The sequence below is a fragment of the Schistocerca cancellata genome, chromosome 5, assembly GCF_023864275.1.
Source record: "Schistocerca cancellata isolate TAMUIC-IGC-003103 chromosome 5, iqSchCanc2.1, whole genome shotgun sequence".
NCBI lineage: Eukaryota > Metazoa > Arthropoda > Insecta > Orthoptera > Acrididae > Schistocerca > Schistocerca cancellata.
Window position 1 is genome coordinate 547,635,584 of NC_064630.1, and position 576,716 is coordinate 548,212,299.

Consider the following 576,716-nt stretch of genomic DNA (forward strand, 5'->3'; position numbering starts at 1 on the left):
TTACCTTTTTTCAGGACTAACCGTATGGTGTCCTGCATTGATAGCCTGTCATCTTCAAACTAATCGATATGAGTTTGAATTTCATCTTCGAGTTAACACATCCCTTAATTTTAAAAAAAACGTGGTTTTGGCGTGTCAAAAAGTTTTCCATATATATTTTTTACTGCTCAAATTTTGTTGTGACTGGTCCTGCTTCGCTTGTGTTCAGAGGACACTGCAAACACACATATTAATGTAATTTGTATAATGTCTTTCTTTATAAACGCCTTTTTATCTCGGAAAATGCGGTGAGCACTATGTTGCTGTGTTTTCTAACTCCGTCCTCGTTCATTTGTTGCCGAGAGCTTCGAGTCGTATTTGAATTTTGTTTACTTTCTCTCTCTCTCTCCCTCTCTCTCTCTCTCTCTCTCTCTCTGTGTGTGTGTGTGTGTGTGTGTGTGTGTGTGTGTGTGTGTGTGTGTGTTTGTGTGTGAGAGAGAGAGAGACTAAGCCCCTTTAGCTGTTTGTGTAGCCTTTTCTGTAAAGTTACTTTAATGTGTTAAGTAATGTGCCTTTAGACAGAGTGTAGTTCAAAAATGGCTCTGAGCACTATGGGACTTAACTTCTGAGGTCATCAGTCCCCTAGAACTTAGAACTACGTAAACCTACCTAACCTAAGGACATCACACACATCCATGCCCGAGGCAGAGTGTAGTTTTTTTCATCTAAAACTTGCTTGCCTTTTGTATGTTGAGGTTCTCTTCTATCGTCAGTTTGTGGTATAGGCTGTGGCTGGATTTCAGTCTTTCTAAATCTGTTGCTGCTGTAATTGGGTGGTGGTTATGGGCTGTTAGGTGGTCAGCAAATATGCTATGGTCGCCGTTACTTTTTAGGGCTCTGAAAAACTTGTTTTAAAGTTTGTCCTATGTATGCTGACTGACAAGTGTTGCTTTTCTGTTAGTATTGAGTTGTTTCTCCGAATGCTCTTACAAATCCCGTGGCGAGCCTCTGTGCGCGGAATGAAGGAAGCAGACTCAAAGAAGATGGAATCCCAACGAAGTAATCCCTAGGCCGGGTAAGACGGAAGAGGGGAAAATAGCAGACGTGAGGAGGATGATTGCCGGGCTGGGAGAACTGTCAAGGCTGATAACAAGTTGCGGCCGCTGACAGTCGCCGGCCGACTGCGGGGGCGTAGCAGGCGGCCGCGGCCGCGCCCGCCGGGGGCGGCTTTTCCTCCGCTGTCGGCTGCCGGCCGCCGTCCGGGGGCTGTTTGCCGGCTAGCGGCCCGCGGAACTGGACCGGCTGATTTGCATGGAAATGTGCCCGGCGACTTGCCACACTGTAATTCGGGCCAATAAAAGTCCGCTGCAGCGCTACGCCACTGCGGCAATAACGTATTCAAATTAGTGGGCCGGCAGTGCGCGCGCGTCACCGCCGCCCGCCAGGGCTTTCGCGTGATGCCATCGTAAAGTATAACACGCCGCTGCTGGCGTCGTTTGTATGACGGGCGGCCAGTCTGCTCTCTGTCCCCACCCCTCGCCGTCCTTACCCCCACCCCTGCGCACTCTATCCGCCCCTCCGCCCCCTCCGCGGCCGCCGCCACCTTCCCACGGCTTCCTCCCGCCTCCTCTTCTTTTTACGTTCTATTAGTCGTTTTATCAAAACGGAGTTATGGACTGAAACGAGTATTTGGCAGGGTCGATAGCCTGTCTATCACCGGCGCGGTCGTATTTCGGAAAATGGGCCCCTTGAATATTTATCATAATTTAACTAACATGGGCGCGACCGCCGCTGCCGCCTCCAGTCTCCAGTGACCCCTTCCCCTCCCGTCGACTCGCTACCACACTCCCGCGAGAATTTTTCCGTCGGGAGTTTTTGACACGGATTTACGATTACGCTCCCGAGCGCGTTGCTTACGACGGCTGTTACTTTGAGCAGTATAATGGCTGATAATTGTTGCACCGACTAATAAAGGCTTCCAACCGGAAGTATCAAAATACGATGGAAATTAAACTATTGCAACCCTTTGAAATGTGTACTTGGGGAGAAAAGAAATTTGTGGGATAACCTCAGTAGAAGATGGTATCGGTTGATAGGACAGATTCTGAGGCATCAATGGATCACCAATTTAGTACTGGAGGGGAGAGTGGGGGGTAAAAATTGTAGAAGGGGACCAAAAGACGAATACAGAAAGCAGAATCAAAAGGACGTAGGTTGCAGTAGTTATTCGGAATGAAGAGGCTCGTAGAGAATAGAATAGCATGGAGAGCTGCATCAAACCGATCTTCAGACTGAAGACCACGACGACAGCAACAACAACATGAGAGGAGACAACTGAAGATCAACTGGTCTTCTAAGGAATAGAAAAAAATTAATTTTAATTTTAATAATCAACAGCCGCAGTTGCACCGTTTACCTAGAATTTACCTAGGTTTCAGTCGGGATAACCCAACCTTCTTCAGAATAACAGTAACCACCGTTTGTCCATAGTGGACATCGTCAAGCTAAATCTACACATCCATAAATTATCGTCAGACTGTAAAAACTTATCTGCAACTGCCTCGCCCCACTTCGCGAGCCGGCCGGAGTGGCCGTGCGGTTCTTGGCGCTACAGTCTGGAACCGCCTGACCGCTACGGTCGCAGGTTCGAATCCTGCCTCGGGCATGGATGTGTGTGATGTCCTTAGGTTAGTTAGGTTTAAGTAGTTCTAAGTTCTAGGGGACTGATGACCTTAGAAGTTAAGTCCCATAGTGCTCAGAGCCATTTGAACCATTTTGAACCCATAGTGCTCAGAGCCATTTTGAACCACTTCGCGAGCGCAATGCGGCAGCCACGAGTGCTGTACTGGAACTGAACGTAGCGTCATAAGGCCCGCCTAGGCGGACACAGTACCTTGCGCCTGCGCATAAACTGTATGATAGTTACTTGTTGGGACAAGAAAAAATTTAAACAAGTAGAGAGAGGGAGAAGGAGTGAAAGGAGGGAAGGAAGATTAGTGTTTAACGCTCCGTCGACAACGAGGTCATTACGGACAGAGCACAAGCTTGGGTTAGGAAAGTTCGGAAAGGAAATCGGCCGTGCCCTTTCAAAGAAATCATTCCTGCATTCACCTTCAGCGACTGAGGGGAATCAGGGAAATACTAAATCAGGATGGCCGGACGGGGACTGGAACAGTTGTCCTCCCGAATGTGAGTCCGGTGTGGTAACCACTACGCCACCTCGCTCGTAGAGAGGGGAGAGAGACAGAGAGAGACAGAGAGAGAGAGAATACATAGTTCGACTGAGGTACCAGAAGGAGAAAGAAGGAAAATCAGAAAGTGAGCATCAACACGGCCCAAACACAGAGCTGTTGCTGGCCAAAGTAACTGAAAGCACTGAACTTCAGGTGTGGGTGGTGGGCAAAGGCGCCCCGTTATTCCTCTAGTCTTATGTTCAAATGTGTGTGAGTTCTTAAGGGACCAAACTGCAGAGTTCATCGTTCCCTAGACTTACACTCTACTTAAACTAACATATGCTTAAAACAACATACACACCCATGCCCGAGGGAGGATTCGAATATCCGACAGGGGGGAGCCGTTCGTATCTATCTTGGAGCCACGTGTTTGAAGTCCACGAACGGCCTTTTAGTGGGCGCAGGGTAGCACCCTTCAATATTAGAAGCCACATGTTATTAGATAAATTTTATATTCAAAGCGTGGTGTTCGTTTACATTTCTGTCTATAAAACAGAGACTGCATTTACCGAATGCACTGCGTCTTGCAGAAGAAATAAACTGCCAGCCGTCTATACAAAGTTTGACACATGATTTCCTGTCATCCGTTCTATTCAATGTTCTCCACATCTTACTTTATTTGATTATGATCTGACATATTCAGCTGCCAGATTCCAGTTTATTATTTTAACAAAATCAGCTCGGTAAGTGTGGGTGTAAATTGCAGTTTTAATCGTCTCGTTGCAGCTAAGTGGCTCGATAATATAAGTATGTATACCAATAGATCGAAAATTACAGAAGAGGAGTATATGAATATGCTTTTCTATGTCCTCGATTCCAAGTCCCGAAATTATTCAAACTGCCCAAAAGCGCTTCTAGTTTTACAGCGGAGGGATAGCACATTTAGGAGCACTCAAGATGATATCTTCAACTCCCTTCGCAAAGATAATAATCGTGCCTGAAAATGGCTCTGAGCACTATGGGACTCAACTGCTGTGGTCATAAGTCCCCTAGAACTTAGAACTACTTAAACCTAACTAACCTAAGGACAGCACACAACACCATGCCATCACGAGGCAGAGAAAATCCCTGACCCCGCCGGGAATCGAACCCGGGAACCCGGGCGTGGGAATCGTGCCTGATCCTCCAGAACCGGAGATGGTATAAAACAACTAACCGTTACATTCTCGAAGTGATTTTGGAAAATATTGGCAGTGTACTTACTGAGCAGACAATGCATTTGCTTTGGATGCGTTCGCACGCTGTCATCTGCTATAATGAGGAAGTGTACGTTTTAGATAAGCAATCTGTACCTGATCTGATATTGCCATTTCAGACTACTTACGTCTGGTCAGAAGCCACGGGAAACATCAATGGCAAAAGATGTGGAACGTGCCCCAAAAAACGAAAGGCGGTTATTATGACGTTTTTCAACCCCGAATTCCTACAGAGCCATGGTTTACAGACACATTGGGACTGAGATTTCCTGCATGTGACGCGATTCTGAATCGGAAGCTGATGTAAACCACTTCTTGTTTTCATGTCCCAATTTCACTGTGAAAGTTTGGACATTTTGAAAACATTGATGAATATGGGATACTACTTCCCTCAATCAGCTTCTTCTCTTTTGTTTACTAAAGACATGCACCTTTATAAAGTGATCGTTAATTTCTTCAAGAGTATTGGGAAAAATCTGTAGGTTCTAATGGTATGCATTTTTCATTTTCTTGTTTTTCTTGTGATGCAATTTCAGGAATGGTGTGAACTGATAAATCAAACTGTCAAATTTACTTCTGTATCTATTTGTTAACAATTTCTGATGGACAAAATTGTGTCAGCTTGAGCTCTTCTTACTATAAATATGTATCTTTATATTCTTTCCATACAGTTCAGTGTACTTGCAACCATGTGTTTTAGATGGCTAAATAGAAAGCAAACTATTGAGACCAGATAAATGAAGTAAAAACACACAGAAGTGTTATTTGTTTGGTTTAAATTTGTTGACATGGTCAAAGAAGACACTCTTAGCAGACATTCTTGAAAGCTGAGGTTGCTAGCGATAGGAAACAAATGAATATCTTTCCGAAGTCACAGTTTCTATCGAAACAGCTACTCCCGTCAGTCAACGCGCCGGAACTCTCGAGTGAACAAGTAATACCGTTGTGTTAGTTTAACATTCCCATTGTTATTACCTGGCAAACATTTTCACAGATTACAAATATAGAACATAACGTCAGTTGTATCTAAAGATACAATAAAATGTCATTTTACTTACTTGAAAATAGGAAACAGCATTTCAAAATCAAGGTCTTTCAACGAAAAATTCACTAGGAACAGACAACTTGGACCCAAAAACTATTGTTTCGATTCAAAATAAAGTGAGTGGCCTTGTTCTTTCTGTCGTGGCGCGACAGGTTTCGTCGCTAGCGCTAGAGTTTAGAAACAGCTCTTGCCCGATAAATACACTGTCCGGTATTGCCAGATGTTCCCCTCATATAGTCTTTTAATTTTCGTGAAATGCACAACTTTACATGTCTTGTAATTAATAGCTAGTTTTCAATTTCTGCTCCCAGTTTAATATTTAGTAAAGGTATACACTTATTATAGTAGTTGTAGTTTTTGTAACATAAAATTTCCCGTTGATAACGGTATCATCTTCGAAAAGTCTAAGAGCTCAACCAGTACTACGTACTAGATCAGTAATGTATTACACGAACAGCAACAGTGCTATCACACTTTCGTACAACGTCCCAGAATTACTTCTGTCTTTGTGTACGACCCAAAGAAATCATAAACTTGGTTTGATATACGGCACGAGCATATTTTCTTTACTGGGTGTCGGAGTGGTACTGATGAATCAAAAGCTAGTTACCTTTACATGTACTACAGCGGGCATCACGCATCTAGGGTTCAACCACAATCTAGATGTTTTTGGAATCAGTCATGGTCTCCACATAGATACTTACTTGGTTCAGAATAGTTTGTTCTATGTTATTTTAGATTTATGTGACGATGCTGTGCTGATCACATTTATATGTTTTGACGATGCCATTTATGGCCTTATCACTTCAGGACATGGTGTAAAAAAGGTTCGTTTTACCGTATTTTATCTGTACATTTCGCTGGTTGTATGATAGTATCTTGTGATACGTATTGCTGTATTATGTTGAAAGACGCACTGCTCACTAGGTGTGTATATTTGTATATTATAGATCTGAGGATTGTCATTACGGGCTGAAACCGGTCATCGTCTAAAGAACTGATATTATGATCAAAGACTGGAATTAAAAAAAAAAATTGACAGTACTGGATCACTGTTTGTATACGGGACCATGTCACAGTTGGTGAAAACAGTTCGTTCTATTTGAAACAATATAAACTATAATTATGCTGGAAACAGAGGTCCACAATTACAGGATCTGCAAATTTGTTCCTCTGTTGCTTTCCTTCCATCCTCTTCACATCCGTGTAATACACTCCTGGAAATTGAAATAAGAACACCGTGAATTCATTGTCCCAGGAAGGGGAAACTTTATTGACACATTCCTGGGGTCAGATACATCACATGATCACACTGACAGAACCACAGGCACATAGACACAGGCAACAGAGCATGCACAATGTCGGCACTAGTACAGTGTATATCCACCTTTCGCAGCAATGCAGGCTGCTATTCTCCCATGGAGACGATCGTAGAGATGCTGGATGTAGTCCTGTGGAACGGCTTGCCATGCCATTTCCACCTGGCGCCTCAGTTGGACCAGCGTTCGTGCTGGACGTGCAGACCGCGTGAGACGACGCTTCATCCAGTCCGAAACACGCTCAATGGGGGACAGATCCGGAGATCTTGCTGGCCAGGGTAGTTGACTTACACCTTCTAGAGCACGTTGGGTGGCACGGGATACATGCGGACGTGCATTGTCCTGTTGGAACAGCAAGTTCCCTTGCCGGTCTAGGAATGGTAGAACGATGGGTTCGATGACGGTTTGGATGTACCGTGCACTATTCAGTGTCCCCTCGACGATCACCAGTGGTGTACGGCCAGTGTAGGAGATCGCTCCCCACACCATGATGCCGGGTGTTGGCCCTGTGTGCCTCGGTCGTATGCAGTCCTGATTGTGGCGCTCACGTGCACGGCGCCAAACACGCATACGACCATCATTGGCACCAAGGCAGAAGCGACTCTCATCGCTGAAGACGACACGTCTCCATTCGTCCCTCCATTCACGCCTGTCGCGACACCACGAAGCGGGCTGCACGTTGTTGGGGCGTGAGCGGAAGACGGCCTAACGGTGTGGGGGACCGTAGCCCAGCTTCATGGAGACGGTTGCGAATGGTCCTCGCCGATACCCCAGGAGCAACAGTGTCCCTAATTTGCTGGGACGTGGCGGTGCGGTCCCCTACGGCACTGCGTAGGATCCAACGGTCTTGGCGTGCATCCGTGCGTCGCTGCGGTCCGGTCCCAGGTCGACGGGCACGTGCACCTTCCGCCGACCACTGGCAACAACATCGATGTACTGTGGAGACCTCACGCCCCACGTGTTGAGCAATTCGGCGGTACGTCCACCCGGCCTCCCGCATGCCCACTATACGCCCTCGCTCAAAGTCCGTCAGCTGCACATACGGTTCACGTCCACGCTGTCGCGGCATGCTACCAGTGTTAAAGACTGCGATGGAGCTCCGTATGCCACGGCAAACTGGCTGACACTGACGGCGGCGGTGCACAAATGCTGCGCAGCTAGCGCCATTCGACGGCCAACACCGCGGTTCCTGGTGTGTCCGCTGTGCCGTGCGTGTGATCATTGCTTGTACAGCCCTCTCGCAGTGTCCGGAGCAAGTATGGTGGGTCTGACACACCGGTGTCAATGTGTTCTTTTTTCCATTTCCAGGAGTGTAGTTCCTCCCAACGTCCTCAGTTATTTGTTGCATATCTTCCAATTGTGAGAACGCTTTTGTAAGTGTTGACTGGATTACAGCCTTCGAAATTCTGAAGGTAGTAGAGATACAACGCAGGAACCGAAACGTTATTCACAGCTTGTCCAGAAGCCAGTCTGTAGTTTTAAGTGTCGAGGAACATGAAAGGAAAGCAGTAGTTGTGAAGAGAGTGAGACAGGGTTATCTGTGAATTCAGCAAGCAGTAAAGGAAACCAAAGAGAAATTTGAAAAGAGGTAAAAGTTCAAGGAGCAGAATAAGGACATGTTTCTTTAATAGCAATCTATGATCACAAAAAATTGTCTTGAGACAATATATTGCGATCCATAATGACGAAGCCTTATATTATCCTAACATGATTAAGTCAAAGTGGCGTCACCAATAGGTGTAAATAAAATTAGCCTGGCTCCCTCGAACACCTATCCATTACCAAAAAAGTGAAACATGGCAAGACATGGTGGGAAGTCAGTGTAACAAGTACTCACAGTTGGCAAGAATGTAAATATTTAAATTAATAATTCTGTGTGTCAGAACGGCTACCATATTAGTGTTCTAACCAGATTTTTTGTAGGGTATACAGGGGGGTCCATTGATCGTAACCGGGCCAAGTGTCTCACGAAATAAGCGTCAAACGAAAAAACTACAAAGAACGAAACTTTTCTAGCTTGGAGGGGGCGCTATGGTTGGCCCGCTAGATGGCGCTGCCATAGGTCAAACGGATATCAACTGCGTTTTTTAAATGGGAACCCCCATCTTTTATTACATATTCGTGTAGTACGTAAAGAAATATGAATGTTTTAGTTGGACCCCATTTTTCGCTTTGTGATAGATGGCGCCGTAATAGTCAAAAACATATGGCTCACAGTTTTAGACGAACAGTTGGTAACAGGTAGTTTTTTTTAAATTAAAATACATAACGTAGGTACGTTTGAACATTTTATTTCGGTTGTTCCAATGTGATACACGTACCTTTGTGAACTTATCATTTCTGAGAACGCATACTGTTACAGCGTGATTACCTGTAAATGCCACCTTAATGCGATAAATGCTCAAAATGATGTCCGTCAACCTCAATGCATTTAGCAATACGTGTAACGACATTCCTCTCAACAGCGAGTAGGCTGCTTTCCGTAATGTTCGCACATGCATTGACAGTGCGCTGACGCATGTTGTCAGGTGTCGGTGGATCTCGATAGCAAATATCCTTCAACTTTCCCCACAGAAAGAAATCCGGGGACTTCAGGTCCGGTGAACGTGCGGGCCATGGTATGGTGCTTTGAAGACCAATCCACCTGTCATGAAAGATGCTATTCAATACCGCTTCAACTGCCCGCGAGCTATGTGCCGGACATCCATCATGTTGGAAGTACATCGCCATTCTGTCGTGCAGTGAAACATCTCGTAGTAACATAGATAGCACATTACGTAGGAAATCAGCATACATTGCACCATTTAGATTGCCATCGATAAAATGGGGGCCAATTGTCCATCCTCCCATAATGCCGCACCATACATTAACCCGCCAAGGTCGCTGATGATCCACTTGTCGTCCAGGATACCGAGTAGCATACATAGCACACGCCCGTTGGGCATTTTGATCACAATAGCCATACATTAATACGATATCGACCTTTGCCGCAACTGGTAAACGGTCCATTTTAACACGGGTAGTGTATCACGAAGCAAATACCGTCCGCACTGGCGGAGTGTTAGGTGATACCACGTACTTATGCGTTTGTGACTATTACAGCGCCATCTATGACAAAGTGAAAAAAGTGGTCCAACTAAAACATTCATATTTCTTTACGTACTACACGAATATGTAATAAAAATGGGGGTTCCTTAAAAAAACAAAAACGCAGTTGATATCCGTTTGACCTATGGCAACGCCATCTAGCGGGCCAACCATAGCGCCATCTGGTTTCCCCCTACAAGCCAGACGAGTTTCGTTCTTTGTAGTTTTTTCGTTTGATGCTTATTTCGTGACATATTTGGCCCGGTCACTATCAATGGACCACCCTGCATAAGGGGCGTGAATAGCGCCGGATGTCAAGCGATCACTGTGAATGACACGGAGATGCTGAGTACTCGTATAAGACAGCGTTATCATTGCCTGACAAGGGTTTGAAAGGGGCCCCATTGTGCGTCTCCAATTGGGTTGCTGGTTGAATCGCGCAAAATCCAGATTTGTGGCGCATTCGGGTCTGACAGTACGGTTTCATAAGAACATGACGGCAGGCATTTTCGTAGTCAAGTTTCTGGTTGACCACGTCTGGAAGACACAAGGGAGGGGCACTATATTGAACCCCTCCATATCTGCGCCTGCTGTCCGAGAACAAATAATGGACTTCTTGTTCATTCTGTGTCATCCGACACAACGGTCGGACAGTAATAACAGCCACACTAGGGAATTACCGCCCCATACGTAGGCTGCCGTTAACACAACACGACATGATACGTTTGGAGTGGTCTCCTGACCAGAAAGCATGGACAGCTTGTGAATGGCATCGCATCGTGTCAGCGATGAATTTCGGCCGGCCGCGGTGGCCGAGCGTTTCTAGGCGCTTCAGTCCGGAACGGCGCAACTGCTACGGTCGCTGGTTCGAATTGTGCCTCGGGTATGGATTTGTGTGATGTCCTTAGGTTAGGTAGGTTCAAGTAGTTCTAAGTCTAGGGGACTGATGACCTCAGATGTTAAGTCCCATAGTGCTTAGAGACATTTGAGCCATTTTTGATGAATTGCGGGTTTGCAATACTCCGAATGACCATAGTTGTGACCTGGGAAGAGTTCCTTTTCTTCCATTTTTTGGATAGGCACAACAGAGTTATTTCTGGCGTCATGGTATGGGGGGAAGGCACCCGGTATGACTTCTCCACGGCTGGTAGTGACTGAAAGAATTGTGAAAGCAGACTTCAAGAAGAATATAATAATTCCAATCCCAAAGAAAGCAGGTGTTGACAGATGTGAAAATTACCGAACAATCAGTTTAATAAGTCACAGCTGCAAAATACTAACGCGAATTCTTTACAGACGAATGGAAAATCTAGTAGAAGTCGACCTCGGGGAAGATCAGTTTGGATTCCGTAGAAATATTGGAACACGTGAGTCAATACTGACCTTACGACTTATCTTAGAAGAAAGATTAAGGAAAGGCAAACCTACGTTTCTAGCATTTGTAGACTTGGAGAAAGCTTTTGACAATGTTGACTGGAATACTCTCTTTAAAATTCTAAAGATGGCAGGGGTAAAATACAGGGAGCGAAAGGCTATTTACAATTTGTACAGAAACCAGATGGCAGTTATAAGAGACGAGGGGCATGAAAGGGAAGCAGTGGTTGGGAAGGGAGTGAGACAGGGTTGAAGCCTCTCCCTGATGTTATTCAATCTGTATATTGAGCAAGCAGTAAAGGAAACAAAAGAAAAATTCGGAGTAGGTATTAAAATCCATGGAGAAGAAATAAAAACTTTGAGGTTCGCCGATGACATTGTAATTCTATCAGAGACAGCAAAAGACTTGGAAGAGCAGTTGAACGGAATGGACAGTGTCTTGAAAGGAGGATATAAGATGAACATCAACAAAAGCAAAACGAGGATAATGGAATGTAGTCGAATTAAGTCGGGTGATGCTGAGGGAATTAGATTATGAAATGAGACACTTAAAGTAGTAAAGGAGTTTTGCTATTTGGGGAGCAAAATAACTGATGATGGTCGAAGTAGAGAGGATATAAAATGTAGACTGGCAATGGCAAGGAAAGCGTTTCTGAAGAAGAGAAATTTGTTAACATCGCGTATTGATTTAAGTGTCAGGAAGTCGTTTCTGAAAGTATTTGTATGGAGTGTAGCCATGTATGGAAGTGAAACATGGACGATAAATAGTTTGGACAAGAAGAGAATAGAAGCTTTCGAAATGTGGTGCTACAGAAGAATGCTGAAGATTAGATGGGTAGATCACATAACTAATGAGGAGGTATTGAACAGAATTGGGGAGAAGAGGAGTATGTGGCACAACTTGACAAGAAGAAGGGACTGGTTAGTAGGACATGTTCTGAGGCATCAAGGGATCACAAATTTAGCATTGGAGGGCAGCGTGGAGGGTAAAAATCGTAGAGGGAGACCAAGAGATGAATACACTAAGCTTATTCAGAAGGATGTGGGTTGCAGTAAGTACTGGGAGACGAAGAAGCTTGCACAGAATAGGGTAGCATGGAGAGCTTCATCAAACCAGTCTCAGGAGTGAAGACCACAACAACAACAACAACAACAACAACAATGGCATGTCACAGACATCCTGCATTCTCATTTGTTACCCCTGATGCGACTGTATTGTGGTGCCACTTTTCAAGAGGACGAAGCTCGTGTACGTATGTCACGTGTCCATACGAACTGTCTGCCTGATTTTCAGGTACTCGCGTGCCCGGAAAGATACCCAGGTCTGCCCCCCCGATAGAACACGTGTTTGACCAGCTCGGACTTCAACCCCGTCCCAGTGCCAGTATCCGTGTTTTCAAGGACCATTTACAAAAGTTATGGGCCAGGTTGCCTCAGTAAAGGATACAACTCATGTATGGCACACCAGCATGCATTCAGACCAGAAGGGGTTCAAATGGTTCAAATGGCTCTGAGCACTATGGGACTTAACATCTGAGGTCGTCAGTCTCCTGGAACTTAGAACTACTTAAACCTAACTAACCTAAGGATATCACGCACATCCATGCCCGAGGCAGGATTCGAGCCAGCGACCGTAGCAGTCGCGCGGTTCCGGATTGAAGCGCCTAGAACCGCTCGGCCACCGCGGCCGGCCCAGAAGGGGTGCGTGGTCATCTGACAAACGGGCTAATACACCCAAGTTCTTTGTAAATCACTGAAATAGCTTCACATATACTCTCATCCCGTGAAGTTCCATTTCATTTCCTCCTCCCCTTGTGGGCACTTCCTTTCTTTTGTCAAGTAGCGCGTACAAGAGAGCAAGAAACGGTGTAATGTTTGCTTGGATGTTACATTTTGAATCTAATCCTATTTTTTCCTTTTGTTTCAGGTAAATATTGCTGCTAAATAATACGAGATAGCGCCCTCTGCACGTGAGTACTCTTCTGTCCCAATGCAGACAACAGCAACTACAAACCTACAATAATAGCAATAGCATAGCCGTATGACGCGCTAAATTCTGACAGATGTAAATAAATCGTAATAATTATCAAAAGTTTGCTTGAAAATTTCACGGGCTGAATGTATACAGCTTTTATAGCCGGGGGATAACTTGGAAGAGTGTCGTGGTACGAACTTGTTTTACGATATCTCGTCCGCTACTACTTTGGTACGAACACTCAGTTATTGCACTGCCATTATTGTTAAACAAGTCGGTTTTTGGTTTATCTGTTATCTTTCTATATTTAGCAAGCCAGTGAAATTAACGTATCGGGGTGTAATTCTTTGTTAGATTAATGATACGTGGAAGTAAATGTTACGCAGTAAATAATATGTGCTTAATAATTTTTTTTTGTAGGACAGTGCGATCTTTAGGAAAAGTGCAACTGTGCCTCACATGGCAAACAGAAGCGTAAGCAACGAAATTCGCTGCTCAGTAATCTAACCAAATAATCGACTGATGATGATGGAACAGCACTGAAACATCTGCGAGAACTAAAGAGACAGAAGAAATCGTGTTTCCCTCTGAGCATAAATCGCAAAGAAATATTATCTTCTGCTGGACTAGGCAGTCTGTGGGGGGTGGCAATATTCCAACAAATCTAGTAAATGTTGTTTTTCTCAAACCATGACACCCCAATCTGATGTCACCGTTAAGCGCAGAAAAAATAGCCCCATAATTTACAATCAGAGCTACCCAGAGCGAAATACAGTTCCATGTTTTGTCCCCGGACATGCGTGAAACGACCTTTGTTGGGCCGCGACACGTTATGGCCGACGTAACGGGTCGCACGGTATATATTATAAAACATGACAGTTCCGCAAGCGGCTCTTAACAGCTTTAGTAACACGTATACCGTTTTCGTGACACCATAACGCGCACAGTATTTGATGCTTTTAAATTTTCATTGGCTGCAGTAACGGTATTTCGTACTTGAAATATATTAGCTATTCTATTCGTGCAAGACTTTAAATTAGTAAAAATTATCAGGAACATTTTAAAAGCCTCTGTTTTCTGTTTACAGATGCTGATTTTATTCAGAGTTATCACTTGCTGGCTAGTTTTACTGTCAGCTAATAAATTTGAATAAAACTGACAGCTGCAATCGAAAAAGACTACTTTCGGAATGTAAGTCGAGACTGAGGAGCTATTTCCTAAGAAAATTGTTGCCACACCCTACGAACAGCTGAAGTGCGCACATTATACAGGGTGATTCAAAAAGAATACCACAACTTTAGGAATTTAAAACTCTGCAACGACAAAAGGCAGAGCTAAGCACTATGTGTCGGCGAATTAAGGGAGCTATAAAGTTTCATTTAGTTGTACATTTGTTCGCTTGAGGCGCTGTTGACTAGGCGTCAGCGTCAGTTGATGCTATGATGGCGACCGCTCAACAGAAAGCTTTTTGTGTTATTGAGTACGGCAGAAGTGAATCGACGACAGTTGTTCAGCGTGCATTTCGAACGAAGTATGATGTTAAACCTCCTGATAGGTGGTGTATTAAACGTTGGTATAAACAGTTTACAGAGAATGGGTGTTTGTGCAAAGGGAAAAGTTCTGGACGGCCGAGAACGAGTGATGAAAATGTAGCACGCATCCAGCAAGCATTTGTTCGCAGCCCAGGAAAATCGACTCGCAGAGCTAGCAGAGAGCTGCAAATTCCACAATCAACTGTATGGAGAGTCCTACGAAAAAGGTTAGTTATGAAACCTTATCGTCTAAAATTGGTTCAAGCACTATCTGCAGCTGATAAGATTAAAAGAATCGATTTCTGTGATTTTATCCTTGCTCAAATGGAAACAGATGAATCTTTCGTTTCAAAGATTGTGTTTAGTGATGAAGCAACTTTCCACACTAACGGGAAAGTCAACCGTCACAATGTCTGTATATGGGGCACTGAGAATCCGCGGGAAACAACTCAGTATGAACGGGACTCACCTAAGGTGAACGTTTTATGTGCCATTTCAGCCAATAAAGTTTTTGGTCCCTTTTTCTTCGAAGGTGCTACTGTAACTGGACTACAGTATCTGGAGATGTTAGAGAATTGGCTGTTCCCTCAGCTCGAACAAGAAGCACAACAATTCGTATTTCAGCAGGATGGAGCGCCACCACATTGGCACTTATCTATCCGTAACTACCTGAACGTCAACTACCCGAGGCGATGGATCGGCCGCCAGGCAGCCCGTGACAGAGCACTTCATCACTGGCCTCCAAGAAGTCCTGATCTTACCGCCTGCGATTTTTTCTTATGGGGGTATGTTAAGGATATGGTGTTTCGAGAGAAATAACAGCAGTTATCCAAACTGTTACGCCTCATATGCTACAGAGAGTGTGGAACGAGTTGGAGTATCGGGTTGATATTGCTCGAGTGTCTGGAGGGGGCCATATTGAACATCTCTGAACTTGTTTTTGAGTGAAAAAAAAAACCTTCTTAAATACTCTTTGTAATGATGTATAACAGAAGGTTATATTATGTTTCTTTCATTAAATACACATTTTTAAAGTTGTGGTATTCTTTTTGAATTACCCTGTATAACGTCTTATATCTCCTCGTACGTTTGTGTCCTGTCCGCCAACATTTCACCATCTCGCTGCAATCGGTACATGCGAACGACGCTATTCCATCAAGTTGCGTATTCCAGCTGTTTTATGTCATCCCTGCAGCACCAGCTGCTGCAGTAACACAAGAATGGAGTTGTGTTCTGTGTCAGTATGATGCAAGTGTAGTGTATAGTGACTAGGTTTTCGTGACATAAATTTGCGTGCCGCTATTTAACAGGTTCTGAACTTTTATTCCCTACTACTTATCCTTTCTTTCTCCTCCGGCGGTGATTGACGACATGACAGCTGATACCATGGTTCAGATTCCACGTTATACCGTCGCCCTGTAACGAGTGGGGTGAGCCAGTTCAAAGATACAAGGAAGGTGACGTAATGTCTCCTGCAACAAGGGAAAAAGTAAAACTGAGTTTACGCCCCGTGGACGACAAGATCATTAGCGACTCGGTATAATCTCGGAACCGTGAAGTATAAGGAAGGAAACTGGCCGCTTTGTTCCTAAGAAACCACGCTGGCATTTGCGTTGTCAGGAAGCACCACCAACTTGGTGCGGCTTGGAAGATGCATAACAGTAGCATCGAGTCCGTGCAGCTCGACGCCAGTAGAAGTGGTCTGGCGCCAGCCACGTAGCACCATTTATTCTGCGGACGATGAAGGTGTTCTGGGTTTAGTCAGCTTAATTAATGTTAATCAACAAAAGTTGTTGGGAACATCGCTACTAGCAAGCTAACATGAACGAACGTGATGCATTTAATACACTCCTGGAAATGGAAAAAAGAACACATTGACACCGGTGTGTCAGACCCACCATACTTGCTCCGGACACTGCGAGAGGGCTGTACAAGCAATGATCACACGCACGGCACAGCGGACACACCAGGAACCGCGGTGTTGGCCGTCGAATGGTGCTAGCTGCGCAGCATTTGTGCACCGCCGCCGTCAGTGTCAGCCAGTTTGCCGTGGCATACGGAGCTCCATCGCAGTCTTTAACACTGGTAGCATGCCGCGACAGCGTGGACGTGAACCGTATGTGCAGTTGACGGACTTCGAGCGAGGGCGTATAGTGGGCATGCGGGAGGCCGGGTGGACGTACCGCCGAATTGCTCAACACGTGGGGCGTGAGGTCTCCACAGTACATCGATGTTGTCGCCAGTGGTCGGCGGAAGGTGCACGTGCCCGTCGACCTGGGACCGGACCGCAGCGACGCACGGATGCACGCCAAGACCGTAGGATCCTACGCAGTGCCGTAGGGGACCGCACCGCCACTTCCCAGCAAATTAGGGACACTGTTGCTCCTGGAGTATCGGCGAGGACCATTCGCAACCATCTCCATGAAGCTGGGCTACGGTCCCGCACACAGGCCGTCTTCCACTCACGCCCCAACATCGTGCAGCCCGCCTCCAGTGGTGTCGCGACAGGCGTGAATGGAGGGACGAGTGGAGACGTGTCGTCTTCAGCGATGAGAGTCGCTTCTGCCTTGGTGCCAATGATGGTCGTATGCGTGTTTGGCGCCGTGCAGGTGAGCGCCACAATCAGGACTGCATACGACCGAGGCACACAGGGCCAACACCCGGCATCATGGTGTGGGGAGCGATCTCCTACACTGGCCGTACACCACTGGTGATCGTCGAGGGGACACTGAATAGTGCACTGTACATCCAAACCGTCATCGAACCCATCGTTCTACCATTCCTAGACCGGCAAGGGAACTTGCTGTTCCAACAGGACAATGCACGTCCGCATGTATCCCGTGCCACCCAACGTGCTCTAGAAGGTGTAAGTCAACTACCCTGGCCAGCAAGATCTCCGGATCTGTCCCCCATTGAGCATGTTTGGGACTGAATGAAGCGTCGTCTCACGCGGTCTGCACGTCCAGCACGAACGCTGGTCCAACTGAGGCGCCAGGTGGAAATGGCATGGCAAGCCGTTCCACAGGACTACATCCAGCATCTCTACGATCGTCTCCATGGGAGAATAGCAGCCTGCATTGCTGCGAAAGGTGGATATACACTGTACTAGTGCCGACATTGTGCATGCTCTGTTGCCTGTGTCTATGTGCCTGTGGTTCTGTCAGTGTGATCATGTGATGTATCTGACCCCAGGAATGTGTCAATAAAGTTTCCCCTTCCTGGGACAATGAATTCACGGTGTTCTTATTTCAATTTCCAGGAGTGTATCTTTAAAGACTTGCGTATGTGTCCGCAATATTTCAGCGATTTTTCAAACTGAGAAGAAGGGCTTTCGTTTCCTTGCGCAGGAAGACTGTACCATCAATTTGAAAACAGGATACCAAATCCAGAGTCTCGGTAAATGCAGAGTTATCTTTGATGCACAGTGTAGACCATCGTATTGAGAACTCACACCAAAATCCAGAAAACCAACATATACTATGGAGCTAAAAAGTCATCTGCGTAGTTCACACCAGAGGCTAAGATATTACATTACATGCAGCAAATCGAGAAAAAGATCTGAAGAGACGTTTAAGGGAAAAACGCACTAAACCGACAGATGGCTTCCGTCACAGAAAAATGTGCAACCTATATTTCTATTTATATACGTGTCTTTCTCCTCCACGAATAAATTCCATTACTGTACCTGCTCCAATATTTCACTTGCACTCCCTACTCGCAGTTTATCTTGAGCATTCTTTTCGTTGTATTTAGCACTGCCGTGATCGTAAATACGAGCATATTTCTCCATAAGACCAACAAAATGAGCACTGGACTTAGGATCGTCTCTCGGTTTCCTAGGTACAAACAAAACAGAAATTTTCGTAAACTGTCTCTAGCACAGACTTCGCGTGTGACAAATGTGGAACACACCGCATTTATCTGGCAGTTACATGTCGAGCCATAGGACTGAATTACGTCGCTTCTCTATTAGACTGTGTTTGTTCAATCTGAACTGGCAAGCCTTGTGCAATATCACGCACTAGATAACTTGCCACATCGCACAGATGGGCGCCCCTCCGTAAGTGATTTAGGGTAGGATTACCATATTTTGAAACCCCAAAATGAAGGCACCCACAACTGGATCGCTTTTAGGATGGTTCTAATACGAATCTCAATAAGAGGGTAGAATAAGGTAGACATTGCTGACGTCATATCATAGACTGCAATGCAAAAATGTAACTTTCCGGTGATCGGTACTAGATTGTTGTGACCAGGCGAAAGTGCTTTCGTCCGGGCACAAATGTGGGTTCTTTGATTGCTCTGGCAAAAGGCTCATTAAAGTAGAACACATAAAATATTAGTTCACTTTATAAATGAATAAAAGATTTACTTTGAAACACTTCTTTGTCACAAGCGTACTGAATAATTTACAACTGTCATGGACTCCCGTGTCATGGACGTGACGAGCTAACTAACAAACTGTTCTCTGGAGGTACAATGTTCCATATTTAAGTGAACAGCTCATTAGAAACTTTAAAATGTTGGTTCTAGGCGATGATGTTGAGTGCTGTAGATGAGGTCTCGAACTGAGGCTGGGCTCTTGCTAGCTCGACACTAGCTTGACCCAAGCGTGCCGGCCGTGGTGGCCAAGCGGTTAAAGGCGCTGCAGTCTGGAACCGCGCGGCCGCTATGGTCGCAGGTTCGAATCCTGCCTCGGGCATGGATGTGTGTGATGTCCTTAGGTTAGTTAGGTTTAAGTAGTTCTAAGTTCTAGGGGACTGATGACCTTAGCAGTTAAGTCCCATAGTGCTCAGAGCCATTTGAACCATTTGACCTAAGCGTGAGGCGTGGTCTTCTGAAGCGCCTCCCATACGACGTTTAGGATTACAACGAGTCCTTGCTAATGCCTGTGCTACCTATTCACGTTGCCGACTTTGATGTGGCACCACGATCTCTGGACGATTCTACAGATTAGAATCATCTTCGTTTTTAAATAAGGAAGTACGACTGCCATACAACAGCGACTATCATGTTCATATCGAGATCAAGACTATTTCCTTTTGGACTTCCAAATGGAAAACTATTAGTTGCGTTTTAGGTCGTCAAATGGCTGTATTACATACGAAACAAACAAAATAAAAAATATAAGAACGTAGGCTTCCGCGGCCGGTGTCATAGTGATTAAAATTCTTCTGGGTATTACGCCGCGTCATTGCTAAAAACTAACAACAATAATAAACTGAAACCGACGTTTCGGCCGAATTGCAACGGCCTTCCTCAAGGCACGACTGGTTTTGCATGGGGATAGGTCCTTCTATTTATTACAGACTATCGGTGTCTGACGTCACTATTGTAAAACTTTTAATTGGCCCTCTAATATGATTGGCTAGTCATGACGCAAGGGAAGATGGAAGGAAAGAGGCTATTCGTCGATGTCGATGTCGTCAACGATTGGTAGTGTCCGCCAGTCAGCATTCGGCTTCTGGTCGGCAGGTTTTCCTCCTGGTGTGCGCGGAAGTGGACTGACAGCTGCTCTACAGCTGTTTGTGCAGAAACGTCCGTGTCCTGCGTGGCTTCTGCCCCACGACCGCTCGCGGCCCGTTGAGCTGAGATGGCCGGCAGCCAGGACGCCGGGAGTTTGTAGCCATCTTCCCTTGCGTCATGACTAGCCAATCATATTAGAGGGCCAATTAAAAGTTTTACAATAGTGACGTCAGACACCGATAGTCTGTAATAAATAGAAGCACCTACCCCCATGCAAAACCAGTCGTGCCCTGAGGAAGGCCGTTGCAATTCGGCCGAAACGTCGGTTTTAGTTTATTATTGTTGTTAGTTTTTAGCAATGACGTGGCATAATACCCAGAAGAATTTTAATCACTATAAAATAAAAAATATTACACACCTCACTGACACCTACATGACTTCTGAGCCCATGTCCCATGTGTATTTCTCATTTGGCTGGATCTTTTTTAAAAGTTCCTTTTGTTGAGACAAATAAAATTTTTCACAAATTAAATTTTACCATTGCAATCCCTATTGCAGATTCATCTGTTAGTCTATTTCTCTCCGTTGTCCACTGTGCCTGTATTAAAGCAAACAACCTCTCAGCAAAAACGTTATGGGCTGGCACTGCAAATAGCAATCGTGAAACGATAATTAAGTTCACTACGCAATTCTTCACTACTACGTGATTCAATGTACTGTACTTCTTCTGACTCGGTTGAGATTTTCCGTCATATGTGGCTATGATTTACTTTTAAAATTTGAAAAGTGATCAGAATACTTTTCTTAATCAATTTAAATACTTTTATTCAACAATAATTTTATTCCAGAATCATTTTCACTCTGCAGCGGAGTGTGCGCTGTTATGAAGCTTTCTTGGCAGATTAAAACTGTGTGCCGGACCGAGACTCGAACTCGGGACCTTTGCCTTTCGAGGGCAAGTGATTTACCAACTGACCTACCCAAGTCCCGAGTTCGAGTCTCGGACCGGTACACAGTTTTAATCCGCCAGGAGTGTTTCATAACAGCGCTCACTCCGCTGCAGAGTGAAAATCTCACTCTGGAAATATCCCCTAGGCTGTGGCTTAGCCATGTCTCCGCAATATCTTTTCTTCCAGGAGTGCTAGTTCTGCAAGGTTCGCAGGAGAGCTTCTGTGAAGTTTGGAAGGTAGGATACGAGGTACTGACGGAAGTAAAGCTGTGAGGACGGGGCGTGAGTCGTGCTTGGATATCTCAGTTGGTACAGCACTTGCCTGCGAAAGGCAATGGTCCCGAGTTCGAGTCTCGGTCCGGCACACAGTTTTAATCTGCCAGGAAAGTTTAATAAGTTGAGTGATTCTTCCACATAATACACGATGGTGTAATTCAATAACTAACGATATGAGATGAAAACAAAAATTAAGATCTCAATTTTCAAAACTAAAAAATGTGGACATTAGCAGAATTTAAAAAAAATGTATGTGGATCTTACGTTGAATTGGTGGAGATGCCCGCATAAACGCGCACATATGGTAAGGCTAGATTTAGGGGGATCAGCTGACAGTTTACCTTAATCGTATGTGTGCTACAGCAAATATCACTCTGACTTGACAAGTCAACTTGTAGAGGCGCACATGTACAGTTTTATCTATAAGAGTGTGGCCGCCTTTAAAGCAGACGAAACACAGGTGCCCCTCCGCCCCTGTAGCGGCTTTCTTCGGTCGGTGCCCACGAGAAATACGGGCCCCGCAACGAACATGTAGTGTCACACTAGTCGGCTTGTCCACCATACTTCGCGAACGCTCGGCTCCGTCCGAGGCCCATGGGAAATCAATGTCAGTGGAGTGGTACTCACTAAAGGCCTTGATTGGGTCGTGTGCTATCGAGACCTTACATCCGGCATGGAGACGGCTGCTGGCACTCGTAAGGCCTGCAGTGTGACGTACGCGCCGCGGTGTCTTCCGCGTGGGCCTCGGTTTAGGCCAGCTGAGCGTCCGGGGCGACGGTGGCGCCGCGCTGTCTGCGGCGGCGGAGGGGCGCGGCTGGCGAGCGCTCGCGTGCTGGGGTCGGATGCGGGGTCAGGCGGCGCGTGCGCACTGACCCCTTGACCCCCGATCGTTTCCGCCGCTCATTACACCGACACCTGACCTCCGACACGGCGCGCCTGCGCTGCGGAGCGCTCAGCCGCGTGCCAGCCTTTTTTTGTTCGACTTTTCCCGGCTTAGGCTGACCGTCCGGAGCCCTTCACACGATACCATTCCGTGTCGCACAACATCCGCCGGCCTGTGCGTTTCTCATGCAAAGCCGAGCGGCTAGTTTCGCACGTCTTTGTTTCCATCCATATTCTGGACTACGTCTTATTATGCGTAACCAAGATTTTTTAAATTTGTTTGTCAGTCTTCTGCCGAGTTAATAACATGTAACTTTAGCCACGACGCCACACAAGCCACAGATATTAAGAAGGCACTTGAAATGAGTGGCTTACGCTTACGTTTCAGTAGAAGATCTACTTCATGATGTGCAACCTCAGCCCCGATTCCACACAAACCACTGTTATCAAGCTTGATAACGTCACATTTACAAAAGTTAACAATACTAAGTATTTGGGATCAGTAATATCAAAATGTAATAACTCCAAGAAGGTGCTGATAGGTGAGAATATTACCGAACTGTCAGTTTAATAATAATAATAATAATGAGCCTATGGCAGGGGCGGGCAAACGTTGCACGCGGCTCATGAGCGCACAGCGTTGCAGGTGTGCTGCTCGCGTGCAGGCGTCGACCGGGGCTGTGGCGACAGCCGGCAGGTTGCGGCAGTGTAGTGCCAGGCTAAGCTGCGGACGTTGATGCGAAGCGAGCACTATGTAGTGAACGTTGTATTTCAAGAAAAGGAGAAGTGGAGATTTGCTATCTTTTAAAAAGTAATGGGAGAATCATTTTTTCTTTGTGCAAAAACGTGAAAATTCGAAATGTTTAATATGTGGCAGTATTCTCGCTGGTCAACGGAAGTTTCGTGTTGAAGGCCATTATAATAAATTTCACAAGGACGAGTACAATTTATTGTCGGATTCTGAGCGGATGGGGAATTGACTGAGCTTAAGGAGAGCGATCTGACGATACCAGATGAATCTGTCGTAGTTGGCCGGCCGGAGTGGCCGAGCGGTTCTAGGCACTACAGTCTGGAACCGCGCGACCGCTATAGTCGCAGGTTCGAATCCTGCCTCGGGCATGGATGTGTGTGATGTCCTTAGGTTAGTTAGGTTTAAGTAGTTCTAAGTTCTAGGGGACTGATGACCACAGCAGTTAAGTCCCATAGTGCTGAGAGCCATTTGAATTTGTCGTAGTTTCTGTTGTCACGAGAGATCTGCGACTTTCTCTCGTCATGTCTCTCATCTAACTGATCTAACATTTTATGGAGCACTGTTTTCAAGTTTTCAGGACGACAACAATAATAGCCCAGCGGTATGTGCAAGTTATAAGACTGCGCTTAATATAGCGAGAGCTGGAAAACCATTTGCTGAATTAATAAGTCTCGGTTAAGAGCAAACATCAGTGATGAAAATTTACGTAATTGTTTGCGTTTGTCTGTATGTAGAAATTTTGTTCCAGATATTAAACGTATTGTAAACTCCACCTGTGATAATTAAATAAAACGTATCGTAGGTAATAGGTACTCTTTCAAACCATGATTTCTTTCAAGCACTCCTACTAACCTTATTCATTCACTCAGTAAAGCAAGCTAGGAAACTAAACGCATTACAGAGGAAGGAGCGGACAGAAGGTATGGTAGGGATGGGAGATAGGCGGGTGGCCAGCTTGCCCCTGTGTGCACGCAGAACACCTGTTAACTGCACGCGTGCAAGTGCACCGCACACGTGCAGGATTCCTGCCCGCCCCTGGCCTATGGCATTGGTGGCCAGGAGACCCCTCGCGGGGCAGTTCGGTCGCCGCTCCACAACTTCGTTAACGCCACTACGGCGACTGGCGAGTGAATGAGGATGAAATGATGATGAAAGACACACAACACCCAGTCATCTAGAGGCAGACAAAATCCCTGATCCCGCCGGGAATCGAACTCGGGACCCCTTGCGCGGGAAGCGAGAACGCTACCGCAAGACCACGAGCCGCGGACAGTTTAATAATCATGGCTGCAAAATACTGAAAATAATTATTTACAAAAGAATGGAAAAACTTGTAAAAGCCGGCGTATGGGAAGCTCTGTTAGGGTTCTGGAGATGTTATGGAACATGCGAGGTAATACTGACATACGACTTATCTTACCGCAAGTTGGATTAAAATCTACTTTTATAGCTTTTATAGACTTTGAGAAATCTTTTGACCATGTTGACGGGAATACTCTCTCTGAAATTCTGAGGGTAGCAGGGGTAAAATATAGGAAGCGAAAGGTTACATACCACTTGCTCAGAAACCAGACGGTAGTCGTAAGACTCGAAAAGCATGAAAGGGAAGCAGTGGTTGAGAACGGAATGAGACTGGGTTGTAGCCTGCTCCCGATACTATTCATCCAGAACACTGATCAAGCAGTAAAGGAAGCCAAAGAAAAATTTGGAGAAGCAATTGAAGTCTAGGGACAATAAATAAAAACTTTGCCGAGGCATTGTGTTTTTGTCAGAGACAGGACCGGACTTGCAAGTGCAGTTCAATGAAACGGACAGCATCTAAGAAGGAACATATAAGATGAACATTAACAAAAGCAGAGCAAGGGTGATGGAATGTAGTCGAATTAAATCAGGCGGTGCTGAGAGGATCAGATTAGGAAATGTGACACAAACTAGTGATCTGTTTTGCTACTTGCGTAGTAAAAAAAACTGATGACGGCCGAAGCAAGTAGGACATAAAATGTAGACTGGCAGTGGAAAGAAAAGCGTTGTTTCTGAAGAAGATACATTTGTTAACAGTGAATGTAGATTTAAGTATTGGGAAGTCTCTTCTGAACAAATTTGTTTGGAGCGTAGCCTTGTACGGAAGTGAAACGTGGACGATAGGCAGTTCAGACAAGAGGAGAATGTAAGTTTTTGAAATATGGTGCTGAATCAGAATGGTTTAAATGGCTCTGAGCACTATGGGACTCAATATCTTAGGTCATAAGTCCCCTAGAACTTAGAACTACTTAAACCTAACTAACCTAAGGACATCACACACAACCATGCCCGAGGCAGGATTCGAACCTGCTGCATCAGAATGCTGAAGATTGCATGGATAAATACCGTAAGTAATGAGGTACTGAGTAGAGGTGAGTATAAAAAAATTTGTGGCACAACTCGAGAAAAAGAAGGAATTGGTTGATGACACAAATTTTGAGACATCAAGGTATCATTGATTTAGTACTGCGGGTGGGGGGGGGGAGGTTAAAAATTGCAGGGGGAGACCAAGAGACGAGAATAGTAAGCAGATTCGAATGGCTGTAGGTTGCAGTGGTTATTAGGAAATGAAGAGGCTTGCACAGGGTAGGGTAGTGTGGAGACGTGCTTCAAAAACAATAACAATAACAGATAACGAATCAGTTAAAGCAGACGTAACTTACAGCAAAAAATCGGGTTGGAACAAGTGCACCGGCCACGGTGGCCGAGCGGTTCTAGGCGCGAAGTCCGGACCCGCACGACTGCTACGGTCACAGGTTCCAATCCTGCCTCGGGCATGGATGTGTGTGATGTCCTTAGGTTAGTTACGTTTAAGTAGTTCTACGTTCTAGGAGATGATGACCTCATATGTTAAGTCCCATAGTGCTCAGAGCCATTTGAACCATTTGGAACAAGTACTATATGCTTTCAGGTGTTCGGTTGACGCAGGAATCCTCATAAAATCCAAAGACAAAGTTCATAAAACTGCTGTAAGGCCAGTGTTATTGTATACCAGTGAAGTCAGGGCATCAAAATAGACTCACTAACAGAAACTCCACACAATATAAATGTGCATGTTACGGTGTGCGCCAGGTGTAACCTGAAATGCGAATCGTGCTATGAACTCGTAAGACTAGTTTGAAAGTCCTCCCATTAAATGAACTGTTTAGGTTCTACGACAGTTGCAGCTTTATGTTTTAAGTAGGATCACAAGCGAGTTTAAAAAGAAAGGTTACAGATCGGTTCTATACACTTAAACAGGTGTGCTGGTGAGATTCAGAGATCTTAGAAGAATACTGTATATCGTTGGTGCCACTGAACTCATTCAGCACTAACTAAGGTCCAAAATCCTACGTATCTGAAACTTTCACAAAAGCTTGTTCTAATATGAACAGGCCGGCCGCGGTGGGCGAGGGTTTCTAGGTGCTTCAGTCCGGAACCGCGCGACTGCTACGGTCGCAGGTTCGAATCCTGCCTCGGGCATGGATGTGTGCGATGTCCTTAGGTTAGTTAGGTTTAAGTAGTTCTAAGTTCTAGGGGTATGAGGACCTCAGATGTTAAGTGCTATAGTGCTCAGAGCCATTTGAACCATTTCTAATATGAACAATGGAAAAATATTCGTTGCCGCTTTCATTTTAATGAACGCTATGAAACCTATGATGCTACAAGCAAGTAATGAGTGTCCGCACAGAACTAACGAAACTAATTAGAAATAATCGTCGAAGAAACTAAAAAATCAAATCGCACGTTGTTTGGTAGCTCTCGACCATACCCGCAATGTACTTAGCCGACGATCTAGCAATTGGTACAGACTAGGAAAGCCATAAAAATCTATAGACAATTGCGTATAGCCTCTTACGCGCCAACGGCGGAGAGAGAAAAGTCTGCTATTTTGTCAAATGATGACATTATTGGAGATCTGTCTATGTTACGCGATAAAGAAATTTGATAAGGTACAACAGCAAGCAGCCACAATTTGGATTTAGTTTTAGCGTATTGATAAAACATCGTCACCAGTTTAGAATCCATGCAGGGTGTTCGGAAATTCCCGTTACAAACTTTTAGGACTTGTAGAGGGGAGTGAGCACATAATACTTTGAATAAGAACCTATGTCTGGAAACATACTGTTTTCGTTCTACGGCGGTTTCAATTCAGATGATAAACTCATCCACTCCTGTTTGTGGAATGGAATTAGGCGTGACGCAGTACAATTATAAGGTCACAATTCCTAAGGAAACATAACGAAACATCAATTTATTACTAAAGTGCATTAGTTCGTATTTACACACATTACGTGTTCACATTATTTCAAAACGAAAAGGAACCCAGCATGCTGTACGTAATGTTTAATTACGCTCGCAGAAATACGACGTCTATGATTTATGAACGAGGGGACACCAAATTATCGTGCAACAGTACCTCACCGTATTGTTTCGTAGGCGATGGATTGGTCGTGGTGGTCCGCTTGTCCTCCCCATTCAGCAGACCTGTAGCGGTTCGATTTCTGAGTATTGGGCCATTTAAAGGCTTTCGTGTATGACCAGTTATCGAATGTGTGCAGACGTTGCAGAAGCTTGTGACCAATGCGTGTGACACAATGTGAATGGAGCCAGGAGGTATTTGAAAGAGTGCGTGATCCGCTACGAAGAAGGGCTGAAGTATGTGTCAAGATGCGTGATAACTACATGGAGCACTGCCTACAGTGTCTATTGCTGCATAACAGACAGATGAGAAGGAGAGGACAGGCTGACCCGTATTTCAACAGCTATTGTCTCCGGTCATATCGTTACCAAAATGAGAAATGCTCAGAATATAGTACAAAAAGGCGAGGGATGTGAAACAAGGGTATCAGCTTTTGGACTTACTTGGCAGCTTCAAAGACATTTAAACCAAATAATCTTGACATACTGGCGCTTGTTTACTTGTTAGTATTAGTAACAATGTCATGTAATATATTGCATCGTTTCAAGAAAGTAACATGATACATGATGTCACGTCGTATAACAAGACACATGCCATAAAGTCATCCAAAATGGAATCTGTCATGTCATACAGAATGACTCAATGTGTCATTAAAATTTAGGATGCATGCATCCTCACTCAGGAATATTTTCTACTATGGATCCACACCTATTCTCGGATACTTCATATTGTACATACATTCCGCACTCTAAAAGCACATCATTTTGTATCTGTTTGTTCTAACAACCCTCATCATACATGTAACAGTGGGTAGGTCTGAGAGCTCACTGCGATGCGTAAAAAAGCACGAATATGTCTAGATGTTTTGAATTAAATGTTTTTTGAAGCTGCCAGATGAATCGAAAAGCTAGTTCCCTTCTGTTACATCCCATACTCGGCTTTCTTGAGTTACGATAGTCGTATTTTTCCTTTTGGCTACGAACTCCTGCTTTACCATTATTTTGACATTAGAACGCCATAGCTTGGCAGCCGATGTAGATTTTTGCTGACTTGGGTGAACACGGGTCCGGTATAGGCTTTTTTTATTGTGTTTTGAACTATGTTGCTTGTATCGTGGCAATAAAGCTTTCATAAAACAAAAGAGTGACCATTAATTTGCATGTATTTGTGTACCTTCTTACAAAATTTGAACCGATTCGCAAGTAGGGCGTGTAAAAAACCACAAAAACCTCTTTGTCTTAAGAATGCATTTTTTAATTTTTTTTATTTACTCTAAACCTTTCTCGCGCATTCAGTCCGTGTAACAACGAATTTTTTACGTGCTACATTCAGCTTGATTTTAAGCCATTATATTTCGTCATCGGATAAAGATGATTAGATAAAAAAATTCCTTTTAACTTTATACATTTGGCTACCTTCAAACACTGTTTTGACCGATTCGTACAAGTTTAAATTATAGAAGTGGCGTGCTACAAAGCCTCCCAGACAAATCTATTTTTTGCACGTAAAATATACACGAAGCAAGATTTTTCCAAACGGTTAAAACTTTCATCAGACCAAGATCCGATACACCGGTGGACCAAACTTGAACAATCAGTTTCGCCCCAGTCCGCAGTTATTTAAGGGTGACTGTTTTTGCACACAAAATCTGAACGAGGGTGACTGTTTTTGCACGTAAAATCCGAATGGTGGACATACAAATGGTACCAGCAGCTGAGCATTAATTTCGGCCCAGTTAAAATCTTTTGAAAAATGAATTATTCGATTCACATAATTTATGTCGAAACAGCTTCGGTTCGTCTTTCAAACCTTGCTCAATATATTGAACATAGCTACAGTAAGACAGATGTTCGAATGGCTATACAAATGGCCGCTGATCCGGTCTAAATCAAAAACCTTTTACCGCATGTTTCTATCTCAAATACGAGGGACATTTCATAAACAGTGCACAGGTTGGTATTACTGTGGACTGTTTGATGAAACAACAATGAAAACTACGTCAGATGGTGTTGGGAGTTTGAGGAAGAGCCACGTATTTTTGTTTTTTCGTTGTGTACTCTGATAAAATTGGCGAGTGGTAGAACTGGACCCTGTAGGGGTCTGGGATACTGTGACTGTTAAGACCAGATGTCGTACTTCAAGATCGAAACTTTACGCGGCGAAAACCCGACGGAAACCCAGTGTGTTAAGTGGAGGTTGTGGCGAGTTTACAGTGGACCGTAGCGCAGTTTCACGTTGGAATAATTGTTTTTGTGGTGATCGTATGAGCATAGGCGATAATCCAAGACCCGGAAGGCCAAAAACGTCAACAGATGAACGAAATGCGAAACTTGTTGCAGATGCTCCTGAAGAAGATCGCAGTGCGATTTACGAGGAATTCTCTGAAGCCACAGGAATTCCTACACCATCAGTACTCCGTGTTCTGACAAACGATTTGAAGAATAGAAAACGTCCTGCTATGTGTATCCCACATTGTATGATTGTTGAAGAAGAGCAGAAATGCCTGGACATTGCAACCTTGCTCTAACAACGATTCGACCGTGAAGGTCAAGGATTCTTGTGTCCAATTGTTGCTATTGATGAAATGTGGATTAGAGACTTTGAACCGGAGATGAAATCACGGTCTAGTAAGTGGAGAGTTTCAGATTCTCTACGCAAAAAAAGTAAATGATGACTTTTTCTTATGACCACTAAGCAATAATCATGTCAGATAGTTCCATGTGGAACGAGTGACACAGCAGTGTATTGTCGTAACTTCATGCAAAACCTGTGCAGAAAAATGCACCTCAGATGCTCGAGGCTGGGCCAGTCATTCTCCACGACAATGCACGCCCGCATGTCGGCAATGTTGTAGCCCAAACATTGCGCGAATACGGATGGGAAGTGTGGTATCGATAGCAACGATGCTACGGAATAGTTTCTCAAGTTGACCCTACGAGAGACACAGACGACAGCGCCCTCTAGTCGATGCTGTCGTGGTCTACGAGCACCGCGACTGCTTCACCCCATTTCATCATGTGCAGCCAGCCAGGACACTTCGCTTCAGCATCGCACCTATGTACAAAGTTATGTAATCGTTTATCACCTTGTTTTTGCACCAGTAAACCACTTTCTTGCAGTACCGGCTTGTATTACCTTTTCCCGTTCCTACCCACGCGCCGCCTCCCAGGCGGGATACAAAAGGAAGTGTTGCCAAACCCTCCCTACAGCCTGCACATGAGTCCACAGGACTTCGACTTGTTCCCGAAGCTGGGAAAACCTGTGCGTGGATCTTGTTATTTTTCTCTGGAAGAGCTTTCTACAACCGTCACCCGAGCTATTCGGCGAATGAACAGAAGTAGTGACCTGTATGAACCCCAATGTCTCGGAAGCTCTATTATTCCAGTCATAGGGAAGTAGGGAGACTATATAGAAATCCTGTAAAAAGATATTGAAAAAAACATACGTATAAGTCAGAAAAGTTGTGTGCATTATTTATTAAATGTCCCTCATAGGAACCGGGCACCAAGAGCCCCCACCCTTCAAATATCAATTTCCCGTGTGGCCTTTTCAGATATATCTCTTACAGCGCGGAAGGAACATTTCTTTCAGTTTTGACCAACACTACATTTTGTAGAAATATGTGACATTTCTTTAAACAACCTACATAGACTTACCATGTTCCTTGACTCACTCACAAAGCAGCTGGTATAGATATGTGTATTCAAGTACAGAAATATGTGAACAGGCAGAATACGGCGTTGCGGTTGGCAACACCTACATAAGACAACAAGTGACTGGCGCAGTTGTTAGATCGGTTACTGCTGTTACAATGGCAAGCTATCAAGATGTAAGTGAGTTCGAACGTGATGTTATAGTCGGCGCAAAAGGGATGGGACAGCTTCTCCAATGTAGCGATGAAGTGGGGGGTTTTCCGTACGACGATTTCACGAGTGTACCGTGAATATCAGGGATCCGGTAAAACATCAAATGTCCGACATCGCTGCGGCCGGAAAAAGGTCCTGCAAGTACGGGACCAACAACGACTGAAGAGAATCGTTTAACGCCACAGGAATGCAACCCTTACGCAAATGCTGCAGATTTCAATGGTGCGCCATCAACAAGTGTCAGCGTGCGAACCGTTCAACGAAACATCTTCGATATGGGCTTTCGAAGCCGAAGGTTCACTCGTGTAACCTTCATGACTGTCGACACAAAGGTTTACGCCTCGCCTGAGCCCGTCAACTGTTGATGACTGGAAACATATTTCCTGGTCGAATGAGTCTCGTTTCCAATGGCGGATGGACGTGTACATCTACATCTACATCTACATGGATACTCTGCAAATCACATTTAAGTGCCTGGCAGAGGGTTCATCGAACCACCTTCGCCGGCCGGAGTGGTCGTGCGGTTCTGGGCACTACAGTCTGGAGCCGAGCGACCGCTACGGTCGCAGGTTCGAATCATGCCTCGGGCGTGGATGTGTGTGATGTCCTTAGGTTAGTTAGGTTTAATTAGTTCTAAGTTCTAGGCGACTGATGACCTCAGAAGTTAAGCGCATAGTGCCCAGAGCCATTTGAACCATTTTTGAACCACCTTCACAATTCTGTATTATTCCAATCTCGTATAGCGCGCGGAAAGAATGAACACCTATATCTTTCCGTACGAGCTCTGATTTCCCTTATTTTATCTTTGTGATCGGTCCTCCCTATGAAGTCGGTGTCAGCAAAATATTTTTGCATTCAGAGGAGAAAGTTGGTGATTGGAATTTCGTGAGAAGATTCCGTCGCAACGAAAAACGCCTTTCTTTTAATGATGTCCATCCCAAATCCTGCATCATTTCTGTGACACTCTCTCCCATATTTTGCGATAATACAAAACGTACTCCCTTTCTTTGAACTTTTTCGATGTACTCAGTCAGTCCTATCTGGAAAGGATCCCACACCGCTCAACACTATTCTAAAAGAGGACGGACAAGCGTGTGTAGGCAGTCTCCTTAGTAGGTCTGTTACATTTTCTAAGTATCCTGCCAATGAAACGCAGTCTTTCGTTAGCCTTCCCCACAACATTTTCTATGTGTTCCTTCCAATTTAAATTGTTCGTACGGGTATGGAGACAAATGTACGGGTATGGAGACAACATTGTGAATCCATGGACCCTGTATGACAGCAGGGTACTGTTCAAGCTGGTGGAGGCTCTGTGGTGGTGGGTGGCATGAGAACCCTGATACGTCTAGATACGACTCTGACAGGTGACAGTCTGACGGACTTCGGCAATTCCAGCTGGACAATGCGACACCCCACACGTCCAGAATGGCTTCAGGGGTACTCTTCTGAGTTTAAACACTTCCGCTGGCCACCAAACACCCCAGACATGAACATTATTGCGCGTATCTGGGAGGCCTTGGAACGTGCAGTTAAGAAGAGATGACCGCCCCCTCGTACACGTACGGATTTATGGACAGCCCTGCAGGATTCATGGTGTCAGTTCCCTCCAACACTACTCCAGACATTAGTCGATTCCATGGCCACGGCGTGTTGCGGCATTTCTGCGTGATCGCGGGGGCCCTACACGATTGTAGGTAGATGTACCAGTTTCTTTGGCTCTTTAGTGTGTTAGATGATCGCAAGCACTGAGTAGTAACAAATTTTATATATTTCTATATAATTTAATAAAATTTCTCTAGGTAGAGAACACGACTGATCGAGATGGCTGATGCTTTTACGCTTGTATACATACAGGGTGAAAAGTATTTAAACCGACAAATTCTGGAGGTTGTAGGGGACATAAAAACAAATATTTTTCCCTGATGTCATTTTTTCCTACGAGGAATATTTATACCGCTGGAAGCCATACTACTCTCTTCAGTCGTTAGACGACATATTACGATCTTCAGTTGTTAGAGGGCGTATTGCCGGCCGGAGTGGCCGTGCGGTTCTAGGCGCTGCAGTCTGGAACAGCGAGACCGCTACCGTCGCAGGTTCGAATCCTGCCTCGTGCATGGATGTGTGTGATGTCCTTAGGTTAGTTAGGTTTAAGTAGTTCTAAATTCTAGGGGACTGATGACCACAGCAGTTGAGTCCCATAGTGCTCAGAGCCATTTGAACCATTTGAAGAGGGCGTATTACACTCTTCAGTTGTAGGCAACTGCTGTCGACCAGTGTAGTAATGCACTGTCTCTGTTTACTAATGGAGCGATACACCTGGAGTGAGTTCACTGGTATAGTTGGTGCGTTCTACGTAGCGCACCACAACGGACGAGCTGCACAGCGGGTTTATCAACAAAAATATCCTAATCGCCGTATCCCGCATCATACGATCTTTGTTGCTGTGTACCAACGTCTGCGTGAGCTCGGGTCATTTAGCAGATTACCTGGACAGGGACGCCGTCGCACGGTAAGAACGCTGCAATTTGAGGAAGCTGTCTTGCAGGATGTGGAGCGGAATCCTTCAATCAGCACTCGTGCAATTGCACGTAACATGGAGACGAATCAGACAAAAGTAAGAACAGTCCATCGAGTGCAATTGTTACGTCCATTTCACTTAGAGCGTGTCCACAACCTGGAACCAGTTGATCATCCACCCAGGGCACGGTTTTTACAGTGGTGCCTGTGAGCGTGTCCACAACCTGGAACCAGTTGATTATCCACCCAGGGCACAGTTTTTGCAGTGGTACCTGGAACAGTGTGAAATGCATCCTACATTTCCAACCTCTGTGTTGTTTACCGATGGAGCAACGTTCGGGCGTGATGGAGTCTTCAACATGCGCAATTCGCATGGTTTGAGTGAGGATAACTCATATGCCACAGTTACTAGCGCTCATCAAGTCAGGTTCTTCGTTAATGCGTGGATCGGTGTTGTTGGGGACTGTTTAATTGGGCCGTATCTGCTACCTAGGCCATTAAATGGCAGGCACTATTACAATTTTCTCGCCATAGCATTGCCAGAATTGCTGGAAGACGTCCCGCTCCCTACAAGACAACGCATGTGGTTTTAACATGACGGGGCGCCGGCACATTTCAGACGTCGTGTGCGTCGATTCCTCGACCGACGGTTCCCCTAAACATGGATTGGAAGATGTGGTCGTGTACCATGGCCTGCTCGATCTCCAGATATGTCCCCTCTGGACTTTTTTTGTGTGGGGAGAGATGCGCAACCTTGTTTACGCAACTCCTGTTGCATCAGAAGAGGATCTCGTTGCCCGGATAGTAGCAGCATCTACATCTACATGATTAATCTGCAGTTCACATTTAAGTGCTTGGCAGCGGGTTCATCGAACCACAATCACACTATCTCTCTACCATTCCACTCCCGAACAACGCGCGGGAAAAACGAACACCTAAACCTTTCTGTTCGAGCTCTGATTTCTCTTATTTTATTTTGATGATCATTCCTACGTATGTAGGTTAGGCTCAACATAATATTTTCGCATTCGGAAGAGAAAGTTGGTGACTGAAATTTCGTAAATAGATCTCGACGCGACGAAAAACGTCTTTGCTTTAATGACTTCCATCCCAACTCGCGTATCATATCTGCCACACTCTCTCCCCTATTACGTGATAATACAAAACGAGCTGCCCTTTTTTGCACCCTTTCGATGTCCTCCGTCAATCCCACCTGGTAAGGATCCCACACCGCGCAGCAATATTCTAACAGAGGACGAACGAGTGTAGTGTAAGCTGTCTCTTTAGTGGACTTGTTGCATCTTCTAAGCGTCCTGCCAATTAAACGCAACCTTTGGTTCGCCTTCCCCACAATATTGTCTATGTGGTCTTTCCAACTGAAGTTGTTCGCAATTTTAACACCCAGGTACTTAGTTGAATTGACAGCCTTGAGAATTGTACTATTTATAGAGTAATCGAATTCCAACGGATTTCTTTTGGAACTCATGTGGATCACCTCACACTTTTCGTTATTTAGCGTCAACTGCCACCTGCCACACCATACAGCAATCTTTTCTAAAACGCTTTGCAACTGATACTGGTGTTCGGATGACCTTACTAGACGGTAAATTACAGCATCATCTGCGAACAACCTAAGAGAACTGCTCAGATTGTCACACAGGTCATTTATATAGATCAGGAACAGCAGAGGTTCCAGGACGCTTCCCTGGGGAACACCTGATATCACTTCAGTTTTACTCGATGATTTGTCGTCTGTTACTACGAACTGCGACCTTCCTGACAGGAAATCACGAATCCAGTCGCACAACTGAGACGATACCCCGTAGGCCCGCAGCTTGATTAGAAGTCGTTTGTGAGGAACGGTGTCAAAAGCATTCCGGAAATCTAGAAATACGGAATCAACTTGGGATCCCCTGTCGATAGCGGCCATTACTTCGTGTGCTGCGTTGCGCAAGAACGACGTTTTCTGAAACCAAGCTGATTACGTATCAATAGATCGTTCCCTTCGAGGTGATTCATAATGTTTGAATACAGTATATGCTCCTAAACCCTACTGCAAACCGACGTCAATGATATAGATCTGTAGTTCGATGGATTACTCCTACTACCCTTCTTAAACACTGGTGCGACCTGCGCAATTTTCCCATCTGTAGGTACAGATCTATCGGTGAGCGAGCGGTTGTATATGATTGCTAAGTAGGCAGCTATTGTATCAGCGTAATATGAAAGGAACCTAATCGGTATAAAATCTGGACCTGAAGACGTGCCCAGATATGTCCCCTCTGGATTTTTTTCTGTTGCATCTGACAGGAAATCGCAAATCCAGTCCAGTTGAGAAGTCCCTATGCTGAGAACACGGCGAGTGAAAGCGGCGAGCAGTGGTGACAGGAGTAAGTGATGGCGCGGCCGCCGGCGGTCACGTGCCGCGCCGGCTCGCGGGGCAGTGACCGGTGCGGTCCCCGGATCGGCTCCCGCGCAGCTCGTCGCCGCCGCAGCTGCGCCCGCGGCCGACCGGTTCTGTGACGGTCAGTGACACACGCCGGCCGCCGTGCGCCCAATATAAGTCACCACCGCGGACCCAGGCCGGCGGCCCACGCCCTCTCTCTCTCTCTCTCTCTCTCACACACACACACACACACACACACACACACACACACACACACACAGCTCTTCTGCTTTGTCACGCTGCGTGCTATTGACAGGACCAGCCACATCATTGGAGACCAACTCGAGGAAACACCTCTGTGATTTCTCTGACCTACGACAAAATTCAATTGAAGACTTTGCCTTTCCACTGACCTACGTCAAACCTCTAACGGAGGGGGAGAAAGTTCTTTCGCATAATACAGGGTGAAAAGTATTTAAACCGACAAACTCTGGGTGGTTGTAGGGGACAACAAAACAAATATTTTTCCCTAATGTCATTTTTTCCTATGAGGAGTATTTAAACCGGTAGAGGAAGATTTCTCTGGCGGCAAATTAATAAAACCGACAAACACTTTTCCACTTTTTATGACCAAGAGACAACACATTAACACAACCAAATTTCAATTACAGTAGATTTTCAAAATTGCCTCCATTGAAACGTAAACAAAGGTTACACCGTCGGATCATGTTCTGTCTGACACGGGCAAAACAGGAGTATCCTGAATTGTTCTTCTTTTCAGATTACGCTGATAAAATAGCTCCCTACTTAGCAATCATATACAACCGCTCGCTCACCGATAGATCTGTACCTACAGATTGGAAAATTGCGCAGGCCGCACCAGTGTTTAAGAAGGGTAGTAGGAGTAATCCATCGAACTACAGACCTATATCATTGACGTCGGTTTGCAGTAGGGTTTAGGAGCATATACTGTATTCAAACATATGAATCACCTCGAAGGGAACGATCTATTGATACGTAATCAGCATGGTTTCAGAAAACGTCGTTCTTGCACAACGCAGCACACGAATTAATGGCCGCTATCGACAGGGAATCCCAAGTTGATTCCGTATTTCTAGATTTCTAGAAAGCTTTTGACACCGTTCCTCACAAACGACTTCTAATCAAGCTGCGGGCCTACGGGGTATCGTCTCAGTTGTGCGACTGGATTCGTGATTTCCTGTCAGGAAGGTCGCAGTTCGTAGTAACAGACGGCAAATCATCGAGTAAAACTGAAGTGATATCAGGTGTTCCCCAGGGAAGCGTCCTGGAACCTCTGCTGTTCCTGATCTATATAAATGACCTGTGTGACAATCTGAGCAGTTCTCTTAGGTTGTTCGCAGATGATGCTGTAATTTACCGTCTAGTAAGGTCATCCGAACACCAGTATCAGTTGCAAAGCGTTTTAGAAAAGATTGCTGTATGGTGTGGCAGGTGGCAGTTGACGCTAAATAACGAAAAGTGTGAGGTGATCCACATGAGTTCCAAAAGAAATCCGTTGGAATTCGATTACTCTATAAATAGTACAGTTCTCAAGGCTGTCAATTCAACTAAGTACCTGGGTGTTAAAATTACGAACAACTTCAGTTGGAAAGACCACATAGACAATATTGTGGGGAAGGCGAACCAAAGGTTGCGTTTAATTGGCAGGACGCTTAGAAGATGCAACAAGTCCACTAAAGAGACAGCTTACACTACACTCGTTCGTCCTCTGTTAGAATATTGCTGCGCGGTGTAGGATCCATACCAGGTGGGATTGACGGAGGACATCGAAAGGGTGCAAAAAAGGGCAGCTCGTTTTGTATTATCACGTAATAGGGGAGAGAGTGTGGCAGATATGATACGCGAGTTGGGGTGGAAGTCATTAAAGCAAAGACGTTTTTCGTCGCGTCGAGATCTATTTACGAAATTTCAGTCACCAACTTTCTTTTCCGAATGCGAAAATATTACGTTGAGCCTAACCTACATAGGTAGGAATGATCATCAAAATAAAATAAGAGGAATCAGAGCTCGAACAGAAAGGTTTAGGTGTTCGTTTTTCCCGCGCGCTGTTCGGGAGTTGAATGGTATAGAGATAGTATGATTGTGGTTCGATGAACCCTCTGACAAGCACTTAAATGTGAATTGCAGTTTAATCATGTAGATGTACTGTAGATGTAGATGGCACACTTCGTAGCAATTGACGGAAAGTCATCGAGTAAAACATAAGTGATTTCAGGCGTTCTCCAAGGTAATGTTATAGGCCCTTTGCTGTTCCTTATCTATAGAAACGATTTGGGAGACAATCTGAGCAGCCGTCTTCGTTTGTTTGCAGATGACGCTGTCGTTTATAGTCTAATAAAGTCATCAGAAGATCAAAACAAACTGCAAAACGATTTAGAAAAAATATCTTGGCTTCAAATGGCTCTGAGCACTATGGGACTTAACTTCTAAGGTCATCAGTCCCCTAGAACTTAGAACTACTTAAACCTAACCAACCTAAGGATATCACACACGTCCATGCCCTAGGCAGGATTCGAACCTGCAACCGTAACGGTCGCGCGGTTCCAAACTGAAGGGCCTTTAACCGCTTGGCCACCCCGGCCAGCAAAAAAAAATATCTGAATGGTGCGAAAAGTGGCAGTTGACCCTAAATAACGAAAAGTGTGAGGTCATCCACACGAGTGCTAAAAGGAATGTAGTGTGCGTACTGTAAGACCTTCGGTACACACACCATCAGATTATTTGACTTGTCGCTCTAACGAAGTAGGCGAGTGTCAGCAATATGTCTCGTGGTCTTATTGTGGCGTATTTATCTTCTGCCGTTAGGTCAGACGATAGAAATACCACTTGCACGCTTAGAGTAGCAGACTTACGGTGACCAACTTTAAACAGACCTTGATTAATTTTCACACACATTTATTAAAATAATAAAAAAAACATAGCCATTACGTAACTTGATTCTGGATGCTGTTTACAATTGACAATCAGAGGTTCCTTTGGTCTTGGTATGTTAATCTTATTCTCACATATCTCTGATACTTGACAAAGTGTCTATACATGTATCTTCATGGCTATGTACAGGAATATGATAATCTTATTAGGCGCAGACAGAAACTTGACTATAGACCGGTACAGACTAATGCAGACTGGTACAGATAAATGCAGACTCGTACAGATTAATGCAGACTGACTAATCGGAGGTCTGTACACTCGTTATAATACCTCGCGCGTTCAGGTATCACTGCACGAGTGTGATCCGCGAGGAGAAAAGGTTCTACATTAGCAGCAATCTCATTGGCTGCGTTACATATTAATACGTGGATCGGCTTAAGCAGAATTTCGTCCAGCTTTAAGGCAGCGCCATCTCGTAGTGCGGAGACGGACGAGCGCTGCGCCTACGCTGTTGTGCTTAGCGGGGCGCGCCCTAGTGGGAAAGTTGTGTACGCGCTGACTACGCGGAACTATGTACACAACAAGGAACTCGTTAAACTTCGGTTACACGATAAATCAGTGTAATCTAAAAGCCGTAAATTCAACTAAATACCTGGGTATTACAATTACGAATAACTTAAATAGGAAAGAACACACAGAAAAATTTGTGGGGAAGGCTAACCAAAGGCTGCGTTTTATTGGCAGGACACCTAGAAAATTTAAGAGACCTATTAAGGAGGCTGCGTACACTACGCTTGTCCGTCCTCTTTTAGAAAACTGCTGCGCGGTGTGGGATCCTTACCAGATAAGACTGACAGAGTACATCGGAAAAGTTCAAAGAAAGGCAGCACGTTTTGTACTATCGCGAAATACAGGTATGGGAGAGAGGGTCACAGAAATGATACAGGATTTGAGATGGAAATCATTAAAAGAAACGCGTGTTTCGTTGCGACGGAATCTTCTCACGAAATTCCAATCACCACCTTTCTCCTCCGAATGCGAAAATATTTTGTTGACACCTCCGACCTATATAGGGCGGAACGATCACCACGGTAAAATAAGGGAAATCAGAGCTCGTACGGAAAGTTATAGGTGTTCATTCTTTCCGCGCGCTATACGAGATTGAAATAATAGAGAATTGTGAAGGTGGTTCGATGAACCCTCTTGCAGGTACTTGAATGTGATTTGCAGAGTATCCATGTAGATGTAGATGAACTGTTTCAGGCTGTGCAATGCGTCTTCCGGTAGCTCTGTCTAGATCTGTACTTTGCAGTCTACCGTGCTGCAGTGTATGATGAATGTATTTACTGTAATACAATTAAAACGCCTTCCCCATCCTTTGCTGTTGCATTTGCAGATGGTCTTCGAGAAAAAAAAGTATTGCCGGTACCTCTCTGAAAAACTGTCTCTCATTTTACCGTTAGGATCGTTGCTTGAGATGGATGAAATGACGTACCCAGTTGCAGCACATCGTTTCCACACTGAAAATGGTTGTGAATCTATTAACAGCCTTGTCAAATTCTCGTATGGTAGAGAGTCGTACAGACTTTTTTGGCCCCAAAACAACAATGTCTTCATCTTTTTGACAGTTCAATCTAACGCTCACGTTGCGAAAACAGCCAAAATTCACCTCAAGAAACGAAAATAAATGCGCACATAATGTACTTTATTATGGAAACGCGGGTAGCAAGGAAGTAACTGTCTTGGCAACTAAAAGTAGCCACACCTTTCTCGTGCCCTTATTTCATCGACTCGTTCGTGAAACTCTCCCTAGATGGGGGCGCTCGTGTTAGCGTATTGTATTGAACTTTAGCGAAACATTCACATACTTATCATGCGTTTAATACAATTTACAGAATTTTCAGTCCCAGGATTAATGTGTTGATAAAAAAATTAATATTAATTGTCGGTTAGTGAAGCGTCAAAACTTAATACATCGAGGTGACAAAAGTCATAGCATAGCAATATGCACATGTGAAGATGGTGCAAATACCGCGTACACAAGCTATAAAGGGCACTGCATCGACGGAGCTCTCATTCGCAGTCAGGTGATTCATGTGAAAAGGTTCTCGACTTCGTAATGCCTGCAGACTTCGAACGCGGAATAGTAGTTGGAGCCACATCTACATCTAAATATATATTCCGGTAGCCACTAAGCGGTGTGTGGCGGAGGGCACAATTCGCGCCAAAGTCATATCCCCCCCCCTCCGCCCCCCCCCCTCCCCCTCTGTTCCACTCGCGGATCGCGCGAGGGAAAAACGATTGTCTGAACGCCTCAGTACGAGCTCTAATTTCCCTTATCTGTATGGTGATCATTGCGCGATTCGAAAGTTGTTGGTAATAATATATGCTCTACATCCTAGGTTACGACCGGATTTCGGAATTTAGTGAGCAGCCCCTTCCGTTTAGCGCGCCTTCTATCTGCAAGTGTGTCCCACTTCAAACTTTCTATGAGATTTGTAACGCTCTCTCGATGTCTAAATGTACCAGTCGCGAATCTTGCCGCTCTTCTTTGGACCTTCTCAATCTCTTGAATAAGACCCAACCGGTAAGGGTCCCATACAGACGAACAATACTCTAAGACTGGACGAACTAACATATTGTAAGCTGTTTCCTTTGTTGAAGGACTGCATCGCTTCAGGATTCTACCAATAAACAGAAATTTATCGTTTGCGTTACCTGTTACTTGTGTAATCTGATCAGACGCATGGGACATTCCATTTCGGAAATCGTTACGGAATTCAATATTCGAAGATACACAGTTTCAAGAGTGTGCCGAATATTGCACATTTCAGGCATTACCTCTCACAGCGGATGGCACAGCGGCCGATGGTCTTCACTTAACAACAGAGAGCAGCGGCGTTTCCGTAGAGTTGTCAGTACTAAAAGAGAAGCAACAGTGCGTGAAATAACCGCAGAAATTAGTGTAGGCTGTACGACGGACGTATCCTTTAGGTCACTGCGACGAAATTTGGCGTTAATGGGCAACGGCAGCAGACGGCCGATGCGAGTGCCTTTTCTGACTGCACGTCATTCCTTGCAGCGCTTCTCCTGGTCTTGTGACCGTATCTGTTGGACCTTAGACGACTGAAAAGTTGTTGCCTGTACAGTGAGACCCGATTTCAGTTGCACGAACTGATGGTAGGGTTCGAGTGTCGCGCACGCCTCACGAAGCCGTGGACCTACGTTGTCGACAAGGCACTATGCAAGCTGGGTGGTAACTCCATAATGGTGTGGGCTGTGGTCCTCTGGTCCAACTGAACCGATCATTGACTGGAACTGGTTATGTTCGGCTACTTGGAGACCATTTGCAGCCATTCATGGTTTTCATTTTTGTGGATGGCAGTGCGCTATGTCACCGGGCCACAGCTGTTGGCGATTGGTTTGAAGAACATTCTGCGCGATTCGAGCGAATGAGTTGCCCAACCAGATCGTCCAGATCGTCCGACATGAATCCTATCGAATATTTATGGAACGTACTCCAGAGCTCAGTTCGTGCACAAAATCCTGCACCGGCAACACTTTCGCCATTTTGCACGGGTACAGAGGCAGCATGACTCAATAATTTCTCAGGGGATTTCTAACGTCTTGGTGAGCCCATGCCACGTCGAACTGCTGCGCTACTCCAGGCGAAAGGAGGTCCGAGACGATATTAAGAGGTACCGCATTACTTATTGTCACCGCACTGTAGAGAGATACACAAACAGAGATTCGAGAGTGAAGTTTCAGCCATTCCCCTTTCCTGTGGGCAGCAGGACATAAAAATCCTGTGCAAGTTGATTCGGTCCCCTTAGCCTTAGCTCCTTAACCCTTTGTTTCCTGACATAAGAAAAAATGTACTTTTTAACATTTTCTTTGCAGAATTTATGCTATTGTGGCCTCAAATGACGGTAGGATTTTTTGTAAAATTTTATTTTATTTTTCACAACTTTTTTCTCTCCTGGTACTCACAAGTACCGTCAGACTCCATGGACAGAATCACAACATGCGCAGAAAAATGCTCCAATTTTTATAAGTTGTTCTTTATTCCACATAAATATTAAATATTTTAACATTAGAAAATTAATTAACAGAAATATGATATTTCTGAATTTTTTTTTAATTTCACTTAGATTTAATCTAGAGCAACTTCACAATACATAGTAACTTAGCTACACATTTTTGACAGTATATACATATCACATATTTAGTGATACCTCATGAAATTGTAGGAAACAGTTCTTTTTCTCATTGCAGCACAAATACACTTTATATGTACTACATTGTGAATGTGGTCACGACTGAATTTTATTTTTCGCACACATTTCGCATCTTCCTCTTTTACAACTGAACACTACGAAATGGTTTCCTCTGTTGCCAAGACGTACATCCTTGGGAACAGGAAAGTTATCCTTCCTTCTCTTTGGGAGAGTGATTTCATCTTTACGAGAGTTTCTCTTTTTGAGATTTGGCACTTGCTGTTCATTCATTAGCCCTAGTGCCACAGCACGCCTGAATTCCAGCAGTGGCAGTGCCCCATGTAGATCACTGAAAATGACGTAAGCATTGACAAAAGCAATTTCTATTGCTCTCCAGAAGAGACGGCGCCACCATTTCTTTGATCGCTTGTCAAGACCATAAGTTGAACGTAATCTGTCTGCATGATCCACATCACCCATGTTTCTATTGTAATCACATACAATAAGTGGACATGGTATAGTCATACTAGTTCCATCTTTCTGTTTTCTTGTCACTACGCTCTGTTCAGTGCCATGGAAGTTTGACGCAAAATACACTACTTTATTTTCCTTCCATTGAAATACTGTTAGGTATAAAGATGACTCTCTGTGATTTGATTTAGACATTTTTCTTTAGGTAAATTGCCTGGCAAACCTTTCCTGTTTGTTCTAATTGTTCCACAAGCAAATGTATTTACCGATTTCTGTGTGAGAAAGAGTGGACAGAACAACTAGTGAGAGGTAATGCATTGTTGCTACAATAAAGTGTTCACACAACCTGACGGTACTAATAAGTCCGCCTTATATTTTCCACTTTATCTCATTCACATGTAACGTAATGCTTCAAACTATTATAAAAAAACAAAGAAGATAAGTACGTGCAATGGAAAACTCAACGGAAGTTTCAATAAATTGCGCACAAATTCAGGCAACACCATGGAAACAAGCACATACAATCTTCTGTTTTCACAGCAGCGCGCGAAAAACAATTTCAAGCTCTGACCGCCAGAGAGGTCTATGTATTGCACAATAACATCTATGAAACAGTAGAGCAGAGTTACTGTTACGTACCGACAGGCCCTCAGATCACGAAACAGCACCACGAGAAAATAATGAGAGTCAAAACTTACTGGTACTTTTAAGTACCGTCAGGCAACAAAGGGTTAAGCCTTCTAGCAGCCCATAACAATTGTACTCCGTATAAAATTTGCTCCCTAATCTCTACTACCTGGATCTAACAGCCATTTCAAGACGCAGCATTAAATGTCTAGTTACTAGTTGTTTGGAAAACATCATTCGATATACAGATCTAAAAAGTTAACTGTCATAATTTAAATTCTATGAAAAATATTCGAAACACTTTTTGATAATGTAAATTCTGTAATACATTACTGAAAAAATACATTAATCTGTCGTTTTGGGAGACTATCTGACAGATTTTAGCCGTGGGCCTCACCTACTGATATTGCAATACTGTTGTTTATGTGGGCTTCCAAATCCAGTTTTGGTAAACCGGTTTGCCAGTACCGCTTCTATTTGACCGTCTAAACACTCCAATATCGTTTCTCGGAAGTCGATTCTGGGTGCCAGAGTTCAGCTTCCGCAGTCAGTTTTCGCTCCATGTTAATGCTCTAAATGTGCAAGATGCAAGAGAGAGAATTTAGGAGTGGAAGACCGTGCAGTGCTCGGATTAAAAAGGGCATGAGGATGGAATGCATTCTTCTCTACTTTACAACCTGTACATCGAAGAAGTAGTAGCCGAAATAAAATAAAGGTTAAAAAGTGGTATTAAAATTGAGGCTGAAAGGATATTGAAACTTTCGTGAATAAAAATCTTTATTTGTTGTGAATTAAATCTGGACTAGTCTCTCGTCTTAAACTTCGCTTGTCTGTGTTGTCGTCCTAAACAATGCAAGAAGTGTAATTACGAAACGCTATCTGATAAAGATGAGTCGCCAAACTATCTGAAACTGTATATAATCAACTTCTACCAGAACGTAAAAGTGTATAATAAAAAGGATGTTCTACGAAATTCTATATTGTGCAATACAGTGAACAGTGCTACAATACGTGATGTCACACTAATTGTAAGAGACATGCAATTTCAACACGCAAAACTACTACAGTAAAAATGCTACACAAAATTACAAAACGGATTTTGAAAGAATAAGAAACCAAAATGTTCCTGTGAAAATACACTGAATTAGCGTGTGCAAATTGACTAAATAAACTTCCAGCAACTAATATAACACCGCACTGAAAAAATATCTATCTGCATATGAAATGGAATCTGAACTACTTTTACCTAATCTGAACTTGATAACAGTTTTCAAATTCAGATCTGTGACTCATCTTATTATCAAGACCTTTAACATGGCTGCTCTTCAGCAACTGTGAATACAAGAGCTTCAGTGCGTTAGAAATAGCCTACCAGATGCAAAATACAGATTTATTAAACCTTGTCCATGGTTTCGAAGGTTTTAATACTGCCTTCTTTATAAGATGTAGGACCTATTAACAACATTACGAAATTGTGTATGGAACAAAGCTAGTAACATTACAATAAACAAAATTACAAGAAATGTGACAAAAATGTTTTAGAGAAGAATACTCACGTAGAATCACATTATCTATAGCCAATGTGGGAGTCATTGACTGTCTAATACTTTTCATGCGATTAATCACCATTTAAATGCATTATATAAAAGTAGTAGCCGCTCTACTGTGGGGCTTTGTCTTAAAACTTCTAATTTTTTAAAAAAAAAATATCACATATGACGCAGTATACAACAACATAGAATACGTTACTTGAAAGATTTGTATAAAAATGACATTTAAATACAAAACGTGCCATCAGATTTAGAGCGTTAATGTGTCACGTTCAGAGCTAGTGACACGCGCCCACTGGCTGACTGTAATGTAACTGGTCCTAACAAATTTTTATTCAACAGAAAGCCAGTACTTTCATAGATATGAACATAAAAATGTGCTGATAAATTTATCATGTCTGAACAATAAAACTAACTACCCCAACTCAATAAAGAAAAATTCCACTAAAACGTTCCGTTTTCCAAACAAATCGTATCAAAGAACACTTTCTGACAGCTCATTTTCGTGGCAGAATAGTGAGTTATGTTACTGATTAAACTCAAATGTAAACCTCAACTGCCCCGATTCTTTGTGCTATGGAGGCGGACGGTTTTGGACTTGAGAAGCAAGCTAACGAGTGACAGACGGAGCCTGGGTGATATAAAGTCCATATTAGCACAGGCAAACAGGGCATTCCTCGCTAAAAGAAGTCTGCTGTTATGAAGCAGTCCACTAGTGAGAGGCCCGCGAAAGATTAAGTTCAGGGTTCGAGCCCCGCTGTGGCACACCATTTTAACCGGACAGGAAGTTACAAAGCAATCCAGTTCCTTTGCAGAGTGGAACATTAGTCTGGAAACCTGGCTGTATTGCCAACATGTGGAGCTGGACCCAATAAGCAAGATTTAGGTCATTCACGACAAATGTGAACCACCGAAGTCCGAAAATGACAGTGTTGTAAGCACTGTAGATAGAGTCGCTTCTTCCGGTATTCGAGAAGTCACTTGGATGTGCTAAATGACAAGATACCTGCATCAAGATTGAAAAACAGCTTAAAACCGTAGCTCAAGACAGGGATACAACAGTGGCTTTTCTTCAGATTCCTTACGAAAGTTTCTTCTCAGCATATTGTCTATAGCCTGGATCTTCGTTCATACGATTTCGCCTTACTTCTTTAAGTCAAGTCTCGACTTAAAGGTCGATGATTTTCTGTGGGTGAATAGCTTCTGCCTTTGCTGGTCAACGAATGGGCGCAGCTGCTGGAAGGCACTTTGAAAAACTGGTTTGAAGGGTAATTTTGCAGGGTAATGAGATGCATTGAGTGTAGCGCAAATTATTTAGAAAAAAAAAAAGATAAGCTACGCGAGACTCTATTGCAGTTCTTAGCTTGCAATCTTTGTACACATCCCAAGAACGAATCGCTTCAGACATGACATATTACCTACAAAGCTGATGTCATGGAAAAGGGAGTGAAGAGCCCCAGTACAACCAGCTAGCGAGGTGGTGCAGCAATTAAGCTACTCATTGGTATTCCAGAGGCGTTCAATGCAAAACCCGTCTGATCATGCTGATTTAAGTTTTACGTTGTTTTCTTACGTCGCTCCAGGCGAATATTGGGGTGGTTACTTCAAACAACCCACGATCGTTTCCGTCATGTAGCTTTCTTAAAACCAGCTGGCGTTCCGTCTCTTGTCACATTTGTGCCGATGTGATGTGAAACACCGAGAGAAAAAATTAACGTGTAGTGTAGCAATATAGTCCTAAAACCCTAACAATCACGCAGATGTATCAAGACATTTCTCTCATGAGTTATAAAAAAAAGAAAAAAGAAAATGGCTCTGAGCACTATGGGAATTAACTTCTGAGGTCATCAGTCCCCTAGAACTTAGAACTACTTAAACTTAACTAACCTAAGGACATCACACACATCCATGCCTGCGGCAGGATTCGAACCTGCGGGCGTAGCGGTCGTGCGGTTCCAGACTGTAGCGTCTAGAACCGCTCGGCCACTCCGGCCGGCATGAGTTATCATTTCTGTGACAGAAGCCATACCAAGTTTCACGTCTGCGTAGTAACGAGGCCACATGAAGTTTTTGTTTCTCGAGGGAAAGACTCCAAACGGCATTCGCACTGAGATGTGAACATTGAGGGGGAAGTGTCCTCTGAGGCAGTGTCAGACCTTGCGCGTCTCTTATCAGGAAAAGGCATTTCACCGTTGAAAGTGAATCCGGCATTAAGCGGTCAACAATATCAACAGACCTGACAAAAATCGATGCTTTCCACAAGCTGATTCTTGATGACCGGCGACTCTCCACCAAAAACATAGCCGATATACTGAACATCTCTCGGGAGCTTGTTGGTGTTATTTCTAACGATATCCTAGGCATTGTGATATAATTATATTGAATTTCTCCCTCTTTTCATAAATCCACTGTCAACTGAGGCTGCAGCATCAACTGAATCGATTGCTTCAGTTGAAAAGTAACGCAGTAAACCTGAAATTCAAATTTTACGTAATAAAAAGTTTGTTCTGATGTAACATAACACCCTTTCGGGCACTACATAAAATTTCTTGAAATTATCCTTCCCCTTCCGTATCAGTCTTGTTTACTGAAACTTATTTATTCGTTTTCCTTGTGCGGTTTAAGTTTTAATATTTGGTTTCTTTTCAGAAATCATTTCCCGTTTTAGTAACTTGGAGGTGTAGCATAGGATTTGTTTGGAGTGTAGTTCGGGGTGGGGCTTATGCAGGTCTGAGCTCTAATTTACAAAGAATTTATTAAACATAAAATATTATCTACATCTTCATGAATACTCAGCAAATCACACTTAAGTGCCTGGCAGAGGGATCACAGAACCACCTTTACAATAATCTCTATTATTCCCCCATCGAAATGCGCGCGGAAAAAGGGACACATGTATCTTTCCGTGCGGGTTCTGTTTTCCCTTATTTTACTATGATGGTCGTCTCTCCTTATGTACGTCGGTGCCAATAAAATATTTTCGCATGCGGAGGAGAAAGATTGTGATTGAAATTTCGTGAGAATTATTCTTGACAATAGAGAAATGATGAGAAACCGAACTTAATTTACAGCCCTATACAGTTCTTGACGGCAGCGCTCTCTAAGACAATAACAATAACAATGCCTTTAGCTTAATGAAACCAAAATTCCAATAGATTTCTTCCGATCAGACAGAATCGACAAAACACCATTAATTATTACAATATATGTCTCTTCGCTAAGTGCAGAAAAATGACAATAAATTTAGCTTCTGCCACAAAACCAGTCACGCTACAGCATAATAACAAGAACACCTTTTGTACAATGGCACACACAAAATCAATCACAAACTAGAAGACCACTCTATGATCTGCTTACAGTTACTTACCTTAGCACTCAACCAAATGTCTATCTACGACCACTCCCATCACCAGCTAGTCACAAACCCATGCTACTATCAATCATCTGCTGAACTACCTACGCACATTTTTCAATATAATTGTCTATAAAATATGACACCCAAAACGAGGTAAGGCAACAAGACAATTGTCGCTACAATGGTATCAACAAAACCACTCGCACTCACAGCCTAATAATAGCAAGATCGTCTTCTGTACGACGGCACATACAAAATCAATCACACTAACACAGTGTAAATAACGGAAGCAGTATGCTTCTCACTTTTAGAAAAAGATATCTGCATGTCCAGCTCGCCACCACTCAGCAAGCTAAAACGCCGCAAAGTATTCACAGACCTTCCGTGTGTAATATTACTGATCATTTGATAAGCCCAACGTGCAGCCTGCTCTCTTCAGTTTACGCTACGTTGCATCACTCGACCAACCAAAACACTCCTGTGGGTCATTTAAAGCACGCAGTTAGCGCTCCTCTTATAATCTGGAAGCCCCTGTCTGCGTCTCCACTTTAACAGCCGTCCTGTCGCCCGGAAAAAGACAGTAACCGTACCACGGGGTTGTTTGTGTCCACACAGCGGCCGCATCCCACACTGAACGTTAGTGAGGTACCTTACATAGCCCCTTAGCGTACTATACAGGATGTTACAATAAGGTACGGCCAAACTTTCAGGAAAAATTCCTCACACACAAATAAAGAAAAGATGTTATGTGGACATGTGTCCGGAAACGCTTAATTTCCATGTTAGAGCTCATTTTAGTTTGTTTTTCCACCTACGCTCAATGGAGCACGTTATCATGATTTCATACGCGATACTCTACCTGTGCTGCTAGAACATGTGCCTTTACAAGTACGACACAACATGTGGTTCATGCACGATGGAGCTCCTGCACATTTCAGTCGAAGTGTTCGTACGCTTCTCAACAACAGATTCGGTGACCGATGGATTGGTAGAGGCGGACCAATTCCATGGCCTCCACGCTCTCCTGACCTCAACCCCTCTTGACTTTCATTTATGGGGGCATTTGAAAGCTCTTGTCTACGCAACCCCGTTACCAAATGTAGAGACTCTTCGTGCTCGTATTGTGTACGGCTGTGATACAATACGCTATTCTCCAGGGCTGCATCAGCGCATCAGGGATTCCATGCGACGGAGGGTGGATGCATGTATCCTCGCTAACGGAGGACATTTTGAACATTTCCTGTAACAAAGTGTTTGAAGTCACGCTGGTACGTTCCGTTTCTGTGTGTTTCCATTCCATGATTAATGTGATTTGAAGAGAAGTAATAAAATGAGCTCTAACATGGAAAGTAAGCGTTTCCGGACACATATCCACATAACATATTTTCTTTCTTTGTGTGTGAGGAATGTTTCCTGAAAGTTTGGCCGTACCTTTTTGTAACACCCTGTAGATCAGAAACGGAACTAGTGTGAGTCAAGTGTTGCGGATTGCGTACTTCACAAATCAAGGCGCCGCTGTCACATCCGACCTAACGGGCTTCCTTCGTTGCCGCTGTACTTCCGCGACTATGACGAATCGTGATTGGCCAGCCACTGTAATCTGCTTTCATATTTTACTCCCTTTTGTTTCTATCGTCTCTCTCTTGTTTTCTTGTCCTCTTTTGTTCCTTTTCGTATTCTTTGCCTCCCCTTCGTTCTTGTGGCTTTTCCTTTCTTTCCGTTTTGTGTTATTCTAACAAGGGACCGACGACCTCGTAGCCTGGTCCCCTCTCTCTCTTTAAACCAACCAGTATGACGAGTCTAACAATTGGGTCGCTGGGGTCGCTTCATACTCGACGACTCGGTCTTTCCTACTGAAGCCTATAGAAGCGTATGGCTAATCGTGACTAGCTGCTAGTACGGAAGATGAGTACACGATCTTGCTGCTATAAAGTAGTACTGAGGAGGCGAAATGACCGATTGCCGGGATCAGGCAAGCTGAGTTTCGTGACACAGTGGAGGGTGTAAGACGAAAATTAATTGATGTAGAGTACACAATTGCAAATGTGTTCCATAAGAGGAGGAATGATGTCTGGAATAAGTGTCACGCTACAGTCCACGCTTCAGATGAAAAACATACAAATTTCGTCCAGTGCAAACGGAATGGTTGTAGTCTTTTTATTCCACCTTCACCTTGAGAAGACATAGGGATTTCAGTTGATGGTATGTATGAGAAAAAGTACCACCGGAGCCGTGTCTTCAGAATGACTTTATTGCCTCACACGACTAGTTTCGGCGCCACATTACCGCCATCCTCAGGCCCCAGCACTGGCCAAAGAGTGTTAGAGTTCCTTAGCGCATTTATTGTGAAGCCCTTGTTACTAGTACACGTGGGTTAGCTGTCCTTAGGAGCCTCTACTCGACACCGCGTTGTCTCCAGCATTACTTGCAGACAACACGATGTCGAATATGGCACAGCATAAGGACTGAGAACTGCATTGCAATCCATGGCCGCAAACGTTGTAGTACGAAGCTAGATGGTGCTGTGCACGAGAGTGCTGGAAGGGAAAGTGAGGAGTTCCACATTTGTGTGCTAGACAGCGTACGAGAAATACGGAATGGTATGCGAGAGGTGGTCGTGCAGACGTACACGTAATACCATGGAGCATGTGTCCGCTGCAGTGGACGGCTGGAATGTCACTTCTTTGACGTTTTCAATTAGCCTCGAGGGTGCAAGCGCACGTTGTGCACTTTAGTGATCACTCCCTGCTGGTGCTGTGCGGTGCGCGCATTTGCAGCCTCTGGACGACTGAGCTGCCAAAGAAGCGACCATTAACAGCTATTCACTGCAGTGGCCATCTGCACCACAGGATTAACGTATGGGAAACCTGAGTGAAATGGGCGAGCCGCTTGACCATTGCGAGTTACCAAATCTTTCTGGAAGGGGATTTTTCTGGCTTGCTAGAAGACATCACAGCAAACGTGAAGCGCAGAATGTAGTTCCAACATGATGGAGCACGTACTGATTTTGGATTAGCTGTTCGAAGGCATTTGAACAGGTTATTCCCGCATCTATGGACTGGTCGTGGTGGTCGGCTTTCCTGGTCCCCACGCTCACCAGATTTATCTATCCTGAGTTCTTTCTGCTGGGAATCATGAAATCTATCATACACTACTGGCCATTAAAATTGCTACACCACGAAGATGACGTGCTACAGACGCGAAATATAACCGACAAGAAGAAGATGTTGTGATATGCAAATGATTAGCTTTTCAGAGCATTCACACATGGTTGGAACCGGTGGCGACACCTACAACGGGCTGACATGAGGAAAGTTTCCAACCGATTTCTCATACACAAACAGCAGTTGACCGGCGTTACCCAGTGAAACGTTGTTGTCATGCCTCGTGTAAGGAGGAAAAATGCGTACCATCACGTTTCCGACTTTGATAAAGGTCGCATTGTAACCTATCGCGATTGCGATTTATCGTATCGCGACATTGTTGCTCGCGTTGGTCGGGATCCAATGGCTGTTAGCAGAATATGGAATCGGTGGGTTCAGGAGGGTAATACGGAACGCTGTGCTGGATCCCTACGGCCTCGTATCACTAGCAGCCGAGATGACAGGCATCTTATCCACATGGCTGTAACGGATCGTGCAGCCACGTCTTGATCCCTGAGGCAACAGATCGGGACGTTTGCAAGACAACAACCATCTGCACCAACAGTTCGACGACGTTTGCAGCAGCGTGGACTACCAGCTCGGAGACCATGGCTGCGGTTACCCTTGACGCAGCATCACAGACAGGAGCGCCTGCGATGGTGTACTCAACGACGAACCTGGGTGCACGAATGGAAAAACGTCATTTTTTCGGATGAATCCAGGTTCTGTTTACAGTATCATGATGGTCGCATCCGTGTTCGGCGACATCGCGGTGAACGCACATTGGAAGCGTGTATTCGTCATCGCCATACTGGCGTATCACCCCGCGTGACGGTGTGGGGTGCCATTGTTTACACGTCTCGGTCACCTCTTGTTCACACTGACGGTACTTTGAACAGTGGACGTTACATTTCAGATGTGTTACGACCCGTGGCTCTACCCTTCATTCGATCCCTGCGAAACCGTACATTTCAGCAGGATAATGCACGACCGCATGTTGCACGGGCCTTTCTAGATACGAAAAATGTTCGACTGCTGCCCTGGCCAGCACATTCTCCAGATCTCTCACCAATTGAAAACGTCTAGTCAATGGTGGCCGAGCAACTGGCTCGTCACAATACGCCAGTCACTACTCTTGATGAACTGTGGTATCGTGTTGAAGCTGCATGGGCAACTGTACCCGTACACGCCATCCAAGCTCTGTTTGACTCAATGCCCAGGCGTATCAAGGCCTTTATTACGGCCAGAGGTGGTTGTTCTGGGTACTGATTTCTCAGGATGTAGGCACCCAAATGGCGTGAAAATGTAATCACGTGTCAGTTCTAGTATAATATATTTGTCCAATGAGTAACCGTTTATCATCTGCATTTCTTCTTGATGTAGCAATTTTAATGGCCAGTAGTTTATGTCGCTATCCTGTGGGGTCTGAAATCGATCTCGTTGCAGTCCTTTGTGCAGCTGCGACAATAAAGGAACTCCCAGTGTGTTCGAACGTCTCCAGCAGTCAATGCTCCGTCGGTGTGACGTCAATGTTGGAAGCTTCTAACGTTGCAGTAACATTAGCTATGTATTCATGACGTACACCATGTGTGCTGAATATGTCCAATAAATGTTTGAAACGAATCTCTCTCTTGTTTCCTTTCCGACCTTCGACCTCTGCTGCTAATTACTTCTGATGTTTGCGGCCATGGGTTGCTATGCAATTCTCAGACCTTACGAAGTGCCCCACCTCCCCTATAAGTTTGTCGCAACATTTCTGGGACACCCTGCATAACATGTACACGTGGGAATTTACCTGGTAGCCCCGAAATAGATCACGACACAACAAAAGTAAATTGAAGTTCATTTTTGCAGCCAGATGCAGATTTATTCCTCATCTGAATTTTGCATAACTACTTCTTGGTTTCATCAGGTTACCTTCCATTCAGAAAGCTTTTGCACTCAGTGACTGTTATATTGAATTGTAAATTATAGACTGCAGCGATCAGTCGTCCTTTTTAAATTTTATTGGCAGGTCTAGATTTCAGCTAGAAGCTATCCATTCTCAGTATACTATTATTTTCGCTCAGTCCATGTAATGCCTGTTGGTTGGGCTTCATCCACAGTTCATTGAATATAGTGCATTGAGAATGGCTGGCTTCTAGCTGATATCTAGATCTGCCAATAAAATATAAAAAGGACGACTAATCGCTGCAATCTATAATTTACATTTCTTAGTTTGTTTTTCAGGCACGAGTCTGCAGTACTGGTAAATATTGAAATTCTCGCATCACATGACCGTAGCTCGCCGCAAGAAGGGCCAAAACAAAGTGTGACAGCCCACAAAGTGGAGTATCGTACGGTAATTGGTTTTCGGCAGCAGCTGAAATGAGCAGCTGTGTCAAGGCAATTCAGAGGACTGCTTTAATCGTCTGGTCCGCCCCGATTGCAAAAGCTAAGCAGTCTACACTTGTCAGTTTCAAGCTCCAGTTTTAGTTTTCGTCATTCTTAGATTGCTTTTTCTGAAGCACAATCGACGCGTAACCATCGTTTTAGAAATGAGTTTCTCCATTGGCCTCGCAAGGGATGGGTGCATCCCCCTTGCCAACAACGCTCGGCAGACCCAGATGGTCAAAAAATGGTTCAAATGGCTCTAACTACTATGGGACTTAACATCTGAGGTCATCAGTCTCCTAGTCTTAGAACTACCTAAACCTAACTAACCTAAGGACATCACACACATCCATGCCCGAGGCAGGATTCGAACCTGCGACCATAGCAGCAGCGCGGCTCCGGACTGAAGCGCCTAGAACCGCTCGGCCAGAACGGTCGGCCCAGATGGTCACCCTCCCAACTGCTAGCCAAGCCCGACAGCGCTTAACTTCGATGATCTGACGGGAACCTCCACTGCGGCAAGCCCGTTAGCACAATAACTGGACAATGTGTAAAAGTTCAGTTGTCAATCTTTGCATCCGACGACAGCGAGACACTGTCGCAACCAGGGAACAGTTCTTTATTAGCTCTATTCACAAGAATGGTTGATATTTAAAAATTATTTTATGTTCTAACTGAGAGTAGAACAAAGAAGATGGGGGTAAGGAAAAGAGGTTCATTCTCGATTTCGAAGAACGTCGCGCCATTCGCCTGAGGTGCGAAACCTAAATACAGGTTCCCTATGAGAATTTGAGTGTTGTTCCTCGCGGATTAAATTCAGAATGGCCGTGGGAAAGAAGATGAGTGGTAGAAACAACCGAAGTGAGCCGTGAGATGAGGCGCCTAGTGAACTGACCTCGCCGCTGCCACCAGCTTCCGGGCGGAGGCGGCTGCGGCGGCACTTCCGGAGGCGCTCAAGGCCGGCGGCAGCTCTCTCGTACAGCGCATGCGCAGAAGGTGCTTCCTCCTCCTACGGGACCACTGCCTGCTTTTGGAAAGGGGTTACCGTTCCCGACAATTCAACAAAAACATTATTAGCTATAGGTTTTGTGCAGGCTTTGAGTGCAGCGGATAGCATAAGCTTCCGGCTAGCGGCGATTACACCAAGGATGAACATGTGAAATATCGCAGTTCCTTGACTAAAGCCCAACTCGGTCGTAATGCTATGAGAAATACAGCCAAAGAGAAATAAGGTCCGAGCTCGCAGAATAAATCTTCAACAGAGTGGTGTCTCTCTCACTTCTTTCTCACGAAGGGATGGACAGGCAGCGGATATAACCACCATTCAAACAAAAGTTACACAGACTAAATAATATACTGCTGAGCAAAGTATACTATAAAACAGAATTACAAACAATATAACTCGTAGTCACAAACAATGGTTAAAACACCCATATAGTACAAAGACTCGATCACAAAATCAATATTCATCTAAAGAAAAAATGAAAACAAGCAGAGAACTCAAGCACCACAGAATCCCACAAAAACAGTGACATTCATGATGTGAGTAAGACATGACTAAGAAATCGTACGCTTTAACAAACAAACACTAATCAACAGAATAGCAAATATACTGAAGAAACAAAGATATCACGCTGCTTGCAGAACAAGAGAGACAATCCAGACACACATACAAACAACAATATGCAAAGGAGATAATTAGCTCAAATGGTTCAAATGGCTATGAGCAATATGGGACTTAAACATCTAAGGTCACCAGTCCCCTAGAACTTAGAACTACTTAAGCCTAAATAACCTAAGGACATCACAGACATGCATGCCCGAGCCAGGATTCGAACCTTCGACCGTAGCGGTCACGCGGTTCCAGACTGAAGCGTCTAGAACCACTCGACCACAACGGCTTGCTAGATAATTAGTTAGGAGCAGATATATATATCAGTTAGTGTGTCAAGAATGTGAATCGGTATATCTGGGAACAACGGCGAGGTGTTTCAGAACTAGGTATAAAGAACATATAAGAAGCTGGAAGTAGAACATGAAAATTATTAGAGTGAACAATTACAACGAAAGACACCTGACATTATAGGAAAACCTTTATATACAAATATTCCTTTCCGTGAAAAAGAAAGTAATTAATGACCAAATTATCACAAGCAATAACTCAATAACGTTGTCAGAAATGTAAAGCATAGGCAGACTAAATATTCTCTCTCTCTCTCTCTCTCTCTCTCTCTCTCTCTCACACACACACACACACACACACACACACACACACACACCAAAGAATAAGACTCTCTCACATAAAAAAACAAACACACGCTCACGTAAACGCATGCACGCATGCACACGCACACCACAAACAACAACAAATGAAAAATGTCGAAGCACACATACACAACACGACCAAAAGACGATAGATAAAAACACAGCGACAGTTGGCAACACTTCACATTGTAATAACACACACGTTCAACATACAGTGAAAAGCGTAATCATCTCTAGTATAGAGACCGAGTAAACACATCTCCGGGACCACACACCTGAATTAACAATCCTGGAGATCGTAAGTAACACCAAACGATAATTTAACTCCACGAAACTTATGCTGCAAAAGTTGTTTCTAGCCTGAAAGCCAAGAGGGGACGTGAGCAAAAGTATCATATTAACATAGTTGTAATTACTACATAATGTATTTATTATATACCTAAAAACGAATAAGTAGTACAGGCCACTGAAGATGCTTCATACACACAAGAGCTGAAAACCGTATGGCAAAAAAACAAACTGCCTTTCATTTAGACGCAAAGAAAAAACATACCTTCATGAAATTAAAATACATTTTAAAATACATATAAACAGATGAAAGTAAACGATGATTTTTAAAAGACGTAAGTGGACATTATTTACGCTTTTTACAGTTTTGTAGATGATTTTATTTAATAGTTAAAATATAATAACTTATGATAATTCATTTGTTGCCACCGCACACTCAGCCATATTTCGCTTCAGAGACCACAGGAATATGCTACGTGTTATGACGTGGTGAGAGATAGCGTGTTACGGTGTACCTACTGCCTGCTGTGAGTATATAGCGCCACACGTAGTCGGGCAAGTAAGTTGTCTCGCTCTCTGACTCACTTGCTACATCACCTGACAGCAAGTTATTTACAGCTTCATCTCTGCATGTTCCGACACTTCATTGCTATCACCAGTTGTTTTCTTGATGTATACGGGGGAGTCAATAACTAACGCTACACGTATTTTTCTCGGCCTTGGTTGTAAAAATGAGGAATTTGTACTGGGACATCGTGGAATAGTCCTGATTCAGCCCCTATAGCTTTATGAAGTTCCGACAGTCGGCGGCCCTAAATGTAGCCTTCAAAATGGCATCTGTAATAGATGTGCGTCTCAAGCAGAGAGCTGTCATGGAGTTTCTTGTGACGGAAACGCACAGTATCGTAGATACTTACAGGCTCCCACAGAATGTCTACGGAGACCTGGCAGTGATTCGGTGGACGATGCGCCTGTTGTCAACGAAACAAGGTCGCTCAAACCTCTCCGATCTCCCGTGTGCCAGCCGGCCGCACACAGCCGCGACTTCTGCAATGTTGAAACGTGCCGACACTCTTATTCGAGATGATCGATGGTTCACAGTCAAATACCTCGCTGCTCAACTGGATGTCTCTGTTAGCAGTGCTGACACAATCGTCCAAAAGTTGGGTGCTCAAAGGTGTGTGCCTGCTGGGTTCTGCGCCAACAAACAGAAGACCGTAAAGAATGACGGATGCGCTGCTTGAGAAGCATTACGTGGATGATGACGAGGTTATTGATGCAGCATGACGTTGGCTCCGACGACGACCAGCAGAATAGTATCATGCAGGCATAAAGGCCCTCCCAGTAAGGTCACGTAAGGTGGTCGCATTGAACGGAGATAATGTTCAAAAACAGCTAAGAGTACGTGGTTTCTGGTGTAGTCACAAGCATGCGCGGATTCAAGGAGGACAGAGCGACGGGTTCAAATGGCCCTGAGCGCTATGGGACTTAACATCTGTGGTCATCAGTCCCCTACAACTTAGAACTACTTAAACCTAACTAATCTAAGGACATCACAACCATCCATGCCCGAGGCAGAATTCAAACCTGCGACCGTAGCAGTCGCGCGGTTCCGGACTGAGCGCCTAGAACCGCTAGACCAAGAGCGACGGGGTGGGGAGCTAGGTAATGGGAGCTGGGACTGACGGAGTACATCGAAGAAGTTCAAAGAAAGGCAGCACGTTTTGTATTATCGCGAAATATGGGAGTGTCACAGAAATGATACAGGATTTGGGCTGGACATCATTAAAATAAAGGCGTTTTTCGTTGCGACGGAATCTTCTCATGAAATGCCAATCACCAACTTTCTCCTCCGAATGCGAAAATATTTTGTTGACACCGACCTACATAGGGAGAAACGATCACAACGATAAAATAAGGGAAATCAGAGCTCGTACGGAAAGATATAGGCGTTCATTCTTTCCTCGCGCTATACGAGATTGGAATAATAGCGAGTTGTGAAAGTGGTTCGATGAACCCTCTGCCAGGCGCTTAAATGTGATTTGCAGAGTATCGATGTAGATGTAGATCACGGTGTACACGACTTAAAGGAATTCTGCTATCGTGGTAGCAAAATTATTCGTGCAAGACGAAGCAAGAAGGACTTGAAAAGCAGACTGGCATAGGCAAAGAGTGGATTCCTGTGCAAGAGAATGCTACTGGTATCAAACATTGACCTTAATTGGTGGAAGAAATTTCTGAGAATGTACATTTGGAACACAGCGTTGTATGGTAGTGAATCATGGACAGTGAGAAAATAACAACAGAAGAGAATGGGAGCGATTGAGATGTGGTCCTACAAAAAAAGTTGAAAACAAGGTGGAATGATAGGATAGGTGATGATGAGGTTTTCTGTGAAATCGGCAAAAGAAAGGACGCATGGAAAATACTGACAAGAAGAAGGGACAGGACGATAGAATATGTGTTAAGGAATCAGGGAATAACCTCCTTGGTACTAAAGTGAACTGTAGAGGCTAAAAACTGTAGAGGGAGATACAGATTTGAATACCTCCAACAAATAATTGAGCACATAGGGAACAAGTGTTACTCTGAGATGAAGAGGTTAGCGCAGGAGATGAATTCGTGGCGGGCTGCATCAAAACACAAAAAAGGGGATGTTGTAAGGGAACTTAGTATATAAATTGTTGATAAGGAACCTATGCCCGGAAATGTACAGTTTCGATATAAAATAAGTTAGAAAATCGGTTCATTTTCAAATTTCCCGTTTTACTAATACGTTACGCGCACAAACTGAGAAGAGGACACCTTTGTTAGCCTCCGTTGTAGCTACGACCTCACATACCATTTTCGTCCATTTACAACAACAGCTGCGAGAAACTGGTTCATTCGCAAAAGGGAAGGGTGACTGTGGTACTCGATTGCGCTCACTCTTGACTTTCAAGAGGACGCCCTTCGTCACGTAGATGAGAACCAGATGTCGAGTAAGTTACTCGAAACATTGCTCATGCCATGGTTCCTGTAGAAGAAACAAGTCAGAGTTCATTGTCTCCGCTTGTGCGTATCGTGAAGAAGGATGTTTAAAATTGATCTGACCTTCAATCTTATTTTACAGCCACATTGTACAGATTCAAATGGTTCAAATGGCTCTAAGCACTATGAGATTTAACATCTGAGGTCATCATTTCCCTAGACTTAGAACTACTTAAACCCAACTAACCTAAGGACATCACACACATCCATGCCCGAGGCAGGATTCGAACCTGCGATCGTAGCGTTCCCGCGGTTCCAGACTGTAGCGCCTAGAACCGCTCGGCCACTCCGGCGGGCGCGCAGCAATCGCCGACATAGTGTAGCTGAGGCGGAATAAGGGGAACCAGCTAGCATTTGCCGAGGCAGATGGAAAACCGCCTGAAAACCATCCACAGACTGGCCGGCTCACCGGACCTCGACATAAATCCGCCGGGCGGATTCGTGCCGGGGACCGGCACTCCTTCCCGCCCGCTCCTTCCCGGGCGGGCTCCAGTCATCCCATAGTGACCCATTCGTAAGGAGAAAATAAATGAAAACTGTTAAGACGTAGTTTTGGGCCAGAATGAGAAACCAAGAAGTGGCTGCCACAAAATAGAGGGGTGTTCTACCTTGACCAAATCCGTCAAGTAAATAGCTATTGACGGAGAACCGCACTTACCGCTCCTCCGATCTATACGGAATCGCGAACACGGGGCGCGGCCACGTGCTCTCTCATAGTGACGACAGGGAAGTAAACAGCTTGCCTGTGGACGGCAGGCGCGTGCGCTGATGATGCGCGGGCTCGGCCGAATGGTTGGTAGTCTTTTGTAGGATACACGAATGGTGAATAAGTAGAAGGAATATTTGGACAAACAGAACAAAAACTTAAAAAAAAACAATCTGTAGAATACCATTGTGTTACTGACAGTTGACATTCATATTTTTTCCAAGCCACGCCTGCAAATTATGAAGCTAGGGCGTAAAAGAGGAATATCACATGCATGTATTACGGCAACGAAACAGATATGCCGGCAGTGTCCACTGACTATACCTTAAAAGTTTAAGAAACATTAAGAACTTTAAAATTCTAAAAATTATTGTTTCATCAGAAGTTTTAAAAAATTGTTCACTTTGACAGTTAAAAGGATCCAAGACTGTAGTGAATTTTGATACATACTAAGAGAAGATGAAACTTAAGAAACTGAAGATGTGGCTTTTAGTGTCACGAAACTGGTAGTGATCCAATAATAAAGGAGTAAATACAGTAGAAGCGGTTTGTTAATACGGAGGACGCCTCCTGGACCCACCCACTGCCGCTGCGTCCCACGCTGCGGTCTCTCACCCCTCGTATACTCGGGCAGTGTAGCAGCCGGCAGCGGCACGGCCCCCACCCCTGGCCGCTCTTTGTCCCCGGCCGCCCGCCTCCGTTGTGCCTCCCGCCGTTCAATGTATTCATCAGATACACATCACATCGCATCGCCACATCGGCGGGCGGAACAAGGCGACGGCCAACGCCTTAGGTCTGCCCGCTTCTGGGAATATCTCACGAAACTTCTAGTGGCCGCACGATTACGGGCTGCCTCGGCGTTTTTATTTTTAAGAAATTACCGCCGGGGTGCGCGGAGGGGAGCGGCTGAGTCTCGGCGTTAGTGGTGAGCCTTCTTCCTCCACAGCCTGCCCCCCGAGTAATTTGGAGCACGCAAGTGCGGCCGTAGGGCGTGCGTGCCGGGCCGCGGCCGCGCTGCGCCACGCGGGCTGCCGCATCGCACGCCGCCGCGCCTGGCGAGCTGCGAACGGCCGAGGCCGTACTCACACGGGGCGCGGGCCACTTTGGTGGAATTTCGCGTTCAGGAGCTTTCCCAAGCGGGAAAGGCTGAATCAGTCAGACACGTCCGGCAGTTCTCTCGAAGTCCGTCTTTATACTGAATGGTAGCGGAGTCTCGGCTGTTCAATATAAAACATTAACCGAAATACCAAATACCTAGACAACAGAACGCAGCATGTCATTCTCAATGGAGAGAAGTCTTCCGATGTAAGAGTGAGTTCAGGTGTGCCGCAGGGGAGTGTCGTAGGACCGTTGCTATTCATAATATACATAAATGACCTTGTGGATGACATCGGAAGTTCACTGAGGCTTTTTGTGGATGATGCTGTGGTATATCTAGAGGTTGTAACAATGAAAAATTGTACTGAAATGCCGGAGGATCTGCAGCGAATGGTGCGGGGAATGGCAATCGAATCTCAATGTAGACAAGTGTAATGTGCTGCGAATACATAGAAAGAAAGATCCCTTATGTTTTAGCTACAATATAGCAGGTCAGCAACTGGAAGCAGTTAATTCCATAAATTATCTGGGAGTACGCATTAGGAGTGATTTAAAATGGAATGATCATATAAAGTTGATCGTTCGTAAAGCAGATACCAGACTGAGATTCATTGGAAGAATCCTAAGGAAATCCAATCCGAAAACAAAGGAAGTAGGTTACAGTACGCTTGTTCGCCCACTGCTTGAATACTGCTCACCAGTGTGGGATCCGTACCAGATAGCGTTGGTAGAAGAGAGAGAGAAGATCCAACGGAGGGCAGCGCGCTTCGTTACAGGATCATTTAGTAATTGCGAAAGCGTTACGGAGATGATAGATAAACTCCAGTGGAAGACTCTGCAGGAGAGACGCTCAGTAGCTCGGTACGGGCTTTTGTTGAAGTTTCGAGAACATACCTTCACCGAGGAGTCAAGCAGTATATTGCTCTCTCCTACGTATATCTCGAGAAGAGACCATGAGGATAAAATCAGAGAGATTAGAGCCCACACAGACGCATACCGACAATCCTTCTTTCCACGAACAATACGAGACTGGAATAGAAGGGAGAACCGATAGATGTACTCAAGGTACCCTCCCCCACACATCGTCAGGTGCCTTGCGGAGTATGGATGTAGATGTAGATGTAGATGTAGATGTAGAGACCTTCAGGCGTCTAAATTGCTGCATACACGGCGAGAGTTTATGCTGCTTGTCTTCGTAATTGCTAACCCTACCTTGCACAGCAACGTAGCCGAATGTCTCCCCTATTGAGGAAAAAAAAAATGGTTCAAATGGCTCTAAGCACTATGGAATATAACATCTCTGGTCATCAGTCCCCAAGAACTTAGAACTACTTAAACCTAACTAACCTAAGGACATCACACACATCCATGCCCGAGGCAGGATTCGAACCTGCGACCGCAGCAGCAGCGCGGTTCCTGACTAAAGCGCCTAGAACCACTCGGCAATAACGGCCGGCCCTATTGAGAATGCTTGGAGGACTTTGGGCAGGACCCTCCAATCATCTTTCGATTTTGACAATCTAAATGCACCAGTTGGGCAGAATGTGGCACTGTACCCCTCAGGAGCACATCCAACAACTTTGTCAATCAATGTCAAGCCGAACAGCCCCTTGCATAAGGGCCGGATGGCACCAAAGCGTTACTCTCTTGCTCAATTTATAAAGCTCTTTCTCTTTTATCTGAAATTCTAATCATTTGTGTGGTGTGCGTAGTACTGTAAGACCTTCGGTACACACACCATCAAATTATTTGACTTGTCGCTCTAACGAAGTAAGCGAGTGTCAGCAATATGTCTCGTGGTCTTATCGAGGCGTGTTTATCTTCTGCCGTTAGCTCAGACGATAGAAATGCCACTTGCACCCTTAGTGTAGCAGATTGACGTGACCAGCTATAAACAGAACTTGATTAATTTTCACACACATTTATTAAAATAATAAAAAGGATAGACATTACGTAACTTGATTCTGGAAGCTATTTACAATTGACAATCTGAAGTTCCTTTGGTCTTGGTACGTTAATCGTATTCTCACATATCTCTGATAATTGACAAAGTGTCTATACATGTATCTTCATGGCTATGTACAGGAATATGATAATCTTCTTAGGTGCAGGCTGAAAATTGACTATAGACTGGTACAGACTAATGCAGACTGGTACAGACTGGTGCAGACAAATGCAGACTGACTAATCGGAGGTCTGTACACTCGTTATAATACCTCGCGCGTTCAGGTATCACTGCGCGAGTGTGACCCGCGAGGAGAAAAGGTTCTACGTTAGAAGCAATCTCATTGCCTGCGTTACATATTAATACGCGGATCGGCGGAAGCAGAATTTGGTCCACCTCTAAGGCAGCGCCATCTCGTAGTGCGGAGACAGACGAGCGCTGCGCCTGCGCTGTTGTGCTTAGCGGGGCGCGCTCTAGTGGGAAAGTTGTGTACGCGCTGAGTACGCGGAACTATGTACACAACAATTTGTTACTCTGTATATGCACATCACATCTACCGATTTCCGTCCGATTCGGGTAATTCCTTTGCCGTGCGTCTTTTTTTTTCCCCTAGAATGTACATGAACATTATTGCGGACCGTCTGCATCCTGCCACGCTTCATATCTTCCCCAATTGCTATAGCATCTCCCTATAGGCCAGAATAATGTTTCAGTGGTTTGGGGAGTATGTTAGTGAACTTACGTCAGTGCTTTGAACGCCAAATTCGCCTGATCTGAACCCGAAGAACTACGTGTTGGACACTCATGAGCGCCAGTTGATTTATGAGAAGTGCGTGACCTTTGTGTAGATTTCTAATGCCCCATGCCTCCGGAAACCTACCGAGGATTTGTCGAATCCATGCCATTCAGAATCTCTGCTGTTGTGCGTTCGAAAGGCGGGTCAACATGCTATTAAGATGTTGGTTACAATCTGTTTGTTCATCAGGGGGTACTTGCTTATTAGACAGGAGTTTTTTTTTTTTTAATTCATACACACATGTGCCATGCACAATTTTTGTGATGAGGGTCGCAGGTTCGAATCCTGCCTCGGGCGTGGATGTGTTTGATGTCCTTAGGTTAGTTAGGTTTAAGTAGTTCTAAGTTATAGGGGACTGATGACCTCAGACGTTGAGTCCCATAGTGCTCAGAGCAATTAAACAGTTTGAAAAGCTTGTAACGTTGTTGGAGGATAGGTTTTGGTGAGAAATATTAGTTAAGAACAATATTCGATACACTGCGCCGCTTCCGAATTAATTGGCATTGAAGTTAACCAACCAGGTCGTTCCGCGCGTAGATTCAAGCTGTCCGACAGATGCACTTAGTGTGGATGACAGCGCAAGATACTTCGGCTCGGGCTCGGTCCTTACTGCTGTCAAATGCCATATTTTTGTATCGCTCTCTTGCTCGGTTTTAGGTAACCAAATGGAAAAGAACACGTTTGGTGACACCTTTGGGCGGGCCGCTTGAATTTGCGATCTCAAAGGCTAACTTTAATGCTAATTAACTCGGAAACAGCGCAAGGTGTCGATATTCTTGTTAACAATTATTTCCCCGTACAACCTATTCTTCAACACCCTTACAAGTTATTCAGACTGTTTCTGACCACCCTTTATATGGCGCTCAAACCACAAAGTTTGTTTTGTTAAAATGGGCGCGCTTAAAATAGGTACGTTGTTTGGGCTAGCGATCGGAAAAGATGAGCGGAGAAAGTCGCGAAGGCGAATGTGGAGTTGATCGACTGTACACTGAACTGATAGCACGATAATGCTTTTAACCTTTTAAAATACGCTTGAAAGCGCCTCGGATGGGAAGTCTTTATTGTGATAGTTGTTAGTTTTAACATTACAGCCGGCCGGGTGGCCGAGTGGTTCTAGGCGCTACAGTCTCGAACCGCGAGACTGCTACGGTCGCAGGTTCGAATCCTGCCTCTGGCGTGGATGTGTGTGATGTCCTCGGCGTAATTAGGTTTAAGTAGTTCTAAGTTCTAGGGGACTGATGACCTCAGAAGTTAAGTCCCATAGTGCTCAGAGCCATTTGAACTTTTTTTTTTATTTTTAACATTAGACAGACACTGCACCTATATGACTACGCCTAGCAAATGGCACATTTGCTCCCTTATGCACATGGTAGCCTTGTTGTCTGTAATCGACCGGTCAGTGACGTAAATAGCAATCCGGAATGAATTTTCAATTTTCAGCAGAGTGTGTGCCGATTTGAAAGCTCCTGTCAGATTTCCTGCTGTATGGGGCTCAAACAGGTAAAGGCTCAATCGTACCAGGTTCGAGTCTCTTCCGGCACAATGGAAGCTTAAGTGCCCTATCAGGAAGATTCAGGTCACCGCACAGTCCACTGCAGAGTGAAAATTCATTCTGGTAACAGTCTTCAGGATGTGGCTAAGCCATGTCTCTACAACATAAGAATGCTAGTCCCACAAGATATATATAACTTCTGTGGTATTTGGAAGCTCGAAGAGGAGATACTGGTGGAAGCAAAGCTGTGAGCAGGGGTTATGAGCCATGCTTATATACCTCAGTCGGCCAGAAATAAAAAAAAAAAAAAAAAAAAACAAAAAGTCGATAGAGCACGTGCACACGAAAAGCAAACGTCACAAGTTCCAATCCTGGTCCAGCAACCAGTTTTAATCAGTAAACACAAATCTAGCCGTTAATTCGTCCATATTCGCTAGCACATTCACAAAATCGAACAAATGTACTAGGAGTTTCTTCATACATGTAATAGAATACACCGGTACGTACTACTATAAATTCGCACGGAAGTCTCAGAATTTTTTTTAAGCCATGAAGGCGAATAAAACATTTGCAGATATCAGGCAATGCCTTGTGGTTGAACGCCCTCTGACAGCAAACTGCGTTTTCTTTATTCAGTTCATTGTGACAGTTGGTTGAGTGCGGGTCTGTTAGGGCTTGTTACTGTATTCCAAATGGTTCAAATGGCTCTGGGCACTATGGGACTTAACATCTGAGGTCATCGGTCCCCTAGAACTTAGAACTACTCAAACCCAACTAACCTAAGGCCAGAACACACATCCATGCCAGAGGCAGGATTGGAACCTGCGACCGTAGAGGTCGCGCGGTTCCAGACTGAACAGCCTAGAACCGCTCGGCCACACCGGGCGGCTGCCGGATTCTGTTTGCGAAAATGGAAGCAAAAACGGAGCAACGACGCTTCTGAGACTTACGAACTATTGAAAACAGTTTACGGAGATAATTGTATTAGCCAGTCAAATCTTTCTGTCTGGTTCAACAGATCTAAAAATGGCCGCGATTCATTTGAAGATGAACCACGGTCCGGCCATCCTTCCACCTCAAAAACGAATGAAAATGTTGTGAAGTTCGCGACTTAGTGCACTCTGATCGTAGACTTACAACTAGGGAGTTAGCTGATGAACTTAAGTTTCTACGCAGTTCAGTCAATTTTAGCTGAAGATTTGAGCATGTGTCGAGTATCCGCAAAATTCATTCCAAGAGCGTTGTCAAGTGACCAGAGACAATACCGACTTGAAGTGTGCTAATAATCGATAAATCGGACTAAAAATGACCCAGCTTTTGTAAATAGGGTAATTAGAGGTGACGAATCGTGGGGTATGGAAGCGAAACCAAAGTGCAGTCTTCGCAGTGGAAGACTCCAGGTTCACCACGATCGAAAAAAGCACGGCAAAGTCGGTCGAAAGTGAAGATAATGTTGGTGATTTTTTTCGATTCTACCGGTATTGTGCATCATGAATTTACCCCTGAAGGACAGACAATTAACGAGGAGTACTACAAATGTGTCCTTGAGCGTTTGCCCGAAAAGGTGCGGAAGAAAAGGAAAGACAGGAGTTGGGTGCCACATCATGACAATGCTCCGGCTCATCGTGCCTTCTCCAGCGTTGAATTTTTTACCATATTCAACATTCCCGTGCTTCCACAACCACCATATTCCCCTGATTTTGCCCCTGCGAACTTCTACCTGTTTCCTAAACTGAAATTTTCACTGAAAGGGAAGCGATTTGACTCGATTGAAGACATCCAGGCAAATACGGAGAGCGTCCTTAATACACTTCAGGAAAAAAATTTCCAGGAGTGTTTCCAAAAGTGATAAAACCGTTAGAGTCGGTGTATTCAATCAGAAGGGGACTATTCTGAAGGAAATGCATCACAATAGCATGTAAGTACCACCATTGTACAATTACAAGCCGATTCTTAAAACTTTCCAATCACACATCGTATATGTTTGCGTGGCGGCTTGTAGTATAGCTCCGTGAGTTTTTATGAAGGTTTAATTCCAAGCCGCGCGGGATTAGCCGAGCGGTCTAAGGCGCTGCAGTCATGGACTGTGCGGCTGGTCCCGGCGGAGGTCCGAGTCCTCCCTCGGGCATGGGTGTGTGTGTTTGTCCTTAGGAAAATTTAGGTTAAGTAGTGTGTAAGCTTAGGGGCTGATGACCTTAGCAGTTAGGTCCCATAAGATTTCACACACATTTGAACAATTTTTAATTCCAATAAAATAGAATAATAGCTTTGAAAACGAATTATTGTTGATGTTTAAGTACCATTACAGCCCAGTATGCATAATGAAGCATTGCGCAACATTACTGAACTGTTAGCGGCTGTTAAACGGTGGTTCTTTGCATTGAATACGCGGCCCTTTTATTAAGGAGTTCCCTCCTACCCCTCCCGGGCAGCCGGCTATACCTGCCGCGACCCCTGTCAATAATCAGACCGGCTTCGCTGTCTAATGATTTTCAAATAAGATGCCCCCATTTGAAGAATTAATTACGCTCCCTTTAATCACATAATCGCGTATTCAATTAATTTCGGCTTCTCGTTAAAATGAAGCTAGGGTGGAATCAGGTCGATCAAATGCAAACTTGTAAAGAGCAAAGCATTGTGATGCAAGTAAGCGCGATATCAGTCCTTCAGCTGAAATTAAATATACGACAGTTTAAAAAAATTTAACCTATTGGCCAGCGATATTATTCTACAGAAATCCGCTGGTGTTAGTAGTCACACCCAGCTATAATCTAATTCATCCAACAGTCAATTTAGGAGAGACCGGAGAAAATTGATGAGAGGTTTAATATGACCAATCCATTCATATAAGTTCATACCTTTACGAGGGGCGTTCAATAAGCAATTAAACGCTTTATGATGAAAACAGGTTGATTTTATTCAGGATTCCAAGCACTCCGTTTTCAGGCCACAAGTGGCCCATCGGGACCATCCGACATCCGTGTCATCCTCAGATGAGGATGCGGATAGCAGAGGCGTGTGGTCAGCACACTGCTCTTCCATTCGTTACACTAGTTTTCTGTGACCGCAGCCGCTACTATTCGGTCGAGTAGCTCCTCAATTGGCACCACGAGGCTGAGTGCACCCCCAGAAACGGCAACACCGCATGGCGGCCCGGATGGTCACCCATACAGGTGCCGGCTTCACCCAACAGACCTTAACTTCGGTGATCTGACGGGAACCGGCGTTTCCACTGCGGCAAGGCCGTTGCCCCAGGATTCCAATACACCATATTATTCCCCACTCTTCTAGCTACAAAACCCTGCTTCTCAACATAATCTCCGTTCACTGCGATTGCCTAACGCCAACTTACTGTGAGAGCCTGATACCACTGTACTGGTCGACGTCGGAGCCAACGTCTTGTTGTGTCAATAAATCACCCCATCGTCCACGTACTGTTTCCTGCAGACTGCATCCCTCATTGGGCCAAACGGTTGGAAGTTGGAAAGTGCGAGATCAGGGCTGTAGGGTGGACGAGGAAAAACAAACCAAAGATGTTTTTTGAGCTCCTGTAGCGTGCGCAGACTTGTGTGAGGCCTTTTAGTGTCGTGGAGAAGGAGATCACCTCGATGAGAGTGTCCGCACGTCCCAACATTGTAGGAGTCACAGCTGTGTGCGGCCGGCCAGCACGAAGGAGACTGGACAGCGTTGCGCGACCCTGTTGCGATGATGACAGACGCGGCGCGTGGAGTAGGCGCGTGGTTAGAGGCGCCATGTCATGGATTGCGCGGCTCCTCCCGCCGGAGGTTCGAGTCCACCCTCCGGTATGGGTGTGTGTGTAGTTCTTAGCATAAATTAGTTTACGTTAGTAGTGTGTAAGTCTAGGGACTGAAGACTTTAGCAGTTTGCTCCCTTACACACATTTGAAAATTTGATGACAGACGCCTCGCCCAACGTTCCCCCGTGCTTTTGATCACTGCCAGGTCTCTGCAGACATTATGCAAACCTATGAATATCTCTGATGCTCTTGTTTTATGGCGAAAGCTCTCTGCTTCGAACGCACGTCCGTCGCAGACGCCATTTTGAAGGTCACCACCTACTGAACTTCACGAAACTATAGAGGCTGAAGCTGGAATGTTCCACGATGTCCCTCAAAAATTTCCGCATTTTTCGACCTAAATTGGCTCAGGAAAAAAATGTGCTGCATTATTTATTGAACTCCCCTCATACTAAGGCTTCACGCAATGAGACACTACAAAAACTCGCAAAGTGAAACTGTTGCTACCAGTTCGGTGTGCATAAGATAACTGTCGTGTACATTGCTTAACGGTTTATAAGTTTCTTAACATCGAATTTAAGTTCTTGTGCAATAACTAGTAAAATGTTTGGTTGTTCTTTATTATAGATAACTACACAGACGATATGCGTTTCACAGTCACTTTTATTCGTGTCTTATTGCTGTTAACTCTACTTCAGAAATAAAACACTTGCTTGGGCCAAGTTTATTGGGACAAGCTGACGACCACGTCATCAACTGAGCACTAGTTTCATACCAACTTCAGTCGTTAATGTAATTAATGCATTCCAGTAATATTTTGCTGCGGTAGAAACGACATATCGAGGTCTTGTTACGAACGAGACAGAAATTGGAATTGTTCTTGCTCAGGCTGCAGTACCAAGAGGTCAATTCATTGACATTCCTGATTAATTGCCTACTGAACATCATGTATACCAAATGAAGAAACAGGACATTTAACAAATGCTAAGTGTTTTTGATTTTAAACCATTGCCTAAAGGAAGTCCATGTGTGAGAAAAAGAAAACGCACAGAACACAATGAAAGTGCTATAAGAAGATTCTATATAACTGATGTTGATTGGAAAGGGTGTCGGCTAAAGGTGGAACAAGAACATTTAAAACAACAAAGAAAAACTTCCAAAGGAAGTGTAGTGCAGTGTCCTGCTTCTGATGAGATCTACATTGTCTCTCAGTAAGAGGACTGGATAGTCACAAACGCTACACGTGGTTGCATGACGATAGTTCTTATTCTGAAGGAAGAAAACTTGTGTCTGGCTGCTGTCGATGAAGAACATTGATCTAGAGCTATGTCTGTTATCAACACAATAATCCTCTTAGTAATTCCGAAAGTTTAATTAATTAATATAACGTCTTATACTTTCCAAGAATAGAAATTTATCCAACTTTTAACAGTATTGCAAGATGCCCCGGCACCTTCTAATTGCTATGTAAACAATAAAGCGTAGCTTTATGGCACACAGGAAGTTACAAGCTATGACTCCTTCAACGAGACACAACTTCATACGAGACACACGTATTCTTTCTCTCTGTCTCTCTCTGCCCAGATTAAACGGAGGCCGTGTGAGGCCATTGTATCGATTGGTAACATAGTTAAGCTTTAAACTACGTATCATAAAGCAGCTGATGAGCAGTCTATGCTTGAGCTACTTCTGAAACTCGTTTGTTGTGATACTTATGTGGAACATGTTAACAAAGGGTTTCCTACATGCTCAACGGACTTCATAAAGAAAACTCTTCACATAACCTCGTATAAAATTACAGGAATCTAGAGATGTTAACTACAAAATACACAGGAAAACAGCGTAAACGTAATTAAAAAAGGAGCTGTTACAAGGCTACAGTTCCTTAGACTTTCCCCCGTGGCACTGGACACTAAGCCAACACACGACTCGTGGTCATCTTGCGTGGGCACGCTCAGTAACAATGAAACATTGAGGGAAAAAAATCTCCGTCCCACTGAATAAATTTAAGTTTTCCATTGTTATAACAGAGTTATACAACAGAGTTGTGCTTCGTATCTAATGGCCTTCCAAAATCACACCTGGCCCCGTCTGCGTCGTAACGTGGTTGGAATGGAATGTAGTGTTACTCTTTGTTATAATTTTATTCGTTCAAATCTCTGTTGATGCTGATTAGGCGCTGAGCTGTGTAAAACATATCTGTGCTGCCCAATCAAATGCACTTGTCACAAAATCAAACGAACAGCTGATAGCTTTCTCTAGTCTGGTGTGGTGGTGGTGGTGGTGGTGGTGGTGGTGGTGACGGCGGATGTGGTGATGGTGGTTGTTGTTGTTGTTGTTGTTGTTGTTGTAGCAGCAGCAGCAGTAGTAGTAGTAGTAGTAGTAGTAGTCGTGTCGAGTAGACAGAGAAGCCTGATCGTATTGGCATCTGATTCCTGTAACGTAGAGTAGATTGGGCAATTATTAATAAATTAACTTACGGAGATAGTTTGTTTTTCTTTACACGTATTAAAAAACTGTCCTCTTATTGTATTGTATCTAGTTCACTAAATTTTTAAAACAATGAGAATAATTTTGCCAATTTTAAAAGCTAATGGAAGACTATCATCTTGTCCTAGTACCGGGGCAAGATGACTTTGACACTGGGACAATACGGCCTTATTGATAAAAGTTGAATATATTTAGGCTTGTAATTGATTAATTAAATATTGCTGCGTATTTCTTATTTGAACGATATTTAATGAAAGGATTTGGGTGTTTAAGATTAATATGACTCTAGATCAATGTTACTCGTCAATAAAAATTAGACATATTTGTAACATTCTGTACAGTCTTCTGATGGAGGTTAAACGTAGCCGGGTTTCTTTGGAAGAGTTTCTTTGTTGTTTTAAATGTTCTTCTTAAATGTTCCTCTGCCCTTCCTTATCAACCACCATCGGATTTTACGTGAGGCAGTTCACACTTGCGCTTTGCGTTCTGTGACTATTCTGCTTTTTAACGTATGACTTTTCTTTAACCCGTGCTTTAAAATGAAAAATACTTTGGCAACTTTTTGGCTTATATATTATGATCGGTCTGAAGTTCATCAGAAGAATAATTAGGAGTCTGTATGGTTTGGCTTTCAGGTGCTGCAGCTCGAACACGAACATTCTCAGTTTCGGTGTTATCCACACCAAGAACACGACATCGTATCCGCTGCATCAAAATGATTCTCGTTGAACTCAAGGAGTTCTTAAAGTTCGATTTCATATTCTTTGAACACGTTAACTGCATTAGTAACCAAAGCTACTTTGAAATAATCAGTCCATTGAGATGATTATCTCGTGAAGTTGCCCCAGTCGATTTGCCCCAATCGATTTGCCGCAGTCGGCTACGTTAAAATACATTTTTTGAGTAACATTAACAAGAAAAAGCCATGAATAACCAAATATCTTACCAGTAGTTCCAAAAGAGTTTGTGTTGAATGTCTCGAAATTAATAACATGTCAGTCAATGAACACGACAATTATCTAACGCAAACTGAAATGAAGATGGAAATTACATTTCCTGAAACCAGTTGCCTTTAATAGAGATCTCTGTGGCTGAGGCGGAATTATATTCCTTTATTTCCAAAAAATACTTCTGGGTTGTAGGCCGGCCGAGAGATTCTGTGAAATGATGTAGAAACGTTTCGCATACTATTGCAGGTGGGCTTCATCAGAGTACGCAATACTCAGGCCGAAGTTGATATTTTAGTATCTCACAACTATATGCAGTACCGATAGTGGCCTTTCTTGACGTGAAGTGTTCTAAGTAGATTCATTTTTCATCCCAAAATAGGGTTACCATATTGTTTCCTGTTGACTACTGTGTTTCGAACTTTTTAGTTTGAGCGGTGAGGAGTGGCACTATGTCATATTAGCTTTCTTATTTTATAGTTGCTGCTAATGAACGCAGTTACTGTCTCTAGTGACAGTTCTTGCAAGAAATCACCACCTATTTGTTCAACGCTCTTCCGATTCCATTCGCAGACATGGTGATGTGGCAAACGTAGTTCACCGTATTGGACCTTCATTCTCCGATAATTTTCAATACGTTTGACATATTCAACGCTCGCTGTTTAAGTTCAAATGTCAGCTGCAGTGTCACTCGGAGGTTTCCCATCAACTATGATTTAAAAATATGCAGTGTTTTCTGGAATCACTATGCTATTTTCCTGAAGCGGATGACGAACGTCGCCAACAGACGTCATAACATTCACGATCTTCCGATTCCATTCGCAGACATGGTGATGTGGCAAACGTAGTTCACCGTATTGGACCTTCATTCTCCGATAATTTTCAATACGTTTGACATATTCAACTACACAGAAATGGAGTAACATAACACGTGATAGTGGTACAGCCATCTTTGTAATGTTCCTGTGCACGCACTTTTGCATTTAAACAATGATGCCATCTGGTAAGCGTTTCGAACACTTCTAGATAACATGTGCTTGTCGTTACGTAAATGCATAATGAGGAATTCCTTGAGGGTGTAGAGCATATCATAACAAAAAATGCTGCACATATATTTACAAAAAAAGAAATTATGTATCAATAATTTTCTTCATGCTGGGTACAGCATCCGTGAAATGCTGGATACAGCATCCGTGAATTTTTTGAAGGACAAGTTCATGATTCGGTCTCGGCTTTTGCTTAGTTAACAAATATTTACGTTATTGCGTTTCACACGATTGACCAATTTCGGCCTTACAGCCCACTCTCAAGTGCTTCATCACGTCGTAATATATCAGACTATAAGCAGCGAACAGAGTAATTCCGAAAGCAAGGACATACATGTGCGGGCTTCAAGCTTAAAATATAACATTTACTGAATAAAATAGTGGTATCGTTGAATCTATTGGCACGTTCCTAGACACTATTTGGGCTCACTTTCTTAGTGACAAACAGAATCATTATATATCGTATTTTAAACCTGCCGGTTGCATATGTATGCCCTTGCTTTCGGAACTACTATGTCCGCTGCTTATAATCGGATACCTTACGACATGTTGTCGACACCTCTAGCGCTTGAAAGTGGTCTGTAGGTTCGAAATTGGCCAATCGTGTGAAACGCAATAACGTAAATATTTGTTAATTAAGCAACAGCCGCGGTGGAACCATGAACGTGTTCTTTTTAGGTACATCAATGTTCCTTACACAGATCGTAAGTGAAATGGTCCTCAAGGATGTGGGACAAGTCAAGAAATCAAGCTTATAGTCATTTAAGAGGTAATACCAAATTATACATGTAAATGTATATACACAGAAGTGCATAATTCTTAGGCAACTGCGCCTCCAAACAGAAAGCAGTTTAGAGCAGTTATTTACGTTAATCACTTTACTATACTAAGGATGCGCAGAAGCGGGTTCTACGTATCACTCACGGTATCTGATATTGTTAATAATATATATATATATATATATATATATATATATATATATCAATTGGCCCTACTAAGAATTCGACAGTGAAGGAGGAGTTGGACACCTAAAAACTGAACTATCTTCGTAGATAAACATTTTATAGCCTATAGCAAGTTATGAAAATGTATGTTCCTGAATAATATACACCTTTCTGGACCAAATTAAACCACTTTAAATGTTTATTTAGATTATTCTTAATTCTAGTATTTATTATATGATATAAGGTGTTGACTTAAAAAAAGAGATTGTCATTTACGACAAATCTCACTAAGGATTAAATTTATTATAGAAGTGACAGTTAGTGTGCTTAGTTCCTTCAATTAGAACATGGTTACTAATAAACAGACTGTTGACGTCACATTTAGCTTTCATAATTTTTTAAATACACGTTCGTAGCTTCCATCAGACTCACCCATGTATAAGTGTGTTCGTGAGTACACGTGGATCCTTAAATTGAGTGTTTGCGTTGTTATTCATGGAGTGTAGTTGGAAAAGGAAGGCATGGGAAGCAATTTCTCGTCATTACTCCTCGGACTTAAAACTGTGTAAAGGCTGTGACACGATGCATGAACTTCGATTTTGTGTTTCCTACTATAGACGAGCGTAATGGGTCGTAACATTCATGAGCGTCCCATCTACATTTTGATAACGACACAGGAAGAAATTGCTTCCAAACTAAGAGCAGTCATTCTTTTTAATGTTCCTTCCGCATTACCAGAGCAGCTTGACCAGCAACCATAAAGTTACGTAAGACAAACGTGACAATTACAGACAGTGTGAGGTCATAAGAATTGCATTCCGAAATAGATAAACGGGTATTCCGATCGCGCTGTCCCTCGAACACGACGTATGGATTGTAGAGGTGAGTAGCATGTCGGTTTCTGAAGATATGGCACTACAGACGTTCTCATGTTCTAATAAAAAACAATCCCATTTGCAATTATTAACTTCAAACAGATTGGCGCTTAGAATTTCAGTTTATCATTAGGATAAGCCAGATACGAAGAATATTTTTGAATTCTGTTTTCGACAGTATATAAGTCACTTTTGGTGAAGTATTCCATGCGTCTAGCTTTCCCACAGCACAAAGAGGTAATTACCATTTATTCTACACTGTGCAATAGCCAACGATCAGCCTCTGGGTAGATCAAGAAAGTTGGACAGTCTGCTTGTGAAAGCTACTAAAATTTTTATCATCTCCGTCACCATTTGGTTGAGTGACTGGGGTCGTCGCTGCTAACTGCTTTGAAAGTCATTGACTTCTTTTGCACTGAGCTGCATTTTATAAGGAACGACCGTTTTTTGTTTCGTTGGAGTGATGGCGATGTAAGTGCATCGACCTAAAGAGGGCATTAGGCGCGTTGTACTGTTCTGTAATTGACGCCAATGGATCTTTTGTATATTCTTCATGTTTTATGTATCAGGTTCTGACGAAGGGCTTTTAAGTTTTTGACGTTATGTAGAATGTGGTTGAACGTCATATATCTATTCAGACCAATACTATGACAGAATATGTTCCTGTATCTGATAATGACTACTGATAAACAAAACAACTAGCAAAGATAAAGGTTTTCGTAGCAGTTGATCATAATTACACCTTTTACACGGACTATACCGACCCGTTGCAGCGCGCCTCTGAATTCGTCCTGCACTCGTGCCCACATGTGATGCAGGCTGTAAACGTTTGAGCATTACTCTAAAATTTGTCCACTAGTGTCTTGTATGTTACTCTCCTCACAGATGTATTTTACTTTCCCACAAACCTTCCAAATTAACATTCCATTTCTCTCTGCTGGCTTTATGTGTTCGTCTCCTTTCATATCGTTTTGTAATATTATTGGTAAATTTTTAAACAATGTGAACGACTACAGAGATTCACCGGCAATCTCGTAATAGACTACTGTAGGATATTTTCTACTCAGTCGCTGCTGGGGTACTGATTATTCTTCGTGTTTTACTCTCCTTTTTGATAAAAATCGATAAAACGAAAATCGCACTTGACTAACCTGGGCCCGCTCTATGAAATGGCGCCGTAAAAATACACTGATTGCGTGGCCGCTCCCGTCCGGGGTTCGAGTCCTCCCTCGGGCATGGGTGTTTGTGTTGTTCTTAGCATAGTCTAAGTTAGTGTAAGTTAGTTTAAGTAGTGTGTAAGTCTAGGGACCGGTGGCCTCAGCAGTTTGCTGCGTTTGTGACGGGAAACAAACCTACGCTATCCGTTGACACTGCGCGTCGCTTGAAAGGAGGAAGAGCGGTATTTGTTTGGGCTGACTCCTCCTGCACTTTGCAAAAACGAAATTACAAACATTTGCGAAACATCAGAGAAAATTTGCCTGACCAGTATGAGAAGGAACACTCCGCATATGAACTGAAAGAAATAAAGTAATTAATTTTGACGACATATTTATTATTTTGTAGGTTCAGCGTATCTTAACAGTATGCAATAATATCACTTCATATCTCTGAATTTTCAAAGATTTCATCTCCCTCTATCCATTAATTTCGCTTCAGTTCATTTCATTCAGTTAATATTAAAAGAAAGCACTCCGTAGTCAGGCCACGAGTGGCCTACCGGGACCATCAGACCGCCGTGTCATCCTCAGAGGAGGATGCGGATAGGAGGGGCGTGGGGTCAGCACACCGCTCTCCCGGTCGTTATGATGGTATTCTTGGCCGAAGCCGCTACTAATCGGTCGAGTAGCTGCTTAATTGGCACCACGAGGCTGAGTGCACCCCGAAAAATGGCAACAGCGCATGGCGGCCTGGATGGTAGCCCATACAAGTGCCGACCACGCCCGACAGCGCTTAACTTCGGTGATCTCACGGGAACCGGTGTAGCCACTGCGGCAAGGCCGTTGCCATTCAGTTAATATAGAGAGCGATTTTCCCAAATGACTTCAGACTGCAAGGAGGAAAGAATGCCATAGGGACGTATGGCCGGAAATGTGTTTCAAGAGAGTTACGAGGTCTGCTCAAAAAATTCAGGACTAGTCGTAAATCCGCACCAATGGTGTGTTGGAGTGAAATGCAGTTGGCATCGCTGCACACGCCTGTGTTTCATGTGTAGTATGTCTGTTAGTTATTGTTCAGTGCTGTATTGAGTAGAGCATGGTGTCGCACAGTTTGCGAATTTCGAGGTGGCAGAGTTAAAGTAGCAACGTGCCTGCATTAAATTTTGCGTGAAACTCCAGAAAACCTTTACAGAGACACATCAAATGATACAGGAAGCCGAGGGTGATGAGTGTTTAAGCCGTAATCGGTGTTACGAATGGTCCACACGTTTAAAAATGGTCGGACGGAAGTTAAAGATAGATCTCGTTCAAGATACCCTTCGACATCTACCGACGACGCTCATGTCAGAAACGTCAACGGAACTGTGCGTGCCAATCGAAGACAGACTGTTCGAGAGACTGCAGAAGAATGTAACTTTTCAGTTATATCATGTCATGAAATCCTGACACAGCATCTTGAGCCGGCCGAAGTGGCCCAGCGGTTCTTGGCGCTTCAGTCCGGAACCGCGCTGCTGCTACAGTCGCAGGTTCGAATCCTGCCTCGGGCATGGATGTGTGTGATGTCCTTAGATTAGTTTGGTTTAAGTAGTTCTAAGACTAGGGGACTGACGACCTCAGACGTTAAGTCCCATAGTGCTTAGAGCCGTTTGAACAGCATCTTGGAATGCATCATGTTGCCAACAAGTTCGTCCCACGGCTCACGAGTCAACACCAGAAACACCTTCGCCTCGCTATCTGTGAAGAGCTTTTGGATTGCACAAATGAGAATGAGATGTTCATTAAGAGAATCATAACTGAAGATGAGACGTGTGTCTGCGATTATGATATTGAGGCCAAGGTTCAGTCTTCACCATGGACCGGGAAAAGATCTCAGAGACCAAAAAAGCTTTGACAGCTCAGGTCAGGTCACATGTCAAAGCCATGCTGATAGCTTTCCCTGACTTTGTAGGATTAGTTAATCATGAATACGTGTCACAGGGACAAACTGTTAGTCGTTGGTACTATCGGGACGTGTTGCGACGCCTGCGAGAAAATGTGAGAAGGAAAGGGCCTGAAATATGGCGAAACAAGTCATGGCTGTTGGACCACGATAACGCACCAGCACAGTTGGTGTTGGTGTGACTTTTGCACAAAAAATGAAATCACTGTGCTGCCTCATCCTCCGTACTTTCCAGACGAGGTTCCTGCGGACTTTTTTTATTTCCAAAGTTGAAAACCCCGTTGAAAGGACGAAGATTTGCTACGATAGACAAAATTCGGAGACGGCACTTCGCGCGATCCAGCAAGAGGCACGCCAAGGCCGCTTCCGGCAGTGGAAACGGCGTTGGGGGCGGTGTATCAATTGTGGAAAAAGCATCCCGAAGGAGACCATGCACAATAAGTTAAAGGCAAGCGTAGAAAGATGTTATGGACAAAGTTCAGATATTTTTTGAACAGATTTCGTACAGACACTTCGGCATGGAGATAAAAGATCCTTGACAGGGCAGGTTTCAATGATTGAGAGGACACATGAGAAAACACCAGGCAACTGCAAGTGTTCTGTCTGCAGTAGTGTTTTAAGCTCCATATTCAACAGGTGGTCGCCAATAATCCCTGCCCATACATTGAGGCTGGACTGGTGCTGATGCTTGTCTGTGACCATTTATCTATTTGTTTGTTTTTGTCTTTGTCTTTGGCGGGAAAGGACATAGAGCCAACAATAGTTACAAAAGTGCCATGGTAATATAATTGCAATTTTTACCTGATCTCTCCCAATGGAAGTGAAAATAGCCGTCAGACTTCAGGCGCACTCGAGCGCGCGCGCGCGTGCGTTTACATACACACACACACACACACACACACAGAGAGAGAGAGAGAGAGAGAGAGAGAGAGAGAGAGAAGCTTTACCCTGCTCTGGCTGACCATTTGCATGGTGCTGAAAATGGGGTCATATTCTACTGTGTTAAACACATTTTGTACACTTCCGTAGCTGAGTTAACAGTGTGGCTGACTGCTATGTGGGGGACCCGGGCTCCACTCTTGGTACTGCCATGGATTTTTCCTTAGTGGGAGGACTGGACTGGGGTGCACTCTGTATCGTGAGGGCAACTGAGGAGTTACTCGACCGATTAGCGGCGGTTCTAAGATCACGAAACCCGATAAAGACTGGGAGAGGGGTGTGCTGACCCAATGTCCCTCCATACCGCATCCGACGACGGCAGACGATGACACGGCGGTTGGTCGGGTCGATTGGTCCGTCTACGGCCAGAACACGGAATTTTAACAACACGTTTTATCTTCACCTACAAGTTGGTGTACCTCCCTTGGAAATACAGGTGTCATATCTTGTTTTGTGCTCCTTATTCTCTTATCTCTCATCGAACGCTTCCTGCAGTTTGTCTCGATTTAGGAAAACCACCCTGTGTATCCCTTCTGACAAACTAGCCCACAGTCCACCACCATATTTGTTTCCATAGTGGTAATATTCCGAGATACGAGGGAGAACCTCCGGTAGATGTGTTGCAGGTGGAAACATTAGTGACAATGACAGTTTGAGTGAGGCCTGTAGAAGTGTTCAGATAATCTACATCTACATATATACTCTGCTAGCCACCAAGCGCTGTGTGCCGGAGAGCACAATTCGCGTGTAAGTCATATTCCCCCCCCCCCCCCCCCCCCCCCGTTCCACTCACGGATCGCGCGAGGGAAAAACGACTGCCTGAACGCCTCAGTACGAGCTGCTGTAATTTCCCTTATCTTTGAATGGTGATCATTGCGCGTTTTGAAAGTTGGTGGTAATAATATACTCTCTACATTTTCGGCAAAGATCGGATTTCGGAATTTAGTGAGCAGCCCCTTCCGTTTAGCGCGCCGTCTATCTGCAAGTGTGTCCCACTTCAAACTTTCTATGAGATTTGTAACGCTCTCGCGATGGCTAAATGTACCAATTACGAGTCTTGCTGCTCTTCTTTGAACCTTCTCAATCTCTTGAATCAGACCCAACTTATAAGGGTCCCATACATATGAACAATACTCTTAAGACTGGACGAACTAACGTATTGCAAGCTATTTCCTTTGTTGGAGGACTGCATCGCTTCAGGATTCTACCAATAACCCGCAACCTAGAGTTCGCCTTGTCCGCTACTTGTGTAATCTGATCATTCCATTTGAGATCATTTCGAATAGTCACACCCAGATACTTGACGGATGTTACCGCTTCCAAAGACTGGCCATTTTTTTTTACTCGTACATTAATGGGGATTTTCGCCTTGTTATACGCATTAGGTTACACATATTGAGAGATAACTGACAGTCATTACACCACCCATTTATTTTCTCCAAATCCTCATTGATTTGTTCACAACTTTCGCGTGATACTACTTTTCTGTGGAGTAGAGCATCATCGGCCGCTGTCAATACCATCAACCAGATCGTTTATGTAAATCGTAAAAAGCAGAGGACCTATTACGCTGCCCTGGGGCACACCTAAAGTTACGCCTGTTCCTGTTGAAGTCACCCCGTTCAGGGCGACATATTGCTCCCTGCCTGTTAGAAAATTATCTATACAACCGCATATGTCATCGGATAGACCGTAAGCGATCACCTTTTGGAGCAAGCGACAGTGCGGAACCGAGTCGAACGTCTTTCGAAAGTCGAGAAATATGGCATCAACCTGGGAACCGGTATCTAGAATCTGTTGTATATCATGCACAAAGACGGCCGGCTGTGTCTCGCATGACCTCTGTTTCCTAAAACCGTGCTGCTTTCTGCAGATGAGGTTCTCAGAGTCTAGAAAGGTCATTATGTCTGAAGACAAAATATGTTCCATGATTCTACAACAAATCGACGTCAGGGAAATTAGCCGGTAATTATGTGCATCCGATTTTCCATCCTTTTTATAGATTGCTATGACCTGGGCCTTCTTCCAGTCCCGTAGAACTTTCCGCTTTTTCAATGATCTCTGATAGATGATGGATAAGAATGGTGCTATATTTGTAGCATAGTTAACATATAACCTTACGGAGATACCGTCTGGGCCAGATGCCTTCCTTGCTTCTAAGGATCTTAACTGTTTTACAATACCAGATACACTACCACTATGTCAGCCATTCTTGCGTTTGTTCGATAATTGAAAGGGGGAATGGTGCTGCAGTCCTCTACCGTAAACGAGTTTTTGAAAGCTAGGTTTAGAATTTCGGCGTTCTGTTTATCATCATCCGTTACATTACCCGTACTGTCAGCAAGAGAAGATATTGAATTATTTGCAGCGTTCATAGATTTTACGTACGACTAAAATTTTTTGAGGCTGTTTTTAAAATATGCAGATAACCGGATGGTTAAGGCAACTGCTCACGTAAACGAGAAAATCCAGATTCGACTCTCGGTATGGCACAGCTTGCTCATCGTCTCGGGATATTCATCAGAGTTGCCGTTCGTCAAAACCACTGTCAGTTCTGTCTTAGTCGTTCTCTGTCTCCATACGACCATCTAACGGCATTATCCCGTAGAAAGCGGGCCAACAACTGTTAGTGCTGCAAGTTCCTAGTAGATTAGGACCCTGTTGCGGATTGGACCTCAGACGCATGACCGGGAGTTTTGCGAGCAATGATCTTCCCGATTGACCATCCAGACACGACCCACGTACAGTTCTCACTTCTTCAAACTCTGCCACTAACCCTCTCAGCTGTAGCTACGCTATTTCCCCATTATATCCTTTTTCCCAAGCGTTCTAGTCTTACGAGTTATGCAAAAGGGTACTGTGAAATTTTCAGATTAGAAGAGGGAGACACTGGCGGTAAAGCAAGCTGTAATGGTGGTTCGTGGACAGGACAGTAATAATATTACCCGCGAAAGTCAAGGTTCTGGGTTTGAGTCCCGGTCAGGAATACGTTTTTAATTTGTCACGACGTTTCAAAATAGCGCACACTCCACCACAGAGTGAATTACTCATCCTGGAATTCTGATACCGCTGTTGACCTTAGCTGATCGATCGTTTAAACATCTTGATACACCAGAGTTCACTTCAGGAAAGAAGGAATATTAGGAGGAATACTTTTTATTGTCATCTCGAGAAAATAAAGTAACGTAATTAATTTTTCTTTTGTTGCAGCGTTAATAAAATGGAGCAGCCTGTCTTCACATTGTCAGTTGCTGGAGCATTTTATTTATTATTTTTTTCTTTTTTTCTTTCGAGCAGGGAATCCGTTCCACACAGGACTGTAGACATAAACCTATCAACGAACAGAAAAGTAATTAGGTAACGTTTGTGTTTCGAGATGATACTTTGACTACCCCTCATACTGTTTAACGTTTCTGTCTACGATGAGTTCCTTATTTTTTATTTTATTTTCGTTTTATTTATTTATTTTTTGTTCTGGACCTTAGGAAAGTCTTTACATAATATCGGTTTTCCATCTTTCTCCGTCTTCTGCTATTCTTCTTCACATTACATAACTGTGCTGCACTTCCACCTTGTTTATCAGCAGGTATCTTTTTATCTCCTTTCTCTTTTTGCTTTCCTATTTCCTTTAAAGGATTTGTCAGTAAGCACAGTCTTCTTCGACAGTGTCATAACCTGTTCTTATTTCCTCTCTAAAATCTCCTGCCAAATTTGTCTTCTTTCACCAACCCTTCTTTCTTCCATGCTTATTGCTGTGTAGCACCACCTTTATAGAAGAATTAGTCGGAATTAAACCGTTGCCCAGGTATCGCCCGATTGCAGAAACCACTATCTCCGGCGAGGCCTATTCCTTGATCCATTAGTCTAAGCCAAATAAAACTGAGGTTACTGCATTCCATCTAAACAATAAAACAGTCCAAAGCAAGCTACCTCTGACTTTCGACGGAGTCCAAGTACCCCATAACTGGAACATAGTAGTCGATATCTGGGAATTACTCTGGATTGGTCATTGGCATTCAAACAATAGTGCTTTAATTTATCGAAGAAGCTTGGCTACTTCGCAAGATTGCCGGAAGCAGTTGGGGTGTAAACGCCAATGTACTCTGCTGATGAAAACTACTCTCGCGTGTCGAAAAGCAGCGACCACACAACAAAGATCGATGTGTAGCTTAATGAAGCCGTGACCGTTATCACTCATAATATTTAGCTAGTGCCGTTACATGTCCTAGCCAACACTGCTCCGCAAAATTTAAGGAAGAAAGCAGCTGAGGTAAACTTGCTCAAGAAGACCAGTTCTTCTGAGAAATCACTCTCGTACTAGCCCTACGAGATCCATCAAACCACCCTGGGTTAACCACTCAAATGACGTCAACGCTGCAACGAACATCAATCCAACAATGTTCACCAGGTTCATGATCCAACAAAGAACGCCGAGGGATTAAGACTTCCGCGCCTAACCTAGTCGAAGCTGAACCGCATTAATACGGACCAGGAACCGTGCGGTTTGCAACTTGAAGTGGGATTTCCGTTCGATTCGTGGTTGCGGAGTGTGCAGGAGGAAATAGTTAAACATTGTTAAGGGCTGGGCATGTCGCCTGTTTGACGGTGATCTGAGGATTCTCCGCCAGGTGACTCCGAGGGCTCTGGGCTAGTTGCCGAATTTGGACATTTCCATTTTATTTTAGATGCTTTTGTGTGTAGGTAAAACCATGCGATATACACTAAGGTAACAAAACTCATGGGATATATTCTAATATAGTGTCGGACCTCCTTTTGCCTGGGATAGTGCACCAACTGGACGTGGCATGGACTCAAGTTCAAGTGGTTCAAGTGGCTCTGAGCACTATGGGACTTAACATCTATGGTCATCAGTCCCCTAGAACTTAGAACTACTTAAACCTAACTAACCTAAAGACAGCACACAACACCCAACCATCACGAGGCAGAGAAAATCCCTGACCCCGCCGGGAATCGAACCCGGGAACCCGGGCGTGGGAAGCGAGAACGCTACCACACGACCAGGCATGGACTCAACAAATCGTTGGAAGACACTGCAGAAATAGTGAGCCATGCTGCCTCTATAGCGTTCAAAAATTGCGAAAGTGCTGCCAGTACAGGGTTTTGTGCATAAACTGACCTCTCGACTACGTCCCATAAATTTTCGATGGCATTCACGTTGGGCGAGCTGGGCTGCCAAATCATTTGCTCGAATTCTGCAGAATGTTCTTCAGACCAGTCGCGAACAACTGTGGCTCAGTGACAATTCTACCTTTGTTTGGGAATATGAAATCGATGAAGGGCTGCAAATGGTTTTCAGGTAGCCAAAGATAACCATTTCCTCTTTAATCTTCGTTGATCCATTATGGACCATGGGACAACTGCTGGCGTGTATTTCTTGATGCAATAATTTGCCAACAGCCGTATGTATTGTAGAAGTTTATTTTATAAACTTCTTATGTGCTACCAGTTTCGCCATTGCATTGATGCCATCTTCAGGCCCCACACGTCATAGTCGTAAAATCGCTATACACGGAAGGAGCCATATAATTGGATCCGTGCCTCAAATCGTTATGCAACAGCTCTTGGTGGCATCAATGTAATTCCGAAGCTGGTAGCACATAAGAAATTTATAAAATAAATTTCTACAATACATACGGCTGTTGGTAAATTATTGCATCAAGAAATAACCATTTCCAGCCAATGATCGGTAGAGTTGGACAAGAAAACCCAGTCCATTCCACGTAAACACAGTCCAGAACATTATGTAGCCACATCAGCTAGCACGGGCGCCGGCTGCTCAGCTCTAGTTGACGCATCACCGAGCGAGGTGGCGCAGTGGTTATCACACTGGACTCACATTCGGGAGGACGACGGTTCAATCACGCGTCCGGCCATCTTGAGTTGGGTTTTCCGTGATTTCCATAAATCGTTCCAGGCAAATGCCGGGATGGTTCCTTTGAAAGGGCACGGCCGATTTCCTTCCCCTTCCTTCCCTAATCCGACGAGACCGATGACCTCGCTGTTTGGTCTCTTCCCCCAAACAATCCAATCCAATCCAATCAGCTTGCACGGTGCCTTGTTGACAACTTTGGTCCACGATTTAGTGGGGTCTGTGCCAGACTCTAACCCTACCATCAGCTCTTACCAGACAAATCAGGACGCGTCTGACCAGGTCACAGTTTTCCAGTCGCGTAGAGACCAACCGATATGGTCACGAGCCGAGGAGATAAGCTGCAGGCGACGTCGAGCCGTTAGCAAAGACACTTGCGTCGGTCGTCTGCTGTCATAGCCCATTAAAGCCAAATTTCGCCGCGCTGTCCTAACGGATAAGTTCGTTCTATGTCCCACGTTGATATTTGTGGTTATTTCACGCAGTGTTGCCTGTCTGTTAGCTCTGACAACTCTATGCAAACGCCACTGGTCTCGGTCGTTAAGTGAAGGCCGTCGGCCTCTGCATTGTCCGTGGTGAGAAGTAACGCCCGAAATTTGGTATTCTCGGCACACTCTTGACACTATGGATCTCGGAGTATTAAGTTCCTTAACGTTTTTCGAAATTTCACATGCGCCTAGCTCCTGCTACGATTTCGCATTCGAAGTCTATTAATTTCCGTGTGTGTCATAATCACTTCAGAAACCTTTTAACATGAATTTCTGAGTACAAATGACATTTCCGCCAATGCACTGCCCTTTTATGCCTTGCGTACATTTTACCACCGTCATCGGTATGGTTTGTGCATATCGCTATCCGACGACTTTTGCCAACTTGATGTACAACCCTTCATAATATGTCTTCATCATTACCCTTTTTGTAGAGCTTATATTCTCCACCTTCCATCATATCCATTAGATCATTAGAAATGGAACAGAAGATGGGATTGGGCAATGACTGGTTGGAGTGACCTTGTCACAGGCTCACAGATAGATGCCATTTTCCTTGACTTCCGGAAGGCGTTCGATGCAGTTCCGCACTGTCGCCTGATAAACAAAGTAAGAGCCTACGGAATATCAGACCAGCTGTGTGGCTGGATTGAAGAGTTTTTAGCAATCAGAATACAGCATGTTGTTCTGAATGGAGAGACGTCTATAGACGTTAAAGTAACCTCTGGCGTGCCACAGGGGAGTGTTATGGGACCATTGCTTTTCACATTATATATATATAAATGACCTAGTAGATAATGTCGGGAGTTCCATGCGGCTTTTCACGGGTGATGCTGTAGTATACAGAGAAGTTGCAGCATTAGAAAATTGCAGCAAAATGCAGGAAGATCTGCAGCGGATAGGCACTTGGTGCAGGGAGTGGCAACTGACCCTTAACATAGACAAATGTAATATATTGCGAATACATAGAAAGAAGGATCCTTTATTGCATGATTATATGACAGCGGAACAAACACTGGTAGCAGTTACTTCTGTAATATATCTGGGAGTATGCGTACGGAACGATTTGAAGCGGAATGATCATATAAAATTAATTGTTGGTAAGGTGGGTGCCAGGTTGAGATTCATTGGGAGAGTCCCTAATGTAGTCCATCAAAAAAGGAGGTGGCTTAGAAAACACTCGTTCGACCTATACTTGAGTATTGCTCATCAGTGTGGGATCCGTACCAGGTCGGGGTGACAGAGAAGATAGAGAAAATCCAAAGAAGAGCGGCGCGTTTCGTCACAGGGTTATTTGGTAAGCGTGATAGCGTTACGGAGATGTTTAGCAAACTCACGTGGCAGACTCTGCAAGAGAGGTGCTCTGCATCGCGGTGTTGCTTGCTGTCCAGGTTTCGAAAAGGAGCGTTTCTGGATGAGGTATCGAATATATTGCTTCCCCCTACTTAAACCTCCCAAGGAGATCACGAATGTAAAATTAGAGAGATTCGAGCGCGCACGGAGGCTTGCCGGCAGTCGTTCTTCCCGCGAACCATACGCGACTGGAACAGGAAAGGGAGGTAATGACAGTGGCACGTAAAGTGCCCTCCGCCACACACCGTTGGGTGGCTTGCGGAGTATAAATGTAGATGTCTGCTAAAAGGAAGCCTCCTGGCGCTCGCCTGAATCCATTTAGGGGAACCGTGGCCGACGGGGATGTGGCCCCTGCTGGTCAATTGTCCCGGGTCACCCCGGTCGGCGGCGGCGGCTGCTGCTGTGGCCTGCTGCGACGCGACGCCGCCGCCGCCGCGGGGTCGTGACCGCCGAGGCGCTGCAGCGGCGATGGCCGCCGCTCGATATGGCCGTCACGTGGGCCATAACCGCGCCGCCATAAAACTTAACTCGGGGGAGTCATCCAAAAACGTACCGGAATTTAAACACCTTAATTAGAGCGATTTGCCTAAAGGTGCTTTGATATAACGTGGCGTCCTGGGAGCTACGCTCCATCCCGCCCGTGATGGACCCGCTGCAATAACTTTACCGCCACCGCCGCCGCCGCCGAAAATATTCCGATGTATTCATAGCGTTGCGCGACGCTCGGGCCCGCCCTCTGATTGGCCGGCAGCTCGGGTTGGAGGCGGGCCAGTCGCCAGGGCGTCGTCGCCGTTGTTGTTGTCGTCGTCGTCGTCGTCCACTCCATCGCCACCGCTGCAACAGCTTCACACGAAATACTCTCCGGATGAGTTCCTCGCTATCTCCCCTTAGCATCTTCCGAACCTTTTAATTTTCCGGAGGTTGGCAATTCAAATCCTCGTCCCTTCATCGAGCTTACGATTTTCCTTGATTTCCCCAAAATCTCATGAGGAGAATGTTCAGGTGGTTACTTTCAAAGAACATGGTCCGCTTCCCATCGCTTCCTCGCAGAAAACAGATATCCAACAGTGGTAATTTTGTGGAATGATTATGCTATCAGATTCGGTGCCTCATTGGCATCATCTTGAGGCTCCTATACACGAAACGAGATAAGCCATGCAGTCGTTTGTGCTGTGGTTCCTTCAGTAAGCACAAACGACTCGATGGCTTATCTCGTTTCGTGTATAGTGGCCTTAAGACGGTGCCAATGAGGCATAATAAAGTTGTTCCATTTAGTTACGGCTGTTGGATATCTGTTTTCTGCAAGTCATCGACCAGCCGCAGTCTCATTCTTCCATTTAGACAAGATTAATTTACGGACCCTTAAATCCTAATGTTCCTTCTTTCTTCTGAATCGTTCCTGACTAGAATAATCGCACATGGTGGCTCGAATGTGTTTCAAACTATCGTCCGTCCACCCAGAGACAGGTTTTATGAGGTTTACGTACGATTAAGACAAGTGTTGGAATGCTTCCGTCGAAAATGGCATGGCCGATCTCTACCCGCACTTGTCCTATATTAGCTTGTGACTCGATGGCCTCGGAACCGGAACACCTACTGTGCATCCATCCGATGGTACCCACCTAGATGGTATAGTTTTTAAGGCACTAGCTCGCGTATGGAAGAAATATTCATTGGCCGTCTGGAATTACACGGCAGGAAAAAGTCCAACACCTTCAAGGACAAGGTCATTTTTTTGACAATTGAGGTGAAGTACATCGTTATAGTAGAACATGATACCAAATTCAGACAAATTGAAATACACGTCACAGTAAAGGGTACCCAAAGAATCGCATCAATGCACAGGGTACACAGCCCCCCGCCCCCACCTACCGCCCCCGCCTTCCGGTGGCGAAGCTGGCCTGTATTCTTGCATGCAAACGATTGTAAAGGTGCCGAATGGCATCCTGCTATAGACTGTCCCAAGCATATTGCACCTCTTGTGGCATTTCGGCAACGGTTCTTGCGGGCCCTGGAGAACGAATAAGTTCTCACTTCACAATGTCACATACGAAGTGCGACAATAAAGTAATGAGACTGATGTGAAAAAAAATGTTGCTTACCGTTTTAGTCAAGTTTAGTGTTGTAGTTCCCTTCTGATTGCACAGACTTTTTCCAGCGCTTCTGCCATTGATGGTAACATTTCTGGAACTCATCTTCTGTAATATCCTCCAAGACCCTCTGAAACGTCCCCTTAGAAAAACTTATGAATGACTGTGCTGATAAATCTCTTACATTATTTGCTTTTCAAACAGCTGAGCAAAACTGAACGTACTCAGACGTTACTCTCTTTACTTATTCCGATCAACACTAAACTCATCATCATCATCATCATCATCATCATCATCATTTAAGACTGATCATGCCTTTCAGCGTTCAGTCTGGAGCATTGCCTCCTTATAAAATTCCTCCATGATCCCCTATTCAGTGCTAACATTGGTGCCTCTTCTGATGTTAAACCTATTACTTCAAAATCATTCTTAACGGAATCCAGGTACCTTCTCCTTGGTCTGCCCCGACTCCTTCTACCCTCTACTGCTGAACCCCTGAGTCTCTTGGGTAACCTTGCTTCTCCCATGCGTGTAACATGACCCCACCATCTAAGCCTGTTCGCCCTGACTGCTACATCTATAGAGTTTATTACCAGTTTTTCTTTGATTTCCTCATTGTGGACACCCTCCTGTTATTGTTCCCATCTACTAGTACCTGCAATCATCCTAGCTACTTTCATATCTGTAACCTCAGCCTTATTGATAAGGTAACCTGAATCCACCCAGCTTTCGCTCCCATACAACAAAGTTGGTCGAAAGATTGAACGGTGCACAGATAACTTAGTCTTGGTACTGACTTCCTTCTTGCAGAAGAGAGTAGATCGTAGCTGAGCGCTCACTGCATTAGCTTTGCTACACCTCGCTTCCAGTTCTTTCACTATGTTGCCATCCTGTGAGAATATGCATCCTAAGTACTTGAAACCGTACACCTGTTCTAACTTTGTTCTTACAATTTGGCACTCAATCCGTTTATATCTCTTTCCCACTGACATTACTTTCGTTTTGGAGATGCTAATCTTCGTACCATAGTCGTTACATTTCTGATCTAGCTCTGAAATATTACTTTGCAAACTTTCAATCGAATCTGCCATCACAACTATGTCATCCGCATATGCAAGACTGCTTATTTTGTGTTCACATATCTTAATCTCACCCAGCCAGTCTCTTGTTTTCAACATATGATCCATAAATAATATGAACAACAGTGGAGACAGGTTGCAGCCTTGTCTTACCCCTGAAACTACTCTGAACCATGAACTCAATTTACCGTCAACTCTAACTGCTGCCTGACTATCCATGTAAAGACCTTTAATTGCTTGCAAAAGTTTTCCTCCTATTCCATAATCTCGTAGAACAGACAATAACTTCCTCCTAGGAACACGGTCATATGCCTTTTCTAGATCTATAAAGCATAGATACAATTCCCTGTTCCACTCATAACACTTCTCCATTATTTGCCGTAAGATAAGATCTGGTCCTGACAACCTCTAAGAGGCCTAAACCCATACTGATTTTCATCCAATTGGTCTTCAACTAATACTCGCACTTTCCTTTCAACAATACCTGGGAAGATTTTACCCATAACGTTGATTAAAGAGATACCTCTGTAGTTGTTACAATCTATTCTGTTTCCATGTTTAAAGATTGGTGTGATTACTGCTTTTGTCCAGTCTGATGGAACCTGTCCCGACTCCCAGGCCATTTCAATTATCCTGTGTAGCCATTTAAGACCTGACATTCCACTGTGTTAGATGAGTTCCGACTTAATTTCATCCACCCCAGCTGCTTTATTGCACTGCAATCTATTGACCATTTTCTCCACTTCCTCAAATGTGATTCTATTTCCATCATCATTCCTATCCCATTCTACCTCGAAATCTGAACATTACTGATTTTCACCTACATTGAGCAACTCTTCAAAATATTCCCTCCATCTGCCCAAGGCATCCACAGGATTCACCAGCAGTTTTCCTGACCTGTCCAAAATACTTGTCATTTCCTTCTTACCTCCCTTTCGAAGATTGCTAATTACTCTCCAGAATGGTTTTCCAGCAGCTTGACCCATAGTCTCCAACCTGTTTCCAAAGTCTTCTCAGGATTTCTTCTTGGATGCTGCAATTATCTGTTTGGCTTTGTTTCTTTCTTCAACATAACTTTCTCTGTCTACCTGAGTTCTAGTATGTAGCCATTTATGATACGCCCTCTTTCTCCTTTTACAGGCTGCCTTGACTGTATCATTCCACCAAGCTGTTTGCTTCATCCTACTTTTACACACTACTGTTCCAAGACATTCTTTAGCCACTTCTAGTACTGTGTCCCTGTACCATGACCATTCCTTTTCAACGACTGTAATTGACTACATTCAACTAACTGGTACCTTTCTGAGATCGCTGTTATGTACTTGTGCCTGATTTCCTTATCCTGAAGTTTCTCCACTCTTATCCTCCTACATATGGATCTGACCTCCTGCACTTTCGGCCTCACAATCCCAATTTCACTGCAGATTAAATAATGATCAGTGTCATCAAAGAATCCCCTGAATACACGAGTGTCCCTAACAGCCTTCCTGAATTCCTGATCTATTATTATATAGTCAATGACAGATCTGGTTCCCCGGACTTCCCAAGTATACCGTTGAATGTTCTTATGTTTAAAAAAGGAGTTTGTGATTACTAAGCCCATACTGGCACAGAAATCCAAGAGTTGTTTCCCGTTCCTGTTGGCCTCCATATCCTCCTCAAATTTACCCATAACCTTTTCATACCCTTCTGTTCGATTTCCAATCCTGGCGTTAAAATCACCCATGAGCAGAACACTGTCTTTGTCCTTTACCCTAACAACTACATCACTGAGTGCCTCATAAAAACTATCCATCTTATCTTGATCTGTCCCTTCACAATGCGAATATACTGACACAATCCTAATTTTCTTGCTAGACACTATCAAATCTATCAACATCAGTCGTTCGTTTACATACGTTATTGCAACTACGCTGGATTCCATTTCTTTCCTGATGTAAAGCTCTACACCCCATTGTGCTATTCCTGCTTTGACTCCTGACAGGTAGACCTTGTATTCTCCCACTTCCTCTTCTTTCTCACCCCTTACCCGAATGTCACTAACAGCTAAAACGTCCAGCCCCATCTTACTTGCAGCCTCTGCCAGCTCTACCTTCTTCCCAGAGTAGCTCCCATTGATATTAATAGCTCCCCATCTCATTACCATTTGTTTGCCAAGTCGTATCTTAGGAGTCCCTGGTTTGTCAGTTAGAGGTGGGACTCCGTCACCTCCAAAGGTCCGAGGCGTTTTGCTCTGATTATTGCCAGCATCATATTTGAAGTACCAGGGAAGCAGGTTGCTAGCCTTACTTGCCCCGAGTCCCATTGGGTTTTACCCCTAACGGCTGAGGGACTAACTGGTGGATTTGGTAGTCTTTGCCGTATGAGCACAAAGGTGACCACGACTCAGAATATATCCGAGACGCCCAGCCTTATTCCAAAGTAACTGGTATCCCGACTGTCGAGACCACTTACTTGGCCACTCATACGTTGTCCGCGGTTCATGAACTAGGACATGACTACAGGAACCCACACCACGAACTACCAACACTAAACTGACACACAATATTTTTAGCGCAACGCAATCTGACTTTCAAAAATCCCTACAAAAGAATGGCCCTGACTAACATTAACCTATACGTTTCACAAATCACTTACCTCACAAAAATCTTCGTTACTCGAACTACTGCAATACAGCGAACGCCACTACTGCCAGCTAAATAAAAGATTCAAACTACTGAAGGCACTAACTACTGATAGGCATAGGTAGCAAATGAAAGATTTTGATAGAGAACAAACAATGTATTTACCTTAATAGTGTTCAAAAGTGATAATATATATATCAGTCCATGATATCCAATATTACAAATTTACTCTTTCTGATGGACACACGTCCAGATCGTCCGCTCTCAAAATTTCGCCATCTCTCTCCCCACATCCACGACTGCTGGCGGCTCACCTCCAACTGCGCAACGCTACGCGCTGTTAACAGCCAACTACCCAACGCTACAATAGCCAACAACAATGCAAACCAGCCACAGACTGCACACAGCACAGCCAGTGATTTTCATACAGAGTTCTACGTGGCGTTACCAATAAAAAAACCTAAACAGCCTACTTACACAGTCTTCAAATCATCATCAGGTCTCTTAGTCTTCTTTAGCATCTTAGCCGGCCACTGTGGCCGAGCGGTTCTAGGCGCTTCAGTCCGGGACCGCGCTGCTGCTTCTGTCGCAAGTTCTAATCCTGCCTCGGGCACTCTGCAGCGTGAAAATTTCATTCTGGAAACATCCCCTAGGCTGTGGCTAAGCCATGTTTCCGCAATATCCTTTCTTTCAGGAGTGCTAGTTCTGCAAGGTTCGCAGGAGAGCTTCTGTTAAGTTTGGAAGGTAGGAGACGAGGTACTGGCAGAAGTAAAGCTGTGAAGACGGGTCGTGAGTCATGCTTGGGTAGCTCAGTTGGTAGAGCACTTGCCCGCGAAAGGCAAAGGTCACGAGTTCGAGTCTCGGTCCGGCACACAGTTTTAATCTGCCAGGAAGTTTCATATCAGCGCTCACTCCGCTGCAGAGTGAAAATGTCATTCAGGTATAAGTAGTTCTAAGTTCTAGGGGACTGATGACTCCGCTGTTAAATCCCATAGTGCTCAGAGCCATTTTTGAGCCGAAACGTAGATCTCTACGAGCTCATAAACATTTATCGTGCTATACGTGTTGTAGAGAAATCGTGCAAGGGATTTACACGAACGTATGTCAAAGCACTCAGTGCAGAGTATGACAAGCTAGTAGTTATCATCCCGTAAGAAAATAAATAGTGTAAAAAAAACAGCATCCAAAAAGTTATACAGAAATCTACGTTTGATCCTTTCAGATAGATTATCACATACAAACGAAAATTTCAGAAGAAATGTATAGAGTGGTTTAAATATTTCGCCTCTGTTAGTCACGCCGCTACTGACATATTTTATGAGGTGAACGATACATTGAATAACTGCCCGATGTTAAAACATGTTTGCACACATGTGCGAAACCAAGCATACATATTATCAAAGGATTTAGAATGAAGTATCAAAGGAATTAGTTTGTGGTTGATAGATCCGCCAGGATTCAAGCTTCAGCTTCTTATTTAGTTTTGGGCTAATTACGTCAGATGTATGCCGTTAGTGAAGACGATGGGACAAAAAACATGTGCAGTCAAATAAAAATGTTCGCTGTGAACTGGAAAATAGCACGAAATATTGATGAACGCTCAAGTCGTCTTTCGTGAAAGATAGAGGTGTAACGAACAAACTGTTCACAGAATATGTTAAGCTTCTGAAAATGCGTAAGAACATAAAATTAATGTTTCGTCGCACATTGAAAGACTTACGGCACTGAGGGTATAAGAAATATTTTATCTGAATAAAGCAAACAAAAGACACGGAAACTATGTAGCGACAACCAACTTTCTCGGGCTGTCAGCGGAGTTATGTGGTTAAATTTTCACAGCATGCCTTACAAAAACAAACACACATAAAATACTGTGATTGTTGGTTCTTGTACTGACTGAGAACGTTAATCTTAAAATCCTGTCATATACACTGACTAGAAGTAACAAGGAAACTATTCAGTATAGTTGCTGCAATAATTTTCAGATATTGTTTGCAAGCTATATTTTACCGATACAGCAAAATGTAAAAATATGCAAATATTATAATTTTTCATATTTCTCAAATCTTTCATTACGAATAACTGCATCACTGACGATTGAGTGTGGCACCCATAAAACATTGGTTAATTCTAAATCGTGCCCTTAGTGTCCTGTGGCCACTGCGTAAACTGAATCTTACAAAGCGGCTCATGTAACATTATGCCTCACCACGCCACAACAAATGGCCCACCAAAACGGTTGTGTCCGACAGTGTTCCTAGGTGCGTTACATGTTACCACCTCTCACCTATGAGGGTATGTCCAGCACTGTCGAACATGATCGTATTTGTGGCCCAGATGTTACCTGACTTCATTGTTATGGATGACAATGCGCAACCGCTGCGAGGAGCGCAGGTGGAAGAGCTCGTGTAACAAGAGAATATTCAGCGAATGCACTGGTGTGGTAATTACCCTAATTTAAATCCCACCGAGCACGTTTGTCGTGCGTTGTGGAGACGCCCTGGAACACGTAGACATGCGCCAACGGCCACCCAGCAGTTACGAACCGCGATAGTGGAATAATCGAACCCCCTACCACAAGAACTTGTGGCCAGCATGGAAGCACATTGTGGGGCCTAGATTGCCGTCCGTGGTAATCACACACCCTATTAAAACTAAATGAAATTACAACGAAATCCATACCTTTAGCTGCTGACAGGCGTTGATAAATATCAACTGGGACAGTTGAAAATGTGTTCCCCGACCGGGACTCGAATCCGGGATCTCCTGCTTACATGGCAGATTCTCTATCCGTCTGAACCACCCAGGACACAGAGAATAGTACGACTGCAGGGACTTACCTCTGGAACGCTCCCTGTGAGACCCACATGCCCAACTTACTGTCCACACACTACATTTGTAGTGCCCTTGCCCACGACACACATTACTCGCGGCAGTCAATCTACCGATTGCCGTAAGAGTTCGGGCAGTGTTAGTGCATCCGCACTGAAGAATATGACTGGCCGGTAAGCCTTATCTATATGAAGATGGTATCTATTCTTTCGGATATGTCCGAAAGAACAGATACCATCTTCATACTATTAAAACTACGTCCCGTCTTTTCTAATGCCGGGGGACCATCAGGATCCCAGTGACTTTAGTGTAATTATTGTTTTTGGATAAAAGTGTCACTTCTGTTCACTTCATTGCGTATTTATTTCAGTTACGTTTTGTACTATACTTTAACAGTTTTCTCTGTGCGTGGTCCAAGTTTCATCTAGACATTTTTCTTGGCAGTGACACTTCATGCGAAAATACATACGTAAAGCAGTGAATGGGTAGAAAATTACTTAACAGTTCATCAAGAAATTAGCTACGATAAATGTTTATTTAGCAAGATGACATTTAGAACTCTAGATGTTTCTATTTTTAAAGAGCAGGTTATGCTTAGTTCCATTGTTTGTGATTATTTGATACGCACGAACCTTCGATACACGTGTCCTACACCTCATTACATTCGATACCATGCGGGCGGACATCACGGTAAGAGAGTTATTAGTGAACCACCAACAACGAGGAAGACGATATTTTATACATTTAAATTAAATGTATCTCAGTGGTTGAGAGCCTGACTATGGAAAAAAGGTCAGTTCTAGGATTTTTATCACTCGCTTTACTTCTGGCAATGTTTGTTAATGTGAAAAATACTTAGTTGCACTGTGGTTAGGAGGTCTCTTTAAACAGCAAGTTCTCCTATAACTGCTTGACTTAGCCTTTTCGAAGGTTTAAAGAAAGAAGGCCCATCACCTCTAACAGGATCTTGCCTAGTAAAACAGTTTAGTGTTCAAATAGACCTTCCAGTTGAGGACAATTTTATGTTTCAGGAACTAAAGGACTCACTCCCGATGTGAGTCGTGCAGTATAAGCGAGCTAAGAGTTTTTGACCTTACTGTGTAACTGTCGTGGTTAATCGAAATATTAATATACTTTTCTCTTACCTCAAGACACATTCTATGAATAACACCGTGTAAGGATTTTTACTACATACTTATGGTACTTAGTAATATCGAAAACAAAGGCGCTACAATTACAAGGCTTCTAGAAAGTGTCTTGCAATGTCGGCCATTGTCTTTTCTGTGATAGTACAGGTTGGTGGCGAAACACTGCACTGATACTTACAGAATAATGGAACACGCAAGCATGGGAACGTCTTGTTCAAAAATGGTTCAAATTGCTCTGAGCACTATGGGACTTAACATCTACGGTCATCAGTCCCCTAGAACTTAGAACTACTTAAACCTAACTAACCTCCATGCCCGAGGCAGGATTCGAACCTGCGACCGTAGCAGTCCCGCGGTTCCGGACTGTAGTGCCTAGAACCGCACGGCCACCGCAGCTAGCACGTCTTGTTACTATTTCAGCTCAGTTCACCAATGCTTACCTCACTGTTCTACAGAAATCGCAAATAAAATATAGAATATGGTCCTGATGCACACATGCTACATGTGGCCAGCCTCTACGTTTGGTACACAGCGCCCAGTTTTCTTCAAATTATTCCAAACACATGATGCAACTTTCCGTCTCTTTTGTTGATCCATTATTTAAATTAAATTCCAGTTTTCTCGCCGTTTTGTAATTGGTTTTCCGTGGCCACTCTTCACGCGTTTGTTTTATTTTGGAACACTCTAGCTTTCTTCAACTGTCTTTTTAGATTTTGTCTGCTTTCAGTCTCTTCTCTTCGGTTGCGATTTCTTTTTTTTTTTTTCTGGTTGTTGAAAACGTTTCAACTGGCTCCCTCACGGTCGTTTTGTTTAACATAATCTTGCCCACAGCCATTGTCATGCTCTTTTTATTCCATTTTCCTCTTACTTTTTTCTCAATTTCCGTCGTTTCAATCTGAAAAGTAGTAAGAAAAAGAAATCATAATTTAAAAATTTAAATTATTTCCGGCCGATACGGAAAAACATCGGGTGGTTAATACTGCAAAACAGACACGTAGTAGAATCTAGCCATATTGTACGTTCTTTCATAAAAATTATAATGAAAAGTTTGTTACATGCCATTCCTTGCGTAATGTAGATAACCGAAATATAGCAACGAAGGCCGGCCGGTGTGGCCGTGCGGTTCTAGGCGCTACAATCTGGAACTGCGTGACCGCTACGGTCGCAGGTTCGAATCCTGCCTCGGGAATGGATGTGTGTGATGTCCTTAGGTTAGTTAGGTTTCTAAGTTTTAGGGGACCGATGACCACAGATGTTAAGTCCCATAGTGCTCAGAGCCATTTGAACCATTTGAACAGGCCTCAAAATACGTTCCTTGCGCTAAGAGCTGCAGGAGCACCATCATGCACTCAGAGAAGACAAAGCACTGAAGAGAGGAAGAAGCTACACAAGCTTGATTCTGCTTACTGTAGACTTCTGCCTTTTGCAAGCGGAAAGGGGAATCACAATAGTAACTGGTACTGTAAGCCAGGCGATACTGTGCGATTCTCTCGTATGCAAATTGTAACGAACTTGGCTTCCTCATTTATGTCGAGGTAAATGATCAGTTTCATTTGTTGGTTGCAGAAAGCAAGAAAACTGATACAGCTCTAAATTTGAATATTTGCAATCACGCGTCCTAGACGTGATGTGGAAGTACCGATTACGGAAAATCTTCGCAAAAGTAGGATCGTGACATAATGATGTGAACGACTTGTTATTAACGTAATTTATGAACGCAAGTCTGGTGGAAGTGGTAGATGCCTGTAAGTATGCCGTGTGGAGGAACGTCGTTTTTGTCCCCCTAATTGGAGTCCCGAGACGCTGTTCATCATATATTTGCTGCAGAGCATCTGATGTTAAAATTTTTCTGGACGCTACTAAAAATCAAGGTAAGACCGTATAATTTATAGCATGCTGTCGCAGTGATTGGCGAATGCGGTGAGTCCGACCGCTCGTCAGTGAGGTTCGATTTTGAAACCACTGCGGCTGATCCTGGTGCTTATTCCGACTTCTTAATTTGTATGATGGATTTGCATTGAGCTTGCATTTACCATACCGTGTCGAGCAGCGTCTTATGGCCGCAACTTCCATCGATTACGTCCATAAAAATATACGTTCCCAAGTGCAACCATTTATATACTGCAGTGTCTATGTGTGATGCCTTGGACAGCAAAACAAATTAATATTCATGAAGGCCTACGCATATACTTTGTAGCAATTTTCAATAATTGAAGGGTGTTCGACTGATGAGCATATAATGAATGGGTCCGTCTTGCAATCTTGATCACTCGTCGCAGCTGCTACTCAAGACAGTTGCAGCGTGCTTCCTGCGTACAGGTGCCGCGAAATGATGCTGGCAGCATTTTTGCATAAAGTGTATCCTTTGCATACACTTCTCGTATAACTGAAGTACAGACGAGTACCAAAATAAAAGGAAAACCTATGTTACGAACAACAGGATTTTTAAAATGTTTTGCTTGCAACAGGATCCACAGACACTACAATTGCCTGCATATACTGGCTGCGACTACACGGATTAAAATACCCCTTTTTACTCAGTTTTCATTACTACGTGGTTTCAGATATGAAGCCATTTTGAAATGATTTTAGGAATACTTATCAAGTGAAACGTAGTTAAAATAAAAACTAATCACTAGTTGTTCATTCGAATTAGTAAAACCACATAATAGAATAAGTAGATATAATTAGGATTCGTGGAACTGATGCTATAGCCAGTCAGTGGATATAGTCGAATCTAACACAAGAATACATAAAACTGTTATTAACAATTCAACGGGTGTAAGCAGGGCAGATTCTTCTGACTGGGGAAAAGGATCTCGTAAGAGATTCCACAATGCTCAGTAGTAGGTCCACTATTGTCTATTGCAAATATAAACGACCTTCTATCTATTACTTAACAAGCAGAATTTGTTCTTTTAGCAGGTTACACGAGTATTGTAATCAATTCATTCCCACACCAATAGAAGAAATGGTAAAAGTGAGAGTATTATTGTGTGGTTTCTGCAAAGACTCTCACTTTCCAACAAAACATAACAGTTTTGTACAGTCAGAGGTATTACACCACTGATACATGTAAATCGTGGTGTGGAAATAATAACTACTATGGAAAGTTTTAGGCGTCTGTATGAATGAGGATTCGTACTGGATAAAATACACTTTTGGACTCCTAAAACAACTCACTTCAGATGCATTTGCACTTCGAATCAATGTAAATCCAGAGAGGAGATAAATCGTAAAAATTACAGATTTCGCATGTTTTCATCCAATAACGTCGTTTGGAATAATTTTATGGGTTAACACCTTTCAGAGAGGAAATTCCCACTGTTCATATACACGTTGTAAGAATAATGTTTGGTGCTTGCCCACGATCATATTGTGAACATCTTTTAACGAGTTGAGCATTAGGGTACCGCTTCACAGTGCCGTTACGCCCTCATGGAGTTTTTTGTAAATAACTTACTATAGTTCTCAAGGAACAATGATGTAAATGCCAGTAATTCCAATACCAGAAGGAAAACGTCACTCATTATTCCTCATTAACGTTGCGATTATTACAAAAAGGAGTGCACAGGGCTGCTATCAACATTCTTCTATTACATGGCTACTGCGCTAATCTCACTTAAGTGCACCGGAACACGTTCACACTAATTACCTGTTACTCCATTCTCGACAGCGTGCAGAAAAAAAGATCACCTATATCTTTCCGAGCGAGCTCTGATTCCCTTGTTTTAGTACGATGATCATTTCTCCTTACGTAGATTGGCGTCAACAAAATATTTTCGCATTCGGAGGAGAAAGTTTATGATTGAAATGTCGTGAGAAAACCCCGACGCAACGAAAAAGCCTTTATTCTAATGATTTGCGCCCCGAATCCTGTATCATGTCTGTGATACTCTCCCCCATTTTTCTCGATAATACGAAACGTGCTGCTCTGGACTTTCTGGATTTACTCCAGTAATCTTGTCTTGTAAGGGTCCAACACAGCGCAGTAGTTCTCCAAAATAGGACAGACAAGCGTAGTGTAGGCAGTCTCTTTAATAGATTTGTGGCATCTTCTAGGCGTTCTGCCGATATATCGCAGTATTTGGTTCACCTTCCTCCACAACATTTTCCATGCGTTCTTTCCAATTTACGGTGTTCTTAATTGTAATTCCTGGGTATGTAATTCAATTTACGGCCTTTAGATAAGACTGATTTATCGTGTAACCGAAGTTTGACGGATTCCTTTTAACACTCATGAGTATGACCTCACATTTCCATTATTTATGGTCAATTGCCAATTTTCGACCATACAGATACGATTTCTAAATCGTTTTGCAATTTTTTTGATCTTCCGATGACTTTACTAGACAATAAAGAACAGCATCGTCTGCAAACAATCTAAGACGTCTGCTCAGATAGTCTCCTAAGTCGTTTATATCGATGAGGAACGGCACAGGGCCTATAATACTGCCTTGGGGAACATCAGAAATCACTTCTAATTTACTCGATGGCTTTCCGTCAATTACTACGAACTGTGACATCTCTGACAGGAAATCATGCATCCAGTCGCACAACTGAGACGATATTCCATAATCAAGCAATTTGGTTTCAAGCTGCTTGTGAGGTACGGTATCAAAAGACTTCTCAAAATCTATAAATATGGAATCAATTTGAAATTCCTTGTCTATAGTATTCAACACTTCGTGTTAGTAAATTGCCAGTTGCGTTTTGATCACTTACTCAATAATATAAAATGTCTGACAGATAGAAAAGTTAAATTTGAAACAAATGGAAAAAGTGTAAGTAGGCTATGTAAGTAGGCTGTTTAGGTTCTTATATTGGCAACGTTACGTAGCGCTCTGTATGAAAATCACTGGCTGTGCTGTGTGCAGTCTGTGGCTAGTTTGCATTGTTGTCTGCCATTGTAGTGTTGGGCAGCTGGATGTGAACAGCGCATAGCGTTGCGCAGTTGGAGGTGAGCCGCCAGCAGTGGTGGATGTGGGGAGAGAAATGGCGGAGATTTGAAATTTGTAAGACTGGATGGCATATATATTATGATTATTAAGGTAAATACATTGTTTGTTCTCTATTAAAATCATTCATGTGCTAACTATGCCTATCAGTAGTTAGTGCCTTCAGTAGTTTGAATCTTTTATTTAGCTGGCAGTAGTGGCGCTCGCTGTATTGCAGTAGTTCGAGTAACGAAGATTTTTGGTGAGGTAAGTGGTTTGTGAAAGATACAGGTTAATGTTAGTCAGGGCCATTCCTTTGTAGGGATTTCTGAAAGTCAGATTGCGTTGCGCTAAAAAATATTGTGTGTCAGTTTAAGCACAGACCTGTATAATTTTTTCTAAGGGGCCGTTTCAAAAGTTTCTCCTTGTCAACTCCTATTTCATAAAATAATTTCTCTTTGTGTAATATGTAAAACGTATGTACGACACATGATTATAGTTGATCGTAGAAATGATACGTGGAACATAAAACTAAGGCGGTATGCATTTGTCTTCCTAGGATCTCCGATATGGTTTACCTAGTCGGGTACAGAGGTACCTACAGTTTTACATGGATTCTGAGCCACACTGTTAGGCGGTAGAGATGGGCAAACTTTTGGAAATATCGACATATATTATATCGATTGTTGTAAGGCGGCGCAAATACGCTGAAATAAGAAATATCGATAATTAGATATATCGGTCAATTTGCAATATTTACGGTCATTTAAAAAAACTGATCTAAGTTACAGAAATGCTTAACATACATTTAAAAATCGATAAATACTTACTATTTTCAACATTAACCAATAAAAGACACAAGTGTACTTTAAAATAACTTATTTACAAGAAACTAATTAATGAAACTAATAATCTTCATCAATCGATACTAACAGAACTCATAGTTTAATATATTCCCCTATCAGTCTGCTTCTATATCCGGCAAAACTAAGTTTACTAAGGAAGCCACGCTTTCGGACGAAACAGAAGGGGCTTGGAATACCGAATATTTCTGAGGAATTTCTGAAATAACGACTAAACATTTCAGCCAACAGAGTCCATTTTCTATTAAATACCAGTTCAGTAATGTGTGTGATTTCTGTGCCGAGTGTACGTTATCTTTTATTGTTCCAGGCACTTGGGGGTAAGAGAAGCGCACATTCTGCCTCATCGTTGAGAGCAGGGAGTGATACTTTTCACCATTCTCCTACAGTTTTGTCACCAAATGTATGCATTTTTCATCTTATACTTATCATTTGCAATGATAGAAATGGCACATGGAAGTAACACGTTTCCATGAATATGCAATATAGATACTTTCATATTCAAATCTGCTGATAATTTGTATTACTGAATATGAAATTAAATTAAAGCCGTTGTAAGACATTTACTATCAGATTGCAAAAAGATAGGTAGCAGTTGTAATGAGCAAGAAATCTCCTGATGAGAACCATAGTGCTTATGGATCAACGAAAGACAGACAATAAAAAAAATCGCATCTGATATTAATTCTTCAATATCGATTAATCGATGTGCCGATTATATTGATACTGACGGTGTACATCGTTATTATTTTGAAAAAATTTCAATTTTTTGATACATCTAAAGTTATTTCCGATCCCTACTACTCGGCAGTTTCGCTTGCCCAAAACATTGCCAGAGGCGACGAAGAAACTATCGCAGAAATAACGGTTGGGCCAAGTGGAGATTGATTTATGGATGTTTAGATTTTTGTTCTAAGATTTACCCACTTTTTTCTTTTTTTATAGTTTTGTACAATTGTAATATCTTACAAATATACAACACAAAACATGAAAGAAATTTCTTTCTAAATAATTATGTAAACTGTAACACATTCACAGGTCACTCAACCGTCTGGTAATTGTGAGACTACGTTTTTCACTAGTTACGCAGCTTGTCTGTCTTCTTTGGGATCGTAGTCCATAAGTACGGTTGCTCCGTAGCACCTGTTATGTTCGCACCGTCTTATTCCGTCTGTGGCTGTGCTTTATCCTTTCGTGTTGCATTTATTTGAAAATTTGTCAACTTAGTACCGTGCAGCTACAATCAAGACTCTTGCAGAGTTCTAATTGCTTCTGATGTTCTGTTCACTATTATGTTACATGGTGATACTTTACCAGTAATCCGCAAAGCGAGTCTCTCTTTTTTCCCCCATATCACATTTGTAGTTGGCCAGTAGCCAGAAGGACACGTTCTTTTTCATTCTTGTGCACAGTGACTTCTTCGGAAGAAGTATATCGTCTGAGAGCCAGCGAGCAACATCATAAACCGTCAAATGTTTCCAGAGAAGCAGCCATTCAGAGCAAAATAAAGGAATATTTAAATGCATAAAATGACAGAATGTAATGATTCAGCTATTTTTTTTTCCTTAGGTGGTAACACTGATCAGTCACATGGTGCGACCTTTTTTTCCATTGGCTATAAGTGAAGTCTACAGTACGATAGGCGGCGTGTAAATGCTTTGTGTTTTTACTCCATGGAGCTGGTTGGACAAGGATTTCGGGAAGTTGAACTTTTGTGATTTTGCAAAAACACTTAGTTTTCATCGGGAAAAATAATAAAATAAAATACTGCAGGGCCTAGTCCAGCTGATTTTCGAGGATTATGACGTGGCATAAATAGACATAAATAGTAACTACTCCCGGCAACTCGATCTCGCACTAAATTCATGAGTGAAACAGGCACCCGGTGCACCGCTATGTGAAATCATTACTCATGACCACGGGCACGCCGAAATTGCGATTACCATACACCATTACTGTTTCTTGTCCCCACAACAACAAATATCACTCCTCGAATACAGAATTCTTAATCACAGCTCTCACGTTGCATTCGATCCTTACATTACAAATTGCTTTCAGTTTTTATTTTACGTCGAAGAGATTTGGGAGACGACCCATGAAAAAAGAACGAAGGAACATTGAGTTTAACGTCCTTTCGACATTGACCAAAGCTTGGTTTGTGTCAAGGATGGGGAAGGAAATCGACGGTGTCCGTTTAAAGGATGCATCCTGGCATTTGGCTGGAGCGATTTAGATAAATCACAGAAAATCTAAATCTGGATGGGTGGACGTGGATTTGAACCTTCACCCACCCGAATGCGAGTCTAGTGTGCTAACCACAGCGCCACCACACTCATTCGATGGCTCAATCAGGTGCAAGATTCAGAAAAGGCCGGCCGGTGTAGCCGTGCGGTTCTAGGTGCTTCAGTCTGGAACCGCGCGACCGCTACAGTCGCAGGTTCGAATCCTGCTTCGGGCATGGATGTGTGTGATGTCCTTAGGTTAGTTAGGTTTAAGTAGTTCTAAGTTCAAGGGGACTGATGACCTCAGATGTTAAGTCCCATAGTGCTCAGAGCCATTTGATTCAGAAACATGGGACTATATCGTGGTTGTCTGCTATCGTTGTGGCCTTCAGTGCGAACACTGCTGTGTTATACCTCCCCAAGGCAGTCTGTCCTGTGCAAACCTCTTAATCGCTGCACAACTACCGCAATCTACATTCATATGTACCTCCTCACTGTATTCAAGCCTTGGTCTCCCTTTACAATTTTTACACCCCATGCTTCTTTCCAGTGCCAAATTTACAGTACCTTCATGCCTCATAAAGTGTCATATAAAACGATCACTTCTTTCAGTCAAGTCATGCAGTCAAATTCTTTTTTTTTTCCCAATTCAGTATCTCTTCGTTTGTGATTCGATCTACCCATACGATCATCAGCATTCTTATACCGTGAAAAATCTTGTAGTGGCACAAAAAAGGCGAATATTTCTGGGCAGTTGGGGATGTAAGAGAAGGGAACTAGGTTTCGGCTATCTGGCAGCATCAAACCATCTAGACATACTCGCTCGTCTTTGCTTGTTGGTATCAGTGCCTTTGTCATACAACATAATACATCGAGTCAAGTAAAGTAACTAGTTACACGATGTCATGTCGTATAACATGACACATGTCATTATGTCGTCCAACATGGGATTTATCATGGGCAATACGTCATTAAAGTTTAGGATGCACGCATCCCTATTCTGGGACATTTCCTATTATAGATGCAGCCCCACTCTCGCATTCTTCCTATTGCAGACGCATCCCACTCTCCAGGAGCATATACATTCGTGTCTATTTTCTCTTACATCCCTCACCGTAATGAACGGCGGGGGGGGGGGGGGGTCTAAGAGAGCTTACTGTGTTGGGGAAGCGGAGTTAACTCTTTAAAAAGTGCGAATGTGTTAAGGTGGTTTGGTTTAAATGTTTTTAACACGCCAGATAAGCCGAAAAGGTAGTTAGTTACCTTCTTTTACAGCCCTAACTCTGCCCAGGACACATTCGCCTTTGTTTGCGCTGCTATAGGAGTTTTTATTCTATCATAATTTTGACATTAGACCAACATAGCTTGACAAACGATGTAGATTTTTGTTGACTCAGGCAACGACGGATCCGGTACGGGCTTTTTAATTGTCTTTCGAACCATGTTACTTATACCGTGGTAGTGGATAAAGTTTTCATAAAACAACTGGACGACCACTAATTAAATTATTTTTCTACTTTTTTAACAAAAGTTGAACCGATTTGCACAAGTTTGAAACATAGAAGTAGCGCGTGCGCAAAAAACTCGCAAAAAAGTTTTTCTCACGCAAAATACGAACTGCTCACGTACAAATGATGCCATTTGGTGGGCATCAATTTGAGCCTAATGAAAATCTTTGGCAAAATGAATTAATCTATTCGCACAATTTGCCCGGGAGCCAGCTCCGGTTCGTCGTTCAAAACTTGCGTAATATATTGTAAAATAGCTACAGTAAGATAGATGTTCGAATGGCTACACAAATGTCCGCTGATCCCCACAAAACGAAAAATTTTTACCCATGTTCCTACGATCCGAGCACCAAGGGGTCCCCCCCCCCCCCCCCCCCCCCTCCAGGCCGTATTTCTGCGCGAGGCCATTCCACGAACATTTGTTACAGCGAGGATCACATATCAAAAACTATTCTTCTCTTACCGTTGAACTGCTTATCGTCCACGTCTCCCACACAAAGCTACCTCCAGACAAATACCGCCAGAAAAGACATCTTGACACTAAAATTGATGTCAGATGTTTTCTTTTTCGGAAATTCTCTATCAGTCTGCATTATACGAGGGTTGGAGCTTTATAATCGCAACCGTTTATTTACAGGTCGTACAAAATAGATACGTGTTTCGAAGTTTTACTGACCTTCAAAGTAGTCACCAGCATTCTGTATAACCCGTTGCCAGCGATGTGGAAGTTGTAGGATACTCTTAGCAGTGCCTGTTGTGTTGACTGTTGTAGCGGCGCGGTATATTGTCCGACGAATTTGTAGCAGCTCTGAAGCGAATGCCGTGAGTGTTTCCTTCAGTTTAGAAATGGAGTTGAACTCACGAGGGCTTAAGTAAGGGGAGTGCAGTAGGTGGTATAGCACTTAGCAGTCCCATCAGTCAACAAATCAGTAACAGCTTGGACTGTAAGAGCTTGAGCATTGTCCAGTAAAATGATGGTCAGGTTCTGCAGAAAGTGTCATCACTTCTGTCTCTATGCTGTTCATTTTTGGAACACAACCTACGACGAGCTTAGAGACAGAATTGCAGACATGTGGTTTCACTTACACAGCACATAGTAAAAATTGACCAACACAGTTGAAGACGTTAAGCGTGTAAAACGTATAAACATTTAAGCATTGGACGCTTCTTGAACTTATGAATTCTCGTGAACGGTGCATCAACGACATGGAGACGGTTTCGCCCGTGTCCTGTTCAACACACTCCATGCGTCACGTCTTTTCAAGCTGGATTCTCATTGAACGGGAATGAATTCATCACTAGTACAGGGAGCCCTCTGCTACGAAATGTTCTTTACCTTTGCGTCTGGTTTATAGTTGTATATACGCTTCTTGCAGAAACTGGCAATACGCATATTGCCCATGGTGGATAATTTCCGAACCGAGTCTTGCATAGATGCAGGTTGGGGGATTTCTGTTCTAATAAAGTCCGTGTGAAACTTGTGTCCTTTACCCTTGTAACGCCAAAACCCTGGTATCACACGGTTGAGATCTGCGACCTCATTTGAATGTCATCGCACTTCAGAGATGGCTGAATTATAAACCTATAATGACATGAAGGGTATCAGCCGTGACACAACCAGATACACGTTACTGTAGTGATGTGTCGTCCAAATAACTTTATCTATTGAAAGCGGATTTTTTGTGGAATGCTCAGCTATACTGCTGTATAATATCTTCCTTTCTACTGTTGTGAGGCCTGCCTTATCTGTGACCATTCTTGAGACTTGCTCCAGTATACCAGCAACGAAATCAGTATGAAGTTGACCATCAGTCACACAACGTTTCGGCAGGTGGTCTATCAACGCTTCATATGAGATGCCACAGTGACCCTTGTTCCACAGTACCTGGATATGTTTACGTTGACATTTACAATAACAGAACAAGTACCGGGAGGTTATAATTAAAGTGCAGCTACTCACTAAGGTCCAGTGTGGGGAGTAGTTATCGTGCGCCAGTGGAACATTGTGGTTACGCTAATGCGTTAACGCGGAACCGATTAACGCTGGAAAAAAAATTAGTTGCAGTTTTGGGCTCCAGGTCCAAATGTGACATTGTACAGCATCGTATCTCGTCGACGTTTCCGGTGCTCATATTGAACAAATTGTGTAAGGGGCTGTTAGTAATAATGTCAGCATTTTGCCTTTCTCACTTGTTCGACCTTTTCTGCTCTAGACCCGCTCCTAACCCATTACATATGGAAACATTTCTATACGTCTTTCTTGCATTCACAGCGCCAAATTTGCACCTGGCAGCCAAAATTGAAACTATTTTTTCCAGCGTATATAGGTTCCGCATTAAAGAATTAGAATATCTAACAAGTTGCGCTGTCATATGATAGTTGCAGGACACACTAGACACATCTGAGTAGCTGCACTTTAATTATAATCGCCCGGTACTTCAAGCGCATGGAGGTCAGTTTAGCACTGAGTTTCACCTCTTTAACGACACGATTTCGTGAATTAGTAAAATTTCAAACGTTAACTGACTTTTGAGTCACACGGTAATTTAGACCGCTTTGAGGTTTTAAGTCACTCGCAAACCTAATAACCATATACTGCATAATGAACACAAGCCCGAACTTCATTTGACTGGCAGTTTCCCCGATGAACCTGAAACTGACAGATATCCCATGACCTTGCCCTGCAGTATGATCCTGATAACAGTGGCTTGAGTTTCTTCTTTCAAAATATTTTATTTCTCATAAGGCATAGTAATTTGGACATTTCTCCTTGCGAGGGATGATCTTCATACTTTCACATCTCACTCATAACACTGATATCCTTTCATATTTTACCGGCAGAGGTGAAGTAGTGTTAAGATTCTCGATTTGTATTCGGGAGGATGGTGGTTCAAACGCCTGTCGGCCAGCTAGACTTAAGGTTTCTATGAATTTCTTAAATCGCTCGTGGCCAAAACACACGATCAGTTTCGTTTCCCATCCTTGTCCCACCTGAGCTCGTGTTCGTTCTCTAATGACCTCGACGTGGACGGAACGTTAAAACAGTCTCTAGTACTGCTACGACGTACCTTGCACCTTGCACTGCGGAGTGCTACGTATCAGTCCACCTTCATCGACAGGAAATATTCATAAAAAAGTCATTCGATGCCAGACATTTTACTGCAGAGGGTGACAGAGACAAACATAAACACACTTCATGAAAAAAACATGTGAAATCCCTAAGAGATGGTCGGATGTCAGTGTTACTTCGACGCGTATGTTGATGATGTAGAACTGCAATTCTCTGTGGCAGGTAGAATAGCCACCAGAAAGAATTAGTGTTCTTCGTGCGTAGTGTTATTACCGGGTCTGGTAGGGGACATAAAGGGGCTGATCGCCTTGAAGGATACGGAGATGGCGCATACTCGTGTGAGACAGCGTTATTAGCAAATGATGCGGCTCGAAAGGGGCATCATTGTGGGTCCCCATTTGGCCGACTGGTCGAATCTTGCAGTAACAAGATCTGTTCAGCATTCGGATATGACAGTGGCCTGATGTCGGTCTGCATAGGAATGTGAACGCAGGCATACTCGCCAAGGTTCCGGTCGACCACGTGTGACTACCACAAAGGAGGATCGCAGAATTGTGCACCAAGCATATCATAACGCCTTCAGATCTGAGCCTACCATCCGAGATCAAGTAATGGACTCCTTGTCACATTCTGCGTCACCCTGTGTCATTGGCCGGTGGCTACCAACAGCCGGACTAGGGAATTACCGCACTACATCAAGGCTGGCGTTAACACAACACAAACGGCTGCATTTGGAGTGGTACCGCGGCCGCGAAATATGCTGCTGATGAATAGCGCCGCACTGTGTTTAGGGACGAATCGCAATTTTGCACTACCCCGGATGACCACGGTTGGTGAGTATGAGGACCCATTGTTCCAAAGTTCGATGGACGCAGCGGTGTTACTCCTGGCATCATTGTGTGGGAAGCCATTGGGTATGACTCCAGGTCACGGCTAGTAGCGGTTGAGGGAACTCTGACGACACATGGCTACGTCTAGGAGATAGTTCGTCCTCCTGTGTTACCCCTCATACGGCATTATCCTGGTGCCACTTTGCGACAACTCAAGCCCCGTCCACACATGGTACGTGTCTCTAGCAACTGCGTGCGTTATGTTGAGATATTCCCGTCGCCATCAAAATCCCCAGATTTGTACTCGATGGAGCACGTGTATTACCAGCTCGGACTTCAACTCCCCCCTAGCGCCAGTATCCAGAATATAAAGAACCAGTTACAACAGTTGTGGACTAGCTTGCCTCAGGAGGGAATATAACGGCTTTATGGTTGGTTCAAATGGTTCTGAGCACTATGGGACTTAGCATCTGAGGTCATCAGTCCCATAGAACTTAGAACTACTTAAACCTAACTAACCTAAGGACAACACACACATCCATACCCGAGGCAGGATTCGAACCTGCGATCATAGCGGTCGCGTGCTTCCAGACTGAAGCGCCTAGAACCGCTTGGCCAGACTGGCCGGCTAACGGCTTTATGACCTCCTCCCCAACCGAATCAATGAATACATCCACGCCAGAGGGGGTGTAACGTTTTCTTGTAAGTGAGCTCATAATGTTAAGTTCTTTGTAAATTTGACTCGATTTTGCAGTCACCGAAATAACATCACACACACCCTCTACACCCTTGCAGTTTCATTTTGTTTCCTTCTTCCCTTCTGGGTGCCACAATCAGACAGTGTACATAAATACGTGTGACAGCTTGTAGGTAGGGCATTTCGCCAACAGCTTAACGTTTATTAATACGCATTTCAGAAACAAAATACGAAACAGTTTTCACTTATTCTGTATATTCAGACGGATAAAGAAACCCGCAAATTGTACACCAAATAAGTTGCGATTTACATTTATGGAAACTAAAAGATTAGGGTGTAACTTTACACGGACGCTGAGGTCTTCACAGATGAATTAAAAGCTTGGATGTGACAAAGATGAGGAGGGAAATAAGGTCTGTCCTCATCAAAGACAAAATCCCAGCATTTCCCTTAAGTGGTTTACCGAAAATACGAGTAAAACCACAATTTGAACTGCTGGACGGGTGTTTGAACTCCATTCCTTACAAATGCGAGTCCATTGCCCTGATTACTGTGTCATTTCGACCGATACTGTAGACTAATGGTGAAGAGTTACCGTGACTGCTCCTGTCAGCAAAAATGTAAATTCTGCCAACTTACAAAGTTTGTTGCACGCGGGGCGTTCAATAAGTAATGCAACACACTGTTTTCTAGGCCCATTTCGGTTTGAAAAAATGCGGAATTAATTGTGTGGCATAGCGGAATATTCCCGCTTCAGCCCCTGTAGTTTCATGAAGCTCCGATACGTGACGGCGCTGAAGCCTTTAAAATGGCGTGTGTAACGGAGACTAGAAAACCAAGAACGAAATGCTCGGATTAAAAAGGGTGTAAGGCAGGGGTGTAGTCTTTCGCCCATAGTGTTCAGTGTATACATGGCAGAAGCAGTGACGGAAATACAAGAAAGGTTCCTGGGCAGGACTAAAGTTCAATGATAATATTCGCTGATAAGATTCCTATCCTCATCGAAAGTGAAGAAGAATTAGAGGATCCTGTTGAATGGAATGAACGATATAATGTGTACGGAACATGGGCTGAGACTAAATCGAAGGAAGACGAAAATAGCGAGAAGTTTAAAACCAGAGTTGAGGAGTAGACAAAGTTAAAGAATTCTGCTATCCAGATGGCAAAACAACCCATGATAACCTATGATAGACGGAGCAAGGAGGACATAAAAAGTAGACAAGTACTGCCAAATTGGGCATTTCTGGACAAGAGAAGTCTACAAGCATCAGAAATTTGCCTTAATTTGAGGAAAAAATTTCTGAGAATGTATGTTTGGAACACAGTGTTATATGATAGTGAAACATGGGCTGTGGGAAAACCAAAACAGAAGAAAATTGAAGAACTTGAGATGTGATGCTACAGAAGAATGTTGAAAATTAAGTAGACTGATGAGGTAAGGAATGATGAGGTTCTCCGCAGCATCGGCGAGGAAAAGAATGTATGGAAAACACTGGCCAGAAGACGGGACAGGCCGTTAGCTGTTAAGACATCAGGGAATAATTTCGCTGGTACTAGATGGAGCTGTTGAGAGTAAAAACTGTAGAGGAAGACACAGATTGGAATACATCCAGCAAATAATTAAGGCCATAGTTTGCAAGTGCTACTCTGAAATGGGGAGGTTGGCACAGAAGAGGAAATCGTGGCAGGCTGCAACAAACCAGCCAGAAGACTGATGATTCAAGAAACAAAAACGGAGAAGCGTTCCGAGCAGACAGCTGTTACTGAGTTTCTTTTGGTGGAAATCCAGAGCAACACAGATATTCATAGGCGCTTGAAAAATGTCTACGGAGACCTGACAGTGAACAAAACCACGGTGTGGCGTTGGGCGTGGAGTCTGTCATCACTTCAACAATGTCGCGCAGACATATCCTATGTCCCGCGTGCCGACCGGCATAAGATAGGTGTGACTCCTGCAATTTGGAACGTGCCGAAACTCTTATTCGAGATGATCGACGAATCATAGTCAAACACCTCCTTACATGTCCGCAGCTCGTGGTCTTGCGGTAGCGTTCTCGCTTCCCGGGTTCGATTCCCGGCGAGGCTAGGGATTTTCTCTGCCTCGTGATGACTGGGAGTTGTGTGTCCATCATCATCGTTGACTCGCAAGTCGCCGAAGAGGTGTCAACTAAAAAAAAAAAAAAAAAAGAATTTGCGATACGGCGGCCGAACTTCCCCGCATGGGGCCTCCCGGCCAACAATGCAATATGATCATTATCATTATCATTATCCGCCGCAGGCAGTACGTGGACGATGAGGAGGTTATTGATGCAGCAAGACGTTGGATCTGACGTCGACCAGTAGAGTGGTACCGAGCAGGCATAAGGTGGCGTAAGGTCGTCGTATTGAACGGTGGTTGTGTTGAAAAACAGGATTCTCTGGCCAATAGAGTGGGGAATACTACGGTGTATTGGAATACTGATTAAAACCAACCCACTCTCAGGGAAAAAAAAAATTGTTACATTATTTCTTTGAAGTCAGTACCACCGTTAGACTGTTCTTTATTTACAGTATTATATTTACACTTACACAATCATGATCTCGGCTTCAAAGTGCGATTATCAAGAGTATTAAGTGTTATAAATTGCCTAAGATGGCATAATGCCGTATTAAAATACAGTATTAGACACATTGTCTAAGAGTCGATATTCTTGGCAGAGCCTACTGCTTTGTTTCATTACTGAGTACGCCATCTTGAGTCAACAAAGCAGTAGGCTCTGTCAAAAATATCGACTCTTAGACAATGTGTCTAATACTGTATTTTAATACGACGGTATGCCATCTTACGCAATTTATAACACTTGATAATGGCACTCTGAAGCCGAAATCATGACTGTGTAAGTGTAAATGTAACAATGTAAATAAACAACAGTCTAATGGCGATATTGACTTTAAAGAAATATATTATGACTGTGGCCCCGCGTTATGAAAAAAAAAAAATGAAAAAAATATTAAAGGTTACATTATTTTCTGAACGCCTCTAGTGCGTCTTTTGAAAGTACGTGCGCATACCCTCGTAACCGATAACTTGTTAATAGATGGCAAGTGAGGACATCGTAACGGATGAAAGGTAGTGAAAAGGAAGAAAATAGAGAGAGGCGGTGGATCATTCGGGCTTCGAGAGATGAGAGACTTCTGTAGAGTAGTTAATTAGGTGCACAAATAAACAAAGAGCGAACAGGCACAAGCTTCTTGTAGTGGGTTCAACCGGAAAATCCGTCTGCCTCAGTAGCTGCGCAGTCAGCGCGGCGGAATGCTAAGTGAAGGGACCCCCGTTCGATTCCCGGCCGAGTCGAACATTTTCCCAGCTCGCGGACTGGGTGTTGTGTTGTCATAATTGTCATTTCACATTTCAGGAGGGGGAGGGGGTCGAGGAGGAGGAAGCGATTAGTGTTTAACGTCCCGTCGACCAACAGGTCATTAGAGACGTAACACGAGATCAGATAAGGCAAGGATGGGGAAGGAAGTTCACCGTGGCCTTTCAAAGAAACCATACTGGTATTTGCCTGAAGCGATTTAAGGAAACCACGGAAAACCTGAATCAGGATGGCCGGACACGGGTTTTAACCGTCGTCTTCCGGAATGCTAGCCCAGTGTGCTAACCACTGCCGGTCGATGTGGCCGGGCAGTTCTAGGCGCTACAGTCTGGAACCGCGCGACCGCTACGGTCGCAGGTTCGAATCCTGCCTCCGGCATGGATGGGTGTGATGTCCTTAGGTTAGTTAGGTTTAAGTAGTTCTGAGTTGTAGGGGACTGATGACCTCAGAAGTTAAATCCCATAGTGCTCAGAGCCATTTGAACCATTTTGAACCAACAGGTCATTAGAGACGTAGCACGAGCTCGGATAAGGGAAGGATGGGGAAGGAAGTAGACCGTGGCCTTTTAAAGGAACCGTCCTGGTATTTGCCTGAGGCGATTTAAGGAAATCACGGAAAACCTCAATCAGGATGGCCAGACGCGGGTTTGAACCGTCGTCCTCCCGAGTGCTAGTCCAGTGCGCTAACCACTGGGCCACCTCACTTCGTCATTCCACTCTTGAAATGGCTATATGAGCACGTCCCGAATGCCAATAAATTTAGAAAATAGAAAAAAAAAACACTGGTAAATCCTTCCCCAGTCTGACTCACAGCACATTTATTTACTTCTAGTTCGGCTCCCAACTTCCTCTAGCGTCCCTTTCCCACAGTATAATGTATTCACACGGGGGACACGAGAGAATTTAATTTAACAGGAACCCGGGTACGGTATCATATTCGAATATCACCCCGTCCTCGGTGTCTGATGTACGCCGGTTCGTGGGCACACCCTCGTAACCGATGATTTATTAAGAGATCACAAGCGAGGACCTCGTGACGGGCGAAAGACAGGGAAGAGGAGGAAGACGGAGAGAGAGGAGAGGGAGGGGCGAGGGTCTGGGAGGAGGAGAGGGGGGGAGACCGGAGTGCGGGAGTGTGGCCGCGAGGCAGCGACGGATGACAGAGAGGCCGAGGCGGACGGGAAGAGGCGGAGGAGAGCAACGGCGAGGTGGAGGCGGAGGTGGTCCGGCCGGGGCAGCGTCCGCGCGGAGGCCTTGAGATGCGGCTGCGGCGTCCGGCTCGGCTCTTTATGTTGTGGCGGGCGGCCGCCCCCCGCCCCCACCGCCCCCCGCCGGGCGCGTTCCCACCGTCCCGGCGCGCTCGCCGGGCTGCCCGCTCGCCAGGAGCAGTCCGAAAACTGGCTGGGCTGGCGGGAGGAGTGCGGCGGCGGTGCGCGCGGCAGCGGCCGCGGCCGGCGCTCAGTCGGGGCCCGGAGCCGCGCTCGCCATGATGGTCGTGTCGGACGCGCACGCGCACGCGCCCTGGCGGCTGCTGCCCGCGGCCGCGCGCCCCGGACACCGCGGCCTGCGCCGCCGCGCCGACGCCGCCGTCGACGCCGACGCCGAAGGCGACGACTGCGCCGTCAGAGGTGAGTCGAGGGAGGGGAGGCCGCCGGGGAGGGGGCTTCCGCGCGCCGCCGTAAATCCGGCCCCCGCGAGTGATTTAAAGTCGATAATGAACAGATTACCTCTCGTGGATGAGACGGCCACCGAGACTGGTCTCATAAAATAAAAAGCCGGTCTCGGCGGCGCTGCTGCTGGGCGTTGCCCGGCCCCGCTCTCGCACTTGCTCAGTCCTCCCCCACCCGCCGTACGCGACGCGAGTCACACAGCTCGCGTTTCCGTACGGTGCCGTTTGCTGCCGCTGCCCACCTCTCTCAAACTTTGCTCACCGGACTGTTTTGCTTCTCGGAGCGAAATGAATCTGCCTCAAACTGGTAACCACTCGGACACTTACGTCGCTTCTCTGCTAGCGTATTCGGTGGTCGGTCACTGGGAGTGTCACTCCGCGAGTGGTGATGTGGGTATCTGGTTCGACAGTTCACGTTATTGCAGGACAACTGACGACAGCACAACATGCCCGTAACATAAGCATACCACAGACACATTTGTTTATACGTATCACCTACGTCTGAGGATGAAGCTAGAAGCCTCGAAACCGATGATGTTATAATAACATCATTTGATGTACATCTGACGCAGATTCATTCTTACTCTCAGTTTATAGGCGTTCGGATAGATAGTACGCTGTTGTGGAAAGCCCATGTTCAGGATCTTGTTCAAAAAGTAAATGCTTCTTTATTTACCATTAGAACAGTATCTGAAATAAGTGACAGTTCAACACGAAAAGTAGTCTACTTCGCATATTTTCATACGCTTATATCATATGGTATTATTTTTTGGGGTAATTCTTCTTATTCAAAAAGGGTATTTTTGGCTCAAAAACGTGCTGTTCGAGCTATATGTAGTGTAAGTTCGAGAACCTCTTGTCGACCCCTATTCAATAGTCTGGGAATTCTGACATTGCCCTCACAGTATATATTTTCTTTAATGTCGTTTGTTATTAGCAATATTAGCTTATTCAAATGGTTCAAATGGCTCTAAGCACTACGCGACTTAACTTCTGAGGTCATCAGTCGCCTAGAACTTAGAACTAAATTAAACCTAACTAACCTAAGGACATCACACACATCCATGCCCGAGGCAGGATTCGAACCTGCGACCGTAGCGGTCACGCGGCTCCAGACTGAAGCGCCTTTAACCGCACGGCCACACCGGCCGGCATTAGCTTATTCCCAAGAGTTAGCAGCTTTCACTCAGTTAATACTAGGCAGAAATCCAGTCTGCATTTGGAATGCACTTGCTTGACTCTTGTCCAGAAAGGAGTGCACTATTCTGCTGCATCCATTTTCAATAAGCTACCACAAGAACTCGAAAATCTTAGCAGTAGCCCAAACACTTTTAAGTCTAAACTGAAGAGTTTCCTCATGGCTCACTCCTTGTATTCTGTCGAGGAGCTCCAGGAAGAGTTAAAAAATTAAGCAAATTCCAGTGTTACATTGTTGATTTTCTTTATTTAAACTTACGAATTGTCGCCTGAATACGTTTCTTATATCTAATTTTATCTGTTTCTACTATCGTGTTATAATTTCATGTATTGACTCGTTCCAAGACCATGGAGACTTATCCTTAATTTGGTCCCACGGAACAATAAATAAATAAAATATAGTAGGACTACATTCCCACGGTTACGTCACTTATGATAAGTTTAAAAATGGTAATGAGTTAAGGATTGGTCCGCCCTTTTCCAGACATAGAAATTATTATTTTGTTTCAACAACCAAGCATGCTTCATCACAGTTGTGGCATCCCCAGTGTTTTTTTTTTTCTTTTATTTTTACATTGTGTGTGTCCTGTACAACACGTCATTTGGCTAGTCCTGGGCTGTGACATGTTTGTTTTTGTGTGCCAAAAGTGTTTTTGTCAGTGAAACATTGGTCAAGTCACAATAACATATCAAGATGCAGTGTTCACGAACGAGCAGGAGAAAACGTCCAGCTCGACAACACAAAAACACATTTGGTACACAAAAACAGACTTGTCACAGCTCTAGACAAGCCAGGTACTACAATGATGACATGGTGTACTAATTTAGACCTGCGGCTGTTTTCTGTTGGAAGCTACAGGATAAACACAATGTAAAAATAAAAGAAAAAACCCACTGAGGATGCCACAGCTGTGCTGAAATATGTTTGGGTGTTAAACCAAATCAATAATTAGTGTACATTCATTAAGACGGGCGCACCCTTAATTCATTATTATTTTCTGCAAGCACGAGAACTGAGCTCAAAACTCCAGTGTGACAGTTTCAATATGTTTTGCTTCTCCTTTTTCGATACTACTCCAGTGCTTTTATTTATTCAAGGTGGACCGGAACCCTTCCGACAGAATTTCGATGATTGTTCATTGTTTTGCTTCTCCTTCTTTTTTTTCCGTGGTGAACCCGAACTACTCCGACAGAATGTCGGTGGTTGTTCATGGACATTTTCTACGTATTTTGGTATTGCATGCCCGTGGCCTCCAGTGACCCTTTCCAGAGTAATAAATTAACTATGACTTTTTAGGTTTGTTGCTCCAATTATATTTGCTCATGCGAAAATACCTTCACACCACTGAAAAGCCTTCAACATGCAATACCTAAATCGTACAACACAAAACACATACTAACGGTACAACCCTCAAACGTTGAAGTTCCAGTGTGGTTCCAGTCGCAGCTTAGCATAGCATCGTTGTACCGGAGTTCCATTGTTAATGGGGCAAATTTGTTACTAAACAAGGCACACAGCGCGTATCGTCAACATTTGCACCGTTGTGCACATATTTCAGTACAATAAACACAAAAGTGTATTTTGTTAAGAAATCAGTCGAAAATGCACACGAGCCACGGGAGACTAGAGGTCCATTATACCAAAATACTCAAAAAAAGAGTCATGAACAGTGTTAGAATTTTTTCGGTGGCATTCAGTTTCAATCTGCATCTCAGAATCATGTCACAACAATCAGCTCGGACGAAAAACACGACTTGTCTTACATTTGTAATATCGGCTGTGTGACTTCTCTATTGTGAACTGGTTCAAGCTGCCTTCCATGAGTTCTGCTACCGGCCCCTGCAACAGAATATTTTGGGGGCAAAGCATGTTGATGTACTGACCTTGTTGCCATCAGCTAAAAAGGAGCGTACTGCGCTATTTACATACGAGTCAGCAGACCATTGTCAAATCGAAATACGAAGAAAACGTCTAAAGGGTCATGCCCTACTCTTTGCTAAAATAAAATTTTTCTGTATGTATGTGTTTTCCCTTTCGACGGTCGCTTCCACGTTTGTGGTCTTACCATTGCATACAGATGTCGATTCTGTTATAAAAGACTGCTGTTCGCAGAAGCAACAGTTTCATTATTCTATGTAAACTTTTCCGTGATTCCGCTACCGTTTTCAGAGATTTTTTTCAGTGACAGAAGAGACAGAAGTTAGCGCAGAAACGAACAAATAAAACATTCTTCCCCATCCGTTCCTCTCCTTCCCTTAATGCGTCAAAAGGTTTACACGTAAAGGAGAAGGCGTCCCACCTCATTTAGCAGAGGCTTTAGTTCCGGGAGGCAGTACAGGATTGAATGCGGGGCGTGAATGTACATTTGTAAGTGGAAGCAGCAATAAATATGAGAGCAGTAAAATGGTTGCTACGTTTTCTCGTGGGAAACTGTGATTTTCTACCAGAAGGCAATGGACACCATTTTGCAAAGCTGTTCGACATAGGGCCGCGTTCTTTACTTCTGACAACTGAGAGAACTGCTCATATCGTAAGGAATGCAGAAGTCATTGCATGTAAATAGTGCCAGAATCGGATGCAGATCGCGGGTGCTCTTCCTTCGTATTCCTCTCTCATGATGCTGCTAACATAATTTTATGAGCGAATTATTGACGTAGTCTCTCCAATTCCATTTCTGTGATGAATGTTTCACAGCAGTAAGGAATGAGAGGCTTGTGGACGCATGATGACACCACTATGTCTTTGATTTCATCGGGAAGTATGAATAATACACATGTTCGGTTGTCGTCGTTATTGTATGCGTTTCTCCCGCGAAAAGCTTATGGCATATTTTGATAGCCTGTGTTGGGGAATTGGACGCTGTAGCAATGGTACCACGTCTGTTGTTATAAGAATGAAAACTAAGAAGGGATTAGGTGCAATAAGAAACATAAATTTTACTCTCAAGAATCTGTATTTCTGTCGTGGATGGCCACGATAAGGGTATACCAAACAACGAAATTAGCGCCTTGATGTGTTAAACAGGCTCCAGGTCGTGATAAGACAGTACACACGACTACATGTCTCTGTTGTCAATGGTGATTTGAGCACTACGAAGCTACCACTCAACTTCAATGTTATTTCACTTGCTTCCGATAAGGAATCATGTGGTGAAGTTACAGTAAACAAGTTCAATGGTGACAAAAGAAGACACATCACACGGGGAATGCCTTCAGGTTATCCGCTGACTCTCGATAAGCCGAACGAAATGCTCTCAATCCCAGCTGCAATAATATGGTGGTCGACTAACAGATTCATTGACATCCAAGCTTCTTCACAGAGAGTTATTCCACCGCGGTTTTTTCTTCCACTCACTTCTTCGTTCCTGCAATCTTCGTGTAGTGGTTGTCTTCTCATTTCCATTCATTGATACCATCGTGTTTGCTCCAGCCTGAAAAGCCTGGATAACGAGTTTGTGGAAATAATCAAATAATTCACAATTGATTGGTCGTAGTTACCTTTATTTACACATTCAACTAACACACGGTATTGTGTTGTCCATCATGGACACGATTAATAAGGATTTATTCTGGAGACAGTCTTGGCCGGCCGCTGTGGCCGAGCGATTCTAGGCGCTTCAATCCGGAACCGCGCGCCTGCTATGGTCGCAGGTTCGAATCCTTCCTCGGGCATGGATGTGTATGATGTCCTGAGGTTGGTTAGGTTTCCGTAGTTCTAAGTCTAGGGGACTGATGACCTCACACGTTAAGTACCGTGGTGCTCGGAGCCAGAGACAATCTTGTTTGCTGGTTAACACTATGGAGACAGACAACTCAGAAGAATATCGGGCTTAGGAAACCGGCCATTCACGCCGTGATTTAAAGCGCCACTGGCACATGTTTAATTGATGTTTCCTCAAGAGGAATACACACTAGAAAGGACCAAGTTTCGAGATTTTTTCTTTGATAGATTACAAATTTTAAAATAATTACGAAAGAAAGAATAGTAGTTCTTTCCGGCCTTAACAAAAAAAGTGTAACGTGAATTCCTGATTTCTTCCACTTGAGCGACGCATTTGTAGCAGAGATAAAGCAAACTGTGAAACCTAAAGAGTACGTACACGAATTTACGTCAATGCGATCATATTAGCACCGAGCGAGGTGGCGCAGTGGTTAGACACTTGACTCGCATTCGGGAGGACGACGGTTCAATCCCGCGTCCGGCCATCCTGATTTAGGTTTTCCGTGATTTCCCTAAATCACTCCAGGCAAATGCCGGGATGGTTCCTCTGAAAGGGCACGGCCGACTTCCTTCCCCATCCTTCCCTAATCTGATGAGACCGATGACCACGCTGTCTGGTCTCCTTCCCCAAAACAACCAACCGATCATATTAGCTCAGCCATTCGCGACAGTAGCTGTTACGTTCGATAACATTTCCTTCAAAATAGTTCTAGAAGTTGACAACAGAAGGCACCACCAGTCACGAAACAGGTAGCGAGTCGTCCGTACGTTGTTTTCATATCAAATGAGTGCAGCCTTCGAGTATAGGTGGCTCGCGCGTAGAGAAAATCGCAGCCCGACCAACACTCGGGCGCGGACTTCTAACATGAAGTTGGGGCCCGAGCTGAGATCGGGTTTGGCCTGTAAAATATTAAGATCGTTAAGAGCAGACCCAGAACTGAACCCTATGGGACACTCTTCGTAATTTCTCCCTATTGCCTATTGACTAAGGTTTTGTCGCCTTCCATCATAGTTTCAAGTATTTAGCACAACTTCCCTTTATGTCTCTCTCTCTCTCTCTCTCTCTCTCTCTGTCTGTCTGTCTGTCTCTCTCTCTCTCTCTCTCTCTCTCTCTCTCTCTCTCTCTCTCTCTGTGTGTGTGTGTGTGTGTGTGTGTGTGTGTGTGTGTCAATGCTCGTCAGGCACCTCGGCGGGTCTCGTCGCAGGAGTGCGCCTACCGAGACGAGGGGAAACGAAACAGCAGGAGCTGCGAGCGGCCGCACAGACTGACAGACGCACCGGGCGCGTTGCGCCGCGTCGCGATTCTTTTTTGCCAGCCCGTCTGGCGCGCCGGTCTTCTTTTTAGCGCAGTTACCCGGGCTGCTCCTCCGCCGCTTCCTCACGCGTTTCTTCGCTCCCCGCCTTTCTTCCTTTGTTTCTTTCGCCGTTCCTCTGCGGACTGCATCACTCGCGAATGCATGTCGCCGCTCGCATTTGGCGCGGTGCAGACGCGCTGCGGCCGAGCCGATGGGAGCGGAGGGCTGGTAGGCCGTGGTGCTGAGCGGCGTGTTTCTTTTGTCGACGGCCGGTGACTTTGAAGCGGCTGCCGGAGTGGCCCGGCTAAGTGATTTCAATTAGGTCCCGCCGGCCGAGAGCTGAATAAACTCGGCCTCCGCCTCCCTGTTTGCTGTCAACTCGAAGCGCCAGCGCCGCCTGTTTGCCCTGCGCATTCCAACCCCGCGCCACGCCGCGCTGCTGCCGTCACACTCCGCGCCCGGCCACTGTCGCGCCTGCTGCTTGTACGCGCAGCCCGCGCTCCTGATGACCGCCACTTACAACACGCCAGCCGCACCTCTCACTCTAGTCGCACGCGCGTGCGCGCTCGCGCTCACACACACACACACACACACACACACACACACACACACACACACCGAGTACGATACAAAGAGGGAAGCTACGCTGAATAAATTCAAACAATGTTAGGAGGAGACAAAAATTTATTTATTACGAGAAATTACGGCGTCCCACAGGGTTCAGTTTTGGGTCCATCTCTTCTGCTTATACATGGCGGCCTATTTATGTTGGTCAACCCAACTAAACTCTACGGCAGAAAAAAACACAAAAACGACGAGCCACTAATCAATTACCCGAATGGAACGGAAATCGCTACAAGTTATATATACGTACAGACAAACAAATTATTGCAATTTCAGAAAAAACTTGGATGATTTATTCAAAAGAAAGAGCTTCACAAACTGAGCAAGTCAGTAACGCGTTGGTCCACCTCCGGCACTTATGTAGGCAGTTATTCAGCTTCCCAGAGATTGATAAGAGTTGTTGCATATCCTCTTGAAGGATATAGTGGCAATTCTGTCAGACAGCCGCGTTGGATCGACTTAATCGCGATCTGGTTGGAGCGTCTGCCCATAATGCTCCAAATGTTCTGAATTGCGGAGATATTCGGCGACTTTGTTGGCCAAGGTAGCGTCTGGCAAGCAAGAAGACAAGCAGTAGAAACTCTTGCGTGCTGTTGGACATTATCTTGCTGAAATGTAAGCCCAGAATGGCTTGACATGAAGGGCATCAAAATAGGGCGTAGAATATCGTCGACATACCGCTGTGCTGTAAGGGTGCCGCGGGTTACAAACAAAAAGGGTCATACCAACAAAATAAATGACAGCCCAGACAATCACTCCTGGTTGAAACTTCCTGGCAGATTAAAACTGTGTGCCGGACCGAGACTCGAACCCGGGACCTTTGCCTTTCGCAGGCAAATGCTCTACCAACTGAGCTACCCAAGCACGACTCGCGCCCCGTCCTCACAGCTTTACTTCTGCCAGTACCTCGTCTCCTATCTTTACAGAAGCTTACGCTTCCTGATTGTTGGGCCGCACGGCGGGCGACACTCAGTTTGGTATCCAACCGCAGTCCGGGGAGTATCCAGAAACGTCTTTGCTGGTGACCGAACTCAGTTCGAAGCGAAACTCATCGCTGAAGACAATTTTACTCCAGTCAGTGAGGTTCCCCACTGAAGACATGTCAGGAGACGCCCCAGAAAGCGGTGCGACACCAATCTAAATGTCGCCACCCATACACCCAATAACCAGGAGTGATGGTCTGGGGTGCCATTTCTATTCATCGTAGGATCCCTTTGTTTGTCTTCCGTAGTACCCTTACAGGACAGTGGTACATCGACAAATATTGGGGTCCGTTTTGTTGCGCTTCGTGTCAAGACATCCTGGGCTTACATTTCAACAAGACCATGCCCTCCCGCAAACGGCGAGAATTTCTACTGCTGGTCTTGGTACTTGCCATATGTTAAGGTCTGCAAGATCGCGGGATCTCTTCTCAGTTGAGAACGTTTGGAGCATTATGAGCAGAGATCTCAAAGTAGCTTTGTATTTTGACGATCTAACGCGCCAATTGGACAGAATTTGGCACAATATCCCTCAGGAGGACATCAGTCAGTGCCAAGCGGAGTAACTGCTTGCATAATTACCAGTGGTGGTGCAACGCGTAATTGACTCGCTCACTTTATGATCTCTCGCTCTCTCTCTTGGACAAATGATCCAATTTTTCTGAACTGTAATCATTTGTTTGTCTGTACATGTACCACACACTACCCATTTCCGTCTCATTTGGATAATTCTTTCGTGGCATGTCTTTTTTTGTCTTTGTGTATCTTTTTCTCCAGAAGCAAATCAAGAAAGCGTGTCAGGCAAATGAAGGTTAGGTACAAGGGGACATTAACCAGCATGATTGACTTTCTTGTAACGTTGTTCGTTACGAAGATGTGAACAGCTGCACTTCCTTGTAACTTTGTTCTTTGCGAAGATGTGAATAGCTGTGAGTCCTTTTTAAATAGTACCCTAAATTTTGCCTTCGTTAATCCGCTTTCCATCCTCTAGATTAATTCAAAGAAGTGTCAAAATGCACCATTCACGCAAACATAATGTTACATAAAATTTATTTTGACTCTCCTGCACTAGCCGGAGTGTGTACTATTAAGTAAATTGTAAATAGCCAGCATGTATCCATCCACCGAAAGGTATCATGTATAGATCTCCCTCAAACTGGAATGAGATTTTCACTCTGCAGCGGAGTGTGCGCTGATATGAAACTTCCTGACAGATTAAAACTGTGTGCCCGACCGAGACTCGAACTCGGGACCTTTGCCTTTCGCGGGCAAGTGCTCTACCATCTGAGCTACCGAAACACGACTCACGCACAGGCTGTGGCTAAGCCATGTCTCCGCTATATCCTTTCTTTCAGGAGTGCTAGTTCTGCAAGGTTCGCAGGAGAGCTTCTGTAAAGTTTGAAAGGTAGGAGACGAGGTACTGGCAAAAGTAAAGCTGTGAGTACCGGGAGTGAGTCGTGCTTCGGTAGCTCAGATGGTAGAGCACTTGCCCGCGAAATGCAAAGGTCCCGAGTTCGAGTCTCGGTCGGGCACACAGTTTTAATCTGCCAGGAATTTTCATCCCTCAAACTGTTTGTTTCCACCATTTCTCTGAAATGGTTCGAGTAATGTATGGAAAACATAAGTAGTTAATTTAATAACCAAGGAAATTTAGTGGGCCACTACTGTTCGTAATAACGGAGTGACGTTCCCATGCGAACGGCAACATAGCGTGGAGAACTTAGAGCTAATCTTCAGATGCAAATTCACCTCTAATGTTTTTGTTTGACCAGTGATTTCTTAAATGAGTAATGTCAACTTTTTTTATATAAGAACGACCTCCGAAATCCGCCCACGGTAGGAAAAGCGAGTCGCGTTCAGAAGAATAAAGCAGCCGCAAAGGCCGTTTCCTGGATTGCGCCGGAATGTGCAATGAAACGTACGCCACATTCGCTCAACGACATTCGCCACGTAGCCTTGCCTACAGCACCGCATCTGCGTGGCGAAGCCACATTAGTCGTTAAGCACGCAGCTCGGCATCAGTCGCACTCACACGCATGAGCACTCGGCGACTGCGATTTAACTGGCCCGTGGCCCCTTCCACGCGGCTGGCCCGCTGACACATGCAGTTTAGTTACGTCACGACGCAACGCGAGACGTAGAGGAAGAACATCGAGCCTGCAAATACGGATTTCGCAGCCTGTGCCCGTCCGCGTGGCTTCCGTGTGCCTATCGTGCCCGCACAGCCTGCTCTGTCATTAGACGAGGTACTAGCGATCGATCACCTTTGGCAACTACCGCCCTCTCTCTCGCATACCGCAGCCGAGTGAACAGCACGCGGACTGTGGATCGGGTACGCGGTTTTGGTGCTCCTGTTCCACTCACCTAGCCTGGAGTAAGTCGCATTGTTTCCAAATTAATGACTATCTATCGCTTGGTTCATCGATGATTTTTTCGTAAATATTGCGGTCAACGTGGTTCATTTAAACGAACCAACTTCATAATATCTTTATGTTTTTACATATAAATTATAGTCTGTTCAAAATTACTTTATGATTGACAGTTCGGAAGGAGCACGAGTTGCCAAAGAGTTGAGTTGCCACCTCCAACACGGAACGCACGCACAATCTTACGTTTCATTCACTTTTCTAAAACACGCAAATTGCTCACTTTATAAATATGGAACCTGCACCAATATGTTCTAGAAGAGCTGCACTATGATTTCATTTTAGTTTTATTTGTGGCACCATGTTATTAAGATGATATGCGGATAGTTTATGAAAATTCATTTTCTGACGACGTCAACGAATTTTCGACCTACGGAAAACTTTTTTGTTATTCAAGTTAGGTGAACACATTAAGTGAATGAAAACTTGAGAATACATCAGAGTTTCATCTACTCCAAACCGGAACACTGACTTTCGAACATGAAAGAATTTCAGTTAAATACACTGAAACGCCAAAGCAACTGGTATAGGCATGCGTATTAAAAAAAAAAAAAAATGTTTCAAATGGCTCTGAGCACTATGGGACTTAACTTCTAAGGTCATCAGTCCACTAGAACTTAGAACTACTTGAACGTAACTAACCTAAGGACATGACACACATCCATGCCCGAGGCAGGATTCGAACCTGCGACCGTAGCGGTCGTGCGGTTCCAGACTGTAGCGCCTAGAACCGCTCGGCCACACCGGCCGGCCATGCGTATTCAGATACAAAGTTAAATGAATAGGCATAATACGCCGCTGCGGTCAGCAACGCCTATATAGGACAACAAGTGTCTGGCGCAGTTGTTAGATCAGTTACTGCTGTTACAACGACAGGTTATTAAGATTTAAGTGAGATTTTAACGTGGTGTTATAGTAGGCGCACGGGCGATTGGACACAGCATCTCCGAGGTTCCGCTGAAGTGGGGATTCTCCCGTACGACCAATTCACGAATGTACCGCGAATATCAGCAATTCGGTAAACTTCAAATCTCCGACACCGCCGCGGCCGGAAAAGAATCCTGCAAGAACGGGACGGACGACGACCGAAGAGTCTCGTTGAACGTGACAGAAGTGCAGCCCTTCTGCAAAGTGCTGCAGATTTCAATGCTGGGCCATCAACAAGTGTCAGAGTGCGTACCATTCAACGAAGCGACATTGATATGGGCTTTCGGATGGAAGGCCCACTCGTGTATCCTTGATGACTGCACGACACAAAGATTTACACCTCACCTGGGGCCGTCAACATCGAGATTGTACTGTTGATGACTGGAAACATGTCGCCTGGTCGGACGAGTCTCATTTCAAATTGTGTTGAGCGGATGGACGTGTACAAGTATGGAAACAGCCTCATGAATCCATGGACCCTGCATGTCAGCAGGGGACTGTTCAAGCTCGCGGAGGCTGTATAAGGGTGTGAGGCGTGTGCAGCTGGAGTGATTTGGTACCCGTGATACGTCTAGACACGACACTGATAGGTGACATGTACGTAAGCATCCTGTCTGATCACCTGCATCCATTCATGTCCATTGTGCATTCCGACGGATTTGGACAATTCCAACAGGACAACACCATACACGTCCAGAATTTATACAGAGTGGCTCCAGGAACACTCTTATGAGTTTAAACACTTCCTCTAGCCACCAAACTCCCCAGACAGGAACATTATTGAGCATATCTGGGATACCTTGCAACGTACTGTTCAGAAGAGATCTCCACCCTCCCGTACTCTTGCGGATTTGTGGACAGGTCTGCAGGATTCATGACGTCAATTCCCTCCAGCACTACTTCAGTTATTAGTCGAGTAAATGCCACGTCGTGCTGGGCAGTTCTGCGTGCTCGCAGGGGCCCTTCACGATATTAGGCAGATGTACCAGTTTCTTTGGCTCTTCAGTGTATTACGCACAATGATCCGGTCGCGTGTAAAGTGTTAAGTGATCCCTCGTATGGTTGCGTTGTGAGAAACGGTTCGCTAGGTTTATGACTGACCTGTTATTAATTTTTCTGAGCCACCTACTTGTTTCTAGCATAACAGAATATACTATTTACTCATATTTATCGCGGCGAGGAAACGTATTTTAAATAGATTCTCCAATATTGAGAGAAAGAACAAAAGCGATACAAGAAACATTAGTTTTGCGGCCATTATAATGTAAGCAGTAATATTAATTTTGTGTGATATAGACTGAATTCGTGAAACGACCTTCATCTGGACGTAGTTTCTGGCAAGGTCTTCATATTAAACTGTCTAAACTTACGAAATTATTATTTTTTAAATTGCCTACTTCAAATATGCAGCAACTGAACCCGTCTAGACTTCATTTCTGTGGTGATAGTGGGAAAACACTGCTGACATCACTCTCGCCACTATGGCAGGTGCTTGAAACATTACTCTGTCACTTTTGTTATTTAATTAAATGAAAGACCTGTGTGAGGCTGCCTTGATAAAGACCCCATGTGTGGCATCCTTTGCGAGGTAGTTTGCCATTCATTCTGTTATATACCTTTGTAAGCTGATAGCATGCGAGACGACGCAGTGACGTGACACTGGACTAGCATTCTGGAATAAGCTGGTTCAAATTCCCGTCCGGCCATCCAAGTTCACAGGACTTTTTCGTGACTCCTCCAATAAATGAATGATTTGGATGTGCCGTTTTTCACTTCATTTGGCCAAACTATTTCTCATCCACAGTAGCATAATTAAGTCTACTTCGATGTGATGTGGGTCACTTCTTTGTTATTTTATGTGAGGGTCGCTGATGTAGTGAGCTGATTATGTCCCTATACTCTCGATTATTTTCGTCTCGTGATATTAGTAATTAGAAGTAAGACATGAACGATGTAGATAAATATTTTAAAAAAATAGCCCAAATAAATGTTGAAAAGCACCTCAACGCCAAGAATTTTTAATAAGTACAATGTGACACAGAAAAACGGGAACTTTTAAAACACCTAATAAACATAGGAAAAATCCAACAAAAATTTTTTATTGACAGCACCTGAACCACAACAAATTGCCTTTTAAGATACAGTAATCCATATTATCGGTGTTTTAAAATTACTTCCTGTAGATGGCGTCCTCCTGTACGTACGCATTCTTCCAATCTGCTCTTGAGGTTCCTCATTGATTGCTGCAACATCGCAGCTGGATTACCAAGAATTTCATCTTTAATGTTTTGTTTCAGTTCATACAGTGTTCTTAGCCGAATCGTGGAGACCCAACTCTTAGGTTAACCCGCCCGCCTCGGCAACTGCACTGCCAGCGTGGCAGATGGCTAACCGAAGGGGCCAGGGTTCGATTTCCGGCCAGGCAGAAGATTACTTCCCCCTCTGAGATTGGATGCTGTGTTGTCCTTTCGTTCGTATCATCGTAACTGACAAGATAATCGTCTCCAGTACGCTGTCGTATAGTCTTTCCATCAGTAAGATGGCTGAATGTACACGAAGCGAAAGCCAATAAAGTGACATTCGAAAAAGGTAACAGCACAAGAAAAAAAAAAGCGAACAAATCCAGTGATCTTGGGAGCCAGGGAATGTCACCAAGTCGTCAGATGACACAGGTACCAAACAATTCTCGCACAGCTGCCACTGATTGCCTTGCAGTATGCGATGTCACACTATCCTGTTAAAACCAGCTTTCTTGAGATATATTGTTCAATGTAGGTGCAACAAAAGACTGCAACATCTCAAACATAACGATCCGTAGTGACAGTCACCGTGATTCTCTCTTCATTATCGAAGCAGTAAAGTTCGATGACCGCGTGTAATGAAACTGCGCACCATACTTTCACATTTCTGACGTGTTGTCACCACGTTGACGTGTGAAGGGCTTTTCATGAACTTCAACTGTTTTTCTACCCGCCCATTAAGCCCAGCTCAGCCTGTTACGTAACCTGTGGCATGAAAATGGGTACCATCTGATATCCAGAGCTTGCCCACAGGTCCATTGTCCATGTTTACGTTTGTCGTAATTTTCTGTCAGAATTCTAATCGCAACTGGTAATCGATCTCCCTCAGTTGTACGATTTGTAGCTTGTGTGGATGAAATTTTAAATCGTAATTGAGAATTCGGCGAACGCTCTCTCCGAATACTCAGCCCACATCTGGCTGCTTATGAAATGAACGCCATGGGCTCCGTAAGACAGAAACACATACAGCTTCTACACTCCTGGAAATGGAAAAAAGAACACATTGACACCGGTGTGTCAGACCCACCATACTTGCACCGGACACTGCGAGAGGGCTGTACAAGCAATGATCACACGCACGGCACAGCGGACACACCAGGAACCGCGGTGTTGGCCGTCGAATGGCGCTAGCTGCGCAGCATTTGTGCACCGCCGCCGTCAGTGTCAGCCAGTTTGCCGTGGCATACGGAGCTCCATCGCAGTCTTTAACACTGGTAGCATGCCGCGACAGCGTGGACGTGAACCGTATGTGCAGTTGACGGACTTTGAGCGAGGGCGTATAGTGGGCATGCGGGAGGCCGGGTGGACGTACCGCCGAATTGCTCAACACGTGGGGCGTGAGGTCTCCACAGTACATCGATGTTGTCGCCAGTGATCGGCGGAAGGTGCACGTGCCCGTCGACCTGGGACCGGACCGCAGCGACGCACGGATGCACACCAAGACCGTAGGATCCTACGCAGTGCCGTAGGGGACCGCACCGCCACTTCCCAGCAAATTAGGGACACTGTTGCTCCTGGGGTATCGGCGAGGACCATTCGCAACCGTCTCCATGAAGCTGGGCTACGGTCCCGCACACCGTTAGGCCGTCTTCCGCTCACGCCCCAACATCGTGCAGCCCGCCTCCAGTGGTGTCGCGACAGGCGTGAATGGAGGGACAAATGGAGACGTGTCGTCTTCAGCGATGAGAGTCGCTTCTGCCTTGGTGCCAATGATGGTCGTATGCGTGTTTGGCGCCGTGCAGGTGAGCGCCACAATCAGGACTGCATACGACCGAGGCACAAAGGGCCAACACCCGGCATCATGGTGTGGGGAGCGATCTCCTACACTGGCCGTACACCACTGGTGATCGTCGAGGGGACACTGAATAGTGCACGGTACATCCAAACCGTCATCGAACCCATCGTTCTACCATTCCTAGACCGGCAAGGGAACTTGCTGTTCCAACAGGACAATGCACGTCCGCATGTATCCCGTGCCACCCAACGTGCTCGAGAAGGTGTAAGTCAACTACCCTGGCCAGCAAGATCTCCGGATCTGTCCCCCATTGAGCATGTTTGGGACTGGATGAAGCGTCGTCTCACGCGGTCTGCACGTCCAGCACGAACGCTGGTCCAACTGAGGCGCCAGGTGGAAATGGCATGGCAAGCCGTTTCACAGGACTACATCCAGTATCTCTACGATCGTCTCCATGGGAGAATAGCAGCCTGCATTGCTGCGAAAGGTGGATATACACTGTACTAGTACCGACATTGTGCATGCTCTGTTGCCTGTGTCTATGTGCCTGTGGTTCTGTCAGTGTGATCATGTGATGTATCTGACCCCCAGGAATGTGTTAATAAAGTTTCCCCTTCCTGGGACAATGAATTCACGGTGTTCTTATTTCAATTTCCAGGAGTGTATATTTCTTTTTTAGAGGAAATGCAGTCATTTCAAAATTTTTAATCCCAGCTTTTATCGCGTATCTCTAACGAACTCAACCACGTCGCCTTAAGTTAAAAACGTCGGAACCCGCTCTGCGCACTTTCCGTACTATCATTGTTTCTGCAAAACATTTTTATGGCAAAAGCGTACTGTTGACCGTTCCATTGATGCATGAATAATTAACAGCCAGAGTGTTTACAGCTCAAGGTCCCTGTTCCACAGTGCTGCCAACTGTGTACGACTGCCCCTAGGCATTTCAGAAGTTGCCTTTTTTCGGTGTCACACTGTACTGTTTTATTCACAGCCAGTTTCAATCTTAAACTCATTTGTAGCAACTTATGTGGCAATTTTAAAACTTGGCGGAAAATAGCATAAAATCAGTTCTACGTCACTGCAGTCTAGTGAAAAATCATTACAATGTTAATAAGAGTATGGTTAACTGCTATCAAGTAGTAAAATACATTCTCTCGTCAATAATAAAATATACGAAACATGTGTTGACAATGCTACGTACTTTACTCCTTGACGGCATTGTGGTGAACACTTATTGACAATTTAATGCTTTTTTTTACCACTAAAAGCACTGACGTAGGATGCATTTTAAGTTATTTAACGCGACGTTATTAGTATTGACGTCTAAGATCCTAAAAAAGTGGTTCAAATGATTCTGTGCGCTATGGGACTTAACATCTGAGGTCATCAGACCCCTAGACTTAGAACTACGTAAACCTAACTAACCTAAGGACATCACACACACCCATGCCCGAGGCAGGATTCGAACTTGCGACAGTAGCAGCAGCAGCGGTCCAGGTCTGAAGCGCCTAGAATCGCTCGGCCACAGTGGCCGGCTAAGATGCTAAAGAAGACTAAGAGACCTGATGATGACTTGAAGACTGAAACCGGTCGTAAACGGCCGGTGTGACCGAGCGGTTTTAGGCGCTTCAGTCTGGAACCGCGCGACCGCTACGGTCGCAGGTTCGAATCCTGCCTCGGGCATGGATGTGTGTGATGTCCTTAGGTTAGTTAGGTTTAAGCAGTTATAAGTTTTAGGGGACTGATGACCTCAGATGTTAAGTTCCATAGTGCTCAGAGCCATTTGAACCAGTTTTTGTCCGATCGTAAACAACACAAACTATTTACTCGTATCAGCTGCTCTTGGAGGATGAGTTGTCATGTATTTTAAACACGTATCAACTTTGGGGTTAAATCATTACAAAGCATAAAAGTAATTGTGTGTTTGTGTGTGTTCCACGATATTCGGAACATTTACACGACTCCACATTTGTATTCGGGGCTAGCCGATGTCGGATTGTCCTGACGAAGTGATTTATGTCATGCGCGGTTTTACAAAACCGTTCTACGTGATAGTTTTCTCAACAACGCTGCTGGTGTTCTTTTCTCTAAATTTGGTCTTTCTCCGATGCCTTTCCTGTCTATTGTACGTAAAACTAAAAAAAAACGTTCGTCGTTTACGTTCGTATTACTGTTAATCGCTATAAAAGGAACAAGTTTCTTACACATGCCTAAACTGTGCGTTATCGAAGATGTTGTGTATAAAAAAATTACGAACAAAAGTATAAAAGGATGGAGCGAAGCCGGTTTCAACAATGAATGACATTAGTGACGGAGCACAATCTCAGTTTAGGAAAGGGAGGGGTAGGAAACTGGCATTGTCCTTTTCGAAGGATCCATTCCGGCATTCGCCTGCAGCGATATAGGGATATCACGAAAAACATAAATCTGGATGGTTGGGCGAGCATTTGAACCATCTTACTCCCGAATGCGAATCCAGAACAAAAGAACAAAATGATCAAAGCACAGAACCGTGTCTCAGAGAGCAGTGAAGGAGGGGCAGTGTCAACAAGCAGTCGCTGCTCTGTGTTATAGCCGTAGCATAGCAGTGTGATAAATTGCCTGAAATATGATCCACAGCCAAGTAGCCTCGCCGTCATTTCCAATCACATGCACGCAATTTACATAGTACTAGACGCCAACGCAGATCCATGGAAACGTGAGCGCAGTTTACTTTTCCTGTCAAGTGGATAGCGTACTGCAGCTGAAATATGCGCACGCCGTGCAGGAGCTGTTCATAACAGCTTGTCGTTCCTTCGATGTAAGCTGGCAGTCGCGAGGAGTTGCTCATCGGAATGGGTTTCTTTTTATCCCGTCACCGTATAGAGAACGAAAGATATATTCTGCTCTGATCAACTTCAGTAAATATTCCAGCACTCACCTAAAGTGATAGGGGAAAAACCATTAATATCTACAGCACGGTGGCCAAGCGCATAGAGTGTTAATGCGAAGCAAGAAAGGCGCACAAAGTGTTGCAGATACGTTTGAGGAGAAAGAGGCAGATCTCAAGCATGCAGATGTGACGTAAGTTTCGAATCAGAAAACTCAAGTCGACAGGTGTCAGATTTTCTGTAGGGTATAACCGTTTAATTTGACGTCCACCATCCGGATGAGTGGAATTACATGTAGGATTTATAAACCAACCAACGGTGGCCCCATTTACGTGCTGGTTAACGCCGTCAACCGAGGAAAGACAAAAGCTAGTGGTCAGACCCGCATGTGCAGCCTCTGGACATTCTCGGACAGAACTGGTTTTCGCTCTGCTGTATATGACAAGTTTCTACTTGGTTCGGACACAGGTATTTAAAGGTGTGAAAAGTCGCTCTGCTGCACCTAATTATCAATGCCTCAGTTCATCATGAGTGACTTCATGTGTAAGTGATTAATCTACCTCTTCCAGATATAAATACGCTCATTTCGCTGGTAATTAAGATCATGTTGCTGCTATTACACTGTTCGCAACAGACATTTCATTAGCCCTGCCTCAACTATTTATAAAACCTTCACTCAAAAATTTGTCAGCTTCTTGTGGCACTTCATGTTAGGTAATAATACCACCACCACTAACTGCGGAATATAAACTGTAGTGTTATTAAAAAGCCTCCATTCACTTATTTTTATTGTGCCTATAATGTCAAATGTATTTCAAAGCTAATCATCCTAATCAAGGATTATAATTTGTCCCGCTATTTTAGTTGCGATAGATTTTCTGTGTGTTAACTATTGTCTGCACTTGCTATCCTTGGGTGGATTGAAATAGCATTTTGTTTTGCGTTCACTACCACTGTACGCTTTTGGCTGTGTAGCTTATTTCTAATCATCGGAAACAAAGATTTAACACAGTTCAAATAAAAATGTTCAAATGTGTGTGAAATCTTATGGGACTTAACTGCTATGGTCATCAGTCCCTAAGCTTACACACTACTTAACTTAAATTATCCTAAGGACAAACCCACACACACCCATGCCCGAGGGAGGATTCGAACCTCCGCCAGGACCAGCCACACAGTCCATAACTGCAGCGGCCTAGACCGCTTGGATAATCCCGCACGGCAGTTCAAATAAAGATTTAACAAAGTTCAAATACAGATTTAACATAATTCAAATACAGATTTCACATAGTTAAGATACAGATTCGACATAGTTAAGATACAGATTCGACATAGTTAAGATACAGATTTAACGAATTTAAGATACAGATTTAACATAGTTAAGATACAGATTTAACATAGTTAAGATACAGATTCGACATAGTTAAGATACAGATTCGACATAGTTAAGATACAGATTCGACATAGTTAAGATACAGATTCGACATAGTTAAGATGCAGATTTAACATAGTTAAGATGCAGATTTAACATAGTTAAGATGAAGATTTAACATAGTTAAGATGCAGATTTAACATAGTTAAGATGCAGATTTAACATAGTTAAGATGCAGATTTAACATAGTTAAGATGCAGATGTAACATAGTTAAGATGCAGATTTAACATAGTTAAGATGCAGATGTAACATAGTTAAGATGCAGATGTAACATAGTTAAGATACAGATGTAACATAGTTAAAGTAAAAAGTACAAAAAACCATTTGTTGTTAAATCTGGAAATTAAAAACATGGCATAAGCCATCAAACAGACTTACTTGGGTTACAACCAAAGCTTTGATCAAGTCATATGATAGTAAAAATCATTGGGAAAATAAAGCAGCTCTAGGAGGATACAGGATACTTGGGACAGAATTTCTACTTGGTTTGTAGAACAGCAGCTTGCTCTAGATATGGAAAATAAGTTTATGCAGATGAGTAGGAAAATCAATACTTAATATTCGAATACAGTATTAGTGGTGTGCTGCTTGACACAGTCACCTCCATAAATTTCTTGGCATAACGTTGCAAAGCGACAAGAATTGAAACGAGCACATAAAGTCAGTTGTAGGGAAGCCGAATTGTTGACTTCATGTATTAAGAGAAGACTAGGGAAGTGTAATCATCTCTAAAAGAGACTGCGTACAGAACAACTGTGTGATCCATTCTTGGGGATTGCTGGAGTGTTTGGGTTCCCCACCAGATCGAAATAAAGTAAGCATCGAAGGAATATAGAGAGGTACTGCTTGTTTTTTTTACCGGTAGGTTCAATAAGCAAGCGATTATAACGGAAATGCTCCGTGAACTCGAATGGTTGAGGGCAGAAGACGTACTTTCCACGAAATACTATTGAGAAAGTTTAGAAAACAGGCATTTGCGACAGACTAAAGAACTATTCTACTGCCTGCAACAAAAATCTTGCGTAAGAGCTACGAACACTAGATAAGACAAATTAGGACTCATGTGGAAGTTTATAGACATTCGGTTTTCCTTCGATTCATTTGAGAGTCTAACAAAAAAATCAGTCCCTAGCGATAGTACAAGGTACCCTCTGCTATCACCGAACAGTAGCTTGCGAAGCATGTATGTGCGTATGACATGTATATGGAACTTCTGGACAAAATATTCATCTTGCGGTTAGAGCTTATTCTTTGTGCACATGTTTGCTTTTGAATAAATAACTTTTGGAAAGAGGTTTCTACTTTGAGCAAAGAAAAGTTTCTTTTTTTCTCATCCTTGCCAGTTTCACTAAAGCTTCAGCATGACCAGTGTGTTCCCGTTATTTTGCTGCCGCATATCAGGTACGATATTACGTGATAAAATAATTAATTTCAGGATTGTGGTCACTATATTCAAAGCATTACAGAATAGATATCTTCATAGCATATACTATTTTTCATATAGCTGTCTTCAAACTGCATTACAGTTGGTGTACAATTTGTCATGTGCAACTAGTAACGATTTCTTATTCCGCAAGGCATGCCGGGAAGTATGTATAAAGTCTGAAAAGTATGTGTGAGGATCTGACAGAACTGAAGCTGTCTGTGTGGCACAGCCGGTAATAGCACTGCGCTTAAAAAGCAATGGTCTGAGTTCGAGTCCCGGCATAGCCCATAAATTCTATCCGCCAGGAAATTTCATAACAGCGCACACTCCGCTGCAGAGTGAATGATTCGGTGTGGATAGGCATTGCTTTCGTGTTTAAGATGAGAAGACTCTCGGGGTGGCAGCGACTTTCTATCACCCCCACCTCCACCCAACTACCCAAAAACATCCACTTCTGTCTCATCATCATCATCATCAACAACAACAACACAAACATGATTTTACATTGCACAAGCGCTCGCAGTTGTTTGCCGCCATGGGCCAGTTAGTCAACTGACACTATGCCTTAAGAAACATGCGTCCATGAATATGTGTCACAACAATAAGATCCAGATTAGACAACCAGTCGCTTTCTCTCTCGTATTGGTCCCACAGATGGCACATGTATTTCGATCTATTCAATTAGTACCATGTCTGCACAATTAAAAGCATTTTCGCAAGAAGCGCATTATCAGTCCATATGGCAAATACCAGACTATGAACGAGATCCTAGGTACGGCAATCCTCCGGGGCCACAATCGAGTGCTACGAACGCTATAACCTAATAAATGTGTAGATGAAACCATCGACTTCGAACAGATCAGCGGGCATGTCAACGCCTAAAAACACCCACAGAAATGCTTGTTACTCGCTTATTACGGATTTCGAAATACTCTATGAATAATTCCGGATGCTGCGCCGTGCATTGGTATGATAAATATTAATGTGAATTATAATACGAATTAACATATCTTCCGTGGCACAAGCCATGAAAATATTCGTAGCAATAACAGGAACTGTTTTCTTCTGGATCACCCGGAAGTTTCTGCTAGCGCCCCCAGGCGGCGTGAGAGTCCGGTTCGAGACGTAGAAAAAGAGCACCACATGGGGAATTGCTTATCGCCACATCTTCGAGCACCAGATAATATCGGTTCGGTTACGGACATAAATCATCTAGCAGGTGAATATCTGTTGCTCGGAGCTTTTATTAAATTTCAATCTTTCAAGAACAGAAACGTCGGTCAGCTAGCCTAGAGCAACGAGACATTTTATGTTGCTCGTACGAATTGGCGTGTTGTTTTCACGCGGAGGATACACATTCGTTTCAATAGATTGTGAATTCTAGATATCATCTTATTAACGAAATGCAGAGCTACAATGATGAGTCAAAACATTATGACCATTTGCTTCATAATGAGTTGGTGCACCTTTAGAACGCAGTGTAGCAGAGATTTTGCGTGGGATGGACTCGAAAAATCCTTTGCAGTTTTCCGGAGATACCTGGCATCATATGCCAGGAAGAGCTTGCGTTAGCGTTAAAGCAATATTCTTTCAATCCCCACCCCCCACCCCCGTTTATATTATACATTGGTGACAATGGAGATGAAACTTAGTTCTGTCTGTAGTCTTCAAGTGTAGCGTACCTGACGAACAAAATGTTTCAAATGGCTCTGAGCACTATGGGACTTAATATCTGAGGTCATCAGTCCCCTAGAACATAGAACTACTTAAACCTAACTAACCTAAGGACATCACACACATCCATGCCCGAGGCAGAATTTGAATCTGCGACTGTAGCGGTTGCGCGGTTCCAGACTGAAGCGCCTAGAACCGCTCGGCCACACCGGCCGGCACTGACGAACATTTTTGTGAAAAGTTACACTACGAACATTAAAAAACTCTATATCACTCCACTCTTGTTTTTAAGATTTTCCATTTGCTGACAAGAAAAGCAGATTGTTCCATTAGAGAGAATACTATCCGTACTGAAAAAAATGCGCCGTTCCGTACCTCGATTTCCTCTTGTACTGCCACATATCGAAGACTTCATTTCGATATAAATGTAACTAGCGTTTACTTCTCAAGGGCCATCCGGTGTGATATTTTTAAAGTCTTCACAACTGTAGGATTTAAATAATAAATACCTTCAATGGTGCCACCGAGGGGGGTGACTCGTTCCTTAAGGCATAGAAATCGCTTTCGGAAGGAGCGTGTTTTAAATTCACTCCCAACCTTCTCGATTTACGTTACCCGTTCCTATTAATTATTAATGATGGCGTGGGGTTGCTTCCTTCACCACTTCTTTGTTGATTCCTTCTGCTTTTCCCATTTCGCACTTTCAATTCTAGCTTTTCTCCCTTTTTGCAGGTACTACTAAGGAAGAACTATTAGAAAATCTGCGTTTAATAAGCATGTACGTCGAATCCAGGAAAATATAATATGGTTATCTGCGCCTCCACACTGCAGATGAATCTCATGTCACGCAAGAGTTGCATCTTACCCGTGCTTGCACCCACTCCTATAGAGTTACGGGTAAAAGTAGGACTCCACCTTGTGGCCTACACTGACCAATTGGGCCCGACGACCGCCGTGTCATCCACTGCTAATCACGCCGTCGGATGCGGTATGGAGGGGCACGTTGTATGCACACCACTCTCCCTATCATTGTCAGGTTTCTTGACCTTGGAACCGTTACTAATCAGTCAAGTAACTCTTCAGTTGGCCTAACGAGACTGATATTAATGTGCACTAAAAGATGGACTAATACTTTTTATCAGATAGTGCACATAGAGCGTTTCAATGATGAATAGTTGTTGCAGTTGTGGAATGCACAGTTATATACGATCAGCCAGAACATTATAAGCACCTACTAATAATAGCAGGCATGTGCACCTTTAGCACGGATGACAGCGGTGACGCTTCGTGGCATGGAAGCAAAAAGGTCTTGGTAGGTCGCAGGAGGAAGTTGGCACCACATCTGCACACGCAAGTCACTCAATTCCCGTAAATTCCGGGGAAGGGGACAATGAGCTCTGACGCCACAGTCAATCACATCCGACATGTGGTCGATCAGGTTCTGATCTGGCGAGTTGGCGGGCCAGCACATCAACTGGAACTCGTCACAGTGTTCCTCGAACCACTCCACCGTGCCGCGCGGTCTTGGGCGTCTCGTCACGGTACGCGCGGCTCCCCCCGTCGAAGGTTCGAGTCTTGCTCGGGTATAGGCATACGTGTTGTCATTAGCGTAAATTAGTTTAAGATAGACAAAGTAGTGTGTAAGCTTAGGAACCGATGACCTCAGCAGTTTGGTCACATAAGACCTTACCACAAATTTCCAAAACAATTTCCACTCCATCGTATTCTTGGCCTTGTGAGATGGCCCAGTATCCTGCAGAAAAATGACACTGCCGTTGGGAAACACGGTCGTCATGAAGGGGTGTAGAATAAAAAATCTGCAACCAGTGTACGATACTCCTTGGCCGTCATGGAGCTTTTCACTTGCTCCACTGGCCGGCCGCGGTGGTCTAACGGTTCTAGGCGCTCAGTCCGGAACCGCGCGACTGCTACGGTCGAAGGTTCGAATCCTGCCTCGGGCATGGATGTGTGTGATGTCAAAAAAATGGTTCAAATGGGTCTGAGCACTATGGGACTTAACTGCTGAGGTCATCAGTCCCATAGAACTTAGAACTACTTAAACCTAACTAACCTAAGGACATCACACACATCCATGCCCGAGGTAGGATTCGAACCTGCGACCCTAGCGGTCGCGCGGTTTCAGACTGTAGCGCCTAGAACCGCTCGGCCACTTCGGCCGGCTGTGTGATGTCCTTAGGTTAGTTAGGTTTAAGTAGTTCTAAGTTCTAGGGGACTGATGACCACAGCTGTTAAGTCCCATAGTGCTCAGAGCCATTTGAACCATATTTTTTTTCTCGACTGGACCCATGGATGCCTAGTGTATTTTCCCCAGAGCATAATGGGGCCACTGACAGCTTGTCTCCGTCCCACAGTACAGTTGTCAAGGAGCTGTTCCCCTGGAAGATGACGGATCTGCGCCCTCAGATCGGCAAGATGCATCATCAGAGCATGCAAAGCTCTGCCACTTCGCCAGCGTCCAGTGCCGATGGTCACGTGCCCATTTCAATCGTAGCTGCCGATGTAGGCATGTATTGGTCTTCGGGTGCAGAGGTCCATCATTAGGAGTGTTCGGCGCACAATGTGTTCAGGCATACTTGTACTCTACCGAGCATTAAAGTCTGAAGTTAGTTCCACCACAGTTCACCGCCTGTCTTGTTCTACCAGTCCGCCCAGCATACGACGTCCAACATATGTAACAAGGGGTGTCGCCCAACCCCACGATGTCCAGACGGGGTTTCACTTTGGTTTCGCCACGTGTTGAAGACATTCACCGTAGCACTTTTCGAACACCAGTCAAATCTTGCAATTTCCAGAATGCTTGTGCCGAGCTTCCGGGGCATCACAATCTGCCCTCGGTCAAACTCAAATAGATCGCGCGTCTTCCTCATTCTACACACGGAAAGGATGCATATGGTGCTACATGCACCGTGGATGTGTGTGACCAGCAGCTATTCCTCACCAGATGACGCCTCGACGGGTTTGTATTGATAGCAGGTCGGTGATCGTAATGTTCTGGCTGATCAGTGTACCTTTAAAAATACATTAACTCAAGTGTATAACGTTTCGTATTACTTAATGTGACTGCTATTTTTCTACATAATTTTATTTGCCTTCTGTACTGGATTCTTGGCACATGCCAAAGATGTTTGCCAATAACATTCGTATATTTACGTAATTACATGGAACTTTAAATCAGCATATTAATTTAGATGTTGTGCAAATGCCAATGGCGATGTGTTTTACATTCAAACAGAATAATTGAGACGTTGATATCAAAGGTTATACAGTTTCATTTCTACATTGTTTTATCTTTATTAAAGTATCATGCAAACAACGAAATGTAACAATGAGAATATTGGTGAAATTTTTGATTTGTTGGTTGGGGGACAGGAGAGGTTCTTTTCGTTCATAACAATGTTAGTATGTTTCGTTGAATATGGGAAAACTTGTATTTCTTCTAAAATATTTAGCAAGTTACTTCTCACGGCAGTGTGAAGGATTGACGAGCACCGTGTTATGTCACTGGCTGAGTATTTTTGATTTTTAGGTGTGAGTTGCACGAAGATAAGTTCATGCCAGTGAGATTCAGCCATTTTCTGATTCTTGTTTTGAAATATCCTCATGTTTCTCCTGTGTATATTTTTTCACAGATACCGCGTTTGACCATGAACCTGTAGATAGTTCTCTAGGCCTCTATGGAATGACAAATTCGTTTCCGCACTCTGTTCTGAGTGTTATTCACAGATGGAATTTTTGAAGCGAATGAAATGATGCACTGAAGCGAGCAGTGGGTAAACTGGGCGTTGGAACGGGGCGAGAACGAAGGGGAGGGGGGGGGGGGAAGGGGGGGAGGGATGGGGTCGTGAGCAGACTGAGTCAGCCGTGAGAAAGCCGGCGACCTGCCCGCCGTAACAAGTGGCCCCGCGTCGCGGAATAACAAACATTCCCCAAACGTTCATCAGCTCCACTCGCCATCTGCTCCGCGAGAGAAATACTAACCTGTTCTGCCAGTAGCCGCCGGCTGCTGCCTCCGGCGCGCCGTATGTCTGAGCTGCCCTGCGCCGCCCTTGACGTGGTTGTTGATCCAGTTCTTTTACCGTTAATCCCGTCCTTCATATTTTCAAAAACTACGCAAGAGGTAAGATTGTTTGGTAACAGGTCACATGCTAGGTTACATTTTCGTACACTAAGATAATACATTAATATTTGTGATTAAAAAGTTAAATAAACAACACTAGTGTTCCACAATAGTAAATGATAATTAATTGAAACCCTCAGCTGCCGACAGGTGTTGTTGATATACCTCGATGAGGACAGCTGAAAATGTGTGCCCTGACCAGGACTCGAACCTGGGATCTCCTGCTTACATGGCAGACGCTCTACCCATCTTTTTCTTTTTTGGCATTTTGTTCGTTGTTCATCGTTGTGTTTGGTCGTTGCGGACGCCACATGACATCCGTTCAAGTTCGTTTGTTGGTCCTTCCACTCAGTTTTTTTTATTACAGAGACGAACCAGCTCTCTGACCGAACACGCTGAGCTACCGTCCCGGCAGCCATCTGAGCCACGGAGGACACAGATGAATAGCGCGATTGCAGGGACTTATCCCTTGCACGCTTCCCGTGAGACCCACATTCCCAACTGTCCACAATCTACATATGTAATGTACCTAATAGATATTTGCCCATCCACTTATTACTCGGGCACACTAAGGTGACGATTCCCGTAAGAGTTCGGGCAACCTGTGCGCATTCGCACAGACGAAGGTCAATGGCCGGGTAACCTTTAACTGTATATATAGAGATAGTATCTGTTCTGGAAAGTCCTCATCGAGGTATATCAGCAACACCTGTCGGCAGCAGAGGGTTTCAATTAATTATCATTTATTCTAAACAAACTGCACGGTCGTCAATTGTATCTGTTCTTTCGAGAACAGCTACTATCTTCATCCCACAATAATATTTATTTGATACTTCGTTGTGACCAGCTTTCGACTTTTTATGCCAACCTCAGGCAACACTAACAGATAGTCCACACAACATCAGTGACAGTTTTTAGCTGCACAATAATATTTTTTCCCAAGACATGTTACTTTTCACGACTATATATCTACACAGAAAACACAAGAAAATGAAATACACAGAGAACCTTGTTATTATTGCTGTCATGATCTTCTTTCTAAAGACTGGTCTGATGCAGCTCCCCATGTTACTCTATCCTGTAAAAGCCTCATCATCTCTGAATAACTACTGCAACCAACATACATCCTTCTGAATATACTTACTGCATTCACCTAGCCCGGTCGCTGCATTCGACCGAGCCACTGGAGACTGCTGGCCTCTCTGGAGATATTTGTACCCGCGGGACAATGGACACATAACGGTACACTCGTCGCGGCGAGGGTGGCAACAGGGGATGGACTTTCGGTCGTTCGGTCGGTCGGCAGTCCTTAACTCGTGGCCGCGCACCATGTAGAACGGCATATATGTATACTTTGACTTGTAAATATGAACCTAATTGTGAATAATTACCTCAACTGTAGTCATTCATTACAATCCGAGCGTCGAATCCCCCCCCACCCGACTCCAGTGCCCAACATCACTATGTTCACAATAGGACTGTTGATATTTTTAAAAATAGCGTGAATCCCATATATCGATATTTATAAAACTTAGTTAACGGCACTCGACGTGTCGAAAGAGAGTCTCGATATATCGACATACCGATCTATAAAAAAATCAGCTGCAAATTGTAAATTTACTGCCGGTTTTAGAGCTGTATATTTAAGTACTGATTTATTATTAGGCATTCTGTACATCAATAAGCTAGCAGCCTGCTTATCCCCAGAGCAAGAACTGAAAGGAAAACGATGCAAATTCACGCTTGGCGGTAACCAGTCTGCTAGCAATGGTAACTCAGGTAAGTGACACAATAAAAGGTGTCCGATTGTGTTCTTCGTTCCGTTTGGTCACAAATCCGAATTTTCTAGAACACTTCATGTCGGCTTCTCTGTTTCTGAAAACGCCAGCGATCTAGAAGCTGTAGTGTCAACATTGTGTGGTGAAGTTAAACGTTGCAGTTTCTGTTAGTAGCGTCGATTACGTCAGCATTTCCCCTCAGACATGTCCACGCACCGCAAAGACCAACCTTATCATTTAGATTTTTTTTCGTCATTTTCAGCAGCTGTTTTTGATGAATTCCGATATGAAGAAAAGCACTTGCGTTAAAATTTGTATTTAACGCAACTGGCGTGCTATTTCTTCACATCAGACATCTTATTCCATTCACTTCGCCAGCCTCACCCATTGCAATTGGACTTCTTCTTTGAACCACCTACACTTGCGTCACACAGTCAAAGAGAAAGACTGGCTGTGATGAAAGCTCAAAGAGTAGTAAAATTACTTCGCACAGTGAAAGTAAAATTATGTTCTATTGCAATTTCAAAAGAACAATTTCAAATATTTATTTTGTTCAGAATATGGTTCAAATGGCTCTGAGCATTATGGGACTTAACATCTTAGGTCATCAGTCCCCTAGAACTTAGAACTACTTAAACCTAACTAACCTAAGGACATCACACACATCCATGCCCGAGGCAGGATTCGAACCTGCGACCGTAGCAGTCACGCGATTCCGGACTGAAGCGCCTAGAACCGAACGGCCACAACGGCCGGCATTTATTTTGTCATATCGATATATCTGGAGACAATATCGCCAAGGTATCGATACTTTTCTTGGCTTGACATCAATACGTGGGCATATCGATAAATTGATATTCTAACTACAGCACCAGTTTATAACACTACCTTCTCTGGTTTTGGATCTTGGGGAGCCGGCCGGAGTGGCCGTGCGGTTCTAGGCGCTACAGTCTGGAACCGAGAGACCGCTACGGTCGCAGGTTCGAATCCTGCCTCGGGCATGGATGTGTGTGATGTACTTAGGTTAGTTAGGTTTAATTAGTTCTAAGTTCTAGGCGACTGATGACCTCAGACGTTAAGTCGCATAGTGCTCAGAGCCATTTGAACTTGGGGAAGAACGGCAACCATTCTTCTACAGACATTCAGATACAACACTGAAAGTATTCGCAGCAGAGTTCAAGCGGTCATAAGGGGTAGGGTGGACACATAGTCTATTAATGTGCACTAAAAGATGTACGGATACTTTTGATCAGATAGTGTATACAGAGCATTTCAAGAATGAGTAGTTATTACAGTTGTGGAATACACAGTTAAATACAAGATCAGCCAGAACATTATAACCACCTACTAATAGCCGTTATGTCCACTTTTGGTACGAATAACAGCGGCGACGCTTCGTGACATGGAAGCAATAAGGCCTTGGTAGCTCGCTGGAGGAAGTTGGAATAACATATCCACACCCAAGTCACCTAGTTCCCGTAAATTCCGGAAAGTTGGCAATGACTTCTGACGCCAGGTTCGATCACACTGCAGGTATGTTCGATCGTGTTCTGATCTGGCAAGCTGGAGGGCCAGCACATCAATTGGAACTCGCCACTGTGTTCCTCGAACCACTCCGTCACATTCTTGACCTCGTGACATGGCACATATCTTGTTGAAAAAATATCACTGCTGTTGGCAAACATGATCGTCATGAAGGGGTGTACATGGTCTGCCGCCAATGACGATGCTCCTTGGTCGTCATGATGCCTTGCACGACCACCACTGAACCCATGGGTACCCACGTGAATATTCGCAGAGCATAATGGAGCCGCCGCCAGCTTGTCTCCGTCCCGGAGTACAGGTGTCGAGAAACTGTTTCCCTGGAAGAAGATGGATTCGAGCCCTCCCATCGGCATGATGATGAAGATATCGGGATTTACCGGCCCATGCCACGTTCTGCTACTGTGCCAAGGTCCAGTGTCTATGGTCACGTGCCCATTTCAGTCGTAAGTACCGATGTTGTGTTGTTAACATCGGAACATGCATGGGTTGTTGGCTGCGGAGTCCCATCGTTAGGAGTGTTCGGTGCACTGTGTATTCAGACGCACTTGTACTCTGCCCAGCATTAAAGTCCGATGTTAGTTCCGCCATAGTTCGCCGCCCGTCCTGTTTTATCAGTCTGCCAACCTGCGAAAAATGTTCAAATGTGTGTGAAATCTTATGGGACTTAACTGCTAAGGTCATCAGTCCCTAAGCTTACACTTAATCTAAATTATCCGAAGGACAAACACACACACACCCATGCCCGAGGGAGGACTCGAACCTCCGCCGGGACCAGCCGCACAGTCCATGATTGCAGCGCCCTAGACTGCTCGGCTAATCCCGCGCGGCCCAGCATGCGACGTCCGATATACACTCCTGGAAATTGAAATAAGAACACCGTGAATTCATTGTCCCAGGAAGGGGAAACTTTATTGACACATTCCTGGGGTCAGATACATCACATGATCACACTGACAGAACCACAGGCACATAGACACAGGCAACAGAGCATGCACAATGTCGGCACTAGTACAGTGTATACCACCTTTCGCAGCAATGCAGGCTGCTATTCTTGCATGGAGACGATCGTAGAGATGCTGGATGTAGTCCTGTGGAACGGCTTGCCATGCCATTTCCACCTGGCGCCTCAGTTGGACCAGCGTTCGTGCTGGACGTGCAGACCGCGTGAGACGACGCTTCATCCAGTCCCAAACATGCTCTATGGGGGACAGACCCGGAGATCTTGCTGGCCAAGGTAGTTGACTTACACCTTCTAGAGCACGTTGGGTGGCACGGGATACATGCGGACGTGCATTGTCCTGTTGGAACAGCAAGTTCCCTTGCCGGTCTAGGAATGGTAGAACGATGGGTTCGATGACTGTTTGGATGTACCGTGCACTATTCAGTGTCCCCTCGACGATCACCAGTGGTGTACGGCCAGTGTAGGAGATCGCTCCCCACACCATGATGCCGGGTGTTGGCCCTGTGTGCCTCGGTCGTATGCAGTCCTAATTGTGGCGCTCACCTGCACGGCGCCAAACACGCATACGACCATCAAGGCAGAAGCGACTCTCATCGCTGAAGACGACACGTCTCCATTCGTCCCTCCATTCACGCCTGTCGCGACACCACTGGAGGCGGGCTGCACGATGTTGGGGCGTGAGCGGAAGACGGCCTAACGGTGTGCGGGACCGTAGCCCAGCTTCATGGAGACGGTTGCGAATGGTCCTCGCCGATACCCCAGGAGCAACAGTGTCCCTAATTTGCTGGGAAGTGGCGGTGCGGTCCCATACGGCACTGGATCCTACGGTCTTGGCGTGCATCCGTGCGTCGCTGCGGTCCGGTCCCAGGTCGACGGGCACGTGCACCTTCCGCCGACCACTGGCGACAACATCGATGTACTGTGGAGACCTCACGCCCCACGTGTTGAGCAATTCGGCGGTATGTACACCCGGCCTCCCGCATGCCCACTATACGCCCTCGCTCAAAGTCCGTCAACTGCACATACGGTTCACGTCCACGCTGTCGCGGCATGCTACCAGTGTTAAAGACTGCGATGGAGCTCCGTATGCCACGGCAAACTGGCTGACACTGACGGCGGTGGTGCACAAATGCTGCGCAGCTAGCGCCATTCGACGGCCAACACCGCGGTTCCTGGTGTGTCCGCTGTGCCGTGCGTGTGATCATTGCTTGTACAGCCCTCTCGCAGAGTCCGGAGCAAGTATGGTGGGTCTGACACCCCGGTGTCAATGTGTTCTTTTTTCCATTTCCAGGAGTGTATATGATGAGGGATGGCCGCCCAACCCCACGACGTGTAGACGTGGTTTCGCATTAGTTTCGCCACGATTTGTAGGCATTCACAACAGCACTCCTCGAACGTGCGGCAAGTGGTGCAGTTTCCGAAATGGTCGCGCCGAGCCCCGGGCCATCACACTCTGTCCTCGGTCAAACTTAGGTAGATCTCCTTCCTTCCCCAATCTACACCCGGACAGCAAACTCACTGATACGACATGCATCGTGCGAGTGTGTGACCAGCAGTAAAGCCTGAACAGCCGGCACTGCTAACGCCTGGACAGGCTTATATTGATAGTATAATGTTCTGGCTGACGAGTTTGCATCTTTCATGAACCGTAGATGGTCTGATCTTGACCGAAATCAATAGTCAAAATAAAAAAATTGACTACAGCTGTGTATTAAATGATGCAGTTCTTAACGGTTAAGGCTTTGCAATACCGCCTAAACGCAATTAATTACGTAACTACTTATTTTTGCGATGATATTTAAATATATATGAGTGACCTTTGTAAGCACAAAATCGGAAACCTTTTTTTCTGTTGCATTCTAGTGACACGCAGCAACCGAATGTTGTAGTTAGTAAAGAAACGAAGTAATTGTGGGTAAGAACGTCAGTCTGACAGTTGCCGCTGGATATCCATTTCACGAGCGGCGTTAAATAAGTAATGCAGCACTTTTTTTCTGAAAGTAAGTTGATTTTATACAGAGTTCTAATACGCCATATTATTCCCCATGCTTTTGTCTATAAAATCCTATTTTTCTACATAATCTTTTGTTCAGTGCGAAGGCATTAAGCCACCTTGCTGGGACAGCATATGCGGCCACATGACAGCACTATACTCGTCGACTTCGGAGCCAACATCCTGCTGCATCAACTTCCTTCCCATCACCTACGTACTGCTTCCCATGGAGTGCATCCTTCATTTGCCTAAACAGATAGCTGGCCGCGGTGGCCGAGAGGTTCTAGGCGCTTTAGTTCGGAACCGAGCGACTGCTACAGTCGCAGGTTCGAATCCTGCCTCGGCCATGGATGTCTGTGATGTCCTTAGGTTAGTTAGGTTTAACTAATTCTAAGTTCTAGGGGACTGCTGACCTCAGATGTTAAGTCCCATTGTGCTCAAAGCCATTGAAACCATTTCTAAACAGATGGAAGTCGGAAGGTGCTCTAGATCCGCGCTTTAAGGTGGAGGAGGATAACAGTCCAATGAAGTTTTGTGAGCTCTTCTCGGGTGTGTCGACTTGTGTGAGGCCTTGCAAAAATGGTTCAAATGATTCTGAGCACTATGAGACTTAACATCTGAGGTCATCAGTCCCGTAGAGCCTAGAACTACTTAAACCTAGCTTACCTAAGGACGTCTCACACATCCATGCCCGAGGCAGGATTCGAACCTGCGACCGTGGCGGTCGTGCGGTTCCTGACTGAAACCCCTACTACCGCTCCGCCACACCGGCCGGCGAGGCCCTGCATTCTCATGAAGAAGAAGTCAGTTTCCATTTCTGTGACGCAGAACACGATGAAGCTGCTTCTTCTGTTTCCGTGAGGATACACTGCCGAATTGATAGTTGCACCTTGAGGGAGGAAATAAAACAGGATAACCACTTCAGAGTCACAGAACACCGTCGCCATGACTTTAGCGGCTGAGGGTGCGGCTTGTTCTTTGGAGGAGAGGTGTGTGGCGCCACTGCATGGATTGCGGTTTTGTTTCCAGTTCGAAGTGATGACCCCATGTTTCATCTCATCGGAAAACGTTCTATGGCCCTTCATTGCTCTTTACATCTCATCGGAAAACGTTCTATGGCCCTTCATTGCTCTTTACAGTCTCCTGTTAGGCGGCGAGGAACATAGCGGCCCCACATCCTTGACTACCCCAACAAGTGGTCGAGCATGTCAGCTGTACCAACAGAGAAGTCCAGTTGAGGAGAGAGGTGTTTGATTGAGATCCGTGGATGACATCGAATAAGAGTATACGCACATTCCAACATTGCAGGAGTCGAAGCTGTGTGCGGCCGGTCGGCACGCGGTAGATCGAGCAAGTTTGTACGGCTGTGTTGCGATGATGAGAGAACGCCTCGCTCAACGACTCACCGTGCTTTTGTTCACTGGCAGGTCTCTGTAGTCATTTCTCAAGCGCCTCTGAATATCTGCGCCGCTCTGTTTTTCTGCCAAAAGAAACTCATTGTCAGTTTTCTGCTTGGAACGCACTTCCTTTGCAGAGACCGTTTTCAAGGCCACTTTCAGCGCTATCGGAACTTAATGAAACTATAGCGGCTGAAGCGGGAATATTCCACGATGTGCAGCAAAAAATTCCGTATTCTTTCAAGCGAAGTTAGCTGAGAAAAAGACATGTATTGCTTTAGTTATAGAACGCCCGTCCTGGTAGGGACCACCGACTTCACATTCGGCTCGTGTTCGTCTCACTGCTGTGACTGGCGTGATGCAGACGTTTCTGCCGCAGACTGTCCTTGCTACAGAAGAGCGAGCGCGCCTGGGAAGCGGCCGTCCGCCTGCCCGGCTGGCCGGCTGGTCCGCCGCCCACGCACGGCGCTCGGCTGGCAGCACCGGCAAACCCTGATGCGCCTCTGGCTACGGCGGGCGGCGCCGGCCACGCCGCCAGACGGACAACGACTACCTTGCCAGCCGCCCACTCCCGTCGCTGCGGCGTACGAGTTGCGCGGTACTTTTCATGCGTTAATGGGAATTCCTAGCCGAGAGTTCGTTGGAAATATCCATAGGATTAGAGAGAGTCCTTCTGTACTGTCGTACTGGCAGGAGCTGAAAGGAACACAGTATTCAGCCCAGGTCTTCCAACGATCCTTAATAGTGGGACTGTATGTCTCGGGGGAAAATAAAAGTGCCTGATTGCTAGTTACTTACATTACTTATGATTGTGTGTTCTGTAGGTCTAAATTGTGATCAAGGTGTTCACATTTCACGCTTTGACTGTTATAGCAGGTGTCACTGACCCATGTCGAGGAATGTACGATTTATGTGTTTCGGAAACATGTTAGAATGACATCCATTGTGAGCGAAAGAGACACTCGACACTTGTGCAGTAGCTTCTTCTTCTTTTTGTGTTAAGAACTTTTAAGGGCCGCGCTACAATTTCAGTTCTTAAACTGTTTCTTCCAGCTTTCCTTCACTGTTTTAATCTTTCTTTTTCCTGTCTTTGGTCTATTTTGTGTCAGTTTTCTTTCCCCTTACGCTTTGGAATCCTTCCAGCAATTTTATATATATATATATATATATATATATATATATATATATATATATATATATATATCATATCATTATCATCATCAGGATTTCTTTCCAGCCAGCCGGATAGGAACTTTGTGAACGATATGTCTCGTCCTGGTATAGATCTTATCTCACCATTGCATCCCACGTTATCCTTCTCCTCTTGAGATCTACACTAACCTGGTATCTCCATCTTGACCTAAAACCCCCAGTCGGTCTTCTTCCTGGTACCTCCATCTCGAAATACTGATATGGAGTTCGAGTCGGGTGCATTCGCTTCACATGACAACCAGAACAGTCTTGCAGCGTTCATTCTTTCCTCCATGGTCTAAGTCACCTGCAGGTCTCTCCTTACATATTAGTTCCTACTCTGTCACTCCCTGTTTTTTGTACAGCTGACCTAAGGAACTTCATTCCATACGCATGTACCTAGTACGTGCCACGATTAGCAGGAGGTGGGTTTTATACAAGGCCTATGTAACTCTTAAAGGGATTCCTTTGTTCTAGACTAGGTTTCGTACTTCGTGGAAGAAGCTGGATCATTTGCTGCTCTCTTTAAAACTTCCAGTTTCGCATTTGCATCACTTGATATGACACTACAGAGATGATTGAAATTTTCGACACATTCATCTTCTCTCCTTCCACTATGTTGTTACGAGGTATGGGCGTCCTATTCGTCTTGATCGCCACTGTGTTGCTCTTACTCACACTCAACTTGTATTCTTTACACTTTTTATTCCAGTAATCAAGTCTCCTCTGAACCTCCATTTCCGTCTCTCCCCAAAAGGCAATGTCATGAGCAAGACCAAAAGCAGTGAGAATCTTCTTTTTCTACTTTCCTGATTTCTTTCGTGGTTTTGTCCATAAGTGCAATGAAAAGTAATAGGAAAAGCGAACTGTCTTGTTGAACACTGCTCTTTGTATTAAACCATTTCGATCTTCCACCTCCTACTTGTACACTGTTTTCAGAACTTTCATACAGTATCTGAACTTTCTTCATTATTGAATCGGGAATATTATGTTTTCTCAAGCATTTCCATATTTTACCCCTTTAGATACTTCCAAAAACAATAATATCCTCTTCCTTATCGTTCTGATACCTATTCAAAGCTCTGACAAATTTCCTCTTAATCTTCGAAGCGCAGCATTTTTCTGAGGATTTAATATTTTCTGTATAATTATTCTTTATAAAATTTCTAATTTATTAGGATCATAATTTCACTACTCAGTTGCAGTGCTTCATTTTTATAAATAAGCACTTTTTGTAGGTATTCTTAATTATACCATACGCTTTTTCCATCTTGTGTATCCTCTCCTCTAAAGCAGATTATTCTAGAATAGTCGTGACAAATTTTTTCTACCTTTTCTATTTGCCAAATACCCACCTGCATTATTAAAAATCTTTAGAACTTTTTATATTGCTTCATAAATTTTGTTTTCTCTGCCGAAATCCTTATACCTGTCGTGTTGCCTGTCTTTTACTGAAGATTGACTTACACAGCTGAGTGTGTCAGGCTTTCAGATAGTATGGCAAAATCATCTGCAAATGCTAGACAATTTATTGCAACACTCTTGTTTATTCCCCCAAGCACGATTGACGATATTTTGCATTATTCTGACTGGGCTGTATGTAATTGTGAGCGGTCATGAGCTATCACTTGTAAGGTTAAAGCTGAAAATCGAGGTGGTGAAGTGTCCTGTGACAGAAGTATTTGCACTGATTCATATGAAATAGAGAATGACGAAAGAAACGGAAGGGGTAAGTGAGAATTCGTGACTTCCGGCGCTCAGGGCATTGTGGCAGTGGTGAAAGCTGAAATTCTCTGCCGAACTGGGACTCGGTAGTTTGACAGAAAAGAAATCCAAAGGAACCAACAATGAAGTAATTTCTGTCATTCAGCAACAATACAAAAAGTACATGGATGATGCAGAGGGACTGTACAAAAGATTCAAATCCTACGAGAGGTGTGGTGCTACCAGCAGAGAGACAAGACTCGAGAATTTAGGGCTGTACATCACTGGTTGGAGATCTGCAACCAATAGGTACGGCATCCGTGTAACTGACGCCAAGGGAACTCCTTGTACAAAAAACACGGTTTTTTAGGCTAGAATTCCGTTCTTCACCTCCCTTAGAGGTGGCAACTATCGGCCAGTCTCGCGCAGTAGATTCCCATGAGCGTCGCGGAACTATTCGTAGTGTGCTCACCTCCCTTTGAGTGTTGCTCCGACCAAGGGATCCTAGACTTCTTTGGCATAAAGAATGACATTTGGTGTGCCGGATCTGATGATGAGTGTTGCTGCTTCTATCTTACTGGAGTTGGGTGCCCTCTGCTCAAACGCCACCAGCGTTCCCAGGCAAGGAGGCCAGGTGAGACATGAATTCGTTCGAGGACAAATAGGCCTTAATTATGTCTTATGTCACTATTAATACTGCAAATATGTCCCGCAAAAAGAGCATGACGATAAAATTACAGAGATTCCATCTCATGGGAAGGGCTAATAACAGTCGTTCTTCCCACGCACCTTTCGTGAGTCGAATAAGAAAGATGGAAAGTGACAATGGTATCTGAAATGCCCTGGGCCACGCAGCGTAGGTTGTCTTCCGAAGTATAGATGTGGTGTAGATCTGAGCGCTATACCTGCCCTATACCTGAATCACAATAACAAACTGATTGACAATTTTCGGTTCGCCGTTTCGCGCAAGCGCAATATGGCTCCATTAGCAACAGTTGTGCAGTTTGAGTATGTTCGTACGTTCCCCGTCAAAGTGCAATATTGAGATTGCCTTGCAGATCATTAAAGTCTTATAAAGAAAAATACCGCACTGGGATACAAATCGTATAAGAACAAAGTACAACAGTCATGTTGTTGTTGTTGGCGTCTTGTCTTCAGTTCGAAGACTAGTTAGATGCAGCTCTCCCTGCTAGTCTATCCTGTGCAAACTTCATCTCTGTGTAACTACCACAAGTTAGATTCGTTTGAACCTGACAACAGTATTCAAGCCTTCGTCTCCACCTACAGTTTTTACCCCTCACACTCCCTTCCATTACCAAATTGACAATTCCTTGATATTCAGGAAGTGTCCTATAAACCGATCGCATTTTTAGTCGAATAGTTCCATAAATTTCTTTTTTCCCCTCTTCGATTCAGTACCTCCCAACTGTTATTCGATCTACCCTTCTGAGCGTATGTATTCTTCTAGAACACGAAATCTCAAAAGTTTCTGTTCTCTTGTTGTCTGAACGCCTTATCGTATACGTTTCACTTTCACACGACACTAGACTCCAAGCAAATATCTTCAGAAAAGACTTCATAACACTTAAATTGATGTTAGACGTTAACGAATTCCTGTTTTCCAGAAAAGGTTTTCCTGATATTGCCAATGTGCATTATATATCAACTCTACTTTGGTCATCGTCAGTTATTTTACTCCTCGAATACCAAACCTCATCGACTACTTTTGATCTCTCATTTTCTAATCTGATTCCCTCAGTATCGCCTGATTTAATTCGGCTGCATTCCTTTACTCTTGTTTTGCTTTTGTTTATCTTCACCACAACTACCCTGCGAGTCACAAACGTTATTAGATTTCCTTAGACAAAACTGGGCCGGTGTTACAAGCGAATGAGGCCTAATATCACTGTATTTCGAGAAGTATCACGTACATTTCATGAAAATAAGGAAATTGTGAAGAGGAAAACTAATACGTATTACTGATAGCAATTTGAGAATATTGTCTCGGTGATAGATGGTTCAAATGGCTCTAAGCTCTATGGGACTTAACATCTGAGGTCATCAGTCCCCTAGACTTAGAACTACTTAAACCAAACTAACCTAAGGACATCACACACACCCATGCCCGAGGGAAGATTCAAACCTGCGACCGTTGCAGAAGCGTGGTTCCGGACTGAAGCGCCTAGAACCGCTCGGCCACAGCTGCCGGCTCACGGTGGTAGAATGGAAACTGCAGTAATCTGCACACAATAATTTTCGCTGTTAGTTTTCTGTAAAATGCCTAACACCGATGGAAAAATTCTATCAACGGTTGAATTACGTTCGTCGTGCCGGGTAGAATCTGAATTATTTCTACTTCTCTGTCAGGTTGAGTTCCAAGTACGGCTTCTAATGAATCAAACGTTTATACCATGGCCATTAATCTAGAAGAAGAAGAAGAACCAGAACAAGAAGAGGAGATTTGTTCCCGCAGAACGGAAGAAAAGCATGGCACATGAAAACTACAGCGTCTTCATTTTCATTTTTTGCCGTATTGATGCGCCTATCACAAGGTTGGCTGCGTAAAACATTGTCCTTTTGAAACATGGTCCAAAACGACCTGTAGATTCTCGAGGACAAAAATATAGTCGAGGTAGCAATGAACCATCGAGACTAATTATGGGCATTACAGTGTATGAATTTGCGGGTGCAGTCGTGGACTGCGCAGTCGCCTCTGTATGATTTTCCCCTTTGATTGACAGTGTTTTTTAGAACTCATTTCTTTTTGAAAACCGTACTGATCTCCATTGTAAACATAATATTCACTAAAACTATCAACCTTATTGTTTGCATTCGTACTGAAAGCTTCTATCATTTCGGTTTGAATCACTTCATTTTCCGATCTGCTTCTCGATACAAATTTCGTTATTTTTGTTGTAACAATTTTGTGATCTTTTGAAGCAACTAATCCAACTTTGAGAACTGTAAATTCTTTGGCGCCTATCGCGTTTGTAATACCTAACGCCCGATCGCCTGTAGTAGCATCGCTGACACTAAATGAATTTTGCCTGACTTCGGTAAATAGCTCAAAAAGTCGCGCATTTAACTCTATCGCAACTTCCAGTCGACCCACACGTCATCCAACGACTTCCTTTTTCCATCTACACAGTTCAGGTTCAGAGTGGACAAAGTGATATTTATTTTAAACTGTACTGAAACTTATGCTTTTCTTACCACTTTCCTTCAACCATTATATCGCCGTTGTTTCTTTGTCTGATAAGGTAATTTTAGTCTCTGGTGTTGCTTTCGGAGATAATTGATGATTGCATACGGCACTATCACTGGAAGAGCCTTCATGAATACAACTTTCTTCATTGCCCGTGCATGCGCAATCTGCAATATCAAGTATTTAAGTCGTTTCCAGTCACATGTACGCGCTATTTACATGCCCGTCTAGACGTTTAACTACCATTTCGCACATCACATAATCTTGACGCGTGTTTTCTGTTGATGGTTTCATTTAAGTCTGCTATATATCTCCATAGCAAGCAGAAAAAAGACTGATGACCCTGTAGTTTGGTCCCTTTGTTCCCAAACGAACCAACCAAGCAGAAAAACATTTATAGGGCTCGCCATCACCTGTGAGAGGACACTGAACGTTCAGCTAAAGTGCATTGCAGAGTATAGATGAAGATACGCAGAATATCTTTCACAACTCGAACTAGTGTCAGGACGATATGTTTTGAAATACGTACCAGAAATTAAAAGAGAATGCATCCCAAAGAAACGAATATTAGTTTTCTTTTTTCACCAAAACCTTGCAGTGATATCCCTCTTTAGTGAACGCTGCGATAAGACGGCCGCACTTCCCGAACATTCGCGCAACGCCCATTATACCAACGGCTCACGACTCGCTATTTTCAGAGGTGGCCAGCCTTCACTGCAGGCGCCAAGCAAGACACACAGCCGTTTTCCTGATTTTGTTTAGGTGACTTTCAGTTCATGTCAGCAGCTACAGTTTTGCGTGCGAACCTTTTTCACAGTTAACGAGCAGCGGTAATAAAATGAATACAAGTTTCGGAATGACAAGTCTGACCATTCCCTTGTTAGATCTTTCCATGCACTGCCCTCTCATCTTAATCTACAGGGTGTTACAGAAAGGTACAGCCAAACTTTCAGGAAACATTCCACACACACAAATAAAGAAAAGATGTTATGTGGACATGTGTCAGGAAACGCTTACTTTCTATGTTAGAGCTCATTTTAGTTTCGTCGGTATGTACTGTACTACCTCGATTCACCGCCAGTTGGCCCAATTGAAGGAAGGTAATGTTGACTTCGGTGCTTGTGTTGGCATGGAACTCATTGCTCTACAGTACTAGCATCAAACACATCAGTACGTAGCAAAATGGCTCTGAGCACTATGGGACTCAACTGCTGAGGTCATTAGTCAGTACGTAGCATCAACAGGTTAGTGTTCATCACGAACGTGGTTTTGCAGTCAGTGCAGTGTTTACAAATGCGGAGTTGGCAGATGCCCATTTGATGTATGGATTAGCACGGGGCAATAGCCGTGGCGCGGTACGTTTGTATCGAGACAGATTTACAGAACGAAGCTGTCCCGACAGGAAGACGTTCGAAGCAATTGATCGGCGTCTTAGGGAGCACGAAACATTCCAGCCTATGACTCGCGACTGGGGAAGACCTAGAACGACGAGGACACCTGCAATGGACGAGGCAATTCTTCGTGCAGTTGACGATAACCCTAATGTCAGCGTCAGAGAAGTTGCTGCTGTACGAGATAACATTGACCACGTCACTGCATGGAGAGTGCTACGGGAGAACCAGTTGTTTCCGTACCATGTACAGCGTGTGCAGGCACTATCAGCAGCTGATTGGCCTCCACGGGGTACACTTCTGCAAATGGTTCATCCAACAATGTGTCAATCCTCATTTCAGTGCAAATGTTCTCTTTACGGATGAGGCTTCATTCCAACGTGATCAAATTGTCAATTTTCACAATCAGCATGTGTGGGCTGACGAGAATCCGCACGCAATTTTGCAATCACGTCATCAACACAGATTTTCTGTGAACGTTTGGGCAGGCATTGTTGGTGATGTTTTGAATGGGCCCCATGTTCTTCCACCTACGCTCAATGGAGCACGTTATCATGATTTCATACGGGATACTCTACCTGTGCTGCTGGAACATGTGCCTTTACAAGTACGACACAATATGTGATTCATGCACGATGGAGCTCCTGCACATTTCAGTCGAAGTGTTCGTACGCTTCTCAACAACATATTCGGTGACCGATGGATTGGTAGAGGCGGACCAATTCCATGGCCTCCACGCTCTCCTGACCTCAACCCTCTTGAATTTCATTTATGGGGGCATTTGAAATCTCTTGTCTACGCAACCCCGGTACCAAATATAGAGACTCTTCGTGCTCGTATTGTGGACGGCTGTGATACAATACGCCATTCTCCAGGGCTGCATCAGCGCATGAGGGATTCCATGCGACGGAGGGTGGATGCATGTATCCTCGCTAACGGAGGACATTTTGAACATTTCCCGCAACAAAGTGTTTGAAGTCACGCTGGTACGTTCTGTTGCTGTGTTTTCCCATTCCATGATTAATTTGATTTGAAGAGAAGTAATAAAATGAGCTCTAACATGGAAAGTATGCGTTTCCGGGCACATATCCACATAACATATTTTCTTTCTTTGTGTGTGAGGAATGTTTCCTGAAAGTTTGGCGGTACCTTTTTGTAACACCCTGTATATCCTCTTCCCTTCCTGTAGTATTGTCTGCAAGTTCATTTCCCTTTTAGAGCCCTTGACTGTTAGCTGGAAGCTGAATTAGCAGAGCGATATGACAACTGTGCACGGGACACAAACTCGTCCTATGATTGGTTGCTAGTGTGGTAGCTGCCCTCTAAACAAACGGCTGTCAGCCACTTTGTTGTACTGGAGCAGGTGTACCTTCGACAACAAGCAACGTGCTCCAAGTGCAGACGCTAGCCGCGCCGGCGCTCGCGTGCTGCGTTTCGCCTCGGCCGGCCGAGCCCGGGCGGTAGCAGCCGTGGGAAGCGGCCCCGCCCACCAGCGCCGTACACAGGAAAGCACTCGCTGAGGCGGACGGGTTCTGTCCCATGCGGCCGCTTCCTCCATCCGTCAAGGCCGGCGCCCGAACAGCGAGTTATTAAATACTCCTCCTATCATGCATACTAACGCCCGTTAATTCGTCCCATTGCTCGTTTTATACGCTCCGGACGAGAAACCTTCCGAGCGGACTGCATTACCCACCGTTTACACGGCAATCAAATTAATCACCAGTCTGTATGCTACGGAACCATCACTGCTGCCAGGTAATCGTCTCTTTTGTAGCGAGTGCGCAATTACGGGATCTGAGACAGTGTAGATCTGCAAACTATTTGGCGCCTAGGTGTCGAGTCGAGTAGCAGCTACGCCTCTGCTGTTGCCGTTTCGCCTCACGTACAAACATTACACTCCCGACATTCGAATCGACACGGGCATTCTCGTCAGGTGTACTTGGACACTGCAACAGTGGTTGTAAATGTAACAAAAAGAAAGAAGAGGGAATTGATAAATAAGCTGGACCGCCCACATTTCGCATTCACAGCGCAATGCCCCATGACAACTTCCCAGGAGACTTAGGACGGCACGTGCGTCGCCTTGGCAAACGCGGTTCTGGGCGTGATCGCAAGCTGTTCCCACACACCGCTGGCTGCTATGCGTTCACAGCTGCCTGTACACACCACCTGATTCTACAGACGGAGCCGGCACACTGCTTCGACACACGAGTAACGAGATATTGTCGTGCTCCTCCACCATAAAAATTCAACTGTGTCTAACATAAAAGAAACGCGGCTAATACTGCAAATCTGTGTACTTAACAAACCCATAAACACACTCTTTTAAATTCTATACGTAGAGGAAGTTGTTGAATACACGGAGCGAGAAGTTGTTTTCAACAATAAGAAACCGCACTGCAGCAATACGGGTCGAAGGGCATCAAACGGAAGCAGTAGTCTTTTTTTTTGGGGGGGGGGGGGGGCGTGCCCACACAGACATCCAGCCATCTCAATATGTTGTTGTTGTTGTTTTCAGTCCTGACGGTTCGAATCCTGCCTCGGGCATGGATGTGTGTGACGTCCTTAGGTTAGTTAGGTTTAAGTAGTTCTAAGTTCTAGGGGAGTGATGACCTCAGATGTTAAGTCCCATAGTGCTCAGAGCCATTTGAACCATTCTTGAGTCCTGAAACTGGTTTAATGCAGCTCTCCATGCTACCCTAACCTGTGCAAGCTTCTTCATCTCCCAGTACTTACTGCAACCTACATCCTTCTGAATCTGCTTAGTGTATTCATCTCTTGGTCTCTTTCTATGATTTTTACCCTCCACACTGCCCTCCAATGCTAAATTGGTGATCCCTTGATGCCTCAGAAGATGTCCTACCAACCGGTCCCTTCTTCTTGTCAAGTTGTGCCACAAACTCCTCTTCTCCCAGATTCTATCCAATACCTCCTCATTGCTTATGCGATCTACCCATCTAATTTCAGCATTCTTCTGTAGCACCACATTTCGAAAGCTTCTATTCTCTTCTTGTCCGAACTATTTATCGTCCATATTTCACTTCCATACATGGACACACTCCATACAAATACTTTCAGAAACGACTTCCTGCCACTTATATCTATACTCGATGTTAACAAATTTCTCTTCTTCAGAAACGCTTTCCTTGCCATTGCCAGTCTACATTTTATATCTTCTCTACTTCGACCATCGTCAGTTATTTTGTCCCCCAAATAGAAAAACTCCTTTACTATTTTAAGCATCTCATTTCCTTGTCTAATTCCCTCAGCATCACCCGACTTAATTCGACTACATTCCACTATCCTCGTTTTGCTTTTGTTGATGTTTATCTTATATCCTCCTTTCAAGACACTGTCCATTCTGTTCAACTGCTCTTCCAAGTCCTTTGCAGTCTCTGATAGAATTACAATGTCATCGGCGAACCTCAAAGTTTTTATTTCTTCTCCATGGATTTTAATACCTACTCCTAATTTTTCTTTTGTTTCCTTTACTGCTTGCTCAGTAAACAGATTGAATAACATCGGGGAGAGGCTACAACCCTGTCTCACTCCCTTCCCAACCACTGCTTCCCTTTCATGCCCCTCGACTCTTACAACTGCCATCTGGTTTCTGTACAAATTGTAAATAACCTCAATAATGGGATGTCAAATATGGTGAGCGGGGAAAACCTCCGACAATCGAATCCGGGTCCCTCTGGTTAGCAATCTGCCTCGCTGGCCGCATAGCTACCGAGACGGACAAAACAGTAGTTGAAAAGGAAAAGACACAGGCTTGTAGCATCTCGACGGTATTATTTAATATGTACATCGAGAGAAAATCAAGCAGAAATTTGGAAAGGGAATTAAAGTTCAGGGGGAACATATGAAAGGTTTGCCAGTGACATTTCAGTTCTGTCAGAGACGGCAAAGAACCTGGTAGAAGAGATGAACGGAATGGATAGTGTCTTGAAAAGAGGCTCTTTTATGAGTATCAACAAAAGTAAAAGAAGAGTAATGAAATTTAATCGAATTAAATCAGGCGATGCTGATAGAATCAAATTAGGAAATGTGGCATTAAAGGTTGTCGAGGAAATCTGCTATTTGGGCCGAAGTACGAGAGGCGTTTGAAAAGTCCGTGCAAAGTCCGACAGATGGCACCACCGGCGCGTATAGAGGTCATGTTTACTTAGTAGCATCTTTGGAAAGAACGCACACCAAGTTTCAGCCATATTGGTGTATTTCTTTGTGTTGGCATTCGTGTGAATCAAGGAAGTCGATTGATTGCCAAAAATTGACAAAAAAGAATTTCGTGTGGTGATTAAACAGTATTTTATGTAAGGCAAAACGCCTCAGGAGACCAAAGAGAAGCTTGCTAAACATTACGTTGACTCTGCACCTTCGATTAGAACAGTTTATCAGTGGATTCAAAATTATTGGTGTGACGATATGGGCACAAGTGATGCTGAACGTTCTGGACGCCCTGTGGAGGTTACGACTCCAGAAATCATTGATAAAATCCATGATATGGTGATGGATGGCGGAAGAGTTAAGGTGCGTGAGATTGCCAGTGCTATGGGCATCTCGAATGAATGGGTACACAATATTTTGCATAAACATTTGGACATGAGAAAGCTATTCGCAAGATGGGTTCTGCGATTGCTCACGCTTGACCAAACCCGGAATCGCGTGAAGTGTTACAAGGATGGTTTGCAGGTGTTCAGGAAGAATCCGCAGGACTTTAAGCTTCGTTTCGTCACTGTGAATAAAACATGGATACATTACTATACTCCTGAGACCAAACAACAATCTAAACAATGGGTTACCAAGGGAGAATCTGCACCAAAAAATGCGAAGACCATTCCTTCGGCCGGAAGGTTATGGCGACTGTCTTTTGGGATTCGCAAGGGATAATCCTCCTCTACTATCTGGAAAAGGGTAAAACTATTACAGGCGCATATTATTCATCGTTATTGGACCCTTTGAAAACCGAGTTGCAAGAAAAACGCCGGCGATTGGACGGCAAAAAAGTCCTTTTCCATCACGACAATGCATCAGCACACACCTCAGCAGTTGCGGTCGCTAAATTAATGGAAATAAGATACCAATTCGTGTCACATCCCCCCTATTCTCCAGACTTGGCTCCCTCGGACTACTGTTTGTTCCCAAATTGGAGAATTGTCTGGTGGGGAAAAGATTTTATTCGAACGAGGAGGTGATTGCAGCAACAAATAGCTGTTTTGCGGACTTGGACAATTCCTTTTATTCAGAAGGGATGAATAAATTAGAACAGCGTTGGACGAAGTGTATAAGTCTAAAAGGAGACTATGTCGAAAAATAAAAAAGGTTTACCCCAAATACGCAAGTAGCTTTTATTTTTTGCACGGACTTTTCAAATGCCCTTCGTAGAGACGCTATAAAATGCAGACTGGCAATAGCAAAGAAATCGTTACTGTAAAAGATAAATCTGTTAACAAAGTATATAAATTTGTCTCTTAGGAAGTCTTTTCTGAAAGGTATTTTATGAAGTGCAGTTTCGTACTGAAGTTAAACGCTAAGACAAGAAGTGGATAGAAGCTATTCAAATATTGTGCTGCACAAGAAAAATTAGACAGGAAGACCGAATAATTAATGAGGAGGTAATGAACGGAACTGGCGAAATATGACATTTGTGGCACAACGCGACTAAAAGAAGGGATCAATTGACACTACATAATCTGAGGAAACAGGTAATCGTCAATTCGGGAATGGCAGTAACTACGGGGCGCCGTGGGGGGGGGGGGGGGGGGCGGCTAGTAGAGAATCATCAAGGTTAAATACAGTACGAAAACTCAAATGAATGTAGGTTGGAGCTGAAAAACCTTGTACAAAATAGTCTACCTTGGTGAGCTGCATTAACCACAACAACAACCAATGTGTCTAGTAATGACAGTCGCTTTCAAAGTAGAAAATATTTCATACTGCACATGTCCCATTCGGATGGCGAACTGCAACTGTGATTTAAATTGGCAATTTATTTTATATAAATGGCAGCTTTTCTGTGTTACACATTCCTGACAAAGGATTACAGATGGATCCCCTCGAACAGTTACATTATTACAATCACAAGTTAAAATCGTCTCAAAAAGTTCTTAACGAACACACTACATCAGCACACAATTTTCTATTCCAGAATTTTCAAGACATCCTGGCGCCAAAACACCTTCGTAAAAGACAATAGTAAGGTATTCATCCTCCTGCATAAATTATTATTCTCTTATTTATGTAACAATTATGGCACTCTGTTCATTCATAACGATTTTGTTCTTTATCGTTTATACTGCGATGGCCCCATGAAAAAATCTTCTGTCACGTATGATAGCAACTCACTCACTTTTTAATACATCACTCTATTTGTTTATCGTCTGTGTAACTTTTTGATCCAAATTGCGCGCGGTATATTAGTCAACGTTTGAAAACACATAATGCTTGCAATACTCACTTACACCAATTATCTAAGTTAGTAAATATTTATTCTGTAATGCAACGAAACTAAATTTGAAGATCATAATGTGGCGAAGTTTGATGTCTAGCATATTCACTTCGTAATTACGATCATCAACGTTTGTATTCGTTGTTTTCAGTATTCGTAAGGTTTCTGCGTTTCGTTTTATGTGATACTGCCCAGGAGCTACTACTTCTTTAGCTATTAGTTAAGCAAAAGATCAAATCTATAGCGAACTAACATTTTAGTACTATTGAGATGATCGATTATCATAGTCACGACGCAAGGACACAGTTCGTAGTTTCAGATAGTTTGTGAATAATAAACCGTCTTTTCATTTGTGCCCAGGCAGTCGAAGACATCTTTATTTTTAAAATAATAGAGACAGTAAGAGTGCCGAATTTTTTACGTAAATACGACACAAACGCCGTTTCTGGCGTTGCGTGGGATCAACATGCCCGAAACCAAGCTCCGATTGCCGCACTTTACTTGGGCCGTTGCTCGGACTCTATGGCAGGTGGTGTATGGACTTTAACCGAGAAGCAATTAAGGGAGTCAGGAATGGCCTTGGAAAGGAGTCTGAAAAAAATCGTTGGGCCACTTACCATTCCAGACTGATGTGTCTGTGTAATCTGCTCACAGAACTGTGTTCAAATTTAAATAAACAAGGGGACAGTACTGACCAACGCAAAAAAAAGTGTTCAAATGTGTGTGAATTCCTAAGGGACTAAATTGCTGAGGTCATCGGTCCCTAGACTTGCATACTATTTAAACTAAGTTACGCTAAGAACAACACACACACCCATGCTTGAGGAAGGATTCGAATCTCCGGTGGGAGGGGCAGCGCAATCCGTGACATGCCGCCTCTAACCGCGCGGCCACTCCGCGCGGTGACCAACTCGGATACTGTTGCTAGTCGTCAGCACTCCAAATGGCTGTTACAATTTGTATGTGATCGAGAGGGTAATAGTGAAACACTCCTTTGTTCTGATTAAACATGAAGTACATGAACTCACAGAACAAACAACGTTGTAACTATAAACAAAAACTCAGCGTAACCTGTTTCTAAATTACATTTTTACATGTGACACGTTTCGTATGGTTTGCGTCAGCATCAGCTGACGTTTAGTTCGGGCTCATTGTTCCTGGGAAACCTATGACGGCGAAATATATCCAGCTCTGTTCAGCTTCGTTGTGTACTTTTCTCGAGATCTCTGCCGTTCACTGTTGTCATACTTTACTTGGCGTTTTGGAAATCCTTACTAGATACAACGGTCTCTACTTGCTGTGGAAACAGAAAGCAGTGTGCAAGCAGTGAAAGACGAATTGCTGGCCGGCCGCTGTGGCCGAGCGCTTCTAGGATCTTCAGTCTGGAACCGCGCGACTGCTACGGTCGCAGGTTCGAATCCTGCCTGGGGCATGGATGTGTGTGATGTCCTTAGGTTAGTTAGGTTTAAGTAGTTATAAGTTCTAGGGGACTGATGACCTCAGATGTTAAGTCCCATCGTGCTCAGAGCCATTTGTACCATCTTGTTGAATATATGTCATGCAGAATCGCTACTGTACTGTTTTCCAGTAGTAGATTAACACGCTATTAAGCATGTGGCATGATGTTTTGGCTCATTGGTGTATCTGTCGTAATCATGACGATAATACAAAGACATTATCAGACTGCACATGAGCTATTCACAGCCATCTTCCATAAACTATTCCACATAAGACACGATAGTCAGAAGCAGTTCAGGACGGATGCGAACTTCCGCGAAGGCAGAAATCTTTTCGGATTACCTATTGTGGTGTTTGAACCAACAATATCATCTTTTATGGAATAGCATGAGGAAAAAGGCAAGTTCAAGATACGTATAAAACTGTTGTTTAAATTGTGCATAAAAAAGTGAAGTAAATGGAAAGAATTTAGGCAGATGAATAATAGTACAAAAAAAACAGACACCACACCTAAGGTTCGTAGACGACTTGGTTTTTCTGGCAGGAGATAAGAACGACTTAGAAGACCTGTTGAAACGAATGAACAATGCACTTAGTATTGTTTTTTGTCTTAAGGATAACAGAGCAAGGGTAAACTACGCATACCACTCCTGTGGTTGATTTTGGGGGGGGGGGGGGGGTGAAGGGGGCCAAACGGCGAGAGCATTAGTCCTACCGGATTAGGCAAGGAAGTTGGTCGTGCCCTTTCAAAGGATCTATCTCGACATTTGCCTGAAGCGATTTAGGGAAATCACGGAAAACCTAAAACAGGATGGCCGACGCGGGTTTGAAACGTCGTCCTCCCGAATGCGAGTCCAGTGTGCTAACCACTGCGCCACCTCGTTCGGTCCTCTCCTCTGTTAACCTCTTCAACTTGCATTAACTCTTGCCTCCTATGTCATCAGTTATTTGTTGAATGTATTCCAATCTCTCACTTATAGTTTTCAACCTCTGTAGATCGCTCTAGTAGCATAGAAGATATTCCCTGACGTCTCAAAACATTTCCTGCCACCCCATCACTACTTCTTGTCAGAGTTTCCTACATGTCACTTTCCTTGCAGATTCTGCGGAACACCACGTCATTTCATATTGTATCTCTCCACCTAATTTTGCAGTATCCTTCTATTGCGCCGCATCTTAAACGTTACGTAGTTGTGTGCAGATATAAAGATTAGCGCAGAGTAGGAGAAGTGGGGGCATCATCATTGGTACGAGAAGTACAGACTTAGCCCCAGGACATTAGTGATTTATGAATTTCTTTTATTTTCGCCAATGATCACATAACTTTTGATCCTTAGACTACCGGTTTCAGTCAGCAATGACGATCTTCAAGTCTGCAGCAAATCATGGAAAACAGAATACAACTAGTGAACAGATTAAGTCTTAGAACAATACAATATGCCATAACGAAAAATTATTACTTTCGTGGATATGAAGACATGCGCTTGAAATATGACGAGGCATATCTGTTTTATAACTTGTCATAAAATAATAAAGCCGTAGTTGCCACTTCACAAAATATACACAAAATCAGCAAAGAGTCGTCACACATATTTTAAATGTGATGTGAACTAGGTCACAGTTCTGACAGAGGTAAGCTGTCTCCATCGCTACTGGTCATAACAAATTGCAGTGCAGCTTCTGGAGCATGTTTTCATATTCTTGAAAGTAATAATTTTTCGTTATGCCATATTTTATTGTTTTAAGACGTAAACTGTTCACTAGTTAAATGATAATTAATTGAAACCCTCAGCTGCCGACAGGTGTCGTCGATATACCTCAATGGGGACAGCTGAAAATGTGTGCCCCGACCGGGACTCGAACCCGGGATCTCCTGCTTACATGGCAGACGCTCTATCCATCTTTTTTTTATCTCATTCTGTTCTAGATTGTTCGTTGGCTTTGTTCGTGGCGGACGTCCAATGACGCCTGTTCAGGTTGATCGTTGATTCGTTCACTCAGTTTTTTTGTTACAGAGGGTAGCTAAACCCTCTGACCGAACACGCTGAGCTACCGTGCCGGCGATCCATCTGAGCCACCGAGGACACAGATGAATAGTGTGACTGCACGGACTTATCCCTTGTATGCTTCCCGTGAGACCCACATTCCCAGCTGTCCACAATCTACATACGTAATGTACCTAATAGACATTTGCCCATTCACTCATTACTCGCCCACTCTAAGGTGACGATTCCCGTAAGAGTTCGGGCATCCTGTGTGCATTCGGACAGACAGTCAGTGGCTGGTTAGCCTGTAACTATATATATCAACTGTTCTCGAAAGAACAGATACCATTGATGACCGTGTAGCTTCTCTAGAATAAATGATAATTAATTGTAAACCCTCAGCTGCCGACAGGTGTTGTTGATATACCTCGATGGGGACAGCTGAAAATGTGTGCCCCCGACCGGGACTCTTAACTCGGGATCTCTTGCTTCACTAGTTGTATTCTATTTCCAATGATTTGCTGCAGATCTGAAGATGTTCATTGTTGGCTGAAAGCGGTAGTATAAGGGCCAAACGTTTTGTGACCGTTGGCCGAAATAAAAGAAGTTCATTCTACACTTCCTGGGACACTGTTTTAATCCGCGACCATGTCGCTACTTGCGGTACTAGTACATTGTCTAGAGGACAGAAAATAAACAGCGTAAGTCCCACTCCATTTATCGCCAAAATCCTGCACCTAAAATAGCTTCTAACTCCAGAAATCGAACCAGTGACCTCTGGAAGTCGAGCAGTAGCGACATGGGATTTGGACTTCGGTTCTGCCCGCCCTGCCGCTGTTAACGTCGTCGCGATCGAAATCGGTTATTTTCCGGCTACCAATGCGCCCAGTTAGGTGGCCAGACAGCGGCCTTGTACCGCTCGGGTCGTCTCGTCTCGCCGCCTCGGACTCGGTAGCGGCTGGAGGGGTCAAGGATAGGTGACGCCGAGGCAGTCTGCGCCAGGCGCTCGCCCGCAGCCTTTTAAACGTCGCCCGCTAACAGCTCCCACCTACAAGCACAGCACCAGTTCTGAAGCACAGCTCAGTGCGCCCACTTGGATAAAGCTTAATCTTCCCACACAAAATTAATTCTGCCTAAAAAATCGCACTGCTTGGCAACCATAAAAGCTGTGGCAACACGGATGGAAACGTACACTATCTGATCAAAAGTGTCTGGGCACTTATTAGTGGACATCAATGTGGGCTGTATGCACTCATGTTTTATGACATCTTGAATTCTGCTGAAGCCACTTCCACTGAGGTGTCAATATCCTTGAAGGAATAGCAACACACTCTTCCTCAAAAGCGACAGAGGAAGTAGTGGTGTAGGTGTTTGGAGCCTGGAGCGAAGTCGACGTTGTAACTCATCCCAAAGCTATTCCACTGGGTTTACGTCGGGACTCTGAGTAGTGCACTCCATTTCAGGAATGTTACTGTCCACAAACCGTTGCGTCAATGTTGCAACTTTATGAAAGGGTGCATTGTCATGCTGATACAAACATCTTCTCTGTTTGATCCTCTACCGTATGCAGTACATAATTCTGTAAAATTTGTTTGTATCCTTCCGCATTTAGCGTTTTATTAAGCGCAATGAAGGGATCACATCCTAACTACGACAAACACCCCCATACCATACCACCACCTCCTCTGCACTTCGCTGTTGCCACTACACGTGATGGCAGGTACCATCTCTAAGGGTACAATGTGATTCATCGCTTCAAATAACTCGTTTCCAATCATTGACTGTCGTGTTGCGTCGCTCTACACACAACCTCAAGTATCGCTTGGTATTGACTACAGAAATACGAGGGTCACTCCAAAAACAATGCACACTATTTTTTTTTAAATCCATCTTTTATTCTACATGTTTGAAAGTTTTACAGTACGTAGATACATCCTTTGGGAACAATATTTTCATTTCTCCACATAATTTCCATCCCTTTCAACTGCCTTACGCCATCTTGGAACCAGCGCCTGTATAACCGCACGGTAAAATTCTGGACCAACCTGTTGGAGCCACTGTTTGGCAGCGTGCACAAGGGAGTCATCCTCAAACCTTGTTCCAAGAAGAGAGTCTTTCAGTTTCCCAAAGAGATGATAGTCACAGGGAGCCAGGTCAGAACTGTAAGGCGGGTGTTTCAGTGTTGTCCATCCGAGTTTTGTGATCGCTTAAATGGTTTTCTGACTGACATGTGGCCCTGCATTGTCGTACAACAGCAAAACATCCTGCATTTGCCGATGTGGTTGAACATGACTCAGTCGAGCTTGAAGTTTCTTCAGTGTCGTCACATATGCATCAGAATTTATTGTGGTTCCACTTGGCATGATGTCCACAAGCAAGAGTCCTTCGGAATCAAAAAACACCGTAGCCATAACTTTTCCAGCAGAAGGTATGGTTTTGAATTTTTTGTCTTGGGTGAATTTGCATGATGCCACTCCATTGATTGTCTCTTCGTCTCTGGTGAAAAATGACGGAGCCATGTTTCATCACCTGTCACAGTTCTTCCAAGAAATTCATCTCCACCATTCTCGTACTGTTCCAAAAGTTCGCTGCATACCGTTTTTCTTGTTTCTTTGTGAGCCACTGTCAACATACTGGGAACCCACCTGGCACAAACCTTTTTTAACGCCAACACTTTCAGTATTCTGCATACACTTCCTTCCCCTATCCCAACGTAGCCTGGCAATTCGTTCACTGTGATGCGTCTATCAGCAGTCACCAATTCGTTAACTCTGTGCACATTGTCTGGAATTTTTGCAGTACGAGGCCTGCAGCTGCGAGGACAATCCTCAAATGGCTCTGAGGACTATGCGACTTAACTTCCCAGGTCATCAGCCGCCTAGAACTTAGAACTAATTAAACCTAACTACCCTAAGGACATCACACACATCCATGCCCGAGGTAGGATTCGAACCTGCGACCGGAGCTGTCGCTCGGCTCCAGACTGTAGCGCCTAGAACCGCACAGGAGGACAATCTTCAATATTGCCGTGCCCGCTTTCATCACGTAACCTGCTTCCCCACCGACTAACTGTACTGCGATCGACAGCAGCATCTCCATACACCTTTTTCAACCTCTTGTGAATGTTTCCCACTGTCTCGTTTTCACAGCACAGGAATTCTATGACAGCACGTTGCTTCTGACGAACGTCAAGTGTAGCAGCCATCTTGAAGACATACTGTGACGGCGCCACTCATGGGAACAGGTTTTACAGGTTTACACACTGTAAAACTTTCACACAAGCAGATTGAAAAGTGTATTTTTACAAAAATGCTGTGCATTTCTTTTGGAGTGACCCTCGTATGTGGCTGATAAGGACGCGCTCGACTATAGTTGGAGTCACAAACGATGGCGGTCGAGATTAAGCACGTTCTGCGCACCTACGTCGCGCATTCTTAGAGAGCCAATGAGTATTTAGTAGTGCTCTGAGCGCGATGTTGTATGCAGTGAGAGCATTATGCGCGATCGTAGCGAGTCGTTCGGTGAATTTTTATCCCATCTGTTGCGAGGAGTCATGGCTGAGGGTGGTGGAAGCGACAAATTCTATACAAGGAACTGAGAAATATAATTTGCAGGATACACGATAACATCAAGCGCGAAGCACGTGTATGCACTTACCCCAACTATCACGCTTAGAACCGGCAACATTGCAATCCCTGTATGTTTCTCGGTCTGCGCGAACCGCCATCGTTCGTGGATCGGATTATAGAGCTCTCCGTTCTGTTTAACTCGCTACGCAGAGTCATTGTGCTAGTTGAACTGCCACTAGCACTTTGGAACTCACGAGTGATTCATTCCATTGATTTCACCGATTTCTTACAACCAACTTCCTCATTGCCATGGCGGTCCCTATCCGCAGGTATATGAGCTTTGCTTTGGCTTGGTTTACCTGCGTTTGTCCTTCGTATTTCCACCTTTCACTCACAGCGCCAGCAGTTGACTTGCGAAGCTTTAAAAGGCGGCTGAAATATCCCTGATGGAATTGTTACTCAGGTGACATCTAGTGACAAGGTCACGTCCGAAGTCACTGAGCTCCCTTGACCGACCCGTTTTGCTGTTACTGCTACTCTACTGACAAAACAATACTCCCTGCCTCCTTTTATACTGCCGTATCCGACTTCTTGACATCTAGTGATCAATTCCGAGTTACGTAGGGATGTCCACATACTTGTGATCAGATAGCGTAAACTGCTCAAAAAAGGTTTTGCGCCATCTGCATATCTGCGTACGCCTCTGGGCGTAGATTCACGAGGAAAGGGGGCAAGGAATGTAAGAACAAGCTTCATGTACCCAAAAAATAATTTGACTAGAAAATAAAAACAAAACAGTTACCAAATTAAGACAGTCTGCTCGACATATTCGTACATATGAGATGGATATTATCTCTTGGCTAATTATCGGTGCAGTGTAGCTCCATCCAGTGCTTTCTGTTATGCTTGGACACTCGTTGACGTGCTGTCCACAATGTGGTCATTGCTGCTGAGGCCTGTCCCATTTTTCGGCTGTGAACCTCCGGAGGTCATCCAGTGCATGCGGAGCGTTCTTGTGACGACGCGGGTTTAAACTGGGCTCAATTAGGTCCGCGTCAGCTGATAACGCAGACCATTCCATTCGCTCGACTTCCGACTTTGGCGGTGTGCACTGTGTACTCGTTCGTCATTTTCTAGAAAGGCGAACCCAGCGCTGACAGGTTGACTTCAGGACTCGGCAAACGGCTGCTAGGTCCTGATCCGAGACTGCACATCTCTCAAATTTCCTCGACAGCGATGAGGGACGTACTGCATTCGTCCAAACGACGGTCTCAAAAGACTGAATCACCGCCCTGCTTAACTTGTGATCCTGCTAACCTAACACGTATAATGATACCCGGCGTCATACTCTTCTGTGGTGATCAACAGGCGTCAGACAAATCCTGCATTCGTCAGTGCAGATAATGCGACGACATTGATTCAGGTGTTAGTGCATAACGGTTTTGAGTGTCTTGTACAATTGTTGGTAATTTTCGCCTATAGGTTAATTAGATCGTCTGGAGACAGTTGCGTACTGTCTGCTTGACAAAGACTTCCCGGTTGCCTCCAAAAAGTCAGCGTACAGTTCTGATGCATTCTCCCCAAGATACCTACGAGATATAAACTGATGAGCCAAAACATTACAACAACTGCATACAGAGTCACTGAACACCGCCTGGGCCTGCCGAATTGGCCGAGCAGTTCTAGGCGCTACAGTCTGGAACCGAGCGACCGCTACGGTCACAGGATCGAATCCTGCCTCGGGCATGGATGTGTGTGCTGTCCTTAGGTTAGTTAGGTTTAAGTAATTCTAAGTTCTAGGGAACTGATGACCTCAGAAGTTAAGTCCCATAATGCGCAGAGCCAACACCGCCTGGTTGGGCTGCGGATACGCGGCACCATAAGGAAAGTATGTAAGTGCAGCAGAGACGAATGGGGAATCGTTCCAGCGGCGATACCGGTCCCAATTGGGAAAAACCAGTGACATAGGAAACTTTGAAAAAAAGTCAGGTTGTAATAGTCCGGCGCCTGGGAACGAGAATCTCGGAAACGGCGAATGTGGGCGGCTCTTCGCGTTAAACTGTCGTGAGCATCTATGGAAAGTGGTAGATGGACGGTGAAACCACGAGTAGGCAGCCTCATCACAGAAGGTCTACTTCGTAGTCTTGCCCGCTCTGCGGAAAATCCGGTGACAGAATACAATGTCGGTGTTGGCACGACCCGAAACGACCCATACGTTTTCTCTTGTTCACACATCGACATCGTCTGTTACGACAGCTGTGGAAAATGGATCATCGAGATTGGGCTGTGGATCAATGGAAACCTGTCGCCTTGTCAGATGAATCACATTCCTTGTTACCAAAGGTCGATGGTCGTGTCTTGATGCGCTGTCAACCAGGCGCACTTTTGCTCGAAACACTGCACTGTCATAGTGACGTTCACCTTGGCCTCCGTGGGACATGTGACAGTAGTCAAAGACACTATGACAGCTGTGGGCTTCGCGAATATTAGTGGGGACCACTTGCAACACTTCATGCTTCAAGTATTCCTTGATGGTGAAGGTATCTTCCGCTACGCTAACTGATGGAACGCTTGTAGAACGTTATCAGGCCCACAAATCACTGGCCCGTAATTTACAGGAATCGTGTGACTAGTGTGTAGACATCTGGAACCAAATGACTCCAGAAACCTAACGCACAATTGCCTCTCTATTCGGTTTCAAAGGTGAAACATCTTACTGAGCAGGATGTGGCATAATATTTTAGCTCAGTTGTGTGATTTTTACGTAGTGGTAATTAGATGATGTTGTTGACAGAGGCAACTACTTCGATGCGAATCTTTAACATTTCCGACAATAGCGGTTAAAATTTCAAATGACCTAGGGGGGGGGGGGGGGAGGGGTAAGAAATTCGGCCGGCAACATCTTATGCTGATAACCTTTCTTGCCAAAAAAATGAGAATCTACAGAGTATGTTAGCGCATTTTTCCCAAAATTCAATACGACGAAAAGTTCTTATTGTTGCCGAAATGTCTAGTTCAGAACAAAAATACACTGCTTTTGACGTCGTCTCAGTTTACATTAAGATGAGGAAATTGAAGGGTGAGAGGGGAAGAAACAAAAGGAAAGAGAGGGGTTCACTGGTGTCAGCTGCATCGGGACATTGCGCGGAATCAGCGGTGACGGTTCAAACCGTGTACCCGCCCGGGATTCGAGCCCTTCTTACTAGGTAGGTGCGGTAACCACTGCTCCATCCGGCGCACACCGTTATCGGAACTGTTCGGACTTTCGCAGCACATCCCACGGTCGATTTACACGCCCACCGAGCGCCACCTATCTGCAGCCCCTGTCCATTTCCTCCACGTTCGCTATTCTGAGATTCCCACAGTAGGTCGGACGTATTTGTGCATCCGCACTGAAGAAGGTGGATCCACTGCCCAGCTAGGCCAATCAAATTATATGAATGCATGGTATATGTTCTTTCAGACATGTCCGAAAGAACAGACACCTGCATTCATATAATAGGTCAAGATAAGTTTGTTCAACGTTTTTCTACAGAGTACATTCAGTTACTGAGGTGCTATTCCGAAAGATTGCAAAATATGTCTATGGTAGTAACATCCTTTTAATTAGACTCAAAATGTTTTCCAGCCACAAATTTCCTTGCATTTGGACCGATTGGGTCAGAGATTTCCAAATCTGATGAACTTGGTTGTATGTATCAACAACACATACTTAAATTTCTGTATTACAATTGCCAAATACTGTCTGGGAAGGAGCATGAGATGAAAAAAAATTCTTTTCACACTCTTAGGCTTGTTCCCACGTTTTTTTTTCATTCGGCTCTCCAGAAGGGTTGCATAATTTTGCCACTGATTGTATTAACCTTTGCAACATAATCAATAAGTTGGGTGCCAGGAAACACTGGTCATCCTTTCTGGACGCTAACATCAACTGTGCATTTTTTGGTTCAATCTTAGGTTTGGTTGACAAATAGTCTCATTCAGATTAATAAATCGGCGTAGACAATCAGCTTGATACTTTCTACAACAGTCCATATATCGCTGAGAGAAAATCTTTTGCATTGGCTTAGTGTAAGTAGTTAACAACTGCGGCTCCCATCTTGCACATAGCTTTTTCCTGGTTAATTATTCGTGTGGTATTCGCCTTCGTATGGCATTAGTCTTTACTCAATGATTGTCAAATTTCATTCGAGGGAGAAATAAAACACGATGCTTCCAAGGCAATACTTGTTGAGAGCACTAATCCCAACGAAGTGTCTGCCGAGCTTAAAGACTCCAGCAGACGGAGGGCTACCATTAATATTATCACATTCCCTCAATCCACGAGACACTGCTAAGAGACTTGTGGTTGGACCCAGATTATATACCCATGTATACGTGAGAAATAGCTTTACAAGACCATTTTCTCTCGGTTTTCTGACCAAAAATACTTTCGAAAATTCGAAACAGCTACCTTAGGACTGAGCGCCTGTAAACCATCGTACGAGGGAATTTTGACACGAAGACGAGTATCAGCCAGGTAATGTATCGTAAACAGCACTGAAATATATGCTACGAAATTTTCAACACTCAACACATGGGTTGCTTTCAGAAGTAAGAGTCGTCACTTTGAAATAACTTCGTGTATCACCATAGGTGTCCTTTGATGTAGTGTTGATCTTGCAGCCAGCGTCATTGCTGTGATTGGATCCCGTGTCTAAACAAGGTACGTGAGTTGGATTGGTCTTACGTGAAGTTTCATTATCAGAAGGAGTGCCTTAGAAAATCCTTGGATGACATCTTTTAGAGTTGCCATTTATTAAGTTTGTCATCTCTAACCATCTTGTTATCTCAAAAATCGTCGATGTTTGCCTGATATGAATTTTTCTCTTCATTTCCAATATTTGTAACAGATAACGATGTGTTTAACATTACAGTCTTGTCTTCCCCTATCATTTATCTCCTCTGCTACACCTACCAGCGTCAAGTTAACCATGCCCCGGATGCCTCAGAATATGCCGCAGTTACCAGCCCCTTTCTTTGAATAGGAGTTACGGGTGGATTTCCTTCTCTGGAAAGCTCTATAAACGGAAAAGGCGTGGGAATCACCACCTAGCCGAGTTGTTGGTAATAGCTTCTGTACGGTAATAAACAAGCGTACATTTCTATGACGCAGCAGCACTTGGCGAATTCCTACAGGTCGTTTTTCTCGACCTGCCACGACAAGACGCCTGACCAGTTCCTAATAAATCACAGCAGTGGTGGCTACATTCCAAGGTAGCAGTTCATCCAACATGACGTCTTATTTGTGATCCTGGCCGAACACCATTACCGTCTAATGGCAGGCAGAAGCATTTGCACAGGGGACTGCTGTTTGTTAGATCTCACTGCGTCTTTTTTTTTCTTGTCACTCAGCTGAAGGTACACTTTCTCATCGCTAGTACCGACATATAAAGGCATCTATCGATGTTCAGGAGCCTGTCAGTGACGAGCAAAGCAAAGCAAACTATACTGTTATTAACACACGGTGTGTGAGATATCTTCACTCCAATTTACTGAAAGTTGTCACAAGCTATTTGACAGCCTTACAGTACCTAATAATCTCCAGTTCTTAGAGGAAGTGACACCACTCCTTCACAGTATCGGTCCACTGAGTGGACGAGTATTTATGTAAAAAGGGCCTTCTCCGGAATGAAATGACTGTTTTCCATTGATGTACTTTCCTTAATGATACTATTTTCTCAGTATTTCTCACTTCTGCTGTAACTGTCTTCGTCTCAAGGTTCAACTCTAAAGGGCAAATACGTCGGATACTTTTATTTTATGGCATCTTCGCTCTTCCACTTTCTTTCCCCAGACAACAACAATGAAATCCGCTCGGTTAAAAAGACAAGATTTGTGTGTATGAACCAATTTTCACTCTTACGTTTCCGAATTCTCTGAAAAATTCAATGACGATAAATAGTATTACATTATCGAATAAATATTACGAAGGAAATTACTTTTAAATTATTTAAAATCTTTTGAAACACGCCTGCTAGTAGTTTCGTCGTCTGAGCACTAAAGAGAAGACTGTTGACTTCTTCTCTAGAATACTGCTGTCAGTACCCCTCTCATAAAAATTATTTGGGCTTTTACACTCTGCTAATGGCTAAACACGCCGTCAAATATTATCATTTATAATTGAAATGGTCAAATTCTCTTCTAGTCTGCAAGGTGTATGTGCGGTTGTGTGGAATTAAATGGCTCTGAGCACTATGGGACTTAACATCTGTCGTCATCAGTCCCCTAGAACTTAGAACTACTTAAACCTAACTAACCTAATGACATCACACACATCCATGCCCGAGGCAGGATTCGAACCTGCGACCGTAGCGGTCTCGCGGTTCCAGACTGAAGCGCCTATAACCGCACGGCCACACCGGCCGGCTGTATGGAATTAGCTAAGTAAGAGAACATTCAACGTCTATAGTTAACAAGAAAAAACTTTCTGTTTTAATTTTTAACAATTTTCTGGCTAATCAAAACACACGAAAAGAAAGAAGGTAGATTGGTTTAACGTCTCGTCGACATCGAGGTAATTAGAGACGGAGCACAAGCTCGGATTGTGTCAAGGATGGGGAAGGAAATCGACCGTGCCCTTTCTAAGGAACCATCCCGGTATTTGCCTGGAATGATAGTATAAATACGCAGGACCAGCTTAAGGCCCAAGCGACGCAAGTGACCGCTTGAGGCACCAAGCTGAGAGCAAAACTTCTACGCAAGGTATATTATAATTAGTAGTGACACCTGCCACGGGGGAAGGAATGCGATAATAGGAGCCAAAACGCTCCAGTAAATATGGATCCGCAAACGTAATTGCGAATTGTGATTCAGGAGCCGTCACTGACTTCAATTACAAGAGTTGTCCTAGTTAGTATAACTTTTCAGTCAAGTACCCAACTAATTGGGTTCAAATTTCATCCAAGGCCTATCTTAAGAGCGTTCATTCTTTCAAGTACCAGCAGACCCTCTCGTAAATCTTCAATCGTGTCAACAGGAGCGCTGTCCCTTCACTTTCGAGATGGCCCCAGAAAGAAACGGGTATTGATGTCAGGTGACGTTTGGAAGTCAAATCACAAACTTCGATCGACCTCTATGCATCTTGGAACCTACTGGTGCCTTACATGTCGTCTTAAGTCAGCAGCAAAGGTTTCAGTGATCCATCACAGAGCAAGCACATTTGTCTTACTAAAATTTCTATTTCGTAGGAAACCATGATGTAAAAAAAGGTAGTTAACGTGCGAAACCCTGGTCCGATGTAAGAGAGGGCCTGATGGCTCTAATCAGATCAGGTTAAATAAGTAAAATAAGTATGTAACAACAATATTTTATTGTAATACTAAAACACGAATAAATAATAATGTCGTGTGGTTTACAGTTCGGTCCAAATATTTTCATGTCACCTTTTCAGCGATGACCGTATCGGTTTAATTTATACAGTCACATAGAATCGCACCCAGATCCACCAAATGAAAGGCGTGAAAGCTTTCATTCAGCAATGGAGACGAACTATTGTGTTAATGAAATGGACCGGCCGCGGTGGCCGAGCGGTTCTAGGCGCTTCAGTCCGGAACAGCGCGACTGCTGCGGTCGCAGGTTCGAATCCTGCGTCGGGCATGGATGTGTGTGATGTCCTTAGGTTAGGTAGGTTTAAGTAGTTCTAAGTTTAGGGGACTGATGATGTCAGCTGTTAAGTCCCATAGTGCTCAGAGCAATTTCTTTTAATGAAATTAAAAACTAGTAAAAGACCGAGGAAGGCAACTAATGCCCCAGGGTGAGCGGTGCGGGGGGGGGGGGGGCAGCTTCTGTGGAAAAGTGTTCTCGAAGCGATTATGTAAGTGCGACCATATAGCTTGTAGTCACGGCAGTCAGTTTCTCCTGGCGAAGACGATGTATGCAATCGTCAAAAGCTTGAAGTTTTACCCAGATTTGACTCGGCCTCTGCGCAAAGAAAAGCGAGAATGTTTTATACAAGAAGAGGACAGTTAGACGTAGACCCGCCAGGTTAGCGGAGAGCGCTAACGCGCTGCTTCCTGGATTCGGGTAGGCGTGCCGGCCCCGGATCGAATCCGCACGGCGGATTAATGACGAGGGCCGGTGTGCTGGCCAGCCAGGATGTGGTTTTTAGGCGGTTTTCCACATCCCCCTAGGTGAATACCGGTCTGGTTCCCACGTTCCGACGGCTCGCAGCCATCTGAACATTTTCGCACTATTCCACTAGTCGCAGACAGTTTGGGTGCACTAATTCCTTCCCGGGGGGGGAGGGGTACGGGGTGGCGGCAGTAAGGCCATCCGGCCACCCCTTCAACTAACATTGCCACATCCGATTAACCGTGCCGACCCTGCGTCTTCGCGGGAAAACAGGCACAAGCCAAAGAAATGAGGGTTAGACGTTATAGATCCAGGAAAATAACGAAGTTGTATACATCTGAAGTGTACTTTTTCCGGGAGGACAAGAGATGGAGGTACTACAATTCAGAGGGTTTCGCAACGCCCTCTGTTAAGATGGGCGCGTACGCCTGCTGGCCCGCAACGTCTGAAGCATCCGCCGCTCGGACTGCCCCATCTCGTGACAAGAAGCCATTTAGAGCGGCAGCCGGGAACCGCCGGAGGGCGCGATGTACTGTTAACGTGTGTCCCGCCCTCGTCTGAATATGTAAATGCTAGGGCGAGGAGGGGGAAGGCCGTTTAGTCGTGGAAACACTTTCCGCGAGCGATGTCAAGACGTCTGAAGGCCAGACTGCGTAATAACCGTCTAGCGCGTAATCGGAGCGGGCACGCACAGCGATCGCATCTCCCGTGGCGGGCAATTACCTCGCGACGCGACGTACCTGTGGCTGCTGCGGCCGACCGCCGCACGGAACTGGGTCAGCCGGCCCCTGCGCGCTATGGGCTTCGCTTCCCACGGCGATCTGCCCGCACGTACTGCGCCTCCCAACTCCCTCAAGCAGTCTGTACTGTACAATTAAACACTAGCGCATTATTCGCTGCCGCGTCAATTACACTACTGGCCATTAAAATTGCTACACCACGAAGATGACGTGCTACAGACGCGAAATTAAACCGACACGAAGAAGATGCTGTGATATACAAATGATTAGCTTTTCAGAGCATTCACACAAGGTTGGCGCCGGTGGAGACACCTACAATGTGCTGACATGGAGAAATTTTTCAACTGCTTTCTCGTACACAAACAGCGTTGCCTGGTGAAACGTTTTTGTGATGCCTCGTGTAAGGAGAAGAAATGCGAACCATCACGTTTCCGACTTTGATAAAGGTCGGATTGTAGCCTATCGCGATTGTGGTTTATTGTATCACGACATTGCTGCTCGCGTTGGTCGAGATCCAATGACTGTTAGCAGAATATGGAATCGGTGGGTTCAGGAGGGTAATACGGAACGCCGTGCTGAATCCCAACTGCCTCGTATCACTAGCAGTCGAGATGACAGGCATCTTATCCGCATGGCTGTAACGGAACGTGCAGGCACGTCTCGATCCCTGAGTCAACAGATGGGGACGTTTGCAAGACAACAACCATCTGTACGAACAGTTCGACGACGTCTGCAGCAGCATGGACTGTCAGCTCGGAGACCGCGGCTACGGTTAGCCTTGACGCAGCATCACAGACAGGAGCGCCTGCGATGGTGTACTCAACGACGAACCTGGGTACACGAATGGCAAAACGTCATTTTTTCGGATGAATGCAAGTTCTGTTTACAGCATCGTGATGGTCGCATCCGTGTATGGCGACATCGCGGTGAATGCACATTGGAAGCGTGTGTTCGTCATCGCCATACTGGCGTATCACCCGGCGTGATGGTATGGGGTGCCATTGGTTACACGTCTCGGTCACCTCTTGTTCGCATTGACGGCACTTTGAACCGTGGACGTTACATTTCAGATGTGTTACGACCCGTAGCTCTACCCTTCATTCGATCTCTGCGAAAGCTTACATTTCAGCAGGATAATGCACGACCGCATGTTGCAGGTCCTGTACGGGTCTTTCTGGATACAGAAAATGCTCGACTGCTGCCCTGTCCAGCATATTCTCCAGATCTCTCACCAATTGAAAACGTCTAGTCAATGGTGGCCGAGCAACTGGCTCGTCACAATACGCCAGTCATTACTCTTGATGAACTGTGGTATCGTGTTGAAGGTGCATGGGCAGCTGTACCTGCACACGCCATCCAAGCCCTGTTTGACTCAATGCCCAGGCGTATCAAGGCCGTTATTACGGCCAGAGGTGGTTGTGGTGGGTACTGATTTCTCAGGATCTATGCACCCACTCTCCTGTTTCACCATAATACCAAACGAACTGACAGACTTTGAACTCTTTCGATGTCCCCCGTCAGTCCTATCGGATAAGGATTCCATATCGCAGTGATACTCCTGAAGACGAGGATGGACGAGCGTAGCGTAGGTTCAAAAATGGCTCAAATGGCTCTGAGCTCTATGCGATTTATCTTCTAAGGTCATCAGTCGCCTAGAACTTAAAACTAATTAAACCTAACTAACCTAAGGACATCACACACATCCATGCCCGAGGCAGGATTCGAACCTGCGACCGTAACGGTCGCTCGGTTCCAGACTGTAGCGCCTAGAACCGCTCGGCCACTCCGGCCGGCGTAGCGTTGGTAGTCTCTTCATTATTCGTACATTTTATGTATCTAAGTATCCTGCCAATAAAATGCAATCTTTTGTCCATCTTCCCCACAACATTATTTATATGATCGTTCCATTTTCAGTTGCTCGTAATTACAATACGTAAGCATTTAGATGAATCGAGAGCCTTTAATTTTGTGCGATTTATATTGTAACCGAAATTTAAATGTTTAGTACTCATGTGGAGGACGTCAGACCTTTTATTATTTACTGCTAATTGCCATTTTCGTACTGTACAGGTTTCTTATCTAAATCATTTTGCACTTGGTTTTGATCTACAAGTAAATCTGCTTGTGAGGAATTGTGTCAGAAGGCTTCCAGAAATCTGGGAATATGGAATCAACTTAAGATCCCTCTCGATAGCACTCACGCCAACATACATTTCGCGTAAGGACCATGAAGGTAAGGTTAGAGAGATCAGGAGTCGTACGGGGGCATATAGACTGTCGTTTTTCCCTCGCTGCATTTGCGATTGGAACAGAAAAGGAAATGAGTAGTAGTGGAACAGGGTACCCTTCGCCACGCACAGTAGGATGGCTTGCGAAGTACGTATACAGATTTGAATGTAGAGTACTTCATGAGAATAAAGATTTGGCCGTGCTGCACAAGATCGATTCTTTCGGAAACCATGGTGACTATGTGTCAGTAGGTTGTCTTTTTAGAGGTATTTCATAATGTTCGATCACAGTATATTTTCCAAAGTCTTACTACAAATTGATGTCGGTGATATGGGTCTATAATAGAGCGGATTACCTCTATTTGCTGCCTTGTATATTAGTGTGACCTGTATAACTTCCCAGTATTTAGGTACGGATCTTTCGTCGAGCGAGTGGTTCTATGTGATTGCTAAAAGTGAAGCTATTACATTAGCATACGCCGAAATGAAGTTGACTGTGAAACGTCCCGTTAGAAAAATTATACATGACTGTGTTTAAACTGACACACAATATTTTTAGCGCAACGCAATCTGACTTTCAAAAATCCCTACAAAAGAATGGCCCTGACTAACATTAACCTATACCTTTCACAAATCACTTACCTCACCAAAAATCTTCGTTATTCGAACTACTGCAATACAGCGAGCGCCACTACTGCCAGCTAAATAAAAGATTCAAACTACTGAAGGCACTAACTACTAATAGGCATAGTTAGCAAATGAAAGATTTTGATAGAGAACAAACAATGTATTTACCTCGATAGTGTTCAAAAGTCATAATGTATATAGCAGTTCATGACATCCAGTCTTACAAATTTCAAAACTCCGCCATCTCTCTCCCCACATCCACCACTGCTGGCGGCTCACCTCCAACTGCTCAACGCTATGCGCTGTTCACATCCATCTGCCCACCACTACAATGGCAGACAACAATGCAAACTAGCCACAGACTGCACACAGCGCAGCCAGTGATTTTTCATACAGAGCGCTACGTGGCGTTACCAATAAGAAAACCTAAACAGCCTACTTACAACTGGTAAACAATGTGGACCGGAAGACTTGATCTTATTAAGTGACTTAAGTTGCTTCGTTATACTGAGGATATCTAAGTTACCCCTGTTGGCAGCTGTTCTTATTCAAATACTGGACTATTTACTATCTCTTCTTTTGTGAAGAAATTTCTAAAAACCATTCTTAATCACACTACTTCAGTGGCGCTGTCATAAGTAACATTACCATTGCTATTGCGCAGTGAAGATGGGTAAATAGAGTAAGTAATGAAGAGAGAAGAATAAGTAATGACGGGAGAAGAAAAAATGGCTTGACTAAACCAAAGGTTCGGTTAAAATGACACATCCTGGGGCATCAAGAAATGGGTAGTTCGTTAATGGAGGAAGTAGTGAAGTAGTGGGTTGCTGTGAAGGGGGGGGAGGGGGGAGATCGCAGAGGCGGACCAAGGCTTGACTAAAATAAAAAGGTTCACAAGTGGAGATAGGTTATAGCAGTTGTGTAGAGATAAAGAGGCTTGCACAAGATAGACAGGAACGGAGAGCTACATTAAGCTACTCCTCAGACAGAAGACACCGATAACGCAATATGAATTACATTAATAAATAAAATCAATGCAGTGCAGTCTGAGGAGTGAAATAATTCCGATTGGAATTGGCCGGACATATATCTGAATCCCGCTCCTCCCACAAACGAGTCCAGAGAAAATGTCACTCGTTACAGTGACTTAGTCGCGTCATTTTTATACAACATACACACAGTCGTTGTCGGAATCTTCACATTCCACTAAGTAAACGAGCAAAAGAGTGATATGAACCCTCAAGTAGGAATTGTAAGAGCATGCGCAGGAGTTACAAGTGGCTTGGTTGCGGAATAGGTTTTCGGTCTACTAGAAGAAGTAATTTTTATTCTTTTCTTTTGTACGACAACTAAAAGGGCACTATTGAATTTCGTCTTGATGTGACACAGGTTAAGCTATACATTGTAAGCTGTGATGTTGCGTTCTAGTTTGTCATGAGATCCTGACGCAATGCGGCAGCAATAAGCGAGTAAATGCAGTGCTATCTGAAGCAAATCCTCGTCGCATGTCGCTACGTTGGTTCAGGGTGATCACTATTTAGAAATACTTTTCTTGTAAAATTTCTCATTGCTGTATTTCTGCATGTTCTCTTCATTCATCAACGCAGGTTCTTCTTACACTCTTGTAGAATGAAGCTCATGGGAGGGTAAAAATTTTGTTGGTAAAAACGTTATTTTCGTCGTACTGATTTCTCTGTAGCTATGTAAACATGCATTGACTCTCTGACACTGTTGCTCCAAAGGTATTCCGAAGATCACACACTGCAACCGACGTATTATTACTGAATTGGGACTAACACAGATTTTATTATTGATTATAGACTTGGCACAGGCAAAGTCTGTAACCAATAATGAAATTGGCAGGTTCGAATCCTGCCTCGGGCAAGGATGTGTGTGATGTCCTTAGGGTAGTTAGGTTTAAGTAGTTGTAAGTCTAGGGGACTGATGACCTCAGATATTGAGTCCCATAGTGCTTAGAGCCATTTGAACACTTAATGCTGTTTACTTGTTTACTTACAAATTGAATGCACTTAATAAGAGTTAGCAGTGATTTAACACTGTTTACTTGATAGCTGAGATAACATTACTGTGAAATATCTCAAAGAAAACAAAAAAAAGGTCGGAATGGTTTCAGTTTATGATACGAAGCTTTGCATTATCTATTTTTGCAATAATAAAGTATAATAACACGGAAAATTAATCTGTGATTTAGCACAACGTAAAATTAATTTTATTGTCACGTTACTACAGCACAGAAACAATGTTAAGTATGGCCCTTAACATTGTTGCCATCACACTGTCACGTTAGTTCATCTAAACAATGGGTTGGGACACAACATCGTTCACTTAAATAATTATTCTCGTTTACGTGATAGGCAACAATTTTTCATCGGAATTTACGTTCAAAAATTAATTGAGGATGTTTATCTGAGTCGCAGTTATCCACATCATCCTCAGATTTCTACAAATCATCAGTGAAAAGCTTTTTCCTGGGACAAACACTGCACACAGATCCTGAAAAAGTTTACATTAGTGAGAATCTGAAATTAGAGCCGCTGTTTCTCGGTTTATCGGGAATTACCTGCTAATATGAATGAAGTACATCACGTACCACGTTTTACGTGGGGCAACTCAGTTTCTCATCGACTATTCTGTACCATTGTTTAACACACGAGATCTTCAATTCGATACGCCTGATTCGTGTCCCAGGGTGGTGCAGAAGGCCAGACATTTCTTTAGCTGCATCCGTTATCTGGACTCGTAGATATGGTTGCGAAACCCATCATGGGCCTCCAAACGTTATTCTCTGGGCTGCTGGCGCCGCTCTCCAGAGCCACGCATAGGCAGACTTGCTCGTCACCGTCTCTTCCTTCACGAACTGACGCGAACCCCGTATGTCGTCTCCTTTCGGATCCGTCTACTGCAGATACGACCTAATAAGCAGGAGTAGCCCTCTCGGCTCTCTTAATGCTTCTTAATACAATAGAGAACTTCTTATTGGGTTGATGCACAAGTTCGTAGAGTTTTCCATGTGTTTAATAAATACAACAGATATGTTCTCCTTCAACGCTACGCTGGAGTTACTTTGCGATTTCGCGACTGTACAAATCACATGGTACGAGTATTTAGGCGAAGAACTCGTACAGCCATTTTCGGAGCGTATTTTTATCCAGAAAGGAAGTTCCTTGAAAGGCGTTTTTAGAGCGGAAGATGTGAAACCCCCAGGGCACAAGACCGGGTGAATATGGTGGGTGCGGAACGACTTCCCAACGCAATTCCAATACAATGTTCTTCGTCAGTTTAACAGAACACGAGCCGACGTTACCGTGGAGTAGCATCACTTCTGCAGCCTTCCTGGTCGTTGTTCTTGGATTGTGTTTACAAGACATCTGAGTTGCTGACAATAAATATCAGCAGTGATGGTTACACCTCGGGGAAGCAGTTCGTAGTACACCACAACGCCGATGTTCCACCAAATGCAGGACATTATCTTTTGTGGATGAGCCTAAGTCGTTGTACGGGGAGTTACTGCGTTTTTGGGCTCTACCATTTCTTTTTTTTCCATACGTTAGCATAAAAACACCATTTCTCGTCACCAGTAACGATACACGACAGGAATGGCCTGTGTTCTTCAGGAATAAATTGGTGACGAACAAGCAGAGATACACATGTGGTCATCTGTAGATTTTTATGATTTTGGCTTAGAGCATGCGGTACCCATACACCCTATTTTTTAAAATTCCCCATTGCACGCAAATGTCGGAATGATCACAGTTAATCACGTTCGCCAATGATCGAGTACACTGACGTGAATCATTGTGTATTAATGCGTTTAAACGATCTTCATCAAATCCCGAAGGTCTTCCTGAACGTGGAAAGTCACTAATGCCAAAACGATCCTTCTTCAAACGATAAAACCATTTTCTTTCCGTGCTCTGTCCAATGAAATTACCTCCATACAAGGCGTAAATGTTTCTGGCTGCCTACGCTGCTATCACCACCCAACTGAACTGAAACAGAAGAATATGTCGGAAATGTTCCGATTCCTCCGATTGGCATCCACTTTCTAGCTCCCACACTGCACAATCACCCATTTCTGTCATCGAAACATCGCAGACACACACGTGGCACACTATTCTGAAGAAGTACCTTGGTACTTCAGAGAGTCTTGTAAATACCCCTCCTGAATGTAGGTCAGAACATTCGGCGACATAGTAACGATTAGGGAAGAGTCATTAACAAAACTCCTGCGTGTTACTGTCCGTTGAGCCCTTTCTTGTGCCCCTCTACAGCTTGGTTAACAGAGACGCTAACTGAAACAGCTACCATTTCACTTCCTCGTGAACTCACTTGGGAACTACAGCTCGCGTGAACCACCGACTCTGATCAGCTTAAAATATTTTCTGGTGTCGGTTCCGCCGACAGCTGAAATGGGTCTTAGCGACAGCATGCAATTCGAAGTGAAAGAATTCATCGCGAATTACGCGCTGGAAGCAGTATCTCAAATGGAGGTCGACAGCGCTCTTGCTGCCGGGCTCACAAGTGCGATACAAACCTCATACATCTACCACCCTCGATATTCAAAGATTGATACCAGTCTTTTGATCGATATTTGTCGATTAAACTGACTGAAAACTGTCGTTCTTCATCCTAAAAGTACGGCTGATGTGCCATGATATACACTTGTGACTGTAACATAAGGTTGCTTGAAAATTCTTGTTTATTTTCATACATATTTGTTTAGCCATAAAGGGCGAGGCAGCTAGACAGACCACGGAAAACATCCACAACGAGGAAACACATATACACTCCTGGAAATGGAAAAAAGAACACATTGACACCGGTGTGTTAGACCCACCATACTTGCTCCGGACACTGCGAAAGGGCTGTACAGGCAATGGTCACACGCACGGCACAGCGGACACACCAGGAACCGCGGTGTTGGCCGTCGAATGGCGCTAGCTGCGCAGCATTTGTGCACCGCCGCCGTCAGTGTCAGCCAGTTTGCCGTGGCATACGGAGCTCCATCGCAGTCTTTAACACTGGTAGCATGCCGCGACAGCGTGGACGTGAACCGTATGTGCAGTTGACGGACTTTGAGCGAGGGCGTATAGTGGGCATGCGGGAGGCCGGGTGGACGTACCGCCGAATTGCTCAACACGTGGGGCGTGAGGTCTCCACAGTACATCGATGTTGTCGCCAGTGGTCGGCGGAAGGTGCACGTGCCCGTCGACCTGGGACCGGACCGCAGCGACGCACGGATGCACGCCAAGACCGTAGGATCCTACGCAGTGCCGTAGGGGACCGCACCGCCACTTCCCAGCAAATTAGGGACACTGTTGCTCCTGGGGTATCAGCGAGGACCATTCGCAACCGTCTCCATGAAGCTGGGCTACGGTCCCGCACACCGTTTGGCCGTCTTCCGCTCACGCCCCATCATCGTGCAGCCCGCCTCCAGTGGTGTCGCGACAGGCGTGAATGGAGGGACGAATGGAGACGTGTCGTCTTCAGCGATGAGAGTCGCTTCTGCCTTGGTGCCAATGATGGTCGTATGCGTGTTTGGCGCCGTGCAGGTGAGCGCCATAATCAGGACTGCATACGACCGAGGCACACAGGGCCAACACCCGGCATCATGGTGTGGGGAGCGATCTCCTACACTGGCCGTACACCACTGGTGATCGTCGAGGGGACACTGAATGGTGCACGGTACATCCAAACCGTCATCGAACCCATCGTTCTACCATTCTTAGACCGGCAAGGGAACTTGCTGTTCCAACAGGACAATGCACGTCCGCATGTATCCCGTGCCACCCAACGTGCTCTAGAAGGTGTAAGTCAACTACCCTGGCCAGCAAGATCTCCGGATCTGTCCCCCATTGAGCATGTTTGGGACTGGATGAAGCGTCGTCTCACGCGGTCTGCACGTCCAGCACGAACGCTGGTCCAACTGAGGCGCCAGGTGGAAATGGCATAGCAAGCCGTTCCACAGGACTACATCCAGCATCTCTACGATCGTCTCCATGGGAGAATAGCAGCCTGCATTGCTGCTAAAGGTGGATATACACTGTACTAGTGCCGACATTGTGCATGCTCTGTTGCCTGTGTCTATGTGCCTGTGGTTCTGTCAGTGTGATCATGTCATGTATCTGACCCCAGGAATGTGTCAATAAAGTTTCCCCTTCCTGGGACAATGAATTCACGGTGTTCTTATTTCAATTTCCAGGAGTGTAGATGGGATTTCAGTTACGCTATAGAGGACTATGTGGCGAATTTCCTGACGTGCTCATGCAATTTTTAACGTTTATAACTATAGAATTTCTATTCTGCTTTTGTTTTATTTAAATTTACATGTATACTGTTTTGTGTGGCATTGCGACGAGCCTACTAAGAGGGATGTAGCGACGTACACGCGTGGAAATTTATCTAGTTGTAACAAGACAACCGCACTGCAAACCACTGTCTCACCATGATGATATTCGTCTTGGCTGTGTTGCCTCTTGACTATATCGTGCCTAGCTATACATCGGTTAGAATACTTAGAGTATCAAAGTCCTCTTTTACTCTGCTTACGTTGTAAACAGTTTAGCCTCTTAAAGACTTCCTAGCAATGCTTGTTATATTTTCAATCTAGGACACAATTCCACAGAACTTGATCTGGTGGGCCGATTTCGCCACAAACACAGCTGGTCGTTACCCTCCTGTCAATTCTATTTAGATGCATAGGACATGGACCATGTCTGAAAAGGTAGTGGACCAGTCCCCTACTTGGCTCAAAATACGCTAACTGAAGCCTTTCTTTTACACCACGAAGAAACTGAAACGTTCTTCTTCCTGTGTCTGAGGATTTCCATCCCTGTTACCATTCTACAAATATTAAATTCAGTATTAATGATGCATTTGTTGCTAGATCCCCAAAATTTCGTGTATTTTTTCATAGTATTTTGTTCATTCAATAGACGCCGGCCATTTTTCTAATTTTCAAGGTACATATGGCCACTAATATACTTAGGACGTCTGTACATGTCACGCTAAAGGCTACACAGCAGCGTAACTGATTTCCTCTTTGTAGTTTTCTCGCTGCAGCGGTTGGTCTGTCCAGTATTTACATACTTCTTGACGACATGCGTTCGATTTATCGCGAGGTTCATTTTAATCGATCGGTCCCTATGCAGTTTCCTTTCAACTGACATCTATGTTGATTTTCGGTGCTACCTTGAGTCGCAACTGCGAGCACTACTCACGTACACTAAGGTGACAAAAGTCATGGGATACCTCCTAGTATATTGTCCGACCTCCTTTTGCCCGGCGTAGTGCGTCAGCTGCACGTGGCATGGACTCAAAAAGTCACTGGAAGTCCTATGTGGAAATATTGAGCCATGCTGCCTCTGTAGCTGACCATAATTGCGAAAGTGACACCGGTGTATGATTCTGTGCTCGAACTGACCTGTCATGTTCGATGGGATTCATGTCGGTTGATCTGGGTGGCCAAATCATTCGTTTGAACTGTCTGGAATGTTCTTCAAACCGGTGACATGGCGCATTGTCATGCATAAAAATTTCGTCGTTGTTTGGGAATATGAAGTCTATGTATGGTTGCAAATGGTCTCCAGATAGCCGAATATGACCATTTCTAGTCAGTGACCGGTTCGCGTGGACCAGAGAACCGAGTTCAGTCCATGTAAACACAGCCATTATGGAGCCAAACCAGCTTGTACAGTGCCTTGTCAACAACTTCAGTCTATGGCTTCGTGGGGCCTGCGCCACCCTCTAACCCTACCGTCTGCTCTTACCAACTAAAATCAGGACTCATATGACCAGTTTTCAAGTCGTCTAGTATGCAACGGACATGGTCACGAGCCCCAAAAAGGCGCTGTAGACGATGTCGTACTGTTAGCAAAGACACTCGCGTCGGTCGTCTGCTGCCATAGACCATTAACGTCACGTTTTGCTCACTGTCCTAACGGATACTTTGCCGTACTCCCACATTAATTTCTGCGGTTATTTCACGCATTGTTCGTTGTCTGTTAGCATTAACAATTCTACGCGATCGCCGCTGCTCTCAATCGTTAAGTGAAGGCCGTCGGTCACTGCGCTGTCCGTGGTGAGAGGTAATGCCTGAAATTTAGTATTCTCGGCACCCTCTTTACAATGTGAATCTCGAAGTATTGAAATCCCTAGCTCCAACTACCACACTGCGTTCAGAGCCTGTTAATTTCCGTCTTGCAGCCATAATCATATCGGAAACATTTTCACCTGAATCGCCTTAACACAAATGACAAACCAATGTTATGCCTATTTATACCTTGAGCATATCGCTGTGCCACGAGTTTTGTCGCCTCATCACTTCATTCAGTCTTCCTGGAGGTTGTTCGTGGATTTCGTCTACAACATGTCTCAGTTGTTGACAGTAAATGTCAGCAGTGACGGTTACACCTCAGGGAAGCAATTCGTACACCACACCGTCGCTGTTCCACCAAATGCGTAACATTATCTCTTGTGGACGCGCAGGTCTTTGTACGGGAAGTTGTTTCTTTGTTTGGACTCAACCATTCCTTTCTTTTCCTTGTGTTGGCATAAAGATACCATTTGTCGTCAGAAGTAACGATACTGGAGAGGAATCGTTGGTTTGTTCACGAGCCAACTGATGACGAACACGTAGAGATGCACTTAAAGCCACCCACTGACTTTTATCATTTTGATTTAGAGCTTGTGGTACCCATACACCCGATTTTAGAATCTTCTCCATTGCATGCAAATGTCGCACGATGGCGGAATGACCGCATTTCATAACATTTTGCTGTTCTCGAGTTCACTGACGTGTATCATTGTGGATCAACACGTTTAAACGATCTTCATCACCGGCCGCTGTGGCCGAACGGTTCTAGGCGTTTCAGTCCAGAACCGTGCGCCTGCTACGGTCGCAGGTTCGAATCCTGCCTCGGGCAGGTTAGTTAGGTTTAAGTAGTTCTAAGTCTAGGGGACTAATGACCTCAGATGTTAAGTCCCATATTGCTTAGAGCCATTTCAACCATTTGATCTTCATCAAACCCCGAAGGTCTTCCTGTACTTGGAGAGTCACTAATGTCAAAACGATCCTCCTTTAAACGAGAAAACCATTGTCTTGCCGTGCCCTGTCCAATAGTATTTTCCTCGTACAACGAGCAAATGTTTCTGGCTGCCTCCGCTGCTTTCACCCCTCTATTGAACTCAAACAGAAGAATATGTGAAATATTCCGATTTCTCCACTTGGCACTCCATCTTCTAGCGTCCGCAGCTCCACTCACTACCCCTCCATATGACAATATGTAAACTTAAATAGCAACAGTGAACTACAAATAAAAAGACAGTCGATAAATAAACCCACGATGATGATGATGAGGTCCCATACTGCGAGGAGCATAGGGGACGATGCGGGAGACTCGCACTGCCGTACTAAGGAAATCCTAGCAGTGCTGGTTTGCCATTGCCTTCCTCCGACCGTAAACCCAGAGCAACCGGAAAATCAACATGCAAAACAAAAACGATACGAACTTATGCATTAACCTAAAACTTTACAAAAACATTGACAAATGTGAGGTTGCATGTTATAACACGAATAAAAAACTAAACTGCGCCCGAACAGGTCATGAAGGCCGAACGGTCCCTACCGGCCGCAGTGTTATCCTCATCCCCCAGGAGTCACTGGATACGAATACGGAGGACATGTGGTCAGCACACCACTCTCCCTGCCGTATGTCAGTTTACGAGACCAGAGCCGCTACTTCTCAATCAAGTAGCTCCTCAGTTTGCCTCACAAGGGCTGAGTGCAACCCGCTTGCCAACAGCGCTCGGCGGACCAGATGGTCGCCCATCCAAGTGCTAGCCTGGCCCGACAGCGCGAATGCGAAATAAAAATAACCATTTTATCTGCATCTGCTGTCTTTGCGAGACAGTATGCAACTCCTAATAAGGAGGTCGGAAAATGCCTGCCCAAGCATGGGCTACGGATATTTCAAGTCAAATATCGTGACTTGCTTGAGTGACTAAATTTCTTGATGTTCTGGGGGCGATCAAGACTCGACAGCGTTGCTTTTGGATGCCTAAGGCCGGATTACAGTCAGTCAAGTATACAGTTATAGTCTACAAAGAGGTTGCGCAAATCGCGCATCCAGCTGCAGAGTGGTACATTCGTTTGAAACAAATGGATGATAATAGATGGCCAAAGAAAGTATGGATCTCAGAGGGAAGGAGGAAATGATATCGACCGTCTAGAAGATGGACGACAGATCTCAAGGAACTTCCGAATTCCAGGAATCTGCAAGATGGGGTTGCGGAAGACTGTGAAAGAGAGCTCTGGCCTAGGTTTGCCGCCACGCCTGGTTTCGGTTCACAGCAGACGCTGAAGCTGACACGGGCGAGGTGTAGGTGGCGGCACGCGTGCTCCCGGAAGGCGGCGTAATTGCCGCGGTGATGCATGGCGCGTGGGCGGCGTAACGTGAGTAATTGGCCCGCACACAAATTATACGTTTCCGGCGAGGGCTCGTGATTTACGGGCCTCGCTGCTGTCGCCCAGCGCGCACTCTCGCGGCCTCGTCTCACACCTCCTTCGTTCTTCGTCGCAGATGTATAAAGGAGTGTGAAGAGCTTGCCAGACCAAAGTTCGATAGTACTACTTGTAAGGTTTTCAACGAAATGTGTGCCCAGGATGTCCCCGTCGTTCACGGTAGCTGACTTTCGGGAGTATTCTGGCGCTTGTAGAAACCCTTATCGTGACTTTCTGGGCCGGCCAAGGTGCCACTGGGATTCCCGCGGCATCAGTGGAAACGTATCTGGACGTTATGAAGTTTTTATAACCTAATACTTTTCGCCCATGCTGTAGTTATTTTTTTAAAACGTTACGCAGATATTTAGCAATAATCATTTGTATGTTGTAGGTCGTCTATTTTCTGTGCTTGCTAAGAGACACTGAAGAGAGATACTGTCTTAAGCAAAAGAAAATGTTATCTTGCATAAGGAGGAATTTCTCTCCAGCTGAGTATGATCTTGATAAGATTTCACAGTGGTGCAAATTTTGGAGACTTGTATAAGAACAAAAAAGCATTTGCAGCTGGAGTCTGTTTCAAGAAAAATCTTCTGAATGTGTGACCGCATCATATGCGATAAAACAATCAACGTTTCGGCCGCCTGCAATACCCGCCGGAACGTTGATAGTATAATCACATACGACGCAGTCACACTCGCTGAAAATTTTTTTGAAGTTGACAATTTCCTTTAAATGTTCAGAAATGCAAAAGTGTGTGCTTCACAAAACAAAAACAAGGTAGTATACCATGACTATAATATTAGCGAATCACAACTGGAATCAGCCAATTCGTAGAAATACCTGGGTGTAGCAATTTGTAGGGATACGAAATGGAATGATTACGCAGGCTCAGACGGTGGTAAAACAGGCAGTAGGTTTCGGTTCATTGTCTGCGACTCTTTCTAGAATGCTGCTCAATTATGTTGCACCCCTACTAATTAGAACTAACAGGGGGTGTATAAAATGAGCAGCACGAATGATCAAAGGTTCGTGTGGCCCCTGGACCAGCGTCTCCGAGATGCTGCAAAATCTGCAATGGCAGACGCTTGAACACAGACGTCATCTATCCCGCGGAGATCTGCGTACAAGTGGGAGATCAAGAAACATACAATTCCCTATGTACGTATTGCTCCCGCAGGGATCTCGAAGAAAAGATTAGACAAATTGCAGCTTGTACAGGGGAGTTTAAGCAATCATTCTACCTACGTTCCATACGCGAATGTTACGCGATGAAGCCCTAATAAGTGATAAAGCGTTGAGCAGCTTCTGCCAAGTTCGCCCAATGGTTGCAGAACGTAGATATAGAAGTAGACGTGTCGGGAAACTCAAACCTTAAAGGAGAAATATAACTAGCGGAAGAGGGTAACGCCGGTGTGTTCATTTCGGAAGAAGTAAGAAACCGCTGACACGGCGCCCACCAATCTCACTAAACTAATAAATCATCCTACGGCTGTTTAGTTCCCTCCATACGCCGTAAATTTTTCATTTTCTCACAAGCCTTAGTTTACTCTGAAAACCTCGTGAGACGAAAGCTATCAACCTACTGGCTGTCGTAGGTAATATGATTACTTGAATGTCGAAGATTTGCGGCTGTACTGGAGAAATGCAGGCAAATTATCAACTGGACAAGCTAGTCCACAATAAAGAACATAAAAACGGACAACGGGACCTGAAGGGTAACCTATAGGAAAGGAAACATTTGATTATAAATAGGCCTACAAAAATTATTATTTACATTTTCGAACACGGGACTACAGTAGCCAATGACGCTAATAACAGCTGTTGCATTCAGCAAATACATTTGAGATCAAACATAAGTAGTTGGCGGGAAGAGAACTTCCTACCACCGAAGGCAGTTGCTGTTATAAGGCAGCTTGTGTGTAAGCAGCAGCTACATAGCCTCCTCAGAGGACCAAGCAGAGTTAGCAGTTAAACACAAACATTTGACCACACAGATTACTAACAATTTACGATAATTTAGGAAATGAAATATTACACGACCCAACCTTGATAAGGAGCTAGTGTGTGGCAATAGTTTAAAGTCCACTTGCACTGATCTGTCTTTAACTTTGATCTGGTCCTGAAGCCAGTGATCGAAAGCTACAATCGCTGGTAGAATGTGCAGTTTGGTTCTTCTCGGCGGTGACTGTAGACACGAGGTACTGTTGATACTGACTCGACATGAGCCGTGTGTCCGCTTGTATTCGTATTTGGCGAATGGACGACCGCCTGGGAACTATTTGTGTGCGACAGGCGGATGCATAACATAGCACGAGTAGTGGGGCTATGTTAGTTCTGAGCCATCTTGTGGGTTGCCTACATCAGGGATAGATTAGCCCCTGAGTGTATCCCTACCCCTGATGTAGGCAACCCACAGGACGGGTCAGAACGAACATAGTTAAAGTTGTGAAGTTCTGTTTGAGTTTACGTAACTGAATTTTCTAGCTGTGATTGTGATTTGTTGGGTAATTCTTTTGTATTGTTTAAGCATGACGCACATATTTACAAAAGCAAAGTATGGTGATGTGGTATTTGTGTACCGGTTTTGTACAGGAAAAACCACTGTTGCTTTTAATGAATACGGTCGGCAATTTCGTAACGGCAGAATACCGGAGTTCACTAAACTGCGTGAGACTTGTGCAGTGCCCAACAGTCATGTGACATTTCATCTGAACAAAATGCGGATGAAGTGAAATACATGATTCTGTTGGCAGAGCATTTGTACACGTATCGGTGCTTCACATACAAGAATATGACGGAGATTACGAATGCACGGCCCCTATCCCTATCATTTGCAGCAGATTCAGCTCCTCCATGTAGTAGATGAAGTTGGGCGATTGGAATTTTGTCGTTAGCTACTTGCAAATCGCCGAGTACTCCCATTAATACTCTTTATTGAATAAGTCAGTTTCATTCGTGGCGGTATTAGTAACACTCGTAACTCACATCGGTGGTCCGACGATACCCACATATCATTTTGGAGACACATTTTCAAGAAAGCTTCTGTGCAAATGTGTGGAGTGGTACGATAGGCAATCACCTGATTGAGTCATTTGTGGTACCGCATCGTCTTGCAGGGCCTCGTTAACTATACTTTCTTGAAACCGAGCTTCTAGCACTATTGGAAAGCCTCCTTTGGCTACCAGAACGCGGCTGTTGCAGTTTCTAGTTGTCATGTGACACATCATCTAAACCTAACGTTTTTCGAAAACTGGATCGGCAGAAGTGGTCATGTTTCTTGGCCACCGACGTCCTCGGATCTTACCCCTTCACAATCATGGCTGTGGGAATTTTTTTTTTTTTTTGGGGGGGGGGGGGGAGGAGACCAGACAGCGAGGTCATCGGTCTCATCGGATTAGGGAAGGACGGGGAAGGAAGTCGGCCGTGCCCTTTGAAAGGAACCATCCCGGCATTTGCCTGGAGCGATTTAGGGAAATCACGGAAAACCTAAATCAGGATGGCCGGACGCGGGATTGAACCGTCGTCCTCCCGAATGCGAGTCCAGTGTTTAACCACTGCTGTGGGAAATGGAAAGCTTTATTCAAATTAATCTATACTACCACGTCCTAAAGTATCTGCTCTTCCCCCAGAAACATTCCCTAAAAATCATACTTGCGGCCTTTGACGAGAATCGAACTAAAAATATAAAGTCTACCATAATAGTAACCCAAAACAGAGCATGACATCGATTTATACAAGCAACGCAAAGAACCACATTCGAAATACTTCGCAGGAAATACTGAAATACAGTAGTCGAACTTACTGCAATGAGAGCAGCCCGAAATATTCTCTATAGTTATAACGAGAAACAGTTCCTTGAAGTACCCTGCGTGGAAACTATAGCAACCCACAATGGACTGACAAGTTTTACCGCACTTATAAAACGATTACATGAGGAAACATAGCCTAGTCATAAAACTGCAGCCCGCTTGTTCAGTGCACTGGTAGTTTGCACGCTTATTTTTATCTGACCTTCTTCCATGTTACCCTGCGCTGTGGAGTATGGGAAAAGCATCGGGCGTCCACTGGGATACGTTTCGGTCCGTCTACGCAAGGAGATAACGCGCGATGGGACTCCTGACACAAATGAACTGTTAGAGGCAACTCGCCTACGTACGGGCTGCTCACACACACCGCATAAATCTCTCCCGCCCGAAGATGAATAGATTTCTCTTTTTTAATCTTCAATTTGTAAGTACTAAATCAAAGAAAGGTATTAGCACTGCCGTCACGGGACCTTACGCACTGGAGCGAGCACCGGCAGGGCGTTCTGCTGCAGCCTCTTAACGAACGCCTTCCCAGCTCTTCGGTGATTAATGTGAGACTCGCACTTACGTAACGCTGCGAAACAGCCAAATTATCCCATCAGCACAGCATGATTGTTTTCACACGTTCCATGCAACTGCAGGCGCGGTGACTAAACGCTTGCTTCGTTGCAGCAGAACAACCCATTTATTATACGTAGCCATTTTTCTTCCTAGCTGGCTTGTTCGGTAGGAGTGTCTAAGAGCGCTAGGACGTTGACACCTATACTGTGTCACTATGAGTTCACAGCCCATGCTATGGCATTTTGACCAACAAAACAGACTTTGGGAGCAGGTTACGTTGCACATTTAGAACAGTTCTCCCTTCGAACAAGTGACAGACCAACCAGTATAGCACGAAAATTTATCGATTCCCTCTGGAAACTTTTTCCCTAAATTTTGGTGTTGTAGGAGCTTTATTGCTCACAATACACAGGGTGATTCAGCTGTCCCTATCTATAGGTTCTATGCAACCCGCAACGCCTTCAAATACCATGTGCATTATTTTAAAATCCTCTCGCTCAGTACATGCAAATTGTTAGTCCTATAGAAAAAACGAACCGCACCCCCTAGTAGGAAATTTAATGTAGTTAAATTTTGTTTTGGGGCGCGTTTTCATTCAGTACAGGCCGTAGTTTTCGAATTATTCCAGAAAAAGGTGCAAAAGTGACCTTCAAACGTGTTTTCCTTGACTAACTCGAAAATTGTACCCACAAGCGAAAACATATGCCAGTATAAAATTCAACCAAATTAAATTTTGTAGAAAAAGGTCCTGTTTATTTCTATCTATAGAACTAGCCTTGCATAAAACCAATAGGTAGGTGCATCAGAATTACTCGGTATACAAATGACCGAGCAGATAAAATCGGAAGCTCCAAGAGGCAACCGAGCATGGTGGCGCGGTGGTTAGGACACTGGACTCGCATGAGGAAGACGGTTCAAACCCGCATCCAGCCATCCAGATGTAGGTTTTCCATTATTTCCCTAAATCGCTCCAGGCAAATGCTGGGCCGCGCAGAATTAGCCGAGCGGTCTGATGCGCTGCAGTCATGGACTGTGCGGCTGGTCCCGGCGGAGGTTCGACTCCTCCCTCGGGCATGGGTGTGTGTGTTTGTCCTTAGGATAATTTAGGTTAAATAGTGTACAAGCTTAGGGACTGATGACCTTAGCAGTCAAGTCCCTTAAGATTTCACACACATTTGAACATTTGCAAATGCTGGGATGGCTCCTTTGAAAGGGCACGGCCGATTTCCTTACCCACCCTTGACACAATCCAACCTTGTTCTCCTTCTCTAATGATCTACATGTCGACGGGACGTTAAATCAAATCTTCCTTTTTCTTCATGAGGCTTTTCGCGGATGATGCTGTTGTACATGAATTTGCAATGCTAGAAAATTTAAACGAAATGAAGACAGACCTGCAGAGGATCCATTCTTGGTCGAGGGATTGACTGTTGATCCCCTACATAAACAAATACAGCTTCCTTTCCTTTTTCTTGTGCTTTTGTTCCGCATCGGTGCAGGGTCGGTACGGTAGGACTCGGCATGGTTAATTCAAGGGATGTCCGGATACACTACCCGTCACCACCCTCGGGGCTGAATAAGTGCATCACAACCGTATGCGTGCAGTGTTATTCACATGAAAGTGTGCGAAAGATTTCTAATCTTATAACTGAGACAGGACTTAGGCACCAGCCCGGTATGAGCCTTGGGGGGATGTGGGAACCGCCTAGAAACCAATTCCATACTGACAGCCACACCAGCCCTCGTCGTTAATTCACCCGGCGGATTGGATCTGACACGCACGGATATCAGGCCTGTATAAATAAATATAGCGTATTGCCCGTAAATAGGCGGAAAAACCTGTTGTTATATGATGGACGGTTGCCGAAGAGTCGCTGAAAGCAGTCACATTCGATTCCTGGTAGTACGCTTATAAAGCCATTTAAGGTGGAACGACCGCATACAATTAATCGATGGAAAGTCAGATGCCAGACCGAGTTTCGTTGGAAGAATCCTCAGAAAGTGTAATCAGTCACTCTCCCGCTGGTGAGCGATGTCTAAAAACGTACCGTTTGGATGTAAAATAAGTGTGACGATCGAATCACCTTGAAATCTCCCGCTTCACAGTACGCAGACAGCGGAGACAATAACTCTGGCCTGTGTGCTTTACAGGAGCTGCTTCACGTGCCGTCCCTGCTGTTCGTTCCACAAGATGTATCTGCGACGCGTGCTGTCTCACACACGGTCCACAATCCCTTGTACGCGATTGTGGAGCACGACAGTGAACCATCCTAGTAGCTAACTTACCAGTTTGTTCTAGCCGTTGTTATGGTAGGACGAAAATAGTATGTGATCGACTGCGGCGACCCGGAGAAAGTTCTCGATATAAGCGTCGTGCAGCTCGTACGGTAAAGCTGGTTATCTGAGAGTGATTCGAGCTGCAAACTTATTTTTAAAGGGTACACTTCCGATCATAGATTCCTTACCAATACTTTTCTGTACTAAATCTCCTTTACAGACCCTAGAGGCCTGTAATATGAATTGTGAAACAGATCAAATGAATTCGAAATTGCGAATAAGGAATGAACTGAGAAACAGATCAAATGAATTCGAAATTGCGAATAAGGAATGAATTGTGAAACAGATCAAATGAATTCGAAATTGCGAAATAGAATGGAATGACAGTGAAAATTTGTGCCGAACAGGGGTCTCGAACCCGGATTTCGTGCTTATTGCGAGCGGTCGCCTTACCATTTGGCTATCCGTTCACGACTCCCGCCCCGTCCTCACAGCTTTACTTCTGCCAGTACCTCGTCTCATACCTCCCAACTTTACAGACGCTCTCCTGCGAACCTTGCAGAACTAGCACTCCTGAAAGAAGGGATATTGCGGAGACATGGCAGGAGAGCTTCTGTAAAGTTTGAAAGATAAGAGACGAGGTACTAGGAGAAGTAAAGCTGTGAGAACGGGGCGTTATTCGTGCTTGGGTAGCTCAGGTGGTAGAGCACATGCCCTCGAAAGGCAAAGGTCCCGAGTTCGAGACTCGGTCCGGTACACAGTGTTAATCTGCGAAGAAGTTTCAAATATGATGTTGCAGTCCTTTGTTGTTCTGATTACGATGCTAAGTTCCTTTGAACATGCACGATGACATATGTAAGTTTGTTTCTGGCCATGAGTTGCGCACTGATAACTAAATGGTGAGGCGTCCGCCCGCAGTAAGCGGGAAATTCGGGTTCGATTCCGGTCCGGCACAAATTTTCATTGCTGTCTTCCCATTCTGCAGCTGAGGATAGTCCTTATTCGCACTTCCGAATTCACTTTATGTGTTACGTAACGGCTGTGGTAGCCGCAGTGCCTCTTCCTTCAGACATGCGTGCTTGACCAAAGGAACTTTGCATCGTAATCAGAATAACACAGGCACTGCAACATCGAATTTCTTTGCCGATTCCGGGCAAGCGACGTTCAAATACAACGTCTGACCTGTTCGGGAATATACACAATGGATGTCGACGCATGGTTGACGACATATGGACGTTTGGATATGGCCTTGAGTCGTGCACGGATAGCCGAATGGTAGCCGGCACGGTAGCTCAGCGTGTTCGGTCAGAGTTAGCTGCCCTCTGTAATAAAACAAAAAACTGAGTGAACAAATCAACGATGAACTTTTAGGGGTGTCATGAGACGTCCGCCCCGAACATATTCAACGAATAATTACGAACAAAATGAGATCAGAAAAAAAAAGATAAGGCGACCGCTTGCAATACGCGAGAAATCCGGGTTCGACTCCTAGTCCGGCACAAATTTTGATTGGCGTCGCTCCATTCTACAGCTCGTGGTAATCCTTATTCGCAATTGCGAATTCATTTTATGTCTTTCGTTATTTCATAGCGCCTGTGGTCGCCACAGTGCCTGTTCCTTTGGATGTGCATGCATGTCCAAAGGAACTTTGCATCATAATTACAAGGACACAGGCACTGCAATATCGTAACTGTGAAACACCCTATGTAGGATCAGGAGTGTGCTCTTTCCCTTCCTTTCTATGGATAAAAATTGTTTAAATGGCTCTGAGCACTATGGGACGTAACATCTGAGGTCATCAGTCCCCTAGACTTAGAACTACTTAAGCCTAACTAACCTAAGGACAACACACACATCCATGCCCGAGGCAGGATTCGAACCTGCGACCGTAGCGGTCGCGCGGTTCCAGACTGTAGCTACTAGAACCGCTCGGCCACTCCGGCCGGCTAGAATTTTGGAACATACTGTGTTAGAACATTATGAACTACTGCGAAGAAAACGATTTATTGGCAAATAGTACGGATGCAGAAAATATCTTTCTTCTGTTACATATAACTAGCTCTTGTTCCCACGAAGTATACAGGAGACGTCAAACTGATTCCATATTTCTCGATTTCCAGAAGGATTTCGATACCGTTCTTCACAAGAGAGTTCCAATCAGATTTCGTCCCTGTGGAGTATCACCACAGTTCTACCGCTGGATTTTTGTTTTCCTGTCAGAAAGGTCACAGCTCGTTGTAACTGGCGGAACGTTTTAGAGTAAAACAGAAGCGATACCTGGGGTTCTCCAAGGAAGTTTTATAGCCTTTCTACTGTTCCTAACCTTTATAAACGATTTCAGAAACAAACTGAACTTCCTCTAGATTGTTTGCAGATGACGCTATCATTTACTGTCTTGTAAAACCAATCGCAAAAAAATAACCCAGAATTACAATTGCGAACCACCTAAGCTAAGACGATCAGATAGATAATGTTGTGGGTATGGCGAACCAAAGACTACGTTTTATTGGCAGAACACTTAGAGGATGCAAAAAATCCACTAAAGACTGGGTACCATACTTGTCCGGTCCTCTTTTGAAGTACTGCTTTGCGGTATGGGATCCTAACCAGAAAGGATTGATGGAGGACATTGAAAATGTTGGGATGGGAATCATTAAAACAAAGGCGTTTTTTCGTTACGGTGATATCTTTTCACGAAATTTCAATCACTATCTTTCCTCTTCGAGGGCGAAAATATTCTGTTGACACCAACTTGCAAAAGGAGATATGACAGCCCTAACAAAATAAGAGAAATCATGGATAGCAGGGCAAGATTTAAGCGTTCGTTTTTCCCGCGCACTATTCGAGATTCTTTGCCAGTAGCTGTTCCAGCCCACTGTGTCGTAATCACTTCATTTAACCATTACACATTTGCACTTGGATGCTTATAAGTAATAATTGAAGAACGTACGACAACACAGCAACTTAAATCGTGAAAAATGAAACTGTAAGCACGGCATTGTTTCAAGCAAATGTTTAGATTGCCAAAGAATGCCTCATTCGCGACTCTTCTGAATATGCTGGTCACAAATGTGTTTTACATAGTAGTCTTTCTTCAGCGACAGGTGTTTCTGTTTTCCAGACTTGTTGAACTTAACACATCAATTTTACAGCTACATTTTAAACTCCTTTCTATCCGTCTTTAGCCTTAATACCTGAGATACTTCACTTTTAACGCTATCAAGACTTTATACAACTCGAAACAATTTATATTGGCCGTTAGAAGAAGGCACCTGATGCTTTTGCGAGCTTTGTAAAAATTGTCTGATGAACACAGGGTGGAAATAAACAGTGCCAGTAAGCTGATCCGTGCTTCATTTATAGTTAGTTTTGTTCGCAGTATCAGGTTCTCTTGTGCATGAATTTCCTTCTTCCATTTTAATTGTAAACGTGTGTGGCACAATCACCAGTTACAAATTAACTTAGGCTGGAAAGTGATATGTGTGTAAAGCTTTGATTTTGTTAACGAGAACTTAATTTCACTACATGCGGTACATGAGAGTATGAAATTAATTACTGCTTCTGTATAACATTGCAGAGTTTCCCAGCAACGATTCCTGATTTATGTGAGACCGTGACACATTTTTGAGATCGTACAATAACTCGTCTTAGGATCTCAGTATTTCAGTAACTATGCAGAATAAAAAAGGGTGCTCTTCGTTCAGAGACACATTGCAGCCACACAAGACAGCAATCTAGGTTTTCACTGGCTCTTAAAACAGGGCAACCACCAAGGGCGAAAGCATATATGATACCTATTAAACAACAAATTAAAAAAGGCACACTGAAGATTTTTTTTTTTTTTTTTTTTTTTTTTTTTTTTTTTTAAATGGACTTGTAGTCCGAGGTGATAGGTTACAATACAGCATCACCGGTCTGTTGCGGTCTAACTGTGTTGGTGGGCCAGTAAATTTCCACTGTGCAGTGACTTTGTCACTGCAATTCACTTTGGAGGTGTGGCGGTGGGACTTGTGGTCCCGTACCACCCTCTTACGGTGATAGTACTACATGAGTCAGGCAGAACTTATTGCCTAACATGGGCGGGTGCAGGTGTGGCGGTGGGACTTGTAGTCCCGTACCGTGGTGACCGACGACGACACTGAAGAGACAGTGTCTATTTCTAAATAATTTCGGCTTACAAAAGCAGCTGCGAGAAATGTCGCTGTTAATTTGTTCAGTATTCTGTTTGAAAATGTGACGTCAACTTTAATTGTTATCTATGATGCATTAATTGAAACATTTCCTGTCGCAGTGTGGGTAATAAGCCGTTAGTTAATTAACACAATAGCCGGCCGGAGTAGCCGAGCGGTTCTAGGCGCTTCAGTCTGGAACTGCGCGACCGCTACGGTCGCAGGTTCGAATCCTGCCTCGGGCATGGATGTGTGTGATGTCCTTAGGTTAGTTAGGTTTAAGTAGTTCTAAGTTCTAGACCTCAGATATTAAGTCCCATAGTGCTCAGAGCCATTTGAACCATTTTTGAATTAACACAAAAGCCTCTCACTGGCATTCTTCAGCAAAGCCTGGTAGTTTCGATGAAATACACAATTTCCAGCCGCAGCATCCGGAAATTGATTCTAAAAATAAATGTTACAGCCCCTACAGGAGCGTTTACCCTTCTATTGTATGGCAATGTGAACTCGCAAAAGTGTTGCCGTCAATATTGCTGAATATACTACTCAACCTCGATGTTATTGGACTTCTTCTCCAACGGCTGTTATCAGAATCATTTCATGACAGTATGATAGACAAGTGCAGTGGTGAGTAAGGAAACCGCATCGCATTGTGAATGCTTTCAGGACAATTGTGCATGTACAGGGTATCTGGGAAGTAGGAACGAATATTAAAGTGCTATAGAACGGACAAAATTTATTGGAAATGTAATGGTTTTTTTTTTCCACACAAGTAAGTTCTCCCATTTATGTAGGAAAGATATCCTCCATATGACCACTCAATGCCGCGTGGCAACGAGCAATGCATTCATTGAAGTTCTCAATGACACTTTCACAAATACATGGTGGGGTGCCATAAATAGCCGTTTTTATCTCATCCTTCGATTGGTGTAAGCCGGACGCTGTGGCCGAGCGGTTCTAGGCGCTTCAGTCCGAAACCACGTGGCTGCTACGGTCGCAGGATCGAATCCTGCCTCGGGCATGGATGTGTGTGATGTCCTTAGGTTGGTGAGGTTTACGTAGTTCTAGGTCTAGGGGGACTGATGACCTCATGTGTTGAGTCCCATAGTGCTTAGAGCCATTTGAACAATTTCGATTGGTGTATTGTTTACAGTTTGTTCACGTACACTTTCGATTTCATAAATCCTTACAAAAAGAAAGTCACAAGGCATAAGACCGCATGATCTGGCTGGCCATTCTTTCTTAGGAAACTTTTCTTTCAGCAGAGCAATCATTTCACTGGTTGTGTGACATGTCGCTCTATCTTTGTGAAACCGAAAATTGTCATTTTCATCAATAATAGGGAAAAACCAATCAGAAAGCATGTTTCGGTAACGGTCGTCGTTCACAATGACGGCTGTTCCCTCTGAAACGTCCCCTTTCAACAATTATACATGACTGTGCTTAAACTGGCACACAATATTTTTTTAGCGCAACGCAATCTGACTTTCAGAAATCCCTACAAAGGAATGGCCCTGACTAACATTAAACTGTACCTTTCACAAATCACTTACCTCACAAAAATCTTCGTTACTCAAGCTACTGCAATACAGCGAGCGCCACTACTGCCAGCTAAATAAAAGATTCAAACTACAGAAGGCACTAACTACTGATAGGCATAGTTAGCAATTGAAAGATGTTAATAGAGAACAAACAATGTATTTACCTTAACAGTCATAATATATATAGTAGTTCATGACATCCAGTGTTACAAATTTCAAAACTCCGCCATCTCTCTCCCCACATCCACCACTGCTGGCGGCTCACCTCCAACTGCGCAACGTTACGCGCTTTTCACATCCAAATACATCCAAGACATTTTATCACTTGGATACGTTTCTCAGTTGACATCTGCTCTATGACGAAAATACACATCAGACAACAATGTTCACCACACAAAAGCTATCAGGCTACTAATAGGGAGGACCGCAGATGAAAAACATGAAGAAACCACGGCTGCCAACCGTGGTATGACAAAATGGCGCAAAATTCAAAATAGTCCTTCCTTCCCGGGCATCCGTTATTATCAAGTGGTTCAGCGTGTCCTCGTGAAATATCACGTTAAGAACTCACGATAAGCCAACCGAAACTCCCTCACACCCAAGTGCATTAATATTATGGCCGACTAATAACTGCTCCACACATCAATATTATGATAAGATGTTGCTGGTATTGTTCACCAAGAGCGGCGAATAATTCGCATGGCTGCGATATATGTGTTTCTGTCTTTGTCTATAAATTCTTCCCTCTGTCAACTTTGCTTCTTCTTTCTCATTCCGGCAACTCTGCAAACGGGCGTAATCTGAGTGCTGAAACAATGAAATTTCGCTTTTATTGGAAAGTTGGCACTCGTACGTCCACGAACAGGATTTGTTTCTTGTCTACAAGGATGTAGAAGTGGCAAAAAAATTTGGTAAGTATGTCTACGACCAGAGCAATCAAAATAGTTCAAATGGCTCTAAGCACTATGGGACAACATCTGAGGTCATCAGTCCCCTAGACTTAGAACTACTTAAACCTAACTAACCTAAGGACATCACACACATCCATGCCCGAGGCAGGATTCGAACCTGCGACCGTAGCAGCAGCACGGTTCTGGACTGAAGCGCCTAGAACCGCTCGGCCACAGTGGCCGGCCCAGAGCAATCGAATATAGAAATTCATATACAGGGTGATTCACGAAGAGATGAAAATATTTTAATATGTTATTCTACAAGTAAAATTAAAGAAAAAAGTTCATATAGACATAGGTCTGCAAATCTTTAGTTACGGAATTACGGCTAATAACAGATTGTGCCTGAAATTTAGCAACTTCGCTAATATGAAGCCATTGCAAAACTGTACGAGGTTAAAGTAAAGCACGATTTCCATTTATTTTGTTGTTATTAATCTGGTGAATATAATAAAACATGTCGCAAACGCTAGGTAGCGGACCTGTCTCCAGTAACATTCGAAATACTCCGCTAATGGTTCGTGCATTCGGAATTATCCGAGTTGGATAACGTAGGCGATAACTGCAGTCGTTAGCATTACCATCACATTTACCACAAATAAACACCATATCGGCGTATTCGTCTGTCGTAAATTTGAAAGGCATCTTGTTTCATAAATAATCTACAAATTCCAACAGTTACTATGCCGTTTCACTTAAATACAGTGTTGTTATTAAGTTCTTTCACTGAACAATACAGAAAACTAATTCGTTTCAAGGTTAGGAAACGACTGAAACACTCACTAACGGTTGCCAACATTTGCATAAACGATTTTACATTCATAATGTAAAGTAAATAAATGCATCTGTATAATAATCTTTGCTTCTCTGGATGTTCTGGAAGACTACAGATACACGTCTAGGACATGTTTTATTAGAGTCACCAGACCAATAACAACAAAATAAATGGAAATCGTGCTTTAAACTCGTACAGTTTTGCAATGGCCACTGATAATCACAATAAAACATTAACGTAAACATCCGATTGTTACTTCAAACTATTACAGTGAATCGAACTTGTATGAAATACCAGATGCTAAAAATTGAAGGGTGATCGCCCACGTAGTATTCATACGGTACACAGCCTTCCATATTGCTTTAACGACGAATTCAAAACCGTATTTCGGTATTATGAAAGAAGAGTGTAGCGGGCATCACATGAAGAGTTAAAGTTTCGGAGGCGGTTCGCCTATTTAAAGAAGAACGCAACCGAAGAGCCTGGTTTCTCTCTCTTCCTTTTAAAGTTTTTTCCTTCTAGAAAGCATATGCAAGAGAGGAACATTCACTTCCAGTGGCTCACTTTCATTCATTTCGGCCACACTGTGGCCCGTGTAAACATTTCTGGCGTGGAAATGTCTCGCGGCAAGTATTGCCGGACAGCACTGACCGTTAATATTGCCGACATGTGGCTGCAATTTCTACCGCCCCGTGTAAAGGTAGCCTAATGTTACTGCCATTCGCGCATTGCGCATGCGCTGAGGTTATCGTTTCGCGAAGGCTGTCTCGCTGTAGAGGCATTGTTCCGCCGCACCATTGTTCGTGAATGCTAGCTGTTATTAATGAAATTACACGGTCCAGCGTCGCTATCGATTAATTACGGCCTAGTTAGTCTTTAACACTGCATTTTTTTTTCTTCGGTTTCTGCCTGAGGATTGTGAGGTATCTCCAGGTAAGCAATTTTCGCGCACAGTGCCGCAACCACTCGTGGTGCAGTGTGGACGCTTTTGCGTCGCAGCGAACTTTGCAGTCTCGCTCACTTTACATCAGGTGAAGCACCTTTTCTCGTCAAACAACCGATACTCGTTGATACGTAATGCTGAACACCACGCGAGTCAAAGGTATGGGAATTTTACTAATCATTTACACTACAGGCCAATAGAAGGTAGCATGCAACAGAAGTCCTATTGGCATGAAGTGCGCTACATGCTTGGATACGCAAATTACTGGCAGTTAAGCGCAGCAGCACAAAGCAGGTAGGAGTAATGCCATTTACGTTCTTCATATATGGAAAGAGTTCCGATTCTGAAATCATATTTGGTGTTGGTTTACTGACAGCAGGTTCACCAAAAGTATTATTTGAGATTTCTGATACTCTGAAGCACTTTATTCCGTTCTTACAGCAAAATTTAACGTTACTCTTTAACACATTTTTATAGAAATTAAATAAAATTTATTTGACTTAATCGCTAATTGGATGACCGGATTCAGTTGCTCAAGCATTTTCACATTTAAATTAGATAGAAAAAATACTGTTCGTCAAAAGTTCTCCCTACTCATAATATGTACTGTATAAGAAGAAAAAGGGAAAGTGACACAGACCATACAATTAAATTTTTTCACATGTACAAACACGTACTGTGTCGTTAAGATTACTCTGTGTTCCATGATGGTACTCCTTAAGATAGAGGGAAACAGAAATCTACACAGCTACGAAATTTAAATTATCGTGTGAGACCAAAATTAAACAAAAAACTGGGTGTTGGGACTTCAAATGAGAGTAGTAAAAGAATTCCACAGTCGATAGTGGTAAAACACGAAGCAATTTAGCAAATAAAACGCAGATTTAGTAAGATACTTCGTATTTTATTATTAACAGTTGCGGAAAAATAAAGACGTAAACCTTTCCGTGCAAGCTCTTATTTTATTAGGCTGGGCATCTCTCACTACATAGTCGGGAGTCAAGAAAATACTTAGGAATTTGGAAAATAAAGTAGGTGATCGAAATGTTGTAAAAAGATTTTGCAGCAACGAAAATGATTGCCTCCCCAAATCGCTTGTCTTACTAGCGACACTCTGTCCCCTATTTCGCGATAAGACAAAACGAGCTGCCTGTGAAATTTTTCGATACTCTTCGTCCATCCTGTTTGGTAAGTATAGGTCCGTACGTCTTCCAAAATGACAGTTGTTGTATCTAGGAACCCTGAATAGTGGATTCGCCAGACAAACACTCAAACGACTCATATTAATGAGTTTTATTAAACTAAGACAAGTACAAATACTTCACTTTGATAGACGTGCCGCAAGAAAGGGTGACATACAGAATAATCAGTCTTCTTCTGAACAGACAAAGAGAAGTCTGTCCTACATAGATAATGCTAATGACAGAGGCTACGATGCGTCGGCTAACGCTGGCCGCTGTGGCGGAGCGGTTCTAGCGCCTCCGTCCGGAACCGCGCGACTGCTACAGTCGCAGGTTCGAATCCTGCCTCGGGCATGGATGTGTGTGACGTTTTTAGTTTAGTTAGGTTTAAGTAGTTCTAAGTTCTAGGGGACTGATGACCTCAGATGTTAAGTCCCATAATGCTCAGAGCCATTTGAATCATTTGAACCGTTGTTATTAACAACCAAACCCAATTCAAAAGTAATAGCAGTGTGCATAATTACAATACTAGGAGAAAGGACGATCTTCACTATTCAAGATTAAATCTAACTTTGGCACAGAAAGGGGTGAATTATACTGGCACTAAAGTCTTTGGTCACTTACCAAATAGTATCAAAAGTCTGACAGATAACCAACAAGTATTTAAGAAGAAATTAAAAGAATTTCTGAATGACAACTCCTTCTACTCCATAGAGGAATTTTTAGATATAAATTAAGAAAAAAAATATTAAAAAAATAAAAATAAAAATAAAAAATAAAGAAAAATAAAAAACACACAAAAAATAAAGTTGTTATATTAACTTAAGTATGTTGTTAAATTAACCTAATTATGTCATGTATTGGAAAATTCGACTCGTTCCACATCATTACGAAATATCGTATTCATGATCCATGGAACTAGTATTAATCTAATCTAATCTAACGAAATGGGGCGCCCCAGTAGGGCGCGGCGCTTATGTCCTCTTCACCTAGGGGCCGCAGCTGTCGTGTTGGAGGGAGGTCGGTTAGCTTGCGATTGGTGACCTCTTCTCACAGCCTTCTCTTCTCTGTCGTTCACGACTAGTGTGCCGGTGCTGACTTTGCGCCGTTACAACAACGAAGAGAAATTTGAGCTTATACGAATAACATTCGTTTCTCGCACGCACTATTCGCAAATGAAAGAGAGGGCAGATGAGAAATGCGTACATTGCACTTCCGACTGCGAGGGCATGCCGAAAAGTAATGTCTTCGAATTTTCAATGTAAAACTCTTAAAAAATTTTAAATGAAACAAACGTTATTAACAATCCGCATCTTTATTATTCATGTCTACATATTTGCAGCTGTCTGCCGCTAGAGGGCTCCGAATTGTAGCGTATAACATGGCAGTGTATTTCGTAACTTAGTCGGCGCGTGCCAAGCAGCGTACTGTAATCAAGTTTCAAGTTCGAAGAGTTCGTCCGCACCAGTTGCGCCCTCTGCTTCAGTATGACAATGCTAGACTACTTACGAGCGCTGCGTCACCTGTAACCGTCCGACGTCATCGATCATCCTCCATACAGTGTCGACTTGGCCCCAAGAAATTTCCATCCGTTTCCAAAACTTACAGAATATCTTCGAGGACTACGCTTTGATAATGACGAAACAGTGAAAGCAGACGTAAAGCGCTCCGTCAACAATGTCAACCATTCTACGGTAATGGTATCAACAAACTCGACAGTCACGGGGAGAAATGTATAGCCAGGGTGAATATATCGAGACATAAATATGTAGGCATGAAGAATAAAGATGCAGAATTTAATAACGTTTTTTGTATCTGAAAACCTTTAAGAATCTTCACATAAAAAATTCGGAGGCATTACTTTCCAGGACACCTTCGTAGATATCGAAAGCGCGCATGGCTCAATAAAAAAGTCGTCGTGTAAGAGGGGACATTATTTCAGAGAGCGGGATCGCATAAAAGCGAAGGAACGTGCAAGAGTGTCTTTCATACAACTTTATGGTTCTACAGAAGACTCACAATTTTTCTCTACATCTGCATCCTATGTGTCAAAGTCGACTTGTAGACGCCATGGTCCATCCCTTGTGTGTTTAAGGTAGTGGAACACTTTTTCGACTTTCCTGCATAATCTAGTACTGAAATTTTGCTTCCATGTCCTTTCTGCTTGTTTCAGTAAGTTTTCCCACAGCGGGTGCCACAGACACAAATCTATTACAAGACAATTCCAGTTTCTACCCCAGGCTGTGTTACGAATATGATCATTTATATCGCACGATCAGCTGAGTTCGCCGATATGCCATTTTCAGGTGCTTACTCTTATCCTCGCAATTTTACGTGGGGACAGTCCGCTCCGACAGCTGAGTGGTCAGCGCGGTGGTCTGTCACGCCAACGGGCCCGGGTTCGATTCCTGGATGGGTCGGAGATTTTCTCCGCTCGGGGATTGAGTTTTGTGTTGTCCTCATTATCATTTCATCATCATCAGTGGAAGGCAATGGGAAACCAACACTGGAATCACTTCCCTAGACGCTCATGCGGTGGACCTCTCTGCCGAGGCTTCCCCCATGACAAGACCTGCCGAAAGGCAGAACACAAAGTTGAAGTTTGAGGACATTTTCAAGATGATTTTGATAAATGGGCACAAACTGTAGGGAACGATCGCTCATATGATATGGCGCAAAAAAGCCGGGTCCGCAGCTCGTGGTCGTGCGGTAGCGTTCTCGCTTCCCGCGCCCGGGTTCCCGGGTTCGATTCCCGGCGGGGTCAGGGAATTTCTCTGCCTCGTGATGACTGGGTGTTGTGTGCTGTCCTTAGTTAGGTTTAAGTAGTTCTAAGATCTAGGGGACTGATGACCATAGATGTTAAGTCCCATAGTGCTCAGAGCCATTTGAACCAAAAAAGCCAGAAATGCATTCCAAGGGAGGTACGCCCACTTGAAGATGGAGATAAAAGAACTTTGACAGTGTAAGTTTCAATGTAGCACTTGGCCAGCTGGCCAATAGTTTTAGCAGATTTGATTTCATGGAGAAACATTTAATTAAGCATGCATGTTACATTATTGTAACTTGTTCTTTACATGGCTTTTAGAACTGAAAATGGCCACACAATGACCGAAATCTATATGTGTAATAAACATCATTTGCGTCTGATCGCTGTATTCTTCACTACTTGAGTCCCAAATTATTCTACTGTGATATTCGACATCGAAATGTGAAGAATAAACTGCAAAGACGACTGAGTAGCCCTGCTGCACGGCGGCAGCAGAAAGAGAGCCCGACGCGGACTCGCCAAAGTTATGTTGCAAATTAGGCAGGGAATACGTAGTGGTCGATCAAATGTTTACCGATGTACTAAGTGTTAGAGGACATATCGTGAAACCGAATACCGTGCAAAACTAGTCTGGCACAGCTCCATGAAACGGGCACATAAATTCCATTTTAAAAACATTTTGTTTGTAACGACAAATAAACCGACTTTTTCCAGAGACACTGAACGTCGCACGAAACCTGTGGTGAGAAGTATTTTTGTTGCCTGGCTCCATCTACGTGTAGCAAAAATGAAATTGCAAATATTTGCAAAAACACCAGAGAAAATGTACTTGGGATTCCTAGGGAAGTCACCTGGTATAACAGCTGGTATAGCACACTATAGCTAGTCCTTACTTATCATTCGTGATCATTAAGGTAACTGACATCTTTGCATTCCAAATTAATGTCTTTTGTGTTCATGTCGGCCGGCCGGAGTGGCCAAGCGGTTCTAGGCGCTACAGTCTGGAACCCCGCGATCGCTACGGTCGCAGGTTCGAGTCCTACCTCGGACATGGACGTGTGTGATGCCCTTGGGTTAGTTAGGTTTAGGTAGTTCTAAGTTCTAGGGGACTGATGACCACAGCAGTTACGTCCCACAGTGCTCAGAGCCGTTTGTTCATGTCGCATGTAGCTTTTACATGGAAGTCAGAGCGTATGCATTCTGTTCACCTATTGCTTTGTCTTTCTCACGCGATATTTACGTGATTTCAGTCATTACATTTACTAAATTTAAATTTTTGCTCGTTTTGGAGCTGGCGACCGTCTTATTCTGCAATCTAAATTCATTTAAACTAAATTCAGGCGTTCAAAATTACGACTAACTGCGGTGACATTTTAATTTATTACCATTTTTCACATTTAAAATGTTGTATGTAGTGACAAATGTTTGTGCGGTAGCGATCAGGTTGTAACTCTCTGTATCCAGTGGTTGGCCGTGTCGTCAACCTAACTCAGCATATTCAACACGATTACGAGAGTGAGCAGATTATAGGCATGGCATTCATGTACCTGCCAGGAGCGTATGACACAGTAAATCAGAAGAAAACTCGCAAGGAAGACACTGCAGTCACCAAGGACTATCGATTAATGTAGTTCATCCGATCCCTACTACAAAAAGACATCAAACAATTCGTCTGCGAGAAAGGCATCCGTTTTCAATGAAATTTACATATAGCGTCTGATAGCAAAACAGAATGATTCAGATTAAAGTGTTGGACCTGAATATTTCTGATCTTTATCTTTAGTCTTGCAAACAATCGCTGTACCAGAACTGTTGTTGCAATTATATAGGAAACGAACATGAAAATTAACACATCTGACTTCCTGATAAAACTGCTTGAAAATTCACAAGATAGCACTTTACTGAATATTCTACTGGTATTAAGCCGGTGAAGCGACATGATATTATGTTCACAAATACACTCTGACAATCACTGTGCCTCACAGCGGGCATGAACATTCATAGTAATTAAATTTATTGGCCTACTTATGCGCCCGGGACGCTCGTCTGCTCTGAATTGGAAATTTGTTGTAAGTTACATGGGGCCAAACTGCTGAAGTCATCGGTCCCTAGGCTTACACCCTACTTAATCTAACTGAAACTAACGCTATGAACAACACATACACGCATGCCCAAGGAGGACTCGAACCTCCGACGGGGAGAGCCGGGCGAACCGTGGCAAGGCGCCCAAGACCGCACGGCTACCGCGCGTGGCCGTCTCTGAAATTTGTCGTTATTAAGAATAGTAATGTTACCAACAAAAATCAAATTTCATTTGCCGTACTTGCAATATGCAATGTAAGACGGCATCTTACCAATTTCCATAGAATGCTTCTCAGTATACGACTCGCAACGTGCAATGCGAGCGCGCAAACAGTGTCATGAAAGTAAAAATGACGATGGGGAACTAATCTTAATTACTCAAAAATGAGAATAAAGGCTCCATGTTCAACTATGCTTCATTAAGCCATGACAACAATACACCTTTTCATAAAGTTCTCACTACGGTCGCAGGTTCGAATCCTGCCTCGGGCATGGATGTGTGTGATGTCCTTAGGTTAGTTAGGTTTAAGTAGTTCTAAGTTCTAGGGGACTGATGACCTTAGAAGTTAAGTCCCATAGTGCTCAGAGCCATTTGAACCATAAAGTTCTCAAACCTAGACAAGTTAGCAAAATATTTCTTAACAATCCTCCTGTGCACAATTGCCATCCTGGACACTTGTTTCAACAATAAGACAAGGGCACGTGCTTCATTACAAGATTTCTACAGCAATCTTCAACCATATGCCATATTCTAACCTTAAGAAACCACATAGTTACAAATAAAAAAAGACTGGATTACCTTAAAAGTTGGCTTTTATCACTCTTCCAATAATATAATCTCATTTGCTCAATATATTTCCTCAAAAAATATCATTACAAAATCCTTTTTAAATAATGCTGCCTCCAGCACACAGCAGGCCTGCTTCCACCCTTTTTAAACCAAGTACATTGGTAGGCTGTGCAATAGACACTGCTACTGCTAATCTCTGACTTACTCTGACCAATATCTCTGGTCTCAAACACAGTCTTACAAAGAATATAATTACATCGATATGGCATATAATGAGCGCATTTATCAAATTCGCAGCTTCATTCACATTTATGGCCAAAACTTTCTTAAAATCGTCGTGGTAAATAGGACACCCACTTTTAACAGGACTGTGCGTTTCACTTGAGAAACAGAGAAGATAGGAAAAAAATTGGAAGTGATACGACGGGAAAAGCAACTACAACGCTGGGACAGCTCTACATATCTTGGAGTATAACTCGACAGTGCACTTATTTTCAAAGACAATTGCAATAACATGAAGCTCAAAGTCAGCAGCAGAAATAATATTCTACGCAACCTCACTGACGACGCATGGGGGATCAAGCAAATTTTCTACATACGTCTGCTCTACTTCTATGTTTCTCTGCGGCAGAATACGCTCCACCAGTCTGGCAGGACACCGCACACTCACGGAAAGTTATCAGCGCTCATAACGAGACAAGCCACATTATAACTGATTGCCTACGACAAACTCCAACTGACAAAATCTACCATTTATAGACATAGCACCACCGTACATCAGACGGAGAACAGCGGCAGCCGCTGAGAAGGAGATGAGGGACATTGGTTCCAGGCATCCCATGTTCGGAAGCGAAGCCTGTGTCCTAGTCCTATACTGAAGTCGAGAAAGAGCTTTCTTCGAACAACCTCGCCGAACAGAGCTGTGGCGAAACAAGATAACTGGAAGTAATAACCAAAACCTGAAGGAAGAGCCAGCTACTGGTTTCCATCTATCCTTCCAGACGTGGAAGATTTTGAACAAACTGCGACCTGGAGTGACGCGGTGCAAACAAGTCTTGAAGCGGTGGGGCTACATTACTCGAGATGCAGCCTGCTAATACGGGGAACTTCGAGATAGTGAACACTACACTATGTGATAAAAAGTATGCGGACATCCCCAAAGACATACGATTTCCATATTAGGTGCATTGTGCTGCCATATCAGCGACCTCAGTAGTCATTAGACATCGTCAAGAGCTGAATGAGACGCTCCACGGAACTCTCGGACTTCGAACCTGGTCAAGCGATTGAGTGTCATTTGTGGCATACGGAGAGATTTTCACACTCCTAAACATCCCTAGGTCCACTGCTTCCGATGTGACAGTGAAATGGAAACGTGTAGGGACACGTACAGCACAAAAGCGTACAAGCCGACCTAGTCTGTTGACTGACAGAGACCGCCGACAGTTGAAGAGGAGCCGGCCCCTGTGGCTGAGCGGTTCTAGGCACTTCAGTCCGGAACCGCGCGACTGCTACGGTCGCAGGTTCGAATCCTGCCTCGGGCATGGATGTGTGTGATGTCCTTAGGTTAGTTAGGTTTAAGTAGTTCTAAGTTCTAGGGGACTGATGACCTCAGATGTTAAGTCCCATAGTGCTCAGAGCCAGTTGAAGAGGGTTAATGAGTAATAGGCAGACATCTATCCACACCATCACATAGGGATTCCAAACTGCATCAGGATCCACAGCAAGTACTATGACAATTAGGCGGGAGATGCGAAAACTTGGAATTCATGGTCGAGCGGCTGCTCATAAGCCACGCATCACGCCGCTAAATGCAAAACGACGCCTCGCTTGGTGTAAGAAGAGTAAACATTAGACATTGAACAGTGGAAAAACGTTGTGCGGAGTGACCAATCACGGTACACAATGTGATAATACGATGGCAGAGTGTGGGTATGGCGAATGCCAGGTGAACGTCATCTGCCAGCATGTGTAGTGCCAACAGTAAAATTCGGAGGCGGTTGCTTTATGATGGAGTCGTGTTTTTCATGGAGGGGGCTTGCACCCCTTGTTTTGCGTGGCACTGTCACAAAACAGGCCTACATTGATCTTTTAAGCACCTTCTTGCTTCCCACTGTTCAAGAGTAATTCGGGGATGGCGACTGCATCTTTCAACACGATCGAGCACCTGTTCACAACGCACAGCCTTTGGCAGAGTGGTTACACGAAAATAACATCCCTGTAATGGACTGTCCTGCACAGAATACTGACCTGAATCCTATAGAACACCTTTGTGATGTTTTGGAAAGCTGACTTCGTGCCAGGCTCACCGACCGACATCGATACCTTACCTCAGTGCATCACTCAGTGAAGAATGGGCTGCCATTCCCCAACAAACCTTCCAGCACCTGATAGAACGTATGTCTGGGAGGGTGGAAGCTGTCATCAACGACCAACCCTATGTTGAATTCCAGCTTTACCGATGGAGGGCGCCACGAACTTATAAGTTACTTTCAGCCAGGTGTCCGGATACTTTTGATCACATAGTATATTGGTCTGCTCGAAGTTACCTGAAGCCTGCATGCTGGAAGGCATGGTTTCACCAAGTGTCCGAGCAATCAGGATCGACAAAGTTTGGCCCTTAAGATCAGTTTGACATGTACAAAGCCTAATGTACGTATTGTAGATATTGTATTGTATTACTTTGAATTTGTAAATAACTGTACTGTACTGCCCTGGATACTATAATAATAATAATAATAATAATAATAATAATAATAGTAAACCCCGTAGAAACCCGGGAAAAGAATAGGCCTCCGGTATGTTCTGCCAGTCGTAAAAGGCGACGAAAAGAACAAACCACTAATAGGCCTAACCCCCCTTTTAGTGTGATTAGTTGGTTCAGGACAGAACTAATGAAGCCTCGGACAAACGCTGTCATGGTCGAGGACGACGCTTGAACCCTATGCCCGTCCACAATGGTAACGACACTCCTAGCCACACGGAAAATGATTTAAATCCCAATAGAGGATATGCTTCCTGCAACCACTCTAGAAGGAAAACAAATACAGAGGATGAGATGGTTAGATGAAGTTAACTGACACCTCATGTTCTGTTATTACCAAGCAACAAACTTAGGAACCAACACAACTGGATACAGATCACAAGTATACACAAAATGTATTACCAGATACACAGAATTAAAATTTTTAACAGAACAACGACTAGCTGATCAGATCCGTGTAATAATCAAAAATAACAGGATACCCCAGTCAGAATTAGAAAACATCAAACAACAAGTACAACAAATACTGGAACGGAATAATGTGCAATCAGAAGAAGAAGAAAATACAGTAATGGACTCAAACATCCCAGAGCAAACAAAGAACAACACGCATCAATTAAACAATCAGAGGAAAACGAAGTCTTAAGACAGCCACCAGAACAAGCACAAACAGAAGACGAAGTGACACACATGTTAGATATAGAAGAAACATTTCAGCTGACATATCTAGTATACAAAGACACAAATACAGACATTAGACCATTCTTGCATAGACCCCCAAATAACGCACAAGTCGAAACAACAATAACAACCATCAACACAATCATACACAACAAAATAAATGAAAATACAACTATGGAAGAGTTACAACTACTGGTTTATATAGGAGCACTCACTACACTAAATATACACACTAGGCAGAGATCAGAGCCAACCAACACACAGAAGAAACCCACAAAACCAGCATGGCAACACAGGCTACAGATCAGAATAGAAAAACTGCGAAAAGACGTCGGCCAGCTAACACAATTTATAAGAAATGAAATATCAGACAAAAAACGAAAAAGGTTAGGTAAAATCTCACAACAAGAAGCGATAGAGCAATTAGATGAAAAGAAGCAGAAATTACAAGCATTAGCCAAACGACTTAGAAGATACAAAAAAAGTGAAATCAGAAGGAAACAAAACCAAACATTCAACACAAACCAAAATAAATTTTACCAGACAATAGATAACACACACATTAAAATAGACAATCCACCAAACATAACAGACGTGGAACACTTCTGGAGCAACATATGGTCAAACCCAGTACAACATAACAGACATGCACGGTGGATACAAGCAGAAACAGACACATACAAGATGATACCACAAATGTCTGAAGTGATAATTTTGCAACATGAAGTCACCCGAGCAATTAATTCTACGCACAATTGGAAAGCCCCTGGAAAAGATAAAATAGCAAATTTCTGGCTAAAGAAGTTCACCTCAAAACATTCACGTCTAACTAAATTATTTAACAGTTACATTGCAGACCCATACACAGTCCCTGATACACTTACACAAGGAATAACTTATCTGAAACCTAAAGATCAAGCAGACACAGCAAACCCAGCAAATTATCGCCCCATAACATGCCTACCAACAATATACAAAATATGAACTTCAGTCATTACACAGAAATTAATGACACATACAACACAGAACAAAATTATAAATGAAGAACAAAAAGGCTGCAAAGGAGCACGAGGATGTAAAGAGCAACTGATAATAGGTGCAGAGGTGACATATCAAGCTAAAAATAAACAAAGGTCGCTACACTACGCATACGTAGATTACCAAAAGGCTTTTGATAGTGTACCCCACTCATGGTTACTACAGATATTGGAAATATACAAAGCAGATCCTAAATTGATACAGTTTCTAAACATAGTAATGAAAAATCGGAAAACCACACTTAATATCCAAACAAATTCAAATAATATCACATCACAGCCAATACAGATTAAGTGTGGAATATACCAAGGAGACTCATTAAGTCCTTTCTGGTTCTGCCTTGCTCTGAACCCAGTATCCAACATGCTAAATAATACAAATTATGGATATAATATTACTAGAAAATACCAGCACAAAATCTCAAATTTGCTATACATGGAAGATCTAAAACTACTGGCAGCAACAAATCAACAACTCAACCAATTACTAAAGATAACAGACGTATTCAGCAATGATATAAATATGGCTTTCGGAACAGACAAATGTAAGAAAAAAAGCATAGTCAAGGGAAAACACACTAAAAGAGGAGATTATTTATTGGATAACCACAGCGACTGCATAGAAGCGGTGTAAAAAACAGATGCCTAAAAATATCTAGGATACAGGCAAAAAATAGGAATAGATAATACAAATATTAAAGAAGAACTAAAAGAAAAATATAGACAAAGACTAACAAAAATACTGAAAGCAGAACTGACAGCAAGAAACAAGACAAAAGCTATAAATACTTATGCTATACCAATATTAACCTATTCATTTGGAGTAGTGAAATGGAGTAACACGGAACTAGAAGCACTCAATACACTTACACGATCACAATGCCACAAGTATAGAATACATCACATACATTCAGCAACAGAAAGATTCACATTTAGCAGAAAGGAAGGAGGAAGGGGATTTATCGACATAAAAAACCTACATTATGGACAGGTAGACAATTTAAGAAAATTCTTTATAGAACGAGCAGAAACTAGCAAAATACACAAAGCAATCACTCATATAAATACATCGGCTACACCATTGCAATTTCATAACCTCTTCTACAACCCTTTAGATCACATAACATCAACATATACGAAGAAAGTGAATTGGAAAAAGAAAACACTACATGGCAAGCATCCGTATCATCTGACACAGCCACACATCGATCAAGACGCATCCAACACATGGCTAAGAAAAGGCAATATATACAGTGAGATGGAAGAGATGGAAGGATTCATGATTGCAATACAGGATCAAACAATAAACACCAGATATTACAGCAAGCATATTATTAAAGATCCCAATACCACAACAGATAAATGCAGACTTTGCAAACAACAAATGGAAATAGTAGATCACATCACAAGCGGATGTACAATACTAGCAAATACAGAATACCCCAGAAGACATGACAATGTAGCAAAAATAATACATCAACAGCTTGCCTTACAACATAAACTTATAAAACAACACGTTCCCACATACCAGTAGGCACCACAAAATGTACTGGAGAATGATGAATACAGATTATACTGGAAGAGAACCATTATAACAGATAAAACAACACTACATAACAAACCTGTCATCATACTCACCAATAAAAAGAAGAAATTAACACAACTAATCGAAATATCTGTACCCAATACAACAAATATACAAAAGAAAACAGGAGAAAAAATTGAAAAATACATCCAACTGGCTGAGGAAGTCAAGGACATGTGGCATCAGGATAAAGTTGACATTATACCAATTATACTATCAACTACAGGAGTCATACTAAACAATATCCACCAGTACATCAACGCAATACAGCTACATCCAAACTTATATATACAATTACAGAAATCTGTAATTATTGATACATGTTCAATTACCCGAAAGTTCCTAAATGCAATGTAACATATACCGTACAGTTAAAAGGTAGTCACGCTTGATCATGGTCCGCGTCATTTTCCATTTTTAACCAGACGTATCGTCTGAGAAAGGAAAGAAATAATAATAATAATAATAATATTCTATCGGTAAGGATTGATTTCGGATTCGATGCCTTATTTCCACTAACAGCTGAATATTAGGTACACGTGTCACAATAAAACCTTACATACACCGTTGAGTATAGGTACATTATAAACTCTCGTCATTTACATTCGCACCGCGCCCGTGGTTTGAATGAGTACGAAGTTACATTGGCATCCGACCATGTCGTCTGGATAATTCATTTTTCTTGTCAGGCAGTATGCAATCTGAACACCCACACAGGGGTCTGGTGTAAACTTGGGCTATGAGCAAGAACTTGAAAACGGCATATTGAGGAAATCAGACGGTGGTGTGAAGTACGTGCCTGTGATCGTAGCGCAGCCAGCGTTCCAGGCGCTCACTTCATTTACGTGGCTGTGGCGCTGTGTGGTGGCGCGCCAGCCGCTCGCGACCGCCTCGTGCTCGCGCGAGATGCACTCAGCGGCCGCGCCGGCGCTGGCGGGCCCCAGGTGCGCCTGAGAGTGTTTCGCTGTCGCAATTACCGTCGCGCGGAATGTTAAAAGCACTCCCGCCGGAGTACTTGCCCGCCGTTTTGCTCGCAGCTCCTGGCGCCAATAAATAATGCCCGGTCCGGCCGAGCAGAGGCGCGCGAGCCGGGCACGAAGAAAATGAATTAAAGCCATCAGCGGCCGGGAGTGGCCCAGTTTGTCTGGGTACCGCCGGCCGCACTCGAAGCACTGCCGTTTTGTTCCGTCGCCCGCGACGTAATGAGCTACGTGAGCGGCGACCCGATGCCGCCGCCAGCTCCTGACGTACGGCCGGACAGACCGACAGGGCCCTTAATCGCATGCACCGACCGTATACGGGGTGCCGGCACTGCGAGCGTGGTAGCAGCTGCTACAGACTAATGCCTATCAACATTTCGTTTTGGTAATCCCATCAAGCTTTAAGATAACTCTGTATGCGCTCCTCATACACTAATGACAGAAAAATGCAACTCCAAGAGGCAGTGATCAGAGTAATATGAAATTAATGCTACACATGGTTGATAAAAATGACTGAATTACATTTCAAAATAAACCATTACATTACTTTGCACGCAAACATATTTTATAGGTTTTTACATTGAATAGATGTACGAAGGGGTTTCAATAACTAATGTAACACATTATTTTCTCTCTCTGTCAATTTTGGTTGAAAAGACGTGGAATTTCTTACGTGAATTCGTGTAACACTCCCGCTTCAGCCCCATATTCGGTAGGAACCTTCAAAATGGCGTCTGATAGGGATGTGCGTTCCAAGCAGAGAGCTGTCAATGATTTCCTTCTGGGGGGAAATCAGATCAGACCATCGCAGATGTCAGTAGGCACTTTCAGAATGTCTACGGAGACATGGAAGTGAACAAGGCACGGCGAATGATTTTGCGGCCGGCCGCACACAGACGTGATGGTACGTGCTGACACTCTCATTCGAGATTATCGAAGGTTCTCAATCAAACACCTCCCTATACAACCGGACGTCTCTGTTGATAGTACTGACGCATTCGTCCACCACTCAAAGGTGTGTGCCCGGTGGGTTCCCGGTGAGTTCCTCGCCGCCTAATAGAAGACATTAAAGAGCAACGAATGACCATCTGTGCGGAGTTTCTTCCCCGTTATGAGGACGATCGTGACAATCCTCATACAACGTCCTCTCCGTCTTGGGCTGCTCCCTTCCTTATGTCAGTATTGCAGCTGTTTCACCTTCATCCACGTTGCTGTAATCAGCTACTGTGATCTGACATGTCCATTTTCCTCAAGAAAATCTTTGTGCTGTTAGTGTTATAACCTTTTTTCTTTCAGGATTACACCATACGATCAAAAGTATCGGGTCACCTTTTAGTGGGCATTAATGTGGGCTATGTGCACCCTTCGCCTTCACGATGGCTTGAACTCGGCTTGGGACAAATTCAGTTATGTATCCGAAAGTACGTGGAGGAATGGGAACCGTTCTTCCTCAAGAGGAGGCAGTGATATTGCACGCTGGGGTCTCGAGCAAAGTCGACGTTTTAACTAATCCGAAAGATGAATTTTAGGAAAGAGTGGTTCATCTGTGAAGAAGACCGCTTATAGGACGCTAATGCGATCTATTCTTGAGTACTGTTCGAATGTTTCGAATCCGTTCCAGCTTGCATTGAAGGAAGACATCGGAGGCGGGCTGTTAGATTTGTTACCGGTATGTCCGAACAACACGCAAGTGTTACGGAGATGCTTCGGAAACTCAAATGGGAATCTCTGGAGGGAGTGTCACGTTCTTTTCGAGAAACACTATTGAGAAAATTTTGAGAACCGATGTTTTAAGCTGACTGCCGAATGATTCTACTGCCGCCAACATACACTGCGCATAAGGACCACGAAAATAAGATACTAGAAATTGGTCTCGTAGTGAGGCATATAGACAGTTGTTTTTTCCCTCCTTCTATTTGCGAGTGGAACAATGGAACAGGAAAGGATGTGACTAGTAGTGGTACAGGGTACCATCTGACATGCATCGTACGGTGGCTTGCGGAGTATCTACGTAAATGTAGACGCAAATGAATTAAATTTGCTAAATATGATAATTTTTGACCAACAGCTTTGCTGCATTGTTAACAACGGTTCCCGTCATATCACCGAAGTTAAACGCCGTCGGGCTTGGCTAGCAGTTGAAGGGCTAATGCGTTCCGGTCCGCCGAACACTGTTGGAAAGCGTGGTGTACTCAGTCTTTGTGAAGCCAGTTGAGGAGGCTACTTGATTGAGGAGTAGCGGCTCCGGTCACAAAAACTTCCACCAGCAGGGTGAGCGGTGTACTGACCACATGACCTACCATATCCACATCCCACGAGGCCTTACGTCCGGGGATGACACGGCGGTCGGTCAGCACCGTTGGACCTTCCGAGGCTTGTTCGGAAGGAGCTGAGTTGAAATGTGGCGATTAATAGAATGATAAACGACTCACTAACTGATGTCCGCAACGCAGCAATAATGAAGGTGCGTGGCCTCACTGTAATTGTTACTGAGTCCTAATAAATATTTTTCTTTAATTCTTAACAGTCATTCACTGAAATCTTAATATATTCAAAAAAAGCAACCCAAAACTATTGCAGTAATGGAATGCGACAGGCTGAACATCGATAGAAAGTATCACAATAATCACAAATATCGATCAGGCTGTTATTTAAATTTTGTTGATTATACTTATTTAAATAGATCTCGAAAAACTTATCTTCAAAACTTCAGTTACTATTATTATTGGTATTCAAATGGAGAGTAATGAATTAATTATTTAAAACTTAGCTGAATTTTCAAATAGAAAAGAATTAGTTTTACCTTCTGGCAAAGTTAATAGCCTTCATTAGCTGTAAAAAAGAAATCGTAATTCATAGCATGACACTCGCAACACAAGACAACGGGACTTGGACCCTGATCCAGGTAATAATGACTTTGGAAAATTATATTGTTAGCCCATATTATAAAAAACACTGGCAAGCCCTTTACACGGCATGACAAAGGAGTTTCCAGTAAAAGTAGGGTTACATCAAGGGTCCGCGCTTAGTCCCTACCTCTTTGAATTGATTATGGATGTGCTGGTGAAAGATGTGAAGAAGGAAGCGCTGTGGAATATGATGTTTGCGGATGATGTGGTTCGTTGTGAGCAGAGCATGACAGACTTGAGGAAAAACTGGAGGATTGGAGGAAGGCACTAGAAGAAAGAGGGATGAAAATTAGCAGGAAAAAATCAGAATACTTAGCACTGAAGGATGTGCAGATGAGGTCTTGCAAGATCCATGATGATGATCTGAAATCGGTCTGCAAAGTTAAATACCTGGGGTCGTACATACAGAAGGACGGAGGACTGGAAAGCGAGAGACAACACCGAATAAATTGCGGTTGGAACAACTGGAGGAAAATGAGTGGAGTGTTGTGTGACAAGAAGGTGAGCATTGGGTTGAAAGGGAAAGAGTACAAGTCGGTGGTAATGCCTGGTATGATATACGGGGCAGAGACATGGCCAATCACAGTAGCCCAGGAAAGGAAGATGGAAGTGGCGGAAATGAGGAAGCTGAGGTGGCTGTGTGGGGTAACAAGGAAGGACAGAATTAGAAATTAATTTGTTAGAGGAGCTGTGAAAGTGGGACCCTTTGGGAAAAAGATACAAGAGAGCAGACTAAGGCGGTATGGACACTTACAGAGAAAAGAGGAAGAGTATATCGGAAACAGAGTTGAAGATACAAAGATTCAAGGAGCGAGAAGGAGAGGAAAACTGAAGATGAGGTGGAAGGATAAGATATCTGGGGACCTAAGGGAGAAAGGATGGAAGATGGAAGAGGCAATGGATAGAGTACTGTGGAAGAGAAGGATCTAGAAGAGCAACGCCGACCCTACGTGACGTGGGACAAGGCGACGATGAAGAAGAAGAAGAAGAAGCCCTTTACACGACTTGAAGTCTGTAGTGATCTGGTCTTAGAATTTTTACTCCTGCAAACACGATTTAGTAGCACAGCGGCAAAAACATCCCCTCTTTCCACAATGTGAGGACCGCTTCGTGATGCTGATGTTCGGGTGCCTGCAATGGCCAAGTTTTTGCTATTTTTCTACAGCATTCCTCCTCCTGCGCATCTCGGATCCTCATATTAACAGCCAATATACTGCAGCCCTTGCCTCCTGCAGTGCTACTCGCACCTAGAAGGACTTGCTGGTCTCGCCTCCCCCGCACCAGAGCCACCGACTCTTCCGACCACCCTCTCTCGCAGTTCCACCACTGCTTCCTGCCGTGACAGCTGTCACTCGTCTCCATCACAGGTTTCTAATTACAACAGATATATAGTTCATAATTATTTCGCAATATTTACGCAACATTTGACCTTACGAATCACAATAAATTAGAAACGAGTCAGTTATAAATATTAAATAGTTTCTCCCCACCCGCATTTAGGGCCGTTATAGATGACATCATGCAGTAAGACATTTCTGGAAGCCTTTTTTGCAGACGGAACGCGTTTGCAGGTCTTCTCTAGGCATCTGCATTCTCTCTTCTGCCCAGCCGCTGTTCCGCTTTTGTTTATCGTAGAAGCTCGTAAAAGTTGTCGATCAGTGATATGTACGTCTAGGCCGACCGGTGTGGCCGTGCTGTTCTAGGCGCTTCAGTCTGGAACCGCGCGACCGCTACGGCCGCAGGTTCGAATCCTGCCTCGAGCATGGACGTGTGTGATGTCCTAAGGTTAGTTAGGCTTAAGTAGTTCTAAGCTCTAGGGGACTGATGACCTCACACGTTAAGTCCCATAATGCTCAGAGCCATTTTTCAGTACGTCTATCTGCTAGAGATAGCTTCCTGATTCAGTCCAGTGTTCTTGAGGTCCAGTTATCGGAAACTTCAGGTCTGTTGTCTCCATTATCCCTGTATCGTTCTTCGCTTCTTCTCAATCTATATGGCCCGTCGATTATCTTAGGTCCATTATTATCCGAAAGTAGAAGGAAGGAAGGCAGAGTAGTGTTCAACGTAAACTCGACAACGAAGTCATTACAGATGGAGCACGAATTCAGATTAGGCAAGGATGGAAAAGGAAATCGGTCATGCTCTTTCAAAGGAATCAGCCCGGCATTTGCCTGGACTGATTGAAGGAAATCATGGGAAACCTAAATGATGGTGGCTGAATGCGAATTTCAACCGTCGTCCTCCCGGATGCATGTTCAATGCACTAGCTACTGCGCCGCCTCGTTTTTCGAAGGATCTTGTGCTCAAACTTCTCGGCTTCTCTCACTATAGCCTTTCCTGTCATTCTGAGGCATGCGCTTGCTTGTAGACCTACGATTTTGATCGCTCTGTTGGTTGGTTGTTTGGAGGGACCAAACTACGAGGTCATCGGTCTCATCGGATTATGGAAGGACGGGGAAGGAATTCGGCCATGCCCTTTGAAAGGAACCATCCCGGCATTTGCCTGGAGAGATTAAGGGAAATCACGGAAAACCTAAATCAGGATGGCCGGACGCGGGATTGAACCGTCGTCCTCCCGAATGCGAGTCCAGTGTGATCGCTCTGTTGTGGAGCCAGAGTTAGCTTTTCTTGAAATTGTCTTCGCTTTGTACAAAACATACTTCCTACGAAAAGCAGCTGCCGTCTTCTCTCTCTTTTTGTCGTTGACTCCTTTTTCGCCGCTTTTCATCTATACTGTTTCACCGAGGTAACTGAAACTATTCACTGTTTCTATTTTACGTAAGGTACTGTTCGAATAGCGATTATGTACAGAATGAGCACAAATTCTTGCCCTGATTATAACAATTTATTACAGAATAACCGTTTGACATAATAATTTACATTTGATGCCGTTAGATAGGTTAGTAACCATGGACCTTGCCGTTGGAGGGGAGGCTTGCGTGCCTCAGCAATACAGATAGCCGTACCGTAGGTGCACCCACAACGGAGGGGTATCTGTTGAGAGGCCAGACAAACGCGTGGTTCCTGAAGAGGGGCAGAAGCCTTTTCAGTAGTTGCAGGGGCAATGTCTGGATCATTGATTGATCTGGCCTTGTAACACTAACCAAAACGGCCTTGCTGCGCTGGTACTGCGAACGGCTGAAAGCAAGGGGAAACTACAGCCTTAATTTTTCCCGAGAGCATGCAGCTTTACTGTATGGTTAATGATGATGGCGTCCTCTTGAGTAAAATATTCCGGAGGTAAAATAGTCCCCCATTCGGATCTCCGGGCGGGGACTACTCAAGAGGATGCCGTTATCAGGAGAAAGGAAACTGACGTTCTACGGATCGGAGCGTGGAACAACTGGAATGTCAGATCCCTTAATCGGGCAGGTAGGTTAGAAAATTTAAAAAGGGAAATGGATAGGTTAAAATTAGATATAGTGGGAATTGTGAAGTTCGGTGGCAGGAGGAACAAGACTTTTGGTCAGGTGAATACAGGGTTCTAAATAAAAAGTCAAATAGGGGTAAAGATGCCAACTAGCTCTGCAGATGACGAAGAAATTGAAGAAATGTATGATGAAATAAAAGAAATTATTCAGATAGTGAAGGGAGACGAAAATTTAATAGTCATAGGTGGCTGGAATTCGGTAGTAGGAAAAGGGAGAGAAGGAAACAGTAGGTGAATATGGATTGGGGCTAAGAAATGAAAGAGGAAGCCGCCTGGTAGAATTATGTACGTAGCACAACTTAATCATAGCTAACACTTGGTTCAAGAATCATAAAAGAAGGTTGTATACATGGAAGAAGCCTGGAGATACTGACAGATTTCAGATAGATTATATAATGGTAATACAGAGATTTAGGAACCAGTTTTTAAATTGTAAGACATTTCCAGGGGCAGATATGGACTCTGACCACAATCTACTGGTTATGAACTGTAGATTAAAACTGAAAAAACTGCAAAAAGGTGGGAATTTAAGGAGATGGGACCTGGATAAACTACCTAAACCAGAGGTTGTACAGAGTTTCAGGGAGAGCGTAAGGGAACAAATGGCAGGAATGGGTGAAAGAAATACAGTAGAAGAAGATTGGGTAGCTTTGAGGGATGAAGTAGTGAAGGCAGCAGAGGATCAAGTAGGTAAAAAGACGAGGGCTAGTAGAAATCCTTGGGTAACAGAAGAAATATTGAATTTAATTGATGAAAGGAGAAAATATAAAAATGCAGTAAATGAAGCAGGCAAAAAGGAATACAAAGGTCTCCAAAATGAGATCGACAGGAAGTGCAAAATGGCTAAGCAGGGATGGCTAGAGGATAAATGTAAGGATGTAGAGGCTTATCTCACTAGGGGTAAGATAGATACTGCCTACAGGAAAATTAAAGAGACCTTTGGAGAAAGGAGAACCACTTGTATGAATATCAAGAGCGCAGATGGAAACCCAGTTCTAAGCAAAGAAGGGAAAGCAGAAAGATGGAAGGAGTATATAGAGGGTCTATACAAGGGCGATGTACTTGAGGACAATATTATGGAAATGGAAGAGAATGTAGATGAAGATGAAATGGGAGATATGATACTGCGTGAAGAGTTTGACAGAGCACTGAAAGACCTGAGTCGAAACAAGGCCCCGGGAGTAGACAACATTCCATTGGAACTACTGACAGCCTTGGGAGAGCCAGTCCTGACAAAACTCTAGCATCTGGTGAGCAAGATGTATGAGACAGGCGAAATACCCTCAGACTTCAAGAAGAATATAATAATTCCAATCCCAAAGAAACCAGGTGTTGACAAATGTGAAAATTACCGAACTATCAGTTTAATAACTCACGGCTGCAAAATACTAACGCTAATTCTTTACAGACGAAAGTAAAAACTAGTAGAAGCCGACCTTGGGGAAGATCAGTTTGGATTCTGTAGAAATATAGGAACACGTGAGGCAATACTGACCCTACGACTTATCTTAGAAGCAGGATTAAGGAAAGGAAAACCTACGTTCCTAGCATTTGTAGACTTAGAGAAAGCTTTGGACAATGTTGACTGCAATACTCTCTTTCAAATTCTAAAGGCGGCAGGGTAAAAACACAGGGAGCGAAAGGCTATTTACAATTTGTACAGAAACCAGATGGCAGTTATAAGAGTTGAGGGGCATGAAAGGGAAGCGGTGGTTTGGGAGGGAGTGAGACAGGGTTGTAGCCTCTCCCCGATGTTATTCAATCTGTATATTGAGCAAGCAGTGAAGGAAACAAAAGAAAAATTCGGAGTAGGTATTAAAATTCGTGGACAAGAAATAAATCTTTGAGGTTCGCCGATGACATTGTAATTCTTTCAGAGACAGCAAAGGACTTGGAAGAGCAGTTGAACGGAATGGACAGTGTCTTGAAAGGAGGATATAAGATGAACATCAACAAAAGCAAAACGAGGATAATGGAATGTAGTCGAATTAAGTCGGATGATGCTGAGGGTATTAGATTAGAAAATGAGACATTTAAAGTAGTAAAGGAGTTTTGTTATTTGGGGAGCAAAATAACTGATGATGGTCGAAGTAGAGAAGATATAAAATGTAGACTGGCAATGGCAAGGAAAGCGTTTCTGAAGAAGAGAAATTTGTTAACATCGAGTATAGATTCAAATGTCAGGAAGTCGTTTCTGAAAGTATTCGTATGGAGTGTAGCCATGTATGGAAGTGAAACATGGATGATAAATAGTTTGGACAAGAAGAGAATAGCAGCTTTCGAAATGTGGTGCTACAGAAGAATGCTGAAGATTAGATGGGTAGATCACATAACTAATGAGGAGGTATTGAATAGAATTGGAGAGAAGAGAAGTTTGTGGCACAACTTGACTAGAAGAAGGGATCAGTTGGTAGGACGTGTTCTGAGACATCAAGGGATCACCAATTTAGTGTTGGAGGGCAGGGTGGAGGGTAGAAATCGTAGAGGGAGACCAAGAGATGAATACACGAAGCAGATTCAGAAGGATTTAGGTTGCAGTAGGTACTGGGAGATGAAGAAGCTTGCACAGGATAGAGTAGCATGGAGAGCTGTATCAAACCAGTCTCGGGACTGAAGACCACAACAACAACAGATAGGTTAGTGTTACTAGTTTTTTTTAAGACTACTTACGTTAGTAAACCTCAACGTGTGCTCCCTTGGTAACTCGGAGAATGTCGAGGCGGTATTCCAGTTCCCGCCAGGTGTTTCCTAATATGTGTTCTGTCACAGTACCCAAAGCAACTTCTATCCTAGCCTTCAGTTCGTCGACGTCAGCAACTGGTGTGACGAAGACTGTGGCTTTGATATAGCCCCCGGAAATAGTCAAGGGGCGTAATGTCTGGAGAGAGGGGTGGCCAGGGTGTTGGACTGTTTCTTCCAATCCAGTGGTCTCCATCTTGCTGGAAAAGTATCCATGGTTGATATTTTTCTAACTGTGGGACAATGAACTGTTGCTAAACGTCTAAGTAAATGTTAGCGGTAATGGATTTTTCCGCGAAGAAAAACGGTCCAAAAACCTTGTTATGCATCAGGCCGCACTAAACATTCATTTTTTCGCTGTCTCGCTGTAACTGTACAGAAGCATGTGGCGACTCTGAACCCCAGATACGGACATAATGCCTATTTACCATTCGACTGACGAGAAAGGTGGATTCATCGGTAAACCATATGCGACTTAAGTAATCGTTAGCGCCATAAATCCTGTTGAGAATCTCAGTTGCAAATTCAGCACGTGTCAGCAAATCATTCGGTTGCTAGGCCTGCACTATTTTCATTTTGTAAACATGCAACCTAAGCTTTTCATAAAGAATCTTCACCACACTTGCTTGCGGTATCCGAAGTTCACGTGAAGCTTGACGAGTTGATTTAGACGGACTCCGATGAAACGACTGCCGAACACGATCAACAGTTGCATCACTCACACGAGGCCTGCCACTTCGAGGACGATCTTCAACGTTGCCTGTTTCGTTTAACTTCGCATACCGTCGCTTTATTGATGTAACGTCAGGAGGCTGCGTCCATAAGAAGTCCGAAATTTACGCTGAACACTGATGGGCGATTTCATTTTGTGAAACCAAAGCACACATTTCGCTCTCTCCTGCTTCGACGCCATTTCGCCCACAAGTAGCGTGACCTAATAGATAGCGTGGGTGTTGTGGAGCACTAGCGCCATCTATTGGTCACAACAACTAGTAACACTTGTAACCTCCCAACAGTTTTTTTTTTTTTTCGGTAACCTCGGAACAAAAATCTGACTGACCTCCCAATGAAAATGTGTCACATATATAACCTGTCAATAATTAAATGACTGTGAATCTAAACTGGTAAATTTGGACGTCAGCAGTGCTGCGTCATGGCCCTGAAAGATCATACTGAATAAACTGAAAATTCTTACCTCAGTTACGTCGCCAGATAACGCGTATATATCTGCTCCTATAAGAAATTTTTCTGGCACAGCCCAGTACATGCTGGCCACAAGATTTTGTTATGTATGAGAAACAACTGATTTTATTTACGATAATTGGCCTGACTATGGGTAGGAGAAATTAGTAAAAACTTTAAATTCAGATGAATGACTGTCAAAAGTCATTTTTATAAGAAAGAGTATTATTCAAAGATTTTTTTAAAACTTTTACATAGGACTTTGATATAACAATAGTACAAAAACAGTTTTTGCAAATTACATATGCGCGCGGCAATAAATAATAACAATTTTTGCTTTTATCTTATACTACATCGCTCAGGCACCGCCATCGTTCTCCACGACCGGCCTTGGTAATTCCATACAGCACACAAGTGCTCTCTGTGAGTATATACAACTCGAGAACTGCTCTATAAGAGCGACCATACCCAACCGCCCGACTGCGAACTACTACTCCCGTTGCTGCCGACACTGCTCTCTGCTCTGCGATTCTATTGTAGCTTACATATCGCAGGCAGCGCTTGAGCAAACCATCGAAGTTACCTGTGCTCGAGTGCGCTAGCAGTAAATTCCTTAGTCTTGGACCTCTTACACACTAACCTCTGTTACGGCATAAAATGTAACTTATTATGTCAAACGGTTATTCTGTTATAAATTTTTTATAATCATGGCAAGACTTTGTGCTCACCCTGTACTTTGGTTTCCCATAAAAAAATTAGAGTACAGCTTTTTCTGGCTGTTCCTTCAGCGTGTTTATCTGTTCCACATCTGTGTATCTTGACGGGATCTCTAGATCGTTGACGAACGCAAGGCAGTTGATGATAACACCGTTCTTTGAACCTCAAATCTAAACTTTGTTCAGTGGAGAGATCTGGAGACGTCCATCACGCTGCTGCATCAAAGTTTTACTTAAAAAACGTTTTAGAGCGTTTGAATGTGTCCATGTCAGAGTTTTCTTGATAATTTGCACTGTTTTTGAGTCCACACCAAATTCTATCAAGATGTCAAGCAATACTTCTCGGGCAACAAGATCATAGTCTTTCTTAAATCCGATGAAGGGTACTACCAAATCATTCGAAACATAATTTTCCAGTACACCTTTTCAGACTCAAGATCTGCTCTACCAGGACCCCCTCCGTAACCCCTTTCCTGAAACGAGTTTAATACTCGCCTGTTTGATTATCTGCTTGCTCCATCAGCCTAGCCAGAAGTGTTTCGCAGAATTCCTTGTACATTTGAGGTGTGATAGAAATGCCACAGTCATTGTTGACGTCAGTTATATATTAATTTATGAGTAAATGGCGAATTAGTGTTTCATTTTTCATTCGCCACGTATTAGTCCAATTTCTTAGATCCTTTCAGTTTCTTGACGCGGGGCACTAATAGCGATTTCTCCTCGATTATTATATATGTGAAAAAAAGGAAAACCGAGCGAGGTGGCGCAGTGGCTAGCACACTGGACTGGCATTCGGGAGGACGACGGTTCAATCCCGCGTCCGGCGATCCTGATTTGGGTTTTTCGTAATGTTCCTATATCGCTCCAGGCAAATGCCGGGATGGTTCCTTTGAAAGGGCACGGCCATGTTCCTTTCCCGTCCTTCCCTAATCCGATGAGACCGATCACCTCGCTGTCTGGTCTCCTCCCTCAAAACAACCCAACCCCAACCGAAAACAAGGAAAAAAATGTAGTGCTACACATATGATAACTGTGTTGTTATGTCGTAATTCCTTCTCACTACATTGTTCCTCCGCTGAGCTACATCGCCCTTGCAAAAAGTTATGTCAGAGGTCGAGAACGAAAGAGTAGAAAAATCCTTGGTTTTCAGCCATATACAGGGCTATTAGAAATGATTGAAGCGATTTCATAAATTCACTGTAGCTCCATTCATTGACATATGGTCACGACACACTACAGATATGTAGAAAAACTCAGATGCCTTACCGTTTTCAATTGCTACAAGTCCTGACACCCGATGACAAAGTCAAACGCTTTGAATTTTCGGCGCGGTTGCAACAGCTCATGGAAGAGGATGCGTTCAGTGCGAAACTTGTTTTCAGTGATGAAGCAACATTTTTTCTTAATGGTGAAGTGAACAGACACAATGTGCGAATCTGGGTGGTAGAGAATCCTCACGCATTCGTGCAGAAAATTCGTAATTCACCAAAAGTTAACGTGTTTTGTGCAATCTCACAGTTTAAAGTTTACGGCCCCTTTTTCTTCTGCGAAAAAAACGTTACAGGACACGTGTATCTGGACATGTTGGAAAATTGGCTCATGCCACAACTGGAGACCGACAGCACCGACTTCATCTTTCAACAGGATGGTGCTCCACCGCACTTCCATCACGATGTTCGGCATTCCTTAAACAGGAGATTGGAAAACCGATGGATCGGTCGTGGTGGAGATCATGATCAGCAATTCATGTCATGGCCTCCACGCTCTCCCGACTTAACCCCATGCGATTTCTTTCTGTGGGGTTATGTGAAAGATTCAGTGTTTAAACCTCCTCTACCAAGAAACGTGCCAGAACTGCGAACTCGCATCAACGATGCTTTCGAATTCATTGATGGGGACATGCTGCGCCGAAGTGTGGGAGGAACTTGATTATCGGCTTGATGTCTGCCGAATCACTAAAGGGGCACATATCGAACATTTGTGAATGCCTAAAAAAAGCTTTTTGAGTTTTCGTATGTGTGTGCAAAGCATTGTGAAAATATCTCAAATAATAAAGTTATTGTAGAGCTGTGAAATCGCTTCAATCATTTGTAATAACCCTGTATTTCCTGTCGCATGCGTGTTGCAAACGTCCTAGTTCAATTTATTATACTGTAAATTTATTAAAGGCATAGTATCTTTATACACTAAGAGACAATAAATTTCGTGGCTTTACAGTTAGCTCCAAGCGCATACTTCCAGAACCCTGCACTTTTCCATTCGTCTTTGCATTGTGGCTGCAATACGGTGGATCTAGTACTACTAGCACCCGTATCACTGTAGACCTTGAGTTCCTAGTAGTTTCTTTTTCCCGGATGAAGACGGAGCACTCGCGGGGGTAATCCATTCCGCCGGCAGTGATTTCGTGCCCCAGAGAGGACACGGCGACACTCTCAAATAAATACCCAGCAATTACGTACGGTTAATCTCCGCCGTCAGCAGAAGTTGGCCGAGCACTTAAGGGGACAAGGGCCGTGAACCGCGGGGAAATTTAATGCCGAATTCCCTGCAGTATGCATAATACGTGTGAGCTGGCCGGCCCGTAATGGCTTTGCGAAATTTGCATACGTCGTATATATACATATTGCGGCCGCAGTTAATGGTGTCCGCCGCGATATAAATACCTCGCAGGTTTATCTGTGACCTCGGCGCGCGTCGGCTGGTGTGCGCTACGTCTCACGGAACCCACGTCCCACTGTTTGTTTTGCTGTCTGACTGTCAGGCGTGCACGAGAGCCGTCGCAAGCGGAGGCGACACCTCCAATCCTTCACGCTACGCGCCTGGGAAAGCTACACCTCACACGCTTATTATAAAATGGCTCTATCTCCGCGAAACTTGTTTTGCATGGAAGTATCCTTGTACAGCTTTGCAGCAAATGCGATGTGTATTCGGAATGTCAGGGCCATTGAAAACAAATATAGCGACTACGAAAGGCTGTATCTATTTATTGCACAGCGACCCTTCGACAAGAAATACAGAGTTCAATTTTTTATGTGCTTCTTAGCTGTACTATATGACAGTCCTTGGTCACTTGGAAAATAATAATCCATTTCAAGTCATGCACTCTGAAGCATATACGGAGTCACAGCTGCGAGTGAATTAGAAATACGCATTTTGAGTTCTGAAATTACTTTCGGCTAAGGATGCGCATACATTAGGTCTTTCTCATGTCTATTTTATGCCTTTAACGTGGATATGAATAAAATCCTCTTCGATTACAGCCATCTAAGGACTACGTGAAGTAACTTGTTGATGATGTTTATTCTTTCCTGATTTTCTGTCTTTCCAGTACTTATTCATTCTGTCACTGTGACCTCTTCTTCTTTCGTCTGTCCATATAGTGATGATATTCCTCACATTTTTAGAAAAATGAAGATTAGAGTTGAGCGTCCCTTCGATAACGAGGTAGTTAGAGAGGGAGCATATGGACAGGGGCCGCGCGGTTTAAGGCATTATGTCACGCATTGCGCTTCTCCTCCCGTCGGAGGTTCGAGTCCTCCCTCGGGCACGGGTTTGCGTGTTGTCCTTAGCGTAAGTTAATTTAAGTTAGTTTAAGCAGTGTGTAAGTCTAGGAACCGATGACCTCAGCAGTTTGGTGCCTTATGAATTGAAACACAAACACATGGACGGAGAAGGAAATTGGCTGTGGGCTTTGCAAAGGGACCACCGCAGCATTTGCTTTAAGAGATTCAGTGAAATCAAAGAAAACTTAAGTCTGGATGGTCTCACAGCGACTTGAATCGTCGTCCCCTCGAATATGAGTCCAGTACGCTAACCACTGCATCACCTAGCTCGGTTTCTGACCCTTTCCTGAGAAACATCTGGACTTTCTAATCTTGTTTCTAAAAGTTGTAAAGTTGCCCGTTCTAAAATTTTTCCTCTCGTGACGTCAATTTCTGATAAGTTGTTTTTCCCTTCCCTGAACCAACTGATTTGCGTATTGTGATTTTTGTCGAAATGATCAATTATTTCTTTTGGTCGGTTCCTCCGCGTTCATGCGAACCAAGAGACCATAAAGGAAATTCTTCTTTTCCTGAGAGCATTACATAGTTCACTTTGGATGTAGTTTTTCTCGTTACGTATTCCCACCTTTTCTCGGGCCGAGTACTTTCCGTAGTATCTTCCTTGATGAAAAAACTTCAACTCTTTAATTCCTCCTTTTCTTTTATTAGTCAACGATTTTGAAAAAAACGAAACTACTTGCAATAAGTAAATACGAGGCATATTTTTTTCAAGGTCCGATCGCTCGCGAAACGGAAACTATAACGAAAACCAAAAATGTTTTATTTGTAACTTTTAACTACAACTTCCAGCTATTTCTCTGCATAGTCGCCACTCCGACTTAGACATTGATCGTAGCGTTGTATCATTCTTCCAGTACCTTCTGCATAGAAAGCAGCCTCCAGCGCCTTCTGCCAATTCCCTACGCCGGTCTGCAGATCTTTGTGCAGCATGTGATCAAAAATTTAAAAATCGGAGGGAGTTATTCCGGTCTGTATGATAGGTCATCAAACACTTCACATGAAAAGGGCTGCAGGGGCGTCTTTGTTGGGTCTGCAGTTTGTGGCCTAACATTGTCGCGAAGGAGGACAATGCCTGCTGACAACATACCTCTTTGCTTGTTCTGGACTGCCCTTCGTAGGTAATTTTCTCGAATCGCCTGATCCACTCGTTGAACAAGAACGTCGGTTAACACTCGTTTTCTTCCGTGACCGTTTCCATCGTGAACGTCTGCACGCCTTCCTTCCAAGTTCCTGCACCGATGCGAAGTTTGTTGTCACGCGTGACAGTTACGTTACGTAGGCTGCATGAAATCAGGCGGGTCCCGCCTTCGTCCGCTCCCGGCCACCCTCCCCCCAGCATGAAGAAATCGAATTACAGCAAGCACTTCACACGTGTTGGGAGACTCCATTGCTCCAGGCCTCTTTACGTACTCATTACACAGTCAGAAACGAAAAGTGCGGCATGACGCGATCGACAGCTTACTAGAGACACTTCACAACACTTTTGCAGGAAGCTTCATCGGGTGGTCATTGTAGTTTTAAATTAGCAACCGCTCAGGCTGTGAAACAAAATAGCCCTCCTACAACCTGAGTACAACAGTTACACTGAAGCGCCAAAGAAACTGGTACAAGCACGCGTATTCAAATACGGAGATATGTAAATGGGCAGAATGCGGCGCTGCGATCGGCAACGCTTATATAAGACTAGTGTCTGTCGTAGTTTTTAGATCGGTTACTGCTGCTACAAGCCATCTAAGGACTACGTGAAGTAACTTGTTGATGGTGTCTATTCTTTCCTGATTTTCTGTCTTTCCAGTACTTATTCATTCTGTCACTGTGTTCTTTCGTCTGTCCATATAGTGATGATCTTCCTCACATAAATATTTAAGTGACTTCGAACGTGGTCTTATAGTCGGCGCATGAGCGATGCGACACGGCATCTCCGGCGCATCAGTGAAGTGGGGATATTCCCGGACGACCACGACCATTTCACGAGTTTATCGTGAATATCAGAAAACCGGTAAAACATCAAATCTCCGATATCGCTGCGGCCGGAAAAAGATCCTGCAAGAACGGGACCAACGACTACTGAAGAGAATAGTTCGAAGTGACAGAAGTGCGACTCTTCCGCACACTGCTGCAGATTTCAATGCTGCGGAATCAACAAGTGTCACCGTGCGAACCGCTCAACCAAACATCATCGATTTGTGTTTTCGGAGCCCACGGCCCATTCGCGTACCCTTGATGACTGCACGATGCAAAGCCTTACGCCTCGCCTGGGCCCGTCAACACCGACATTGGACTGTTAATGACTGGAACCATGTTGCCTGGTCGGACGAGTCTCGTTTCATATTGCATCGAGCGGATGGACGTGTACGGGTATGGAGGCAACCTCAGGAATCCATGGACCCTAAATCTCAGCAGGGGACTGTTCGAGCTGGTGGAGGCTCTGTAATGGTGTGTGCAGCTGGAGTGATATGTGTTAAATAATTAATACCACTGTGAGGCAAGACAGTTAATGCCTTCACGGAAAAATGTTTGCGGTTGCCTGCAGAGCAATAATTGTATCCAAGCGTACACCTTTTCGTCCGAAGCAAATCGGCGGCCACGAATGGGGCGAGTCCACTTGTTGCCAAAGTTGTTTCGACTAAGCTTGCAGAAGGTTCGCTGCGAAGCCCTTACGCACCCTCCTTACAGTCCTGATCTCTGCCCATGCGACGCCGGTCTTTTTGGAGCTCTGAAGGAAGACATCCGTTATCGTCGATTTCGTTTGGACGAGGTGCATGCCTGGTTACAATCATGGTTCCGTAGGCAACTACACACATTTTTTCATGAAGGCGTTGACCGTCTTGTCTCACAGAGGAATAAATTTATTAACACTTATGACGATTACTTTTCAAATAATAAACAGTTTGCGTGCTTTTTCCATTTGTCTCGTTTCCATTTGAGTTCCCTAATACTAACTAGAAAAAGGAATAAGGTGACAGATCATGTGTTATGACGACAGCGAATCACTTCCATGGTACTATGGAGAGTCATGGAGGACAAAAATAGTAGGGGATGAGGAGCAAAATAGCCTTGTATTTGACTTAATTTGACACTTAGAGACAAAAAACCACAATATATGAGATAAAAAGTCCGCTGCTCGTGGTCTCGCGGTAGCGTTCTCGCTTCCCAAGCACGGGGTCCCGGGTTCAATTCCCGGCGGGGTCAGGGGTTTTTCCTGCCTCGAGATGACTGGGTGTTGTTGTGTCGTCTTCATCATCATCATTCATTCCCATTACGGTCGGAGGAAGGCAATGGCAAACCACCTCCACTAGGACCTTTCCTAGTAAAGCGGTGCGGGTCTCCCGCATCATTCCCTTCCCTCTGGAAAGAAGCATGGGACTTCATTCCCATTTCCATGAGATAAAAAAGGCTCTGTGTACTGTCTTATACACATTGCTTGATGTGTCTGTATGTGTATATGTATTTTCGATAGCAAGTAAATTTTAATGTTTTGAAATTTTTGAACAACAGTTTTGCTATTGTTTCACTTCTGATCAGTTTATCACATATACTTAATTAGGAACATTTGTTAATATCAGCTCCAGTTCCTTAGTTTTAATACTATATTTCGACTTTTTAGTCACGGATAGTATCTCATAACGCTATTATCACCGTTTGGTAGTGGACTAAGCGAAATGACGTGGTGTTGATGTTCCGTCTGGGGTGGACAGCCGGCCGCTGTGGCCGGGCGGTTCTAGGCGCTTCAGTCCGGAACGACGGGGCTGCTACGGTCACAGTTTCGAATCCTGCCTCGGGCATGGATGTGTGTGATGTCCTTAGGTTAGTTAGGTTTACGTAGTTATAAGTCTAGGGGACTGATGACCTCAGATGTTAAGTCCCATAGTGCTTAGAGCCATTTGAACCATTTTGGGGTGAACACTTCACCGTATGATAATGACAACGTCTGCCATTCTGTTGGCCTCAGGCGTGAATAGACCTCTCGCCAGTTGCACCATCGCCGCTGTTCGACGGTTTGCAATTTGCCTTGGTATTCTTCATGCTCGCAGAACGCTAAACCTCGATTTCTCGCCAAAAAGCGTGAGAGCCGCATCTTACAAGAGAAACGCTTGTTACAGCTAAATATGTACAAAACATAATCAAAATCGTGACCCGTCGGGTGCATGCGTCCCTTGTACGTATTGTGCTACAAGAGCAGGGCGGATAAGGCAGCTGACCTTCGAGTGGACGCTAAAACCAATCGCGCAAGACACAGCTCGTGTCACGTGGGACGTGACTTGCGACTACAGCGCTCTGCAACTGTATCTGGCTAGCAAATCACATAATTTCTTTAGAAAAACTGGCAGGAGTAAAATTCAGCCATTAGCTCCATTAAAACGCACAATTTCTCCCGTGTCCATATGATAGTCGTGTCTCAGCATACATAAATAAAAACATCTGTTCATGAACATCATCTTCTTCTTCGTCTTCTTCCTCCTTTCTTCCTAGGTTAAAGCCTGTTTCCTTCAGTACCCTGAGGTTGTAACTCAGTCTTTTCCTTGGACAGCCAATATCTCTTTTACCAACTGATGATTTATTTTTTACGATTTTCACAGTCTTCCTTTCATCCATCCTATCTCTGTGTTCGTTCCATTCATGTTTTCTGTTATTTACCCATTCATTAACGGAGTTCACTTCGCACCCTTTTATAATGCTTTAACTTCTACCTCTATTTTCGTTGTCTTCCCTGTAATCTTTCGCAGAATTTTTATTTCTTTGATTTCGAAAAGCCTCTTTGCCTTTGATGATTCCGATCTTGTCTCAGCTGTGTATATCATTGGTCTGGCTGTTGTTTTATATATTCTTACCTTTGCATCTTTTCATATGTGCTTGTTTCTGCAAAAAGTATCATTGAAACACTTAACTGTGTTCGCTTTTGCTACATGTTCTGTAACTTCCTTTTCTATATTTTCACTGTTGGACAGTTCAGTACCAAGATATTTAAATGTCATTACCTGTTGAATAATTTTTCCATCCAACTCCAGTTTGCGTCTAATTGGTTTGCACTGTCCTTCTGGAATTGCTCCGTCCGTCTGAATGCACAATGGACATGAACGTATACTGGTGACCAGACATGATGCTTACATACGTGTCACCTGTCAGAGTCGTATCTAGACGTATCATGGGTCCCATATCCCTCCAACTGCACACGCCCCACACCATTACAGAGCCTCCACCAGCTTGGACACACCCCTGCTGATATGCATGAATTCATGAGGTTGTCTCCATACGCGTACACGTCCATCCGCTCGTCCGACAAGGCAACATGTTTCCAGTCATCAACAGTTCTATGTCGGTGTTGTCGGGCCCAGGCGAGGCGTAAAGCTTTGTGTTGTGCAGTCGTCAAGGGTACACGAGTGGGCCGTCGGCTCCGAAAGCTCACATCGATGATGTTTCGTTGAATGGTTCGCACGCTGAAACTCGTTGATAGCCCAACTTTGAAATTTGCAGCACTTTGTGGAAGGGTTGCACTTCTATTGTATTGAACGAATCTCTTCAGTCGTCGTTAGTCCCGTTCTCGTAGGATCCTTTTCCGGCCGCAGCGATGTCGGAAATTTTGTGGTTAACCAGATTCTTGATTTTCATAGTGCGCTCGTGAAATATTCGTATGGTAAAATACTCACTCATGGCTACCTCGGAGATACTGTCTCCCATCGGTCGTGCGCCGACTATAACACCACGTTAAAACTCATTTAAATCTTGATAGCCTGCCATTGTAGCTACTGCGCCAGACACTTGTTGTCTTATATAGGTGTTGCCGACCGCAGCGCCGTATCCTGCCTGTTTACATATCTCTGTATTTGAATACACATGCCTATACTAGTTTGGCTCTGAGCACTATGGGACTTAACATCTTAGGTCATCAGTCCCCTAGAACTTAGAACTACTTAAACCTAACTAACCTAAGGACATCACACACATCCATGCCCGAGGCAGGATTCGAACCTGCGACCGTAGCAGTCCCGCGGTTCCGGACTGCTATACTAGTTTCTTTGGCTGTTTAGTGAAATATAATATCCATCAAATATGGACCTCAACGAAATCCAGAATGGCGTTTCCAAAGGTCTGTTTGTGACGTAGGGGGCTTTTCTTTCTGGTTAAACGTTTCATTGCACGTTGTCGAAGTATCGCTTTTGTGGCGGCGTTCGTAGCGACAAACACTTCGCTGTAGAAACGGCTTACGAAGTCACCGCCACACTTTTAATAGCGGACCGACCGGTCCGCTGGAACAGTGAACAGAAAGATGAAAACCCAAACACTCTGATTAAATAAAAGTCGGTACTTAACTTTATTAACGAAGATACAGAAACACAGTAGTGAACTCCGTGTCTACAGAACTCTGTCTAGTTCGAGTCGGAGCGGCTAGGTCAGCGTCGGCTGACGACAAACAACAACTCTGCTGCGATGAACACACAACTGACTAGCAAGTACACAAATCGGTGGCGAGTATACAACTGAGCGGCGAATACAGAACTGTCCTAGCGCTCGCGACTCCAGCGCTTAAGAAGCCAGAAGCCAGCGGTGGCGCGCGCAGACTTGCGGCGATTTCCTGTATCGCTGGCGCTGCTTATGCGGACGGCGTCCGGACTTTGATGCTGCCAACCTTTTGGCAGCGGGCTCGGTTGGCATTACTGGCTAGGATATAGCAATCGTAGAACTTATTTCGAGTTTCATGCGCGCCGATGCTTCCTCAGCGTGAAATAACAGGAACCGACGGCAGGAAACTCGCCCAGATCCACGTACACATGAGGTTTTACGTCCCGTGAGAGGTCGGCTTAAGGCGCGAGCAGCGGCTGTGTCGGACGCGTGCTGCTGGCAGCGTGCCGCCTCCGCTGCCTCTAATGTATGCGGCGGCGAGCCCGGATCCTGAGCTACTGCGACAGCCCCGCGCTGTCGGCCGGCGTAACTTGCGCTGACGCCTTCATCCCAACTCAGCAGCGCATCTGCCGACGTCCTCCTCCACGCCTTTCTTGCAGACGAGTACCCACACCTGCTTAGAAGTGGTACAGGAACGCATGTGCAGAACTACAGACCAGTATCACTGATACAGCTCTGTTGCCGTATCCTACAACTCATTAAAGCATTATGACGTTATATTCACCTTTTGGATCTGCAGCTGTTGTCTTTCTTTCCTTGTTAGCAGTTAAAATTATTGGTTATTCAAATTCGGCTCCAAACCCACTCGCGAACAAATGAACGTAAACGACACACAACAACATAGTGCTCACCGCGTTTTGTGAAGTGAAAAGACGTGTGTAAAACCGAAATTACACAAAGTGCATTTATATATGCGTACAGTGTCTCAGATCCCACGCCCGGGTTCCCGGGTTCGATTCCCGGCGGGGTCAGGGATTTTCTCTGCCTCGTGATGACTGGGTGTTGTGTGATGTCCTTAGGTTAGTTAGGTTAAGTAATTCTAAGTTCTAGGGGACTGATGACCATAGATGTTAAGTCCCATAGTGCTCAGAGCCATTTTTTGTCTCAGAACGCAAAAGAAGAAGGATCGCCGGCCGGAGTGACCGAGGGGTTCTAGGCGCTACAATCTGGAACCGCACGACCGCTACGGTCGCAGGTTCGAATCCTGCCTCGGGCATGAATGTGTGTTATGTCCTTAGGTTAGTTAGGTTTAAGTAGTTCTAAATTCTAGGGGACTAATGACCTTAGAAGTTAAGTCCCATTGTGCTCAGAGCCATTTGAACCATTTTTTTTGAAGAAGGATCAGTCACAACAAATCGCGAGTAATAACAAATGTATACGCAAAACATTTGTCACACCAAAATCACGTTTTTTAAAAATCATAGGATTTGGTAACTCGCAGATGAAATTCACATTTGCATTGTTTGGTTTGCAGATGACAAGCTGTCGGTACAGGACACCGTACAGATGGTCCTACAGAACCATATCATATAAAATCACGATAAGAACAAAAACGAAAAAAAACTGCCTTTAGACCTCACTTGGCTCGATAAGTTACAACCTAAAACATGTGCAGTTTTTACAATATTCAATAAAAAAGACCCACTGATTATGGCACAAGGTACCGAAACACTTTTGGGTAACAGGAAAAAAACTGTGTGTTTGTATAACAGGTGGAACCTATATCCAATAATTATGACGTTCCTTGGGGAGAAACAGCCCCGTTCAGAATATCAGGACGCTTGCGTCAACAATCACTCGTACGCAACACAGGTTGTTTTATAAATAATTTTTGGAAACTATTATGTCTAAACACAGTTTTCTGCCCAAACTCACACTGTATCGCTGTACTATTGCGCAACTTTCTAATAGCGACCCTATATGAGTTTGAGAGTGCAAGTTCACTGAGTCGTGACAACGTGGTAACCACAATAATTGCAGACGACAAAGTGTATCATAATATCAGCTGTACTGCAGACAGACAAATGCATGAACAACGGTGTGCAGTATTAGGAAAATAAAGGCAAACCACAGATATGGTTAAACTTGTAATATGTATGGGTGAAAACAAGTAGTTTGTGTTTGCTCAAGGTAGGACACAGCAAACATGGACATTAAAAGTGAGCTCTATATTCAAGACAAGAAGTTTGGTCTGCTCACGGCTTCTTGCAGTAAAGAGATAGATTCTGTCTTCCTAGATCTACGAGACATGCAACAATATACCACCCCAGTTTTTTTTCTAAGTCGTCGGTGTTGTGACTGGTTTTAATGCGACTCTTCTCCTGTGCCAATCTCGTCATCTCCTAGTACCACTTGCAACCAACGACCTCAGTTATTTCTTGTATGTATTTCGGTCTCTGTCTTCCTATACAAATTTTTCGCACTCCGTAGTTCCATCAAGTTAAATGGAAATTATTCCTTGATGTTGTAAAATAGATCGCAACACTATGTTCCTTATTCTTGTCAGTGTTTTCCATAAGTTCCTTCCTTCGCCAGTTGTGCCGAAAACCACCTCATTCCTCACCTAATTTTCAACATCCTTGTGCAGCACCACGTCTCCATCGCTTCAATTCTTTACTTTTCCAGTTTTTCTACAGTCCATGCTACATTGCCATACGAGTAAAATGCTGAATTCCAAACGCACGTTCTCCTTAAATTAAATCCTATGTGTGATATTATCCGATGTGTTCTCACCAGGTATGTTCTCTTAGCCTAATTTTCATGTTCTCCTTGCTTCGTCCATCATGGTTCATTTTGTTGTCAAGGTAGCACAATTGCTTACTTGTCTACTACATATTCACCAATTTTGATGTTGAGTTTCTCGCTATTATCATTTCTGGTACAACTCATTGCTTACGTCTTTCTTCGGTTCACTTTAAATTCATATTCTGTACTCATTAGACTGTTCATTCGTTTCAGTAGATTCTGTAATTCTTTTTCGCATTCACTGAGGACGCCGATGTCGTCAGCGAATCTCATCGTCGATAGCTTTTCCCCTGAATTTTAATGCCACTCTTGAACCATTATTTCACGAGGGCTATCCACAAAGTACGTTACGTTTTGGAATTAAAAATAAATAAAGTATTGGAAATTTTTTTTATTATATACAGATGAAAGCCACACTTAAATACTACTTTTCTACATAGTTGACATTTAAATTAAGGCACTTATCGTAGCGATGGACGAGCTTGGAAATTCCTTGGTCGTAAAATTCGGCCGCCTGCGCCTTCAACCACGTGGCTAATCAGTAACCCGGTAGAAATACGATTTTTGTGGATTTCATGGAAAGAGGCACTACAATAAACTCTCAAAGGTATTGCCAAACTCTGCACAACCTCAGAAGAGCAATACAAAACAAGCGCAGGGGAAAGTTGGGCTCAAAGATCTTGCTGATTCACGACAACGCCCGGGCCCACACGGCAAATGCCACTCGTGAAGTTCTCGAATCTTTTAAGTGGGAGTTGTTTCCTCATCCGCCATACAGTCCCGACCTGGCACCGAGCGACTTCCACTTATTTCCAGCAATGAAGAAGTGATTGGCTATGCAGCATTTTGATGACGACGCACAGCTTCAAGAAGAGGTAGCCACGTGGTTGAAGGCGCAGCCGGCCGAATTTTACGACGAAGGAATTTCCAAGCTCATCCATCGCTACGATAAGTGCCTTAATTTAATTGGAAACTATGTAGAAAAGTAGTATTGAAGTGTGGCTTTCATCTGTATGTAATAAAAAAAAATTCCAATACTTTATTTATTTTTAATTCCAAAACGTAATGTACTTTGTGGATAGCCCTCGTATATCCCTCGTTGCTTCTTTGATGCACAGATTGAACATTAGGTGCGAAAAGTTATAATTACTAAGAAACTTGTTATCTATGCCTTCTGTCTTTTTGATCTCAAGTCTTCCACAGCTCTGTCAGATTCAATCTATCTCTTTGAAATCGACTCATATTTCTTCCATCAGGCCTTCAGATAAGTCCTTTCCCCCGTAGATTCCCCCCACTTATCCGATCTCTCTCCTTTCTTTAACAGTAGAATGCCCATAGCAATCATAAATTTGACACTCTTGCTTTTAGTTTCACCAAAGTTTGTTTTGAATTTTCTATATGTTAAATGACTCTTTTTGACGACCATTTCTTTTTAGATTTGTTCAAATTTTTCATGCAGCCATTTCGCCTTCGTTTCTCTGCTGTTCCTGTTCGTTTCATTGCTAAATGACCTGTGCAGCTGTATTCCTGTCTTTTACTAAACATTTTTGTGCTTCCTTCTTTCGTTGATCGGCTGAAGTTCTATTACCCCCGGTTTCTTCACCGTTACCTTCCTTGTACCTATAATGATCTGTCCATTTTTTTTTTTTTTTTTTTTTTTTGTAAATTCTCTGTTGAGACATATTCATTTCTCTTCAGTTGGACTGCCTACTGTAGTATTCATTATTGTATTATTTCCAACCTTAGAGAACTTCAAATGTGTCTCATCATTCTTCAGTACATTCGTATCCCTCTTTTTTCCGCACTGATTCCTCCTGACGATTCTCTCAAACATCAGTCTACTCTTCATCACTAATAAACTGTGATCTGAATATACACCTGCTCCTGGGTTTGCCTTACAGTCCAGAATCTTTCCTTGTCTCCCGATCTTTTCCAATTATTCCTCCTCCTCTTGCGAGTTTTGAACGGTACATTCGCCATTACTAACTGAAATTTACTGCAGAACCCAGTTATTCTTTCTCGTCTCTTATTCCTATTACTAATCCTTTATTCTCCTAAATCTTTCTTCTATTTGTTCCCCTGATACCGTATTCCAGTCCTCCATGATTATTAAATTTACATCTCCCATTACATAATTGGCTATCCGTTCATTATCCTCATACACTTCCTCTAACTCTTCTTCTGTTCGTGGCGTCGGCGTATGTACCTAAATTACTGTTGATGGCACTGATTTGCTGCTGATTCTGATGAGAACAGCCCTATCGCTGATCTGTTAATAGTAACTCACTCTCTACCGTACTTCACTATCCATAACGAATGCTACTCCCGTTGTATCATTTTCGATGTTACCCTATATTCATCTGACCAGAAATCTTCAAATGCCTTCTCCTTTCCATTTCACTTCCCTGACTGTCGCTATGGATATGCTGCGCCTTCGCATTTCCCATCCCAGATTTTCGAGCTTATCTATCTCGTTCAAACCTCTGACATTCCACGCTCCGACTCGTAGAATGCCACCCTTTAGGTGGTTATTCAGTCTTTTTCTCGTGATCATCCTTCCCCTTGGCAGGTCAAGTGATTCTAACTTAATACCGTTACGGTATGGATTTGATTAACACTTAAGATGATCACTTTTAACGGGCAGGAAAATACAGCCCTCAGTTTGGCTAATGACAATTGAACAACATAAAGCTGCACCTTGGTTCCAGACTCACATTAAACACGATATCTCTTTGCCAACGACTGTATGAGCTTTTAGGTTAGTCCATGACAGTGTCACGGAAAGTAGAAGCGCTTGTCACCAGTAATTTTCTTATTTGTTTTATTTAGTTAATCAGACGTCATGTAAGGCCACAGGACACTTACTGCTCACTATATTTGAGCTTGACATATTGGTGCTGGATTGAGACTTCAACTCAGATCTCCCCTTTCGCCCTGTTTAACCCCATCCGCACAGTATAGTTCTATCATTTCGTTGTTTCCCCAAGGTTACAAACTGTTCAAGATCTTCCCGAAAGGCCTGGGTCCGAAACCTGGTCCGACTGAAGAATTTTCGTCATGTCATTTCAAGCTGTAGCACGCGTGCACCAAAAGTACTTATGAATAATAACTATCATTTTTAACGTCTCTGACATGCAGGGTCCACGGACTCATGAGGTTATCTTAATAGCCATACAGTCCACCCGCTCGATACAGCTTGAAACGAGACTCGTCCGACCAGGCAACATGTTTCCAGTCATCAATAGTCCAGGCGAGGCGTAAAGCTTTGTGTCGTGCAGTCATCAAGGGTACACGATTTGGCCTTCGGATCCGAAAGCCCATATCGATGATGTGTCGTTGAATGGTTCGCACGCTGACACTTGTTGATAGCCCAACTTTGAAATTTGCAGCAATTTGCGGAAGGGTTGCACTTCTATCACGTTGAACGATTCTCTTCAGTCGTCGTTGGTCCCGTTCTTGCAGAATCTTTTTCCGGCCGCAGCGATATCGGAGATTCGATGTTTTACCGTATTCCTGGTGGTTTGGCACACTCGTGAAATGGTCGTACGGGACAATCCCCAGTTCATCGCTATCTCGGAGATGTTGGGTCCCATCGCTCGTGCGCCGACTACAACAGCACGTTCAAAGTCATTTAAATCTTGATAACCCGCCACTGTAGCAGCAGTAACCGATCTAACAACTACGCCAGACACTTTTTGTCTTATATAGGCGTTTCCGACAGCAGCGCCGTATTCTGCCTCTTTACATCTCTCTGTAATTGAATACGCATGCCTATTCCAGTTTTTTTGGGACTTCAGTGTATTATGTTATATGCACACGTTAACCCGCCTGAATAATACCGCCGGCCGCTGTGGCCGTGCGGTTCTAAGCGCTTGAGTTTGGAACCGCGTGACCGCTACGGTCGCAAGTTCGAATCCTGCCTCGGGCATGGATGTGTGTGATGTCCTTAGGTTAGTTAGGTTTAAGTAGTTCTAAGTTCTAGGGGACTGATGACCTCAGCAGTTAAGTCCCATAGTGCTCAGAGCCATTTTTTTAATAATACCATAATTAACTAAAATATTTTTGTAATAAGACCAGTGAGTTCCTGAATTGTATTGAGAGGGTAGGAATGAAGACCTCTTAAGGTTTCAATTGTATCTAGGACATGTGCAGTGTTTAAAACAGTTAAGTTATCGCTAATCCGCTGTAGTTAATGCTGGTCGCGAATCAAATGCATTGTTAGAGCCACCTCAAATGGCCAAGTCTTTATGTTCCTTAAATATCATATAAAGATTCCTGGCTGTTTGGCCATTGAGTTTAAGTGCTCCGAATCCAGTCGTATATTCAATAAAATATTGTTGACTAAGCAACTGTTGTGAGGTTTCTTCATTTTAGATAATGGGCCTACACGGTTGAGGCTGCCCCGTAAGAATAATTCCCACTCTTCATCGGTGAATGGAACAGGAAGAACTATTATTACACAGCACAACGAAATCTACAAAAGGGCTCTGTCTAAGCAGAATATAGTCCGAGATGTAGAACCTTGAAGAGGTAATTCTGTAGGAAGCTTAGTAACTCTGTGTGAACACCAGAGGACGCTGAAATTGCTACCGCCGCTGTATTCCTAGCAACAGCGTGTCCCTGAATGTGTAAATATTGTCAGCGGCGGTACGCCTCAGATAATAAATTATACAATACGCCAGGTGTGCCCGGAAACATGATACAAGCTCGTCTCGAGTTCCACCTTACCTCCTCCACAAGCAGGAAACCGGTCTGTCGGCCGCTAAGAGTATGATCATGGGACAACAGTAACGCGCATTTACGCGGAGAAAAAGTTTTTTTTTTTTTCTTCTCCTTCACTAGAATTTCTCACTCTGACACGGAATGTCCGTGAGAATGAACTTTCATGGCGCCATAAAATTACATGTCAGATAAGGACTGTAAAGAATACCTATTCTTCTTGTTGGCGGCTAAGCTGCAGAAGCAGAATGAACTGGCATTTGGACGTTCAAGTGGCAGAACACTGTTCGTGAAACGATGATATACGGATCGAGAACCAGTAGGTTACATTCGCAGTTTAAAGATATTGCGAAGGATAATTCCTGTTCACTATTCTACCAAGTTGTCCGCATGACAGTTCAACTGCGAAAGACATGAATTGTGACCGATATAAGAAGATTAGGGTTTGAAATGAGACTACGGTTCCACAGTAACTCTAGGTGTTTGATTGCCAGAGATATATTGTCTGTTTCAGGACAGCCTGGACGAACTATGAAAAACGACAGTTCATGCACACACTGAGGATTCTGTCGGTCAGCATGTATGTTCTATGCAATCAACCTTCTTTTAATAACTCGATTGTGTTAGTCTGTGTCAGGTCATACTACCAATCCAAAGGGTTATATTTCACACCCCTGTCGGGTCTGGTATTTACTTACCACTACTTCACCTCTACCACTGTTTTTTGAATGTGAAAAATGTGTTCAAAGCGCTAATGGAGTAAACGGCCTACCTCCCCCAACAGGACTAAACCCAGTAATGAATTGTGATGGTCCAGGGCAGCCGTACCTAAACCCATAGTGTACGAGTTATATGTATAACATTCCCGCGAAGTTCTGACAGTGAAGTACAACAGCTATGCACTAATTTTACTGTTAGATTTTCGAAAAAACTACGAGTTGTTGTTTAGTTAGTCTTTCAAAAAATGGTTCAAATGGCTCTGAGCACTATGGGACTTAACATCTGTGGTCATCAGTCCCCTAGAACTTAGAACTACTTAAACCTAACTAACCTAAGGACATCACACACATCCATGCCCGAGGCAGGATTCGAACCTGAGACCGTAGCAGTCGCGCAGTTCCGGACTGAGCGCCTAGAACCGCTAGACCACCGCGGCCGGCAGTTAGTCTTTCCTGGGACTAATGCATGCTAGAGATCTTCTTATTAATGACCGTTCGTATTTCTCTAATGAACTGCTTGGTTTAATGATCGGAAATGCATAATTGGCTACAAATCTCCAGAACGTTGGAGTAGAAAATGTTCAAATGTGTGTGAAATCTTATGGGACTTAACTGCTAAGGTCATCAGTTCCTAAGCTAACACACTACTTATCCTAAATTATCCTAAGGACAAACACACACACCTCCGCCGGAACCAGCCGCACAGTTCATGACTGCAGCGCCTCAGACCGCTCGGCTAACCCCGCGCGGCGTTGGAATAGAATAATTGTCCAGCAGTGATCATTTCGCAACGATGTTCACAATACGCATGATGTAGTTGGATACAATAAAATAGTTTTGAACCTATTATTTGACGTGTATAAGATTTTTAAACATTTATTTTTACATAATCTCCCCTTCCTCCTTCCTTTTTATTAAACATATTAGAAAATTATTAATCCCAGTCCATCATGCAGACAAATTCGGAACAGCTGAATTAAAGTACGCCATTAGTATAAAACAACTGACGCTCGGAAAAGCTGTAATTGATCAGGACATCTGCCCGCATCTCGTGGTCGTGCGGTAGCGTTCTCGCTTCCCACGCCCGGGTTCCCGGGTTCGATTCCCGGCGGGGTCAGGGATTTTCTCTGCCTCGTGATGGCTGGGTGTTGTGTGCTGTCCTTAGGTTAGTTAGGTTTAAGTAGTTCTAAGTTCTAGGGGACTTATGACCACAGCAGTTGAGTCCCATAGTGCTCAGAGCCATTTGAACCATCAGGACATCAAAATCGATTCAGACCTAACATGAAAACACGACAGTGACAATTGGTGTTCGGAGTTCGGTTTCACTCTTCCGACAGTTGTGTTTACTGTAAATCTTGTGAATGCGGTGTAGTCGCAGTCTGTACTCGTGCAATGCTCTTCAGACTATTGCCTGACCTGTGCCTGTAGAACACGGTAGAACACATGTTCCGGTTGCAGGTGAATTACTGAAATTGACATCACACTTTCCACCATCAATATACACAGAACGAAGTCTCCGTGGTCCTCAAAGGTGTCGGCAAAGCACTTGTGATGTTGTCTCCTGTTCGATACTTGTAGATACGTCGAGTATTTCTTACCATTCCCTTCCTCTTCACAGTAACACATAGTCATGTAAGTGTGCTGATACACTGTGCCCTAAACTGTACATGTAAACTAAATTTCTTACAGTACACTAAAGTCTATAAACCGGAAAAATTAACGGCAAGTTGATTGTGGTGTGTAATAAACGCACCCCACACATGAACAATACTCATAAAACGTAGTTAAAAAGGTTATATTCCTCAGCAAATTAATTATACACTGTCTGTGAACTACTGTCCCTTAACATTTGCCCCCCAAGCATCTTTTAGTATTCTAAATTCTCATCTGGAGACTTGTACATACAAGATGTAACTGCCATTTGTCCAGAAGATTATGACGATATGACAGTTATACGGGAGGCTAAAACGGACTTCTCTTTTCAGTATACTGAAGTTATACCTACAGTAGAGAATGGTATACAAATTCGTGAAGATCATGTGCCATCGTATTGGACTGAAAGCAGATAAATAATTTCCTAATTCCACGTCAGACCTATCAAACTACCACATTATCAGGGTTAAACAGATGAAGTAAGGAACGAAATAGGAGTTTCACGTATTTTTGAAAACTGTCATTAATAATGGGAAATAATATTCATTTTTCCTTTAAAATATGCACTGCAGTTGCAATATACAGGGTGTCCCACTCAAAGTTCCCTGATTTGAAAAACCCAGGGAAAAAAAACCACAGTAGATCCAATAATGAAAAATGCACCACATTGTTGAGCAGCTCAAAGAATTTATTTGTTTATGATCAATACTTCTCTACATTTTAACCATTTGTAGCACGAGGGCAATATCGAGTCTATATTCTATTTCTTTCCAAGTTCTTTGTAACATTTCGTCTGTTATTGTTGCAATCGCATTAGTGATACGATGTCGCAACGTAGGAATATCGGCCACTTTGGTCGCATACACGCGGTCCTTCACGAATCCCCACATGAAGAAATCAGGCGGCGTAATGTCGGGTGAACGTGGGGCCAGGCAATGGGTCCTCCGCGTCCGATCCAACGACTGGGAAATGTCCTATCCAGGAACTTGCCAACAGCCGTTGACCAATGCGGCGGAGCTCCATCTTGTTGAAAAATGATATTGGGTTGCAAGTCTTGTATCTGAGGGTACACAAACTGCTCCAGCATGTCCAGATACACTGACCCATTCACTGTTTGTTCTGCAAAGAAGAAAGGTCCAACAATACTGTCGTGCATTAGCCCACGCCAGACGTTTAGTTTAGTGCTATCACGAACATGTTCAATGACAACGTGCGGATTTTGCGAACTCCAAATCCGAACATTATGTCTATTAACCCTTCCTGATATATGAAAGGTTGCGTTATCTGAAAATAAACATCTTTCCAGGAAGCTGGCGTCCATATCAATATGCTGCAGCATATCCACAGCAAATTGTTGTCGGCGTGGTTTTTCGTTTGGCGTCAGATGTTGCAGAATTTGCACTTTCTAAGCACACATATGAAGACGCTGGCGAACTACACGATGCAATGTTGATGGAGGTACATCAAGTTATCTACATGCTTGACGAATTGACTTATGTGGGCTTCTGAGAAACGTTTGTCTGATGTGCTCCACTGTTTCCTCTGAAACTCCGTAACGTGCATCGCCAGAATGTTTCAGAACACTTCTTGTTGCCAGAAACTTCCTATACCATTCCTTAATTGTTTTCACATCAGGTGGATCACATTCATACACATGACGATAATTTCGTTGCACAGTAATCGGCGATTATGTTTCTGTAAACCACACTACTGCTTGCGCGTACAGCTGTGGAGTCGGCATTTTCACTTCATGCGACCATGCTGCACTCTGGCGACGATACTTGGCACTTCTGAAGATGGAATATAAATACTTTGAGATGCTCTACAATGTGGTGCATTTTTCACTGTCGTTTCTACTGTGGTTATACTCTCCTGAGTCCTTGAAATCAGGGAGGTTTGAGTGGGACACCCTGTACATTTCAATGTGCGAGGGCGTGCTGAAAAATAATGCCTCAGAAGTTTTATGCGAAACTAAATTTATTATTTATACATCTTTATTCTTCATGCCTACATCTTTCTTCTTCATGTCTGCATATTTATTTCAACATGGTCTCCCTGGCGACGAACACATTTCTCCCAACGAGAGACCAGTTTCTTGATACCGTCGCTGTAGAATGTTTGATTTTGTTGATTGAGACATAACCTCACCTCTGCTTGCATCGCTTGATCACTAATAAAAGTGTAGTCCTCGTAAGTGTTCTTTGAGTTTTGGAAACATGAAAATCAGATGGGGCCAAGTCGGGACTGTATGGAGGATGATCGATGACAGTGGACCCAAGTCACCGGATTGTTACAGATGTTGCAGCCCTGGAGAGGCTGCTCCATGTGTGGACAGTTCGAAACTCGATTACAGAACGCTGTTTCTCACGCACCGAGACAGTTACGTTACACTCCGTCATGCTACACGCTACAATTTGCAGCTCTCTAGCGGCAGTGGATTGCAACTTGCGTCAGCGAGAGGCAAAGTCGACCGAGCAATGTGCATGACATGTAATACCTCAACCGATATAGACAATAGAGCAGAAACATTCGGAGGCATTACTATCCAGCACGCGCTCCTACATTGTCCAAATTCTGTGAAGAAAATACGTGCGAAAAAAGTCGCCGTGATAAACGAAAATTTTATGTTGGACGTCCTATAAAGAAAATCTTAACCTCCAGCGAAGTACAGAAACATAGGTTGGAGTGCTGAAAATGCGGGCAGCAAAACCATTCTGATAGCTATGTACTTATACGGATATGGTGTCTGTTCTTCCAGACATGTCCGACACAAGACACCATTGATGACCTGCAGCCGTCTAGAAAGAAATTACAGTTATATATTAATACCTTCAGCCGCTGACGGGCGTTGATATATATCAACGGGGACAGGTGAAAATGTGTGCCCCGATCGGGACTCGAACCCGGGATCTCCTACTTACATGGCAGACGCTCTATCCATCTGAGCCACGGAGGGCACAGAGGATAGGGCGACTGCAGGTACTATCTCGCTCACGCCTCCCGCGAGACCCACATTCTCACCTTATATGTCCACAAACTACATTCGTAGTGTCCCACCCCAACACACTCATTACTCGTGGAAGACATTCTTACCAAGTCCCGTAAGAGTTCGGGGAATATGTGTGCATCCGCACAGAAGAAGGTCATGGCCGATATTGCCAGAACTATATACTTATATGCATATGGTGTTTGTTCTTTTGGATATGTCTGCCTGGTCATGATTTATGTGTGGTCGTTCCTTAGAATTTCTACTTCAGAACACATCAACAACAGACGATTTGGGCAGGTCAAGGATGGTTGAAATGTCCCTGATGGATTTGTTACTCAGATGCCATCCTGTGACTACTCCACGATTGAAGTTACCGAGCACTCGTGACCGAACCATTCTGCCTTAACTGTTTCTCCACTGACAGCAAAATAATCTTCATCTCCTTTTACACTATCTTGGGGTTCTGCCTCTTGTAACATCTAATGGTCATTACACAGGGATGTCTGGATAATTTTGATAAGGTAGCGCAGGTGCCTTATCCAACCGCACGATGATACGTGCAGTAGAATTGAAAGGGAGACAGGCCACTAAAACATGGTCCGGCGTGGTGGTGTTGCAGTGAACGTGGTGGAGGCGCTGCAGGAGTTCTGGCAGATGAAGCAGGCGCGCGGCGCCGACCTGCGCAACGGCGCGCTCGTCATCTACGAGTCGGTGCCCGCCTCCAGCCCGCCCTACGTCTGCTACGTCACGCTGCCCGGCGGCTCCTGCTTCGGAAGCTTCCAGGTAAGCCAGCAACTCACCTGCCTGCCGAAAGCTGCGTATGCCACACCGCTACCGCACTGCACCTCACGCCTTTCGTTTTACACTGCCCGTTTCGGCAGTCACGCAATGAACTGAAACAGTTTTAATAGTTCGTCTGCTTCATCCGCACCTCGATAAAGACCTTCTCCAAACTTTTCACTGCGTTATGGTCGTCAGCGATACGCTTCCATGTTGCTCGTGTTTTTTAGTCTTCTGGAATCCAGCAAAGAACTCTTTGGTCCTTCTGTAACGTATCATTTCCCGGCTATGTCTGTGTTTTCTTGTTCGGTTTCTGAAGGAAGTGGGCTACCTTCAGCCTCATGTTAATATGCTTTCCTTTGCCTAATCATCCTAAAATACTGACCCCACCCTCCATTATTTAAGGAATCGAACGCCCATGTATAAATCAGCACGATTTAAGAAAGGCTAGTTATTCACGCATCTCAATGTTTTTGGCGTTGTATCTCGTTAACCATACGTCTCACAATGATACTATTTTGCTCATACACTCAGTGATATATGCATATATAGCACCGGTATTAAGGAAGTAATAAATGAAGGCTGCATACCTGATGCTGAAGTTTGACTGCTTCTTTTTGTGGTGGTGTGGGTGGAGTGTTAGAGAGAAAAGTTTTCGTATAAGTTTGAAATTAATTGTGTAAAGTTTTTTGGAAATAGCTAATTGATCTCATTCCAATACTGGATGAATACAGTCCAGGTATACTGGGTGATCAAAAAGTCAGTATAAATTTGAAAACTTAATAAACCACGGAATAATGTAGATAGAGAGGTAAAAATTGACACACATGCTTGGAATGACATGGGGTTTTATAGGGGAAAAAAGTTCACAAAATGTCCGACAGATGGCGGATGGCGCTGGACAGCAAAACGTCAGTGACTGCGCATGACCATCGCGTATAAAAGGAGCTGTAATGAGAGAGAGAATCTCCCCCCATGAACGTCTACATGTCAATGTAATTTTACCTCCATTTTCTCCACTTACTCTGTTTTATGTTCCCCTTTTTTATCTCCTTATGTATATATCATTTTATTCTTGTTTTAGTTGTCGTGTCACTCGGCTAAAGAGCGGCGGATTGTGCCGCTGACAGCCCTCCCCTGCCCATATGGGGCAGGGGAATGATATCACAATAAAGAACAAAAAAAAAAGAGAGAGAGAGAGAATCAGATGCTCCAGCAGTCGCAGCATGTTGACGTTACCTGAAAAGGCGCTTTTAGTGAAGCTGTATTATCAGAATGGGAAAGATTTCTTGCGCGCGTCATTTGGTGAGGATCGTGTCCCCAGACCTCAGGCCATGCAATTATTGGCTTTGGGGTTACCTGAAGTCGCAAGTGTATCGTGATTGACCGATATCTCTAGGGATGCTGAAAGACAACATCCGACTCCAATGCCTCACCATAACTCCGGACATGCTTTACAGTGCTGTGCACAACATTATTCCTCGACTACAGCTATTATTGAGAAATAATGGTGGACATATTGAGCATTTCCTGTAAAGAACATCATCTTTGCTTTGTCTTGCTGTGTTATGCTAATTATTGCTACTCTGATCAGATGAAGCGCCATTTGTCGGACATTTTTCGAACTTTTGTATTTTTTGGGTCTAATAAAACCCCATGTCATTCCAAGCATGTGTGTCAATTTGTACCTCTCTATCTACATTATTCCGTGATATATTCAGTTTTCAAATCTATACTGATTTTTTGATTACCCAGTATATGCGCTGTCAGTTACGTTGCCTGAAGCCAAACACTATGTTTCTAACTGTAATACTTGTCTTTTTTAACACAGACTTATTTTATTGCAGGTAAGTTTGTACCTCTTAATAAGCAGATTATGACGCCATTTTAAATTGTTGAATTCGGTCAATGATTTTGCGAAATATTGAAAATCAAATATTTGTTCCCTCTGCACGATGTTGCATGGGCAACCTGCAATTGGTATTGGGTTCCGGGATAGCAGTATAATAATATACATTCATCAGCCACAACACTGTAATCACCGACGTACTACTGATGTAAACCCTTCCAGGCGATAGCAGTGTCACCTGGCGAGGAATGAGTGCTGGTCAGACACACGCACGGTGCATATAATATTAGTGAGCGTGGTGTCCGTGGTGTAGAACGGGCAAGGTGCGCGGTCTACCTGAGATTCACCGAGAGCAGGCTGTGACGGCCAGGAGGCTCGGCACTAGCATTTCGGAAGCTGCACGACTTGTCGGATGTTCGAGGAGTGCTGTAGTGAGTGTCCTCAAAATGTGCCGAAACCAGGGTTGGGCGGCCACCCCTCTTTACCGAAGTCGGACATCGTAGGTTGGGCAGATTGGTAAAACAGGACAGGCGGTGAACTGTCGCGGAACTAACATAAGACTTCAATGCGGGGCAGAGTACAAGTGTGTCTGAACGCACTGTGCACCGAATACTACTAACGACGGCCCTCGCGGCAGGCGACGCACCCACGAGCCAATGTTAACACCACGACATGGGCAGCTACTACTGAAATAGGGACGTGACCATCGGCACTGGATGTTGGCGCAGAGGCAGAGCGTTGAATGGTCTGATGAATCCCGATATCCGCCGGCCTCAGTGGACGAGCGGTTCTAGGCGCTTCAGTCTGGAACCGCGCGACCGCTACGGTCGCAGGTTCGAGTCCTGCCTCGAGCATGGATGTGTGTGATGTCCTTAGGTTAGTTAGGTTTAAGTAGTTCTAAGTTCTAGGGGACTGATGACCTCAGATGTTAAGTCCCATACTGCTCAGAGCCATTTGAATCACGATATCCTCTTCATCATGCCAATGGGTGAGAGTGAATCCGTTGTCTCCGAGGGGAACAGCTCCTTGACACCTGTACTGCGAGACGGAGACAAGCTGTCCGCTCTCCGTTATGCTCTGGGGAACAATCACGTGGGCGTCCATCGGTCCAATGGAGCTCATGCAAGGCACCAAGACGGCCAAGCAGTACCGTGCACTGGTTGCAAACCACGTACACCCCTTCATGACGATCATTTTTTCCTCCGGCAGTGTCATTTTTCAACGAGATGATACCCAATGTCACGATCCCAGGAGTGTGATGGAGTGGTTCTGGAAACAGCGTGGCGATTTCCAATTGAAGTGCTGGCCCCAGATCTGAGCCCGTTCGAATACATCTGGGTTGTTGTTGAACGTGGCGTCAGAGCTCACCCCCTCCCCCCCCCTCCCACACCACCATCACCCCTGCTCCCCAGAGTTTACCAGAGTTGTGTGTGAAATACCTCCAACGGTCTACCAATGCCTCGTTGCTTCCATGCCACGAACGTCGCCGCTGGCAGCCGAGCCAAAGGTGGACATACTGGCTATTAGATATGTGATCATGAGGTTGTGGCTGATCACTGTGGATTGGTAGTGGTCTGGGCATACGAGGCTACCTCAAGCTCGAATGATTCTCTCTATAACAGCCTCCGTTTTCCGACACTCGCAGAGAAACTTCTGAAAGCCTCTGACAGGAAGCAGTCTTTACGGAAGCGCTACTAGAGGGAGCAAAGAATTGCCAGTGAAGGCGCCTGTACTCTGCTCTTGATTCTGGATGACTGGAAGTGCTAAATATTAGTATTGTGCGGCGTTTAGTGGACTCCAGGGAGTGGATGCGCTAATTCATGAGTATAACTGGTTTCTTTGTTCGGAGACTTAGTAATGCAAGAAGCTTTTCTTCGGAAAAATGGTTCAAATGGCTCTGAGCACTATGGGACTCAATTTCTGAGGTCATCAGTCCCCTAGAACCTAGTACTACTTAAACCTAACTAACCTAGGGACATCACACACATCCATGTCCGAGGCACGATTCGAACCTGCGGCCGCAGCGGTCTTGCGGTTCCAGACTATAGCGCCTAGAACCGCTCGGCCACCTCGACCGGCTTTCTTCGGAAAGCTGAGAGCAGTGGCAAGGGCGATTGCTGTACTTGGGTGTGGACTGCTCAACGTTTTTGTTTATTTGGAAGGAATGCTTCCAGTCAGCAAGCGAGCAGTGCTCCATAGTTGAGCGTGCTAAAACTGAGTTGTGGAACCAAGTAGCTAGTTGGACGTTTCATTTTTTAGTGAACGAGACGGATTTGTCAAGGTTTTTAATTGAACCCGATGAACTATGTTCGTTTCCGTGGAAACATTGAACGATATTCTCGCTTTGTTATTGTGGAGATAATCTGCGGCAGTTACTGGGAACCAGTTGGAGGCGACTTACGAACTATTAGCTGTATATATATTACAGTCCAGCAGCCGGATCTCCGAACATTGCTGGAAACGGTAGGATTGCTACACGGCTCTTAATTATTAACTCTAGAGTAGCGAGAAGCTCGACCCTGTCTCGCAAGTCAAAGAGAAACTGGCAACCCATATTTAGCATTACTGGATGGTGTGGCGGCGCAAACAGTTAATCCGTTTACGCCAATAAACCCTTCAGATTAAATCTGGGGAACAGTGTTTCCCGCAATTTGTCTTCCTTGCCGCACCCTGCTAAGAGCGTGGAACTTGGTGCGGCCCTGTGAGACCAGAGGAACAGACGAAAGGAACGTTTCAATCCTACAGCCATCCCCAGCTGTCTTCCCCACTCACACACACATCATTTTCGTTTTGATTACAGTCGTTGCTACGTCTTATCCTCCAGTGTCTTTTATATTCCCCTCTATTCTTTCCGTTTCTCCGTCGCACCTAGTAATACCCAATTCACTGAGAAATTCTGTTATTGAAATGATTTTCGCGTCCAGACGCCACATATCACTAATACATGTTAATACTGTTAATATATGCTGTTCGCAAGCTTTCCTTTTCAGACACAGCAGAAGTTATTTTCGAAAACCCCATTTAGTTTTTTACGTTTATCGTTATTCTCTTTTTGCCAATTCCAGGGACGTATTTAGGATCTATATATCTCTAGGCTGAACCTGTGTGCGAATTCTAGCAGGGGAAGTTGTATGATAACAACCTTCAAAACAGAATTTTAGAGCAGTTTTCAAATTAAAAGCCAATAAAGCAGCATTTAAGGTTTATGAACTGTATAAAAAAAAATGGTTCAAATGGCTCTGAGCACTATGGGACTTAACATCTGAGGTCATCAGTCCCTTAGAACTTAGAACTACTTAAACCTAACTAACCTAAGGACATCACACACATCCGTGCCCGAGACAGGATTCGAACCTGCGACCGTAGCAGTCGCGCGGTTCCGGACTGCAGCGCCTAAGCCGCACGGCCACCGCGGTCGGCGAACTGTATAAAATTTTAATATAAAACCTAGAATGTAACTAATGGTTGTGAGCAACACTTTCACTTCCAATCCTTGTTTATTTAATGCATGGTTATTTTAATTACTCTCGAATACAGAAGTAACAAAATGAAACAAATATTTCCCAACTTTTCATTTTCCAACGCGGCAAGGCGTAGAAAGTACAGGGTTATTCGTTAGAATCTCTGGAGTTTCGAAAGTCGGCTGTGGAAAAACAACATGACATTATAAAAACAGAACAAACATCAGTGGACAGAGCAAGTCTCCAACTTTTCAACTCACATTACATGTGTGACGCGGCAAACTTCAATGTTCGCGTGCGGTTCACTGACACCAACTGTCCCGCAAAGCGCAACAGCAGCCCACTTTGCACATTTGTACAACGGGTCGCCTATTTGCAGGCGCGAACTACACTGAAGAGCCAAAGAAACTGGTACACCTGCCTAATATCGTACAGGGCCCCCGCGAGCACTAGAAGCGCCGCAACACGAGGTAACAGAGGCTCAACTAATGTCTGAAGTAGTGCTGGAGGGGATTGACACCATGAATCTTGCAGGGTTGGGTTGTTTGGGGGAAGAGACCAAACTGCGAGGTCATTGGTCTCATCGGATTAGGGAAGGACGAGAAAGGAAGTCGGTCGTGCCCTTTCAAAGGAACCATCCCGGCATTTGCCTGGAGCGATTTAGGGAAATCGCGGGAAACCTATATCAGGATGGCCGGACGCGGGATTGAACCGTCGTCCTTCCGAATGCGAGTCCAGTGTGCTAACCACTACGCCACCTCGCTCGGTGATCCTGCAGGGCTTTCTATAAATCTATAAGAGTACGAGGGGGTGGAGATCTCTTCTGAACAGCACGTTGCAAGGCATCCCAGATATGCCCGATAACGTTCATGTCTGCGGAGCTTGGTGGCCAGCGGTAGTGTTTAAAACTCAGAAGTATATGATAAAGACTACAAATACTAGAACAACCCTCTGTAATTGGTCGCAGTAATCTCTTGTATGCAATTTCCTTTACAGATACACCCCTCTGACAAATCTAAGGCTTCCCTAACACTGATTTTATCTGCTCGTTATATTTCGTGTCGCTACGAAATATTAGCTCTATATAGTTATACAGAGACTGGCAGAATGAACAGCAAGTTTTGAGTCACGTAGTACGGTGCCACAGTTGCGCTTACGCGAAATACGTATGCGCGCACCCTATTGAGGAAGGACGGCCATTCGTAATTATGGCCTTGCGGAGCTCACAGCACCGAGAATTCGCCATCGAGGCGTATTAAAAAAAATAACGACTCCCATCACAGTCCAGCGAATCTTTTTGTCATCATTTTGAGTTGAAACGACATGATAAATTCACGGTACATCAGACGATTGCACGGTGGTTGCAACAATTCCGCTGGCGCTTTAGTCCGGAACCGTGCTGCTACTACGGTCGCAGGTTCGAATTCTGCCTCGGGCATGGATGTGTGTGATGTCCTTAGGTTGGTTAGGTTTAATTAGTTCTAAGCCTAGGGGACTAATGACGTCAGATGTTAAGTCCCATAGTGCTCAGAGGCATTTGAACCATTTTTTTTTAATACCCGTTTATCATCTGCATTTCTTCTTGGTGTAGCAATTTTAATGGCCAGTAGTGTATTTTACGCGGCTGAGATGAAATGCTGATCACTTATGTAGTGTAGCATATGTTACAGTTCGTGCCAGTTTGATTATTGTTTGTTGCTACCTTAAGTGTGCAGCAATTTAAATGCCCAGCTGTCTAATAGGATTATCAGTGTTAAATTACGTAAGTGGAGCGACAAAAGAGTGTAACAATGTGGCGAGACTTATTCGAAACTGGCTGAGCTTATCCTCCTTTGTACTGAGTAGTGTGACAACTACAACGAGTAGCCAGAATGAATGGCCTTGGTCCAAGAAAAGGAATATGAAAACAAACGTGCTTACTAGGAGTAACCCGTGTCCTCCCAGCAGCCTTGTCTTGGTGCTCAGAGAGATCCTCACCCTTCAGAGCTTTAATTCGTAAGGTGAGAAGGGGAGAGGGGGAGAGAGAGAGAGAGAGAGAGAGAGAGAGAGAGAGAGAGAGAGAGAGAGAGGTGCAGAGTCGCCTGCAGACGAGGGAGGTGCAGGCGCTGGCGGCGGCGGAGGTCAGTACTCCGGTGCAGGCGGCCGGCTCGGCAGATTTTCCGGTTTCCATTCCCAGGCCGGTGCGCGGCCGCACGCGCTCTGCAGCACGCCGCTGCCCCGTCCTCGGCGCTGCGCGCCGCGATTAAGGCCGCCTTGTCACGGGGCGGCTTTACGAGCTGCGGGGACATGCTGCAAGTCCGGCAAACCGGGCGGGTCGCTATTGCGCGGGGCTACTTCATCGCTGTGCTAGCTTATCTATAGAGCGCGGACACGCTGGCAATACAAGGTTGCTGTGTAAATAACAGATTGTGACGTGGCTGTTTATCCTGCCATATTGATCTTAATCTAAGGACTTGGCCAAATAACTCAGAAAAAGTAGTTACATCTAAATCTGCTGTGCGCAGGCCTCCGTGCTCCTCTGTGTAATGAAGGGTGCCCGCGGATTTCTCTGATTTTCTGATTTTAGCGTCATGGTCATTATGCGAGATGTATACACGATATTTTTAAGAAGTTGTCACTTATTCTTACAGGAAGTACACTACGTGATCAGAAGTATCCAGACACGTGGCTGAAAATGACTTACAAGTTCTTGGCACCCTCCATGCGTAATGCTGGAATTTAATATGGTGTTGGCCCACCCTTAGCCTTGATGACAGCTTCCACTCTCGCAGGCATACGTTCTATCAGGTTCTGGAAGGGTTCTTGAGGAATGGCAGTCCATTCTTCACGGAATGCTGCACTCAGGAGAGGTATCGATGTCGGTCGGTGAGACGTGGCACGAAGTCGGATTTCCAAAACATCCCACAGGTGTTATGTAGGATTCAGGTCAGGACTATGCGCTGGCCTGTCCATTACGGGGATGTCATTGTCGTGTAACCAAAAATGGTTCAAATGGCTCTGAGCACTATGGGACTTAACGTCTGAGGTCATCAGTACTCTAGAACTAACAACTACTTAAACCTGAGTAACCTAAGGACATCACACACATCCATACCCAAGGCAGGATTCGGACCTGCTACCGTAGCGGTCGCGTGGTTCCAGACTGTAGCGCCTAGAACCGCTCGACCACTCCTGCCGGCTGTCGTGTAACCACTCCGGCACAGGCCATGCAATATGAACAGGTGCTCGAACGTGTTGAAAGGTGCAATCGCCATCCCCGAATTGCTCTTCAACAGTGGGAAGCAACAAGATGCTTAAAAAATCAATGTAGGCCTGTGCTGTGATAGTGTCACGCAAAACAACGAGGGGTGCAAAGCCCCCAACATGAAAATCACGACTACACCATAACACAACCGACTCCAAATTTTACTATTGACACTACACTCGCTGGCAGATGACGTTCAACAGGCATTCGCCATACCCGCACCCTGCCGTCGGATCGCCACATTGTGTACACTGATTCGTCACTCCACACAACGTTTTTCCACTGTTCAGTCGTCTAATGTTTACGCTCCTTACACTAAGCGAGGCGTCGCTTGGCATTTACCGGAGTGATGTGTGGCTTCTGAGCAGCCGCTCGACCATGAAATCCAAGTTTTCTCACCTCCCGCCTAACTGTCATAGTACTTGCAGTGGATTCTGATGCATTTTGAAATTCCTGTGTGATGGTCTGGATAGATGTCTGCCCGTTACACATTAAGAGCCCCTTCAACTGTCGGCGGTCTCTGTCAGTCAACAGACGAGGTCGGCCTGTACGCCTGTACGCGTGTCCCTTCACGTTTCCACTTCACTATCACATCGGAAACAGTAAACCTAGGGATGTTTAGGAGTGTGGAAGTCTCACGTACAGACGTATGTCACAAGTGATACCCAATCACCTAACCACGTTCGAAAGCCGTAAGTTCTGCGCGCACCCCATTCTACTTTCTCACGATGTCTAATGACTACTGAGGTCGCTGATATGGAGTACCTGGCAGTAGGTGGCAGCACAATGCACCTAATATGAAAAACGTATGTTTTAACTGCCAGCGCTATTGGAGGATTTTACCCTTGGAAGGGTTTTGGTTTGGCGAATGCCTGGAAAAATTACCTGCCATCATGTGTAGTGCCAACAGCGAAGTTCGGAGCAGGACAGTTAAGGACGAATGAAGTGGTGTTGCTGTATGGTGGAGTTTTTCGTGGTTAGTGTGTGGCCTTCTCACTGCACTTACGGAAACGCTAGATGCGGAAGAATATGCTCACATTTTACGGCATAGTGTACTGCTTATAGCAGGAAAACAGTTCGAAAACGATTACTGTTTGTATCAGCATGACAATGCAAAATGGTTCAAATGGTTCTGAGCACTATGGGACTTAACTTCTGAGTCCCCTAGAACTTACAACTACTTAAACCTAAATAACCTAAGGACACCACACAGCCCGCATCTCGTGGTCGTGCGGTAGCGTTCTCGCTTCCCACGCCCGGGTTCCCGGGTTCGATTCCCGGCGGGGTCAGGGATTTTCTCTGCCTCGTGATGGCTGGGTTTTGTGTGATGTCCTTAGGTTAGTTAGGTTTAAGTAGCTCTAACAAGGGAACCTCCCCATCGCACCCCCCTCAGATTTAGTTATAAGTTGGCACAGTGGATAGGCCTTGAAAAACTGAACACAGATCAATCGAGAAAACAGGAAGAAGTTGTGTGGAACTATGAAAAAATAAGCAAAATATACAAACTGAGTAGTCCATGTGCAAGATATGCAACACCAAGGCTAACGTTAGCTCAGGGGCGCTGTGGTCCCGTGGTTAGCGTGAGCAGCTACGGAACGAGAGGTCATTGGTTCAAGTCCCCCATGGAGCGAAAAGTTTGCTTTCTTTATTTTCGCAAAGTTATGATCTGTCCGTTCGTGCATTGACGTCTCTTTCCACTGTAATAAGTTTAGTGTCTGTGTTTTGTGACCGCACCTCAAAACCGTGCCATTAGTAGACGAAAGGACGTGCCTCTCCAATGGGAACCGAAAACATTTGATCGAAAGGTGATAGGTCAACCGTTTCCTCCCCAGGAAAACACGTTTGATAATTTCTATACGACACTGGTGACGGCATGTGCGTCACATGACAGGAATATGTTGTCCACCCACCTAACTTGTACACTTGGCGAATGGGTAAAAAGATTCTTCTACTCTGCCCGATTTAGGTTTTCTTGTGGATGTGATAATCACTCCCAAAAAAGTGATGAAAACATAAGAGTTTGTCACATAAACTGAAAATAGAAAATTAAAACGTTCACACGAGGGAAGATTTGAACCAAGGACCTCTCGCGCCGCAGCTGCTCACGCTAACCACGGGACCAGGGCTCTCCGGAACTCATCTTATCCTTATGTTGTATATGATGCGCATGGACTACTCAGTTTGTATATTTTGCTTATATTTTCATAGTTCCACACAACTTCATCCTGTTTTCTCGATTGATCTGTGTTCAGTTTTTCAAGGTCTATCCACAGTGCCAACTTAGAACTAAATCTGAGGGGGGTGCGATGGGGAGGTTCCCTTGTAAGTTCTAGGGGACTGATGACCATAGATGTTAAGTCCCATAGTGCTCAGAGCCATTTGACACCACACACCTCCATGCCCGGGACAGGATTCTAACCTGTAAACCGTAGCGGTCGCGCGGTTCCAGACTGTAGCGCCTAGAACCACTCGGCCACTCCGATCGGCCATGACAATGCAGCCTGTCGTAAACTATCAAATATGAGGAAATGTTTTGTGGACATTAATAGTCCTGAAATGGATCCCAATCTGAAGCCAGTGGAACACCGTTGGGATGACTTAAAACATCCTTGGATGTCTTAAAATGTCGACTGTGTTCCCGATCCCAGCGTCCATCATCACCAAATTTTCTAGTTCCAGCTCTGGCGGAAGAATGGGCTGCCATTCCCCCCACAGACTTCCAGACACCTCATTGAAAGTGTAGCCATCAGAGTTCAGGAAGCCATAAAGACGAAAAGTGGACATACGCCATCTTAATGTCCATTAACAGGTGTGCGAATGCTTATGATCAGATACTGTACTTGAAGTTTATAACTGATTCTAGTGACATATCGTCAATCGCGGAATTAAACGAGATCGTAGTTTTCCGTCTATTACACTGAATTTGTTTTTGTTTTCGCTTTTTTATTTTCGTCCTTCAGCGTCAATTTTACCCGGCGAAGCCAAACGAAGACCTGAATACAGTCGTGTTCACATTCGAGATACAGAAGGGAGGTTATAATAGCGTACACTGCAAAATTCTTATTAGGGGAACGCTGTCGGACTCTATACGTCCACATGCCAATGTCATGCATATCGCAGGAATTAGACACTGAGAGTCACTTTTATTTGACGAAAACTCATGTACTCTATCGCTGCAGCGAGTTTTATTCACATTGGGCTGCATATGAATCCACACTTCGTCTAAATAAAGCACTGATGGTAATCTTTTCACTAAAATCTAATGTACGAGGGACGTTCCGAAAATAAGTTGAGTAATTGTTGTTCACATGGAAACTTTATTGCCAGAAACAAACACTTCATCGCATCACGAACTATACACCTTGCACTTTTGGACATAGTCGCCACTGACATTGAGACATTCGCTGCAAAGTGCAACTCAGTTTTTTCGAAGGAACTACCCTGGTAAAATTCGGTGCACAGCCTCTAACAATACTGTTTACATTCGTGGATGCGGATGGTTAGCGACTACATTGTCAGTACATGTCCGTCTGCCATCGTGATGTGTAGTCGAATAATTTCGGTCTCGCTGGTCAGCTGCTTCTCTTTCTTCTTCCATGCCCTGCACATGCGTCATTCGTCCTTCGCTCAGGTCCTTTCCGTTGTTGGGCCAGCAGCGGGTGTTGATCCACGTGGCGTTTGTTTGCTTCACCTAGTGTACCATCTTCTTCCTCAAAAACAATGTCGAAATTTACTTTCAGAGCGCCCCTCGTAGTATAACTTTGCTGTAATTACGTATTCTTGTATAGCACACAATGATTCGCGTATTTTGGCACCTTTGTAAAGTAAATCTCATAAACAGTTTTTCTCTGAGTTTTGTTGGTAGCCCTGACGTCCGGTACTGTGAGGTAGGAACTGTGAAGTTTGTACAAAGTTAGTATTTCGTTGTATTGTTCAGAGTATCGCAGAAAGAGCTGCCTAATCGCGCATTTATCCATATCATCAATAGGATATTTATTGGGCGCAGTTTGGTTATGTTTCTTCTGGGTAGATACTTGAATACCACTTCGCTCAGGATTGTGTGTCTCCTCAGGGCAGCACGGGGGATGGTAAGAGTAGGGACGCAGGCACAGAGAGGGGTGACACAAAAATAACAGGTAAGATGGATTAAGAATTAACCGGGAGAGGCCTCCTGAAGCTTTGTCATATCTCCCAGGGGCGCAGATTTATCCCAGTACGGTAGCTGGTCACGTGACTGTTAGTTCGCCCTACGGCCGTGTATCCCATTCTCTTTATCAAGTATTACGTGATTTACCCATCAGAAATTGCATTGTTTAGTTCTCAATAATTAAACTAATTTGTCATCAACAATTACAAAAAACTGAATGCTTTTAAAACAGAAATGAATATGTTACTTCAAGATAAAGTAGGCAACATACATTCACTAATATAAAGAAAGAAATAGCCTTATATTTTCTAAAAACAGAAATAATAATCAAACTTTTGCTGACAGAAAGTATTAACAAACATCTTTGACACAAAAAAACTTTATGATTATGATTTAGGCTGAAGAAATGAATTAAGATTTGTAGCAGCCCTGGGAATCGAACTCGGGTCTCCTGATTACTAGGTAGATGCGCTACATCATTAACTTAGATAAAGATGAGACTCAATATGTCTCAGGAACATCTACTGTATGGGATTGATTTTATATCTAATCATTAAAAAAAGGGTAACTGCACGTCTGAGATCAGATTTTAAAATTGCTGACTAAAATAAATCTTATCAGACATCTAAGAACTACCTATTCATGTTTATTTGAAGACCAGTGATGTATGTAGGGTGTGATACACTAACCTTTCCCCAATTCTCAGAGGAATTGTTTTCTGTGTTGTTGAAACTTGGAACAAGTGAAGATTAAATGGTTAGTATCTCCATCATCACTGGTACCTCAGTTATTTAATTTTAAGTGATACGAGTGAGCAAGGAAACTGGCGAGACTGAATCTCATTCGAGTGCTGAGAGTCAGCTGCCAATCTCTGCACTAAGCACTGATCAAATCTGTCTACGTTTCGTACCAAGCTCCTAACGATGTCACTTTCCAATACACTGCTGCGTCGTCTACAGAGTACTAGAGGTACATACATTATCCACAAGTTAATTTATATATCTTGTAAAAACTATAAAAAGCGAATGAACTAAAAGTTAAATTTTTTAAAAAGTTTTTGGTCTTTTGTGTTGCATCAGTCCAGATGATTATACATTCGGTGCATAGATGAAAAAATAGATAAGATAAGTGCAGATTAGACGTCGAATTAAGCAAAAGTTAACCATCGTTCGGAGTCGCGTCGTTGTCGTCGTAGAACTGTGGTTATGTAATGGGAATCAACCGGCGACTAGTCCTGAGGTTTGTCCTACTGCGGTAGATCTAGAACAGCAGTACAGTTGATTATCAAACAGTAGCACCAAATATTACCCACAAGTGACGCAACTCCCGCAAATTACGGACAAGTGTTTTGTGGGCGCGGAAGTGGCGCCGGATAGTATCCCAGATGTTTTGCTTCAAATCAGGAAGGTTTGGTAGCAAAGACATCAACGTGAGTTCCGTGTCACGCTCCTCAAACATTTGTAGTACGATTCTGGCCTTGTGACACGGACAGTTATCCTACTGGAAGATGCCATCGCCGTCGGGGAAGAAGTCAAGCATGAATGGGTGCAGGTGCTTCTCAGTAACGTTCACGTAGTTCATAGTTTTTTTAAATCATGTAAAAGTCGCTGATTGCACCCATGTTCCTCACGGAACGTAACCCGATAGTCCATAGCTGTCATGGTGTCATCGATTACTACGATTACTAGCGCAGTTGCCATGAAACCCAGGTGAGCGTCCCCCATAGTACAGGGTGATTCAAAAAGAATACCACAACTTTAAAAATGTGTATTTAATGGAAGAAACATAATATAACCTTCTGTTATACATCATTACCAAGAGTATTTAAAAAGGTTTTTTTCACTCAAAAACAAGTTCAGAGATGTTCAATATGGCCCCCTCCAGACACTCGAGCAATATCAACCCGATACTCCAACTCGTTCCACACTCTCTGTAGCATATCAGGCGTAACAGTTTGGATAGCTGCTGTTATTTCTCATTTCAAATCATCGATGGTGGCTGGGAGAGGTGGCCGAAACACCATATCCTTAACATACCCCCATAAGAAAAAATCGCAGGGGGTAAGATCAGGGCTTCTTGGAGGCCAGTGATGAAGTGCTCTGTCACGGGCTGCCTGGCGGCCGATCCATCGCCTCGGGTAGTTGACGTTCAGGTAGTTACGGACAGATAAGTGCCAATGTGGTGGCGCTCCATCCTGCTGAAATATGAATTGTTGTGCTTCTTGTTCGAGCTGAGGGAACAGCCAATTCTCTAACATCTCCAGATACTGTAGTCCAGTTACAGTAGTACCTCCGAAGAAAAAGGGACCAAAAACTTGATTGGCTGAAATGGCACAGAAAACGTTCACTTAGCAGGAGGTTTAACACCATACTTCGTTCGAAATGCACGCTGAACAACTGTCGTCGATTCACTTCTGCCGTACTCAATAACACAAAAAGCTTTCTGTTGAGCGGTCGTCATCTTAGCATCAACTGACGCTGACGCTTAGTCAACAGCGCCTCAAGCGAACAAATGTACAACTAAATGAAACTTTATAGCTCCCTTAATTCGCCGACAGACAGTGCTTAGCTCTGACTTTTGTCGTTGCAGAGTTTTAAATTCCTAAAGTTGTGGTATTCTTTTTGAATCGCCCTGTATAATACAGCACCCATTGGCCAGCATCCGTGGCGTGACGTATGTTTCGAGCGGCCGTTCACTGGATGACTGCTTATCCGGATACAACCGTCGTCCTGATGTAACAAAAAACGTGATTCATCCGATTACGCGACGCGTTGCTATTGGTTCACAATCCGATATCGGTGATGCTGCGCCCGTTCCAATCGTATTTTTAGAGTTCTGTACCTCAATCGGTGAAAACGGAACCCTTATACAATCATTTTACTGTCTATACGTCTGTTTGTCTGTCCGTCTGCTAAGACGCGTTTTTGTCAGGAATGGATAGAGATACCAAGTTGAAATTTATGTCAAATACTAGGGCCTAAGGTTGCTTGGCGGTGTAAGCAATTTAAGATTTTAAGTCAACGCAATCTAAACATATTGCTATTTTGATATGCATTCGTCAAAACCTATAGGTGAACCATCTATATACATAATTAAGTTTGTCCGGAAACCTCAGAGCGCGAGTGCTATTCGCACTTTTCTAGATATTTATTCCAGTTATTGCCGGAATATTTTACAACAGATAATTAATTTCGGTGTGTGATGACCAATTTCAATACCTGAGACAAACAGCTTTTCTTTCACTCATTCCTTGAAGATGCATACCATAGATTGAAGTTAATTATGTGTTGTAAAAATATTGTGGTCCATAACTGGAATCAATTTATAAAAATCTTTCATGAATCGGTGTGTATTTCTCTGCGACTTTTTCACCGCTATTCCAGTCGTAATTGGCGATGTCGTTGAGACAACATGGGAAAACGTCGTGTTGGCTACTTTGGATCGCCATGTTCAACAAACTGCGTTGTTCGGATTGCTCCGAAACGATTATTGCTTCACCAGCACTGTGCTATGTCGTCACTTCCGCCACAGAGCGCCGTCTACCCTGCTTTAAAGACCGGTAAGCTTCCGACCCCCACGTCACGTGATAAGACGTGCAAGCCTAACACCTACTTTATGTTTCACTATTCTTCAACCACTTCCCATAGATGTACACAGCGTTAGCTTGCGAACAACTGAACAGCTTCGACATTTCAGGATGCTCGCTCCCAGGTCCGAGAAAAAACAATCTGCTCTTTTCGAGAGTCGCCAATGTCAGTGGATGTTCCCATTTGCGGCCCATCTCGTCGCTAAGTTGATTCCCCATTCGTCTCTGCTCCACATGTATATTAGTTTTATTACACTATGATAGTTAATTTTTTTAAGTTATTATATAAAGATATAGGGCGTTAATCTGTTTTACAATATATACATTGTCTGATCTTTTTGAATGGTTACCTGATGTCTTCAGCTGCCTTTCTCTTTGATACGATTGTATAATTTCAGCTTTAGGCCATTTTCAAGTACCTAAAACAGAAGCATTATACAATGGATGTCTTAGTATCACAAATTTAAAGTAGGAACAAGTCATATTCTAAGATATACTAGACGGATTATAACTTACTTGCCATGGTGCACGGTAAGGTGTCCAAGTTGAGCGACTGCAGGAAGATGCAAGACGGCTTAGACAAAATTTCCTGTTGGTGTGACGAATGGCAGCTAGTCCTAAATGTGGAAACATGTAATTTAATCCTGATGAGTCGGAAGAAAAAACCTGTAACGTTCGGATACGGTATTACTAGTGACCAGTTTGACACAGTCAAGTCGTTTAAATATCTGGGCGTAACGTTGCAAAACGATATGAGGTGGAACGAGCATGTGAAAACTGTGGTATGGAGGGCAAATGGTCGACTTTGGTTTTTTGGGAAAATTTTAGGAAATAGTGGATCACCTGTAAAGGAGGCCGCATATAGGACCCATTCTTGAGTACTGTTCGAGTGTTTGGGATCCGTATCAGATCGGATTGGAGGAAGACATCGAAGCAATTCAGAGGAGGGCTGTTAGATTTGTTACCAGAAGGTTTTTTCCACCGTGTACAAACTTCAGGGATTGGACAATGAGAGTATACGCAACAAAAACGTTCTAACGAACTTATGTCCGGAAATGCATGGTTCCCATGCTAGAGACCATTTATTCATTTCTGCTTTGTTACAGAGACTACTGTTTAATATGCGCTGTACCGTGCAGCCATATTTACAATTTACATGATTTCCTATTAGAGGGCGACACTGTTCTTCATATATCATGCCCTAGCGACATCGGCTGCTACAGTAATTGGTAATGTTGTGTCCGATGCTCTGGACTTGCTGACTCACCATGTAGTGGATGTGATACAGCATTGTACACAATGGTTCAGTATTCGAATCGAGAGCTTGCCGACATGGTGTTTACTTACGCAAAGGCAAATGGCAACGGGTGGTGGGTAGCAAGGTTGTATCTGGAGACCTATCCCCGCTGACAACAAACACAGCATTCAATGTTTGCAACAGTGTTTCGCCGTTTGTCTGAGATAGGATCGTTTCAGGCAGCAGGAAATCGTGTAGGACGTACCCGAAACGTTCGGACACCAGACTTAGAGGAAAATGTGATTAACACTGTGGAAGGCGACCGCCGTGTCAGTTCCAGGTAGTTGGCCCGCCAGTAGAGGGTAAGCCAGACGACCGAGTGGAACATTCTCCATGCCGGCCGATGCGGCCGAGCGGTTGTAGACGCTTCAGTCCGGAATCGCGCCACTGCTACGGTCGCAGGTTCGAATTCTGCCTCAGGCATGGATGTGTGTGATGTCCTTAGGCGTGTTAGGTTTACTTAGTTCTTAGCGTAGGGCACTGATGACCTCAGATGTTAACTCCCATAGCGCTTAGCCACAGCCTGCAGTGGGGCATGGTGTCAAATGTTCTCCGCAAATCTAGAAATATGGAATCTCTCTGTTGCCCTTCATCCATAGTTCTCAGTATATTATGTGAGAAGAGAGCAAGCTGAGTTTAGCACGAGCGATGCTTTCTAAATCCATGATGATTCGTGGATATAAGGTGCTTAGCCTCTAGAAAGTTTATTATATTCGAACTGAGAATGTCTTCAAGGATTCTGCAGCAAACAGAAGTTAGGGATAGTGGTCTGTAATTTTGCGGGTCGGTTCTTTTACCTTTTTTATTTACTGGAGTCATCTGCAATTTTTTTCCAGTCGATTGGGACTTTATGCTGGGCGAGAGATTCACGATAAATGCAAGCTAGGTAAGGGCCCAATGCCGCAGAGTAAGTACTGTTTGTAAAATCCAACTGGGGTTCCATCCAAACCCGGTGATTTATTTGTTTTCAAATATTTAAGTTACTTCTCTACGCGGTGTATTCTTATTTCCATGCCGTCCATACGGGAGTCTACCCGATGGTCAAATGACGGTATGTTTGTACGGTTCTCCTGCGTGAAGATTTCTTGAACGTGAAATTTAAAACTTCGGTTTCGTTTTGCTATCTTCACCTGCCACACCAGACTGGTCAACAAGGGACTGAATGGAAGCCTCAGACCCGCTTAGCGATTTTATATACGACCAGAATCTTCTCGGGTTGTCTGTCAGATCTGTTGCTAAGGTGTGACGGTGGTAGTTGTACGCTTCGCGCATAGATCTTTTTACAGGCGCACGAATATCTACTAACCTTTAAGCTTGAAGGGTTGCTTTTAAACATGGGAACACGTAAGGGTCGTCTGTTGAAAGTGCATTGAACAGTTTTCTCCGAAACACTTGTGACCTGCACCAGCATCGTCAGGTTTACCACATATCGCGCCTGTCCTGCTATACAGAGAGGGAAAGCTTCCGACCCCCAACGTTCTGCGAAGAAACATGGACTTCCAACACCCTGTCGCCTACTTGTGTTTCACCTCTTTCAGCCACTATCCATGTGAGACAGCCGCACAGCAACAGCCGACCAGCTCTGCTGTTTCCGAGGTACTCATTCCCAGTTGCCAGGCCATAACGATCTGTTGTTTGTCAATAAGATGTATCTGTTCGACGACAAATACTCCTAACTACGAAGACACACATAACTATTTGTCTTAAGATTTTCCGAAAAAAAAAAAACCTGGCAAATTTGAGCCGTGTCGGCTTCAGTTCATTTTATCTCCGTCTTCCTGGGGCCTTCTATGAGTGGCGCCCCGATAGGTGGCATGAATATAACTTCCAGTTTTCGTATATGGTCGCCGGCTCATAGAGTCTGAAATATGTCGGCAGTGGGTTGTGAGAAGAGAACAGGCAGGACGGGTACAACGTAAGGGTATTACGCGTGGGTTTTCGCGTGCAACGGTCCCTTCGACCTTTAGTTCCGTTTGTGCCGAGATCGACTTGTCATTCCTTTGTGTAGTGGCAATCACACTGTTGTATCGGCGGTGTCCTCCTACGGCCTTCAGTGGATCTGCATTTCCCTGTTTTTCCATACTGTGCGGACCTGGACATTTGCAGTTTTGTCCTCATCGTTTCTGCGTATGCAAGAATTATGGAACCACCCTTTCATGTGATTCTTTTCTTATCCCAACCTGCATCTTGAAATTTCAAAATTATTTTCTTTTTTGCATTAAAACTCGATTTATAACTGAACAGCACTATAGCGAATTTACCGTTTCAGATGTGCGTCGTGTGATACCGTTTCACAAGCAGTCGATAAGAAATGCTGTTGTTTTTAGTCCGAAGACTGTTTTGATCCAGCTTTCCACGGTAGAGTAATCCATGAAAATCTCTTCATCTCTGCATACTCACTGCATCCCACATCCATCTGAACCCGCTGTAGTGCTCTGAAGCGCCTTGCACGGTTCGCGCGGCTCCCCCCCCCCCCCCCCCCCCGTCGGAGGTTCGAGTCCTCCCTCGGGTATGCGTGTGTGTGTGTGTTGTTCTTAGCGTAAGTTAATTTAAGTTAGAGTAAGTAGTGTGTAAGCCAAGGGACCGAAGACCTCAGCAGTTTAGTCCCATAGGAACTTACCACAAATCTCCAAAACCTGCCATACTGTATTCGAGCGTTGGTCCTTCCTCACAGTTTTTACAATCCCACCCTCGCGCACACACACGCTTCCCACCATTACCAAACCGACGATTCCTTGATGCCTCAAAATGGTATTTACTAAACTAGCCCTTCTTTTAGGTTGTGCCACATTTCAAAAGCTTCTTCTCGGAACTCATTATCGCCGACATTTCACTTCTGTACAAGGCTACACTAGGGACAAATACCTTCAGAAAAGACCTCTTAACATATCCGATCTCAGTACATTTCTCTTTTTCAGAAATACTCTTCTTGTTACTGCGAAAGTGCATTTTATGTCTTCTCTACTTCGATCATCATCGGTCCTTTTTCGTCGTCGAAATTGGAAAATGTATCCACTAGTTTTAGTGTCTCATTTGCTACTCTAATTGCCCCAACTTCGCCGGTTACTGTAGATCTCCTTGTTCTCCCTTAAACATTCTTTTCAAGACACTATCACTTTCGTTCAACTGCTCTTCCAAATCTTTCGTCGTCTCTGTCGGAATTACAGTATCATGCGTAAACCACAAAGTTTTTATTTCTTTTCCTCGATGTTAATTTCCTTCTCAACTTTCGTCTTGGTTTACTCCACATCTTTCTCATTTTACAGACCTGATAACATTTAGGACAGGCTGGAAAACTGTCTAATTCCCTTCTCAACTACTTCTTCCGTTTGACGTCCTTCAACTCTTATAACTGCAGTCTGGTTTCTGTACAAATTGTAAATAATCTTTCATTCACTGTATTTTATCACCACTACCTCCAGAATTTCCAAGGTTTTAGTCCAATTATCATTGTCAAATGGTTTCTACATATCTATAAATGTTATAAATGTAGGCTATTCCTTTCCTTAACCTATCTTCTAAGATAAATCGTACGTCAGTATTGCCTCGCGCGATCCCCCATTTCTCCGGAATCCAAAACTATGATCCCCGAGATCGATTCTGACAGTTTTTCCATTAATCTGTAAATGATTTGTGTCAATATTTTGCATCCGTGTTAGTAGCTCCTTATTAAGCATTTGTACATTTTCCAAGGATGCCACGAGAAGACGCGTACTAATATTGTGGTATCGTTCGAATGGTAAAGCTGGACGGGACTCTATAAAGAAAAAAGTTAAATAATTTCTGGTATGATAATACTGAATCGCTAACAGCGTCTAATTGCTGCAATGTGAACAGGATAATAAACTCAAAAGTCAAGAGAATTAATTGCTCTGGACAGAGAGTATATCCAGTGCTGAGGAGACAACGCAGAAACGGCAGTGCCGGGAATGGGGGACGTTAATGTGTTGCCGCAAATCTACATCTACATCTACATCCATACTCCGCAAGCCACCTGACGGTGTGTGGCGGAGGGTACCTTGAGTACCTCTATCGGTTCTCCCTTCTATTCCAGTCTCGTATTGTTCGAGGAAAGAAGGATTGTTGGTATGCCTCTGTGTGGGCTCTAATCTCTCTGATTTTATCCTCATGGTCTCTTCGCGAGATATACGTAGGAGGGAGCAATATACTGCTTGACTCTTCGGTGAAGGTATGTTCTCGAAACTTTGACAAAAGCCCGTACCGAGCTACTGAGCGTCTCTCTTGCAGAGTCTTCCACTGGAGTTTATCTATCATCTCCGTAACGCTTTCGCGATTACTAAATGATCCTGTAACGAAGCGCGCTGCTCTCCGTTGAATCTTCTCTATATCTTCTATCAACCCTATCTGGTACGGATCCCACACTGCTGAGCAGTATTCAAGCAGTGGGCGAACAACCGTACTGTAACCTACTTCCTTTGTTTTCGGATTGCATTTCCTTAGGATTCTTCCAATGAATCTCAGTCTGGCATCTGCTTTACCGGCGATCAACATTATATGATCATTCCATTTTAAATCACTCCTAATGCGTACTCCAAGATAATTTATGGTATTAACTGCTTCCAGTTGCTGACCTGCTATTTTGTAGCTAAATGATAAAGGATCTATCTTTCTGTATATTCGCAGCACATTACACCTGTCTACATTGAGATTCAATTGCCATTCCCTGCACCATGCGTCAATTCGTTGCAGATCCTCCTGCATTTCAGTACAACTTTCCATTGTTACAACCTCTCGATACACCACAGCATCATCTGCAAAAAGCCTCAGTGAACTTCCGATGTCATCCACAAGGTCATTTATGTATATTGTGAATAGCAACGGTCCTATGATACTCCCCTGCGGCACACCTGAAATCACTCTTACTGCGGAAGAGTTCTCTCCATTGAGAATGACATGCTGCGTCCTGTTATCTAGGAACTCCTCAATCCAGTCACACAATTGGTCTGATAGTCCATATGCTCTTAATTTGTTCATTAAACGACTGTGGGGAACTGTATCGAACGCCTTGCGGAAGTCAAGAAACACGGCATCTACCTGTGAACCCGTGTCTAAGGCCCTCTGAGTCTCGTGGACGAACAGCGCGAGCTGGGTTTCACATGACCGTCTTTTTCGAAACCCATGCTGATTCCTACAGAGTAGATTTCTAGTCTCCAGAAAAGTCATTATACTCGAACACAATACGTGTTCCAAAATTCTACAACTAAATGGATGCTGAATGTCCAAGTTGCTTACAGTTAGGTCCATAGTTTTTAAAAAGGCAACATAAGTCACTGTTTCGTGCAGCATATTACTAGAAGCAGCACTTGAAAAAGAAAGAAAGAAAAATCGACTTACGACAGAGTTCCTTTTGCAGTCCAAAAAAACTTATGTACGAACTTGTAATGCTGAGAAGAAGTTGAATAATCTGGCAGTCTCAGAAATAAGAGATGAGCATGATGTGAAATATATCATATTGAAACCATGATTGATATTTTCCCTAGACCCAAAACGAGAAGAAAATCTTCCGAGTAGAATCCTATATTCCCTGCTAATTGGACTTGAAAACGTATTATTTGCATAACGGCACATTTAGCGGAAGGTGCCTGATTACTGCTTTTAGTTCTCAAAGAAGTTTCGTATAAAATTTTCTTACGTGTCATTTAAGTTGCGATTCAGTATTGCGCCTCTTATTGCATATTGGGAGCTGCCGAAATAATCGACGACAAAAAAAATGTTTACGTCCTCGAGGGACGCAAAATATCTTCACGCAGGCTTTTTACAATGGTGCGAAAAAATCCAGCAGAAGGTGGAGGAAAAGAGACTGTCAGAGAAGACTAAGAGGACGAAAGAAAACCACACACTTTGGAAGGCATTGTCTAAAACTAGTTCTCTCCACGACTCAGTATCTGACGTATAGAAAGCACGTATTCAACAATAAATTCCTGCAAGTAGACCTCTGACTAGATTTCTTGCCTGCCGTTTGAGCTATTAAAATTTCGTTGCGAGGAATTGTAACGAAGCAGCTGTTTTGATTCGCACCATTACCTGGCTCCTATTCGTGTTTCTTTCTTTTGCCGTTATATATACGCCTCTTCTCGTGGCATCCTCTCTCTCTCTCTCTCTCTCTCTCTCTATATATATATATATATATATATATATATATATATATGTATATATATATATATATATATATATATAGTGAGAGAGAGAGAGAGAGTCACTTGCGGCTCTGAGAGCTTGGAACCTGAAGTTGTCTTCTCTCTCTGCTCATTAGGAGCAGTCGCAGCATACGGGGATAGACTTCCCTATTGTATGTTTCAGATCCGCATTACCGATTATCAGATACAAATGGAAAATGATACATTGTTTGTAACTGCACTAAAACGTGTACTGAGCAGAAATGTTCGTAGTGTCGGCGGAGAATGGCGCATACTGAAAAAGTAACAAACCGAGCTGCTCGAGGTGCGACAATCATACATTAATGATTTGGTTGTCAAAGCCGCTCCAGATTTGCTAACCTTATCGTGGACTCGGAACGTAAATGATCATTTCGGTCTGACGAAAATCGAAGGACGCGATGTCAATTTGCCTTGGAATAAATAGACAAGAGGATATCGGAGCTGGAAACTGAACATGTAGTTGAATTTCCATTGCGTATCTGAATCATGTTAACTATCCACGGAGTCTTTGTACAAGCCTGGTCTTGCTGATTCATTTACCATTACAATAAATCCCTCAGCTGAACAAAAAATTGTTCAAATGGCTCTGAGCACTATGGGACTTAACTGCAGTGGTCATCAGTCCCCTAGAACTTAGAACTACTTAAACCTAACTAACCTAAGGACATCACACACATCCATGCCCGAGGCAGGATTCGAACCTGCGACCGTAGCGGTCGTGCGGTTCCAGACTGTAGCGCCTAGAACCGCTCGGCCACTCCGGCCGGCTCACCTGAACAACCAGAGAATATAATGCTTAGTGACAACGATTACGTGGAAAATTTATCACAAGAGGTGATCAAAAAGTTTGCATTCGAAGGCCGTACAGTCTATAACTGGTGTGCCTTGAGCATTGAGGCAGTCATCCATAAGACGCACCAACCCTTTGTTAAATCACCGTGTCCTGCTGCTTCAAGAAGTCCGTAACTGCCTGCTGTACTTCCTCGTCCGATAGGAACTGTCGACACTACAACGCTTTTTTTAAGGTGACGAAGTTCTGATAATCGCATTTGAAGATATCATGACTATGTGGCGGCTGCTTGAGTGTGTCCCTCTAGAGTGGGCGACGTTTGCGGTATGGGGACGTACGTTACCACGAAGCAGCATGGAACTTGGCATACCATTTGACAACGGTGGTTTTCGACAGACATGCTACCTCATGCACATTCTTCATTCTCCGTTGGATGTCTACCGGTGTTTACCCTTCGGCAACCAAGGCAAGAATAAAAGCACGTTGGTACTGTTAGGACGCAGTTGGTAATAACGTCACCATAGTTCACATTTCCGCATTTACCGCGCGCACGTCTGAAAGACACAAATGCCACCCTAATCCCTTGTCTACATGTAGGTGCTTACGTGCCCCCATTGGAGCTGCGCTGAGTTGCATATACCCTGCAGCAACGCACTCCAACGGAAACTGCCCTGACATGACTCCCCTTTAATTCTCTTCTCGATTACTCGTCCGCTAATAATAACTACAAAAAAAATGGCTCTGACCACTATGGGACTTAACATCTACGGCCATCAGTCCCCTAGAACTTAGAACTACTTAAACCTAACTAACCTAAGGACATCACACAACACCCAGTCATCACGAGGCAGAGAACAATAATAACTGCTTTACACTTGAGTTTGTATGGATTACTCTTCCGTTAACCAATTTTCCTAACCCACGCCAAATTTCGGTCTGTTCAGTCAGTGCCGAAGGCAAAATGGGGTCTCTTCCCTCTCACAGCCAAATTCTCCGATCAGCAAGATTCTAACCTTCAGTTGAAACCTGGCATCTACAGACGTGACACCACGGCTCTAGCACTCGTTATCCGTCTCAGCTACTGGGGGGGGGCACTTGTAACGAAAACTTCTTATGTCTGGAGAACTGGCCAGTAACTTAACTGGACGAGAAGAGAATCGAAGCCTTTGAGATGTGGAGTTACAGAAGGATGCTTAGATATGGGCTAGTAAGAAATAGACTGGTTCTCGGCGAAATCGGCAAAGGAGGGAATATGTGAAAAATCTAGAGAAAGCGACGAGTTGATAAGGTAAGCGTTACGTCAGGGAATTACTTTCATGCTAGTAGAGAGAGCTATAGAGGGCGAAAACTGTATGGTATGATGAGATATTAGAATATAAACAACAAATAACTTTGAGAAGTAGATCTTTGGGACGTGCTATAAATGAGAAGAACGAGTCCAATCGACAAAGGTGGCTAGAACGTCTACAAAGAATGCTGGATCGAAGACCACCAAAACAAGCCTTAAATTTCAGATCTTCAAGCACAACATCCGTAGGAAGACCAACAAAGCGACGGCTGGATACTCCGAAGACAGAACGGGCCTGTGTAAGAAGAAGAAGAAGAAGAAGAAGAAGAAGAAGAAGATGGTAGACAATAGCACAGTAGAGGTAAGCGGGGTGATGCCCCCTCCTCCGAATCCCTCCCCACTACACAGAAAAGTTAAGCGTCGTGAGATGTGAAGTAGCCACAGTAGCAAATTTCCTATCCAAGATCAGCAATCAGCTGCTTTCCTACTGTGGTTTAGCGTGCTGATGCATACGATATCCGTGGATATTCAGTGTTAATGTGTACTATTTCTCATATGCAGGTTAAATATATTACATTTAAATATAATATATGCTATTTGCTACCCTTGTATTATGAGTTTTGGGTAAATGTCGAAGCCTTCAATTACTCATTTCTTATAACGAAGTGCTTATCTTGTATACTGATAACTGGCAAAAAGGGCATTCCTGACTAAGGCAAGTCTACTAGTATCGAATATAGACCTTAATTTGAGAAAGAAATTTCTGAGAATGTATGTTTGGAGCACAGCATTGTACGATAGTGAAACACAGACTGTGGGAAAATCTGAAAAGAAAAGATTCGAAGCTTTTGAGATGTGGTGCTACCGAAGAATATTGAAAATTAAGTGGGTTGATGACGTAAGGAATGAGGAGGTCGTTCGCAGAATCGACAAGGAAAGGAATTTATGGAAAACACACACAAGAAGAAGAGACAGGATAACAGGATAGCTGTTAAGGCAGCAGGAAATAACTTCCACGGTACTAGACGGAGCTGCAGGGGAAGACAGAGAATGGAATACGTCCAGCAAATAATTGAGGACGTAGGTTGCAAATTCTATTCTGAGATGAAATGGTTGGCATTGTAAATGACCTCGTTGCGCGCAGCGTCAAACCAGTCAGAAGACTGATAACTCAAAAAACTGTTAACTGTCGGAAAAAAAATTTGCTCTTGATCAGTAATCCGTGCTAGTCAGCAAAATGTTTGAGCTTCAACAGAACCTAACTTATTCTGTTTCTGTAAGTTATGGAGAAATATAGAAGTGAGTTGATGTAGATGTAGTTGTAGTTGTGGTATTGAAGTAGTATACTTGATGATGTAAATTGTGGAAATGTACTTACGTACGCTGAAAACTCATTCATGTCATGCCAATGAGGATGTTCGACACACGACATTATCCTCAGCAATGACTCCATATTATTTTCGTCTTTGACGAGCACAAGAAAAGAGATATTTCTGAGATAGTGAACAGCATTCTGTGAAGACCAAGGACAGATAGGCCCACCAAGAAGGGGGTGGGAGGGGCGCTAACTGCCCCCCTGGCGCTGTCGGTTCTCAGCGGAGGTAAATGGGATTTAATCTTCATCAAGAGGCTACCAACGTTATATTACAAGCCATTCACAATTATTAGTTTCCACCGAAAATAGACGAGGCAGAGTGTAGGAAACCAGTTAGGCGACCCGTAAAGAGATACTTTAATTTTTTGTTGTTATTCTTGCACCGTTGAGAGAGGAGACTCTTTCTGTGCGCGAAGCACAAGAGCCGACGCCATTGACGTCCAAAACGGGAGCGCTGCACAGGTCCGATTAGCCATGCCACGTGAGGTGAGTAGGTGGTATCTGAAAGATCGTGGGTTCCAAACCCTCTCTGGGCATAGATGGGCATTTAATCTCCGATCTGCTGTCGTATGCTGTCTCAGAAAGTGAAGTCGAACACATAAGCGCAGTGCACAGTTGATATGCCAGCGTTTCAGGTGATATACTGACGTCTAAGGCGTGCGTAGAAGAACCACGAGGATGGTTTGATAAGTCTGGTATAAAGCCAAGAAAAACCACTCGCCTTCCTTCTCTACATAGTCTCCTTTGAGGGATACACACTTGGTCTAGTGATCCACCAGCTCTTTCATCCCATCGGACAAATATTAAGAGTTTCTATCAAACTCTGTAAAATACTCGTTAACTGCAACTACCACTTTCTCATTTTATGAAATTTTCTTCCCAGCACGCCGAAGTTTTAAGTGAGGGGACGGGAAGCAGTCACTTGGGGCTAAGTCTGGTGAACAGTGTGTATGAATAATGTATGAAGAACCAATTCAAAGCCCAATTTATGCAGTTTCGCCAGTGTTATTGCTGATGTGTGGAACGATGCACTATCGTGGTGAAAGAGCACTTTTTTGTGTGCCAACCTTGGTCTGTTTGCAGACGATCCGGCAAAGAAGCATGATAGGATCCATTTATGGTTCTCCTTTTTTCCAGGTGGCCATCACCTTATCAGCTGACAAAATGGTCTTTGTGTTCATCAGCCTTTGTCCACTGTTTTGATTGCTGTTTTGACTCTGGTGTGTAATGATTAGACCGAATTATATGCAACATAAAAAGCTCAAAATGTGCGTGCAAGTAAGGATGAAAAAAGCCTAAAATATGCATGAAAAATGTCGAAATGTACAATACCAAATAATAAAAAGCACAGTCGTTACTGCGTGCGGTATATCTCGAAACTTGACGTGTGCATATCGATTGCGAGGAAGAGCGCCGGCCAAGTGAAAATTCGAACATTTAGGATGCTGATGTCATGATCTGTATACTTTGTGGTAGAGATTAGGCGGGGTCCTTTTTGAGATTAGCTTTTAAAAAATTGTAGAATGAAGACTCACATCATGTTTCAAATATTTTTCCTTTTTTGCTGTTATTATCAGTAACAAATGAATGCGATGCGAGCTGGCCGCCGCGAAAAAATCGACATGCGCAGGTCAGCTTAAAGACATATCGCACAAGAACTCCGTAATATTTTATTTCAAAAACAACATACAATCAGACATTTTTTGAATAACATTAACGTTTAATTAATATTATCGGACTAAAGAATCGTTTAGAAATTAATTTATATAATGCTGCTATTGTAAACATAAACTATTCGGTACTGTTCCAATTGGTCGTAGTATGATTGTGACGTCGATCACTCAAAACATTTTTCATAAGCAGAAATGGACCGTTTCACAACAACCCAGGTAACTGGGCAGTATTTGAATATGGGTCCTATGTTGGCACTTGCGGTTTATGGCAAAAGTTCACCCGTCCCATTAATAAAACTATCAATTTGTGACAAGGGTTCAATGCCTGGACTATTGATCAAAATGTTTTCAAACTTTTCTTTAAGTTTTCTAGGGAATACCTCCGGCAATGAGCAGTTCGCTAGACTAATTTATCCATTAAATGGATAGAGTCATTCAGCGCCAAACCTTGAGTTTCAAGCTTTTTAACAGTCGAAGTTATATGGGAAAAATGAGTGCTAATCACAGCAATATTCTTTTTTTAAGTACTGGAATCATTAAATTCTTCCTTGCACTGGTAAACTGCTAAAGCTTCTGCACTAACGAAGTCTTTTGCTACGCCTCTGATGTCCTCGAAATGTTCATTGTAAAACAACACTGAATCGACCCACGTACCCCAAGGAGTCACCACTGGTTCGGAAGATACACATTTGGCAGTTTTTCTTCGCAGGTCTTTATGCGAGCAGGTGCCTTAAGTGACATTTTCTTTGTGGATGAAACCAGTTTATTTACATTTTCCAAACTTGGATAGTACTTCTTCAGAAAGGCGATGTACTCCGCGAGCAGAACACGTCACATGGATCATATTGGGAGAACATACTTGGAAGGCCCTTCTTGCTTTCATAACGCAGGGCGCGGCATTTGAGAGAAAACACAAACACCTTTTCATCTGCAGCAAATTCTGGAAATATTTTTCGAATACCCCCATTCACAAACCTGGCGACAGTAGATTGAATTGTCTTGTCAAGTTCTTTGCACGTCACTAAATAGGAAGAAGAAGGCCCTTGTTTTAACACACCGACAATTTGCAGTTCAACGGCCACAAGCATTGGCAGGCTCGTCAACTGAAATCCAAATAATGTTGTCCTTGGGTTCATTGCGTATTTCTTCCTGAACACGTACGTAAACTGTCGGTACGTAATTTTTACGCAATGTGGATTCATTTGGTATATTTTGAATTAAGCAGTATTTACACAGGAAATGTTTTAGGACTGCATCCGTTACATGCTTCGCATATGTCCATGTTATAGAGATATTATTTTATTTTATTTTATTAGATAAAAGCCCTGCTACTGTTTGTTACTTGACGCTGTCAAAAGTTGTTATAGTGGTCCTTTCTATTGCATTCCTGCAATGTGGAGGCTTGTCTTGACACGCTGATCTATCTGATTTTTTTTTTTTCTGCACGGAAAGTTTTTCTCGCAAACTTGACATGTGTAAATGTTCCAGGATGGTCAGCTACTCATTAAACGACATTTCTTTTTTCGGGCGGCTTGGTGCACAACACGTTACACACTACACGTAAACTCATTAAACTCCGTACAAGCAAAAAGAAAACTAAACCGAAACAATGGTCATGTGATTAACAACTTGCTTATTTTAATTGTTAGGGAACGTGCGGTGTGACAGGGGAGGGGATTAGGAGGGGGCACGGGCAGCAGAACGTTGACTCTGCCTGCCTGCCTTCGAACCCGAAATCTCCTGCTTACTGGGCAGGTGCGTTAACCACTGCGTTATCACACACTTATCTTGACCTATTATATGAATGCGTAATACACTAAAGCAGCAAAGAAACTGGTATATGCATCCGTATTCAAATACAGAGATATCTAAACAGGCAGAATAAGGCTCTGCGGTCGGCAACGCTTATATAAGACGACAAGTGTCTGGCGTAGTTGTTAGATCGGTTACTGCTGCTACAATGGGAGGTTATAAAGATTTAAGTGAGTTTGCACATGGTGTCATACTCGCCGCACGAGCGATGGGACACAGCATCTCCGAAGTAGCGATGAAGTGGTGACTTTCCCGTATAACCATTTCACGAGTGTACCGTGAGTATCAGGAAACCGTCACAACATCAAATCTCCAACATCGCCGCGGCCGGAAAAGGATCTTGCAAAAATACGACCAACGAGGGCTGAAGAGAACCTTTCAAAGTGACAGAAGTGCAACCCTTCCTCAAATTGCTGCATATTTCAATTCTGGGCCATCAACAAGTGTCAGCGTGCGAAGCATTCAACGAAACATCATCGGTATCTGATTTCAGAGCCGAAGGCCCACTCGCGTATCCTTGATGATTGCACGACACAGAGCATTACGCATCGCCTGGGCCTGTCAACACCGGCATTGGACCGTTGATGAGTGGAAACATGTTGTCTGGTCGGACGTGTCTCGTTTTAAATTGTACAGGGCTATTACAAATGATTGAAACGATTTCATAAATTCACTGTAGCTCCATTCATTGACATATGGGCACGACACACTACAGATACGTAGAAAAACTCATAAAGTTTTGTTCGGCTGAAGCCGCACTTCAGGTTTCTGCCGCCAGAGCGCTCGAGAGCGCAGTGAGACAAAATGGCGACAGGAGCCGAGAAAGCGTATGTCGTGCTTGAAATGCACTCACATCAGTCAGTCATAACAGTGCAACGACACTTCAGGGCGAAGTTCAACGAAGATCCACCAACTGCTAACTCCATTCGGCGATGGTATGCGCAGTTTGAAGCTTCTGGATGCCTCTGTAAGGGGAAATCAACGGGTCGGCCTGCAGTGAGCGAAGAAACGGTTGAACGCGTGCGGGCAAGTTTCACGCGTAGCCCGCGGAAAATTGGCTCGTGCCAGATCTGGAGACCGACAGCGCCGACTTCATCTTTCAACAGGATGGTGCTCCACCGCACTTCCATCATGATGTTCGGCATTTCTTAAACAGGAGATTGGAAAACCGATGGATCGGTCGTGGTGGAGATCATGATCAGCAATTCATGTCATAGCCTCCACGCTCTCCCGACTTAACCCCATGCGATTTCTTTCTGTGGGGTTATGTGAAAGATTCAGTGTTTAAATCTCCTCTACCAAGAAACTGCCAGAACTGCGAGCTCACATCAACGATGCTTTCGAACTCATTGATGGGGACATGATGCGCCGAGTGTGGGAGGAACTTGATTATCGGCTTGATGTCTGCTGAATCACTAAAGGGGCACATATCGAACGTTTGTGAATGCCTAAAAAAACTTTTTGAGTTTTTGTATGTGTGTGCAATGCATTGTGAAAATATCTCAAATAATAAAGTTATTGTAGAGCTGTGAAATCGCTTCAATCATTTGTAATAATCCTGTATAGAGCGGATGGAGGTGTACGGGTATGGAGACAACCCCTCATGAATCCATGAACCCTGCACGTCAGCAGGGGACTGTTCAAGCTGGTGGAGGCACTGTAATGGTGTGGGGCGTGTGCAGTTCAAGTGATATGGAACCCCTGATACGTCTAGATACGACTCTGACATGTGACACGTACGTAAACATCCTGTCTGATCACCTACATCCATTCATGTCCATTGTGCATTCCGACGGACTTGGGTAATTCCAGCAGGGCACTGCGACACCCTACACGTCCATAATTACTACAGAATGGCTCCAGGTACACACTTCTGAGGTTAAACACTTCCGCTGGCCAACAAACTCCTCAGACATGAACATTATTGAGCATATATTGGATGCCTTGCAACGTGCTCTTCAGAAGAGATCTCCAAACCCTCGTACTCTTACGGATTTACGAACAGCCCTGCAGGATTCATGGTGTCATTTCTCTCCAGCACTACTTTAGACATTAGTCGAGTCCATGCCACGTCGTGTTGCTGCGCTTCTTCGGCGTGCTCGCGGGGGCCCTATACGACATTAGGTAGGAGTACCATTTTCTTTAGTTCTTCAGTGTATATTTACTACCGAAAACTACTGTTCGAAAAATATCCATTATACACTTGTTGTGTACATAGTTCCGCGTAGGCAGCGCGTACACAACTTTCCCACTAGAGCGCGCCCCCCTAAGCACAACAGTGCAGGCGCAGCACTCGTCCATCTCTGCACTACGAGATGGCGCTGCCTTAGAGACGGACCAAATTCTGCTTCCGCTGATCCGCGTATAAATATGTAACGCAGCCAGTGAGATTGCTGCTAACGTAGAACCATTCCTCCTCGCTGATCACACTCACGCAGTGATACCTGAACGCACGAGGTATTATAACGAGTGTACAGACCTCCGATTAGTCAGTCTGCATTTGTCTGCACCAGTCTGTACCAGTCTTTATTAGTCTGCACCAGTCTATAGTCAAGTTTCAGTCTGCGCCTAATGAGATTATCATATTCCTGTACATAGCCATGAAGATACAAGTATAGACACTTTGTCAAGTATCAGAGATATGTGAGAATAAGATTAACATACCAAGACCAAAGGAACTCCAGATTGTCAGTTGTAAATAGCATCCAGAATCAAGTTACGTAATGTCTATTCTTTTTACTATTTTAATAAATGTGTGTGAAAATTAATCAAGTTCTGTTTAAAGTTGGTCTCCGTCAATCTGCTACTACAAGTGGCATTTCTATCGTCTGACCTAACGGCAGAAGATAAACACGCCACAATAAGACCACGAGACATATTGCTGACACTCGCCTACTTCGTTAGAGCGACAAGTCAAATAATCTGATGGTGTGTGTACTGAAGGTCTTTCAGTACGCACACCACAACACTTGTGGAATGTTTTTAAAACAAAGCTTACATAATTTTTCTTGAATACCAAAAATAAACCACAAAACTTACACAATTAGCATTTAAGTTTTCCGATGAGTAGAAACTATATCGCTATCTGTTGTGGCAAAACCGTCCCCCCGGCAGCGCCGTCGGGCCATGGACGGGCCGAGATATTTATCGAAGTTGGACCAATCTGTTCGTCGGGAACCGGGCCGCTGCAGCGTTTTATTATCTCGTGCAAGGGACGGAGTGCGTCGTAAATAAATATTAATGTAGAAGACTGCAGAGCGGTCCTGGCCCGGACGTGAACAAAGGACCGGCGGGCGACCGCAGGGGCGCAGTACCAAAGCGGCGGGCCGCTGCCACTCATGTGATATGTATTCAGTTTTTGCGTCCGGATGCGGACGACAAGAATAAGAAGGACGGCCGAAAATTTGCGGGAGCCGGCGGCGCGACGCGAGGTGCATTCCGAGCCCGGCCGCGCCGCGCCGCGCCGCTGCAACCCTCCTCACGCTGTTTATTTGTGGCGACATCGGTCGGCCGGGGCAAGAAGCGCCCGTCACACCGGCCTCGCCAAAAGCGGATAACAAGAGGGACTGCAGCATGAATTTTGCATGTCGTTTTTAGGGGGCGGCGCGCCCGCATCCCGCCGCCAACAGCGTTCGCAATGTTCTTCGCCCCACCAGCAGTGGCGGGATTACGCCATTACGGGAATAAGGGGGCAGGAGCGGTAAGAACGCTCCAATCAGCGGGGCCTCGCTCGGGGAAAGACCTGGCTGTCAGCATCGCAAACGCGTCCTCGTCTGCACGGCTACGAAATGTCGCGACGCTTTTGCTCTCGTTCTTTCTTGCAGCACAACTGGTAGTTACCCTCTATACTTGGATCGTAACTACCAAGACCGGCATAAATTGCGAACGGGTGGTTCCAAAATGTAATTTATAGGATCAAAAGTATCCGCACAGCCCAATGTAGTGAGAAACTGACTACTGCAAGTCACGAGTGCCGTGTCTGGCAGTACAAAAGAGGACAAGGAGTTCTGTGTTGTCATTAGGGAAGCAGTAGCAGAAGGATGGGTCGGTCGAGAGAGCCCAGTAGCTTCCAACGTAGACTATTCTTTTTTTTACTAAGTGACATTTAAAAATTCATCTTCCGAGTAGAATGAGTTGTCATTCAGAAACTGTTTTAATTTCTATTCAATGGTGCTTGGCTATCTGTCAGACTTTTAATGCTGTTTGGTAAATGACGAAAGACACTTGTGGCAGCACGGTTCACTCATTTCTGTGCCAAAGTCAAAAAATGGTTCAAATGGCTCTGAGCACTATGGGACTCAACTTTCGAGGTCATCAGTCCCCTGGAACTTAAAACTACTTAAACCTAACTAACCTAAGGATATCACACACATCCATGCCCGAGGCAGGATTCGAACCTGCGACCGTAGCGGTCGCGCTGTTCCAGACTGTAGCGCCTAGAACCGCTCGGCCACCCCGGCCAGTTGCCAAAGTCAGACTTAACAGAGAACAGTGAAGACCGCCCTTCCTTCTAGTGTTGTAGGTATGTAATTTGCTATTATTTTTGAACTGAGATGGATTATTAATAACAAACTTCATTAATGAATGTACGTATTTTGCAGGTACTGTGAATATTCCCAGTGCCATAAACGTTAAAAGGTGTCACTGTAGTGTAGATCCTTTCGTGAAATCACAGAATGTGGCTACTTTTTATGTGTAATTAAGCGTGACTTGAAAATGACATGAAATAAAGATGTAACAAATGTGCTTGACAATGACGTTTAGTTAAAAAAATGTTTCAAATGGCTCTGAGCACAACGGGATTTAACTTCTGAGGTCATCAGTGCCCTAGAACTTAGAACTACTTAAACCTAACTAACCTAAGGACATCACACACATCCATGCCAGAGGCAGGAATCGAATTTGCGACCGTAGCAGCCGCGCAGTTCCGGATTGAAGCGCCTAGAACCGTTCGGCCACCACGGCCGGCGACGTTTAGTCGAAATTAACTAATCGCACGATTAAATAAACTTTGCATTACATCCTACTACGGACTATGCTTATGTTTATTAAGCATCTGGAGGCTGTGGATTCCCACAAACACAAAAAAATTTTAAATAAATGTCTGCAAGGTGATCTTGGGTGGGTTCCAGAGCCGCGCGGAGTGGCCGCGCGGTTAGAGGCGCCATGTCACGGATTGCGCGGGCCCCTCCCGCCGGGGGTTCGAATCCTGCCTCGGGCATGGATGTGTGTGATGTCCTTAGGTTAGTTACGTTTAAGTAGTTTTAAGTTCCAGGGGACTGATGACCTCAGAAGTTAAGTCCCATAGTGCTCAGAGCCATTTGAACCATTTGAACCTCCACCTTGCTGCACTCGCTGGACAGTGTGTCTTAGGCGTTCAGCCTGTCCGGGTTGCCTCCAAACCCATCTCCAACGCTTGTCTGGTTGAAAGCATATACGACACTCATCGGTGAAGAGAATTTGATGCCAATCTTGAACGGTCTATTCGGCATGTTGTTGGGCTCATCTGTACCGCGCTGCATGGTGTCGTGTTTGCGAAGGTGCCATGGACGTCGGGAGTGAAGTTGCGCATCCTGCAGCCTATTGCGCAGCTTCAATCGTAACACGGCGTCCTGTGGCTGCACGAAAAGTATTATTCAACATGGTGGCGTTGCTGTCAGGGTTCAAAAAAATGTGTGTGAATTCCTAAGGGACCAAACTGCTGACGTCATCGGTCCCTAGACTTACACACTACTTAAACTAACGTATGCTAAGAACAACACACACGCCCATGGCCGAAGGAGGACTCGAACCTACGGTGGGATGTCAGGATTCCTCAGAGCCATAATCCGTAGGTAGCGGTCATCCACTGCAATTGTAGCCCTTGGGCGGCCTGAGCGAGGCATGTCACCGACAGTTCATGTCTGTCTGTATCTCCTCCATGTCCGAACAACATTGCTTTGGTTCACTCCGAGACTCCTGGACACTTCCCTTGTTGAGAGCCGTTCCTGGCACAAAGTAACAAATCGGACGCGATCGAACCACGGTATTGACCATGTAGGCATGGTTGAATTACAGACAACACGAGCCGTGTACCTCCTTCCTGGTGGAATGACTATAACTGATCGGCTGTCGGACCCCTCTCCGTCTAGTAGGCGCTGGTCATGCATGGTTGTTTACATCTTTGGGCGGGTTTAGTGACATCTCTGAACAAGCAAAGGGACTTTGTCTGTGATGCAATATCCACAGTCTGTCTACCTTCAGGAGTTCTGGGAACCGGGGTGATGCAGAACTTTTTTTGATGTAACTAATGTATCTGTGCGAAGGTATCGGGTGTAAGAAGTCATTGTGGTCAAATGGTTATCTCAAGAGTTGAGCAAGAAGTTCGTGGACGAGGCGACGGTTCGAATCCTACTAACACTTTTTAAACTATTTTTTTTTTTGCTTCACTGGTCACCTTATTTAATTTATATTGCATTTGAGGAATAACATATTGAAAAAAAAACGTGCAATTTCATGAAGTTGTAGTAAATTTCATACATTATTTGAATATTTACTATCTGTAATTAAATTTTCATGGGAGAGGGACAGGCTTGGAAAGCCCAAGCCAGTTGTAGATAAATAATTATGCTAATGACGGTATTCACAGTCAGTAATGCGGCAGACCACAAGAGTAATGTACAATTACTCGTCGGATGTGCTCTCAACATCACACGTTACAGGGTAGTATTTGTCGTACAGAGGTGGAAAACATAAATTGAAAGTTGGTGCAAACACACGTGGTTTTTTTTTTTTTTTCGTTACATTACCTCTCAAATCTGATGTAAATTAAATAATATGACCAGTGATAAAAAAAACTATTAACAATTAAGCTCGATCGGTAGCAGAGCCGTCGGGTCATACATGTATGCATTACGAAACTCGACCTCTCATCGCTTGACCACCAGGAACTCTAATGGCTCTGAGCACTATGGGACTCAACTTCTGAGGTCATTAGTCCCCTAGAACTTAGAACTAGTTAAACCTAAGCAGCCTAAGGACATCACAAACATCCATGCCCGAGGCAGGATTCGAACCTGCGAACGTAGCGCTCTTGCGGTTCCAGACTGCAGCGCCTTTAACCGCACGGCCACTTCGGCCGGTCAGGAACTCTAACGTCTGGTAGCTACGCACACACCGTAGCAGCAGCGCGGTTCCGGACTGAAGCGCCTAGAACCGCTCGGCCATCGTTTGTTTCAATAGCCTACTAAAGGTGTAATAATTCTGAAGTAAATCTGTGATCCCAACGTCGCGGCCTCCACTGCGGCTGGATTACTTGCGATAATTTTGTTACTGACCAATATGACTAAAATTCAGAGGTCAACTTCAGGTAACTGAGTATCGTCACTTTATGAAAGTTAAATAATTTAAGCAGCGCACGTGAGGGAAGTTCTCTGAAGGTACGAATCTCCTCTGTTCCACATTTAATTGGAGTATTGAGTGACTCCTCGTGGCAATGACGAGAGCTGCGATCTAAGGCGCTGACCCGGTCCCTGACTGCAGCGCCAGTTTAATAAAATTAACACACAATTGCTTTGATTCTTGTGCAACCTAATGAATAAGGCATTAGTCTAGTGATTGGTGTATTACTTTGCTACATACACATTCAACAATAGCAGAAATTATAATCTTCATAATGTTTAACATAAATTCTCAGTGGTAACGTGCAACCCTAATAACGCGTCTTCCACACCCCACAACGTCCAAAGCTAATGCACAAGTGCCCTTTATGTTTGCAAAGCGGTATGCAGCACGTAATAGTTGCTAATACGTGGTTTTAAAGTTACACTTAATATGATTAGTTCCAAGTCTCTCTCTAAACTACTGATCACTCATTGTTTCCTTAGCACCAAAATCACTCAACACCCCTTAATAAGGAAACAAAGTGGCTCGACTTCATAATATCAAGATCCAGTGTTCCACCTACAGGAAAAAATGAAATATTAACTAATTGCTCTTTATTTATCATTTCTGAGTTCGCTCCATATCTGCTCTTCGATTAGAATCAGCAACAGTTTTGCATTTTGCAATGTTTGTTTTAGAAGTGTATTCTGTGTGCAGCAGCACTATCTGTTAGTTTGAAGGCGGCCAAAAACAAGAACTATTTCTAAAATTACATATGTCCAACATACGGTCACTTATTGAAGATAGAAACTTTTCGGATTTAAAGCATCCACGTATCTGAGACAGCTGTTCACTCTGTGCGTTAGATGTATGTGGCACAAAACCAGCAGTTGCGATGTGAGCACATTCAACTCTTTCTCTTCATTACAGGTCCGCCTGCTTATCTGGGTGATAACGTTCTTGCCTCTCATGCACTGGGCCCGGGTTCGATTCCCGGATTGGAGATTTTCTCCGCTCGGGGACTGCGTGTTGTGTCGGCCTCATCATCCTTTCATCCTCATCACCAGCCGCATGTCGCCCAGTGTGGCACCGAACAACTTAAATTGGAAGCAACACACAGAAAATGTTGTGGGGGAGGCTAACCAAAGACTGGGTTTTATTGGCAGGACACTTAGAAAATGTAACAGATCTACTAAGGAGACTGCCTACACCACGCTTGTCCGTCCTCTTTTATAATACTGCTGCACAGCGTGGGATCCTTACCATATAGGACTGACGGAGTACATCGAAAAAGTTCAAAGAAAGGCAGCACGTTTTGTATTATCGCGAAATATGGGAGTGAGTGTGACAGAAGTGATAGAGGATTTGGGCTGGACATCATTAAAAGAAAGGCGTTTTTCGGTACAACGGAATCTTCTCACGAAATTCCAATCACCAACTTTCTCCTCCGAATGCAAAAATATTTTGTTGACACCGACCTACATAGGGAGAAACGATCACCACGATAAAATAAGGGAAATCAGAGCTTTTACTGAAAGATATAGGTTTTCGTTCTTTCCGCGCGCTGTACGAGATTGAAATAATAAAGAATTGTGAAGGTGGGTCGATGAACCCTCTGCCAGGCGCTTAAATGTGATTTGCAGAGTATCCATGTAGATGTAGTTGTAGAATGAAAAAATACTTGCACTTGGCGGCCGAAACCGATCCCGGCCAACAATGCTTACGATCGTTTCATTTTCCTTATTCATTACAGCTATTTTTTTTTCCTTCCATTAATTTCATTTAGCAGAGGTGCTTAAATGTAGGTAGGTGAGCTGGGAATGTGGTGTAACAATTACCTGAAAGATAAAGTAATGAGTCTTACGCACTACAGTAGTATGTATTACTTTTCTTTTAACAGACTTTAGAGAGAGATTGCAAAAATTTTGTACAGAAAAATCGTAATATGAAACAAATTCTTAATGGTAAACAAATGCGCTGCTGCAGATTTCTTCCACTTAAGAGTAAGGGCACCATACGTTGCTTTAGAAAATGCAAGACTAAAGGCCCCTTTCCTAAGCTCCTGTTACTCTAATTGGATTGCATGATCGTATTCTTCATGTACAACTCCTTTCCATTTATTTCCGATCAGGATATTGCCTTGTAGTGTTTAGTTTTTCACTTGTTTGCCAATCACATCGACTGGTAAATCTTATTCTTCACGCTATGATATGGTAAACTCCCTGGAATAATCTCCGCGAAAATAAGTAAAGAACGCTTTTCATTCTGAAATTACAAAGCTGACAACATTATTATCGCATTTACAATTCATCTACATCTACATCTACATCCATACTCCGCAAGCCACCTGCCACCTGACGGTGTGTGGCGGAGGGTAGCTTGAGTACCTCTATCGGTTCTCCCTTCTTTTTTTCTTGTCCCTTAGTCCCACATCGGCATGGCTAATTTAATGGGTGACCGGACACCCTCCCCTTGCCCACTCAGTTGCTGAATATGTGTATCTCAGGTGCTTAGTGTTATTCGTGTGAAAGTGAGCGAAAGTTATCGCGTAACTGAGGGGGATTTGGGTACCAGCCCGATATTCACCTAGAGTGAAGTCGGAAACCGTCTAAAAATTACATCCAACCTGCACAGCACACCGACCGTCATTGTTAATCCGACTGGCGACCTTCCCCGTCCCGGAAGCGCCGCCTTAACGGGCACTGCTATCCGGGGGGTTACAGCTCACTTCTACAAAATGTAGAATACAACCTAGCGTATACAGTCATTAAATTCTATCTCTGGGGGCCAGTTACTTACTCATAGTGCTAAAGCATAGTAGCAACGCCACCTAGCGGACACTAGCGTCCCTAGCATCCAAGTTGCCCTAGCCCAACATCACATGTCTCTTGCCCATTCACTCTGACATTCTCGCCTCTTGCAGTTCTCCCATGTCGTTCCGGTAGCACTAGAGCTCTAAAACTACCATAGGCTACCTTCATTAAGTGTAGACTACGATTATTTTTCCTAGTAGCCTTGGTCAGTTAAGATCGTAAACTGCACGTTAGATGTGTTGGATACGTATAGCACATTACTTCAATTCGATCGCTTAGTTTGCGTATGCGCTCAGTGTTTTTCTAGATTCCCATAGAATCCGGAAGCGGTGAACCACCTAAAAACTTAATGAAGATAAAAAAGGTCCACTTAACCTACGGAACACTTTTCTTCCGTAATTAGCCTTCTATCTGTACTTAAAATATAGTATTTGTAGTGAAATTAAAATTGTGAATGTTTAATTTAGATTTCATTCGAAAAGTCCTGATTTCTGACGTGAAACAGAAGGATTTCCTAGTAAAAATAAAAAACTATACAGATTTATCGTATCACCCTCTAAAACGCTATTTTGCTCAAAAAGGGTAACATTAAAAGATGCAAAACTAAAACATATCAAACATTGATTCAGTACTTCGTTGAGCCTGTACAAAATATGTTTCTATTATTCATCAAAAACTTTCACACTTACCATTAATAACAGTAAAAGTTTTGCCTTTGATCATGATGAAGAATGTTCCATTCCGTTTTCTTCTTCATCTCAGAGTAGCACTTGTAACATACGTCCTCAATTATTTGCTGAATGTTTTCCAATCTCTGTCTTCCTCCAGAGTTTTTGCCCTCTACAGCTAGCAATGTCATCAGTGAATCGTATCATTGATATCCTTTCAACTTGAATTTTAATTCCACTCCTGAACCTTTCTTTTATTCCCATCATTGCTTCCTCGATGTACAGATTGAACAGTAGGGGCGAAAGACTACATCCTTCTCCTACACCCTTTTTAATACGAGCACATCGTTCTTGATCGTCCAATCTTATTATTCCCTCTTGGCTGTAGCACATATTGTATATGACCCGTCTCTCCCTATAGCTTACCCCCACTTCTCTCAGAATTTCGAACATCTTGCACCATTTTACTTTGTTGAACGCTTTCTCCAAGTCGACAAATCCTATGAACGTGTCGTATACATCTACATAGATACACTGCATATCACATTTAAGTGCCTGGCGGAGGGGTCTTGATTTTTCTTTAGTCTTTTTTCCATTATTAATCGCAACGTCAGAATTGCCTCTGTCGTCCCTTTACCTTTCCTAAAGCCAAACTGATCGTCATCCAGCGCATCCTCAATTTTCTTTTCCATTCTTCTGTATATTATTTTCGGAAGCAACTCGGATGCATTAGCTGTTAAGCTGATTGTGGGGTAATTCTCGCACTTGTCAGCTCTTGTCGTCTTCGGAATTGTGTGGATGATGCTTTTCTGAAAGTCAGATGGTATGTCGCCAGACTCATACATTCTACACAACAACGAGAATAGTCATTTTGTTGCCACTTCCTCCAATGATTTTAGAAATTCTGATAGAATGTTATCTATCCCTTCCGCCTTATTTGATCATAAGTCCTCCAAAGCCCTTTTAAATGCTGATTCTAATACTGGATCCCCTATCTCCTCTAAATCGGCTCCTGTTTGTCTTCTATCACATCAGACAAATCTTCCCCCTCATAGAGGCTTTCAATGTATTCTTTCCACCTATCCACTCTCTCCTCTGTATTTAACAGTGGAACTCATGTTGCACTGTTATCACCCTTGCTTTCAATGTTAAGGTCGTTTGACTCTCCTGTATGCTGAGTCTGTCCTTCCGACAATCATTTCTTTTTGATTTCTTCACATTTTTCCTGCAGCCATTTCGTCTTAGCTTCCCTGCATTTCCTCCTTATTTCTTTCCTCAGCGACTTGTATTTCTGTATTCCTGAGTTTCCCGGAACATTTTTGTACTTCCTCCTTTCATCGATCAGTTGAAGTATTTCTTTTGTTACCCATGGTTTCTTCGCAGCTACCTTCTTTGTACCTACGTTTTCCTTCCCAACTTCTGTGATGGCCCTTTTTAGAGATGTCCATTTCTCTTCAACTGTACTGCCTACTGAGCTAGTCCTTATTGCTGTATCTATAGCCTTAGAGAACGTCAACCGTATCTCGTCATTCCTTAGTACTTCCGTATCCGACTTCTTTGCGTATTGATTCTCCCTGACTAATGTCTTAAACTTCAGCCTACTCTTCATCACTACTATATTGTGATCTGAGTCTATGTCTGCTCCTGCGTACGCCTTATAATCCAGTATCTGTTTTCGGAATCTCTATCTGACCATGATCTTGCCGTATCACCGGGCCTTTTCCAAGTATACCTCCTCCTCTTGTGATTCTTGAACAGAGTATTCACTGTTACTAGCTGAAACTTGTTACAGACCTCAATTAGTCTTTCTCCTCTCTCATTCCTTGTCCCAAGCCCATATTCTCCTGTAACCTTTTCTTATACTCCTTCCCTTGCAACTGCATTCCAGTCTCTCAAGACTATTGGATTTTCGTCTCCCTTTACATACTGTATTACCCTTTCGATATCCTCATACAATTTCTCTATCTCTTCATCTTCAACTTTCGACGTCGGATGTATACCTGAACTATCGTTGTCGGTGTTGGTTTGCTGTCGATTCTGATAAGAACAACCCTATCACTGAATTGTTCACAGTAACACACTCTCTGCCCTACCTTTCTATTCATAACGAATCCTACTCCCGTTACACCATTTTCTGCTGCTGTTGATATTACCCTAAACTCATCTGACCAGAAATCCTTGTCTTCTTTCCACTTCACTTCACTGACTCCTACTATATCTAGATTGGGCCTTTGCATTTCGCTTTTCAGATTTTCTAGTTTCGCTGCCACGGTCAAGCGTCTGACATTCCACGCCCCGACTAGTAGAACGCTATCCTTCCTTTGATTATTCAGTCTTCTTCTCATGGTAACCTCCCCCTTGGCAGTCCCCTGTCGGAGATCCGAATGGGGGACTATTCCGGAATTTTTTGTCAATGGAGAGTTCATCATTCAATACGAAAAAAATACAGATTTTTTTATGTTTGTGCGTGTAAAATACACTTGCATCAAAACTAATTGCTCTGGTTTTATAAAAGCGCAGAAGTTACGCGATTAATTGATTTTTATTATTTACAAAATGCAATTTTTTTTGTCAAGATATAATATATGCAATGGACTGACACGAACGATGTGCAGCTCTAATTGTATGCAATACCAACAAAAAAAGCAGATAGGAGTCGTCGGCTCCCAGTTTCACTCCCACACCTTCATTTATGTTGCTTTCTGTAACAATGCTATCAATATTACGGATAATTCTACCATTTATTGCGTCATTTATGTAACGTATCAAAACTACCGAACCGTAGTTTCGGCAGGACGTAGCTCCAGCTACCACAAATTACACAGTTATCAGCTGAAGAGTACTAACATTTTTAATGTTACGATCAAAAACAAATGTGATTCCTCGATACGTCACAGTTGGCCTTTGTCGCTATCGATCGTAGGCGATGCATGTTTGTAGCCTTCCTGTGTTTTGTGTCTTTAGCGTAACTATTTCTTGTAAGTGGCAGCGACGAGAGCTTGTACAGTGTATTGGCGTGTTTGTATTCTTGATAACCGAGGGAGCGAATGGAAAGGATAAACACGGTGCCGAAACGTAAGCATTTTCTCTACATCTACATCTACATCACACTCCGCAAGCCACCTAATGGTGGCGGATGGTACTTTCGTTACCACTATCTGATACCTCCAACCCTGCTCCACTTGCGAACAGTGCGTGGGAAGTATGATTGTCGGTAAGCCGCTGTATTGGCTCTAATTTCTCGAATTTTCTCCTCGTGGTCAATATGCGAGATGTATGTGGGGTGGAAGTAATATGTTGGCCGAATCCACCTGAAAAGTGCTGTCCCGAAATTTCAATTGAAATATCTCCGTGATGCACAACGCCTCTCTTGTAACGTCTGCAGGGGAGTTTGTTTAGCATCTCCGTAACGCTCTCTCGCCAGATAAACGATCCCGTGACGATACGCGCCGCTCTTCGTTGGATCTTCTCTGTCTCCTCTATCAGTCCTACCTGATAGGGATGCCAGATAGACAAACAATACTCAAGAATCAGGCGAACAAGCACCTTATAATGCACTTCTTTCATGGATGAGTTACATTTGCTTAAGATTCTTCCGATGAATCTGAGTCTGGTGTCTGCTTTTCCCACTATCTGTTTTACATGGTCATTCCAGTTAAGGTCGCTCTGGATAGATACGCCTTGATATTTTACGGCAGACGTTGTCTACGGCTATTTGTCATCAATAGTGTAGCTGTACAGTAGTGGATTTCTTCTCCTATGTATGCGCAATATGTTACATATATTACTAGTAGCTACAAACCGAGCATTAGAGCACGTGTCACTGCAGGTCTTACGAGTACCAGCAGCCGTCTCCGGCGGGGGGAGAGTAACTATTTCAGACGCGTTTAATAATTCTTGACTGTTTGTTTAAATATATGCAAGCTGTCTATAGCAAATTTAACCCCTTTAGTGGGTACCTTTTTAATTACGTATTGATTTCCCGTGCACCCTGCACGTAACCGTGCGTCCGCGTAGCGTGGCGGACAAGCCGACTAGTGTGAGGTCACTAGTTCGTTAAGTTCGTTGCAGGGCACATATTCCTCGTGGACCCCGCTACAATCCTGAACACTTACACTGAAATTAAAAAAAATCGTTTACGCGCACAAATTATTCAACTGTTACTGACGTACAAGGGTGACAGAAATCGATAAGCACACATTTGTCTACGTAGTTTTGCCTCGGATAGCGCATGTACTTTTTTTATTGTGGAACGAGATGCCACTAACCTTCCTGTGCCAGGACAGCAGGAAAGGGAGTGATCATTGTGTTCCGTGTCACGATCGCTGCCGAAGAGAGTATCGGCCCAGGTTATCTCTGAACGTTTCTTTTGTGGAACGCCAATAGCCTTATTTTTTTTTCTTCCGGTGGGCTGTAGTCCAAGTAGCCGAGTTCTGTGTAAGAGGTTATCGCGGAACCTACCGCTTAGCATGCCTGTTGACTTTCAGTGGTTCGCCGCCCCATGAAATACGCAGAGCTAATGGAAACAGTCTGTGGTCGCAGCTGTCGCGGACCGCTCCAGGAGTTGCTGCGTTCAAGGTCGGGGTTCGAAGCGCTGGTAGGTCGCTGACTCGCACACTTTCCGCTAAATGAGTACTGAAAACTAAATTATTACTAGAGAAACGTCAGCAGGTACGCTACTCGTACGGCAGATTACAAACTGAAAGTAACTTCCTAAAGCAACAGTTATGTGAATCTTATAAACATGGAGAGCGGATTCCAGAAAAGGGAAGAATAATGAATCGCTTGCCACAATCATAATTTCATTCCAACAATGTATTCATTCACGTAAATCCTTCTAAAAACAATTATAAAAGGTATACAAATGCGTTTTCTTCGATTATCTGTAGCTGTATTACACGGAGTGTGTACTCATAGTTTACTTACATAACTCGTAAGGCGGATGGTCTGCTACAAGCCTTTATGATTATTGTTATTTTATATATTCATTTATTTATCAGGTTCTTTTCATTTCCACTCAGTAATACTACACCATCAGCAAATCGTATGTAATTTATTATCCTTCCTCTTCTGTTGGAAGTAGTTTTTAACTAAATCATCTAAGCAGTATGTGGAAAACAACAGCTTTGTCTTATTCCTCTCCCAGTTTTGTTTCTTTGTGTCATCTCATCTCCTGCTCTCGCTTTTACTCTGTGTGTGACGTATGAATTGCTTATTAGCCTCCTTTCCATCCACTTAATTCCAATCTTCTTCAGGACACATGGAAGTTTAATCCGCTGAACACTATCAAGGGCATTTTCCAAGTAAACGAAAACTGCTCGAAACATCCCTACCTTTTGGTATGTATCTTTCCCCAATTATTCGTAAAGGTCCAACTGCATCTCTTGTACCATTTCCCTATCTAAAGCCGAACTGTGCTTCGTTCAGTTCTCTCCCAACTTTTCATTGCGATTGTCGATTCATTAATATCAATAGGATTCTTTGCCGAATTACTTTTCAGACTTATTGTCCTATATTGTGTACATTTCGTGGCATTTGTTTTATTCTATGTTGGCACCGTCACTGTTTCTGTAAAGCCATCTAAGAAAGTAAAAAATCAATGAAACGAGAAAGAACTTGTCACGGAATGTACGAATGAATAATGCATTTCAGAGAAAAGTTTTGAACTACTACGATGAACTCCTGTACTAATGGATGTGTCCCAAGGAAATCTTAGTTCTGCAGACTTGAGTCTATTACTCTATTTTCTTTTTTTCTTCTACTGGAAACCTACAGAAAATTTAACCTGCTGCATAATGCACAGCTGCCAGTGCAATGCTTAAGAGCAAATATTTTTTTCCGTGTAGATTTCACTGAATGAATGTTTCAGTTTCTTCTATCGTTTCAATACTGTCAGCTACGAGTCCCATGATGGAGTATATATATCGTAAACCGGGTATAATTTGACCGATTTTTAGATTCAGATGTGCTTATCATGACTGACTTTTTTTAACTTACGTAATATTTATTTTAGTGAAAATGGGTGTGAAATGGGTTGTATGAAAGGATTACATACTAATTAGTACAATAAATTTTATAAAACGCAGAAGAAGTGGTGGAAAAAATTGTGGGTGGTCAATGTTAGCATGGATTTGGGGATGCAGTGACCAGACTACACTTCCTCCACAACTGTCAACTACCATTCCATTTGTGGTCAATATTTCAAAAACACAATGAAATTTTGACCAACCAACAATAAATATGCTGATCTACAGTTTTCTTAAGTCCTTTATTAAGAATCACAAAAGAAAATACCTAGTCCGGTACATAAACATTGTGATCCATCATGAAAATTATTATGTAATTAAAGGTACTAGGAGGAGTACCACACACATAGCCCCAAATTTAGTTGAGCATAATACTTTCAGTTTCATCCGTCTTAAACCTAAATCCTCGTTTCAAAACATCCAGTGAAGCTGGAACTAAGATTATCTGTTCTTCATTTATCAAGTCAATATATGGCGCTTTTGGCCAGACAAACTTCATTCCTTGTTTCCGGAGATATTTCGCATTTTATGTTATCCCAGAATCCCTGCTTGAACCACAATAGCTCACAATTTGAGCAGTATATGACTGATATTTGTTTTTCTTAGTTGCAGGCACATTAACAACTACAACTGAGCGTTTGTGTATATACCGATGATTAATATTTGTATTCCTTAGTACCATGCTGTCATTAGCGTCAATAATGTTAAATAAAATGTGTCTCTGTAATCTTGTGGTAATAATGACTAGTGGTCAAATTAACTCAGAAACAGAAAAATCGTGCACATGACCTCAGAAATAGTAATATGCATAAATACTTGTGAACAAATGACTAATCAGTAATATTTTTTGAGAATTAATGGAGTAACATATATAATATAGTTAAAAATACGAGTGGCTTTCCAGATAAACGATACCGTAGAATTCACGCAGCCAGTTTTTAACACACTTTTTTGTATATAACTGTAAGTCGCGACAACTTCCTCAACTGCTGCGCAAACGGCACTACAATGCGCCATCTTCCATACATTGATAGAACTTTACCATCAAACACACACACACACACAAGAGCCAAAGAAATTGGTTCACCTGTACACCTGCCTAATATTGTGTATGGTCCCCGCGAACACGCAGAACTGCAGCAACACGACGTGTCATGGACTCGATTAAAGTCTGAAGTGGTGCTGGAGGGAAATGACACCTTGAATCCTGCACCGCTGTCCATAAATGCATAAGAGTACGAGGGTTGGAGATCTCTTCTGAACAGCACGTTGCAAGGCATCCCAGATATGCTCAATAATGTTCATGTCTGGGGAGTTTTGTGGCCAGCGGAAGTGTTTAAACTCAGAAGAATGTGCCTGGAGCCACTCTGTAGCAATTCTGGACGTGTGGGGTGTCGCATTGTCCTGCTGGGGATGCTGGTGATCAGACAGGATGCTTAAGTACGTCTCACATGTCAAAGTCGTATCACACACCTCACACCGTTACAGAGCTTCCACCATCTTGAACAGTCCCCTGTTGATATTCAGGGTCCATGGATTCATAAGGGGTTGTCTCCATACCCGTACACGTCCATCCGCTCGTTACAATTTGAAACGAGATTCGTCTGACCAGGCAAAATGTTTGCAGTCATCAACAGTCCAATGCGAGTGTTGACGGGCCCAGCCGAGGCGTAAAGCTTTTTGTGTCGTGCCTTCATCAAGGTTACACGAGTAGGTCTTCATCTCCGAAAGCCCATATCGATAACATGTCATTGAATGGTTCGCACGCTGCCACTTGTTGATGGTTCAGCATTGAAATCTGTACCAATTTGTGGAATGGTTGCACTTATGTCACTTAAACGGTTCTCTTCAGTCGTCGTTAGTGCCGTTCTTGCAGGATCTTATTCGGACAGCAGCGATGTTGGTGATTTGAGGTTTTACCGGATTCCTGTATTCACGGTACACTCTTGAAATGGTAGTGCGGGAAAATGTTCACTTCATCGCTACCTCGGAGATGCTGTGTCCCATCGCTCGTGCGCCAACTATATCACCACGTTCGAACTCAATTAAATCTTGATAACCTGCCATTGTAGCAGCAGTAACCGATCTGACAACTGCGCCAGACACTTGTCATATAAGCGTTGCCGATTGCAGCTCCGTTTCCTGACTGTTTGTATATCTCAGTATTTGAATACGCATGCCTATACCAGTTTCTTTGGCGCCTTAGTGTATATACACTAAACAGTCGACTGACAGCCAGCAGAGAGCTGTAATAATTCTGATGTATGCGTGGTCTAAGCAACCACAGCGGTCAAACTGTACCCGGACCAACGACTTACACCAAGTTGGCGAACTTACACCGCATATCTGCCTGATCGCTCTTTTCTAGGCCAAGAACATTTTCGGCGAGTGCTCAGAGTTGTCTCAAACTAGGAGACGGTGGGCGGTAATAATAGAGACAAACTAATCAAACAAGACTTCGCGTTTCAATGTCAGTGGAGATATTCTTAGTATAAAGGTAGCATCATACACTTGTGCACAAAATCTTGGACGTGATACTTCCAAGAAAGCTTTCCATCTGCCGTTCATTCTGGAAACAGTCCAGAAAGTTTGTCTATACGGATGGACGGACGATACAGTATACAGTATACAACCTTCGAAACAACTGAAGAAATCATAACTTCTGATTTAGACATTTTAAGCGATTTATTCCGAAAATGGCTTTCACGACCTATCGCAAATGAACCAGAAGTTGCACGTTGTCACTTGTACAATGGATTGGTACACATTGCCGTTGATGTTTATTTTGGGGAGACAAGCTTCGTCATAATACGTATCCAAAATACCTCGCGACCACGCTATTAGGTAAACTTTCATTTAAAAATGGTTCAAATGGCTCTGAGCACTATGGGACTTAACTTCTGAGGTAATCAGTCCCCTATAACTTAGAACTACTTAAACCTAACTAAACTGAGGACATGCCCGTGGCAGGATTCGAACCGCTCGGCCACCCCGGCCGGCCTTTCATTTAAGGAGCACTTGACGTGAACATGACACAGACAATGGGCTGTTGATGACTGAAAACATGTTGGCTGGTCGGACGAGTCTCGTTTCTAATTGTTTCGAGCGGATGCATGTGTACGGGTGTGGAGACAACCTCATGTATCCATGGACCCTGAATGTCAGCAGGGGACTATTCAAGCTGGTGGAGGCTCTATAGTGGTATGAGGTATATGCAGCTTGAGTGATATGGGACCCCTGATACGTCTAGTACGACTCTGACAGGTGACATGTACGTAAGCATCCTGTCTGACCACCTACATCCATTCATGTCCATTGTGCATTCCGACGGGCCTGGGCAATTCCAGTAGGACAGCGCGACACCCCACACATCCACAGTTGCTACGGAGTTGCTCCAGTAACACATTTCTGAGTTTAAACACTTGCTATGGCTACCAAAATCCCAAGATATGAACATTATTGAGCATATCTGGGATGCTTTGCAACGTGCTGTCCAGAAGAGATCTCCACCTCCTCGTGGTCTTAGGGATTTATGGACCGCCCTGCAGGATTCATGGTGTCACTTCCCTCCAGCACTACATCAGACATTAGCCGTGTAGATGACACATGGTGTTGCTGCACTTCTGCGTGCTCGCGGGGCGCCATACACGATGTTAGACAGGTGTACCAATTTCTTTTGTTCTTCAGTGCACTTACAATATTTATAGAATAAACCTTTAGAATGTTACATATGTTGTGAATTATTTGTCATGTAATATATCCGATGAGAAATAGGTGGTATTCATTTCAGTACAAACGTCAGAATTATTTATAAATATTTATTTTCATTCCTGTCAACGTAGTAATCTGTTCGTTGAGATTATGTAGCGAAACTAACTGTGCTCAACTTGGAGAAATGGTTATCGTGTACTGAGTATCCTAAGGACAGGCGAGTATGCAGAATTTAATATTCTTTCTCTTCGGAAGATTTATTGGCATCAGCCTTTTGCCACAGCTTCGCCCACGTGTGTGTTTGGCACATATGTTGAACACACCTCCTCCTCCCCTGTCTTTGCCACCTCTTCCTCCCTCTGTCTACCTCATCCTCCCACCTCTGTGTATCTTCTCCTCCACAGTCTCTCTTTCTCTTCATCTCCTCCTCCTCTCTCTTTATCTATTTCGTCCACCACGTCTTTCTGAACATATCTTCCTCCTCCTCCCTCTGACCGCACCTTCCTCCCCCTCTCTCTTTCCTCATCCGCCTCCCCTTTTAACTGTTCCCCCTGCCCATTACCCCTCTACACTTTCCGTCAGCCTGATATGTTTCCTCTTCCTCCCCACTCTCTGTCCATTTCTGCTCTGCCCATCTCAATCTGTACCAGGCCACGCTCATTGGCATACATATCTCCTGCAATACAGTTCAATAAATAAGCTGATACTACTCCCATAACATACCTGTTCTTTATAAAGAGTCTTTCATTATGAGCGATACTTTTCTAACAATTTGAAATAAATAAATTAATAAATAAATAAACCATTCAATGAATCAAAGCAAATTGTACTTTGTTTTAAAGCTTAGACAAGGCGGTTATGTTCTCAACAAAATATCGTTCAAATGTCCACCACGCCTGTGAACGCACTAATGCGCACGATGGCTCCAATTGCTAATCATGCCGTCGTACGTGACTGACCTTATGTCAGCGACAACCTGACGATTGTTTACTTCCAAATATTCCATGGGTATTAAATCAACAGAGCTACGGTTTTATGGAAAAAAATAATGATTTCTATACGTTCAGGAAGCGTGAGTCGTTGTATGATGAAACAGCAAATCGTACTGGATATTTTAACGCCTCACACGTGTCAGCACTCAAGAAATATATTAGAAACAAAAAATTACAATTTTGAAGGTATCACTCTTTATGAAAGGCCCTTATAGTTCTGCGCTATAATGGAGATAGTAACGTAATAACAACGCGGAGAGTGCCACAATTTGGCAAACACCTAACAAATCGTTATTGGCTCCTACACTTTAAAAAGTAACGTCTGACTGTAATAAACACAGTCAAGCAAACGAGGTTCTACACACAGGGAAATGAGCACAGGAGAGACGATGCAACGTCTTTCTAGTTAAGGTCCTAGTGGATATGGTTCGCCATTTCCTTCCTCCGACATGTTATGAATTGTCAAGTGTGTATGTGAATGAGTGTGATGATTGCTTGTACAGTGTTGTGTTGAGTTTGTGTTGTCATGGGTGAAGAGAAGGGAGAGGGCGAAACCCTGTACTGGCACGTAATCTACTGGTCTCGAATATCACCACGGGGGCTGCCTAGCTTAAAAACCTCATCCGACTGACGGATCACCATCAACAGTATCGCATGCCCTCACTTCATGAGAAACTGCAGAGAGATTTGCAATTCAATCTAAGACACCGGCGCAAAGACTGGTTATCAGGATCTTAACGCCAGCAACTCTCCTCCCCTTACCGGCCAAATACTGGCAAGGAAAGTTTTCCACCACCAGGATTCGAACAAGCGGTCCTATGAGTCGAGCGCCAATACAAAAGCGTTCGTTAGCGACTTCGGCTGTGATGGAGAGTTAATGAACAATGAACATACAGAACTGTCGTTACAATGAATTTTACCAATGACAAACGAAAGGAATTCCAGACAACACCCGTGACTCGTAAAGGCTCTTACATCTCGCTGCGCACAAACAGTTACGCCAGTTCCTGAAATAGCACTGGGTGGTTTGTATTCCATAACTGAATAACTTGTAAATTGTAATAGTAATAGTAATACGACATTACTCTTTACATTTTGCTCTTCAGGGGAGGATGGGGATTCGAAAATAGTCTCGACATCCAGACGTAAATGAAGATACACAGACGTGGATTTGAGGCTGTTGATAAACGACGTCGGTGTTCTAGAAACTCGCCAATTTGTTTGCTGTGCTGTGAGGACGGGGCGTGAGTCGTGCTTGGGTAGGAGCACTTGCCCACGAAAGGCAAAGGTCCCGAGTTCGAGTCTCAGTCCGGCAGACATTTTAATCTGCCCGGATGTTTCATATCAGCGCACACTCCGCTGCAGAGTGAAAATCTCATTCTTGTTTGGTGCACATTGAGTGCAGCTATGGTTCTATTTCTTTTTCTTGTTTTCTTCGCTGGATTTACCATATTAAACCCTCCTCCTCTGTAGGTTTCTCACTGTATCAGCAGCTGCATACGCGTCACTCAGTGGCACGCCACTAGAAACGGCGCAGTAGACATTGTTGTGTCGAAATGAACGTTACGGCTGAAAGCGTCACATTTGACTGTCATAACATTCAAACCGTGAACGCCTGTAATGTTACAAGGTGACAACTGTAGAACTGTATGAAATAAAATCGTCAGAACTTCTGAACGGTTTACATTAGGACGTTAAAATTGCACGGTTGGCCGCGGGGCATGATGGGAATTAGTATGGTTTGGTTTAGCAACGAAGCCCACATTCGTTTGGATGGGTTCATCAATAAGCAAAATTGGCGCATCTAGGGGACTGAGAATCCGCATTTCGCGATCGAGAAGGCTCTTCACCCTCAACGGGTGGGGGGGGGGGGGGGGATCCGCCGCTCGTGGTCTCGCGGTAGCGTTCTCGCTTCCCGAGCACGGGGTCCCGGGTTCGATTCCCGGCGGGGTCAGGGATTTTCACCTGCCTCGAGATGACTGGGTGTTTGTGTTGTCCTCATCATTTCATCATCATCAAGGACAGTGGCGAAATTGGATTGAGCAAAGATTGGATAATTGTACGGGCGCTGATAACCAAGCAGTTGAGCGCCCCACAAACCAAACATCACACCCTCAACGGGTGACTGTGTGACGTGCAATGTCCAGTCACGGAATAATCGGTGCGATATTCCTTGATGGCACGGTGACTACCGAACGGTATCCAAACTGACCCTGATTTCAACAAGATGTGATTCATGAAAGACGGAGCACGACCCAGTCGAAGCAAGAAAGTGTTTGATGTCCTGGAGGAGCACTTTGGAGACCGCATTCTGGCTCTGGGGCACCCAGAGGCCACTGGTATGGGCCTCGATTGACCGCCATATTTTCCAGATCTGCACAGGTGAAACTTCTTTTTGTGGGGCTATATTACAGACAAGGTGTATAGCAACAACCCTAAAATCATTGGTGAGCTGGAAACAGCCATTCAGAAGGTCATCGCCAGCATCAATGTTCCGACACTGCAGCAGAATTTCGCTATTCGTCTGCGCCACATCATTGGCAATGATGGCAGGCATATCGAACATGTCATAACGTAAATCAGAATATCTGTTGACGTTTACATGTTGAATAAACACCGTCGTTTGTGACTCAAATGGCTCTAAGCATTATGGGACTTAACATCTGAGGTCATCAGTGCCCTAGACTTAGAACTACTTAAACCTAACTAACCGAAGGACATCGCACACATCGACGCCCGAGGCAGGATTCGAACCTGCGACCGTAGCAGCAGCGCAGCTTCGGACTGAAGCGCCTAGAACCGCTCGGCCACAGCGGCCGGTTCGTTTGTGACTAATTTACGTTTGTTTCATATAGTTCGATAATTGACACCATGTATCTTCAAAACTGTCCTTACCTGTTTCTTCTTTCATTGATTCATCTTCATTAACTGATTCTTTCATTAACTGATCTTGCAGTTACTTGACATAAGAGATAATCTCTTTAGTAAGGTCGCGCATTGTTTGACGCCGGAAATTTATTTGTATCGGGCCGGATTCAAATTACGGTTCGGTCATATTAATTTATATTTTCCGTAGATTTCTAAATCTCTCCTTACAAAACCCGGGATGGACTATGCAAGCATCCCACGGACAATTTCCTTCCTCTGTCGTTTCCTACGTAGCCTTATGGAAATTAATCTCTGGCCTTACTTCATTTCTTTGCTCTTAGCGAATGCGATGATTTCCACATTAATTACTATAGCGCAGATTATTCTGTGATTGATATGTTTAGCTAAGGAGATGGTAAGGAGCTCACTGAACTAAACTTTCTAAATGAAAGCATCTTATCATGAGTATATTCAACAACTGTACAACTGTAGAGACCCTTAAATGAAAGATTTCCTGAGTACATCTGTACCCTTTACCGCTCCTTGGTATGCCTTCAGAAAGTTTGCCCATACTTCTTATGAACTGTAGGACTACCACGCCTTCATCAGAAGAAAAGAGAGGGTGTCATAGTTCTTTACACTCACTGCGGAAAAAGAAGTCGTTTCGTGAGGGGAGGGGTCGACGTGATTCGGTGTAAAGCTGGAAGGTCCACTCTCAACAGTCCTATAGTGAAGTGACAAAAGTCATGGGATACCGCCTAATACCCTGTCGGACCTCCTTTTGCCCGGCATGCCGTGGACTTAGCAAGTCATTGAAAGTTTCTCGCAGAAATACTGAGCCAAGCTTCACAACTGCGAAAATGTTGCCGGTACAGGATGTTGGGCACCAACTGACCTCTCTATTATTTCCCATTAAACGTCCGATGAGATGCGTGCCGGGCGATCTGGTTAGCCAAATCATTCGCTCGAATTGTCCAGAATTTTCTTCAAACCAGCTGTGAAAGACATTGGCCTGGTTACATGGAGCATTGTCATCTATAAAAATTCCATCATGTTTGGAAACATGAAGTCCATGAGTGGCTGCAGATAGTGTCCAAGTGGCCGAACTTAACTGTTTCTAGTCAGTGATCAGTTCATTGGATCAGAGGACACAATCCATCCCACGTAAACACAGCCCGCACCATTATGGAGCCTCCACCAGCTTGCACAGTGCCTTTTTAACAAATTGAGTCCATGGCATCGTGAGGTTCCTACCATCAGCTCTTACCAACTGAAACCGGGACTCATCTGACCAGGCCACAATTTTCCACTCGTCTAGGGTGTCGCGTCCCAGCACAGTTTTGTAGTGCGATAGGAACGTTGACGACAATCTGAGGGTTGTTTGAGTGTCTACCTTTATTGTCGGAGATGAGAGGAAGAAAGCTCTCTGAGGTAGTACTGGGTGGTTATTGGTTGCAGTGGCAATCTCTTAGGATTAATGGCAGGATGAGTTCAGCATTTATTTAAGTAATACCTTTATTCTCTTTGATAACTTATAAAAGAGGTGGCAGTTCCTAACCCCTTTCTGTATTACTTGTCAGACTCAATTTCTTCTTATCAACAGGCCACTCGCCTCAGCTTACAAGAGACAATTACTATTCCGTAAATTGTTCTTGTTAATTATGAAGCAAAAAATGCTAACTGTTCCTTGAGACAAAGACAGATCGTCTATTGTTCAGAGCTATTCCCCAGAGCAGATAATAATTTTTCATCTTGCAGTTGATGTGTGTGTTTCCAGATCTGATCAGTGACTTCTCGCTGCGAATATTACTTCTGCATACTCATGTTGCTGCTGCCTGGTATACTACTGCTCTCTCCCGGGTTCGATTCCCGGCGGGGTCAGGGATTTTCTCTGCCTCGTGATGGCTGGGTGTTGTGTGCTGTCCTTAGGTTAGTTAGGTTTAAGTAGTTCTAAGTTCTAGGGGACTTATGACCACAGCAGTTGAATCCAATAGTGCTCTGAGCCATTTGAACCATTTGAACTACTGCTCTCGGACTCCACCGTCAGACCTCTCCATCAGACTACTTCTTCTCATTTTATCTCTTGCTTATATACCGTCTAAGTCGCGGCTGACCCTCGATAATAGCCATTCGGGATATTTCCATTAGCTGGCTCCCTTGACACGTAAATACTTGAATGTTTCATTTCTCTTAGAGGTTTCCGCTCGATGTTCCCACTTACGTATACTGGAAAGCTTCTGGTAGCGTCAGGGCTTGTATCCCTTGGCGCAGTCTCTAATAGTTCCATCACTCTTTAATCCGTTATCCGACGGGCTACTGCATGTCCCTACTTTACGTAACATATGGAAAACTTCTGTTGTCGTCCAACTGTGGCTCATATACTGTCTTAATACGCATGTATTGATCTTAGGCATCTTATCTCTCTTTCCTTTACAAATATCCTCCTCTAGGGTTTCCCATTGCTTAAACTCTGATGCTTCTAATTTCATGAAGTGACAATTGTTCTCTGTTCATTTTACCTGACAAGTATTGCTTAATAAAATCATTATTAATTTTTTTTCTTGGGACTGGAGAAGGGTCCAATCGATATGGTCACGAGCTCAGGAGACACACTGTAAACGATGCGGAGTTGTTAGCAAAGGCACTTGCGTCGGTCCTCTGCTGCCATTTAAGTGAATGCCGTCGGCCACTGCGTTGTCCATGGTGAAAGATAATAACTCAGATTTGGTATACTCGGAACACTCTCGACACTGTGGATCTCGGAATACTGTATTCCCTAACAGTTTCCGAATTAGACTGTCCCATACCTGTAGCTCCAACTACCATTCCGCCTTCAAAGACTTTTAATTCCAATCGTGTGGCCATAATCAGGTCGGAAACCGTTTCACATGAATCACCTGAGTGAAAATGATAGCTTCGCCAATGAACTGTCGTTTTATACCTTGTATACTCGATATAACCGCCACCTGTATATGTGCATATCGCTATCCAATGACTTTTGTCACCTTAGCGTATGTGCCAAAAAATATGTAATTCTTCTTTTTGAAAGCCTTTTTTGTAGCGGAAAGAGCAGAGAAGAAATAAAAAATAAAGTTGAGCAATGAAGAAGCAATCAAACACTTCATTGGAATCAAAAACTAACAATCGGAACTAAAAAAGTAAAACATCATACAGTTGTAGAAAGTATTGCAACTTATTGATCAGAAACCAGGATAATTAATAAGAGATATACACGGAGGCTTCTTGCTGTGGGAATGGACTCCTGGAGGGGAACTAGTGGAATATCAAAGTTGGACCACATAAGGAAATTACGGAGGAAAATGGATGCTGGAAAGACTGTTATAGACACAATTGGCATCTTGGAAGAATGGATGGTACAAGATGGCCGAAACGGTTATGGCAGTGGAAGAAGAAAGAAAGATAGACCAGCAAGATCATGAAAACAAGATGTAGGTGAAGCAATGCAAATTATAAATCTGCAATATGGAGACTGGATGTACAAGGAGGGAGAAACGGCTATAGCTGTATTAAACTAGCACATACATATATAATACCGTAGCACGATAGCCCCATTCGAATAAGTCCATCATTTTGTTGCCCATAGAACGTCTGAAGTTACTGTCAGTGCGATATCTGACTTGACAACGAAGTCCTTCATAATCAAAGAATTCTAATTGATCCTTTTACGAAACTTTTATTGTATGTCGTAGCCAACACAGAGCCGCTCGTTCAATGTACCTTCCATTAAAAGTTGAAGCTACGCCAAAATCTGATTCGCTAAGCTGTTGCGCATGTGGCTTGCTCGTGGCCATTCTCTACCCCCATGCTGGTTGATAACTTCCACCTCCCAACTTGCGATGTCAAGAGTCTGATTCTCATTTTCTCTTCTTAATCTCTGGTGCCACTCTTTTTCTGACGGCTAGTGGCGACGCGCCCATAATTGTTGCAGTTTATTTTCTGAAGGCGTCCGTAAAGATACACTCACAATGGGCGCCGTTTCGTTAACGCTTCACACGTTTTCTATGAGCTGAGTTCCATCCGACCCGTGCTGAGAAGCTGAAAGCCAGAGCTGAAGTGCAAAGGATGTCAGACTGTAATCTTCGGCGTGCCAGTCAGTTTTCAAATGGTGTGTTTTGATACTAACTTCCATCTCTAGAATACTTACAGGTCACTGAAGGTTAGACGCACTCCAATTTCACATACAGTTGTCACCGTTAGGGAGACGTTGACCTTACCATATCGGATTAGGTTTCCTCCTGGCTTTTCGTTTTATAAGTGTCTCTGGCGTCAGGAACCTGCGGTTATAATAAGGTACACCTACTTTCAGCTCTTCCCTCAAGGAGTCACATTTACAACGGTTCCATGCTAACACCGAGTGAGATGGCGCCTGTTTAAGATACTGGTCTCGTGTCATGGAGGATGGCGTTTCAAATTGCGGTAACGAAGATGCGGGGTCAGCACCCGCTCTCCCGGCCATTGTGGCCATCCTTGACAATGGCGCCGCTATTTCTCACTCAACTATTTACTAAACTGATTATACAATGTAAGCTTTCACGGCTGGTACTGACATGACGTAAGATTTCAGGACTATTAGGCCTTAGTCGATTTATAAAACTTTCTCCTACCGTTTCCTCTTCGATACTACGGGAGATATCTTCAGCTTGCCATTTCACCTCTGAAGATATCTCCCGCAATCAGAGAGGAAACGTTAGGAGAAAGTTTTATAAGTCGACGATGGCCTAATAGCCGGAAGTTTTAAGTAATGGCTCTTAAATTAACATCACGAGGCTGAGTGTAAAAATTTTCAAATGTGTGTGAAATCTTATGAGACTTAACTGCTAAGGTCATCAGTCCCTAAGCTTACACACTACGTAACCTAAATTATCCTAAGGACAAACACACACACCCATGCCCGAGGGAGGATTCGAACCTCCGCCGGGACCAGCCGCACAGTCCATGACTGCAGCGCCTGAGACCGCACGGCTAATACCACGTGGCAGCTGAGTGTACCTCGTTCCCTTCCTCCCCCCCTCCCCCCCCCCCAGGAAGAAAAATCCCTGGCTGTTCCGGGAATCGTATCAGGGTCATCCGCATAGGATCCAGAAACGCTAACCACTATTTTGTTTAACTCTACCTACTGCTCGGACTTCTTTTTACTCTACCTACTCGCTTCTTTGTCGATTTTCGTCCGTAGGACTGTGCGGATGTCGCACCACACCTCTTAAAATTCGTTATTGAAAACTTCACTCAGAGGGTGACCAACACCTGACCAAAGACTCCGAGCTACCGTGCCGGCACCCCTGACCTACAAAGGTGGACACTATCATGAAATGCTTGTAGGAATTACACCCTGTATGATTTTGATAACAAAGGTTGGAGCACAACACGCCAGCAGATGATAAGTGGCTAAATCTCAGCTGGCACAAAAATGGTTCAAATGGCTATGAGCCCTATGGTACTTAACATCTGAGGTCATCAGTCCCCTAGACTTAGAACTACTTAAACCTAACTAACCTAAGGACATCACACACATCCATGCCCGAGGCAGGATTCGAACCTGCGACCGTAGCAGCAGCGCGGTTCCGCTCGCCCGCAGCGGCCGGCAGCTGGCACAACAAGCAGGCTTCTGGAGAGTAGGTGCAAAACTCTGTCCAGTGAGTTGTACGCCTTGAGCAAACACTGGAAGGGGGAGGGGGGAGGTGGTAGGGGAAGAGGGGGAGGGGGGGAGGGGGTGGGAGCCGACCTGTGAATTTCTCCTTACATCAGGGGCGGTCAAGAACTCAGCTCGCGAGCTGTGCCCTGGCTTGTGTGCCGTAGATCTTAGACTTCCAGCACAATTCTGCCACCGCTACGCCAAATTCTCTGACGTTGAAGAGGGGGAAGAAGAGGAAAATGTGAACGTGCCGTATGTAGAAAGCAATGTAGACACATTACACAGACTCGAGTTCATATTTCATACGTCCACAAATTTTCAGTATTATTTAACTATTTTTGGCGCGCTGAAGACATAATGTAATTTTTATCTTGCAGAGACTGTCCGCATACGATTTGGGAGGAAGATGGTTCTAACCCGCGACCGGCCATCCAGATTTGGGTTATCCGTCATTTCCCCAAATCTCTCCAGGCAAATGCCGGGACGTCACCTTTGAATGGGCTCGGCCGATTTCTTTCCCCATTCTTGACGTAATCCGACCTAGTGCTTCGCCTTTGATAACCTCGATGTCGATGGAACATTCAGCCGAATCATCTTTCCTTCCTTACAAATCAAAAATAAGTTATTTCTCACGTTGCAACGTCTTACTGTGGGCAGTGTGCAATCAATTCTGGACGTTCTAATTTTCGTTTCTGCAAACCTCTTTTCTTCATAAATTCAGCAACAGCGGATTTTAAATCGAAAAATCTTTCCAGGATGTCTCTTGACTCTTCGTTGAAATCCATGAAATGATAGTGCATTTTTGCAAACTTAGCACAAAGTGTTTCTTGATGTGTAGAGCAATGAATCTCATCTGTAAATAGTTGTAATTTTTTGCTGTTTTATTGTCATCTAAATTTTCAAATTCTTTCTGCATGGTGTTGCAATGTCATTTCATAGAAAATTTGCGGTACGCGTCGATTATGCGACTGTCTAATGGATACTGAGAATTCTCATCCCTCTCTTCTCTCATTCGCATTAATTATTAGCTGCTTGTGACGATGAATCGCTAGAATGCCTCTTTTTGTAGATACGGCCACTGGACCTGTGAACATCCTTCGTACCAAGAACGAATAGCAGAAGCGGACACAGCAGCGACATTACGATACTGCCTAAGTGAAAAGAGTTGCGCCGTCCGAAAAATGCCGCACCGCAATACTAAAAGAAATGTTGCGCTGGACCGGGTACTTCCGAGAACTACCGAGGAAAGCCGAGGTAGACCGACTCTCTGCCCGCATGCGGCCCGCACATCGGGCTCGCGTGCGGTTTGACACGCCGTGGCCAGCACTGCCGAACATAAAACAACTAGTGTACTGAAACTGCATGTGCCATCGACTAATGCTTTGAACTGCAGGAAGTGCAGTCCCGTACTCTCGACGGAAATCACGCCATCTAGCTGTAACTGATTCGCACCTAGCCGGCCGCGGTGGTCTAGCGGTTCTAGGCGCTCAGTCCGGAACCGCGCGACTGCTACGGTCGCAGGTTCGAATCCTGCCTCGAGCATGGATGTGTGTGATGTCCTTAGGTTAGTTAGGTTTAAGTAGTTCTAAGTTCTAGGGGACTGATGACCGCAGATGTTAAGTCCCATAGTGCTCAGAGCCATTTAAAGCATTTTTGATTCGCACCTGTTGCAAAGGAGTAAGCAATATACTTGTTGGTGTCAGTCGTATCGCCATCTCCAATCGCCATGCATTCGGCAATGATCGAGCAAGCATACCGAGCGAGTGACGCAAGGTTAGCACATTGAACTCGCATTCGCGAAGACGACGGTTCAAACCCATGTCTGGCCACCCTGGCTTAGGTTTTCCGTGATTTCCCTAAATCGATTCAGGCAAATGCTCGGATGGCCCCTTTGAAAGGGCACGGCCGACTTCCTTCCCCATCCTTCCCTAATCCAATGGGACCGAAAATTTCGCTGTTTGGTCCCCTTCCCCATATCATCCAACCGGGCAAGCAAACGAATCTGCTAGATGCACTTGGCAGATTTCTACCGAAACCCACATGAACCGTCGTCATACAGCTGGTGCCAAGGCAAACTTGTAGTTTCAAAGTTACAAAATGGTTCAAATGGCTCTGAGCACTGTGCGACTCAACATCTGTTGTCATCAGTCCCCTATAACTTAGGACTACTTAAACCTAACTAACCTAAGGACATCACACACATCCATGCCCGAGGCAGGATTCGAACCTGCGACCGTAGCGGTCACGCGGTTCCAGACTGACGCGCCTAGAACCGCACGGCCACACCGGCCGGCTTCAAAGTTACAAATCATCCCGAGTTTCTGGCCTTATTCACATAGAAGATACAGTTTCGTGAAATCGAATGAATCTCTTTGAAACACCTTATATTTGCGTAATAGTTCCGTGCAACAGGCAAGACAGGAAGATCTCGTAGGTTTCTTATAATTATCAGCATTAGGAACATTTTAATGGGATGTACTGCGGCCACCCACGGATCTGGATGGTATGGACGTGGAACAGCACTTTACATAAGACATGCTGGCCTGAATGCATTTCACATGCAGATGTAATGTCCACAGACATCTTGGAGATAATGATGTCTGCCTTGAATTTTCCGTTATCTACCAATCACCTGTCGCCATACTCAGGACTCCAGCATCAATTCAGGACTTCCCGCCGCAGTTTCGAGTCCTCCCCCGGGCATGGGTGTGTGTGTCGTTCTTAGTATAAGTTAGTTTAAGTAGTGTGTAAGTCTAGGGACCGATGACCTCAGCAGTTTGGTCCCTCAGGAATTCAGCCGGCCGGTGTGGCCGAGTGATTCTAGGCGCTTCAGTCTGGAACCGCGCGACCGCTACGGTCGCAGGTTCGAATCCTGCCTCGGGCGTGGATGTGTATGATGTCCTTTGGTTAGTTAGGTTTAAGTAATTCTAAGTTCTAGGGGAGTGATGACCTCAGATGTTAAGTCCCATAGTGCTCAGAGCCATTTTTTTCAGGATTTCACACATTTGAACTTTTCGATGACCTTAGCAATTTGGTCCCTTAGGAATTCACATACATTTGAACATTTTTGGTATCATGTGATATGTCTCAGATGGAGCTAGGAACACTGTAACTGGAGACAGGGATAGTGAATCTTTGATCAATCTTGATGCAGACAACGGGTCAGGTTAGCAATGAAGAATACAGAAACCCAGCGTCGACGCGTGTTAGTCGATAAATCATGGACACCAGGCGTTATGATTAGGATGTGGTCGGTAACGACTCCTTACCTTCTGCTGTGTTTATCGCATCCATGCGGAGATCCCATCATAACAGACATTATCATACGGTTTACAGGAGCCAAGCCGGTGCATAAGGTGTTGAAGGAAATAATTACTTTGATCCAGACTTGTCACAAACGGCTCATTTTTGTGTTATACTTGGGAGACATCTGATTTACTATCACGCGTGGGTTGCAACGAGAACAGTGAAATAGTGTGACGGAATGCTACCTTAAACAGCTGCTTGCAATGCCACGAGAGTGGTCCATCTGAAACGAGCTCTCCACATTGCGATTTCAGCATTTCGATGTTCGTTTCTTTCAGTACGAAGAGTATGACGCACCAGTTGTCGAAAAAACTCATAAAGAGTTATTACCTAGGAGAAAACAAAAAATAAACACTTGAGAAAAAAGACTTGATTAGAACTTTAAAGACAATGTCGAGCGTAGAATAGTCCTAAAAAAGATACCAAAATTTGGGAATAGTCTTCATATAGGTTTCTACGTTGTAGAATCTTATAACAAAATTTAACTTAATAAATGAGCCTTTTCTTGCAATTTTTTGAATTTATCCTATGGCGCTCATACTACAAGCACAGTTTTTTCGCAGGATGCATCAGGTTCCATAAAACAAACTACTTTATTTTATAGGGGAAGAATGAGAGACTACTAGAAAGAAAGAAAGAAAGAAAGAAAGGGGGGGAAAAATAAGACATAAGTTATTTCGTGTGGTCTTCAGTAGCTCAGACCGAAAAAAAGAATAATAATTCGCTTACATGAGTGCTTAGTACATCACTTTAGCATAAAGACCAAGAAACTTCAATGAAAAAATATAGCATTCGAAAACGTAAGAGATACACATGCCATGCAATTGATTGAAAAACCTTACTAGCAAAGAACTCTCATAAGTTTCACAATGTCACAATTTAGGCAGCATAAAATTAAAGTGCTCCTTTTTTTCCTTACTGGCGTTCTGCACCTTTCTGTCTTGCTTTACCCAGCATCCTGTGCTTTGCCGGTTCTACCTGCGGACTCACGAATTGCGTTGGACTTGTTGTTGAAGGGCAGGGACGTCAACCAGTGATGTTCGCCTTTGCGTGGCTGGAATGTTATCGGTCAGGTCGAAATCCCATCGACTTAGGCAGCGTCTCATTTTGTCTGCTGACAAGGGAACTTCCCCATCGCTCCCCCCTCAGATTTAGTTATAAGTTGGCACAGTGGATAGGCCTTGAAAAACTGAACACAAATCAATCGAAAGAACTGGAAGAAGTTGTGTGGAACTATGAAAAAAATAAGCAAAATATACAAAGTGAGTAGTCCACGTGCAAGATAGGCAACATCAAGGCTACTGTAGGCGCAGGAGCTCCGTGGTCCCGTGGTCAGGGTGAGCAGCTGCGAAACGAGAGGACCTGAGTTCAAATCTCCCCTCGAGTGAAAAATTTCTGTTCTTTATTCTCGCAAAGTTATGATCTGTGCATTCGTTCATTGACGTCTCTGTTCACTGTAATACGTTTATTGTCTGTGTTTTGCGACCGCACCGCAAAACGTTGTGATTAGTAGACGAAAGGACGTGCTCTCCTGTGGGAACCGAAAACATTTGGTCGCAAGGTCATAGGTCAACCGATTCCTCCACAGGAAAACACGTCTGATATATTCTATACGACACTGGTGACAGATAATAATTGTCTGAAAATAAAAAATTAAACTCTTCACTCAAGGGAAGACTTGAACCCAGGACCTCTCGTTCCACAGCTGCTCACGCTAACCACTGGACCACGGCGTTCCTGGGCTCGCAGTTTCCTTGGTGTTGCCTATCTTGCGCATGGACTACTCAGTTTGTATATTTTGCTTATTTTTTCATAGTTCCACACAACTTCTTCCTGTTTTCTCGACAGATCTGTGTTCAGTTTTTCAAGGCCTATCCACTGACCCAACTTATAACTAAATCTGAGGGGGGTGCGATGGGGAGGTTCCCTTGTGAGAAGTATACAGAGTTAAATGTATCCCGTAATTTCCCGTAATTTCTATACTTAATTTCCATTTTAGAGACTATTTCTCATCCTACTTTACTCTCAGAATTTTCTTTGGGGGGAGGGAGGGGGGGGGGGAGTGACCCATATGACCGATCCTCCCTTCCGTCCGCATCTATCTAGGAGAACATAGGTATGAGAATAACATTCTTGGTGACGTCTTAAAGAGGATTACTATCAAAGACATCGAACAACTCTATTGTACTGCTAAAGATCTGCGAACATTGTGCAGGAGGAAATTGGACGTACAGAAGCCAGCGGCTGCCACCTTTTGGATGCAGCAATTCCCATGCTCATTAAGTTGTAGATGATGATCCTCTCCTTTACTTTACGCTCGTTCGTTCCCCTTATTGTAAGCCCTGATTGTGGTCGATACATTTATTCAGACGTTACGAACGCGGGAGATAAAAAAAAGAGGCAAGGGGTTGCTGTGACAATCTCGGCTAAGAATGCTGGAGCTGGAAGCTGCTGGTCCAGCGACTACTGGGAGATCTGGACGATACCAGGTCGAGCCGAGGCGACGGAGGCGCGAGCAATTACTGATCCCCGCGACCCATCTCATCAGGCCGGGTCGTTGTAACGTTCCCAGAGTGGGCACCCGCGGGAGCATAGACGGCCCGCCCGGATAACGAAATCGATAATAGCGTGCGTGTGGTTGTGTATGCGGACTCGAAACGGGCCACGGAGCGCGGCGTCTCATTACCGCCAGAGCCCCCGGCCGTGGCCAGACCAGGGCAGCCTGACTACTGCTCTAACTACCCCCGCACTTCTTCAGACTCTCGATTAAGATACTACACTATCTCATACATGTATTAAACATTTTTTTTAGACTGGACTGAAATTTTTCTGATTGTCCCTTTATTTTAAATACTTCGACACTTCGCTTCTGTGTTACATGTGAATAGATCTAATTTTAATAAAATCTTCTCGGTGTTCCAGCCACGTCAGGTGGTTACAGCCCCACGAGCTTTCGACCGAGCGCTCCTCGGCCATTGTCAAGTGGTAGACGTCTGCCGCGTCGCCGTCACCTGGCCGTTGTACACACGCGCTGCTGGCTGTGACGTCACTGGTGTCCTCTTCTTCCCCAGCTATGACGATGTTTTCGTTCCGCGTCCGTCGCGCCCGCTGCTGCCTCGCGGTGGCCAGATTCTAGGCTGCGCTGAGCTGCAACCTACGCCTTGTTGATGGTGTTCTCAGATATTTTTATTTTTACCTCTTTTTTTTACGGTGCTATTCCAAAATCCCTTCGTCCTCGTAATGAGGTATGTGTCGTCGGATGGAATACGGTGTCGATTTTCTAAAGCGTATTCTGCCACGGCTGATTTTTCAGGATAACGTATGCGAAAGCGGCTCCCGTGTTCCTTCCGTGCGAAATGTTTGGTCGACTTAGTAGCAGCCAGACTGACATTTTATTTTGTGCACTCCAGGCGTTCTAAGCCCAAGGTCGTACTTCATAAGCCTCATGAGGTGTCGTAGTTTTTCTGGGGCCTGAACACTGATGAAACGTTGTCTCTCATCAGGTGCCGGCTGGTCTTTCCCAACATTGTTCCACAGAAAGGCAAAAACGCAAGTTTCTTGTTCTCTTCTTCTCTGTTGTTTCTCCTGCGTCACCTGGCGGTGACTGTAGCCCTTTTCCCGCAAGACTCTTCGGGGGTGGCTTAGTTCTAACGGCAGATTTTCAGCGTCTGAGACGACTTTAGCACGGTGAAAGAGGGTGTTCAGAAACACAAAATGTGGCGTTCTAAACACCCTCATCCACAGTGATAGAGTCGTCTCAGACGCTGAAAATCTGCCATTAGAACTAAGCCACCTCCGAAGGGCTACAATCACCACCACCAAGTATCATAGGATATTTCCCTAGAGACACCCAGGAAAAGAGAACAAGGCTCCTCCATTTTGCCTTTTTGTAGCACAGTGTAGGCACCCGAAGATACACAACGTCTCATCAGTATTCAAGCCCTCAGAACAAAATACGACACTTCACGACGCCTTTGAAGGACGATCTAAGGCTTAGAACGCCTGGAGTGTACAGAATGTAAGTGTGGTGCTACTCCGTCGGCCAAACTTTTCGCACTGTGGAGCAACACCGGTCGGAACACGAGAGTTGCTTACTCCTACTCTACCCTGAAAAACCAGCCGTGGCAGAACACGCTTTAGAAAATCGACACCGAATTCTATTCGACGAAAAAAACCTGTCATTATGAGAACGAAGGAATTTTGGGGTCGCACCATAAAAGAAGAGGTAGGAATAAAAATATCTTGAAACACCTTCAACATGGACGTAGGCTTGTGGTTCAGCACAGCCTGGGACCCGGCCATCGCGAGTTCAAAGCGTGTGTGACGGACGTGGGGCGAAAGCATTATCACAGCTGGCGAGGAAGAGGACACCAGTGACGTCACAGCCAGCAACACTGCTATACAGAGGAGAGGCCACGGCGATGCGGCAGTCGTCTACCACTTGACAAGCGCCGAGGAGAGCTCGGTAGAAAGCTCGGCGGGTTGTAACCACCTGCCGTGGCTGGAAGCTCGAGACGATTTTATTAATTCATATGACCGCGAGACCGTGCATTCATAGATATAATTTTGTTATATATGTTATGTAGTGGACTGACAAGACAGCCAGCCCACAGTGACGGGTAACCGAAAGGCACGCGTACACACACGCCGGCTGGCGTGAGTTCTGGAACAGGATACGTATGAATGCACTAAAGAAAAGTACGTATCGCCTGTTTACTTAACTTTAATTCATCCTTGTGGTACATTGCTATTGACGATACAAATGAGACTCTCTCCAGATATGGTTAATGGCGCCTTGCTAGGACGTAGCCATGGACTTAGCTGAAGGCTATTCTAACTGTCTCTCGGCAAATGAGAGAAAGGCTTCGTCAGTGTAGTCGCTAGCAAAGTCGTCGTACAACTGGGGCGAGTGCTAGTCCGTCTTTCTAGACCTGCCGTGTGGTGGCGCTCGGTCTGCAAATACTGACTGTGGCGACACGCGGGTCCGACATGTACTAATGGACCGCGGCCGATTTAAAGCTACCACCTAGCAAGTGTGGTGTCTGGCGGTGACACCACATGTTATACAACAAAACTGTTGTATTACAATGACAAACAGTAAGACGCAAATTTTGTAATATTCACCAGCGCTTTGTGTAAGCATATGTATATTGCCATGACTGAATGTTTAGTTCCGCTTGTCTGAGGCTACAGGAATTGGACAAAACATGGAAATACCGTTAAAAATGCATGCTTTTAACATAAATGCAGACGCTAGCTAGCCGAACCAGCAGGTTGTGCTGTTGTATTTGACCACGGACGGCATCTGTGCAGTGTCCCCGATACTTTGCAAGTGTCTGTCGTGGGCAGAACAGTATTCCGTATAGTTTTGAGTGCATTATGTCGGCGCTAAATGATTCGAACGTGGGCGAACTGTTGGTGCTTGTTGATGGGTGCTTCCGCACCTAAGGCAGCCGAAGTGTTCGCTGTTTCAAGAGGCATCGTCTCCAAGATTTCTAGCGCGTTCAGGGAAAGCTGGAAAATATTATCCACTAAATAACAACAAGAACGAATGTGTGTGTTGAGTGATCGTTACGCACGGTATTGAATACGATTGTGACGAAAAACAAGACGGCCATAGCTGCAAAATTCAATGCAGAATTGAATGTCGCACTCTGTCAGGTCCAAAACAACACGGAGAGAGTTCTATAGACTGGGAACTGCAGGGTGACCTCGAATTCCAAAACCACCCGTCAGTTATGCAAATGCCCTTAAACGAAAAACTTGTTGCCGAAGTCATAAAACATGGTTCACCAGCCCCGGACCGAATCCTCTCAGTGCATGAACGACCAGACGACCAGACCCAGTGCCGGTGATCCGATCAACCTGAATATGGTTTTCAGGCGATTTACAACCTCCTACTAGGTGAGTATTGGGCTGTTCCACAAGTCTTGCCTCAGTTACACAATTCGCAAACACAATACTTTCACACACTTTCACATGATAACACTGCACTGAATACAGGGTACGACAGGAAGGTCATACACTCACCCATAAATTAACCATAAGAATTCCAATATATGACCATGCCTCGCCGCGCAAGTCGCCGAAGTGGCGTCAAATTGAAAGACTTGCACCAGGCGAGCGGTCTACCCGACGGGAGGCCCTCGTCACACGCCAATATTATTATTACCATGCCGACCGTGCGTAGTTGTGAGATAAAGGAAGAATAAAAATGAGAGTGTATAAAGTATGAGGGGGTTGGAAGACTGAAACCGGCTAAGTGTAGTAGTTCGATGAAACTATGAAACTAGGTGGAAACAGTGGTGGCTATTATCATCATTCCTTTTTTAAAAAAAGAAAAATGTTCTGCGTGTGATGGACTAAAGACCAATTGGAGGAGGTGTAAATACAGGTCAGTAGTGTCGATGGGGAGGGTTTAATTGTCGTGATGTGACATGTAAGTGATAGCGACGGCGTACAAATGAGTGAAAATAATTTAATAAGTGGCATAGAAACACTGTGAGGTCAGTGAAATGTTCTGTTTGTTGTATTGCAACATACTATGTTATTTAATTTAGTTTAATATTATACGTTAGTAACTAGAAACTGGGCAGTATGTTCATCTGCAAATAACTTGATGATTGGAAGCTTAGATGAGAAGACAGCTGTAATCAAATACTGAACGTTGCTTAAATAAGTAGATTAGTTATGAAATCCATAAGATAACCTGAGAATACAAACATATAGGTGTAATATTGGAAAAAAAATGCGCAAGTTGCTGTAAGATTAGGTCAGTCTCATACTTAGTGCAGGCAAAACGCGAAGACATAACGAGGCAGCCGTTGAAGCTTAGACACGTCATGCAACCTCTCATCTGTATGACGCTGGGACACTGGTGTTAACCTGCCCACCTATTCTGACGGGCCGGCCGAGGTGGCCGAGCGGTTCTAGGCGCTTCAGTCTGGAACCGCGCGACCGCTACGGTCGCAGGTTCGAATCCTGCCTCGGGCATGGATGTGTGAGATGTCCGTAGGTTAGTTAGGTTTAAGTAGTTCTAAGTTCTAGGGGACTGATGACCTCAGATGTTAAGTCCTATAGTGCTCAGAGACATTTGAACCATATTCTGACGGAAAATCGCAGCTTCTGGACCCTGTCATCAGGACACAACGGCGGTGGCGGATCTGAAATTCGTCATATTGCCATGTAACAAGCTCATACGCAAATCAAAGTGAAATTAATAAACTCCGTACATATTATAACAATGTGTGTGTGTGTGTGTTCCACATCTCTTCCTTCACCACTCGACCATTTAAACCAAACTTGGTACACATATCCTTTACTGTCATGCAATAATCGCTGTGTGTATGAGAGCCACCTACCTATCACAGTTCAGCAGACATGACGTCATAAACAATGAGCTGCGTGAAAAACTGACGCATCAGGCATGACATCAAAATTTATTACTTCTGTGTTGCTAACTCTATCTGCAAAGTATTTTGTAGACAGTATCGACATATGCTGCTGAATTTAACTACATAACTATATTATTGTACGGTGCATATTTCAAGAGAGATGCCGCTTCACGCATGAAGTTGTAATACATTTATTCTTTACTACTAAGACAAACTTAGAGTCGAGTCGACTTAACCCTTTCAGATCCACTGGCTACATTAGCATATATTGAACTTAACGCCCTCTTACTTGTAACAGAAATGTTTTCCGCCACTGGAAAAAATCTTGTGCACATTTGCAAATGTTCAGTCTTTCTATCATGTACGAGTTCTATCGTCTGTTGGCTTCACTATAAAAATATCACAAGTCAATGTAGCAGAACGCAGCAGCTTGTGACCGCCAGAATACACGGAAGTGGTTGGTTAGTTAAATTCCATTTTATCAATGAATATCATTATCGTTATTTTGCGTGATAATTACTGAGTAATCAGTTTATTTATTACGACAGTGAATATATCAAAATTAGTTATTTTAGTCCGTAAAAGAAGCCAAAAGTATCAAAAGTATATTTTGGAAAAGGGTACGTGTTTTTTACGCATGTTGCATCTAAAATCATTAGAAAATTACCTAAGAGCATTACAGCATAACAAATTTTCCTTATTCCATAAAAAAAACAGTTCTAAAAGGGATAAGGAAATCCCCAACCTCTGTTAGCGATTTGACAGCTTTAAGAGCAAATCGCAAACGGCTGTAGACGAAAACAATAGCCGTCTGTAGAGCTATGGAGATGCGTTGCTATAGAGACGTTTACAAAATCGCGTTGTAGATGCACGATGTAGCTGAGACATGGAAATGATATTTTTTCGATACGCTACTACAAACACGGTTTTTTTTTCTTTTCTAATAGAAAATTGGCAAAAAGAATCTCGGGCAATGCCAGTTTTGTCAGTCAGTCTCCTTATAAAGTTCAGTTCCGAAATGCAAAGCCCCAGGAAAGAAAATTTTTAACTCGTTGGTATGCATAGAACACGTGGAACGGCTTCATTAATGTCAACATTTATTTTCCTCGAACTGGCGAAAATATAGGTGATACTAAAGACCAAGCCTTACGCGGCTGAAGAATTTGATTTTTCACGAGCTCTCTTAGCGAAACGTCTAAAAACGAAAATGCCTTAAAATAAATGCAAATAAAGTCCGCGCCAGTATCCTCACTGATAGGGCGATAAGTCAGAAGATTTTACGATCGGCCGCGTTAAAACGTTTCCGATTATATCTGCTCCCAAAATTACCCACTCGGCAGCCGAGCGGGCGATCGTGGGAGGAAGGCGGGCAGCGCCAGTAACCTCTGTGTACTCGCTGGCGCGCCAGATAACATCAATGGCCCGTATTCAAATTGGAACAGGCGGCCAACAAAGAAAAACTGGACGCCGATGCACGGCGAGAGCGCCCGCTTTTTAAACTAATACTGCTGGATACGATGCGATGTGATGTGATGTGCTGTGATGGATCTGGCGGGTGCTTTAATGAGTAATTTAGAGAAGTGCGCTCCGCTTCATACGTCAGCTTTAATGTCCAAAGATTACTGGTCTTAAGTCCGTCATCATTTAGCTCTGGAAAACAATCCAATAGCAGACTTCCCGAATTAACATAATTGTTCCATCAACGTTGTTAATTACGTCGTTGCGCCCGGAACAGCACGAAATCTCCGTGGAGTAGGAAATTAATTAACTTTGGTCATCACGGGGTCGTAAGACTGTCTATAGTTCCGGGCATCGGCCAGAGTAAAACGTACTGACCGTATTTCTGACTGCCCCCACCTGTGCTCACAGCCTTGGATGCCTTCGGAGAGTACGTGTAGGTGCTCGGGTCTTGGAAGGGGAAAAAATTTAAAGTGCGTTCTCTGCTTAAGCTACTCGGTCCCACCTCTGTTTAAAAGTTGCACAACTCGACTAAACGCTGTGACGCCTGGCATAATGGGTTTAGAGCAATAATGAATGCATCCTGAGTAGTAAAAGTGTTGTATGTATTGTAATAGTCTTTTTCGCTATCAGGTTTGTGACTAAGATGAAAATAGAAGCTGGTAAATCACTTATAGCATTTCTTAAAGGAGCAGAAGTAATAAAACTGCTTTATTAACACATCGATCAATTCTTGGCGCTACAGAAGGTGTAGAATATTAGTCTTTCTTGCACTAATATCGCTGTTTATTTGCTGTTTTCTTTTTTCAATTTTAAGAAATCAATAGTGCTTCTAGCGAACTGTTCCTGTTGCGTAGAACATACGTACGTCGCCTGTGTACACCGTGCGTGCCCAAAAAGTTCTTACATTGATCTTATTCCTGATGTATAAGCAACATCAGCGCAGTAACAGCGATGACAGCCTGAACTAACAACTGCAGACAACAGATGTGTTTCCAGAATGAGATTTTCACTCTGCAGCGGAGTGTGCGCTGATGTGAACCTTCCTGGCAGGTAAAAACTGTGTACTGAACCGAGACTCGAACTTTTTTAAATTTATTTATTTATTAACCTCATTTTGTTCGTTGCATCTGCTCGAGGTGGACGTCGCAAGACACCCGTGTCAGTTCGTCGTTGATCCATTAACTCAGTTTTTTTATTACAGAGGGCATCTAACCCTCTGACCGAACACGCTGAGTTACCGTGCCGGCGTAACAGACGCATCTTCACAGCTCAGCATGTTACCACAGAGCTAGCAAAGAGGTACAGTAATTGAATTGGGGTTCTCAAATTACCACGCTGTGCTTTATGCCACTCACCCACAGTGCCACCGCTGTGAACTCGGGACCTTTCCCTTTTGTGGGCAAGTGCTCTACCAACTGAGCTACCCATGCACGACTCACGCCCCGTCCTCACAGTTATACTTCTGCCAGTACCTCGTCTCCTACCTTCCAAACTTTACAGAAGCTCTCCTGCGAAACTGTGAGGACGAGGTGTGAGTCGTGCTTGGGTAGCTCAGATGGCAGAGCACTTGCCCGTGAAATACATAGGTCCCGAGTTCGGGTCTCGGTTCGGCACACAGTTTTAATCTGCCAGGAAGTTTCATACCAGCGCACACTCCGCTGCAGAGTGAAAGTCTCATTCTGGAAACATCCCCCAGGCTGTGGCTAAGACATGTCTGCGCAATATCCTTTCTATCAGGAGTGCTAGTTCTGCTAGGTTCGCAGGAGAGCTTCTGTAAGTTTGGAAGGTAGGAGACGAGGTAATGGCAGAAGTAAGGCTGTGAGGGCGGGGCGTGAGTCGTGCTTGGGTAGCTCAGATGGTAGAGCACTTGCCCGTGAAAGGTAAAGGTCCCGAGTTTGAGTCTCGGTCCGGCACACAGTTTTAATCTGCCAGGAAGTTTCAACAGATGTGCTCTCCACCAGTCAGCTGTGAGCAGGCGCTGTTCAGTAGTATAGATATATCTATAATCCTATGGGTGCGACGGCTGTTTGATGAAATAGTTTCAGTGCGGATGCACATCCAACGTCGGAACTCATACGGGAATCTGATATCTGCGGGTAGGGGGTTAATCGATGGGGGTTTCTGCGGTGCGGCAAGTGATAATTTAGGAACCTGGGTATGACGGAAAGCGTATCCGTATGGCCGAGACGCTTGGGAGAACCATTTTAAAAAAGGGGAGCTTTCAGATTCGAGTCCCGGTCCGCTATAAATTTTCAACACCCGCTATTCCATTGCCGCAATGCCCTGTGAGGATCGAAGTCATTATTTTCTTCCTATCTCTTTCCAATCACGTTTTATTTCCATTCCTTTCACCCCAATTATTCATCTACTGATAAGCAGTGGATGTGAAGCCGAAGTATGTTAACGCTGTTGTTTCGCTAATCGCAACGGAGCAGCGTCTCTAAATTAAGTGCTCAAGATGATATTCAGAATGTTTTGAAGAAGAGAGAAGTGGGTGCAAAGCTTGTTCCGCACACGTTAACCCCCGAACAAAAACGGCGAAGACTCCTTACGCGACTTGATTGGAAGGAAAACCGCGAATAGTTCTTTCTTTGGAAAACTCATCATGGTGACGACACTTCGGTTTGTCAATACGAGCCTACTACAAAACGACAAAGTGCAGAAATTTGCATGACGGGTCAACGCTCTGACGACGTAAATGACGTTCACGCCCGTGTGGCACACGTGTTAAACAACGTCCCAAAGAAAATTTTCCTGACGGTTTTATTAGGTTGTGTGAACTTCCTGCGCGTTGTACTCAAGTTAGGAGAGGATGTGTAAAACCACCATCTTAGCCTTTCTCTATTTGTATTAATGCAATGTCGAAACTTTTTGGAATGGCGGGAGGTATCTAAATCAATATTTAATATTAAAAGTGAGAAGTTCTTTGTCTATGAACAGATTTTTGAACCTGCCTATGAAGATATCTCCCAAAAGCCTATTAGGATCACTAGGCATAGTCCTAATGGAGGTGGTTTGCCGTTGCCTTCCTCCGACCGTAATGGGGATGAATGATGATGATGAAGAAGACGATACAACAACAGCCAGTCATCAGGGGGCAGGTGAAAATCTCTGACTCCGCCGGGAATCGAACCACGGACCCCGTGCTCGGGAAACGAGAACGCTAACGTGAGATTACGAGAGGCGGACAATATTAGAAGAACCTGAGGTAATTAAGCTTTCAGCTCAAAACCCGCATCTGTTTCTTAATGACCACTTACAGATGAGGACATCCATACTCTTAAGCTTCCCATCATCTAGTCAACCAGCCACGCACTCTCAGACCTCAATTCCAATGATCACGTTCATACCCACAGACTTGTAACACAGAAGATTTGTCATATACTTTACTCCGTTTCTTCTCTCAAGCTTCAGTATTATGTTCATAAGGCTTTCAGACATTAATACTGTGTTTATTACTATCCATATTGTGTATCGTAATTCAATACTGTAGTTAAATGTCATTGGTGCATAAAATAAATGATGGCTGCTCGATTTGACATTTATCACCTAATGACACTACGGAAGATTCTGATTCTCTTGAAAGTATATATATGAAGATGGTATCTGTTCTTCCGGACATGTCTCACGGGAGGCGTGCCATAGATCAAGTCCCTGCAGTCGCACTATCCTCTGTGTCCTCGGTGGCTCAGATGGATGCCGGCACGGTAGCTCAGCGTGTTCGGCCAGAGAGCCGGTTGGCCTCTGTAATAAAAAAAAAACTGAGTGGAAGGATCAACAAACGAACTTTAACGGATATTATGTGACGTCCGCAACGACCAAACCCAACGATCAACAACGAAGGAAAAAAAATGGATAGAGCGTCTGCCATGTAAGCAGGAGTTCCCGGGTTCGAGTCCCGGTCGGCGCACACATTTTAAACTGTCCCCATTGACCTATAACAACGCCTGTATGCAGCTAGGGTTATTCATTTCATTGTAATCTCTTGAAAGTATTTTTGTTTCCAATGTTTGTTTTCCGACACTCTACTTTCTCTTGTGGACGGTAGTCACTTGTTTTCCAAAGATGATCCAATAAGCCGAAAAACGTTTCGAAATAAATAAATATTAGTAGTGCGAAAAGTTTCTTTGTTTTTAACCTTGTATGAAATTTTTCTGCCAAGAAGAGACGGAAGAAACCACAAATGTAATCAATAAAACTTTTAGGCTCCTCTTAAACTGAACTTCATTGAAAGCTGTTCTTTTGTGGATGCACGAAAGTACGAAAAAATGAATGTTCCTGTGTAATGGACACCTTCCTGAGCCTTAGTAAATCACTTAAGTCTTGATATGATTGGGTTGAATTTCCAAGTGTGACGCCTGTAACAGTCTCTTATTAAATAGTAGTCTGCCCTGATAGCGGAATGGTCAGCGTGACGGACTGCCATCCTAATGGGCCCGAGTTCGATTCCCGGCTGGGTCGGGGACTTTCTCCGCTCAGGGACTGGGTGTTGTGTTGTCTTCATCATCATTTCATCCCCATACGGTGCGCAGGTCGCCCAGTGTGGCGTCGAATGTAATGACCAGCACCAAGGCGGCCGGACCTGCCCCGTAACGGGTCTCCCGGCCAATGACGTCAAACGCTCATTTCCATTTCCATTAAATATTAACATTTCGAGATCTACAGTAGAGGCTCAAGAGACAAGGTCTTACGAAAACAGCAGTAATCATTTAATACTAATAGCTGTTACAATACGTCTAGGCGCGCAGTCCGGAGCCGCGGGACTGCTACGGTCGCAGGTTTGAATCCTGCCTCGGGCATGGATGTGTGTGATGTCCTTAGGTTAGTTAGGTTTAAGTAGTTCTAAGTTCTAGGGGACTGATGACCGCAGAAGTTAAGTCCCATAGTGCTCAGAGCCATTTGAACCATTTGTTACAATACGTCTGTCGCCAATAAATGTGCTCTTTAGTGGTCTCTTGTGTTATATTATGATTCCTTATTATTAATTATTATATGCACACACAACAGCCCTTGAGCACTATGTTTTAAGGTTTACCCTATTTTGTGCAGCAAAGAGACAGAAACAGTTTTATTATCCGAGACACGTCTGGAGGACATAGCATCTAGAGAAGTAAACCAAACTATTAAATTGTGAGTATAATATACGTCTCCAGGCTCTTTCTGAATTCGAAAGAACGTTGTCCTACACTGAGGTGACAAAATCGCGTCGGACCTCCTTTTGCAGGCGTAGTGCAGCAACTCGACGTGGTATGGACTCAACAAGTCGTCGCAAATCCCCTGCAGAAATACTGAGCCATGCTGATCCTACAGCCGTCCGTAATTGCGAAAGTATTGACGGTGCAGGGTTGTGCACGAACTGACCTCTTGATTATGTCCCATAAATATTCGACAGATGGCCAAATCAATCGCGTGAATTGTCCAGAATGCTCTTCAAAACAATCGCGAACAATTGTCGTCCGGCGACATTGCGCTTTGTCATCCGTAAAAAATTCCGCCGTTGTTTGGGAACATGAGGTCCCTGAATGGCTGCAAACGGTCTCCAGGTAGCCGAACATAGCCATTTCCAGTGAATTATTGGTTTAGTTGGATCAGAGGAGCCCGTCCATTCCAAGTAAACAGAGCCCATATCATTATGAAACCACTACGAGCATGCATAGTGCCTTGCTGACGGGTCAATGGTTTCGCAGGGTCTGCGCCACACGCGAACCCTACCACCAGTTCTTACCGTCTAAAATCGGGACTCATCTGACCAGGCCACTGTTTTTTAGTCGTCGAGGGTCCAACCGTTAGGGTCACGAGCTCAGGAGAGGCGCTGAAGGCGATGTTGTGCTATTAGGAAAGGCACTCGCGTCGGTCGTCTGCTGCCATAGCCCATTAACGCCAAATTTCGCAGCGCTGTCCTAACGGATACGGTCATTTTACGTCCCACACTGAATTCTGCGGTTATTTTAAGTAGTGTTGCTTGTATGTTAACACTGACAACTCTATTCAAACGCCGCTGCTCTCGTTCGTTCAGTGAAGGCAGACGGCCACTGCGTTGTCCGAGGTGAGAGATAATGCCTAAAGTTTGGTATTTTCGGCACACTTCTGACACTGTGGATCGCGTAATATTGAATTCTCTAATGATTTCCGAAACGGATTGTCCCATGCGTCTAGCTCCAATTACCATTCCGCGTTCGAAGTCTGTAATTCCTATCTAATGACCATATAACGTCGGAAACCTTTTCACATGAATCATCTCAGTACAAATGATAGTTGCACCAATGCACTGCCCATTTATACCTTGTGTATGCGATACTGCCCCCGTCCGTATATGTGCGTATCGTTATCCCAGAAGTTTTGTTACCTCATTGTATTCTGCATTTGTGCATTCTGCAGAAAACAATATCCGTATTAGCGCATTGAACATTACATTTTGCGAGAAACTTGATTTCTCCTTGTTTTTAATCACTTTTTGTACTTTAGCTGTGTTGCATGTACAGAAACAGGACAAAACATCACCTCGTTTATTACTCAACGAAGTCAATCTCTACAGTTGTTTTAAATCTCAAAAGAGGTGGTTGAACTGTTCAGGCACTGCTCACATTTTGGAAAAGACGGATTTTTACGTACTTCTTGAATCGTTTCAGGCGAATCCTAAAACGTTCCTGATTCTACACTTCTGCGATTGACTATTACTCCATCTCTAATAATACCAAAGTCGACTAAATTATTACTGCTGCTAAGTACACAAAGACTTTCAGGCGATTGGCAGTTGGGGCGGAAACTTTAGCCTGAAAGCAGTGTAAGGAAGTACAGGTGGCGCAGTGATTAGCACTCTGAACTCGCATTCGGGTGGACGACGGTTCAGACCCACGTCCGGCCATCCCGATTTAGGTTTTAGGTGATTTCCCTAAATCGCTTCAGGCAAATGCCGGGACGGTTTCTTTGCAAGGGCACGGACGACTTCTTTCCCCATACTTCCCTAATCCGACGGGACCGATGACCTCTCTGTTTGGTCCCCTCTTCCCGAATCAACTAACCAACAGTGTGTTGCGCCTAAGTTGACGAGCAGATCCTGATATACAATATCCGCATACTGGCCACAGACTGGCAGATCAGGACAGACTTAATTGGCGGGTCATTCTCTACCTCTGCCTCTGGCTCCGATGTTGAAGGGTTCATTGTCGGTTTATCAGACCTGGTGCCATTACTTGTCGGTAAACTAGCTCCTCGATTGGCATCACGAGGCTCAGTGAACACTTTTCCAGCTTTCACCAAGGAAAAATTCCTCGCAGTACCGAAAACCAAACCTGGATTTTCTGCACAACAGTTAGCCGCGGTGACCACTCAGCTACAGAGGACTAGGGGAGCCTGAACTGTTTGACAACGCTGCTGGTAATAAATCATAGGCAAAAAAAAAGAAGCCATGAGGCATTATCTGCAGTTATTTAACACAGAATGGTACAGCACCCCGGCAAGAAAAGTGACAGACGTGAATTTTTCGTTTATGTCAGTGAAAAATACGTGTGGGGTGCCCGGATGGGCACGATAAACGTCACATCTCTATCTCGAAACTTGTCCACTGGAGGGCAGCTGTCACTTTTGTAGCAGGCTACTTACGATTTGGCCCAAAAATAAAAGTGTAGCGTTGCTACAGGAGGGTGTACACGGGTCATTCAAGAAAAAAAAAATGTTCAAATGTGTGTGAAATCTTATGGGACTTAAGTGCTAAGGTCACCTGTCCCTAAGCTTACACACTACTTAACCCAAATTATCCTAAGGAGAAACACACACACCCATGCCCGAGGGAGGATTCGAACCGCCGCCGGGACCAGCCTCACAGTCCACGACTGCGGCGCCTGAGACCGCTCGGCTAATCCTGCGCGGTGTCATTCAACAAAACGGCACATTCGTAGTTGTTACCCTTTTCATTTACAATGTAAGTTGAATGTACTTTCTAATATCATTAATTATTACAATATCTGTGTTTATACAGTGTCTCTATCTTACATTACAGTGCTCTTCGCCGGCCAGTGTGGCCACGCGGTTAAAGGCGCTTCAGTCTGGAACCGCGCGACCGCTACGGTCGCAGGTTCGAATGCTGCCTGGGGCATGGATGTGTGTGATATCCTTAGGTTAGTTAGGTTTAAGTAGTTCTAAGTTCTAGGGGACTGATGACCTCAGATGTTAAGTCCCATAGTGCTCAGAGCCATTTGAACCATTTGAACAGTGCTCTTCAGATATACACGTATCTCTGATGGAACATACTCTGTTTTAACGATTACAACTGTTTTAAGTATTTCGAAATTTCGTAATATTTACAACAGCTGTAATCGTCGAAACCTGTGTGTGTACGATACAGAAACATCATAAACACAGACGTTGTAATGATCAAGGATACAGATGCCACAATGGATAAAATGAGGATAATAAAAAAAAAAGTTTGTCCCTAGCTGTACGGGAATCACAAGTGCGAGCATAAATGACATAGATGTCACATAAGAGAACTCAAAGTGGAGAGAGTAACCAGGCATTCTTTTTGTAAAAACCACGTACAGACAAAAAGAATATGTGCAGATCATCGTCAACAGTACCAGTAGATAACAATTTAACGTCTCTGCAAAGCATTGTGTTGCAGCGTACATGAAAAATGTGGGAATTTCTTCTATAGAGAATCCATTTTCTCGGCGAAATATATTCCTGCATTATAAAAGCCCATTCATGATTTTATGTTTTCGTAAACTGTGATCCTTACATTGTACCTAATTTGATGTTCCTTATTTTCATAATTTTCGTAAATTATAATTTTGCGTTTTGTATTTTTCTATTAAATCAATTTCAACTTGTTTTTTTTTTTTTTTTTATTTCTTCTTCTGGCTTGGTACTAATTTTGCCTGATGCAGATTCAAATGTCGTAGAACATTACAGTGAGTAAAAAAAATATGTTGTTTGGAGGGCAAAAGAGGCAAAAATACTAATGTAGGATCATAACAAGAAACGTTTCTAGAAAAGCAAGAAAACTAACGCAACTAACTGTACTGATTAGTAATTACCTGACGATACATCACATTCGACAAGAAAAGAACCACAATTCAGTATCACTTCTGTGTAGAATATAATTGAATTAACTGCCAAAAATACTCATATGAAATTTAAAGGAATGATACACTATTTTAGTATGCATTTACAGATTTCACTAAGTCGATTTTTCTCAAATATTGCATTTTTGAGTTGTGACACTGTTCTCACCGTGTGCGATGTGAATTTAGATGTCGAGAAAGGAGTCATGCGAGTAAGCAACGAAACAAGTTTAGGGTTTAGCGCCCAGTCGACGACATCATTGGAGGTGGAGCACAAGATGAGAATGGACAAGAATGGGAATGAAAATCGGAGGAAGCATCCCATGATTTACCTTTAAGTTTAGGAAAAAACATAAACAGTAGAAATGGATGGCCAGATGGGGTTCAAACCTCATTCCTTACAGATGCCAGGATGAGATTAATTCGAAAAGATATTGATAAGTATACCAGAATCTAATTCTGTGGTTTATTTTTTCACAGCTCTTGCTGGACTTGTTATCCTTACAGACAGAGAAGGTTCAAAGAAAAAAAAATGGTTCAAATGGTTCTGAGTACTATGGGACTCTACTTCTGAGGTCATCAGTCCCCTACAACTTAGAACTACGTAAACCTAACTAACCTAAGGACATCACACACATCCATGCCCGAGGCAGGATTCGAACCTGCGACCGTAGCGGTCGTGCGGTTCCAGACTATAGCGCCTAGAACCGCTCGGCCACCCCGGCCGGCGTTCAAAGAAAAGCTGGACGTTTTGTCACTGGTTCATGTAGTTTGACTCAACTTCCTAAATGAATCAATGAAAACATTTTTATCTTGAAATTAGTTTTCTCGCGCAGCGTTCGCGAATGCTACATGAAGAGAGAGAGGCGAAGTAGAGCAGCACGTGCACCACACACTGTGCAATGCCCTACCAAAGGCAATTAGTACAGAATGTCCCAAACCTGTAGAGTCAAAATTATACACGTTTCAGGTTTCGCATAATTAACATATATCTTATAGCAAGAACTTACGTTGCACCATATCTTCAAAGAGATGACCACAAATCTCAATATATGTATCACCATGTAATCCATGAAGCGAAATGAACTCTGGCAACAAAATTATTTCGCTATATCGCCTGCGTGGCATTGCATTTGAGACGGGTATAACTGTAATGCTCAGCTGACACTTGTAGAAAGAACGTCTTCAGTACATGGCAATTCCTTTATATTATTATCGCTTCCCACTTCTTCCCTCGCTGTCCTCTCGAACTGCGTATCATGAGGAGTGGTGGGGGACGAGATCGCCGAATGTCGGCCCGGTCACTCAGAGCTTCTACCGCTCCCGTCGGACGCGGAAGTTGCTGTCGGCCGATCTAAGCGCCTGGTCTCACGCTTTACTAAGATGTTGCATGTTGCCTGCCACGCGTATTTCAACACCTTCTTAACCCTAGATCACTAAAACCTCGTAAACGTTACGATTGCAAAAGGGTATGAAACAGGACATTTTGTGCTTAATTTGGTATGTAACATACCACTGAAGACTTAATAATGACCGTTAACGAACGCATACATATAATTTATGACTTCTTTTGAATACATCTACATCCATACTCCGCAAGCCACCTGACGGTGTGTGGCGGAGGGTTTTTTTAGTCAGTAGCCATTTTATTCCCGCCATCAATCACCGGTTCATTGTTCATCCATAAGCTAATTATATGCAATAGCCACGTGAAAATTGTAGTATGATGAAACCCTGGAGTTAAAATTTTGCACTGTGGTTTGGCTAGAGCTTAATCAGTATGGCAGTGATGTCATGTCTCTGGGATAGTTGGTCACAGTATTGATTCCGTTGCGCAAATTAAAAATAAAATTACAGGCTAGTATTTACAGGTCTCTCGTATGGAGCATTATTAACAGAAAATCTATTGCTCTCATTGATACTTTGTTCAAGACATCAGTGTGATGCATGACAGCTGGTATCACTGGTACAAATATTACTCGCCCGTCAAGTCACATGTCTAGTGGTTGTGCGTTAGATACGCGGGAGATTCGTGGGAATCATCCATTTGATCGTTTTGCAAGATAGGCAACGCGAATATTTTATTTTGAATCATAGAAAATATTAATCTTAACTTTTCTGACTAGTGAAATCGGTTCACTACTTAATCGCAGAGCCAAGCTTCTAGCCACTACAGAATCAAGTCGGCGTAGAAAGTCAGTTTAAGTCTGCTCACAACCACCAAAATACTGCTCAGAACTTTGTTTTCATGTCTGTTTTTGGTCAGTATTCAACTAATGTTGCATACAATTAGCTCACAGCTTACTTATAGATAATTCTTCATGTAAAGCGTAACGTACTTTTCCCTTTACTATATCTTTTGTGGCACCAATTTTATACGTTATTAATAGTTATTTATTCATTTCCATACTACGCATTTTATTCATGTTTTCGTCTGTGGCTGCAATTTTGGAACGTTCTTACTGTCTATCAGATTCGAGAAAAGAATGTCTAGGTTTAAATCCAGCAGATCATTTCCGAACTGTATTAAGTGAGAGAGGAGGTTCTGTACAAACCATAAACAGGTTTAGATGATTCCCCTTGAAGACAAACCTTCATATGCACGCCAGAGCAAAAAGAAGTCACGACGAATTGGTAATCGATTTGAATGAAATTCTCATAGTAATGTTACAATTCTACGCACTATTATTACACTGCATAACTGTAAAAGGTACACCACTGGTCATTAAAATTGCTACACCACGAAGATGACGTGCTACAGACACGAAATTTAACCGACAGGAAGAAGATGCTGTGATATGCAAATGATTAGCTTTTCGGAGCATTCACACAAGATTGGCGCCGGTGGCGACACTTACAACGTGCTGACATGAGGAAAGTTTCCAACCGATATCTCATACACAAACAGCAAAATGGGTTCAAATGGCTCTGAGCACTATGGGACTTAACATCTGCGGTCATCAGTCCCCTAGAACTTAGAAGTACTTAAACCTATCTAACCTAAGGACGTCACACCCGGCCATGCCCGAGGCAGGATTCGAACCTGCGACCGTAGCGGTCACGCGGTTCCAGACTGTAGCGCCTAGAACCGCTCGGCCACCCTGGCCGGCAAACACAAACAGCAGCTAAACGGCGTTGCCTGGTGAAACGTTGTTATGATGCCTCGTGTAAGCAGGAGAAATGCGTACCATCACGCTTCCGACTTTGATGAAGGTCGTTCAATATAAGGGGCGTTCAAAAAGAAACGAGCCAGAGACATAATTACCGAAACCAGCACCTGTATGTTAGAAGTACTGACCCTGGCTGTTGAGACACTTGTCCCAATGTGACACAAGGCGGTGAATGGCTGTCACATAAAATTCCCGGCCCTGGATCGCATTCACCCGACAGATTAACGAGGAGAGGTGGTGTGCCGGCTAGCCTGGGTGTGGTTTTGTGGGCGGTGTCCCACATCCGACTAGGTGAATACGGGCTGGTACACACATCCCACTGCAGTTACACGATTTTCAAATACTAAAAAACTGTTAACACACGTCCGCACCGGAGAACACCAAAAGCAGACAGATGGGGCACACGCATTCCGTCCCGAGGAGGAAACTGAAAAATGACGTGCCAACCCCTTCAAGATATGGGATAAAGGCCAGGAAAAAGAAGATGTACAGCAGAGTACAGGACACTATGCTACTCTGCTAGACAGGAAATAAATTCTTAGTGTTCCTGTATAAAACCTGCAAAAAGCCTCTTATCCTAGCAAGAGCCCCAGGATCTGCAGGAATAACTCTCCGCACAAGTGTCCCAACCCCTGTGTCCTTGCTCGACTTCTACGTTCGTCTAGACAACAAGCAAATCGAACAAGCACCCCACATTTCGAGCTGTATTGAAATAATATCAACGAATTAAGGTTGGATTCACCTTTTTGCAAATACATAATTACTGCTTTTCTTTAACAACCAAAGTGCATACCCAGCGGGATTTTTTCCTTTCATTTTTCTGAAATACACACATACAGATTGTATTTAGGTTAGCAAATGTTTTACATCGGATTTTATTGTTATTTAAATTACATATGTACTTTACCTTTTATTTTCCATTATGTGAGTCCTGTGGCTGCCAACCAAAATGAGCCTCAGGTTTACTTAGTAATCATTTATCTGCAAACATAAGCACTCCGTCTTCAGGCCACAAGTGGCCCACCGGAACCACTCGACCGCCGTGTCACACTCAGATGAGGATGCGGATAGGAGGGGCGTGTGTTCAGCACACCGCTCTGCCGGTTGTTACGCTGGTTTTCTTTGACCGGAGCCGCTACTAATCGGTCGAGTAGCTCCTTAATGGGCATCACGAGGCTGAGTGCACCCCGAAAAATGGCAACAGCACATGGCTGCCTGGACGGTCACCCATCCAAGTGCTGGCTACGCTCGACAGCGCTTAATTTCGGTGATCTGACGGGAACCAGTGTATCCACTGCGGCAAGGCCGTTGCCCAGCAAACATAAGGGTTGTTAAGATATGGTCCGTACTAAATTTTTGTTTATAATCAAATCTTTATAACATATATCTTTATAACATATATTCAAGCAAAAATCGAGTCATATGCCCCCCCCCCCCCTTTATTTTTTTAATGTGTGTTACTGGGACTGGGATGGTAGAAGAGAGAGGAAGAGAGAGAGAGAGAGAGAGAGAGAGAGAGGGAGAGAGAGAGAGACCCAATGACCCAATGAAGAGCTGAAGAGCTGCGCGTTTCGTTGCGGGATCCTTAAGTCGGCGCAAGAGCGTTACAGACGAGTTCAACAAACTGCACTGTCAAACGCTACAAGAGAGGTGTCGTGTATAACAGAAATGTTCACTGTTGAAATTTCGAGAGATTACCTTCCGGGAAGAGTATGACAACGTATTACGCCACCCAGAAACGTCTCGCGTATTGACCACGGCGAGAAAATTCGAGAAAATAAGAGAGCTTACTAACAATCATTATACACACCGTAGCCACCATAATGATCTTGAAAGATTCAGCAACTGTACTGATGTTTAACATAATTCTCATTTATCGTTCCGTCTCGGTTACAACATTTTTAATCATAGTCACGTTTCGATTCTCTGGATTATCTTCAGATCTAAGTAGTTTGCCTCAGCAACCCGAATTGTTTTGCATCAACAGTATTCAATAGAGTACTCTGATATGTGTGACAAGACGTGTTGCTGGCGCAGGTACCTGGATCTGAAGATGATCCAGAGTGACCGACACAGTAATATAATTAAAAATATGTAACTGAGGCGGAACAATAAGTAGGAATTATCTTAAACATTATTCCCACGCGCCAATCGCGAGTGGAATAGGGAAGGGCCATCAGTTAGTGGTACCAGCGCAACCTTCCGCCACATACTATCAGATGACTTGCGTAGTATTGATGTAACCACAACAGTATTCTAACATCAATAGTAGGATACGGATTAGGGGTCTGGGCACACAGACTCACGAGGGTCATGCCTGCTATGGCCGTTAGGAGGGTGCAGTGTAATATGCTCCTGCGTTCAGCAGGGGCATACAGAACAACACGTGGAGGGGAGCTTCTTGTGCTAATGGGGACGTGTCTACTGTACATTAAAATCCGTGAGTAGGCCGCCTGGTACTGGTCGAAGAAGGACAAAAGGGATAACATAATAGAGATACTTGGGGTTTACGCTGGGGATAAAACTGCAGTTAAAAAGAGAGGGATAGAACTATGGCAGGAACAGTAGAACAACGAGGATACGGGGCGCAGAACTTACGAGCTGTTACCGGACATAGAGGAACGAGTAAAGCTAACGTACTTCATGCCTACGACAGGAATGCTGCACTTTCTTACTGGACGTGGACCCTACCCGACATATCTACACTCCTGGAAATGGAAAAAAGAACACATTGACACCGGTGTGTCAGACCCACCATACTTACTCCGGACACTGCGAGAGGGCTGTACAAGCAATGATCACACGCACGGCACAGCGGACACACCAGGAACCGCGGTGTTGGCCGTCGAATGGCGCTAGCTGCGCAGCATTTGTGCACCGCCGCCGTCAGTGTCAGCCAGTTTGCCGTGGCATACGGAGCTCCATCGCAGTCTTTAACACTGGTAGCATGCCGCGACAGCGTGGACGTGAACCGTATGTGCAGTTGACGGACTTTGAGCGAGGGCGTATAGTGGGCATGCGGGAGGCCGGGTGAACGTACCGCCGAATTGCTCAACACGTGGGGCGTGAGGTCTCCACAGTACATCGATGTTGTCGCCAGTGGTCGGCGGAAGGTGCACGTTCCCGTCGACCTGGGACCGGACCGCAGCGACGCACGGATGCACGCCAAGACCGTAGGATCCTACGCAGTGCTGTAGGGGACCGCACCGCCACTTCCCAGCAAATTAGGGACACTGTTGCTCCTGGGGTATCGGCGAGGACCATTCGCAACCGTCTCCATGAAGCTGGGCTACGGTCCCGCACACCGTTAGGCCGTCTCCCGCTCACGCCCCAACATCGTGCAGCCCGCCTCCAGTGGTGTCGCGACAGGCGTGAATGGAGGGACGAATGGGGACGTGTCGTCTTCAGCGATGAGAGTCGCTTCTGCCTTGGTGCCAATGATGGTCGTATGCGTGTTTGGCGCCGTGCAGGTGAGCGCCACAATCAGGACTGCATACGACCGAGGCACACAGGGCCAACACCCGGCATCATGGTGTAGGGAGCGATCTCCTACACTGGCCGTACACCACTGGTGATCGTCGAGGGGACACTGAATAGTGCACGGTACATCCAAACCGTCATCGAACCCATCGTTCTACCATTCCTAGACCGGCAAGGGAACTTGCTGTTCCAACAGGACAATGCACGTCCGCATGTATCCCGTGTCACCCAACGTGCTCTAGAAGGTGTAAGTCAACTACCCTGGCCAGCAAGATCTCCGGATCTGTCCCCCATTGAGCATGTTTGGGACTGGATGAAGCGTCGTCTCACGCGGTCTGCACGTCCAGCACAAACGCTGGTCCAACTGAGGCGCCAGGTGGAAATGGGATGGCAAGTCGTTCCACAGGACTACATCCAGCATCTGTACGATCGTCTCCATGGGAGAATAGCAGCCTGCATTGCTGCGAAAGGTGGATATACACTGTACTAGTGCCGACATTGTGCATGCTCTGTTGCCTGTGTCTATGTGGCTGTGGTTCTGTCAGTGTGATCATGTGATGTATCTGACCCCAGGAATGTGTCAATAAAGTTTCCCCTTCCTGGGACAATGAATTCACGGTGTTCTTATTTCAATTTCCAGGAGTGTATGTCGGTTAGAGAAGCACGTTACACCCGCCTGTGACTGTGGCGCTGTGCAAGGCACGCCAGAACATGTGGTGTATGAGTGCCACCTCTTCGATGACGTAGCAAACGAACTACGACAACAACTTCCGAATAACGACACGTACCATCTGCTAAGGCATGACAACACCTTCAATGCCTTAAACAAATTGGCAGGCGATATTTCGAAAAAAGTCCTTAAGAAATTTCTAAGGGACAACCAGTGAAAATCACACCAACTTAGACCCCGTGCACCTTTCCTGTTCCGCCGGGCCTGGACTTTGGCCAGCCGTTTCACGGCTGGGATCCGACTTTCTCTGGACTAGGGCGGGAGGGTGTACATTTAACCGGATAGGACACGCACCAATTGTGACACTAGACTTAAAATGGGTTAGTATGTAGCAAGATAGGATAAGGTTTTCTAGGATAGACTGCAGCGATACCAAGTCACCAGCCAGTGGGCACACCCACTGGGATTAGCTCATTGCGCCAGGCCAACATCCATCAGGTTTATGCATCACTGGCACACCTGTAACGCCGCAGGTAGCAGAAGTTTTGTAGATTAAGTGGAAATAGGAACCCTGCAGTGGTAAGATCAAAATCTAAGATTTACCTGTAGTGTGGAAAAATAACTGCAATACTGTGTATGAAATTAGGACCCACTAATGTACTCAGGTGTCCGCGGTAGCGTTCTCGCTTCCCGAGCACGGGGTCCCGGGTTAGATTCCCGGCGGGGTCAGGGATTTTTCCTGCCTCGAGATGACTGGGTGTCCTTGTGTCGTCTTCATCATCATCATTCATCTCCATTACGGTCGGAGGAAGGCAACGGCAAACCACCTCCATTAGGATCTTGTCTAGTAAGGCGGTGCGGGTCTCCCGCATCGTTACCCTACGCTCTGTAAAGAAGCATGGGACTTCATTTTTTTTTCAATGTACTCAGGTAGTGGGTTAATATGTACAATGTAATGATTTGAATACGAAAATGGCTCTGAGCACTATGGGACTTAACATCTTAGGTCATCAGTCCCCTAGAACTTAGAACTACTTAAACCTAACTAACCTAAGGACATCACACACATCCATGCCCGAGGCAGGATTCGAACCTGCAACCGTAGCAGCCCCGCGGGTCCGGACTGCAGCGCCTAGAACCGCACGGCCACCGCGGCCGGCTGATTTGAATAGATGTCGATGTAGAAGATAACGTTGTGGTACCTCCTAACGCTATGCAACGGTGCACGACTGTGTGGACATTTGCTACATTTTGTCATTGTTATCAAAACACACCGTGTAGTGTCCCCTGTCACCTGTGTGGATGAGGCTGCGCTGCCGGAAGAGTGCGTCGCGGTGTAGCGGCGGCGGCCGCGGCGGAGCGCTCGCCGGCTGTCCTTGAGGTAGCCCTGGCCAGTGGCCACAGCCGCGGCTGCTGGCCCGGACCGTTACCGCCGCAAATCTGCCCGCCACACAGCTGGCCACACAGCCCGGCCGCCGGGCGCCGCCTCGCACACACCGCAGCCGTCTCACTCTAGCGGCAAAACAGACCCGCCACCGGCCGCTCCCAAAGCGTGCACCCCTTCAGGTTGTACTACTCTGTACAGATACGTGCACTGATTCCCAACAAGTAAGTGGAAAGCGTTGAGAACAGGATAGAAGTACCATGGATGTGGTCTTCCTACATCTACATGCAAGTCTATTTTTTTCCATCCTCCGATCGTTCGCGAAATTATAAGGGGCAGTCAACGGAAAATAAAACACTCGCCAATTACGGGACCATCGAATGGTCCCATACGAAACTGATCGCCACATGCCCCTTTCAATTATCGAACAAACGCAAGGATGGCTGTCATAGTGTTTAGTGTATCTGGGATTGTATAACAGCCGGCCGGAGTGGCCGTGCGGTTCTAGGTGCTACAGTCTGGAACAGAGCGACCGCTACGGTCGCAGGTTCGAATCCTCCCTCGGGCATGGATGTGTGTGATGTCCTTAGGTTAGTTAGGTTTAATTAGTTCTAAGTTCTAGGCGACTGATGACCTCAGAAGTTAAGTCGCTTAGTGCTCAGAGCCATTTGAACCATTGTATAACAGCTAAGACCCTTAGACGCCAGGAAGGCATCTGGCCCAGACGGTATCCCCGTAAGATTTTATGTTGACTATGCTACAAATATAGCACCATTCTTATCCATCATCTATCAGAGATCATTGAAAAAGCGGAAAGTTCTAAGGGACTGGAAGAAGGCCCAGGTCATAGCAATTTATAAAAAGGATAGAAAATCGAATGCACACAATTACCGGCCAATTTCACTGACATCGATTTGTTGTACAGGGTGGCGCAGAGGGATCGGGTGGTTTTAAAATACTTGTCAAACTGTCAATTGTAAAGGTATTGGATTGAAATAAAGTGCAAAACGTGTAGTTACAATGGAAGTTTATTAACAAAAAAATAGTAATGTTAGTTTTTAAAAATTACATCCATCAAATGCCCTCCTTCTCGAGCGACGCATTCTTGGAGTCGGTCCTTAACGTTCCGCATTGCCCGCTCAAGCACATCACCAGGAATTGATGTGATTTCGGTGTGAATTGCTGCCTTCAACTCCGGGGTTTGTTCATGTAGACCCTTGCTTTTAAATAGCCCCATAAGAAAAAGTCACATACCGTGAGGTCCGGTGAGCGAGGGGGCCAATGGACATCTCCATTACGGGAAATCAAACGGCCAGGGAACAGAGCGTGTACAGCTTGCATTGATATCCTAGCGGTATGTGCAGTTGCCCCGTCTTGTTGGAACCACATATTGCCCATGTCGTAATTGTTCTCTTCAAGTTGTGGGAGAAGAAAATCTTCAATCATGTCCACATAACGCTGCGAATTAACAGTAACCGCCTGCTCCCTTTCATTTTCAAAAAAGTAAGGACCAATTATCCCTACCTTAGAAACCCCACACCAAACCGTCACTTTGTCACTATGGAGAGGCCGTTGGTGTAGATCTCTTGGGTTAGTGTCGGCCCAGTAACGGCAATTTTGCTTGTTTACGTATCCGTTAATGTGAAAGTGAGCCTCGTCAGACATCACGATAATCAGGTTTACATCTTCCAATAACTCCAACATCTGTTGGCTAAACTGAAGCCTTTGAAGATGGTCTGTTGGGAGAATCTTCTGTACCAACAGGATTTTATAGGGGTGGAATTTCAGTTCTTCGTTAAGAATCCTTTGAAGGCTCCGACGTGACATTCCAAGAGCTTGAGCACGACGTCTCGTTGATCGACGTGGGCTCGCAGTGACATCGCGTCTCACACGCTCCACGTTCTCAGGCGTTGTTATTGTTGGCGGTCTAGGCGTCCATTTTGGAGCACATGAACCAGTAGTGCGGAAATTATGCACCCAACTCAATATCGTATCTCGCTTAGGAACACTACCGCGAGGTGGGATGTTGAAACGCCGGCGAAAGGCACGCGTCACAGCAACAATTGACTCGTTATTGCGTATGAACTCTTCCACTGCGAAAACACGATGCTCAACGGACCACGTAGCCATCGCGACTGACTGCCAGCCTGCAACTGAAACTTCCCGTCCCCCCCCACCACAGGACGAAGTCGCCGAACACCTGGCTCCCCCCCTCCAGACGTACAGTCCACTTCAAAACCACCCGATCCATCTGCGCCACCCTGTAGAATCATGGGACATATTTTGTGTTCAGACATAATGACTTCTCTAGACTATGAGAAGCTCATCTGCAGAAACCAGCACGGTTTTAGGAAACAGCGGTCATGCGAGACACAGCTGGCCCTTGTAATGGTTCTTCATTTACGTGACGATTACGGCACTCCAACCCCATTTCTCGATACCAGTAATATCGTACTATTTTTCTGCGAAGTAACAGACATATTTTTGTGGCAATATTCACATTTGGTTTTATTAATGTACAGGTACTCAGATGTATCGATATATTACAGTGATATGGTTCTTCTGTGTGTTCATTTCGCCGGCCGCGGTGGCCAAGCGGTTCTAGGCGCTTCAGTCCGGAACCGCGAGACAGCTACGGTCGCAGGTTCGAATCCTGCCTCGGGCATGGATGTGTATGATGTCCTTAGGTTAGTTAGGTTTAAGTAGTTCTAAGTTCTAGGGGACTGATGACCTCAGATGTTAAGTCCCATAGTGCTCAGAGCCATTTGAACCATTTGTACTCATTTCTGTGAGACTGTCATAATCATTGACTTACTTATAACCGTTTTGGCGCGAATGCCCACAGAGCAGTCTTTGTTTCACTTTGCAGAAGTTAAGTTGTTATTTCGCTTTGAGAAAGAACAGTCAAGTCTTGTGTTTGGTTAAAGTGGAAATTAAATATATGAACATTGATACAAAGCTGTTTCCTTCATGATGTAACAATTAAGAAGAAATATATGTGAATTTACAAGAAGTTTAATAAAAATGTGGACCGTGAACACCAAGTCAAAAATTATTTCTACCATACCATTGTCCTGATCTGGGATCGTTTGATCATTAAGAATTTCCTGAAAAACGCATTTGTTAGGTCTTCAAATATTGCCAAAATACAGATCTGGACCTTCTAGCAGTCAAAGTGGAATCATCCTAGAATCAACAAGATGAGCCGTAACAACTTCGACGAAATCTACGTGGGAATCCATTCAAGATAAGTGCCAAAATTAATGACTTTTTTACAGTGACTTCATTATTTCCATTCTGACGATACCATCCACAGTCAATAACTTTGTTGTTGCCCGATAAAGCGAACATATGCTGCGTGAGCAACATTATTAATCTGATTTCTAACCTACTTTGGAAGTGGTAGTATTGTTAGACCCTCTTTATGCATGATATACAAGAGGCTCTAGATACCGGCTCCCAGGTTGATGCCATATTTCTCGTCTTTCGAAAGGCGTTCGACTCAGTTCCGCACTGCCGCTTGCTACAAAAAGTGAGCGCTTACGGTCTATCCGATGACATATGCGGTTGGATATAAAGTTTTCTAACAGACAGGGAACAGTATGTCGTCCTGGACGGGGTGACTTCAACAGAAACAAGCGTAACTTCAGGTGTGCCCCAGGGCAGCGTAATAGGTCCTCTGCTCTTTACGATTTACATAAACGATCTGGCCGATGGTATTGACAGCGGCCTTAGACTGTTTGCCGATGATGCTGTAGTCTACAGGAAAGTAATATTACACCAAAGTTGTGAACAAATCAATGAGGATTTGCAGAAAATAAATATGTGGTGTAATGACTGGCAGCTATCTCTCAGGCCGGCCGGAGTGGTCGAGCGGTTCTAGGCGCTACAGTCCGGAACCGCGTGACCGCTACGGTCGCAGGTTCGAATCCTGCCTCGGGCATGGATGTGTGTGATGTCCTTAGGTTAGTTAGGTTTAAGTAGTTCTAAGTTCTAGGGGACTGATGACCTCAGAAGTCAAGTCCCATAGTGCTCAGAGCCATTTGAACCAGTTATCTCTCAATATTAGTAAGTGTAACCTACTGCGTATAACAAGGCGAAAATCCCCATTAATGTAAATGTACAAAATAAATGCCCAGTCTTTGGAAGCGGTAACGTCCGTCAATTATCTGGGTGTGACTATTCGAAATGATCTCAAATTGAATGATCAGATTACACAAGTAACGGGTAAGGCGAACTCTAGGTTGAGGTTTATTGGTAGAATCCTGAAGCGATGCAGTCCTTCAAGAAAGGAAATAGCTTACAATACGATAGTTCGTCTCTGTGGGACCCTTACCTGTTGGGTCTGATTCAAGAGATTGAGAAGGTCCAAAGAAGAGCGGCAAGATTCGTGACTGGTACATTTAGCTACAGCGAGAGCGTTACAAGTCTCATAGAAAGTTTGAAGTGGGACACACTTGCAGATAGACGGCGCGCTAAACAGAAGGGGCTGCTCACTAAATTCCGAAATCCGATCTTCACCGAGTATGTAGAGCATATATTATTACCACCAACGTTCAAATTGCGCAATGATCACCATTCAAAAATAAGGGAAATAAGAGCTCCTACTGAGGCGTTCAGACAGTCGTTTTTCCCTCGCACGATCCGCGTCTGGAACAGAAGGAGGGAAATATGACTTTGGCGCGAATTGTGCCCTTCGCCACACACCGCTTGGTGGCTAGCGCAGTATATATGTAGATGTAGATGCTTTTAGACTTGTATCCTTCCAGGAGACAAGACGATCATCTCCTGTTTCCTAGAACACGGTCAGCCGCTGACGGGTCTCCACCTGGACCCACGCATGCACCTCCTGGTCAGACTGAAACCGACTTCCACGGATGTGTTTCTCCAGGTCACTAAAGATGTGAAAATCAGAACGGTGAAAGATCTGGGCTGTACGGAGGATGCTGCAGTGTTTCCTAACCACATCTCTGAAGCGTAGCTTTCGTCCGATTGCCAGGGTGGAGACTGGCGTTATCATGCAACTTCGATGGTTGAGTTCCTCGAGCGTAGATCCACAATGAATGCGCTGTGAAAACACTCTGGAGAAACAGCGACGCACCGTAAAGACAAAATACCCAGGAATGCTGTTGGACGGAATCATTCAGTTGCACGATAACCCCTGTCTCCACACTGCCAATTGGACGCATCCTAAGCTTCTGAGATTTGTTTGGGAAACACTGTAGTATCCTCGGTACAGCCCAGATCTTTCAGCGTGTGATATTCACATCTTTGGCGACCTGAAGAAAAATGTATGTGGACGTTGCTTTCAGTCGGAGGAGGAGGTGTATGAATGGGTGGCGCAGTGGCAGAGCATTGCATGATCTGACGAATCCCGATACCTTCTTCATCATAAGTAAGGGAGGGCGCGAATCCGTCGTCTTCCAGGGGAACAGCTCCTTGACACCTGTACTTCGAGGCGGATACAAGCTGGGGGCGACTCCATTATGCTCTGGGGAACATTCACGTTGGCATCCATGAGTACAGTGGTGGTCGTGCGAGGAACCATGAGGGCCAAAGAGTATCGTACACTGGTTGCAGACCACAAACACCCGTTCATACTGCGCCGTATCAGAAGGCCAGGAGTGTGAAGGGGCGGTTCGACGGATACAGTGCCGGTTTCCAACGGATGTGTTGGCCCCCAATCCGGCACATCTGAAACTGATCGAACACATCTGGGCCGGCCGCTGTGGTCGAGCAGTTCTAGGCGCTTCAGTCTGGAACCGCCCGACCGCTACGGTCATTAGGTTAGTTAGGTTTAAGTAGTTCTAAGTTCTAGGGGACTGATGACCTCAGATGTTAAGTCCCATAGTGCTCAGAGCGATTTGAACCATTTGAACACATCTGGAATGTGACTGAACATGGCGTCAGAGCTCATCGCCCCCCTCCCCCAATTTACGGGAATTAGGTGACTTGTGTGTGCAGATGTGCTGCCAACTTTCCCCTCCGACGTGTCAAGGCCTCATTGCTTCCACGCAACGACGCCTTGCCGCTATTATCTGCGCCAAAGGTGGACATACAACGCATCGCACTCTCAGTGCTTTCAGCTTAGTTCTGGATATGCTATCAATCCAGATTATGTGCCGACTCATGATAAGCCGACCGAAGCGCCCTCAGTCTCAAGTGCAATAATACTGTGGTCGACTACTGCACAGGAATCGACTGGTACCGACAGGTATTTGCGCTGTCACCACCGAGATCACTGTATGCCGAAGCCATGGGTGGCGCTACTTTTTTTGCAAGCACCTTGCTAACCTCGTCCAAGCCGCCGTGGAAGGCACCCCAACTGATAGCCATAAGACATTCTTCTACACTTCCAAACCGTAGACTGGAGGAGCTTGTTCTACCGATTTTCAGTATCGGTATTCTGGGACACTTACCGGTTAGGACTTGTAAAAGAGATAGCGAAGATCCAAAAAACGGTGCGTTTCTTCACAGGATCGTTTAAGTGGCGCAAGGATGTTACAGAGATATTCAACAACCTCCAGTCTCAGACGCTACAAGAGTGGCGTCGTGCCTCACGGACAGGTTTATTATTGAAATTTCGAGAGAATTCTTTCCGAGAAGAGTCGGACAACATATTACTTCCTCCTACATACATCTCGTGATATTTGCACGATGAGAAAATTATACAATTAGCGCTAATACAGAGGCTTACCTACAATTATTCTTCCCATGCTGTCGCGAATGATAGAAAACAGGATTAAAAAATCAAGTAAATTCTTGCTACCAGCGAGGCGGACGTGACCGGACGTAGCTTATGTGTAATGTTTACTCTTCTAACAAGAGCAGACAATGCTGCATTACGGGGTTCGAGAGCCGTAACAAGTCGCAACCCTTGGACACAGCGAACATAGCAGAGTACGGCCTGTTCGTCACGTAGGCATCACGTGCTGCAGTGTGACACACACGCACAATGCTCGAGAGTACTGGAAACTTCTGGAACAAGTGGTGCCGGGTGCACTACCGCCTATAAAAAGGCTAGCCGTCATAGTGTTGGGGAGTGATGGCAGTGATGGAGCAGCTGGTCAGTCGGTCAGATATGGTTTAGCTGGAGTTATGATGCTGTGAGTTTTTAGTGCAGTACTGCGTAACCACAAGGGGACTTAGACTCATTTCCATGTAGTCAACACTTGGTCTGGTGCCCCCGCCTCTGCTATATTGGGACTTGGACTCAGGGAACTATGAGAAATTACACTACTAAGAAGGCAGTTAGTAGACTTTGTGTATAGAACTGCGTATAAAACTGATGTGTCAGGGGTGGTTCCAGTGTACGTATCCTCATGCAATGATTTGTGATTGCATCCAGTGCACCCTGAGATCCCAGCAGAGTTCTGTATTCTAACTCACCCTACAGCCCTCTTTTCAGCGGAGCAAGTGCACAGAAGGCAGACGACTACCACGAGACCTCCTGGCAAGTAAGTTCTTTGACGCACATTCTTGCAGTCTTTCCACTCCCTCTCAGGCCTCGTCAGTGGTATACGACAGTGCGCCATTCGCGAGTGAAACAGGGAAGGGGGAATCAGTTAGTAATAGCGAAAGTAACCTTCTCCACACAGCATCAGTATCTCCCGGAGCACTGATGTAGGTGTAGAACAACCAAAGGGTTTAGCTCTGCCACTCTCTGGGCATATGTATCCCAGCACGTTCTCTCTGCAGCAACAGCCAATCCACTTCAATTTAGTCTATCAAGATTTTAGTTTCTCTGAGTTCGTTTGCTCTCTGGACTTTAGTGTTGTTTTTGTATTTTTTCCTTGGTTAATTGTACTGTTCACGCTAGCTCATGCCGTCTTGGATATTCTAAAAAAAAAAAAAAAAAAAAAAAAGTTCAAATGGCTCTAAGCACTTTGGGACTAAACATCTGAGGATCACACAATTCCACGCCCGAGGCTGGATTCGAACCTGCGACCGTAATAGCCGCGTGGTTCCGGACTGAGGCGCCTAGAACCGTTGGATATTCTCACACGTCTTTGAGATGAGAGAGTCATAATTTGGTTTCCTCGTGCTTTCTGCGAAAGTACGAAATTGCAAAACTAGAGACAACCTCGCCGTACTTTTTTAAGGAAAATCAGAGCTGGATTCATACAGCCATCCTCATACACATGTTTAATATTTTTGGCCTTATTTATTATAACAATCTCAGCTGTTCAAATGGTTCAAATTGCTCTGAGCACTATGGGACCTAACATCTGAGGTCATCAGTCCCCTAAAACTTAGAACTACTTAAACCTAACTAACCTAAGGACATCACACACATCCATGCCCGAGGCAGGATTCGAACCTGCGGTCGTAGCGGTCGCACAGTTCCAGACTGAAGCACCTAGAACCGCTCGGCCGCACCGGCAGGCCAATCTCAGCTGTAATACGTGACATCGGTAACTAGTTTCGATCACGTTCAGTGGTCATCTTCAGATCTCATTAACAACGATTTGTAAAAAGTCCAATTTGTTAAAAAGAAACGTAGTCGCAAGCAGCCAAATAAAAAGAACATGTTCCTTTTTAAAGAAATTTCACTTTTCACAAATCGTGATTAATTAGATCTGAAGTCTATCTTTAAATTTGATCGAAACTACTTTTCAAGTGTGACTAATTGCATCTGAGAATGTTCCAATAACTTTTTTCTTTTTAAATTTATGCAGTTGAAAGATCTCTCATGACAATATGTCATCCACTGTTATATGTTGAATACATAGGCTTTAAAACATTGCAAATGAACATCAGCACTCAATTGCAATAGAATCATATTAAAAGTTGGCATACTAATCTGAAAAAAAGGCCGTATGAAACACATATTCCGAAGATTTCAAACAAAGCAGTACGTTTACGCATGTCGGCAAACAGCAACCGATAATGACCAGATGTAGTAATAGGTGAATTGTAGCGTTTTATCTCTTAGGGCAACAAAAAAGAGATGTGGTTGACATACTCTTCTTTACTGCAATCGCACAATGGGGATGTTTGTTCCCCAGTGGTGATGCTGTGTTCAAAGACAGAGCCCTGGATCACACAGTTCGCATCATCCAGGACTGCTTTTGTGAGCACGAGAGTAAATTGTCGCCACCACATTCACCAGACCTCAATACTATTGGAGAGAGAAGTGCTTGATCACTATCCACCTCCGTCAACTTTACCTGAAGTTGACACTGTTTTGCAAGAAGAATAGCATAAGATTCGCTTATAAACTGTACAGGAGCTGTATTTATCCATTCGGGCGCTATTAGAATTTGTTTTGAATGGCAACTGTTTTCCCATCCACATTAGGCATGGTAATGCGCTTTTGGTGTTTCCATATTTTTTGCCCTCGTACTATATATTCCTCAGTATATTAACATAGGCTGAATCAGTGTCCTATTCCTCAAAGGCTGTCAGATTCGTTGGATTCTAGTCAAAAGACATCATAAAATCTATCTCATATAAAGAAGTAACTCACAGTCTTTAGTCCGTTCTGTAATTTACAACAGTCATCCATGCACATAATTCACTTCTAAAACCATCTTGTTACTCTGTGTGTGTGTGTGTGTGTGTGTGTGTGTGTGTGTGCGTACCGACAATTTTGTGAATATCTTGTACGTTACAGATAGGACGCTGATAGGTCCATTGCTCTTTGTGTGTTTGTTGTCCTTTGTCTCATGGACAATGAATAAGCCGTTTTTCCATTATGGGAGAATTTTCTGCCTTCAAATGGTTCAAATGGCTCTGAGCACTATGGGACTTTACATCTGACGTCATCAGTCACCTATAAATTAGAACTACTTAAACCTAACTAACCTAAGGACATCATACACATCCATGCCCGAGGTAGGATTCGATGCTGCGACCGTAGCTGTTACGCGGTTCCGGACTGAAGCGCCTAGAACCGCTCGGCCACCGCGGCCGGCTTTTCTGCCTTCGCAAACGTTTTTGAACAATTTTATATGTTTCTTCTCAGTCATTTTCTTCCGAATTTAATCATTTCCATTGAAATATCACCACCACCCAATGCCTTCTTTTATGTCTCGAATGGCTTTGTACAGTAAATTGTATGAAAATGTATCGTACATCGCAGATAATTAGAATCAGTGCTGTGTACCCGCTTTAAGTTAATGTACTGTCCAATTCCCTGTCGAGCACAGAGGCAAGACCTGTCTATTAAATCAGAACTTCTGTCTGAGTACTTAGCACGTCCAGTATTGCGCGTTAGGGGCCACTACCCAGCGGAACAAAATGGCTAAAGGAAATGAATGTTAATGTGAATTTGAAAATTAATTACTGATAGGCCGCTGGAGAAGATGTGTCACGTCCTTAAGACGGCAGAGCTCTTCATATGGCTCATTCTGAAGTACCCAAATAAAAGAATGGAGAGGACGTAAAACGTCAAACGTACGGCTTTCCACGTCAGCTTCAAATAAACCTCAGAGTACCGTGCCACTCCTTGAGAAAATTGCGTATTAACTCAACTGACTATAGATGCGAGGGGTTCTAACAAGAGTTGCTAAAATTAACGAAAGAAGCATGTGTGAAGTACTCACTAAAGATGAGAGACGTAAGCATTCGAATTTACATCTGGCTACAGACAAAGACAGATGCAATTGTTTCTTTTGTTTATGACAATGAGTTTAATGCTTACGGATATCAACAGGGGATGCTGTGGAGGTACAATGAAATGTCATTGTTTGCCGATGACACAATGATCTTGTGAATGAGAGCAGTAACTAAACTTTTTAAGTGTTTTAAAGTGAAATGAAAATCGTATGAGAAGAGCGAAGCAGTTTTAATGAACCAACGACAGAGGGGATACATTAGACTGCAGTCCGACATTTTAGAGTTGTTAGAAAGATTCTTATAACTCGCAAATTCTACAGGATAGAAAGCGAAGTCATGCTTTTAAGAGAAAGTCAGTTTTAGGGTTCTGTCACAGTATGAAGAAACTATTTTTTAAGCACGAATACGAAATAAAAATTGGTTCATAATAACTGATGAGATGATCCAAATCAATGTAAGGTACCCTAAAGTATTGAGCGTAGGGGACAGATGTCTTATTGCGTATGAATGGGGCTTGTATTTCAAAGACGAGAATGAACATCACTTTTTCTGCAGTTCGCAAATTCTGAATATTTCAAGGTGTAGAGAAGCATCATACTTTCACTGAGAATGTGTCACTTCTATAGAGTTAGATATCACTGGTTAACAAAAAGTTTCATTTACAGTTCTCACTGTTTCTGGAATATAATTATCCCCTGAATCCAGATCTTCTTCTAGAATCTCTGTATCGGCCTCAGTTTTCATATTTTTTGCCCCCCTCCCCCATTTCCCCATTTGAGTACAACGTATAGAACGTTTACGCCATGTAAAACTGTCAGGAAAGTGGAAAGTCCTCCTTTGGGACTCACGCGCCAAATTGATTTGTGACGCAGTGACGTTGTCATGCTACGGTCGCAGGGCCATTCTTTAAAATTGCCTTCTCACAACTGACTATTGGAATGCACATCTGCTCTTCACAGTTGTTGGAACCAGGCTGCCACCGTAATTACTGCACACACGAAGGAGTATTTGTACTCTAAAACCGGCTAAAAATCAAAATCGCCAAGTATCTTTAAAATCCTTACAAATGTATTAATCTTCAAGGTCGACAGCCTGCCCTTCTTACTGTACACTCGCGCCACCTGTTGAAAAGTCAGTCGCAAACCAGACGTACTGGAAGAAGCGTGTGCTCGTCCGTGCCCTCTTTGTTCCTCTCGCCTTTGTGGTTTAATTTAAATAAAAACATCTGATGAATATGGAAAAGAAAGGTATCTACTTTATCTTAAATCATAAATTTACTGTTTAAATTTGTAGGTTTATAAGCAGATTTCGATGGGTACTTTTGCTACCTCAAAATTTTGAGATTTCAATGTTCGTCTTGTCGAGCTATATTTCTTTTACATTCATGAAATCTAGATGGATAGTAATTGTTTGACACAATATCATTATGCACCCTCATCCGCTATTTTATTTTTTACACATTCAGAGTGGAATGTTAAATTAGTTAAGCTGTTGCAACATGACAATTTTTAGATAGACAGATATCCAGCGTCACAGGCCCTGCAGACCACGCACTGCTTCCACAAACTGCCTCAATTCCTTCCTGTTTTGTGCCCGGCTCCTACAGGTGTCTTCAATTCCCAGGGCTGCTAGGTCCTTCGCCAGGTTGTCCATCCAGCGCTGCCTTGGTCGTCCAATGGGGAGTTTGGTGTTTGGTTCTCCTCTAGTACTATCTTCGGCTGTCTTCCATCTAGCATACGGGCTACGTGGCCTTCCCATTGTATTCTTTTGCTCTTTATCTTTTGTAGGATAGTTTGTTGTCGAATCAGAAGGCAGATTTCCTCGTTTTTCCTCCTCCTCCATTCTCCGTTATCCAAAACTGGTCCCCATTATCTTCCTCATTACTCTTCTTTCAAATATTAAGTTTTTCCTTTTCTCGCTTAGTCATGCTCCATGTTTCTGAACCGTACATTACTGCTGGGCGTATCACTGTGTTGTAGATTTTTCATCTTAGTGTCTACTGAGATCGATTTAGAGCCGAGCGTCTCTCTGAGAGAATGAATGCATTTCATTCCCACTGCTATTCTTTCCTTGATGTCCATTTTTATGTTGTTGTGCCTGGTAAACCATGATCCCAAGTATTTGAACTGGTGTTCTCTCTTGAACCTCTTGCCATCTATCTCAAGAAATTCTTCCTGTTCTTGTTGTCTTCCTAATTGCATGAACTTTTCTTTGTCTCGATTCACTTTGAGCCCTACATTCTGTGCATAATTGTACATTTTCTGGTACATTCCTTTCAACTCGTGCTTTGGTTCACTTAGTAGAACTATGTCATCTGCATATGCGAGACAATTGAAGTTACCGCCCATCTCTACTCCAGCACACTCCTGTTGCCTACAGTCTTTTATTACTTTCTCTAAGATGACATTGAATAGAACACATGAGAGAGCATCCCCTTGTCTGAGGCCTGACTTAATCTCGAATGTTTCTGATGTGGCTCCTCGGAAACGTAACGCTGCCTTTGACCCTTCCAAACAAGCTTGCACCATTGTCACTAGCTTCTCAGGGATTCTGAAGTCACGCATTGAATGTATAGGCTATTCCTGTGGATGTTCTCATATGCACTTTGAAAATTGACAAACAAGCTGTAGATATCTTTATCATATTCCCAGCGTTTTTAAAACAATTGTGTGAAAATGTGATCTATTGTCGATCGGTTTGGTTAAAGCCAGCTTGGTACATCTGTATGTTGTTCTCTATGAATGATTGCAATTTTCTGAGGATAATGAGAGACAACATCTTATACATTACATTCAACAAGCTGATTCCTCTGTAGTTACCGCATTCCATTTTGCTTCCCTTGTTGTGTATTGGGCATGTTATAGCCAATTTCCATTCTTCTGGTAGTGTCTCCTTCTCCCATATCAACTAGATCGATTTATAGATCTCTAAGTGTAAGATCCCACCTCCCTCCTTGATTAATTCTGATGTTATTCTGCTCTCCCCTGGGGCTTTGTTGTTTCTGAGTCCTTTGATTTCGATCTTCACATCTTCACTGACTTCCCATTCTTCTTCATCTTTCCTTTCCTTCGTAGTGTAGATGCTTTGGAAACAGTTAAAATAGTTACCAGATGAGCTTTGTACGATATTTTGAAGCAATTAAAAGGGAAGAAAATTAGTGAGACGGTTTCGTTCATGGAAGAAAAACTTGCAGAAACGTTAAAAGTGTGTTCGAAACGTACGTTCTCAGTATTTTCTACCTCAAATTACGGATTGTGTTTGATACTAAATGCTTCCCACGGCCAGGAAGCCTACAAATGCTGTAAAGGTAAGTTTGCCGTACCTTAACCTGTATTCTAACGTAAGTCACAGGTTTAGTATTGCCTGGCGTGTTCGCAGATTTCTGCGGAATCCAAACTGATGTTGTCCGAGGGCGGCTTCCACCAGTTTTTCCATCCTTCTGCAAAGAATTTGTGTTAGTATTTTGCAACCATGTCTTATTATACTGATAGTTCGTTAATATTCTCACCTGTCAGCATCTGTTTTCTTCGCAGCTGGAATTATTACATTCTTCTTGAAGTATGGGGGTTTTTCGCCTGTCTCACACATCTTGCTCAACAGATGGAATAGTTTTCTCATGGCTGACTCTCCCAAGTATATCAGTAGTTCTGACAGAATGCCGTCTTCTCCAGGGGCCTTGTTTCGATGTAGGTCTTTCAGTGCTCCGTCAAATCCTTCTGGCAGTTTGATGCCTCCTATCTCATCTTCAACTACGTCCTCTTCTCTTTCTACACTGAAGCGCCAAAGATACTTGTATAAGCATGAGTATTCAAATACAGAGCTGAACACGCAGAATGCAGAGCTGAGGCCGGCAATGGCTGTATAAGACAACAAGTGTCTGGCAGTTGTTAAATCGATTATTCTGCAGGAACGTTATCCATATGTAACGTGGTTTGAACGTGGTGTTATAGTCGGCGCACGAGCGATGGGACACAGCATCTCAGAAGTAGCGATGAAGTGGTCATTGTCTCGTACGATCATTTCACGAGTGTACCGTGAATATCAGGAATCCGGTAAAACATCGAATTTCCGACATCGCTGCGGCCGTAAAAAAATCCTGCAAGAACGGGACCAATGAAGACTGAAAAGACTCCTTCAGCGTGACAGAAGTGCAACCCTTCCGCAAATTGCTGCAGATTTCATTGCTGGGCCATCAACAACTGTCAACATGCGACCCACTCAACTAAATATCATCGATATGGGCTTTCGGAGTCGAAGGTCCACTCGTGTACCCTTGATGAGTGCACGACACAAAGCTTTACGCCTCGTCTGAGCCCTTCAACACCGACACTGAAATGTTGATGACTGGAAACATGTTGCCTGGTCGGAAAAGTCTCGTTTCAAATTGTGTAGAGCGGATGAACGTGTACGGGTATGGAGACAACCTCATGAATCCGTGGACCCTCCATGTCAGCAGGGGACTGCTCAAACTGGTGGAGACTCTGTAATGGTGTGAGGTGTGTGCGGTTGGATGATATGGGACCCCTGATACGAGGTGCATTCAAGTTCTAAGGCCTCCGATTTTTTTTTCTAATTAACTACTCACCCGAAATCGATGAAACTGGCGTTACCTCTCGACGTAATCGCCCTGCAGACGTACACATTTTTCACAACGCTGACGCCATGATTCCATGGCAGCGGCGAAGGCTTCTTTAGGAGTCTGTTTTGACCACTGGAAAATCGCTGAGGCAATAGCAGCACGGCTGGTGAATGTGCGGCCACAGAGAGTGTCTTTCATTGTTGTAAAAAGCCAAAAGTCACTAGGAGCCAGGTCAGGTAAGTAGGGAGCATGAGGAATCACTTCAAAGTTGTTATCACGAAGAAACTGTTGCGTAACGTTAGCTCGATGTGCGGGTGCGTTGTCTTGGTGAAACAGCACACGCGCAGCCCTTCCCGGACGTTTTTGTTGCAGTGCAGGAAAGAATTTGTTCTTCAGAACATTTTCGTAGGATGCACCTGTTACCGTAGTGCCCTTTGGAACGCAATGGGTAAGGATTACGCCCTCGCTGTCCCAGAACATGGACACCATCATTTTTTCAGCACTGGCGGTTACCCGAAATTTTTTTCGTGGCGGTAAATCTGTGTGCTTCCATTGAGCTGACTGGCGCTTTGTTTCTGGATTGAAAAATGGCATCCACGTCTCTTCCATTGTCACAACCGACGAAAAGAAAGTCCCATTCATGCTGTCGTTGGGCGTCAACATTGCTTGGCAACATGCCACACGGAGAGCCATGTGGTCGTCCGTCAGTATTCGTGGCACCCACCTGGATGACACTTTTCGCATTTTCAGGTCGTCATGCAGGATTGTGTGCACAGAACCTACAGAAATGCCAACTCTGGAGGCGATCTGTTCAACAGTCATTCGGCGATCCCCCAAAACAATTCTCTCCACTTTCTCGATCATGTCGTCAGACCGGCTTGTGCGAGCGCGCGGTTGTTTCGGTTTGTTGTCACACGATGTTCTGCCTTCATTAAACTGTCGCACCCACGAACGCACTTTCGACAAATCCATAACTACATCACCACATGTCTCCTTCAACTGTCGATGAATTTCAATTGGTTTCACACCACGCAAATTCAGAAAACGAATGATTGCACGCTGTTCAAGTAAGGAAAACGTCGCCATTTTAAGTATTTAAAACAGTTCTCATTCTCGCCGCTGGCGGTAAAATTCCATCTGCCATACGGTGCTGCCATCTCTGGGACGTATTTACAATGAACGCGGCCTCATTTTAAAACAATGCGCATGTTTCTATCTCTTTCCAGTCCGGAGAAAAAAATCGGAGGCCTTAGAACTTGAATGCACCTCGTACATCTAGAGACGACTCTGACAGGTGACACGTACGTAAGCATTCTGTCTGATCACGTGTGCCCATTCAAGTCCATTGTGCATTCCGACGGGCTTGCGCAATTCCAGCAGAACAATGTGACACCCCACACATCCAGGATTGGTACAGAGTGGCTCCAGGTACACTCTTCTGAGTTTAAACACTTACGCTGGCCACCAAACTCCCCAGACATGAACTTTACTGAGCCCTACACGATATTAGGCAGTTATACCAATTTCTTTGTCTCTTCAGTGTATAATATTGCCTTTTGAGTCTCCCTTGTATAGATTATCTATGTGTGACGAATTTTTCGTGAAAACTTGGCCATAGCTTTTTGTTACACTATTTACGTATGACATAAGTGCCCTTACGTTTAGAGAGAGAGTGGTGCAAGCACAGCTGCAAGGGCTGCCGTGACTCGTGGCTGGAAACCTCAGCCGCCAAGAACATTACTCGCAAAACGCAAGTTTCATTACTAGAGTCCTGATCCTGCACGTTGATTTAATCTGCCAGGCTGTATCAACGCGGGCGATGTTGGTACCAGTGTCGTGTGGTAGTGCGCGTGCACCGCAGCATATGTACCGCGGCCGGTCGGCTCCCTCGCGAGCTGACGCGCTGTCTGGGACTGCCCCCGTTGCGATCAGCTGTTCGGCCCATCCACCAGCCAGCAGCCACAGGTTCCCGCCGGCGGCCATTAGCGATGACAGATATACGGCACACTTTATCAATACGCCTCGCCTGGCCACAGACATCATTACACCTGTTAATTCTCCGCAGACACTGGGCCCACAAAAAGGTACAAATTACCGCCATGATTTACGGGTACTCCCAAATGTTGTATTTGCATGATGACACCTTTGATCGGGCGTGCGAGTGCGAGGCGACAGCGCGTGCGGCCTGCCTATATATCGCCTCAGCTCTGGCAATTACGGTTTGGATTTCATTCTCGAATTATATTGTCAGCAGGTAGCATATCACCGAACGAACGGGCGAGATAGCACTCGCTTTTTGCCCCGAAGTTCATCAGAATTCGTTAACTGCAAAGAGGCAATTACCGAAGAAATGTTATGCTTTGTGTTGATGCTTTTACGACTGTATCATCATTTTTTTTTAGTTTTGCAAACTGTAGCTCGTTAGTACATATTTTGAAACAGTTTTACGTGAAATTGTTATGTAGCAGGTAAACGTAGCATTCAAAAATACGAAAATTCGTTAGAGCAGCTTACTTTGCTTTTCCAGAAACCAGTTATCAAGCAAAGTGATTGTGGAGTCAATCCCAGGAGCTTATCAATGCAAATGATAACATCAGCCTCCGTATAAATATACAAATGATTGAAAATAAATATTTGTTTCTAAATAGCTTTTTGTACTGATTTCAAAAATGTGTTTAGTTTTGTTCTATCACATACAGTTTTGATACCCGAGCATTGTATTTCCACAGGACATTCCATGGACTATTCTACTGCGACAGTCTTGGGCTCGACGAGATTTTTCTGGCATTCATTTAGTAAGGAATCGGTGGAAATACGTTTGGCGGAAGATCTTATTAGTCGTGAAACTGACTTACAACTGGAAGAAACGTGCCAACCGATGATGTACTTAACATCTACAGAAACAAACATTTTATGACTAGTGACACGTCTAGAAACAACTACTTTTATTGATTCGACATCTGAGTCTTAACTCCGCAAGACCGTATTCCGGCAGATAGCGCGCGTATAGTATCGCCAAAATGCATGCGCCTGCGCGCCGTACATGGAGCAATATTCGAAGAGGTGCGAACTCGACAAACATCGCTCATGGAGCGGCTGCTTTCGCGCGTGCGTGACAATTTTTGATTTATAGACAGAAACGTGAACCAGCACTCTCCAGTGCTAAACACGCACCTGAAGATTACAGATTGGCTGTCAGCCGAAACATCATGGCAAGAAGACTACGTCATCCGGCTACAGCCCCAAAATTTCATGAAACATACAGTTTTGTTCATAATGACAGAAAATTTATTTTGTTTTTAGTTATAGGAATTATAATAGATCAGCAAGTTGTGCGCATGAAATAGGGTTCTTTTTTGCATGAGTTAGGCACCCAGGTAAGGCACTGGACGTATTTTCCGCCTGGGGTTAAAAGCATCTTTCATGGACCACTTGTAGATTAGGAAAAAAAAGTTTTACTACATATAAAATTGGGCTTGATGGAGCAGTTTGTAAGGGCTCTTCCACAAGATATGCCCTGCCTTTCTATGAAATTTCCGTTCACGAGTCAGGGAAAATTTAAAGCTGCAACTTTTGTTGGTTCTCTTATTCGGAAACCGATGAAGGACCACAAGTTTTAGAATACAGTAACCTGACAGACAAAAGGTTTCACGAAATTTCTTCAGGTCTATTACTGAGAACTTCCTAGGAAACAAAAGTCATTCAAATTACAGGTATACTGTCAAAATACGGAAAAAAATTTTCAAGAGCTTGGGTTTAACACGAATGCAAAAGGCCACTACCAACACTCACAAACGAACAATTTCCCTGGCAATCTCGGACATTACACGGAGGTGACAAAAGTCATGGGATACCTCGTAATATCGTGTCTGACCTCCTTTTGCCAGGCTTAGTGTAGCAACTCGATGTGGTATGGACTCACCAAGTCGCTGGAAGTCTACAGGAATAATGAGCCATGCTGTCTCTATAGGCGTCCATAACTGCGAAAGTGTTGACGGTGCCGGACTTTGTGACCGAACTGACCTCCTGATTATGTCTCATAAGTGTTCAGTGGAATTCATGTCGGCCTATCTGGGTGGGCGCTTCATTCTCTCGAACTGTCAAGAATGTTCATCAAACCAGTCGCGAACAATTGGGCCCGGTGACGTGGCGCATTATCATCCATAAAAATTCAGTGTTGTCTGGGAACATGAAGTCTATGAATGGCTGAAAATGGTCTCCAAGTAGCCGAACTTAACCCGGACCCAGTCCATTCCGTGTAAAGACAGCCTACACCATTGTGGAGCCACCACCAGCTTGCATAGTCTCTTGTTGACAATTTGGGTCCATAGCTACATGGTGTCTGCGTCACACTCGAACCATACCATCAGCTCTTACAAACTGAAATCTGGACTCACCTGACCAGGCCACGCTTTCCTAGTCGTCTAGGTTCCAACCGATATGATAACGAGTGCGGGAGGTGCACTGCAAGACATGTCGTGCTGTTAACGAAGGAACTTGCATCGGTCGTCTGTTGCCGTAGCCCATTAACGGAATTTCGCAGCACTTTCCTAAAGGATACTTCGTCGTATATCTGACATTGATTTCTGTGTTAGAACTCAAACTGTGCGCAATAGGCTGCATGATGCGCAACTTCACTCCCGACGTCCATGGCGAGGTCCATCTTTGCAACCACAATTCCATGCAGCGCGGTACGGATGGATCCAACAACATGCCCAGTGGACCGCTCAGGATTGGCATCTCGTGCGCTTCACCGATGAGTGTCGCATATGCCTTCAACCAGACAGTCGTCGGAGATGTGTTTGGAGGCAACATGGCCAGGCTGAATGCCTTAGACACACAGTCCAGCAAGTGCAGCAAGGTGGAGGTTCCCTGCTGCTTTGAGGTGGCATTATGTGGGGCCGACGTACGCCGCTGGTGGTCATGAAAGGCGCCGTAACGGCTGTACAATACGTGAATGCCTTCCTCCGTCCGATAGTGCAACCATATCGGGAGCATATTGGCGAGGCATTCCTCTTCATGGACGACAATTCACGCCCCCATCGTGCACTTCTTGTGAATGACTTCCTTCAGGAAAATGACATCGCTCGACTAGAGTGGCCACCATGTTCTCCAAACATGAACCCTGTCGAACATGCCTGGGATAGATTGAAAAGGGCTGTTTATGGACTAAGTGACGCACCAACCACTCTGAGGGATCTACGCCGAATCGCCGTTGAGGAGTGGGACAAACTGGATCAACAGCGCCTTGATGAACTTCTTTCCCCGCCGTATTTCACGTAGCCAAAATAATGGAACTCAAATTTTCACATGTGTGTGAATTCCTAAGGGACCAAACTGCTTTGGTCATCGGTCCCTAGACTTACACATTACTTAAACTAACTTACGCAAAGAACAACACACGCATCAATACCTCCGGCGAGAGTGGCCGCGCAGTCCGTGACAGGGCGCCTCAAACCACGCGGCCACTCCGCGCGGTAATAATGTAACTATCACGCGTGGCAGCATCACTGATAACATCGCCGTTGAGCGCTCGTAAGCACCAAACCTAACTTGACAGCAAAGTGTGGCATGGCGCTGGAATTTTGAGCAGGACGTACGTACGTTCGTGATCCTGGCGGTCAGGGAAGGAAGCGAGTGTGAACCGATGATCTTGTTCAGCGAGTGGATCAGGCGATCCGGTAAAATCATCTACCAAGGGCAATTCAGAGCAAGTGAAGAGAAATGTTGTCATCAGGCATTGTCATGAAGCACAACGCTCGATCACGTAGTGCAGCAGCAACAAAGACACTCCCGCAGCGTTTTCAGTGGAAAGTGATCACCCACCGTATAGTCTAGATTTGGCCTCTCTTTGCTGACATGAACCATTGCTATGGCCATAATATTTTGGAACAGATAACTATTTGCTCACGTGAATCGCTGGCACAAACCAGCGTAGACAATTGGCGGAGAGTAACAGGTCTTCTACGAGGAGGGTGTTGGGAAGTTGGTATAACGCTACGACAGATTTCTAAATCGGAGCAGCGACTACGTAGAGAAACACCTGGAAGGTGCAAATAAAACATTTTCCATATTCTCTGTGGTTTCCATTTCGTGGCAGATCGGTGCTTGGAAAGAAAAACAGCCCTCGTACAATTCAGCGCATTTCTATGTACCTCCTCTGCGTGGAGAGCTCGTTTCCAAAGACTACTAAGATTGTTGACATTGTCACGGTTGAACTTGTTCTCGCGTATCCTAATTTCTGCAGCTTCTTTAATACGAGAGTCCCAGTGTGCAGAGGAGTGGGGCAAGATTTTATTTTCATCAAACGTTATTGTTTGTTTATTTGTGAGATCACCTCAGCAACTCCCAATTTCTCAAGATCTCGGTGTTTATTTAACTTTGGTGTTCTGCAGAGGGGTCGATTACGGTTGGGATGTAGTGAGCGATGTACGAGGGATGCTTTTTAAATAAAGGGCCAGGTTTTATTTTTTTATAAAAATAACCAAAAAATTTATTTTCACACGACAATTTTTTTAAGGTTTACATATATTTCTTTATTTTTCTACATTGTTTCCTTGTTTATTAGTGCACTTGTATTACCTTACAATTAAGTTTTGAAATCCCAATCAAGAGTTCACGGCCATTTTGACTTCTTCATCAACATTATCGTTAAGGCGCTACCCACCAAGACGGCGTTACAGCTGCCAGAAAGCTGGAAATCACTAGGAGCAAGTTCTTGCTTCAAAAAATGGTTCAAATGGCTCTGAGAACGATGGGACTTAACATCTGAGGTCATCAGTCCCCTAGAACTTAGAACTACGTAAACCTAACTAACCTAAGGACATCACACACATCCATGCCCGAGGCAAGATTCGAACCTGCGTCCGTAGCGGTCACGCGGCTCCTGACTGACGCGCCTAGAACCGCACCGCCACACCGGCCGGCTATAAAAGGATTACGTCGCGAGAAACGTCGACCTGATATTAGGTTTATGGTACCTCTACGTTCTACTGAAGGTCTTAGCCAAGATGAATAATAGTAATTAGTATGTTTCATCCCATTTCTACCTCTGACGCAAGTCTTTGACCTTAAACATGAATATGAGTTTCTTATTGATGTTGTGCATGATCACTCATTTGACTCTGAGCTCTTTATGTTTGATTTTAAAGGCTTGCATCAAAAGAATATATGAGATTGCAGAAGCGACGAACAGTAACAAATTTATGTTGCGATGTTAATTTTGATGAACATAGTAATTCAGGGCTCTTATAAGGGTTTTTACTTTATATATAGTGACAGTACAGACACACTGTGCTCCCGCCCCTTCCCCCTCCCCCTCCCCCTCCCCCTCCCCCCTCCGCAGCAGCAAGCAGTCACTGAAAATCAATAGAGTAGGCCAGCTAGGTAACGCATGGAGCTTTTCCTTATTCTTGTACGGCAGAGATCTCAAACTTTTTTGGACCAGCAGTATAAGGACGTTGTCTGCAAGTGTCACTTCGAATTCTTTGTGGGGCACATCAAACCAGTCAAAAAACTGATGACAAAAAAATGTAATAGATATTTACTATCAACTAAAAAAAATTTTTGAACTTTCATTACCCGAAGATTTTGCGCATGAGGGAAGTATCATTTCCTGTCACTGCATGATAATAAATTCTGTCTACATCGATCCATTCATTTCATGTCAGTGCATTTAAGTAATTTCATGTTTTCTATGTAACTCCCCTTTGATTTCATGTCAAGTCAACGCATCCGTTCCTAATTTTTCAATATCTTTTAAATGGTCTTTTCTTTGGCACCCCTGTCTGTTCAAGACGTTGCATTCAAAATGCTTCCTTTATTTTATTAAGTATCACATACTCTGCGCCTAAAATGACAAATCACACTTTTGCGTTTTTCATCGTGAGTGATAGTACTTCTGAGGCCTAGAGTTAAATATTATTCAGCGTACCTTCTCGTTTGCCGGCCGCGGTGGCAAAGCAGTTCTAGGCGCTTCAGTCGGGAACCGCGCGACTGCTACGGTCGCAGGTTCGAATCCTGCCTCGGGCATGGATGTGTGTGATGTCCGTAGGTTAGTTAGGTTTAAGTAGTTCTGTTTTCTAAGTTCTAGGGGACTGATGACCTCAGATGTTAAGTCCCATAGTGCTCAGAGCCATTTCAACCATTTCAACCATCTCGTTTACACACTCTTCGAAGCCTGCCGAGAAAGATTCGCGAATACAGACAATACAGCACTAAAGTATAAGAAAATCAGAAATGTTATCACGACACTCACAACTGAAGTGAAGTGCTACGTTGGATATTGTGTTCCAATAACTCAAAATTTCGATAAGATTTCAGTGCAAAATAAGTGCCCTGGTAGCATGTGACGTACGTCACCGAGTGTGATTTAATTGCTGGTTCATACAGTTTCTAAGATTTGCTGCATCTGCATTTCAAAACAAATTGGAAGGAGGACTATAAGATAAACTACATTATACAAAAATTTTATTCTCCCACTTCATGAAGAATGAAGACATTTCGTACTTAAACGACGACAATATCCTTGGAACAACTTCACGACAACCTTTTTTCCACTTTCTAGATAATTAAATCATTTTCCTTGTTGTTTTTGTCAAGCAGTTACAGGGCTATTACAAATGATTGAAGCGATTTCATAAATTCACTGTAGCTCCATTCATTGACATATGGTCACGACACACTACAGATACGTAGAAAAAGTCATAAAGTTTTTTTCGGCTGAAGCTGCACTTCAGGTTTCTGCCGCCAGAGCGCTCGAGAGCGCAGTGAGACAAAATGGCGACAGGAGCCGAGAAAGCGTATGTCGTGCTTGAAATGGACTCATCAGTCATAACAGTGCAACAGACACAATGTGCGAATCTGGGCAGTAGAGAATCCTCACGCATTCGTGCAGCAAATTCGCAATTCAGCAAAAGTTAACGTGTTTTGTGCAATCTCACGGTTTAAAGTTTACGGCCCCTTTTTCTTCTGCGAAAAAAAACGTTACAGGACACGTGTATGTGGACATGCTGGAAAATTGGCTCATGCCACAACTGGAGACCGACAGCGCCGACTTCATCTTTCAACAGGATGGTGCTCCACCGCACTTCCATCATGATGTTCGGCATTTCTTAAACAGGAGATTGAAAACCGATGGATCGGTCGTGGTGGAGATCATGATCAGCAATTCATGTCATGGCCTCCACGCTCTCCCGACTTAACCCCATGCGATTTTTTTCTGTGGGGTTATGTGAAAGATTCAGTGTTTATAAATCCTCTACCAAGAAACGTACCAGAACTGCGAGCTCGCATCAACGATGCTTTCGAACTCATTGATGGGGGACATGCTGCGCCGAGTGTGGGAGGAACTTGATTATCGGCTTGATGTCTGCCCAATCACTAAAGGGGCACATATCGAACATTTGTGAATGCCTAAAAAAACTTTGTGTGTTTTTGTATGTATGTGCAAAGCATTGTGAAAATATCTCAAATAATAAAGTTATTGTAGAGCTGTGAAATCGCTTCAGTCATTTGTAATAACCCTGTACTTTCATAAAGAGTCCAGAATACCTTTTTGTTCACCTTTCGCAAAGTGATGCGGTCTGTGTAACAGCTGTATCGAGCCGCGAAGAAGAAAGGAGATAAGAAAACGACCTTAGTGCATGTCGCGGAAGTGCGAGTCATCTGTTCACCGAGGCGTCTCATTGTGTCTCGTAACGACGTGGGAGACGCAGCACGCCGCTGTGAACGTTGCCGCGAAAATAATTAGCAGTGTTGTGTCTGCGACAGGGGACGCTCATTTTTGTTATCAGTTCTCAGGTATCCTCCGACGCACCCAGCCGGATATCTCGAGTCATTCTTCTCGCGCCGATGCAAACGACCCGATTTAAATTGCGTTTTGTCTTCGTGGATGTAATGCGCAGTATCGACGGAGTTTGAAGAGGAGAGGGACTTCACAATTTCTAAACACAAAGGAGTCATCACTGTATACATAATGAATACAGCATGGTTTGTCTACTCTGTTTCCTGCCAGTTGTTGCTGAGACGGTAACAAATCAATGAGACGCCGACAGAGAGATGTGAGCGGTGGGAAATGAGGCAATGCGAGTACGGCAGATCAAAACACATTGACCACTGAAGACATCAAATGATGCTATCGAAACTGTCACACACTGCCATTTTTCTCTAGAAAACAGAAATGTTCATTCACAGTAAGCTGAGAAAATAATTACGCAGCGACAGGGAAGGTATAGACTGTGAACATCTTGAGTACGTCTCAGCGTAAAAGATTTTAGGACTAATAGTGAGAGGTGATACCAGGACCTTCTTAAAACAATTATTCTTGTGGATAGGAAATTTGCCCTGGTATAGTTACATAATTGGTACTGATGGCTGGTATTTATTAGTACATAGTTTTCGTGTCTGTGTTCCCGGTCGCGCCGTACGAGGAAACGGGAAACGGTTTTTATCCTTTTGACACAGAACCTTTGGTTCCAAAACATCTACATCTACATCGTTACTCTGAAATTCACACTTAAGTGCCTGGCAGAGGGTTCATCGAACCATTTTCATACTACTTCTCTACCATTCCACTCTCGAATGGCACGTCGGAAAAAGGAACACTTAAATCTTTCCGTTCGAGCTCAGATTTCTCTTATTTTATTACGATGATCGTTTCTCCCTGCGTAGGTGGGTGTCAACAAAATGTTTTCACATTCGGAAGATAAAATTGGTGATTGAAATTTTGTAAATAGATCTCGCCGCAAAGAAAACCGCCTTTGTTTCAGTGACTGCCGCCCCAACTCGCGTATCATATTAGTGACACTCTCATCCCTGTTGCACGATAACACGAAACGAGCTGCCTTTCTTTACACTTTTTCGATGTCCTCCGTAAATCCTACCTGGTAAGGGTCCTATACCGCGCAACAATATTCCAGCAGAGGACTGACAAGTGTAATGTAGACTGTCTCTTCAGTGGGTTTGTCGCATCTTCTAAGTGTTCTGCCAACAAAGCGCAGTCTTTGTTTCGCCTTCCCCACAATATTATCTATGTGGTCTTTACAGTTTAAGTTGCTCGTTATTGTAATTCCTAGGTATTTAGTCGAATTGACAGCCCTTAGATTTGTGCGATTTATCGTATACCCAATATTTATCGGATTTCTTTTAGTACTCAGGTGGATGACCTCGCACTTTTCTTTGTTTAGTGCTAAATGCCACTTTTCGCACCATACAGAAATTCTCTCTAGATCATTTTGTAATTGGAATTGATCGTCTGATGATTTTACTATACGGTAAATTACAGCGTCATCTGCAAGCAATCTAAGGGGGCTGCTCAGATTATCACCTAGATCATTTTTATAAATGAGGAACAGCAGAGGGCGTATGACACTACCTTGCGGAACTCCAGATATCACTTCTGTTCTACTCGATGATTTACCGTCTATCACTACGAACTATGACCTCTCTGAGAGGAAATCACGAATCCTGTCACATAACTGAGACGATACCCCACATGCACGCAATTTGATTAATAGTCGCTTGTGAGGAACGGTATCAAAGGCCTTTCGGAAATCTAGGAATATGGAATCGATCTGAGATCTCTTGTCGACAGCACTCATTACTTCATGGGAGTAAAGAGCTAGTTGTGTTGCACAAGAACGATATTTTCTGAATCCGCGTTGGTTATGTATCAATAAGTCATTTTGTTCAACACTGGAGTGAGGATGACCTCAGGTGGTTAAGTGATTCTATTTTTTACACCATGTGATGGAACTTCAAGTATTCCGAAATAGGTCATGCCCACAATAAAAGATTGTGGATTAAGCAACTGCTGTGCGGGTTCCTCATTTTACAAAATGATGTTGTTACTATTGCTACAAACTAAAAAGGAAAAGTGATAGGATAATAGGACGTCTGTTGAAACGTTCGGAAATATTTTCTATTGTATTATGACTAGCTGTAGAGAGAAAAACTGTCGTTAACGGTAGACATTGGAATATACTCAACAAATAATAGAGGACATTTGGTGTAGCTGCTACTCTGCGATAGGAGAGAAAGTCGTGGCGTGTCACTTTGAACCGACTCATAACAAAAAAAAAAAAGTAATAAGTGGTCGAACATCACTCTTTACGGTTTTTTTTAGTTTTAGGAAGTAATTTTATGTCAGTATCCATTAAGTCCGATGGCGCTGCATATCTACAGCTCGATCAGTAGTTACCTCTCTCGGTGAGTGGTGTAGATTGTTTCCGTAATGAAGAATTACTGCGACAAAATAGTGCCGACGACGAAAGTGTTTCCTGATAATACTTAAATGTTATTTCTAAAGTAGTATAAGATACTGAATACTTATTTGGGAGGATCGGCTGTCATATTTCCTCTCCAAATATTCTGTATCGAGTTTTCCGCGTTTTTCCTAAATAACTTCAGACAAGTGCTCGAGTGATACCATAACCACTCTTGGACTTGGGAGTTAGTACATCGTCCCTTTTACGATGGCGAAAAGTTAATTTCTAACCTTCTAAAGCGATGTAACGAAATAAGAAATTGAACGTAAGTAACAGTTATTAATAATCTATTGGTTTGCCTTCCATTTTTTTTAAGAAACTACAAAGAAGCAGAAATCGTAGTAACATGAGGAAAAAACAGTAGTTCGAATACAACGCAACATAACAATATTTTCATATCATTTTTTCTATTTGTTGTAGAAAATCCTACTAAAGTAATGAAGCCGGCAATAACTGACACTCATATTCGAAATTTTGATTAAATTGCGTTTCCCGGTCTGGAAGCTTGGTATAACGGATAAGCGTAAATTACAAGCACTGGGCGGCTCCGAGCTATTAAGACTGCAACATTGCTAGACGTGCGTTGTCTTGATCTTGCAGCTGCAAACCTGTTCCGAGTGTCTGTCACGCAACACCGCTAACTGTGAGGTTAGCGCACAAAAAGCCCGTCACAGCATTCCGTGTGGCTGATCGTTTGTCAGCGGAACAGCTGGACAAGTTCAATCAGCGTGCCAGTCTCATGTATGATATAATACACAGAGAGTTCACTCACGTTTGACCATATCGTAACCACTTCATATTTATGGTCGCAGGAGTTACTCATCACCTAATGTCTCTGTCTGCCGGCCGCAGTGGCCGTGCGGTTCTAGGCGCTACAGTCTGGAACCGCGCCACCGCTACGGTCGCAGGTTCGAATCCTGCCTCGGGCATGGATGTGTGTGATGTCCTTAGGTTAGTTAGGTTTAATTAGTTCTAAGTTCTAGGCGACTGATGACCTCAGAAGTTAAGTCGCATAGTGCTCAGAGCCATTTGAACCATTTTTTTGTCTCCGTCTAGTTGCAGAAGTAACAAATCTGTTAAAACAACATAAATAAAAGAGTTTTCTGCGTAAGTCACTTGCGTATTACACCATTACTAGTTCCAATGTTTCTCAACTTTATCTTCCGGCGAAGAATTTTTCAGTTGCTACCCTGGCATTAGCGAGATTCACAGACGACTGTTTGCATCATCAGGCCAAGTTGCAAACAGGTTATGTTTCGTCTTCTACTGATCATGCAAAATTTTCATTAGAGACAGCATTGCTGAAGATAACACCGCAAGAGTAATGTGTACCTTACTTGATCAAAACTAGCCGGACACCCTCAAAAACATAAGTTTTTCATGTGCATTGTGCTGCCACCTACGGCCAGACAGTCCACATCACCAACACCAGTAGTCATTAGACATCGTGAGAGAGCATAATGGAGCGCTCCGAGGAACTCACGGACTTCAAACGTGGTCAGGTGATTGGTTGTCAGTTATGTCATATGTCTGTACGCGAGATTTCCACACTCCCTAACATCCTTAGGTCACTGTTTCCGATGTGATAGTAAAGTGGAAACGTGAAGGGACACGTACAGCACAAAAGCGAACAGTCCGACTGTGGTGTCACCGCCAGATACCACACTTGCTAGGTGGTAGCTTTTAAATCGGCCGCGGTCCGCTAGTATACGACGGACCCGCGTGTCGCCACTGTCAGTAATTGCAGACCGAGCGCCACCACACGGCAGGTCTAGAGAGACGTACTAGCACTCGCCCTAGTTGTACAGCCGACGTTGCTAGCCACGGTTCACTGAGAATTACGCTCTCATTTGCCGAGACGATAGTTAGCATAGCCTTCAGCTACATTTGCTACGACCTAGCAAGGCGCCGTATTCAATTGATATTGAGATTCTATTAATGTATCATCAAGAGCGATGTTCTACAAATGTGGATTAAAGTTAAGTATTCCAGAAGCTACGTACTTTCCTTTATAGCATTCATTACGTATCCTGTTTCAGACCTCACGCCAGCATGCGTGAGTTTAAGCGCGTGCGTTTCGGCTTCCTCTCATTGTGTTTAGGCTGTCTTGCCTAGATACAACACCGACCTCGTCTGTTGACTGACTGAAACCGCCGACAGTTGAAGAGCGTCGTAATGTGCAATAGGCAGACATCTATCCAGACCATCACACAGGTATTTCAAACTGCATCAGGATCCACAGCAAGTACTATGGTAGTTAGACGGGAGGTGAGAAAACTTGGATTTCATGGTCGAGCGGCTGCTCATAAGCCACACATCATGCTGGTGAATGCCAAACGACGCCTCGCTTGGTATAAGGAGCGTAAACATTGGAATGACGAATCACGTTATACAATGTGGCGATGCGATGGCAGGCTGTGGGTGTGGCGAATGTCCGGTGAAAGTTATCTCTGCTAGCGTGTGTAGTGCCGACAGTAAAATTCGGAGTCGGTGGTGTTATGGTGTGGTCGTGTTTTTCATGGATGGGGCTTGCTACCCTCGTTGTTTTGCGTGGTACTATCACAGCACCTTCTCACTACTCAGATCAGACACCTTCCTGCTTCTCACTGTTCGAGAGCAATTCAGGGATGGCGATTGCATCTTTCAACACGATCGAGCACCTATTCATAGTGCGGAGTGGTTACACAACAGTAACGTCCCTGTAATGGACTGGCGTGCACAGAGTCCTGACCTGAATTCTAGAGAACACCTTTGGGATGTTTTGGAACGCCGACTTCGTGCCAGGCCTTACCGACCGACATCGATACCTGTCTTCAGTGCAGCACTCCGTGAAGAATGGGCTGCCATTCCCCAAGAAACCTATCAGCACCTGATTGAACGTATGCCTGCGAGAGTGGAAGCTGCCATCAAGGCTAAGGGTGGGCCAACACCTTATTGAATTCCAGCATTATCGATGGAGGGCGCCACGAACTTGTAAATCATTTTCAGCCAGGTGTCCGGATAGTTTTGATCACATAGTTTATGTAAGGGTAAAGTAGAACCTCATAGACGCTGCATACCATTACACTATCTGATCAAAAGTGTCACACCTATTAGTGGATATTAATATCTGGTGTGTCCACACTTCGCCTATCCGACGACTTCAACTCTTTCAACGAAGTGTCTGAATATCTGTGGAGGTAAGGCAGTTGATTTTTCCTCAGTAGCCGAAGACAGTCATGTTGGACGCTGTAGTCTCTAGTCGACGTACTAGCTCGTTCCACAGGTATTCTACGGGATGCAGGTCGGGACTGTGCGTATGACAGTCCAGTTCAGGAATGTTGTTGTCCTCAAACCCTTGACTCACAGGTGCTGCTTTATTATGAGGTGCACTGTAATGTTCATACAATCGACCGCCGTCTCCGAACTGTTTGTGTACTGTATGCAGTACACAGTGCTGTAAAATGTGTTAATATCCTTCCCCACTCTGCCTTTTCTTAACCGCAATAAGGAGACCATACTCGAACGACGAAAAACACCCAAATACCGTAAAACAACCATCTCCGTCCTACACTATTGGCACTATACACGGGGGCATGTAACGTCGTACAGGCATTCGCCAAACGCAAACCCTATCATCGTATTGCCATAGGTGACAGCGTGGTTCATCGCTCCAAATCACTCGTTTCCATTCATCCATTGTCCAGTGGAGTCGGTATTTACATCACGTGAAACGTTGTTTAGCATGGTCTAAAAAAGTTGTGTGGCTCATGAGGAGCTGCTCGACCGTTAAACTCTTTTTTTTTTTTTTTTTTTTTTTTATCCCTGCCCGCCGTGGTTGGTGTAGCTGGACTACTGGTAGCGCTTTCGAACTCAGGAGTGATCACTTCTTGTGATTTCATGAGATTTTGTGCAAACACCCTCCACAGTCCTCGAAGGTCCCTGTCCGTCTCTACCTGAGGTTTGCCTGGTCTCGGTTTGGCTGTACTTATTCGTTCGCGTTTCCACTTGACGGTCACATCACCAACATCAACTTGGGCAGGTTTAGAATGGTTGAAATGTCCCTGGTGGATTTGTTACTCACGTGACATTCAGTGACCAATCCACGTTGGAAGTCACTGACCTCCCCTAACCGACGCAGTGTGCTGTCACTGCTGCTCTACCGACAACACAGTACTTCCCACCTCCTTTTATACAGGCACCCACCTCTCGTGACATCTACCGGTCAGTTCCGCATTACGTAGGGGCGTCAGACAATACATGCGCTCAGACAATACATTTTTTGCATGTGTTCTTCAGTTCACATGAGGCATTAAACTTTTCTTTTTCACTTTTTACGTGTTCTTATACATATCAAACATGTAAATGTATTTACACCAAGTACAAAGATAAGTGATCAGTACATTAACTGCAACTAGTTTCTTTTATTTACTATGAATCACATCATTGCAAATTATATTATAGACGTATAAATGAAACAAGCTAAATGTTGTACGTGTCATGGTCTGTCGCCTATCTTCTTGTATTAACGGAAGTTTACTTAAACAATGAGGAACCAAATAAACAGAAACTGGTACACCTGACTAACATCGTATACGGCCGCTGCGAGCACGCAGAAGTGCCGCAACATGACGTGGCATGGAGTCGACTAACACCTGAAGTTAGTGGTGGAGGGTACGGTCTCCATGAATCCTGCAAGACTGTTCATCTACCTGTAAGACTACGAGTGGCTGGAGATCTCTTCTGAGCAGCACGTTGCAAGGCATGCCAGATATGCTCAATAATGTTCATATCTGGGGAGTCTGCTGGCCAGCTGAAGTGTTTAAACTCAGAAAACTGTTCCTGGAGCCACTCAGTATCAATTCTGGACGTGTGAGGAGTCGTATTGTCCTGCTGGAATTGCGCAAGTCCGTCGGAATGCACAATGAACATGAACGGATGCAGGTGATCAGACAGGATGCTTACGTACATGTCACCTATCAGAGTTGTGTCTAGACGTATTATGGGTGCCATATAACTCCAACTGCACACACCACACACCATAACGGTGCCTCCACCAGCTTGAACAGTCCCCAGCTGACATGCAGGATCCGTGGATTCATGAGGTTGTCTCCATACCCGTAACGTCCATCCGCTCGATACAATTTGAAACGAGACTCGTCCGACCAGGCAACATGTTTCTAGTCATCAACACTTCAATGTCGGTGTTGACGGGCCCAGGCGAGACGTAAAGTTCTGTGTCGTGCAGTCCTCAAGGATTCACGAATGGGACTTCGGCTCCGAAAGCCCATATCAAGTTTCGTTGAATGGTTCACACGCTGACACTCGTTGATGGCCCAGCATTGAAATTTGCAGCAATTTGCGGAAGGGTTGCACTTCTGACACGTTGAACGATTCTCTTCAGTCGCCGTTGGTCCCGTTTTTGCGAGATCTTTTTCCGACCGCAGTGATGTCGGAGATCTGATGTCTCACCGGATTCGTATTATTCACGGTACACTTGTGAAATGGTCGTACGGGAAAACCCCATTTCATCGCTATTTCGGAGGTGCTGTGTCCCATCGCTCGTGTGCCGTCTATGACACCGCGTTCAAACTTACTTAAATCTTGACAACCTGCTATTTTAGCAGCGGTAACTAATGTAACAACGCCGCCAGACACTTGCTGTGTTATTATGGTATACTGATAATTTTTACTTTTGGACTATATAACTACAATTGAATGAAACACAATTTTCGTGCCATACGCTTTTCGCCTTTGTTCTCTGCAAGACATCTTCAGTGGAAGGTTACGTGGACAGTTTTCTACATGTTATGTTCTATTTTTGTTGTTGCTCCTCTTCTTATAACTGCCACGTGAGGTTTTTGTTTTCCACATTTCACAGTACTAAGAACTGAACACTTGTTTTGATGCAGTGTTTTGGTTTGTGTTGAACTTCTGTCTTATATAGGCATTGCCGACCGCAGTGACGTACTCTGCCTGTTTAATGGTTCAAATGGCTCTGAGCACTATGAGACTCAACATCTTAGGTCATAAGTCCCCTAGAACTTAGAACTACTTAAACCTAACTAACCTAAGGACATAAGATTAATTACCAGAGTCGAGGTATTTTGACCTCTTGCTTCGGCTGAAATATTTACTTTAAAAGGCTTTTCTAAATAAATGTCAAAGGTAAAATGCCCAGTGCTCTTTTATGACGAATTGTATGATTAGTTCATGGAAGTTCTTACATACGAAACCTGTTATGGTACTAAGAATAAGAGGCAGTTCAGATTTCCAATATGTGTTAGTGAAGTTGGAGAAAATTTCTGAAAGAGAAACCAATTACGAAAATTCTAAACAGACGAAGGAAGCTGATGAAGTAAATACCGGGTGATCAAAAAGTCAGTATAAATTTGAAAACTGAATAAATAACGGAATAATGTAGATAGAGAGGTACAAATTGACACACATGCTTGGAATGACATGGGGTTTTATTAGAACAAAAAAAACACAAACGTTCAAAAAATGTCCGACAGATGGCGCTTCATCTGATCAGAATAGCAATAATTAGCGTAACAAAGTAAGACAAAGCAAAGATGGTATTCTTTACAGGAAACGCTCAATATGTCCTCCATCATTGCTCAACAATAGCTGTAGTCGAGGAACAACGTTGTGATCAGCACTGTAAAGCATGTCCGGAGTTATGGTGAGGTATCGGCGTCGGATGTTGTCTTTCAGCATCCCTAGAGATGTCGGTCGATCACGATACACTTGCGACTTCAGGTAACCCCAAAGCCAATAATCGCACGGACTGAGGTCTGGGGACCTGGAAGGCCAAGCACGACGAAAGTGGCGGCTGAGCACACGATCATCACCAAACGACGCGCGCAAGAGATCTTTCACGCGTCTAGCAATATGGGGTGGAGTGCCATCCTGCATAAACATCGTACGTTCCAGCAGGTGTTTATCAACCAGGCTGGGGGTGATGCAATTCTGTAACACATCGGCATACCTCTCACCCGTCACGGTAGCGGTTAGCGCCATCTGTCGGACATTTTGTGAACTTTTTTTGGTTCTAATAAAACCCCATGTCATTCCAAGCATGTGTGTCAATTTTTACCTCTCCATCTACATTATTCCCTGGTTTATTAAGTCTTCAAATTTATACTGACTTTTTGATCACCCGGTATAAGTAAAAAATCTGTATGGAAAGGCGTAACTTTAGGTGAAAAAATAATGTTTCTGTGGACACACTGGATCATTCATTGCTCGGAGAAAACGTGAAGATGCACAGGAGCAGAGGCGCGTGTGAACAGCAGTACGCCAGCGAGGACAGCGCCCCGGCCACCGGCGCGGCGCCCAGGCAGCAGCGCTGACGATGCCTTTCTCTTGTGTTGCAGAACTGCCCGACGAAAGCGGAGGCGCGGCGCAGCGCGGCCAAGATCGCGCTCATGAACTCCGTGTTCAACGAGCACCCATCGCGCCGCATCTCCGACGACTTCATCGAGAAGGCGGTCGCGGAGGCGCGCGCCTCCTTCAAGGTCAGTCCCCGCCGTCTCTTCTTCTTATTTCACGTCTGGCTGTCCTCTGCTTCACGGCATCTGCTTCTGCCTCAAACTCCGCTCGTGTGTGATTCGACCGTGGAAGCGTCTTCTGTTGAGTTGTTTGAAAATATGGACATATCGTTCGAGGCTGACGCGTCGTCGTTGAATTTCCTAACACTCGTCATACTCCAAGGGTCAAACTTTCGCAGACGGTATACAGGGTGAAAAGTATTTAAACCGACAAACTCTGGGAGGTTGTAGGGGACATCAAAACAAATATTTTTCCCCAAAGTCATTTTTTCCTATGAGGATTATTTAAACCGGTGGAGGCCGTATTACGCTCTTCACTTGTTAGAGGCCGTGTTACGATGTTCAGTTTAGAGATGGGCAAACTGAAACACGTAACTGTTTCGAACCAAATGAAACAGTACGATGTAATGTTTCGATACGCTGTTTCGAAACAGTGAAACAGTTTGTGTTTTGTAATCTAATATCCCTACACATTTTATCATCTTGAAAATCTACTGTATAAGTATGTCCATATAAACACAAATGAGGTGCGAGAGCGCTAATCATAACGCAGAAAGTATGAAACTATCACTTAGGTGTCTTGGTAGTTTCGTATTTCCTGCAGCAAATGCGCTGCTTTCGTGTCGTGTGACTTTCATACTTTTCAAATTGGCTGAGGACAGCCGTAGCTGAAGATAGAAGAACCACCACGAACGGAATTGGAGGTGGGAGCAAACTGCAGAAACAACGGACATGCTACTGGGATTCCCACATTCCGTTAATATGGGTAACATACCCATCCTGCTAATTTCCATCCACACAAAGGGAATCATTGTGGATAATAGGCACAGTGACTACAGACTCACAAATAACGCCAAATAATTCGAATAAATAACAAAATATAACAGAAAAAATTTTGTCTTTCAAGGTGTTTTGAACCGTTACTATAAATTAACCATGCTTCCCAGCCTTTCCCGTTCACCATTACACTATCAGTGTCAAACAGATTCCTTGCAATTATACCTACATCAAATATATGTCTAATAACTGTCACTCTACGCCTTTTTTATTCAAAATGTTGTAGGCTTACTTGCGTTTCTTAATATGATTATTGCACATGAACAGAGAAGCGTATGTTATAAAAAAAGTGTAATTTAAATAAATGATTTTCACATATTTATTATTTTGAATGTGGATAGTATGCGTTGTTTTATTGTTTTGTTAATGTTTATACAGCAGATGTTACGCCATTTCGGAATAGGACAGTCAGCTAGAAACGAAGCTTTATTTTCGGATATCTTAAGCTTCATGCTATTTCTTGACAAAAAGATTTCGACACTCTTGAATGTGTTTCATGAAGTGGTATGTTGTGTTTCAGTACCTGTGCCGAGCCCGAATCTCGTCCGACACAGAGCGGAATGAAACATCCCTGTTTCGATACAATTAGTCCGTTCCAAGCACAGGTGGACTGAAACAGCCTTATTTTGAAACAACGATACAGTTTCTGTGTCTGGCTCGAGATCGAATCTGGTCCGGTTATCCGAGACAGGGACGGAATGAAACACCACTGTTTCGAAACAGTAGACCACAGCCGTTCCGAAACACTGAAACAGTTCCACGTATCGATACACTGTATCGAAACATAGAAACAGTGGCCAAGTCTAGTTCAGTTGTTAGAGGGCGCATTACGCTCTTCATTTGTAGACAACTGCTGTCCACCAGTGTAGTAGTGCATTGTCTCTGTTTACTGATGGAGCGATACACCTGGAGTGAGTACACTGACATGCTTGGTGCGTACTACGTAGCGCACCACAACGGACGAGCTGCGCAGCGGGTTTAACAACAATAATATCCTAATCGCCGTATCCCGCATCATGCGACATTTGCTGCTGTGTACCAACGTCTGCGTGAGACCGGGGCATTCAGCAGATTACCTGGACAGGGACGCCGTCGCACGGTAAGAACGCTGAAATTTGAGGAAGCTGTCTTGCAGCATGTGGAGCGGAATCCTTCAATCAGCACTCGTGCAAAGAACAGTCCTTCGAGAGCAAGCGTTACGTCCATCTCACTTACAGTGTGTCCACAACCTGAAACCAGATGATTATCCACCCAGAGCACAGTTTTCGCAGTGGAACCTGGGATGCTGTGAAATGCATCCTACATTTCCATCCCGTGTGTTGTTTACCGATGACGCAACGTTCGGGCGTGATGGAGTCTTCAACATGCACAATTCGCATGTTTGGAGTGAGGATAACCCACATGCCACAGTTACTAGCGCTCATCAAGTGCGGTTCTTCGTTAATGTGCGGGTCGGTGTTGTTGGGGACTATCTAATTGGTCCGTATCTGCTACCTAGGCTATTAAATGCAGGCACTATTACAATTTTCTCCCCATAGCATTGCCGGAATTGCTGGAAAACGTCCCGCTCCCCACAAGACAACCATGTAGTTCCGACATGACGGGGCGCCGGCACATTTCAGTCGTCGTGTGCGTCGATTCCTGGACCGACGGTTCCCAGAAACGTGGATTGGCAGAGGTGGTCCTGTACCATGTACCATGGCCTGCTCGATCCCCAGATATGTCTCCTCTGGGCTTTTTTGTTGGTTTAACTAATTTGTCGCCAGAGAAATCTTCCTCTACTGGTTTAAATACTCCTCATACGAAGAAATGACATTAGGGAAAAATATTTGTTTTGATGTCCCCTACAACCTCCCAGAATTTGTCGGTTTAAATACTTTTTAGCCTGTATAGTCCCCAACTATTTCGCGAAAAGCAACTAAAACATTCTTTCATTAACTTACAAAAGATTTATTCACTTTATCAGTGTGGTAGTCCTGTTATTCTGCTTCGTATCGGCGTTCGACTCCAAAGCGATCATTCACCGTACAGCCACACGCACCCACACCCCAGGAGGAACAGTAAATATCTTAGGAGGTGGTAGTACACACTAAATCGGTTAAAACATTTCTTATTGTTGCTTACAGAGATATTGTTGATTATAGAGATAAGTTTTCAGTTGACATTTTGGGATTATTTTTTGTCATTGTCATTTTTCTTTTGAAGTTCAATTTGTGAAGTTATGTCTGAAAAGAAGGGAAAGTACAAAGGTGGAAGGAGTATATAGAGGGTCTATACAAGGGCGATGTACTTGAGGACAATATTATGGAAATGGAAGAGAATGTAGATGAAGATGAAATGGGAGATACGATACTGCGTGAGGAGTTTGACAGAGCACTGAAAGACCTGAGTCGAAACAAGGCCCCGGGAGTAGACAACATTCCATTAGAACTACTGACGGCCTTGGGACAGCCAGTCCTGATAAGACTCTACCATCTGGTGAGCAAGATGTATGAGACAGGCGAAATACCCTCAAACTTCAAGAAGAATATAATAATTCCAATCCCAAAGAAAGCAGGTGTTGACAGATGTGAAAATTACCGAACTATCAGTTTAATAAGCCATGGCTGCAAAGTACTAACGTGAATTCGTTACAGGCGAAACTGGTAGAATCCGACCTAGGGGAAGATCAGTTTGGATTTCGTAGAAATGTTGGAACACGTGAGGCAATACTGACCTTACGACTTATCTTAGAAGAAAGGTTAAGGAAAGGGAAACATACATTTCTAGCATTTGTAGACTTACAGAAAGCTTTTGACAATATTGACTGGAATACTCTCTTTCAAATTTTAAAGGTGGCAGGGTAAAATACAGGGAGCGAAAGGCTATTTACAATTTGTACAGAAACCAGTTGGCAGTTATAAGAGTCGAGGGGTATGAAAGGGAAGCAGTGGTTGGGAAGGGAGTGAGACAAGGTTGTAGCCTCTCCCCGATGTTATTCAATCTGTATATTGAGCAAGCAGCAGTGGAAACAAAAGAAAAATTCGTAGTATGTATTAAAATCCATGGAGAAGAAATAAAAACTTTGAGGTTCGCCGATGACATTGTAGTTCTGTCAGAGACAGCAAAGGACTTGGAAGAGCAATTGAACGGAATGGACAGTGTCTTAAAAGGAGGATATAAGATGAACATCAACAAAAGCAGAACTAGGATAATGGAATATAGTCGAATAAACTCTGGTGATGCTGAGGGAATTAGATTAGGAAATGAGACACTTAAAGTAGTAAAGGAGTTTTGCTATTTGGGGAGCAAAATAACTGATGATGGTCGAAGTAGAGAGGATATAAAATGTAGACTGGCAATGGCAAGGAAAGCGTTTCCGAAGAAGAGAAATTTGTTAACATCGAGTATAGATTTAAGTGTCAGGAAGTCGTTTCTGAAAGTATTTGTATGGAGTGTAGCCATGTATGGAAGTGAAACATGGACGATAAATAGTTTGGACAAGAAGAGAATAGAAGCTTTCGAAATGTGGTGCTACAGAAGAATGCGGAAGATTAGATGGGTAGATCACATAACTAATGAGGAGGTAATGGATAGAATTGGCGAGAAGAGGAGTTTGTGGCACAACTTGAAAGAAGAAGGGACCGGTCGGTAGAACATGTTCTGAGGCATCACGGGATCACAAATTTACCATTGGAGGGCAGTGTGGAGGGTAAAAATCATTGAGGGAGACCAAGAGATGAATACACTAAGCAGATTCAGAAGGATGTAGGTTGCAGTAAGTACTGGGAGATGAAGAAGCTTGCACAGGATAGAGTAGCATGAAGAGCTGCATCAAACCAGTCTCAGGACTGAAGACCACAACAACAACAATGACTGAAATTAAGTAACTGTTTTCTTCAACTGTTATTTCGATGTACTGACCACTTCTACTATATCGTTTTAGTATGCCGCACTATTTACAAATGCCGAGTACGCCGATACAGAATTTGTGTACGAGCTTGGTAATTGGATATCCTGCTGTTGCTTATAGGCAGCAGCGTAGTACGAGATACAAGAGTATTTACTCGTGATTTCACTTAACTGCGTGAGACTGATTTCCTGTCAGAAAGATCAAAGTTCGTAGTAACTGACGGAAACCCATTGGAGTAAAACAGAAGTGATTCCTGGCGTTCCCCAAGGTTCCTTATCTATATGAACGATTTTAGATACAATCTGAGCAGACGTCTTCTGTTGTTTACAGATCGTTTATCGACTAATAAAGCCATCATAAGACAAAAACAAACTGCAAAACGTTTTAGAAAAGATATCTGAATGGTGCGAAAATTCGCAGTTGACCCCAAATAATGAGAAGTGTGACGTCATCCACAGGAGTGCTGAAAGGAATCTGTTAAACTTCGGTTACACGATGAATCAGTCAAATCCAAAGGCCGGCTCAAATGGTTCAAATGGCTCTGAGCACTATGAGACGTAACATCTGTGGTCAGTAGTCCCCTAGAACTTAGAACTACTTAAAGCTAACTAACCGAAGGACATCACACACATCCATGCCCGAGGCAGAATTCGAACCTGCGACCGTTGCGGTCGCGCGGCTCCGGACTGAGCGCCTAGGTCCAAAGGCCGTAAATTCAACTAAATACCTAGGAATTACAATTACGAATAACTTAAATTGGAGGGAACACATAGAAGATGTTGTGGGGAAGGCTAACCAAAGATAGCGTTTTATTAGCAGGACACTTAGAAACTATAACAGATCTACTAAGGAGACTGCCTACACTATGCTTGTTCGTCCTCTTTTAGAATACTGTTGAGCGGTGTGGGATACTTACCAGATACAATTGGCACAGTACTCAGAAAAAGTTCAAAGAAGGGCAGCAAGTTTTATATCACCGCGAGCAGGGGAGAGAGTGCCACTGAACTGATACAGGATTTGGTGCGGACATCATTAAAGCGAAGGCGTTTTCCGTTGCGGCGGAATCTCCTCGCGAAATTCCAATCACCAACTTTCTCCTCCGAATGAGAAAATATTTTGTTGACACCGACTTTCATAGGGAGAAACGATCACCACGATAAAATAAGGGAAACAGAGCTCGTACGGAATGATATATGTGTTCGTTCTTTTATCCGGACGTCGATTAGCGTACATTAATTATGGGGAGTGTCCAGCCCTCGCCTATTATGATGGCTTAAACTCTTGAGGAGGGCATTTTGCGTGATGTGTCTGAATGTCTGTAGCGGAATGGTAGCCCATCTTCCACAAGAGCGGAAACCAGAGAAGACAGTGTTGTTGGACACTGGCTTCTGGACAGAAATCGAAGTTCCTCATTCCAGCCCAAAGGTACTTCACTGAGTTCGTGCCCTGACTATGGGCCGGCCAGTCCATTTCAGGGATGTCATTGTCTACGTAGCACTAACTCACACATAACACTTATGACAGAGTGCATTGTGGCGCTGATAAGAAAGATCATCGTCTTCGAGTTGTTCCTCTGCTCTTGTAAAATGTGTTCATATCCCTGGGCATTAACCATTTCCTTTAGCCTAACCACGAAGAAGTCCTACACACACTGTGTAATCAGACGTATCCGGACATCCCCAAAAACATACGTTTTTAATATTAGGTACATTGTACTGCCAACCACTGCCAGGTACTCCATATCAGCGACCTCAGTAGTCATTAGAGAGCGTGAGAGAGCAGAATGGAGCGCTCCGCGGAACTCACGGACTTCTAACGTGGTCATGTGATTGGGTGTCACTTGTATCATACGTCTGTATGCGAGATTTCCACATTCTTAAACATCCCTAGGTCCACTGTTTCCGATGCAGTAGTGAAGTGGGAACGTGGAGGGTCACGTACAGCACAAAAGCGTACAGACCAATTTCGTCTGTTGACTGACAGAGACCGCCGACAGTTGAAGAGGGTCGTGATGTGTAAGAGGCGGACATGTATCCAGACCATCACACAGGAATTTCAAACTGCATCAGGATCCACTGCAAGTTCTATAACAGTTAGGCATGAGGTGAAAAAACATGGGTTTCATGGTCGAGCAGCTGCTCATAAGCCACACATCACGCCGGTAAATGCCAAACGACACCTCGATTGGTGTAAGGAGTGTAAACATTGGACGATTGAACAGTTGGTAAACGTTGTGTGGAGTGACAAATCACGGTACACAATGTCGATCCGATGGCAGGGTGTGGGTATGGCGAATGCCCGGTGAACGTCATCTGCCAGCGTGTGTAGTGCCGACAGTAAATTCGGTGGCGGTGGTGTTATGGTGTGGTTGCGTTTCTCGTAGAGGGGGCTTCCACTCCTTGTTGTTTTGCGTGGCACTATCACAGCACAGGCCTAGATTGATGTATTAAGCATCTTCATGCTTTCCACTGTTGAAGAGCGATTCGGAGACGGCGACTGCGTCTTTCATCACGATCGAGCACCCGTTCATACAGCACGGCCTGTGGCGGAGTGCTGACACGACAATAACATCCATGTAATGGACTGGCCTGCACAGAATCCTGACCTGAATCCTATAGAACACCTTTGGGATGTTTTGGAACGCCGACTTTGTGCCAGGCCTTACCGACCGACATCGATACCTCTCCTCAGTGGAGCACTCCGTGAGGAATGGGCTGCCATTCCGCAAGAACCTTCCAGCGCCTGATTGAACGTATGCCTGCGAGATTGGAAGCTGTCACCAAGGCTAAGCGTAGGCCAACACCACATTGAATTCCAGCATTTCCGATGGGGGGCGCCACGAACTTGTAAGTCATTTTCAGCTTGGTATCAAATGGCTCTGAGCACTATGGGACTCAACATCTTAGGTCATAAGTCCCCTAGAACTTAGAACTACTTAAACCTAACTAACCTAAGGACATCACATACACCCATGCCCGAGGCAGGATTCGAACCTGCGACCGTAGCAGTCCCGCGGTTCCGGACTGCAGCGCCAGAACCGCTAGACCACCGCGGCCGGCTCAGCTTGGTATCCTGATACTTTTGATCACATAGTGTATTGTAACGCTTGACTTTCGTACTACATTGTTGGCACTACACATGATGGAAGATAAATGTTTCCAGGCATTCGCAAACCCAAAGCCTTCAATCGGATTGCCCGGGGTATAGTATGATTCATCTCTCCAGATCACTCTTTACAGTCTCACACTGTCCAGTGGCATCCCTCTTCAATCTCAAGTATCGCTTAGCACAGACCAGAGAAAGATGCGCATTATGAGGTGCATCTCGACAACTGTACCACATTCTTTTTAACTCCCTACGCACAGTCATTGTGGTAATTGGACTGTTGGTAGTAAGATGGTCTCTTTCCGTCAGTACATCAAGTCTACCTGCTATCGGTTTAGCTGTGGTTGTTCCTTCGCATCTCCACTTCCCAGTCGCATCACCAACAGCTTCAGAAGGATTGAAATGTCCATGATAGGTTTAGTAGGTGATATCTAATGAGAAATCCACATTGGGAGTCACTTATCTCTCATGACCGACCCATTATGCCGTTACTTCTTCTCCAATGCAGTACTCCCCGTCTTTTTTCATAACGACGGCTCTGCCTCTCATGACAGCTGGTCGTTAACTGCGCTTTACATAGGGGTGGTTCAAAAATGGTTCAAATGGCTCTGAGCACTATGGGACTTAACATCTGAGGTCATCAGTCCCCTAGAACTTAGAACTACTTAAACCTAACTAACCTAAGGACATCACACACATCCATGCCCGAGGCAGGATTCGAACCTGCGACCGTAGCAGTCGCGCGGTTCCGGACTGAGCGCCTAGAACCGCTAGACCACCGCGGCCGGCACATAGGGGTGTCTGGATACTTTTGATCATAGGGTATTTCATCTGAACGTGGAAATCAACACTGGGGATGAATTAGAAAACGTTATTCAGTTAATAGATCATAATCTTTCAGCAAGCACACGCCGAATTGCTACACTTGTTCATGTTCAACATACACTCACCGCAACGAAATTAAAGGTTCACTTTTTGGAAACCCCGCAATTGTCTTGCATGGCAGCGCATAAGTTTGAAAGATGGCTCAGAGGCGCCCAAAAGCTTTCTGTGTATTGGTACAAAAGCATGGCGCCCGGCGACTCGACAACACTTCAAACAGCAAGGTGTCGACACATGCAAAAAAAGAAAACAAAAAAGGCCAGAGCTCAAAGTTCATATGAGGTGTAAAGTGGTTTAATAATGGCACATTGGCACCAAAATTCACCACAATTCTGCTCTGCATCACCGTGGACATGTCACACGACGGGTAGGCCGTGACATCCTCTCTTACCCACATTTCACCCCTTATTTTGACGTCTTTCCAATGGAGATCAGAACCGCGACACCCAGCGGTGAAATCGCGTGGTTTTATTATGGGTGACGGAGGAAAACATTTGAGACACTCGGCCATTCAGAATCGACACGAAAGGGCCTAAGGGGGTGGCATAATGGACGCCAATGATACCACCCATTCCTTGCCGAGTTGATTCCCACACATCTCGCATACGAAAACGACAGTTCCCTGTGCGACGAACAACAGGACGACGTTCTTGACAAATATGCGTTGTGCGTCTCAACTAAACCCTAAGGACTCTACAGGGTTGCAACACCACTGAAGTGTAACACCACTGAAATGAGGGCAGGAGAGGATGTCAGGGCCTACACATCATGTGACACGTCCACAGTTTCGTTGGGGAGAAATATGATGAAGTTCGTTGCCAATGTAAGTAACATCATTAACCCACCTGACAGCTCACATGAACATCAAAGCTGTGGCCTTTTCTTCGCAAATGTCGACACCTTGCTGTTTCAGGCATCGGTTAGCCGGTGGGTGACTTCACAGGGCACCACTCTTCTGTACAGTTACAGAGGAAGGTTTTACGCACTTTTGAGCCGAATTTCAAACTTGTGCATAGCAGAGGGGGCATTTAAGGAGTTTATAAAAAGTGATCATTTAATTTTGTTGCGCATTGTAAGAATATCACGGATATCACGTATACAAGGCCTGTATCCCTCTCATTTACAGTGGATTCAATATCTTAAAGATGCAGGTGAAGGTAGACAATTGGAATTCTGTCGTTAGCTAGTTGCAGATCGCTGAGTAATCCCATTAATACTGTGTACTGGTGAAGCAACATTCTTGTGACGATGTCAACAACATTCGTAACTCTCATCAGAGGTTCAAGGAAACCCGCATGGCTTTGCGGAGACACATTTTCAAGTACGCTTACCTGTAAATGTGTGGTGTGATATGATAGACGAACAGTTGATTGAGCCTTTTGTATTACCTTAACGCGTCCCGTTATGTAAGCTTTTTTGGAAATGAGTTTCCACCATTTCTGGAAGAGGCTCCTTTGGCTACTAGGATATATTCTTCCAGTAAGGTCGGGAAGCTAGACATCAGGTGACACAATATCTAAACCTTAACATTCTCTGGTAGAAGGATTAGCAGAAATTCTCACGGACCTTACCGCTTTAGATTTTTGCTTGTGGGTATAGTTGAAAGGTGAAGCCTACAAATAAAAAGTAAATGCAAGATACAATTTGATGATTCGGATTACGAATAGTGCTGCCCTTATGAAAAAACGCCAAGAGAACTTCAGAAGGGCTACACTTGTTGTCTCGAGAGAATTCAAAAGGCGACTGAAATCGGAAGCGAAATTTATGAAAAATCTACTCTGCTTAACACCATCTCTGATTATTTGTTTGGGTTTGTTAAACATGTAACATGGAACGTGTTATTAGGATTGAAGGGGTCACCGGAAGTAAGTGCTAACCTACAAGAGCGTATTTTGAAATTTTGCATCTTACATAATCAGTTAAATGTGGTGCATTCGAAAATACAACAGTTCTACATCTACATCTACATGGATATTCTGCAAATCACATTTAAGTGCCTGGCAGAGGCTAAAGTGATAATTCTAATCCCTACTAAAGTGGGGCTTAGCACTTTCTTTCGCTGAAACTTTCGGTTAATGTATTACGGAAAGGAGAGGTTGCTACTCACCACATAGAGGAAGCGTTGAATCGCAGACAGGCACAATGAAAAGACTGCTAAACATTTAAGCTTTCAGACAAAAACGTCCTCCTTCGGATATAGAAAACATACACAGTTAAACAAAAGGTGTGAGTCGGGCCACAGTGGCCAGAATAGTGGCCGCGCGCGCGCGCGCGTGTGTGTGTGTGTGTGTGTGTGTGTGTGTGTGTGTGTGTTTTATATTTCCGAAAAAGGACTTTTTGGTCCGAAATCTGAAGTGTTTAGCAGTCTCTTCATTGTGTCCGCCTGCGACCCACCGCTTCCTCTCTGTGGATAGTAGCACTCTGTCTTTTTCCTAATATTGTCGTTATTCCATCCTGGACTATTTTCTGCTGCAGCGCACCTCTTCACAAACTAACTGTCTTTCAGACATTAGTTACCTAGCATATATCAACATTACATCATAGATTGTATTTTCCAAAGGTGTATTGTTTAGGTGCTGATTACGTTTTGCAGTTTATTACAATGTAGTTAGGAATTATAGTTTTACAGAAATTGACGTTTGAAATTTTGTATCATCTGCTTTTGATTTCACTTATTATGTAGTTATTTGGAAGCAACTTGAATGGACAGATTTCATCGTTTATATAATAAATTATACACCCAATAATTAGGAACTGATTAATTCATATTTAAAGATGCACAAGAAATACTGAGAGGTACATGGAAATCTGTGCTAATTATATTGTGTTATTATGTAACATTATGTCAGAATAAACTGTATGAAATAAGGCTACTTAATTTGCGGAGCATTGATGAAAATGCTTTCCAACTTGGACTGTACATGTAACTGTTAAACAAGGCGCAGAATTGAAGGTTTTTTTAATAAATAATGCCGTCTAGATCGCTTAATGTATTTCCGTTATCACCATACTTTGGCTATTGTTATCAGCTTACTGTAAGTAAGATAAAAATTATTTTAATCTTAATTACATAACTGTTTAAGTCAATAGAAGAAATATCATAAACGAAATACATTAAGCAGTACAGACAGCATTATTCATGAAAATTCTTAATGATCACAGACTCATTCAAGAACTTGGTGGCTTTCATCAATAAGGGATAGGAGTTGTTGCACACTATCGTTAGAATAGCAACTAAGATTTGGTATGTAATAAGCATGTAGCATTTTGGACAAGGAACTACACTTGCCGTCAGTGGACTGAGAAATTGACTGAACTGATAAAGTGATCCTCGCATTGTATTTTTAAAGGTACATTGCTGTGATTCCTTAAATGTAAGGTCATTTGATTTGTAATATGTGAAGTTCATTCTTTTATGTTAATAAAATAACTGAGTTAATTATGTAAAATAACATTCTTATATGATTCAATCAACCGCACTGGATGAATTACGAAATAAAGTTAGAAAATATTCATTAAAGATATTTTTATTAACACATGAATAAAGTGGTGCTGCACCGAAAATTATTACTTTGCAACAGAAGGAAAATGATAGAGATGAATAAAAAACAGCTTTGATTAAAAAGCTTCAGAATGAACAAAATATACCGAAGTACACACTTGTTTCATAATAGTGAAGGACCTGCACACTATCCGTATTTATTAATAATATTAGTTTGTCACAGGTTCAGTACATTGAAGCAATCTTCACAGCATCAATAATATTGTCGATATCGTCAGTTTGACAACGTGATTTTACAAAGTTAAGATGTCTAACCACCAAAAGATAGCATGTGCCGCAATTGTATTGGCTATAACTGGCAAGAAATAAAACAAAACAACGAAGAGGAAACGCTTATGAGAAAGGCTGAAAATAATCTCACATATTAATTTACTGTCTGAGTGCAGAAGAACACACTCAAATATTTCATAAATTATTTACGGATCAGACCCCCGATGAACGACAAATTGTTAATGTTCATTCTACATTAAATAGGGATGAAGATACGTTAATGAGAGAAGCAGTCGCAGTGGAGAAGCAGTCGCAGTGGACGAGAGATTAGTAATAGCTTTGAAAACTCTAGCTACAGGTAGATCATTCGAATGCTTGAAGTTCAGTGCCGTCATATCAGCTCTCACAGATAGCAAAATGGTTATGGAAACCTGTGAAGCAGTTATATCTGTCCTGCAAGGATATATTCGGACAATTAACGTAAATTTTTTTACATTCTGTGATAATTTGAAGAGGCTGACGTGTTTTGCAGACGTCCAACATCTTTGCATATATAGTGGATGTACTTTCCGAAGTAGAAAGATTTTTCCACACTGAAGTATAATTGAGCAAGGTAACACCATTTTCCAGTAAAGAATGCGATGCCTTAGTGAAATCTCCGTCGACCATCCCAAAGTGGTCGTACGATTACTACATTATGTAGGCCTATTAAAACTGTTTCGTGTTTCAAAAATTGAATGTGAGGTATGATATGCTTGACGAACTGAAAATATAAATTGTTCACACTAACAGCGTGTGGTTGGTCATGAAACTCTGTCAACATCTGAGCTAGCAAGCACAGTCAACCTATTGACAGTGGACCACACAAGCTCAGTAGGCACTGAGGACACGTACATGCCTCCAGACGGTCAGTATATCGACGCACTGACAAAACTGACGGTCAGTTTAGGGTCACCCGCACGATTCACAGATGCCATGTACGTTGTAAACACGAGAATTAATTGCGCATATATCAGCAGTGTGAATCCCTCCCTCCCAGAAGCGAACCCTCTACCCGCATCAGTGGGGGGTACGCGATGCCAACCGACCGCCGTGTCATCCTCTGCTGATCATGTCCACTGGAGGCGATATGACGAGGCCTGGTACCAGCATATCACTTTTGCAGCCGTTGGCAAATTTCCAAAGCTTCGAGCTGACCACTCAGCTTTGGAATTGGAAAACAGCCACATCACACTAATAGAAGCTAAACAGCTTCACCAAAGTCTTTAATGGATTAATTGCCGCCAATGTATTTTTGAATATAAGTACGAACTGTGTCAACTTTTACGTTAACTTATCTCAAAATGGCGTACGTCTCGGAATTATCACGACTATTTTCTGGCAGCTTCCATCTGCGCCTCATATAACAAATGTCTTCTTTTCCAGATAAATTTCGATATTGCGTTAACGGGTAATTTTAAAGCTGTACCGATCTCAGATTCAGCTGAACACACTGCCTTTGTCTTTACTTCACAATAAAAGATGGTGTGTTACCTAAGTGAGGCATTCGATTACGTAACAATGTTCTGGTCTTTCTCGTTTTTATTCATGGGTTTTCTGAGGGATTTTATGCGGCCGGCCATGCATTCCTCCCTGTGGCAACCTCTTCCTCGCAGATCAGCACTTGCACCCAACGCTCTCAGAAATTTCTTGGGTATATTACATTCTCTGTCTTCCTCTACACTTTTTACCTTCCGAAGGTCCCTCAGTACCACAGACGTTATTCCCTTGATGCCTTAACGCATGTTCTATTATCCTGTCACTTCTTCTTGTCATTGTTTTCGGCGTGTTCCTCTCGTCGCCGAATCTGCGAAGAACTTCCTAACATCTTACCTTATTGGTTCATCTAATTTTCAACATCCGTCCGTAGCACTCTCAAACGTTTCGATTCTTTTCTTCTCCTGCCTTTCAACAGTCCATGGTAGACTTCCATGCGTACATGTGTACATTCTCACAAACTTCTTCCTCAAATTAAGGCGGACATTTGGTAGCAGTATACTTCTTTTTGTTAGGAATGCCCTCTTTGTCTGTGCTGGTCTGCTTGTTATGTCGTCCTTACATCGTCCGTCATGTGTATTTGGCTTCGAAGGTAGCTGAATTCCCGGACTTCGTCTAATCAGTGGTCCTCAAATTGCGATGTTAGGTTTATCGCTTGTCTCATTTCTGCTACTCATCATTACTTTTTATTTCAGATTTTTTCTCGATCCACAGTGCGTTCTCATTAGACTTCAATTCCTTCATTAGGTTCTGGAGTTCTTCCTCAGTTTCACTGAGGATGGCAATACATAAACTGAAGCGCAAAAATAACATTAAATCGTACTAAAGGAAGAAACTTTTCGCACGGGCATTACAATACGGTATGCTTCGGATTCGCGACCGCTCTTTTCTCCTTCGTGAGAAGATTGCCCAAGCAGACGCTAAACAGCAAAATAAGCTGCGCAAGTAGACTTAATGGCTTCCGCCCCTCCGAGGCCACCGAATAACAGGTAATTGCAAAGGCTGGTGAACTCAGCGTCTTGGGAAGCTTGCTGCATTTCGGCGTACAGGAGTGCGAGTTAGAGGCCCCGAGAATTTTCGAGAAGCCGAGTCTTCCTTTTGTGCCATTAGTAGCCCACGCCTTTTCATTTGGTTGGCTGAGAGCGAGACGGGCAGCCCGCGGCCCCGTTAATCCATTAAAGGGCAATAAGCCAGCTGCGCATACGGCCGCGTCTGCGCATGCGCCCGTGACACTGACCTCTGGCGGGCTGCGCCGGTGGCGTTCACCGGAGCAGCGTTTATGGCGTCCGGCCCGCCGCTGCCCGGACCTGCGGAGGCGCAGCCTGGGTTGCACCGCCGCTGCTTGCAGGTTCGCGGCTCACGGGAGTGTCTCTGGTCGTATTACAACGTCTGACTGCTGAAACATGAGAAATCGACTTCATGTCCACTGTATTACAACAGAAGTCTCACGAAAAGAGCATATAGCACTTGTTACGTGCGGGCAGGGGTGGCCGAGCGGTCTACATCTACATCTACATTTATACTCCGCAAGCCACGGTGTGTGGCGGAGGGCACTTTACGTGCCACTGTCATTACCTCCCTTTCCTGTTCCAGTCGCGTATGGTTCGCGGGAAGAACGACTGCCGGAAAGCCTCCGTGCGTAATCGAATCTCTCTAATTTTACATTCGTGATCTCCTCGGGAGGTATAAGTAGGGGGAAGCAGTATATTCAATACCTCATCCAGAAACGCACCCTCTCGAAACCTGGACAGCAAGCTACACCACGATGCAGAGCGCCTCTCTTGCAGAGTCTGCCACTTGAGTTTGTTAAACATCTCCGTAACGCTATCACGGTTACCAAATAACCCTGTGACGAAACGCGCCGCTCTTCTTTCGATCTTCTCTATCTCCTCCGTCAACCCGATCTGGTGCGGATCCCACACTGATGAGCAATACTCAAGTACAGGTCGAACGAGTGTTTTGTAAGCCACCTCCTTTGTTGATGGACTATATTTTCTAAGGACTCTCCCAATGAATCTCAACCTGGTACCCGCCTTACCAACAATTAATTTTATATGATCATTCCATTTCAAATCGTTCCGCACGCATACTCCCAGATATTTTACAGAAGTAACTGCTACCAGTGTTTGTTCCGCTATCATATAATCATACAATAAAGGATCCTTCTTTCTATGTATTCGCAATACATTACATTTGTCTATGTTAAGGGTCAGTTGCCACTCCCTGCACCAAGTGCCTATCCGCTGCAGATCTTCCTGCATTTCGCTACAATTTTCTAATGCTGCAACTTCTCTGTATACTACAGCATCATCCGCGAAAAGCCGCATGAAACTTCCGACACTATATACTAGGTCATTTATATATATTGTGAAAAGCAATGGTCCCATAACACTCCCCTGTGTCACGCCAGAGGTTACTTAAACGTCTGTAGACGTCTCTCCATTGAGAACAACATGCTGTGTTCTGTTGGCTAAAAACTCGGTCCTAGGCGCTACAGCCTGGAACCGCGCGACCGCTACGGTCGCAGGTTCGAATCCTGCCTCGGGCGTGGATGTGTGTGATGTCCTTAGGTTAGTTAGGTTTAATTAGTACTAAGTTACACAGAGATCATTAGAAACACTCAACAATCTAATAGCGATTGGACATAAACGATTCCACCTGCCACCAGAACTAATCAAATTATAACAGCATTCTGACATCAATCGTAGGATACGGGTCAGGAGTCTGGGTCCACAGACTCACGAGGGTCATGTCTGACATGGCTGTGAGAAGAGTGCAGCGAAACATGCTTCTCGGATCAGTGGGGGCATATAGAACAACCCCAGGGGGAGCGCTAACAGTACTAATGGGGCTCTGTCCGCTCGATATAAAGATCACAGTGCAAGCGATGTGGTACTGGGTTAAAAATGGAAACAGGGTTAAGATAATTGATCTAATAGGGATTCACATGGGAAACAAAATGGAAATCACAGGGGGCAAGAACTCTGGCAAGAACAGTGGGATAATGAAGAAACTGGTCGCAGAACATACGAACTACTGCCCAATATCAGGGAGAGACTGCAACTAAACTACTTCACACCTTCACGAGGACTGCTGCACTTTCTCACAGGTCATGGACCCTAACCGGGATACCTATGCCAGATCGGGAAACGGGCTACACCAGCATGTGACTGTGGGGCCACACTAAGCACCCCAGAACACGTGATATATGAGTGCCACCTCTTCGACGACGTAGCAGCGCAATTACGCCACCAGTTACCCGACCACGACACGTACCACCTGCTCAGGCATGAGGACCATTTTTCAATCCTAAACAAACTAGCAAACGAGATCTCACTTAAAGTGATAAAGGAATTTCTTAGGAACAACGATTAAGACTTCATTGCAACCGATCTGACTCCGTGCACTTGTCCCGTTCCGCCACGGCGTGGACTCGGCCAACCGCCTCACGCCTGGAATCCGCCACGTCTGGGATTAGGGGGAGGGTGCGCCTTATTACCGATCCAGACACTCACCGATTTTGACATTAGGTTAAGTTAGGTTAGATGTAGGATAAGCTAGGATAGCAACACTAGATAGTACTGCAACGATCAACAACTCCGGCCAGCCCGGTGCCAGGGGCACGTTCACCGGGATTAACTCGGTGAACATGGCCAACATCGTAGGTTTATACAATGCTGGCGCATCTGTAACGTTGCAGGTAGAAGTAGATTAGCATAGGTAGAAACAGAACACCATAATCAAGACATAACAGTAGTGCCCATAGTGTGAGTAAAGTAACTAACATATAGTAAGCTGTAGTATTAACACTTGAATTGTATCAATTGCGACCCACTAATTGTTTAAGGTGGTGGGTTGTTATGTATGATATATATTGAAGAATAAATTTCTAGGGGACTGATGGCCTCAGAAGTTAACTACATCTACATCTACATTTATACTCCGCAAGCCACCCAACGGTGTGTGGCGGAGAGCACTTTACGAGCAACTGTCATTACCTCCCTTTCCTGTTCCAGTCGCGTGTGGTTCGCGGGAAGAACGACTGCCGGAAAGCTTCCGTGTGCGCTCGAATCTTTCTATTTTTACATTCGTGATCTCCTCGGAAGGTATAAGTAGGGGGAAGCAATGTATTCGATACCTCATCCAGAGAAGCACCCTCTCGAAACCTGGACAGCAAGCTACACCGCGATGCACAGCGCCTCTCTTGCAGAGTCTGCCACTTGAGTTTGCTAAACATCACCGTAACGCTATCACCCTTACCAAATAGCCCTGTGACGAAACGCACCGCTCTTCTTTGGATCTTCTCTATCTCCTCTGTCAACCCGACATGGTACGGATCGCACACTGATGAGCAATACTCAAATATAGGTCGAACGAGTGTTTTGTAAGCCACCTCCTTTGTTGATGGACTACATTTTCTAAGGACTCTCCCAATGAATCTCAACCTGGTACCCGCCTTACCAACAATTAATTTTATATGATCATTCCACTTCAAAGCGTTCCGTACGCATACTCCCTGATATTTTACAGAAGTACCTGCTACCAGTGTTTGTTCCGCTATCATATAATCATACAATAAAGGATGCTTCTTTCTATGTATTCGCAATATATTACATTTGTCTATGTTAAGGATCAGTTGCCATTCCCTGCATCAAGTGCCTATCCGCTGCAGATTTTCCTGCGTTTCGCTGCTGTTTTCTAATGCTGCAACTTCTCTGTATACTACAGCAGCATCCGCGAAAAGCCGCATGGAACTTCCGACACTATCTACTAGGTCATTTATATATATTGTGAAAAGCAATGGTCCCATAACACTCCCCTGTGTCACGCCAGAGGTTACTTAAACGTCTGTAGACGTCTCTCCATTGAGAACAACATTCTGTGTTCTGTTTGCTAAAAACTCTTCAATCCAGCCACACTCCGTAGGCTCTTACTTTGTTTTTCTTCAGGAGCGGTATCGATCGCCTTCCGCAAGTCAAGGAAAATGGCATCTACCTGGGAGCCTGTATCTAATATTTTCTGGGTCTCATGAACAAATAAAGCGAGTTGGGTCCCACACGATCGCTGTTTTCGAAATCCATGTTGATTCCTACAGAGTAGATTCTGGATTTCCAGAAATGACTTGATACGCGAGCAAAAAACATGTTCTAAAATTCTACAACAGATCGATATCACAGATATAGGCCTATAGTTTTGCGCATCTGCTCGACGACCCTTCTTGAAAACTGGAACTACCTGTGCTTTTTTCCAATCATTTGGAACCTTACGTTCTCTAGAGACTTGCGCGCTGCTGCTACGGTCGCAGGTTCGAATCCTGCCTCGGGCATGGATGTGTGTGATGTCCTTAGGTTTAAGTAGTTCTAAGTCTAGGGGACTGATGACCTGAGATGTTGAGTCCCATAGTGCTCAGAGCCATTGGAACCATTTTCTAGAGACTTGCGGTACACGGCTGTTAGAAGGGGGCAAGTTCTTTCGCGTACTCTGAGTAAATTCGAATGGGTATCCCGTCAGGTCCTGTGGACTTTTCCTCTGTTGAGTGATTTCAGTTGCTTTTCTATTAAGTCCCTTAGTGCTCAGAGCCATTTGAACCTGTTACGTGGTAGAAATAGTTGGCGGTAGTAAGTCACGTAAAATCAAGATGGCGCCGCTTGCTTCGAGATTACAACACAGATGGCATTGGCGAATCGTTGCGGGTGACTATAACTGGCCCTTAATATTTTCAAAGCGTCAGTATACTAACCGTCTGAAAGCCACTACTGAGGTATTTCCAAAACTAGGAATATTGACGAGCAATATCGATGGGTTCAAAAGTATTCTCAAAATTGACAATACGTACTGTCGACTATTGACAGTTTGACTGTTTTCACCAAGTCAGATGTTGACAAGGCTCCATGACCAACCACACGGCGTCAGTGTAAACAATTTATGTTTTCAGTTCGTCATTAATAGCATACCTCAGATCCAGTTTTTCAAGTAGTCTTTTTACGCAAAGCAGTTTTAATAGGCCTTCGCAAGTAGTAGTTGTATCTTCCTGGCAGATTAAAACTGTGTGCCGGACCGAGACTCGAACTCGGGACCTTTGCCTTTCGCGAGCAAGTGCTTGGGTAGCTCAGATGGTAGAGCACTTCCCCGCGAAAGGCAAAGGTTCCGAGTTCGAGTCTCGGTCCTGCACACAGTTTTAATCTGCCAGGAAGTTTCATATCAGCGCACACTCCGCTGCAGAGTGAAAATATTCTAGAAGTTGTATGTCCACTTTGGGACGGTGAATGAAGAACTCACTATGACGTAGCGTTTCATTATTGAAAAATAGTATTACCTTCTTGAATTACACTGCAGTGTGGAAAAACACTTCTAGTTCGACAGGAATGGGCTTCATATATGTAATGTCTAGTTAGAGGCCAGCAATAAAAAATGTCAGCCTCTTCAAATTATCACAAACGTCAAAAATTTACCTTAATTGTCTCAATATACCCTTGAAACGCAGATATTTGCTTCACAGGTTTCCATTAAAATTTTGCTAATTGTGATAGTTGCTGTTACAGCACTAAACTTCAAGCAATCGAAGATCCGCCTGCAGCCAGAAATTTGAAAAATATTCCAAATGTCTCGTCCTCTGCGACTGCCCCTCTCATTAACGAGTTTTGATTCCGTAGTTTATGTAGAATGAGCATTAACAATATGTCGTTCGATGGAGGACTGATCCGAAACAGCTTATGAATTGTTCGGGGGTTCGTGGCTCTTTAACATGCGACACGTGTTAACTTATTTTCAGCCACTCTCGGAACCATTTACTATTTTTCGTTGTTTTTTGTCATTTCTTGCTAGGTATACCCAGCATAATTGCGGTACATGCTATGTTTTGGATGTTCGACATCTTAACATTGTAAAATACCGCTGTTAACTGAGGATATTGGTGATGTTACTGGTGCTGTGAGATCCCTTCAATGTACTGCAGCTTCAAGAAACTAGTATCGTCAATGTATATTGATCGTGTGCATGTCCCATATCGTTGCAAAAAGTGTGGGTGCTTTGGCCGTCCAGTCGTTACGTGTTGCTTGAATACATTACAGTGCATTGTGGAAAGCACTGACATGTATCCAAACAAAGACTGGACGGCGGACGGTGACTCTGGAGAAATCACAAAGGGATTCTCACAATGTACAATTTTGGGCCCGCTCGTATTCCTTATGTATATCAATGACCTTCGGCATAATATTCATCAAGCACAATTCGTATTTTTTGCAGACGATGCTAGTGTTGTAATAAATTTCATTAAGAGAGACCAACAAAAGAGATTGCTAATGACGTTTCTCAAAGAATTATTAAGGGCATCTCCGGAAATGGACTTCGCCTGAATGCTGAGAAAACACACTATATTCAGTTCTTAACAACGAATAGTCCTACCAACCACTGATGTAGCACATGAACAGGAGTCAGTAAGCGGGTTAGAATGCTCCAAATTTATGGGTTTACATACTGATAAAAACCAGAACTGGAAGCAGCATATTACTGAGCTGATCAAAAAAACTCTTCATATGACTGCTAATCTCGCAAACCAGGCAATCAATCTTCTGACATATTTTTCATATTTCCACTCAATAATGTCTTACAATTTTCTGTCGCAACTCATGACGCAAATGAAAATATTGGTTGCATAAAAGAGAGCAGTAAGAATAATATGTGGTGGTCACCCGCGGTCATTATGTAGGTACCTCTTCAAGGAATTAAGCGTTTTAACTGAACCTCTCAATGCATACGTTCGCTAAAGAAATTTGTCGTAAATAACCAATCACAATCTGAGAAGGGAAGTGGTTTCCGTACTTTCAACACTAGACGAAAAAGTTATCTTTATTCTCCGCTACTGACGCTGTCAGTGGCTCAGAAAGGAGTTCAATATCCAGCAACAGAATTTTGTTATTGTTTGCCCAATAACATAAAATGTCTGACAAATAGAATGATAAGAGGTAAAGGAGGCCACTCTCAACCAATTAGAAATTTGAGAAATTGAAAGACAGATGTGTATATCCCCGCACCTATTATTAAATGAGCAAACCCAATTAAATTATTCATCTCTTTGAGATGAGATCATAACCTCAAGATAGAAGCAAAACTTTGGGCCCCAGTCCATCGTAGTTAAAAAGTGCTCAGCTGAGACATAACTTTCGTCTTTTCATTGTACTGTAATTGCTAATGGTCATTCACGTAATTGTACATTAAGCTGTGGATCGATACCTTAAGAGGTTGAGATATTATTCTTGCCTTGTTATTATGTTCATCTGTGTATTATCATCATAATGTACACTCCTGGAAATGGAAAAAAGAACACATTGACACCGGTGTGTCAGACCCACCATACTTGCTCCGGACACTGCGAGAGGGCTGTACAAGCAATGATCACACGCACGGCACAGCGGACACACCAGGAACCGCGGTGTTGGCCGTCGAATGGCGCTAGCTGCGCAGCATTTGTGCACCGCCGCCGTCAGTGTCAGACAGTTTGCCGTGGCATACGGAGCTCCATCGCAGTCTTTAACACTGGTAGCATGCCGCGACAGCGTGGACGTGAACCGTATGTGCAGTTGACGGACTTTGAGCGAGGGCGTATAGTGGGCATGCGGGAGGCCGGGTGGACGTACCGCCGAATTGCTCAACACGTGGGGCGTGAGGTCTCCACAGTACATCGATGTTGTCGCCAGTGGTCGGCGGAAGGTGCACGTGCCCGTCGACCTGGGACCGGACCGCAGCGACGCACGGATGCCCGCCAAGACCGTAGGATCCTATGCAGTGCCGTAGGGGACCGCACCGCCACTTCCCAGCAAATTAGGGACACTGTTGCTCCTGGGGTATCGGCGAGGACCATTCGCAACCGTCTCCATGAAGCTGGGCTACGGTCCCGCACACCGTTAGGCCGTCTTCCGCTCACGCCCCAACATCGTGCAGCCCGCCTCCAGTGGTGTCGCGACAGGCGTGAATGGAGGGACGAATGGAGACGTGTCGTCTTCAGCGATGAGAGTCGCTTCTGCCTTGGTGCCAATGATGGTCGTATGCGTGTTTGGTGCCGTGCAGGTGAGCGCCACAATCAGGACTGCATACGACCGAGGCACACAGGGCCAACACCCGGCATCATGGTGTGGGGAGCGATCTCCTACACTGGCCGTACACCACTGGTGATCGTCGAGGGGACACTGAATAGTGCACGGTACATCCAAACCGTCATCGAACCCATCGTTCTACCATTCCTAGACCGGCAAGGGAACTTGCTGTTCCAACAGGACAATGCACGTCCGCATGTATCCCGTGCCACCCAACGTGCTCTAGAAGGTGTAAGTCAACTACCCTGGCCAGCAAGATCTCCGGATCTGTCCCCCATTGAGCATGTTTGGGACTGGATGAAGCGTCGTCTCACGCGGTCTGCACGTCCAGCACGAACGCTGGTCCAACTGAGGCGCCAGGTGGAAATGGCATGGCAAGCCGTTCCACAGCACTACATCCAGCATCTCTACGATCGTCTCCATGGGAGAATAGCAGCCTGCATTGCTGCGAAAGGTGGATATACACTGTACTAGTGCCGACATTGTGCATGCTCTGTTGCCTGTGTCTATGTGCCTGTGGTTCTGTCAGTGTAATCATGTGATGTATCTGACCCCAGGAATGTGTCAATAAAGTTTCCCCTTCCTGGGACAATGAATTCACGGTGTTCTTATTTCAATTTCCAGGAGTGTACTTGAAAATGAGATTATAACCCGAAACCTAGGTTGCGCAGTGATATTTATAATAAAATTATGAAACAGGGCAAAAAAACAGTGTTTGTTTAGGAAGATAAGTTTTGAATCTAACCTAAAGTTCTTTCTCCCAGACAACTTTTCCTATAGCTTGGACGAATTTTTATTTAAAAAATAGCAACTTGGGTTTAGTACAGCGCTTTAGCGTAATGTCCAAGAAACTATAATCAGGCAACTGTAGCATTTGAAAAGCATTCTTCCCTAAACATGGGACAAACATGTGTCACATAATTTACTTAAGAGCTGTAATAGCAAGAAATTCTCGAAGCTTTCACAGTATCGCAATTTGCACAGTACAAAATCGATATATGCACTGGAGATTATTAATGTTTCACTAGGCATTGCGACTGTGAACCATATTTGGCTATGCAAGTATATAAATGTGAGGAATGCTGTTTCTACACTGCTCGACAAAAAAAGTGAAACACCAAGAAGAAATGGTCGGATGTCTTGGTAGCTTCGTACGTGTACACACCATCGGCCGATATGTAAATTATTAGAGTTTCAATTCCCTGTGACAAGCAGAACGTCCACCAGCGTGTGTTAGCATTGTCCGTGTTTAGTGTTGCTACCATGTCTGGTCGGGTATGTAAGTGGCGCGAAGAGCTTAAGATGTTGAGTGGTCGCTGTGAAGGACACGGAGACACCGTACACTCTTGTGAGATAGCCTATCAGTACCTGACAAGAGTGTCTCAGTGTGGGTCTCCATTTGGCCGACTGGTCGAATTGTGGAAAATCCATATGTATGGGGCACTCAGATGTGACTGTGTCCCGAGGTTGGACTACATAGAATCATCAGGGCAGGCATATTTTTCGTCAAGGTTCCCGTCGGCTATGTTTGACCACCGTAACGAAGAATCGCCATATCGTGCGCAAAGCACATCACAGCACCTACACATCTGCCATTCCAGAATGAATGAAGTGATCTCGACAACATTCTGTGTCATCCTCATTATTGGTCGGAGATTAGCTGTAGTCTGACTAGGGAATTACCGTTCCATGCGTGGGCTCCCGTTATCACCACAACACAAACGGCCGTGTTTGGAGTGGCCCGTGTCTGGGAAGCTTGGACTGCTGATAACGTTATCGCATGAAATCGCTTTTCTGCACTATCCCGGGTGATCATCGTCGACGATTATGGTGGCGACCTGTTGTAAGGTATCATTCTTCCAACATTTTAAAGAAGTACAGTGGTGTTAGTCCATCCCTCATGGCGTGTGTTGCCATCGAGTATGTTTTCAGATCTCAGCTGGCAGTGGTTTAAAGAATTATGACGCCACAACACTACTTCACGGACACCATAAGTCATCATGTATTACTTCTCAGGTGACAGTATATTGGTGCAATTTTCCAACAGGACAATGCTCGCCCACACACAGCACTTGTATCCATGAGCTGTCTACATGATGTTGAGGCAGTTCTGTGTCCAACAGGATTCACAGATATGTCCTCCGAGCGAGGTGGCGCAGTCGTTGGCACACTGGACTCGCATTCGGGAAGACGAAGGTTGAAACCGGCGTCCGGCCGTACTGATATAGGTTTTCCGCGATTTTCCTAAATCGCTTCAGGCAAATGCCGGGATGGTCCCTTGGAAAGGCCATGGGCGATTTCTTTCCCCATCCTTCCCTAATCCGATGGGACCGATGACCTCGCTGTTTGGTCCCCTATCATAAATCAACCAACCACCTAACAGATCGGTCCCCAGTAGAACATGGTTGGAACCAGGTCGAACATCAGCTCCGTCCCAGTGCCAGTTTCCAGGGCATCAACGACCAGTCACAGCAGTTGTGGGCCAGCTTGCCTCAGTAGAGGACATAATGGCAAGCCGTGCACTTACGCCCAATGAAGCCTTCAATCCACAGTGTGTCGAGGGCGATGTTCACGCTGGAGATGATTTTGTGTCGTTTTGGAAGTACGAGGTGCATTCACGTTCTAAGACCTATGATTTTTTTTCTAATTAACTACTCACCCGAAATCGATGAAACTGGCGTTACTTCTCGACGTAATCGCCCTGCAGACGTACTCATTTTTCACAACGCTGACGCCATGATTCCATGGCAGCGGCGAAGGCTTCTTTAGGAGTCTCTTTTGACCACTGGAAAATCGCTGAGGCAATAGCAGCACGGCTGGTGAATGTGCGGCCACGAAGAGTGTCTTTCATTGTTGGAAAAAGCCAAAAGTCACTAGGAGCCAGGTCAGGTGAGTAGGGAGCATGAGGAATCACTTCAAAGTTGTTATCACGAACGTAAGGTTAGCCCGATGTGCGGGTGCGTTGTCTTGGTGAAACAGCACACGCGCAGCCCTTCCCGGACGTTTTTGTTGCAGTGCAGGAAAGAATTTGTTCTTCAAAACATTTTCGTAGGATGCACCTGTTACCGTAGTGCCCTTTGGAACGCAATGGGTAAGGATTACGCCCTCGCTGTCCCAGAACATGGACACCATCATTTTTTCAGCACTGGCGGTTACCCGAAATTTTTTTGGTGGCGGTGAATCTGTGTGTTTCCATTGAGCTGACTGGCTCTTTGTTTCTGGATTGAAAAAATGGCATCCACGTCTCATCCATTGTCACAACCGACGAAAAGAAAGTCCCATTCATGCTGTCGTTGGGCGTCAACATTGCTTGGCAACATGCCACACGGGCAGCCATGTGGTCGTCCGTCAGCATTCGTGGCACCCACCTGGTTACACTTTTCGCATTTTCAGGTCGTCATGCAGGATTGTGTGCACAGAACCCACAGAAATGCCAACTCTGGAGGCGATCTGTTCAACAGTCACTCGGCAATCCCCCAAAACAATTCTCTCCACTTTCTCGATCATGTCGTCAGACCGGCTTGTGCGAGCCCGAGGTTGTTTCGGTTTGTTGTCACACGATGTTCTGCCTTATTAAACTGTCGCACCCACGAACGCACTTTCGACACATCCATAACTCCTTCACCACATGTCTCCTTCAACTGTCGATAAATTTCAATTGGTTTCACACCACGCAAATTCAGAAAACGAATGATTGCACGCTGTTCAAGTAAGGAAAACGTCGCCATTTTAAGTACTTAAAACAGTTCTTATTCTCGCTGCTGGCCGTAAAATTCCATCTGCCGTACGGTGCTGCCATCTCTGGGACGTATTGACAATGAACGCGGCCTCATTTTAAAACAATACGCATGTTCCTATCTCTTTCCAGTCTGGAGAAAAAAAAACGGAGGCCTTAGAACTTGAATGCACCTCGTATTTTTTGCACCATGCGTTGTGCCCAGTCATGCAGCTTACCATGAACATGAACCAGGATGTTTATTTCAGCATTGTCGGTGACCAAGTCCTCCCCTTTCTTCTAAATCTTGACGTATGTATCAGGCTATTTTTAACACCGGGAGAAGCGTAGCAATCAGCACCCCTCAAATTTCGTAGATCTACGGAGTCGATTCGCCAAAGAGATGCTTCAGCTGGATATGGCATATCTCGTGAAACTTGAGGAGACGCTCCGAATTGCGGCCATTATCATGGCTATAAGTGATGTTACACATTGTTTGTGTGGTGTCTCCTGAGAGGGAGTTTTTATCCTACGTTCTCATATATGGGTCAATCCAACAAACGTACGACGCCTGGAGATGTACGCCATACTGAGCACGACTATACAGACTCTCAAACGAACTCCTATCCACAGAAATTCAGGAACATTGTAAGAGCTGGCGTACATACATTTCAGGTCCTCCCTGCGTACGAGACAGTCGGAGCGGCTTTAAAATTCAAGTGTCATTGACACAGAATGATTAATCCTTCAGGTATACACGTAGGCAATTGTAAAAGAATTAATTCTGTTGCATCGCTCTTTCTGGCAACGGTCTTGCCGTAGTGGCTACACCGGTTCCCGTGAGATCACCGAAGTTAAGCGCTGTCGGGCGTGGTCGGCACTTGGATGGGTGACCATCCAGGTCGCCATGGGCTGTTGCCATTTTTCGGGGTGCACTCAGCCTTGTGATGCCAATTGAGGAGCTACTAGACCGATTAGTAGCGGCTACGGTCAAGAATACCATCATAACGACAGGGCGAGCACGGATGACACGGCGGTCGGATTGTCCCGGTAGCCCACTCATGGCTCGAAGACGGAGTAAGTCTTTCTGTCCATATCCTAATGTAGGAAACCTCTGCTGTTTCACACCATTACTACTCAGCGATGGAACCAAAGAATAAGTTATAACCAGATACTAACAACACTTTTGAGGTAAACTTGTGACTAGGTTAAGGTAAAGATGACGTCAATCCGAAGGTTGGTTCGAACATCGCAGTGCTTTACCAAGCATGGACCTACTGTAACTGTTGCGCTCTTGTCTTCTACCTCGACATAAACAATTGTTAACGGGTTGCGAGTCCATAGAGAGGGGAACCCTTTATTGTACGATTACTCGATTGCTGAACAGTCATTGGTAACAGTTACTTCCATAAAATATCTAACAGTATGTGTACAGAGTGATTTGAACTGGAACGAGCGCATAAAGTTAACAGCGGGTAAGACCGAGATTCATTGGAAGACTCCTAAGGAAATGCAATCCATCAGCGAAGGAAGTAGCCTACAAAACACTCTTCTGGTCAATATTTGAATATTGCTTGTCGGTTTGGGATCCGTACGAGATAGAACTGATAGACGAAATAGGGAAGATCCAAAGAAAAGCAGCACGTTTCGTTACAGATTCAGTTACTAACAGCGAAAGCGTCGCAGGGATTCTCAGTCAATTCCAGTGGCAGACGCTGAAAGAGAGGCGCTCTGCATCACGGTGTGGTTTGCTGTTGAAGTTCTGAGAGCTTACGTTCTCAGAAGAGACAGCCCGTATATTGTTTCCTCCTACATACAACTCACAAAGAGACTATGAAAGTAAAATTAGAGAGATCTGAGTTCACTTAGGCTTACCAGCAATCGTTCTTCCCGCGAGGCATTTGCAACCCGAATAGGAAAAGGTGGGAGTGACACTAGTACACAAAGTACCCTCCGGCACACCGAAACGTGGCTTGCGGTGTATGTTGATGTGGATGTAGATGTAGGTATACCGAGAGGCACCCAGCCCGAGGGAGAATACGAGTTACAGTTAACGTAGACTTCGAAACAAAGAGCAGCTTGGCAATTTTCACATTCATAAATCATTGCCAGAGGTAAAAAATTGTGTGATACGTGACGAAAAGAAACCATAAGGCCAACTCGGTTCTGAACCTTGCACCTTCGGCTTTGTAGTGTAATATTTACATACTTAGCCATCGAGCAAAAAAAAGGTTACTTCAGGAACTATAGTAATCCACGGAAAACGTAACATCGGTAACAAATTTCTATTATTTATTAATACCGCACTATGCGTTTCGATATCTTAACTCTGAACGTCAGATAGTGCTGGTCGACATTTGATATATTGCGCCTACTTTTGGTCCAGCCGGATGAAACTGTTGTGTTTAGGTCAAAACATACTAAAATTACAAAGTAAATGTAAATTTCATTGAGAGCGTATAGAAATTAGGGTGAATAATAGTTTAAATGCCTGCTATTGATTATTAGACATAATAGCCTAATTTCAAAGTATACTTTATTGTATAGATTACATTGACATTAAGCCAAGCAATGTGACCAAAGCAGTATCAGCAAAACTAAAAATTTCAGTAGGTTACAGGTATCAGATGGTAAAGGGAATGACACACACACCCAAACATATAAATAGTAGAAAATTTGTACTGTTGTTTCGTGCTTTGTACTACAAAATAAAAATGACTGAAATTATCAAAGTGAACAACTTGTGAGACTCAGACCAAACTAAGAACGACGTGAGTTAACCTTTTATAGATGAGCGTATACTGGAGACGTAATTACGAAGGTAATTACAATGAAACTGAGATGGGCAAAGCATGTAGCCAGGCTAATGGATCGTAAAAGAAATTTTATTTTCTGTCTACATTGCATTTATTTTAACTACCAATCTGCCCCAGCTTTACACCGTTAGTACTACTTTGTTGCGGCCGTACAACTTGTCTCACAAAGTGGCAATAAATTATATACGCAAACGTTTCTCGTCAATCAGCATGTCTAGTTGTAAAACCCGTAACGAAACCCCTACAGTAGTTTCTTGGATTATCCTTCACATACAGAGAGAAAAACGCGGCGGGGACTTCAGTTTAACATAACAAAGGGTGTTTTCGTGAGAGCTTGCAAAAATTTAACAGAACGTAGAGGACGCTCCACTGAACAATTTGAGGTAGGGAGATGCCAGCTTAAGGAGATAATTGGAGTAAAATCACATTACTCTGTACTTTTTATTTACAATAGTTACAATTGATAGAAAATACCATCACTGACACAATAGACATACCATTTGTACTGTATCTTACATAATGTTCTGAAACAGACGGCCATCAACCTCATTGTAAACAAGTCATCGCCGAACAAGATTCTGAGGCAGCCTGAAAAATGTCCCTGCTGTGTTTCGAATCACTTCGCAGGCAGCTTCAATTCCGGCAATTAATTCCATCTCCATATCCACTGGGATCTCATACACAAGTGGTTTTACATAACCCCATAGGAAATACTCGAGGGGATTCAGGTCAGGTGACCTCGCAGGCCATGGAATAGGATCTCCCCTTCCAATCCAGCGACCAGGAAATACAACACTGACGTGGTTGCTGACATCCACACCGAAGTGAGGCAGTGCACCGTCATGTTGTACCCACAACCTCCCACGAACGGCCACGGGTACGTTCTCCAACAACTCAGAAGGAACTCTTTGCACGAACCTCAAGTACAGGTGGCAGTTCACGTGGCCAGGCAGAAGATATGGCCCAGTGAGACTGTCGCCTGCAATGCCGCCTAAGATATTTACAGAAAAACGTGCTTGATGGTATGACTTTCATACAGCGTGACGGTTTGACTCATCCCACACATGGCTATTCCTGCTATTCTAAATACACTACTGGCCATTAAAATTGCTACACCACGAAGTTGACGTGCTACAGACGCGAAATTTAAACGACAGGAAGAAGATGCTGTGATATGCAAATGATTAGCTTTTCAGAGCATTCACAGAAGGTTGGCGCCGGTGACGACACCTACAACGTGCTGACATGAGGGAAGTTTCCAACCGATTTCTCATACACAAACGGCGTTGCCTGGTGAAACGTTGTTGTGATGCCTCGTGTAAGGAGGAGAAATGCGTACCATCACGTTTACGACTTTGATAAAGGTCGGATTGTAGCCTATCGCGATTGCGGTTTATTGTATCGCCACATTGCTGCTCGCGTTGGTCGAGATCCAATTGCTGTTAGCAGAACATGGAATCGGTGGGTTCAGAAAGATAATACGGAACGCCGTGCTGGATGCCAACGGCCTCGTATCACTAGCAGTCGAGATGACAGGCATCTTATCCGCATGGCTGTAACGGGTCGTGCAGCCACGTCTCGATCCCTGAGTCAACAGATGGGGACGTTTGCAAGAGAACAACGATCTGCACGAACAGTTCGACGACGTTTGTAGCAGCATGGACTATCAGCTCGGAGACCGCGGCTGCGGTTACCCTTGACGGTGCATCACAGACAGAAGCGCCTGCGATGGTGTACTCAACGACGAACCTGGGTGCACGAATGGCAAAACGTTATATTTTCGGATGCATCCAGGTTCTGTTTACACCATCATGATGGTCGCATCTGTATCTGGCGACATCGCGGTGAACGCAAATTGGAAGCGTTTATTCGTCATCGCCACACTGGTGTATCACCCGGCGTGATCGTATGGGGTGCCATTGGTTACTCGTCTCTGTCACCTCTTGTTCGCATTGACGGCACTTTGAACAGTGGACGTTACATTTCAGATGTGTTACCCTTCATTCGATCCCTGCGAAACCCTACATTTCAACAGGATAATGCACGACCGCATATTGCAGGTCCTGTACGGCCCTTTTTGGATACAGAAAATGTTCGACTGCTGCCCTGGCCAGCACATTCTCCAGATCTCTCACCAATTGAAAACTTCTGGTCAATGGTGGCCGAGCAACTGGCTCGTCACAATACGCCAGTCACTACTCTTGATGAACTGTGGTATCGTGTTGAAGCTGTATGGTCAGCTGTACCTGTACACACCATCCAAGCTCTGTTTGAGTCAATGCCCAGGCGTATCAAGGCCGTTATTACGGCCAGAGGTGGTTGTTCTGGGTACTGATTTCTCAGGATCTATGCACCCAAATTGCGTGAAAATGTAATCACATGTCAGTTCTAGTATAATATATTTGTCCAATGAATACCCGTTTATCATCTGCATTTCTTCTTGGTGTAGCAATTTAAATGGCCAGTAGTGTACCACGACGATCAAATGAGGCCTCGTCAATAAACAGGAAATGTGGTCTATCAGTTCATTGTTGGAGCAATCACTGATACAAAGCGGCCCTTGGTGCAGTTTCAGTCACAAGCATTGCATGTACTCGTTGTGGGTGATATGGATGTATGTGTTGTTCGTGGAGTACTCGCCACATGCTAGTAGTTTCAGCGCCCATTTCACATGCAGTACGACGAGTACTTGTAGCGGGGTCCGCTGCAACACATTCGAACACCTCCTCTTCAAAATCGGGTGTGGTCCTCATGTTGCCAGGTCCCTCGTTTCTTTTTCCTAATGAACCAGTCTTCTGCAATTGTCAGTCGAGAGAAATAAACACTCGGCGTGATGGATGATGCCAGTTAGGAAATCGTTTCCTGTGCAGCCTTTCAGCAGCGATAACATTGCAACTGCTGACTAGGCGCATGTCAGTGACTTCTGCGAAACTGTACTGCTACTGCTCCATCGTATTGTACTGTATGTCTCGGAATAACACAGTAATGAATGGGTCTGTCATTCATTCTTAGCACGTACTGTCATGGGACACTGTAAATACGATACAACAGAGCCACATTATGGACAAGTAAAGTAAACAAAACTTGCAACATGACTTCCTAGTAATTAGGCTCGTCCTCCTTGTTTCCTTGCTGGAAATAAATAATATACACGTAAATAAACAGCACAGTACGTGTAAACTTGTACCATGTTAGATGTAAATAAGCTGGAAAACAGTAATCGTATACAACGCGGTAGACGAGTTTACTTCCCTATCCCCTTAAGCTGGCTTCTCCGACCCCAGGTTCAAATTGTTCAAATGACTCTCAGCACTATGGGACTTAACTGCTGTGGTCATCAGTCCCCTAGAACTTAGAACTACTTAAACCTAACTAACCTAAGGACATCACACACATCCATACCCGAGGCAGGATCCTAACCTGCGACAGTAGCGGTCGCGCGATTCCCGACTGTAGCGCCTAGAACCGCTCGGCCACTTCGGCCGGCCGACACCAGGTTCCCTACCTCAAATTGTTCAGTGGAGCATTCTCTATGTCTTGTTGCATTTTTACACGATCTTACGGAAACACCCTGTATAAACAGGGTCAGACAACTAAAACAGGCCACCCCAAATATACCTACAATGGATAAAAGACAGGCCACCCGAAATATATCCACAATGGATAAATATATCGAGTTGCAGTTTTCGCCAAGTTGTAAAGGATAATATGATGAATTTCCAGACATTCGCAACAATTTTTTTTTTCGTTTATAGTCTCCGAATTACGACATCGATTTGTATTTTCTGATGGATCTATACAATGTTTTCGTTTCTGAGGGAACTTCAACAACATAACATATATGGGACTTAATCAAATAGTGTCAACATAACAGCGACAGAATCCACTGCCCCGCTGTCAGGAGAAGAGGTTGCACAAACGACAGCCCTATTATACCAGATGTAAACAAACACGTGACTCAAATACGATTCGTGTGTTTGTTATCATGACTGCATCCTGGTTCAAAATGGTTCAAATGGCTCTGAGCACTATGGGACTTAACATCTATGGTCATCAGTCCCCTAGAACTTAGAACTACTTAAACCTAACTAACCTAAGGACATCACACACCACCCAGTCATCACGAGGCAGAGAAAATCCCTGACCCCGCCGGGAATCGAACCCGGAAACCCTGGCGTGGGAAGCGGGCTGTATCCTGAGCATTACTACATGCTATAAAGTGATTCCGGAGAAACAATACTGCACATTTAATTTCATTGGAGCTAACGTCAGCGCAAGCCCGTCTTATAAGGCATTTCACGGCTTCGAGAGTCGTTGGTGTTACCTTATTAGCCGGCCGCTGTGGCCGAGCGGTTCTAGGGGCTTCACTCCGAAACCGCGCTGCTGCTATGGTCGCAGGTTCGAATCCTGCCTCGGGCATGGATGTGTGTGATGTCCTTAGGTTAGTTAGGTTTAAGTAGTTCTAAGTCTAGGGGACTGATGACCTCAGATTGTAAGTAGGCTGTTTGTTTTCTTATTGGCAACGTTACGTAGCGCTCTATATGAAAATCACTGGCTGTGCTGTGAGTGATTTGTGAAAGGTATAAGTTAAAGTTAGTCAGGGCCATTGTTTAGTAGGGATTATTGAAAGCCAGATTGCGTTGCGCTAAAAAAAATATTGTGTGTCAGTTTAAGCACAGACGGGTATAAATTGTTCTAAGGGGACGTTACAAGATGTTAGGTCCCATAGTGCTTAGAGCCATTTGTTACCTTATTGGCTCTTTGTTTTAATTTTCGCCACAAATAAAAATACTGAAGTGTTAAGACAATTTTGCGTTTCCTGAAAGACCGTTACAATGCTCTCCAAATGTTCTTGTCTTAAGAGGGTCTGTTATTGTATAAACGGAATGGGAGGGACATCCGCCCGGTTGGTGTCACACCGATTGCCTTATGTCCAGTGGGATGTCTTCCTTTAACTGCGACAGCAGCATATCTTAGGAACTCGAGATACTTGAATGTATTTAGTTTCCCATCAGTTAAACAAGGAACAATGATGTGAGTCTTTAAAAACACGCACCAAACGTTGACAGACCAAGAGCGTTGTTCTCATCCACTTCATTGAGTAAGCGTGATTTTCAACTGATGATTAGTACATATTGCGAAGGGGGACTTGCCGCGCGGGATTAGCCGGGCGCTGCAGTCATGGACTGTGCGGCTGGTCCCAGCGGAGGTTCGAGTCCTCCCTCGGGCATGGGTGTGTGTGTGTTTGTCCTTGGGATAATTTAGGTTAAGTAGTGTGTAAGCTTAGGGACTGATGACCTTAGCAGTTACGTCCCATAAGATTTCACACAAATCTGAACATTTTTGAAGGGGGACTTGCACATGGTTAGTAAACGATGCGAACGTCAGGATATTCGTCATATTGACCGCTGTAACGTGGCGAAAACCACACTTCGTTATAATTATTCATTCTGCATATATCTAGGGTGGCCTGTCTTAGCTGCCTCACTCTGTGTGCAGGATGAATCGCTGCCCCAATCGATGTCGTCCTATGCCACCCGCAACGTTATATCTGACCTTCAGAGACCTCGCGCGAGATTTTCATATTTTCTCGCTCGCTACGCGCAAGCTGTTATTCCTGCAGAAAAAAAATGTAGGTAAATTTTGTACTGGGATTCGTTTTTGCTAGAGATCGTAATTTTCGAATTATTCAAGAAAAACGTACAAAAGTGATCTGCAAACTCACCGCCAATCTCACACTCTGCATCCACTGGTCAATATTTCTAGTATGTTATTCATGGCACTCTCTCCCACGACAGTACAAAAATTTGCGACTGCACGAGTTACTTCCCCCAATCGACATTTTTGGTCTTCATTGACTGGCTTTATAACGCGATCGATTTAATCAAACCCATAAAAGTCCGCAGCTCGTGGTAGTGCGGTAGCGTTCTCGCTCCCCACGCCCGGGTTGCCGGGTTCGATTCCCGGCGGGGTCAGGGATTTTCTCTGCCTCGTGATGACTGGGTGTTGTGTGATGTCCTTAGGTTAGTTAGGTTTAAGTAGTTCTAAGTTCTAGGGGACTGATGACCATAGATGTTAAGTCCCATAGTGCTCAGAGCCATTTGAAATAAACCCATAAAAACTGTGAAATTAACAGCATGAAATAAACGATTACCTCATTGTATTTGTCAGGCCTTCTGACTACAATACTACTGTGCTTGTTAGGGTTAAGTTTGGATCGAATTGTCAACATAATTAATTATCCTCACGAGCACTTTTAAATTAATAATGTTAACGTAACAGCCGTCTGTGCTGGTGGTGTAATAGCTCAGATAATAGATCCCAAAAAAGGTTGAGTATCGGTAGCGGTTGGTGTAGTTGTATATTTTTTGTACAGTGGAACGAACAACATACTAAAAATCCCGACTGGTGAAGGATGGGTGTCGGGGTGGAGGTAGGTTGATGCTCATTGTTGTACGTTTTTCTTGAATACCTCGAAAACTGTGGTCTCCAGCGAAAACTATTCCCAGTACAAAAAGGTCTTGTTCATTCTTTCTGTAGTATTAATAGTTTGCACGTAGCGAGCGGCAGAATGCGAAAATCTCGCCCGTGGTTTTTGCAGGCCAAATATAACATTGCCGGTTACATAAAACATCAGCAGGAGCAGTTGAATCATCGTGCATAGACATACAGAATATTCACCAAAGATTTTTGTTTTCCACCGAGAAGAAGGCCTACGTACAGCGAAATTCACCCAAAAGTTTACTATTTGTTTATTCAGGCACTGGAAAAAAGTTAGGAAGCTTAAGATCAACATTTCGACGACGTCGAGGGGTCATTAGAACGGAACACAATCTTGGATTTGGGAAGGAGTCGATCGTGTCCTTTTGAAGTAACTATCAAGGCAACCTAAATCTGGATGGCCAGATGGGGATTTGAACCACTGTCCTCCCGAGTGCGACCCCAGTGTCTTAGCTCTGCTCCACGTCGCTCGGTGGCGTTTGACAGGTACAGCTAAAAGAAAACTAACGGCGTGAATGTTGCGGTTGAAATTTGTCACATCAATAAAACGCTAGGCAAATAGGGAACCACCATGTGAAAGAAACAACCAGAGGATGATGTACTTGTTGAAAGTTACGGACAATGCTCTCGCCTTTGCGCCGGCGCAAATCCTCCACAGTGCATGCTTCTGTCTAGGCAGCGCACAGCTATGGCAATTAAAGCGTGCGTGAGCACAATTTCCCACTGTCATGCACACGCCCGTAACAGGCCGCTATAAATGTTGTACTCGCGTAGGCTTCGCTTTTCGCTGTTTTACTGTGTCTCCTGCACTCCAAAGATATGTGTTCCTGCTGCAGGTCATGCTTCGGCTGCAAGCACTGCGTTCCAGGCTGTGGCTAAGCATCTTCAGGTAGTATTTATTCACGAACACGCAATAAGAAGAAAGCTCGTAAAACAACAACACTCCTGCCTCACTTTTCACGCAGTAATGGTTGGCTGCAAGTTTTGACGTTGTGTACAAAATGTTGAGAAAAGCGAATAGTAAATCCATGTTCGCAGACCATCAGCATTAATTTTTGTTACGGAACAAGACAGTCGCAGTGGAAACATGGCCATCGTGAAGCCTCTCAGCCCCAACCGGTATAATTCATGCGCAGCGCGGCGTGGAGCACTCGCTGGAATAAAGACGTCGTCACGAGACACGCGCTGGTGTCTCGTAAAACCGCCTGACCTTTGCAGAGAATCAGTTGCTCGCTCTGTGCTCGCTCCCACACTGAGGGGCAGAGAATGTGGTCTGTTGTCGTCGACAGAGAATAGTGGCGGAATGGAGATGTGGCAGCGGATTCTGGTGAGTCTAGCAGGTCAAAGAGAATGAAAAAAGGTGGTGATATGTGACAGTGACTCCGGAAAAGCTAGAGTAGCTGACTCGTTATAACCAATGTGGATGAAGAACTTCAGCTGTGATTTAAAATGGCGGTCTGTGTAGGTACAATTTGAAACCAGTCACTTTTTGAGTTTGTTACGATCTTAAGTGGTTCTCGAACCATTGCAAGCTCATCATCAGATGGAGGTGTTACTGGAAGATTACGTTCTGGATCATGTGCGGTTAAACACTAGGTTCGTAGAGCTCGCGAAAATATGCAAACTAAATCAAACGAAACGAAAAGATCATTATATTTTATGATAGTTAAAAAATCTGATCAAAAGCAACCGGACAATTATTTATTTCTTTCTAATTTCTGCTACCAGTCACTTTTTTATTTTATGTTTAATCCAACATAATACAACGCGTTTCGAACATGTTCTGTTCATCTTCAGGTGTTTATACATACATACATACATACAGAGAAATGTTACTTAAAAATAAACAGTTTTAAACTAGATTAATCTAGAACTCTTTGTCCACTGTTTGTTACTGTAGCGGCTGGTGTGGCATTTGGGGGGGGGGGGGGGAGGGGGGGGGCAGATAATTTACGTCGGTTACTGCAATCCTATACAGGCTGTGATATCATACATAGTCAACCACAAGGAAGAAAACCAGCAGAAGACATCACTGATTTCCATTTCTAGCCATCCACTGCCCCCCTCCCCCCCCCCCCCCAAATGCCACACCAGCCGCTACAGTAACAAACAGTGGACAAAGGGTTCTAGATTAATCTAGTTTAAGAGTGTTTCTTTTTAAGTACATTTCTCTGTACGTATGTAAGTATGTATAAACGTATGAAGATGAACAGAACATGTTCGAATTGCGTTGTATTATGTTAGATGAAACATAAAATAAAAAAGTGATTGGTAGTAGAAATTAAAAATAAATAAATAATTATCCCACACAGTCACGGTTCACAAACATAGCCATTATGGCCGAGAATAACCGGACACTTATTGGTGGACAGTAACACCCTTTGGCTTTATGACAGCTTCAATTCCGGTGAGGACACTTTCAGCGAGGTGTCTGAATGTCCGTGGGGAAATGACAGCTCACTCTTTCTCAAGAGCCGAAATAAGAGAAGGTAGTGTTGTTGGACGCTGGGATCTGGTCAGAAGTCTAAGCTCTAACTCATCCCGAAGGTGTTAAATTGGTTTCATGCCGGGGATAAGGGTGGGTCAATACATTTCATACAGACGCTCCTTTACAGTGCGGAGTATTGTCATGGTGATTCAAATAAGCATTGTTTCCAAGCTGATCCTCTACTGTACTCAATTCAAAATGCTGCAAAATGTGTTCATATCTTTCTTAAGCGCAAGGAACCAGACCAAAACACGTGAAACACTCTCGTAACACCATCTCCCCTGTACGTCACTGTTGCCTCTATAAATGATGGCAGGTAACGTTCTCCAGGCATTCGCCAAACCCAAACCCTTCTATCAGTTTACTACAGGGTATAATGTGATCGAGCATTGCTTAGCACTGACTATAGAGAAGTTTAACTTGTAAGGAGATGCTCGGCCATTGTACCCCATCTAACTCCCTATGCACAGCCGTTGTCCTGACTGGACTGCTGGTAGCACTTTGGATCTAATGGTTAGCCTGGACGTTGTGTCACTTTTCATTAGGGTGCCAATACAAGATTGGAACTTTTGGCCCAACATTTTCCATCTGGAATCATTAAGATGTTCCGTCACGTCGTAACAACAACGTACTTCTTGTACTGCGATGAATATTATGAGATGACGGACGACACAGCTATGGGATCACCACTGTCTCCAGAAGTCGCAAATTTCTTCATGGAGCACTTTGAGGAGCAGGCTCTGCAAACTGCGACATTACGGCCGTCTTGCTTTCTACGATACTTTGATGACACCTTCCTCATGTGGCCTCATGGTGAAGATACACTACAGCAGTCCGTCGATCACACGAATGGTGTCCATCCCAACATTAAATTTACTGTCGAGATGAAGAAGCACGGCAAGCTACCATTCTTGGATGTTTCTGGTTGAGCGGAAGGCAGGAGGCCAGCTTGGTCATCCAGTTACAGGAAACCAACACACACTGATCCGTACTTGAAAGCCGGCCGCGGTGGTCTAGCGGTTCTGGCGCTGCAGTCCGGAACCGCGGGACTGCTACGGTCGCAGGTTCGAATCCTGCCTCGGGCATGGGTGTGTGTGATGTCCTTAGGTTAGTTAGGTTTAAGTAGTTGTAAGTTCTAGGGGACTTATGACCTAAGATGTTGAGTCCCATAGTGCTCAGAGCCATTTGAACCGTACTTGAACGCCAGTAGTTCCGACCACCCTGTACACAAGAAAGCGATCCTGAACACGTTGGTTCATAGAGCCAAGATTATCTCTGACGACGACCACCTACAGTCTGAATTGCAGAACTTAAAAACGTGTTTTCGGAGAAAATGGATACAGCAAAAGACACATCGCAAACGGTTTCCAAGGCCGCCGACGAAAGACACCTGGTGAGTCAGTAGAAGAGGCCAAACTGACTGCATTCCTGCCATGTTGTGGAGCAACTAACAGCAAGTTAGCATGTCTGCTGCAAAAACATGGTCTAAGACCAGTGTTCCGGCCCGCCCCCAAGATACGAGATATGTTGCGCCCTGTTAAAGACGACATTGCTCTTTGCGCTTCCGGCGTATATGGTGTACCCTGTGAATGTGGCAGCATGTATATCGGACAAACAATTCGCACGATTGCGGAGCGTTGTACTGAGCACAAGCGCCATATAAAACAAAGGGAGCTTGACAAGTCGACCATAGCGGAGCGTTGCCAAGAAAGCGGACATAAAATACAGTTCGAAAATACAAAAGTGGTGGCTCATGCATCTACATATTGGGACTGCGTTATAAAGGAAGCTGCCGAGATTCGTATAAACAACAATTTCAATAGAGACCAGGGGTACACACTCAGCAGGGTATGGGGGCGGGCGTTGGCCATCGAAAGCAAGCAAAGACAGATGCGCGACGCGTGAGCGGAAATTATAAACGTGGAGCCTATCCCTGGCGCCACCTGACTTCATCGGTGCTGCCACGGGCAATAGCTCCGCTGGCTGCACGGGTCGACTTACGCGCGCGCCACATTGGGTCTATCTGATTGGCTTCTGATGTCATCATACCTATGTAAGCGAGAAACAGTAGCAGCCCCGGCAGTCAGTGAACTCCTGACGACTATGGCGGAGGTGGTCATCGAAAGCTCGAGGGTTTTATTCGAAATGACGCGAATTTAAAAACCGAGGAAGTTTTATTCATGTATGCCGTCGCGAAAGACTCCGAGGATACTTTGGAACTCTGCCGATTTCATGTGATTTCTTATAACCACCCTCCCAAATGCTCGACGGTCCTTTTCCGAGGCCGGCCGCGGTGGCCGAGCGGTTCTAGGTGCTTCAGTCTGGAACCGCGCAACTGCTACGGTCGCAGGTTCGAATCCTGCCTCGGGCTGGATGTGTGTGATGTCCTTAGGTTAGTTAGGTTTAAGTAGTTCTAAGTTCTAGGGGACTGATGACCACAGATGTTAAGTCCCATACTGCTCAGAGCCATTTGAGCCTTTTCCGAGTCTTCCTGGTCTTGGTGTAGCTATGGTTGCTGCTTCCCATTTCTACTTCAAAACAACGTCACCAATAGTCGACTTGGGCAGCTTTAGAAGGGTTGAAGCGTTCCTGGTGGATCTGTCAGTCAGGTGACATCCAGTGACTAGCCCACGTTCGGAGTCAATGAGCTCTCCTAACCGACCCATTCGCTGTTACTGGCTCTCTTCTGTAAGCGCAATACTGTCCGTCTCTTTTTTATAGCGGTGGGTTGGCCTCGCATGACATCTGATGGTCAATTCTGCATTACATTGGTTATGTGGATACTTTTGATCAGACAATATATAGGGTTATTCCAAATGATGGACACATTTTCAAAAATTCGTGTGTATTCAAGTACAAATTCAAAATGAACAAGCTTTATACCAATGAAAGAGAAAGTTTCAAAGTTTATGGTGGGCGGGCGGTGACGGTTTCAGAAGCTGCCTGTAGAATTCGCGCAGCAACAGGGCCGTCATTCCGTTTCACTGTCAGTTGTCAGTGAGAGGGTGACTGTGGAGCACAAGGTTTTCTGCGTTCTTGAGTTCGCGAAAAGAGTCGAAAATTGCTGTGCAGCGGGCATTTCAACCACCAACTCGCAAAAGCGTTGGTTTAAGTAATTTGGAGTGTGGGCTAAGGAAAAAGCACAGGCCCACCGCATGTGTCAGAGGATGATGTCCGACGGATTCAAGAAAGTATTGTGCGCAGTCCCAGTAAGTCTACCAACAGAGCCAGTCGAGAACTTGGAATATCCCAACCAACTGTATGGGAAGTCAGGTTACCTTCCATCCGGAAAGTGGGTGCACTGAGCGACTGTTATGTGACTTATAAATTATAGAGTGCAGCAATCAGTCGTCCTTTTTAGATTTTGTCACGCAAATCCAGATTTCGGCTAGTAGCTAGCCATTCTCAATGCACTATTTTCTATTGTAAATGTATGTAAGTCCCTGTTGCTCGGACGCCAGTCACAGTTCTTTGAGGAACTGTGACTCCATCTGAGTAGTGCATTGAGAAGAGAAGAGATAACCTGCATGAGGTTGCTGTTACCTCGCACCACCGAAGTTTCTCCGTAAACATTTGGGTGGGAATTGTGGCCAATCATTTTCTAGGACCTGTAACACTGCCACCTACGTTAACAGCAGCAACCTATTTACAGTTCCGCCAGACCACATTTCCGGAGCTGCTGAACAATCTACCCTTTGCTGTGCGCAGAGGCGTCTGGTTTCAGCTTGATGGAGCCCTAGCACACTTAATTTTCGATGCGCGAGCACAGATAACTGTAGATTTTGGGAACATTGTGTAGGGCGAGGAGGACCTCTTGCGTGACCAGAGCGTCCGCCTGATTTGGTACTTTCTTTCTTTGGGGACATGCCAAGAGTATGGTTAAACATTACTGCAATTGTCACTACAGCTGAGCTGATAGCCCGAATCACAGAGGCAAATCGCCAAATCCTAAATAATCCTGAGTGCTCTCCAGAGTTGGACGGGTATTGATATGAAGGTGTGCAGCATGCATAATTTAAGGTACACAATGGATTTTTTGGACCATTCACGCAATTTACTGTCAGAACATGCCTAATCATAACAAACTGTAATTTTTGTCCAATTGCGGTTATTCGTCATTATACTCTTAAGAATGCGTTTAAGGTACACTGAAAAGCCAAGACATTATGACCACTGCCCACCGCAGCCGCGCGGGATTAGCCGAGCGGTCTGAGGGCGCTGCAGTCATGGACTGTGCGGCTGGTCCTGGCGGAGGTTTGAGTCCTCCCTCGGGCATGGGTGTATGTGTTTGTCCGTAGGATAATTTAGGTTAAGTAGTGTGTAAGCTTACGGGCTGATGACCTTAGCAGTCAAGTCCCATAAGATTTCACACAAATTCCAACATTTCAACTGCCCACCGCGACGTCTAATGCCGCCTGGTGGAGTTGTGGGTACGTGTCGCGACAGCAATAGTATGTAAGCGGAGCAGACATGGACGGGGGATCACCCAAGCGAAGATTGGGTTGCAAATGGGGAAATCCATCGAGATAAGCGACTTTAGACTAAGGGAAGATTATTATTAAGCAGAATGTGTGAATGATTATCTCGAAAACGGCGAAGATGGTCGAATGTTCACGTGCTACGGTCGTGAGCATCTACGAAAAGAGGTACAAGGACAGTGAAACTATCACTAGGCGCTAAAAGGTTGGACTTCCACGACACTTCACGAAACGTGGGATCGGGAGGCTTGTCTGTTCTGTAAAGAATAGACGGCGATCTCTGCCGAAGAACACAATGCTGGTGCATGCACAAGGGTTTCGAAGCACACCGTTCGTGGTACATTGTTGAAGATGCAGCTCCGCAGCAATCCACCTGTGTGTGTTCACACGTTGATCCAATAATATCGTCAGTTACGATTGGCATGGGACCATCGGGATTCGACCGTCGATCAATAAAAATGTGTCGTCTCTTCGGGTGAATCACATTTTTGCAGGGTCGATAGTCGTTTCTACAAACGCCGTCATCGAGGTAAAGGGCAGCTCGAAACGTGCAGCGCGTCACTGACGCAGGCTAATCGGAGCAGTATTATGCTATGGGAGAGGCTGGCATGGGACCTGTGGCAGTAATCGAAGAGACACTAACAGCTGCGAACCACCTGCATCAGCTGGCCGCGGTGGCCTTGCGGTTCTAGGCGCTGCAGTCCGGAACCGCGGGACTGCTACGGTCGCTGGTCCGAATCCTGCCTCGGGCATGGATGTGTGTGATGTCCTTAGGTTAGTTGGCTTTAACTAGTTCTAAGTTCTAGGGACTGATGACCTCAGAAGTTAAGTCCCATAGTGCTCAGAGCCATTTGAACCATTTTGAACCACCTGCATCCCTTCATATTTAATGTCTTTCCCAACGGCGGAGTGATCTTTCAGCAGTATAATTGTCCGTGTCTCTGAGCTAGAACCATGCTACAGTGGTTCGAGGAGCTAGCCGAGCGGTCTAAGGCGCTACAGTCGTGGACTTTGCGGCTGTTCCCGGCGGAGGTTCGAGTCCTCCCTCGGGCATGAGTGTGTGTGTGTTTGTCCTTAGGATAATTTAGGTTAAGTAGTGTGTAAGCTTAGGGACTGATGACCTTAGCAGTTAAGTCCCATAAGATTTCACACACATTTGAACATTTTTGGTTCGAGGAGCACTCAGCGTTGATGTCTCGGCGATCAATTTCGCCTATGTAAATCCTATGGAACCCATCTGGGTCGCTACCGGGCGCCAACACCGCGAACGCAGATTAGTTGACCTGTGCGTAGACATCTAATGCCTCGTACCTCCACAAACTTACCAACAAACTGTCGGATCTCTGATACGCAGAATCAGTGATATATTTCGTTCCAAAGGCGAACAGATAAGTTATTAAGCAGGTGGTTATGATGAATGGCTCATCAATCTATATATTCCTTATCAAAAAAGGATCCTCTTTGTGTGACCTGTCGTTCTTGAAAGTTTGTCGCTAAGGTCCAGAAACACCCTTATACTATATGTGTGTGACATTGTAACAAGCGTGTACAACTAATAATGTTACAAGATGCGATGATGACAGCGTCAGTCTGTCGAAACTAGTGATAGTAACAAACAGAATTCGCTTCAAGAAAAATATAACCCTGTGTACTGTTTCTGCGTATGACATTTGAATATTTGTTTTTTTCCTGCTGTTCTTTTCAAAATGAAGATTTTTCTTGTTGCCGTTGCTATATCTTCGGATAGCATTGCAAGTTCATCTGCAAATCCTGAACACTGAATTACAAAATTCTTGTTTTTGCAGCCACTTTGCATTTAGTCATTTACTCCATATTTTCGGATCAAATGGTTCAAATGGCTCTGAGCACTATGCGACTTAACTGTTGAGGTCATCAGTCGCCTAGAACTTAGAACTAATTAAACCTAACTAACCTAAGGACATCACGCACATCCATGCCCGAGGCAGGATTCGAACCTGCGACCGTAGCGGTCGCTCGGCTCCAGACTGTAGCGCCCAGAACCGCACGGCCACTCCGGCCGGCTTTTCGGATCATATTTCCCAGCAAACAACTGAATTTAATAGCGGATATGCCATCAACTTGTCTAGCATCTGTTCGCATCTCTAAAGCTCTCCTGAAAGTTTATCATTAGATTTTGTGTTTATAAGTGTTTGCCAAATTATATTTCTTCCTGAATGAAATTTTCGCTCTGCAGCGAAGTGTTCGCTGGTATGAAACTTCATGCCAGATTAAAACTGTGTGCATATAGTTTTAATCTGCCAGGAAGTTATATTTCTTGTTTATCATCCGCACCAAACTCTTCCAGTATTTCAAACAAAGATTATTATTATTATTATTATTATTATTATTAATATGTACTAAAATCTGAACTTTAACTTACTAAGGACATCTGATTAGATGTCTGTATCGTCTGGCTAACATACCAAATTCATTGTTTGTTTGTCCTATCCAAGACTCTGGCAACCATATCTGTCCCATTGTTCAGACGTCCTCTGCGTGTTTGAAACCAGAGCCTGAAGGCTGCAATCTTGCCACGTGAAATAAATGCATAAGGAAAATAACAAGAGCTTATTTTTATGTGACTGGTTACATACCCAGAATTAACTATTTGTAGCAAATGTAACTTAAAGTATTACTAATTGCAGGGCCGCAGCTATTTAGTGTCTTATTGGAGATACACTATGTGATCAAAAAGTATCCGGACACCTGCAAAACATTCGTTTTTCATATTAGGTGCATTGTGCTGCCATCTACTGTCAGGGACTCCATATCAGCGACCTCAGTAATCATTAGACATCGTGAGAGAGCAGAATGGGGCACTCCGCGGAACTCATGGACTTTGAATGTGGTCAGGTGATTGGGTGTCACTTACGTCATACGTCTGTACGGAAGATTTCCACACTCCTAAACATTTCAAGGTCCACTGTTTCCGATGCGATAGTGAAGTGGAAACGTGAAGGGAGACGTACATCAAAAAAGCCTACAGATCGACCTCGTCTATTGACTGACAGAGACCGCCGACAGTTGAAGACGGTCGTAATGTGTAACAGGCAGACATCTATCCAGACCATCACACAGGAATTCCAAACTTCATCAGGATCCACTGAAAGTACTATGACAATCAGGCGGGAGAAGAGAAAACTTGGATTTCATGGTAGAGTGACTACTCATAAGCCTCCCATCACGCCGATAAATGCCAAACGACGCCTCGCCTGGTGTAAGGAGCGTAAACATTGGACGACTGAACAGTGGAAAAATATTGTGTGGAGTGACAAATCACGGTACACAATGTGTCGATCCGATGGCAGGGTGTGGGTATGGCTAATACCCGGTGAACGTCATCTGCCAGCGTGTGTAGTGCCAACAGTAAAATTCGGACGTGGTGGTGTTATGGTGCGGTCGTGTTTTTCATGGAGGGGGCTTGCACCCCTTGTTGTTTTGCGTGGCACTATCACAGCACAGGCCTACACTGATGTTTTAAGGGTCTTCTTGCTTCCCTTTATTGAAGAGCAGTTCGGGGATGGCGATTGCATCTTTCAACACGATCGTGCATCTGTTCATAATGCACGGCCTGTGGCGGAGTGGTTACACGACAATAACGTCCCTGTAATGGACTGCCCAGCACAGAGTCTTGCCTTGAATCCTACAGAACACCTTTGGGATGTTTTGGAACACCGACTTCGTGCCAGGTCTCACCGACCGACATCAATACCTCTCCTCGGTGCAGCAATCCGTGAAGAATGGGCTGCCATTCCCCAAGAAACCTTCCAGCACCTGACTGAACGTATGCCTGAGAGTATTGAAACTGTCATTAAGGCTAATGGTGGGCCAACACTATGTTGAATTCCAGCATAACCGATGGAGGGCTCCACGAACTTGTAGGTCGTTTTCAGCTAGGTGTCCGGATAGTTTTGATCACATAGTGTATTAACGTCTCATGAACTTCTAGTCTTGAAGGTCGTGGTGATTTTCTTTATTCTGGACAGGGATGTGTGAAAAGTTTCACTTGACTAAATTTACTTTGTAGTGCTTCTTCAGTGTACCGTTTCGCTTTCTCTTCTGAAATTCCGTAACAGATTTTTTGACCTGCTTCTAAGAGGTAATTATTAGACACATCTGCTACACAATAAATGACGTATTGGCTGTTAGACTGCGATTCGGGATTCTTGGCTGACGTTTATTTAATGATTTTTCAGGCGTTTCACCAACATGAGTGGCTAACATTGTCGAAGGTTCACACTTCACAGCTGGCGGCTCAGTGGGGGATGGAACTTTGACAATGCTAGCCTTTCGTGTTGGCGATACGCTTGAAAAATTACGAGAGGCGTTCAAAAAATAATTCGACACTTTGTTTGCGGCCAATTGAGTTTCCCGGTTCAGCCACTTCGTGGAGCTATGACCGGTGGCGATGCTATACATAGCCTTCAAAGTGGTATTTATAACGCAGGTGCGTTCCAGGCAAAGAGCTGTCATTGAGTTTCTTTTGGCGCAAAACCAGAGCAGCGCAGATATTCACAGATACTTGCAGAATATCAGCGGAGACGTGAACAAAAGCTCGGTGAGTCATTGGGCAAGGAGACTGTCATCATCGCAACAAGGTCGCGCACACCTATCCCATCTCCCGCATGCCGGCTAGCCGCACACAGCTATCTCTCCTGCAATGTTGGTTGGAACGTGTGGACACTCTCACTAGAGTTGATCGACAGATCACATTCAAACACCTCGCTGCTCAACAAGATATCTGTTGGTAGTCCTGACACACTCGTGCAACAGTTGTGTCACTCAAAGGCTTGTGACCTCTGGCTTCCTCACCGTCTAGCAGGAAACCATAAAGAGCAACGAAGGACCATCGTAACAATTTTTTCTCAAACATCATCACAGGCGATGAAACGTGGCTTCTCACTTCGAACCGAAAACAAAACGGCAATCCATGGGGTGGCACCTCACGACCTCTCCTTCAAAACCATACCCTTAGCCGATAAAGTCAGGGTGATGTTCTTCTGGAACTGTGAAACGGTTATTCTATTGTTGCCGTCTGTTATGGTGCAACGACAAACTCTGAAGTTTAATGTGTTACCCCCAGGAAACTGAAGAAACGACCTCGGCGTGTTCGTCGGTACAGTAACGCAAACGAGATTCTCCTTCTGCATGACAACGCAAGGCCTCACATAAGTCTGTACACCCGAGAGGAGCTCACAAAACTTCATTGGACTGTACTTCTTCATCCACCCTACAGCCCGGATCTCGCACCGTCCGATTTCCATCTGTTCGGTCCAAATGCTTCAAAAGGCTTTGAGCACTATGGGACATAACTGCTGAGATCATCAGTCCCCTAGAACTTAGAATTACTTAAACCTAACTAACCTAAGGACGTCACACACATCCATACCCGAGGCAGGATTCGAACCTGCGACCGTAGCGGTCGCGCGGTTCCAGCCTGTAGCGCCTAAAACCGCTCGGCCACCCCGGCCGGCAGTTTGGTCCAATGAATTACGCACTCCGTGGGAGGCAGTACGTGGGTGATGAGGAGGTTATTGACACAGCAAGATGTTGACTACGACGTCGACCAGTAGAGTGGTACCATGCGGGCATACAGGCCTAAGGCCCCCACATTCAATGGGAATTACGTTGTAAAATAGGCTTTTGTAGTCAAAAGGGTAAAGAATAACATGATGTATTGAGCTCCTGAATAAAAAAAAAAACTTACTTTCAGAAAAAAATGTGCTGCGTTACTTATTGAACGCCGGCTGCTGTGGCCGAGCGGTTCTAGGCGCTTCAGTCTGGAACCACGCGACCACTACGGTCGCAGGTTCGAATCCTGCCTCGGGCATGGATTCTTTGTGATGTCCTTAGGTTACTTAGGTTTAAGTAGTCTAGGGGACTGATGACCTCAGATGTTAAGTCCCATAGTTTCTAAAGAGATGGGGCCCCTCCACGCCCGCCCAACGTGGTGACCAGACCAAAAGTTCTACTGTCGCCTCCGTCAACATGTTAATTGTCCAGTAAGTGAATCACAGGATGCTGGGCTGTGATGTTATCCGTGCGTCTGGGTAAGACTACGCATTAACACGGTCCATCAGGTGATAGACAGTGGACGAAACGCGAATGAGGGTAGCAATTTAAAGAGCAGAGGGAAAAAAGTTCCAAGGCTCGCTCAGAGCCATTTGAACCATTTGAGGTTACTGAACACCCCTCGTCGGACGAAGATCATACTACGCGAGGTCGCGCAGTGCTTAGCACACTGGACTCGCATTCGGAAGGACGACGGTTCAAACCCGCGTCCGGATATCTTAATTTAGGTTTTCCGGGATTTCCCTAAATCGCTTCAGGCAAATGCCGGGCTGGTTCTTTTGTAGTAGGACCGACTTCCTTCCCAATCCTTCCCTAATCCGATGGGACCGTTGATCTCGCTGTTTGGTCCCCTCCCGCCATATCAATCAACCAACCGACACAGATCCCGAGAGACATACCACCAGGCTATACGGCAACGTGTGGTTACGAAAGCTTCAACAATGTTGGATTCATAAAATGCCTAATATAATGCCCCCTTCTTTTTAATTTAAATAGTATCACCTCGAACGGCTTCTTTTTCTGTACACTTAGTAGCAAATGTCTCTCATTTTTTGTGCAGGGTGACCCAGAGGAGGCGGACAACCCCAACACTGGCATCGGCGCCTTCCGGTTCATGCTGGAGACGAACAAGGGGCGCACAATGCTGGAGTTCCAGGAGCTGATGACAGTGTTCCAGCTGCTGCACTGGAACGGCTCGCTGAAGGCGATGCGCGAGCGGCAGTGCTCGCGGCAGGAGGTGGTGGCGCACTACTCGAACCGCGCGCTGGACGACGACATGCGTTCGCAGATGGCGCTGGACTGGATCGCGCGCGAGCAGGAGAACGCGGGCGCGCTGAGCCGCGAGCTGCGGCAGGCCGAGCGCGAGCTGGACGCGGCGCGCCTCGCCGGCCGCGAGCTGCGCTTCCCCAAGGAGAAGAAGGACATCCTGATGCTGGCGCACTCGCAGGCCGGCGCCGGCTCGCTGCACAGCTAGGCCGACCGCCGCCCCCACCCCACCCCGCCCTGCACTGCCCGCCGCGTCGTCTGCGCAGCTCCCGCCCTCGACAGCTTCGATCCGCACAGTAACAATCGTACCTTCTTCCGAAACAATCGAGTGCTCTTCATTACTTATGCAGTGGCTCCATTCTTTAGTTTTTTTGGATCTCATCTTCATATCTTCTGGCTACGGTTGTTTGGATGACCTATCCTTCTCCTCTGGCTACCATACCTAACTCACTGGATGTCCTCTTCATGTTCTCTAGCTACCATATCTCATTGTTTGTATATCCTCTCCGTAAGCTCTGGACACCATACCTGAATCATGTTTGGATGCTTGTATCCTCTGGCTACCGTACCAAAGTCATTGTCTACATGCCTCTCCATACATTCCAGCGAGCCGCTCCATACACTCCAGCAGTCATATGTAACTCATAGTTTGGATATCCTCTCCATATCCTCTGGCTACCCATACTTCGTTGTTTGTATGTCCCCTCCATATCCTCTGCCTACCATACATAGCTCATTGTTTGTACGTCCAGTCCTTATCCTCTAACATACTTCACTTATTATTTGGATGTCCTCTCTATATCTTTGGGCTACCACACCTAACCCTTCGTCTGGACGTCCATATCGTCTGGCTGCCATACCTAACTCATTGTTTGAATGTCCTCTCCAAACCCTCTGCCGACCATACTTCACTCTTCGTTTGGATGTGCACTCCATATTCTCTCCCTAACATACCTAATGTGACGCTTCCACGGACCAGTCTTCATTGCCACCTCATCACACTCCTTGGGCTCAACGAACCAAATCAAGAAAGACAATCACCACCGTCAGTCTCACTTTTTATGTTTATTCGGATTACTGGTTCACTTTTTGTTACATGCCATTTTAAGATTCGTATCTAACTGATGTGCATTACAGCTCCTCAGAAAGGTGACCATTGTGTTTCAAAATAAATAAATAAATAAAAGAAGAAGAAAAGGAATAAACATAAGAAGTGAACCAGACAAAGTTCGTCTTTCTTCATTATACTGAAAGTGTCTATGGTGCCATCATATATCATGTCTACGATTATTTTCAACCAGAATAAAACAGTGGACTCTGCACGGCAGCCTCTTATGACGTGGCGAAGTCAACGTTCACGTTTCTAATTTCAGTTTCGTAAGTGTCGTGTAACTTGACTCATATGCTGTTTAGAAGACACTGGGTGTAGCCCAAGCAACTAAACTGTCTGTCCGGTGATGAGAACAGTATGGTTCTGTGCTCGTTTTTTCAACAGTTGAGATAACTTATTGACACATAAACAACAAATAAAATATGTCCACAAATATAGCTTTCTACAGTTTACACTATTATTACACAAGAATACAGCTTATTTTACGCAACCTAGGTTTAGAGTTACGTGCCGATTTCCTAGTGTTACTGTTTCGCATATGTCATTCATATCTTCTGATGTGTTGTTGAATAAAGAATCTATAGCAACCATAGAAATTAAGAGACCACGTGAACTACATGGAGATTTCACACCATTGAAATCTACCCGTCAATGTCTCAAATCATCGTTTAATTTTTCTGGTGTACACTGTAAGACATCTACATACTACTTTCTTTCTCTTGTTGTTATAGGCTATCTTGCTTCATAATATATCAAAACATACGAATACCAACTATGAAACAGGAACGGAGTTCCAACCCAAAATCTACAGCGTGTAAAATATGTTGTCTTGTATAATAATTACTGTATTTGACTAAGAACCAGTAATAAAGTTAACAGAAATGAATATTGCATTCTCAGCTGCAAGGATGGATTGCATAAAAATAAAGAACATAAATACTCTGGGAATATTGCACCTCAGATAGTTCCACAATACACTGTTTTACTTCAAGGCAGATAGTTTCTTTGACCGAACTGTGCATCCTCGTCACAAGCAATGTATATAGGATGTATTTTTCTTGAAATGGAGGTGCGTCCATCCTCTTGAAGACCATAAGCATCCAAACGCAGTCCACTAAGAATACATGTGTTGTCAATCCAAAGGCACAGTTTGTTGGATGGAGCCACCATTCTTGAAATCTGATACCACTCGCATCGCATTCAGGTACTCCTGACGGAATTGTATTCGTGTCAGTCTTTTATCAGTGAAAGCGAAGATTCCTCTGGGTCTAGAAGAGGGATTTATTCCGTATTAGATAATAATCTATCCACTGAAAAACTGACATTAATGCGTGTTATACAATACTCTGCTATTTTGTAGCACAGTTTCGTATTCAGCAAACAAGTACTTAGTGTTATCCTGCTGCTTGCAGAGACTTGGCTAAATAATAAAACTTGCATGCAACATTTGTAACGAGATGACAGGAGAGAGTTGAATTTTACTCTTAATTTGGACAGCTTTGTGTACGGAGCCATGACAGAAACGAAAAAATTACCTGAAGAGCTCGATATTTCAGGTACACAAACGCTCAGTTATTTTGTCGCCCTGTTCAGGGTGAAAAATAATATTGTGTTCTCCACAATTAATAAAAAGAAATGATCCATTCGGAGTTAGAGCGCGTAAGAAGAGACTTCCATTCCATTTTAAGTTCTTTCAGACTGTTGTTCCTACTATTCTAGGAATTTGCAGCAATATCTGCCGTTCGAAACGTATCATTCCGCGTTACTTCTAGCACCTCAGCAAACATAAATCTGTGTTCTCTTTAGGTGTCGCATCAGAAAATACAGTTAAAAGCCCTTCTCATTACGTATCTCGCCTGGTCTGCAAACTCCTTATAAGGATGAAGAAAGAGTGCACATTGTAAAATGAAGAAGAAAGTACAGACCGAATTGCGAGACCAACCACGATATTTACGAACGGATGTGATCAGGCTGAACTAATATTTATTCGCTGGGGACTGGAAGTAATGCGCAGCCTTCTGCTACTCTCGTGTCCGGCGGCAGTGCAGTGACGAAACTAAGGCACCTCCTGCCATCTACCGATATGCCTAACTTCACAGGATCATCGTGTGGTGCAATACACGCTTAACAAAACTAAAAAGGTTAATGAATTATTTTGTACTTATTAATGATCTCATTCAGTTTATGATTGATTCTTTTTTGTAATTAAATTTGTCGATTGCTTCGTTAAGGAAAAGAAATATCTCTGATGTCTTTCTGGTCGCTTAAAAATTAACCTGAAATATGATGCCTTAAAGGGGAGTCGAATACTGTACTTTGCGCAGAAACTTTGACTTCAGCCGTTCGTGGTGTAGAGTGTAGACTGTTCAGCTCGCTTGTTCAGTGGACATCGACGACGAGGAAATGGTATCACCATCAGCCGTTCTTCTACTCTTTGACAGTCACGACACGAGATGCCAATGTATTGTTCTCCGTCAGTGTTCATACTTGCTTCCGTTTTACATGAGTCGGAGAAGCTTGTATCATTTTACGAAATAGGTATTATGCACGGTTTTGTCCCAGTGATTGTTTTCATATGATACAATAACTTAGTTACTTGCCTGATAGAGTGGGAATCCTGATATACTGGTCTATTGCGTGTCTAGCAACTCATGGGGACCTACAGTCGTATAAAGAGGGAGTAGAACTATCGTAAAATCTTCGCCATCGGCCTACAACGTGCAAGGGGAATTTCACAACATGACATTGTTATCTTAAAGGTACGAGAGGGAGCTGCCTAAACCATCAACATATTTGATTTTGAGATCAAGTCAGGATTCTATCACACCATAAAGTGACTGAATGTTCATCGCACTTTCCCGTAAACATGGCGTGTCGTACAGCTGGATGCGGTGAACATTTCATGCCTGTGGATGACGGACTATCCAGTATGAGGCATAATTCAGTCACTTTCAAAGTCAGATAAACTTCCGACTGGAGAGTCAGGTGATATATTTACATCAGATGATATATTTACTTCATAATAATCGAAATCTATCTCTTTAAGAAATCGTCAGTCAACAATGAGGAAGGAGGGCGAAATCTGGCATCGGTCTTCAACTGCAAGGGAGTGAGGACGTATATTCTTTAAGTTGTCGTAGGCGAGATTATAGAACTTCTGTAGTTTGCAGAATGTTTCTGAAAGAGGAATAAATGATTACAACAAAAGACGAGCAGGTATACACGGAAATAAGGCCAAGATAAGTCGTGTTGTGCAAGAATTCACTAAGAAAATAGAAATATCAAATATTTATATGCGAAGGAAAATAGAAATAAACTTCAAGAAGATTTAGTTTTCTATCGAGACAATGCTAAACTGAATCTCCCTTACATCTAAAAGTCAGATGCTTGACTGAGTTTCATTCGAAATTTTTAATACCGAAGGTAAAACTCCACGTTCTTGCCCCTACATGCCAGTTTGATTCTGTCGCGATGGCTGGCTACAGAAATCACTGACGAATAACTCGACCACTCAAGAGTACAAGATCTTCGTAACAGATACAGTAGTCTTTCTGCACACAATAAAACAGTGAGATGTTATTGGAGGAAAAGGAAGGATGAGCTATTTTCTGGAACGCTCTTGGCATGAGGGACGAGGCGTGTTCGGTGGGAAATCGGTGAGGACTGAGCTGCCAAATGCGGATACGAGGTGTGGGCGCACACTCCCCACATTCTCGGGGCCGCGCCTTGCTTTGCATTACCTCCACCTTGCTGTCCGCCATTTAATTACGCCTGCATGCTGCCAAGCCAGCCTGCAAAACCGCGCCTTCCTCGCGAGAACGTGCTCCACATTCCTGATGCAGCGAGGTCCTTCCCCGAGACTCATTACGTCGTGCAACAGTGACTGAACGCTCGTCGATCTTTCCCGTACAAACTGACGTGTGGGGGGTGGGTAGTGGGTGGAAGCGTTGAACATTACAGCCCAGTGGATGATGGACTCTCCAAAATAATTCCGACACTCTCAAAGTCAGGTAAACTTCCTGATGGAGATACTCTCATCTTCCGGAATTACACGATACATCTACATCACAATCATGTTAATTTATCTCTTTAAGAAATCTTCGGCCAATAAGGAGAGAGCGGTGCAAACTCCCGCATCGGTCTTCAACTACAAGGGGGTTTTGGAACGTAACTGATATATCAAAGATGTCTTAGGGTTTCAGGTGAAGAACCTAGAACAGATAATACGTTTTTATTTTTGAGATTATGCCGAGGTTCTGTCTTTTGTACGAGACAGTCAGTGGCCTGAATGACTGGGCTACTCCGTAAATAAAGACGGGGCCAAAACCAAGTAGCTCAGAAGATATCATAGTTCAATAGTCCCAAGAAGAGTACTATTTTCCCATACTACTTACACTGAAATAGGGGCCAACACCATTACTTTTGGAAGCTCAGAGGAAACTTAATTTGGAAACTGACCTGTCGCCGTTGAAATTATTCCACAGATGATATTAATTTGTTGGATTTAATACTGTCTGAATGTAAATGTAGTTATATGCGAGTGCAGGCTTTCTCGGCGAATTTTATATATGAAGTCTTCACGGGTTGTCAGCCGAGTAGCATCGACGTCTCGTAGTAACGTTTCGATGGAAGGCGTCTCCATCATCTTCAGGCGAAGATGATGGAGACGCATTCCATCTAAACGTTGCTACGAGACGACGATGCTACTCGGCTGACAACCCGTGAAGACTTCATGTATGTAAATGTTGTTATCACAAGACTCTGAATCTGCTTCACAAGCATAACGCATTATTAAAGTTAGTGCCACTTTAATGCAAGGATTAGTAGTTTACGTTCGTTCCCGACTGTAGAAGGGGACTCTAGTGTTCTACTGTGCCACTAGACAGTTGGTCAAGTTCATCCTGGAAGGTCAAAAATTTAAGTAGATGGTAAACAAAGGCAATGCAGTCAATACTGTTCTGCCTTTAGTTCAAAGTACTGGAAACTACGGAATCCTACTTCCACCGTTAAGAAGTCTGTCTTCAGATTTATCTTCAGAGATAATAGTCTAACAGAACAGCAACTGCTATGTCGTCTTAGTGCGCGAGGAAGGAAGATATTTAGATCCGCTAAAACGGAAGTATGAATCAGCAATGTGATATGCTAGCATCGTTAGAAGGAAACAGTCCAGATAATGAAGCACAAAAGCGTTGAGTTGTTTGACGAATTAACTCGAGAAAATTGCGGCATAGATTAATGATCAAGTCGGGTGAGAATCTCTTTCTTAAAATTATTGAACAAAACGATGTGTGGAATTCTCCTCTGTCTATTACAGTTTAAGCATTTCATAGTTTAAGATATGTGGCGCCTCTGGGTGGGAAACATTTTTCGAGAGGGGCAGAGTAGAAAGATGGGAGGAAAGAAGACTGATGATTTTGAACAGTCGTGACCGAAGTATTGGGGCGTTCGAGAGGTGGGCTGTGGATGTGTTGGAGAGAGGGAGAGGAGGGGGAATTGGGATGGAAAAGACAGTGACAACGAACACATGCAGGGCGGAGCATCAGGAATTCCAGTGTCCTGTCACGAAGTTGGTGGCAGCCGGCGCGATCTATATTCTTCTGAATCCGCACAACAGTGCAAGGACGGGGAGCGACGAAGCAGGAAAAGAGGTGGAGACGGGCAGAGGAGGAGAAGTCCCGCGACGGCCGCATTTGCATAATAGCTCCGAGGCGATCAGAGCGGCCGAGCAAGCCAGCCGGAGCACCAGCCTGCAGCCATTGACCTGAACTGGTTGGAATGTGGCTTAATATGTCCAATAATGAGGGCCTGTGAAATTAATATAATAAAATTGAGGAGGCAGTGAGGAAGAGGAGGAGCAGTACGCGGAGAGACGTGGTGGTGGGAGGAGAAGAGGGGAGGGGGCGGAAAAGGCAGAAAGACGTGGAAGAGTGGGGGTATAGCCCAGTCGTGCACTCGAGGAGCTGCAACAGCGGTCAAGCGGTAGTGTGCCGTCAGGGCCTAACGCTCCTGGAATCTTTCACAATTACAGCCTCCATAGGCTTCGACATTCGGTGCACATCTTTTCTCAGATTATCGTCCTCCTAAAATTATACAGACGAACTGAATTGTCATCTTACTGCTCACCTTATCCGTTCTCGTTACTCTTTCTTTTCTTATTAATTTCCACCTCAGTTCATGGACTTGTAGCTTTGTTGCACCACAAGCTCTTCTTTTTTCTTGCTCCACATTTAATTACTCCCTTACAACATGTACCATTCTTCTGTTCATCTGTGATATTGTTGTCATATTACTGTACATATGAAATGTTTATTTATTTTTTCTACATGTCTTATTTGGTTACTCATAGTGTTGGTTGGCTCCTTTCATTCTATTCAAAAATTCTGTCTTTGTCACTAGTTTCCTCTTGTGATTTTCATCTACATGTTAAATATCAGACTTCACGTTCTGTTACAAAATACAACTTTTTGTTTGTTTGTTTTGGAAGTCCATCTTTTTGCCCTTAGTTGGTTTGTCCATTATTGTTTAAGTCACTATAGTTTAAAATTAGTCTCATGACTTGGTGGCGTCACAGCTGCATACATTTATACTGTGCAGCTGCACGTTATATCTGCATCATTATTTTGGAAAGAACGACACTTCAAATGTACTGTAGACGCCAGTGATAGTTCAGATCCTTGTTTTGAACATGATTTATCTTCCAGCACAATCACAACCAATTTAAATACGAAGTTACTAATTATGACCATCAAGTAACAACTTCAGGTCATAATACACACCAGCCACTGAGGAACCATCATTGTCAACGACAAGCATTATGATTTTCACCATGAGCAATCTTTCTAAAATGAATACCATATTAAAACTTAGGAAACTTCTGAAGCTGACTATCGAATTAACATAATGACAAATTTCGCATTTTAAGCCCAAACGGAGATACTTTACGACTAAACTCCATAAACAGGCAGCTTAACTTAAGTGAGAACTGGAAGTCGATCAGGAGAATGTTGTTCGTAACAGAACTGAAAAATGTTTTTAACACCACACTTCCCTACACTCATATCTGGTAAGAGAAAGCCATTTTACCAACGACGCCGTCAACTCGAAAGATACTCCAGCACAGGTATCTTAGAAGTCAGGTAAAACTGAAAAATCAGCAAACAAATTGATACTAGTTAGGAGAATAAAGCTATTAGCCACCTCACTGTGCAATTCACAGCCCGATTTTCACATGGATAAACTCGAATATTTCTGTTACTACGATGATCGTAATACTGACTGATCTATCTTACCGCTCTTATGAACAGATGAAAGTATTCACATGTATAAGATTCAGCTTGACAAATCTAGCTGACTCTGTTTTCTGGGGGAAAAACAAAAGGACAAATGAAAGCAAATTTTCTGCGCAAGGTACCAATGTTATTTATTCCGAATTAATAACTAACATTTTTATCTTAGTAGGCTGTTAGAGATATAATCTAATTTACAATTACAGTTGTAATTTACATAGTTTATTTGTTCATCATGCTAAAGAGTCCCTGATATTATTTAAACGAATAAAATTTTAATTGCAACATAAGCTTACAATTGTTTTCTGTATTTAATTGGTGATGCTATAGATTATGAAAAGTTTTGAACTGAATTCGTAATGAAACGATATAGTGAAAAAACTTCTACATTGTGATAATGATTGTTTAGTAGTAGTTTATTATATAGGTGAACCCAATTCAAAATCTGATCTGCAGAAACTGTCTTATTAATTATATTTTTTGTAACTGACAATTTCTTCAGATCGATAAGGGTTTGAAGACTGCTGTTGATATGTGTTTTACTAACACCTTTGGGTTTTGGTGAAGTGATACTGTCTTAAGAAATCATTCTCTCATTTGATGACTTTTGGTACCATAATATATACTGCAATAAGCTAATTTCTGCGAAAAGATACAGAAAAACTGAAGAGTTACAACACATCTTTAAAGTTAACTATATGTTACAAAAACTGGTCCATGGTTCTTCTGAAGCTATAAATCCAGATAAGTAATCGTATTTACAATGCTTCAATCAAAATAGCATTAAGATGATGTTAATATTTATCTTCAAAATAGGCATATGATTCTTGTATTTTAATTAGATTTCCATGAAATCTTTTGTGAGTTTCAACTTCATGTCCAAAAACAAATTCCCACTGATCGATTTTAACTTTGAAATATTTCTAAACAACAATTACAGATCTGTACATCTTCTTTTTAATTTAAACCATAATTTTTCAAAACCTGTAACTGTATTCAATCATATATTATGTTTTAAATATTTATTTCATGTAAATTAATATCTTAATTGCTAAATTAAATATAAAAGTGTTATTATAATTAATATATGTGTGTGCCACTTCTTGTATTTAGTTTCAATGGAGTTAACTCCTAGAATATGTTGACTGAACTGTGTGTAATTCTTTATGTAGGGGACATGAGTGAGACAAGAAGTCTGTTTTGCAACAAGAAGTTGATGTCCCAGCAAATCTGTGATAGGGTTATTGATTATTGCATAATGTTTTATGTGAATGGTTTTTCATATGTAAATGTGTTTTTGATGTAAATAGTGCCATAAACTTAACATGATTTCAGCTTCATTATAGAGGAACTGCACTCTTATATAATAATGACATACTGTCACTACAAGTAATATTGATAAAGAGCAGATGGTGGTGGTTACAGCAACAACAAGGTGATAAGTTATCATTGTACTCAGCTCAATTCATAGGACCCCAAACTGTGGGCGTGCACCATTGTAATATATGCTTGCTAAAAGAGACAGCACCTTTGTATAACTAATCTGAAGGAAATAAAGTCAATAAAACAAATGAAAGTGCTGTTCATCAGTCCTGTTATCACTCTAAGAAACCCAGCGAATTTAGAAATCTTTCTTCAAATCTAGCCAGAAAAATTTAAAATATTTTATAATTTGCTGGACATAAAAACTCAGTTTCCTACTAAATGTAAGAATACTTTTATTTTTTTCCTTGGTGGTGTCTACATAGTTTCTAAACAGTTATTCCCATCAGAAGGACAAAATAATCACTTGTGAACAGTGGATATAGCTACTTTAGAAACACATGCAGATAGAGGGAGAGACTGAAGACAGCATAAATGCATACCCCATTGTAATGTAATTTCTGAATTCTGAATACTCAGAAGCAGACAAATCTAACAATGATGGATATCTTGGAGTGTCAGTGAACCTTAAGATGACAAAGTAAGTGAAAAAGTCCCAAACACCTGTAATTACCAACGTTGATCAGTGTGCAGGTAAGGCAAACAAGTGCATCATCTCAATATGCTTAAGAGTATCAGCAATCACAGTGATCTGTATCATTTTCGGTAGACTTATGACCCATCTCACAAACTGCACAAAAACCCATCGGCTTGCTGCCGTGTAAAAGACGTTAGTGAAATGCTTACTAACGACCGCGCTGCTCAGCCAGGTAACTGTCTGGTGGGAATGAGATTTTTCTGCCAATCAAAGCGTCATTTGCTAGAGAAATGCTAATCACAATTTGTGACCATTCTCCTTCGGGTCTTATGCAGCACTACATGTATAGAGAAAATTTCAGTCAACATCGGTAATTCAGTAGACCATCTTTCGGTATTACAGTTGCTAGCTCACCAACTGAATACTTTGAGCTATTTAAGACTCACATACTATAAGTACAGCAAGTGCTCTCTTTGGCTGATCTATCAGTTTCATGGATGAACCAGACTTTTGAGAGTTCATAAACAATTTCTTCATCACGTCTTTCTACGGCGCCCAGCTCCAAATACCAATTAAAATAAAAAAATAATAACTGTAGGGCCACCCTCTGTGTAAATGCTGAATTATTACTCTTGACTGTACAGAACGCTTTTATTCCGTGAAGACAGAGTTCATCATTCTGATGTTACATCATTACCGAATGCCCAGGTCATCATTATCACAAAGTTACTGTCAGACAGTGCTGCTAACTACAGATCACTGTCGCGACGAATTTTAAAAGTTCTCTTTTTGTGTTACATCGCTAACCACTAAAACTGCAACACCAGGAGGAAGAAAACGTGATTAAATATCTATCTGGTTTGGTTATAAAGTTACGAAATTTTGTGCACAGAACTGACACATCTGGCAGCAAAAATGCTGTAAATGGGCTGAGCATCGATTCGAACTGAGCTTGAATGACAGATACGGATATATCGTTCCAAGCCGCTTCGACTCTGTGCCACAGTTCACTAGTTGTAATGTCTGGAACGTGGTGGTGTGCCAGACTCTTGGCAACCCCTGACCAGGTTTTTCGTATCGGCTATACAAACGAGACTCATATGACAATGATGAATGTTCGTTTTTTTTTGTAGCACCACACACAGATACATCCAATTTGGTGGTGCATGCAGAACTGGTACACGTCTGGAAGGACGATATGACACCACTCCTGCTTCCAGTGAAGCACTTGGGTCATAGCTCTCAGGGAGCCTATCTCTTCTTCTACATCAAAGGAAGCTACAGCAATAGACATCTTTTTGTCAATCCATGATCCATCAGATCTCACCTCACTGACAGTGTGCGTACTCTTCTTCCTGCAAAAAGTCCATTCCCTGACTTAAGGAACATGATGTGGCTGTATGATCCTACAAAAGCTAAGTGAACAGCAAGTTTACTTCTCGTGTACTTGATGAGTAGGGTCATTGAGATCCTGCATCATGGTGTATGGCCCTCCTGAATCCATCGGGTCCATTCCATTCCCTGAGTCGCTGCAGGGTATTGTGGTCCTCTTGAAGGTGTTGGGCCATTCCATTCCCTGTTTCATGGAACATAATGTGGGTTTATGATCAAAAATCAAGCGAACAGTGTGTGTACTTCTCAGGCGCTAGTTGATTTGGTTCACTGTGATCCCGCATGGCGTTATGGTCCTCCTGGACCCATCGAGTCCATCCCTTTCCCTCAGATGCTGCAGGGCGTTATGGGCCTCCTGAAGCTATCGGTTCATCCAATTCCCTCTCCTACGGAACATAATGTGGTGTACAATCAGGCAAAAGTCACGCAAAAAGTATGTCTACTTCTCAGGCGATAGTTAAGTCAGTTCGTTGAAACCCTGCATAGCCTTATGCCCCTCCTGAACCCATCAAGTCCATATTCGCGTGACAGTCAGGGGATTTATGAACAATAAACACCAATCTCGATAAGCCATGAAGTTGCCGCTGTGAAAGTCCAACACTTTCATCTAAACATTTTTCCTTCTTTGTTGTTGTTGTGGTCTTCAGTCCTGAGACTGGTTTGATGCAGCTCTCCATGCTACTCTATCCTGTGCAAGCTTCTTCATCTCCCAGTACCTACTGCAACCTACATCCTTCTGAATCTGCTTAGTGTTTTCATCTCTTGGTCTCCCTCTACGATTTTTTACCGTCCACGCTGCCCTCCAATACTAAATTGGTGATCCCTTGTTGCCTCAGAACATGTCCTACCAACCGATCCCTTCTTCTGGTCAAGTTGTGCCACAAACTTCTCTTCTCCCCAATCCTATTCAATACTTCCTCATTAATTATGTGATCTACCCATCTAATCTTCAGCATTCTTCTGTAGCACCACATTTCGAAAGCTTCTATTCTCTTCTTGTCCAAACTATTTATCGTCCATGTTTCACTTCCATACATGGCTACACTCCATACAAATACTTTCAGAAATGACTTCCTCGATGTTAACGAATTTCTCTTCTTGAGAAACGCTTTCCTTGCCATTGCCAGTCTACATTTTATATCCTCTCTACTTCGACCATCATCAGTTATTTTGCTACCCAAATAGCAAAACTCCTTAACTACTTTAAGTGTCTCATTTCCTAATCTAATTCCCTCAGCATCACCCGACTTAATTCGACTACATTCCATTATCCTCGTTTTGCTTTTGTTGATGTTCATCTTATATCCTCCTTTCAAGACACTATCTTATACGGAGCATAATACGACCTTCTCACAAACCCGCTGCATAAATCCTTCCTTATGTACGAAATTTAGATGGCGTTACACCTACCGACGTCGTGTATTTATGCTTAAATGCTAGTTGTTCGTATATCGAAGCACATTCCTAATTTTTTTTGCATGCGCCTTCATTGTGTCGCAATATAAATACCAGCATTGTATCATCACAGGAAGGTAACGAGTTAGTTCAAGTTACTGAGCGTCCACCGTCCGTGGCCGAGAAGAATGTGGTGGCAGAAACCTGGCAGCGAGTCGAGTGACGTGGTCTAGACGGGATAGTACACACTGTTCAAAAAGCATTTTCATGAATTAAACTAGTGAAAATTGTAACTGTGACTAACTTGAAGAGATTTGACCAGCTTAGATATATTTAACTCGTCTCACTTCTTCAGTGTATTGCTGTATCGATCAAATTCACCATTTTTGCACATGGTATCAGTAACTTACGTATCAGTAGTTTGTTAATGCCAGCACCATGTATGCAACTACTGCAGTGTCTTTCTTCATTACTACACACGTTTCGTTTTATTCAGTTAAAGCACAGACAGTGGCAGGATTGTTGTCAGCTTTTTCTTGCCGTTAACGTGAATTTGACGTCTTCATTCACGTTTTACTAGAATTTTCTCTTTTGGCACTGGAGCTATCAATAAAAATACTCGGCTAGCAATGATACGCAAGTCTGACAATAAAGCCTACTCGTAAATCAATATTTTTCAGACAGCCCAAAAACTCAGCCCATGGGCTGTGGGTCGGAACAGAGTGAGGGGAAGAATTACTGTTCTGCTCCCCACCCCACCGTGCACGCATTATTCAGAGTTGCCTGTTGCATCGATTGACTGTTATTTCAATCCTCAGTTGTGTCCTTTGTAGTTACTTCATCTCCATCTCTCCACAGATGATGGCTTTGTCCTGTTAGCACCAGTTACATTGGTTCTTGATTCTTCAGATAAATAGCTTTTGTATGCATAAACGTGGTTTAAAAGATTAAAAATGTGTTAAATTACGCTTGATTTATAGTTAAATTCCATATAGCTTTCTCTGACTCTGTTAACAGGTGAAACATATATTTTCATGACTATTACATTGGCAAATATTGTTGTCTTCTGTCGATTTTTCACATGGTTGTTTATGTTGGTAATTTATAGTTTTGTTACTGTCAGACAGTAGAGGTCGATGAGAAGGAAGGTTTGTTGATTTTGAAGCTAAAGTAAGCACTAGGTGTGGGCTGAGTGAGAGGGGATAGGTGTAGATTTTATGTGAGAATATGTATGGGAAAGGAAGTGGAATTGAGTGATGTGAAGGAGGACCTTATGAGAGGCTTTAGGGAAGAACTGGGTGTGCAGAATGGGGAAAATAAGGTTCTGTTTAATCTGGAAGGATGGGTCGAACTTTTCGCAGAAGGTGAAGGTGGTTAAAGTTTCGTCAGGAGAGTCGTGGTTGTAAGGCTGTGGAAAGCACTACTGTAAGCACAATAGAATTCAGGATTATGGATCATGGATAAAACGATTGTGGAGATAGTGTCAAGTTTGTGGTAAGTATGGAATATCCAAAAAATGTTCAGTTTGGAAGAGGAGAGAGGAGAATTTTAGAAGTACTAGATTCACCTGAGTGAGAGCTGGGATGAGAAAGTGAGGTACTCTGTTATGACTTCTCTTAGATTCTTTAGAATTACCATCGGGATTCTATCTCCCAAATATGTTTTGGCAATCGTTTTGAATTTTCGACATTGCTGTTCTAAGACACTCTTCTATGAACATCCTCAGATGTCTTATATAACAACGATTAATTGAAATTATTTTCATGGAAATCTGAGAATGTTCACAGAAGAGTGTCTTAGAACAGTAATGTCGAAAATTTAAAACGATTGCCGAAACGTTATTTGGGAGACAAATAAAAATACATATAATTGTGTTTTACAAAGGTAGTACTGCAGCAATTTTCATTCACCCTTTCAAATTCGCAATACCCAGTAAGAATGGGTCGATTCAATCCAACGTCAGAAATAAATGATTAAGACTACAGAGAGGTGACACTCATGTAGGCCCAGAATTAACCATTTCTGTGACTGGCAAGAAGAGATTTCCATCAAGTTCATTCACTGATGCGAAGCGAGAAGTTACTTGACGAGAAGTAGCGGCTCCAAGGTCCAGAAATCTTACAATGACTGAGAGAGCAGTGTGCTACTGCTGACCACATGGTGCCCAAAACACATCTAAATAATGCGCTTCGCACCAGATGCCATTCCAGTCCGTCAACATCGCATGGTCTTCGTTGCCCTTTGTAACAGGTGGGAGAATGAAATAAGTGCTTGAATGACTCCTCGATGGATAGGGCTCGATATCAGCAAATGACTGAGATTGGACAGTATAAAATGATCAGACCTTGGGGAATGGGTCTGGTATTCTGTAACATTTTGACTCAAGTGTTGTATGCTACTATGATAGCATTACCTGTACGCGGCCAGTGAATGGAATGGAGTCATACACTGCAACAAGTGAGAACTGGACAGTTCAAACCAGTCAGCACTATGAGCGCAAGTGAGAAGGGGAAGGAAACATCTGGAATGCAACCTGGATCAGTAGCATTGGGTTGCCTTTGCTGATGAGTGAAAATTCACCAATGCCTGAAGTTCGTCGTAGAAGAGGTTGGAGGCTGCCAGGTCTCACGCATGCAATCCCACAAATTTAGCTAGGAGGTGTGACAGTCACGTTTTGGGCTGGTATCAAATATGAACTTACGATCATTCTCATCGCTATCTAGGGTAATTTGCGAACTGTGCGATACCTGGAAAGGATCATCAAACTTGTTCCGCAGTACTTATTGTCCAGCATTACAGTCAACAAATCGGGGATGTGTCATCTCTCAAGACGCTCATACTTCAGCACAATGCAGCCACCTCGTGAATGCTTCCCTCCAGGAGACAGTAATTCCCTGCGATATACACTGACATGAACGCCATTGGGAATGCTTGGAACCAACTGAAACCTGTAGTGCGTCGTCACAGGAACAGTTCTTACACACTGGATGACTTCAGGAATTCCGCGTTGTCATATGTGTGGCAGACGTTGGACACCAACGTCCAGAACACTGTAGGGAGCAAACCCAGGAGCTTCCAAGCATGCAGTGTGGAGCAACGTGGTACTGAACGTCCTCAGCAGAATATTTTCATTTCAAAGACCATTTTCGATGACACTGCCCTTATTTCGGTATTCAGCGCAATTTGAATTGCAGCCATTATCTTGGAGGAATATAGTGACTGAGATATTCTGCTTCTCGCAGTCGTCTCCAAATGCCTTGGTATACCTGGCCTGTTTTATGCAACATGCAGACCTCCTTCGTAGCATGATGGGTGTCCTGTTTTTTCTGGGATACAAGTTCGCCAGACATTCTGGGATATGGTTGGTACCAAACGGGGCAGAGAGGTGTTATTCTCGCATCCAAAAGAAGGGAAGTTCAAACCTCTATCTCATTATCCAGATGTACGTTTCTCTTAAATACTCTAAGTCAATTAAGCTAATGATTCATACGGTTCCTTTGAGAAGGCAGGGCCGATTTATTCCTCTGTTCCTGTCCAATACGAGCGTTTTATCGCCCACTCTTATCCTCCACGATATGATTTCCACAGTTGTAATGATAATAATTATTCCATTTTTTATTTCTATATACAAACAGCTGTATTTATTGCTTTCCAATGTATGTACTATCAATTCTGAAATGAAAAGGCTCCATCATTAGACACAAAATGTGTAAATCCATGTACGGGAAACTGACAATTGGATCATCTGGAAGTGCCGGCCGAGGTGACCGAGCGGTTCTAGGCGCTTCAGTCTGGAACTGCGCGACCACTACGGTCGCAGGTTCGAATCCTGCCTCGGGCATGGATGTGTGTGATGTCCTTCGGTTAGTTAGGTTTAAGTAGTTCTAAGTTCTAGGGGACTGATGACCTCAGATGTTAAGTCCCATAGGGCTCAGAGCCATTTGAACCATTTTATCACCTGGAAGTGCAGAAGCAGTTCATCCACATGTCGACAGGTGCAGAAACATTTAAACTAACATGTACTACTAAATATCGGCAATTGTACCTGTCATCCGAGACGATCTTGTATCTGTTGATGGATGTATGAACCGTTTCCTCATATTAAGCTAATTTGCATTATTGGATCAAAAGCATGTGGTCACTCTTACACACAAGGGAATTGTCCACTAGATATTACAAGAGGCAGATGCGTCGATATAAAAGGAGGCGAGGAGTACTGTGTTGACAGTAGAGAATCAGCAACAACAGAATGCGTCTATCAGGAGAAATTGGTGATTTTAAACGTAGACTAGTCAATTGTTGTGACCTGAGTAATAGCTCTATCAGAGACATTCAAACCCTGCTCAAGTCGACAGTCCAACTAGTCCAATGACCGTTCACAGGGAGTTTAAAAAGAGAGTGGTATAATGGTCAAGCAGCTCCTCAAAAGTTACAAATTTTTGTAGTTAGGGCTAAGCGGCTCTTTAAGTGGCGTAAAGAGAGACGCCATTCGATTTAGGATAAAAGGAAATGAGTGACTTACGGTGCTGAATCACCTTGTACCTTGTGGCAATCCGATAGAAGCGTTTGGATTTGGCAAATGTTTGGAGAACTCTGCCTGCAAGGTGTGTAGTGCCACGATATGGGGGTGTTTTCGGTGCTTGGGGTGTGGTTGGTCTATAGCGCTTGAGAAAATGTTGAACACGGGAGGACAAGCACACATTTCACAGTATTGTGTAATGCTTCCATAAGAGGAACAGTTCAGAGACGAAGGCTGTTTGTGACAGCATAATAATGCACCCTGTTCTATAGCAGCATCTGTGAGACAATGGGTTGTGGACAACAACTTTCCTGAAATGGGATGGACTGTTCAGAACGTCGACCTGAACCAAACACAACATTTTTGGTATGACTTAGAGTGCTGACTTCGCTCCACACCCTCGCTCTCAACATCACTATCTTCCCTGGTTTGGCTCTTGGGGACGAATGGGCTGCTATTCCTCCACAGACATTCAGACACCTCACCGAAAGTCTCCCAGCAGAGTTCAAGGGTGGACGCACTCTATATCAGTGATACTAATAGCTGTGGGAATACTTTTGATCAGAAAGTTTATCGTCTCTTGGCTATGCCTTTGTGTTAATACTTTTGTACATCGTGGTCGCATAGTCTAGTTTCCGGTAGCAGGGCATGCTTGGGCTTTTGTTCCACCTGAAGATGATGGGCCGGTCATTCCGTAATCTTTCTATGTGTCTGGTGGTCGGTACCATCTAGGCTGATGTCAGGTGGTGCTTTCCAACTCTTGTTGTAGATAAACTTCTGAATGCCTGGACAGAAAGCAGAATTTCACAGAGGCTCTTTAAGTGCTGGGAATGGCCACTGAAGATTTCCACATTCTGCTCCTCATTCGTTTGGTTGGAAGGCCAGAATGTTAAATAACATTGTTGAGCAGTCTGAGCTTGCGATATTGGGTAGCCAACTAGCAGCCCTCGAGGTGTGTGGAACTCATGTTGTTTCATACTGTATGTAGACTACTGACACCAAATGTATATGGATGTTGGACGTGGATGGAAACTGTCAAGATGCGCCGTATTAAAACTCGTCCGAGTTTCCAAAGTGATTTATTAGCGTGGAATGGCTCCCTCAGCGATCCGTGCACGCACTGCCAGTTGTCAGCCTTGTACAGCCACGGAGTTGTGGCGACATCAGGCTTCGCCAACAGCAGACTCAGCAGTCTGCATCGCTGTTTCCTCAGTGTTTCTCGCCGGGAAGCCACAAGGTGGCCAGCTGCATGCTTCTTCTCCGTCGTGGTTAAGACCACAGCGACAACAAGCACCCGCGATCCGGCATCTGAATCTGCAGCCCTCGCCTCAGGATGCCTCCAGCATGTGTTGGAAGCCAACAAGACAGCCCGCAGTAGCGAGCCGTGGTGTGGCCCACTGCTGGCTGGCTACGGACCCCGCGTTGGCCTCAGAGGGTCGAACCAGCGACCTGCGGTAGAGTGGAATGCTGTGGCCCCTTCTTCTGCTGCGTGTACCCGGTGGCGTTTTAGGTTATATTTGACACTCAATCAAATTAATTATTGCAATACGTTAAGCTGAGAGAATCTGAACATGTCTTCCCATGTGTGGATTTCGGTTTCTGGTTGAGACATTCTGGTTATCTAGGTGAGTGTTACCATTTATCGAGTCCACAGCTGCTTCATAAGCAAAGATCTCATGTTCTAGAGACAAGTAGCTAGCTGAATGGGGATGTTTACTATATGCAGAGGACTAGGCGAGTTTCCATTAAAGTTAGTTAATTATATTTTTTCCATAAAGATTTGAATGTTCTATTTTTATGTGTCACTTTTTGTTATAAAGACGATTAGCAAACGTTGCTAACAGCCAGTTAGATGCAATTTATGAACTGTTAACAGTCCACATATTTTCGGTCCATTGGTCAGATATCAAGATCTTCCTCAATGTATCCTTACAGGAATAATAGAAATTGTATATTCCCAACAATACGAGCCACTGGTGTTCACTGGCAGCACTGTTGGCCCCATTAATAGCAGCCACTGTTGCCCAGAAATGTTTGCACAAATACATTTCTGGGCCAGAAATGTTTACGTGGGTTACAGCATTACCATGAAATGGACAAAAGTGAGTTCTTGGCCGTTGTAACACTCCAAAATTAGATTTTCCAAAACTGTTCATTGGAGTTGCAGAAGGAGTCTCAAATTAGTAATGGATAAAATTTTCCTGGGATGGAAGATGTAACAAAGATGTTACAGATCTTCATATTAATACTGAATCAATTTTAAATTCCATTGCATTGAAAGTCACTGTTGAGTTTTTATATAATTAAATATAGATAAATATAAACAAGAAACAGTATGGACAACTTAACAGAAATTTTAATTCTCACACAACATTCTGGTGCTACACACACATCGGATACTGCAGTCTTAGTAACACTGCAGTCTAACAATGACCAGTGTGGTAGATGTAAATAGTTGTGTAATATTTATTCATACGGTGTTACCATTCTTCTTTGTGTTCATTCTTAATAAAATTGTACTTATGCACTAATTTTTGCAGTTACATCTATATTTGAGGGCCTGCCCACAGCGAGAGGGTCATCCTCAACCATTATGATTGAACACCATCTTTTACTTCCACTCTATGACTACTACTAAAACTTACACAGAGCTCTCGATGCTTGAACCTTGATAATTGATACCTACATGCACTTGTAACTTGCATGAATACACGAACGACTAAGGGATTGCAGATCGCATACATACCTCACCCTAGAAGCCTTATTTGGAGCCCAAGATAGAAAAGAAACAGAAAATCAGTGAAGAATAACAAAAAATAATTTCATAGACTGGAATAATCCTATAGAACAACGTTAATTCAAGAACATTCATTACAATGCATTATCAATTCATTACAAAGCATTATCAATAAATTCTATATGACTCTTGTAGAGAACTTTCTCTACACAAACATTATATAAAAGTTGTAATTCATCTCAACAAAAGTAATTATTTTTGTAGTTTCTTGTTTTGGTTTAAAGTAGGCGAGCTTTTCCTTTCAGTAGTCTGTGTGGATCCCCCACATAATCAGCACTGGTTACCTTTTCTACACCACAGCACAAAAACACTGAATTATTTTAGCTATGCTTTTGATTTGCATCCTTAGATGAGTGTTTGCTGTCCATTCCATTATTCTGAATCATTGTTATTTCTGCTCACAACAGACACCACACACGAAATGAAGAGAGAGGAAATACAATAGATTAGTGGTTATTCCACTCTTAATCTTCCTACGCTATTGATGGAAAATTGTGAGAACAAACTACAATATCAGAACATCAATTTATGTAACTGACAGTTTTATGCCTTCTTTCAGTCAGGCAAAAGGGCAAAATAAGTATTTAATCCTTTAAATGTTTACTTCATAATTATACACATAGTTATAGCTAATGTGGTGGCTGAGGGAGAGACAGATTGGATGAAAGGCCCATTTACTCTGATATGGGTTATGTTATTACAACTAATTAATCCTAGTTACCAACAGGACCGGTAAAATACCTCCCTATTTAACTGACATATATCATTCAAAATTCAAATTTTGTTGCATATTCATCAGCTTTTGTTATCAAGATGTTGGTATTCAGTACTCATAAGATAGTGCTAGAATTTTACTTCTGACACATGATACAAATACTTTCATTATCAGCCTTGGTTTCTAACTAGATACTCCTTTTCCAATCATGAGATTGAATTCCCCCATTATTATCAAACATCTTTCATCATCATTACATAAAAATGCACATAGATGAGACGGTGTGAAAGTAAATGACATTGCTCAAATATAAACTCTTAAATATTCCCACTCCTCTTTATACCTTTTAACCCAAATCATCCTAATACCAAATGAGAAAACACATTGGTTAGCACATTGAAGTTACATTTGGGAGTATGATGGTTCAAATCACTTCTGTTCATGCTTATTTAGATTTTCTGTGATTTTCCTCAATCACTTGAGGCAAATGCTATGATTGTTCCTTTCAAAGCACCCAGGTTATTTCCTGCAGCATCCTTTCTTAATCCGAGCTTGTGCTTCATTTATAATGATCTAGTTGTCAACAGGGTGTCAAACTCTATTTTTCCTTTTGATATACATGTATCTCTCTCAACACAATATCATCTTCCCTTCAGATGCTTGCTCTTTAACATTTATTGATCATTCTTATTCTCTTTAATCAATACGCAAAAGTATCCTCTGCTTTTTCATGACTCATAAAGTAAACCTTCAAGATTAGATAGAATTATTTGCGGATACTACATAACTTCATTTAGTATTTTAATAAACGTTTCCTTCAGATTTAACATTTAACTTTATTTCATTATGGCATTATTATTTCTGTTAGCTGTTGACTCTGAACAATTACACAAATTGTGGTTTCTTTGATATTCCAATAATCACATTAGTATTAAATCCACACTATATTATGCATGTGCCACAAACAGTATTAAATGGTTCCTGATAGAATTATTAAATACTAATAACGTCTTGTCATTATATTTTCCAAAGAAATCAAATTATGTACATTTCAGTACCCAAATAACAACGCAGAAAGAAAAGAACAACCACTACTTAATGTAACTAGAAACTTTCTATAACTTTCTTCGTAACATAAGGACAGGAAAAAGAGGAGAGGGATGAAGCTCAAAACAAGAAGTAAAGTCTCAGCTAATTGGGGGTATACCAGTCACCTGCTAGTTACTATCAAAAAATTTCCCGTACCTCCCACATCACTGCCTAATCTACTTAGAAACATTATAACATTCTTAACCTAAAAATAGGAAAGATGAGAGAGGAGTGAAACTTGATTTATAAAGAAAAATTCCACCCAGCTAGGAACGTAGCAGTTGGCGGCTGGTATCCAAATAAAAGAGATGGTGGTTTCCCTACATCTCACACTTAAAATTCTCTGTCATCTGGTTTACCATTGTCTTACTTACATCAACATTTTCGCATGAATTTAGACAGCATTTAAATAAATGAATCAACACACTAACAAACCAGAAATTCGTTTTAAATAGCCTATCAAATTGCTGCTGCTTGCTATCGTAATGACTTAGTTGTAATGGTGCACAAAGCAGCATATTAATTAGATACTCATTTCAAAACAAAATTCCGAAGTCCTTAAAAATATTGTATATAGTTATCTGTATTAATGTAAAATATAATTTAATTTCGTCTATAAGCTACAACTGTTGGGTAAAATAGGCTGCTGTAGCTCTAGCTGATTGTCCCCATTCATACATGCCACAGTGTGATAGATAGACCAAGCAGCGATGTGTACATTCCACTGTTTTATGTCATGATCATCCTACTCCTAATTCTAGTCCCGGACGCTTGGTGCAGTGGTGGTGTTAACATTTGGTGATCTGCTACTGGATGGACCTGTCATCACTTCGTACTAGCATTCCAGCTATCATATGTACTGCACATATTCCTTGCACACTTTTGATTCATTGTCATGTAAAATTACTTCTCCACTCATTATTCTTTGGCTCTGCTCACTCTGTGTCTCTGCATTACGTCACCCAACAGTTGCAGCATTGTTATAACTCTGTGTCCATGTAAAATCAGTCGAGTTAAACCATTTGAAAAGCAATTTTGATCTTCAGTAAACACTTTCAACTCATTAATAGTGGATGTTCGGCTTTTTCAGCTGGCAAACAGTTCTCACATTTGTGGTTCATTTGCAAGTTTTTTCTTTAGCATTTGAATATAACAGTCACTAACATAGATTTCAAGGTTCATGCTTTAAATACACTTCATAGATGTCATTATTACAGTATGATCTGAAGAAAAAAGTTTACTCATGATATACGAGCGTAACTATCCTCTGTTATTACCTCGTATATTTCAAAATTATTGTGTTCCTTCGCATGGTATCCGAATCTGAAGAATACATTCTATCATATTATACAAGGTTTACCCTCATTATTGTTCAATCCAAAGAAATAAGTCCCATTCACAGTAGCTAAGATCTAATACTCGCAAAATAGATTCATCAAAACTATTCGTTGGAACAAAGAAAGTAGTCTAAAGTTAGTTTGTACCTTACCTTATGGATAAGGATGATTGGCTTGAAAGCGAAATTTTACAGTCATGTTACATAGCTGCGTACTTACATTGAACTGAATGTAGGTTCCACAGTAGTCAAAGTCATTGTTCAGTTTTAATATAGGCAAATGTATTCGTTGTAAACACAATTACAAGGCACACAGTAATAATGGATAGTCACGACGGTACACGGCTCGTGTTGTCTGTAGTTCAGCCATGGCTAGACAGTCAGTACCGCGATTCGATCGCGTGCGCATTGTTACTTTGTGCCAGGAAAGGTTCTCAACAAGGGAAGTGGCCAGGTGTCTCGGAGTGGACAAAAGCGATATTGTTCGGACATGGAGAAGATACAGAGAGACAGGATCTATCGATGACATGCCTCGCTCAGGCCGCCCAAGGGCTACTACTGCAGTGGATGACCACTACCTACGGATTATGGCTCGGAGGAACCCTGACAGCAACGCCACCATGTTGAATAATGCTTTTCGTGCAGCCACAGGACCTCGCGTTATGACTCAACCTGAGCGCCATAGGCTGCTGCATGATGAGCAGCTTCACTCTCGACGTCCATGGCGAGGTCCATCTTTGCAACCACGACACCGTGCCGCACGGTAGATGGGCCCAACAGCGTGCTAAATGGACCGCTCAGGATTGGCATCACGCTCTCTTCACCGATGAGTGTCCATATACCTTCAACCAGACAATCGTCAGAGACGTATTTAGAGGCAACACAGTCAAGCTGAACGCCTTACGGACACTGTCCAGCGTGCGCAGATATGATCCCTATCGAACATGCCTGAGATAGATTGAAAAGGGCTGTTTATGGACGACGTGACCCACTAACCACTCTGAGGGATCTACGCCGAATCGCCGTTGAGGAATGGGACAATCTGGACCAACAGTGCTTTGATCAACTTGTGGATAGTATGCCATGACGAATACAGGCATGCAAGAGGACGTGTTACTGGGTATCTGAGGTACCTGTGTGTACAGCAATCTGGACCACCACCTCTGAAGGTCTCGCTGTATGGTGGTACAACATGCAATGTGTGGCTTTCATGAGCAATAAAAAGGGCGGAAATGGTATTTATGTTGATCTCTAGTCCAATTTTCTGTACAGGTAATAGCATGGAGTAGGGCTTTGCACATCTCTTACAAAATGAAAGCGACTCTCCTGCTTTTGCATTACACAAGGAAAAAAGTTGGCAGGATAAAGAGAAATGGAGCTTTGTGGCTACAATCTTTTTAAATAAGTGAACTGCTGCCGAAGCTTTAACTATTTAACTGATGCTGAATACAGGCCTTTTCCAGAATGTGTAAATACGAATTTGAATATATTAAAAGCAATGAATCTGAGAACTGTAAGACCAATGCCAGTGTGAAAGACTGCATTGCCAATCACCCATCTGTTTTTCGTTAGTAATGATTCATATAAAAGTCCCATGTATCTCTTGTCAAGTTTCGTCGATATGCCTGTTGGTTCCAGACATTTCAACACTTTGGTGCAAGGGCTCAGAAAATTAATGAAGATAACCAAGCAAAAAATTGTTTTCTGGTAAACCTTCCGGGATATAAGGTCGGGTCCATGAAACTCTTCAGCTCCTAACGTTTCGTCGAGAGCTGCGCTGGACATCTTCAGAGGGGTGTTTTTCCCCCTCTGAAGATGTCCAGCGCAGCTCTGGACGGAACGTTAGGAGCTGAAGAGTTTCATGAACCACGACCTTACATCCCGGAAGGTTTACCAGAAGATATGTCATCCGGTCGTGAAAGCCTTCATACTTTGATCAAAAAATTGTTAATTTACAATGTTTCACAAGAACCCACAGTTCATTCAATTAATATGTAAATGAAGATAGTTTTAAATCGGAATCAAATATTTACATGAATATTTTATTGTGGATCACCTGAATAGTGAAAGAACTATGAACTTCACAAATGCCATACATCTGTGACAGGATTATAGGATGTGGAAAGTAATTTGTACAGATACCGTAATAAAATAAACAATTGGCAATCTATTAGCCATGAACAGAGAAACACATGCGATATAGCTTTAAAAAGGTTTGAAAGTTTTAAATACCTACATAGAATATAACTATGGCTCACTGTTGCAGTTCTAATAATAAAACGGTACTCCTTTTCCAGATTGCAGTCCTTGCGTAACACTTTTTATGATGTCGTAGATGTACGTATGACATTTATGAAATTCACAAATACCCATCTCTAAAATACCTTAAACAACAAAGAATCAATTGCCTCTGTGGACGTGTGCCAACATTTGAACTGAAGCGAATAAAGTTTTGTTCACTCACTCAAATTACAGGACTTAGTATTACAGCGCTGTCGGCATGAGAAAGAGTAACTAAGAGTTGGAATATATATATATATATATATATATATATATATATATATATATATATATATATATGTGTGTGTGTGTGTGTGTGTGTGTGTGTGTGTGTGTGTGTGTGTGTGTGTGTGTTCATGTCATTCATGTCACAACACGCCCACTGCACACGCCCCACCTGTTACAGAGCCTCCACCAGCTTGAAAAATCCCCTGCTGATATGCAGGGTCCATGGATTCAAGAGGGTGTCTCCATACTCGTACACGTCCATCCCTCGATGATATTTGAAATGAGACTCGTCTGACCAGGCAACATGTTTCCAGTCATCAACAGTCCAATGTTGGTGTTGACTGGTCTAGGCGAGGGGTAAAGTTTTGTGTTGTGGAGTCAGTCATCAAGGGTACACGAGTGGATCCTCGGCTCCGAATGCCCATATCGATGATGTTTCGTTGAATGATTTGCACGCTGATACTTGTTGATGACCCACCACTGAAATCTGCAGCAATCTGCGGAAGGGTTGCACTTCTGTGACGTTGAACGATCCTCTTCAGTTGTCGTTGTCCAGTTGTTGCAGGACCTTTTTCCGGCCGGAGCGATGTCGGAGATTTGTCGTTTTTCCAGATTCCTGATCAGTTATGAAATACTCGTACGGGAAAATTCCCACTTCGTCGCCACCTCGCTGTGTCCGTCGCTCGTGCGCCGACTATAAAACTACGTCCCAACTCACTTAAATCTTGATAACCTGCCATTGTAGCAGCAGTAACCGATCTAACAACTGCGCCAGACGCTCGTTGTCTTGTATAGACGTCGCCAACCGCAGCGCCCTATTCTACCTGTTTAGATATCTCCGTATTTTAATACCCATACCTATACCAGTTTCTTTGGCGCTAACCCTGCATGTCAGCAGGGAACTGTTCAAGCTGGTAGAGGCTCTGTAATGATGTCGGGCGTGTGCAGTGGGCGTGATATGGAACCCCTGATACGTCTAGATACGACTCTTGACTGGTGACACGTACGTAACCATCCTGTTGATCACCTGCATCCATTCAGGGTTCAAATGGCTCTGAGCGCTGTGGGACTAACTTCTGAGGTCATCAGTCCCCTAGAACTTAGAACTACTTAAACCTAACTAACCTAAGGACATCACACACATCCATGCCCGATGCAGGATTCCAAACTGCGACCGTAGCGGTCGCGCGGTTCCAGGCTGTAGCGTCTAAAACCGCTCGGCCACCACGGCCAGCATCCATTCATGTCCAGTGTGCATTCCGACGGACTTGGGCAATTCCAGCAGAACAATGCGGCAGCCCGCACGTCCAGAATTGCTACAGAGTGGTTCCAGGAGCGCTCTTCTGAATTTAAACGCTTCCTCTGGCCACCAAACTCCCCAGACGAACATTATTGAACATATATGGGATGCCTTGCAACGTTCTGTTCAGAAGAGATCTCCACCCCGTCATACTCTTACGAATTTATGTACAGCCCTGCAGAATTCATGGTGTCAGTTCCCTCCAGGATTACTTCAGACGTTAGTTGAGTCCATGCCACGTCGTGTTTCGGCACTTCTGCGTCCTCTCGTGGGCCCTACAGTATACTGGGCAGGTGTACGAGTTCTTTTGGCTCTTCAGTCTATATAGCCTGGCTATACGAAATATTCTCCATCCTCGAAGGTTAGTGGACAACACTAGCAAAATATAGGCCATATCTCAGTAGTAAAGAAGTAACTTGCAACAACCTGTTCGATCAGCAGTCTTGCAGGGCATGTCTCAACATTGCCATTTATGATACCATATTGCAGCAATGTTGAAGGCAACGAACTATGGCGGCCAAACTTTGCCATATAATATGGTTCATGTAAAGGCTAACTTGAGGCTAATTAGATTGCTAGAGGGCATTTAATTATCGACTTTGGAGTAGAGAGAAGTTTAACCCTGTATTGCAGTGGTGGCGACCAGTGTGTTTACTGATTTTATATATGTATCACTGAGGATGATGGCTGCCTGTACTTTAATAAATGTTTCCGATTAAATACTCTATCTGATCAAAAACTCAGGTACCTATTAATGGACGTTAATATGGGAGATTGCCACTTTTTACCTTTATGACGGCTTGAACTTCACTGGGCACACTTTCAGTGAGATGCCTGGCAGTTTGTGGAGGAATGGTGGCCTGAAACCAGAGGATATAGTGATGATCGATGCTGGGGTCCGGAGCGAAGCCATTGGTGTTCCATTGGGTTCAGGTAGACTCTCAGGGCAGACCAGTCCATTTCAGATGTATTATCCACAAACCATTGCCTCATAGATACTGCTGCTAATACAACCAATCATCATCTCTGAATGTTTCTTTACTGTAAAATGCAAACCTATCGATGTATCAGTTAATGCACATGGTTCATCAGACGTTAGTTGTAGTTATTGAGCTATCACATTTGTTCGATATAAACTATCTAATGAAAAGGAACCACATAAGTGCACATTAATATGGGGTGCGTTCAGATTTTGTCTTTATGACAGCTTAAACTGTACTGAGTATCTGTGGCGGAATGGCAGCTCATTCTTCCTTAGGAGCAGAAACCGGAGTAGATAGTGATGTTAAGCACTGCAGATCTGGAGCGAGGTCGCAGTTCTAACTCATCCCAAAGATGTTCCCTTCGGTTCACATCGGAACTCTGTGCAGGTCAGTCCATTGCAGGAATGTTACTCTCCACAAACAATTGGCTCACAGAAGATGCAGTATGACATCATGCACTGTCATGCTAATACAAATGATTATTGTCTCCCAAGTGTCCCTCTACTGTGTGGAGTACACTGTGTTGTAAAATGTGACCACAGAATTCTGCATTTAGCGTTTTCTTATGCGAAATAAGAGCACCACGTCTTAACCACCAAAAACACTCCCATACCTAACACTAACATCCCCACACTTCACTGTTAGAACTACGTATCATGTTGGGTAAAGTTTTCCAGGCATTCGACAAACCAGAACGCTCCCATCGGATTGCCACAGGGTATACCATGATTCATAACTCCGGATTACTCGTTTGTGCAGTCACCCACTATCCAGTAGTGTCGCTCTTTACACCACCTCATGCGTCACTTGGCAGGGACCACAGTGGCACCCAGCTTACAAGCTGCCATCCCCCCTCCTCCCCCAACCCCCACACACAAATCCTCAAACCTACTGTTACTCTCTCTCTCTCTCTCTCTCTCTCTCTCTCTCTCTCTCTCTCACACACACACACACACACACACACACTCACTCTTCTCCTTTTCACACATACACACAGAAAAAACTACTTATAATAATAATTAAAAACCCTCAAACCTGCTCTCTCTCTCTCTCTCTCTCTCTCTCTCCCTCTCTCTCTCTCTCTCACACACACACACACACACACATACGCACACACATACACGTTCCACCATCAACTGTCTTGTTTTTACACCTTCAACTGTTTCACTGTCCGCCATGTTTGTTTTTACATCTGGTAAACAGTGACAGCTCAGTATATAATGTTTGACAGTGATGAGGAAAAAGGAAACGTAAGTGAAACATAATGTAAATAGACACACACACACACACACATATATATATATATATATATATATATATATATATATATATATACTCCTGGAAATGGAAAAAAGAACACATTGACACTGGTGTGTCAGACCCACCATACTTGCTCCGGACACTGCGAGAGAGCTGTACAAGCAATGATCACACGCACGGCACAGCGGACACACCAGGAACCGCGGTGTTGGCCGTCGAATGGCGCTAGCTGCGCAGCATTTATGCACCGCCGCCGTCAGTGTCAGCCAATTTGCCGTGGCATACGGAGCTCCATCGCAGTCTTTAACACTGGTAGCATGCCGCGACAGCGTGGACGTGAACCGTATGTGCAGTTGACGGACTTTGAGCGAGGGCGTATAGTGGGCATGCGGGAGGCCGGGTGGACGTCCGCCGAATTGCTCAACACGTGGGGCGTGAGGTCTCCACAGTACATCGATGTTGTCGCCAGTGGTCGGCGGAAGGTGCACGTACCCGTCGACCTGGGACCGGACCGCAGCGACGCACGGATGCACGCCAAGACCGTAGGATCCTACGCAGTGCCGTAGAGGACCGCACCGCCACTTCCCAGCAAATTAGAGACACTGTTGCTCCTGGGGTATCGGCGAGGACCATTCGCAACCGTCTCCATGAAGCTGGGCTACGGTCCCGCACACCGTTAGGCCGTCTTCCGCTCACGCCCCAACATCGTGCAGCCCGCCTCCAGTGGTGTCGCGACAGGCGTGAATGGAGGGACGAATGGAGACGTGTCGTCTTCAGCGATGAGAGTCGCTTCTGCCTTGGTGCCAATGATGGTCGTATGCGTGTTTGGCGCCGTGCAGGTGAGCGCCACAATCAGGACTGCATACGACCGAGGCACACAGGGCCAACACCCGGCATCATGGTGTGGGGAGCGATCTCCTACACTGGCCGTACACCACTGGTGATCGTCGAGGGGCCACTGAATAGTGCACGGTACATCCAAACCGTCATCGAACCCATCGTTCTACCATTCCTAGACCGGCAAGGGAACTTGCTGTTCCAACAGGACAATGCACGTCCGCATGTATCCCGTGCCACCCAACGTGCTCTAGAAGGTGTAAGTCAACTACCCTGGCCAGCAAGATCTCCGGATCTGTCCCCCATTGAGCATGTTTGGGACTGGATGAAGCGTCGTCTCACGCGGTCTGCACGTCCAGCACGAACGCTGGTCCAACTGAGGCGCCAGGTGGAAATGGCATGGCAAGCCGTTCCACAGGACTACATCCAGCATCTCTACGATCGTCTCCATGGGAGAATAGCAGCCTGCATTGCTGCGAAAGGTGGATATACACTGTACTAGTGCCGACATTGTGCATGCTCTGTTGCCTGTGTCTATGTGCCTGTGGTTCTGTCAGTGTGATCATGTGATGTATCTGACCCCAGGAATGTGTCAATAAAGTTTCCCCTTCCTGGGACAATGAATTCACGGTGTTCTTATTTCAATTTCCAGGAGTGTATATATATATAATTAATTTCAGGCGTAGAAATAACAATATTCAAATCATAATTCTGGCATAAACAATTTATCTACTTTAAGGTGTAACTGGTTGCAGATGACAAGCTATGGAACAAAACAGTCACTGTAGAAACACAATACATCAGAAAAACCACGCCATGTGGTAAAAAGGTATGAATTCATAATTTTATGTGTTTTTCAAATATCTGTAATGACGATTTAAAAACTAATAGTATACATGTATACAAACGGTAAAGAACATTCTTTATCTTTAACAGCCATAAAATAAAAGCCCACTGAAGATGCTGCAACTGCAGTGAAACATGTTTGGGTTAAAAAACAAAATTTTGTTTTGCTAAAGGCGGACCCTATCCAAAAACATTGTTTTGCTAAAGGCGGACCCTACCCAAAAACATATGTATTCTACCCCATTTTAACTCCCTACACACAGTCATTGTAGCACTTTGGAACTCACAAGTGATTACTTCCACTGATTTCATGCAATTTTTATAACTACCCTATGCAATGCTCGACTTGCCCTGTTCGTCAGTACAAAAGGAGTGCCTGGTCTTGGTTTAGCTGTGGTCGATCCTTTCCGTTACCGCTTACGATCACGTCACTATCAGTCGACTTCCTCAAAGGATATCCCCAAAGGATATGTTATTCAGGTGACACCCAGTGACTAGTCCATGTTCAAAGTCACTGGGCTCTCCTGGATAACCCATTCTGCCGTTATTGTTCCTGTAGTGACAACACAATAGCTCTACTTCCTTCTTTACACTCTAAGATAAAAAAAGCAACACACCACGAAGAAATTATCCAGATGGACAGATATCGGTAGATGTGATGTACATACGAGGTGCGACGATAAAGTAATAAGACGATTTTCTTCGCATGATGTGGCAACCCTGCAGGCTTGAGTAGGCACAATATATTTGACCTTGGTCTATAAGCTGCTTCTAGTCCAAGTGGCACATCGATGCAGCTGCTCAGTCGTGAGTTGTGCTGTAATAAGTTAACACGTGTTTGTATCTCTCGTCACGGAAATGGAACCACATAATATTGCGCAACGGTATGCCATTTATTTTTGCGTTAAATTGGGTGAAAACGCGACGACAACTTACGGTAAGCTTCAGAAGGCTTTTGGAGAGGAGGTTATGTCAAGAGCTCAAGTTTTTCTTAGGCATAAAATGTTTAGTGAAGCCAGAACGAATGTTCAAGTCAAAAGTGAAATGCATGCTTGCATGCTTCTTTGATTCCAAGGGAATTGAAAGGGAATTGTTCATAAAGAGTGGGTGCCTCTTGGACTAACACTTAACCAGTATTACTACAAAGAAATTTTAGAAAGACTTCGTAAAAGAGTTCTTTGTGTCTGTGCCAACATTGCTGATAATTGGATTCTGCATCACAATAATGCACCATCCCATAATTTTTAACCTCAAAACAAATTTCAGTACTACCACAGCCACCTTATTCACCAGATATCGTTTCCAAGAGTCACAATGGAGGTCAAGGGACACCATTTTCAAACAACACAAGGTGTCCAAAAAGCTGTGACGAGAGTCTTGAAGGATATTACAGAAGATGAGTTCCAGACATGTTACCATCAATGGCAGAAGCGCTGGAAAAATTGTGTGCAATCAGAAGGGAACTACTTTGAAGGAGACGACACTAAACTTGACTAAAACGAGAAGCAACATTTTTTATCACGTGAGTCTCACTACTTTATTGTCGCACCTCGTATACAGACGGAGCATTAAAGTTTCAGAAAAATTGGATAATTTATTCAAGAGAAATAGCTTCACAGACTGAGCAAGTCATTAACGAAGTGGCCCACCTCTCGCCCTTATGCGCACAGTTATTCTACTTGGCACCGATTGAAAGAGTTGTTGGACGTCCTTCTGACAAGGGAACCTCCGCATCGCACCCCCCGCAGATTTAGTTATAAGTTGGCACAGTGGATAGGCCCTGAAAAACTGAACACAGATCAATCGAGAAAACAGGAAGAAGTTGTGTGGAACTATGAAAAAAATAAGTAAAATATACAAACTAAGTAGTCCACGCGCAAGATAGGAAACATCAAGGTTGCTGTGCACTCATGAGCGCTGTGGTCCCGTGGTTAGCGTCAGCAGCTGCGGAATGAGAGGTCCTTGGTTCAAGTCTTCCGTCGAGTGAAAAGTTTAATTTTTTATTTTCGGACAATTATTATCTGTCCGTCCGGTAACTGCACCGTAGTATGGGGACGCTACACCTAAACAAACCGAGCGAGGTGGCGCAGTGGTTAGACACTGGACTCGCATTCGGGAGGACGACGGTTCAATCCCGCGTCCGGCCATCCTGATTTAGGTTTTCCGTGATTTCCCTAAATCACTCCAGGCAAATGCCGGGATGGTTCCTCTGAAAGGGCACGGCCGACTTCCTTCCCCATCCTTCCTTAATCCGATGAGACCGATGAGACCGATGACCACGCTGTCTGGTCTCCTTCCCCAAAACAACCAACCAACCAACCTAAACAAACATCGAAACACACGACGTCAGTCGACTACAGCGCACGGAAGAGAGAGTATTCCTGCTAACGAGGCTCCCTGGCTGGCAGTTGACTGTTAGCAACTTTGGACGAGTGTGCATTAAATACATGAGATTGGAGAAGCACGTCCTTTCGTCTACTAATCGCACGGTTTTGCGGTGCGGTCGCAAAACACAGACACTAAACTTATTACGGTGAACAGAGACGTCACTGAACGAACGGACAGATCATAACTTTGCGAAAATAAAGAATGTAAACTTTTCACTCGAGTGAAGACATGAACCAAGGACCTCTCGTTCCGCAGCTGCTCACGCTAACCACGGGACCACGGCGCTCCTGACCTTACACTCTCCTTGATGTTGCCTATCTTGCGCATGAACTACTCATTTTGTATATTTTGCTTATTTTTTTCATAGTTCCACGCAACTTCTTCCTGTTTTCTCGATTGATCTGTGTTCAGTTTTTCAAGGCCTATCCACTGTGCCAACTTATAACTAAATCTGAGGGGGGTGCGATGGGGAGGTTTCCTTGTGAGGAATATCGTGCCAAAATCTGTACAATTGGTACGTTAGATCGTCAAAATCCCAGGATGCTTGGAGGGCCTTACCCATAATGCTTCGAATGTTCTCATTTTGGGAGATTCGGCGACCTTGCTGGCATAGGCAGGGTTTAGTAAGAACGAAAACTAGCAGTGGAAACTTCGCCATGTCTGGGTGGGCATTATCTTGCTGAAATGTAAGCCTAGGATGGCTTGCCATGAAGGTCAACAAAACGCGGCATAGAATGTCGCCGACGTGCCGCTACGCTGTAAGGATGCTGAGGATGTCAACCAATGGGGTCCGGCTATGAAAAGAAATAGCACTGCCGACGTCACTCGTTGTCGGGCAGTATGGCGGGCGACAGTCGAGTTGATATCCTGCCGCTATCTGGAGCGTCTCCAGACATGTCTTTCGCCTTTAATGTCATTGACTGCAGTAGAATTATCTTCCGTGATGAGTCCCACTCCTAAATGAGCCTCGACGACCAGCGAATACGTGTCTGGAGACAGCCTGATGCCGCCAGCCACAAGGCCCGCCAGCCAGAAGTAACGGTCTGGGGTGCCATTTCATTTCATCGTAAGATCCCTTTGGATATTCGCGGCATCCTTACAGCACAGCGGTACGTTGACACGTTCTACACCTCGTTTTGTTGCCCTTCATGACAAGCCATCTAGGGCTTATATTTCAGCAAGATACGGCGCGCTGGCACACGGCGAGAGTTTCTACTGCATGTCTTCGTGCTTGCCAAACCCTACCTTGGCCAACCAGGTCTCCAGATGTCCCCCAGTCGAAAATGTTTGGAGCATCATGGGCAGCACCGTCCAACCAACTCGGGATTTTGACAATCTAACCAGCCAGGCCGGCCGAAGTGGCCGTGCGGTTAAAGGCGCTGCAGTCTGGAACCGCAAGACCGCTACGGTCGCAGGTTCGAATCCTGCCTCGGGCATGGATGTTTGTGATGTCCTTAGGTTAGTTAGGTTTAACTCGTTCTAAGTTCTAGGGGACTAATGACCTCAGCAGTTGAGTCCCATAGTGCTCAGAGCCATTTGAACCATTTTTTTAACCAGCCAGTTGGACAGAATTTGGCAGGATATACCTCAGGACGACATCCAACAATGCCAAGCCAAATAACTATTTCCGTAAGGACCAGAGGTGGATCAACGAGTTATTGACTTGCTCAATTTGTGAAGCTCTTTTTTTTAAATAAATCATCAATTTTTATTGAAATTGTAATCATTTGCGTCTCATTCGGGTAATTCCTTCGTGGGTGTGTCCCGATACTGTTGACCAGATAGTGCATTTCGAGCAGCTCGTCGCGTTGTTGGGTTCACGAGCCACACACCTGAAGAGTTTTTGGATTCTTGTCATGGCAGCGAGTGTGATCTCGCGCGTCACCATGGACGTTCTGAGACACAGACGAAACAAACGTTTCAGTATAGATAAGTTTACTGATGAATAGTTCGCCGAAGCGTACCTCCTGTAAGGTTTCGGTGAATGCAACGGAGGAATGCCAGAACGACATTACACTGAGTTGTTTACGCAACGACGGCATCCATATTACAATATTTTTGCAAGTGTACATAGGTGCCTACGAGAAACTGGAGCCTTCCATGATAGAACAGAAGATACTGAAAGGTATGTCAGAACCGATATGCAGGAGAATGTGTTACATGCGGGTGGTGACAACCATGCTACTAGCAGCTGGTGAGTTGCACAAGCGCTGTAAACAAGTTAAACAACTATTTTGAAAATCATACACGAGTAACATTTGCACCCACATCACCTACAGAAGGTGCAGACTTCTCTTGTCGTGTGGAGTTTGCAAATTGGTTCATACAGAAATGTGCAGAAAACGACAGTTTCCTGTTTTCGTGTTGTCTACGGAGGATGCCATGTTTACAAGGAAGGGCACGCTTCACGGTAGGAACAGCCATACATGCGATGGTGGAGACCCACACTCTGTCCATCGTATCAACACAGATTCGCTCTAAATGTCTGGAACGGTATTGTCAACCGTTATGTGACTGAACTTTGCGTACTTCCTGGTAATCTGAACGGGGCCGTGTATAAAATATTTCTTTAACGTATCCTGTCACAGTTCCTAGACGTGCGATTGACAATTCGCCAGGTTACGTGATTTGAAAATGACGGGACGCCGATGCACTTCGCACTCGATGTACAGTTTGTATTGGTCGCGGTGGTCGTAACCCGCGGTCAGCTGCATCACCAGGCGAGAAACAAATGGGCGTCTTCTTCAATGGGAGTGTAGGGAGCCTAATTTGCAAGCTTCTGTTCGACACTCACAAGGATGTAGCTGATATGTTAGTCGCAACTGCGGAAGCAGTAAGCCAAACTCCTGCGATTTATGAGTGTGCAAGAGAAGCCGATGGTACATCGTAGTTCACTCTTATGTCATCTTGGTGGTCGGCATTTTGAACAATACCTGTATGGGAATAATTTGCATTTGTTATGTACTGCAATGTACTCTGCCAGAATAGACTGAACTGTACACTGCCAGAATAGACTAAACGCACTGTAATAGCAGTGTTCGTGTTCCGTCTCAGGATTTAGTGACGTACGTTTTGCTGATTGCGTATTATGTGCTTTCCATCTGCTGTAAATTTTTTCCACAGAAACAAATCGAATAAATTATAATTGCACTAATAATCTATAGTTAACCACAAGAGACTAAAAATACTCCTGAACAAGTTCTAAAATTTTACGTGTGTGTGTGTGTGTGTGTGTGTGTGTGTGTGTGTGTGTGTGTGTGTGTGTGTGTGTTAGGAGTGCTCAACGACAAGGTTATCAGACCCCGAACGAAAATTAGTCGAAACGAATGTGCTAGGACGTAGAAAAGGCCTTAAAAGAAGTAAGAAGAAATCTGAGACGAAATTGCACTAACTCGCTCCCAATTTCACGCATGATCGCCCGCACCATCACACTAGCTCACACAGTGGAAGCTAAAATTAAAATGATCATTCTTTCTAAAACTGTCAATTGCAACACAAGTAAGGCAAGAGGAAAACTAAAGTAGATTCTCCGGAATATGTGGCTGGCTAATCACTAACAAAAAATGTGGATGAGCCAGCCACATTAAAACTGTCACCCTAAAACATTAGGAATCAAGCTGGACATTTCACGAAACTTTAAATACGTACCACATTCGAGTCATTGTCCGTTAAAATAGAGGGCAAGTCGGTCACGATTGAGTTGCTGCCCTATTGTCAGAATACAAAATACAGTTTACAAAAATGTGACGCAGTATCATTACTACACCACAAACCCACTCACTGGAGGGTCCTCTCGCCGGGGCAAGAAGGCTGTGTAGTATGCGAAGATGAGTGAGAAGGACCTCATCCTCTCTGTGTGGCTGTAACGAGGTACCCCGTGGCCGAGTTGTGGATTCCACCAGACGGAGTTTATTGTCCCTCCCTTCCAGCCACTCTTCTTCCCATCTACGCCTGACTCTGTACCTCAACAACGACGTGATAGCATGCAGGTGGATAGCACACTGAACTAAGGATCGCGACACCACTCCTTTGCTGCTACATCCGCCACTTCGTTTCCTTTCATACCCATGTGGCCTTGCGCCCAGCTGAAAGACACCTTCTTCCACATCCCTTTTTATGTGTAGAAGGGCGTCCTGGGTACCCTGGACTCGTATATCTACTGGGTACAGAGAGTGGAGGGTACTCAGGAAGTCGGAACAAACGAGTAATTGAGCGAGCATAACATGTCTAATCTGCTCTAGCGCCCTTAAGATCGGCATCAAAGGTCTTGAGGCAACCGAAACTAGAAGACACGGCCAGGTACAATAGCTGAGCAGCCAACGGAAACCCGTAGTTTAGAACCAGTCGTGAATGCAGCGGTATAGTTGTGGGGCTCAGATAAAATATCGGAAAATATCGTATTAAAAACGTATACAGGAGTGCAAACTCTCCTCTATTGCACTAAATTTAAAATTACTTTGATACTCTTCACTAACAAGGGTGGTAGTCGGTTAAAGCACTTACCTCCAAGAAAGGGAGCCCAGTTCACGCTTTACGCGGATACGAAACAGCCTTGTTGCTCCTGGACGACAGGACAGAAGGCACTCCCTAGCTGGATGAACAACACGACGGATCGCTGGTGAATTCGGAACAGCAAGGAACTTACTTGCTTGATGCACCAGTAGGAGTTGTTGCCGGATGGTGACTGGCGGTTCCCCAGCCTCAGCACAGAGACTGGGTATGTGGCTGGTCCAGTAAGCACCCGCGGCCAGCCTAATTCCTCATAGTGGTTAGGGTCAACCACCATCAGGTATGAAGAAGGTCTCGCTGATCCGTATACTTTGTACCTACAGACTAGTCGCATTCTCGCAAAAGCCTTAAATAACGAACAAACGCGCCCTGTTTGCTCTGCAAGACCTGTGGCTAAGTCATTTTAAGATACTCAGTGCCTGCTGGGTCCTTGCCTTCAGGTCCTTTGGATGTGAAACCACGACAGTTTGGAAAAAAAAAATGAGGGCAGAAACCTCACTAAGTCTTTAAAAGGTAGACCGATATCACTTATATGCAAATTAGGTGAAACAAAAATATGACAAGATGAACACATACACAAAGCACATTTGAATTACTTTCTGATAAGGGTCGCCATTCCCACTTGAACCAAATTACAGAGAAATTTCAAGGTCTGAACACTGAACTGAAAATCTGTCGCAAATAGTTTCCATTTAATCTGCAACTTCTTCCTTGCAACATCCTCAGCAAATAATAAATTGCCCCAATGAGAATTCAGAGATACGAAGATCACAATATCACTCTAATCTGTTTATTTTCCACAGAAACAATATACTGGTAGTGTTTTAATTTTTTAAAAATCTATTTAACTTTATTTATGGTTCACCATCTAGATAACGAAATGGGCCGTTTTCTATACATTACATTTGAAACAGGATATACAAGAAAAACACATACGTTTTTGTTGTCATCTTTTAGAGATGTCTCAATACATGCCGTCGGATGAACGTACTGGCAGTGTGAGTTCCTCTGGACTAATTTCCTCTATAAGCTGTTACCAATTTGTATATTTGAACTACAAATTAAGACTACCTTCCACTTAATGTTAAAGGAAAAACTAATAATATTAATAAATGCCAGAACTAAGAATAATAAAACATGAGAGGCAATTTATCCATTTATCCATTAGAACTACAAGTTAAAACTACCTTCGCCTTGCTATTAAAGGAAAAATTAATAGTACTAATAAATGCGACAACTAAGAATAATAAAAAGTAAGAGAGATGGAATGGAGTGGCTGGAGTACTCTACGTCCAAATTCCGTTTCACACTGGAATTAGGAGCCTTGTCGACCCCAGGGCTTGTCGACGGTGTTACAGACTATTTCCCGTTTCACCACCTGAACATATATGAGGTACTAAAGGTCCAGTTCCACATTCACCCATCAATAACAAGTCTGTTTCTTCCAACTGTACATTGCTACTTTTAACTGTTGGCTCACTGGTCTTACACAAAACTGCCGCAAAATAAGAAAATAGGCTTGTCCTAAACCACCGAGCACTAGACTTTGTAAGTCGCAACCGCCGATCAGCTATTACAACATCAACTTTGCCACCGCAAAACCACTCCTGCCTGCTGTAGAATGAACAAGTCGGTCAAAGAAAGTAGAAACTGTCGTCGATCACACTCTACATCAAGATCACGCTGGACGTAACAAAATGGACAGAATAACTGTAATATGCCAAGAGCAGAGCACGTTCGCTTCGGAATCATCTGACCATAGCGGTTGGCCCAAACAGAAGTTTGCAAAAAATGAGGCTGGATGGGGAGAGGGGAATCTGGTTTAGGGGAGGAGAGTTGTACTCCGGGACATAATTTCTCGAAGTGTCTACTCTATAATGAGCTTCCTACCTCATTAAGTAGGCCCAGTACCAACTGCTGGAAAGAGCAGTGGCCAAAGGCTAATCTCTTTGATGGGGAGTTTCTCTTGTCAGCAGGTAAGGAAACTGTCTATTATAGCCTCTTTCTCCTTAAATTTTAATAATGGGCTAATCTTTAATTACAGTTTAGGTGCACGTTAATTATATTATCAGCGATTTAGTCACTAGACTTCGATCAGAAAGCGGTAGCTAATATAGAATATTCAAAATTTCTAGGCGTATGCATTGATGAGGGGTTGAACTGGAAAAAACACACTGAGGATCTGCTGAAACGTTTGAGTTCAGCTACTTATGCTATTAGGGTCATTGCAAATTTTGGAGGTATACATCTGAGTAAATTAGCTTACCACGCCTATCTTCATTCTCTGCTTTCCTATGGCATCATATTCTGGGGTAACTCATCATTGAGTAAAAGAGTATTCATAGCACAAAAGCGTGTAATCAGAATAATTACTGAAGCTCAACCAAGGTCATCCTGCAAACACTTATTTAAAGAGCTAGAGATCTTCACTGTAGCCTCACAATATATATATTCACTTATGAAATTTGTTATTAACAATCCAAACGAATTCAAAAGTAATAGCAGTGTACATGGCTACAACACTAGGAGAAAGGATGATCTTCACTACTCAAGGTTAAATCTAACTTTGGTTCAGAAGGGGGTAAATTATGCTGCCACAAAAGTCTGTGATCACTTACCTAATAGCATCAAAAGTCTGACAGACAGCCATACAGCATTTAAAAGGAAATTAAAAGAATTTCTTAATGGCAACTCCTTCTACTCATTAGATGAATTTTTGGATATAGTAAGTGGGTAAATTCCCCAACCGCAAAAAAAAAAAAAAAAAAAAAAAAAAAAAAAAAATATTGAGTGTCATGTAACATTTTGTGTAAAGTAATATCTTGTGTAGACACCTTTTATTAACCTGACACGTTCCACATAATTACGAAGTGTCGTATTCATGATCTGTGGAACAAGTACTAATCTAATCTAATCTAATCTAATCTAACTAAAAATGCGTCTAGAATCTAATTATTTGTATGGAATATTAATTATTCGATGTCCCTTTCTTAGGTAGAGACCTCAAGCGAATGCAAGTGTTTGGGTCCCGACATATAGCTTGGGTTGTCATGTTACTTTTGTATGTGTCCAATATATATGGATCCTATACACATTAACAGTATTCCAGGATGGGTCCCCAAAAGCTTTGTGATCAATACCTATAAATGACCCTATGTGATCATTATATCTGAAGTCCCGACAAAATGTTACGGCCATATATTTGTGAGAACTGGATGATACCAGTTGTGACGAATTAATATTGTAGTCATTGTGTTTTTCGTTTCTCAAAGTGCCAAATTTTACACTTCTCAATATTTAAAACGAGTTGGCACTCTCCGCACTACTTTGAAATTATATCAAGCTCTGGCTGCTTATCTGAATAGCTTTTTTCAAACAGTATTTCATTATAGACAACTACATCATCTGCGAAATGTCTGAGGTTACTGTTAATATTGTGGGCAACGTCATTAATATGCGACATGAAGAGCAAGATTTTCTACGCAAATCCCTGGAGCAAACCTGTGGTTATTTCTACACACGTCGAATCACTCTCCACCCGAGATAACATGCTCCATCACCCCTACCAAAAAATCATCACTCCAGTCACAAATGAATACCCCATAATGCTCTTACACTGTTGTTGATCTCCTCGATTATGGCAACCATAGCGTTTACATGGAGGGAAACTACTGTGGAACCATGTTTGAGTTGATAGGATCACTTGTGCGCAGCGCCTGGTATTTTTCAAAAAAGGAAAAGGAATACAGCCATCAGTCACAAATCCAATTTGTACTTTGTTGCACATCTAGATTTCAGCTAGTGAGTAAGTATCTCAGTGCATTTAAAACGACTCGTATAGACTCGTCAATTTGTGACAACACATGTTACAATACGACTTAATCATTTACATAGCCAGATTCAAATTCTAAAACAACACCCACTAAGTCACATTGCAGAGGAAAGTGGATCTTGAGTGATCCTGGAAGACGGTCAGTGAAGAGATCTACAAGGAAAAATAATAGGACGATGGCTGAAAAAGTTACTGCAGAACTGAATGTCGCACTCTCGAACCCTGTCAGCATCAAACCACACGGAGGGATCTCCATAAGCAGGGAATTGCATGGTGAGTTGGAATTCCAAAACAACTTATCAGTGATACAAATGCTAGTAACAGGAAAATGTGATACCAAAGCCATAAAACCTGTACTATGGGGTAATGGAAAGAAGTACGAGGTCCTATCCAAAATTTTCGGGACTGGTGCTGCCATCTGTTGAAAACCTTACCTTTGGACTAATGGTCACCATCACTTTTGAAGTAGTTCCCATCCGGCTGTACTGACCGGTCCCAGTGCTTCTACCACTGGTCAAACGTTTTCTGGAAGTCCTGTTCTTTGAGGGTGTTTATCACCAACAGCGATGCTTCTTGAATCCTCTCTAGAGTGTCGAACCGATGGCCATTCAACTTGAGTTTCAGTTTTAGGAATAGCACAAAGTTGCAAGGTGCCAAATCTGACGAGTATAGTGGGTGGGGTACGACCGACTTGTTGTTTTTTGACAAAAAGGTCCTGGTGAGCAAGGACGTGTGACAGGGCGTATTGTTGTGATGCAGCAGCCAGTTCCCTTGACGTCAAAGTTCGGGCCGTCATCGCCACACGTTTCACGGAGCAATCGCAAAAAGTCACTGTTTGATTGGGCGGGACGAATTCTTTGTGCACAATTCCCTTGATATCAAAGAAAACTATGATCATGCTCTTCACTTTGCTCTTCACCTGTCTCGCTTTTTTGGGTCTTGGAGAGCCCGGGCTCAACCACCGGGACGATTGTTTGTCTCTGGGCCTTAACTGTAAATCCAGCTCTCGTCGCCGGTGATAACCCATGACAAGAAGGTTGGATCATTATATGCAGTCTGACAAAGATCCGTGCACACTTCAACACACTGTGCCTTCTGATCGACAGTCAAGATCCTTAGCACAAATTTTGCGGCGACACGATGCATGCCCAATTCATCAGTCAACATTCGTTGGCATGTCCCATAACCAATACCCACTTCATCCACAAGGTCTTGAAAGGTTCGACGTCGATCTGCACGAACCAATTGTTGAAGTTTGGCAACAATGTCTGGCGTTGTGCGGCTAACGGGCCAGTGTGAGCATCATCCTCGACGTCTTTACGACCGGCCCTGAACCGAGCATGCTACTCAAACACACGCATACGATTCACGCTCTGTCCCACAAATACTTGTTGAATCGTTTCAAGGCCCTCCATAACACTTTTCTCGAGATTCGCACAGAATTTGATACACATGCACTCTTCTGTTTGCGGATCCATCGTAAAATGGCCACACACCAAACACAGAGTATTACGGAAATCACTGTGGACACGCAACACGTCCTCCCAGCTGAATGCCACTCCGCACACTGACTCATCAGATATGCAGCTCTCGCCACCTAGTGGTGCTAAGATCTACTATTCCTACTTTCTAGATGGCAGCACCAGTCCCAAAAATTTTGGATTCCACCTCGTAATTGGGGTCGGAAGAAGCCAGCAGCCAAATCCTCTATTCCACGACATGACAAATCAGAAACAGCACATGAAAACCTGTTTACAGAAAATCAGAGTCGAGAGGCGATGTAAATGTGTACATCTGTGTATTGGCTATAACCATCTGTTATCATAACTCCTTCGATGTCTGTTGTCGTTTCTATTTCACAAGGACCTCAAATTCTTGTACAACACTCTAGAGGTCTCTGCACTTGATTCTTGTATACTGTTTCTTTTTTTGGGAGGGGGAGGGGGGTGTACTGCATTCTGCCAGACTCCTTCCAACCCAACAAATCTAAGTCTTCCATCCTTCTTCTCCAAAGCCTGTCTTACAAGACCGACTTTCTGGTTAAAATCAGCTACTTGTTGCAGTTGCATGTCACACACTTGCCTATATATCTGCTGGCATCCATATCGCAAATGGTAAAGTGGTGTCAATGCACAATAAACTGTGCTGAGTGCAGACTTCTAAAATCTTGAGTCTGCAGCAGACTGTGCATGTGGAGAAACAGGCAACTGTGGTGGCGTCTGCTAACATCAAAAGTTACCTGTTCTCGACTAGCTGACTTTCATTATTGCAATGCATTTTGTGCTTTTGTTTCTTCTTAATCTTTATTTTGTCGTTTTTATGTTGTTGTGAGACACTGCAAAGGCTGCACAGGAGCCTGGTATTATTCTTACTAATGTTCTCCCGCAAGTGTGATGAAATATCTCACAGCAAAAAGATATTTACGGTTTTAATACCTGGATTAATAAAATCCTATACTACGAATAATAAGAACGAAAATAAATAAACAGTTGTTAATGAAATTGTTTAAAACATAAAAAAGTCCGATTTATCTAAAGAGTAAAGTAATTTTCGATGTTATTTAACGTTTGCAGGGAAAACAAGACAAAAAGGATAAAGTGAAAAGCCATTTATTGCCTTTAAGCATATATATTCTTGATCAGATAAATGTAGATGTTTTGAAACGTTTGTAAGACACTTCTTCTATTCTTTCAATTCTCAGGAATGTGGAGAATTTATCATGTGACCTTTGTCAAGAACTTCCATTATGTCTTGCGCTTTGGTCATTAATAAACTCTATTATCACTGCTTCACCCAATATTCTTTTACAATATTTGGATTTTTTTGTGAAAAGGATGATCCCTCATAATGTCTGATTCGCCATTCAGAAGCCAAAATGTACAGCTGTCAATTCTGACAACACACGCAATTTTGGTGCTGGTATGTAAATAGGATGGCCACTCATCCCATATATCAGGAAGTTCCCTATTTGGAGATTAGAAAAATTACTCCCTTTGGATATAAAATATTTCATATTTTCATGTTAATCTGTCCTATTCATGTGATTCATTTGTTGAAATCGCACCAATAATAACAGGTCTACATGTAGCTGATCAGCATATTAATTTTCTAATATGTATGTCAGAATCATGGTATGATACATGAACTTACTTATTTATTATTAGACAATGACTTTAAGTTTTAACATTCCTTATTTAAACTGTAGCCTAACTCAGTTGTTAAAATAACTTCAGTAGTACAGTATATGTATTAGTAAACAATATTTTCAAGTTAGAACAGTTGTGACAGCAATGAACGTCATTTTATTCAACTATTAACTGTAGTTGTGAAAAGTGCTAATGCATATATAGTTGTGGAACCACTGGACCCAACTATTTCTAAATGATAGTAAAAGTAAAGAAATGTTTTATTTTTAAATCTTTATTAAACTTTGAATTTAAACATTAAGAAACAACTATAAAATCTGTCTGGGCTGTTGACCACATTGTCAATATGTAAAACTGTCAATATGTAAAATTGTCGGTCTTCCTCAGAGCTTTGTGCTGAGCTCAGCACAATTTTATATATTGACAATGTGGTCAACAGCCCAGAAGAATTTTATTGACAGTCACAATGGCCACAGAAGCCTATGCTTACATTAACTAATGTAGTATTTAGCAAAATTAATCATCAGAATTTACATTTTTGACTCTAATTTGCAGTGTAACCTAGAAACATGCCATGGAAAAAAAAGAGTATTTAGAAAGTACTACACAAGGATGAAAAAACCAATTTACTTCTAATATTTTAATATGTCCTTTTTAAAAGCATCAGAAGAAAAACTTAAAAGTTTCTTCTCTACAAATATTGCCAGTGGTCTAATTGAGCCAATTTATATCCCCAAATGGCACAGTAGCTTAGGAAAGTCATACAAAGTGGAAGCTTACACTTCATGCCCAAGTGTGCAGTCATCCCTCTTTTATGATGCATATCTTTCTCTTAATTGTGGTCAGAAGATGGACATGTGCAAGTGTTGAATTTTCACCAACTTTGTCTTCATAGCTGAACAATTCATCGTTTAATTATTGCTCTAATATGTTACATTTATTTTTAAAAACAATCAATCAATGGTCGACTTTTATATTAGCTTTTCACTGTTTGAATATGATTAATATCAATGTAATAATGTCTAAGTCACATGTTAATGGAGTTAAACTGCTATATGTGTGTCAAGAAAGGTGAGAAAAGAGAGATATCTGAGGCTGGCATGGGTCAGCATCAATTCATTCAATCTGAATTATGTGAGTAGTAACTTTTAATTACAGTTACCAGGGTTTTTTAATTGTTAGGAATGACATGCAACTATCTTCTAAAGCAACAGAGATAGGTAAATGCGATTTTGTCGGATATTATCTCATAATGAATCGATAAATGTTAATGTTTAATGTTTAACATTTTGAATGTTTTGTAAATATTTAAACAAGCTTTAAAGTATTTACATTCTCAGTTATTAATACACTACTTTACACTGAACACTAAGTTACACTTTGTAACATGGGTAAGAAAATTCCTTCTTTTTTAACTGAATTTATTTGCGTGTACCAAACATGTTTTGTCTATTCACACTGGACATTTTTTTGTGGAATCCATTTAACGTCCTATTCATGCATCCATTTGCATTTCTGCATGTACTAAATTCACATTGTGTAGGACCCTTCCTATGGATATATCAGATCGTTTCTCTACACGTAACCTGAACTGCAGCACACTGCACATATTCGTTTTCACATGCTTCAGGGCTGACTGATTTTAGAATGTGCTTCTTAAAAGTATCAAAACAAAAAATTAAAATGTTCTCCTGTAATAGTTTTGATAATCGTCAAATTGAGCCAATTAAAATGCACAAACCATCTGAACAAAAAACATTTGCAGTGTGCTACAGTGTGGTTATGATGTGAATATCAGTTGGAAGAAACCTGTTCTATGTGAATTTAGCACATACAGAACAACAAATGAAAGAACAAATAGGACATAAAATACACTGAGGTGACAAAAGTCATGGGATACCTCCTAATATTGTGTCGGACCCCATTTTTGCACAGCACAGCATAGCAACTCCACGTGGCACGGACTCAACGAGTCGTTGGAAGTCCCCTACAGAAATGCTGAGCCATGCTGTCTCTACAGCCGTCCATAACTGCGAAAGTGTTCCCGGTGCAGAATTTTGTTCAGGAACTGACCTCTCAGTTATGTCCCATAAATATTCAATGGGATTTATGGTAGGATTCATATCGCCTGATCTGGATAGCCAGATCATTTACTCCAATTGTCTAGAATGTTCTTTAAATCAATCGTGTGCAGCTATTGCCTGGTGACTTGGCTCGCTGTCACCCATAAAAATTACATTGTTGTATAGCTGCAAATGGTCTTCAAGTATCCCAACGTAACCATTTCCTGTCAACGATCACTTCAGTCTGACCACTAGACCCAGTCCATTGAATGTAGAAACAGTCTACACTGTTACGAAGCCACCACCAGCTTGCATAGAGCCTTGTTGACAACTCGGCTTCGTTGAGTCTGTGCCACACTTGAACCCTACCACCAGTTCTTATTTATTTAAATCGGGCATCTAACCAGGCCATGGTTTTCCAGTTGTCTAGCGTCCTACCGATATGGTCACTAGCCCAGGGGAGGCGCTGCAGGCGCTCTCATGGTGTTAGCAAAGGCACCCCAAGTGGGTCATGTGCTGCCATAGCCAGTTAACGCCAAATTTCACCACATTGAACGGATACATTCGTAGTGCATCCCACATTGATTTCTGTGGTTATTTCATGTAGTGTTGTTTGTCTACTAGTACTGACAACTCTATGCATACACCTTTGTTCCCGGTCGTTAAGTAAAGGTCGCCAGGCACTGTGTTGTTTGTGATGAAAGGTAATGCCTGAAATTTGGTATTCTCGCACACTGCTTCCACTGTGGATGCCGGAATACTGAATTTTCTCCGATTTCCGAAATGGCATGTCCCATGCATCTAGCTGCAACTACCATTCCGCCTTCAAAGTCTGTTCATTGTCGTCATGCAGCCATAATCACGTCGGAAGTTTTCTCACATGAATTACATCAGTACAGCTCCGCCAATGCACTGGCCTTTTACACCTTGTGTATGCGATACTACCGACATCTATGTGTGTGTATATCGCTATCCTACGATTTTTATCACCTTAGTATAAATACCCCTGAAGATGCCGAGCACTAATAGGCGAAATATACACAAAAACAAATTCAGTTGTAGAATTTTTCTCATCTGTACCGTAAAGCATTAATGAAGTAGCAGCTGAGGAGAAATAGCTGCTAATATTAGCAAGAAGTTTTCTGGTTACCACATTGTACATGTCCTTCTCTTAATAAAACAACAGCTGATCGGTGTAAAAATTGGGATTTATCGGTAGTGTGCTGTATGGCAGTGTTGTAGAGGTTTGTAAATCTTGTAAACGAAACTAGTCAGTACAGGAATAAACCGCAGTGGCGCTGTGGTAGACTCACTTGCCACAAGTTATCGATTGATACAAGGAAGTCGATCGTGTAAAAGGAGACATCAAACCACACTCTAATACACACAGTCACCACTATCTCTGGTGCAAGAGTTGTTACCGTTTTGACAGCTAGCGCTCCAGCAGGGGAGAAAGCAGTCACATGTGTCATAAGGATAATGTTTGTTTTAATCGTTTTCGACTTAAATAACGAAATAGTTTTTATATATTTTGCGTTCGATGCATTAGTAAATTACGAAGAGACATGAATTATCGTGAAATACATGTAAACACAGCCGAATCACACTGATTCCATCACAGAAGCTACATCTCATTCATGAAGAAGTATTTTCAAATACCTCTCTATATTTGCAGCTTATTCCGCTGAAACCTAGAGAATAGAAACACACATCATGTATGGGGAGCATTTCTTTCTGTTGTTATTATCAAAGTCACTTTCCTTGACACTTTTTTTTTTTTTTTTTTTTTTTAATATTGAGTCAGACGATTCGCCCTTTCTTAAACTTCTCTCGAGTTTCTAATACACGAATATTTTTGTCAGTGCAGTTACTTTTGCTTCAAAAGCGAATGTGTCGAGGATTCTTGCCTTTTATGGCTCAGATTTAGCAACAATTGAGGAACTGCTTTCTTCTGTTCTGGGACACAGTTTTATTGTTTTTCACGATTTATTATGACGTCTGTGTGGTTTTCCTTTAAGCTACAGTTCTAGTGGCGTATTTGGTACCTTAAATAATGTAGGTGTGACATCCCATGTTGGTTTCCTAGGCTTAGGTTGGATTAGGTTAGGTTAGGCATTCACTAATTTGGCCGAATGTGTAGCGATCAAAAGTGTAGCCGTTTATTGGGTAGATGTACGACGTATTTCTGCAGAATTCAGGTCTTCTGGTGGTTACTAGGACTTTTTTGTTATTAAAGGACTACATCATTAATCAGTTGTCTGTACTTTACAGGAGAATTATAAATAAACTGTCGTGTAAAGTACTGTTTCGTACCTCCCAGGGTCGTTAGGGAACTAAATAATGAATGAAGGTTTTCTCTTACACAGAAGATTACAGCAACCAGCCACTTTTTACAATGCTATTTATTTATTTAAACAGCGCCGTTACCGGTTTCGGACCGATAGGTTCATCTTCAGACGGCTAGTTCGCGTTTTACATAACATTTCATGTTTTGTTTCCCCACTTGACGAAACTTCGTTGGGGTTTCGTCAAGTGGGGAAACAAACTATGAAATGTAATATAAAACGTGAACTAGCCGTCTGAAGATGAATCTGTCGCTTCGAAACCGGTAAAAGCGCTGTTTAAATAAATAAATAACATTGTGAAAAGTGGCTGGTTGCTGTAATCTTCTGTGTACGAGTTAACCTATATTCTGTACACAGTCACAGGCTCAAAATGTCAGTTTTTGATAAAATATCACTAAATAATGAGAAACGCGGTGTCACGTTTTAATTATTGTCGATTTTCATGGCGCTATATGCACTCCATATTGTAAAAGTTATGTTACAAATCAATATAAACGTTAGTATTCGCAGTTATTTGATAATGTACTCAGTAGTGTCGCTCGCTGTCCGCATGGGGCGCTGCTATCGCTGTGGGTAACAAAAACGCGACGGAGTTTTGCGACTGTTACGTCAGACTGTGACAAAACTGCTAGTGGCGCAGGGTAGCACAGCTGTGGCGAGACGGCCGCAGGACGGGGAGCTTCCATTTTCGCAACACAAAGGCAGAGTGTGTCCGGCCGCCGGCCGGCGCTCCGGCGGGGTCGCTGCACCTGCGCTAGCGGGCCGCCTCAGTTTTTATGCAGCGGCTGCCATTGTTCCGTGGCACCGGCAGCGGCACGGCGCGCGAGGAAGGCGCAGCGCAGGCGTCAACGACTCGGTCATTAGCGAGCGCCGCTGCCGCAGGTCAGGGCCGCCTGCGACTCCCCCCACCCCGGCCGGTGCAGGTGCTTAATTACGGGTGGGAACCTCTGGCGAGTCATAAAGCTGCACTCGAGCCGGCCTGCGCAGTTGCAGTCGCGAGCATAAACCCCAGGAATGCGCCGCGCGTCGGCTCCTCCGTCTGGCTCGTCACTAGCGTAAAACAGACTGCCCAGGGGATACAATGTGCTGCAGCAGCGAGAGGCCCCCGCATGCTTAGTATGGGGTGTAATGGAAACGCAACATTCACAAAATATTCCTCGCACACAGAGGAATAAAATGTGTTACATAGGCGTGACCCCGGAGACGTGTTATTCCAATATTAGCCCTCACTTTCTACTTTTCTTCACATTGATAGATTTCCAAAAGGCTTTTGACACTGCACCACACAAGCGGGGGTTGTAGTGAAATTGCTTGCTTATGCAGTCCCGTCTCAGTTATGTGACTGGATTCGTGATTTCCTGTCAGAGAGTTCACAGTTCGTAGTAAATGGGGGAAAGTTATCGAGTAAAACAGAAGCGATTTCTGGCGTTCTCCAAGGTAGTGTTATAGGCCCTTTGCTGTTCCTTATCTATATAATCGATTCGTGAGACAATATGAGTAGCCGTCTTAGGTTGTCTGCAGACGACGCTGTCGCTTATCGACTAGTAAAGTCGTCATAAGATCAAAACAAATTGCAAAACAGTTTAGAAAAGAAATATGTACGATGCGAAAATTGGCAGTTGACCGCAAATAGCAAAAAGTTGAGGTCATCCGCATGAGTGCAAAAAGAAATCGGTTAAACTTGGGTGACACGATAAATTAGTCAGATCTAAAGGCCGTAAATTCAACGAAATACCTAAGAGTTACAATTACGATTAACTTAAATTGGAAGGAACACATAGAAAATGTTGTGAGAAAGGCTAACCAAAGACTGGGTTTTATGGGTAGGACACTTAGGAAACGTAACAAATCTACTAAGAAGACTCCCTACACTACGCTTGTTCGTCCTCTTTTAGTATACTGCTGCGTGGTGTGGCATCCTTACTAGACAGTATTGACGCAGTACATCGAAAAAGTACAAAGTGCGGCAGCCCGTGTTGTATTATAGCAAAGTAGGGGAGAAAGTGTCACTAAAATGATACAGTATTTGGGGTGGACATCATTAAAACAAAGGAGTTTTTCGTTGCGGCAGAATCTTCTCACGAAATTTCAGCCATCAACAGTCTCCTCCGAATGTGAAAATATTTTGTTGACGCCGACTTACCCAGGGGGAAACCATCATTATAAAAATATAAGGAAAATCAGAGCTTGCAGGTGTTCGTTTTTTCCGCGTGCTGTACGAGATTGGAATAATAGAGAGTTATTGTGAAGGTGATTCGATGAACCCTCTGCCAGGCACTTAAATCTGATTTTCAGAGGATTCATATAGATGCAGATGTAGAATAGTGAGAAAACAGAACGTACCAGAATTGCACATTTTCTTACATGAAATGTTCAATACACCTTCCCGGGTTACATCTGATTAGAATTAGAGTTCCGCTCTACGAAAACTACGCTTCGGGTAATTTTGGCACTGTACATAAAACTACATCTACACCTACAGAGGTACTCTGCACATCACATTTAAGTGCCTGGCAGAGGGTTCATCGAGCCACCTTCACAATCATTCTCCGGCCGGGGTGGCCGAGCGGCTCTAGGCGCTACAGCCTGGAACCGCGCGACCGCTACGGTCGCAGGTTCGAATCCTGCCTCGGGCATGGACGTGTGTGATGTCCTTAGGTTAGTTAGGTTTAAGTAGTCCTAAGTTCTAGGGGACTGATGACCTCAGAAGTTAAGTGCCACAGTGCTCAGAACCATTTGAACCACAATCATTCTCTGTTATTACACTCTCGAACAGCCCTTATTTTATTACGATGAGCGTTTCTGTCTGTGTATGTCGGCGTCAACAAAATATTTTTGCATTCGGAGGAGAAAGTTGGTAATTGAAATTTCGTGAAAAGATTCCGCCTCAATGAAAAACGCCTTTGTTAATGATGTCCACCCCAAGTCCTGTATCATGTCCGTGACACTCTCCCTCCTATTTCTCGATAATTTAAAACGCGTTGCCCTTTTCTGAACTTTCTCGATGTACTCCGTTAATCCTATCTGGTAAGGATCTCAGACCCCGCAGCAGTATTCCAAAAGAGGGCGGTCAAGCCTAGTGTAGGCAGTCTCGCTACAAGAGAAAATCCCCCCCCCCCCCCCCCCACACACACACACATAGAGATTTAGAGGTAAGATGACCCAGTGGATATCTCGTCAACACTGAACACAGATCAAACATGAAAACAGGAAGGAGGTGAACTGAACTGCGAAAAAAGAAGCAAAGTAGAAACAGTGAACGGTCCACGCTCAAGATGTGCAACATCGACCGACTTCGTATAGCTAATAGCCACAGCGTCGTGGTTATGTGGTTATATGGTTGGACTACGAAGGGGAAGATTCTTGTTCAAATCTCCTTCGTGGCCCTATATTATTATTTTTTTTTTTTGACAAAATTGTGAACTGTCCCTCCGATCATTGACGCTTCTCTTCGCTGTATTCTGATTTGTGTCTGTGTCGTGGTGTAACGTCAGATTGCAACAGTGAGGCATACGGAAGGGTCCTCCAGAAGTACTAACCTATTTATTCAACACGAGTACCATATGTTATGACTCTTGCGTTCCGTTTTGGAAGTTTTGACTCTTGAATTCATTTGTTGTAACATAGTTCACGCCCGTTTATTTGTTGTTTTCATTTCTGCGGGAGATCTATGCGGCATCTCACCTACTCTCACTATTCATCACATTTACTTAAGACGGTAACATATTCTGGCCACAAGTCTCATATTCTATAACCAAGGTATGGTGTGACAGTTGCCAAGGCTGCAGAAGGAGAATAGAAACGTCAATGACACGAAGAAAAGTCAATAATTTTTTGGAAAAAAAGGAGCCACGAGCGAGATTCTTCCAATACAACATGGTGACCTTACAAGCACGCCACCGCGGCTCTTGCATGCCTCTCGATGTTGCGCACCATGAACTTGGACCATTCACTGTTTCGATTTGCTTCTTTTTTCACAGTTTAGTGCACCTTTTTTCTGTATTCACGCTTGGTGTGTGTTCTGTTTTTTACGGGCTATCCACTGGGCCATTTTACAACGAAATCTGAGGGGGAAGGGGGGGGGGTGCGATAGGGACTTCCTTGTTACTAGATCTGTTGCATCTTCTAAGTGTTCTGCCAGTAAAACGCAGTCTTTGGTTCAACTGCCCCACAACATTTTTTGTGTGTTCTTTCCCATTTAAATTGTTCGTAATTGTAATTCTTAGGTCTTTAGTTGAATTTGCGGCCTTTAGATTTGATTAATTAATCGTGTAACCGAAGTTATACTGACTCCTTTTACCACTCATGTGGGCGACCCGACATTTTTCATTATTTAGGTTCAATTGCCAATTTTCGCACCACATAGATATCTTTTCTAAATCGTTTTGCAATTTGTTTTGATCTCCTGATTACTTTACTAGACGATAAACGACAGCATCATCTGCAAAGAAACTAAGACGGCTGCTTAGATTGTCTCTTAAATCTTTACAGCAGAGGGCCTGTAACACTACCTCAGGAACACCAGAAATCATTTCTGTTTTACTCGATGACCTTCCATCACTTACTACGAGCTGTAACCTCTCTGACAGTAAATCACGAATCCAGTCGCATGACGTTGTAAACGCTAGGATTACCGGTAGTACTGGGTAGCATTACTGGGAAAAGAAACGTTAATGAATGTCTGAGAAAAGAATTGAGAAGCGACGACTTCTCTCTATTTTTTGTTTGTTTGTTTGCTTATTTTACACATAATTAGACTCGTACGTCGTTCAGTTCAGTACATTGTGTATATTATATCCTTACAAAATATAAAATGCGTTTTATAAGTAAAAAAAAAGAGTTGCTTGCCTAAGTTCTCCGCTTTATGTAACCAAAACAATTACTTTTCATATAAGTACAGTTTACATGCATGAAAACACAAAAAATCTTTATAATTTTTGTTGTTATTTTGTACTCAGTATAAAGTTGTTCACCGTGATCAAATGAAATTGTTTCCTGTTATAACTGATAAGTGTGAAAATAGTTTAGCATTACCAGAAACACGTTTTATATAACCTCTACGAAGTATTGAAGCGATGTTTGATAGGTTTTGCTTTGAATTTTTAAAATTTTACCTTATTTCAGGAAATTTTTGCTTTTTCACTATAAGATAAATATACATTTTTTAGTTATTTTTACTATACTATCCCTGTGTCTCAAGTTAAAAATCAACAATTTTCAAATAAAACCCGAAGTTAACAATTACAGTTTCAATTTTGCTATAAATGCTGTTTACATTTAAGTTATAGGCAGAAGGATAACTATGTATTACAGAAGCCTTTCTTAGGTTATACGGCCCTTTATACATCCACACTCATTTTTCAGATGGTTCAGCGCTCCTGGTTTCTAGGGTAATCCAGTAATACTCTGATCTCGTATGCAGACAAAGTGATCGAAACAAGCTAACGCCTGATAAGTATGCAACACACTTAACGTATAAATGACGTGGTTACGATCCTAACTGATCAAAACTGCTACGAAAATTACCGTAATCTACGCTTTCTTACGATAGTCTACGGTAGTCTTACAACTCTAGTCAGATGTTTGATGTAGCATTCCGTGCTAGTCTATCCTGAGCAGGCCATTTCACTCCGAATAACTATTTGCTTACTGTATTCATCCGTTGACGTCCCACTACAATTTTTGCCTCCTACACTTCTACCCATTAAGAAATTCAGTAGCCCCTGATGCCTCAGGATGTGTCCTACAAACCGATCCCTTCTTTTACTCAGATTATGCCACGAATTTCTTTTTTTCGCTCACTTCGGTTTAATACCTCCTCATTAGTTATGTGATCTATCCATCTAACCTTCGGCATTCTCCTGCAGCATGTCATTTTATAAACTTCAATTCTTTTCTTGTTTGAAATACTTATTGTCCACGTTTCACTTCCATACAAACCTAAACTCCAAATACAAGTACCTTCAGAAAAGACTTCCTAACATTTAAACTCATGTTTGATATTAATAAATTCCTCTTTTCAAGAAATATTTTTCTTATCATTGCCAGTAACTGTTTGATATCCTTTCTACTTCGGCCATTATCAGTGATTTTGCAACCGAAATAGCAAAACTCATCTCCTACTTTTAGTGTTTCATTTCCCATTCTAATTTCCTCGAGATTGACAGATTACAATCCCTTTTCAAGACACTATGTGTTCTGTTCAACTGCTCTTCCAATTCGTTTGCCATCAGCAATATGCTTTTCCAGTTTAAGTTTTCAGTAATATGTGTATCTAAAATTTGGAACATTGTACCTTGTTTACTGACTGCTCTTCATGTGATGCATCAACTGACTCTATTTGAATACTGAGTGTGTGTGGTTTTTTTTTTTTTCAAAATTAAGGGACAGTCCATTTTTAGAGAACCAGTTAGAAATTCTTTGAAAAACATCATTAACAATCTCTTCTGTGGCTTTCTCTCTAAGGGAATTTCTTATAATAGTAGTATCGTCTGAAAAAAGTACCAAGTTTGCTTATTGAATGTTAAATGGAAGATCATTCGCATGTATAAGGAATAGAAGTAGACACAAAATTTAACCCTATGGGACTTCTTTTGTGATTTTTTCCCCAGTAACTAAAATTATCTACCCTTCAAACATTGTTTTAATTATTCAGAACAACTATTTACATTCTGTTGGTCAAGTGTGATTTAAACCAGCTGTGTGATTTCACTGTGTTACTAGACTATAGGGTGAATATGTTCGCCTAAGGACCGAAAAAGTGAGACGGTGAACCAGTACCTTGGTTAACTGATGAGTTAAAACAACTAATGAAACTCAGAGACCGTGACATCGCGCATACAGACCACGATTTACTCCTGAAAATCACACTGTTTAGAAGCAAAAGTGAAACATTGCCACCAGGCTGCGAAAAATGATATACTCAGGCGTGTCTACACATTACCCGACAAGAGACGCAGACCAGCTGTCCTGTGGAAAACTTGAGTTGTCTTGGTATAAGCACAGTAAAATTTCCAGCTAATCCCTTGTTCCAGTCGAGAAACTAAACCGGCGCTTCACTTCACCGACAGCCGAGACTGAGCTTCAAACAGAACAGAAACTTGGTGATTACTTCATGATGGTAAACGACGTCAGCCACGAAAAATTCTGTCGTAAGCATATTACTGGTAATACTGCCAAGATAACGATCACACTTATCAGATCAGCATCTACTGGCCACGATGGCATCAGGGTCCAAATGCTGAAACAATAACACATACCTTCAATTACTCTTTGACCACGAGTGTTCTCCCTGAGGGCTGGAAACAAGGACTTGTCGAACCAGTACTCAGACGAGTTGTTGCCACGGTACCCTTTGGTTACCAAACTGGTTCAAATGGCTCTGAGCACAATGCGACTTAACTGCTGAGGTCATCAGTCGCCTAGAACTTAGAACTAATTAAACCTAACTAACCTAAGGACATCACACACGTCCATGCCCGAGGCAGGATTCGAACCTGCGACCGTAGCGGTCACTCGGTTCCAAACTGAAGCGCCTGGAACCGCACGGCCACACCGGCCGGCTTTGGTTACCACTCTACTTATATTCTTTCAACACTTCAAATGGTTCAAATGGCTCTGAGCACTATGGGACTCAACTTCTGAGGTCATTAGTCCCCTAGAACTTAGAAGTAGTTAAACCTAACTAACCTAAAGACATCACACACATCCATGCCCGAGGCAGGATTCGAACCTGCGACCGTAGCGGTCACGCGGTTCCAGACTGCAGCGCCTAGAACCGCACGGCCACTTCGGCTGGCTCTTTCAACACTGTTCAAGCCATTAGAATATATACTCCACGACTAGCTGACGAACTACATAACTACAAACGGTCTACTTGACGAATATCAGTCACGTTTCTACAAACATCACGGCACAATATCTGATTTAATTAAAGAAACCATGAACAAGTAGCTATGGACAGACAGGAAGTGCCTGAGACGCATTTCCTACACTTCAGCAATGTCTTTGACTCTGTCTACTTCAATATTTAATTTCGAAACCTAGCAGCCTAAAAATCTTTCCAAGTACAATGCAATGATTTTGCTCGTATCTGACGTCTCGCAAGCAAAGCGTTATGACCGGCACAACAAGGCGAAATAGAAGACAGGTAATATCAGGTGCCCCAGGGTTCGGTATTAAGTCCTGACCTCTATGCATTGTGTGCCAATGACATTAGTTCTGTCCTACTGTAAATACTACGTGTTTGCTGATGAGCTCCAGTTGTATCAAAATCCAAAACCAATCAAATTGAAGTCACCTATCGCCAATTTCTATAATGACCTATGTGCATTACCAGAATGCCGAATCCTGCCTCGGGCATGGATGTGTGTGATGTCCTTAGGTTAGTTAGGTTTAAATAGTTCTAAGTTCTAGGGGACTGATGGCCTCAGATGTTAAGTCCCATAGTGCTCAGAGCCATTTGAACCATTTGAACCAGAATGCCGACATGGCTAAAGTTCCATCCACCCAAAATTCAGTCTGTCCTTATTGGTGATTTTACGCTCATTAGCCTGAAATACTGAGAATCCCAACCATCTTTGATCTTAAATGGGACAAATATAAATTCATCTTCATCAGAAAAGAGAACAGAAGTAATAATGGGTAAAAGCTTGGGCCGACACATAGCTGCAATGTGCAAGAAGGCAACATCATCTCTTCATGCCCTACAAAAATATAAAAAGTTCTTCCCCTCTGACCAGAAAAAGAAAGTCGTACCTACGCTTGCACTTCCTTCCAGTAGTTGATTACAGAGATTTTATCTTGCAAGGTCTTTCTCATGAGAACTGACAGCGCTCTTAACTTGTAATGAACGCCTGTAACGTTCACTGATCACATTTCAACATCTTACGCACAGATATCCTGGCTACATGCAGACAAGCGCGGAGATTTCCATACTCTCTCTTCTGCTGTCTTATCAACGTTTACAATCTCTCATATTTCCCCTCGACCTCAAAGCTAATCTCTGAACAACGCAGCAGAAGCACTCGTTCCCATCAGAGCAAAATCATTTGTGTCCAACTCCATAAATCTGCCACTTTCTCGAAGTGGCTTTCAGTAGCAGGAACACGATTTTGCAACAATATCCCTCATTATTCCAGACACTGAATAACATCTCTAGCTGCAAAATACAATTAGCGATTGATATAATAAAACAACGGTAACGTCTGCCCTTGATCCTTACGCACTCTTCACACTGTTACAAATAATTAGGCCTACCTTCTTTCCAATGAAGACCTTTCTCCCTTCTCAAAGCAATTAACTGGGGCAGTGTACCTAAATGTTTCTCCCTAGAATTCACCATGTCAGAAAATATAACTTTTTTACATATATAAATGCATTTTCATGTGTTACCACTATTATTGTTATTATTATTATAATTGTTATTAGTATTAGTGTCCTCCATCGTAGCTGAATGGTCAGTGTGACTGATTACCATGCGGAGGACCTGGGTTCCCTTCCCGGTACTGCTTTCTCCTTGGCAGGAGGACTGGAATGGTGTGCACTCAGCCTCGTGATGCCATTTAAGGAGCTACTTGACCGAGTAGTAGCGGCTCCATGTCAAGAAAACTGACAGCGACACGGAGAGCGGTGTGCTGATCCCATGGCCCTACATCCTATGACGGCATTCGTGGAGGGTGACACGGCGGTCGGTCGGTCGATACCTTTGGACCCGCCAGGTCCTGTGGACTGTGTAGTTATTAGTTAGTACTGTTATTTACATTGTTATTTGATACATTCAACTGAATCTTAATTTTTTTAATACCATTTCATTACTATTCTGTAAATATGCTGTTTAGGTTTTTATGTGCAGTCTGTGGCTGGTTTGCATTGTTGGGATTTTTGCTATTGTAGTGTTGGGCAGTTGGATGTGAACAGCGCGTAGCGTTGCGCAGTTGAGAGGTGAGCCGCCAGCAGTGGTGGATGTGGGGAGAGAAATGGTAGAATTTTGAGAGCGGGCGATCTGGACGTGTGTCCATCAGAAAGAGTAAATTTGTAATACTGTATATCATGAACTGATATATATATGATTACTTTTGAACATTATTAAGGTAAATACATTGTTTGTTCTCTATCAAAATCTTTCATTTGCTAACTATGCCTGTCAGCAGTTAGTGCTTTCAGTAGTTAGAATCTTTTATTTAGATGGCAGTACTGGAACTCGCTGTATTGCAGTAGTTCGAGTAACGAAGATTTTTGTGAGGTAAGTGATTCATGAAAGGTATAGGTTATTGTTAGGCAGGGCCATTCTTTTGTAGGGATTATTGAAAGTCAGACTGAGTTGCGCTAAAAATATTGTGTCAGTTTAGTGTTGATCAGAATAAGTAAAGAGAGAAATGTCTGAGTACATTCAGTCCTGCTCAGCTGTTTGAAAATCAAATAACGTAAGAGGTTTATCAGTACAGTAATTCACTAATTTTTCTTAGGGAATGTTTCAATTCTTCATATTAAAATTACTGTCATGCCTTAAATAATTATGACGTAAGCAGCACTGTGTGTGCAGAATCCTGTCCAATGTAAGATATGCCTGAAAGCACTAATCTGAACAGGTTAAATAATTAGATTAAATACACTCATACTCAGAAGAAACAGAACATACTGGACGACTAGAAAGAAATGGCTCTGAGCACTATGGGGCTTAACAGCTGAGATCATCAGTCCCATAGGACTTAGAACTACTTAAACCTAACTAAGCTAAGGACATCACACACATCCATGCCCGAGGCAGGATTCGAACCTGCGACCGTAGCGGTCGCGCGGTTCCAGATTGAAGCGCCTAGAACCGCTCGGCCACTCAGGCTGGCTGGACGACTAGAGATAGGACGTTCATATTCACAGGGCTTGTGCTGCAGAAATGATTATCATTTCAACAATGTCAGCCCTCGGATTCAAGATCAACGTCTCTATCACGACACAACACCACCTACCGTTAAATGGCCTGCAGCTCTCGTTGTCGATATAAACCAAAGGTAATGCATCAGTGTGATGTCAGTTGATGTGCTGGATGTCTCGCAGACTTATGCGCGAACCGTAGTGTTAAATCAGTGAGATAGAAAGAGGGCGCGTTATGGCATAAGAGAATGGCAGTTGCTGTTCTTGTGGTACGAAAAGTTTCGGTGGTATCCCCCCACCCCTCCCCACCCCCGAGAGGATCTAAACGTCATCCGAGTAGTTCGCAGGACAGATCTCGGTCCTCCTCGGCTCTGGCGCAACAGCTGAACAGTGTAACACATCGTACATATGGCAACCGGTCACCGTTCATTACATCATCGATTGGGTGCGCGTGGTCCACTTCTCCGCCTATCTTCGACGAAGGTGCAGAAACATACTAAACGGCAATGGTGTAGGGAACGATGTTACTGGAGTCAGGAATGGCTTCAGATAGTGTTTTCGGAAGAATCCAGGTTTTGTTTGTTTGAAAATGATGGGCGCATTTGGTTCGACGCAGACAGGGGGAGCGGCATCGCAGTGATTGCATTCACACAAGACATACAGCGCCAGCTCAAGGCCTTATGGTATGAGGTGCTATTAGGTAAAACCACAAATTACAGCTGGTGCATGTCCAGGGGCCTGTGACCAGTGTGACCTACGTCAATGACATCGTGCGTCATGTAGCCGTACCTTTGGTGCATAACATCCGAGACGCCATTTTTCAGCAAGACAATGTACGACCACATGTTGCTGCAGGAATTCTTGGTGTCACCGAGTGTCATCCTTAAGCCCTGGCCCGCCAGATCACCGGAATTCTCGCAAATCTAAAATGTGCGGGGTATACCGAACCGATGGTGCAGCCTTGTGACCCAATGCCAACTACCACAGATGAACTGTGGAATCAGGTGGATGCAGCATGGATGGCTATACCACAGCACATCATTGGCGCCTTAAACGCGTCGATGCCATCAAGCTTGGAACAAGTTATCAGGCCCCATGGCAGGCCCTTTCCCTACCAGGCAACAGGACACTTGTTGAATCAAGTTGATTGAAATGTCAATCATTTTTGCAGAACATACTACTGTATTATACATGTCCTGTGAATATGAATGACCTAAGTCCTATCTCTAGTCGTTCAAGCCGTTCTGGTCTTTATTTTCGAATATTGCACGACTTTCCGAGTGCTCGAGGAGTGCTGTGGTGGGTGTCTTCAACACGTGGCGAAACCAAGATGAAACCACGTCGGGTACTTTGAAAAGGGTCATTGATCACAACGGTACCTAAAGCTGCATCTCTTCAATGGGTCAAAGAACACAGAAAGTGGACAAAGTTGACTGGCGCTATGTAATATGGTCTGGCAAGTTGCGAATTTGTCTCTTTCGAAACGATGCAATGCGTTGAGTGCAAAGACGACTCAATGATGCTTTTAACCCGCTGTGTCTGGAGATTGTACCTCACGCCAGAAGTGGCTCTGTGATGTTTCGGGGGGTGTTTTTCGTACCATAAATTGGGCTCACTCGTTCAGGTTACCATGAACACGAACCAGGATATTTATTTCAACTTTCTCGGTGACCAAGTGTTGACCTTTCTTTTATATCTTCATGATAAGAATGTTGTCGGCATTCCTGTGTTACAAGATGAAAACACCTGCACGCCGAATTGAGACAATTAACAAGGCAAGAAGCGATATTACACGGTATTAACGTGGTTAACTTTTTCTGCGTTGCGGTCATTTTCAATTTGTGTCTCCTTATTTGAATATGAGCTATTCTGCGTTACTGATTTACTTCTACCAATACCTTTTATGGTAAAGTAAATGAATTCGTTTCCACGAAGGCCTAGCTGTTAACAGATTTCTGAGTGACGCCAGCACCACTCACGTGTTCGTTATCACTTTGTGATAAAATCCGCACTAAAGCAGAGGCCTAGCGTCTGCAGGCTTTCTGCTGGATACGTTTGTGATGTCGTGTACGGTTTCCCATAGTCTGGTTAATTGTGTACAATCGCTACACTTCTCAGTCAGTGAGTTCATGAGACACAATTTGTCAGTCGGAAGGGCACGCTTAGCTTGAGGGCCTACTTGCTGCTATTTAAAAGATATACAAGGAAGGAAGGAAGAATAGGAATCACCGCCCCTTCGACGATTCAGTAATTAGAGACGGAGCACAAGCTCGCATATGGGAACAATGAGGAAAGAATTTAACATAGTCCTTTCTAAATTAAACATATGGACGTTTATCTCAAGCGATTTGGGGAAAACCTGGACCAATCCACATGTTACCAAAATTATTTCGGCTACGCTGCAGAACTTTCGCTGGGAAGCCCTTACACATCCTCCATACGGTCCTGATCTCTCTCCATGCGAGTTCCATATTTCTGGAGCTCTGAAGAAAAGACATTCTTGGCTGTCGATTTTCTTCAGACGAAGAAGTGCGCACCTGGGTACAATCGCGGTTACGAAGCCAACCGCAAACATTTTCCCACGAAAGCGTTAACAGTCTTGTCTCACAATGGGATGAACAAACACTATGTGCAGAAAAGTATCCGGACACCCACAAAAACATACGTTTTTCATATTAGGTGCATTGTGCTGCCACCATGGTACTCCATACCAGCGACCTCAGTAGTCATTAGACATCGTGAGAGAGCAGAATGGGGCGCTCCGCGGAACTCACGGACTTTGACCGTGGTCAGGTGATTGGGTGTCACTTGTGTCATACGTCTGTACGCGAGATCTCCACAATCCTAAACATCCCTTGGTCCACTGTTTCCGATGTGACAATGAAGTGGAAACGTGAAGGGATCCGTGCACCACAAAAGCATACAGGCCGACCTCATCTGTTGACTGACAGAGACTGCCGACAGTTGAAGAGGGTCGTAATGTGTAATAGACAGACATCTATCCACACAATCAGACAGGAATTCCAAATTGCATCAGGATCCGGCGGGAAGTTTGAATTTTGGTGGGAAGATAGGTCAATTGAGCTACGTCCACTAACCTAACCCCCCCCCCCCCATGCCCCAGAAACTGGCGGGAAGTTCAAATTCCATCAGGCATATCCAACACAACACGGCTACTTCCACTAACCTAAGAAAATGGTGGGAAAAAAGGGCACCTGGGCTACCTCCACTAACCGAAGTCACCCGACCACCACCTCTTCCTAGGAACTGGCGGAAAAGGAACTCAGCCTGTGCTGGACATGTCTTTATTTTCAGTCTTTATTTAAACAATTAGAGGCAGTACCACCATCAAGTGTGGTCACCATGGGCTTTGGAGTCCTAGTACACAGTACACAGTAGTGTCATCCATTCTGTGATGTAATCCAAGATGGCGGACTGGAGGGGGGAAAATGGCGCAAAAATGACTCAACCTGTGCTGGGCTGCTGGAGAGAGGAAGGAGTGTACTTTGTTTATTTTTGAAACAATTTCTTTAGGGACGGATTTAACATAGATTATTTATTTTACACTGATGCAAAACACACGCTCTGACGTGCCTGAGGTCGCAATTCAGGGCCTACAGACCCGCAAACTACCCGTAAATTACCGAAATAATGGTTGTTAAACACTCTGCAGACTCGCTCACTAATTCTACACTGTCCAAATAACGCACTACACAGCATAAACAGAAGCAAACTACTTGTAAATTATCAAAATAATGCAGTACACTGATGTAGAGAAATGAAATCAACTCGTAAATGACCGATATAATGCATATTTAACACTCAGCCAACATGCTCACAATGCTTAAACAGCCAAAAATAATGTACAAACACTCAGTGCAGGTAAAAAACGCTTTCGAACTATAGTCACTCATGACTTATCAGAGGCTCCAACACATGCACTTATCGACACCACTGTGAGCCACCGCCACTGCCAGGCCACACACAGGTGTTCATTTGGATTCCGCAAGTATGAGGTGGTGGCATCCCTTTCATACTTGACACATGAGAAATTCCTGTCGTAAGTACGTGTTTGCCTATACGCTGTTGCTGATGTGATGCTGTGTAGCTGCAGTGAATGTCCAGCACCGAGAGAGAGAGAGAGATGTGTGCATAACAGCCAAAAGGTTCACAATGTTATATTGACGTCATAGGTCGTTCTATAGAAATATGCTCGACTGTGATCCTAACTAGATGTCCATTCGTCACTGAATTTACCTGTAAAACTGCTACCAGTGTGGGAGCACTGTCTGCCATTGTTTTCTGCAGACAAGACTTTTATCAGCAAAAAACTATTTTTCTTTTTTACAGATCGCCATATTGCACTGACAGTTAAACCCTGCAAAAGAGCCCTACATATCATCAAATATGGAAATACTCTTTCTCAATTACACTGCTCTGCCACTGAGGACGGGGTGAAGACTGGACAGGAGTGAAGACCTATGTGCAGAGCGATTCACCCTTGCAGACGCTGCAGAAATCCGTTCCATTGCTTCCCGTAATAGCACAGGCCATTTTCTCTTCCTCGCAATCCTAATGGGACATTCGAGCTGCGTCTAGCCGTGTATGTGTGCTTACAAGCCCAGTGTGGCTGATGCACCTCCGCAAAATGTTCATGCATAGCTGCACACCATCGCAAGCACACCTAAAAAAGTTCTCAATGTTATACTGATGTCACATGGCTATGTAAAATAAGAACCAAGTCGACCTCTCGGAAATTGTATAGTGTCCCAGGAATAGTTAATGCTCGCTTTTATAGGAGCTTTCGTGATGTCTCAGCTTGTATGCATGGAAATTCGTTCCCTAACAGAATGCACTTACAAAAATAGTGCAGAGTAACGTCCAATGCATTCTTCCTGGCAGTCCTAATGTGGCACCCCATTCATCACATGTTACCCTTCCTGCTTTCAACGTATGCAAACGTTCACACTGCTATGTAGAGACTCCCGTATCCCAGCACAAGGGATATCTTGTGAATGAATGGGGCATTATGATTGGCTCTTATCGAATATACTCGCTGAATTACTGATGCCGCCGGTGTGGAAGCACAGTCCACCTTTCTTTTTTCTTTCTGCAGATGAGACTTTCAGCAGCAAAAAAGTATTTTACACAGATCGTCATATTGCACTAACAACTAAACCTTGCAAAGTGGCCTGCATATCGTCAAATACAGAAAGACTCTTACTGAATTACACTGCTCTCTCGATGAGGAGAGGAGCTTGAATATTAGACCTTGAAACCGATCTCCAACCCAGCAATATATCAATGCATACCATGTCGATGTAGTAAACATACAATTCGTATCCTGTGCCATACAAAATCATCCCTTTTACATCATTCATACGTATACCACGAAGACAGACAGCATAAGCACATGCTCCATAGGTATACTCACGGCACTAGATATTTCCCTCGAGGTCAGGTGGTCATCCAATCCTAACGCATAACCAGAGCACCCGCAGTGGCTCAAAGTCATCTCAGAACTGTTGTGCAAAGGCGGGCTCGTTTCCCCCTCAGCATAAATGTGTTACTGTTTCTATTCCAGACATGCTTGCTTTTCTACACACATCTCCAGACTCTGGGATTACAAGAACATATGTAATTTTGCATGGTTTGCTAGAATATCATACCATTTTCTCCGTACTTCTCGATATCAAGCACATAGCAATATCACTAACATAGCGCTTCTGCGACATAATTCCGAAGATATAGACTGGAAATTATTTCTCTAGAAACCCTGAACTTTAGTTAGGTGGAGCTTGCTGTAAACCATAGAGTAACTAGAAACTTATCCTGCCTGCAAAGACCTTTTCGTGAAAACTCGAAAAAAAAATTAGAGCAATGGGATATTTCCACTTGTGAATACCAATGTCAGTGATGTAACAGATTCCGAATCATCCCTATAATTTACAAAGGCAATTAAGGTGTTTTTCATATCTAGAGAACCGACAAACATGTCTTCCAGCTGCTAGATACAGACACCACAATCGATCTTCTCTCAACTAAATAAAGAAGTCAAATGTGAAGAAGCAGTCAACAGAACAATTTACATGGGAGAGAATAAGGGCCTAGTGTAAACACAAGTCCATATTGAATCTTGTCAAATTTCCACTTAATCACAAAAGCTGTCCATCACATACTAAGTATTAGTTCGCTATTCGGCCATCTAGAGGACTACACAGTGAAGTCAACTACATCCCTGCATTGCAACAGCCCTCTCCATTTGGACGGTCCCTGCCGTTAGTGGGAAACGTGAATCATTCCCATCACAGGCCACTCATAGACACAATCATACTATGAAATCGGTCACATATATACACTCCTGGAAATTGAAATAAGAACACCGTGAATTCATTGACCCAGGAAGGGGAAACTTTATTGACACATTCCTGGGGTCAGATACATCACATGATCACACTGACAAAACCACAGGCACATAGACACAGGCAACAGAGCATGCACAATGTCGGCACTAGTACAGTGCATATCCACCTTTCGCAGCAATGCAGGCTGCTATTCTCCCATGGAGACGATCGTAGAGATGCTGGATGTAGTCCTGTGGAACGGCTTGCCATGCCATTTCCACCTGGCGCCTCAGTTGGACCAGCGTTCGTGCTGGACGTGCAGACCGCGTGAGACGACGCTTCATCCAGTCCCAAACATGCTCAATGGGGGACAGATCCGGAGATCTTGCTGGCCAGGGTAGTTGACTTACACCTTCTAGAGCACGTTGGGTGGCACAGGATACATGCGGACGTGCATTGTCCTGCTGGAACAGCAAGTTCGCTTGCCGGTCTAGGAATGGTAGAACGATGGGTTCGATGACGGTTTGGATGTACCGTGCACTATTCAGTGTCCCCTCGACGATCACCAGTGGTGTACGGCCTGTGTAGGAGATCGCTCCCCACACCATGATGCCGGGTGTTGGCCCTGTGTGCCTCGGTCGTATGCAGTCCTGATTGTGGCGCTCACCTGCACGGCGCCAAACACGCATACGACCATCATTGGCACCAAGGCAGAAGCGACTCTCATCGCTGAAGACGACACGTCTCCATTCGTCCCTCCATTCACGCCTGTCGCGACACCACTGGAGGCGGGCTGCACGATGTTGGGGCGTGAGCGGAAGACGGCCTAACGGTGTGCGGGACCATAGCCCAGCTTCATGGAGACGGTTGCGAATGGTCCTCGCCGATACCCCAGGAGCAATAGTGTCCCTAATTTGCTGGGAAGTGGCGGTGCGGTCCCCTACGGCACTGCGTAGGATCCTACGGTCTTGGCGTGCATCCGTGCGTTGCTGCGGTCCGGTCCCAGGTCGACGGGCACGTGCACCTTCCGCCGACCACTGGCGACAACATCGATGTACTGTGGAGACCTCACGCCCCACGTGTTGAGCAATTCGGCGGTACATCCACCCGGCCTCCCGCATGCCCACTATACGCCCTCGCTCAAAGTCCGTCAACTGCACATACGGTTCACGTCCACGCTGTCGCGGCATGCTACCAGTGTTAAAGACTGCGATGGAGCTCCGTATGCCACGGCAAACTGGCTGACACTGACGGCGGCGGTGCACAAATGCTGCGCAGCTAGCGCCATTCGACGGCCAACACCGCGGTTCCTGGTGTGTCCGCTGTGCCGTGCGTGTGATCATTGCTTGTACAGCCCTCTCGCAGTGTCCGGAGCAAGTATGTCTGACACACCGGTGTCAATGTGTTCTTTTTTCCATTTCCAGGCGTGTATTTGATCACTACACTTACAATTAAATGTTAGGATCGCGGTTTCAGCTGAATGACATTCGACAATGAGCGAAGTATCGGAAATACACCCTGATGATGGGTAGGCCTCTAGAAATAGAACTATCTGTACCATTCTTATTACTTGACATACACCTCCCTTCACCATCGCAGTATTCCACGTCAAATGCATACCTTCCTTATGACTGGATATAGTCATTTCCTTTGCAAATGTCTGAACACAGACACATACTTTATAAGTCTTATATTCAAGGCGAACCTATGACAAATCCTCTACCACTAAGTATAATACTTCGTCAATAACTGATTGCCGGCGATACGAAATAATACTGACCGAAAATCAACGCTGGGTGGACATGTCTAATAAGTTTTCTTGCGAGTGGTACCACTGTGTGCTGGAAAGAGAGGCGTAATCGTCTTACAAACAGCGAGATGTTAAAAAACTCAGCCATATTACCATCACAAGCAGTCTTGGTTCTATAGGTGCATGCAAGTATCCATGTTAAAAGCTATACCCGCTTTACAAATCGAGGTACGACATTACCTCTGAATGAGATGGTTTTTTGTCCAGACAAATACCGTAACAGTGAATATAGATGGTGATCGCTAGAGTATGTAGTGTCAGACCAACAGTGCACTTACACGTCACTGACGGTGCAACCTCGTAATAAAATTACCCAATTTAGAAAGTGATCTGGCTAAGGAACATGATATGAAACCGGTATTTGCAACTCCCTCATGCTGCCACTAGATTTTTGTCCAATATTTGTAACACATTCTGTCTCGATGCAATGTCAGAGGTTCAGTCATATATCGACTGGGCTGTAGGCAATGCTAGATTGAGAAGGATCACAAAAGTGGATGGTGTGCTGATTGAGGTCGTAAGAAATGTACACTAGCTTTTCAGATCTCTAGTGCTACGCTATCCGCTAGAAATACTGTCTGGGATTTGGAATCAAGTCCTCCCATACCTACAGTGGATGCTATGGAGAAGTCCTTTGTTGAGTACAGCCACTAGTGAGTAATATTTCTGGCACTCTCATATCTCGAAATGAGTCACCTTTCTCGAACCTATCTGTTACAGTAAAATTCCAACCTCGTTTTAGGTAGCCCCCATGCATCTTGCAACTGCTGCCATTTCTCCAGCTTTACACATGTGATTGTTCCAATTTAAGTCGCTCTGCAAATAGGTCTTCACCCCCCACAAGTCTTCACTCCCATCATCACCCATCCTTAGTGGCAGAGCAGTGTAATTGAGAAAGAGTGTTTCCATATTTGACGATATGTAGGGCTCTTTTGCAGGGCTCTGTCAGTGCAATATGGCGATCTGTAAAAATGAAAAATAGTTTTATCCGGTCTCGTCGTCAGAAAAAAATGGCGGACAGTGCTCCCACACCAGCAACAGTTTGACGGGTAAATTCAGTGATGAATGCTCTGTCCAGTTAGGATTGCTGCCGAACATATTTCTATAGCACAACCTGTGACGTCAGTATAACACTGCGAACCTTTTGGCTGCTATGCGCATATCTCTCTCTCAGTTCTGGACCCACACCACAGCTACGCAGCATCACATCAGCAACAGTGCTTTGGCGAGCACGTATTTTCGACAGGAATTTCTCACGTGTCAAGTATGAAAGGGATGCCGCTGCCTCATGCTTGCTGGACCTGAACGGACTCCTGTGCGTGGCTCAGCAGTGGTTCAAATGGCTCTGAGCACTATGGGACTTAACTACTGAGGTCATCAGTCCCCTAGAACTTAGAACTACTTAAACCTAACTAACCTAAGGACATCACACACATCCATGCCCGCGGCAGGATTCGAACCTGCGGTTCAAAACTGACGCGCTTAGAACCGCACGGCCACACCGGCCGGCTCAGCAGTGGTGGTGGCTCGCACTGGCGTCTACGTGTGCACGCATTGGGGCCTCTGATACGTCGCGATTTACCTGCACTGAGTGTTTGTGCAGTGCACTATTTTCGGCTGTTTAAGCGTAGTGAGCGTGTTGGCAGAGCGTTATATATGCAGTATTTCGGCAATTTACGAGTTTATTTCGTGTCTGTACATCAGTGTACTGCACTATTTTGATAATTTACAAGTACACTCCTGGAAATTGAAATAAGAACACCGTGAATTCATCGTCCCAGGAAGGGGAAACTTTATTGACACATTCCTGGGGTCAGATACATCACATGATCACACTGACAGAACCACAGGCACATAGACACAGGCAACAGAGCATGCACAATGTCGGCACTAGTACAGTGTATATCCACCTTTCGCAGCAATGCAGGCTGCTATTCTCCCATGGAGACGATCGTAGAGATGCTGGATGTAGTCCTGTGGAACGGCTTGCCATGCCATTTCCACCTGGCGCCTCAGTTGGACCAGCGTTCGTGCTGGACGTGCAGAACGCGTGAGACGACGCTTCATCCAGTCCCAAACATACTCAATGGGGGACAGATCCGGAGATCTTGCTGGCCAGGGTAGTTGACTTACACCTTCTAGAGCACGTTGGGTGGCACGGGATACATGCGGACGTGCATTGTCCTGTTGGAACAGCAAGTTCCCTTGCCGGTCTAGGAACGGTAGAACGATGGGTTCGATGACGGTTTGGATGTACCGTGCACTATTCAGTGTCCCCTCGACGATCACCAGTGGTGTACGGCCAGTGTAGGAGATCGCTCCCCACAACATGATGCCGGGTGTTGGCCCTGTGTGCCTCGGTCGTATGCAGTCCTGATTGTGGCGCTCACCTGCACGGCGCCAAACACGCATACGACCATCATTGGCACCAAGGCAGAAGCGACTCTCATCGCTGAAGACGACACGTCTCCATTCGTCCCTCCATTCACGCCTGTCGCGACACCACTGGAGGCGGGCTGCACGATGTTGGGGCGTGAGCGGAAGACGGCCTAACGGTGTGCGGGACCATAGCCCAGCTTCATGGAGACGGTTGCGAATGGTCCTCGCCGATACCCCAGGAGCAACAGTGTCCCTAATTTGCTGGGAAGTGGCGGTGCGGTCCCCTACGGCACTGCGTAGGATCCTACGGTCTTGGCGTGCATCCGTGCGTCGCTGCGGTCCGGTCCCAGGTCGACGGGCACGTGCACCTTCCGCCGACCACTGGCGACAACATCGATGTACTGTGGAGACCTCACGCCCCACGTGTTGAGCAATTCGGCGGTACGTCCACCCGGCCTCCCGCATGCCCACTATACGCCCTCGCTCAAAGTCCGTCAACTGCACATACGGTTCACGTCCACGCTGTCGCGGCATGCTACCAGTGTTAAAGACTGCGATGGAGCTCCGTATGCCACGGCAAACTGGCTGACACTGACGGCGGCGGTGCACAAATGCTGCGCAGCTAGCGCCATTCGACGGCCAACACCGCGGTTCCTGGTGTGTCCGCTGTGCCGTGCGTGTGATCATTGCTTGTACAGCCCTCTCGCAGTGTCCGGAGCAAGTATGGTGGGTCTGACACACCGGTGTCAATGTGTTCTTTTTTCCATTTCCAGGAGTGTAGTTTCCATGTCTGTGTACTGTGTAGTGCATTATTTGGACAGTTTAGAATTACTGAGCGTATCTGCAGAGCGTTTAACATGCGTTATTTCGGTAATTTACGAGTACTTCGCAGGTCTGTAGGCTGTGAATTGCGACCCCCCAGCATGTCAGTGTGTGTGTTTTGTATCAATGTAATAAATAAACTGTGTTAAATCCGTCCCTAAATAAATTGTTACAGAAATAATTAAAGTACACTCCTTCCTCTCTCCAGCAGCCCAGCACAGGTTGAGTCATTTTCGCGCCATTTTCCCCCCCTCCAGTCCGCCATCTTGGATTACGTCATGGAACGGATGACAGTGCCCTCTGGTGTAGGTGCTGTAAACTAGGTCAGTTGGACTCTGGACCTTGTGGCGAACACACTTGTTGGCGGTATAGCCTCTAATTGTTTAAATGAGGTGTCCAGAAGAAGCAAAATGCAGTGTGTACCCTAGAACATTTTTTTTTTTTTTTCAGGAAACGCAAAGAACTTCTTACTTGCTTCGTATGGTAGATATTCGAAATTCCTTTTCTTCATAGATTTATGCTTACCTAACGAGTGTATTTCTGACAATCCCTGAAATATTCAGCTTTTATTTTGCTAGTTATTACCCAAAATAATTTGGATTCACTGAGTTTTACCTCTGCTCCCAGGGATCTACAGTGTTATGCTTCTGTGGAGATAGATGTGCATATATTATCATTACATAAAAATAAATAAAAAGACACCTTAATATTTTTACAAAAAATTTAATGACTAAAACTGAATGTGATTACAAAGTATGAGACATTAAACAATAGTTTGAAAGTAGTTAATACAAAGTATGTGACATTAAACAATTGTTTGGAAGTAGTTAATACGTCACAAGCTTTCAAGTCCCGTCCCATCCTCTAAATTACACTGGCAACTCATTGTCCTCTGGATGAATTTCAAAGTATGAATCTTCATCTGCGTTGTTCCCAGCTGTCTGACAGTGGATTACATTCTTGTCGAAAGCAAGATTTTCGTTTTCTTCCCAACTGTGCCCAAAATGCTTTTTGAGCAGGAAATCAATATCCCTCACTTTAGCTTCCTTTAAGGCTCTTCCAATGCTGATGACGTTTGGTTCCAGGGACGAGTTGGCTTTACCTCGTGTGCATGTCCCTCCTTCTTGACCAGCGTCCATTCTATAAGCCACTTCACCTCTTACTAGTGTGTTTCTTTGTTTACTTCTGGTGATCACAACCCGTTCTACAGGTGCAAATCTGAAGTGCCATTGATGAGGTGGTTTAATGACATCAGCAACTGCATCCTTCCAACACAGATTGTTGACGTCTACTCCTAATTGCAAAACTATTCCGTGATCCTCAAACACTTTATTGTACTCACTCGGTGAGGTAATTGTGACTTTAAACCTGAGAACTTTTTCCATTTGGCCAAACATTCTGTCGGGTGGTAGAAACGAATGTCCAACCATTGGATAGAATATCTTCACTCGTTTCACGTTGACAGGAGCTTCTTGTGTTAGTCAATAGCTCATCATACCCAACATCGTCTGGTTTTTGTTTTGCCCTCCCCCCCCCCCCCCCCACAACAGTCTGACACCTGTCGAATGGTACGGATGTCAGTTAGGTCTGTAGATGTTAACCTGTGATATACAAAAGACACAGTTTCATTGGATCCCTTTGCAAAGTCTGTTTCTTTCCATGTGTATATAAATGTGTTCTCCTTGTTTTGCTGTGAACCAGAGGGTCCTTGAGGGATTGTAAAATCATACATGTACATTTGACGTGTATAATAAGCACTTTGATTTTGCAGTTTAGGCAGTGGAAGGTTTTTCTGGCAGTCAAATTTCAGGGTTATTTCACCATTTTCCTCAACTTTCAGTATATAATAAAAAGCATTTGCCTTAGCTTTGTGTAAAGCAAGTTGTGTTGTCAATTCTTGTTTGGCTCAAAATGGTTCAAATGGCTCTGAGCATTATGGGACTTAACAACTGAGATCATCAGTCCCCTAGACTTAGAACTACTTAAACCTAACTAACCTAAAGACATCATACGCATCCATGCCCAAGGCAGGATTCGAACCTGCTACGTTCGTAGCAGCAGCGCGGTTCTGGACTGAAGCGCCTAGAACCGCTCGGCCACAGCGGCCTGCAATTGTTGTTTCTTCACCTCAACTCCAGTTGTTCAGGTTAATTGCTTTATTCGTTGTTCTAAACTGATGCACACTGAGCAACAGTCGGTTGCTGGGGAAGCGAAACTGATATTATAATCAAATAGAAAAATATATCTGAAAAACTCGACAGTTTTCTCAGGAACTGCATTAAACATTTTCCAAAGCTTTGCAATCGATAATTCACTGGACATAAAGAGTCTACTGATGGTTTTTCCACGGCAGTAGTGTGGCTACACTGGTTTCAGCTTCTCAATAAACTCCTTAACTGCACCTTGTTTTCCTTGATAAATATTCGCCATTCGGTCTCCACCTCGTCTTTCAATTGGAGCTTCTCCTGTCTGTAAGTACCGTCTACAGACTCTTTGTATTCTTGCTGTTGATATGCCAAGAACACTAGTAAACATCTTTTGACACACGAGCAATTGCTGAGTTTGGTTAAACACTTTCACATGGAGCAAATAGTATCTGATTGAAGTACTTATGTTTTTCCTGGAATCTGCTGCTTCAGTTCGACGCCTCCTCGGAGATTCGACTGATGTGTGTATAATTATAAACTCGTCGTGTTTAATTTTGTCCGCAACTTTATAAAAGGCCTGATGTGGACTCCTTACATCCTGTATTGATACTCTCGCACACTGGAATACTGATGAAGCTTCATGCTTGCAAAGGGGACGAGCTGGAAACCCACTTGAAGAATGTCTACCAAAGAACAGTACTAATGAGAAGAAAGCTGGGATAATACACTAAAAAACTCATATACTGTACTACGTTTTCCTAAACAAATGATTATAAAATCAATGATGCACTGTTCATTCAAGGAAATCATTCCTGACTGCAGCTATATGAAATGACTGGGTCAGTTGGACTCCGGACCCCATGGTGAACACACTTGATGATGGTACTGCCTCTAATTGTTTAAATAAAGACTGCAAATGAAGACATGTCCAGCACAGGCCGAGACCCTTTCCCATCAGTTCCTAGGAAGAGGTGGCGGTCAGGTGACTTAGGGTAGTGGAGGTAGCCCAAGTGCCCCGTCTTGCCGCCATTTTCTTAGGTTAGTGGATGTAGCCATGGTGTGTTGGATTTTCCTTATGGAATTTGAAGTTCCTGCCAGGGGGCATGGCAGGTGTGGAACTTTTCCGCCAAGAGACGCCATCTTGGATAACGGTACTTGCGTCACCTGCTTACGTCACGGCCGCCATCTTGGATGATGTCATACACTGTTGCCATTTCTACAGGCCGCCATCTTGGATGACGTCATCGCCACCATATTGGATAATGGTACTTCGGGGCCACACCCCTGTTGTCCCTTTACTCACCTGTTCATAATGGACGGCCTGTGGTGGATTGGTTACATGACATCCCTGTAATGGACTGGTCTGCACAGAATTTTGACCTGAATGCTTTAGAACACCTTTGTGATGTTTTGGAAGGACCAGTTGGTGCCAGGCCTTACCGACTGACATCAATACCTCTCCTCAGTGCAACACTACGTGAAGAATGGGCAGCCAGTCCCCAAGAAACCTTCCAGAACCTGACTGAACGTATGCCTGCGAGAGTGGGAGCTGTTAACTAGGCTAAGGGTGGGCCAACACCGTTTTGAATTCCAGCATTACCGATGGAGGGCGCCACGAACTTATAAGTCATTTTCAGCCAGATGTCAAGATACTTTTGATCACATAGCGTATTAACAATTATTGTGATTACTTTTTAAATAACGAATAGTTTACTTCTTTTTTTAGGGTTTCGTACCTCAGTTGTTACAAACGAAAACCTTGTAGTATCACTTCGTTTTCCGTCTCTCTGTCTTTTAAAACCCATTTTTCTCAGGAATAGATATTCACATCATGTTGAATTTATGTCAGACACTAGGTGATGCGCAAACTTTTAGCTTCTAAATCAAAGCAGTCAAAAGTTACAACCATTTATGTCACATATTTCGATACTTGTAAACTCTCTTATCAAAACCTATGGGACACTTTCCGTTGATCTAGAATCATGAAATTTGACAAGAAGTAAGATTTTGCACTAAACGTCAAGGGAAAAATCTGAAAATTGTTAAGTTGTAATTACATCACACACAAAATATTCTTTTGCCGTTTGTTGTCCGCTGTCTGTCTGTCCATCTGTCTGTTAAGACGCCTTTTCCTCAGGAACGTGTAGAGGTATCACGCATAAATTTATGGCAAGTACTAAGATCTACGGTCCCTAGACGGTGTAAGTAATTTAAGCTTTTAAGTCGATGCAATCAAAAGATACAGCCATATGTGTCACATATTTTGACACTCACAAAGTTACTCATCAAAACCTATATAAGAACTACACATCGGCCACAACATTGTGAACACCGACCTACTATCGATATAAACTCGTCCAGGCGATAACAGCGCCACCTGGCGAGAAATGACTGCTTGTCAGACACGCGCGCGTTGCATATACTGTAGTATCAGTGAGCGCGCTGTCCGTGTGTGGAATGGGGAATGCGCGATATCTATCTGAGTTTGACCGAGGACAGATTGTATTGGCTCAGAAACTCGGCACGGGCACTTCGGGAACTGCACAACTTGTCGGGTGTTTGAAGAGACTCCAACCATGCAGAACCGCACTCTGAGGAACCAATACATCTTTTCATGAAGATGTACTTGATAGGTTCAGAGCCGGATGCGCGACGCGGCAGAGATCGCTAAGCGCCGTAGCCTTTCTCTCCCTCCTTTTCATTGTCGACGTACTTAGCTTTTCGCCATTCCGCCGGTCCCGGCAGTTGGGGTGCGGAGGACAATGGGCCAGGCTTCAAGATCCAGCCCCTGCCCACTCTGTCCCCAAACCCACAGCGACCGTTAAGTTAATAAAAAGTTAAATTTCAGGTTGAGTTCATGGAATGTTGAAGTTTCGAAATAAAGTTAATTTGTACTTTTAGAAAAAAAAAACGGCTACCACGCTGGCAGTACGGATTTAATTCCAGTCCGAGAACTTCTTTTTTCAATTCCAGCGTACAGAATATCATTATGTCGTATATGTCATGCAAAATTATTCAATGATAGTCGTATTCGCCTCAGTAATTTCATTAATAAGTCAGTCATTACACGAAACTTCCTTCAAATGCGCATTCCGTTAGTCAGAGAACAGATTACATAACCGTCTTACTCGCTATCGCTTGTTGCACTAAAACAGAATGCTATTTGTTGCAGAAGCAACCAAAACACAAATTCGTAAAGCACCACGCACATTTAATGAAAGCTATTGCTTTGTAGGCACACTGATTAATCACAAGCAATAGTGGAGTATACGGACAGTTTAAATTCAAAATTTAAATTCAGTCAAATTCGATGAGAACCACGTGTCTTTGATCACTGTAGTGAAATCAAATGCATTAAAATGATGCAGAATTAAAGAACTTATTTTCAAGGGCTGTTCCCTGAAATCGATTTCTCTGTTAGCTTTTAGCATTTTGAAATTTTCTCATGATATTTTTTTAATCAGTGAGTCAACTTGAAATCAATTTTGAATAATGCGAACGAATTTCTCGGATGTTTCTCGCACACATAAGAAAACGTAGGGTAATATTTTTCCTGACGCAGTTGTAGCGTACTGTGCTGTGAACAATGTTCAAATCGGTTCAACAATGTTCAAATAGGTTTTCGTTCCTTGTTCCGCAAGGGATGGGCATTAATTACAAAATCAAGGTCAAAATTAGGCGTCAGTACTTTTGTCTGTATCTGGAATGATATATACTCTTTAATGATATTCTGTGCGACGAAACTGAGAATAAGTAGTACACAAACAGGACTTGAACCCGTACCGCCAGCATGGTAGCAGTGAACCTCAGCCGCTTGCTCGAAATAAGATTAATGTTATAAGTATAGCAGATACGCATAGAACTTCGACATCGATATTCTCGGAAACTAGGGGCTAGCCGCTAGCAAGGTACTTAAGACAGGCCCCTTTGCAACATACAGAAGACTCATCAAAATCCGTGGTTAAAAGATCTGACGGTCTGCTTGTCATAGCGATCAGTTCCACCGTTGAAACGTGAAAGGAGGTTAGCGTGCCCAAGGAAGAGGTTTAAAAGATATATTCCACTGAACACCGTGTTTCTCTGGTACTGGAATTCCATACTTTAGAACACAGTCCTACGGCAACAAGGTACATTTTTCAAAAACCCTTTAATGTTTCAAAAGGACCTGTTGTCAAAACCATCCGCAAACTCTTCGCCAAATTCCAGCTGACAGGCAGCATGGCTGATGATCTAGCAGGGAATGTTGGCCCCAGGCAATCCGTAGTTACTCCTAGAAACGTGGCAATAGTTTCTAGAGTAATTCAGCAAAATCCGAGGAAATCCGTCTGAAGAATTGCAGCAGAGACTGATTGAAACGTTATAGCAGGCAGAAAAGTTAGAGACAGAGCCTAATCATGTTCCCACGCAAAATCCAAAGGAAACCAGATTCTCATAATGACTGATAATGAAAGATATAGCGTCGGCTGCATTTGGTTTACAGCTAAAACACAGTTCCACCTGAATGGAATAGTGAATAAACGAAAGTGGCAATTTTAGGTTTCATCCATTTATGTGAAATGAAACCGCTGTATCCTCCCAAAGTTACTGTAGGCAGCAGAGGAATTATTGGCCCATTTTTCAAACAAGAAATGATTTATCCAGAATGAGATTTCACTCTGCAGCGGAGTGTGCGCTGATATGAAACTTCCTGGCAGATTAAAACTGTGTGCCCGACCGAGACTCGAACTCAGGACCTTTGCCTTTCGCGGGCAAGTGCTCTACCAACTGAGCTACCGAAGCACGACTCACGCCCGGTACTCACAGCTTTACTTCTGCCAGTATCTCGTCTCCTACCTTCCAAACTTTACAGAAGCTCTCCTGCGAACCTTGCAGAACTAGCACTCCTGAAAGAAAGGATATAGCGGAGACATGGCTTAGCCACAGCCTGGGGTATGTTTCCAGAATGAAATCTCCATATGGGCAAGGGAGGTCTGGCAGCGGCACAATCCACTGCTCTTCAGCTGAATGACATGACAATAAAAGGAGAAAATTTTACATATAAAGGCGATAAAAAGGGGGACATAAAAACAGAACACATGGAGACCATGGGGGTTAAAATATACACTGACACAGAGATGTTCATTGTGGGACAGTTAAAAAAGTCGACATAAAGTTAAAAGACACAATTGGCGATTCGTGGAGCACATAAAATACACCGAAGTAACATGCATAGATTAAAAGATGGCCACAGTATTAAAACACTCCAGAACAAAGACACTTTAAAACCACTGTAAGAGATGAACCACAGACGATGAATTATGAAAACTTCTGGGAGGGACCTGCTGAAGGAGAGGCCTGGGAGGAGGGGAAAAAGAGGGGAGAGCAAGGTGCAGTGGGGTTAAAAAAAAAGGGGGCAGGGGCACACCAAGGGGCAGGAGATGGGCGGGGTGGGAGATGGAGAGGGGAAGCAAGTCAGGAGGGAGTGCAGAGACACAGAAGGGGTGCACTGGAAAAGGAGGGGAGTGGAGGAAGAAAACCGCTCAGGGTAAGGGAAGAGGAGAAGAGAGGGAGCCCTGAGGAGGGGAGGGGGGAAGGTAGTGTTAGAGTTGGTAGGAGGGGTAGATGTCAGGGCAAAGCTCATGATCCAGGAGGGGTAGGTGCTGGAAGTTGGGAAAGGAGGTGGAGGGTGTGGAGATGGAGAGAGGGCAGGATACAATGGTAAAGGTGCAGCAACAGGCTCAAGGTGGAGACAAAGAGGGACACCAGGGGATGGGGGCGGGGGGGAAATTGAGTTGGCAAATGATGTACAGGGTGTGGATGTGTTCAAGGAAAAGAAGAAGGTGGGGGAAGGGGATGAGGTCATAGAGGATGCATGTGGGGGATGGAAGATGTATACAGAAAGTGAGGCGGAATGCATGGAGATCTAGGATTTGAAGGGCTTTATAGAATCTGTGAGGGGCAGAAGTCCAAGCGATGCTGGTGTAACAAAGGCCGGGGCAGATCAAGGATTTGTAGGTGTGAAGGATGGTGGAAAGATGCAGTCCCCATGTCCAGCTGGACAGGAGTTTCTGGAGTTGGAGTCTACTGTGAACTTCATGTTGGATCGTAAGGAGATGAGAAGTCCAAGTGAGGTGGCCATCAAGGGTGAAGCCAAGGTATTTTAGGGCGGAAGTGAAATGAGTAGGATGACCATAAATGGTTAGGTATAAATCATGGAGACGGAAGGAGCTGGTGGTGCAGCCTATGATGATTTCTTGCATCTTGGAGAGGTTGATGCGAAGGGACCACTGGTTGCAACAAGTGGTGGACTGATCAAGATGGGTTTGGAATGTACATTGGGAGCATTAAAGGGTAGTATAAAGGGCCAGGATGGTGGTGTCACCAGCAAATTACATGAGGTGAACAGGCAGGTTTGGGCATATCAGCAGTATACAGGAGGTAGAGGAGAGGGGATAGGACAGAGGCTCGGGGCATGCCAGTGGTGGGATAGAAAGTATAGGAGTTGGAATTATGGATAATGACATAGGAGGGACGACAGGAGAGGAAGGAAGCAATGAGATGGACGAAATTGATAGGGAGGGCATAGGTCTGGAGTCTGAAGAGGAGCCTGGGTTGCCAGACACGACTGTAAGCATTCAGGAGGTCAGGGGAAACAATGGTAGTGGATTGATAGCGGTTAAGCTGGAGGGAAAGAAGACTGATAAGGTTAAGGAGTTGGTCATCAGCTGAGAAGGAGGGTGGGAAGCCACACTGGGTGAGGGGAAGGAGGTGATGCTGGTTAATGTGGCGATGAATATGGCAGGAGGGGACAGACTTGAAGACCTTACTGAACATGGAGGTGAGGCAGATGGGAGGATAGGAAGAAGTGTCAGAGGGGGTTTGTTGCGTTTTGGGAACACCAGGACACAGGAAGACTTCCAAAGGTCAGGGTAAAAGCCAGTGGAGAGGAGGACAGTATACATGATAGCAAGGGCAGCCAGGAAGGACAGGGGGGATTCTTTGAGTTGGCAGTAGGTGAAACCATCATGACCACCGAGGCAGTGTTGCATTTGGAGCAGAGGACGAGTGTGGTGCAGTGTGTGGTGATGGGAGTGTTTATGTCTGAGGTGGGTAACGTATCCAAGTAGTGGAAACTAGGGGTGAGTGGTGGGACAATGCATTCAAAGCCGTTGGGGAAGAGAGAGTAATCAAAATGGGGATCGTGAGGAATGGAGAAGATCTCAGGTAGGTGGGAAGCAAAATGGTTAGCCTTACTGAGGTTGTCAGGGAAGGAGTGATTGTCATGGAGAATAGGGTAATGTGGGCTGCGTTTCGTAATCATGGCGGTGAGGGTTGACAGATGGCGAGGGGGTTGGGGCTGATGAGAAGAGGGGCCTGTAAGGTAAGGGCTGAGGGATGTATGGGGGCCAAAGGTGATGTGGGGCAGGCACCAGAGGAGATGTGGAAAGAAGGAGAAAGGGATTTGATGAGGACAGAGTCTCTGCAGGGGATAAGTTGGGTAATGGGGGCACCGGGGTTGTATTTACGGATTTCGAGGGTGAGGGTGCAGGCATCCAAAAATTTCAGATTGGGGTTGGCAAGGATGAAGGTTCAAATGGCTCTGAGCACTATGGGACTTAACATCTGTGGTCAACAGTATCCTAGAACAACTTAAACCTAACTAACCTAAGGAAATCACACACATCCATGCCTAAGGCAGGATTCGAACCTGCGACTGTGGAGGTCGCATAGTTCCATACTGAAGCGCCTAGAACCGCTCGGCCACACCGGCCGGCCAAGGACGAAGATATACAGGGCTGGGGCAGAGGAGGCGGGAGGAGGGATGGTGTCCATGGGGGGACCAGAAGGAAGAGATGCAGGTGGTGGTTTTTTGGATTAGGGGGTGGAGGTGAAGTCGCCACTTGGGCGGTTAAGAGGGTTTTCTGTGAGGGTGGACTGGGAGGAGGGGTGAGGGACTGGATGGATTGGGAGGTGGTGGGAGGCAGGCTCATCTTGTGAGACGGCGGCACTGGGCATGGAGGTGGGGCACTCTGTGGTGGCGACTGTGGCGCAGCAGGTGGTGACTCTGGTGGGGGGAAGCAGGAGTAGTTGTAGCAGGGCGCCTGGGGAGGGAGGGAAAGTCTTCTCAGCGGGTAATAGCAGTGGAATGGGAGGCAGGAGCAGGAGCAGGAGGAGGGGAAGGAGCATGGCAGGGGCAGATGCAGGGGCAGGAGCAACATAGAGGTGGGGATACAGGGACGAGGAGGAGACAGATGGAGAGGAGACTGTTAAGAGTGGAGGTGGGGTTAAGCCCAAAGGAGACCATCCACAAGGTAACAGTGGGTGCAGGGGAAGGGGAGGTGTAAATGATGGTGGTACTGGGGGTATCTATGATGGAAGGCGTTGCCCACTGGCGACAGGAGTCGCCAAAGTGGGAGTGGGAAAAGAACTAAAATGGGGGAGGGGGGGCTGACGGAGGGGGGCGGCGGCGCGGCCACGAGCACCGGGCAGCGGGCAGCTGACGGACGGATGCACGGACAGATGGATGGACTGCGCCGACCGGCAGACAGTCAGACAGACGGCAACGGCAGGAGGATCTTCCAAAACCGTTGATTACACCCTGAGAGTAGCCCAGGCGGCATAATTCTCCAATTTGGAAGTGAGTGGATCCAACCCTCGAGTTTTTTTTTTCCTTGATTGAGATCGATTCCCCTGAAGGGGATGGGCTGGCAGCTGCTTAGTACGCCGCTCTTCAGCCTACAGAATTTTAAAAAAAAAAAAAATGAAGATAATAAATTATAAAAGTAGGCGATAAAATCGGTGACTTAAATGGTAAAGTGGCGGAAAATTGTGGAACTTAAAGCATAAAACAAACGGTTGGCGATGCTAATAAAATACACAGAAGGCAACAGGTAAAATAATAGACAGGCAGTTAAAAAACACGGCGACAGTCTGGTTTCTGTTCGCAAGAGATATAAAAATCACACACACTTTGGAATAGACGAGCAACACTGAACATGCACTTAAATACTGCACTAAAAGGTTGGCACAAATATGACACACCACAGCCGAGGGCAGATGGGGGGAACCTGGACAGATGATGGGAAAGAAAAGGGGGAAGAAGAGGAAAAACGAAATGCGTGGGGGTGAGGGGGGTGGGGGGTGGGGGGGGTGGGGGGGAAGGAGCCGACGGAGGACGGGGACTCATACGAGGGGTGGAGGGGGGAGGCTGGGCAGACGCGAATGGCAGTGGGAAAAGACAGAGGAGGGGAATGCAATAGGACTAGGGGGAGAGGGGGGGGGAACCCTCGAGATGCTTGTGACCAATTTTTTCTTTTTTTTTTCCTTTATTGGGTTTCGATTCCCCCTAAAGGGGGCGGGCTGGCAGCAGCTTATTACGCCGCTCTTCAGCCTACAGAATTTTTTAAAAAGATGAAGATAATAAAAAATAATAACAGTTGGCGATAAAATCGGTGACGTAAAGGTAAAAATGGCAGAAAATTCTGGAGCGTAAAACATAAAACACAGAAAAAAACACGGCGACAGTCTGGGTTCTGTTCGCAAGAGATATAAAAAGCACACCCAGAGACAGCATGATTTCTGTTCGCAACACTGTGGAAGGACGCACAACACCGAACACTCACTGAAACACTGCGCTAAAGTTGGCACAAATACGACATACCACACCCGAGAGCAGGTGGGGGAAACTGGCCAGATGACGGGAAAAAAGGGGGGGAAGGAGAGGAAAAGTGAAGGGGGAGGGGGGAAATGAGCCAATGGAAGAGGAGGATCCATAAGAGGGGTGGGGGGTGCTGAGCAGACGGGCCAGGGATTGGGGAAGGCAGAGGAGGGGAGTACAAAAGGACTCGGGGGGGGAAGGGGAGAGAAAGGAGATGAGAGGCGGGGAGAAAACACAGGATGGAAGGGGGGGAGGAAGAGGGAGCCCAGGGAAAGGACGGAGGAAAGGAGGGGGGGGTTGAGGATCAGAGTTGATAGGAAGGACAAATGGAGGGAGAGAGGGCGTCATCCGGGAGGGGGAGCTGATGGAAGCCACCGTGGGAAAGGAGATGTAGGGTGTAGAGATGGAGGGTAGGGGGGACACAACGGTGAAGACGTGGCAGGGGGCGGGGATGGGCGAGGAGAGGAGCAACCAGGGGGTGAGGGGGCTTGTGACCAATTTTAGTGGGACGTATTTAAAGGCACTATCTACCAGAACCATCCAACCAAGCTGGACGAGCCCGAATCGGCGATATGTGTGATATTTGAAGCATTTACGTTGAAACAGTGCAGGAGTGAAGGCAATTTTCGTTGTTCGTTTGAGCCACCTCCGTACTGCAAGTGGTGGAGAATTCGAAAAGATTCTGATATGATTGCAGTGACTGTTTTCTCAGGGCGATTTTAATTAGGCTCACTGATACTGTACTAGAAGAGCAGCGGACAGTGCCATCTGTTAGTAGCTTTTAGAACTATTTCGAAGCTTCTGTATAATTTCTGTATAAAATTCCTACAATTTTCACAATAAACATACTTTGTTTTTTCAACTCGTCTATCGATCTTAGATTCCGAAGTAACTAATTTTGATATCAGGGATTCTTTCGTTGAACACCCTGTAAGTAAAAATGTAAACACTTTTACAAAAATGTTTTCTGAGAGTGAGAATCATGTCCTCAATGACCCCCCTCCATTCCCCCCTCCCACGCCTGTATTCCTTGGATCCATACTTGGAATTATGTTACTGGAGATAATTCCTATCGATTTCAGTGTCTTTCCCAAATTGTGTAGTTCATGCACTCGAGCCAAAGAAACGGGTACACCTGCCGAATATCGTGCGAAAGTGCCGCAACACGGCTTGGCGTGGCCTCGACTAATATCTGTAGTAGTGGGGTTGGTTGGGTTGTTTTAGGGGAGGAGACCAGACAGCGAGGCCATCGGTCTCATCGGATTAGGAAAGGACGGAAAAGGAAGTCTGCCGTGCCCTTTGGAAACAACCATCCCGGCATTTGCCTGGAGCGATTCTACATCTACATCTACATTTATACTCCGCAAGTCACCCAACGGTGTGTGGCGGAGGGCACTTTACGTGCCACTGTCATTACCTCCCTTTCCTGTTCCAGTCGCGTATGGTTCGCGGGAAGAACGACTGTCTGAAAGCCTCCGTGCGCGCTCTAATCTCTCTAATTTTACATTCGTGATCTCCTCGGGAGGTATAAGTAGGGGGAAGCAATATATTCGATACCTCATAGCCGGCCGGAGTGGCCGAGCGGTTAAAGGCGCTACAGTCTGGAACCGCACGACCGCTACGGTCGCAGGTTCGAATCCTGCCTCGGGCATGGATGTGTGTGATGTCCTTAGGTTAGTTAGGTTTAAGTAGTTCTAAGTTCTAGGGGACTTATGACCACAGCAGTTGAGTCCCATAGTGCTCAGAGCCATTTGAACCATTTTTGATACCTCATCCAGAAATGCACCCTCTCGAAACCTGGCGAGCAAGCTACACCGCGATGCAGAGCGCCTCTCTTGCAAAGTCTGCCACTTGAGTTTGTTAAACATCTCCGTAAAGCTATCACGGTTACCAAATAACCCTGTGACGAAACGCGCCGCTCTTCTTTGGATCTTCTCTATCTCCTCCGTCAACCCGGTCTGGTACGGATCCCACACTGATGCGCAATACTCAAGTATAGGTCGAACGAGTGTTTTGTAAGCCACCTCCTTTGTTGATGGACTACATTTTCTAAGGACTCTCCCAATGAATCTCAACCTGGTACCCGCCTTACCAACAATTAATTTTATATGATCATTCCACTTCAAATCGTTCCGCACGCATACTCCCAGATATTTTACAGAAGTAACTGGTACCAGTGTTTGTTCTGCTATCATATAATCATACAACAAAGGATCCTTCTTTCTATGTATTCTCAATACATTACATTTGTCTATGTTAAGGGTCAGTTGCCACTCCCTGCAGCAAGTGCCTATCCGCTGCAGATCTTCCTGCATTTCGCTACAATTTTCTAATGCTGCAACTTCTCTGTATATTACAGCATCATCCGCGAAAAGCCGCATGGAACTTCCGACACTATCTACTAGGTCATTTATATATATTGTGAAAATCAATGGTCCCATAACACTCCCCTGTGGCACGCCAGAGGTTACTTTAACGTCTGTAGACGTCTCTCCATTGACAACAACATGCTGTGTTCTGTTTGCTAAAAACTCTTCAATCCAGCCACACAGCTGGTCTGATATTCCGTAGGCTCTTACTTTGTTTATCAGGCGACAGTGCGGAACTGTATCGAACGCCTTCCGGAAGTCAAGGAAAATAGCATCTACCTGGGAGCCTGTATCTAATATTTTCTGGGTCTCATGAACAAATAAAGCGAGTTGGGTCTCACACGATCGCTGTTTCCAGAATCCATGTTGATTCCTACATAGTAGATTCTGGGTTTCCAAAAACGACATGATACTCGAGCAAAAAACATGTTCTAAAATTCTACAACAGATCGACGTCAGAGATATAGGTCTATAGTTTTGCGCATCTGCTCGACGACCCTTCTTGAAGACTGGGACTACCTGTGCTCTTTTCCAATCATTTGGAACCTTCCGTTCCTCTAGAGACCTGCGGTACACGGCTGTTAGAAGGGGGGCAAGTTCTTTCGCGTACTCTGTGTAGAATCGAATTGGTATCCCGTCATCACGTAAAACCTAAATCAGGATGGCCGGACATGGGATTGAACCGTCGTCCTCCCGAATGCAAGTCCAGTGTGCTAGTCACTGCACCACCTCGCTCGGTCTGAAGTAGTGCTGGAGGGAACTGACACCATTAATCCTGCAGGGCTGTCCATATATCCATAAGAGTACGAGGGGATGGAGATCTCTTCTGAACAGCACGTTGCAAGGCATCCCAGATATGTTTAATAATGTTCATGTCTGGGGAGTTTGGTGGCCAGCGAAAGTGTTTAAACTAAGAGGAATGTTGCTGGAAGAGTTCTGTAGCAATTCTGGACGTGTGTGGTGTCGCGTTTTCCTGCTGGAAGTGCCCAAGTCCGTCGGGATGAACAATGGTCATGAATGGATGCAGGTGATCAGACAGGATGCTTACATACGTGTCACCTGTGAGAGTCGTATCTAGTAGAGATGGGGAATCCGCTCTTGATCTAATTCATAGAGTTGAATCTTTCAAAGGAGTGAACAATCAGTGATTCAGAAAAAAAGAACGGTAGCTCCAAACGTTTCCCACGGCAGAGAGAGAGAGAGAGAGAGAGAGAGACGGAGCATATCAGCAGCGCCTCTGCTGGTCAGAGCACAGTGCACACCACACAACACAGCCAGCGCCGGCCTCTGCCCTGCTTCTACCTTGGCTGCCTGCATTGTGCAGTGCCCCATTGGATTTTGTGTTTCACATATGCCGTGCCATCTCTGTGCGTCGTCTGCCACCTGCAGTGTCTGGCGCAGCTTAACTTCGCATCGCACTCTGTCGGCGATCGTTTCAGTCGCACGTCCTGCCCTCTGGGCAGTTGATGCGAGCAACAGGACAGATAGCCACCTAGCGGATAACATAGGAACTACTTGCAACAACCTGCTCGCAAGGGAATGGACGATTTGTCTCGGAGCGGGTGAGTTCACCGCTCTCCCCACCCTCGGAACTTGCCCGCTCAACGCTCGCCCCACCGTCTCGACTCTAGCCAGAGCGTTGAGCAAAGCGACTCAGGTGTCACTCTGGTCTCTGTGGTCTCAGCTCATGCAGCAATACAGCTCGCGGCTCGACCTGCTCGACTCAGCGCCTCTGCATCGGAGTTCGTCTCTACTGGATATTGTTCTTCGTAGTAATACCGCTATGTATATTACATTATTATGTTATGTATACATCAATTGTTTTTATTTTATTTTTATTTGTTTAAACTGATTAGATTAGGTTCCTGATGACTCCTCTTACTATAGGATTTTTATTATGGACACTCGAATTTACGCTTTAATTACGAGCGAACCGATAAACATATCGCAAAATGTAATACACCAATATTTTCCTTGTTTTATTCTGCGTAAGGCTATATGCAGCACTTTCGTTTTACAGTCAAATTTATTTTTTTTTTTCTTATTCTGGTACGGATTTTGCGATTTTAGGCGTCTTCGGAAGGAAACGTTCACTTTAAAAATATATGGCTTGCGATGTATTTGTATGAGGTTAATGAAATTTTAATACATTATAGCCAAATATATTGTTAATGTAAATCTCAAGTTACAACATTTTCCGATCACCCAAAAAACCACGATAGTGCAAAATAAATCAATAATCAAAAACTTTGTCATATCATGGAAATTTCAATAAACAATACAAAATTCTTACTCATTATCTGTGTTACTTCAAAATAGGATCAAATAAGATCAAAATACAGGTATAGTACTGGAATCAACCAAGTTTAAAGGACAATGTGCCTTCCATTTATTTTCTATTGTAAATGAGTGGTGAGTCATGAAAAAGAGCTAATTCATTTCAGGGAGTGAACAGTTCTGATCCAATCTCTGAAAAGAACAGTTTTGCCCATCTCTAGTATCTAGACGTGTCAGGGGTCCCACATCATGTCAACTGCACAATCCCCACACCATTACGGAGTCTCCACCAGCTTGAACAGTCCCTTGCTCACATGCAGGGTCCATGCATTCATGAGGTTTCTACATACCCGTACACGTCCATCCGCTCGATTCAATTTCAAACGAGACTCGTCTGCCTAGTCAACATTTTTCTAGTCATCAAAGTCCAATGTCGGTGTTGATGGGGTCCGGCGAGGCGTAAAGTTCTGTGTCGTGCTATCAGAAGGGTACACGAGTGGGCCTTCGGCTCCGAAAGCCCATATCGATTGTATTTCGTTGAATGGTTCGCACTCTAACACTTTTTGATGGCCGAACTTGAAATCTGCAGCAATTTGCGGAAGGCTTGCACTTCTGCCACACTGAAAGATTCTCTTCAGTCGTTGTTGGTCCCGTTCTTGCAGTATCTTTTTCCGGCCGCAGCGATGTCGGAGATTTTCATGTTTTACCGGTTTCCTAATATTTACGGTACTCTCGTGAAATGGTCATTGCTACCTCGGAGATGCTGTGTCCCATTGCTCGTGCGCCGACTATAACGCCACGCTCAAGCTCAGTTAAATCTTGATAACCTGTCATTGTAGCAGCAGTAACCGATCTAACATCTGCGCCAGACATTTGTTGTCTTATGCGGCGTTGTCGACCGCAGCGCCGCATTCTACCTGTTTACATATCTCTGTATTTGAATACGTATGCCTATACCCGTTTCTTTGGCGCTTCAGTGTATATTCACAGAACATGTTTACAAACATCTCGTTACATTCAGTAACAAGCGTAACCTTTTTATTCTAGCAAGTGTAGCGCTGGAAGACGAGAGGAAAGTTTGGTGCGTAAAATCTGCACGCATGTTGCCCGAGGCCAAAAACACCCGTCATCATTCGACGCACGTGGGAAAGACAACGAGCACAAAAGGAATGCGCATCTTGCAGGCAAATAAATCACGAAAAATTATGCCGCCTACCGGAGAAGTATGAATTGGGAACGTAAGCCAGTACTTTGGCGTAATACTACAACGTTATTGCATCTAAGTATCAACTTGTTGGTGTTATTTTCAGCAGTTGCTCGAGCCTGTCATTACATCTTCCTGCCGTCATGCACTTCTCTTTCGCGGAGGTCAGGCTTTTAATTCCAGCAACACATCACAATGTATTTCTCTACAACGGGTATGGAGGAAAGAGTGAGGAGAAAAGGAAGAGAAATATTTTGTAACAGCCACCATGGAAATATTGCTTACAGTGCTTGCCGTTCCGAACTGCCAATTAATTATGCAAAGTCGTGTGTCGTAAACGCGGAAAAATATTGATCTCCCTTTTGATTATTGCTAAGGCTGTGGTAATTATATATATTCTAATCTTTTGTGCTGCAACTGGCGGACCTCGTTCCGCTCAGCATCGTAGCTATCTGTCCAAGAGATTTCGCTGATTAACAATCACCCTTGTCCGCCCTCTCCCCAGATCCGGTTCAGACCCGGCATTTTAACTCTGGTAATTTATAGCTGTGAGCTGCCTCGCTTTTGTGACCTACGCAGTGAAGGAAGGCGCCTCGAGCTCCACACACAGACAGACCTGCCTCTCGCTGCTATTACCGACAGCCGTCACAGTTCGCGTGAACTCTTCCGTGGGTGGAGATCTACGACAATGGTTATTGTTGGAAAAGTGAAGACTCTTACCTTTCTTGTTGTTGTTTTGGGTTGTATATGTGCTCAACGGCGACGTCTCTTATTCACTAGTGGCCTTTGGCGGAAGGGTAAACTGGTTTCTTGGTACAGCCGTACTGCAGGTAATCCAGAAGACTGATCAGTCTGATTTGGCGACTCAGATGTCACCTGCACTTAGCGTCAGAAAACAGCTATTTTCCCGAATCCATTGTCTTCGACATAGACAGGACATTACATTCTCGTCACGCTTCATTACCTCTAATCCAATACTCTCTAGTCTTATATACGTTGTTGCCCAGATTGATGTGTATCCTTATTTTTAAGAAATACGCTCTAATGCACAGGTTGTACAGCACGTTAGTGTCCTGAAGCTATACATAATGAAGAATTGAAATGTCCTATCCATCCACGTCAGACGGCTGCAGAACAATACAGGGTGATTCAAAAAGAATACCACAACTTTAGGAATTTAAAACTCTGCAACGACAAAAGGCAGAGCTAAGCACTATCTGTCGGCGAATTAAGGGAGCTATAAAGTTTCATTTAGTTGTACATTTGTTCGCTTGAGGCGCTGTTGACTAGGCGTCAGCGTCAGTTGATGCTAAGATGGCGAAGATGAAGCAACTTTCCACACTAACGGGAAAGTCAACCGTCACAAAGTCTGTATATGGGGCACTGAGAATCCGCGGGAAACAACTCAGTATGAACGTGACTCGCCTAAGGTGAACGTTTTGTGTGCCATTTCAGCCAATAAAGTTTTTGGTCCCTTTTTCTTCGAAGGTGCTACTGTAACTGGACTACAGTATCTGGAGATGTTAGAGAATTGGCTGTTCCCTCAGCTCGAACAAGAAGCACAACAATTCATATTTCAGCAGGATGGAGCGCCACCACGTTGGCACTTATCTGTCCGTAACTACCTGAACGTCAACTACCCGAGGCGATGGATCGGCCGCCAGGCAGCCCGTGACAGAGCACTTCATCACTGGCCTCCAAGAAGCCCTGATCTTACCCCCTGCGATTTTTTCTTATGGGGGTATGTTAAGGATATGGTGTTTCGGCCACCTCTCCCAGCCACCATTGATGATTTGAAACGAGAAATAACAGCAGCTATCCAAACTGTTACGCCTGATATGCTACAGAGAGTGTGGAACGAGTTGGAGTATCGGGTTGATATTGCTCGAGTGTCTGGAGGGGGCCATATCGAACATCTCTGAACTTGTTTTTGAGTAAAAAAAAACCTTTTTAAATACTCTTTGTAATGATGTGTAACAGAAGGTTATATTATGTGTCTTTCATTAAATACACATTTTTAAAGTTGTGGTATTCTTTTTGAATCACCCTGTATAACGCTTAATCAGAAGACATTAGGCATGCCCCAGTGCCCTAAACAAGTAATTAGAAAAGTTCTGAAACCAATGACACAAAAATGTTGAAATGTGTGTGAATTCCTAAGAGACCAAACTGCTGAGGTCATCGGTCCATAGACTTACACACTACTTAAACTAACTTATGCTAAGAACAACACACACAGCCATGCCCGAGGGAGGACTCTAACCTCCGGCGGGAGGGGTCGCGCAGTCCGTGACAGGACGCCTCAAACCGCGCGGCTACTCCGCGCGGCCCAATGAAACACAATTTTAAAAAAAGAGAATAACACAACCAGATAATTTCTTCCAAGAAAAAGGCAAAATAGTGATCGAATGACGTAGCCACCCCAGTAAAATTGCCAGCTCTTTAAAGTGGTGAGAAGAGATAATGGTGTAGAAAAGAACTGAAAATAAAGGACAAAAGCGAAAGATAGGGAACCTTAAGGTAACTACACGTACAGAATAACAAATGGTTAATAACATTATTATAGTATTGTTCTCTATAAAAATTATATCACTACATTGACAACACAAATTACATAAATTTCTGCAAATACAAAAAAGAGAGAAAAGAAACACACAAGAACATTTACACTTACATTTACAGCGATTTAAAACCTTACCTATTTTATTGATGGCTGTCTGGTATTTGGCAATAGATCGTACCTCCTTCCGTAAAAGCGTATCACTTTTTTTTATAAAACAGAGAAATTTCATTACAACTATATTCAAAATTTACACTAACCTGAAGGTCTCCTTTTATTAGACCCACATTACTCTTGTTCCGTGTGTCACTCCATTTATTGTTCGTTAACGAAAAAATTCTTTCTGTGCCTGCATTTGATCCAGGCATACTGAAAACAGATCCAACTACCTTTAAAACACTAGGCAAATTGAAATTTTTTTTAAAGAAGTGAAAACATAAACCCACCTTTTACAAGCATTTCCTTCCTGAGAGATGGCGTTCGTAAAACACCAAAGGAATTGATAAATCCCTCATACAAAGCATCTTCATAGTCTTCGATCCGAAGAAACTTCAGAAGTTTCAGATTGTGTTTAAATTTAAGTTCAGATACGAAAGTAAATGATATCGAAGATTCTATTGGCAAAGTTTCGTCAAATTTGAAATGCTGGTTTAGACATTCAAGTAAATTGTAATAGAAATCTATACTGTCTGTCTCAATCACTGCCCTAGAATAATTCAATTCATTTAACATTTTGTTTGTAGCAGTACAAAAAAATTTTTTCAACTATTCTTTGATTGATTTTACTAAATACGGTTTTCACTATTTCTAAAGACTGCATTACACTTACATCTGCAGATTCCAGTTCCTTTGAGTATTCCATTATTACGTTACCAATATGAGAAAAAACAATAAATATGAGGATAGTATTAATTCCTTTCCTCGATCATCAGCCATTCAAATATTTCCCAGTACTTTAGGACAGTCATTACTATTTTTAAAATAACTTCTTATCGGTTCCCGGTTTTTTTATTATCCTTTCAATAGCAGGGGTTAGTGTTAAAACTGTGAGACTGACTTGTCAATGACTATGGTAGTTTCATCAATTTTTTCTGTAAAGTCTAAAAGTTTATGCTGTTTGCCAACATCTGGACCAAACTACCACAAAACTAGGGGAACATTTTCTGTTTTTATAGTTAGACGCGTCAATGCAAATAGAGAAAGATAGAGAAAAATAACCTCGAAAGACGGGTCCTTCAAAATTTCAGTTATATCAGACACACTTTTGGGGCCAAAAGATTTTTCACGAGACTTTCAGTTTTGTGCGCCCACACTGCATGTTTTTTGAGAAACACGAATTACTGAACACTTCCTTAGCTAGTTCCACGTTGCAATCCATACTATTGTAACTGGGGTTACGTTTTGCAGTGTGATACACAAATACCAGTTCGCTTGCAGTTGCGCTCCATAATGTTTTTGTGATGTGCCGCTGAAGGAGTTAGATATATTGTTTGCTGCCTGACTTCGTTTCCTTCTCTTTGTGACCTACCAAGACATAAAAATAACTGATCGGTTACTGCTGCATTTCCTAGATTACGAAATGAATAAGATAAAAGAAACAATGATTATATACCTATCACACTACGAACCCAAAGTTTTAGAATCTTGAAGATGGTCTGTGTTGCCATCATGTCCATTACTAAAATCCTCTTTGGACAAAGAACAATGTGGTTTATGACTTATTGTTTACATGTGCAATCCACGAGTACGTTTACTCCTAATTAGTGCGATACAAACTCAACTTCTTCATTTTCTTCCTTGGTGAATTTTCTTCTCCACTACATTCGCTACCATCACTCATCTTTAAATCTTTACAAAATATTTCAGTGCCCAACTGGTACACGTTGTCCTCTCAGAACACAACTACAGCGATTGAGCGATAGTGAATGAGGATACCTCGTCACGTATCGAGATGCACCTGTCGACGCAAAACCAAATTGAAGTCGTATTGGTAAGCCTAAATACATCGATGGGAGGGAGACGAAAACAAAGGAAAGGAAGTGACAAAGAGCATCAAAGCAAACCTCATCTAATTTAAAAGAACGAAGGGTGGGACTTCTGAAAACACGGAATATGTCTCGAAAATACGGGACGTGGCATTTTCATCAAAATTAAGGATATTCGGAGTAGTTGGCAACACTACACCCAGCTAAGGAATACGTCTGGAGTGACATGATACGTTACCTTTGAGGTGGTGCAAGAGTTCTGTCGACCGTACGTTTAGTTCCTCAGAAGCAGCTGTGCAGACGGTTGGAAAATGTCCTTGGGCAAACTGGATGCATACCCGTATCGATAACCTCTTGGGGCAGCATATAATTCCCCAAGAAACGCCGTATGGGTGATAGTGTTATACATCACCAATGGGTCTGCGAGTGATACGCCTCTTACCTAAGCGATTTCAAATCAGTCCTCAGTATGCTGCATCAGATTATCTGACCAGAATATGACCTCCCCGGGGAGGAATACACAGCTCCTTTACAGGACCATGGATGAGATTTTCAGATATACGATAGTGTTACTTACTACAGTGCTTACTGGGAGAGGAGTGAAACTGGTGAGAATCTAATTTTTTGTCTAATCGTTCCTTTCCAGTTATCAGTAACGTTACAACGTTAGTTGATGATAAGTTTGGCTATAAGAAAAATAAAAGTAACAGTGTGGCAATTCTGACGCTGCGCTTGATAATAGAGATAACACTTCATAAAAATAATAGGATTTTTCGATCTTGAAAAAGAGTTCGATAATGTAAAATGATGCAAAATTTTCGAAAAGCTAATGAAAATATGTATGAACTATAGCGTTTTCAGGAACTATTCGTTCAAATTAATACAAGAGCTAGAGAACGTCAAAACAAATATATTAAGATAAGGAACTTATGGTCTCTGAAGTCAGCTTATGACAGGCAATATTTTGCTAATAGTGCTGATGTAAGCTGTTGTGTGTGTGTCGCTGACAGGGGATGTGTACTGACATTTACGGATGGTTGGCTCTGAGGTCTGCTTGGAAACATACCGATTCATTCGCAGGCATCATTGCCTTGTTAGAGCAACGGTATCTTTCTTGTAAACACACCGATTCAGTAGCTGCATTACCACTTTGTGACAACAACAGTGAACATTGAGCAACCCTGAAATGGCTGACATGCATCTGGTGTTCGGGACTGTGAATGGAAGTGGACGAGCTGCAATGAGCGAGTGTCGACAGCGCTTTCCCAACCGACGAGTTTCACAACACCAAACATTCGTACTTCAGCATCGCCTGCTACGTGAAACTAGCACTTCACCTGTATGCGTGATACGGATCGGAATCTAACAGTGTGAGCTCGCGAAATGGAAGACGATATTCTGCGAGATGTTGATGAAACTCCAAGTACACCACATATTATACATCCTTAGCGTCGGACACAGCCTTGTGCGGAATGTGTTACATGACCAACAGCTTCGTCCTTTCCATCTTCAGCGCTCGACAGCTCTAGCACCTGAAGATTTTACCCAATGTGTGCAGTTTGCACAATGGTTTTTACAAGAGACTGTCCTGCACCCATTATTTTCAGCCGAGGTCCTGTACAACGACGAGGCTTTATTTACTCGAGAAGGCTGTTTCAATGCACGCAATTCGCCTGTTTGGACACATGTGAATCCACGAGGTACTCGGCCTCGTGCTTACCTATTGACTCAGTAAAATCTGTACTAATAGCTCTACAGAAAGTGTATATGTCTTGTTCCTCTTCTTCTTCATCTTCTTCTTCTTCTTCTTCTTCCTTGCTCATTTCCAGCTTCCTGCGTCAGGTTGTAAATCAAAGTTCTCCGTCATTTCCCTCTTCCCTTAAGGACATCTTCTGGTTTCCCTATTCTTTTCTCTAGGGACCCTCACTGTATCTTCCCATCTCTTTCTGGCTCTTCCTCGTGGTCTCTTTGCAATTAACCTTTCAGAATTTGAGAGATTTCCACCTCTTTTGTTCTTCTCCTATCTGATCTGACCACTCTAATTCCAGTAACAAGTCTCTACTCAAGATATAGAGCTAATTAATTACGCGATTGATTTTTAATAACGGAATCTGGTGTAAGGGGCTCCGAGCACTCTTTATCGAATGGTGTCACTTTTAACCTTCTATTACTCCTTCCTAAGACACGGAATTTACCAGTTATGAAAGCAAAGTCATAGAACACAACAGTCCGAATTTATTTCCTAAACAACATTGAAGTTTACAAGGATTAGATATTCGTTATCACAATCTCATTTCCGATCATATATAACAGGTCATAATATTAACAGTCATCATTATTGGTTGGCCAGGTCAGGAAATAAGTAAGGATATCAGTCGGGTTACGACGCAACCCTTTCATACTTAAAGAAACGCAGAGTCGTGCGGTAGGTAGCAGTGACTACAAGGCAAGGAACTAAGAGCGAACGAATACAGTTCTCTTACTGGGGCAGCGCAATCATTATGGAGGACGCCAATCCTTTCCAAACGAACAAATCATCGCGCTTATCCTCCCTAGCATACTGATGCAGCAATGTAACAATGTGATCTTACTCTAAGCTGTGCTGATTGACGTCGAACTGTAGAAACTTAGGAGGCCCTCCAACACTGCCAGTCGTATGTGTGCTCTTCTGCCGCTGTTCCACTCCGAATCCCCAATCTTTCTTACTCCCCCATCCGATCCCGAATGTTGTTCTTGCTTCTCGACCGCCCGGTTACGAATTTTTAAAAAGAGCGCTCTTCCGTGCGTGGCTATCTTCTTGCGGACGTGAAATTACCGAACCCATCTCCCGCTTTGCTGCCAACATTGGCCAGTTGTATAATTTTATAAATTCTCTGCTATCCCCTTTCATCGGTTCCAAAAAACTAATCGTCCAGTCGACTTTTTTACTAACCATTTCCGCTCAAAATGTTTTCCCCATTGGCGCGATTACACCACCGTGGAAGAGCAAACGGAAAAAGTAGGTGCTTCTCTCTTAGCGTCAGCTGGGAGAGTCACCAGCCCCGCAATAACGGCACAGAAAGTGGTGTTTCTGGTCTTCTTTCTAAGGTTGTTATCTACTTTCGGAGCCTATACTCCCGCCTGCAGGAAAGAGCGTTTCTCTGTATTCCCTCACGCCACTGGTGAGTTTTTTCTCGTCCATCTGCAGACGCTCTATGCCGTCCTTACACTGGGCTGGAGCAAACAGGGAGTTGTTGCATTTTTACCACCATGATTGCGTCCTGGTGCGTTGTCCTAAACCGGAAGGGGCCAAGGCCTGGTGCCTGGCCATCCGCTTCCAAAAGGCCCTTCTGCTGCTTTTGTCCGCAGCTCGTGGTCGTGCGGTAGCGTTCTCGCTTCCCGCGTCCGGGTTCCCGGGTTCGATTCCCGGCGGGGTCAGGGATTTTCTCTGCCTCGTGATGACTGGGTGTTGTGTGCTGTCCTTAGGTTAGTTACGTTTAAGTAGTTCTAAGTTCTAGGGGACTGATGACCATAGACGTTAAGTCCCATCGTGCTCAGAGCCATTTGAACCATTTTTTTGCTGCTTTTCCCCTGTCGTAAGTTCACCGCACCGCTACGGAAAGACACTGCCGCTTGCGTTCCAAGGGAGCGACCCCTGCGGTGGCCTCTCGCTGCCTCATTCTCGTCTTCTCTGGACGGCCCAGCGTCCGCCTTTTACACTTCCAGATATACAAGCCCTATGGAAAAAACGCAAGCACAGATAGTTAGTCGTGCTTCTGTAAACACTGTCATATCCGACCTTATGATTTTAAGTGCAATTGGCGTACTGTACCTGTCATTAGCATACTACTTCGTTCTACAAGCCGTTAGCATTCTACTTTGTTCCACTTCTGCTCATGGGTGAGATGTGGCCAGCCAGAAACGGTAGTCACCTCTCAAATTTATTAATTTTATTTTATTTATTTATTTCCCATTTTCGTCATATGTCCATACCACTTCAACTTCTTTGTTTCTACCTTGTCCTGGGAGTATACCATTTCTTGTCTTGCCATCAGTACCTCGCAGAAATCTCCTACTGCCTCCATACTACTTATCTCCCCTTTTCTGTGCTCAGTAAACCAACTGCATATTAAAGAAGGCAAATACGTCAGAGCTACAGCTTCCACCGCCCTGAGTCAGGACAGTGAGAAGTTAAATAGTGAAGGAGGAGACTATCCATCACCGAAACTACACTCCTGGAAATGGAAAAAAGAACACATTGACACCGGTGTGTCAGACCCACCATACTTGCTCAGGACACTGCGAGAGGGCTGTACAAGCAATGATCACACGCACGGCACAGCGGACACACCAGGAACCGCGGTGTTGGCCGTCGAATGGCGCTAGCTGCGCAGCATTTGTGCACCGCCGCCGTCAGTGTCAGCCAGTTTGCCGTGGCATACGGAGCTCCATCGCAGTCTTTAACACTGGTAGCATGCCGCGACAGCGTGGACGTGAACCGTATGTGCAGTTGACGGACTTTGAGCGAGGGCGTATAGTGGGCATGCGGGAGGCTGGGTGGACGTACCGCCGAATTGCTCAACACGTGGGGCGTGAGGTCTCCACAGTACATCGATGTTGTCGCCAGTGGTCGGCGGAAGGTGCACGTGCCCGTCGACCTGGGACCGGACCGCAGCGACGCACGGATGCACGCCAAGACCGTAGGATCCTACGCAGTGCCGTAGGGGACCGCACCGCCACTGCCCAGCAAATTAGGGACACTGTTGCTCCTGGGGTATCGGCGAGGACCATTCGCAACCGTCTCCATGAAGCTGGGCTACGGTCCCGCACACCATTAGGCCGTCTTCCGCTCACGCCCCAACATCGTGCAGCCCGCCTCCAGTGGTGTCGCGACAGGCGTGAATGGAGGGACGAATGGAGACGTGTCGTCTTCAGCGATGAGAGTCGCTTCTGCCTTGGTGCCAATGATGGTCGTATGCGTGTTTGGCGCCGTGCAGGTGAGCGCCACAATCAGGACTGCATACGACCGAGGCACACAGGGCCAACACCCGGCATCATGGTGTGGGGAGCGATCTCCTACACTGGCCGTACACCACTGGTGATCGTCGAGGGGACACTGAATAGTGCACGGTACATCCAAACCGTCATCGAACCCATCGTTCTACCATTCCTAGACCGGCAAGGGAACTTGCTGTTCCAACAGGACAATGCACGTCCGCAAGTATCCCGTGCCACCCAACGTGCTCTAGAAGGTGTAAGTCAACTACCCTGGCCAGCAAGATCTCCGGATCTGTGCCCCATTGAGCATGTTTGGGACTGGATGAAGCGTCGTCTCACGCGGTCTGCACGTCCAGCACGAACGCTGGTCCAACTGAGGCGCCAGGTGGAAATGGCATGGCAAACCGTTCCACAGGACTACATCCAGCATCTCTACGATCGTCTCCATGGGAGAATAGCAGCCTGCATTGCTGCGAAAGGTGGATATACACTGTACTAGTGCCGACATTGTGCATGCTCTGTTGCCTGTGTCTATGTGCCTGTGGTTCTGTCAGTGTGATCATGTGATGTATCTGACCCCAGGAATGTGTCAATAAAGTTTCCCCTTCCTGGGACAATGAATTCACGGTGTTCTTATTTCAATTTCCAGGAGTGTATTCTTAGCAGTCCTAGAGGAAGTTTTATATCGGAAAAACGAAGAAGGAATACGTGCTACTTGTGACATAACTACACTGTACAATAAAATTAAAGGATTATTTCTTCGAAAGCCTGTAACTGTCCCCATCCCGACGTAGAAGTTCCAAATTTAGCTCAAAGGTGCCTACAATCTCCCTGTGTAGTTGTGCAAAGGCATGGCGCCCTACAACGTCATCCTCGGGCTCAGCAACGCTTCAGACAGCAAGGTGTTAACAAATGCTTTGAAGAAGATCACAGCTCAGAAGTTCGTGTGAACTTTATGGAGGGTTAATGACGTCACGTTGCCGCCACATTTCACCACAATTCTGTCCAAAGCCACCGTGGACGTGGCACGCGATGACAAGGTCGTCACATCCCCTCTTACTCACATATTATCCCGCCCCTGCGATGGAGATCATAACCGCGACACTTAGCGTTGTAAACACTCTGATTTCTCGTGGGTGGGCGAAGGAAACAATTCAGACACACCACTGCTCAGAATTGATACTAATAGGCCTTAGGGGGAGGTGATTCCCACACATTTCGCTCTCGAAAACGACAGTTCGCAGTGCGATGGGCAAGAGGACGACGTTCTTTGACAACGATCGACACTGCTGTCACGCCCTGGACATTTAAATCGCACTCTAAGGACAACATGGGACTGCAATCGCACTGAAGTCTGGTATATAGTGTGGAACAATTAGGGACCATACAAAACCATTCCATTAAAACTGAACATGATTTGAAGCAGCAAAGTGGTTTAAATCTTTTTCAGCACTTCTTTTCCGTGCCCTCCTGTGGCATGATCACGGGTGGGGGGGGGGGGGGGGTTGGGGATTTTCTCTGCCCGGGGACTGGGTGTTTGCGTTGTCTTCATCGCCATTCGTGACAGTGGCTAGATTAGACTGTGTAAAAAAAATTGGACTGTGTAAAAATTGTGACTTTGTACGGACGCTGATGACCGCGCAGATGAGCGCACCACAAACCAAACATCATCATCATCAATGGGTGGGGGAGGGGGGATGCTACATTATCATGTGTGTGAATAAAGTGGCAAAAGATCTCTGTAAGACCCCCCTCCCCTCTCCCCCCAGTTCGGCAACATCCACATGCTTTTGTTGGTCACATTAAAAATGTATCTCTCAGGAATTTCGACAGCAATTTAGTCTCACAACTGTTCTGGCGCCTGAAGGTAGGCATACCGCATCTAAGGGATGTCGAAGAGGTTGCCTAACCCTCAGACGTTACAGCAGCCATAAGACAAAATTACTGTCGAAGTTACTGATGGGTACATTTTTAACATGCTCAGCAAAGATGTGTGGGTGGCACGGAGGGTGTTGCCGAAGTGGGGACTTAGAGGGAGGCTTTGCCATATCATTCACTCTCATGTTAATGTAGCAGCCCTCAGCGATCACGCCACAGGAGGGCGCGAAACAGAAGAGCTGAAAAAGCATAAAACCACTTTGCTGCCTCGGATAACGTTCGAAGTTTCGTCCATTGGTTTTGAACGGTCGCTAGTGGCTCTACCCTGTGTACCAGAGCAAAAATTACGGTTGCACTACAGTTCAACGGGTGAGATCACGTTCAGTTGGGTTGCAGCCTCACGATGTCCTTAGAGTAAGATTTAAACGCCTAAGGGGTAGCAGCAGTGTAGAACATTATCAAGAACATCGTCCCGTCACTCATCGCATTGCAAATTATTGTTTTCGACAGCGAAATGTGTGGGAATCAACGCTTCAAGGGAAGAGGTGGTTTCATTGACGCCTTTTATGCCACCCCACTGAGGCCTTTTCGTGTCGATTCTGAGGGACGATGTTACCCTCGGGCACCAGTAAGAAAATCTCGTGATTTTAGTGTTGAGTGTCGCGGTTCTGACCTCCATTACAGAGTCGGCAAAAGAAGAGGGTGTGTGATGACACGTCAACGGTGGCTCTGGGCAGAATTGTGGTGAAGTATGAGGCCAATCTGACATCATTAGCCCACCTTAAAGCTAACACGAACTTATGAGTTGTGACCTTTTTTCGAATTAGTTGACATCTTGCTGTTTGAAGCGTCGCTGTGCCCGAGTACGAAGTCGCAGGGCGCCACGCTTTTGCACCATTACAGAGGAACGTTGTAGGCGCTTTGAGCCAAATTTCAAACTTATGCTTCGGAATGGGAGACAATTACAAGGATTCGAAGAAGAGATCTTTTAATTTTGTTGCACAGTGTACTTTCGTTTTGTCGATGACATTGCCTCTAGTGTTCAACTTCGACAGCGAATGGAACACCTTAATAGAGCCATCAGTTGCAACAAGACTAAAACAATACACAATCGAGAAAAAAAGAAAATTTGCACAAGTTAACAATGAAACAATAGGACCAGTTCTTGAATTTTTGTACGTAGGGTAGCTGAGCACACTGGATGGACAGCAAATGAAGTAGACAGAACAGTAAAAGTGGCCTGGAGTGCTTTCCGTAAGCATTTTCAAAATTAATCTCCTGATGTGTCTGACAAGAAAGATTTTCAATCAGTGGGTGTTGCCGGTTTTGGCATAAGGCAGCAATACATAGACTTGTAAAGCGAAAACATTCATAAACAGGGGGTTTCTCTGCGAGAGATGCACTTTGAGAATTACCAGGACAGATGTGAACACAAACAAATGGATGGGGGAACAGACGAGAATGTAGGATGTAATTATGATTGTAGTGAGTATGAAATGGAGGTTAGTGGGACGAATAGCCAGGATAATGTGTGGTAGGTGCACCTTTGCTGGTGTTGAAGAAATAACGATAGAGTGAAACGATAAGCTAACGGAAGATATGTAGATGTTGTTGGAAGGAGCAACATGGATGTCTGTCGCTGAAACCTATAGAAAGAACCATCCACTCAGCAAAGAATGCAGATGGCTGTCGACGATGGCTCACTTGCAAAAGCACAACATCAAAACATCAGCAACAGTGCCACAGAAGAGAGAATTTCTGAGAATGTAACGATATTTGCAAAAGCGAGAACGCTCGAGTAAGTCGAGGTTCCATTTGTAAGAACTAATTTATGTAAGCGGAAATCATAATGAGCATGGTAGAGCGCAAAATATATACGGCAAAACGTGAATAACTACTACTGATCATGGACGAGCATGATCGAAATAACATACTGATGCTGGGCGACAAGAATATATGTGTTACGGCAACCGTAACACAAAGCTAATTCTGAGAATCCTGCGGCACACGAAATAAAGGAAAGTTTCTGCCCGTAAGAAAATTACAACGGAAAGTGATATTCGTGCTTCCTTAGTCGTGAAAGAGCAAAGGGAAAGAAGACGTGAAAGCGACTCCTCAACAGCGCACAAGCCTTACGTGCACAGAGCAGCCAGGTCATCGTTGTTAGGAAATTCCTACATTATGGAAAAGAAGCGAAATGTTATAGAGGCACTAGGGACACAGCAAGTGATGGTTCTTCGTCTGTTCACTGCCACTGTGTGGAGCACAGAGGAATGAAGACCAGTAGACACTGCCGAGTCATTTCATATCCATGAGGGCATGAATTAAGATATGGTAAAGTTAGGATTGTGATAAAAGACAAGAGCAACTAAATTAGCGTAGCCGTGAAAAGTGTAAACGGCGTTACCCCAACACTATCTATATTGAGGCATCGTCAGAGCCATTCTTAATAGCCCAGTAGCGATACGACCATCGATAATCTGTGCTTTGCTCATCTTTGCTAGTATACGGTACGGATGTCGAAAGTTTGGTAGCCGGCCGCGGTGGTCTAGCGGTTCTAGGCGCTCAGACCGGAGCCGCGCGACTGCTACGGTCGCAGGTTCGAATCCTGCCTCGGGCATGGATGTGTGTGATGTCCTTAGGTTAGTTAGGTTTAAGTAGTTCTAAGTTCTAGGGGACTGATGACCATAGATGTTAAGTCCCATAGTGCTCAGAGCCATTTGAACAATTTTTTTGAAAGTTTGGTTGGTAAAATATTTGTGAGGTCTGAACTGTAGGACTAGAAGCACATAAAACATCATAATTAAGTTCGCTTTGAATAAATTTTGGAATGGAGTGGTAGTTAAAGTGCAAACAACACGTAAGTAAGACAGTTAACTTCCATAGTAGTAACTGTTACTGTAGTAGGTAACATTAATTTACATTGGAACCCCCCCAAAGATAAGTTTTGAAGAGATCACAAATATTTGCGGCCGCATTCTTCCCCTTATAAACAATGCCTGGGGAAAAAAGAAAGAAAAAGAAAAAAAGAAGGAGCGAGTTGGTGGGGAAAAAAAGAAAGAAAAAGAAAAAAAGAACGACCGAGTTGGTGCAGTGGTTATCACACTGGACCCGCATTCGCGAGGAAGACTATTCAAATCCCCGTCTGGGCCGTCCGTGTGGCCGAATCGTTCTAGGCGCTTCAGTTCGGAACCCCGCTGCTACGGTCGCAGCTTCGAATCCTGCCTCAGGCGTGGATGTGTGTGATCTCCTTAGTTTGGTTAGGTTGAAGTAGTTCTAAGTCTAGGGGACTTATGACCTCAGATGTTAAGTCCCATAGTGCTTAGAGCCATTTGAACCATTTGAACCCCGTCTGGCCATCCAGATTTCGGTTTTCCGTGATTTCCCAAAATCACTCCAGGTAACTTCTGGGGTGGTTCCTTTGAAAAGAGAATGGCCAATTTCCTCCCCCCGTTTTCGTAATCCTAGACTGACCTCTGTCTCTAATGCCAGTGCTGTCGATAGTACGTTACACTCTAATCTTCCTTCCTTCCTTTCTTTAAAGAATGATGCATTCAGAAGATATGGTCACATGTCAATGTAATTTAGAACACGTACACACCATTAGCAGGCAATTAATTTTATTTATTTTTTAAAAATCTTATGGGACGTAATTGCTAGGGTCATCTGTCCCTAAGCTTACACACTACTTAACCTAAATTATCCTAAAGACGAACACACACACCCATGCCCGAGGGAGGACTCAAATCTCTGTCGGCCCAAATAAATGATTAGAGTTGCAGTTCTCTGTGACAGGTAGAACGGCCATCAGAGCACATTAGTTAGCAGACACGGTAGGGCATATAATGGGCCTGAACAGCATCGTGTGTCGAGTAATCACTGTGAAGGACACGGAGCTGCCGCATTGTGAGAAAGTGTTATCAGCATCTTGCAGAGACTGAAAGGGGCCTCATTATGGATTTGGGTTTGGGCGGCTGGTCGAATCATGCAATATCCAGATTTGTGGGGCATTCGGATGTGACTGTAGTCTGGCGTTGCACTGGATGGGAAGGTGAGGACAGGCATATTCGTCATCAAACTTCGGTGAACAACATCTGACAACCACAAGGTAGGATCGATATACTGTGCACCGAGCACATTGTAACCAAGAACAAGCAGTGGACTTCCTGCAACTTTCTTTGTCATACCACATCATTGGCTGGACACTAGCAACAGCCAAACTAGGAAAATACCAACCCATGCGTAGGCTGCTATTAACACCATAACATTAACTGCTGCGTTTTGAGTGATGCCATGAATGAGAAGTATGGACTGCTGACAACTGGAATTGCAATGTGTTCAGTGATGAATCAGTGTTCTGAACTACCACAGATGAAGATTGCAGGTGAGTATGGTGGCGACCTCGGGAGAGGTCCCATTCTTCCAATGTTCTGGAGAAGTGAAGCATTATTATTCCTGACATCGTGGTGTGGGGAGCAAATGGTTATGACTTAAGATCATGGCCGGCAGTGATTGACATAACTCTGAGGACACAACAGAATGTCACATACATTCTGCATCTTTTTGCATTACCTCTCAAGTGACGATATTGTGGGCTCATTTTTCAGAAGGATAATACTTGTCCACATGATACGTGTCTCTATGAACTGTCTGCATGATTGTGAGGTACTCCCATGGCCACTGAGATCCCCAGAACGTATGTGGCACCTCCTCAGAAGCCAATTCTGTCCCAGTGGAAGTATCCAGGATATCAAGGACCATTGCAACAGCTGTGGACAGCATACCTGGGGAGTAGATACAGTGGCTTTATGACACTTTTCCCGATCTAATCTGTGCAGACACCTGGGACAGAGTAAGTGTGATGTCATACTGATAACTGCATTCCTACTGCCAAGTTCAGTGTAAATCTGACAGCTACTTTTTCACAGCAGTTGCAACTAGAACATGAAAATAAAACATTAAGCTTTTAAATGACTGACCAGTAGACAAGTATCTGAGAAAAGAATCATAATTTAGTTAATTAGGTGCATTTTTTCAGTTTATCATTAATTTGTAGCTACACAGTGTGCTTTCATGAATAAAATAGTGACAACCGCACGTCATTTGCTATATATGCAACCGCGAATACGTAGTAAATGGTAAAGCCTCTAAGATACTTTTAAGACTAACTAGGTTTCCATTCCAAAATGAAAATTACTACCATGTGTCCCATGGCTGTCTATGACCAAACTGTCAGGCAACCTATCTGATAATGTGATATGCATATTCCAGTAATCAGTGTAGTCAATTCTTTAATGCTGCATGAAAACTGCAGACAATGTTCACTACTGCCAATGACTGCACTGCTTATTACATCTTCTCCTTTCCTTTTATTATGTCAAGGTGGACCTATTATTTTCTGGAGACTCGAGAGCTTTCTTTAGTTGGCTTGTGACTGGGAAATTGACTTAAAAGGCCCAGAGTGTCATAAACTTGTTCAGCACTGGAATCATGCCCTGAGCAAGTATAGATAGGGAAGTCACTGGACATGATCTCCACTTAGAGGCCCATATAAACTACATCGTGCAAGATGCTAGAAGGAATCCTTTTGGCAAAATAAGATCTGAAAACTAGGTGAAACACTTACAACTTGAGACCATGGAATCAGCTTTTGCCTGCAGCTATGCCACAAAGGAATGTTCATTTAAAGCTGAGTAACAGGGACTGTGATCAGCTCACAACAGTTATTTCAATGCAAGGCATACTTTTCCCATGTGAATCTATGTGCAAGCCTTTTAGTTGGTTGTGGTTGCAAACTTTTCATGTAATAGGAGAGGTTTTCTGCTTTCCTTCCCACACTACACATTATTGGTTTTCTGTTGTTGATCAGAACTTGCAATGTCTGTTGCAGTTGTCTGGTGAGAATCATACATATGTAGTTCCAGCTAAGGTTTGGAGAGTAAAACCAGGAGGACACTTACTTCAGGGAGACTGGATAGAACACACTTGCTGCCAGGAGATCAAGGGAAGCACTTGCTTCAGGGAACTGGATGAACTGTTGCAGATAACTGCAGAGAGGGATGCCTCCAACTTAGAGGAGAGTGCAGGGGTCGAGCTGGACTCAGAACTCCTGGCCTTCAATGCCACCATCTTCCAGACTCACACCATTTAAGAATGGTAGGCATGAGCTGGCAATGCAGTCACTGAGTTGAGGGGAACATGTAGCTACTTAATTCACATCAAAGTTTAACTGCACAGTTTTAGTTTCACAGTCTGCTAATTGCTACCATCATGCGCTACGGTGAATCTGTTGGTGTGTGTCCTTACTTTTCTTTCCGCTCCCGGGACTGGAATGACTCCTTACCCTCTCCCTTAAAACCCACATCCTTTCGTCTTTCCCTCTCCTTCCCTCTTTCCTGATGAGGCAACAGTTTGTTGCGAAAGCTTGAATTTTGTGTGTATGTTTGTGTTCGTTTGTGTGTCTGTCGACCTGCCAGCACTTTCATTTGGTAAGTCACATCATCTTTGTTTTTAGGTATATTTTTCCTTCGTGGAATGTTTCCTTCTATTATAACCACTGCATTATGGACAGGTAGACAATTTAAGAAAATTCTTATAGAATGAGCAGAAACTAGCAAAATACACAAAGCAATCACTCATATAAAACCATCAGCTACACCATTGCAATTTCATACACACTTCTACAACCCTTTACATCACATAACATCAACAGATACAAAAAAAGTAAATTGGAAAAAGAAAACACTACATGGCAAGCACCCGTATCATCTAACACAGCCACACATCGATCAAGACACATCCAACACATGGCTAAGAAAAGGCAATATATACAGTGAGATGGAAGAGATGGAAGGATCAGGATCAAACAATAAACACCAGATATTACAGCAAGCATATTATTAAAGATCCCAATACCACAACAGATAAATGCAGACTTTGCAAACAACAAATAGAAACAGTATATCACATCACAAGCAAATGTACAATACTAGCAAATACAGAATACACCAGAAGACATGACAATGTAGCAAAAATAATACATCAACAACTTGCCATACAACATAAACTAATAAAACAACATGTTCCCACATACAAGTATGCACTACAAAATGTACTGGAGAATGATGAATACAAATTATACTGGAACAGAACCATTATAACAGATAAAACAACACCACATAACATACCTGACATCATACTCACCAATAAAAAGAAGAAATTAACACAACTAATCGAAATATCCATACCCAATACAACAAATATACAGAAGAAAACAGGAGAAAAAATTGAAAAATAAATCCAACGACTGAGGGAGTCAAGGACATGTGGCATCAGGATAAAATTTACATTATACCAATTATACTATCAACTACAGGAGTCATACCACACAATATCCACCAGTACATCAATGCAATACAGCTACATCCAAACGTATATATACAACTACAAAAATCTGTAATTATTGATACATGTTCAATTACCCAAAAGTTCTTAAATGCAATGTAACATATACCGTCAGTTAAAAAGAAGTAATGCTTGATCACGGTCTGCATCACTTTCCATTTTTAACCAGACATAACATCTGAGAAAGGAAAGAAATAATAATAATACCAATAATAACAGTAATAATAACTTAGAGTAGGCACTACAGCAGTATATTAATCATAACATAGTTATGGTTGTGTTGTAGTGCCAGTTAGTTGCCTTATAGCTGTGAAGTGAATAATGAAACAATTCCTCGACTGTTGTAGGAATCATCCACAACTTTGAGAAGGCATTTTCATGAGACATTTAACTGTATGTAACACATGTGTCTCAATTTTGCTGTCACAGCTGTATGGTACAAAGTACAAAGTGTGTGTGTAATGGGTGGACTGAGAAATACGTTGTTCACACAATCATTTACAAACTGTAACATCCACCACCTTCTGTAATGCATTAATGCAAGTATCTGAAAAATATTAATTGTTATTAACTTATGTAATCAGAATTACAGTCTTATGAAATAGTAATAATGGTAATGATCTCTTCCCATCAATTTAGTTCATGACCAAAAAACAATTGAACCCCTTTGTTAGGGAAACTGACTTACACTGATGGAACAAAAAATATTACACTATGAAGCACTAGTCTGATATTGATCAAACTTTGTGCAGACTGAATTTAAAATAAAAAAGTTTTTATTTTATTTATAAGGTAATAAATGTGTAATAGAACTACTATAATACTTATTACAATGAAATTTATCACAACATATTGCCTTTCTGGGGGTGCAGGCTAATTCAGTACTGAAATATGGAGTGGATGATTTGTTTACCATTTCTGACTCATATGACATCTAGTGTAACTATGCCATGGCATGTATTATGAATTGAAACTTGAAGAGATGCTCTGTCCACTGAGAGGGATGTGTCATTTTTCTGTAGTTTTTGCACAATTGTCTTCTGAAGCACTGGAGATATTTACGGGTAACATAGAGGAAGGTATCAGTGATCATAAGTTTGTGACAGCATTTATGATCACAGGTCCTACAAGGAATATTAAGAAAGGTAGGAAGATATATTTGCTCAGCAAGGGTGACAGGATACAAATTTAAGAATATCTCAGCAGTCAGCATCAAATATTTGGCGATGTGGATGAAGATGTGGAAAATAAATGGCAAAAATTCAAAGGCATCCCTCAATATGACATAGACAAGTATGTTCCAAGTAAGGTTTTAAGGGACGGGATGATTTAATAGCCCTGTTAGAAAAGCACTACATAAACAAAGAGCACTTCATCTCAGATTCAAGAGAAGTAAAAACATAGCTGACAGACAAAATCTGATGAAAGCAAAAATGAGCATATGGGTCAGAATCATTTATTCATTTTCTCAATGACCACACTGGCACTGAAACAGAAGATAACAGAAAGAAGGCCAAAACACTGAATTCAGTTTTCCAAAGTTGTTTCACCACAGAAGATCATAACACTGTCCTTCCTTTCAGTCATCCTACGAATGTCAATATGGCAGATATTGAGATAGCTGACTGTGGAACTGAAAAGCAGCTGCAATCACTTAGGAGTGGAAAAGTGTTAGGACCAGATGAGATACCTATAAGAGTCTATAAAGATTATGTGAAGGAACTTGTTCCCTTTCTATTAGCAACTTATTGTAGATCGCTTAAGCAATGAAAGGTACCTAACAACTTGAAAAAAGTGCAAGTCATTTCCATTTTTAAGAAATGCTATAAGACAGATCCACACAATTATAGACCCATATCATTGACGTCAATCTGTTGTAGAATTGTGGAACATGTTTTATACACAAGAATTGTGACATTTTTGGAAAATGAACATCTCCTCTATAAAAATCAACATTGATTCTGCAAACAGAGATCCTGTGAAACTCAGCTTGCTCTTTTCCTCCATGAGATCCACAGTGCAGTGGGCAATGGTGCTCAGGTTGAGCAGTCTTATTTCCTAACCCAATATAAATTCAATTATTCAAAGTTTCACTGTGACCATCCCCATCCTCTTGTTGCACAAAGCTGATTTATTATTTTTTGAAGTAAGTTAGTAATTTGGGTGGCTGATCACATTTTCACAGCACTTGCCAGGGTGAGAGAGTGGTACACTGCAGTGAGTGACAACAGCAGTTGAATTTAAATAACCGGTTTTATTAATGATAATACTCATCTTTTTTGTTGCTCTTCTTTGTTGTGTTTTGATGGTGTGATATCCATTTCCTTTCTATGATATAACTTTTTATGATCGTCTAGTGGATGACAAGGTTACTACTTCAAGAATTATGTGAAAACTGGTGGACTTTCAGCAGAATTACACATATATTTTCAGTCATTTCACTTCACATTACAAATCAATAAAACATTCATAATTTGTTCTCCATTGTCACACATCAAGCTCATACAACCAACTGCACTAAACACAAAGATTTTCTTCTAACAACATTCAGCAAAGAAACTATTGCCACATATTGATCTGTTTATGCAAAATAAATTCATAAATAATTTCATAAGCAAACTACAAATAATTGTATATCTTTTTTGAAAAGTCCATAATCATTGTTGCAATTACATTAAGTGTTTATAAAAGTTGACATTTAAGCATGTTCATGCAGCTATGTAGCAGTTGATTTTTGGTTTTTATGCTTTCAGTACGGTATCATTCATTTCATATGATCCAAGATTGGTTAGTGCATTTATCTCAATTTTGTTACAATTGGTACCTCCTGAAATTCATTTGCTTCTAGTTTCACTGGTATCAGAAATTCCTTTCATTATTTAAAACTTCTGGGCTGAGAGGCCATGGTCAGTCTGTAAAACTTCTTCTTCCTGATGTTTCAATATATTAAGATGAAGCTTTACAGATTGACCACGACCTCTCAGCCCACAAATTTTAACTAATGAAGACACCAGCCATGAAAGCATACATGTTATGATGATAAATTTGTTTGTTAGAGTGTTAGTGTTTTGTGCTCATAAATTGTTCTGTTTCTTGAATCAACCTCTGAATCGCGTTCCTCAAAAATGTTCTGAACTGAGTCACTTTTCTCTGTCTTCAGTGCCATTTTGAAAATTTGACTGATAAAGTATGTTAGCAAATTTACATCACACACAAGAAAACAGTAATGTCACAAGTAATAACTTTTCCGTTACTGTTTTCCCTCTAACAGGATAATTAAAGGAAAATTTGGAATCATGTACTTAACTACTGTCGCTGAGTGTCCATTATGCCCTTTTTGTTCTCTAATCCCATTATTCACAGGTCTCAATTGTTTTTCTGTTTCATTTCCATTTCATTGACGTTTGCATTCATGGTAAATTTTAGTTTCCTTTCACAATTAACTTGTCTGAAAAATAAGTCCAATTAGTATTTCTTAATACTATACTGTATACAGTATAATTATACTGGAGTGCACCACCAGTGTAATGGGTTCTTCGATACTGCCTGTTTGATGATCTATCTTCAAATAAGACATTCACCATTACTTTGTAGTTAGTGTGCATTGAGTACCACATAGGGTTACCCTATTTTGAAATGCAAGAAAGAGGACACTTTCTATATTTTAAGATGAAAGAAGAGGAGACTTTCCCTATTTTAAATTTATTGTGTAAGAAACAAACAAAAAATAAAACCATTACAAACATTGTAGCATTACGTTTCTTTAACAGAAGTACTCGATACCAGAAATATTTTCGAATTTTGGACAGGTTAATATTACCTCAGCTGTTTTTCTAAAAAAATTCATATGATATTGTACCCGAGGTGTTATATTTCAAGCTAAAATCTATAAAAATAAATTACTTTATTTTCTTTGTTGTAATCAATATGTACTAGCTCTGAATGTTCAGTTGAAAATATTTAATTTTTTTAGAAACATTTGAAATTACGAAATATTTGGAACACTTAAAATTTCTATTATTAATTACACAATTTTGTACTATTTATTATGTTTATTTATGGAATCATTCATAAAACAATAATATGAAGTAATAGAAATTCATGTGTAAAGCAAATCTGTAAACCCTTCGGAATATTGTTATTACTGCAGAGTGAAGTAGTAGGGGGCATACCTCTGACGTGACCTGACGTGTTTTTGTATTTTGGAAGTACAATGTAATCACAGCTTTGTTAATGTGAAAATTCAAAAGACAGTGTCATATAGAAAAATGTGAGAAAATATATTACCATGAAAACAAAACATATGCACAGCCTTATTTCAGAGTTAGTTTTGTCAATTGTAACCATGAGTCCTAAAATATGAAAATTTCAGCTTCAAGAATCAGTCCTTAGACAAGAAAAACTGGAGCCAACTATGAGAAAAGAAGATAAGTAAAAAGTTTATTGTAAATCTTACTCTTCTCACATTTTTAAAAAAAGACAACTTACCATCGGTAATAGTAATGACAACAACAAATTGTGTGAGGGGGAGATTACAAGTGGCAGCATTGTAACGTTGCAAGGGGTACCAAATTTGTCATAAAAGTCAGTAAATCACTCAACGGACAGTATTTTTCAGTACAGGTATTTCGTTCATTCCAAGCAAGTGGCAATTTGTGATATCATCATCCAGAAACGAGTTGACTGTAATCTGAATCCATTTTAGCAAACAAATAGTTTCTCTCAGGCGATAAATTTTATTGATTATGAAATACAAGTTCTTGAAGTTTATTCAGAGTCAGAAATGTTTAATTAGGAATTGTATGCCATAATTTATCAGTTTAATATAAAGTTGTTTTGATTTTTGTATGCATAAAAAAAGTGGGAATTTATGTGCAGTTTTCACTCTGAGATGAGTTATCATTTAGAGTGAAAAAGTGCGCGTCTACAGTTCGTTTGACCTGTGCGGTGAATTTTATTTTTTTGATTTTGACTTGGATGGGCACAAATCAAGTTCCAGTTAGACTTTACATGAGAACATGTTACTGCAAAAGAGTCGTTTAGCCCATTAGGGAAAACTGAAACTTGCACACTCAATTCAAAATATGTTACAAGCCAGTGCGTAATCAAGCTGTCCTGTAAATCACATACAATATTCTCCAATGTGCTTAGACTTAAAGCACTAAATTGGAAGTTAATTTTGAGACAAGTACCGGTTTTGACAAAAATGAACCGAAAGTTTATTTAAAACATCAAGGTTCAGTTTTAATTGAGACACGTATCACCGTGTTGATTACGTTGCCTAGCAACACTTTAATGCAGCTTAATTAATTTACCAGAATGATTTGCAATGCACTAAGTCCCATTACACACACAAAAGTTACACAAAAGTTGTTGACTGCATGAGAGTACGAGAGTGTTTTTCTTTCCATAAATGTCAATAAACTGACAGTTTCAAAAGTTAAACCACCAACTGTTGTGTGACTTCATTGTATCGCTACGGAACTTATTATACCATGTTTCTTCATCAAGAGATCTCAAGAAGCCGGAACAAACAAGAAGACAACTAAAAGAAGAGGCATTGGTAAATATTTGGTGTCACAATGTGGAGCCTCAAAAGGATATACTAAAAACTTCAGGCCCAAGGCACGAGATTCGACCCGTTGGAAAGGATGAGTACTCACAGCTAACATGAGATACTTGCAGGTATGAGTAGGATAGATGTGTTGTGTTGATATTGATATTTTAACTGTCTATAAAGATATTAAGAAAAAATGTACAACTGAACAAGGAGAGTATGAGATAATGCAACCCAGAGTTTGGAAGTGACAGGTAAGGGGAGTGAAAGTGGATATAATCCTCATGAGGAGGTAACTCAGGAACCAATTATGGACCAGCAATTGCATAATTTTAGTGAGGAAAATCTTTGTGAAGGAGTCTCAAATGTAATAAATGTAGGACAGCAATCACAGAATTTAAGTGGTAGTAATATCATTGATGTGGAGGTGACAGTAGAAGCAGACCTGAGTACAAGTAGAAATAGTAATATACAAGAGTCCATAAATACCAAAGTTACACAGGAAAGTGTGAATCTTACATCAAATGCTACAGAACTTAAAGATGATGTGATTATTAAATTCATGGCAAATATTAACTGAGAATATGCAATGTTTAGATGAGAAGTTTGTTGCTAAATTTAATTCACAAAATGAGAATATTAGTGGTAAATTTGATTCCCAAACTGAAAAATTCGACACCCAAATGGGTTTACTCCAAGAAAATATGGGTTCACTAAATGAAAAATTTGACAACAAGTTCGAGTCACTTAAAGATGATAAGAGACAATTAAATGAGAAATTCAATAACTTAAAAGTAGAGTCGGAAGAACGATTAAATACTAAATTTAGTGAATTACAAACAAAATTTTCTGTGGATATGACTAACCTACACATCAAATTTATGAGTAAAATTAATGAGATGGAGAATAAATGTGAAACTATTTCAAAGTGATTTGTCAGATGAAATCTGAAACTGTGAAAGTAGTTACTTGAAGACCAATGTGCAAATTGAGGATCTGTCTAAAAAGATGTCAGAATTCAAAATAAACACTTGCAATGGCCTAGATAAATATTTAAAAGACCAAACTAAAAAAGTAGATAATGATCCTTCTGAGTGGATAGAAGTTAAAAATAAGGAAATCGAAGAGAAAGTCAATACCACTCTCAAGTTGAAACAAGCTGAGGTAGTTAACGAAAAAGAAATTGAAAATGAGGAACTTATCAAGTTATTTACTACAGAGTTTCAGTTTATTAAAGATAAAGTAATTGAAGAATTACATAAGTGGCAAAGTGAAACAAATTGTAAATTGTCAGAATTAGAACAAAAATCTCCACAAAATGTATTAACTAAAGACAACTATTCTGAAGACAGGCTTGGGAATAATAAATCCTGTAGTGAAGTAAAATGTAACTGTTGTGGGAATACACCCAATAAATTTTGTGACTGTTATGGAAATGAAAATGACATTTTTGCCCAATGAGGGTACTTATCATCTTTAAAGGTTGAGACAAGCACATTCAAAAGCAGACAGTTTCCTACCTTTTCGAGTGAAAAAGATACCATCCACCCAAAAGTTTTCATCAACAATTTTAAGTGTATTTTCCCTCGCAGTTGGTCTGAACATGATAGACTTCAATTTATTGAGTCCAAGATCACAGGTGAAGCAGCACTGTGGGCTCCAGAAGCGAGTGAGAATTGTAATACATGCGGTGAGTTTGAACAACTTTTCTTAGTGAAATACTGGTTGAGCAGCAAACAAGAAAGGCTACAAAAGGAGGTGTATAAACCGGAATTTTTTAATAGTAAATGAGGTTCATTAGGACAGTATTTTGAGAAATATATTAATAAAACGAGGACTGGAGTGATCCTATTTCCCATAGGCAAGAGATACGTATTCTGAATGGAAGATTACCTATTCATATATGTGAGAAACTTATAAATGTCCCTGACTATGATGTGGAACATTTCCTGTCTATGGTCGATTCGATTGATATCATACTAGAAAATACCCGAGTATGGAATAATCATCAAATGTCTACCTCATAATGTAATAATAACAATAATAATAATATAACCCGTGGCGGCCTGGGAAAAGAATAGGCCTCTGGTATGTTCTGCCAGTCGTAAAAGGCGACAAAAAGAACAAACCACTAATAGGGCTAACCCCCTTTTAGTGTGATTAGTTGTTTCAGGAAGCCTCAGACAAGCACTGTCATGGTCGGGGTGGACGCTTGAACCCTATGCCCATCCACAATGGTAACAACACTGCTAGCCACACAGAAAATGATTAAAATCCAAATAGAGGATATGCTTCTTGCAACCACTCTAGAAGGAAAACAGAGACAGAGGATGAGATGGTCAGATGAAGTTAACCGACACCTCATGTTCCGTTATTACCAAGCAACAAACTTAGGAACCAACACAACTGGATACAGATCACAAGTATACACAAAATTTATTACCAGATACCCAGAATTTAAATTTTTAACAGAACAATGACTAGCTGATTAGATCTGTGTAATAATCAAAAATAACAGGATACCCCAGCCAGAATTAGAAAACATCAAACAACAAGTACAACAAATATTGGAACAAAATAATGTGCAATCAGAAGAAGAAGAAAATACAGTAATGGACTCAAATATCCCAGAGCTAACAAACAAAGAACAACACGCATCAATTAAACAATCAGAGGAAAATGAAATCTTAAGACAGCCACCAGAACAAGCACAAATAGAACACGAAGTGACACACATGTTAGATATAGAAGAAACATTTCAGCTGACATATATAAAATACAAAGACACAAATACAGACATTAGACCATTCTTGCATAGACCACCAAATAACCCATAAGTCGAAACAATGATAACAACTATCAACACAATCATACACAACAAAATAAATGAAAATACAACTATGGAAGAGTTACAACTACTGGTTTATATAGGAGCACTCACTACACTAAATATACACACTAGGCAGAGATCAGAACAAACCAACACACAGAAGAAACCCACAAAACCAGCATGGCAACACAGGCTACAGATCATAATAGAAAAACTGAGAAAAGACATCGGACAGCTAACACAATTTATAAGAAATGAAATGTCAGACAAAAAACGAAAAAGGTTGGGTAAAATCTCACAACAAGAAGTGATAGAGCAATTAGATGAAAAGAAGCAGAAATTACAAGCATTGGCCAAACGACTTAGAAAATACAAAAAGTGAAAATAGAAGGAAAAAAACCAAAAATTCAACACAAACCAAAAGAAATTTTACCAGACAATAGATAACACACACATTAAAATAGACAATCCACCAAACATAACAGACATGGAACACTTCTGGAGCAACATATGGTCAAACCTGGTACAACATAACAGGCATGCACGGTGGATACAAGCAGAAACAGACACATACAAGATGATACCACAAATGCCTGAAGTGATAATTTTGCAACATGAAGTCACCCGAGCAATTAATTCTACACACAACTGGAAAGCCCCTGGAAAAGATAAAATAGCAAATTTCTGGCTAAAGAAGTTCACCTCAACACATTCACATCTGACTAAATTATTTAACAGTTACATTGCAGACCCATACACAGTCCCTGATACACTTACACAAGGAATAACTTATCTGAAACATAAAAATCAAGCAGCACAGCAAACCCAGCAAAATATCGCCCCATAACATGCCTACCAACAATATACAAAATATTAAACTCTGTCATTAGACAGAAATTAATGACACATACAACACAGAACAAAATTATAAATGAAGAACAAAAAGGCTGTTGCAAAGGAGCACGAGGATGTAAAGAGCAACTGATAATAAATGCAGAGGTGACAAATCAACCTAAAAATAAACAAAGGTCGCTACACTACACATACATTGATTACCAAAAAGCTTTTGATAGTGTAACCCACTCATGGTTACTACAGATATTGGAAATATACAAAGTAGATCCTAAATTGATACAGTTCCTAAACATAGTAATGAAAAATTGGAAAACCACACTTAATATCCAAACTAATTCAAATAATATCACATCACAGCCAATACAGATTAAGCGTGGAATATACCAAGGAGACTCATTAAGTCCTTTCTGGTTCTGTCTTGCTCTGAGCCCACTATCCAACATGCTAAATAATACAAATTATGGATATAATATTACTGGAACATACCCACACAAAATCACACATTTGCTATACATGGATGATCTAAAGCTACTGGCAGCAACCAATCAACAACTCAACCAATTACTAAAGATAACATAAGTATTCAGCAATGATATAAATATGGCTTTTGGAACAGACAAATGTAAGAAAAATAGCATAGTCAAGGGAAAACACACTAAACAAGAAGATTACATATTGGATAACCACAGTGACTCCATAGAAGCGATGGAAAAAACAGATGCCTATAAATATCTAGGATACAGACAAAAAATAGGAATAGATAATACAAATATTAAAGAAGAACTAAAAGAAAAATATAGACAAAGACCAACAAAAATACTGAAAACAGAATTGACAGCAAGAAACAAGACAAAAGCTATAAATACTTACGCTATACCAATATTGACCTACTCATTTGGAGTAGTGAAATGGAGTAACACAGACCTAGAAGCACTCAATACACTTACACGTTCACAGTGCCACAAATATAGAATACATCACATACATTCAGCAACAGAAAGATTCACATTAAGCAGAAAGGAAGGAGGAAAGGGATTCATCGACATAAAAAACCTACATTATGGACAGGTAGACAATTTAAGAAAATTCTTATAGAATGAGCAGAAACTAGCAAAATACAGAAAGCAATCACTCATATATAACCATCAGCTACACCATTGCAATTTCATACCCACTTCTACAACCCTTTACATCACATAACGTCAACAGATACAAAAAAAGTAAATTGGAAAAAGAAAACACTACATGGCAAGCACCCGTATCATCTAACACAGCCACACATCGATCAAGACACATCCAACACATGGCTAAGAAAAGGCAATATATACAGTGAGATGGAAGAGATGGAAGGATCAGGATCAAACAATAAACACCAGATATTACAGCAAGCATATTATTAAAGATACCAATACCACAACAGATAAATGCAGACTTTGCAAACAACAAATAGAAACAGTAGATCACATCACAAGCAGACGTACAATACTGGCAAATACAGAATACACCAGAGGACATGACAATGTAGCAAAAATAATACATCAACAACTTGCCATACAACATAAACTAATAAAACAACATGTTCCCACATACAAGTATGCACCACAAAATGTACTGGAGAATGACGAATACAAATTATACTGGAACAGAACCATTATAACAGATAAAACAACACCACATAACGTACCTGACATCATACTCACCAATAAAAAGAAGAAATTAACACAACTAATCGAAATATCCATACCCAATACAACAAATATACAGAAGAAAACAGGAGAAAAAATTGAAAAATACATCCAACTGGCTGAGGGAGTCAACGACATGTGGCATCAGGATAAAATTGACATTATACCAATTATACTATCAACTACAGGAGTCATACCACACAATATCCACCAGTACATCAATGCAATACAGCTACATCCAAACGTATATATACAACTACAAAAATCTGTAATTATTGATACATGTTCAATTACCCAAAAGTTCCTAAATGCTATGTAACATATATCGTACAGTTAAAAGGAAGTCATGCTTGATCAAGGTCCACGTCACTTTCCATTTTTAACCAGTCATAACATCCGAGAAACGAAAGAAATAATAATATCAACAATAATGACAACTGAGACACAAATCCTTAATCTATACTACATGAATGAGGACAAAAGAATCCTATGGAAATAATAATAATGAGGTGAATCACATTAGTACAGGAAAACCAAATTGTAAGTGCAGACAGAATGATTCGAACAATCAATATGGTAATCCACACAGATGTGATATATACACAGAAGACAATCCTGATAGTATACAACCTCGGAAGGACCCTTCAACGCCTGAATTTTGATGGATGGATGCAAACGTAACTCAACAAGCACAACAACCGCAAGGACTGATATCACTTGGTAATGGAGAAATAAAGTTGTGAAGGAAACAACCACCAAATTCTGACCATACTGTATGTATTGTTGAAGTGCATGAACCACCGAATATGACATCTACTGAAAAATTAAATTAGAAATGGTCACTGAAAGCCTTCCTAGGATGACTGGAAAGGTTGAGGAGAGCAGCCATCATTTTAAAGTGAATGTACTGAGGTATAATGATGATTTGGATGTAAGGAAGGAACTGATTGAAGAAACACCTTACATTTCAAAAAAGTGTGGACAAATTTTGCAGGCAGTAGTACAGGCAGTAATAAATGTTATTGATGTTGAAATTTTGATCGATACTGGAGCAACCATTAGCATAATGATGCAAGATTGTTTTAAACAAATTAGTTGAGGAGCAAAAGTGCTTACATTTCCTGTTACTGGATGTACTGTATCTGGAGCATTTAGTGCGAAAATGCAAAAGTCTTAAAGCAGGATGAGTCAACATTATAATGCTGGGGGCTTAAATAGAAAGTATCTTCTTAATTGTTTCAAGACTGACCGTACCGTGTGTTTGGGGTCTAGATTTTTTGTGTAAAGCTGGAACAGTCATCAATTTAATAGAACAAACATGTACCTTGGACTCCACTGGTGACGTTTTGACAGTCTCTATGATAAAGGCCAAAGTAGTCCCGGATCAGTATTGCATAAAGCTAATGGTTACCTATATTGGTATTGACTGATATATTCTATATTGAATATACTGGAGAAGAAATAAGTCAAGTTACACTTCAGGAGAAAACCTCCGAACCAAAATACCTATCTGCATGTCGTCAAGAAGATTTGTGTTGCTTGTTAAGTAATTATCTGCCTGTATTTAGTAAACATCCTGGAATAATCAAAAGTTTTGAATAAGACATTAAGACGTATCCACAAGAGTGTTTTTGTTGCACTTCCTATTCTGTTCCTTGGTCAAAGAGAGAGGCACTCAAGAAAGAAATTAAGAAAATATTAGAGTGGGGAATTATAGAGCCCTCTCATTCTGAATATTTTAGCCCTCTTTTGGTGGTCATCAAAGCGAATGGAAAAAAAAATTGTAATTGCTGCTGGTTTTAACATAGATACAGCAAGTGAAACAAGCATGTCAACTATTGATGTAATTCAAGAATATGGCTCTAGACTAAATTTCACTGACTTCACCCGTGTAAATGAGTGAACAGCAACAATGGATAGACAATGTTTTAACAAATTATACATTTGAGGACACTGCCAAATTCTCTTTAAACCTAGGCACTCATATCACTCTGATCTGCTGATAGAACTAAACTTAAAAAATGGGATGAGATGCTTCATGAAAAGACAGTTCAGTGAAGAAAACATAAACTTGTTCTGTTATAGATTAAATGGGGTAGACTGTTCATTACAACAAGAAAACTTATATTCAGAAAATTTTGATAAGTTTTTCAACAGCTTTTTACACACCTTCAATGAAACATTTCCACCCATAGCTTGCCCAAGAAGGGCAACAAATAAACTAAAGTGGATTACCACTGGCATAAAAATATCTAGCAATAGAAAGAGAGGGCTATATGCTGAGCTGAAATCAAATAAGAATCCTGATTTAATTAACTACCGATATGTTAAAGTGTATAAATACCATTTAAGAAGGTTGCTAAAGCAGCAAAGGAAATGGCAAATACTAAATTCATTAGAAACACACACAAATAAATCCAAGGCAGTATGGACAGTAGTCAAATCTGAACTAGGAATCAAACCTAGCAACCGGGAAATCTCTAAAATAAAGGTACAAGACAAAATAATTGTACATCCTGCTCAAATATCAGAAAATTTTAATACATTCTTCATAAATGTAGGAAAATCTGATGTTGATGTAGACTCTTATCAAGGTAATGTACATTTGTTTGGCTCAAGTCAGAGCAAGAAAGAGAACCTAATTAAATTAAACAAAGTAACAGTAAAAGATGTAGAAAAAACTATACTAAACCTAAAAAATAAAAATTCTGCCAGATGGGATGAAATACCTGCCAAAGTCATTAAAGTAGCTACAAATAAAATAGCACACCCATTGCACAAAATAATTAATCAATCACTTGAAGAAGGGTACTTTCCAGAATTTCTAAAATATGCAGAAGTCAAAATCAGTATTTAAGAAGGCTCCAAAGATGATATGGCAATTACTGTCCAATTTCCCTTCTTCCTGTGTTTTCTAAGATATTTGAAATGATTTTTGCAATTCAAATTCAAAATTTCTGCTAAAAATGCAATGTAATCTCAAAAAATCAATTTGGATTCCAGAAAGGCAAAAGTACAATTCATGCAATCAATGAATTTGTGACTAAAGTTAGTTCCACTTTTGACAAGTCACGAAAAGCTACGGGAATTTTCTGTGAATTATCCAAAGCATTCGACAGCATGAATCACTCCTTACTATTATATAAAATGAAAAAATATGGAATTATCAGTAGTGCCTTACAGTGGTGTAAGTCGTATCTAACGGAGAGAAAGCAACGGGTTGTCCTAACGTCAAGCAAAGGGAAATACTCCTCAAAGTGGAGAAACAATCTCACAGGGAGTACCACAAGGCTCAGTTCTGGGCCCAAACCACTTTCTTTTTTATGTAAATGACTTACCCATAAATATAAATTATCATTCAGTTTTATTTGCTGATAACACATCAGTACTGGTAGAAAATAAAAACACAGAAGAAATTCCTGGAAATATCATAGAAACTCTAGAAGCCTAGATGTTGGGTTCCATCTAAATGGCCTAAAGCTAAACATTTCAAAAACACAGCTGATGCAATTTAAGACAAAATGGTCTCAAATAAATGGTATTCATACTATGTACAGAAGCCAGGAGCTAAATGAAATAGAGCATGTTAAATTCTTAGGAGTGCAATTCGACAGAAACCTATCATGGTCCGCACATATAGATTATCTAAAAAATAAACTAAACAGCCTGGTGTTTGCTGTGACAATCTCAGCCAATGCCACTAGTATAGACACAAGAAAAGTAGTATGCCATTGTTACTTTCAGTCAGTAGTGAGATACGGTTTTGTATTTTGGGGGAATGCTAGCAACATGACAAAAATATTAACTTTGCAGAAAAAAAGTATCAGAAACATACACAGTCCAAAGCCAAGAGAATCTTGTCAGCCATTATCAAGAAATCTTAAGATACTAAGTGTTCCCTCACTGTATCTGTATGAAATAATTATTTTCGTGGAGTAATAACCCTAAACTCTTTTTGTCAAATAATTTCCTGCACAGTTACGGTACTATAAACAAAGAAAGCTTCATGCTGCCTACACATAGGCTTAATCTTTTTGTTCTGACTCCACAATATATGGGAATGAAAGTGTACAATAAACTGAAAGAGACAAATTTTATAAAGGTCCAAACTGAGGCAGTAAAAAGAGAATTGTATAGCACCCTGGTGCAGAAATGTTATTACTCTGTTGATGAATTTTTTAATGATCTGACCATTTGAGCAGAATAAAAAACAATAATAATAAATAATATTCAGATTTTATTGAGATCATGCAAAAATATTGTATTCCATTTTTAATTTATCATAGTTATAAGCTGACGAGTCTCTTGTACATAAAATCAATGATTTAACTTGTATGTTATGAGACAATAAAATTCTGATTCTGATTCTCATTCTCATTCTGGTAGGAGTGAGGTAGAAGTGAAAGCTGTAGGATCCAGTCAGGATATGTCTGAGCCCAGTGAAATACTAGTCAACAAAGTAACAGTAAAAACTGATATTTTGCAGTTACTTTAGGCAAAGTTAGAGGAAATGAAGACAGATAACAATAGACATTAGACAAAGTACAAGATCAAATGGACAACTTAGTAACCAAATGTCAGAGCTAAAAATTGGGTTGTCAGAGGGATTAAAAAGGGTAAATGGAAAATATGATATTTTAGAAAATAAATGTATTGTTTTGGAAAATGAGCTAATTGTTGAATCAGCAAGACAATCGAAGAATGTTGATGATGTCAGAGTTGAACAGAAGGTTGTAGCAGAAAAAATGGAACAGAACATCACCAGTTTAAACCAAAAAATTTTAAACGTTCAAAACAATATGCAAACTAATGTCACTGTTTTAGATCAAAAAGTTTCAGCATTTCAAGATATTCATTTGAACCAAAGACTGTGTGCAAACAATGATATTGTGTGGTCTAACACTCCTATCAAAAGCTTTCTATCAGACAATTTACATCCGGTGGGTTTTCTGCATCACTGTAGAGCTTGCAGTTTTGTGTCAGGCATGAATGACAATCAAAAAATTAAATTTGTTAAAAGATGTCTTGAAGGCAAAGCTCTGTCATGGGTAAATTTAAATTAAAGTTTTGAGAAAAGTTTTTTAATAAATTTTGTTAGGAAGCTGAACAGGGGAGAATTAAAAGTGAATTTTTGAATGGTTCAGATTCAGATTCAGATTCTGATTCTTTATTAGTCATTCAGCATTATTACATGCAATAGACTTTGTCAGTTCACTTAACCTATTAATTTTACAAAATAAATTTTTACATATTTAAGTTGATATTGGGCATTTCTAAAAATTCTTCTAATGAATAGAATGGATTAGTTAACAACATTGTCTTTAAATAATTTTTCAGGCTTGATTGACCTATTTTTAGACAATTTGTTATACATTTTAATTGCCATATACTTATGACTATTGTTAGGTTTAGCTAATCTATTTTGTGGCAACAGCAGAGAAGTACACGTTCTTGTATAGTAGCCATGCCTTTCATTTGTTACACTTAAATTACGTAGTTCAGCAAGTATGTAGTTTACACTGTCAAGAATATATAAATTAATTACTGTTAAAATTCTATATTTAATGAACAATGGTTTACAATGTGTTCTATTATCTACCTTAGCCATTGCTCTGATTGCTTTCTTCTGGAGCACCATAATTTCATTTATTTTTCTGCTGTTTCCCCAGAGTATTAACCCATACCTTAAAACAGATTGAAAAAAGGCAAAGTACTCTGTCCTTACATACTCAAATGTCACACAACACGTCAGTCTCTTCAACAAATATATAACTCTTGACAACCTAACCACTATGTGATCAACATGAGAGTTCCATGTTAGACTGTTGTCAAGTACAATACCTAAAAACTTTGCCTTTTGTTTTTCTATTTTTGTAGTCTTTGATAGACTGAACCACATATTCTGGGTCTTTTCCTCATTTAATAGCAGACCATTGGCATTAAACCATGATATTGCATTTTCTTTTGCCAATTTCATATCACTTACAAGGTTATCAAGTACATGGTTTACAGATAGAAAAGTTGTGTCATCTGCATACATATATGTCTTTACATCTATATTTCCTGGTAAGTCATTTATGTGTACATGGTCCTAATTATAGAAAGAGGGACAGTACTTTGAAAGAGTTTAGTAATAACCAACTTAAAAAGTTAACACACCTTGACAAATCATCTGACAAAATGACCTTCATTGATGCACTTAAAAGGAGATTACCAGAAATGTTGCAGTGGGATTTAGTACACGGACCTGACGGTTGTATTGAACAATTTGTATGATATGTTGACAGGCTGGATAGAGCAATAGAAATAAGTATGTACCATAATAATAAGAATGATAGAAATGACAATGGGAATGATTACAGAAACATAGACAATGGTAACTTCTATCAGGATCAATGTTTCAATAGAGACAGAAATTTTGAACATCAGCAGGATAGGAATAATGGGGATAACCATGGGCATTTTAATAGAAGAAACAATCATAGAAGTAACTACTTGGGAAATGGCAGTTCACCTCAATGAAGGTCCACAGTTCTGGGGCGAGGAAACACAATGAGCATAGGACCCCCAAGTTACACTTGCAATTAGACAATAACAACAGTGTTAATGATATGGCACATGTATCTGAAATCGAACAGAAGGAATATCAGAGTTCTCATTTATGTTTTGATCATAAATTTTGGGATACTATGTTTAATTATGATGATGTAGGTGCTAATCACAAACAAGAATATAAGAGCTGTGAGAATTTTGATGTAGTATGTACTAATGATTTCTTCTATTCATCAGAAAACACTATTATTTATGTATGTAAATCAGGTGATGACTGTATTGGATTGGAACTAGGTGGTATTTTTTTATGTAGATGGGAATGAGAGCTGTGAAATGGCTGAGGTTGGTAAGCCTGAGACTGGTAGCTTATTGCAGATGAATGTGGGTGAGGTAAGTGATGGAGATGAAACTTGTATTGTCAGTGATGTTGTTGATGAAGTAATTTTGGAGAAATATGATGATGATGAGTACCAGGTATTTGTGGAATTTAAGAATAATGTTGTTTCATGGTTATTTGTGAAAGACGTTGACAAAGCAGGTAAGATAAGTCGTGTATGTGATACTGTAACACCAATCCAGTCAAAACAGTTTTTCAGTAATGTCATGCAGAGTAATGGTCCAAACACTAAAGGTGAGTTATCTGTGAGCCTAGAGAATAAAGATGAAAACTTTCTGAAGTTTGTTTGGGAGCAGATTGATGATAACATAGATAAATGTGCATTATGGAATAAGTTAGCTATGGTTAGTCAGAATTTGTATCCAGAATGGTGGAATGAAGTGAAGGAAGGTCTAAGCAGGAAGTATAATTTTGACAGTAACATATTTTATGTTCTTTTGTAACAAGTTGTGTTAGTTGCACCATGGAATTCATTGAGTGTGTTCAGTCTTTACATGACAACATGAGCAACCAAAGTAATGCTGCGATACCACTAAAGTTGATAAAAATCTGTAAAAATAGTGTGGATGTAGCATTTGATGGAAGTGAAAGTGATCTTTTGCATGAAGTATCTGACAACAAAGAAGATGATTCAGATTTTGGGTGTCCTTACATTAAAATTAAGATTGATTAGTGGGAAGGCAACTGTTTGATAGATACAGGTAGCCCATTTTGTGGTACATTTGAACAATTTAGAGACAAGGTTAATTATAATAAGAATTTTGTGGAAATGCCCATCGTACATGTAAAGGTAAGAGGAGCTACTGGGAAACAAAGCAAACTGTTAAAAACTCAATTACTGTTAACTTTTAGTATAGAAAACAAGACCTTTGAACATGGATGCGTAATGATCCCCAGTCTGGAAGAAAATATACGCTATGTTCGCAGATTCATACAACTATGTAATAGTGTTTTCTTTGGCAGGAATATAGTATGTAAGATGATGTGATTTCTAAAGTTCTGTCTTACATATTGACTGAGTTTAAATATGTCACACACAATATTTGCAGATTCATGTGTAAGGAATGTAGTATGCAAGATGATGTGAATTCTAAAGTTCTGTCTTATCTATTGACTGAGTTAAATCTATGCTATACTATATTTACAGGTTCATACAACTGTATAATTATGTTTTGTAATAGATTTGTGCTTAGAATTTGATACACATATGCCATGATACTTAATGAGTAGCTCCTTTTACAATTTTGAAATGGGTCAATGCCATTAAATGTTTAATGTTAATATCTTGTATTGTAAAAATTAGGAATAGTATCTTAGTGTACCTGTGTGTATCACCTTACTCGTTCATATTTTTTCAATGCATTTAGCTCCTTTTATTAAAGTTTCATGTGAGAACACTTTTTAGTCCTAACTGACATAAACCCTGTATATAAATAGGCAGAGCATATGCTGTGTGATGTAAGGGAGGTACTGAACAGCAAACTTATTACACAAAACAATGTTTCTGGATTAGATGTGAATGCTAGACAGGAAGTATGTGATGAGAAATCTAGGGAGAACACTGAAAGATGTGGATGGATCCATTTCCCACACTCCTGTACGGCTGCACCCTTGCTGGTTCAGGCGACTTACAAGAGATCAAAGGTGCTGGGTAATGTATTCAAGCATCTGTCAACTACATCAGTGTTGTGACGGAAATTTGTAAATTGTTAGCCAAGAAATTATCCTATATGAACAATTAATGAAACTATTTGTTTAGAGAAATAGTCACTGGCGTGGACAGTGTTATTCCACATAAAGGTATGTTTTTTCAATTAGAGGATTAACTTCTCAGTACATTATGTAACTTTAAATCAGCATGTATTTTTATCAATTGTAAATGAATCTTCTGGGCCTCTATGTACTTAGATTAGTTTGTATGTAATGTGGAAGACATTTAGATGTATAGACAGTATAACAAGAGGTACACATGTCGGATTTCATACACTGAGTTTGGTCCTCAAGCTACTCAATTATGTCACCATTCAAAGATATTTATGACTCTGATTACCTGTATTTATCTTGAGTACTGCAATAATGTATTTCATTGGAACTTGAGTTGTGGGCAAATTCATGCTCAACTCTGTTTAGGGTAACCCTGGTCATGGCAAATGTGTGTGTGTGTGTGTGTGTGTGTGTGTGTGTGTGTGTTTTCAAGGAGAGCATGCAACTATTGATTGAGGATAGATGCTTTCTATAATTACTCTTTACATGTGACTGAACTTATTGATAAGTTTATGAACTTTAATCATTTTGTTGTGCCAAAATATTTTTTGCTGTTGTATGCCCGGTGTGGTTTGGATTCATGGGGCGATCCCCACGTCATAATCTTAGACCCTAATATTTTTTCATTATTTTCTCCTTTCATGAGTCAACATATCCTTAAATACTCTGGTTTATGTGGATAATTGATTTTGTGTTGTAATCATACTCATAATTGAGTAAATTCTTCTGGTATGTATATGTCGTGAGTTTTTCAAGACGGTTCACTCGTCGTACACTTAGGCTCTGATTTTTTTCTCTTCTCTTTTGAAGAGTTTTGAGGTGTGACTTCATAGATGTAAACTTGCAATTTGTAACTCTAGTAATATGCATTGTCACTACACTTATTTCTATAGTTTACTGTTGTAATATTTAAGTTTTGACTTTGTATCATTTGTCTTGTGACAGAATGTTCCACAGATCTGAAAATCTGATACCATGTCCTGATTTATGTATAAATTATGACTTCTATAGTAGATATTTTTCTTATGTTTCCTGTAATACTTTATGTATCAGGTACTTCTATTCATCTGTATTCTATCTTTTGGCACCATTTTGAACACCGTTTGACAAACTTTACAGTAGGTCACAAAATATTGTAAACACAGTTTCCAAATTTTGTGAGGGGGATATTACAAAGGGACACCCTCCTCTAGCTTTACTTTTCCTAAACAGAAGTACTTGATACCAGAAATATTTTCGAATTTTGAACAGGTTAATATTATCTCAGCTCTTTTTCTAAAAAAATTCATATGATTTTGTACACGAGGTGTTATATTTCAAGCTAAAATCTATAAAAATAAATTACTTTATTTTCTTTGTTACAATCAACATGTACTAGTTCTGAATATACAGCTGAAATTATTTTTTTTAGAAACATTTCAAATTAGGAAATGTTTGGCACACTTAAAATTTCTATTATTTATTACACAGTTTGGTACTATTTATTATGTTTATTTATGGATTTGTTTATAAAATAATAATATAAATTAACAGAAATTTATTTGTCAAAAAAATTTGTAAACCCTTTGGAATATTGTTATTACTGCAGAATGAAGTGGTAGTGGGCATGCCGCTAATGTGACCAGACTTTTTTTGTATTTTGGAAGAACAATGTAATTACAGCTTTGTTAATGTGAAAATTCAAAAGACAGTGACATATAGAACAATGTGAGAGAATAAATTATTGTGAAAACAAAAACAAAAATTACAAAGGCTTGCTTCAAAGTTAATTATGTAATTTGGAACCATGAGATCCTAAAATATGAAAATTTCAGCTTCAAGAATCAGCCCCTAGACATGAAGAACTGGATCCAACTAAGAGAAAAGAAGATAAGTAAAAGGCTTCTGGTAAATCTTACTCCTCTCATATTCTTTAAAATAGAGACTGTACCATCATCAATAGTAGTGACAACAAAAAATTGTGGGATGGGAAGATTACAACATCACACATACCTACATTACTTTAGGGGCCACATCCTATTTATATTTTTCATTGGACCAAATCTTTTCTGAAAGTACTTTCAAAAATGTTCAAACGTGTGTGAAATCTTATGGGACTTAACTGCTACGATCATCAGTCCCTAAGCTTTCACACTACGTAATCTAAATTATCCTAAGGACAAAAACACATACCCATGCCCGAGGGAGGACTCGAACCTCCGCCAGGACCAGCCGCACAGTCCATGACTGGAGCGCCTTAGACTGCTCGGCTAACCCCCCCATGGCTGAAAGTACTTTTTGTTCACATAAATATTTAAAAAGGCTTTTGCAAATCAAATGCCTGAAATTAAGTTTAGCCACTGCAATCCTTTTTAAAGTTTCAGTTGTCAGTCTATTTCTCTCCTTTGTCCACTGTGCCTGTATTAAGAAGAAGAATCGTCATGGCCTGGCACCGCAGAGAAGAACTGCACAGTTTTAATTGATTCACTAAACTGTTCATCACTACTAATGACTTAATGCACTTGCATCATTTCTTCTGCCTTGCTTCACATTTTTCAGTATATGAATTTCTTTCTAAATCTGAAAATTGATCAAAACACGTCACATAATCAATTTCAATATTTTCATCCAACAAAAATTTGATAGATTTTTCCATGTATGTACATGACACAACTGAAAAATCAAGCCACTTGTGACAAAGTAAGTTGGGATATTTTTACTTCCCCTCTTGTTTTGACATTTGCCTCTTTAAATTCGTTTTTTGCACTTTTGACTAATTACCATTAACATACATGAGTGTAATCTGCATTTTCATGAAAGAGAAAGTTTTGCCCTCACTTTTAAAGAATATAACCCAAGGTCTAATATTGTGTATAAACAAATATAAATTCTGTGCTAATTATAAACATTTGATGGAACAACTAATAGTACCCTTAAAGAATCTATTTTGCTCTATTCAAAAACATGTTAGCAAAGCTAGCCCTTAATTAATTCCAAAGCAATTAACAGTTTTGTCAAAAGTATCATTTGCATAACAATATATGTTAAATTCATCATTTAAACAAATAATTCAGCTTAACTCTTGTAGTAGAAGAAACTGTTAAAAAGAACCAATTTTTGATGTATTCAGTTAATTTAATGAGTTAAGTTTTAATTGTAATTTCTGTAAATTAAACTTCGAACAATGTGTAGTTTCAGCACCTATTATTGTGAGGATATATAAGGACCTGATTTTTGGTTCTGAGACAGTCAGTCCATGGTCGAGTTTCAGACAAGAAACCTGTGTTGATTAGAACAACAACAATGCTTCAACTTAACTGTGAAATAAGTGGTACACAATTAGGCCGTGTGTTAAGACAATGGCAATGTCTGCTCCATATGTATCTTTCTTTTCTTCAAGGACTGTGAACTTTGTGGTTAGGTTTTTACTGCTCGTACATGTTCAGTAGTAAACTACTGGAGCAGCATGTGGAGGTTTGCCTGCAAACTATTAATGAGGCTTATGGAAAGTTAAAACAATAGTGCACATGCCATATATAACTCTGTTTTATTGGAGGGTTGTGAACAGAGAAAGGAAACTACTGTGAAACTCAACTGTCCACCTGTCGGCTACATTATTTAAGGTAGACAGTGTTTACTCCCACACCCCATTTTCCAGCCAATATCACAATGCAGTACATTGACACAAAAAAGGGGGTGAACCATCACACACTTAAGACAAAAAAGTTCACTTAATGGGTGCATCAACATACTTAGATACTCTAAACATCCAAATTGAAACACTGATTCTAAGAAAAATAAATCAAAATTTTCGTTTTATTAGCATAACAGGTCAGTTGTAAGTGAATAACAAATGATGTAATTCAATGACTAAAGTAAAAAGTATATAAATGGTTGATGACATGAAATGAAAACAAATGAAGATCTTAATTCCAAAATTTAAAAAAAAAATGGGCATTAACAGAAATCATAAAAATGTAAGCAGTCACTACATTAAACATAAAAATGTAGACATATCCACACAAATGTGGACAAATGGTAACCATGGTCCCACATCACATCTATAGTTTAATTTAGTACTTACCTTGTTTATTTGGTCTTGGTCTCCTTCTCTCCCATGGGGTATGATCCTGGTCCCAAGTTGTGGTCTTTGTACCAACAAATACTGAATGGTCAAAGGACTGTTATTCAGGTAACCTTGAGTGGGTATTCCAATAAATGCAGTTTCTGAAGAGAAATAATACAATTCTCAGACTAATCTGCAGTCTTAGACCTGGTAGTGAGGTTACATTGCTTACAAATTTTCATGATGTTATTGCCAATAGTTTATTCATTATACTTACTAATTTGTTTACATAATAGCTGTTTTTGGGGGTGAAGTGGGACATGGTCAGAATGCTATAAAGAGGTCACAGGGAGTGCTGTCCTCTTTAAATATGATGAAGATGCAGTGCAAAGGTTACTACAGAGTACAAGTGAAGTGGCAGAGTCTTAATGAAAGCAGCTGAAGAATGGATGTCCCAAAAACTACACTGGCAAACAGGACAAGTGAAAAATTTAAGAGCAAACATAGAGGTCACTAATTTCTAAGTAAGGAACACAAAAAAATAATAGTAGAAGGGATTTTCATCTGTGAAAAATATGGGTTTCCCCTATAAAGTAATGGTGTCAGGAACATGGTAAAAAATTCCCTTCATTGACAAGGGCATCATGTAATGAAATTCAAGCATAATAGACCTGGGAATGACTGGATTCTAAATCCCTTTCATTGAGATTCTAACTTCACATTTTGTCTTTCTTAAAACCTGAAGAGAAGAAGGGTTTACTGTTGATGAAAATGTATCATTTGCTACTTCAGAAATTTTGAATAACATTTCTGCAGAGAAGGTATGGAACCATGACGAGACAAATATCACAGACGATCCTTGATCTTCCAGAGTAATTTTTAGACTAGGATGTTGACATCCACAAAAGTAACTGATCACAGGAAACAGTCAACCAGTGAAATGTCTGCTGTATCTGGAAATGGACAAATTATCCCAGCTTTTGTTGTCTGCAAGACTGGGGGAACAAGTCTCTGCCCAGCTTGGACAGAAGGTGGTGTTGAATTCTTGTGCTATGCTGTAAGCAAAACTGATTGGCTTGATGCCATTATTTGCAAATAGTTGTTAAAATAGCACTACCATACTTGAGAAGATTTTATGGAATAAAACTTGTTGCATGGGATAATCTTCCAAGCCATCTTTCCTCGGATGTGATAAGCTTGCATTATTGTTATAAAATTGCTTTCATAATGCTGCTTATGAATTCTACACATCTTACACAGCCCCCAGATGTTAAGTATTAAGGAAACTTCACCACTCAGTTTGAGAAGATATGGACAGATGTTCTGACTGAGAAGCTGAGACAGAAAACAGTGTTCAACCAAAGATGAGCACTTCTCCAGCAGGTTTTTCACCTCAATGTTGACGTAACTGCTGAGTTTGAGAAGATATGGACAGATGTTCTGACTGAGAAGCTGAGACAGAAAACAGTGTTCAACCAAATATGAGCACTTCTCCAGCAGGTTTTTCACCTCAATGTTGCCGTAACTGCTGAGTTTGAGAAGATATGGACAGATGTTCTGACTGAGAAGCTGAGACAGAAAACAGTGTTCAACCAAATATGAGCACTTCTCCAGCAGGTTTTTCACCTCAATGTTGCCATAACTTTTGCTATTCATGCCAGTTTCTCTGAGCACCTGTATTCTGCTAATGTCTGATCTTTTGAATTTTTAACCAGTGAAAGGAGAAGCACTGATGAAGAAATTAAGATTCCTGCATGTGAGAGTAGCAATGGTGAAATAAACCATTAATTTGCTCTACCAATAAGGTAACATGTCAGGAACTTCACTGTAATGAAATTAATCATAGAGGAAGACCACAGGACAAACCTCAATGGGGACAGGGGGGGAAGGGGGCAGGGAGATAATCAGCACATCAAAGAATAAGACAATTTAAGTAAAATTTCTTTTAAAAATGGAAAAATTGTCAATGTTCCATTTCCCTTAAGCTTCTTTCTAGATTTTACAACAATGTTGTATGGGAATTGATACACATCAAGATGTCAGGAGGGGAATATTTGTCTTACCAACATTGTCCAAGATAAGTGAAAATTAGCAATAGACAGTATGGTAATGGTGCATATGCACTTGCAGGATTTGTAAGATTACTTGTTTCATGTTAAAATGTATTGAAATTGCCTTCTTTTCAGAAAAGGTCCTGAATTTCATATAAAAATTTTCAATACCAAAATTTTGTATTTTATAGTCTGTTATTATCAAGTTTCTACTTACTCTATCATATTATTTACCTGTAAGGCAAAGAAAATCTCTGTCTCACTTCACCTCATGGTGAAGTAGAGGGAGTTTAAATCATATATAAATGTCTGTCCCATCATTCCAAGAGGTAGTGGACTGAGACAGTTCTTCAGCCCATGGAAAGATGTTACCTAATATATTTAAAAAAATATGAACCCCAACCCATTATATCACATTGTTATATGATTTTACATTTAAAGTTTCATGAAGCATTTCAGTTGATGGGTAAATGTATTCAAAATCTGAAGGTCTGTCCCATTTCACCCCATTTTTTTGGTATCACACAGACTGAATATTCTTGAAAGAGGGGTTGGGCACTCAGGAATGAGATAAGTATGAAGTCTGACTAAGAGTCTATACAAGATATCACACACAAGTGATCTTCCAAGGTTCAGCAAACATTATTTAGAGCAAGAACATGCTAATGTGTTATGTGTCACTTAACTAATGAAATTAAATCTTTTCTCTGACGAAGCATGTCATTATATTATTATACAGTAATGGTTTTTTTTAGTCTTGCTCACAGGTTGTGCTCAATGGACGACAACATATTAAGCTAAACTGTTCACAAAACATTGCATTGCTTACTTTATACAGTTCACAAGTATATTATTTATACATAAAACAACACAACACAATAAAAATCAATTAACCAACCACTCCTAAGTTTCTTTGCAATCATGCTTTAAGTAGTAATAATATATGTAATTAAATATGTAACATTCAAGTGTGTAGAAATAGCCATTGGAAAATATTACTGAAGAAGGCACATGCCAAAAGCAGGATTGTCAACAAGAATTAACACTTCACACTGAACGTGCATTTAAAGAACACTTACAATAAGTAGACACACAGCTGAACTGCCTGCATCAGCAATGTGTGCTCCTATTTAAACATAGAATTTCAGCCATTCCATGACAAAAAGGATTGTTACCTTTCAAGTTCATAATGGAAAGTAGAACTAAGTAAACACAGTCCTTAAAAATACCATAACATGAAGTTCTCAGATGCAAATATATTGTATTTTGCTATTGTAACATCTACCTCTTGCTATCATTTGCAAATAATAAACACTAAAAAACTACAGGTGATTTTACTGCAAAAATTGCCATTTTCCATCACCAAGAGAGAAAATTTTAGTGGCCAATGAACAAATAAGAAGAATTTTGAAAATCTGGTCTTGTATCTCTGACTGTTCTACCTTTGGTCTTCTGGCTTGGCATGTGGCCGAGGGCCAGCGTTCAATGAGGCAACATGTTTTGAAGGCAGACCCTCATCTCTATCTGCTGTGCCTGGGCCTCACTGTCCTCGATGTCCTTGGCATTTTGCCGCATGCCGGGTGTACAGTGCTGATTAGTCTACGCGTTTGTATGCAAAACGTTAGTGGGTCCATCATCTCAGGCTGGATATCTTCTCACTGTGTAACTGGAAGCATTAAGTTATGTAGGATTAATATGCTGCAGTTAACCTGTGAAGATTTGTGAAACTTATGATGGCATCTTGAATCTGCAGGAGATCAGTTAAGGATAGTTCTGAATAAGGGAATGTTATACTGAACTTACAAAGTCTAAGGCTTCATAGTGCTGTTTCTGTGGAACAGAGTCTAATTATTTCAGGAAATGCAAAATGGAACAGAGTTTTACTGTTTGTTTTAAAGGTTCCTTGCTGTGTTAATTTGATGTAGTATGTTAATTAGTGTGCTCTTTGCCCAGTTTTGGTTTTTGGCTTTCTTTTAATATGAAGGGCAGAGTTTTGTTACGTCAGTGTAATTTTAATTGTTCTTTTATTTGGTAATTGTCTCAGGTTGGTTTTTAGTTAGGGTGCAAATAGTCATGTAGTTAGTAAGCCTTGCATGGTCTTGAAAAAGGTGAATCATGAGTTGAATTTGTCTCCTGCTTGAATTATTTTCTGTTGCAGAAATGGTCTGTTATGTGGGGCAGATGGAGTTTGTCCCCTTGGCAGTCAGGCTGATATTTTGTGTGTGTTCGGTGGGTTTTCTGCCCTAGCTTGTAGCCTGATCATCTTAGAAATTGCTTGGCAGTTGCTTCTACTCATTTGTTCTGAATACCATCATGTATAAGTTGTGCTCCCATATTTTAGTTAAATATCTGCCCTGTCCACTGGGATGGACGAGATGTTTTCATAAGTAACTCAAGGTGAATCATTAATGTTGTGTAAATTTTGCTTATGTAAGCAATGAACTTAACAGTGTGCTTATGGTGGTGACTGTCTGTGATCCTTTTGCAATCAGATCTAATTATTGTCTTTAAAATACTGTTTTTTATATTCATTCATGATGCAATCATACAGTTTTTCTAAGTTGGGTGAAGGAAAAGCATCTGAAATTTAAAGACTTGATCTTAAATAAATTAAAATAAAAGGGGTAGACAGTTAACGTCAGTTGTATATTTTCTTAAGAGGACCAAGGTCTGAATTAAATTTTTATATTGTTACTCTGATTCTGTAATTCTGTAATAATGAAATTTGTTCTTTAGTTGAAATTAAAATTACGTACCAACCCAAGTTTGTCCATCAGCAAAGATCCCTATCTCCCTATCTCCTTTGAGTAGTTGTGGTTAAATTGCAATTTTCGTTTCTCTAGCATGTAACTTGGGCAGTCACACAGCTCAGAACTCATGTGTGGGAAGTGTAACTCTGCCTCGGTATCTTGTAAATATGTTAATTCATCCAACACCATTTCAAACTACTCTTAATTTATTCCCCCATATTTCACCCAACAAATAAATGTTTTACTTCACACATTTTTGGCAACAATTAACACAGACTTCATGTCAACTCAGTGTAAACTAAAATCAAACTAATTGGTGGGTGCTGCTACCAAGATATAAATATCTTGTATCAACACCACTTTTATGGCTACAAGAACACACAGATAGTAATGAACACAACAATTTCTTACTTCAAGTACTTTGGTACAGAAAACCACTTGCCATGTTGCCATGGAGTGGCTGCCTATAAGTTCTAGTCACATCAGTTGAAGCAACAGTAGACTGAGAGCAAGGCTGGGCAAGCCTGACTCTATAACCCACTGGCCAGCCAGTAGAATGCACTATGGAGAGGCTGCACATACATCCAAGAGTGTGGGTCTTTGTTGGTGCTGGTGTCTTGTGACTTCTGAGGCATGCAGTACAGCTGCGTGCCCGGATCATGGGTGTGGAATCTTGTGTAGGGCACTACACCCCTCCCCCTTTTGGGGCAGAGTGTTTTTGATTCCCTGGGCCAGGAATGGATGGCTCTGATATGGAGATGGGACCAACATCAATGGAGGCCCCAGAGGTGAGAGGGGATAGCGACTCCAAGTTGGTGGGACACCTTGGAATATGGACAAAAGTGGCCAGCACAAAGAGGGTCCTGATGCCCTCTTTTGGGAGCTCGAGATGACAGAACCATGACAGACCATCCAGGCTGGGATCCATGGTGACATCTGGTGGTGGTGGGGAAGGTGGAGGCAACTGCCTGAAGGTTGTGGCCATGCAGGAGACATCAAACCAGTGAGGGGAGCGTCCATGAGCTGGACGGGCCCCAGAGCAGCTGCTGTGATGTTCAAGACTCAGCAGGTGGTACTGAGGCTGGAACTACAGTGTATAGGAGGCACCAAGCAATCACAGCATCAGCCAAGGCAACAGCATGAACAAAAGCGGTGGGTGGGTGCCCACCCATGTGCCCACCTATGAGTGGGTGGGTGGGTCCCCCCGTCCCCCAGACTTGGAGCTTATTTTGACAGTGCTGATCCACCTGGTTTCCCATCCAGAGAGTGTAGATGCAGTGGATGTTCTGACACACAATGTTTGCAGGTAACCAGTGGGGATGCCAACTAAAATAACACTCCCAGAGTGTACTCCATGGCTGAAAGCATGAGACAGTGGAACACGATGGGGTGAGAACCTGGATGGACAAGGCAGAACAGTGTCTGCAGCGAGCACCCATGGAAAATCTCAGCCAGGCTATGAGAACCAATAGGAATCATCCAGTAGACCATCAGAAAAAAAAACAGTAACACCTCCTTGGCAGGAGAGCCCCTCAGATATTTTTTCATCTGGGCCTTAAAGGTGTGAAACATGTGCTCAGCTTCCCCATTAGATTGGGGGTGAAAGGCAGGAGAGCAAACATGGTGAATGCTTGACTGCACACAGAAATTACAAAATGTTTGGGACAGAAACTGAGTTCTGTTGTCAGAAACGAAAGTAACCGGGAGACCTTCCACAGGAAAAAATATAGAAAGAGCCAGAATAGTATAACTTCTGTAGTGGCCAAGGAGCACCAAACCACATATGGAAAACGTTAAAATGCATCAATGATGATCAGCCAAAACACATTCTGAAATAGACCCTCAATATCCACGTGGATGCATTCCCAGGGCTGGGTTGCTACAGAACATGGAGAAAATGAAACCTTGGGAGCTGCCTCATGACTGGGGACATGCAGCCACCATTGCTCCAACTCTCAGTCAATGCTGGGCCAGTATGCAAGTCTGCAAGCCAAGGATTTGGTGCAGAAAATGTCCAAGTGAGCATCATGTAACAGCTGTAAGACCTCCTGCCTAAAACTCCTGGGACTGACCACCCTGGGAGGAGGAGGACCCCATTTAAGACTGAGAGATTATGGCGCAAGACAAAAAATTACAAAGCAGGTCATAAATGCAGCCAGGAGGAAAAGATGACCAACCCTGCTAGACAAGGTGGGTGACCTGCTTGAGGATGTGGTCAGATGCTATGGCACTGGCAATCCAGTGATTAGAAAGCTGTCTACCACCTGATGGGGAATGATATCCCAATGGAAATACACAAGTTCCTCTCTATCAAACTGGAGGTCTGGCCTGATGAGCAGCCTGGATAAGGCATCCACATTGGCATGGTGCCTGGTGGGGTGAAAATGGATGTCATAGTAGCATTTGGAAAGGAACAATGCCCACTGCTGCCTTATCAGGAACCTGGATGAATGGACTGAATAGTGACGCTAACAGTTTGTGATCCATAATGAGTTGGAATTTGGTGTCATACAAGAATACATGCAATTTGGTGACTGCATACATACTGGTCAGAGCTTCCTTCTTGACCTGAGAGCAATGGACCTGTGCTGGACTGAGAGTTTCAGGTGGGAATGCCAATGGCTGCTTTGAGCCATCTGCATTTCAATGGGCAGGGATGGCCCCCACGCTGTATTGCGAGGCATCTGTAGCCAACACCAGTGGTTTGCCAGGATCAGAAGCAGCTAGTCAAAGTGCTGAACTGAGGTGGTCCTTCAGGGTGGAAATGGCCTGTTTGCACACCAGACAAAGGAAGCAACCTTGTAAAGAAGATGGTTGAGAGAGTCCACATTGGTGAATGCCTCAGAAATGAGAATTCACAGTGACCTTCAAATCACTGCAAAATTTCAGTTCACCAGATGGTTTCATCATTGTAACAAAGGGTGGGGGGGCCCATTCATAAGAGGACATGGGAACCTCAACCCCAAGAAATGTGGGCCAGATCAATGCTGTCTTGACATGAGAGCTATGAGAATCTACAGAGTATGAAAAAATCTAGGATGAGTTGACCATTTAAAGTTATGTGGACTTTAAAGTCAATAGCATGCCCTAGGCCTTCAAAAAATATCTTGAAATCTGGAGCACAGAGATTCCAACGATTGATAGGAGATGTCAGCAGATACCAACTGTATTGAGTCCATTACTGAAAAGTCAGAGTCTTGAAAGGCATCAAACCCAGAAAGGTTTGCTGAACTAGCATCATGAACAACAATAGAGGTAATAGCCCACATTTCTGAAATATAAGTAATGTCAGCTGTGAATTGACTAAGCAAAGGGATTTCCTGTTTACTATGTACATCCCTGTAGGCCAGGTGCGGGCAAACGTTGCACGCGGCTCATGAGCGCACAGCGCTGCACGTGTGCTGCTCACGTGCAGGCGTCGACCGGGGCTGTGGCGACAGCCGGCAGGTTGCGGCATTGTAGTGCCAGGCTAAGCTGCGGACGTTGATGCGAAGCGAGCACTATGTAGTGAACATTGTATTTCAAGAAACGGAGAAGTGGAGATTTGCTGTCTTTTAAAAAGTAATGGGAGAATCATTTTTTCTTTGTGCAAAAACGTGAAAATTCGAAATGTTTAATATGTGGCAGTATTCTCGCTGGTCAACAGAAGTTTAGTATTGAAGGCCATTATAATAAATTTCACAAGGCCGAGTACAATTTATTGTCGGATTCTGAGCGGATGGGGAATTGCCTGAGCTTAAGAAGAGCGATCTGATGATACCAGATGAATCTGTCGTAGTTGGCCGGCCGGATGGCCGAGCGGTTCTAGGCAATACAGTCTGGAACCGCGCGACCGCTATGGTCGCAGGTTCGAATCCTGCCTCGGGCATGGATGTGTGTGATGTCCTTATGTTAGTTAGGTTTAAGTAGTTCTAAGTTCTAGGGGACTGATGACCACAGCAGTTAAGTCCCATAGTGCTCAGAGCCATTTGAATTTGTCGTAGTTGCTGTTGTCACGAGAGATCTGCGACTTTCTCTCGTCATGTCTCTCATCTAACTGATTTAACATTTTATGGAGTACTGTTTTCAAGTTTTCAGGACGAGAACAATAATAGCCAAGCGGTATGTGCAAGTTATAAGACTGCACTTAATATAGCGAGAGCTGGAAAACCGTTTGCTGAATTAATAAGTCTCGGTTAAGAGCAAACATCTGTGATGAAAATTTACGTAACTGTTTGTGTTTGTCTGTATGTAGAAATTTTGTTCCAGATATTAAACGTATTGTAAACTCCACCTGTGATAATTAAATAAAACGTATCGTAGGTAATAGGTACTCTTTCAAACCATGATTTCTTTCAAGCACTCCTACTAACCTTATTCATTCACTCAATAAAGCAAGCTAGGAAACAAAATGCATTACAGAGGAAGGAGCGGACAGAAGGTATGGTGGGGATGGGAGATAAGCGGGTGGCCAGCTTGCCCCTGTGTGCACGCGGAACACCTATTTAACTGCACGCGTGCAAGTGCACCGCACATGTGCAGGATTCCTGCCCGCCCCTGCTGTAGGCACTTGTTTACTGGTGAAAGAGGTTATTCTTGGCCACTGAAATAAAATAATAATTGGATTCTTTTACCAACCTCTCAACTCAGGTGATACAATTGCTGAAAGGTTCAATGAAAACTTGAGTTTAATTTCAAATATGTACCCAACTAATACAATTGTAGTTGGTGATGATTTTAATTTACCCTCAATATGTTGGGAAAAATACATGTTTAATTCTGGAGGTACACATAAAACATCACATGAAATTGTGCTAATGCATTCTCTGAAAACTATTCCATGCAGTTATTTCATGAGCCCATGCAAATAGTAAACATTTTTGAATGCACACTTGATCTCTTAGCAACAAGTAATCCTGAGCTAATGACAAGCATCAAAATGGATACAGGGATTAGTAAACACAAAATTGTCATAGCAAGGTTGAATATTGTAACCCCCAAATCCTCCAAAAATAAACAAAAAATATACCTATTCAAAAAAGCAGATAAAAATTCACTTGACACCTTCCTGAGAGACAATCTCCACTCCTTCCAAATTAACAATGTAGGTGTAGACCAGATGTGGCTTGAATTCAGAGAAATAGTATCACAGCAATTGATAGAAATATACTAAGTAAATTAACAAGCAATGGAGCTGCTACCCCATTGTACACAAAACATATTGCAACACTGTCGTAGAAACAACAAAAAAAAGCATGCCAAATTTAAACAAATACAAAATCTCCAAGATTGGCTCTCTTCTACGGAAGCTCAAAATTTAGGGCAAACTTCAATGTGAGATGCTTATAATAGCTTCCACAATGAAACTTTGTCTTGAAACCCATCAGAAGTTCCAAAGAGATTCTGGTCATATGTAAAGTATGCTAGCAGCAAGGCACAATCAATGCCTTCTGTACATGGTAGGAATGGAAATACTATCAACAACTGAGTAAGACTAATTATATTCAGTTCACCCCAACTGCCAAAACTGAGGAAGAAATGACTGTTAAATATGCCACACAGGTCATAGAAAGAGTGGAAGTAACAAAGTTTCTAGGCGTGAAGATTGACTGTAGAGTAAACTGGTCCCATCACATTTTAGATCTTTACAAGAGACTCAGCTCTTCAGTTTTTGCAATGCGAATCATCTCTGTCAGTGCAAACTTAAGCATTAAAAAAGCTGCATACTATGGTTACTTCCATTCTTTGATGGCATATGGAATTATTTTCTGGGGAAATCAACCTCTTGCAAAGAAAATATTCATTGCTCAGAAGCGTGTTGTAAGAGTGATGTCTGGTGTAGATCCTAGATGCAGCTGCAGAAGCCTATTCCGGAATCTGGGAATTCTTACAACTACTTCTCAATATATATACTCACTTATGTGTTTCATAAGTAAAAACACTGATTTATACAAATGTAACAGTGAATACCATCAGTATAACACAAGGAGGAAACATGATTTCCACACTGAAGGTAAAAATTTGAAGATT

General features: G+C 43.6%; 2 protein-coding genes and 2 pseudogenes across 2 annotated transcripts; 2 read left to right on the top strand and 2 right to left on the bottom strand.

The window, feature by feature from the left end:
- Positions 1 to 1,116: 1,116 nt before the first annotated feature.
- LOC126188673 (homeobox protein engrailed-1-like) lies at positions 1,117 to 89,176 on the bottom strand. Its single transcript, XM_049930279.1, has 4 exons — positions 89,013 to 89,176; positions 72,526 to 72,717; positions 55,801 to 55,929; positions 1,117 to 1,360 (listed from the first exon to the last, which is right to left on the bottom strand). The coding sequence occupies exons 1-4, from the start codon at positions 89,174 to 89,176 to the stop codon at positions 1,117 to 1,119; spliced, it is 729 nt and encodes a 242-aa protein (XP_049786236.1).
- Positions 89,177 to 117,516: 28,340 nt separating this feature from the next.
- LOC126189010 (LIX1-like protein) lies at positions 117,517 to 443,912 on the top strand. Its single transcript, XM_049930821.1, has 4 exons — positions 117,517 to 117,581; positions 258,149 to 258,312; positions 383,794 to 383,934; positions 433,734 to 443,912. Exons 1-4 carry the CDS (start codon positions 117,563 to 117,565, stop codon positions 434,145 to 434,147), a joined length of 738 nt encoding a protein of 245 aa, XP_049786778.1. The 5' UTR covers positions 117,517 to 117,562; the 3' UTR covers positions 434,148 to 443,912.
- On the bottom strand, positions 344,692 to 344,809 carry LOC126189413 (5S ribosomal RNA; annotated as a pseudogene).
- On the top strand, positions 411,602 to 411,719 carry LOC126189264 (5S ribosomal RNA; annotated as a pseudogene).
- Positions 443,913 to 576,716: the final 132,804 nt, after the last annotated feature.

What these genes read in the sequence shown, in the direction of transcription:
- LOC126188673 (XM_049930279.1), bottom strand. Translation starts at nt 89,176, where the DNA reads ATGGAGTGGACGACGACGACGACGACAACAACAACGGCGACGACGCCC. An exon ending in ACTAGAGAAAGCTATCAGCT is followed by an intron (nt 55,930 to 72,525) that starts GTTCGTTTGATT and finishes TTCCAAAAGCAG; the next exon opens with GCAGTGGTCCCGTAGGAGGA. An exon ending in AAGCTGGTGGCAGCGGCGAG is followed by an intron (nt 1,361 to 55,800) that starts GTCAGTTCACTA and finishes TTATTGCCGCAG; the next exon opens with TGGCGTAGCGCTGCAGCGGA.
- LOC126189010 (XM_049930821.1), top strand. An exon ending in CCTGCTTCGGAAGCTTCCAG is followed by an intron (nt 258,313 to 383,793) that starts GTAAGCCAGCAA and finishes CTTGTGTTGCAG; the next exon opens with AACTGCCCGACGAAAGCGGA. An exon ending in AGGCGCGCGCCTCCTTCAAG is followed by an intron (nt 383,935 to 433,733) that starts GTCAGTCCCCGC and finishes TTTTTTGTGCAG; the next exon opens with GGTGACCCAGAGGAGGCGGA.